We start from the raw sequence: 576,716 nt of genomic DNA, 5'->3' as shown, positions 1-576,716 counted from the left end.
TTTTCTCCTGTTGTCAAAATCCAATCAGAGTTAATTTATGAGTAATTTCCTATCAAAATAATCTCATCACATTGCTACACAGAATTTGAAATTTGTACTGAGTTGCTATTTTCTCTTTAGTATATTTAAAAGTGAGACTGAATTTCTCTGGATTACTATGTGACCCATCATTTTGATACAGGCGGATTTCCAAATTCCGTTAGTCAAATAGTATTTAATAATAATAGCTTCAAACCTTGTATTTTTAAATTAGTTGTCTTTTAATCATCTTCTGATATAGATTTTTCTCCATTACTAAATGTTTTATCTTTCTTCTCATTCAAATTTCTCCAAAGAATTGTCGACCATTAGTACTTACCATTAACTTCTAAGCTACTGTAGTACTTTCTCAACCCGACAATGCAAGAGAAATTGTTCCAAGTAACAATAAAGATTTCCTTATTGCCCAAATCAATGACAATCTGATTACTGACCAGATTTTATTATTCACTCTTTATTGAAATGACATTTCTTGAAATAACTCTTGGACCTTGTTTCTCACTAGTTTTTGGTTATCTGTCTCATTGTGAATGCTGGCTTCCTCCATCAACCCTTATGTTTTGATGTTCCCAGGTTTTTGTTAAGTGTTCACATATTTTCACATTTTCTATCCTCTCTCTGCTCAATAATTTTCATTCTTCTCTCTCTCTCTCTTCCCCTCTTCCTCTTTCTCTCTCTCTCTCTCTCTCTCTCTCTCTCTCTCTCTCTCTCTCTCTCTCACACACACACACACACACACACACACACATATTCTGGAAGGCAGAATTCAGAATTCCCATATTAAGCAACACTCTTTTTATTCAGTTGTATCCTGCATGCATGCATTTGGCTTTCCCATAAATAACTTAAATTGAATGTCTGCAAAGTTGAACATTCCCACTGACTTCCTTCTTCTCAGTGTTCACTAACTATTGGTTATACCATGGTTTTAGAAACCCAAGAATCTCTAGAACTTGTCCATTTCATCTCCCTAATCCTACTTCTAATTATCCCCATACTCTTGACAGTTTAGATCTGAAGTACTTGTTTATTCTGACTTCCACACCTCCATCTCAACCATTGCTTTCCTAAATTTGTATTTCATTATCTTTTTATTGTGTGACTGTAACATCCTCCTAAATGGTTTTCTGCCTTCAATATTGTGTGTGTACATTGTTTAAAAATTCACCTTATATTGTAGTTGACAATATCTTAAACAAAAAGTCTGATCATATTTTATCCTGCCTAATACCCATTAATATCTCCATGAAGCTTATGGTGAAATAAAATACAAACCTCTAAAAACAGAGCATATTTAAATAGACTATGTTGTAGTTAGGAACTTTGGGTTTATTTTGATTTAATAGTAAACCCTAAATGACAATAGAACAACTTATAGAAGAGAAAATTGCATTTCTATTTCTCATAAAAAAACAGTTTAGAGGTAGGCAGACTTAGAATGATAACAGAAGTTTCACAATGTCATTGAGGACTCTATCTCCTTTTTTCTTGCTTGGCCACACTTAGCACACGATTTTCTTAAAGTTACTTTTGGTAGAAGAGGGTTGCAGGATCTCCAGCTATGCTACCTGTGGAACAGGTAGTGGGAAGAGAAAATAAAGAGTGAGAGTTGAGAGAGAAGAGAATCTCAGTTTCTGAGAATTTTTCCTCAGACTGACACATATAATATTTGGGGGAAAATGAAGATTTTAGACAACAGGTTTTAAACAGTGAGTTTTTAAATTTACTATATTATCTTACTTGCATGCTAATACCTTATTATATTTATATTGGAATATAAAATATATTATTTGTATTCTAGTCAGATCTTTCAATGGTAATCTTTCCTTAGTTATTAATTACATTGCTTCCTTCAGAGAATTATTGTGAAGATTAACTTGCATTATGAGAGAACAGTACATGGCAGAGAAAATAGTAAGTCAACCATCTTTCTATCGTTATTAATGACACTAATAGATGAGAAAAGCATCAGAAGATTGTCACTTGGAGTTATGGTAAGCATGGTTTACCATGGGATATTCAGAAGTTCTAATCATTTTGTAGATATCTGACTCTCTGTTTGTGTTTCATCTATGCCAGCCAGATCCTAAGTCCTCCTCAGGTATGATCATGAAAAGAGAACAGAAGAGTGGAATGGAAGTAAATATCCACACATTGGGAAATAAGTGAGTAAGTAGTTAAGTATAAAGTCCAAGAATAAAGAACTACAGGGTCATGCAATGAAAAGGGGGAGAGCAGAGTAAAGGCAAATCAAAGTAAGACCAGTTCAACTCCCTGTGCAAAGTGTACACCTTCAGTCAGAGCTGAGACCTTTTTGATGCAATCCTGTAGAATTTGTGTATGTTCACAATCATCTGCTGACATTTGCATTCGTAGAATATAAAATTTATCCCTTCTGATACAAAGAGGCTTAAATTTCTAATGAATTAAATATTTACTAATGACACTTCCTGAATTTCCTTGTTTAATAAACTACTCAGTGATGATTTTGATCAAATAGGGCTTCTATTGTAAATATATTGTGAAGAATATCATGAGTATAAACAATGGGGAGAGCAATAAATTACATATAAAATGAATCATACAATGCCTGGTATATTTTAAAATCTTAATATGTAGTTTTATATTATGTTGAATTTTGGGGACATTACTCGTTATCAATTCACTTTCTAAGAGAATTGTGCTTTACATAATGTTTTTATAGTAGGATGTTGAAGAAAACTATTTTAGTTGCCCTAGTTTTTTATTATCATTAAAATCAAAACCTGGGGACAAACTTCTGTTGTTATCATATTCTGAAAAGAGTTAAATGTCTTAGAGAATATACAATGTAATATTTAGCAATTAAGATAATTTACTATTTTCAACTTTCAGATGATTGATAGATAATAACATAAATAATTAGTCTAGGTAGAGGTTTTTTCTTTCATATATTTATTTTTTAAATGTGTGACATCACATCTAAATAAATATTACAATAATAAAAATTTTAGGGCAGATCCTTTATAATCTTCTTAAGAAGATACTAAATCACTGCTCCCTCAAATATCCTTTTATTGCTACCTCCCTCTTCAGCCTCTATACACAGAGAGGAAGAGGAATGAATGACTGAAGTCATTTATTGAGTCAGTGGGAAATTTTTCACTATTTCATAGAGTTCGGGAAGTGAATACAATGTTCTCTACCTCTGATCTTGCAAGGTGTTTTGTTAAGAGCAACTTGGAGAGATTGATATCTATCTTCCAGTTAGGTATCTCTTTTTGCAGAGCATTAGCCAAATCTGCCTTTTCACTGGAGGAGGAGGGAACAGGAGAGTGTCAAGTGGGAGGGAAAGCAAGTGAGGCTGCAGGCCTGCATGAATTTTCCAAGTCAAATGGATGCTATGGAAGACAACCAGTCCTGCCTGATCTTGCCAGGACCACCCTTCCTCAGATTCTGATTGCCTCATGGGATTTACAGATAAATTCTTTCCAAACTCTGCTGGAAGTCTTCCTGCACTTTCCCTGACCTGGAACATCCACTTCTAATTTTTGTCTTTCCATGCTTGGCTCAGCTCCTGCTCTGGTAGTGCAGACTGTCACCCAGTAACCAGCCTTCTTGGGTGTGCTTCTTGTGGTGAGAGTCAGGGGCAGCAGCCATTCTTATCTGGAGATGGTGTTCGAAAGCTTTCCTATCTAGACAGGGTGTCTGAACTAAAATTGTTTATATCCTCTTTGTCTCCCAATAGAAGCCATTTCCAGAGTAATCCAAAAAGCTCACTGAACATCACCTAACAGTCTTTTAAACAAAAAATAGCAGACACAATCTGGCTGTGATCTAATGTGACAAATAAACCACTTTACATTACTATTTGGGGAAGGAAGTCCATAATTCATGGAATTAAGATTACAGGTTCTGGGGTTTTTATAGCTATATTCTAATTTTATTGCTGTACCATAAGATAAAAATATTTATTTCACGATTAATATTCCTTTCATGCTGGAAACTCTTTTTGGATCTACTAGTTGTAATATCCAGAGCTCTGAGCTTGCATTAAAGGCACCGTGGAATCTATGGCAGTCCCTCTTGCCTAATATTTCTCTATTCCTCAATGAGTTATGTACCTCAGCCTGTGATTTCCTTCTTCATACTGTCTCTGGTATTTGTCTTCTTCTTTATATTCCCACAGCTCACACTCTAGACTATTCCCTTATAACCTGACATCTGGATTATTACAACTGCCTACTTAGGTAGTCTTGTCAAAGCCGCTTTCAAACTATATTGCAGGCTGCTACCAGATAATTCTTCCTAAAACATGAATTTTACCCTGTCTCCTGTTCAAAACCCATCAACTACTCCTAATTCTTAAGAATAGAATCATTGTTTTAAGATTTTCCATGCCTGACTCCACAGCAACTTGCCAAATTTCTGTACTTTCCAAATAAACTCCCTCTCTAACTGTTTTTATTTTCCCTGTCTCCTACAATGTTCTTTACACATTCCTAACTTCTTTGTACTATCCCCAAGCTTATCCAGCTTTTTGTATTTACCTACAGAAATCCTCCCCAGTCTTTAAGGCCAAAATTTTTTGCCTGTCTCTCTTTATGTAGACTGCCAGAGAATACACCAAATTACTTTCATGTATGAACATTTTCAAATTATTCCATTTGTTTGTTTGTTTGTTTCTGGTGATTTGGAAGTTAGTATTAGGAAAGAACACAGCTTTACAAATAAAAGGTTTCAGCTCTGGGTCCACCATTGCCTACTCATGAAATTGAGCATGCTGCATCTACTTTCTGAGCTTAACTTGATTCATCTACAAGAACAGTCTTACATTTATAGACAGCTTAAGTGTATTTCTAAACCAAGTGTAGTCTAATAGCAAGAGCTCACACCTTGGATTTTATATTGCGTAATGCCTAAAGCTGTTTGTAGAAAGTTCATATATCTGTTGGTGCCAATGTGCAGGCACACACACATGCATGTGTGCACATACTCACACACATATAGACACACACACAGACACAGACACACATAGACACACACACATACACACACACTTCCAGTTCTGTGGTCTTACACCTGTGATCTGTGATTTGAAGGGATACACAAAGATATTCAAATACACAAACATGACAGCTTTAAAAACATGGAAAATTTCTGGGTATTCAACTTCTATCTATGTAATTTCCTGAATCAACTACTTAGGATTAAGTGCCTATAATCAAGGAATTAATTGTCTGTTTCCTGTTAAACAACAAAATGTTTGAATATTATTTTTATTCATAATTCATGGTGTCCAAACCTCAGTGAAGTAAAAACAGAGACAATTCAAAATACTCCAAATATTAGTGTTATTATACTAATAAATGTGTTATTTATAATTAGTGTTGTTATACTAATAAATTATACTAATTACTGATTAACAAACTGTTGTTTTTGCATATCAAATGATTTGAAAAACTCAGCTCTCAACAACATAGAATTCACAAATGTCATCATTCAATTAAAAAAAATAAACATAAAAAGACTCAAGAGCATGTTACCAAAACAAGTAGTAGAAACAAAACCAAACAAAATGACAGAAAAACTGAAATAAGCAGATTCTTTTTAAAAGGTTGTTACAAATATATTCAAGTATTTAAAGGAAAAAAATTAGCATATATGAAAATACATAAGGTCTGAAAAAGAACCAAAGAAAACTTTGAGAAATAAAAATACAAGGTCTGAAAAGGAATTTTACTGTATGAGAGTAACAGCAGCTTAGACACCATTAGAGAAAAAATTAGTAAACTTGAATGCACAGCAATCAAAACTACAAAATGAAATCTGGACATGAAAAAAAAAGAAAGATTGAAAAAGATAATAATAGAGACTACAGTTTTTGTAAGCAATATCAAATAATATTGCACAATCTCAGAACTTAGAATGATTAGATGTGTTAGAAGACATTAATAGCTGAATATTTTCCACATTTAATGAAAATTATGACTTCATTGATCCATGAAGATTGACAACCCACAACAAGATAAACAAAGAAAATTACATTGTGTTCGTTTTCTATTGTTACTTGAACAAATTAAAAAATCTTATTGGCTTAAAGCACAGAAATGAATTATGGTAAAACCATGTATCAAAAGTTGCACATAGTTCTGTTGGGCCAAAATTAAGAAGGCAGCAAGGCTGCTGTATTTCTTTTCGTAAGTTCCAAGGAAAAGTCTGTTTCTTTTACTTTGCCAGGTTTTATTTCCACCCATACTCCTTAACTCATGGCCTACTTTCTCTGTCTTAAGGCCAGCAGCATTGTGTCTCACTGTGCAAGCCTTTCTCAACTATACATCCTTTTAATTTCTGAATCTCTCCTCCACTGTTAAAAGCCCTTGTGAATATGTCCATTATGGAATCAGTGACAGTGATTGAGAGACCAGTGTCTGAGATGGGGTCCCTGATAACTTCTTGGCTATGGCATGCTTGGTGCCTGGGAATGTTTCTGTGCAAAGGTGTAGTATGCCCAGTTGCTATAGTAGTGCCCTTCATGGGGAGGCTCTCTGCTAGAGTCTTATCAGCCTCAACTTTGCTCTCAGAAACACAATTCCTGGGAATAAAGGAATTCTCTTGCTAAGACAACCACAATGTTTCACCAGCTCTGCTGCTCCTGAAACTGCCAAAATAATAGTAACTTCAAACAATGGACTTTCTTGAGAGTTACACAATGCTCCTAACAATGCACATTGCAACTGTAGAATGTTACTGACAAATAAGCTGCACAATGTTGCCAATTCTATAACTTTCATGAATATAAAAAATAATGCTTGCATAGCTTTAATCTGATTAATGAGACATATATAATAAAGATTGCTGGTGTAATTCTTTAGACCTTCTTCTCCATCAGAGAGCAGTGTTCCACTTAGTCTTCAAGATCTGAGTATGTGAGTCTTTATTCTTCCAATCTCCCATTGTCCCTTGCTGGAATTTGCTAGTTTGGCCATGCTGATTGCAGCAATCCATGACACCATTTTAAGGCAACTTTAATTATATATGTAGACTTAATGCCCCTTTGCCAAGTAAGGTAACCTATTCACAGATTCTGGATGCTTTTTCTGCTTTGGGTTGCTATTGTTTTGCTTACCACATATACCTAATGAACTCCTTAATTAAATTACTGAAAACTAATGATACTAGGGAAAATCTTAAAAGCAGAGAGGATTATTACACACATATTACACACAAAGAAAATAAGTGTGACAACAGATTGCTTAAGAAACTTTTCAAAAGAAGAATAATGAACACACAATAAAAACATCTTTCAAAAATGAAGACAAAATAAAAATAGAATAAAAAAAGGTGATAATTTGTTTTAAGATGTTACACAGCAAGAAATGTTAAGGAATGTTTTCTTGGTAGAGGAAAAAGAACAGTTGGAAGCTTGGACATAGTAAACACAAGTGTAGACATAAAATATGAATTTTTCTTATCACTAAATCCAAAATGATGTACTTTTTAAAATAAAATTAGTAACTGCATATTGCACTGGTTACAGTAAATGTTGAAAAGACATGAGGAAATAATTGAATAAAGAATGAAGGAAGAGATCAAACTATCATAGAAAGGTTATGTCTATATTAATTGATTTATGACCTAATTGTATTTTATGATATGCTAAATTTGCATAGTTGAAACTCTAGAACAAGCTAAAACATTAAAAAATCATAGTATATATATAATAAAGTAATAGTGGAAATAAAATAGCATATGGAGTACCCACATGATTCAAAGTAATTCAGGAAATGAGAAAGATGGAATATAAAGTGAATAGGTCATCTGAAAAACTGCTAAAATCATGGCACACTCTAGTCAAATGTATATATAATTGCATGAAATCCAAATGAATTCAATTATCTAGAAAACAGATGTCAGATTGCATACAAAAAGCAAACTCTATGCTTTCTACAGGAAACTGATCTAGAATTTGTACAGGATAATTTAAAAATATAAGGGTAGAATGAGATATACCATTCATACCATTAATGTAAAGTAGAAATGGTTATATTAATATTAGGAAAATTAGAATTTTACCAAGTGTTATTATCATAATAAGGAGGAAATTTATAAATAGGTAAATTCAAGTAAATGTAACATTACAAAAATGCAATTATTAAAAAAATAAATTATAAGTAATATTCTTTTAATATTTCATAATAATATGAATAATATTAGTTATTTTAACATTGACAATTACTTTAATTCAGTATTAAACAAACTAAAAAAGAATAGCACATAATCACCTCAATAGATGATATAACTTGGCATTTGTTGACAAAATTTTATAATGTTACCCTCATTCCTTCCACATTTATTATTTGGAAATATTCTGTAAGGAAGAGCTGTCTTTTCTTGCCCAGATAATTGGCTTTTAAATTATTTACTTATAATAATATGGAGAAATAACATCATTTTATGAGTTAAAATTCAACATTGTAATTATTATTTTCTTAATTTTTTTATTCTTGGACTTGGAGCATTCTTTCAGGATTGTTCCTGTGATCTTCTGATTTGTTTTTTTGTTTTTTTTTCAAATGAGTCCTTACATTTTGGTGACATAGGGGTTCACGCTTATCTTTTTTTTTTTTTTTTTTGCTACCAGAAATTGAACTCAGGATCACTTGGCCCCTGAACCACATCCTCAGGCCTATTTTATATTTTATTTAGAGACAGGGTCTCACTGAGTTCATGCTCATCTTTTAATTTGCCTATTCTAGCTGTGAAATCCATAATTTATTCCAGAAATCTGTTCTATTAATTAAGAAATAAAATATAGCATATACATCTGTATTTATTCTATATTAATAATAGCTATAAATTCATATATATATATATATATATATATGCACATGCATGAACTATACATTTATACTGATACTATTGATTTAAATTCAACACTATGAAATTTACTTTTTCTCCCATTCTTTATTTTTTTTAGTAAACAGGGATCGAATACAGTGAGTTACATCTCCCCACCTTTTTACATCCCCAACCCTTTTTATTTTGAAACAGAGTATTCATAAGTTGCTTAGGGCCTTGCTCAATTACTAAGGCTGGCTTTGAACTTGTGATTCTCCTGCCTCAGGTTCCTGAGCCACTGGAATTACAGGCATGTGCCACTGTGCCTGGCTCCCCTATTCAGATTTGTATGAGAAACATCTCCTTATTGCATTATTTGTTCAATCTTTTTTTTATATTTATTTTTTAGTTGTAGTTGGTCACAATATCTTTAATTTATTTATATATTTTTGTGTGGTGCTGAGGATTGACCAAGGGCCTTGCCCATGCTAGGTGAGCATTCTACCACTGTTCAATCTTAATATATAAAGTAGTGATAGAAAGGCTAACACATAGAAATCAATTAACTTACTTTTGAACATTATTTGTGTATAGATTTGGGGTCTTTCACATACATTTAATGTGGGGTCCTGGAACAGAAAAAGAATTTTGGTAGAAAAACTGTGAAATGTGAATTTGGTCTATAATTTATGTAATATTTTTTACTAATCTTATTTTTCTGATTTTCATATTTTACTATGATCCTTTAAAATGTTAAAATTAGGTGAAGTTGAATTAGAGGCACAAGGAAACTCTAATGTTTTATAAATTTTCTGAAAATCTAATATTTTTAAGTTAAAAAAATTGTATGCTAAAAATTGAAGGGAACTTCCTCAATCTGATAAAGAGCCTACATATAAGAAATTTACACCTAATATCATTCTTAGACTGTATTGTGTACAAGGAATGTATATCTGCTTTTATCACTGCTGCTTAACATTGTCCTGGAGGTCCTTGTAGTTCAATAAAGGAAGAAAAGAAATAAAGCTATGTTAGAAAATGTAGAACTGTATTCATAGGTGACATAATACATAAGTAGAAAATCCTAAGGAATATACAAAAATTAAAACAAGTTTCAAAAGGTCATCAAATAAGATATCAACATAAAAATCAACTGTTCTTCTATATACTAGTAAAAAACTAAATTTGAATCAGGATTAAAGTATAAAATATGTAGGGTTAAATTTAACCAAATTTTTGTAAGACCTGTTAATGAAACCAAAAATTATTTAGAAAAAAACCTAACAAAGCACATTTATACCTCTACATTGAAAAATATAAGTCATTGCTGAGAGAAAATAAAGAGTAAGTAAATAATTGGTGAAACATCCTCATGGGTTGGAAGTCTCTTTAGATGTCAGTTTTCCAAACGTCCATCTAAACATTGAATGCAATGTTACTCAAAATTCTAACTAGTTGGGTTTGTTTTGTTTTGTTTTGCAGAAATTGGCTACTTGGTTTTAAAAGTTATATAGAAATGCAAACAACAAGAATAGTCAAAATACTTTTGAACAAGAATAAAGCTGGAAAACTTTTCATTACTTGACTTCAAGAATTATCTATATGAGTGTAATAATTAAGAAATCATAGCATTAAGGCATTAGTATATACATAAATATGTAATAAATACATATCAAGTAAGAAAAAACAGTACCTCAAAATAAACACACACACACACACACAGAGTTAACACTGTTTAACAAATGTGTTAAGATAATTGAAAGCTTTTATTGTCAAAAAATAATACTTTTATAACTGGATATGTACTTGAAAAATAACATGTGCCTCAATCCTCAACTTACACTATGCATGTAAAATTAATTTCAGATGAATCATAGATACAAACATAAAAATTACAACAATAAAACTTCTAGAAAAATAAAATAGGAGAAAATCTTTCAGAAAATATTGGGTATAGATAAATATTTCTTGGAGCCTCAATAATATGTTTCACAAAAAACTATTAATAATTATACTTTATTAAGTTGAGTAGACATCATTAAAAAGTGAAAAAGACATAGACTGGAAAACAATCTTCATATTCCTTACAAAGGATTGGTTTCTAAATTTTTTAAAAATTCCTATAATTAAATTGAAAACACCATTTTAAAAAGCAAAAGATTTGATAAACCTTTCATAAAAGAAGATGTATGAAGGATCAGTATGCACATTCAAGCTGGATGAGATCATGAATCATTCAGAAAATGCAAATGCAAATCCAAATCACAATCTGATACCACACATATACACTAGCCAAACTAATATTAAAATGCTTGCAAGAATTCTCCCCATGAAGGAAAAACTGCTGTAAGGATTAACTTCTAAATGTGCATAGAAAACTTGACCAAATATGTGAAACAATTGTAATGAGATATAGAACAACAGGCAGAAGACTGGCATCCCTGAGAGAAGGAAAACAACAAGGTGGGCCTATGCAATCTCCAGTGTCCTCCTGGAAGCAATGTCAAGGCTGCAGAGTAAGAAGAATGAGCCTAAGAGGAGGCTGGTGGTCTTGCAGATTCACAAACTAAAAGACAAAATTTGGAAAAACAAGGTGCTGGAATTTGTGAATCAGAAGAAAGTATAGGAAACTACAGAAGAAGAATCTTTAAAAATGTACAAGGTGACTCTAAAATGTAAATGGAAATGCACATGACATAGAATATGCTCATAACTTCGAAATAGAAAAGTCAGTTAACCCAGTATGCAAATTTAAGAATTTACTAAATCTACCATAATCAAGACATTGTGAAAATGGTACTAAAGACATGCAAATAGAAATAATAGGCATCTAAAATAATGCTCATGCCATATGAACAGTTTAATTTTGTCAAAAGTGTGAAGATAAGTATGGATGAAGGAAAGACTTCCAGAACAAATGATGGTACAACTGAATATCTACACAGAAAGAAAGAACCTGAATCCACTTCACATCTTAAGATTAGACACCTAAGTGTTGAAACTGAATCTATACAGTTTCTAGAAGCAGATATAGTAGAAAATCATTATAATCTTGGCATAAGCAAAGACTTCTTAGGATATATAAATCTAAATCATCCAATATCAGAAAATAAACTTTATCAAATTAAGATCTTTTACTTTTATAAAAGAAATTATTAAAAAATGAAAAGCCAAGAATTTCAAGGGTCTGGTGAATGTCTTGTACCTGGAAAATATGTGGTGTGTGTGTGTGTGTGTGTGTGTGTGTATATATATATATATATATATATATATATATATATATATATATATACATATATATATATATATATTACTCAATAAGAAAAAATAATTAAAAGTGAGCTAAAGATTTGAACAGACCTTTCACCAAAGATATAAAAATGGCAAGTTATCACAATAAAAAATACTTACCATCCTAAGTCATTAGGGGGATGCAAACTAAAATCACAATGAAACTCCGTTACACATCTGCAGGAATACTATTGTAAGTAAGGAATCTTTTCCTGATCCAATGTTATAAAGACTTTTCCCCTATGTTTATCCTCTCAAAATTTTATAGTTTTAAGTTTACATTGAGGGCTATGTTCTATATGGAATTAAATTTATGTACATGTTGTGAGGTATGAATTTAATTTTATATTTTACATGATAGAAAATTCCTCCAGTACAATTTATTATTTCTTTTTACCACTGAATTGAATTTGCATCATTGTACAAATCAGTTATACATATATGTCTATTTCTGAACTTTCTTATATTTCTTTGATCTATGTATTTATTTTGATACTAGTCTTTGATGTGGTCTTGCTTACTTTAGCTGTATAAGTTTATAAGTCAACTATTTCATTCTTTTCAAATCTCATTTCAGCTATTGTAGGTCATTTTTATACACATTTTGAAATCAGTTTACTTTCCACAAAAATAGCTTACTGAGATTTTGATTGTAATGGATTTGAAAGTAAAAATTAATTTGGGGAGAACTTATATATTAAAATTTTGAGTTCTCTAGGCCCCATACAAGGGAGGTCCATCATACATTAAGACTTGGTCCTAGAAATGTTTTGTGGTTTCTATATGCAGGTATAGCATGTTTTGCCAGATTAATCCCTTGTACGGTATGTGTGGAACCTCATCAATCCAGACTTATAAACTAACTTTTATTGGAGGTCCACTCTACTGGTGTAGAGTGGACTCCATTGCAAGAAGCATGACTTCCTCCAGGCAAAGTGTTAAGAGTGTCATTCTTCCAGATCAAGCAGAAAAACGTTGATAAAGGGTTCCAATTGGTCTAACTTGTTTTATACACACATTTCTGATAGTCAGGATTGTTTGGGGCAGTAAAACAAAATATTATTTATAATAATAGCTTAAACAATTGAAACTATTTTGAATATAACAAGACTAGAAATCCATGGCCAGAGAAGAGACACAGGAACCATCTTTCTGTATTATCATCCTCAGTGTTAACTTATTTCCTCATGCTTTTTGCTTCATGATTAATGAATGGATGCTGTATCTGCAGATATTACATTTGAATTTTAAGTTATAAAGAGAATGAATGAGCAAAAGGACAAACCAGCTGAGTCTAATTTTTCATACCAAGGGAGTAAAATTTTTCCCAGAAATCCTATTTGGCAAATTTAGGCTTATTTCTCATTAACTAGAAATTGGTCACAATGTCACTCTTCCCAGAGGAGCCTGGGAAATTCATTATTTTCAATCTGATATGGAGTTAGAAAGAAGAAAAATGGATTATGTTTGAATATGAGGTGAGCCTACCTACAGTGTCTGCCATACTCAGCAGTACTATGACTGAAGGAAGGGGAGTGTTATTATTTCAGATTAGGTATTTTAGTCAGCTTTCGCATTGCTATGACCAAAATACCTGACAAGAAAAATATAGAGGAGGGGAAGTTTACTTGGAGCTCAGGACTTCAGAGGTCTCTCTGGGCTCAAGGTGAGGCTGCATACCATAGGGGAAGAGTGTGATGAAGGGAAGCTGCTCAGCTCACGATGTTGTCCAAAAGGGCCGGGGGTGGTGGGGGTGGTGGGGTAGGGGGTGGAGGAGGACCATAAGGGAGATGCAGGCTTTCAAGACATGCCCCACCTGGCTACAGTTACAACACAGTCAGTTCAAACTAGGATGGACCGATTAGGTTATAACTCTCACAATCCAATCATTTCAACTCTGAAAATTCCTGCATTAACAAGACCTATTGGGGGAAACCTCATATCCAAACCATAGCCCTAATTATGGGAATATTTCTGTGGTCAGAGGATAGTACAATCTATTTTCACAAAAGATTAAAAAAAGGTCAAAGTATGACCATGTTGGCAGAAACAGTAGTTTACAATGACAGAGTTATGGCAAGTCTCTGTAATTTCTCTCTTATGACAATAAGACTGGGTTTTCAGGAATATTTCCTTTTATTTAAATTGAATTAGAGATAGAATTTAGAATGACACATCTTATCCATGTCTACAGAAAATATGTATTTCTCCAGAAAAGATGTACTGTGCGTGCAAATATGAGTAGCAAGGATATGGAATCAGGTCCTATGATAAATCCAAGTACATCTATTGGGTGGGTTTTTCAATCAGTAAGTCACCAAACTCTTGGGAACCTCAGTTTCTACATCTATGAAAGGTGGATAATTATACCCAACATTTACAGTTTTAGAGGGGATTAAGTGAGGTAATGTGTATGCAGCACTCAGTTTCTTCTTGCCACTTAAAAATGTTTATTTTCTTGTCTGTTGTGTCTCTCCTCTATTTTTGTGCTCTTCCCCCAAAGGACTCCTTAAATGCCAAGCTAGATCCATATTTTCAGAAGTTTGCATAATATTTATTTTAAAAAATCCATGAAAACACATATGTCTAGTCAAATGAACTTAACTTTCTCTAGCCAACCTATAGCATTGGGAAGCCCTTCTCAGTTTACTGTGTTCAATGCAAAAACTTTCTTGTGATTCAGAGATTTATTTTCTCATAGCATGGGTCAACTCTATTATATATCTTCTCCCTGTCCTTTAGTCCACTCATACATACACCCTAATATTATACAACCTAATATTAACATGCACCTGTCTTTTCTAGCATTCTCAGCAATTCTTTATTTTTAATTGGCACATTATAATTACACATAATAGTGGAATTCATTGTGAAATATTCATCATGCACATAATATGATTTAATCAACCTCAGTCCCTAATACCTTCCCTTTCATTTTTTATTCCCTCATCTCCTTGCTTTACTCTACTGGTCTCTCTTCTATAGTAAAATTTAAATTAGTACATTATAATTATATATAAAAGTAGGTGTTGTATCCTCATACAAATCACTCATTGGAATTCTACTTTTGCAACTGCCTATTTTTAAATTTTGATCTATCTTTCTGAAGGAAAAGTCTTTTCTTCTGCTCAGTATTGTATCCTAAGTGCCTAGGCCAGAAATAATAGATGAAGAATATGCCAGAAGAAATCAAGTAACTTCTCTGAATTTTTCTGGAAACTGCTCTACACTCCTCAACAGCCCTCAGTTTCACTTATCAATACCTACTTTGATATTGAAGAGTTAGGAACAGAATTAGGTCTCTCTATCATTAGCAGCCTAAGGTCTTGCTTCCTTGGTCATTTCTTAATTTTGCATTCATTTTACCAGAGAAAATATCCCAGGTAGTTCCTTTTTTACTTTATTTTATTTTCATAAAAGAGGTCTAATTTGCAAAAAAGTGGGGATTGGGCTAAAAATGTATTTACACATAAGCCGATGGACAGTGTGCAGTTGAATGGACATTTGCTGTCCTACCACCACAGAAGAGTGGGAATGTGAGCTAATGAGTGCCTGTTGGAGCCTTGGACGTGGAGTTCAGCCTTGTAAGAGCTGTGCTTAGAGGGTTTCTTCACTGTCTACCACCTCGTATTTGGAAACCCACTTGACTTTTTCCATTAGTGTTTTTCTTCTTTTTGAAGTGTTATAATTCAACCTCAGTGTGTGGTCTGGCTTCGTTCTCACTGCAGCAGAGCCTGGAAGAATTGAGCCAAACCATGGTGAGCCAATGATAAAAATTGCTCTTATTTTCCATTTAACAACAATTGTTTTTACTTTAACAACTGAGACTGGAAATTTGGGGGAGAACGGGTTGAGGAGGATTTTGAATATCTCAAAGCAAACAGTAAGTAAAAATAAGGGAATAAATCTATGATATATAAGAATATAAAAAGAAAAAAACTATTATCAGTATTCTAATTTTTGATTTAAATTTTTTTTAGAAATGGCTTCTGTGTGATTTGTGAGGAATAATCAAATTGGTATTCACTGCAACGTTGCCATCACAAATTCATTTTCTCTGTTTTATACTTCCTTTAAGATTCATATTTAGACTTGAATTTGTTTCTCCACAATTCAGCTCACTCTTGAACCTGAACCAACTCCCTGACAACACATTTTGAATGAGTTAAGGGGGGAAACGTCCACTCACAGTCAAGACCTCACACTATATTCATTGCCTTTCTGGTTACCCATAATTGAATGATTATGGAAGAGAAACCTATTGTAGATTGTAAAGTGTGATGCTTCCCTTACTATGACAAAATTTATGTTTGTAATATAACTTAGTAATAAATTCAGGAACAAACATGTGGCCACAAACTGAAATTCAACATGACACTCTAAAATGAATGTTTGAAACATTAGACAAATCATTTTCTTTTACTGCCTCAATTTTTAAAGTCTGCTAAATGGGATAATGATTGCTGTCTCCACCTATATTGAAGAATTAAGGGGTTATTGTCTATAATGTGATTCTAAAAGTCATCTGGATCCCAGATGTACTGCTTTTTATAATAAGACTAGACATAGATAAATAATGAATTTTATTCATTGTTTACTATATAGCTCAATATTCAGCTTAGGCTGAATTCAGAAGTTTGAAAGTACTATTACATGTCATACCATTTTGCACAGATAATTTACCCACAACTCAAATTCACCCTATTTTTATTAATTATATCTGCACATGCTGAACTTGTTTCTTTTTCTTCTATAGTTGACTCTGTCCCTCAGAATCTTCAGCATTGATTCTGAACCTATGTTTTGATTAGAAGGTTATTTCAATCATTATAGTATGTGTTTAATCCATTTATTCATTTATTTATCTCTACTTAATTCATTTATTGAGCATATTGTATGTGCAAGATTTAGAGATAGACCAAAAAAAAAAAACACACAATTGAAGAACACAATTGAAGAACACAAATGAAGAACACAATTAGAAGTTTGATGACCAAATTTTTCCAAATATTCAAGTAAATTAATCACACAAATACACGTAAAGAGGTATTTTGCATCAATAGACTATACATGCTAAATTAGTGATATGAATGTAACTCATATTTCTTATCTTTAAACAACTCAAACTTCATAGGATGGATAAAACATCAAAGGTAAAGCGAATGTATGACAGCATGAAATTATACATGCAAAGTATTTAGAAAATGATTACATAAATGAGGGCCTGAACAGTAAGGTAACACTTCTTGGAAAAAGAAGGTTTGGGTCCTCCAACAGCAAGCAGAGATCAAGGAGAGGAATGAAGCAAGGATATAACAGTATTTAGTATGTAGGAATTACAGGATGGAATTTTCTGGACAAACAAAAATGGGGAGAGTCATATTGTTGGGAGTTGTAAGATAAATCTGCAAGATAGGTCAGTAGAAATTCAAAGCTAAACAGAATGTTCTGTATTTAATTTTAAGATACTATCAGAATTTACTCAGGAGAGTAATGGAAGCTCTAGATAAGCAAGAGTGGAATCAAAATAATATGAAGAAAGTTTCAATAAAATGAAAGAAAGGTTGAAGTGAATTAGCTCATCTTTTATATTATAATCTATACAAAAATAGGACCCTAAAAAGTCAACTTTTTCCAGATTTTTATGGCCTATAAGAATCCATGGAAAAAGGAGAAAGAGATATGAGTAGGTGGTCAAAATTGAAGACAGAATGAGCTCATATGGGTAGTTTGGAGTAGTGACAGTACAAAGACCAAAAAGGATGGCTTAAATACATGCATTATAGAATGTATAAAGATTATACATATTATTCATGAATGCATTTTTAGTTTTTAATTGAAATATAACTTGTGTATAGTATTTGAAATACATAGCCTATAAATTTTTGCTAAGAGAACATACTTATGCACCAACCAAATTTAAAAAATAGAATATATAGTAATTCTGGAACAACTAAAAACACTGAGACTAGTTCCTGATACTTGACTAGTAAAAATGCACCTACATGGTATCCAATATGCTCATTCCTATCAACTAGCTTCATTTTTGCCAGTTTTGAACTTAAATGGATTTATAGAAGATAGATATTCTTTTATGCCTGGTTTCCTTGGCCCAACTATCAATTATGTTCATTTTGCTTTTGCATAGAGCAAGAGAGTTTTCCTTTTGTATTCCTGTGCATCCATTTTCCCATCATATTCTCACATTTATATTTTGAGGTACAATGTTATTTTTTGTTGTTTTTAGTATATAACTAGGAGTGGAATTGTGATAGCATGATAAGGCATTGTACACTAAACTTCATAAATATTGCCCAAAATGGCTACATAAATTTATACACCCACCAATTGTGTATTGGCATTCTAGTACCCTACATGCTTACTAACATTTGATAGTCCTTCTAATTTTAAATTGCATTTCCTGATTGCCAGTAAGGTTGAGAACCTTGAGGCAAATTTATTGACATCTGGAAATCCTCTTTTTGAGAGATTCCGTTCAAGTCTTTGAACATTAAATCAAATCAGTTGTCTTTTTTAAAAATTGATTCACAGGAATTATTTTTATATTCTGAGTGCATGTTGTTTTGCCAAATATATTGTTTCCTCCTAAACACTGCATCTTGCTTTTCACTTTCTTAATGGTATGTTCTTGATCAACAGAATTTCTTCAAATTTTGATACAGCCTAATTTATCAATCCTTTTTTCTTATGGATTGTATTTTGTGATTATAATAAATTATTTTTAGAAAGATTTTAAGAAATTTTCTATCAAATAGACATGCTCATATTCTTTCATCTTCTAGGATCTTACAATTTTTTTACATTTAGGTTTATATTCTATCAAGACTGACTGAAATGAGAGGAATAAAAGACCATTTTTTAATGAAAATTTAATTAACTCAACATTCTTTACTGAAAAGACAACCTTTTTATTCTGAACTTTTTATAAAACTTTACTGAAGTATAATTGACAATTTAATGTGTGTGTTATCTGTGTGTGTGTGTGTGTGTGTGTGTGTGTGTGTGTTAGTGGGAGCTGAATCCAGAGCCTTGTACATAATAAGAAAGTGCTCTACTACTGAGCTGTAACCCCAACCCTTTTTAAAGTTTATTTTGAGACAATGTCTTGCTAAGTTGCCCAGGCCACTCTAAAACTTGTGATTCTTTTCCCCCAGCTTTCCATGTACCTAGCATTATAGGCATGCAGAACAATTAAAAACTACTTATATTAAGATGCATAATTTGATTTACATGTATTTGTACATTTTAAACTTTCACTACAATCAAACTGGTTAAAAAATCCTTTACCTCACATGTTATCTTTTTTTAAAAAATGCAATAATTTTTGTTATAAATCATGTGAGTATATATGAATGGGTATGGTTCTGAACTCTATTTTTTATTATAATTATTCATTAAATTTAATTATCCAAATTAATGTTTCACTGTGACTTTTCCTTACATGCATATATAGGCCCTTAGCCAGAGAACTTGATTTTTTTATTATTTTTTTACTATGTACTGGGTGACTTTCAGCCTATTAAAAATTGATTTATCTTTCAACTTTTATTTTCTAAATATTTGTAGTTAGTATATAAATGTAGTTAATCCACATAGAACTTATAATCAGCAACATAGTTTATCTATACATTTTTGCCTTTTCTATTATTTTTTCTTCATTCCAAATTATTTTATATTAATCAATAGTCCAACCACTGATTGTATCTTCCATAGTTTCTAAGAAAACATTAAACCTGTCTTTTATAATTTCAATTTTTAACCTTACAATTTGACTTCTTTTTGATATTTTTCAAACTGTCACTCTATCATACATTTTAAACTCAGTTTATTTAAAATCAATCTATTTATCTATCTATCCCAAATTTGGATCACATAGGCATCTGTGTCTGTTTTCTCTTAGTTTTTGGTTATTTGGTTGTTTATTGACATGCTTTATCAATTTTTAATGAATACTGGGAAGTGTGTAGAAAAAATTAGAGAGGATCTGGATGATATCTTCTTCCAAAGAGGATTTAATATGTTTATTTTTCCAATGCAAAACAAAGTACAGAGAAATCACTTTCATCCAGGCAAAACTGGCCAATTTTTAGTTTGTTTTCACTCCTTGTATGCAATGTTTGCAGGAGTCTCATTTAAAAATGAGTGTAGGTGTTTAAATGGGATCATTCTTATTTGGGGAAGCTAAACACTGCTTTTTGTCTCCTGAGCATAAGATTTTCAAAGTCTCTGTGAAGGTGTTTAATTTCTAAGCATATTTTCAAAATTCCTCAGAATTTCAAAGTCAGTAAATGTTTAGAGTAGAAATTATGTGCTGAATGTCAGAGTTGTTTTAATGAAATCCCCTGATTTTGTCCCTCAGATTTCTAGACTGCTGCTTTGTAATCCATTTCTATGTTCAGAGCTGATTGTTGGATGGTAAAGTGAAAAACTACAGGCAAAGGAAAGTTTCCTTCCAATGTATTTCTATTTTCTTTGGGAACTTGGCTCCTGAATTTGGTGTTGCCTTAGTTAATCTCCAGTAACTTTAAACAGTTGCATTCTGTTCTTTTTTTAAAATCGATATTTCATGCTGGATCTCAGTGGGAGGTTTTGTGCTATTTGAGTTATTGTACCTGTTTAATGTAATTTTACAATCCCAATGAACAGCATATGAGAGACTTTATAATATGACTCTATGCTACTTCTCTAATATCATCTATGATTTCTCCTAAACCATGTTGAACTTCTCAAGGTCCCAAAATATTTCATGCATTTCCTCAAATTTGCACTTTTTGCATTCTATTATACATATAATACATATATTATACATATAATACACATATATGTATTATATTATACATATAATACATATAAGTTTTCCAACTAGCAGTTCCTGAATATTTATTTGTATGCAATCAGTGGGCTAAAGGTGTGATATGAATCCTTTAGCTCATGGAGTACCTGATCAGAGAGCCAGGTGTAGACTGAGAATTCAGGAAAGTTGTCTCCAGCTGAGAATTATTTATCCATTTCCTAATGTGTGCCACAAAAATATTATTATGTATGTCATAATATGAACAAATTTGGAAGCATGGCCAAGAATATTTCCCTCTGCATACTTCCACATCCCCATATACAATCCATTTTTGTTCTGTGACAGATTTTGCTCATTATTTAAGACCTGCTCAAGTGAAATCTCTTTTCAATTCGCTTTATTTATTTCTATAACAACATGATTTTGTAATTTTGTGGCTTTTTATATTGTACCAAATGTATGGGTTTTAACATTAGAAAAACTAAATTTGAATCCTACATGAGGTCCTGCGGTATTTGGTAAGTTTTGTCTGAGTGTCAGTTGTCACATCTATAAAATGAGGGAAATACTACCTACTTCATTACTTTAAAATACTTACCAAATGCATATTTTATGCTGACCACAGAATGGAGCACTGGTCTTAAAAAGAGAACATCTGCGAATGCACAGCAACAGCACAAGAGGAAACGTGGTAGTTGTTCAATTTTAAATTTTATTATTATTATTTTAAAAATCAATGACTTAGATTAATAACAGTTGATAAAGGAATTAGATCAATTCACAGAAATCCAACTTTAGAGCCAGAGTAAATTTACAAATCATACCTTGTAATGTTAGGCCCTCCAAACTCTTACTGCTCTACAGGTGAATGTAGTCTTCTTAGATATCTTCACTCATTAGCTTCATCAATTTAAGTTTAAAAAATCATACAAATTATATGCATATCAAGTTTTCAACTTAACTCATGATTATGTATGTTGTAGTGGCCCATTTATCCAATGCTATATATAGGTAGTCAAGGATCCAGGTCCTAAGGAGGCAGACCTAAGTTTGAATTCATCTTTACTATTTGCTAGCTGTTTATTGCCTATGTATGGCATGTTGGTTGTTTAGTTAACCAACTTAGGTTCAGGCTTCCAAAAATATATATACTGATAAAATAAGGACATATACCTTGTAGGATATTTTTGAGGATAAAAGGGGGTTTTACATGTAAAATTGCAACAGTGTGGCAAATAGGGCTCAATAACTGCTGGCTATTGTTATTGTCTCAACTTTAGGCTGTTTTCCAAGAGTCTTAATATATTAGCCAAGGAATAAGTTAATCTATTTCCTTCTTCCACCCCCATTTTCCACAGTCTTCAATCCCAGGTGAGCATGTTGGAAGAGGTTTTGTTTCTTAAATGCATCTGGGCAGGTCAGTAATTCCACATAAATCAAGCACCCCCTTGAGGTTCCCCTGTCTTTAAAAGCCTGGGAATGTGGGTAGTCTTGGCTTCACTGTCTTTGTCCGGTGTGTAGGATGTCCTGGCAGTCCATCCACTTGAGCCTGAAATTTGGCCTTGGAGCTGGGTTCTGTTCACTTCCTCCTAACTAGGCTTTCAGGCCAGGAAAATGTTGTAATAAAGTTTCTCCTCTCCAGAAAACCCCCAGAGATTCCTCCTCTTGTACTTGAGGGTAGACATTCAAACACTGCCTTCCTTGGATGTTTTTTAGTTTAGTTGAGGATTGATTTTTTTCAAATTGTCTGCCTAACTGCATTTGTCCAGCCCTTCTACTCATCCCTTATTTGAACCCAAGTCAGGGGTCTGTTTATATTCAAGCTTCTTCCAAAATCTCATATTCTTTTCCTTTGCAATCTTTTAACCTGTGTGTGTGTGTGTGTGTGTATGTGTGTGTGTGAGATAGAGAGAGAGAGAGAGAGACAGAGAGAGAGAGAGAGTCTCTATTGCTGACTTTTCTGTTTACAGGTTTAATCTTTTATCTTATATGTTAATATATATATACTAGGGCATAATGAGATTTATTTGAAAATTACATAAGAGGTAGAGAAAAAAAATAATTTGGATCAAGAAAAAAATATCCAGGGAATGATATGAAAAAGACCCTTTTTTTTTTAAGTTTAGCTGGTAAAAGCATAAGTTTTTTTTTATTTTTTTATTTTTTATTTTTTATTTTGAGGGGGGTGGCTGATACCAGGGAATGAACCCAGGAGCACTCAGCCACTGAGCCACATTCCAAGCCCTATTTTGTATTTTTATTTAGAGACATGGTCTCACTGAGTTGCTTAGCATCTCGCTCTTGCTGAAGCTGGCTTTGAACTCAGGATCCTCCTGACTCAGCCTCCCAAGCTGGTGGGATTACAGACATGCACCACCACTCCTGACCCAAGCATAAGCTTTTTAGGGAGGGAGAAAGTGCTTCCAAAGGATAGTCTTAGTAAAAGAAGACACTCACGTGCCCCAGATTCACAGTTTATTTATTTTATGCTTTTATTTCTGAGCACAGTGTGAAAAACAGAAGAAAAACTATATCGGCTCAATTTATTTTTAAGAACTATAGGTCATAGAGTAGAAACTTATATATAAGGGGTTGGTGATATAGATGAGTTAGTAGAGTGCTTGTCTCTCATACACAAGGCCCTGGGTTCAATCCTAATCACCACAAAAAAGAAAGAAAGAAAGAAAGAAAGAAAGAAAGAAAGAAAGAAAGAAAGAAAGAAAGAAAGAAAGAAAGAAAGAAAAAAAGAAACTTATATACATACTGAAGGATAGATATAATGACTCAAATAATTCACTGCCTTTTGAAGGGTAGCGAGCCCATACAAAGCATCATTGCTTATGAGCCCTTTATCCATCTGCTATGCAGAATTTGTTGTTCTTTGATTGAAAACATAAGGAAGGGTGGAGCTATGCAAAGGATTACTCCAGGAACAGGGAGGTAATCCTAGAAAATATGCATATTTGTTGGGAGCGGTGGGATGGCACATGCCTGTATTTGCAGAGACTCAGATGGCTAAAGCAAGAGGATCATAAGCTTGAGGCCACCCTCAACAATTGAATGAGACCCTGTATCAAAAAATAAAATAAAACCCCAAAGATACACATATTATTCCTAAGACCATCCTGAAAAGCATCAAAACTGATGACTGCAGAAAATAACTTTTCTCTTTAGCTAAGAGAGACATACATTTATTTGAAGAAAATTAGTATGTATAATCTAGAAATATTTTCTTTTTCCCTTTTATGAAGAAAATTTTAATATAGTATCTTAATCACTGTCACAGATACTAACTCTAATAAATAATTCAGTGAGACTTTAGTTTCCTAAAGAGTGGTCCGCACTTTCTGGGAGAGTTTTGGAGAGCCCTAAATGAACATCACATCACCTTACATGGTGAAGTTGGCAAGCTTCACTCTCACTTTCTCTTTTGTAATTTGGACAACCTTTCTAATGACTACATCCTATAAGAGATCTACCCATCCTTATAGTACATGTGAAAAGAACTGGTGAGTTGAATGAGACTGACCCAGGTCCCAATCAGTGGAGGAACTAAATACATCTCCAGAAAGATTTAGATATAATTTTTTCCTCCTAACCCTATCTTCCCCCTCCATCCTCACTATCCCTGTAATGCATATAAAGAAAGACTTGATTTGTCAGTTGGGGTGGTTACTGGACCTTTGTAAAATGTTCTTAGATGAGAAATATGTATATTTTTTGTAGCTTGATTTCCTGAATTTTCACTAATTATAATGACTGGAAAACTATCACCTGGTGAAATATGTAGTCATTGGACTTTCTTAATTATCAGCATTAAAATGCTTATGGAGCTTGGCAAGATGATTGGCTATTCTATATATTCTTCTTGCAGAACAGTTGCAACCCAATACTGGGAAGAATTCCAGAAGGATTTCAGCAAATAATAAGCAGATTACTTGGAAATACATAATGAGATCTTCAGACCCAAGTACAGAGACACTTTTTTGGAATGATTGCAATGAAAGGGAAATTCAAAACAGATAATATGTATTTTTGAACTTTTTTATGAAAGTACTTTAATATTTTGTTGTCAGTGAATGTATTATTTATAATATTTTAACTAACAAAATTTATAATGCATTAAAGATATTACCATATTTTTTAAATATTTATTTTTTAGTTACAGGTGGACACAATATCTTTTTTATTTTTCATTTTTATGTGGTGCTGAGGATCGAACCCAGCGCCTCACACATGCTAGGTAAGCATACTACCTCCGAGCCACAACCCCAGCCCTTATTACCATATTTTTATATTAACCATGCCTTTGACAGATAACATTTTTGTTTGCTTTGATGTGGTTAAAGAGAACCAACTATAGATTTTTGTTGTTGTTGTTGCTTAGATTCACATAATTGATATTTGTTCAATACCTGGAGTTAAAAAAAAAAAAAGTTGTTTTCTTTCTGAGCCTCATTTGGTATAAATATTTTGAACATTTGTGTTAGTCAGTTTTTCAACACTGTGACCAATATACCTGACAAGAACGAGTTAGAGGAGGAAACTTTTATTTGGGTTCATGGTTTCAGAAGTTCAGCTCATGGTCTGCCAGCCCCATTGCTCTGGATCTGTGATGAGTCATGGTTGAAAGACGTGGTAGAGGAAAGCTACTCAGCTCATGACAGGAGAAGGAGAGAAAGAGTGCAAGAAGCCAGGGACAAAATATATAATCCCCAAGGCATGGCCCCAGTAACTTACTTCTTCCAGCCATGACCTGCCTGTCTATAGTTTCTACTCAGTAATCCATTCAAATTATTAATCCATCAAATGGATTAATCCACTGATTAGTTTGCAGTTTTTTAAACTTATCATTTTTTCTCATGCATTAATATCTGAGCTTTGTTGAGGTCCTCCTTAGATCCAAACCATAACAAACAAAGGCAAAATTAGCCAAACCCATACACCTCAGCTTATTTACAAACAAAATATCTTCAGTGCTACATCAACAAAAAGACACAATAACTCCATTGTAAATGATCACAGCGGTATTACATTAAAATATGATTCTATCATTTGGATTTCAACTACAAATCTAAAGGAACGGAAATTCTTATATTTGCTGCCAGTTTAATGCCAAAATATAGCAAGCAATGAATAAATGTTCCCTTACATATCATCGACTAATCATAATTGGTATATTTATAGATGTTATTGTTGTCCATTATTTATCAATTTATATTCAGTGTTGAAATCATTGTTTAATAGTTGACTCTGTAGCCTTTTGTGTGGCCTCAGAACAATTATCCTTGTTCAATTATCCTTACAATTTCATTAATAGGAGTTTTATACATATTGGATGTAAGATAAGAATTGGTCCAAAAGCTAAGTATTACACCAAGCATTTGTTCCCAAGTAATGAGTAGAAGGTACTGATGAGATACAACTGCTCCAGACTTTCAGGAGAATGACATATTCCTGGAGGAGTTACCTGATTTACCATGTATAAAATCATGAGAAGGTTTTCAGAAGCAAAGACTTCTGTAAGCCTAATGTATTCACACAATAAACTTGCTTACAAACCATGCCTACAAATCATGCCTACAGACCATGCAAGTGTGAAATAACTAGGATACTAAGAATTGTGCCTGGGAGTTATATCCTATGGCTGCAATGCTGTATTGCACCTTGTCACATGTTATTTCTTTTAACTAAGCCACTTGTTGCTGGACAAAGTCTATTGAGTTTCATGATTTGACTATCACTGTTTAAATCATCATTAACAGCACTGTGTATCTTTTCCATGGAGAGATTTGGATTTACCTTTTTAAACGAAACTTTTGATTTCTTAGGCTATGTTGTGGCCAAGATATCTCTTGGGAGCTGGAGAGAAAGATCTGGTCCAGAAAGTTCTAGCTGCTCATTATACCATATTAGTAAAAGCTTCATTTTGGCGAGTACTGCAAAAACAGAGGGAGCCTAAGTAGAAAATGTGATGTTAAACCCTTTGTGGAAGGAATCTGAAAGTGAGGATGACCTTAATAAAAGTCAAATGTTTTGTAGAAAATGTTAGAAAATGAAAATGTTCCAACATTTATATAATATTATATATAATATATATAATATTATCAGAACTAAGCATAGACAAACTGCTAGATGAAGTCCTGTTGCAGATAGATCTGGTTTAACAAGCCAGGCCTTGTCTGAAGACAGTCTAATTGACCAGGGCAGCCAGAGGGCTTTCTAGGAAGGCTTTTTCCTTTAATGTCTTCCCTGAGTTGTCTTTCTTACCAAAGAGCCTGGGAACTTTAATCATAAAACCAAACTGTAAGATCTATTGTTTTCAAGTAACAAATGATGCTAATGCACGTATTATGGTGCAGTGGGTCTCATTATGTTTAGCAAAAACTAATTCTCCTTATTACAAGCCAAAATTAGTCTTGCCTAATTTATTCATAAATTAATAAATATAAAATTTAGAAGTATTTTTCTATATTTTGAAATATATAAAATAAATGACCTGTTTTAATGGACAATATTTTATAATTTCTTCTGATCCAAAGAAACAGAAATAAAATTTTTCTTGAAAGCACAATTATAAGAATTCCTATATGTCATCTGAATTTTTTAAACTGCAGTGAGAATTTGTTTCCTGTTTCTTTCTTTCAACTCATGCCCAATTAAATCAACAAATAATTATTGAGTGTCAAATATAAACTCAGAATCTGCTCATGGAAATATTAACATCAAAACTCACAGTGATATAAATTTTGATTAGAGATTTTTGATAAAATTTGATTATTTAAATTAAATTTTGATTATTTAAAAACATAAAACATAAAAACATAAAATAGTATTAAATTGTCTGCAACACTGGGTGAAAGGTAGAATAAAAAATATCACTTCATTTCATTTTAAAGAAATTCTGAGAACAGTTGAAGTGACAGAGTAGAGTAAAAAAGCCAGATTCTAAAAGATATATTTAAAAATATAATTTAGTTATTCTGGCAGCAATTATTGAATGCATTCTTATAAAGATTATTATTAAAGATCTTTTTATCATAAGAAAGAGAAAATTTTAACTGCTAAGCATTACAATTAGTTCATTTAAAATATAGAGCAAAGTACTGTCTGCTGAGTAATAAAAGAACACCTTCGAAATAGAAACTGATATTTACATTTGTAGTTTGTACATATTCTTCACAAGTGTGAGTTCTATGCTCAGAATGTTACATACGTTAATCTAGTAGTACCTTCTTGCAACTCTCTAGTGTTAGGACTTTGTTATGTCCATTTCACATATAAGGAAACCGGGGCCTTGAGTGGGTAATTAACTTGCCTATATTCACATATTAGAAAAGTAAAGTTGGCCTTCTAAGCACAATAATCTGACTCATATACCTATAGTCTAACCCTTAAATGATAGCATATGAAAAATATGTGGCAGATTTCTGCTTCTGGCTATAGCTAGTATCTTGAATTCGACAAATGCTATTGCTTAAACTAATGATGAAAACCTGAAGAAGCTAGGCACGGTGACCCACACCTGTAATCCCAGTAGCTCAGGAGGTTAAGGCAGGATGAAAGCAAGTTCAAAGCCAGCCTCAGCAACTTAATGAGGCCCTACGCAACTTAATGAGAACCTGTCTCTAAATAAAATCTAAAAATGGGGCTATGGATGTGGCTTAGTGGTTAAACACCCCTGGGATCAATCTCCAGTATCAAAAAGAAAAAAAAAGAAAAAAGAAAAGAAAAGAAAGAAAGAAAAAGAAAAAAGAAATAGAAAGCTAAAGAAAATGCAAAACACAAAAATCTAAAACAGCCAATTGAATGGATTGGTTGGCAACAAAAGAGACCTAAGAGAGGAGAAAACACATCAAAATAAGTGATGAATTTGCCAGGGCAATTATCCCTTGGGACATTTGGTAATTCAAAGCATTGAGCACAGAGGCTAGTGGAAACCATAAGATTAAAAGCCTTGCCATCAACCTGAGTCTGGAAAACAAAAATTGGAATCAAATAGCCCAGACAACCAAGATTGAAGGGCAGGATGGCAGATAATAAAGAAAATCACACAACATGAATCTAATCTTCTCTGGACAAATTTCTCCTTAAGAGATATCCCAACACTTAACCTACTCTTATGTGAGCTATGCTATGTTTTGCATATAAGGTGTCCTCACAAAGCTCCTGTATTGTTAATGCAGGAATGATACAAGGTGCAGTGTCTGGATTGGGAGAGCTGTAACCTGAGCAGTCCATCGTAATTTTAATGGATTGTGTGGTAACTGTCAGCAGTTGGCACATGGCTAGAGGAGGTGAATCACTGGAGGCATGACTGGAAGGGTTCATCTTCCTTATGGCCCCCTCACACTCTCTCTCATCTTCCTGTCCACCATGAGATGAGTTGCTTTTCTCCTCTTCACCCTTCAGTCATAATGTCCTGCTTCACTTTGGGCCCCAAGCAATGGACTTGGCCATCTATGGACTGAGACCTCTGAAATCATGAGTCCCTGATAAAACTCCTCTAAGTTATTCTTCTCAGGTATTTTGGTCACAGAGATGCAAGGCTAAATAAAAGTGTCCATATTTCTAAAAGAAAGAAAGAAAGAAAGAAAGAAAGAAAGAAAGAAAGAAAGAAAGAAAGAAAGAAAGAAAGAAAGAGAAAAAATAGCTGATAAGGAGCCAAAAATACATCTAGATTTTTATTTATAACATGATATTTAGATGTAGTAATTGAGGCCCTATCTTAAAAAAATCCTTCCTAGGTTTAAGAACATATCAGAAATAAATTAGCCCTCAAAGAAAATGAATTCTATTCAAATTTTTTCAAAATTTAATTGAAACAATTTAACACAAAAATATTCTAATTAATTGCCAGGTAAAAGTTAAATCTCTTTTTACAAGAAAAAGCTTCATAAATTTTCACATACAGCCAGGCACAGTGGTGCATGCGTATAATCCCAGCAGCTCAGGAGGCTGAGGCAGGAAGATCATGAGTTCAAGCCAGTCTCAGCAAGGGCAAGGCACTGAGCAACTCAATGAGATCCTGTCTCTAAATAAAATACAAAATAGGGCTGAAGTGGTTGAGCATACCTGAGTTCAATCCTTGGTACCAAAAAAAAAGTTTTGAGAGAGAGAATCAAATGATGAAAAACCAGGGACAGAAAATAGAAATAGACACATAGGTGATTCAGATATTGGATTTATCAGATGTCACTTTTAATATAATTATGATTAACATGTTCAAGAATAATAGGTATAAAATTTATAACTTTGCTATAAAACACGAATCTATTAAATGCCATCAAATAAAACTAGGTACTAACATTGTGAACTCCAAACAGGATATATGCAGTAAACACATCTAGGTATAGGCTAGAAAGACTGTTGATAACCAAAATCCAAGTGATCATGTTAAAGGTAATCAGAAAAATATGACCATATTACTTTGGTACGTGCAACAGTAAGACTGAGAGTCAACCTCTCAGCATACAAAACACAGTGGAATATCTTTATAGCACTGAAAAAACCCCAGTAACAACCTGGAAGCAAGAACAATTATTGAAGCAAGAACAATTACTTCACAAATCAAGGTGAAATAATATAGTCTCAGACAAAAAAAAAATTCATTGGCAAGAAATTAGCATTAAAATAGAATTTTTCTGTCCCAGGAAAATTTATGGAAGACTAAAACACAGTAATATAAGCAGGAATGAAAAACAACAGAAAAGTTAAATGTAACTCTAAGTAAATATTGGTTGATTTAAATACATTATAGTAATAGGGAAAAGATGAGCATTAAATTAAATTAAAGAAGGTAAGAGCTTAATATTTCTAGGAAGTGGCAAACATATTATTTTGAAAAGTATTTAAAATAAATCAATACTAAATTTTGCAGTTTACAGGGCAACCACAAAATAATTAAGCTAACAAACTAATAGATGGTAAATAAAATAAGAAGATGAATAGATTTAAAAGAAACAGGAAAAGAGCATAACCACTGTTAAATAAGAAGCATAATAAAATATTAAATTAAAATAAATTCATCACCCAAACCTTTAAATTTAAATTAAATTATCTAGCCTGAACTCAAAGTTGTCAATATGGATTAAAAAAAAAGTCTTATATGCTATGTAATGTATAGCCCTTGAATATTTAAAATTACAAATTTTGGCTATCAATCATGCACACTTTAAGTAAAAGAAAACTGATATCGGCTATAATGATATCTGATAAAACTCACTTTAAAGTAGGAAGTACTATTAGATACAGAGAAATATTCTTTCACAATGATGAAGCTAAGGATCCAACAGGAAGACAAGACAAGCAATTGTAAATTTTTATGAACACTCTTTTTGGGAGATTTTTAACACCGTTTTCAGAAACAACAAAATTGAAACGATAAAGATTAATAACACTATTATAATTCACATTAATATGGGTCAAAATTGAATTTTACTTTACACACAAACTTTCATAACATAAACTTTACCAGCATCCAACTCCCCTCTCTGATATAAGGTTTGAATCTCCAAAACTAAGCTAAGCAACACTGTCATTACTTAATAAGTAGCCTGTCAGGTTCTTTGTAGTAACACAAAGCAGAGTAATACAGGTATGTGTGAGGAAGACTTAAGAAACCTACTTCCAAATAATTCAGGATCATGATTGTTTTAGTCAGTTTTTTCATTGTTGTGACCAAAAGACCTGACAAGAACAATTTTAGGGGTGTAAAAGTTTATTTGGCTTATTGCTTCAGAGTTCTCATTCCATAGATGGCTGGCTCCATTGTTTTGGGCCTGAGGTGAGGGAGAACATCATGGCAGAAGTGTGTAACGAAGGAAAATAGCTCAGAATGTGACATCAGGAAGCAGAGAAACAGCCCTGTTCACCAGGGACAAAATATATTACCCCGGTGTCCCATCTCCTCCAGCCACACCCTACCTACCTACAGTTACCACCCAGTTAATCCATTCAAGTGGATTAATGCACTAAATAGGTTAAAGTTGTCATAACCCAATCATTTCACCTCTAAACTTTCTTGCATTGTCTTACACATGAGCTTTTGGAAGATATCACATATCTAAATTATATAATGATGATATGATATTTATTCATAATTTATTACATAGAAAGGGCTTTTTAAGATACCATATAAATATCATGAATGTATGTGTGTGCATGTGTATGTTCACTGAAAAAATTGTAAGAATCAGATAAACTAATTTCTTACATCTGAGTTGACTGATTTGGTAGACTAATGATACATTTAAAAGGGCATATAAGTTTTGTAGTTGAAATAGTCTTTTTGACACTTGACAAGGAGCTATAAAAATTCATTTTTACCCTTGCGAGTGGTTGGTAGGAAAGCGAGGTTGTGGCAGATTATTTTATCTCAGGGGAGTAGGCAGGTTTGACAGCTGGAGGAGGAGGTTAGAACTCTTCACTTGAGTAGAGTGGGAGGAAATTAAGACTCAGAGGTGGGTCAGAATATCTTTTAAAAAAGAGGAGTTGGCAAGTGACTAGATAAAGTTTCAGCTGGACTGACTTGTAGGTGAAGTACTGAGAAGTAATGGGCTGTGTATAGGAGGAAGTTCAGTGATTCATTCTTCAGAGTCAGGTTAGGTAAGATTAAAACATTCTGAAGGTTTTTTTTTTTTTTCCTTTTCCTGTGGTGGGAGATGTAAGGGATAGGAAGGAACACATTTCATTTTCCGAAGTTCTTTTCTAATTAGGTAGAAAGCCACATTCATGTGTCCTAAACCACTGTACTCAGAAACACACTATCTTCACTAGGTAGGCCAGAGAAAAATCTTTAATATCAAATCAATCATTTCAGACTTCAGTTTGATAAGCCAGAGCACTACAGAAAAAGCTGAAATCATATGAATTCTTTTCTTTCCTTTTCCTTCCTCTTGAATCACAATTCTTTCCTAATTCCAAAATTTTAGATAATGTTAAAAGAACACAGTCATTTGAGTGAAACCAATGTGTTCCCAATTCTTTAGGGACAGTGGGCCATCATGATAAGTAAATATATATATTATATAATATATATATATTATATATATATTCATATATATATATATATATATATATATATATATATGAAAACAAAAGCAGTGGAGAAGAGGGGAAAATCTTATTATTTGACTTTGATTTTTTTTTGTACTAACAGTCTCATTTTCATAACAAGGCAAGATCTTTCTGTATCCTTTCAAAAAATAATAAATTTTAGTTTATGGAACACAGATGACAACAGACAATTGATAAGATCAGTAAGGAGATCAGCTATGTCAGACTAATAAAATATTTCTGGCTTTTTTCCTAACTAAATCCCTTAAATCAGAAGAAAAACATTTTAAAATTGATAATTAATCTCAACAGCTTTGGGAAATGAAAACAAGTGCCTTCAATGCCTGTCTGGCTCAACACATACAGAAACAGGGTATTCACGCCTGACTCAAGGGACCACACATAATACAGCATCCCTGCATTGGATGGATTGGATTAAGAGAAATTTTTGTGAGATAAAAACCAGATAGAATAAAATTGGCAAGGAAACCACAGCATAAAGTAGCACAAACACCTGAAAAATAAGTTGTCTATTGTGGAGGATTCACCAAAGTGACTCAATGTGAGGGCCAGAATATAACATAGAAATATGTTGGACTGATTGAATGCAAACTTCACTGAAACTGTTGGTTGGTTCCTTTCATGAGGAACAGTTCTAATAACATTTAAGCAAATGTTCCCAAGCTTAACAATGAGCAAAGGATAGTAAATCAACAAAGATAGAAGAAAAAAAAATTAAATACAACCGTAAGCAAATATAACCAACACGGCTTTGGCACCATTATGAAAACAAAAATAACCAGGACAGAAGCTGACCTCAAATGGATTGGCAAGCTTTCCTTTATTCCTTAGTGAAGTCAATCAATCAGAAGTTGGGGGTGGGGAGTGGGGGGTGGGGGGTGTTATTTTCTGTGTAGGAAAATGGCCACTGGTTATGTGAGTGTGGATTTTATAGTTTTCAATGAGGGTGAATTAATCACTGGAGACAGAATGTTTCAGTTTGGGCCGTCAGGAAAAAAAAAAAGTTGTACAAAGTCTGAAACTCATTGTCACTGGGGAAAGCTCAAAACTCGGTGTTCACTATTTATCTTCTTCCTTTGGGACCTGTTGTTACCCAGAGCCTCACTATTTGCTTTTCTCCTTCCAGGACTCTTTGGCAATGGAAAAGGGTAAAAGTCCAGGGCCCAGCAGTTCAGTATCCACCTCCTCCCTTCGGAGCCCATTGGTTGGGAAGGGATGAATGTTTGCTTTTGGTGGAGATGCTGGGGATGAACCCAGGAAGGGATGAAAGTTTGCTTTCTTTCCCTGGGGGCGGGGGTGGGGGGGGCGGGCGTTGTGACTGGGAAAGGATTTACTGGGAGAGGATTAATGATTGCCATCCTCCTTCATCTTCCTCTAGGTCAGACAGTTTTGGGGGGTTGTCATTGCCCTGTCCTGGTGGTTGTCATTTTCCATATCCTTCAGTAACAGAAAAAAAATCCTCCAGTGAAACTTGGCATCTCATGAACACATATACAACAACATCCTCTGATGAATGAAGAAATAACTTCAGTTGAAATACCATGATATAATGAAGAGCTCCAAAGACAAAGAGGAAAACAAAGCCTTTGGGGGAAACAAAATCAACTTACATATAAAAAGAACAAAAAATTAGAGTAAATCAGGCCTTCATCCATAGCAAATGTTGGAACACCAGAAACAGGATATATAATTGTGAATTTAAACCTTAACCTTATATACTGTCAAATTATTGATCATTAGAAAATTAAATATACAGATGTTATAAAAATACAAATGCTCATACATTTTGCTATAGATGTTCTATAAAAAACAACTACTGGATGAGTCTGGAAACTCTTACTTCATAATCTTTCTGATGTTACTTCTTCCATAGTACGGATTCTGAGAAACACACAATGATAAATAGTATCATGCAGCAGAGGTCCATAGCCCTAAAGATTCTTTGGGTTTCATCTGTTTTGCCATCCCTCTCCCTGATGCCGGGCAACCAGTGATCTTTTAATATCTCCATAATTTTGCCTTTTCTAGAATATCATATAGTTGGAATAATGCAGTATATCTCTTTTTCAGATTGGCCTCTTTAAGTATACTTTTTAGTATTATGAATTTAAAGTCCGTTCATGTCATTTTATGTTTGATAGTTCATTTTGGGGGGTGCTGAATAATAATGTCTCATTTTCTGGTGATACCATGATTTAGTGATTGATTTACTTACTGAAGGAAATCTTGGTTGCTTCCAAGTTTGAGTGATTATGAATAAAGCTGCAAAAACATTTGTGTTCAGGTTTCTTGTGTGTATGTAGCTTTCAATCCACTTGAGTAAATACCAAGAAGCATAATTGCTGGACCATAAAGTAAGAGTAGGTACAGCTTGTAAAACAATTGCCAAAAGAGCTGTCAAAGTGATGGTACCATTTTTTTTTTTAATTCATGCCAGCAATGGGTGAAATTTATGGTCATAATTTTTATAACCTGTTTTCATAGAAATTATTTTATGTATTAATTAGTTTATTATTCTTAGTCTGTGCTGACTTATCATAATCTTTTTATTATTATTTCTCTTATTGCATTCACCATCCTTAATAACTGTACCTTGAACAAATACACTATTTCATTGGAACTACTTCAAGTTAAGACTGTATGAAATATTTTGTAAAACCAAACAAAATTTAAACAATCTAAAAGATACAAATTAAACGTACCATACAGCAATCAAAAGTAACATATAAATTTTAAAAATCCATTGAAAAAAAGCTCGAACACACCAAGACAAACCAAAAAAGCAAGAAAAGACTTTAATCCACAACTTTGAACAACATGAAGAACAACACTGTGTCTTTTTGTAACTATGTGAAAACATAACACTCTGGAATACTCCTGTAAAAATTGTAAATTGGTAATTTGTAGTCTATTGCAAAGTAAACAATTTTAGAAAAAAAATAAGGAAATGCAAAACAGAGATAATTTTTTCAAAAATTCTGTGACTACTAATCTAGTTCACAGAACTAGTTGCTCAATTTTGTTCTGTGTTGTATGAATCTTTCAGGATATATGTCTTCATGAATTACTTCTATAATTTAACTGAAAAAGACATAATGAATAGTTAATTATTCCAATCATATACCCAATTATGGAACTTGACAAATGAGCCCAGAAGGTGCCTTAAATCAAGGAGCTGACTGAAAAAAATCTTTTTTTTTATACATTTTTTTTTGTTGTAGTTGGACACAATACTTTTGTTTTATTTATTTATTTTTATGTGATGCTAAGGATCGAACATAGCATCTCACATGTGCTAGGCGAGCTCTCTACCGCTGAGCCACAACCCCAGCCCCAAGAAATTTTGCTTAAGACACTATTTTGCCATTGGAGATTTTGTGTGTATGTATGTGTGTGTGCATATATCGGCAGGTTTTTTGTTGTTGTTGTTTATTTTGTGTTTGGTATGGGGATATTGAATCCAGGGATGCTCAACCATTGAGCCATAGCCCCAGCTTTATTTTTATTTTTATTTTTTATTTAGATACAGGGTTTCACTAAGTTGCTGAGGCTGGCTTTGAACTGGAAATCTTTCTACATTAGCCTCCCAAACCACTGGGATAACAAGTGAGTGCCACCACACCCACCAGCAGTTTTTTAATATCAAATTTTGGGATGAATTTATGAATTCTATATTAACATATAGTTTTACATTAAATGTAGTTCTGGATGGCAAATAAATTATTTTCTTAGTGAATACATTCCATTGTGAAGATTAATCACAGATTCTAAGAAACATGCATAAAACTTGTTCTTTCTGTAAAACAATGTATCCACTATTTTATCAATAAACATTTAATTAATAATAGCCCCATCTTCTTTTCCTCTCTCTCTCTCTCTCAACACACACACACACACACACACACACACACACACTCTTTCACTCCTATAAGGAAATAGGAAATGATGAAAAGAACACTGAGGATTTCCCTATTATTCTTCCAAACCAATTTTCCTTAACTAACAATGCTAGTGTACATTTTGAAAATTCCTAGAAGGTCCTGTTTGACATATAGCTTTCAGTTTTTGGAAGGGGATGTGCTTAACTTAAATAGTGTGGGAAGATATTCCCTGATGAAGTTGGCAATGTAGCTGTTTCAATGTCTTGTTTACTGTCAAGGATTATACTTGCTACAAGTTGATGTTTTTGTTCTTAAAAATCCACAAGATATGAAAACTGGAGGAAAGTGAAGTCTACCAAACATCAAATATTCAATTGAACAGTTCTATTTCTTTGCAGTTGTTCTAATGAAAGGAAATAATCTAGTGAATTAACATCAGTGCACATATTTAAGTAATGAAATAACATTATTCTGAATATAGGTATTTTTAATAAAATGAAAGACAAGATTAACTCTTTTCAATTAACTAAACAATTCACAACTGCTTGGTCTTGTTATTCTGAGTTAGCTTCCCAGCTACAAGTTCTGAAATCTGCTTTCTGAGATTAGCAATGCCTTCTCCCCTAATTTGAACAAAAATAATTAGAAAGGCACATGTACTAGCTTCCAGTTTATACAAGTTCATTTATTTGAAATCCCTTGAGCTCCTCCAATTAGAAAACAAGTTTTTGAGTTAATATCCTTCAATTGTTAAAAACTTGCGTCACTGCAAGAGCATGGTGAAATGTACAGGTCCCAGCACGCTGGCAGTTGATTGTGAGGGGATGTGATTGTTCCACATTTAGACTGGAAAGGGTTAGGAACTCTGCTTCCCAATGCACTTAATGAATGAAAGGAAAATTGGACCCCTGAGCCAGAGTCAGTGACCTAAGGGAGTGAAAAATGTTCGCAGGTTAACAAGGGCAACTGTTCCTTGCCATAATTCCCAGGGGAGGTGAATGACAAAGGGGCCAATGAACCTCAGTCTCAACATTATCTATTAGTCCATTTTCTTCCTAGGAAAAATAACATAGCATAGGCACTAGTTTGAACGTATTAAGCCTTCTGTTTGTTCCCTTTTGCTGCTGGTTCATTAATCTCTTAATATATTTCATTTTTATATGCTTAACTTAAATGTACTAGGAGACCTAGTTTATCACCCAATAAAATTTTAAGTAATAAGTATATACCCCTTCATGTAATAGGCAACAACAGAGCCACTAATTTTATGGTGACAGAGTATTCTTCATAATCTAATTAGTGCAAGTGGAAATTGAGATTCCTTCTCCCCTTCAAGTGGGAAATATTTCAACCTTTTGTTTAAAAATATTTGTTTCTCCTGAATTAAAGGGAGTTTTCATAGCTATAGCCAAGCCGCCACCCTGTTCATGTTCACAGATATAAAATCCGTGATTGGCTGCTGATGAGTCATTCCTGTTGAGGAATCTTATCTTAACACCTGCCTTATCTTTAACATCCTTTTCAACTTCTTGTAGAAAAACAATAACCAAAAAGGAAAAAAAAAAAATTGGGACCACTCCAGTTTTGAAACACCTGCCTTAGAGATAAAGACTGTAATTTTAGGCATTCATAATGCCTTTACTTTTGGACTGGAATTGATTCTGCATGCTGTGAGCATCCGCTAACTTTCTCAAACACGTGCTTGGCCTGAGTCTTACTTCAGTCTAGTAAATTACAAAGTGACAAGATCATCTCTTTTACCATGGAAAACTCTGTGTGTCAGAAAATCTGTGAGCTCTGGCTTCACAGTAAATGAATTTTATGAGTTGAAGAAACATTACAACACCAGCTCTAATGAATCAGTCAATAATCCTTTATGACTTAATTTCAGCCTGATACTGATAATCTTCAATTTAGAGGATATCCTAGGTTTATGTGACCACTGTGAACCAAAACAAAATCATTTTTGAAAAAAAAATTGCAGACAGGAACTACACAGCTGGAAGCCAGAGGCACCAGTTTTACTTGGGCTATTAAGAAAATTCACAGTTAACTGAATAAAAAATATTTATTCTAACTCATTTATTTTCCCCTTGGTATTTAGAAATATCCCATGTTGGTGGTTGTGAAGAGGTTATTTGAAGGGCATAAATTTGTTTTAAAACCATAAGTTAATTCACTATATAAATTTCAGTAACTACTGAACACTTATGTAGTTTATGCTATTGTGCTAATTAGTTATGTTGATTTTTTTTAAATTTACTTTTCTCTTCATAAATGCTATGACACTACACAGTGGATGCCTTAGGCTCACTCCAGCTGAAGTCCAGGCAACCAGAAATTATCTGGAAGTAAAAAGTTTCAAGGGTTTCTAAGCAGAATTAAATGGCTTCAGAGAACTTACCTGGAAAAATTAAATTAACCTAGTGATAGAAGATGAACTAATACTAAAATCAAAGCATTTTAAAAATAGGCAAATAAAAACTCTATGTGGCCTCACTAGATTCTCCTTATGTTTTATTCTCTGGGACTAAGCTGACACTAGTTTGATGATAGAGAATGGTAGAGGAAGACAATGGAACTAGCAAATGACAGAGGAAAAAAAAATATAAGAGGTTGTTGATGGTGTGCACAAGAGTTTCTTTAGAATGACAAACCTTGGAGTATAAAAAGTACTACTGAAGATGTAGAGAAATTGGAACCTTTATTCATTGTTGGGGATATAAAATAGCACAGTTATTTTAGAAGATAACATGGCAGTTCCTCAAAAGGTTAAATATGGAGGAACCAAATTACCCAGCAATTTCCCTGTTAGGTATGTACCTGTTTTAGAGTGAATAGTAATTAATTCACTGTCACCATAGGCCTAGTGTTTCAGGTTTACCTAACCTGGCACCTCTGGGCAAATCCACAAGCTACAGTTGAGGATGTGAGACCACCACTCAGGGTTGCAGGAGAATCTCAATGGGCCCTGAAGTTGGTGTTGCCACTCCCATAGAACTGGAAGGTGGACTCAGAAGGCAGAGTATCCAGCCAAACAGAATTATTCTCTGACCCTAATGTGTAATAAAATTTGATTAGTTAGGTTTGGAATTTGCATGTGATCTATTGTCCCTCTCATGTTTTAATTTCTACCTCTTATAGTGAGAATGTCTATCCTGTACTTGACTTACCATTGTATTTGGGAAGCTTATTATACTGTGCCTAGTTTCACAGGTTCATAGCTGAAGAGGAATTTTGCTTCAGAGACAATCATACCTGAGTCTCACCCATACTGATCCAAATGATGCTTGGGAAGTGACTTTAGACTTGGAGTTGCTACAGTGAGATGAATGAGTTTTAGATGTAAGAAATACATGGATTTTGGAGAGCCAGAGGGTAGAATATTAGGGACTGAACTGTATCCCCTCCCAAATCCATTCAAATACTCACTCCCTGTCTCCTAGAAAGTACTGACCAAGACTCTTGGGATTTGCCTATTCTGGATATTTCATGTAAAAGGCATCATACAGTATGTATCATTTTATAGTTTTCATAATTTTCAAGACTCTTCCATATTTTAGAATTTATTCATTTTGGTAGAATAATATTTCATTAGATAAATATATCACTTTGGTTTACCCATTTATCAGTTGATGAACATTTGGGTTGTTTATACTTTTGGGCCATTATGAATAATGCTGTTACAAACAGCTGTAAAGGTATTATAAAATATATATATATATATATATATATATATATATATATATATATATATAATATATATATATATATATATATAAAATATATATATATATTAGAGAGAATATAATGAGGAGTGGAATTTCTATGTCATATTGTAGGTCTCTGGTTAGCTTTTTGAGGACCCAACTGTTTTCCAAGGTGTATGTTGAATTCTTTAACTATCTCGTGAGAAATGTGATGTAATGGGGGTATTCTAGACATTAGTAACACCATTTTAATTCTGGGACTCCCTCTTATTCCCAAACTGAAACTTATAGACTGCCAAGAAAAAGAAACTTAAGATCTTTATCCTGTTCCCATATCCCCACCACCCCAAGATCCCTAAACACAAAAACCTGTTGTTACCCAACCACCTGCACCCAAGGTCAATTCTAGCTCACTAAACCCTAGGTCATTTCCAGCTTGCTCTTGTTTCTTATTGAAAAGGGTATATAAACCTCAATACAAGTGACTGGCTGCTATGCCACTGACTGGGCAGCCTGGCAGGCCGAAACTGTCAATAAATTTTGCTTAATTGAACATGAGAGGGTCTCCAGAGATTTCTTTGAGCATTATATCCTCACAGTATGAGCACCAACTCCTTTTATTATCCATCTTTTTCATTTTCTATCATAATGGATGTGAAGTGAGACTTCTGGGGGCTTTGATTTGCATTTCCCTGAGAATGATAACGTTGAGGTCTTCTTATCAGTTTATTTAGGATTTGTAGATCCTCTTTGAAGAAATGTCTATTCAAGCATTTTGCCCAAGTCCTTTACCATTTTTTAGACTTGCAGTGATTTTTTAATTCTTTGGGTTAGGATTTCATTTTCTTGATGGTCTTCCTTGAAAACAAGAGTTTTAATTTGAGTTAAGTCTAATTTGTCTATTTTTCTTTATTGTGCTATTTATATGGATAAAAGAGTAAATTTATTAGGATGAAAAAGCAATAATAAACATGTATCAATTTGAGAACAGAAGCCCCAAATACCAGTGACAAAAACTAACAAAATTGAAAAAAAGAGACCATTCAACAATAGCAGAGACTGCAACACTCCACTTTCAATGATGGATAGAATTAGTAGGAATTACATGACAAAAGAAAGGCAAGACTCAAACAGCACCTTAAACCAGCTAGGCATTAATGGACATCTTTTGAACTTGGTCTAACAGCAGTGAAATGCGCATTGCTCTCTAGTGCTTATGAACCATTCTCCAGTACAAACAGCATTTGAGGTCTTTAAAAGAATCTGCCTCAATTTGAAGAGTTTTAATCATACAAATAAAGACAATTACATGTCAATAAGACGGAGTATAAAAAATTCACAAATTTAGATAAATGCAATGACATACTTCTAAAATGTCCTATAGATCAAGAGAAGACATCACAAGCAAAAATATGTAATGGTTTAGAGATTAATGAAAATGAAGCCATAGCATACTGACACTCTCAGGACATTCTTAAAGCAGTGTTTAGAGGTAAAATGTCAACTATAAAAGTTTACATTAAAAAAAAACAAAAGAGCCTGGAAAGATGGTGTATGCCTGTAATCCCAGAGGCTGTAGAGGCGGAGAGGAAGATCTTCAAAGCCAGCTTCAGCAAAAGCCAGATGCTAAGCAACTCAGTGAGACCTTGTCTCCAAAAAAATACAAAATAGGGGATGTGGCATGGTGGTCCAGTGCCCCTGAGTTCAATCCCCAGGACCGCCCTCCACCCCTGCCAAAAAAAAAGAAACTGAAATCAGTAATCTAAACTACCTGCTAATGAAACTAGAAAAACAATATCAAACTAAACCTAATGCTCAGAGAAGGAAGAAAACAATAATCCCTACACATTATGATTCACCAACATAGCTTAACAATTACTGATTGATGCCTTAACTTTTATATCAAATAAAAGAAGATTTACAAAGAAATGGATATGTACACTGTGACATCTATTTAATCCATGTATACCATTTTTTTCTTTAGATCGAATCACATTATTATGTAATGCTCATTAATTTGAGCCCAAAGTTCTCTCATTAATATTTCTTGTAGGACAACTCTGTTTATAATAAAGTCTATTTATTTTAGTGTCTGAGAAAATTTTAAGTTCTCTTTTGTTTGTGAAGGATGATTTTTTTCAAATATTAGATTTTTGATCAACAGTGTTTTTCTTTCAGTAATTTGAAAATGTCCTTCCATTGTTTTCTAGTCTGGATGGTTTCTGATGAAAGCCAGCTATTATATTGAAGTTTCCTAGTATGTGATTACTCATTTTTCCTAATGCAACTCTTGAACGGATCTCTTTTGATTGATTGTCTGTCATGTGTCTCCATGTGATTAAGTTGAATTACTAGAATTTTGAATTGCAGGCTGTTTTTTTCTTGGTTTTTTTTTTTTTTTTTTCATGTTTGACCACACTGAAGTGTCTGCTTTTACCTTAGTGGTAAGCTCATACGTGGACAGAGATTTTTCTAGATGCAATGAACAAATACAGCACTCAGCCTTTGCCAAGGAGCTCCCTGTATGTGTTGGAGTGTGCCTTGAATGCATTTTATGACTATACCCTTATCTTTACTTATGCAGAGCCTCAAAGTGAGTAATAGGAGAGATATATACAAGTGTCTTTCTCTTTTCTGGCAGGTGCCTAGCACATGACATGGTCTCCTAGAATCCCAGGAATATGTTGGCATTTTTCAAAGACTCTATAGATAGTTCTATCAACATTTGCTTCTTTGAAGATTTTTGGTCAGCCTGTATCACTAGTACCATCATCTCAGACATATCTGTGCTATATAGCTACTTGCTGGTTGATTGTTTCTAACAAACAACTTACAGATGGGACTTTCCCACAGAGTAATCTTAGTCACCAGAAAGAAACACAAGCCCTGAAACTTCCCTAAGTAGCTGCCAGACTGAAAAATAGTGGCAAATTCTAGGAAACAGTCTGAGGTAGGGGGGTGTTGCAAACCAGTTCTGCAATCTACATTGGCAGGTAGGCTGTTGATTGCCACAGCTGCCAAAGATGCAAGTCTATTGGTTTTCAAAGCTACCTTGGAGTTGGGAGAGAGGAATGGGAACAGGATGAAATGCTACAGAGCTCTTTGTTCTTATTGAGATTCAACCACTTTTTAAATTTTGTTTTAAGCCTTAGTAAATTTCCAGAGCTCTATAAAAAATAATTTTACTATTTTCATTTTAATTGTTTCATGGAAGAAAGGATTTTCAAATTTTCTTCTCTTGCTATTTTGGAATTGTTCCTTCCTGCCTCTCTTCTTATTGCAGGCTGTGATTATCCATAATCTAGATTTAATCAAACATTTTGAATTATATCTTTGCAGAAGATAATTTATACCAATAAAATGAATAAACTTTTAGAAATATAAACTTTGCTAAGGGATCCCCTATTATTTAAACCCTCTCAGATCAGATCTTTTATAAGTTCTTTCACAGAACTTAGGCCACTATCCTCTGACTTAGCCTGTTTGTTAAGCAGGCCACACTTGCTCACAACTTCTAGGTTTTGCATAATATTTTCCTTTAATTTGGCCAGCTTGATGTATGAATTTCTTGTCTTTTTCAAGTCACAACTCAAAACTCATTTTCTGATGACTTTCTGTAATCCCAGAGACAGTGTCCTTGGGTATCTCCATCCACTATGTGCTTTTCTCTTAAGTCACTTTTCACACAGTATGCAACTGTTGTTTGCCATTTCCATCACCACCACCTTGATGGGATTAAAGAATTTCAGTTTTGTAAGCCTTGTGTTTAGAAAAATGCATGCCACATCCCATGAACTACTTGTATATTTCCTGAGTAATTGAGTGAGAGTTCAGTCATAGACAAGGAAGTTTGGAGAGAGGGGGATGATAAGAAAGGGAATCATGGTGTTGGCTGGTTTTTAAGCAGAGAAAATGAATACCTTTTTGATAACTTCCCTTTCCTCCTTCCTTAGAAAAGAAAAATAATTGTTCCATTTCCTTTCCCAGTGAGGAAAATCTCTTTTAGCTCACTCAGAAATGCCTCTGTTTGCACTAAGAGTTAATGGTTCAGAGCTCAAAAGAAAAGACTTGGCATGGGCAGGGATGGGAGGAGAATTATTCAGCCAAAATATTTCTGTTCATTTTTTCCTCCAACTCTGGGAAGGGAGAAAATATAAAACTGGATATTATATTAAACATTAAACAAGGAAATCATTCTCTACAATTAAAGGATAATGGTGCTATTGTGGTGATGTCAGATATAATAAACAAAATAAATTATAAGAAGCAATCCTGTTTATAGGAAGTTATACTAGTTGACATGTCATATCTTTTCCATTTGTAGTTTCCCCAACTTTCTGATTTGTTTCCAACAAAAATTGGTATTGGTAAAATGAATAAAAACCTAGGCATGGGAAGAAGTTGATGGATAGCTTTATGTGGTGTGCATGGAAAAATCCTCTTCAGGAAAGAATCCAAATTGCTAACTGGAAAAGGGTGGGAAGAATAACTCATGTCAGTAAAGAAAAATTTATGAAAAATCCAAAGGTCAAAACTTTGGATATTTGTAAGTTAAGGTGTATTTTAACTTGTCCTGGAAAGATTCAACAACTACAATTGAACTGTATCATTTCCAATGAAATTACTTGGCTCAAATAATTTTCTATTTCATTACCTTGCTTGCCATGAGGACAAGTGAAATAGACCAGTGTAGCTAGTAGGCCAAATGACACAATATGTTGGGGAGTACAAACTATATTGCATCCATATTTCTCTTCTCGTGCCACTATTGTAACTAACAGCTACACACACAAAAAAACAAAACTTTTCTCAAATTTTGTCGTGCTATGTTTTCTATCTTTATAAAGTTAGTGTACTTTTTCTTACAAGGAAAAAAAATGAATGTACAGCATACCAAATTATTTGTTAGTTTAAAATCTAGAATTAAAAAGTGCAAGTAGTAAAAACTTACGTTTTGCATTTTATTTAAAATACTACTAATTGGTTAAAATATAGCATTAATACAAATAATTTACTTTGAGTAAGTTTTTATCAAATACCTGGTACTCAGGAAAACAAGTGTGTTAAAGACATTGTTCTGACAAGTCTCAAATTCTCCTCTCCCTTCAACCTATCGATCTATTTATCTCTCTCTCTCTCTCTTCAATTTGTAAGTATAATAGGTATTGATGAACATAAATTTTCCATGAAGAAAATATAATAAACCCACAACATGAGATAACTAATTTAGTTCTTTTGGAAAAATACTTTTATGTTTTTTTTATTTTGTAGATGATCATATAAAATGATCTTGTAAAACTCTATAAACTGTTATTAATTTATTTAATTATTTTTATATTAATGACATTTTTCTAAGTAACTAAATTTTATAACATCATCCTTTTTTCTTTCTAATACTTAAATACTAAGTAACTAAATTTTATAACATCATCCTTTTTTCTTCCTTTACTTAAATATGTACTTTGTTCTCAGAACAAAAATTGTTACTATTTCCTAATGTCTACTAAAAGTCTTAGTCCATCTTTATCCTGAGTAAAATGAGGTAATCTACGCTTAATTTATCTATCCATTTCACACAATCTAGCAACAGCTTAAATTGAGTTGGAACACAAGAGTGTATGACTTCATGTTCTGTCCACCCCACCACATGGAATTTATCAAAGTGTCAGTTTTCAATGTTAGCATTAGTTTCAAAATAAACATTGATTATAGTTAAATGATGGTTAAATCTTGCCATTAACTTGTAAATGACTATTGATCTAAATGTAATCCTAACAGATTAAACTAACTGCTGAAATATAATAATTATTTTATTTTTAAAATGCAGAAACCAAGAAATATCTTAGCCTTTCATCTTTTATTACTAGTTCTTAAATGAGTTCTAAGTTTTCTAAGCATCCAATCTAGAATTTCTTCCTACCTGCCTCACTTCTTTCCTGTCTTATATTTTTCAACACAAGTTTTTAAGTGTTCACTATGCTGCAGTAATATGCTAATATACATACACCAGGGGATATTTTTTTTAAAAAAGAAAGAAAACGAGTACCCTCAGCCAACAGGAGCCTAAATGCCAGACATTCTTTGAATCAGGCATCTAATAATGAGCCATGGTCGACTAGAAACAGAGTTTATAACCTTATTAGCCCTGAAAAGGAATATGAAGAGCATGAGAAAAATAAGTAGGTCCTCTAGGGTAGGCTTTTGGCTTGAGGACATGGCATGATGAAGGGGGAGGTTGAGAAAGTTATGGATCAGAACTCCCATATAGCAAGGTTATGAATTTAAAAAAAAATATGAGAAAGTATAAAAGAAATCATGTAGTCTTTGAACTAGCAGTCAGCACCAAGATATTCTGTCAAGAATTAAAATAGGGATAGTGCTCAAAAGAGAGTTTAGAAAGACAGTTTTCTCTAGGGAGGTCCAGGTAATGCTTGGGATCAGCAGGAAATTTAAATCCTTAAATTTAAGACTTAAATTCAAAAGGTATAGCTGTGATTACTTTTAGTTTGGGAGAGGGAAATGAGTGAAGGAATGATGTATTCATGCCCTAGAAGATGAAAACAGTATTTGCTAAGCTTGTAAAACAAGGGATGTCCATCTGGTATATCATTGTTGGAAACACAACCAGAGAGATGGCCTAGCTTAAAACAGAACTGAGTTCACTTTTCTGACTTACCACTCCTTAGAGTATAGCTAATAAGTTGCAAGTTTGGGTCTACACCTGAAGAAATGTCAGAATAAGCAGGTGTCCCTCAAGTGGTATTAGCTGTATGGAGAGCAGATGATGGTGTTCAAAATTCAGACAGGTCATTGCAACAGACAACAGGAAACAAGAAGAAAAATAAGATTTGGAGAAACATCCCTGGGGCTTTTCTTTCTTTCTTAAATTCTGAATGACTAATATGTCCCTGGATACTACAAACATCAATTACTCATTCTAGAACTGCTTAGAACATTTTTTGTGAGTTTTTCAGAAAACATTTTTCAATCATTATTCCTGGTTTATGTAAGCAGAGTTTAGATATAGCCCCTCTGAGCATTTTTATTTTATGATATACTGGATGCTATATATTTGAATTGGGTAAATTTTCATTGACTTTGCATTCTGGCCTCCAAGGATCTTGTTTTGTAATGTTGAAGAAAAGAAACTTGATTCCACTGAGGCTACCTGTAAATTATGGCATTCTCATAAATGTTAACTTGGATCTCTCTGGAGAAGAGGCAAAAGGAGATACTCCACAGAATAGTCAGCAATAGCCAGTAAGAATCCTCTGGTTAGATCCAGGAGAGAGAATATGCATTCATCATAGCTGAGTGGGTTTAGTATAGCTGTCATAGTTTATGGTCATGTGGTTAAGAGCATATACTTCTACAGCCTCAGCTTTGTTTCTTACTAGTTTTGTGATGTAGTGAAGTCACTTAACCTCTCAGCATCTCTGCTTGCTTATTAATAAAATAGCTATTTAATAATAGGTCTTTGAAAGGCACTATTACAATTATAGAACTTAATATAAGTAAAGTGCTTTAACCAGAAAATTATAATTTTCACTCTCATTATTTGTGGTTGACAATACCCTACACAGGTTTTCACAGTAAGTAGTTTAAGCATGGCCAAACCAGAATTGTGCTCATTTTCTATTTATGTAACTGTAATCTGACAGAAACCAAACTGAATCTCATAAAACTCATTGACCTCTCCTTACTAAAACTTCAAGTTCACAAGACGCTGGCAGAAGTCATGTAATTGACATTTTGATTAACTAACCTAATACATGTTTGATAATCCTGAATTAGAGGGCTCCTACTGTGCCTTCTTTCTATTGTTTTCCATGTATCCTACTTAACATTGTTTTCTAGCAATTTCATTGTGCTTTCACTCATAGCATTTTAATTAAATAAACTCTGAAATTCTCCCCAATATTTTGCAAAAAGTTGGAGGTGATAGGCAAGATAAGCTTCACTTTGATGCTTCTCTTACATTACAAACTACCTACTTTAGTTCTATTGTTTCCAATTAACAAGTGGCCTTATGTGTGCTGACTCACATTCAGTGGTTGAAGAAATGTTGATATTTTATCTTTCGTGCCTTGAGTCAGTCTTCTTTTCTCACTCTCTTGCAGTTCTGCCCTCCAATTTCTTTGAAGCCACTGTCCATTTGACATGAAATATGTACTTATAGTTTCATGGCTAATTATTTCAAAAGGAGGTGAAAAAAATCTTGAACATGGCATGATCAACTCCATCTGCTTTAACTAAAGCAGTGGCACACTTCAGAATATTTTTGGAATGACAGCTTTTCAGCAATTCACTCTTTAAATATTGCATTGCATTTCTCCAATACTGGACTGATTTTTTCCTATATATCTTCAGAGAATTAACTCTTTCCCACAGCACATTTTAAAGATCATAAATTTTTCACTGTGAAATTTTAAGGGACTGACCTGTCTCCGTTAGTTTTTATCAAATTATCATTATTCATTGTGTTGTTGATCAAATCTTTAGCTCGCCGATTCTCTAACTTCCTCTCACAAAAGTGAATGATTTCATTGTGGGGGACTGTCCATTCAAGGTCTGAAATGAGAAGGTGTACTTGGGGCTTCAGGCCGGACTAAGGAGTGCTTTCCGTGTCATTGATATATGACTACAATCTCTGCTACTCAGACTAAGCTTCCTATCAGGAATGTTTCTCCTATTGCTATCAGAGAAGATTTTCTGTGATAAAGCTCTTAAAAGTTTTGCACTTAACTCCAAGATTGGGCTGGATCCTAGATTGCCACTCAGTAGCTGCATGATCTCAGGCCATTTAGACTTTCTAACTCAGATTCCTCCTGTGTTGGTAAGGATAATTAATGAATAATTACCTCTAGTAGAGTTTTTATAAGGATTGGTTGAGATAAATTATTTATTTTGGTTTTGGTTTTGTTTCATTTTTTAGTTTTTTTTTTCTTTCTGTGCTGGGGATTGAACCCAGGGTCTTGTTCATGGTAGGCAATTGCTCTACTGCTGAGATGTATCACTTGCCTTGACATAAAATATTTGAGTGTTCCACATAATGTCCAACATATAGAAATTACTCAACAAAAGGTAAATATTAGCTATTATTTTTCTCTAAAAAAACTCATTAAAAGAGTTTGTGAAATAACTAATAATTTACCTAAATTATCCTGCATTAGGGTGTTTATAAACATTAAAGAACTGGAATCTAATAATGCATTGAAGTAAACAGACCTTTAAAAACATATGTGTGACTGCATTTTTTTGCTTATACTTTAAATTTCTTGAAACTAAAGAGAGGCAACATACCAATAATCTTATTTATTTTCGTGGAAACTAATTAAAGAGATGGCAAATGCCTACATCAGAATCCATCCATGCTTTGATGATTTTCTTCCACTGGTTTATTGCTAAATTTTCTGGATTCTTATGTGGTCTTCTCTCCCTAACAATCTAGCAATAAAATATTACACTCATGTTTTTCTGATAATTATTTCACATGCTACTTTTTCCTAATGTGTCCCTCATGGCTGTTAGCATCCCTTGGAATACATGATTTCAGCCTTAAAACAAAAACATCCTCACTCCCTCAACTGGTTTGGCAATCATAGGGCCTAAACACCCGTATGTGGAGATTAATAAGTAAATCACTAAAGAATAACTCATTCTAGTAGTTCCCTAGGTTGAGAATATTAAGGAGGATGGGTGTTCTAGTCAGCTCTGATCAAAAGACCTGACAAGAACAACTTAAATGAGGAAAATTTTATTTTGGCTCCTGGTGAGTGGAGCTCTTTCTTCTTTGTGGTTTCCATGTCTTGAGTTGCTTTCCTCTGTCACACTCTAACACCATGATGTTCTGCCTCACCTCAGGTCCAGAAATGGCAGACATGAAGAAATTCTTTCCATTTATCATGTGTTAACACTTCTTCATGGTCTTCAAAATGTCCTTCCATTTTTTATCAATCTTATTGGCAAATACTTCTCCACCAACTTGTCTTGCTACATAAATGATTTCCTAACTTCTCTAAAGATCCCTGGGAAGCCTTCAAAATCATTCACAACTTCACTCCGTAAGTTCTTCTATTCGATATTTATAGTTGCTGTTTTTAATTTATCTACTACAACTTTGATGATGTTACTACATCAGCAACAAAGAATTATTTCCAGCACTGTATTATGTACAGATTAGGGTCTGCTTCTATACCTAATTGAATGTAACTTTGACTAAAATTAACTATGTGCTGGTCAAAGGACTAAAGCAATCAGGTTGCACTTGAAGGTGAAAATATAACTTCAACAGTCTTATTTTCATGGCAAATAAATTCTGAGTGACTAGGAACATTATCTCCTATTAATGGGACTTTAAATTTTACCCTTCCCCTTTCAAGCTATTTTTCACATCCGAGTTGAATTACTGAAGGAACCCATTCACTAAAAAGATGACAGTCACCCACACTTCCTTTTTATGTTGCCAGAACACAAAAAGATATTTTTTGCTTTGTTTCTGAGAGTCTGTGGGCTTTTCACCTGTACACCATACCTAGCTTTATTGTATTTCCTGCAGTGTTGCCACATAGTACCACTGATAACCTGTGCTTCCATGTTTTATGCCCTTGTGCTTCCTTTGCTCTTTTATGAATGTGGATTCTGTTGGGCCTCTTCTTCAAGAAAAGTTTGGTTTCATGGCAAAGACATACATTGGAAGATAAAGTTGTTAATCATCATCTTCACCTGTGCTGGATATGTGAATGCAACTTCTACATTGACAAGTGTAGCATCTCCAATAATTTTTATATTTTATCATCCAAATATGTCTAAAAAATCCTGTGCTTGTAGTAATGACTTGATGTTATGTGTTTTAGGGAATTTCTTGCTGAAGTCTTTGTACAGGCTCAATGCTTCCTAAAGCGACATGTTGCCATCATTTGAAACACATTTTCTCTTGAGGTCTTCCAATCAAAATTTTAATGCTATTTGCACCTTAGCTAAGCACTTAGCAGGCATTATTTCCATAACTTTTGCAGGTGGAGATGTGAACAAAACTAGCACATTTTTTTTCCCTTCTTCAGTTTCACAGATACATTCATTCTTACTGTAGATCTGAGCAGCCTTAGTATACAACATTTTGTCTTTCCTTCTGGCCAGAACTTTGACCTTTTCACTTAAAGAATCACTTAATGACTTTTCTTTGGCCAGTTAGAATTGCCAGCATCACTACTCTTGTGTTTCAGGGCCATTATTAAGTAAAATAAGAGTTACTTGAACACTGTGGTACTTTGCCAGTTAAATTGATCAACCAGATGGTTACTAAGTGACTAATGGACAGGTAATACATACAGCATGGAAACACTAGATTATTCATATCCTATTCAGGATGAAGTGGTATAGCATGAAATCGCATTATGCTACCCCAAACAGTGCATAATTTAAAACTTAAGGATCATTTATTTTTGTAATTTTCAACTTACTATTTTTGTATTGCTGCTGACATTAAGTAACTTAAATAGTAGAAAGTGAAATGGCACATACATGGGTGCTATTGTATAGCCATTGTGACTGGGAAGGCAGATACATGGGTGCTATTGTATAGCCATTGTGACTGGAACTGCCTTAGATGCAGAGAATTTCCTCAACTAATGTAGTTCTCTTTCCCAGAGTTGCCCACCATATCTGTGAAAATGTTTTGGACATCTTAAGGGAAACCACAACCCCTTTCCTATATCACTATCCATAACCCTTCCGTGATTATATCTTTCTACATTATCTCTATCTGACTTACTTGATATATTTTTATTTATTTTATATTTTATTTATGTTATAAAATATGTATATTTTTATTCAACAAGAGCAAAATTTACCATCTATTATGATTATTGTAATATCCCAAGAAAAAATACTTAACATACAGTCTTACTTCCTATAGTACATTTATATCTGTCAAAGGCCATTCAGCTATGTCTTTTTCATTTTAAGACACACTCTGCTTCCTAAATTTGCCTTCAAATTTTCTTAAATATATTTGACTCTGTCATATAGTAATTAAGTTTTACATGTAGAAATCTCTTTTTAAAGAAAAGCCTTTTTCTCTTTTCTTTTTTTGGTACCAGGGATCGAACTCAGGGGCACTCCATCACTGAGCCACATCCCTTGCCTTATTCTGTGTTTTATTTAGAGACAGGGTCTCACTGAATTGCTTAGACCTTTGCTTTTGCTGAGGCTATCTTTGAACTCTTGATTCTCCTGACTCAGCCTCCCGAGCCGCTGGGATTATCGGTGTGTACCACCACGTCCAGTGAAGAAAAGTCATTTTTTAAATAAAAATTAACACAATTCCCCCAAACAATTCTTTGTAAATTCTCCTGTCTGTCCACATCAGGCACAATGAATTATTGGCAATTGAAACCCTGGCTCTCTGCCCAACCAGGATTCTAGGCCATCAGTCCAGGAATGTACCAAGCAAAATATTCCCTGATTTCTGGGAAAGGGACTTAGCTTAAAATATTCATTGTTGTTAATTTTGTTCAGGTGTATTTTCATATCTTAAAATTTGCTTATTGCAAATATAAAATTTAGTGGTTACTGGTAACTTTAATAAGTGGTATAAATATCACCACAAATCAGTTTTAGAATCATCTCTCCAACAGAATCATGCTTCTCATGTTCAGTTAATTCCCATTCCTGATTTCTGCAACCATTAATCTAATTTCTCTCTCCAATAACTTGCCTCTTGTAAATATTTTGCATAAATAGAATCATAAAACACCCAGAATGTTTTATCTGGCTTCTTTCACTTAACATAATATTTCAAGTTTATCTCTGATCCAGCATATGTCAGTACTTTTTCTACTGGATAATACTGCACTGTATGGATGGCACATTTTGTTCACCCATCTATGTTGTCTGTCTAGTTGATTTTCAGTGTTTCATTTTGGAGAATGATGTGAGTAGCTGTGAATATGGCTTTGTGTAAAAATATGTTCTCTGTTGTCTTAGGTAGAGATTTTGGAATGAAAGTTCTGAGGCAACCAGTAATTTTATATTTAACTTTTTCAGAAACTGACAAACAGTTGTCTAATGTAGTTGCACTAATTTCTCTTCCTATCTGCTAAGTTCCTTTACATCCTCACCAACATTTGTTAATGTCTGCTAATTTATTACAGTCATTCTAGTAGGTGTGAATGATATCTTATTATTCTTTTAAATTGCATTTCTTCAGACAGTGGGATGGGATCAGGCCAAGTTAAAATATCACAAAACCCACTATTATTTTTAAGTTCAGTAGTTTTTCTAGACTAATAGCTCCTCTGATTATTGTAAACATTTGGTTTATTTACAAAGTTCTGAAAAAGTCTATTTTTCTGATATTATATTGCTTTTGTGGGTGAGAGTATTTACCAAAGTCCCCAGTTCACTGTTCCAGAACTCTTGCCTCAAGTCCAAAATACTGTTGTGATGAGTTTTTCTGTTACCTTATAAAACTTATTTTAAAATTTTTAATTCTCCCTTTCTTTTCTTTTTTTATTATTTGATTTCTCAACACTTGTTTCTTTCATTGGAAATTTATTTTCATAGAAGCAGCCAATTGTCCACCACAAGCTAAATAATTTTTCCATGTGCTTATAATTACTTTGTGATCTATAGGCATTTTTAACTTTATGCTTTTATCTAAAATAACACAGTGCTTTATAATTTTTTAATAATAAACAATTTTTTAAAAAAGTAATGCACTAAAATGGGACTCAAATATTATAGCCTATATATTACATTATTTATCTCTGTACTTACTTATGTTCTCTAAAGTTTCACCTGGGTGTAATTTTTATGTGATTACACTGACCATTGAAGACAGAGACATCCAATAATCACATGAAGAACTCTCCAATTGAATACTAGAAAAAATGTGATGATGATGATGATGATGATGATGGTGGTGATGAAAGGTATGGTATGATAGCAAGCATTTATATTGTATCTAATGTGTTCCAGGTTATCGCGAGTGTTTATATGTACTAATTCATTTGATTTTCACTTCACCTCTACAAGTTAGAAACCATTATTATCTCCATTTTACAAAGAAAAAAATGGAGACACCCAGATTACCTAGAAAATATGCAGCTGAGCTTTTAAAAGTTAGATCCTATTACTGTCCTTCCTTTATATAATTTAAGTAAGGTACATAGAGGTTTAAAAAGTCATCAAACCAGTAACTGATAAAACCATGATTTGAATTCCCTCAGACTCTAGAAGAGGAAGATAGAAACTACTGGGAATAGAACATGCAAAGGTTCCCAAGTTGAAGATGGGAAGAGTTAGGAGATGAAGAAACTCCTAGTGTCCAGTTTGCCTGGAGTATGAGATGTATTCCAGAGATTCATTTTCTATCTACTTGCCCAGAGAGGAAAGCAGAAGTTAGGTCAGGCATACAAAGCAAGAAATGTATTGCTGGATTAACAGGAGTTTGAATTCCAAAATGAACTGTTGTTGGCATAACAGGAGTTTGAATTCCAAAATGAACTGTTAAAACTCAGCAACTCTGCCAACATCCCAGCTGCAAAGTACCACTACACCATCTACATAGAAATGACACAGCCCATACTTTTACCAATCACCTGCCTGAGGATCTGGATAAGCTAGCAGCCCAGAATGACATATCAGAGTCAAGATACATTGTTGGCTCTTACATCCTGATAACTCCAGGCATGCTCACATGATATATGCAGTTACTGGTCAGACATATTGGCCAGTTCAGATTCATAGAACTTCCTAGATTACACTAGGCAGAACCTTTTTCCCTCTTTAGAATCCTGAAAAGCTCCTCCATATCCTGCTCAAGCAGTACATAAAGGAAAGGGACTACTTGAGATCTCTTCAAATTTGGTGGAACATCTCTTTTACCTTTTTTCACCTACATGAAACTTTTATGTTAATTTCCCTTAACTTTATCTAGGCATGGTTTTCATGTGTTCATTCCAGTCAGTGAATGTATACCTGTTAAATTTAAAATGTGGATGTTGACAGGTGACAGTTAGGTAGTGACAGTTTATAAGAATATTATGTGTTTCTAAGCATTTGTTTACTTTAACTATTGAATGTAAACTTGGAATTTCTTCAACATGTAATGTTAAACATATGCTGCTGATTTTAACTCAGTGAAATACATAACATATTTATAAAAATCATATGCACCTCAGAGTTTCATAGGATATACTTTGACAGAATCTGCTTATACCTTCTGTAATATGTGTTTAATCAGACCATTTTATATATTACTTTTTCAAGAGTTTAGTTATTGGGCTTATTTAGTGGTAATCATTAACAAAAGTTTTTATTATATTTACTATAACATACATGGCTAACTAAATTAGACATGGTTAATAACATTGCTAGAATGGTACATACTGCATAAGGTACCTTTTCTACAGTAGGCATTACTGATTTTTAATATAGGTATAGTAATATTTAACTGAACTTCAGCATCTGGTAGCAACCCGTATTTGCAAATAAATTGTAAAATTAACACTATAAAAGAATGAGATCATCCTGAACACTCATATAGGTGCAATGGATATGGCCATTTCTTCCACTATTCTTTACCCAGAGATGGTTCTTGACAGGGTTCTTACCATGAATTGTATTTTGTCCTTACAGAGAACCATAACACAGTTTGAATCTTCAGTTATAATTCATACTTAGTGACATATTCATAACAAGTTTTAAGAAAAGATTCAGAAAACATTTTCTTGTTTTGCAAAAACATTAAGTAACTTTTCTGAAGATTGTTTTGGGTTTTGTATAATAAATCATTTTCATATTTTTTTTCATTCTTCAAAGAAATATTATCTCTCTGGTGTTACAAAATTGTCAAAGACCCTTGCTCTGAAGCTTTGTGTATAAATGGGTTTCCTCGTCCATGAAGAAAGAGATTCTTATCCCAGAGTACATATTTACCAAGTCAAGACTGTTATATCCAGGTGCCCTTAAGGGCATTGGGTCTTCACAGTAAACATCCACCTTGGTCTGAAAGCCCACCTGACAGAACTGCTTCAACTTGGTTGTATGGCTAACAAGTACTCACCCCAAAAGACTAACAATGTGGTGGTAGAACTCCTTCTATGACTAATGGATTCACAGAGGAGGGTAGTCTGCAATTTTCTATTGTAAAAGTATAAGATGCTTAAGAAACAAAAAGATACATTGTTCATAGAGTTCTCCTTTATATAATTTTTAGCAATCCTAGAATGCATTAGAATATATTCTCTCCTCTGTCCTTTTAGTTTTTGTGTCTTACAGTAAAAAATTCTGAATGATTATAAAAAAAAGAAGAGCTGACACTGAGCACACTATATGGTTTTTTTGATGTCCTTAGCCTGTGGTGTACTCATCTCTTGACTGCAATCAAGATTGACTTTGTTCTCAGAAGCTTCATTGCTAGGACATTTATCTTGGCCAAAGTTTTCTCTCATTCTTGCTTTTTTGTCTTCCAATCCTCCTGCTCTTTTTCTTCCTCCTTCTTTTCTCCTCCTTCATTTACTTTTTTCCCTCCTCCGGCTTAATCGATCATGATCTGGGATTCCATTCCTTTTTTAAAAAAATATTTAATGATGCCCCAGGGTTCACAATGTATAGTTATAAATAATCTAAGTTTATTTTCAAATAATATGACATTGCTTCATGTATATTTAGGTATCTTATAATTGAACACTCTCAATTCATCCCTCTTTTACATTGGAACATTGCCATCATTTGTTCCACTTACCCATAAACATAAGCACCCAAAACATTTTTTTTAATAAAGTTTTGTTGTATCTTCATTTAATTCCTTCTCTGACACCATTTCTTTTTTGCATAGAAATTTTCTGACCTAAAAAATTTTCTTTTCTCTGAGCAACATGTTATCTTTCTTACAATGTAGGTCTACTGGCAACAAATTCCCTCAACTTTTGTTTGTTTGAGAAAGTCTTTGTTTTTCCTTCTAATGAGAATTTTAAAGAGAATTTTATTGGATGTAGAATTTTAGATTGGCCTTTTTATTCATAGTTTCTAATGAGAAATCTAATGTCATTATTATTCTTTTTATTCTATAGTTTTTTTTCTATCCTTTTTGTCTTCTTTCAAGATTTTCTTTTCCTTTGATTTTATGCAGTTTGAATATTACATACATAAGTGTGTATATATTTCGTATTCCTCTTACTTGGTGATTTTTGAGATTCCTAGTTCTTTGTTTTAATGTCTGTCATTATTTTAGAAAATTCTAAGCCACTTTTACTTCAAGTGTTCATTCTCTTTCTTACTTCTTATCAAATTCCCATTACATGTATGTTACCCCTTGCAATTCTCCAACAGTCCTTAGATTTTTGTTTGTTTCAGCTTTTTTTACTCCTTATTTTTCAGTTTGGGAAGTTTCTAATGATATTTCTTCAGCCTCTCTGATCAGCCCAGTCTAGTCACTGTTGGTTCATGCCAGCCAAGGAATTCTTCATTTCTGTTACAGCAGTTTTGATTTTTCACATTATTAAAAACTATTTCATAGGGTTTGTTTTCTTGCTTGGATTGTCCTTCTCTTCCTGGATGTTATTTACTCTTTCCATTAGAGCACTTAGCTTGTTAATCATAGCTATTTTATATCTCCAGTATTAAAATCCTCAAATCTCTGCCATCTCTGTCTTGTTTCTATTTACTTTGCGTCTTCAGACTGTAGTACTTTGCCTTAGTGCAAAGTTTGTATTAGTGCAAAACTTTGCATTAGTGCAAAGTTTTCTATGTGTCTGGTTAGGGTTAAGCTGTCTTTATTATTTGTTGTATCTGTAGGTGTCAGAGGCTAAAATTTCCTTTGTTGTCTTTGTGTGTGTGTGTGTGTGTGTGTGTACTCTTTTGTCTTTGGATTTCCTTCTGGACTCCTTGTCAAATAGGGTCTGAGCTCTGTACTTCTTTTAGCTGCAATCCCCATTATACATAGCAGTTGAATTGGAAATGTGTAGGAGGAGAGGAAGTGGCCTATAATTCTATGATGAATATGTTAGTAAGCATGTGCCCCTGGCCTGTGACCTTCCCAAATGCTTTTTAACCTTTCTTTCTTTTTTTTCTTTTCTTTTTGTTTTTTTTTTTCCTTACTGTAGGTGAGGAGACCAGAAGTTTAGAATGGTTGGAACTGGGTATTTGCCTTCCCCTAAGGTCCTTCAGTTTCTAAAAAGAAAAAAAAAAAAAAGAACCAAGTTGGTTTAGCTATGGTAATATAGTATCCCCTGAGGGCAGGTCTTTGTTAGGATGTTAGGAGGAAGAGAACTCTTAAGGCATATTTCAAATAACTGCTTTTCCTCTCCACCTGCCAAAAGCATGACAGGATTTCCTCTGATCTTTGTTCTGAGAACCTGGAGGACTCCTGGAAGCCAAACTCTAGAACCTCCAGAACATGTGGCAGTTTGAAAGTTGTACCCCAGGAGAGTTTATGTCTCAAGCTAGCCCACGGTCAGTCTCCAACAATTAATTACCCTTTAAGTGTCACTATCAGTTTCTGTCTTCTGGGCTGCTTCTGTTGCTAGCAAACTGGGATTCTCTATATTCCAGTTTCTTCAGTTTTCAGTTACCTCTTAGTTAATTATCTCATGACTCTAAGTAGAAGTGTTGATTTTTCCCTCTGTTTATAGTCTTCTTCTATTATAAGGATGAGATTATTACTTTTAAGCTCTTTACATATTGGATTGGAAAAGGAGAATATTTTTATTTGCAAATGACAAAAATTAAAATTATAACAATGTCATCAGTTTAAAAAAATACATAAAGATTTGCTAATTGCGTTCCAGTGGTAGCCCTGAATTAAGCATATGGAAAACAACTCTCAGGGAGAAAAGAGGACAGTGGGTCCCAGGGAGAGAAGACTAGGGGTTCTAAACTTTCACCATTTCCTGTTCTACAACTATTTTCCTGACTGCCCAACAACGTATTCTACTATGATAAAGTCTCTAGTGATTAAGTCACATTAAATATTCTGCTGTGATTAACTCTTACTTAAACCCTGTAATAATTAGACTCCTCTTGTAACCAGTTGTCATTTTCTCCCCTGAAAATGTACCATTCCACTGCTTAACAAAGAAAGCTTGCTGATCCCTTGAGGTTTGTTCCCTGTTTCAGTTATTTTTGCTTTCACTGAAGAAGTCAAAATTTACCTAAGCATTTGCTCCTAGAAACAATGGTGGTTAAGAAACACCAATAACCATTTGCTTTTTAAAATCTTCCAATGTCTTGGCAAGAATCTTACTACAAAGAACTATCCTTTCCTATTTGACTTAGATTAGACCCACCATCTACTGTTTCTTATGACTCTCCTAAAATTCAGGGCCACATCATGAGCCCTATTTTGTACTTTTTTTTTTTTAGAGATGGAGTCTCGCTGAGTTGTTTAGTGCCTCATCCATTGCTGAGGCTGGCTTTGAATTCAAGATCCTCCTGACTCAGACTCCCTAGCCACTTTATCAATAAGGCCCAATAGAATCACTATAAATCCCCATTCTTTAGTTCATAATTGATTATCTGAAATGCTTCTCTCCTGACATTACTGAGACACAGAGGTAAACATTTTTTATTGAGTTGACTAGATGAGACTTCTGCAGTTGTAAAACTTATTCTGACTATGTAATTGCCTGATATATAACTTGTTAATTCCTATATATAAGTGCCAAAGCAAAACTAGCTACCTGAGATTCTATGGCATTCAGACCTGGACTACCTTCCTCATTGCAATAACATGAATTTTAAAAATTCCTTGCTTATTTGGATTTTTGCTTTTGACATATCCTCCTAGTAAATATATACTTATTCTCTGCCAGCTTTGTGAAAAAGTTTTAAAGCCTTTATCATTTTAATGTGTTATGAGTTTTTCAACATTAAACTGTCATTAAAAATTTTAAAACATAATAAAATTATTTGGTGTTTAGACATATTATCCAATTCCCAAAATAATAAATCATACATTGTTAATTGCAAGAAGCAAATCATGATTTTAATATCAATTTAGATAAATATAGAATATTATAATAAGAAACTATTTTCAAGACATGATTTTTATTTTACACAACTTTCATGGAAAGGTCTTATATTAATAAGATTGCCTGCCAATATTTTGACATTTTTAGAGTTAGAGTTTTGTGATCCAGTCCAAATCTTAATACCATGTTAGCTCAGAGTCTGAAAAAAGTGCAAATAAACAAAAAATTAAATATCCTAACCCTACTTGCACATTCTTTTAAGATGCTCATAATTGATGCTTCTTATAGTCCTGTGTTCTGAGAACCACAAATTTTGATAGTCAGATTCAATTACATCCTGTCATTGGCAGTATACATTCTTATAACAGGATGTGAAAATGAAAACTTTTCTTTCCAGTTTTGGCTGAGACCTCAAATTCCAAGGAGAAAACAATAGCAAGCAAGGGCTTCCACATTCCTCACTAGGGTGATCTATTTCTTGTATAAGACCAGCAGAAAAAAACAGTGTGGAGATAAGAATGAAAGCACTCTTTTCAAACCCTACTTAAATAATCTTTACATTATAAGTTTTGAGGTTATAGAAGCTAAGAAATTATTTTTTTTCTTTTTCCTCCCTGCCAGAAAGAAGAAGAATAGCAAGAAAGTGGGAAACGTGCTTTTTATTCTTAACTGAAATTAATTAAGGAAAATTTGATCTAACCATTTGAAGAGCTTAATTTATATCCTGAAGTTGAGGGAAAGATATACAGGTACTTGAGGAATTGAGGGTGGGGAGACAGAAAAAGAAAGAAAGAGATAGATAGATAAATAGATAGATAGATAGATAGATAGATAGATAGATAGATATTAGGGAGCGATTGCAGGATTTCCTGCAATGGGTGCTTTCTGTAATCTACAGTTGTGTCAAATGAGAAAGAGCTGCCTAGTGGTATGCTTAAATTGTGACAAAGAGGATCATCTGCATGTTTGATGTTACTCAAACAAAGGGACAGATATTTAGAATTCTAAGACTGAGGGAGGAATCATGGGTTGTTGACAGGGAGGGAAGAACAAGTAGCTTGTCCTCTGAGCAACAGTAAATGCAGTAGAACACTCCATGAGAGAAAGTCGGATTTACCATTTGACAACACAAGATCACAAATGCTCTGGACACATTACCCTGTCCCTTTCCTCCTGTTCCTTTCTTCCAACTCCTTTCACCCTAGAGAGAATAGAAACCTGGGTTAACAAGTTTGGTGAAGTAGAGATGATGAGGACACATTGTCTTTTTTTTTTTTTTTTTTAGATCAAAGTATATTTATTTATTTATTTTTCCTTTTTATGCATGTACAAGTGCCCTGTTCCATGTCTTCAAAAGATTTTCTTTTTTTTTTTTAATTTTTTTTATTGGTTGTTCAAAACATTATAAAGCTCTTGACATATCATATTTCATACATTAGATTCAAGTTGGTTATGAACTCCCAATTTTACCCCAAATACAGATTGCAGAATCACATCGGTTACACATCCACATTTTTACATAATGCCCTATTAGTAACTGTTGTATTCTGCTACCTTTCCTATCCTCTACCATCCCCCCTCCCTCCCCTCCCATCTTCTCTCTCTACCCCATCCACTGTAATTCATATCTCTCCTTGTTTATTTTCCCATTCCCCTCACAACCTCTTATATGTAATTTTGTATAACAATGAGGGTCTCCCTCCATTACCATGCAATTTCCCTTTTCTCTCCCTTTCAATCCCACCTCATGTATCTGTTTAATGTTAATCTTTTCTTCCTGCTCTTCCTCCCTGCTCTGTTCTTAGTTGCTCTCATTATATCAAAGAAGACATTTGGTATTTGTTTTTTAGGGATTGGCTAGCTTCACTAAGCATAATCTGCTCTAGTGCCATCCATTTCCCTGCAAATTCTATGATTTTGTCATTTTTTAGTGCTGCGTAATACTCCATGGTGTATAAATGCCACATTTTTTTTTATCCATTCATCTATTGAAGGGCATCTGGGTTGGTTCCACAGTCTAGCAATTGTGAATTGTGCTGCTATGAACATTGATGTAGCAGTATCCCTGTAGTACGCTCTTTTAAGGTCTTCAGGGAAAATTTCACTGCAGGCTATGAATTTCCTGAAAAATGGTGTACCTGGAGTCATTCCCTAAGATTTCATTTTTGTCTGGCATCTCACTCTCAGCATATTTTTTATTCATTCATGTTGCAGAACATGATTCAATTACACAGATATTCTACAATTTATTTATTTATTACATTTTGATTGACATTTAGGTTGTTTTCAAACTTCTATTACAAATAAAGCTGTTGTAAATATTTATGTTACAGTACTAGGGATTGGACTCAGGGGCACTTGACTTCTGAGCCACATCCCCAGCCCTATTTTGTATTTTTTTTAGAGATGGGGTCTGGCTGACTTGTTTAGTGCCTCACCATTGCTGAGGCTGGCTTTGAATTCAAGATCCTCCTGCCTCAGCCTCCCTAGCCACTGGGTTTATATGTGTGCATGACCGCACCCAGCTTTATGTTCATTAATCTTGTGGATATATTTATTTCCCTTGCAAAAATGTTTACTTGTTCAATAGCTGAGTCATAAGGTAATTATTTGTTAAACTTTTTAAAACCTTCCAAAATGTTTCCTCAAGTTTGTATATAATTTTTACAGTCTCATCAGTAGTGTATAAGTGTTTCAGTTATTCAATTCTTCCACCAACATTTAGTATCCAAATTTTTTTTTAATATTTATTTTTAGGTGTAGATGGACACAATACCTTTATTTTATTTGTTTTTATGTGATGCTGAGGATTGAACCCAGGACCTTGCACATGCTAAGCAAGTGCTCTACCACTGAGTCACAACTCCAACCTCCCAAAATTTTTAATTTTACTCCTTCTAGTGAGTGTAGAGTGGTTATCTCATTATACTGTTAATTTTAATTTTATCAAATGATTTGTAACAAGGATCATCTTTTTATATACTTAATTTCTATAATTACAGAGTACCAATGAATAAACAAAAAAGATATATCATCATCACAAAAATACTCAACTAACCAAAAAGATAAAAGAGGGAAAATATGAAACAGAAAAAAAACAAATAGGAAGTATTAATATCAATAATCATTAAGTACGAATAATCTAAACACTTCAATTAAAAGGAGAATATTGCTAGACTAGGTAAAATACATTCAATTATCACTGAATGAAACTCCCTTTAAATATTAAGAGAGTAATGGGATAATGGTAATTGAATGGGAAAAGATACCATATTACTATTAATAAAAACTGTGTTAAAAAGGCTACATTAACTTCAGACAGAGTGGATTTAAGAATTAAGAATATTATAGGAAAGGAATAAGAATGTTACATAATGATAAAGGGGTCAATCAATAGAGAAAATAGTCCAAAATGTATGTGTACCAAATAACAGAGCTACAAAACATATGAAGACCAAATTGATGTAACTACAAGAAAAATATTGACAGAGTCACATATATGGAATGAAACTCCATCCCTCCTTAAATACAAAACAAAACTATTTATCAATAAGAACTCATTGATATTTATAGAACACTCCATTCAACAATAAAATATATATTCATCTGAGTACCCAAAGAATTTTTACCAAAAATGGTTATATTCTAAAGTATAAAAGAAGTCTCTGCATATCTAAAGGGCCTCGGGTCACATAGACTATATTTGACTATATTTTCTGACTAAAATGAAATTAAATCAACAACTAATAAGTGCCATAACTGGAAAATCCCCAAATATCTGTACACTTCAAGACAAATTTTTAAACAACACAGGGGTCAAAGAAGAGATCAAAAGAGAAATGAGAAAGTTTTTTTAACTGAATAAAAATGAGAGCACAATATATCAAAAATTTTAAGATATAGCTAAAACTATGCTTAGAGGTAAACTAATGATACTACAGTAAACATGCAAAGAAAGAAGAAAATTATTATCTGTGCTCTCAACTTCTATATTAATAAATTAATAAAATCTGAGCATATTAATTGAAAAGGCAAAGAAATTAAATACTAAATGTAAAAAGCACAAGTAAATGAAAACAGGAAAAAACACAAACTCAAAAATAGTGAAAGCTGCATTATTGAGAAAACCAATAAAACTGCTAAATCTCTAACCAAATTGGTAATGAATATGAAAGAGAAGAAACAAATTACTAAATTCATGATGAGAGAGGTGATATTTACTACAAATTTTATGCATATGAAAAGGTAATAAAAGAATATAAAAATTTCATGATAATAAGTTATTTGCACTAAATGAAAAATTTCTCAAATATACAAGCCAACAAAACTTATTTAAATGAATATATACACATACATATATGTACAACTATACATACATATATACATAGGCACATATACACACACATATTCACATATGTTTGTATATGTACATACATGTATATTTATGTATATGCATATGTATACATATATTCCACCCACATCCCATGTGGGCAGTGGAAATGGGGTTCCCCTGGGTAGAATGGGCTGACTAAGAAATAAAAGGTAGAAAAAATAGGACAAAAAAAAAAAAAAAAACACAGGACACAGAAAGTAGTTTCAACTACAGGGGCAGGAAGGGCAAGCTGATCTGATCAAGCTTCTATACTATGGCAAAATGGAGCCTGCACCTGCTTTATTTATATTGGGAAACATCAAAGACTTTCCACAGAATGTTCTTCTCCAAAAAAGGTTAAAGGTGGGCTGTCCAGTTCTCAATAGGTTGCGCCCATCTCCAGAGCAACTATGAGGTATATATCTTCCTAGCAAAAAAGAGATTAAAGTCACATGCATTGGGCAATGTATTGTCATAGGAGTGCCATGATAGTTCACAATGCCAAACCTAAATCTCCCTGGCTGAGAAAAGACCTTCAAGTAATTCACGGATGGCTTCCTACACATATAAATACCCAATTCTGGATTTTTCATTCTCATTAAGAAACATCCAGGATCAGGGAGCTTTATGTGAAAATTCTACCAGACATTTAAGAAAGAATAATATCAGTTCTACAAAGAATTGAACTCTTCTAGAGAATTGAAGAAGGATGGAATACTTTCAAAATCTGTGAGGTCCTTATGATTCTGATACCAAAATCAGATAAAACTACAGAAAAATGTTCACTATGAACATAGATGCAAAATTATCCTATCTTATTTTTTTTGTAATTTATTTTTTTATTATTTCTTATATACATCACAATAGAGGAGTGCTTAGTTTTATCATGTCAAATTCAAGTACATGTTTATGGACATATGACTAAATTGATTTTCATGCCAGGAAAGCCTGCTTGGTTAAAAATTTGGAAGTCAAACAATGTAATTCTCCTTATTAACAACTGCCAACGATCATCTGAACAGCTCAAGAGAAGGTGTTTAACAAAATACACAATCCCTTTCTGATAAAAGCACTGAGAATACTAAAGTTAGAGGTCAAATTCCCCAAACTATAAGGAGTTCAGTTGGTTTATTACTAGGTTGGAAAAATCCTTTCCTTATCTATGGAGATACTTGTTTTATGACTCTTAAACAAGGCAGTGTAGTGTCTCAGGTGTACTTTAGTGTACAAAACTCCAGTAATGATGCAAAGTCTTTTTTTAAACTGATATTTGCAATTAGTTTAACCACTTTGACAAGTTTGATTGGAGATACAGCAAGGTACATATGTAATATATGAGTGCAAATAGTTGCCCTGCAAAACTCTGTGAAGTATTTCTCAGACACCTGATAATACTTACCATGAAAGACCTAATGCTATTACTCTAAGGTCAGGAACAAAGTAAGACAATTTATCTCATTTTTTTTCTATTCAACATTATACTGAAGATTCCAGCTTGTGGAATCAGGTTGAAAAGAAAACAAAAAGCAATCATCTATGTAGAAAATCCTTCAAACTCTTCAAAGAAAACTATCAGAACTGATGAATGATTTTAATGAGGCTACCAGGCACAAAATCAGTATACAAAATTAATTATACTTTTATTTTACTAGCAGTAAACAATTGAAATTGTAGATATAATACTGTTTATACTATATAAAATTGTTAAACATCTATGGAAAAATCTGATAGATGGGTAAATCCTATACACTGAAAACTACAAAACATACCTAGAACATATTAAATATCTGTATATGTGGAGAAATGTCATGAATTCATTATTTTATGAAAATATTGTTAACATATCAATTTCCTGAAAATTCATTCAATGCAATCCTAACTGAAATTCCAGTAGTTTTTGTTGTGGATATTGACAACTTTTTTTTCCTGAGATTTATACAAAATTATGGAGAATTTAGAAGAATGAAATATCTTTGAAAATGAAGTTTGTAAGACTTCATGCTACCTAGTTCAGGATTGTACAAATTTTATAATCAAGAAAGTGAGGTAATATTATAAACATAGACAAGTCGATCAATGGATTAGTCAATAGGTATTACAGATCAGTTCACACAGTTATGGAAAACTGACTTCTTCCAAATATTCACAGGAATTTCAAAAGAGAAGGATAAGCATTTCAATATATACTACTAGAAAAATTCAACAGCAAGCTATATACAAAATGATAAACTTCAATTCTTGCTTCATGCTATATGCAAAAATAACTCAAATAGATTATAAACAACTAAATATAAGAATTATAAGATCATTGAAGAAGACACAAGAGAAAAATCTTAGTGACCTTGAGGTTGACACAGAACTTTATCATTATCACACACACACACACACACACACACAAAAAAAAAAAAAAAAAAAAAAAAAAAAAAAAACAGAAAAAGCTCAGGAAATTAGCCATCAGAGAAATTTAAAATGTTTACTTTTCTAAAGAGAGTGTTATAAAACAAACAAACAAAATATTTGTAGGACATGCATCTGAGAAATAAGTTGTATCTAGGATACATAAAAGTTTCTAACTCAATAAAGAGATAATTTTAAAATGGGCAAAATATTTTAACAGATTCTTTTGTTCTGATTTTTATATTTTATGTTGGTAAGGCCTGAATAGCCTACATTTCTTGGGCCTCTTAGCACAATTGTAGCTGATAAAGATGTCTTAAATATGTCCAAACTAACACAGAATGATTTAAGTGAAATCAACTACCATAAGGTTTTATGTATTTTTTGCATTCTTTAGGAAAATAACCTATGGATATACTAATATGGCACTGGCTGGCTCCACAATGCTCTGTCACTGTTTCTTTTGATTTGGGTGCCTTTCTCTCTGGTAGTCTAGACATAGCCTGTTTCTTAGACATGTTTATAAATGGATTAGGAAGGTGGTCTAAATACAGGCATCACTGAAACATGAAGCATCTTTTTGTTATAGAGTGTTGTTATTAAGAAAAGATTCCAAAGGAAGGCTTTTGGCAATGAATCATAGATTCTGACAGATGTTTTCTACAGATGAGAGCTCAGCTCCACCTTTCTCAAAAATGCAAGTTTTAGGAGAGGTCTTTCTTTCCAAACCCCTGGGAAATAAGTTGTACTGTGGACTATGTTTCCTAAAACCACTCCTACCATTGTTTGAAATCCAAGCAAAGGTCTTTTCTGGTACATAAATGATTTTCAAACCTTAAAATTTTCAGCATAGTTTGCTCTTAGATTCAAACAGATCTTTTAATATAAAGGACTGGGATGCATAGGTTTGAATTTATGGCAGGCCTTTCCCGTCAGTCTCATAGTGTCCCATGCCAGAGCAAACTGGCCCCGAACCATTGTCTGGCCTCTGAGTCTAAGGCTGCTGGCACTGAAAGGGGTTGCACATTGGAAAATAAATAAGTAGATAAATAAAGGACTATGAAAGGGGAGTACTAAGAAAACTCATTTTCCTTCATGAATATAAAATTCTGGGTGAAGACAAAGCTAATTGTGTCCCAAAATATGGAAGAAGCTTTAGAAATTACCTGATCCAATCTCTCTATTTTATTGAATAAGAAACTGAGACCAGAGCAGGTAGATCCTGGAGCCAGGAGCAGAAACCACAAACCATGATCTGCTCCTAGTCCAGTGTTCTTTCCATTACGCTTTTCAAATGACAGGAGGAAATAATCTCTGACAACATAATGAAGACCACTTAAGTAGGTCAAATAAATTGCCCAATGTCACATAGCTAGGAAGTGGCAAAGCTGGGACAAGACTCTAGATATCCAACACTCCAACACCCATTAATTTATACTATTCTACTGTAATTTTTTATATCCATATAAAACAAAATAAAATTTATTTTTATTAAAATATATTTGAATTTCCTAAGATAAACTTTATGTTTTTGCTCAACAATATATTATTTAACATATCATAAGTACACAATAAGTAGTGGTGACTCATTCATTTATGTACCCATATTGATTGGTTTGAACATATATATTATTTATCCTGAATGTGAACCAATGATGTACTTAAGGGAAAAAGGACCTGTTTCTTGATTATAATTCTCAGGTACCAAGAACTAATCTCTGAAACTCTTAAGTAATATCTTTTTAAAAGATGTCCTGAAGAGAACAAAGAAGTTTCTAGTTGATCTGTTTTACCCACCAAGAAAGAGATAGCAGAAATAAAAATAAGAGAAAGGCATTGCTTTATGCTATCGTAGGTCCATGGCCATAATCAACTCTATATATTGATTTCATTTTCCTGAAGAAATATTTGGCTGATAGTAAAGTAAGAAAATGAATGGGGGAAAAATTCTCTTGTTTAAGTAAATTTATCTTGACTCCCATAATAATTTGGGATTTGTTCCTTGAGCATTTCTCTCCAACTATAAGTCCTCAATTACTATTTTTCTTTTAATTCCTCAGCTTCATTTTTTATGTCATAGTCACTGGGGCTGAAAGTATGGCTCAGTAGTAGAGAACTTGCCAAGCTTATGCAAGGTCCTGGACTCAATCCTTAGCACTAGAAAAAAAAAATTACAACACAGTTACTAAAAATCTGACTATGGACTATAAATCTAGTCCCAAATTCCCATTATAGCCCCTATTATTCTGAAATCAATATGAAGTTCAGACACAATGTTTTGTTGGGAGACAACACAGTATACTTATTCATATATGCTGTTCATAATATGCTAAAAATTGTCTGCCTTAAAATAGACCATATGAAGAAATATACAAAAATACAACTTATGGCAAGCATAATCTCATTTCTCTTATTCTTTTTAAATACTTCAATTTTGTCTTCTAGGTAGTTTGAAATTGTATTTAACATACTGCAATAATTAAAAATAGTACAAGGCTGATGTATTTTTACATGTTTTTTAAGTCTAGAATGCATGCTTTATGAATTTGTTGAATTATATGTGAATTTAGGTAAACTAAGTCTCTTTTTCCATGTAGTCTTTACTTATTGTATAATCTTTAAAAAAAGAAGAAGAAACCAACAAGTTCATGGTTGCTTTAATACATTTTAAACATTCCACATACAATTATTTCAAGTATACAGTTTAAGATTCATTCAAATAGAGGAATAAACTTAACTAATCTTAATAAAATACCCCCAAATAAAGATGCCATAACACATTAATAAACAGTAGATCTTTTTTGTAATACTGAGAAAAATTTGGGAATTTGTATAAAAAAATCAAAAAGAACTACTTTAATAAGTGAATAAAGGAAAAGAAAGCACAAATTAGCATAAGAACTATAAATATCAGGCTGAGGTTGGGGCTTAGTGGTAGAGCGCTCGCCTAGCACGTGCGAGGCCCTGGGTTCGGTCCTCAGGACCACATAAAAATAAATAAAGATATTGAATCCAACTACAACTAAAAAATAAATTTAAAAAAAAATAACTATAAATAACCAGTAAACTCACAGTAAACACCTCACAAAGAGGTATATGTGATTATTAATCTGATAAAAGAATGTTATACTTTTTTACATAACTACTTAATTAAATTAAAAAACTGGTACCATTCAGAGCTTACAAGGACATGGTAAAAAGTGCCTTCATATATATTTGGTGTGCATAGACATAGGTTTGGAAAGTAATCTGTAAATATGTTCATAATGTCTAAATTTGTATACTCTTTGCCAATAATGCAACATCTAATAATCCATTTTCTCTGGTATAGCTGCCTAACCATGAAAGCACATGCATGCACATGCAATTAATCATAGACTCCCATTCAAAAGAATAGTTGCAAAGAATTTAAAGTTACAATGTTAATAAACAATAAAATGAGAGAAGGAATTGCAGAAAAAATACTACAGAACTACTATTTAGGCTATCATTTTTTAAAATATTTATTTCTTAGGTGTAGATGGATACAACACAATGCCTTTATTTTTATGTGGTGCTGAGGACCGAACCCGGGTCCCGCCCGTGCTAAGCAAACGCTCTACCGCTGAGCCATGATCCCAGCCCATCATTTTTCTTTATTAAAATTACAAGTTGAAAAAGCAGGACAAGACTGGAGATATAGCTCAGTGGCAGAATGCTTGCCAGCATGCATAGGGACCTACATTCAATCCCTGGTACCACAAAGGAAGAAAAGAAATAAGGAAAAAGTACATAAAGAAAAAATGGTAGCAAATTGTCTACTAACCAATATATGTATATAAATATATTGGATCTTCTAAATAAAATGAAGGTATTCTGAATATGAAGAACTCAAAGAAAGTAAGTGTTTGGACTGTGGCCAAGGAATAGTTAGCTCCACTAGAAATAGCTGATCTCTTAAAACTAGATAAATATCTGTGATGATGTCCCTTTGGAAATCAAGGTTACCTAGGGATAGTTATCAAGTTGATATATTGTAAACTGAGCCGAATATTGCACTAGGAGGATTGGGTATATCAGTCAGGAAGTCAAAAATCCAAGAGATGAGAAGGCAAAGTCTGAAGAACAAGACAAAGACACAATGAAATAAGCTAAAATACTAATTTGAGGTTAACTTGCTGAACTAAATGCTCAGGAGACTTGACAATAACATGACAGAAAGACAATTCACTTGAATAAGAAAGATTTTTCTCACATCTTTATTCACAATTGCATTATACCACTAGTAAAAAGTAATCATTTTCCTTTCCTTGTCAAAAAATATGGATGCTCTCCAATTTGTCTTTTGCTTCTCAAAAATCACAGATAGTTCATTTTTTTCTCTTTTACCAATTTCTATGAACCTTAACAACCATAACTCAAAACCACATGTTGTTATTTCAATTACTAAAATAATCTTGAGCCTTTTCTTCCTTTTTTTTGATCAACCCTCTACAGAAGTGTCAAGACATCTTTTTCAAATTACGTTTTTCTTATAAAGTCTCACTCTTCCCAAGAATACCAGCTGTGATGAAATATCCTCTCTCAGGCAGCCCCACTCCCAGACTCTCCTTTCTCAGATGGTGTTCTTTGCCACTAGCCTGGATAAATTTCCACTTCTTCATCTCCATAAATTAAGGAAAGTTTTCCTTTAAGTATAATAAAACAGAGTGATTAAGATCATGGGTCTAAAACAAGACTCAATTGATTTTAAAATTTAAATACATTATGTTGCAAATATACAACTTTGGGTTGTAAAGTAACCACTCTAGGCTTAGATTTCTTTCTTTCTTTCTTCTCTCTTTCTTTCTCTCTTTCTTTCTTTTTTATTTTGGTACCAAGAATTGAGCTCAAGTGTGTTTAACCACTGAGCCACATCCCTAATTTGCTAACCCTCTCTCTTCCTCCTCCTCCTCCTCCTCCTCCTTCTTCTTCTTTTTCTTTTTTTAGACAGGGTCTCAATAAGATGTTGAGGCTGGCTTTGAACTCAGGATCCTTCTGTCTCAGTCTCCAGAATCACCCTGCTAAGCCTTGATTGTCTTATCCATAAAGTACCATAATCATATTTCTCATTTCATAATGTTATCATCCCTAGCTTCTTGTTGTTGTTGACTTGGCACAGAGCCTGGCACATAAATGCTCCTAAACATTTTTATCACTTTCATTGTCATTTTTAGGAATTTTAGCATTTTTCTTTAATTTTTTAACTGTTTCTTACCAGTGTATAAATGTAGACTTCTAAAAATATTCAAAATATTTTTGTTCATTTAAAAAATATTACAGTGTAAATTACATAATAAGAAATAACTTACTGGTATGAAGTGATGCAGAATTTGATGTTGACAATGCTCTCCTCATGTTTTGAGCTCTGTTTTTTCCCCATAATGTATACATATATTTCTTTCCATAGTCTGTTCTTCTAAGTGAAAACCCTTCCTCAAAACTTTATTAATCCAAGGCAAAAGAAATTCAGAGCGCAGATTAAGCTAAATATCTGTGCTCTGGAATATTTTATTTTTCTTCCTTAACACTATTCCTGGTTAAGAATGGTATTATTTTATTGAACTAAAATTCACCAAGGAAAAATGAATGTGTCTAATGAATAAAAGGGAATCTCACCTACTGACTCAAAGGAAGTATAGCTGGGATTCCCAGGAACTAGAGTCAGCAGGTGGCTTTTCTCTCCATTTTCTCTCTGACACTCATTCCCATGCATACTTATTATCTGAAAACTCAATACATTTTATTTGAAATCTGATTTATCTGTTTATTTTTATTTTAGGCATAGCTGAAATTGGCCATCAGCCTTTGGAATATATAACCTTAAGATACCTGGGTCCAAAAATCCTCCGAATATCACTGGGACTGTTAAATTTTATAGAATAGGATTAGCCTTAAACAACCAACAAATTGAATAGCTTTAAAGCAAATGTGTGTCATTGTCCAATCAAAAATGAACAGAGGTCTTAGATCAGTTGCTCATTAGCAGAATCCATGGGCCACAGCAAATTCTCTGGGGAAAAAAGAAGAGACTAGTGAATTGACTAGCACATTATCAACATCTGCTTTCCTTAAACACCTACCAACATTCTAATCAATATCTCAAAATAATCCTCATTCTCTCCATCAATGACAATAATTCTTAAAACATTCTTAAGGCACCAGAGTGCAATTTGCTCTTCTATTGTGATGCCAAGTACAGCTCTTTTTTTTTTCATTTTTCATTATCTTCTACCATGTTAAAAATAACAGTTTAAAGTTTTAATTAACAATCGACATTAATCTAGGCTCATATTCAATTAAATAAAATTTTAATTTAACTTAGTTAAAATTTGGGAGAATGGGAATTTATTTTTAAAATATCAAGAATTAGGGGCTGGAGTTGTGGCTCAGAGGTAGAGCGCTCATCTAGCATGGGCAGGGCCCTGCGTTTGATCCTCAGCACCACATAAAAATAGAATAAAGGTATTGTGTCCAACTACAACTAAAAAACAAAATATTTTAAAAAAAGAATTAAAGAGAAATTGGAGAAAGTGCTTATCTTGTTTTTTACTTAACCTCTTTCACCAAATGCCTCAGTTCCCAGAGGCAGCAAGAGGGCTTTCCAAGACTTAGGTACATTCTTTTCAAGACAATGTTAGACATTAATGGTAAGGAATCCCATGATACCTTCTTTTCCTATTGATCCTCATAGACATTTTTGACAGGCTACATCTTTAAACTAAAGTGCAAGTGGAAAACAATCTTTTCAGATATATTGTTCATCACATATTTTATTAATCAGTATCATTGAGGATGCAACATCCTCTGACCTGGAAGTTTTGTAACATCCTCTGACCTGGAAGTTTTGTACAACAATGATGTACAAATCAAATATAAGCCCAGGCCATTTCAGCATTCCATCTGAAAATAAATCAAGAGTAGTGATGATCAACTCTACCCATACATTAAAATCAGATGGACTCAGATGAGAAGTTTATAACCTACTAGTAGCCCAGATCCACCCCCCAGTCAATTTAATCAGAATCTTTGGTTGTGAATCTACTCATTTCTTGTTCAAGTTACCTTAGATATTCTAATACGTAGCCAGGTTTAAGAAAAGCTATAAAGACACATTGGAAGCAGATTCTAGCCAACAGGATCTATTTCTCTAAATGTAAAAGAAAAAAGAAAGAAAGAGGAGAAGAAAAACTGAAAGAAAAAATCCAGAGGAAATGAGGAGGGGAACAACAAAAACAATAAAAAACAAACAAACAAACAAAAACCTATGCTTCCAAGTACCGTGGGAAAGAGGGCTAAGAAGAAAGCAGGCCATTCCTTGGTAGGGAAGGCTGTCCCTCAGTCACAACTTCCAAAGCTGTGTTTTCCATCTCAGGAATGGAGCAGAGGGTATTGAATTCCAATTGCACTGTTCTTTAATCACCTACTCTGTTTAAATACGGAGAGAAATACAATATGTCATTCTTACTGAGACACTCACTATGTAGCTAAGGTAAGGGGTAGAAAGAATACTGAGAAGTAATTGTGATTCCAGGGTCTCAGTGTCTTTCCTCCAGAAAGTAGACTTAAAAAGTGCCTTAATCAAACTGCCTCTCAATATCTTTGCTTCTCAAGTTACTCAACCATCTTATTTATTCTATGAACTGGTATTGCTGAGCAATCTCTTGGCAAACATTGTTTTCAGGGCTAGGCTTTCTATATGGATCACCCAAATTTACTGCTTACAAAATTCTTGTAGTCTGGTGAATAGCCCAGTAAGTGGTTATAGTGCAATGTGAGTTGGAAATATGGGGAGCTGAATAGAAAACCATAAGAGGTCAAGAAAGATTTCTCTTAGGTAAGTGTTCAAAAATGACTGAAGATGTTACAAATTTAAGAAGTTCAAGGGTGGCATGGCAAACAAACAGTGAGAGCAAAACTTTTAAAGTTTTGTGGTTGAATTTCAGTGTGGTTGAATTTCACATTTGAGATAGAGAACTGGGAAGATGAAGTCTCAACAGGAGGGACAATTGTTGAGGGTCAATGTGTGTTTTTATGCACTGATTGTGGTATAATGAGATTAGCCAGATCAGTCCAGTAGCTGCAAAGTTAGTTAGGTGTGCCATTTAAAGAATGGTAAGATTCTTAGGGATACAGTTAGAGACTGAAGCAATAGTCCAGAGGAGAAAGCCATTCAGGAAATAAAGTTCTAATTCTATGATAGAGAATGAGTGAAAATATGAACCCATAACCTACACAAAACAATACCTATCGTGTATTTTTAGTGTGTAGTAATTTCCATTTTCACAAGAATTTTCACAAGAATTCTATTTCCAAATATGTAAATATTTAAAATGCTGAGATCAAGTTTTTGTTATCTTCCATTAACTACCAATAACAATATTATATTATGTAAGAATGACTAAAAATATAGAGCTGACTAATAATATTGTGTTTGGAGATACTCACAGATTTCTACACAGTTCTACACATCTTTACTTATCTCTGTCAAGCCCTGGGGATTTTCAGAGAAAGCACATGCAATGTTAAGTATGTACTTAAACTGTAAGCATCGAACCCTTGGGAACTATCAAGTTATCAGTCTTTACAACTGAAAACATAATGCAATTTAAGTACAGCTACTTTAAATGGTTCAGATTACATTTAGGTAATATTTTGAGTGAGATGAAGACAGATTTCTACCCAAATGACTGGTTTAATCACCTCTATTTGTGTCCCAGGTAGTGTCTTTTTTTGTGAAGTCTACCAAGGATATAGAAAGCATCCTCTCCAAAAAGAATAGGTCCTTATGTTACTGAGGTCATGACAAGTACAATCAAGATATTCTTTCTTCCAAAAACAAAAGCAAAATGTGACATTTGTGATCTTTCGAACTTCTTCATGAAGCTTTTGAAGGAGAAGTCTACCAAATTGAGCTTTATGCCCTGAAAATATTCTTTTCATTCACTTTTTTTAAATTTAAATGATTTTTTAAAATACAATACAGCAGAATGCATTACAATTCTTATTACACATATAGAGCACAATTTTTCATATCTTTGAATATAAAGTATGTTCACACCAATTCTTGTCTTTATACATGTACCTTTTTTGCATTACAATTCTTATTACACATATATACCACAATTTTTCATATCTCTGTTTGTATATAAAGTATGTTGACACCCAATTCATATCTTCATCTTCATACATGTACTTTGGATAATGATGTCCATCACAAAGGACTAAAAACATCATACTACAGGGATGCAGCCACATCAATGTTTATAGCAGCACAATTCACAATAGCTAAACTGTGGAACCTACATAGATGCTCTTCAGTGGATGAATGGATTAAAAAAGTGTGGCATATATACACAATGGAATTTTACTCAGAAATAAAAGAGAATAAAATAATGGCATTTGCAGGTAAATGGATGGCATTGGAGAAGATAATGCTAAGTGAAGTTAGCCAATCCCCCCCCCCCCGCAAAAAAAAAAAAAATGCCTAGCCTAGTGTTTTCTCTGATATAAGGAGGCTGACTCATAGTGGGGTAGGGAGGGGGAGCATGGGAGGAATAAATGAATTCCAGATAGGGAAGAAGAGGGGTGGGAGGGAAAGGAAGGAGGCAGGACATTCACTTCATTTTTTAAAATATATTTTTAATTGTCAATGGACTTTATTATATTTTTTTTATTTGTGGTGCTGAGAATCGAACCCAGTCCCTTACAGATGCTAAGTAATCGCTCTACCACTGAGCCATAACCCCACACCCTCCTCATTCACTTCATTTGTAATCCACAAAGAATGTTATATGTAAAATAAGAAATACCTTGAGGCAAGTAACTAATGTCTACAATGTTTCATTGTTTATGCCCACAAACAATTTTTTAATCCCTAGAGTAGACCAAAAGCCACAGCCAATTCAGTTACCCATGGAAGCATTTGCATTTCATCTTCCAAAAATGCTTATTTTTCAGCCTCATAGATATGTTTGTCCTCCAGTTTACTTTTTCTCCTGATTTTCTAATTGTGTCCAGAAAAGAGAAAAAACTATGGCCTCCACAAGACATATATTTTAAAATACTCAAATTAATTTCTCTGCTTCTGTCACAAGAGGAGGAGGAGGAAGAGGATGAAAAGGAGGGAAGGAAATGAGTGAGTGTGGAGCCACTTGACTATTATTTTTGGACGGAAAAGTTTATACCACATGCTCAGGAGAGATTTTAATGTCTTTTCTTTGAAGCAGCACTCCAAGGGAAACTCTAGAATGGTGCCCCTCCCATTCCACAAGCTCCATATCAAATCATACAAAAGCAGATTGTGATAATGCCTTTATTATTTAATAGTAATTAATTTCAGTTACTTTAAAGTTATATAGGAAATAAAGACTAATTTTCGAGTTCTAAAATCAAGTTAAATCAGTGCTAGGATAAAAGATGGGACTTTTCTGGACTTTAGGATACCATGAGAAAGTTAGTGATGCAGGAAGTCACCAGTGTTCACTGACTGAGAAACCCTCACAGAAGGTCAGGGACAAAGGGCTCATTATTATCCTGAAGAACATGTTGGTAGTGATTAAAATAAACTGGATTGTGGAATAGTAAATAGTTCAGGAGGTGATATTTTGGTTGCCACGTCGATCTACATGAAGTGATTCATAGATTATCTGATACCCTCTTGGTAACTAGAAACCACTTCCATCATTTGTTATGAGGCCACAACAAAAGCTTACAATTATAAATTAAAAATAAAATGCTTTGTGTATTAGACACAACTATATATTGCATGACCTCAGAAATTGCGTAATTTATAGTCAGAAATTGGTTATAGGATGGCTTTTCCACTGCAGTTTACACTGCTGCTGGTAGATGGCACTGTCAGGATGTGATTCAAGGTTACCGAGAAACACATTTCCCATCCTTCTCAGAATTTCAGAAGCCAGTTCCATATTTGCAGTCTGTTTAGGGACTTCTCTTAGGTATTAAACATTCTGAGAATTAATTTTTCAAGTAATTATCAGAAATGTCATTATACTTTGTGAAGTATTTGGGGGTTAATTATTGTTCCAGATATTGTTGTATTCTGGTGTTCCTGACAGAAGCTCACTTCACCAGCACTTAAGCATATTTTCCAATTTTTCTTTTCTTTTCTTTTTCTTTTGTCTTGTGTTTCTCCCCACATTTGGGATATCGTGATGAGTTATGCAGATGTAGACATTTGAAGCTGTTTAAGAAACAAGACCCTTCTTGTCTACATCTGTGACTGTATTATCTTCAGCGAAATTTTCCATTCTAGAATACGTAAACCTTTAAACTCATGCAGCGCTAAAAAAAAAGGAAAAGAAAAAAAATAGTAAATTCCTTTTTCTCATCTTAAGCACTGAAGACTATCTTGTTCATGTAAGAGGTTAGCAAATAATTTGAAAATGTAAGAGAAAGGATTCTGAAGTTTGTAGGAAAAGCAAATAATTCAGAGGGAAAAAACACAGGAACTAAACAAAGAAATATATCTTTCAGGTACAGTTTCCTTAGTGCTAGAGTGGTAAAATCAGCCATTTTTCATGGTTCAGTCAACACAAGTTCAAAACATCTGACCACTGGAAAAATAGGGATTTTCCACATCTACATATTATGGGTCATTTTTTAAATAACAACAATAATAACAATAATATAACACTTTTTTAGAAGTGTGTCCCTAAATCTACTCCAATATTAAAAATTAAAATTTAATTGCCTAGAGGAGTTATCCCCTGTTGTTTTATATTCCTAATTTAAAATGCAAACTTTTAAATAATGCACAAATACAGTATTTAGAAAAAATGTTTTTGTTCAATGGATTACAAAATTAAGAAGTTTCATCTGTTACCCAAAAATGCCTATTTTCTCATAGTTATAGATTAAAAATTCATAAAAAGCACCTTAAATATTTTAAGATTGGCTTTCCGTATTTAAAGCAAGTAAGGAGTATTCTTGAAGGTAATATCTATGTCTCATGTTTTCTCTGTAAAGGTCACACAGCATTTAATGTAGGCCACGTATATATTGGGCACTTAATTAAGAAGCATTCTTTATTTGAGTCATTAATACCTATAACCTATAAAAGTAGATGGTTTAATATTTTGACTTTTATTTTAGAATTCAATTCTGGAATATCTGAAAATATTATATGCTTGCTAAAATTATGAAACTGGAAAAGAAAAAATATAAAAAGATCCTTTCATCTAAATAAAATATATCATTAACATTGTTTATCTGTGTAGATTACTGTTATTTCCAGCTATAACCTGATACTTATTGCATCATTTGGATGTGTGACTTAGTTAAACATGTAATATTTAGTATCTGCTATATTGAAGAAATGTTATGCCGCTTAAAGTGGTGGTTCATATTTACTGATGAGAATTATATAAGTTAAAATTCCCTTAGGGAGACAAGAATTTGGGAACCCACATATATATCCTCCTGACATCAGGACAGAACTGTGGGAAAGAATGAGACAGTAGTCACACAGGATAAGTTTCTTTGTTTACAAAGAACTGTGATCTTTTTGACCTCATTTTAAATCAAGTCAATGACTTTCAGTTACTCATTATAATTTTTTGCTGTTGTTGTTGTTATTTTTCTTGTTTTATTCTAATAGTCTAATAGTGGGTTTATTGCTGTGTGAGTGGGGGATGATCTACACACACACACATACACACACACATATATATATACAAATTTATATTAATTGCATTATAAACTCATGTATTTACATATATATTTAGAATATGTACCTGAACATTTGTCATTAGAGCAATGGTGATTATAAACTATGCACCTTGAGGCTACTATTATTTGCATCAGCCTCTGTACCATAAACCTGCATGAGCATCTCTCCTTTAATAATAAGCATTCCTCAAACTCCCAGATTTGGCCTTGTTAGTGTAATATACCTTTTTAAAGAGACTGGTCTGAAATAATTTTTTTTTTAGTTAAAATAAGTGTCATTTTATGATCTCCTAATTAGTTCAGGAAAAATTGTTTTGTTGTTCAGCATATCAAACAGTGCTCAAATACAAATGTTGCATTTTATAGGTGTTGTAAAAAATGTCACATATCTTTAAATCAAACTCTTTCACAAGAAAATATTTCATATTCAAATATTCTAAATGTAAAATTAAAACAATTGAATAGAATTTGACAAGGCATCAGAAATTTTGCTTAGAGCTTCTGACTGCTGCTAGTATTTCTTTGATTCTATCAATATTATTTTGCCTCAATATCTTCCTTTCTTTTGAAATTAAGCTTAATTTTTTTTAAATTAAAATACAGCTGAAAAATGCATATTATATAATTTATTTTATATTATAATATATAGATGCTTAAATTACATGTGGTAGTAATTGTAAATTGTAAATGTGAAATTTTACTTCATACACATTGATTAATGATAAAATATCTCAGTATTTCTCTGTATCTGGAGTTGGACTCAAATAAATTTTCAGGCATAGAGTTTTTAAATGCAGGCTTGCTTTCTTCCTGTGAAGAAGGTATCTTATGAATTTAAAATAAACATGAAAATTGAATAGGAAGAAAGCATGTTTTCACATAGTGTCATTTTCTTTTTATCATATGTATGGCAAAAATAAACACTGCACTCTTGGTTCCTATTCTACTTTGATGTGGTGTGTGGATATGCATGCTCACAAACACAGAGTGAGAAAGGGAAATTGTCATTTGTGTTAATAATTAGGATGAATTTATCTGTCAAGGAGTCCTCCTTTCACCTTGTTGATGCTCCTCAGAGATCTGAATTGGCTGCATGATTCCCCTCTGCTAGCTCTGCCTGTTCCCACCAAACTCCAATTATTCTCTAGTTCCTTCTTCAAACAGAATATAATTGACATCTTTATTTCTGTTCTCCTTTTCCTGAAGGAAGAACACAGAACCCCACTAGCATTGAAAAGAATCTTCATAGCTATTAACAAACAGAAAGGAAAGCTGTAAAGAGGGGCTCCACTTTTATCTTCCCCTAATTTTCCTCCTCTTCCTCCCTTTGTCTTCCACTTAGAGAAAACAGAGACTTAAAAGCACACAGGAACAATTGCTGTAAGGGGTATGGGAATGTGTGGTGTGGTTCCTGTAGAGTCCTGAGTACTCCGAGGCATTCTCATTGGCAACAAATCTCTGAGCATCTTCTTTTATCTCTTGGAGCATCACCTCTGCAGGAAAAGTGATGGATGAGACTCATATACCCAGGAGAAGTGAGGTGGGCTAGGAGACAAAAGCTTTCTGTCTTCACCTTGATCATTCTCTGTCACTACCAGACCTGATGGCATAAACACTGCCCTTCCTTAACTGCCCTTCCTTACCCAGAGTTAAAGTGAAGTAAGTACATCCCAAAAATTACATGAAGTAAGAAATGTGACTAGAGTCAAAGGGAACAAAATTAATAAAATTGTGTGTGTGTGTGTGTGTGTGTGTTGTAAATGTTTTAGGCAACTTCAGGTTGAAATCAGTGTAATAGGAGAGGAAGGTCAGGAGTGAGGAATTCCCCTGGACTATCATTTAAAAGATTTTTCCGAATCTCTAAACTAGAAAGAAGACTGTTGATTCTCAGTGACATTTGGGCTTAAGGGACATATTTAAGTTGGGTGGATGCATATTGAGAATGCAACTCCATTTTAAATCGTGCATTGATTTCCTTAAAAGGATTGCCTTTCTTTGTTTTCAGCCACATTAGACACTCTCCCAGAATGTTCACAGAAAGTTACAGAAGTGTGTGTGTTTCCAAGAATAACAGAAAAATTGTAACACTTGTCAGCATAAAAAAATGAACCTGCAGACTGAATGAAGCATGTATATATTAAAATAGTCTTGCATTATAAAAATTCTTTTCTATGTGAAAAAAATTGAGTTTATTTCTACAAATTTCATTTCCATCTTCATTTTTCCATATTTTCAGCTCTCACCTTCTCTTCAAATTCCAAAGAGACTTTAGTAAATGAAATTTGCTAAATTAATGCATCTAGTTAATCCCAGAAATACAAAATCCTGTGCATACACTGAGAGTGTGAGGGTTTTTTTTTTATTTTCCCCTCAAATATGTTCTGGAATTCAGTTTAAGGAACACAGTTCCAATAGTATCAACTTTCCAATCTGTGTGGATTTACATATGAGTAACAAGACCATTCTTGGCTTAGAATTATTGCTATCCAGGTTATTTCAGGCTTACAACAATGATAAATACTCTCTTGAATAAAGTGGCATTCTGATATTATGTAAATGAAAGCAATACTAAGCTAACCCTGTAAGATTTTAAGTGGAAAATAGTCACAGATCAATAAGTCTAACATATTAACATAATTTGTACCATATACAATAGAGTGTGTGTGTGTGTGTGTGTGTGTGTGCGTGTGTGTGCGTGTGTATGTGTCTGCTTCACTGCCTCAAGCTTCTCTCATAGTACAATGGCTCCCCTAAGAGAGTTACAATATTCCATTGACTGCTCAGTGGATTCATTTGCTGTGAGTTATTTCTGGCCAGTGGAAAGCACGCAGTTAACTTTTGGGTATTATTCAACTAGGCACTCTATGATTTTACCAGACTGTTTCTGTAGGAATAAATCTGTGTATTATTTGTCTAGTCAAAAACAGAGCATGCTGACATGGAATCAGTGGGGAATTGGAATATGGATCAGAGTTGGAGAGAAGAGTAAGAAGCAATGTGCTTATTTTAATAATACACCCAGGATGAAAAAAAAACAAAATATTCTTTTATTCCTCCCCCCACCAAAATGAATAAGTTATGGAAATAATGTGTATATGGAGTTATATTCAGGAAAACCTAATCTGTTAAACTCCACTGCACAGATATTTAATTCATCTTTATATTATGTCATTCTGCTGTCATTGGGTTCTATTCCCAATATTTCTTATTACATTTCATCATCTTAAATATCATCTTATGGTACTTAACTTAGGGACATAAGTATACAGTACCCAAAGTCCTGGGAATATGTTCCTTACTGACCTCCTCATTGTATACATAAAAAGAGCAGGTACTCACACACACGTACCCTCCCACACACTTTACGCCCCCCCCAACATGACTTTACCATAGTAATGCTCAATGAGAAGTACAAAAGGAACCCTCAAAACTCAAAATAAGAAAATAAATAACATGACTTAAAAATGGACCAAACTCTTGAACAGATTCCTCATAAAAGAAGATATACAGCTGGGGTTGTTGGCTCAGTGGTAGAGTGCTTGCCTGGCATGTTTGAGGCATGGGTTCGATCCTCAGCAGCACATATAAATAAATACACAAACAAACAAATAAATAAATATTCATTGACAACTAAAAAAATAATAAAAATAAGAAGATATACAGATGGTAAATACCATATGAAAAAATGTGCCACATCACATATAACCAGGGAAATGGAGAGTAACTAAGAGATAATACTACATGTGTGTTAGAATGATCAAAATCCAGGTTACTGACAATACCAAGTGCTGGTGGGGATACAAAACAACAGGGTTTCTGATTCATTGCTTGTGGAAATGCAAAATGGCAGAGACATAACGGAATATAGATTTTACATTTCTTATAAAAGTAAACGTGTTTGTTTTATGATCCAGCAATCACACTCTGATATCTACCCAAAAGAGCTGAAAATTTGCATTGTTATGATACCTGCACATGGATATTTATGGGAGCTTTATTCATAATGCCAAAACTTGGAAGTAACAAAAATGCCCTTCAGTAGGTAAATGGAAACAATAAACAGCATTAATTGTTTCTATTTATTATTTAAACAATAAACATCAGGACAATTAAATATTATTCAGGTATCAACTTATGAAAAGATAATGGAGGAAACTCAATTGGATGTTAGTGAAATAAGCCTAGATGAAAAAGCTATACATTGTTGAGATTCCAATTATACAACATTCTGGAAGAGGCAAGACTAGAGATGGTAAGATCAGCAGTTCACTAGGTTTGGGTTGAGGGAGGGATGAATAAGAAGAACACAGATGTATTTTAAGGCAGTGAACAATTCTGTATGATACTATAATGATGGAGATATGTCATTATATGTTTGTCAGAGGTCACTGAATGATGCAAAATACCAAAAGTAAACCCTAATATAAAGAATGAATTTAGGGTGAAAATGATGTATCTGTGTAGGCTTATGGATAGTAACAAATGTACTATTCTGGTGCTGGATGTTTAATACTACCTGAGATTGTTTATGAGTGTGGCAAATGTTATATGAGCAGAAAGTTCTGCTCAACATTACTGTGAATCTGATATTCCTATAAAAAATTAAGTATATCACAAAATTAAAACAAAAACCTTAGGAGAATGCTTTTCTTTAATAAACCAAGTAAATTATATATTTTTAAAAAACATAGGTGTAAAACACTTTTCCATCCAAGATATAAAATACTTTTTTATGCATTGTATTCTAACTATAAGGTGCTTGAACTCTTGTCAGTACTTCACAGGTGTTTTTACTAATCATCACCATCACAAATACTGAAATAGATCCTAATGTTTAAATTCATTTTATAAATGGGAACGTGAATGAATTGGAAAGTTACATGTTAAACTAATACTTGATTTTCTGTAATGCTGAGAGAGTTAAAATAATATATTGTTCCATTTTCATTTTAGCCATGAATTACAACCTCTTTTCAGCTAAATCATTTTGTTAGAGCTAACCAGCAAGATAAGGCAAATTCTGTTTGGTCTGTGTAATGATTTCTCTTCTTTTCTTTCTTTTTTTCCTTTTCCCTGCCCTTTTTGAAACTACTAAATTGACAGTGGAAAAATTATCTGCTAATTAACAATAGAAAATTTTAGAAGAAGATAGGAAAATAGGCATAAAATAAATTCAACAGTTCTGGATTTCTCAAAACTGGGCAATTAAATTTTAGCTGAAATTATAAAAAAAAATGTGGAAGTACTAATTTACATTCTTCTAAACTTGTCTGGTACTGAACTGTATGTGATGAATCTGATTCCTAAAGGTAGGTAAAGTCCATTTCCTTTTGTATAATTTTCCAGAATAGTTTTGAGTTTAAAAAAATTAAACATTTGATTTATTTTGATTACTTAAGTTTGTTTGGTTTTGTTTATGTAATACATAATAAACCCTCGGATATAACAGTTCTGTTTTGTGTACTTTATGCTTCTACAATTGGAACCAATAATATCTGCTCAGAGGTTTCCTAGATACGGCACAAAATCCATGACTAATATAAATGACAGTTGGACAGAAGACTAGGCAAATCCTTTCCACGATGAGAAACAATATAGCAAGTGTTCAACATGTTTCAGTTAAATTAATGAATGAATGACTTAGTGGAATTATGAATGGACATTCCCAAAGGGTTCTCATAAATAAATCTGAAAATCTTCCTCTAACACATGAATTTTTTTAACCCATAAAGGTGAGAAAAATGTTTTTTCTTTTTTCTAATGGTGTATTTTATGATAGTAAAATTTATATTAGCAATACTCAACATGCAATATTTTAGGAACCATTCCATTTGTAAGCCTTTAAAAATCCTTTTGCTGCTGGATGAAATGGGAACTATTATAACCACAGTTTTCCTGCACCACAGCAGTTATGAATGGTCTTTTTCTAAGTGGCATTTCCATCACATGGATTGAATTTTAAACTATTTTTTTCAATGACCAATCAGACATTATAAAATAGTTATGCTACTGACTTGGTATGTGTTCAATGTCAAGCCACGTTTTTCCATTGACAGCTTGAGAAGGTTGTAAAACCATTAAAAGTTTAAACTTGTGGTTCAAAGGGGGTTTTTGCAGTTAGGCTGCTTTTAATTTTCTTATTCTATTTAGTGAACACCTGCCTTTCCTTGGGTGTTAAACTAATGTACAACTGGTTGGATTTTGTTTGTAACCCAGATAAAAATAGAAAAATATTAAATATTTATAAAGAAATAAAAAGGAAGGAACTATTTATAGTTAGACTTTGCACATTCCTAAAAATATACTCGTAAAATTATTTTTAATGAGTAATTAATCACTTAAGATAATGGCATATTACTTAAGGAAAGAATGACTTCTGTGAGACTGACTGTTGGAGGTTCTAGAACAGTAATTTTAGGGGAAACAGCCTTTTGCTAGTCACTGTTAATCTGAGCACCAAAATGAATAGAGATTCTCCTAAAGGACAACATTGTATTATCTACCTTTGTACCAAAGCACCTCATATGTGTGCAACACAGAAGTCATTTGATTAATAACTGTTAGACTGAATCAAAATAAGTATCTTTTCAAACAATCTTTCTTTGTGTCAACTAACTTTTGAACACCAACTTTATATCAGGCATTCTTTTTGGTGCTCAGGCTGCAGAGATGAAAAAATAATTTGTTCTATCTTCAAAAAGTCCCAGTCTAGTAGAGGAGAAAGATAAATGTATAGAAATAGTTAGATGCAGCTAGTGACATAATACAGCAGGCTTTTGACCCTGACTTCACATTAGAATCACCCTAGTAATTAAAAAACAAAAACGACTCACACTATTCTCCCTAGCCTCTGAAAACCATTATTCAACCCTTTACTTCCATGAAATCAATCTTTTTTTTGATTCCACATATGAATAAGATAACACAGTATTTGTTATTCGGTGCCTGGTTTATTTCACTTAACATTCTCCAGGCTCCTCCATGTGTTAAAAAATGACAGCATTTCAGCCTGTTTATGAATGGATAGTATTCCATTCCACAAATCCACCACATATACTGTATTTACTTTATCCATTCTCATCCATTGGAATGAGGAGAGCTTGGTCAATGGGTAAAGTGTTACAGAGACCAGAAACAAATTCTTGTGTTCTTGTATAGTATAGTAATGGAATAATAAGAAATTATATATTTTAAAGTAACTAGATAAAAGATTTTGAATGTTCTCACCACAAAGAAATGATAAATGTTTAAAAGTAATGACTAAGTGTGGTATGGTAGTGCATATTGTAATCCTAGCCCCCCAGGAGGCTGAGGCAGGAGAATACCATGTTCAAAGCCAGTTTGGGCAGCTTAGCAAGACTTATTTACTTATCACAAAATAAAAAATAAAAAGTTCTTGGGGTGAAAGTTTGTGGTAGAGCACCCATGGGTTCAATCCCCAGTACTATACATACATACATACATACATACATAAAGTAATAAAGTAATGGATAAACGAATTATCTTGATTTGATCATTACACAGGTTTATATGTATCAAAATATCACACTGTACCCCATAAATATGTACAATTGTGTATCGACTAAAACAATAAAAAATTCCATGCCTAGGTGCCACTCCAAATCAGTTGTATGTATGCATTAAAATAATCAGAACCAGATTTGGATTTTATTCTTTTGGCAGTATTATTTAGGTTGAATTTGATGAGCTCTAAACTAAAAGCAAAATAACATAGAAGTTACTGTATGAACTCAACTATAGAGATGATCATGAAGACAAAGAAGTAAACGTGTTTAAGAGATAGAATAGTAAGATTTAACAATGAGTAAAGTTTTATGGCTAAGAGAAATAGATGGTTGTATAATGAACTATTTCTTAGACCTAGTCACAGTAAGAAGGGTTGATCAGAATGAAAAACACTGTCTAGTTTCTGTCAGGAATTAATCTTGGACAGAGCATATGTATCAGGAATAAAGGCAATCTGATTTTCATATCCCTCAGTGCATGCAGTGAAGGTTCACAATTATAGATTGTTCAATCACAAGATTTTATGCAACCAAATATACATTTTATACAAATCTCATTGGAATTCCAATGAGTGCTAAAATTTTCCTACTGAGCAGATATGCTGAATAAAATTAAATATTTTGTATCTACTTCACTTACTTTAAAAATGTAAACTATGCTAGAGAATTTCCGTATAGCATGTATTATAGTTTCATTTCAAAGGGTATAAAATATTGTTCAAGTTTTTCAGTGACCTCAGTCCCAAAGCTTTCAATATCTCATGTGATTTTCATTTAAGTAGTAATTCTGCTTCCATAGGAATTTTTATTACCCTCAGTTAATGAGGTATATATAGCATGCTTCATTGATGTAATATTGATTTTCCTTCTTATATATTAGTTTCCATAGCTTTGTATTCCATACCTTTATGGTATATATATCACACACAATTTGTATTCCATACCTTTATGGTATATATATATATATATATATATATATATATATATATATATTAACCACACAGGACATTAATGTTTTCATCAATTTTTTTTAAAATCTGTTGGTATTGTTGAATGATGGTTCTGAAACCAGTTTGAGATCCTGCATCTAACAAATCACCACAATTTGGAAATTAATATAGGTGAGTAGCAAAACTCAAATAGGAGAATCTGAAGAAATGTGCTTAGAAGGCCAATTTTTAAAGCATTTTAAATTATGTGTATTTCCATCTCTTCTATTTATCAGGAATAGTGAATTCTCAAATTCACTAAAATGACATTTTAGAACATATCTTTTTCAACTAGTTTTCAATTTACATTGTAGTATAAGCCAAATTAAAACATTAAATCAGATTTTAAATCAAATGAAATATTTCAATTACCCCTTTTTTTAAGAGAGAGAGAGAGAAAAAATTTTTTAATATTTATTTTTTAGTTTTTGGTGGACACAACATCTTTATTTTATTTTTATGTGGTGCTGAGGATCGAACCCAGCACCAGGCAAGCACGTTACCGCTTGAGCCACATCCCCAGCCCAACCTTTTTTTTTAAAAAGAAAGAAAGAAAGAAAACAAATGAGAAAGTATAGAAATGATACTTAATACATGCTTAAGTTTGAGAGCTACCAACTACCAGCTAATAGCTATTAAGCATTATTTCTGCTAGGCATTGCTCCATTTACCAGACATGTAGCACCTCTGTAAGTCCTCACTCCAATAACAGTTCAGGCATTACATCCTGCTTATAGATGAAGACACTGAGGTGCATTGGGCCCATTGCTTGAGGTCATGAAACTAGCATCTGATAATAAAGCTTTCAAATCTAGGCATTCTGACCTGCTCTTAAACTCTTTGCCTCTCAAATTCATTAAACTGCTGCTTCCTGCAGGGGATCTATGGAGACCAGACAAGCATAACTGAAACAATTAGGGAGACACACTTAGCAGTTTCACATTATCGATTATAAATGCTGTAGGTGCTTAGAGAAAGTAGAAAATCAATAAAGCTCTCATATCATGAGGATATTGGTTGTAATTTTAAAGTATTGAAGCAATGTAATCCTTGCCTCTGAGTGCTCTTCAAATTTAGATAAATTATTTTTTGGTAACTTATTGTCAAATTGAGAAATAACTCTTCTCTAGTTAAGGGTTATTTTTTTAGAAGCAACAAATCCTATATGTAGATGACTAAAAAAATATAGGAAAAGTGAGTCTTGGACTTAATTTTGCAGCTTTTAGAAAGCAAGAAAAATGGAAAGTGTAAAAGCCAAGGAAGGGACACTCTACCTCCAAGCTGCATCCATCTAAACAGGATAGACATTCTCCTGCCTTTAAGGGAGAAGGCTGAGAAATGGTCATGAAATTCTATGGAAATTTAATTCTATGGACTAAATTAGATCTGAATTCAAAATTTATGATGGGAATATTTATTTTGCATTTCTATGGAAAGTTTTCCACATATAACTATCTCTAAAGTTTAAGAAGAACTTTTAAGAACTTAAAAAAAAAAAAGTTCTTCTAGGTCAAAGAAACATTTCTGAGGAGATCAAGTAAAAGGAAGAAAGCATTTTAATCACCTGATTACCCTCTGTGTCGTAATACAAGGGCATTTTCTTTTCAATCAGAAGACTCAAAAGAAAAATTTCTGACCATTTGGGATATATAAGCTTTTGTGGATGTTGATAAATAATCACAACTCTTTATACTATTTAAAGTATCAATTTTCAAAAGCATATTTAGAAATTGCTATGTAAAATGATATATGATTGAGAAATGGTTTTTTTTTGTCTCATTGTGTACCTTTATGAAATACTTTTATGCCTTATCTTGGTTTCAACAGTAACATTCCAAGATTCATGTCCACCTGGAAAACCGGAATGTGACTTATATGAAAATAGAATATTTAGAGACACAAAAGTTAAAGTGAGGTCATTCTAAAGTGGGCTCTAAATTTAATATGGCCAATGTTTTTAAAAGAAGAAAAGAGACACAGTGAACAAGGCCAAGTAAAGATGGAGGCAGGAGGGATGCAGCTGCTGCCAAAAAACACCAGGGACTGCTGGCACCCACCAGAGGAATTCCCCAGAGCCTTGGGGGTAATCTGGCCACCATCTAGATTTCAAACTTCTAGCCTTCAGAACCATGACAGAATAAATTCCTGTTGTTTTAAACTATATAGTTAATGGCGATTTGTTATAGAAGCCCTAGGAACAGGCTTACACTCTTCATATGCACCTTCCACACAGGTGTCCTCACTCATAATCCTAATAAAATTATGGCTTAAGTCTTTCAAAGCACTTTTCAAGAATTCATGACCTTCACATCCCTTTAAACTACTTGAAAGACAGAGCTTTAAACAGTGTTTAATTTTCTCACTCAATGCTCACTTATCTCAATTCTTACTGTATCAGTTTATAAAATACTTTGACACTATTTTAGTTTTTGTGAAGTATGTATGTTTGATCTAACAACTCAATTGTTTTCTGTTTTAAGCAATTTTTGAAGATGTGTTTATAGTACTATAAACAAATTAAAAATGTAACTCTTGCAATTCTGAGGTCATTTCTGGTTGTGGGGGTAAAATCATATTGTTTCTTTTCCTCCTTTTTTTCTCTATTCATAATATAATTTCTCTAAACACTTAAACTCATTGAGTTCTTTCTTTTCACATTAACATGTCTTTATGAATAATGATTTATAGTTCAAAATAAAGTAATTGAGAGTGACCCATATGAAACTTTGCAAGTATTTAAAATATTAAAATGCCATCCATTTCCCTGTAAATTCTATGATTTTGTCATTTTTTAATGCAGAGTAATACTCCATTGTGTATAAATGCCACATTTTTTTTATCCATTCATCTATTGAAGGGCATCTAGGTTGGTTCCACAGTCTTGCTATTGTGAATTGTGCTGCTATGAACATCGATGTAGCAGTGTCCCTGTAGCATGCTCTTTTTAGGTCTTTAGGGAACAGACCAAGAAGGGGAATAGCTGGGTCAAATGGTGGCTCCATTCCCAGCTTTCCAAGAAATCTCCATACTGCTTTCGAGCAGATTATGCTAAGTGAAGCTAGCCAATCCCTAAAAAACAAATGCCAAATGTCTTCTTTGATATAAGGAGAGTAAATAAGAACAGAGTAGGGAAGAAGAGCAGGAGAAGAAGATTAACATTAAACAGGGATGAGAGGTGGGAGGGAAAGGGAGAGAGAAGGGAAATTGCATGGAAATGGAAGGAGACCCTCAGAGTTATACAAAAGTACATACAAGAGGAAGTGAGGGGAAAGGGAAAAATAATACAAGGGGGACAAATGAATGTCAGTAGAGGGGGTAGAGAGAGAAGAGGGGAGGGGAGGGGAGGGGAGGGGGGATAGTAGAGGATAGGAAAGGCAGCAGAACACAACAGACACTAGTATGGCAATATGTAAATCAATGGATGTGTAACTGATGTAATTCTGAAATCTGTATATGGGGTAAAAATGGGAGCTCATAACCCACTTGAATCAAAGTGTGAAATATGATATATCAAGAACTATGTAATGTTTTGAACAGCCAACAATAAAAAATTAAAAAAAAATAAAAAATAAATAAAATAAAATGTTAAAATGCGACATTCCATTTCCTATAAGATATTATTAGGAGAATCCATTTTAAGAAAATTCATTATCTTATGTTTGAGCAAACATGAGAGTTGCTTGATATTCCCTAATTCCAGATCAATGTATTCTTAGATGCTGAATTGTAATTTATGGTTGAAAAAACAAGTTGCAAATTTGTGTAAAAATGTGACTCTTTTGTAAAATTTGTGACTTGCAAAGCACTTTATTTTATTTTTACATGTGCTTAAAAATTTGATTCATAGTTTTTTGAGATCTTAATGAAAAAAAATATTTAGTTGACTTTTTTTTTTTTTTTGTACTAGGGATTGAACCCAGGAGTGCTTAACCTGTGAACCACATTCCAGGCCCTTTTTATTTGTTTGTTTGCTTAGAGCCTTTCTAAATTGCTGAGGCTGGCTTTGAATCTGGAATCTTCCTGCCTCAGTTTCCACAGGTAGCTGGGTTTACAGGCATGTGCCACCATGCCAGGCTATTAAATTGAGTTTTGTTATCTCAAGTTCTTTTTGGTCAGGATCTTCATGCCCTTCTCCCCACTCCCCACGTTCCTCCAGCCTTGGCACCAGGGATTGAACTCAGGGCACTTTGCTCCTGAGCCATGTCTCCAACCCTTAAATTTATTTTATTTTTTTTTACTGTTGTCTAATTTTTTTAATTTTTTTAAGAGAGAGAGAGAATTTTTTAATATTTATTTTTCAGTTTTTCAGTGGACACAACATCTTTATTTTATGTGGTGCTGAGTATAGAACCCAGTGCCCTGTGCATGCCAGGCTAGCGCACTACCGCTTGAGCCACATCCCCAGCCCCTTGTCTATTTATTTTTATGTGGTGCTTAGGACTGAACCCAAGGCCTCGCACATACTAGGAGAGCACTCTACCCCTGAGCCACAACCCTAGTCCCTAAAAAATTTTTATTTAGAGACAGGATTTCACTAAGTTGCTGAAGGCTTCACTAGGTTGTTGAGACTAGCTTTGAACTCACAATCTTCCTGCTTTAGCCTCCCAAATCGTTGGGATTATATGCATGTGCCACTATGCCCAGCTCATGCCCATATTTTTAATGCATTACGACATTATAAAATTTAGTAATTATATTTTTTTACTATTGATTATATTACTTATTGTAGATTTTATTACAGACACACAAAGAAAATATTGCATATAAAGCTCAAACATCTGTAAAATGCTGAGTACAAAAAAAAAAAAACATAAAAAAAGAAACCAAGACCGGCAAGCAATATATTATCTTTAATATCCAAGTGATAATCAAAATTCTACAAATTCACCTTTAATAACAAAGTGATAATCATGCAAAATTCTACAATCTCATCCTAATATATAGAAATGATATGATTTGTACACTTTTTAAAGTTTCCATGAATTACAGAAGAATATCTTCATCATTTATGTCTGAATAATTATCTAGCTGCTTCACTTGTATTCACCCTGTCTTCCCCATATATTCTTGTTTCCATAATTATTGTCTTTCCAGCTGTTTCTCAATTATCCACTCAATAAATATTGAGCCTGGAGACATACTAAGGAAGAGCAACATGATTATTAGTTTCCTCCCTCATGCTTAAATTTCATAATGATTGAATCTTTCTCAGAAAACAAACAACAGCAAAATACTTCTACTCTTTGCCTCTCCTTCAGATACCGCAATAATTTTTTTTCCTAGTCACATCTAAATTTCTGACCATCACTGCACTCCTCTCCACCTTGCCTGCTGCACTCTGGGTCCCCTGCTGCTCTGATGTAACCTTCTCAGTACACCTCATCACGTGCTTTTCTGGGTCTTTTCTCAAATATAATGCTCCAAAATATCTGTACTCTACTTGAAAATGTTCATCACCCACTTCTAAAATTTGTCTTACTCAAAATACTGTTTGCTTGCCTTTTCTTCTCTAATCACTTCTCTGAGGAGACTTCCTCATAGCTTTTTATCCTTCTCTTTCTAACTCAGAAATAAAGCATTGTCTTTGTATTATTTCCCTTCATACCATCTCATAGCTCTGGTTCCAAAAATCGTTTTTGTCCTTGTTTCTTATTCAAGTTCCAATTCATCAAATGTAAGGGTACATTCAATATAGAACCATTAGCTGAAATTTCATGCTTTTTAAATAACACCACCTTCCTAAGATGGATCCTTTTTGATGTTTCAAATTCTGTCAAATAAATAAAATTCTCCTAGCCCACCAGGATGTACTTTGTGGTCATCAATCACTACTCTTTTGATCTCAAGATATAAACAACAATTCTTACTGAATTTGATGCTCTAAGCAAGTCAGAAGCATTTGCCATAAGTAAAATTTCAACCACCCTTCAAATTTATGCTGTTTTATCTTCTGACAGAGCCTCTACATGATATTCTAATATTCTTAATAGAGTCAATTTCTCTTTTCTCTCTCCTTCAATTGTTATCTAGCTGCTTCGTATGTGTAAATCTTGTCTGCCTAAAAATGCAGCAAGTTTCCTCAGGAAAGGCTTTTCTCTGTACTTTGAAAGTGCTCTCTTTATGACTAAGCACTTCCTTGGAGCTGCCATCACATTTCATCAGGTCTTATTGGACTTGAAATCTTAGTTGATTAATTTTTAGCAAATGTGAATTAGTGTTTAGTAACTAAAGTTATCATAAAAATATGAAATGTTTTAGTAATTATTCATATAAAAATTACATTTTTTAAATAAAATGATGAGGTTCAACAGAAAAAAATAAACCAGAGGAAACCATCTGTACTAATATCCATTTGTTACTCATTTCAGAAAAGAAACAGTAAAACCAAATGCTTACAAATATAAGAATCTATAAACTTAAGTCATATTGAAGTAAGCATTTATCCTCCTTTTATAAATGTATACAAATATATTTTATTTTAAGGTAAATTATTTAATACTTTTAACCTGAATTTTTCACTTTAAAAGTCAAGCTATTAAAATTGACTCTATGATTTGTATGATTTGCCTTAAAAAAGTAGTAGGGTACACATGGTTTATATGTATATTATCTCTCAAATAAAGCAGTAATACTTGTGTTCAAAAATAGAAAAAGTGGTTTTAATTTTATGTTACTAAATAAACTGTACTTGGTATTAGTATATTCTGACCAAAAGCATAATTTTCTTTTATGGCACATGGTTAAAGTAATTTGTTCATTATGCAAATGTCAAAAACTCTTATGTTAAAAAAACTGTGGGCATTTGTGATAAACAACATCCTGTAAACTATCATTTCATTATATCTTTATTCAGTCTACTGATTCAAACGCTAATCTCTCCCCAAGCACCCTAACAGACACACTCAGAAACAATTTTTTTTTTTTTTTTTTTTTTTTTTTTACTGGCTATCTGAGCATCTTGGTTGAATTGGATTGACAGGAAATCAACCATCACAAATCCACCCCTTCCCAACTTGACACCCATATGCATTTCTTCAGATCACACTTAGTTTCCAAATGAAGAAAATAATAGGTTCATAATTTGCCTAAACTAATACAACTACCCTGCATGCAATTAAAAGTTAATATCTTCCCAAGAAGAGAAGAACAACCTTGAGAGACGCTTACTCTTCTCTTGATACCCTGAAACCAAGATAGTAGGATATAAAATTTGTAATATTTAAATAATTATATAGAGCCAACCACTTATGTTATATGATAAGGAAATCATAGAGGAATGAGAACAGAGATATTTGCTTAGTAAATGTATAATACTCATCCCAGAATAAGGAGAAAATGCTCATTACAATTATGTTCCTTTATCTGTTACTGGTCAAGAAAGAAGCTCATAGCTGATATTTTTAACAATTCATTTGTATTCCATTTGCCTTCTACAAACACCTCAATTGGTCCTGGTTCTTTAGCTGGTGGGATAACCCAAACTTTTATTCCAGAAGCATATGTCCTTTAATAATCCTGTCTCTATCAGGATATTATAGTTTCAATTGACCTTGATCACAGGGCATGAAAATCATGAGTTGCCTTAAAGGATCTCCTCCATTCTGGGCATACTCTTCTTACCTCCATTGTAGAGTAGGCATCCAATCCCTTCTTGATAGCTCGGATCTATCATCCCAGCCAGCACCATAAATCCTCTTCTTTGCCAGTTGACTCAGAGGCACAAGAAGCCCAAAGTCACTAGGTGGCCATGGAGTCATTCTTATGCCTACTGGCAGAAACATATTTCCTTCTGGAACTAAGGTCTCCAAGCAAGTATAACATAAAGTTATGGGAAAAGGACACAAAACTTGTGTTAATGGGTCACTAGGGATAAAAGTGAATGATGCCATTGCCACTTCTACCCTTGAATTCTTGATCAAATGAACCTTGGCTGTAAGAGAAACATCACATACACTGGATGCTGATTCAGAGCATAACAACCCCCAGAGAATCTTGCACTAGTCCTGCGAGTTTTTGCCACATAGCCAACACTGTAACCAAGTCTTCCAAATGTTATTCCAGCATTTATCAAGCCAGCCACTTCAGGATAATAGGGAATGTAATAAGAACAAATTCCATTGCTGCACTTCTTTTGCTTCAATGATCTATGAATCCTTCTGTGTAAATAAAGAATGTTATATGATAAGGAAATCATAGAGGAATGAGAACAGAAATATTTGCTTAGTAAATGTATAATACTCATCCCAGAATAAGGAGAAAATGCTCATTACATTTGATTAAAATGAGCTCTGAATTCCCTTCCATCTAAGTTGTATCAATTTCATTTTGTTTTAGTCTAACAAAATACCTAAGACACACTAGCTTTATAAAGAAAAGAAGTTTGTCACAGTTTTGGAGATCCAGAGCATGGCACTGGCATCAGCTCAGCTTTGGTGAGGGCCCTCTTGGCTGTATCACATCATGGTGGGAACATGTGTGGAGAAAAGATCAAATCTTGATTGTTTTATTCTGTATTAGGGGATTGAACCCAGGACCTCTTACATATTAAGCAAGCTTGTTCTACCACTCAACTGCATTCCCCAGTTCTGACATTACACCTTGAAACAGGAAGCCAGAGAATCTGGGGTCTGAAAATCACCTCCAAGGGCAGGTCCCCAATCTACCAAAGGACCTCGAACTATTTCTCACCTCTTAAAGATCTCACCATATCCCAATAGCACCACCCTGAGGATCAGGCCTCCAACATATGTAATTTTGGGAGTGTATCCTTAAACCATATCTAAATAATAACACAAATTGTTTTCAATTTTACATTTCAATGAATTTTTACCATAGTTTCAGATCTTATTGTGTGAAGAATATTTTGATATTAATGACATCAATGAAGAGTGTGTGTGGGGGGGGGGGGGGGGGGAGGAAAATGAGCGGAGAAGGGGAAGGAGGAGGTAGAATTGTTTTACTACCACTAAAACTTAAATTGTCATGCAATATATCCTGTATTAGGTAAGAAAAAAACATTTCTTTGCTTATATGTTGGAAATTCAAATGTACTTATTTTTGCCTTGTTAGTTAAATAAAATGTATTTTGCACAATGATACCAACTTGGAAGAAAAGGAAACACCGTCAATCCTTTTTGAGATTTACTGTGAAAAATCTCAAAACTCTGAAACTGTGAACTTTCCCTTTAACCCTGCAGCAGCTCATGCCTCCTACACAATAGAAGGTGTCATGTTGTACTCTGAACTTTTCCTTGTCATTCCTTAATATGAGAACACCTTCTACTGTTCTGACCCTCTAAAGATTAAAGTCTGCTGTTGGGGGGAAAAAATATCTCACCCAATCTCTATTTTCACATGTGGGAGAAGAATCGGTTTCAAATTTACCATAATTCAAACCATTAAGTACTGTATTTGTCTAAGAGAACACCTTAGTTTCTACTTGAAAGGCTACCAAGCAGTGAGTGCAGACTTTGGTCTAGTTGTAATACACTCCACATGCTTTACCTGTCTGCAAAGGAAGACAATTGAATCTTTCACATGGGAACTGGAGATTGCACAACAGTGTAGTTTAGAGTGGTATTATTTAAAAAGAGGAACAACAGTTTCTAAGACAATGATTCAGCAATGATAATGCATTTCACACAGCTGCCAGCCAATCAATAATTTTATATGATTCTGTCTACACATAATGGACCTATTCAATACATGAAAAGTTTCCTCAACTCAGAAAGTTTTTCTACTTCATAGGATAGTTTTTAATTTTTTAGAAATACAGTTTCACTTTCTTGATAACGAAGTGCATATATTCATTACAAAAATTTATAGTAAAATTTGAAATATTTTAGAAAATAATACAAATACCCATTAATCCCTCCAAACAAATAATGACAATAAAAAAAATTCATGTCACTTTGAATAACACTTTCAGTCAATTCATCCTGAATCACTGAATTAAATTTAGAATTTTACTGACTGTAATTTTCTGTTGGAAATCCATTCTAATTAAATTATTCTTGATGGTGAATAAGATTTATTATTTTTCTAAATCCTTATCATCACAATCAATTTTTAAATTTTTATTACATTTATGGGTAGAAAATGCTATCTCCTTGCATGTTTATTGTAATGTTTCAGTAATTTCATAGTTTTTGGTTTTATATATATATATATATATATATATATATATATATATCTTTATTGATAATATTTTTTTTTAATTTTTTATTGTTGGCTGTTCAAAACATTACATAGTTCTTGATATATCATATTTCACAATTTGATTCAAGTGGGTTATGAGCTCCCATTTTTACCCCATATACAGATATTCCCTAAAGACCTAAAAAGAGCATGCTACAGGGACACTGCTACATCGATGTTCACCAGTTACACATCCATTGATTTACATATTGCCATACTAGTGTCTGTTGTATTCTGCTGCCTTTCCTATCCTCTACTATCCCCCCTCCCCTCCCCTCCCCTCCCCTCCCCTCTTCTCTCTCTGCTCCCTCTACTGACATTCGTTTGTCCCCCTTATATTATTTTTCCCCTTCCCCTCACTTCCTCTTGTATGTACTTTTGTATAACTCTGATAATATAATAATTCATGCCCTTTACTTCCCTTTTTAAAAGAAATGTATTTTTCTAGCTGTGAATTCCATGATATTAGATTTTTTTTAAAAAAGATTGTATTAGGTAGTATTTTGCTTTTCAAACATTACAGAGATGTTCTTCACAAAGTTTTTTTTTTAATTTTAGTTTTGACTTTTGATAAGGACAGAGATATGACAATAAATTTCACACTAAAAGTATTTCTACACCCATAATTTTTGTCAATTTAGTTTTATATATGAAAAAAATTCCCAAATACTTAGAGCTGGGCATGATGACCCAGACCTATAATCTCAACTACTTGGGAAGTGGGTAGGAGTTTAGGAAGTTTGAGATCAGCCTGGGCAACCTAGTGAGACCCTGTCTCAAAATAAAAAGTAAAAAAGGGGAGATAACTCAGTGGTACAGCATTAGCCTAATGTGTGAAATCCTTGGTTCCATTTCCAGTATTTAAAAACAAAAACAAACAAACAAAAAAAAAAACACACAGAAAATGTGAAAGAATTGATGACTAGATACTTGCAGACAAAATAAAGGAAAATATGGTTGCTCAAATATTTTCCCCAAGAGTGTGCCCATCAAATGTGAATTAATCGACCAAGAAAACATAGATAGGGCATTTTGCAAGTATCACAGTGATTATGGTTTTCAGGTTGCATCCACGATCTATTTGTTTTTTTGTCCCTGCCACCAGAGTTGGCAGTGGGTAAGAAGAGTACATTGAGCAAGTGATACCTGGTTCCCTTTACCTACATCCATCATGACAGCTCTGCTTCTCACTGTGTACTTTACACAGTTGTGTTCTATAATGAGTGTTCTCAAAGAAAAAGGAATATCAGAGGTGGTTCTGGTGATAATTAATTTTTGAGAGCCACTGATTTAGAATGCCTTTATGTCTTTATTTGACACAATTTTGTTTCATCAAATTTTACTATAAATCCCCACGATACCATTCTGGACCTAGGAAGCAATTCAATTATAAAAATAAAACCCATTTTAATCAGTACCAAGCATATAGTTAGATTATTTTTTAGCATGACACATATTCACTATATAAATCACCCTGATATATAATTAGATATTTAATGTAAAATTTTGTGATATTTGAGGGGTATTTTACTTCATTGTTAGTAAATTTCATTATTTCAATTAAAAGAGTTGCATATAATTCTAGATTGTGGGCAGGGTTAGTCTAGTAGATATTATGCAACTAAACCTCTGTTGTTAAAGGACTGTTTATTTTAAAACTAATGTCTAATAAATCCCCAAATCAAAACATCAAATGCCATTATAAATTCTTTCCAAAATTGCTATAGATAAAGCAATGGCATATAGCTTCTTTTGGTCACATGAAATATTTTTATTATTCATTCCACATTCAAGATTTTACATGCTGACAATTTTTTTGATCTTAATTTGAAACAAGTAGAAAAGTCAACTGAAATATGTGCAATCTAAACATCTGATTTATATTAAAATGTTGAGATACTAAAGTTACATTTGTCATTAGAACATTATTTACTCATTCAATATATATTTATGTTGTATCTATATCTTAGACAGGAATTCTCAAGATATTAGTGTTTATTGGGGAAAATGGGGAATGAATAGATACAAATAAATATTCCAAAATTTTCTTACCAGCTTGTTTTATACAGAAGGTGACTTCATTTTAGACAGAATGTGGGCCAGAGGATGGATAATGATAATGTTCATAAAAATGACCATATTAAGAATACTATAGACACACATATGAAATACATCATTTGAATTATATATAATATAATTAGCAATATGAAGCAATATAAATAGATATCTTTATTTGAAAGATGAGGAAACCTAAACACAAAAATATTAATTAACTTGGTCACAATCAAAGTGATAGTGACGAGACACAATTCAAGGTCTCCTCTTCACAGTTCATGCAAGGAACTCTTACAGAACCTACAGAATTCATCAAAAATAAAATATCACACTTGAAAGTTATAAATATGATTTACACAAATAGACATTGGTGGTATAACTTGATGTCAGACACTTCCTGGCAGATTCCCCAAAGAATTTGAACCATTGTCACTGCATATGTACACAACTGTTGTTCTAATGCCAATGAGGATTGAGAATGAAACCCTTCTCTAGAGAAGAAAACAAAGCCAAAATTTCTACACACACATGCACACCACCACCACCCCCTACCCCCCGCAATCAAAACCAAAACCAAAAAACCCTCATCCAAATAAAACTAAAAATATTGAAGGCAGAATGAGTATCTTATCAGGTAAAATTTCTTTGCAGTTGTATTTGCAGTTACACATTCCTGATGTGGTAACAGTGGATGCATGGTAACAAAAATTTCATGATAAAGTGAAAATTGAAGATCTAAATGGTCTTTTGAGCATATTTATTGAATGCTTACTCTATGTTAGATACTATTCTAGAAAATACCAACATAGGATTCAAAGAAGATTCAAGATATGTAATTTAGTGGTGTGAACTATATCTGTTAGAAGCAAATTCAAAGTTTATCATAGCTTGATATAATAGAGACATTTGCTACTCACCAAGTAGCATATGCTCCAGAGTATTTTCTAGTCCTTTTGAAATTATACATGACTGTTCAGGCCCAGGAGCTGTGAGCAGAAATAACACCTATCACTTCTGCATCAGAATATATAAGATCAAGTATGTGACCCTCCCCTTCTCGATTCCCCTGCTGTGGTCTCTTGGAGAAACATGCTGAGATGACTAATTCACAAGATCAACTGCTGTCTGGAGAGCCAACCATCTTGCACCAGCATTTGCAGGAATAAGAACTAAACATTTGCTAAGGCAATAAGAGGTCTAGCTTAACACATTGTGACAGCATTATCCAGTGCATCCTGAATAATACACCTCACTGTTCTTTCTTCACAAAGGCCATTGCCAAGCAAACTCTTTCAAGCACATGAACAGTTAATTAACAATGATGCTCCTGATACACAGAGGAATAACTCAATGTCTTCAAGTAGGATGTTTTGCTGTTCCCAGGAATTTCCTGTGTTTCCTTGAGATCTTGCTCTGGAGGTTTCCAGGTGTGGTACCACATTGTGAAGCTTCTAATCATGGGGTCAAGAGGATCAACTTACAGAAAGATTTCAGGTCCTACATCATTTTGACAGACCTATATGTAATTTGGTACCTATTTGCAAGGGAGGGAATAAACGAGTAAAAAAAGTTAAATGACATCCTCTAACTTAGCACTGTCCAAGAGAAGTATAATGTCAGCTACACATGTCATCTTAAATGTTCTAGTGGTTATACCAAAAATATAAAAAAGAAAAAAATTAATTTAGATAATACTTTACTTAGCTCTATGTATCCAATGATAATTCTAACATGTAATTGATGTAAAACTTCATTAATTTCACAACACCTTTTTGAAATCTGGTATGCACTTTAATCTTTAGGTGAATCTTAATTTGGAATAGTCAATATTCAAGTACTTAAATACCACATAAGGGCAGCATGGCTTAAAATGTAACCTAATTTATTCAACATTTGAGATTATATTAGATATCATGATAGGCGTGCACATAACACTATCTAATTTTTTCATTATGTTATTAATATATACATTAATAATACTGATATATTCTGTTGGTTAATGTACACATATGTATATTTTTGCAGTACTGATAATTGAATCCCAGGCCTCATGCATTCTACATCCTAGCTGTATTTTAATATCTTTTGAGTTAACAAATGAATACGCTCACAGAATTAGAAAGTGATAGAGCTGAGATTCAAACCAACTCTCCATTCTGCCTCTGGGAGATGGATCAATATTCTAGGCAGGTAGAATACCATGGAATGACTGTGTAATTCAAGGGAGAAAAATGAAGGCTCCAATAAATTACTGCTGTTCGTGATGGAGAGGAGTAAACTAATGAATATTAAAGAGCTATGATTGAGAATACTCTTCTTAATGATGGATGTCATGTAGTGGGAGTGGAGAAGGAAGTAGGGGCTTTATAAAAATGAATTCCTACTTCTGACTTGAGCAATAGAGTTATCAATCATGCTATGTAGAGAGACTGACATGAGTCTTAGTAACCTGGAATTGGAATTTAGTAATAATTTTTTTTTTTATCATTGTAATTGCTAGTCGAGTGTAAGGATCTAATTCACTTTTTGTTTTAGCCATAACTATGTTATATTTGGCATAAGTGGCAGATGATAGTGATTTAACAACTGCTATTGAAGAAAAATGGTGTCTATGTCACAGAACTGTGTGTAGATTGGCAAGTGTTTAATACTGTTACAGAAAGAGGAACACCAGCAACTAACTCAACACCCTTGGATTTTCAGTGTGTGACATTTACAAGCTTCTATGTGCTTCTTCATATCTCTTCTAAGCTTTGTCACTCCATATAAAATAGTGGAGGTTTTTGCAGAGTTTTATAGTTTTGTGTTTGTCTTTGTGTTTGGAAAATGCTAAGCCTGAGCCAGCTGTTGTGGAAGGGTGTATTAGATAATGGCATGCCACACACTGGAAGATCTTACCGTAAAACGTCAATGGGACTCAGTCTCTGACTCTGATCTAATTGCATCATTAACTGTACAGTGTAGAATGTGAAAGTGACTATAAATACAAGATTTGGAGGGGATCAAGCATCTCATAAGCTTTTAAAAAGGTACCACTAGCCCCTAGATGATAAGTAAAATGAAGGAAAAAAAATGAAGCAATTGTCCTAGAAGGTTATAATTGTCCTATTTTTACTTCCCTGTCTTTATCAAATCAGGGAATATTAATAAAGTTATTGGCAATAAATACAGGTGTTATGATATCCAATTATGGACCACCTTTATTTAATTTGACCTTGTGTATGTCTTCATAGAAACATTAACCTCACTGTAACCAGCACAGTAATCATCATTAGTAAGGTATTTAGAGAAATGCTGCCACAGATCACTGCAGATGCTCTAAATCAGAGGAAAGAACTGTCAGGTTTCCCATTACTCACTTGCCATACTCAGGCCTCTTTCAACATCATTATTAAACTTTATTGTATTTTAATCACAAAGTATTCCAGCACGTTTTAACTTATTTTCAGTCACTGTTCTATTTTCCTGTCCTTTGGTTATTTACATTATCAAGAATTTGAAATGTGAAGCTGGATCAAGGCAGAAAATTATAACACAGAGATTACAGGGAAACTCGGATTCTGGGGGAAAGGCCCTGCAAAAGATTCTTCCAGCTGGAGAAGAATCTTTACAAGTCCCTTTAAGTGTTGAAAAAGATTTATTTAATATTTACCCCTCTCAACGTTAGTATAGAGAAAATTTTATTGGGTTTACAGGTCTGTATCCTTTGTGGGTGAAAATAATTGTTTCCTGTTGGTCCAAGAAAGGAGTTCAAGGGCCCAGGTACAACCCAAAATGTCTTATTTGTGCTTTGAAGCACTTAGGGTACAGTTGACCCCATACTTTTTTTTTTCATTCAGCTACTGACAGGTATTTAAAACCAGTTTATTCCCTATTACATACTGTTATCCCAAGTTAGCACAAATAATCCTCTAAAAAATAAATAACATTTAGAAAAAATTTGATGACAATAAGCTTCAGGTTACAAAATTCCAGTTAAATCAAGATATGCACCTGGATTTTTTTGCAGTTATTATAGTTTATGTGGCTTATGATTTACATATTTATATTGACAAATATAAATTATTTCTCACATCATTAAAGTTATCTTACATTCTGTTTTTTCTACCTGCTAAACAGTCTCTTCTGGTTTTCCTTTAGTCTATTCTGATCTCCTATAATCTTTCTTATTACTTAAGTCAACCAAAACATAAGTAAAAAGTCGTCATTTAATCATCTTAATTCTTGTTTTGACTCTTTTTCATATGGCTATTGACCTATATAATATATTCCATATCACTTCTTTTAAAAAATAATCTAACCTATTGGCTGGGGTTGTGGCTCAGAGGTAGTGTGCTCACTTAGTATGCATGAGACACTGGGTTCAATCCTCAGCACCATACCAAATATATATATATATACACACACACACAAAGGGATTGTGTCCACCTATAACTAAAAAAAATAAATATTTAAAAGAAAACAACCTAAGCTAAATTGAGGTACTAATATTAAACTCAGAAAATTTTAAAAAGACATCATATATTTGGCCTTTTTATCTCATTTGTTATATGATATGACAGAAATGTTTTTAAGAATAAAGCAAAAAATGTTGACATTAAAGGCAACTGGGTTTCTTTGCTGAGTTTGAGTCATATAAAAGTAGATTGTCCAATTAAATATTTTAGGGGAACTATACTAACACAGCTACACTAGAGGTTTTAGTAATTCAAATCATAAACCCAGGCTAAAAGGGAAAAAGCCACTTTAAAAATAAAACATTCTAAAAATTGATGAAGTCTGATAAATAAAATTACAAAAGAATAGCATAACATACTACTAAAATGACTTCAATAATGCTAAGCTCTTCAAGTTGAAAACTTAAAACAGAAGAGTAAAATTTTATCTAGAATTCCCATCTTTAGTATCAATTGAATTTTTGTTCTCTGAGATTTATGAACTCATTCTAAATCTAATCCATTTAAAAACACAGCAATACTTTTTATGGCATGCAGAAATGTAATTGTTAAGAGTTTTGGTAGAGAATATATGATGTAATGTATAGTGTTTTTTTATAGAACTATCTGTATTAGAGTCATTGTATACCTCCATTTATATATGGAAAAGAGGCAATTTGCAACTATGAGATTTTGAAAACACCCATGTTTGTCAATATAAACAACTTACAAGGTGAAAATGTAGGAATTTAGCATAGTCCTTTCCCAATTACATCATTATAAATTAACTGTCCAGTAACTGGATTTTGAGCAGGTGGAAAAAAATAGTTAAAATTTTTGAAATCTGAGAAGTAATCAATGTCTTCCTGATTTTAACACTTCACAGGATAAAAGAGAAAGAAAAAGAAAAAATTATTATGACTTTATAAACTTTAAAAATGCATGTGGAAGGCAATTGAATTATGGATGATTGAATATATTTTGAATTTCTAATTAATCTTTTAATTTTATCAGTCATAACATGCTGGTTTTCTGAACATTGTCTTTTAAAATGTTGTAATTTTTATATATCATTGCTTAAGGCAGAGTTATATTTAGGGTTTAGTATAGTTACATTTACTATGAGGTACTTCAATTGAAGAAAACCACCAATTTCTGAAAGAAATCATAAATCTAAATTTAAAAAGAAATGGAAACCAGGAAGCAAATATGTTGTGTACTGCTTCACACTTCAGAGGTAATGTTTAAGCATTCTTTTAACATATGTAGAAATGTAACAAATTTTATCATAAAAGCACCAATTAGTATTATGTAAAAACAGTAACATTTCAATAACCTGTAATAGTATATGGAATCAGTAGATTGCTTGCATTAGTATCCAGCATAATAGTAGATTTGTTCATGAAATTTTATAATGCATAATTTCTTGGAAAACACAGATATAAAATGGAGTACATCATAAATCACATAAATCACCCTTGACTACTTAGCATATATGAATATATCATCAAAATTCTTAATTTCAAAATAACTAAAGGACATATCAGTATTTCTTGTGAAAATATAGTAGAAATAATATTTCTATATACAAAGTTTCAGAGAAAAATTCCAGTTAAAACTTATTCATCCACACTTAAATTCATGTATTATGATTATATTACTAAAGTGTATGTATCAAATAAAATGCAAAATATACTTTTAATGAGTTTAATTTTAAATATTTTGATACTCATATCAAATTACAGGTGTACAGAAGAATGACATCTTTTAAAAGAATCATCATAAAGATTGAAATAAGATTTTATGTTAAACTTTTGGAATGTTTGATATGTTTAATCCCTCTTAAAATAGTTTTGTGTGTGTGTGTGTGAGTTTTATCTCAGTTTTTACTATTGAATCTCATTTCTTTTAAGTGAAGGAAACAATAGGTATACATACTTAAAAAGTTTAAAGAACTTAATGTATTTAAAATAATTTTGGTCAAGTATCCTCCACAAGATAATTAGCTTACATTTTCATATAATCAGTCTCTTTGTAATGGGCTATTTGATATTAAAACTTTGCATAGTATGTTGACATTGATATAATATTTTCCTCAGGACATTTAATATATTGTAGATATAGCATAAATACTATGTCATCAATAGTTTAAAATGACTTATACAGTTTTTTATAATTGTTGTAACTTTTACCATTCATCTTTAATATAATTACTGAAAAGACATCTTTTGCCATTGAATTTTATAGACACAAACACTGAAGTGGCTATTATAGGAACTATGAGGATTTTTTTTTCTCTCTTATTATATTAAAAAAAAACAAACCTCAGTGGCCTACAGAATAAAACACCAGTATTCTACCTTATTACAAATATTCTAATAAATGAGATTTTTTAAAGTATGGAATAATTAACACATATTTAGAAATACAGAGAAAATTTTAAAGTCACATTTAATTCTGAAAGGCAACAAATCCTCCCGTTCACTTCTTTTTTCTGTGTATCACTTTTTCCCCATCCAAATAACATTTTGTTTATTTTATACTTTCTATTAGAAATCTGGACTTCATAATTTTTATTGATATTAAATATCTTGTGTCTTCAATTAAAAAGTCTTTCTTACTAGCTTTATTTTAATTGCATGACTTTGGAAGTGATTTTTTTTTTCTAACTCTTTTCTCTTTCATTTTTTTCCTTCCCATATTGCTGGTCTCACAGAAGTTGATGGACTGAGGTAGGTTGTGGAGAAATTTCTAGACACATTGTTAACATCTGATGCAGTAAATGAAAAAAAAAAAAAAAAAAGCTAGTCCATTCCCTGGGTTGATTCAAGAAGTGACAGCTCCTGGAGATTAAAGCTTTTGTTTGCTTGTTGCTAGTTACCTACAACTCACTGGTTAATTCAAATTCATTAATTTATTAATTAACTTCTTTTAAACACATGTAATGCAAATTTAAAGAACCATTATGAATGTTTTTTTACTGATGTCTGCAGATGAAGTCTATTTTTAGTTAATCTTGTCTAACACTTTCTGCCTTGCCTCTAGCTGACAGCATTGTACTATGTAAATATTTCTGGTTATGTATATTGAGGTGGTTGCCTAAATTTTAGTTTGAATAAAAACTTAAAGTTTTTACCCCGAAGCCATAGAGTAGCTACAGGAGTTAGGGAAGTTTAGTGTTACTCTTTGTACTTCAACTTTTAATATCAGAACACATATTGAAACCATAAACACAATGAAAATCCAAAACCTATTCCTACGATATTGGAGGAATACCCTCCCCCTTTATTTTTAAAGAGCCAAGGGCGTGGGGAGTGGCAGGAATAAATATTTTTAAGATGTAAGTTCTGAACGCCATCCTTCAGTGTTAAACCCCTAAAATTTGCAAAGTAAAGAACAACCCCCACACCCCCTTTCAAAATCTAAAGCAATATTAGATTCCCCAAATATCAGCAAAAAGTCTTACCGTCAAAAAGCTTGCTGCAGGTCCCAGCTCAGACCCAGACTGAGGAGTTGAGCAGCTGGTGAGCAAAAGTTTTAGTTCTTTCTTTTTTTTTTAAACGAAGTCTGCAAAACTAATTTCCCTCAAAATAGGGCTCAATTTCCGTTAAAGAAAGCAGCACTTACAAATCTCAGAATTCCTGATCAACCCCACTCCACCCCACCTCTAAGAAATGGGAAACAATTCTATCTTTTACGTGGATGTGAAGGTTTATTTCGAAGCCACTATTCTGGAGCACTCCTTAAACTTTTGAAAAGGGAGTCAGGCTGAAGCTGGAGGGGCTGGGCAAGGGGAAAGTTTCTGCCTTAGGGACACCCTTCCAAGATTAATCAATACTTTTTTCTAATTCAGACCAGATGTCTAGCCCAGTTTGCTGTGCCCATTAATCCCATTACCAACTTCAAAGACCCGGTCACCATCCTCTGGACACCTGAGACAATGAAAATAACGGGGCAACACTGCTGGTGGCACATTCAGGGTCCAAGCAGGATAGGTGACTGCAGATATTCTCCTGATGTGACACTTCCCAACAGAACCTGGCTGTTCCTGCGTCTCATTAGGTGCTGCTGCTTTTTGTGTGTAAAGGATTCTGCCCCCAGCAGACCGCAAGCAAGTGGCTATAAGAAGCCCCAGTCCCCGCTTTCACAAATTCACTGGTGGCAAATTTTCTAACTCCCTTTTTCAGGGATGCAAATTTTAACCAGGGCGACCTGAAGAGCTAGCAAATTCTGGTGGGTATTGAAGTGTAATCTTTCTCAGTAAATGGAACAGTGGTGGTGGGAAGGAGTGCGATTAGTTATTTTATTTTATTTTATTTTTTTTAAGGAAGAGAAGGTGAACTACTGGAAAGAAATGAGGTGTTACTGAAGAAAGTGAGGTTTGAAATATGCGTGCGATCTACATTTCTCATGTGACAGGGATGAAATTGCTTTGAAATAATTTTGAGCCGGGAAAATTTGGTAGACAAGTGGCTAGGAAACTGAGAGAGATCAGAAAAGTGGAGTAAGGTCTGTAAGGTCCAGGAAAGGGGACACCCCTTAGCATCGCACGTGAGGATGCGGGGCATTGATGTCCACAACTTTCTTTGCCCTTACGCTTTCCCGCCAGTTTCCTCTCCTTTCCGTTTAGAGAACTTCCCTTTGCCATCCGTTCGTACATAACTTTGACTTGGAGTCCCAGCTCTTTAACAACCCATCTATAGACACTAGCGTTGAAAAGATAGGTGCGTCTCTGAGCTCAGAGAAGAGGGAGATACAAAGTTTGAAAAACTTCAGAGCGTGCGCCAAACCAGCTCTGTTCACGTCTTCCGTGCTCCTCAAGAGCTAGGCGCACGCTTAGCTTTCCTGCAGGTGACAGTTCATAAGCAGCACTAACAAATCGCATTTTCTGGGACAAGTGAATGGGTAGCAAACTAGGTGCATGGTTGGAGAGGGGGCCGCCTGAGCCTGAGGCGCGGGGCCGCTGCCAGCTCCGGCGGGATTTAGGCGCCCGCGCGGCGTGTAGTCCTGGACGCTGACTGGGTTGGGCCGGCGTGGACGTGCGGCGTCTGTCCAGCAAGCTATGCGAAGTGGAAGTGAGAGCGCGTGGTGGCGCAGACTGAGCAGGAGTTTTGGAGGGAGTTTGCATGTGGTCAGCGCTGGGCTCCTAAGCCAGCCCCCAGCTCACATTACACTCTATTTATAACCTCTCAGAGTCATTTCCCGCTGAATGCAGTTCTCTGGGACCACCTTCTTTTGGCTTCAACTGCTCCCACTCTTGACATCTGAGCTGCTCAGAGGGAAGCTTCTCCAGGTCCGAGTGTTTATATGTAAAGGAGACTGGCCGCTAGGGCTCAGGACCGGGATTATCCAAGCTCTGCAGAAAAGCGAGAGGCTATTACTTTTGAAGGGGGAAAAAGTCACACGATTTCCAGTGAAAAGTGACAGAGGGTGGTGGTGTTTGGAACCATCCTGAAGTCTTCTGCCTGGATTCCAAAACTTGCATGCTATGGAACACCCGCTCTTTGGCTGCTTGCGCAGCCCGCACGCCACAGCGCAGGGCTTGCACGCATTCTCTCAGTCCTCTCTTGCCCTCCATGGAAGATCTGACCATATGTCCTACCCCGAACTTTCTACTTCTTCCTCGTCTTGCATAATCGCAGGATACCCCAACGAGGAGGGAATGTTTGCTAGCCAGCATCACAGGGGGCACCACCACCACCACCACCATCACCACCACCACCATCAGCAGCAGCAGCATCAGGCTCTGCAAACCAACTGGCACCTCCCGCAGATGTCCTCCCCACCGAGTGCGGCTCGGCACAGCCTCTGCCTCCAGCCTGATTCCGGAGGGCCGCCGGAGCTGGGGAGCAGCCCGCCGGTCTTGTGTTCCAACTCTTCCAGCTTGGGCTCCAGCACTCCTACCGGGGCCGCGTGTGCTCCTGGGGACTACGGCCGCCAAGCATTGTCACCCGCGGAGGCGGAAAAGAGAAGTGGCGGCAAGAGGAAAAGCGACAGTTCAGGTAAGAGCGTGCAGAGCACCCTTCTAGAGAGTGCATGCCATTTGGAAAGGGGGCGGGGAGATGCCAGGAAAGATTCTCGCACTACTGTGAGAGGACTGGGAAGATGAGAAAAGTCTTGCCCTCTGGCTCCCGGTGGCTAAATCCGGCGGTGCAGCTTTGGTTCGGTTATTTGGAGGCACGTGTTTTCCTGAGGGTAACACATACATGGCCAGCAGCACTAAGCTTTCCAAGATCCCAAACTAGTTTACCAGAAGGTTGTGTAAAAAGGGCTAGCGACAGTATGTGAAATCGATTGCGAAGCATGACAGTCCATCAGACACACACGCCTGGAGGGGTGTGTGCCCTGGGATGCGGCGTCTGTTGGGCTGGCGTGCGTGCGGGGTGCTGCTCCTTGACTTTTTGCTTACACATTCCCGACTCCGAGTGGCTTGATTTTTCCCATCGTTAACTGGATTTCCAAATTATTGCACAATGTTTGGAACTTGTAGTGGAACTTGGCAGAGTGCATGAGAAAAAAAAGTTTTAGTATTTTTTTTTTCAATATTCTGATTTTAGAGTTCTTTAAATAGCAACCTCTTCCAAATGGTAAAATATTCCTTTTCGCGGAGGAAAGAAGACATTATCTAGGAATTTAGTGTTCAAGGAATGCTTCAGAGAATTGTTAATAAATAGATGCTTAGGGTGGTCTTGAGGAAAGACCATTCTTAATCACAGTTCATGTTTGTGTGGTGTTAATCTTCTAAAAAAAAAAGAATCCGAGTTTCAAAAGTAGAAAATAAAATCCTCTCTCAATTGGACGATATCTGGACAAGTACCGAGAAGCAAACAGCAACTTGGGTAGTGCTGGTTCACTTCTGGCTTAAAGGTGATATGCTAGCGTGTGCGCCAGAGCACTGATCTATAAGCGAATAAATTGAGCAGACTCCTCAGAACCTCCTTGAACTCTGGTGTCTGAAGGTGCTGTTTTACCGAGTAGATTTTAAGGATCCTGAGGAACTGAAAGTTTTCCAGACAACTCTTCTAAGCCCTTAGCTATCTCTATCATACAACTGTTAAAAGATAGTTTATAAGGGAAGAAGTAGTGAGTTTTCTGCCGTGGCTATAGAGCAACCTGAATTCCATCTTTTTGGAAGGTGTCATTTTACAATGCTTGATTTTTTTTTTTTTTTGAGCAATTGTGTCACTAGTCCTAAAAGATAATCTCAGGTATTAGTTTGAAAAATTGAAAAATGTTTATTCTCTATAAAACTTTAGCTAAGATGCTTTATGAGTAACAATAACTGAGCTATTTCATATTACATTGTAGCGATGGCATCAATTGTTCTTTAGTGTTCGATTGGAATGGATGCTTCTGTCAAGGTCTCAAAATCTAACTTCTATTTTCAAAGGTCAGGGGTGAACTTTTAATGCTCCCTCACAAATTAGTTTATATCTAACAAAGTTACCAGCTTTATCACTCACTTTTATGGATTTTACTAACTATAAATGTAATTCTCTTAAGACAATGAGTTGAAAGGCTAATCATAGGATAAATGTTTCCATTATCATTAGAAAAAAGTAAATTTTAGAATGCAGTGAGCATTTCACAGACTGGGCATTGAAGATGAGTCATTTGGGTACACATATCTCAGTGCAGGTTAGTCAGAGTACTTTTAAAATTACTGGAAAGTCTTACTGTTCATTTTACTTTCTGCAATGAGGAACCTATGTGATGGATTGTTCCTTATGCTTTCTGAACTGAATCAATGCCCTTAAGTTTCTTAGGGCAAAAATAATTTTCATACAAGCGTGTTACTTCTGGTTGGGGGAAACAGAGAAAGTGGGATTCCAGAACTTACGCCCTTAAATTATTTTAATAAAAATTTTCATTTAAAAATAGTTAATTACCATCCCCCTTCATCATTGGAAAATAAAACAATAACAAAATAAACCTTAGTTTTATAATTGAAGTGGATAAGTAGGGTACTGGAAAAACAAACAAAAATAAAAATTTGTATCAGCTGCATAACAAGACAAAATCACTGAGGACTTAGAATGAGTTTTTTCTTTGAAGGATATTTTGAAAGAATGTTTGACTAACAAAAAGCAAGTACCACAAAAGTTTCTGGTTAAATCTATGTACTGTAAACTTGTTGAAAATAAAATTCAACTTGCCAATTTCAATGTCTGAGTTAATATTTATCAGAACACTAGATAAGTTTGAATTTAAAATATTTTTCTCCTGCAATGATATTGCATCTGGTAATTCACAATTTATGTTCAAATTATTTTATTTATAGTACTATAAGGATCTTGATCTAATAGAAACTAAAGCAACATAAAAGATTATTATGATTCTGGTACATTAGCATATATCTCATTACTTATAGCATGGTTTTAATATTTCAGTAGTTCTAAAAATTAAATTAATTTTGAAACTTTGCAATTTAAAATTGTATTAGATGAAAATTAAAACATACATAGTAGAGGTCATTTGATTTTGTCAGGCAATTTATAATTACTGGTACTTGTAGTTGAGAGTTAGTGCTATACGTAAATCTAAGGTAAAGTTGGAACCAGAATTCTGAATACCTGTATCTAATACCCAGACTACATGTGTATTTATTCATTACTTTAAGTTCTAATAGAATTTTTAGTGCCAGAAAATATTGATGAATGACTGAAATATTTATAAACCTACATTTTTATCCTTACTACTAGTGCTAAACTTAAAATTTATAACATTTTTCAGTATGTATTTATACGCATTTTCCTTCCACAAACACACATGAACAAACTCAAACACATATACAAACTTAAAATGCTTAGTGGTTTAGAAGCAAGCATTTATAGACTTTGGTCTTCCATTATAGTTTATTGACAATTGAAAATAACCAAGTTTAATAGGAAAGTACACCATTAGTTTTTATAAGTGTTAAACATTTTTGTAACTTTTAGCCTGCTATGCTTTCCAGTATTATTAGTAAAGCCAACATCTGCGACATCTTCAAAGGGACTCTTAAAAAACAAAACTTTACAACTATACTTAAAACAATCAGTACAAAGCAGGTGATTCTGAAAAATGTCTATAAACAGTGTGAATTACTTGGCTTCAATTACATTAGATTGTTCTCTAAGCAATGCAGTGGTAGGTATAAATTGCCCACTTTCATTTAAAATAACCAAAATTAACTAAAGTAACTTTAGCTTTCAGGTAGGCAATATACAACATAAATATGTAAATATTTTCTATTTGAATTATTTTTTTAAAAAGTAAGCATATATTTTATTTAAAAAAAATCAAACATATCCAAAAAATAGGGGAGGATAGGCAAGCAATTATTTGGAGAGGTGTATTTTACTAGGTTTTGAATCATAATTATATTCTTATAAAATGGCAAATATTTTATTTATAGTCGCTAGATCATGAACCATTTGTTTTCCATGTATGTGTACATGCTTGTATACCAAATGACAAGCAAATATTATATTTAATATTCTGGAAGTTAAACCCAGAGTAATGTCTTACTCAAACTATTTCAGGTATTGTAGTGTAAATTTTCCTAGCTATTTCAGTTATCATGGTTTTTTTGAGGGAAAAAAATGTAACTTTTTTATTCATGTCTGTGTTACTATATTATGGCTTTTCCTTATTTGTATTAAAATAAAAACTAGTTTGCTGGATCTTGAAAACTACAGGAGAATATTGACAATATAAATGACATAAAGGTATGGAATATAGAATAACATTTTATTATTTTTTATGGATGTTAGCTTAATTTTAGGTGTGAACATTCTAAAGTTGTGACCTGATATTAATAGTAATTATACTAATAATAGTAATTGCTATAATTATTGTTGTTGTTATTATTATTATTCTAGGTATCATTGACCTAACATGAGTGTTCATAGATGACTACACTCAAAAGTCAAGAGCAGAAATTCATTTAGAATGAAGTGGTTCAAGGTTGAATGTAAGCAATGAATGGAAGGAAGAAAGCAAATATACACAGGACTAACAGGACTAGCTCCCAGTTCTTCGTAAACCTCTTTATAGTTTATTTGAAAAGGAAAACCATTAAAGTAAGGCAAGGTAATACACAAGCTTTCACTCAGATTAGAAACCCAACAGTAACTATTTAAAATGTTAACTGTTGTTTTATAGTAATTATCAGTTGAAACCATTATGTTGGCCCCTTGTAAGCTGATTCCTACTAAGGAACTGAAAAAAAAAAAAAAAGAAGAAGAAGAACATTTTAATCATTTCTGCATTTTTCCTTCTGTGTTTGAAAACAGATACTTCATCCTAGTGCTGGAATGTAATGTTATAATGTTTATTATAAGACCTGATCACTTGAAGAAATTGATTTTAAATAAAAATGAAACAGCAGAAAGGATCTATTCTCTCTCTAGAATTGGGGAAATTTGGGACACTAATTCCATATCCAATGGAAGATTTAATCTTTTTCATTGAAAAATGTCAACCTATGAATGAATTAACAGTTGATTTATGTAAAGTAAAATTCCTATTTATGATTCTATTACATGTACTTGACATGGTAATTTGCTTTGTGTGGATGATTTTATTCATTTATTATGTTTAAAGGGGCAGCTTGAAACATAAAACAAAGTTAGGTGTACTATTTAGATTTTCATTTCAAGTGAGAAAAACAATATAATACAGTAACAGATTTTAGTTTTAGAATGTATTTGCTTCATTGATTTATATCTAAAATTTTGGAACATACCTTTTTTTCAAGCATTGCTATAAGAATTGTAATTATCTATGATAAATCAATGATAAGGATGGAAAACAATAGAAAATAAATTACATTAGAATTTGTTAATAGTTATAGATGTTTTATCACTCCCAAATTTCTGGGTCTTAAATTTTCAATTTCCTTCAAACTTTTCAATTAGCTTTTTTTATACTAATAACACATCTGTGAGTGAAGTTATCATGTGAAGTAAGACTATCAACAATAGCATTTTTCTCCCTGAATTATAATCATAAAATAAGAAGGACTAACTCTTGACTGGCCAGTTAAATTACATTTCTTGGCTTATGGTATTGGTGAACAACTGCAGTGGTTAAAAGTATAAAGAGAAAAAAGTAAGTATGTAAGGAAGAAATAAACATAAACCAAGATCAAAGTCCACAAATTAGAAATAGGTAGGTAAGATGTATTTCCTATTTAACATACGTGACAACATATTTTATTTCAATTTGTTTCTATATATTATGTTTTAATCATAAATAAAGTTCCCTGATTCATATATAATTTTATATATGAATTATATATATATATATATATATATAATATATATATATATATATATAATATATATATATATATATATATATATATATATATATAAATTTTGTTGTTGTTTTGTAAAGGATGTAAAGGTTGAAATACTGACATTTCCCTATTTTTTGTTATTGTGCCCTTATCACTACTTCTTTGAAAAGTTGTATTGAACAGAAGCCCCCAAGTCAAGAAGGAGTAACAGCATACAGGATAGTTGGATGTAGAGCTTTTCACTAATCCTAAATCAGAGTCACTATGAGGTTCAAAATCCAATTGCAGAAAACCTTATGGAATATTTTAGGTAGTAAAACTCACAATGATAAAAGTTCATTGAGGTTTCAACCTTCAATTTGCCTACATATTTTAAGGCAGAATTAATCTAAAACTGATGCCCTTTTCTTTAATATTCTCCTTTATTTCACTTAAGGTCTAAATATATAGTGAATTTACTTCCCTTTAAGAAAGTTGTGTTACATGGTATTTTATCATACAAGCTAATCAATAACATAGCTACTGATCTATCTGTTCAAGTCTCAGATATTATTTTTATATCTCTGAATAAGCTTTTCTATTTGAAACCTTTTGACATATGTTTTACTAAATTAACAGAAAGTTATGTAGTGAGAGTTTGAATTAATTATAAATTGTCTCTACTTTTGAAAACTTAAATACACAATAAAAAGTATTTCATTGCTAGTGAAATCTTCATTTATAATGTTGTATTTTCCACAGCAATATAGTATTTCTGCAATTATGCATATTGTTCTCTATAAATTTTGTACTTTGTATTGATATTTTGGTTTTTACGGATTCCAAAAGTATTGTGTATGTTCATTGGCCTCTTCTGTTCACATATGAGCAAGAATGATCAGGTAAAATCTATGTTATATCTACACATTCATAAATAGATTTTTGTGAAAGACAGGAAAAAAAGACTTTAAAATGATCACTTTGCTTTCTCTATACTTGATAGATTTTAAAAATTTATATGCTATATTCATTTCACATGATATTTCTGCTATGGCATTTAAAAATTTAGCATTTACTTAAAATAATGATTCTAAGATGCTTGTGTATATAAGTAACTTAATTCTTAAATCTTTGGAATTTTTACTTTCATCGAAAATATAATATGTTTACTACGTAATGACTCATAGTTGTGAAAACTCTAGGTTTTGATTAAAACTTCTAATTCAAAACTTGTTGCTCTTCAAAATTTTATAAAATAAATTTGGTGTGGGTATTGCAACTATATTTCAATACTGTATCATTTGTTTTCATGAACTTTTTAAGAGGCCTTTAATTTGGTAATTGCAGTTTGCCTAGGCTATTGTTTGAAATTATGAAATATGAGGTGATCCCTTTTCATAGTTTTTAGTTTTTGTAAGTTGCAAAGAATAGATAAGAGGGCTGGTGCTTAATTAGCTAGGATGTGGCAGCTATACTTAAAGCATATGTTAAATCAGTGCATTTACATAAAGTCTTAATGTATAGGTATATAGAAAGTGTATGTATATTAATAGACAGAATTTGAAGCAGAATTTCTAATAGTACAAGTGAATCAGAGCATCCACACTAAATGCTGTAATATGATGTTAAATGTTCCACTTACAAATAAAATATTAAGCTTGAAGCATGTAGAGCTGTGTGGAGAGTCTAGAGGCTGAGCTGGTAATCAATGATAGTTGTAAAAGTCCAACCTGCCAAGTCCCCTGCAGTTTTTTTTTTCTTTTGTTTTTCTGTTTTCCTCATTATTCTCTGCACAATTCAAGAGATTCCCATAATGCTAAAAAACAAACAAACAAACAAACAGAAAACAAACAAAAAAAAACCTAGTTTGTCTTGCATGACTGTGGGCAAGAAAATAATTAAGATGAAGTCATCTTGCAGGCTTTGCGGAAATGTACAGGAGAGTCCAACTTAAGTTGGCAGATGCCAGTTGAATTTTAAAGTCCTGGAATTTTACTCTTTGAAAATATAGCCTTAAAGCTTTGCCAGAAATGACACCCAAATAAAAACTAATTTTTGCAAAGTGATAGTTATTTGCAGTGGTGAAACGTATTCAGTGTCTGTGAAGGCGGCTTCTTGCACTGTCTGGACTGCATAGTCAACATTTGGATAATTATTCATAGCTGCCTGAATAACTAGTAAACTAAACTGAGGCATATTCTTAGTAATTGAAAAATTAAAATAAAATGGGCAATGACTCTTATCAAATGAACAGTGGATATAAAATAAATTTTGCAAATTATTGATTTGTTTGGTAGCTAAAACACATGGTTTAGAAAAATAGAATTGTGTCATTCAAAACTTGGAACTAAGGGGTAAAACTTAGCTTTGATTTTGTGGGACATCGGTAATGTAGCAAATGGCTTTCACAGTTGAAGAACCATCAGAATAGTGCTTTCCCACTAACTGGGTAGAATGAAATCAAGTGATGTTTCTCCTTATTTAATATTTTTTCAAAAGTAAAATGAGATCTCAGTATATTTACTGCCTTTAACAATTAAAATCTTCCCAACTATAGCTGTGTTTACACGGGAACTTTTTTTCTCATTTGAAATATAAACGGGTCTGGATGTATTAAACTAGACAGCATGTGGATATAAACTGTTGAGACAGATTGAAATGACAGGAGAGCCAGAGTTCAGGCATCCAAATCTGGGGGCCTGCTGCCGCCCACATTTTCAGGATTAACATTTTGTGAACATTCACGCTCAAATTTCAGGGAATAATAGATGCTTTTCCTTCTAGGACTATTCTTTGTCCTGAGAAATCAAATTTATTCTTGGATACCCAAATGTTTGGGAAAATATGAAAAAGCAGCAACATTGTCTTTTTTCTTTGCAGATTCAGCTCTTAGTTGATAAATTGTAAATGATATGTCATATTTTCTTAACATAAAAGAGAAGGAAATGGGTGGCACACTCAGTGATAATTGAAGAGAATTTGATAATGATGGTTTGATGTTGGGTGCTATTATATGGAGAAAAAGAAACAGGAAATAAGGAATTATCCAGGGTCTATCCCTAATTGGAAAATATTAGCTCCCCAAAACCTGAGAGGGTAAATGGACCAGAGCTCTCATCAGGATCCAATGAGAGCAACAGGACAGAAGTCTTCTGGCAAAGTCCGGGCCTAGCTGGAGGATTGCAGCTCATATCAATTATCATCCCAAAACTTGTCCTTAAGTCCTCCAGTCTCCTTCTGTTGCCTCCCATAAGCCAAATATAACCAGAAGCCCGAGCACAGGAGCCTCATGGATAAAATGCATAAAAGTGAACCTAAGGGAATGTGGGCCACATAGGAGACATTTGGAGAGTAGATCTGGAGAAAACAACAGCCAAGGCTAAACCCTCCCATTTTCTCTGACTAACTGTCAATCCTTGGCCAGCAATATATTTCTCTTTAGCTTAGTTTCCTGAAAATTAAACTGACTGAATATACATAAAACACTTAGGATAATGTCTGACTCAGTAAGTATTTGTTGTTATTTTTGTAATCTATCCATAAAGATGCAGTTTTGTTGTGGGTGTGCATGCTCTGAAAACTATCTCTGTCTTACAGTACCTATTTTTTTCTTTTTTTGGTGGCCCTAGGGATTGAACCTGGGGACTCATACATGCTAGGCAATCACTGAACCATACCTCAACCCCTATGAATTTTATTTTTAAACAAATATTCCCATAAAAAAGTGTTGCTTACCTAAATTATTGATATACATTTAAAATAGCCTACACTATCTCTAGAATTGAAAGAATCATGCTATTTTCCTGAAATGTGGGGTGATTTCCAGCCAGGTTTTATAACAAGCTCAAGTTGCCTTCATGACCCTTAAAATCTTTATTCTGTAGCTTCCTTTGCTTGGGGGATATTCTTATTCCCCATTATTAAGTGTCTCCTGCCACTTGTTCATCAAAGTCTGTTTTCAATAAAAGCATATATTAAACAAATCAAAGAAAAAAAACTCAGTCTCATACAAAAAAAAGTAGTAAATAGTGGAACATTTGGTCAAAAGGAAGTAGAATTTAAATGGATTCAAATATGAGAATTGAATTTCCTCTTTCTGTTATAACTGTTAACTAGGAGAGTGAGTGTGACATTTTCTTACTATGTTATTAAGTTTATTGCAGAAAGAATATATATATACATACATATATACACATACATATATGTATATGTGTATATATATAATATATATATATATTTATATATTATATATATATATTGTAGCTTTTCGTTATTTTTAGTGGTTCTATTTGAAGACCCTCATGAATGGCAAATATGCAAACACTACTAAAATCTAAAAACACATCTCACATAAAACGCACAAGAAAAGTTTCATTTCAGTGGCCACTTCTTTTTACAAAGGAAATACTTTATTTGTTTGTTTATAGTTAATAAATTCTTGAGAAATACTGCTTAGGTTTGAGGCAATACAGGGCAGCAAAGTCCTGAGGAACTGGCCACATTCATTTTATGTAATTTAGTCTCCTCTCCTACACCCTGTGCACTGTGGAGAATTCAGAAATGTACTTGAGACAGATTTAAAATTATTATATGCAATGGTCTTCAGTGGTTGTTTTTGAATAAATAATAGAACCAGATACTGCATTAAAATCCCAAATGTAGAGTTAAATTCTTTTGAAAATTCATAGCAATTTGGTCCCTAAAGTGAGAGAAGTTCAAAGGCATAGTGAGAACTTCTCTGCTTTATAATAGAAGAGCAGGAAGGCAGGAGAGATCAAGATACTGAAAGGACAAAATACTGAATGTTCAATGATACACAGGGGTGACAAGAAAGGCCCAGCTGCCTCAATTCATTCATGAACTCTTTGATTTCAGAGTGGGTTTCATTTGTCCAAGTTTTCTCAATGCTTTTAATATATAATCTTTAAACAGATCATCAATGGCACTAGAAGGGACTCAAGACATTACCCAGTTCAACAAATGTATTTCCTAGATGAAGACATGTGCCCAGAGAAGTTAAGTAACGTCTGCCCATCTGGCCAAGTAGTGGAAACTGAACTTCCATATCCTGACTTCAGCCCAGTGCTCTTAAAAGGAAAATCTCATAAAATATTTTGAAACCTTAAGTTTTCAGTCTTCCCAGTAAAAATAAATTTCAGGATCATTTAAAATGTTGGCTACTGCTTTTGAGAGAACAAAATGTAATTTGACAAAATCATTTACTTGGGTGTAAATTACTACAAATCTGCTTTTATGATTCCCTCAGTCACTTTTCCTTCTTGTTTTATGAATACAGATACTGAGCAACTTAGCTTCTGTTATCACTGACCAAAGTGCCAGAATATTTTTGTTACTTCATATGATATACCATAGCATTTTGAAGTATATGAACTTTGCTCTAAATAATAGACGCTACGTCAATACATATCATTTGCATTTAATTTAGTTCTCTGTCTCCAGGAGTCTTGAGGTAACAGTACCATGAGCGTCTTTATCTGTTTTCATGCTTCCCTAATAGAATTTTATCAATTTTGTTATTTTAGCACATATCAAAACTTAAACATAACATTCCTCTTCTTGCAATTCTATGTCCACTTGAAATTACTGGACACTTAAAACATAAATGCTCAATTACAGCTTTGATGCATATGACACAGGTATTAATGTATTTTAATGAAATATTACCAGATTTGGCTTGTAAACACACACACACACACATACCTAGAGTTATGATTTTCTGGCATAGCAATCTTTTAACTTAGTTTTAGAAAACAATACTAAATGTTAGGAGATTAAGGCAGTGCTCTGGTATTTTCTAGTATGAGTACCTAACTATTTATTGTCCACAAGATTTTCTCCACCCCTCTTTAGTCAAGAACCATCAGTTATGTGATATATCTTAATATCTTATTTCCTCTGATAAGAATTCAGATAATAAATTTTCAATGGATTCATTTATACTTATCCATTCTTAAAAAAGCTATTTTCAGATCATTGTTAATCCACATGCAGTTATAAGCAGTAAATAGACACATATTTTATCTATTTTCCTCACATATGAATTATTTAAGTAATTATAGCACAATAACACAACCAAGAAATTTATATGGATACAGTCCACCAAATGTATATAGATTTCACTAGTTTTATGTGCACTCACACGTATGCACGTACGTGTGCATGGATGTGTATTAGGTTCTATACTGTTGGCCACTTCATTTTTTATACAACAGTATACAACAGTTCATAATATTTTCTGGATCATTTGCATTATTTTTGTTAAGTATGGATGGCAACAGCTTCTCAGAACAACACCAATCCAAACTAATCTTTACATTCCCCTTACCACATTAATATCTATACAATGCAGAATCATGCACTTACATTTTTCCTTGGGGTTCTCTCTGTTGTCCCTCATTAAGTGTCTTCAGTGTCTAATTTGAATTTCATACTCTGTATAAAGAAAAGGCCACATCTCCTTTTCTTTTAGTGTGATATCCATCATAGGGCCAGGTGCAAGGAACTTCTTGGTCAATTCTACTTCTGGCATAGATAATGCTACACTAACAATGAATGAATCATCCATCTCAGGGGTTTTCCAAGGATCTTGCTTCCAGGTTTCCAGTAGTAGAGACAATTTGAAAGGTACGTAGACAGTCTTTGGAAGAGTTGAATATCCAACTTAGCTATATGATTATTATCTATGGATACCTTCTAAAGTAAAATACCTTTGATTTTGTGTTATATACTTACTATTTGTGGATTAGCTGGGACAAAAAAAGTATTTATTTAAGAAGTTTACCATTACTGAGCAAAAATCATCTACATTTTAAAAGATAAGTTATCTATATTTGCAACAATTTGGTTAACTATTAAACTCAAAATGCCTGTTAACTAATATGTAGGAATGTCTTATTCCATTATTTTGAAGTGAAACATGAATAATGTAAATGTTCTAGGCAGAATTATGTTATGCATTGTTCAATTTTTTGTTTTTTGTGTCATACTGGGATTATTAAGTTTTTGAACATTACAGAGTCAGTAACCACAATATTTAAAAAAAAATTAAATGAAACTATGGATGACTGGACAATTGAAAAATGTGATATATTAAGCTATCAACATGTTATCTGATAGTGGCACAAAGAGTTGCTGTTTTGAAAAATTTAAAATGTGTTATTTTCAAAAACTTTAAGTTGGCTGAATTTTAAAAAATTAATTTAAAATCCCTCTCATGAGGTTGATTCCATCCATAATACCTGTGCTGATATCATTCTGCCTTGAGTATGACTTGCTGACCAAAGAAGACTACTGGATTAGAGAACATGTAGTCGAGACACCAACGGTCACCCCGCTGTAGCCTGGCTAGGAAGGAAAGAGCAGTGATGGCAAGGGGTGGGTAAGCTGAAAACACTCATCTCACTGAGTGTTCTAAGCTTAGTTCTATAAACTGAGGGAAGGAAAGGTTGCAATGAGTCTACTTGGGCGGTGAGTCAGCATTTTTTCCTGTAGGGCTGTTCATATCAATCCATACCACAATCTATTTGGACAAGTTTATTTTTTTAATTCTGTTTTCCTTGACTCTGATATTGATTTCTATTTCACCAATTCCTTTAATTCATAAGGAAAAAAAACAACCATTTGATTCTCCACACTTTTTCGTTAATATACTACTTTATTAAGACCAATAATTCTCAAAACTGATTTTACAATGGAATGATATGGACGCTTTTATAAAATGTTTAATTGATTTATTTATTTTTGTCACCAGGGGTTGAACCCAGAGGCACTCAATCGTTAAGCCACATCTCCAGCCCTTTTCATGTTTTATTTTGAGACAGAATCTCACTGAGTTGCTCAGGGCCTCTCTAAGTTACTGAAGCTACCTTTAAACTGCAATCCTTCTGCCTCAGCCTCACTAATCAATGGTTGATGAAATTATAGGTGTGGACCACCATGCCTCATTCACTTTTTATAAAATATTGAGATCCCATAGATTATGATTAAGATAATATTAAATGGAATGTAAATTTCCAATACTGAATTTAACAATCCCAAAATTACAACACAAGTGTAGAAAAAATAGTATAGTGCATTTTCATATTCCCATTATATTCATTATTAATTAACACATGGTATATTTTTTCTACTTTTTATTACTAATGTGTATTAATTGTGCAAATTAATGGGCATCACTGTGACATTTCCAAGTGGGTGTATATGATGCTTTATCTCATGTGTGGCACACCTTATTCTACTTATGCTATCCCAATTTTCCCTTACATTGTTTCAGTTATTTTGAAAAAATGTCACCTTATCTTCCCATCTGAATATTGGTATTTTTAAAAAGTCCCTAAGTGATTCCAGTGTACAGTCAGGAATGAGACCTATCATCAGTTTATAATAGTCTTAATTCTTGATTGATAATTTCTGAGAGGAAGAGACTTTGTATTCTAAATATTATACCTTTCAGCACATGGTCAGCAATGGTGGATATTATGCTCAGTAAAATATTTCAGATTTACTAGAAATAGTTAATTATCTATGCTTATCACCAGTTAGTGTGATACTCTCTTCTGTTGTGTTGTCCACTGGTTACCGTGGCTATTTAAATTTAAGTAAAATTAAAAACTCAATTCCTAGATTCCACTGATCACATTCCAAGTATGCAATATGTGTACAGATTCAACTGGCTGTACATATTGAACAGAGTGAACATAGAACATTTCCATCTATTAGAAAGTTCAACTGGATGGTGCTTAAGACAAAAAGATGAACTTACTATTTAGCCACTAAAAGAGGTATTGAGATTGGGAACCTGCTCAGCAGAGAAATTCAAATACTGAGACTGACAATTCAAATACCATAGGAAGCCAAATATAATTAGAAGTAGAAGTATATCTGAAAGTAAAATACAAAGGGCACTATTTTACTAAAGGCCATTGCTATAAATGCTCATGTTCAATCAACTAAATATTTAGAATAAAATATGTTCATGGTTTCAAATGACCTAAAGTATATCCTAAAACAAGGAGTAATTGAATATAATATATAAGCCTGGGATTTGGGTAGTTATCAAAATAAAGACAAAATTAGAGATATAAAATTATAGATACACAATCAAAATGAAGTGAAACACATCATAACAATGGATATGATTATTAAAAAATAGAATTTTGGAAATGGGAAAGCAAACAATAAAAGCATATTCAAAAATGTAAGGTCAACTAGGGAGATTCTTCCAGGCCTCTTGAGGAATAGGGAGGAGAACATTTTTCTGGGAAAGGATGGGGAACATGCCAGGAACTAGGCTAGATTTTCCAGGGGAAAGTATGAAAACTTAATAGAATCAGACAGTGGCAATTAATGACATAGAATTATTAACTTTTAAAGCCTCTCAAATGATTAGGTCTTTTGTAATCTTTCGTCTGAATTCCAAAATTGCAAGTCAGGTAGCTGACAAACAGAAGTTAGTGACAATTTTTTTATTTTTTAGGAAAAAAATGGGGATAGAATATTCACCTTGGCATGAAAAAAGAGCAAATGCAAAGAAGACTAAAGTATAGGGAGTCTCACATCTATACTATGGAACATCTGGGCCTGTTTGGCTGTGGCCATACATTACGCAATTAAGCTGCCACAACCACAGAGTTTTGAGTCTGTGGGAAGCAGGAGACTATTCACTAGTGAATTCATTTTTTTTCAAAATAGAGATTAATTGGGAATTAAGTGGGGATTGAACTGTTAGTGATTTGTGGTATGAAAGACAATATTAGTATTACACATTAGCAAAGATATCCCTGGGAGTATTCATGTTAGAATTTATGAGTTGAGAGAATGCATTAAAATATGGAAATGTAGAAAAATGTTAATGATTAGATTCATGATATCTTAGGAACACAGAAAACAAATATATACTACATAATAGCACTGGGCCAAATATAAATAAGCATCCCAGGCAACTATTATTGTTTATAAGGGTTTTTGGAATAGAATAAGTCCAGACCAACTATAATTTGTAATAAAGTTTTATTGGCAGTGTAGAAGGGTAGGGAAAATCATTTTATAGTTTTCAGTGAGTGAAATTTATGGGTTTACTTTTATTTTGAAACTCTGCTCATATGTTATTGGCAGCCATCAGTATGTAAATGTGTGGACATGGTAATCTATGTGATTAAAGCTAATTGTTTTTTACTTTTTATTAATAAATGTGATTTTCCCCAATTAAAAAAAACAACAACAAAAAGCATCATTGCTTTTCCCTTGGACATAGTGGAAGCAAGAGGTTATTTTCTTAATAGAAACTCTTTAGAAGAAGTTGTTTATATATGTGAAGCATCTCTGTTAGAGAAACTAATTATAGTATGTTAATTAAATACAGTAATATAGTTAAGTGTATGCTAGTACACAGTAGAAATAGGTAGTTTGCTCATTGAATGGTTTGCCTTGAAAACTCAGGATGTGAGAAAGCCAAACTAAACCAATAGGAAATTCAAATATGTTATTCAAAGAGGTTGGAATAAGTGGATCCATAATTTAACTGTGTCCTAAAGAGGTGCTGAACTAGGGAGGAGTTGCTTAACACAAGTGGCACAAGCAGAATGTTATTAAGGGATTTCCTCATGAAGTAGTTGTGTTATTCTCAGGTCAGACATAAATACTTTCTCACATTTTTCTCTACACTTCTCCAAATATTTTTGGGGGAACTTTCTCATTTTACATTTTCCAATGGGAATACTTCATTTTGAATTACTTATTAAACTCAGGGAGCAGTTAGTATTTTAGATCAATCTTCAGGAAGATTAGTATTTTAGATCAAGCTGACTTATTTTAGAAGGTATCTCAGGAAAGAACTATTTTGATAAGTGGTAATTCATGTCAAATTGTAGCCCATATCACCCCAGCTACCCTATCCTCACACCAAAGCAATAGCTGTTTCAGTAGCACTACAATTCACAAATTTATACATAATTCCCTGAATGCCCACTGTAGTGTGCCTACTATGACTCTGTGATGTGGGCACTTTAAGATGGATGAATACCTCAATGTTCCTGGAAGGGTCCACAATGTAGTAGGAAAGACAAAGTTGTAAAAATCAATCACAACAATGTGATAAAGAATATAATTAATGCTTGCAGGGAATATGTTGAAAATATACAAAGTAATGAAGGAAGTTTTCATAAACATGTGGTGTCTGCTTCAATTTCTCTAGCCTGTTACTTCTAAAATGATCAGTGCATTACAATCCAAAAACTATTGTTCTTGGAAAAAGTGAGGGGTTCTATCCAGTGATGAGTGTATCATATGCAGGTTAGATTTTAGGTTCCTAGAATTGTGCATAAAATCTATTCTGATGATATTTTTACTCATATTCTTAGTTTTTATGATTCCTTTATCTCATGTACCAAGCTTAGTGGGAGAATAATTCATCCAAGATAGCTCAACTTCACAGTTCAAACTTACGGCTTCAGGAATGTTGTTTTAGCTCTTTGTTAGAGCACTTGCCTTGCAGGTGCAAAGCTCTGGGTTAAAACAAAAGAAGAATTTTCCAGTGTATCATTTGATAAAATCACAGCGAAAAAGAAATTTTGCTCATTAATTAAATATGTTTGCTATTTTTGGTATTAAATCAATGTCACTTTAATAAGACAAAGGAAAATTAGGTGCTTGGAAGATACCACAGAATACATTTAGAGGCCTGACACTTCATCTTGAAACCTGTTAGGCTATATTTGAGCACATTCTCATAATCTTAGAATTTTAATGGATTCTAGAATCCATCAAAGCCATCCTTTTGGTCTTAAAAGATGACAGAATTGTGGTACAGAGCATGATATCCTAAATATTGACATTAGAGCTATAATTAATAATTTCCCATTCAGTACTTTTCTCTTATTTTTATAATTCAGTGTCTGAAAATTTCAACTTATATGTTTAATAAGATGTCAAAGAGCTGAGCTTTTACTTTTGTATATTGCTGAGGGTGATTGACAGCATATAACTCTACTTTCCTGGTCCAACATTATTATTATTTAATTATTGCTATCCATTGATTTTACAGCAGGAATTAAATAATAACTAAATATCAGTTTGCTAGTATTTTAAAAAAGTTAATCTAGAAGCTGTAGAATTTTCATTGATGAAAGGATGATGTCTGCCTTGCACAACATTTACTTCCTGGTAAAACTGGTCATTCATTTAGAAGGAATAATTTGCACCATTTTGGAGTTGATGCATGTTATTCAGATTTACTGTGAAAATTTGGAAGAACATTAACAAATATTTCATCAATGACTGAAATAACTATTAAATCTATAGTACTCTTATACTTGAAATACTTCATGATCTGAAATATGAGGGTTTCCTATGTTCTCTTTGTAGATATTACACACCTTCAGTGAATCCTATGATTCATCTTTTTTTTTTTACACAGTATCATTATTTTATTTATTTATTTTTATGTGGTGCAGAGGATCAAACCCAGTACCTCACACGTGCTAGACGAGCGCTCTACAGCTGAGCCACAACCCCAGCCAACTTATCATTTTTTGTTTCTAATATTCTTTCAATTATTTTGAAAAGATATCCAGTGTTACCATCTCATCAGGGTGGTATATTTCTCTTAATTTCGGGTAACCTTGGTTTTCTTTGCTCATTTTCTTTGCCTTAGATTACTCTCTAAGTATATGTGAAGGAAGTAATATAAATTTGCAAATCTGAAGGTACTGAATCTCATGGAATTGATTTGCCCAAAGGTATAACATTGTCTTGAACATTCAGAGTGTGGTTAAAGGGAGCTTGAACTGTAAGAAAAGTACTTTTTTTCTTTTTTTGTGATGTCCACTTTACTAATAAATCTGTCATCACTAACTGGTCTCCATTTCCTCTGAAATAAACAAATCACTATTGAGTTCTTTGAAACAGGAGACTGCCAGGAAAACGAAAGTCACTTTTGCTTCATCTTCCAAGATAAAATATTTAATAAATGGAAATAAGAGGCAACAGAGGAGTGGTGGGGTCTTCACACCTGCTAGAAAGTCCAGGAGATGCCCCAAAAGCTGAAATTCAAACAAACCTCAAACCTTAACAGTCAGCAAAAGTGCAGAGACTAAGCCAAGAAAGAAATTTGTAAGGATCTTGGAAACTTCTTAGGTAGAAAGCTTGACTTGTGGAAGCATAGGGAATATTAAGAGGAAAAGAAAGGAATTTTATCTGGAGATCTGTGGTCCCAGTTGAATTGGCCCTGAACTAGTTATATCTTTAAATTATTCCATATTCTACTTTAAATCTAATGGCCTACAAGTTTGATTTCAGAAAGTTTCAGAGTGATATTTCGTTATTTTTCTATCTAAATAAAAATAAAGCATCTTCTTTAAAGAAACTCACATGAATTTTAACCAGCAGTTCACTAGGGAATACAAGGGTAAGAGGCAAGAGAAAAAGAAGCCAAATTTCATTACACCTAGAAAGATTGAAAAACAAGTGAGAGTCAAAGGAAATAAACAGGCATTAAGAGGAAAAGTAAAAGTATGTCTCCAAATTAATTAAAAAAAAATTGTAGCTGTAGATGGACAGAATCCCTTTATTTTATTTGTTTATTTTTATGTGGTGCTAAGGATTGAATCCAGTGCCTCACATTTGCTAGGGAAGTGCTCTACCACTGAGCTACATTCCTCGCCCCCCAAACTAATTTTAAGACATGATATGTTGCTCTTTCCCCTTTGAGATTAATCTCTTAATTTTTGTTACAAAACTTACTGGTGTCAATGACAGCAGATCTTTCTTAACCTAACCCCATCATGTGTATTTATTATCTCTTTGAGCATAATGAACTGTTATTTATATTTTTTTCCTATGATAACAAAGCAAAAATAGAAACAAACCCCCAAAAACACTTGACGAGAATTTAAATTTTTGTTTGTGTTAAAGATTTTCTTCAAGATCTGATGAACTCCTTAACTCAGGTATATACATTTTTTTTTTTTTTCAAACAGAGGTGTTGAAAGGACCAGGGGGTGTGATTGAGGAGATCAAAACATTGAGTCATTCTGTCTCTGCCAGCAGCTCAGGGATGAAGTGATGCTGGTACTTTAACCCCCTGGTCTCCTCTGCTCCTTAACATCTGCCTGTTCTAGTCTCTCTCAAGGATGCCAGCCACTGTGCCACTATTTTTAATAATTCTAGAATTCAAAAAGCTTTCCATTCATTTTTTTTTTTTCAAAATTAAACTTACTATTGGGAATATAACTCAGTAGTAGACAGCTTGCTTAGCATGCATAAGGCCCTGAATTTGAACCGCAGTGTGACAAAAATAAATTTTAGTGGCATGCCATTCGTATATTTTAAAGGTTATTTCTCTTGCTTGATGTTAACAGGTTTGAACACAAGATGAGTCTGTATTTTTTTAATATTGAATCGTTCTACTCATCAACTTTCATTAATAAATTAATAATTATATTGTTTTTCAGATATAATTTTGAGATGTTCCGGATTTATTTTTTAAACAAAATATTGTTTGTATCTATGAAAGAATGTCATGCCATACACTTTTCTGTGTGGTTTCAGTTACTGGGAACCACTATAGGAAAGTTTGAGATAGGTAGAATCTCAGGGAGAGAGGAAAAGAGACCCTTAGTATTTGAAGACCTGGATCTACGAGCATAATCTTTAGTTAGATGAACAAAACATCCAGCATATGCTTGCAACAGATCAACTACAAAAAAAAACAAAAACAAAAAACAAAACTAATTTAAATGTCACCAGATTTAGAAACTTATACAATGTGCCCACAGTTGATTTATGGCTAGACTACTAAACCAAAAAGAAATATTCCAAACCCCACATATCAAATACTTGTCATAAGACTTAATTTTCAAAGAAGCTTGCATGAAACCTGATGATTTCTTCTCAGGATAATCATATATATAATCAGAGAGCTCAGCTCTGGTGGGTCACTTGTCTTTTCTTTGAGGGGTAAGGGCTGCAGGCTGCCCACTCTCCACCTTTGTGGTGTGCATATAAATTGTTGTTGGTGCCTTGCTTTTGACATGTTGTGGAATTCTTTTCAGCAAGGAAAGTGAAGAACCTGCAAAGGCCCAGTTGAGGTCCCAATTTCCTCTTTGGAGGGACCTCCTCAGATCCCTCCTTGGTGATAAGTTGACTCTGTATTCAGAGGATAAATTCACAGATAGCTATTTGTGGATGTGGGAAAGATGACTATGCTAATATACTCAAGGCTTGAATTGTTCATATTTCTGAATTATTTGATAAAAATTATAGAGGCCTTTTAATTCTGGAACTTACGCTCCTACAGTATTGATCATGCCTTACATTTTGGCCTCCAGAACATGAAATATGCATTATTTGTTAGGTTATTGCTTTCAAATTATGGAAGACATAGCTTGATTTAATGGAACTGTGCTTTAAAATTTTCATATGCACTGCATTCAATCATAAAATTTTTGGAGTGATTTCATTCTTTATAAATCTCAGGATGAAATACAAATAAATTACCAAAAGTACTCTCAGTTACTGCACACTGTGGATATTAAAGAGGATATGGAAAAACTTTGAAGGAATGGGGGCCTGCTCCATTGTTCTAAGCCAAAAATATCAAAATTTGGCTTCTAACACTATGGAAAATAAAAGTCTGCTTATTCCTATAGGGGATTAATGCATTACTCAACCTTGAAAAATTATATTGCCTGGCAACTACAAAGTATGTTCAGTTTTCTCAGTCCTTCTCTTTTTATTCCTTTATTTTGAATCTAGTATCATTCAAAGTTTCTGATCTGCTGATAGTTTCAATCTCATTGGAGTATATAACAATCCTGATATTCATGCTATTGGAGCAGTTTAATCTATACATTATTTACTGATTATAAGGAAAATTGGAAAATTTCTTCCATGTCTATTTAATTACTTTTAGTTTAGAAAAATAGAGAACTCAAAAGTAAAAAAAAAAACACTAAAACTACACACCCATAAGGAGAAAATATTGCATATTGCATTAATATAGTGCACTTATTTTAAGACCTCAGTGCTGCTAAATTTAGGACTTTAAGTTATAGTCTTTGATTGTTTTACTTTTCCTTTTAAATAATTAACCATAAGCTAACCAGCAGTAGTAGTGCTGAACTTCTGTTCAATATTTTATTAGTAAATATCCAAAAAATGAAGAAAATTTAGTATGTAGGGGTGCAGGAGGAGGGCGGGGAGAAAAGGCACTGATAGTTTTCTTTTTAATTACAGAGAATAAGAATTAGGATGGTCTTGCTAAAAATGAAAAGAAAATAGTGAACTTTGCAAAGATCTGTCTAGCTATAAAACTATTTTGTATTTTATTTTTCTCTATTTAACTTGACTTCAGTGTATAATGCCATTGCATATAATATGATTGTACAAATGTGGTGGCAATAACACCTATATATGTTAACCCAGACAGTTGTTATCTATTACTGCAAAATTTGTCAACTAGCTGAAGTGTGGGGAGTGATACTCTAATGCCAAAAACCCAGGTTTAGGTTTTGTGACCTTAGTTTCTCACAGATAATGACTTTCTTTTGTGGATGTAGAGCAAGACTCTAATCATTACCAGTCACATAATAAATACATTCTCTGTTGCACAGAGAACTCTGTGTGTATGTGTGTGTGGGTGTGTGTGTTTGCTAGCCATAAATGGAAAGCCACTCAAGAATGCCACTTTGAATGGTTTATCATAGTTTTAGAGTGATTTATTTATCTTTCACTCCTTCAGGTATTTGGTCATTCATAAAGTACATATGGAGTGCCTCCCGTTGGCAAAGTGATATATTTCTAAAGCAATGAGTACTTGATTTTAAAAAGGGAAGTGGAATACTCAGGCCTCACATTTTATGGAGGTGCCTATTTGATCAAATCAATTTAGTGAATGTGTTAATAATAATCAATTAAGAGAAAAATTAAGAAACTTTGAATATCCCTCTCTCAAATCATAATTAACTTAGCTGCAGATCAGGTTGCACATAGTTATTAGTGTACTATGTGACATTTTTCACCTGTGTCATTACAACAGCTCCTCTTTAATTTATCCCAATGTTTTCTCATTTTTAAAAATACACAATTGTGATCATGAACTTAACCAGCATTCTTTGAACACTGAATATGTGCCCAGCAAGGTGATAGAACTTTAAGGTGGATCACTGATTCCCAAATCAGAGTATGTTTTGTCTCCCAGGAAACATTTGGTAACACTATAGACAAATAACTGTCACAACTTGGATGTGTGGAGGGTTGTATTGTCATTTAGTGGTCACGGATCACAGATGCAGCTAACTATCTTATAATGTACAGGACATTCATCCACCGGGATCCACCTGTTTCATTATAGTGCTCAAGTTGAGAGAAGCTGGAGGGAGGAAGGGACAGAGAGTATCTAAAAGAACAAGATCATGTTCTTTTTCTGCAGAGAGGACCATCTAATTCTGCCCTGATTAAAACCCTTGAGCTAATGTATTTGCATTTCATGTTGTTCATGACTCACACCCTTGCTATTTTTTCCCACTCTTGTTCTGCAACATTTGCCATGGTTTGAGTCTCAACCCCAGGAGAATATGGCTTTTCAAAGGACATTCTGAGATCTTCTGCACTTCTAGATTTTGTTTGTGCTATTTCTTTTGTCTGGAAAGCTCTCTGCATCTACAAAAATTCTACTCATTCTTTAATATGCAACCCAGGAGTCTTTCTCCTTTAAGCCATCCCTAACTCACTGGAGGAAAGATATTCCTTCCTTCATGTCAAGGATCCTGTGACTTATTGTGCATGATTTTATTTTAAAATGTATTCTTTTGCATAAAAATAATTAAACAATATCTCTTAAACTACATCACAGAGATGGAGTCTTTAGCTCCAAGTAATTAGCCCAGTGACCAATACATAGTTTCTACTCAAAACATTTGATGAAAGAATAAAATAAGAACCTGAGTAATTGTAGAAAGAGAACAAAGTGTTTATATTGCATGGGATCTTTGAAACTAAATAAGCTTGATTCTTATTATTATGTGTTTGAAATTCTGGGCTTAGACATTAAGCATCCTTTGTCATAAAACATACATAGATGTAAAATTTGTATTCTATCTACACACACCAGACTGCAAATCAGTTTTATCCTACTACTTATCTCTAATACTTACAAATAAATACATGGAAGTTTCTTGCAGAAAAAAAGGACACAATATTCTAGTTTCCATACCTCACAGTTTAAAATAGCATCAACAAACTTATAAATATAAGTTTATATATTAAAAATAAGCTTTGTATTTCTGTTTCCAGGCAAATGTAATACATGTACTTTTCTCAATTCCTTGCACTGAGAACAGCTAAAAATAGGGGGCATTAAATACAAACAAATATAAGAAGATTCTGAAAGGTACTAAGAGGAAAACAGAGTGACTAAGGTCTTAGTTCAAGCTGCAATATCAAAGTAGTATAGACTGAACAGCTTGAAACACAAATGTTTAATTTTCATCATCCTGGAGGCTGTGAAGCTCAAGGTCAATGTGCTGGCAGGTTTGGTGTCTGGTGAGGACCCTCTTACTAGTTGACAGATGTCTATCTTCTCACTGTGCCTTCAGATGGTTGAGAGAGTTGTCCTTCCTTAGAAGGGTGCCAATCCCAGTTATGAGAGCTCCACTCTCATGATCTAATTACCTCTCAAGAGCCGTATCTCCAAACACCATCACATGTGGATTAAAGCGTCAACATATAAGTTAGAGAGATACAAATTCTTGGTCCATAGAAGTTAGGAACGTTAAGACCTCATAAAAAGGATATAGTAGTGAGTTCCCTGGTTGCTTTTTGCCTCATCTGTTCCAGACTTGGAGTTGAAGAAGTTATCAATACCCAAAAATAAACGATCACATTCACAAAAAATAATTCTTACCAAAGTCTGTGATCTTTAGGTAAAGGTCCATAGTAAAGGGTTGTCTCACAAAGTTTAACACTTTAGTACAACAACCTCTTTACTGCAGCAAAAGACCACCTCACCTCAGCCTTCATACTGGCAAAGGCTGAGTCAATAACCTAGATTTCAACTCTCAGCAGCCTTTAAAAAGGCACTCGAATCTGCCCTCTATCCCCACCAGTCTGATGTCAGAGAAGATTGGAAAAGGACCCATAATTCTTATTTTAACTGGCATTAATGGGTCCCTCGCCACTCCCCGCACAGGGCATCAATGGAGATTGTATGTCAAGACTTGACTTGCACACCAGTTTGGCAGTAATGATTAGTCTCACACTTCTGCCCCTCTGGCATGATGTCTAGTGGAGGGTCAGGACTTTGACCACTACCCAGAGACAATGAGGACAAGTCTCCTCTCCTCTGTTCTGTCAGTAACAAGTTTCTCTTATCTTTTCTGGCCAAGGTAGAGTCATCAGAAGCCTAGTGAGAGCTAGAAATTCTACTCCCATTTTGCTGTAATCAGAATCCCTTCCTCACCTTTGGTATCAACTGAGGCTAAGTAGGGAATGAGCACCTCTACTCTCACCCAACAGGAGAGAAGCTGCACTGCTTCACCTCTGCTAGTTCAGTATCAAAAGAAGCCATTTGAATCAGAGTTTAAAGTAACTTACAGAGTATCATGATAATACCCAATATCTAGGTTTCTATGGAACAATCACTCATCACATTCCTATCAATGAGTTTAGGTAAACCTAAACTTGAATGGGAAATAACAATCGTTGCAAACTAAAACTGAAATAATAGGGAAGCTAGATGTCAGAATTATCTGACAAGACTTTTAAAGTTATCACAAATTTCTTTCTTTTTTTTTTAAATAATAATAGCCATGCTTGAAGCAAAGGAAAAATCTACATTTCAGCGAAGAAGTAAATAATCTCAACAAAGATGTAGAAGATATAAAAATAGAATCAACTGTAAATTTTAGAACTTATTGAAAAAAAAAAAAAAGGAAAACCAACAAAAAATTCCCAGTGGATAGGTTCAAGAGAAGAGTGAAAAGGACAGAGGAAAGAATTAGTGAACGGTGAACAAGAAGAGAGAACCACAGAAATTTATCAATCTGAACAGCCAAAAGAAAATAGAAAAACAAACAAAAGAATGGTGCCTTGGGCTGGGGATGGGGCTTGGAGATAGAGCACTTGCTTAGCACATGTGAAGCACTGGGTTTGATCCTCAGCACCACATGTAAATAAATAAAATAACGATCCATCAACAACTAAAAAAAAAAGAGCAACAACAAAAAAAACCTCAAAAATGATGCTTTGGGGTCTGTAGACCTACAGGGGGAAATAAAACCTAATCTCTGTGTCATTGGGATTATAGAAAGAAAAGAGAGAAAGCGGGTAAGGATGATAGAGTATCTTAAAAAAAATAATGGCTGAATATTTCCTAATTTGGATAAAGACACAAACCTAAAGTTACAAAAGGCTGAGAGAAACCCAAACAATATAAACACGAAGAAATTCATATGAACCACATCACAAGTCCAAACTTTAAAAACAAAAATCAAAGAAAATCAGGTTGTAAAAGCAGTAAAAAACAAATGGCATTTTTCCTCTTTAGCAGAAAGTTTTCAATGATAAAGGATCTCCCACTGAAAACCATGGGGATCAGAAATAAGTGGTCTAACTTTTTTTTTCAGGGGGAGAAATAAAAGAATAATCAACACGGAATTTGGTATCCAGTAAAATAATTTTTATGAACTGAAAGGATAATTAAAACATGCTCAAATGAAGGAAAATTTAGAAGTTTCTAGTAAAACTACTCAGAATGAGTATTTTTTAAATAGAAAAAAATGATAAAAGAAGCAACCTCAGAACATGGAAGGGAAGAACAGTGGCAAGAGTAAATTACATATAGATACATTCTCCTTCTCTTTTGAATTTTCTGAATTATGATTGGTACAGGAAGCAAAACATAACATTTTCTGACATGGTTCCAAAGGTATGCAAAGAAAACACTGAAGTCAATGATATTGTAAACTGGGGTGAATAAAAAGACAAAAATAGAGCACAGGTGATATCTGGAGTCTGTGATGGCTTATAATAATACAGCAACTCCAATAAAGCTATGCAAAGAGAGGATAAAAAAATCCAAGACATAGAAAAATTGAATTCTAGATAAATGTTCAAATAACCAAGAGAATGACAGAAAAAGAAGAGGGATGGGAAAAACAGGAAACAACAACAACAAAAATGTTAAATGGCATGTTCAAACTAGTGTATGTCAACAATCATGTTGTGTTAATGGTCTGAATACAGACTGATTGAAAGTTAGAGACCAGATTAAAAAACATGACCCAATCATTTTGTGCCATAAGAAACTCACTTTAAATATAAAACAACAAATGTAGGTTGACAGTAAAAGGATGGGATAAATACATCAAGAAAACACTAATAAAAAGGGGTGGTAATATTAATTTGAGATAAATTAAACTCAGAGCAAAACAAAACAGAAGAGACATTTTACAATGAAAAGAGATCAATGTACCAAGAAGATATAGCTATCCTAAATTTCCATTCATCAAAAAAATAGAAATTTAAAGTACATAAAACAAAAATCAATAGAACTGAAAGTAGAAACAGACAAACTGCAATTATAGTTGAAAATTTGAATATATTACTCTCAGTAATTGGTAGAACTGAGCAAGAAACAAGCAAGAATATAGAAAAAGTTAATTCCACAAACCATCTGAATCTATTGGATATTTATAGAATATTCTACCCTGAAACAGTAGAACATATATTCTTTTTAAGAGCCCACGGAACATACATCAACACAGATCATCACTTGGGCCATAAAACAAACCTTAACAAACTTAAAAGAACTGAAACCCTATAGAACATTTTCTCTGACCAAATAAGAATAAAATAAAATAAGAGAAAAACATTCACATGCTTAGAAATTAAACAACACATTACTTAATATTATGGTTCCAAGAAGAAGTCATACATGGGTCTGAATTAAAATTTATATAAAAATATAAATGCTTATTTTTATGAGATTTGACTAAAGCAGCACTGAGAAAAAAATTGAGAAAGAAATTATAGTACTAAATGCATATTGGAAGAGGAAAAAGTTTCAAACCTATAATCTAAACTTCCACTTCAACATCTAGAATAATATTAGAAAAATGACTTCAAGGAAAGCTTAAGGAAGAAAATAATGTAAATGGGAGCAGAAACCACTGAAACTGAAAATAGAACACCAACAAGAAAATAAAAGAAATAAAACACTAAGTCTTCAAAATTGCCATGAATCTGACGATCCCTTTGCAAGACAGACAATGAAAAGCAAAGACACTAAAGGCCAACATCAGGTGCCATACGGGAGATACTTCCACAGATCCTGCAGACACCAATGTGGCAAAACAGAGATGCTGTGGACTACTAACATTCATAAATTTGATAATGTAGGGGAAATGAAACAATTTGATGGAAAGCACAAACCACTGTAACTCACCAAAAGTGAAAAAAAGATATATGGAATAATCTATTAAGGAAATGAGATTCCTAATTTTAAAACTTCCAAAAAAGAAATCTCCATGCCCCAGTGATTTTGTTTGGGAATTCTATCATATTTTAATAAGACATAATGCCAGTTCTACACAGTTTCTTCCAGGAAATAGCAGAGGAAAGAATACTTCCAAATTCATTTTAGGAAGTGGTATAATGATATTGAAAGAAGACATCCATTTTAAAGGACAAAACTGCAGAGCAGCATCCCTCACAAATATAGATACAAATGTTTTAAAACAAAATATCAGCAAGGAAAATTCAATAGTACATAAATGTAATCATATACCATGATCAAATTGTATTTATTTTAAGGGTTGTTTAAAAATCAGTGTAATCCACTATATTAAAACAATTCTTATTATCATATAAATTAATGCATAAAATTATTTGACAAACTTCTAGACATATTCATGATAAAATTTCTCAGGAAACTAGAAAGGGAAAAAATTTCCTCAAGAACATTTACAAAGATCCTAGAGCTAACAAAAAAAAAAAAAAAAAAGCAAGAAAGAAAAGAAAAGAAAGAAAAAAGAAACTAAAAAGACTGAATGATTTTTTCCATAAGATTAGAAATAAGGCAACATTGCCTCTCTCACCAAGGTTATTTGACAGAATACTGAAAGTTATAGCCATTACAATGAGAGAGGAAAAAGAAATTACATGCTTACATGTTAGGGTCTGTAAACAAGTCAGGATGCATGCATGACATTTTGCCAGAGGGAGTGGTTTGTGAAGTAACGCCAGCAAGCCATTAAGTGTGGAGATTCCTTATTGGTTTACTGCTGTATCTAGTTTATGTTAATTAAGATAAGCTGTGTGTAATGTATATATACCCCTCCGGTCCTACAATAAATGGCTCCCACTCCTGCTGCATCAATCTACACAAGTTGCTCGTCATCCCCCGGTTATTTTGCTGCAGCCGGACTGCAGCACTTACAAATAAGAAAGGAATTAAAAAAAAAAAAAAAAGCTATCTGCATTTGCAGATGACATGTGTAATTACATAGAAAAATTATAAAATCGGTAAAACTCCTTCTAAACCCTAGAATTAAGTTGCACAATACAGGATAAATATACAGAACCCAGTAAAGACACTATATTACATGAACTAGCTAGAATTGCATATAACTGTCACAAAATATAAAACTTCTAAGTAAATATACTGAATATACTAAGTAATTCACAATATTTAAAAATATATACATACATGTGGACATACAAGCATAACATATATATTACAATATCTTTTGTAAACACCAGTAATTGAAGTAGATTTTCTATTTTCAGACAGAGAATTAGTTCTTATTTTGAAAGCAGCTCTAACACATTGGAAAAGAAATATCTACTAAAAATATAAAATTTATCATAACTCTTATAAATAGCTAAATGTATCTATATTATATTGTATGTAAAGATATTCTAAAGAACTAAAAAGGCATATTTTATTAACCTTGTTATTTTGAGATAATTGTTAACATGAATTGTTAACATTCACCTGAATCCACGTTTCTGCAGATTCTCTATTTCTATAATTTAGTCCTTTCACTTATGTTATTTAAATAGTATAATACAGTACTTAACCTTTTGGCTTTTTCACTTCCTGTGATTTTCTAGAGATTCATCCAAGTTGCTATGTATGAATTAATGGTTCCTTTTATTTAATGGCTGAGAAGTGGTATGAATATACCATAGTTTGTTTAACCAGTCATAGAATTGAAGTGTTACCTACTGTTTCCAGTTTTGAGTTAGCGTGGTTAAAAGAGCTATGGGCATTAAAACACAAATATTTTTACAAATAAAAGTTTGTATCTATCTGAAATAAATGCTCTGAAGAGCAATTGGTAGGTCATATGGTGGTTGCATGTTTAATATTTTGTAAGAAACTGCAACACTATTTTATAGAGTGGATAGGACATTTCAAATTCCAGCCTTCTGTGTGAGTGACCCAATTTCTTCACATACTAGAAATCGTGTGGTATTATCACTATTTCTTAAAATTTCAACCCTTATGATGCCTATGTAGTGATGCCATAGGGTGTTTGTAATTTGTACCTCCCCACTTTGTAATTTGTATTCTCTCCAGAGAATGATGCTGAGTGCTAATAATGTGTAGCACATATTATTACCATCTTCATATCCCATTAGTTAAATGTCTTTTTATATCATTTATACACTTTCAGATTGAAGTTTCTATTGTTGAGATTTGAGAGTTCTTTGTGTATTCTAAATATTGGTCCTTTGTTGGGTATGGAGTTGACTAATAATATTCTCCTATTTTGCAGTTTGTGTTTGCATCCTCTTAATATGGTCCTTCACAAAGTAAAAGTCTATAATTTTGATCAAGTCTGAGTTCTCAATTTTATGGACCATGCTTTTCGTATTATGTCCAAAAATTCTCGAGTTAAAATATTTTCTCAAGAGTTTTAGTCCAAATTTCATAGATTTATTTGTAGTCCACATTTAGGGCCATGATTTGTTTTGAGTTAATTGTTTTTATAAAGTACAAAGTTTAAGGCAAGGTATTTTTTGCTTAGGGTAGTTCCATTACCCTAATACTACTCGTTAAAATACACTGTTTTCCCATTGCTTTCACACCCTTGTCAAAAATCAGTTAGGGGTATTTGTTTTGGTTTTGTCTAGATTTTAACTTTTCTATTCTTTTCCATTGATCTATGTTTCTCTCAAGCAATACCACATAGTCTTGATTAGGGCTTCCTACCAATGTATACTTCTTGTTCAAAAATCCTTTAGCTATTTTAGTCTTTGCCTTTCCATATACATTTTTAAAACTCTTTTCATGTTTCCAGATCTTGTTGAAATTTTGATAGAAATTGCATGAAACTGTCATATCGATTCTGCAAGAATTGACACCTTTACTTCATAAAGTTTTCCACCCCCAAAACACACTACATATTTCCATTTATTTAGATCTTTTTTGATATTCCTCATCAGCATATACATGTTTTGTTAGAATTACATTTAAGAATTTTAAGGTATTAGAAATTGAATTTTGTCTTAATTTTGGAGTCCATATGTTAATTGCTAGCACATAAAAATATAACTGAAGAACAAAAATCTTTTGATTATCAATATTATGCCACAATTAAATGATTTTTTTTTTGCTGTTGTTCATTGCCTATTGTATACCATGAATGGCAAAAATATATAAAGGACCCTGCCTTTAAATAATGTTGACAAGAGGAATTCTCAGAATATCAAAGGAACACAGAAATTTTCATAGCAGTGTAGCAAAGAAAAATAGATTTCATTTATAGATACCTAAAATTGGAAATTCAAACTGTGTTTGTCAGCTTTTCATTGCTGTTCAAAGTACCTCAAATATCCAGCTTATTTAGGCTTATCATTTCAGAGATTTCAATCCATAGTCACTTCACCCTATCACATTTGAGTCTACAGTGAGGCAGAACATCATGGTAGGTGTGTATGGTAGAAGGGTCTTGTTCACCTCATAGCAGACAGGAAGAAAAGAGAAAGGAAGATAAAGGCCTAGAGTCCTAATATTTCTCCCAAAGACACACCCCTGATGATGTAATTTTTCTTCAGTAGGCCACCCCTGCTAAATGTTCTACTGTCTCCCAGTGGTGCCATGAACTGGGAACTAAGCCTTTGGCACATGGGTCTTGGAGGACATTTCATTCTCAAACTATGGGCTGAGGTTGTGGCTCAGTGGTAGAGCACTTGTCTAGTGTGTGTGAGGCACTGGGTTTGATTCTCAGCACCGCATATAAATAAATAAAATAAAAGTCCATTGAGAACTAAAAAAATATTAAAAAAAAAACCTAAACTATGACACAAACCAATTTTCTGCTCTTCCGTTTTAAAGTCAAAATAGCTTCCTGTTACCAAGAGAAAATTCTCAGCATAGAAATCAAAGACTCTCACAGGTTGACTCTGGTCTCGTCTCCTTTCTTCATTCACTCCCCTGCTACCGCATTTGGAGGAAGGAACACATTCTATATGTTCTTTCTCAATCTTCTATTTACTCTGATCTAAATGTATTTTATTCTGTGTTCTGGAAGTCCATCTTAATAAAAGGCAGGACAATAGAATAAGTCACTCCAAGGCAATGCCACCTCTCACTGTATTGACTTATTTTTTAGTTCATTTTTATAAAAGAAAATTGCTAAATATGAAAAAGTGCCAAGAAGAGTGTAATGTTTTCTTTTCTCCCTCTTTCTTTGTGTACAAAGCTGAGACCCTCAAGGGATGAAATCATTTATTTTATTTTATTTTTTTAATTTTAATGTGGTTCTGAGGATTGAACACAGTGCCTCAAACATGCTAGTTAAGTGCTCTACCATTGAGCCACAACCCCAGCCCAGAATGGAATATTTTTTTCTCCTTTTTGTGTTCCCTCATTGCCCTGCACAGTTATTGACACATAGGAAATGCTCAGTTAGTGTTTGATGAATAATGGATTCACAAGAGATGGAATTGATTTGAAATGTTCTTGAGATTCAGTGATGAGATCATCATTTGCACAGATGATACTTAGCAATATAAAATAAAAACATTTTTAGAAGGTAGAGTAAAAGCAAATTGGAAGGACCCAGAAAACAGGTAAAAAAAAAGTCTGAATTGGGCTAAGAGGTTACTGGAATAGGTTTAGCACCAGCTGCCGAATATTTGCCATTTCAAAGGAAAATTACACAGAACATTACAACTAGTAGTTTATCTTGGATTGAGAAAGGTAGAAAGAATTAAAACTGTTCAAGGGTTTTGAGCTTGAAAATGGGAAACTTGTGTCAGTCGTAGAAAGAAGGAAGCTAGCATAACTTTTGTGAAGAAGAACTGAACTCAAAAACTTGCTGATTTTTAGCAGATGGCAAACCATCCACTTGGGAAATCCCTATAGGCATTTCAAAGAGTGGGATAAGTGAGAGCTCTGGTGACTTCCAAACTTAATTGTGGATCCTCAGAAATCTTTGATCTGAAGACTTGGGCCTATCTGGTCACCAACTTTAAGAATTTATAATGAATTGCTTTGTAACAGTTCAAATACATAGATTGAGCTCCCAATTTAATCTCTACAGCGTTGACTTGAAGAGAGCTGCCTTATTTACCCAGGCATATTTAGTCCAGCCTCTGCTGGCCTCAAGCCCTTCACTGAATTCTTGATGGTTTGTTAACAGCATAATGTCCTGTTCTACCACTAATGGCCCCATGACCACACAGGTCAGACACGTGTACATTTGCAATATTCCTTCCTCACTGCTGTAACAGAACACTTTTTGCTCAAAACATCTCACCTCAACTCTTCGTGGAATGACTCCACCATCTCTGTCATCTGTACTCTGTATTCTGGAGGCTCACTTTTTTCTGCACGCACTGGTGACTAGCCTTATGTTTTTGCTCCTATTTTTCAGTTACCTGGAAAACTTCTGCCATCGAGGAAGCTCTGTCCTTTTTTGCCCCCAGTACCGTCGTGAATGCAATCTGTTCATGAAACTTCATGATTCCTTCACTTCATGGGATTTTCCTCATTTAATACATGTATCTGTCTTCTGGCACTAAGTATGTTCTTTGATGCTTTTAGCTATTTCAGAAATTATTTTTATCCCGGTGTCTGCTGCCTTTCCCCATGCATACTTTCATAAGCTCCCTTAAGAAACTACATGGTATTTTACTCACCAGTTCTTATCCTAGTGATTAACATAATATTTTGCATTGTACATTTTCAATAAATATTTGGGGGGAAGATTCATATGGTAACTAATACCTTGAAAATCGTGACCTGTTTAAGATAGGGCAATTACAAAAACATCAGAGTAAAATGTCCCTCATTTTGAAGGGGGAGATTTGGAATCCCAGAGATGGTAACTTGTTTTGACTATTCATAATTGAAGGAGGGCCTCCCAGATCCTAGATCAACTGGGTCTTAACAAGATCATTTCATGTAAATCAGCCAGTATTAATCATATATAGAGTAAAACATTTCTGCTTCTATTTTATGGCTGTGCTGGCAAGTGGGTGCCAAAGGAAGAGGTAATTCCCTGGGTAGCTAGACTACAACCTCAAGCCTCTGTGCTTCCTCTGAGTGATTAATTATGTCACAAGATTCCTAACAAAGGACCCTTGATTCAGATCCTCAAGCGCGAGGGTATTAATGCTGCAGCACTTTCACTGCATCCTAGTTCAGTGAAATTTTTCTCAAAGCTGGTTCCTATTTCTGGCAGTTACTCTTCAGTTCTGGAACTTTAGTTCCAGCCAAAATAAACTATTGTCTCAGGTCTGTATTTTTCCTGAAGCACCATGGCATTTTTATGGAATGTGGAGACAGTTTTATGTAAGACTTTAATGGTAACAATAAAGGACCCAGATCTTTTTCTTTGGCCTGCTATCCTTTCCTCTGTATCCAGCAGTGATTATATAGGTTCCGAAAAAGAGCCATCTGAAACCTTCCAATACAACCTCTCATTTATATGCTGTGTGATATAACGTTGCATTCTTGTTTTCTGCCCTCATCCTCAACAGCATAAAATTATTTTTATGCTATATTTTATTATCTATATTTTTAAAGAAAAAGGTTGCTTATTTTGTGATTATATTTCAAACTTTCTTTTATTCTTTTATGTTATGCTAATAAAGTTTTACTTTTGTGTGTTTTACCTGTAAACTAGTATTGATAAATTCAGAGAGGCAAAATTACATTAAATGTTATGTCTTAAACGCATTAAATACAGAAGAGACAAAGCTTGTTTATGTATTAATTTGGTATGTATTAATTTAGTTTTCAAAAAGTCATTAAGGATGACTTTGAATGCTTTGAAATATCACACACTGATAAGATCATCAAGTGAATATTCAGCATCTTGAAGCCCAAGACTTCCCCACTTCAATGGACAGGCAAAGAAATTTCTTCAGACAGTATTAGGTTACCATTATTTGATTTTGTCTTATGAGCTCTCCAAAACACTGCTTGCAAGTTGAGAAGTTTAAACATTTGAGTTCTGAAGTCATTGCTTTATGAGCTAATGCATGCATGTTAATTCTAGAAAAAATAATTAAATTGTAGAAGAACTATTGTTTTATAAAATGAATAACTTTTAAAATGAGATATTATACATTAGCAAGATTAGGAAAATTGCAGTAAGAAAACTTTTTCCTGATTTTTTACAAATAGTTATGAAGTTCCAGTCATATGCATTGCCATTCGTTAGGTCCTGGGAACAGGGGTTGTGGCTCACAACTTTATAGTCTTTACTTTTCACAACCTAGATCATGAACCCTGAGAACTGTGGTGTTAATGTATAAAATTGTTCAAGAAAGGAAATAGTATAAAGAGGAAAAAATAAATAAATTAAACTATTAAAATAGACTTGAGTAATAAAGCAAAATATGAATGCTTGTTGAGCTTAGTTAGCTATAGAATTGAATAAAATATATTCTTGAGTCAAATGTCTGGAAACATCTTACTATTTAATGCAAAAAGTGTGTTTATCTCCCTGAGGTATGTATGATGTGTTCATTAAACAAATCTAGATTATTGGTAAAAATAAGAATGACAGATTCTTCTGACATCCATTTTACATGTGTTTGCATATCTGGGAATTGCATGATGATTTCTTTTTCTCACCAGAAACTTCAGTATTTTTAAAGCATGTTACTTATCAGAAAAGACCTTAATTCAATTAATAAAAACTTTAGTCCAATTGAACCATTGAAATACCTAAATTAAGGAAATTTTCTGATATTTGGATCTTATCTGAAAATATTAAGCAAAAATTTGATCTTTAGGTAAGGTTTAGCATAATAAATACATTTGTAATATTTGTCTCCCTGTAAGTTTGACTATGTATGTGAACCTGTTAAATGTATAAATAATATTATATGTAAATTACATTTCATATTGCAAACATAATCTGATGTAAGTATTTCAACACAGTCAATATAATACCTAGAGGATAGCAGGATGTTGACAGAGTGAACACTCATGAAAATCAGTTTTTACTATAGAAAGGAAAGGTGAATGATTTGTTAATTCATTCATCATTTTTCATACTCTAGATGTTAGGTCCATGTCAGTGTGATTTTTCTATAGGAGCCCTTCTCAAATTTATGATTAGATGTAATTATGAATTATAGACATTTCTCTTTCCATTTGGAAACTTCACATTCCTGGAAATATTTTTTTTCTTTTTCATTGATGCCTTATAGTTGTATATAATAACGGGATTTGTTGTTGCATTATAGTACATGTGCACAATTTAACAATATAATTTGGCCAAATACCTCCCAGTGCTTCTTGGCTCCCTCCCTTCCTTCCCCGCTAAACCCCTTCCTCTATTCTGCTGATCTCATTTTGCTTTTCATTTGATAACACCCTCGCGTTTCTTTTCCTTTTTGGTATGTATAAACTGTGGATTTCCATTCAGCCATAAAGAAAAATTAAATTATATCATTTGCAGGAAAATGGATGGAACTTTATGATCATTATGTTAAGTGAAATAAGTACAATTCAAGGTCATATATTTTCTTTCATGTGGAAGCTAGAGAGGAAAGTGGAAATATTTTTTAACAAGATGTTGATTTGTAGCTAAGCATGTGACAGAGCCCATATAAAATAAAAGTAAACATTTTAAATATAGTCAATTAAGTAACAATATTCCCAGTAGTCCAGAGTTTTAAGATCACAGATTTTGCAGAATGTTGATATAGTTTATCAAACTCAAGTTCAAAACTTTCTTGTGTTACAAAGAGGATCTCTCCTTTAGTTGAGAGATGTATTCAAGAGTAGAAAGAGCTAGGTGTGTAGATGCATGACAGGGATGATAATAGAAAGCCAAAGTCACTTCATAAGAGGTCTGAAGTGAAAAAAGTATATCATGCAAACTCATCTTCATAGTGTTATGGGAGCTTTTCACAAAGTTATATGTTATTTACGAGGTAGTTTATAAAGTACTTTCATATAAACTATCCCATTCGCCCATTTAAGAAATCTGCAAAGCAGGCAATAAACTAAGAGTAGAGGGGTTACAATATTAGGATAATGAACAGGGAGCAGAAATGAGGTTTTTATGACAAGTTTTTCACCATTTTCATTTCCTTAGGGTTTCAGTGTTGATTATTTAATATTTATTGAAGACCAGGATTTAGTGTATGAAACGGTAAGGTGCTGCAGCCCTGTGTATGCTGAGACCACGGAGCTAGCATGGACTCAGTGGAGCCAGTTGTTGAATTTTCAGGATGTTTGAGAGCCAGTTAGCATCATTTTAGCTTGCTGGCTTGGAATTCCCTAGGGTGAGTGTATTTGCATTATATAAAGCAGCAAATCTTACAGATAGAAGCACATCTTTCTTCCCATCAGCACACAACTATGCATAACTCACCCTGTATTAAAAAGAGATTAAAATATCACTTACATGATTGATACTTAAAAAGGTCTATAAGTGCTTTACATAAATAGATATGAAAATTTTATGTGAATTAGATTCAATGCATATGTGACCAGTAATGACCAAATGAAACATTTTAAATGTTTAAACTACAAATATATGTACATAAACACAAACACGTATTCACAATTTATTTTGAATTTGAAAATAAAAGACAATGCTACTTGTTAAACTCAGAAAAAACAACTTAAGCTTTATTTTTGACTACTTTCAAATAGTGAGGCTATGAAAGAAAATATGGAAAAAATAAAATATACAAACATACAAAGTTCATTTATTTCTTTAGAAGCAAATCTACTTAATTCTTCTTGATAGGCAAAGAAATTATTAGCACCATGGGTCATTTAAAACACATATTGGTAGAAAAAGCCAGAAAATAAACTTTCTTTTCTAAAATAAATTTCACAAAAAAGACAAAAGATATATATTCTCTAAATACTAGGTGTGAAATGATATGTGATTCAAGTAAAATTAAAAGACCAATAAATATGACAGTAAACATTTCAGTTAATTAAATTTTAACAGCACCTTTTAATCTCATTAAAAATAGCGTATATTATTGTATAATAATGTTCTCAAGTATGTATCAGCATATATAATTTAAATTCTCTAATATTCCTCTTTATAACAATCATGTGTGGGTTCTTTTGATGAAAAATCTAAATTGCAAATGACTTAACAGGTTAGAAGATCACACAGTTAGTTACCAAGTAGTACAACAGATTTCTACCTGCAATGACCTGGCTACTAAGCTCTTGCTATTTTTCCCAAGCCTTTCATTCTAAATATGTAAATGTTGCAAACAAATATATACAACTTTATATAGCTTTAATGATATCCACAATTCTGTTTAATAGGAGTAACACTTTAAAACATGCATAGAGCCGTTACTATATTTTTTCTACTAATTAAATTATTGCAAGATAAGCAGGTGATAGACTTCCAGTGTGTGTGTGTGTGTGTGTGTGTGTGAGAGAGAGAGAGAGAGAGAGAGAGAGAGAGAGAGAGAGAGAGAGAGAGAGAGTATGTGTGTGTGTGTATTAGAAAATTATATTCTAGAAGTAAATCACATACTCTTTAGTGGATGCAAGTACAGGTAGGTATTAAGTGCAGCAAAATGTTTATACTTTATTCCCCTTTCCCTCCAATGTGTAATGGAACACTGGCTGTTAACATCTAACCCTACTAAATTTTGAAACATTACAAAAGATATAGGCTGTGATTTATGAAACATGAAAAAATATTCTATTGTGAGTCTTTGTGGAGTGCCTCAATTTGCATCTATCTTGATAGATACTTAGAAATAGATGTAGAAGACCATTCATATTTAGTAAAATATTAAATTTTGGTATGTTTTTATCCTTAGTATTTTGGATGTCAGTGAAAATTATTTTCTCATAAAATTTAATAAGTATACCTAACATTCAAGTTAGTCTCAATTCTTCAGGAGTTTTTAAGGCATTACAAAATCTTTCATACCATATGAGAGATTAAAAGAAAGACTCATGGGTAGATAGGTAGAGTTTATTACATATGCAAATATACATGTTTTTCTCTAACTGCCCAACATGAAATGGAATAATAGTGATTTAGGTACATATTTTCCATAAATTCCCTATCAAAGATTAAATGCAAATATATCAGTTTTCTATAGAATTTTTTTTGTGATAGTACTCTCAAAATTAAAATTTATAATTACTTGTAGATTAATGTTGAGCAGTTTCTATTCTTAAGTTGACTGTAAGCTACTTACAATAGCTGTACTATGCCATAGAAATATATTTTACAAATGTTACACCATCAACTAACATATGAAAATCATATACCACACTTTCACCACAGGGTACTGGCTCTCTGTATATGGTTTAAGATGGATTGCATCGATATTCTTTTATGTAAATGACACTTTATTTTTGAACCTCACAGTTCAGTAATATGGTCAGTTCTCAATACCTCTTTTTCCACAGACAAGAAATAACTAAACTTTATTGTCATCCTTACCCTTTTTTGTCCAAGAAACAGAACAATAGAATCAATTGTGCTAATCTCAACTTTTTTCTTCACCTAACAGCCATACACTAAACTTCACCTTTATCTTTACCTCTCTTATTCATAATCTTTTAAATGCTGCAACCATTCAGTTTCACTGCTCTCTGCATAATCTGTTTGGGATAAGCCAGCACTTTGTAATATTTTACAGTCAAGTATCCTTTCGATTATCATGTCATCTCTCTTTGTGGATCTTACATTTGTGAATTCTTTTCAAGTAAAAGTAATTGAAGTTTTTCCAAGCTCAACATATACATAAATAGTGAGAATTAGCAGTAATAATGGTGATGAGGAGGAGGAGGACGTGATTGTACATTTTGGGAAACATCAGCACTTTTTGTCATTTTCATTTTATTTTGTCCAAATGTATTTACATCAAGCTTATCAGGATAGTATTAAATCATATAACAAGTAGTTTGAAATGTAAGGCACTGAATTTATTATTATTTTATTTTATAAGAAAGCAGTAGTACTTGGTTGAAGTGAACAGAATTCTGTTTGTGGAGGTATTTAAAGAGTGTTTTATAGATTAAGTTCTAAAATTTTAAACTTTTGCCTCAGAAATCTATTGAAAGAATATCATGTCTAAAGGACTACCTCCTGTTATTGGAAAAAATTTTATACAACTGACTATAACACAAATGAGTCACCCCAAGACTGTTTCCTTCTTACCAGTACAACCGTGACAGAGAAACAGATCATAGAACACTGACATTTGCCAGGAGTAGGCAACAGAAAAGACTATTTGCTGTACAGGTCGGAACCTCAGCTTTTTTGGGATTTAAAAATCATTTTTATTTTATTACTCTCATATATTATTTATTATCTTATAATTTGTCTTTGGTACTATGAAATTAAAGTCAAATCAACTTATGAGTTATTGGCCATAAATCTTTCAATGTGCCTATTTTAGTGGTTAAACACTATCTAAGTGATTTTTTCCTAAGTCCTCCTTATGAAGTTATAGATAATATTTCCACATACATGATTGAGAGCACAATATTTACAGATGAGCTTTTTAAGTGTGTGTGTGTGTGGGTGTGTGTGTGTATTACACAAATACCTTCTTATTTTGACTGAAAAAAAATCTATCAATAATATCAGTGCTGGTGATGTGGCTCAGTGGTAGAACACAGATAGGCATCATCTATGAGGAGGTAGGTTCAATACTCAGAGCCACAAAAAAAAAAAAAGTCTTGGTTAAGCATTTTGTATGCTCTAATATCTAGGCAGAAATTGACTTTTATCATCCTAAATACATGGATCTCTTTTCTAGGACTCTTTAAAAAGGAAAAATATTTGATCACATGCACACACACATACAAACACACATGCACGTACACACAGACTTCAATTTACTATGTTTGCTGGGTTTGGATACGTTTCATCAAATTTTCCAATAAAACTTCTGAAGGAAACAAATATTCATGCATTGATCCCACTGGGCCTTGTAAAGTACCACCTCCGGTTTCGGTGGAAAATCATAACTAATCCTTCATCTTCATTCGTACAACAGCCCAAACAGCATATAGATCCTTTTAGGAACTCATCCATCTTCAATGAAAAAATGGAGCATTATTAGTAACTGCATAAATTCCACCCTTTGGAGGCTTTAGATTGAGCTCCACTTTAAGACAGAAATTTTCCTATCTGAAAAAACAAAAAGTATTCTAACTCCTTCCTGATTCTGTCAAAGTCACTTCAGTTACTGAGGCCTGAGACCACAGTCCTCACCTAACAATGGTGAGAACTTGCAACTGATTGCTGAGTATTTACAATGTGCAGCCACTTTTCCACATAATTTTTAGAATTTAATGCTCTTTGCTTTAATTCTGTGTTGAAGATTAAGAAAGTGATGGTAGTAGTAGTTGAGTAAGCAGAGAAGCAGTTGACCATGCTCTTAACATCTGCAAAATTGTCATCTTGGTTAATCAAGATTCTTGAGAATTTCAGAGTTATATTTTCCATCACAATTAAGTGTGGCTATTTCTCTAATCTCTGTTCTTGTGAAAAAGGTCATGAAATAAGTATAGTATATTGAGAGAATTCAGAAAATGTATTTATGTTGTTTCTGTAACTGAATGAAACTCAAGATCTAAAAGTGCTGTGTGACTATAGAACTTTTGGTGATCCTGTAGCCACCCTGAGCCTTATTTTTCTTCTATTTTATTATAAATAGAGTGAGTGGAAATAGGTGATTTGTAAAAATCTCCTCAGTTTCTAAAATCATATAAGTAAATATTATTAATAGGTAAATCATACTAGGTATATATTATTAATTCCATTACTATTTGTTAAATAATATGAATATAATAAAGTAATTGGTTTATTACTCATTATTATATACTGTCATGTATTGTAGAAACATAACACCTCCTCAGAAATCTATTGAAACTATATCACCTCTAAAGAATTACACAGGGAAATGGCAAAAAATTTCTATAGTAATGTCACATGTACTATTTCTGTACATGGCTAATTCTCTGGAGTTATTATAGGCACTCATTCTACAGTTATATGTTTAAATAAATGTGGTCTGACAAAACCCCTTTTTGAGCAATTTTAACTGTATATAATCTTCACTAACTTGCAGGACATTAGATTTGCCTACAAGGGTGGTCACCAAATTATAAAGATGATGTTATTTACAGATAGGTAATTATGAATCAATCTCTAAAACTGACCAACTTTAGAGAACTGTACCACTTGGAATTGTTGATGTCTTTCTCCAAACACTATGCATTGGCCTTCAACTAGAGGAGATTTTCCCCTTTAGAGTACATTGACAATGTCTGAAGACCATTTTTAATGTTACAACTAGGATAGGTAGCCAAATTTAGCCAATTAAATATAGATGCACAGTTAAATTTGAATTTCTAGTCAATTGTCAGTACTGTTTTAGGTAATATTATATATACAATATTTGGAATGGACTAAAATTACTTGTTGTTTATCTGAAATTTATATTGAATTGAAAGTTTTTATTTTTTCTGAAAACACTAAAAATGGTGTTGGGCCTTGTACAGATATCTAGGGAACAGAAGCCAGATATGATGCTAAACATCCTACAGTGCCCAGGACAACCCTGAGCCTGACAGCTTTGTCTTGAATGTTTTTACATACCACTGAATATGAATGTAACAATAATTATCAAGTCCAAAATGTCAGTGGTATGTGTTTAGGAATTCTGATACACTGGAAATCCTTCACTTGAATCTTATGATTGGATCATAAGATTCAATTTCTTGGGTTTTAAACTTAACCATAGTGACACTGATTTGGCACTCTTTTATTTTAACACATTTAAAATATTATTACAGATATAAAAATGGAGGTAATATTACCCATCCCCATCTTTCATAAATTAAATAAGAGGTGTGCAAAAGTACTTTGAAAGTTAAGTATAAAGCAGTATTAAGTGATTTTTTTCCATTTTTAAGCTGGTTTTCAGTTGAATTCTAAGAGAAAAGAAAATTCTTGGGGATATCTCTGAAATCCTAATGCATGAATGGTTTCAGAATTAGTTGTGTAGCACTGATAATACAAAGATAAATAAGGAAAAACTTCATAACCTTCATTTTCCTAGATAGTAGAATCCAGTAGAGCAAAAGAGATATGAAGATAAATGAAAAGCTCAGCAATTCATAAGTAACAACTACAAAAATATATTAATGCCACTACAATGGTTTATTTTAAAAAGTGGGCTAAGAAAAGTGTAAATGCATGCCTTCGTACTCTGAGAAGATGTAGACTCATTTTCTATGATTTTATCCAAAGAAAAACCTATGAAAGTTCTCCTGTTACAGGTCCAAGGGATTTACCAAGCTACTGGCAGAATGGGTACTGAATTTTCTAGCACCTCACTGCAAATGCATATGTTGTTGTCTTATGTCATAAAAGAGCTCAGTCCTTCTTGGCCTGTGGACAGCTATAAATTAAAAGTGTCACAATTCTGGCCATATGCCAAATTACCTATCATCCCTAAATTGTGGAAATAGTTTCTTTCCCTCTCCATCTCCCTAAAGATAACAGTAACACCAAGTAATTCCAAGCCATTTGCTACACAAGAGCTGAATAGGAGATGAATGGGGTACATGTGGAGGGTTTGAATCCTCTTCACAACCTACCTAATTATTCTGCATATACTGCAATGCATGCATGTTATCTTCATTAAACCTCAAAGTCTGAACAAACTAGGACAGAGGTTGGCATTAATAATTTGCATTGCATTAGAGGAGAGAAAGCATTGATATAGTGGCAGAATGTGGCAAGAATTTAAGAAAAAGAAACAAGAAGAATTTGATGTTCCTTGGTTAGATGCACAACCACGATCTTTTGTAGTCTGTGTTTTCTCTCTGGAATAAAACAAGAAGCATAATGTCAATTATGAGTATCTGCATCCAGTTTCTGAGCCTAGAAATGTACAACAAAATCTACAAGTATAGATATGCCCACAAAATATGTACTGGTTTGTTTTTGAATTAAATGCTTTGAAATTTGTAGTGAGAAGAGTTAAATCTATGTCAAATTTGACTCATGTAAATTGTATTAGATTACCATTGTGTGTCTTTGGCTTCTTTTAAGGATTTTTATGAAAAATATTGCCTTATTATATGTATTTGGAATTTTACAACATCAATTATGATTATTAATTTTATCAATTTATTTTGTGGACTTCACTTTGTACTTATGTTACAGAGGAGAAACTAATGAGTTGACTATCTCCTTGCTACCAGTAATAATTACATAGTAAATGAATCACAGAAAGCAGAATAAAGAAATTAAAGTAAAATTAAGAGTTAGAATTACATTATTTAGAAGTAGAGGAACTCCACTCAGAATAAGCTGCAAGGTAAAACGGATGCATACATTGATGGCTACAAACAGTAGGGAATTAAAAGGAGTTATAGACTAAGTATCAGTTTTAAATTGAGTAAACTTTCTATAACTGCCATTATAACAAAATTATGGACAAGAGAGAAGAAAGCAAAAAGAAAGCCTTTGTTATGATACTGGCCAGTCTATTTCAGGAATGCAATGCAAGGCCAAGTCAGGATCACCATGGACTCCAAGAAAGGGAGTAGACTTTAGAGACCTGGCTATTTAATTTTTATGTATATTATGAGGCATCTGTTTTGAAATTTGTCATATTCAATTAATGCTTAGTTTTAAAATTTGTATTAATTGAATAATAATCTTTTGCTATTTATCGCATTCACTCTGTCTACCTTCACATACTTCACACACTCACAGAGAGAGAGACACATGTTTGAACCTGTCTTATTTCTTTTATTTTTTGGTAAATTTTAAATTTTCATATTTTATGATGCATTAATATTAAGGTATTTTTGGAAATCTTAATTCTTTTCCCTTCTAAAATGCAATCTGAAAATATATACATTTTATAAAGCATTTCAAATCTTCATACTTTCCCCCTTTAAATTGTGATTTTGTATTGCATGATTTGTTGTATAAGTTAGAAAATATAGTATTTTTAAGTAATATTGACAGAATACATTATACTAGAAGTTCATTAATCTCATTTTTCAGAATTAATTGCATTTATAATTTTTTAAGGAAGAAGTCAAAATTTTAAAATAAAAATGAAGCCAAACATATAAATGGTTTTAACCTATGTGCAGTTCATCTTTCAATATAGCTCACCAACTAAGAACTTTTTTGGTCTAATTAAAAATAAATAGGATATTTTCTACAAATTCTTTGTTCAAAACGTACAATCTCTACCCAAATGTAATAAAACTGATCAAACTTCAGTTTCACTGAACTGAAATTCATCTGTTTTATTTTGTCCCTGAGAATATGTTACATAGTCCCACAAATAATTAAGACAGTAGAGAGCAGGTAGGCCAGAGGTGGAAAGAGAACATCTACCAATGGACAGTCACTGGACCTATGGGAGAATAGTGAAACCTTAAAGATAACTGTCATTATGATAATTCACTTTAAAATCTGTGGAAGTTCCCTTTTTGTGATATGTAAATTTGGGTTGGCTTTATAAGAGAAACTGTTACCATGGATGTACATTTTAAAAATCAAAGGTACAAAAAGTAATGGGTGTTTTCAATGCTACTGTATTCTAGATCTAGCACAGTGGTTTTCAATTCCATTTTTTTTCCACACTACACACCTCAGTATGTAATAGATGCATTTATTAGTAATAAGTAGTTCACTATGACTGTGATTCTCAAATCTGGAAAGTAGGTGATCAAGAGGATTTTAGCAGTCCTGAAGAAGATTATTTACTTTGAAGAAAAATGGAAAGGCTTAAATGTCTACTCATTAAAAACAAGTTGGATGAATGCCCATAGGAAGGAGGTAACTTCCTGTTCAAATGTGAAAATTGCTAGCATTTATAAGATTATTTTATAAATTTTCCTATGTACAGATGATTATTAGCTTTGTAAATAGCAGAATCTCTCTCATTGTGAATAGTCTACAAAACATTGATATAAGAAGTTGAAAAGATTAAAATATGCTTACTCTTAGTATTCAAACATTCTTCAGGATATGAAACAAGAATTCATTTTAGAACAAGTTATATAGATGTTCCATTACATTTTAATGCTTTACAGACATAGGTAAATTATGTTCTTCATTTAAACAAGTTAATAAAGTTTACCCAGAGTAGCCAAAAATACATTCAACCATACTTTATTCTCTTTTGTTAAAAAACATTCTGTGCCACGAGTGAACACACCAAGCCCTCACATCACTTGTCTTCCATAAAACATTATTGTCTTTTGGCGTCCTCTTGCACTAAGGGAAATAAAAAGTCACATGTGGAGAAGTTCTAAACTCTAGACAGAAATGATCCTTGGAGGGCAATTTTTATCCTCCACGGAAGTGTTGCAGACTTCTTCCATTAGCATAGTCCCAGGGAGCAAAAGGTCAGGGAACTGGGACTCCCAACCATACCTGAACACATAAGTCAACAATGGTGCACTCACAGGTGCATTAAAATACTGAGAGAGAGAAACAACAATTGCACTATTTTACCTTGGAATATACTGTACAGATAGTGACATTTTGTTTGTGGTTGTAGGGAAGAAAGGAAGGCAGTTCCCTAATTTCCCCCTCAACACCTACCATTTGGCATAGGATATGGGAGGCTGGCGAAAACGGAGGGTGCTTTGCCTCAGTTGAAACAGCTGGGAAACAGATGGAGGCTGATGTGAAATTTGCCAAAAGCTTTGTCTAAATTTCGCACCCATTTTCCACCAATGAGTAGCTTGTCGGGTGATAACAGTAGAGGTCTTGGAATCAGCAAATGATAAACTTTGGAAACTTAAAACAAAATAGGTTAAATGGTTTAAGGTCCCAAGATTATGGGATACACAAGTCCAGAAATGCATTTCCAAATGCATGTTTCCAATAAAAGTGGGAGCATTCTGGGTGAAAACTGCAATAGAATCCTATACTAGGATAAAAGTGTCCACTGGATTCATCAACACTGGTGCTACCTCATCAATGTTGACATCCCTCTTAGGTGATACTGTCAGGAAGCACATACCCACTCCTTGTCATATTAATTGCAATTTCATGACTCCTGTGATTATTGTCAACGTAAGTGTGCAAAGCTCACTTCATTTTAGTCATTGGATTTCACTTCATAAGCAATTTTGGTTCGAATTCCAGGCATTCAGTAAATTGTTTTTGGATTTAAGTGTTGAGGTATAGCCAGATTTTTGTTTAAATCCAGTCACTGAATACATAAACCTCCTGTTGTATATTTCTAGCTGTAAGGAATGCATATTTAGATCTTTTACATGGACTGTCCTTCCAAGCACTGGTCCACGTTTGGTGTGTTTGTTTGTGTGTATGTGTGGTATTTATGAAGTACTTTTGAATATTGCAAAAGTTGGAGGAGATCAGTTTCAAAGAAACAAAAATAAATTCAAGTTAATAGGCTTTTCTCAATGTGAATTTGTTCATTCATGCTTACATAAGGGAATGTGCTAACCATGAATCATTCAAATTGAATTGCTCATGAGAAAAAATATGCTGGCTTTGCCTTCAGTTTCCAGAGCTGCTTAACTGAAGGGGAAAAGAGCATTGTCTCCACATAAAGAATAATCAGCCACAGGTTTCAGGCAGAGTGGTTCCAAATTGGCAAAAGTTCTTTTTGCTCACGTGAGAACATAGATTCTTGTGAGAAGGACTTGTTATCAGAATATTCTATGCTGTGACTGACTTTCCAATCTGCCAGAACAGCCCATGGGAAAATAGTCTTTTTTTTTTTCAATCAATCATTTGGAAGACTTACCACACAACCCCAATATAGCTAAATGCTCCAACAGTGTGGATGTTGGCAAATATGTAGCTTAAAACAGGTATGTGGTGGACTGCAGTTCCACTCAGAAGCAGGTAGGTTTGCATTTGTAAGCAGATCTACCTGAGAGCTCACATTTCAGGTATTATGTGACTCACCTGGTCCTAGTGGATTCTTATAAAATGAAATCAACCTCTGTGTGACATATCACAAAATACTTTTTGCAATAGAATAAAGCCCCACCTGCTTGCTAAGGTGGGGAGCCAGTCAACACAGAGGTAAGTGACAAGCCCAGAAATGTAGTCAGTGAATGATGAAGAATTTTAGACAGTGCCAGTGCACCAGTCAGTGAAACACACTGTGATCAGGCAGAGGAAAAGGAGTGCCCAGTGTGCCAAGATGTTGATGCAAATGACTGGGGCTGCTGCAGGGCCTCCACAACTGTACATCTGGTCAGCTCAGACTCTGCTAAGAGTCAAAACAGAAGTGTTTACATTAAAGTGCCTTGTCTAGCACGTTTCCATTATGCAGGGCCCTCTCCAGTTTAGACTTCCTCCAAGCAGACAGAAAGGAAAAGAAGACTGAAAAAAAATTTGTTTTTGTACTTCTTGGCATAATTAAGCATCACTGGATGAAAAAACAAATGTAGTTTAAAAGATAATGTATAAACCATACCACATTATATTTGTCAATTAAAAATAATCAAAATGTCACTCTGTAACCTTTAGTTAAACATTTTTTTCCTGAATCACTTCTCTTGTTTGGGCTCATAGAAGAGCTATTTGTACTCCCACCTGAGAAACGTTTTGCAGCTTGTGTGTACACGCTCAAAAAATTCGAAACCAGAAATAATTTTGATGAAAGCTCTAGCATTTCCTTTATCTTGATTATGTTGATATTTCACTGAAGAAAAAGGGAACTTGATTTACTAGAGCTGAGTATGATTACTTCTTACTTGGTATATGCAGGATTTTTTTTTTTCCATTATAAACACATTCTGTTCTTCAGTGTATTAAGAATGTCTTCTAACTTACATCTCAATAATATTATAAGGATAGATTAAATTAAATGCTATATGTTAATTATGTCTTGATCCCTCAAAAAAAAGTTGGAATCAGATACTTCAAATTATGATTGTTATTTTTACCTGGCCTTATAAGATTTGATGTTGTGGATAGTTGATGCTAGATGTTGTGCAGCTTATGTTTACCATTTATACAACAAAAATGTATTTTAAAACTCTGCTCATCTTTTAAGTTACATGAACCCAATTTTATTTATGAGTTCCACATTGAACTAAATATGCTACCCAATAAAAGAAGAGCATGGCTATTGTCAAGGCCATACTTACATAGCAATAAAAAGGCCAATAAGTACACGTATACTTTTACGTATGCTCAGGCTGAAAACTCAAAGTCCTCAAATGTCAATGTTCTAACATTAAAAAAAAATTCATTATTTACTTATTCTCTCTCTCTCTCTTAAAAAACAAAAAACAACAACCCTACCAGTCTAGAATCCAAATGCTCAAATAGCCCATTTGTTAAACATTTTGTTGCTAAAATATTCACATAATAAGTTGCTACTTTTTTTTTCAGGATTCTGTATTCAATCTTATTTAGCTGTAAATATTATTTGTTAAGGCAAATTAGAGTTGTTTTCTGGCGAGTCTTTGGCTTATTTTGTTATAATAATACCATATTATGAGCAGTCAAAAATTCTTTTCATATTTTGAAAGAAGAAAATAAAATACTCCCCCAAACAGGCTATGAATTACTGGTAGATTGAAAAAAAAAACAAAACAAAACAAGAAATGTTTCTTGCTCTGTTAAGATGAGATCAATCTTACTGTCTTTGCTCTCTGTTTGCCCCTTGTTCAGCTCGATACTTGGAAGTTCCTCAATAACAATAAATGATACGATGACATGTGTTTCAGTGAATGCATTAGCAGTAATCCTCTTTTTCTTTTTTTTTTTTAATTCCAGATTCCCAGGAAGGCAATTACAAGTCAGAAGTCAACAGCAAACCCAGGAAGGAAAGGACGGCTTTTACCAAAGAGCAAATCAGAGAACTTGAAGCAGAATTTGCCCATCATAATTATTTGACCAGACTGAGGCGATATGAGATAGCCGTGAATCTAGATCTTACTGAAAGACAGGTAATGCTGGACATTGTCATCACATGAGCTTTTTAATTGCTTTGGGTCAACAATCTTTTGCCATTTTTGAAATACTTAAATCTTTGATTCTTAAATACCAATTTGGAAGACTAGTGTACTATTCCATGATGAAGGTTTTGTTCAGAAAAATGACAAAATCAAAGAAAATAAAATGTTATTTAAAAAAAAATAATGTAGTTTAGAAAGAATCCTTAATTCTGTTATGATAGCCTTCCTTATTTTTTATTTAAATATATTATTTATTTTACATAATGATGGCATATGGTAAGGGATTTTTGTATGCTTATATTTAAAAATCTTCTTATTTGGAATATAAAAGTTAGTAACCCCACGTTAGTTTCCTGTACTGCATAGGATAGCGCATGCATGTTGCAGTGACTTATTAACCCTCAAATCTCATTGTTTTAACTTTAAAATTTTTTCATTATTTGTTTATTCTTTCTAAAATCTCTACCAGTGCAGTATCCCAAATACTCACTCACAGGCCCAATCTGACTCTCTGGAGTCTCAACATGTGGTGTCCCTGGTCACCACAGGAGGTAAGGAAGAGTGGAAGTTCATGCACTGACCTCTGAATGTTTTCACCTGGAAGTGACCCATGTCACTTCCATTTACACTCTAATGTTCAAGAATAGTTAAATGATGCAGCCTTGGTAGAGAAAGCCTGGGAAATAATGGAAGGCCAGGGCACATAGATCATTGGTAATTATTTCTGTCTCATTATTCAAAATATATTTGTAATTGTACTGGTGTCACTAATTCAAAATTCTGGTACCCACTTGAAGAACACTTTTAAATTATTAATGATCTGTGGACTTCAATTAAAAAGGCATAAATAATATTTTTAATTAAATTACTCTTTGGGTTCTTTTTTGGATTTTTGTGTTTTTCTGTTCTTTTTTTGTGCTTTTTTCCTTATTTTTTTGCATCAACGCTCACAGAGTACTTCTTGTACTGATTCTGATTCGTGCTGAAAGAATCTAGCCTACTGTTGGTGAACAGTTACTCATCTTTACAAAAACATTCTTGAAAGGAAATGCAAACATCTTTAGGGACTGTGTGATTATGATTGGCACTCAGGGTTAGAATTTCATTTCCTCTTTCACTGTACATACCTCCTCCAGGGGTCCCACTGGAACCAAGGAAATAGCAATAGGGTGTGGACAAATGAATACATAGTTTATGAGAGCAAGTTATTTTATCCAATTTCTTAAATCATCTTCTTTCTGTGAATTTTCAAATTTCAGCTTTGGTAGGTTATTTCTGGATCGTGGAAATATACAGAGGGACACTTTTATGTGGTTTTATTTATTGGCAGCTTATATTTTATTAAATATTTTGACTGGTACCTAAGTTATGGAACATATTTCCTTCCGTTGAATTTCACATACAAAGTTCCTTCTATAATTGTAGAGCATTTGGCACACTGGAAAGCAGGATCCAAAATCTACATCATCAGACTCTCTTTTATTTCTACTTATTTATTTTTTAAATGGTAACAGGAAAATAAAGGGGAGGCTGGTTTACACATTAATGCCCTTCTGTAAGACAGTGAACTCCAGGAAATATAACCATGTTTTATAGAATATAAGAAGGAAATAAGAAACTAGAATTTACTTTCAATTTACAGAAACAACAAATGTGGTATGTGCTGTTAGCCAAGAGCAAAGTCAAGATTCTGTGTTTACTATTCCAAGATGTTTTATGGTTATCTTCCATCATTTGGTCACAGAACAGAAGTTTTGCTTTTGTCTAAGAATAATTTCTTTTTTAGAAGCAGTTCTATAAATCTGGCTTGAGGATTTGAAGGTATTTTGGACAGTTCTTCTTCTTAATTGACTTGACATGTTTGGGAAAGTTATAAGCAAAAATGTTATATATATATATATATATATATATATATATATATATATATATATATCCGATTTTAATCAATTTTTTACTTAAAATAATAATTTGTTAGTTAGCCTTAGTTTTATGACCAACCACCCCAAACATTAGTGGCTTCAAACAATAACCAACATTGAGTTTGCTCAGAATTCTGGGGATGAGAGTTTTGGTTGGGTTTGTCAGACTTTCACAGATCTATCATGGAGCTGCATGCAACTGTCAGTTACTAAAAGCTGTTTGGGCCCTCTGTTTGGACTGCTGGCCTCTTTTGCATATGGTTTTGTCTTCAAATAGGCTGGCCTGGTATTCTTCAGTGAGTAGTAGGACTATCCCTAGGACCACTGAGAATGAAAACTCCAACATGAGGGGCTTTTTCAGTTTCTGTTCATATCATATTTACTAAAGTTCCATTGTTTAAAGCAAATCATCTCACATTAAGTGTCCATGTAGGAGTCACTAGAAACCATTCCTGAAATAATCTAACTGGCTACCAAGAAACAAAAAGTTGAGAAAAATTAAGTTCCAAAGGATTGAAAATTTGATATTGTGCAGAAGATAATTTTTAATTTCATAAGTTTACATTTGCAGTTTTACACATTAATGTGAAAAGATGATGTACACATATGGAATCTAAACTCCTAATCAAGATTAAGTCTTTAGAGGATGTGTGGATTGATAAGAAAAAAAACCTAAATTTTAATGAAAAATAATCTGAATGAAAATCCAAGATTTGCCACTTGGAACTGTGCATTCTCAGAGAAGTGAAAATCTCCTTGAGGCACAGAATTAAAACTAAAATTTCCTGTTCTTTTCTCTACTCAGATTTATATATGTCACGATGGATATGAAAAAAAAATGTTTAACATAAACATGAAAACAGAACTATCACCCAGAGGGGAAATAACTTTGCTATGCAAGACATGTTGAATTAATTCACTTGTAATACAAATATTTGTTGAGCTGGTGCTAGAAGTAAAATTTAGTCAAAATAAGCTAGAGAAGAAAACACTAGAATGCACAGAAGAGACAACAAATTGAACAAGCAGTAACAATTAGGATGAGTGCTGAACGTCATCAAAGAGGGCTAAATGGAAAAATATTCCTTATTATGTCAAATATTAGTTTTACTAACATATTATTCCATATTTCTGTATTCATAAAGTAATTTAAATTAGAATCTTAAAGCTTTATTTTTATTTTCTGGGCTACATATTGCTGTGCTGAGCTTATCTAAAAATATATGGCGTGCTTCAACCATTAATATTGCTGTTTTAAGTATTCTATTTTTAGCAGACAAAAAATAAAAGTTGTGCATATTAATGGGGAACCATGTAATATTTGATGCATTTATTTATCATTTATCTATCTATCTATATATTTATTTATTTATCATTTATGGTGAAAACTTACAAATTTTTCTTCTAGCTTTTTGAAATGTACATTACATAACTGTAGTGTACAGTTACCATACTGTGCAACAGTACCTCAAAGTCTCTTGCTTGTATATAATTGTATCTCTAATTTTGCTGTTCTTGAACATTCAAAGGCAAATTCCTCCAAAATGCCAGGTGTTTCACCCAGTGAAATATCTTCTTTTTGTTTTTTGGAGGTTGGGCTTCTAAAGTTATAGTAATTGAATTATAAAATAAATTGTTTTAAATATATCTTCTTTAAATTGGGGTACAGCTTGTCTTACTCCATTGGGGCTACTATAATAAAATGCTATAATATATAATGTATTCCATATAATATTATATTGTATATAATAGTATTATATATTATATCATAATATGATGATTATATCAATAATATTATAAATGTTATAATTGTTATGAATATTCTAATAATTTTATATAATATAATGATATAATTATTAATGTAATATAATATTATAATTATTATAAATATTCCAATTTTAATTATAGAATTATAATAACATATGATTTTATAACAAAATAATTATATAAAGCATAATACTGGCTTACACACATTAGAAATTTTTAAAGGTCTAGAGGGTGGAAAGTCCAAGATTAAGAAAGGCACTTGCAAGTTCAGTGTCTGGTGAGGGACTGCTTCTGCATAGATGGTTCTCTTTTTATTCTAACTTCACATGGTTCATGGGGCTAGATAGCTATCTGAAGTCTCCTTTATAAGGGTGATAATCCAGTAATAAGTGATCTTCTCTGAAGATCTAATCATCCTCCAAAGACCGTGTTCCTAATGCCATCACCTTGAAAGTTAGGATGTAAACATAGGAATTTTTGTGCAACAAACATCCAGACCATAATACAGCTATTCCATTATTTTTATTTTGTTCTCATATCATAAATGCTTATCTGTGTAATCCATATCTTGGCCCCATATATTCCTTAAAGCAAGTTCATATATGATTTTCACATGTAAACTGTTTTGACAATAAATGTATATCCTTTTAGTCATTTTGCAAGATTTATTTTTCCACACCTTAAAACAATATGAAATTTAGTAAAGTAAATTAAATATACGCACCAAAAAATATTAAATCTAATTTACATTGTTCAGTGTCTCTTAGTGTTAGTAGTATTCTTTAAAATATTTTTCTTGACTGATGGAACTTTCATGTTGAAATGAAGTGACAGAAGTCATATATATATATATATATATATATATATATATATATATATATATATATACACATACATACACACACACACACACACACATACCATGTAAAGGGGAAAAAACAACACATATTAAATCATCTAAATCTATAGGAGAATGTTTCAGAGAAATAATTTTCTCCAGTATGAAAACTTACTTTATAACCTGAACTGGTTTTTAACATACTTTCATGTAAAAGTTTTATGTGATTGCCTATAAAACATGTATTCCTACAAGCTATAAATTATTTGTAGCTACCCCTGATTCATTTATATCATGATCAGTACACCTGCCACACATTTTATGATAGACCACATTTATGTCATTATAAAGATATGTAATAATGATCAGGTGTTCTTTTATAAAAGTCATATACGTTAAAACCTTACATATCATTCAAACTTGAATTTTCCAATTCCCATCTGAAGAACAGTAATAAAATCTCATGAAGGAGTCAAACTCAGATTTGTGTCTTCCATAATGCAATGTCAAGAAGTCTATAATTCTTTTTTTATAATCTATAATTCTCTTTGAACATCATTTGGCCCAAAAAGAAGGAAAAGGGAGGGTTTTCCTAATTCCATGCTAGCAAATAGGTATGAAAGAAAATTATTTTATGTTAGATGAAAAGAGAGACCCTAAGAAAACGGTTAAATGTTTAATCATACAAAACTCTTTTGTTGTTTTATGGGTTAGGAATCACTCCAGTAGTCTGTTAGTGTCTACCACGCTGTTTCCACTTGACAACATATTCTCACATAGTCTTTACAATAAATGACAAATAATCTCTAATTGTCAGGGTAATTTAGAACTTTTTGCAGAGCCAGTCAATCTAAAAGGCCTCTTCTCACAAGTATTTTTAAGTTAGACAAAAATTTTATTTTTTCTATTCAGAAAATTTTGGAGAAAGCTCCTGTTGGATTTTTAATATCTCATAGTGGAAGGAAGGAAGACAGCAGCTGCATGAGAGTACACATAGACTGGTAAAATGGACATATTCATAGAGTTAAGGCTGCCAAATATAGAAGCAGTATGAGATTCTTCTACTTTATAAAACATTCTCACAGAGCTAATCAAAGGCTCCATGTTGTAGATTTGTAAACTAGCTTAAATTACTGAAATAAACAGACTGATTCAGGATACCTATTCCAAAATCAATGGAAAAATATCACCTTGTTGGATAAGATTTCACTAGTAGAAATGAGAGACATCATATTTTGTTTGTTACCCATAAATTGTTAAATGGCCTAATGCCAAGGGTTTTCAAAATAGCCATTCATTTTTTGGATGTCTAGAGGAGATTTTTTTTGTGTGTGTGTATGCCAAGTGTCTAGTAGTTTTTCCTTTTGCTCCAACATGTTTTACATAGTCCTTCTTCTTCACAGGTTTATTTCTATACATTTATATGAATACACTGAGTCATTAATTTATTGTCTCCATGACCAGACCTATTGTTGATTCAAGTTAATCCAAGAATATCTGTGTAGTCAATGATTTAGAATATTCTTTCCTTTCTTTACAGCAGTATTTAACAGTTACCTGGAGTATTATTAAGGTGTTTTCCTTGCTTAACTCATGGTGTTCCAGATATTTAGAAAGGTTAAATCTGATTTGACTCCAACTGGAGAAATAAGCTTAGCATAAGCTGGAGGGGATAATAGTGGTGTAAGAGAAAGAGTCTTAGTTTGGGATGAGAGATATTTCTGATAATTCTGTTTTTTTTAATAACTAATATATATCAATGTTATGGATGGACCCTAAGAGCAAAACTCAAAATTACCTTTGATTCAGAAAAAAATAGGATATATGAGAGGTAACTTAAAAAAGATCAGTAATAAAGCAAAATCTACACAGAGTTAATCAATGTTTCAACCCTTTCCTAAATCCGAAATATTATGGGTAAAAGACTAAGAAATAAGCAGTTTATCCCTAGTCATTTACAAATTAAATATGCATATTGGAAATAATATGGAAAAAGAAACCTGAGTAAAATAAGATCCTAAGTTATTGAACTGCACTTGAGAATATATAATCCATTTTCTTTTAAAATGTTATTGTTTTTCTCCTTGGACAGATGATATACATACAGAAAGCCATGCACATATACATACAAATATACATACCTGCGTATACATACGCAAGAATTTATTTATATATAATATATATCTGTACATATGAACCTTTCAAATAAATAAAAAATAATCAACAATACTTTTCAAATAAAAGCTCATTTATTTGAAAAGCTCATATATACCGATATATAGTATATATGTGAATATATTCTCACATACATATACACAGGTATGTATATGTGTGTGTGTGTGTATATATATATGGCTTTCTATATGTCTGTCATTATCCAAGGAGAAAATTTGTAAATGATTAGGGATCAGTGGATTATATATTGAGAAGCTAGTGTGAATTTTATGTTGCCTTTAATTTTAACAAGATTTTTCCTATTATCTTCACAAGTATATAGAGAAGTACATGCAAATGTTCTGTGACATCTATAAAATAATAAATCCAGGTCTAAAAGAACTGGCAATTTCTGGAGACTTGGCAATAAAATACTTTCTATCAATCTTCATTCTCCATATCCCCATGACTTCTCATATAAAAACTCAGAAGTACCTTTAATTTAGAATAGATTTTGAACTTTTAATTCCTTTATCAGTTTTAATTTTTATTTTTGTAGTTGTAATTTTGTATTTTTGTATATATGCAATTATTTATTTGATTTGTGACTTTTTCCTGGCTTTCGAAATTATTGACTATTTTTGAGAATCAGTGTGTATGAATATGATAGTAATAATTGTCTTTATAAATTTGTTTAGTAATTCAAATATAGAAGAAAAGTGTCTAGTTTTGATATTTTCACTCAATTTGCTAGTCATTTACTTATGATATTCTTGGGTAAACAATATTTCACTTATACTAATTGAAATATGTATAAAAAGTAAGGTTAGGAGTAATGAAATTACACTGTTATTTGATATTAATGAAATAGGCCCTGTGAGTTGAATTTCATCAACTGTGACAGAAAGAGGAATAATTACTAGCATTTTCTATCAATCCTCTAACAATTTTTGTTCATCATGTGAATGCTACTTTAGATTCTTTTTTTTTTTTGAAAAAAGAATGAGATCCATAATATTAACATGTAATAATGTCCATATAAGACTAAAATTAATTATAGAGAATTCCATTTGTGGCCTCCCACAAAAGAGTTTCCATTCAGTATATGACTTGCCTATAGCTAATGTGTATTGTTTGCTTAAAAACATGAGAAATAGTTAAGCAAATCAGTGAGATCCTGTCTCTAAAATAAAATACCAAATAGGGTTGGGGATGTAGCTCAGTGGTGGATTGCCCCTGAGTTCAATCCCCGCACCATCCCCACCCCACCCTCCACAAAACACTCAAAATACCAAACTTTTACTATTCACTAAATTAGTGAGCCTATTCATAAGAACTATAAATAGAGAAAAAAGAGGCTTCAGAACTGAAAGTTATAGAGGCAGGAAAATGCTGTCATCGATGTTGTGCTATAATGGAGGACAATGGTGAGACGCATCACCACAATGGAGAATTCACTGGGCAGCATGAAACTTGTCCTAACTCCCCTCTCCACCCCACCGCCATAACATACCAAAAAGCACAATATATTCCAACCAAGTATACTGCTGTAGAAACAGCAGAGTCCACTAGGAGCTACAACATGCTTCTTAGAAGTAGCTGAAGGATTTCTTCTAATCAGATATAAATTTATTCAAATAGACAGGGCAGAGGCTTTCTTTCCTTAATTTCTTGTACGTAACATAAAGCATTCGTAATTCTAATTTCTCAGTTCCACTACTGACTTTGCCACTGAATTATCTGGGAGGGTCTTTCTTGTGCCTATTTAGAGTGGGTTTACTAGATAACTGCCATGAACAAATTTAATCACCGAGGATGTAATCATTAAATCTGAAAATTTTGTTTAATTATTCTTTGCATGTTTTCACATCTTAAAGATGTTAATAAATATTTGTTAGACAGTGTCTACAATATTTCAAGATAAAAATGGAAACAGTTGGAATATTAAATCTATGAATTCCAGATGTTTGGAAATAACTGGATATGTCACTGAAATTTTCAGTTTTCATCCAGATGTTTGGTGTTATGTCTATTTGTTCTTTCAAAAGGCAGACATTTATGGTATTACATAAATATGGGTTAGAGCATTATATAGGTAGAAATTTCTAAAAACCTATTTTCCTCTGGATAACAGTAAATTGTGTGATAGTACAGTTTTATATTTAATTATTGTTTTTGTGATATATTTTGAAACCTAAGAAAACAGGTATAAATTTATAAATAGGATAGTAGAGGATAGGAAAGGCAGCAGAATACAACAGACACTAGTATGGCAACATGTAAATCAGTGGATGTGTAACTGATATGATTCTGCAATCCGTATACGGGGTAAAAATGGGAGTTCATAACCCACTTGAATCAAAGTGTGAAATATGATATGTCAAGAACTATGTAATGTTTTGAACAACCAACAATAAAAAATTTAAAAAAAAGATTAAAAAAATAAAATAGGTAAACAAAAGAAAGCTGTAATATAAATGACTAAATCAGTTAAATAAAGATCTAAATCAATAGTTCACCAATGGCAATAATAATACTCCTTTACAATATTTTTGTGAGAGACAAAAATATTTTTTCTGAATTCTCTCATCATTCAAGCAAATTAACAACAGAAAAAATATTTTGGCTGCCTTTTTCTGTAAAAAAGAGTCAAGATAGGATTAAATATTTTTGTACTTAATTAAAGAGTAGTTTGATCACACAGGCATTGTAAACACTAAATAGTTTGTTGACTACAGGAGAAACGAGACATAATAAAAAAATGTTCTGGAAATTAAAGTCTGGAATTTTACACTTTAAGTATTAGCTATCATGACAATAAGCTATTATACATTTTAGTTATTTTTTGTTATGAAGATTTTGTTGAAAAATTATGTGCCCACAGAGCTATAATAGAATATAAGGTTTGGTTTATACTGCCATGATTTCATGAAAATAAAATAACATTTCTTATTACTCAGATTTGTGGATAGAGGCTTTAATTTAACCATCCTATATGACAAAACACAATTTATATTGGATCTTACATTAGATTTATGCTTGAAAAAAATAAATGTTATTAAAAATACCCTTATGTGTCTTGTAAGTTCTAGAATAGTTGTATAACAGAAGATACAATTGACTTGAAGCACAAACAAAACAATCATAGTTCACAAAATTCATGTATCATGATCAAAGATTTCAATTTTGAGTTTCAATTATATATAAAATACTTAGTTGTATATGAAATATTTGATAATAATTTCCAAGCACCTAGTGTTCTACCCTGGGTACTAGGGTAGAGAAATTCAAGCAAATTAATAACAGATTAATAACATCCTGTGAGCTCAGAAGGCTCACAGGATGCCAAGAACTTCAACAGCATGCGATTCCCAGAGAAAAGGAATCCCTTTCTATAATTATGTGGCAACAGCAGTGTGGGGCACGGAGAGGAGTGGTAGAGCTCTCTGCCATGTCGTGGAGCCCCGAGAGAATCTCCTAGCAAGATGTGCCAGTGACACCAATTACAACAGCAGCAGTTCAAGAATATTCTGTAAAATCTGGAGCTACCAATTATACATCTCAGTATATACCTAATGCCTCCTATACAACCAGCTAAGTACCTGTTATGAAGTTTCCCTTTTCTTAACAGTATGAATTCCTTAAGTGCAGGACTATGTTTTATTGATTTATGCACTCCTTCTCTGACCCCTCTCATCTTTGGTTTAACTTAGTGCCAGTTATTGGCTATTCAGTAATGCTTTTAAATGTATGAATGAATAAATAATGACTAACTCATCCAAAAGATATGAGATTATTTTCACTCTACACAATTTTATAAATTGAGATTGTTGTATGAAATGTAAATTTTAATAGAAAGCATTAGAATACTTAATTTTAAAAAAATGAAATGTAAAGTACCTGGAAATTATGCTTTTGTCCATTTTAAAATCAAGAACAAAAAAAACCTACCCTTTTTAAAAAAATTTCAGCCAATGAAGCAGGATTCATTAAGTGATACTAAATTAAAGTATAACATTTTTATCTATAAATCTAATGTGATATTATTATAAAGTCTATTTATAAATCTACTGTGCTATTATTCTAGAAGCAATATTGATTTATATTTTGGAGTACTTTTATTGCTAATACTACATTGCTAATATGGAAATGTGGGGTTTTTTTTCAAAAAAAGAAAATTTCCTTGCCTATTTTAGTTCATCTCATTATTTTATAATATATTGGATAATAAATCTGGGTGCCATGACTTCTAGAGATCTTCACCATTCCTTCCATTTCTGGAAGATGAATCTATTATGTGATTGCTGCTGTTTTTGTCCCATTACTAACTTCATAGAGTTCCAATATCCAATATATAATCTCACCCCTAAAGAAAATAGTATAAGGAATTAGAATTAAGATGTATCATCAAATGCTTTCACCTGCACATATATATCCATATATATATATATATATATATATTAACATATTTACATGTGCATATCTATGTGTGTATAAATGTATATATAAACATCTCTCTCTCTGTATATGTGTATGTGTATATATATATATATATATATATATATATATATATATATATATAATGGAAAACCATGAAATCTCTCAGTCTATTTTTGTTTTTAAAGGTACAATTCCACATGGTAGACAGAAAACACAAAGTAGACCAAGGTATTTCTAAAATCAATACCACACTCTTTCTCATTTAAACTTGCACATTTTATACTGGTATTACAGAATTACTATACTCTTTATCCTAGAAAAGGAAATAAGTGCAGAATTTAAGAGATCTATTCCTCTTATTCTGCAAAGATTATTTTGACTGACTGTTCAACTTTTGGTGACAGTGATGATGATGGCAATGACTTATGTGTTTCTTCCATCTGGAATTGTTGATGGAGAAAATCTCCCTACTGAGAATCTTGAAGGGCTCATTATTCCAGTATTACAAATATGAAAATTGAGGCAGAGAGAAGTATAATTTTCTCAAATTCACACAAAAACTCAGAAGTGAAGCCAAAAGTAGGACCCAGCTCATGTGGAACAGATCTACGGCAACATGCAATGTCAAGCTTGCAAAGGTAATTAAACTGAGTAGTATAATTACCTAAATTATAGCACAGGAAAATTCAGTGTCATATTTACAAACCTAATTATATCAAGTATGAGAATTACCTGAATGATAGTAATCATATGGATGGAGTTCACATACTTTATATGCTTTATTTAAAAAAAAAAAAAACTAAATATTTTAAAAATAGCAGTTTGAAATATAGCAGGACCCAAAGTGGGGAAAAAGCCCCAGAATCTGCAACAAAACAAGTCCCTAGGTTAGATCTTGCTAAGACATTTTCCATCTGCATAATCTTAGGCAACTCATTTAACCTTTGTCTCAACTTCCTCATCTGTAAAATAAAAATAATGCTATATTATATAGAAAAGTAGTAGAAATAATGCAACTATCAGTACAGGTATGCCACCTATATCCAAGTAGGGATAAATAAAAGGCAACTACTGAGACTTTTGGTTAGGGGTAGTAATCATATGTGAACACTCACCAACCAGTTGTTTTAGTTTTTGCGGTACTAAGGATTGAACTCAGGACCTTGCACATATCAGGCAAGTGAGTTACCACTGAGGTATACCATCAAGTCCTTCCATCAGTTAGCTTTTAATCAATATGTCTTACTGTATTTTCTTATCCATTGTTGTCAAATGGATTCATATATGTATGGGAAATACATAATGCATTCTTTCAATTATGGCCCCAAATGAGACCAACAAAAGTCCAGATTGAGAAATGTCTCAGTTCAATATTTCATCCAAATAGCACCTCTAATGGCATAGAAAGGCCTTTCAGACAGCTTCTTTGTAGTTCCCCAAGCATGTTTTAAACTGACTTAGGAATTGACACATAGATGACAAGGCAAAGAAGTACTTGGGAAGGTGGGTAAACTTTGACTAGACAAATATAGAAATTCTTTAGAGAATCAATCTTGTTGGATGAGCTTTCATGATAGAGTTCTTTCTCATCTGTTTATATCTTTATTACGTATATTGAAAAATATGAAGCACAGTTGTTGGCACATTCTGAGAGCTTGAGAAATATTACTGTGGCCTTGCAACATGATTAAATTCAATGTTGAATCATTTTTATCACTACTGTTTTATGGAGGTCTGGTATAGACCTTTGAAGCACTGTTTTTTCATCAATGCCAAAAAAAGAGATCAACGTGTCATTTTAACTCTCTTTATGTTGTTTCCTTTCCTGCTTCAAGGTGAAAGTGTGGTTCCAGAACAGGAGAATGAAGTGGAAGAGGGTAAAAGGAGGACAACAAGGAGCTGCAGCTCGAGAAAAGGAACTGGTGAACGTGAAAAAAGGAACACTTCTCCCGTCAGAGCTTTCAGGAATTGGTGCGGCAACCCTCCAGCAGACAGGGGACTCGCTAGCAAATGAAGACAGTCATGATAGTGATCACAGCTCAGAGCACGCACACTTATGATCCACATAGAGAGGACCAGCTCCATTCTCAGGAAAGAAATGTTGTGATGGCAAGCCTTACCCAAACATCGTTTACACAGAGAGGACTATGGCAGTGGTGTTTAATATTAAGTTCAGGCATTGCAAGTTTGTTTCATGATTTATAGAGAGTTTACACTAAGGGCCACTTATTGAGGATGCTTCCACAGTGAAGATGAAAAAGGTGGACTTGCTTTGAATATTGCATATATGTTTGGTCGTCATATGTATGACAGTGAGCAGGTGTGGGTTTGCTTTTGCTTGCACTGAAAAGTAAATTGCTATCAAGAACAAACTATGAGACGTTTTTATTCAAGATGCCTTCAGAGTGAAGATCTGAAGATGAACTTGCTTTGAACATTCCAAATGTACAAGGTCATTTTTGTGACAGTGGGCAGGTATTTGCTTTTGCTTGCACTGATAATTAAATTGCTATCAAGAAAAATCATGAAGTATTTTATCCTGAACAGCCACAGTGCCTGAAATCACCAAGTGGATAAAACATGTATTTTAACTCTGTATATATTACCCTTAAGTCATTTTCCTGTCTTCACTAATTTTAGCAATGCATTCATATTAGCTGCTGAAAATAGCCACTCACATTGAAAACCAGAACCAGCTTCTTGTATGTTTTATACATTTCGTCATTCAGAGACTATCAGTATATGCTTACTTGTGTTCAAGTAGAAAAAAATATGGTAGAGTCTGATAGGACATATTCCTGTACCACAGACAAAACAAATCTTATGTTGCATCTACTATCAACTGCTGCTAATACATTATTTTAAAACTTGTCTTGCTCCTCAACTCTTCCTATCTTATAGCTTGAAAAAATTTTAGGATCATAGGCAAATCAGTTACCTTGCAGAGGGAGCTTTGTATGGCAGACATTGTCTGATTTTATTTCTATACCATTTTAGTTGTTATTAATATGATTTAATGAATAAGGAAAAGTTTTCTTCTTGATTGGAAGTGGTGTTAAACATGATGAAAAACAAAATTCTGAATGTCTTCAAATTTAATTCCATAAAATATATTATTTTTTCATATGTGATGTATTCAAGCAGAACAACTTTTGTATTTTGTAAAAAAAAAAAAAGTGTTTAATAAATGATCCTTTGTAAATAATGTTGGCCTCCCTACTGTGATTTCTTAAATATTTAGAAATTTTCATTTCAATGTCTAAGAAAGACTCAAATTCATCTCTTAAGTAAACTCACATGATCAAAATTTATGTCACTTACATTTTTCATTTCTGAATATTTTTATTATGATGGGGAAAATTAATTTTGGATAATCAAAAAACATCTAAGAATAGGCATATTTAATAAGAGATTTCCCTAATTTAAGGAAATAAAATTATTTATGTGATTTTGAATTGAAAAGTAGAAGAAAAAGTGAAAATCAGCACAATGAAATAAATAGTCATATTTTAATAGCTTAATATAATAAATTTGATGTAATCTAATAGTTGTTTTTATTATTTTTTTATATATTTTTCCAGTGTTGGGGGTCAAATGCAAAACCTCATACACGCTAGGGAAGTGATCTATTAGTAAGCTACTGTCCCAGTCTGCCTGTAGTTGTTTTAAAGCCAGAATATTTAGTATTTGATATAAAATATAAACCAAATAATCTAAGGAGAATTCTCTGTCCTAATGGATATTACTGATACAAGTAAAGGATTATTAACACATTTTGTGTCATGCATGATTGCACAAGCATTGGATGCCAAAGTTCTACTTAGAACTTGATTACATTGTTTTTCATTTATTACATGTTTTAGCTAGAAGTACTTGGAAATATTGCCAATGTTACCTCCCTCCTCAATTACTTACAGATAGGAATGGAGGGAAATGATCAGTAAACATTTTAAAAACTTCATTGTTGGGCTGGGATTGTGGCTCAGTGGTAGAGCGCTCGCCTAGTGGGGCGGGACCCGGGTTCGATCCTCAGCACCACATAAAAAAAAAGGCATTGTGTTGTGTCCATCTACACCTAAAAAAAAAAAAAAAGACTTTAAAACAAAACTTCATTGTTTAGTTGATTCTATTTGTTTAGAATGATTAAACAGGTAAAAATAATTTATTTTAACTTAGTTGAAAATGATATAGAGTAATCAAGAAATAAACAATCATATAATTTGTATCACACATTCCCTTTGTGATATAAATTTTATCTCATTAGTTAGGAATATTTCTAAATTAACATTGTGGAGAGACCATTCAAACTGGCAAAAACTGTACTTTTCTATCAATCACTTAAATGAATGCAAAGTATATTTGTACTGATGACATCTATTTGGGTGGACCAACATTCTTATAGTGAAAGAGTATTTAAATTCAAAACATCTTGACAAATTGGAGAAATGGGAAGATATAAATCAAATTGAATTTAATAGGAACAAAGTAGAGGATAATTTATTTGAGCAGGAAAATAATTTCCAGAAATAATAGGAAAGAACTGCTTAATAGTAGCTAAAGAGAGAGTTAATGTTTACAGTGAAATAGAAAGATATTACAAATTATAATTTAGTATGATAAAGTAAGGAAAAGTGATTTTGAATGGATATGACATTTAGGAAATGTGAGGCATATGTAGCATACATCATACCTTCATTAGAAAATTTTAAGCCATTTTAAAATTAAATTTGACTTGGAGAACAGGAAGAGGTTTAAAGGTCACATGCCCCCACCAAAAGGATTAAAATGATCTACCATGTTAGATGCTGGACACATTAACAAGTAAATAAGCAGAGTATTATTAATAAGAACTTACCTTTTTGCAGTATTTTTGTATTCTCCTATCTTTAAATAATACGTAGGTTAGCTAGATATTCCTCATTATCTGTCTAGAATTAAAATTCCATGAAGAAAATTAAGATATTTTCATATACTATCAATCTATTTTTAGTTTTCTCTGGAAGTACCAGTGAACTAAAAAAATAAAAAATAAAATATAGCTGGGTTTGTTTTTTAATCTTCACTAGAATCCTGGCACGTGACTGTGATTGTATCTAATTAGATAAATGCTTCTTTCACATAATTCTTAGTTCTTGTTACTCTGTACGAACTCATAAAAATGTGAGAGGAGCTTTCCCCCAAAATAATATGGAATCATAGGATGATGTTTTTCAGCAGGACTCAGAGGGATGAACCTTAGAGTTTCCTCACAAGCTGATCCACATATTATTTTAAGTCTTTGTTGACATGACCTCAATTATTCTTTACTTCCCACACTTGCCTAGAGCTGTCTGCCTACATTTTCTTTTTCAGAGATCATATATAAGAGTTGAGTATGGAACTCATTTTTTTAAAATGAGTTAAATGAGTTTAAGATAATCCTAATGACAGTTTTAATAACTTGGTGACTTACTTTGCATGGAAAAAAAAAACCTGGGAATTGTTTTCTTTAGTTTAGTAAGGTAAGATTAGAGAGCAGATAGAAAAGTGAAGTAAAGTATAAAAATTAATGCTCTACACTTTCAGTGCCGCTAGTTCACAAAACATTTAAAAATTATTGTCATATGTATGATGGTAAATGTAATTTTATTCTTAGAGATGATTATAGGACCTATAGAACTAAAGCAAAATCTGTTACAAGGCAGTTGAGTGTCATAGGTCAGTAATTTGAAAGTTGTTTTGTTCTTATTTTTTTTTTTTTATTGGCAATTGAACCCAAAGGCACTTAACCACTGAGCCACAACCTCAAACCTTTTATTTATTTTAATTTTGAGACAAGTTTCCCCTAAGTTGCTTACAGTCTTGCTAAGTTGCTGAGGCTGGCCTTGAACTTGTGATTCTCTTGCCTCAGCCTCCTGAGTCACTGAGATTATGGGCATGCACCACCATGACTGGTAGGCTGATGATGTTTAAAAACAAACTAGTTTTAAATATTTTAAAATACAATGCTGTTGAAATAATTCAGGTATTTTTTAAGGTGAGAAGTACTTGGAGTACAGTGTAATGTTTAAAATATCAAATAGTACTTAAATGGCATAATTCTTCTTTGAATCAATTGAGAAATAATTGTGTATTTCTCATCAGTTGTCTTCATTGAATTATTTCAGTAAAAAGAGAGAATCTAAAAAAAAAATTGGAGCTACAGATTGCTTAGTCATTGAATTGCTATTCTAAATACTGAAAATCTTCAGGATTGGCCAGTAAATATCATTATAAAATTTTTAATTTTGCTTTTGTTTTGTCCACTTTTATATTTTTTGGCTAAAGCTGACCATAATAACTAAATAACATTCTCATGTATTTCTCAGCATTTCTGCTTTTAGCTATTAGAGAATGATACCAGGGCCGGTGGACAGAGAAATAAAAATGGCACCAGAAAAAAAATGATTGCTACTCCAAATTTCATAGCCTATAACAGTAGTTTGCTTAAGATTCAGACATCATTTCTTCTTCATCTACTAATTCTGTATTATCATGTATTTTTATGGTTCTCTTATCTTGGCATTTAAATGCATTTATTTAAAATGCATTTGAGAGCAAAATCTCTTTTTCTTTTTTATCTTATTTTCCCCTGAATAAGATTTTATTTAAATCCAGCTTCAAACCACACTCAAGAATTTCAGAAAAAAATTTGATTACTTCATAGTGTACTTATTAAGCTCAGTCACCTTTCATTAAAATATTGTTTACTTTTATTAAAAATACTTTTCCAAAACAATTCCCCAATTAGAATGAATTTATAAAATTATTAAGTTAATTTGTAAATTAATGACTGTCACACTTCTTGTAAGGGGTGATATAGTGATTTTAATGTATAGTAATATCAGGCTTATGCTGAACTTTTCATTTCTGCCCTTTGATATAGTTTACTGAGATGAATATGTATTTTCTTTAAATTAAAGAGTAGTCACAGGATTTTAGAATGCTCAAATTATCTTGAAATTATTTAAGCACACACTCTCCTTTTATACATTAATAGTTGAATATATTAATCTTTGTGTCAATTTTTACATTTGGTGTCTATTGATTTTGAAAATACAGCACTACTTGCACAGTTTGATAAAATGTTAGACCAAAAGTACTATTTAGGTCCAAATTATTAATGCCAGTTAAAATATTTGTTTGGCTTTCATTTTATTTAGGGCAGAGTTCAATTTTCTTTGCATTGACCAACATTAAAATGTGGTAATTTTTTATGTTCACATGATTATATGGTATAACACAGTATACTGGGGTTAATAAAGAAAAAATGGATAGAGAATTTGCTTTCTAAATAATATGGTTTAAAAATCCTTCTTGAATTGTTCAATAGAAAAAGAAAAAATGTTTCATAACACTGCACATTCTATAAGTTTTATCAACTTTTTTGAAACTTAAGAATTTCAAATTTGCCTATGACTGGCAGATTTTTTTTAATCAAATCAACAAATTCTTCAAAGAATGACAATTAGAAATATTTTTTCATTTGCTCCTATATTTAATAAATGTTATGCAATTTATAAGATAAAAAATCAAAAGCTATTAAGACTTGCCTAGTGTTCAATTTAAAAACAGACCACAAGTCAAGCTGGTTAAATGAAAAGGTGCTTAGCTATGACCATACTCTTATCTGATACTCTCATGTATATTTAGGCATGTATATCTAGCAATACGTTAAATCATATTCAGATATTTCCTTTGAAGGCATCCTTATTTATTTTCTAAATTTATATAAAATAAACTTTTTATTCATATAATACAAGGTTTTAAAAAATATATCTCTATATATAATTGCATATTTTGAACAACAGTGCTAATATACCATCCATGCTGCCCTGCTTTTTTTTTATTTAATATACTTGATAGCTAAACAGTATTTATTGTCATATATGAATTTATTTTGTATTACTTAAAAAATCTCCTAGTGTTGGATATTTACTCCTTTTTTTTTCAAGTTTTCCTTATATAGTGTTAGAACATTTCATGTACCTCTTAGCAAAATCTAGTTTTTCCCGTAGTAGTTTTTTTTTTTTTTTTTTTTTTAGAAAAGAAACTATTTGTAATGAGGTGCTATATTTAATGTTAGGACTTTTGATATGCTTTGCCAATTTCCCACTGTAAATTCACACTCTTTTCTTCTTTTCCCATATATAAAATAATTTTAACTATCTGAATTCTAATTTTTTGAATCTAATGAAAATATATTTAAATATTAATGTTTAATTTCTAACAAAGTTGAACATCTTAATACACTTATTAATAATCATATTTTAAAATCATGGATTGATTCAAAATAATTTGGATTAAAATGTTCAAACTCCAAGAAATGCCCTCTGTAATTTAAAAAGTCATTCTACTAATAAAACTCTATGAAAGAGTGATTCTTCTCCACACAGCATTGGAATTTCAAGATAGTTTACCTGGACAGAAGAATACAATGATTTAGTACTAGACTTTGTAAACCATTTAAGTGAAGATAGCACAGGAAAATAGTTATCTTCTATGTTTTCCTTTCTTCTGCTACATTTAATCAATTCTCCATACACATTGCAGGCAGAGTGGTCAACTTAAAATTACAAATAAGATTAATTAATAAGTAGTTCATGGTGATTTTCCTAAATGTAAATTCCAAGAGGTGGCTATAATCCACAACAAAACATTTGTATGTGTGTTCAAAAAAGACAGATGAGATCATATACCTTCTTTGTATGAAATACTTCAATGACAGAATAAATTTCTAAACTACTTCTATCTGGGCCTCAAAACACCCAATACCTAATCACATAGTGGTCACACATTTGGTATGCTAACACTTTTCTTAATATCCTCAGCTCCAAACACTTCCAACTTCCTGCTGACTGTCAGCACGCTGGGTCCACTCCTCGTGCAGGTCTTATATTCCTTAGTCCCATTTCCTGAAATGCTCTTCCATAATGCTGTTGGCTTCTTTCCTTATGTCTTTTAGTTTTTGTCTTCCTTAATCTTGTTAAATAAAATGGCACTATTTCACATTCTACTCTTTTAATAAGTATTGTCCATTAGCCATTAGGTAAGCTATCTACTAATTTCTTCCCCCTTTTGGATATAGACTTCATGGGAACAAAGACTCTGCCTGTTGTGTTCATTTCTATGTCCCTAGAACTTTGAACAGTCTCTAATAGTCCAGGACCAATGCATGTTCTGAATTCATGTAAAATAGAAAAGGTAACTACTGCCTGGAAACACTGGACTTCCATGCCTAGAAACCATACTGATAAATGTAGAATGCTACAGTTTATGTGAAGCAAATTATAACACTTGGAAGTGTGTGATAACATAATTTGAAAAGTATGAGCACTGACTCTGAACTTGACAACTTGCAGTAAGAAACATTTTGAATAATTACATGAATGAGATGGTACAAGATTCATACAAGTAAATACTTGTAAATCTAAATTGGTAAAATTGAAAAAAAGACCCCAGAATATCTTTTTAAATGGGTAGTATATAAAAATCACAAACTAAAACAAAGACTAAAGATTTTGAAAGTACACTAATAATACACCCAATAGAAAAGAAAAGGTAGAAAAAAGTGAAGAACAGATTTTAACAAATGTTCATATATGGTTTGGAGGAAAAAAGAAAAATCTTCCTTCCATTCAAATGCCTGTCTTGAAATTCTCAAAATGTTTTGCAGACGGTTTGGCTAGTTTCCAATATATATTGTTGCTTGACTGCTATGAAGAATGCCATCTGTGCAGTATGGAAGTCCTTTTTTAAAAATGGACTGCTAATTATATTCTGGGCAGGTGCTGTTAAAGTGAAATCAGGTGTCAAGCTTACAATTGCCTAAAATGACTATGTTAATGCTAAGAAAGAATGGTATACCATATTGTAAAAAAGAATTTAAGCATAGCATGTAAGCATTCCATTTTTTGGGTGCTGCAAAGGTCAGATTGCATAGCAAAGCTGTAAAACTTTCAAACTATTTTCACCATCAACAATGAAAGAAGCTTTACTTTGAATCAAGAATATAGGGTAGATCAAAGTTACATATTCCTTGCTGAAATATCTTCCATATTAATTACATATTTTTTCTGAGAAGTTGATGAAGGAACAGTGAGCTGAAAAGTGCAATGACCCATTCCAAAAACATAACTTGCAAAATTAGTTAAAATCAGTCTTCCATAGTTATTAATTGGAACCCATTATATAATGGCAATAAATGGGCCTCAATAGAATTGCTTAGCTCCCTACAGGACAAACATGAACCACTTTATTTTTTAAAAATATACTAATTACTAGAAGTATTACAGGCGTTCTCGGTTTTACTACATACTTGTGGTGACTCAGTTAATACTGCTCTAAATCACAAAGCAAGTAAAAAAAATCCATGAGGCATATTTCAAAGCATAATTATAGATGATATTACAATAAGAAGTTCAATATTGTTATGAGAATCCAACCTTAGTTTTGCCTATTATCTGTGACCTCTCTGTGATTTGCAATGTGGTTAATTCATTATGTCATTCAATCTTTACAGCAGCTCCATGAGTTAGGTTTTAGTGTTGTGAGATCATCATCTTCAAATGAGGTCTTTGGAGCACAGAAAGTTGCAGTATACCTTACACATTCCAGTAACTGGGCAGAGCTTATATCTCTAGATATATACATATATGTGGTAACCCCCAAAGCTTGTATTCTGATTATTCCAAAAATAGTTTCTTTCCAAGGCAAAAAATATAATTTCCTTTATTAGCCTCATTTAATCTCAAAGGAAACTTCACTAACATAGCAAATGATTTTAATTTACTGAACACTTGGTAACAGTCAAAATTTCAGCCACTTTTGGCAAGGCAAACAGTGCCACAAACAGGAAGTTTAAGCCGCTCTCTCATCAGATATAGAGTGGATATGCTAAACAAAGAGAACTAAATCAGAAGTCATTTTTATTCTTAAGTTTTATTTTTAATTGACATGCAGTCATTGTGCATATTAATGGGCACAGTATGATGTTTTCATATATACATGATGTATGAAATGTATAATGATTAAATCATGTTAATCAATATGTCTACCACTTCAAACAGTTATCATTTCTGTGACAAGAACATTAAAAAGCCTGTCTTCAAACTCTTTTGAACTACACAATATCATTATTTGTAGTTATGCATGTGTGTAGAACTCACTCCTCCTACCTATATCTTTGTGCCTGATGACACATCTCTCCTCAAAACAAAACAAAAACTACTATATGATCCAGCAATCACAATAGTGGGTAGATACCTGCTCTAGTTTGGTTGTTGGATATCTCCTAAATACTCACATGTGAAATCATAGTCCCCAGGGTGGTGCCATTGGGAGATAGTGTAACCTTTGAAAGACTGGGCCTAATGGGAGGTACTAACATCATTGGGGGCATGTATTCAAAGGAGATTTTTTGGACTCTCAGCTATTTTTCATTCTTTCTTTTGCTTCTTGTTCACAAGGCAAGCAGTGTCACAGTGTGCTACGTTAGCACAGGCTCAAAGCCTCAGGGCACTTAATCTTGAACGAGATCCTCCAAAACTGTGAGCCAAAATAACCATTTTTCTTACTAGAAGTTGATTATTCCAAGTGTTTATTATAATTATGGAAAAGCTGACTACCACAATATTCAAAGGAAATTATATCAGTATGTCAAAGCAATATCTGTATTTTCATAGTTATTGCAACATTATCCATGAGACTCAAGATACGGAATCAACCTAAGTGCCCATCCGTGAATGTATATGTTTTAGACATTTGGGATGTATACACAATGAACTACAATTCAACAATATAAATGAACAACTTCTGTCATTTGTGATGACATGGATGAAATTGGAAAACATTGTATTAAGTGTCATAAGCCAGGCACAGAAGAGCAAATACCACATGATTTCACTCACATGAGAAGGCTTATTTTCCTATCCAAATTCAGGTGACCAAGTTATCTCATTTCTCAGCCCACAAATATCACAGAGTTTCAAGAAAAAAATCAGAAAGTTTTGCTATTGGACACAGGGCTACCAACAGAAGAACTGGCAGTTTAAATATCAAAGGAGTATACAAAATAATAATAAAAAGTAATTTGGAAATCATTGAATTTATATTTTAAAAAATCTATTTATTACAGAAACATAAGATGAATCAGTTCATTATTATGGATGAATTGAAAATTTATTGAAGTGGAAACTTGCAACTTTCCAGGCTTCACCCAGACCTTCTGAATCTAAAGCTATGAAGATGGGCTCAGCAATGTATCATGCTAGTAAATAATAGTAATTTTCCAACAGAAAGTATCTTTGAATTGTGATGATGCGATAACAATTTTTAAACGTTGTTTGACATTTAAAATAATTTTAAATGTATAATTGATTTTAAATCTCAGAAACCAGATTTATTCTTACATTGGCAAGTGGAAAGCCAAACCCCTAAAATACGAATATATTGAGACTAACTTCATGATGTGTTTTATTATTTCAAGTCACTTATCTGAAATTTGGAAAAATATTGAGCTTCCCATATAATAGTAATTACTTTTAACTGCCACAAGAAAGTGAATTGCATGAAGAAAATCTCCTTTGATTTATATATAAGACATGGGCACCAGTTTGGAGCTTTAAGGCACATGTCACATTGAAATCTCTGGAAGATACATAAAAAAATATATTTATATAACAAAAATTACTTTGGAACAGCAAATATTATTTCTATTAGTAGAAAACATAAGCACACATATGCACATGTACATATGCAAATATAGGCTTTCAGATTCATATCTAATTATTAAAAAAATACTAGTTATGATTAATAAGTTCCAAGTACCAAAACCCTACTACAAGCACAAGCACAAAAAAAAAGAAAAGGGGGTAATATTTGTTGTATCAAATTCATAATGTGGGATGTGCATTTAAGCCCAGGGCCAATGAAAATTAGGTAGCTAAATATAAAACACATCAAATGGAGAAATCCGTTATTTCATCATCATATACAAATACTCAACCAAAGTCAATGAAACAAAAACTATTTGTGTATTTTTTAATACTCAACTAAAGTCAATGCAATAGGTGCTATTTATGTATTTTTAAAGTAGTTAATCCCCCGTTTACAGTAGTATTGCACTTTTGCAGTCTTGAAGTAGACTAAAAAGTAAAAAGACCAAACTTGAGAAGTTCTATTATTTCTTTGGTAGCCATGAGAACATAACAACACCTCAAAAACATAATTCTTAACATAGATTTCATTCTACATTTATCATTTTAGATCTCTCCAAGTCAAGTGAAGCTGATGTTATCTGAATCCACACATTAAGCAGAGAATGACCTGAAATATTTTAAAACGAGTAAGACCAGCTCATCTTGTGTATGATTGTTCAGTAGAGAAGAGAGAACTAGAATTTCGCTTAATGGAAAATGATACAGATTAGAAATATTTCCAAATTGTAAAACAACTGACTCCAAACTTCTTGATGTTTAAATGTGGAGTCCAAACTAACTTTCCATTACTTCTTAAATTATTGCTAATAGTTAAATATCTTCTTCTCCTTTCCTTATATATGCTAGCCAGCATCCTGAAAATTATCCCACTGTTTTCACCCTACAAATAGTATATAAGCTTCAAGGAGAAATCCGGGTATTACTAACCTCATGGAATAAGCAACTACCAAATATGGTATTTTGAGATAATGGCAACATGATGGAACTGTGAATTCTTTCAATTGTGAAATTAACCCATCCTGTATGTTTATGATGAGTGACTCAATAGGAAAACACTATAAAACATTTTTAACTGATATGATAAAAAAATTGCAATTAAACAAGACTACATGACTTAAACAATGTTGGATTGGTGATTGGTTATATCTGTAAGATTATAGGAGCTTTCTCTTCCCTAGACCTTGTCGGATTGTCTGTCTAGGGAATTCAATGTCTTGTTAATGTGAGCAGCTTGGCTTATAACTGAATTTTGCTATTAATTTATATAATATCTGTTTGCTCAATGAAAAGTAAAAGTGGTTTTTAAAAAATTCTGGGTAGAAATCAGATCCAACAGAATCTTCCTTTATAGGTTCAGTCTTTTTCAAATGTCAATGGATTTGCCCAGGTTTTCACCTGAGTGTATGATTTTGGAGCATCCCTGCAAATTGTTGCAAGAACTATTTTCAACAAACAAATCAGGCCTTTTTAATATGCTGGAGTAGCTTTTATAAAATGAAAAAGACTAATGTGATTTGTAATAAAATTTATTATTGTTCTGTACCTAAGGAGGTAATACAATGTCCAAGTACTATCTCAAAGATATAGATTTTAGTTCTTACTTTACTTTTATAGTAATAAGAAACCTCTTTCATGAACACAATATTTATAGTCTTCTCCAATATTTTTCTACTAATAAAACACCACATCTATGCACATCATATGATAGGAGACTGGAAAGAATTTATGAAGAGAGACAGGTTTTCAAGAGAAAAGGATTCAGCCAGGTGTGATGGTGCATACCTGTAATCCCAGTGGCTCAGGAGGCTGAAACAGGAGGATCAGGAGTTCAAAGCCAGCCTCAGCAATGTTGAGGTGCTAAGCAACTCAGTGAGACCCTGTCTCTAAATAAAATACAAAATAGGGCTGAGGATGTGGCTCAATGGTTGAGTGCCCCTGAGTTCAATCCCCAGTACCCGCCCCACCAAAAAATAAAATAAAATAAAACCAAAGAGAGATAGAGAGAGAGGTTTAATTATTTTCCATTGTTATCCTTCCCCTTTGCCAGGAATTATTTCTCCTAATCCCCTTATAAATAGTTGGAAATTTGTGAAAATTCATACATATGAAGAAAATACTTCATATTCAGATAAAAATAAGCACCATGTGAATTCCATATGCCTACTTGCTGAAAAGTAAAAATTTCTAAGCAAAAATCAGAATGCATCCTAAATATAACAATGGAGAGCATGGGTTGCTAAATGCAGAATGACAGGTGCTGCAGTATTAGACTACAGGACAGGGAGCATTTTAGACTCCTTGTGGTAAAGAGGGGACCCCAGGACACCTGAAAAGTAAGTTGAAGGAAACCTTGAATGTGTATGATCTGTGAGAAATATAATCAGGAAATTACCTGCTGTTAGCAATAGAAACATTCTTCCTTTCTTTATGCCTCTTATTAATCTTCTTTTAGACAATTTTACTTTTACTTAGCATTTTTAATTCATTTTAAAGACAATTGATAAATAGGACCTACCTTATTATTTGATGGGGAATTGCAATTATTTTATTTTCTCTTTCATTTCATTTACTTCATTTTGCCAACTCTTTCTTCCTTCCCAAACTTTTAGTTAGAAATCTTTATGCAATAGGCATTATATAAAAAATTTAAGATAAAAATGTCAGTTGGTTAACAATTTCTCATCTTCTGGTTGATAATAAGGTAGGTCCTATTTGATACCAAACCATAACATTGTATATAATCTTAACTTTCCTTTCTGAAACTATTCCCTTAACCTGATATTATGATGACATCTAGACTTCTTTTAATTCCATCTTGTCTGTGGGAAATCTAGCAGGGTAAAATGGTGTGTGTTGGTTGGTTCCCCAGATGTCAATATTGATATATATGCTTTATAACCTCAAGAATCTAATGTAGTTAAAAGAGTAAAATCTGTTGTCAACCACAAGTGAGTTGTTAGTAAATCCTTGATGCTGGAACACAGGCTGAGCATCAGAAGAAAGCAGGAGATTGGCCTTTTAATCTCCTTAAATATTTAATATTTTTCTGTTTAAACTACTTCTTTGGGGCTGGGTGCAGTGGTGCATGCCTGTAATCCCAGAGGCTCAGAAGGCTGAGTCAGGAGGATCAAGACTTCAAAGCCAGCCTTGGCAACTCAGTGAGACCTTGTCTTTAAAAAAAAAAAAAAATACAAAATAGAACTGGAATGTGGCTCAGTGGTTGAGTGCCCTTGAATTCAATCCCTAGTACGCCACCACCCCCTAAAAAAAACCTACTACTTTGGGATCTAACCTTTGGAGAAAATACAATTTTCTAGAAGATTAACATATAAATCCACTGAAAGTGATCATTTTCCTTCTAAAATGGGAAATGAGACACGAGAATACAAATCACTTGTTCTCACAAGTATGGCAAACATGGCAAGGAAAAGAGTGTAACTTGAACAGAGCAAGAAGGTACTAAAGATATAACTCTTGAACTTCAGAATATTGATTTATTGGCCATTCAAGACTGATGAAAGATTGTGTGTATGTTTGATTGTACTGGGGATCAAACCCAGGGGTGCTTAACCACTGAGCCCCATCCCCAGCCCTTTTTTTATATTTTATTTAGAGACAGGATCTTGTTAAGTTGCTGAGGCTGGTTTTGAACTCTGATCCTCCTGCCTCAGCCTCCGGAGCCACAGGGATTACAGGTATGCGCTAACACACCTGGCGAAAGATAGCATTTTATAAAAACACATTTTGACACATTTTTAGTTTATATTTTTATTTCAAACACAATTTCTTTTTTTTCTTTCTTTCTTTTTTTTTAATATCTTACTCCTGTGTTTACATTAGTTTGATGCTAGATTTTCCCTTGTTGGGGAAAGATATTTACTGTTCATTCCTACTATATTTATTTGTTACCTATTTATTTATTATATATATTTTAATTGTCATTACCTACTTAGCCAATGGTTATCTTTTGCTCTTGGTACTAGTTTTTACTTTTTATTTTTTTGGTACCAGGAATTGAACCTAGAGGCATTTAACCACTGAGCCACATCCTCAGCCCACTTCTGTATTTCCTTAGAGACAGGATCTTACTGAGTTGCTTAGGGCCTCACTAAGTTGCTGAAGCTGGCTTTCAACTCGAAACCCCCCTGTCTCAGCCTCATGAGCCATTGGGATTACAGGTGTGTGCCACTGCACCTGACTCTATTAGGTATTTTTCTAAAATGTCTATATATCCAGATTCTGGGAACTAGGTATAATGTATTTTGGTTTTGCATATTAAGTTCTTCTGAAGAAATTTCCAATTAAGACAATTGTTTTTTTTTTTTTTTTTTTCAGCTTTTTGTTGCCATGACCAAAAGACCTGACAAGAACAATAAAAAGAGGAAAAGTTTATTTGACTTGAACATTTAGAGATCTTAGTCCATAAACAGCCAACTCCACTGCTAGGGGCCTGAGGTGAGGCAGACCATCATGGTGGAGGAAAGTAGCTCAGGACATGGCAATCAGGAAGCAGAGAGCTCTGTTCACCTGGGATAAAGCACAAACCCTAAGGCTTCCCACTAGTGACCTGTTTCTCTGAGCCACACCCTGCCTGCCTACAGTCATTACCTAATTATTCTGTATCAGAAGATTAATGCCATACGTTATGGTTTGTATGTGAGTTGTTTGTCAAAAGTTCATGTGTGAGACAAAGTAAGAAGGCTCAGATAAGAAATGATTGGGCTATGAGACCCTTAACCTAATTGTTTAATTAATAGCCTGATAGGATTAATGAGGGGTAACTGAAGGTAGGTGGGGTGTGGCCGGATGAGGTGGGACACTGGGAGTGTATTGTGGCTTTGGGGTATATACTTGTATCTGGTAAGTGGAGTCTCTCTCTGCTTCCTGATCATTGTGTAAGCTGCTTCCCTCTTCCACACTCTTCTGCCACATTGTTCTGCCTCACCTCGAGCGAGCCCAGAGGAATGGTGCCTGCTGTCTATGGATTGAGACCTCTGAAACCATGAGGCCCCAAATAATCTTTTCCTGCTATAAAATAGTTCTAGTCAGGTCTTTTAGTCACAGCAACAAAAAAAAAAGAAAAAAAAAAGCTGACTAAAACACCATTATTAGTTAAGAATCTCATAATCCAATCATTTCACCTCTACACTACCTTGCACGAATTCCGGGGGTGACCTCAGATATAACAACAGCCAAAATAACATTTTACAAAATCTTCATATATAATAAACAAAAATTATGGCCCCATGTTAAGGATTCGGAAAATTTTACATAATTCAATATGCAGTTAATTGTACATTTCTCATTAGTAGGTTTCATGCTAAATGTACAAAGTAATTTTACTAATTTAGGATATACTGGTATGATTAATTATAGCTAAAGTCCAGATATCTCAATTATTTATTTCATCATCTTTCTAATTAACACCACAGAGAAAATATTAAGGTATCATCATAAGTATCATCACAAGCCACTGATAGAATCCCCAATCTTGGAGTTACAGAACGGGTGCTGAATTTCATGGAAGACTTTTATGAATCTATTGAAATACTGTGATTTTTGACTTTGATGCTATTTGTATTATGAGTTATGTTCATTTATTTGTGAATATTCAACCAACCTTGCATCCCTAGAATAAAACCAAATGATCATGGTGTACAGTGTTTGTAATTTGTTGTTGAATCTGGATTGATAATATTTTATTATAAATTCTGTAACTTTGATGAAAGATATTTGTAGTATTCTTACATTTATGTATACTTAATATAGCTTTGGTAACAGGGTGATACTAGTTTTATCAAAAGAATTTGGGTGAGTTCCACCTCTTTTTTTTTTCCTGGAAAATTTTGAGCAGCATTAGTGTTACTTCTTTAAAGCCCTGGTAGAATCCTACTGAGTACTCATCTGGTCCTGGGTTTTTCTTTGGTAGAAGACTTCTTACTACTGTTTCAATCTCATTTCTTATTACTGGTCTATTGAGGTTTGCGTTATCTCCTTGGTTCAATTTTCTTAGGTTGTATGTGACTAGAAATTTGCTGATTCCGTCTATGTTTTTCAATTTATTGGAATATATGTTTTCAGAATAGTAACTCATAATCCTTTGGATTTCAGAATTTTCTGTAATGATACCTCCTTTATCAGATTTTTTTGTTTACCACTAAATGTATTTTTCTCTTGAGATTTTAAAAATTCTATTATTGTTCTGTATGTTAAGTATTTTAATTATAATGTATCATGAATAGGTTCTTTTCTGATTCTGTTTATTTCAGGCTCTACATGTTTCCTGTATTTGTGTATACATTTAATTTCCCAGATTAGGACAATTTTCTGTTTTTGTTTTACTGAAAATATTATGAATGCTTTTAGCCTATATCTCAATTCCCTCTTCATTTCTAATCATTTTAAATGTGGTCTCTTAATGTTGTCCCAGAATTCTTGCATATTTTTTACTTTATTTCTGCCTACTTTATTTTACTTTATTTCATGCTCATATACCTTGTCTTTATGGCCTAACATGCCATTATCTATGTTGTCTAATTTATTGGCAAGGTTTGTCAAATGAAATTTTTAATTTAATTTATTGTGTAATTAAATTTCTGTTTTTGGATTGTTCTCAGAATCTCTCTCTTTAGTGAAATGCTCTTTCACATCCTATATTTTCTCTATTAGTCATTCCTTAGATCTTTTAGTTCATTGATCATTTTAATAGTCAAAATTTTGTATTCTTTCTCTGGGATTTCATCTACATCAATGTAGATGCAGTAATTTTGGAGGTTCTTATTGGCCTGTTTCCTCATGTTTACTGAGGCCTGATATTGCACATCTCTCTAGTTGGATTCCTCTTTCTCTTTCATGTGGAAGTTCTGTGGTGAGTAGTTATATCTTTAAAATATGTCATTGGCTGGACATATATCAGCTTCAACATATTCAATCAGCATAATCAAAGTGTTAATTTCAACCCCCAATACCCCTTTGAAAAGAAAGAATGCCCACATAACAATGATAATTTAAGAACAAACCTCACAGTGTATGCCTGTAATCCTAGCAGCTAAGCTACCCTGAATTCAATACTTGGTACCAAAAAAACAAAACAAAAAAATCACATATCAACATATAAGTGCTATTATTAATGATTTCTATAACTTTATTAATTGGTGAATGTAGACTAGACTAAAATGATTAAGCATTGGCGATACTATTCTAAATTGAGTTAGAAGATGGGATAAAAAAATAGAAAAGCAAAAAAAAAAAGTAAAAGTAAAAGGGTGTGAAGAGACAGAAGACAAAGTTAAAACCGGGAGAGTAAAATGGATGTAGAAGCTGAGATGGGAATAGAGATGAAAAAAAAAAGAAAAGAGGTGTGGAGAGATGACCTAATTAGTTGACAAAACATATAGTATTAGAACACAGAAAAAAATGAAAATTGTCAGGGTGGGGGGATCAGTTAATATTAAACAATTAGTGCAGTAACTAACATGTAGACATTTGATCTTACTGTTGGTGAGGTTATTGAAATAGAGGACTTTCAGTTTTAGAAACGCCTAACAGTGAGGAAGTCTCTATGATGCATGTATCATACTATTTTGTTTTCATCTCTCACCAAACTGGCCAAACATTTAGTATGTATGCTGAGTTCAGCCTTCTTCCTGCCTGGTTATCTCTGCTGGTTGGGGGGTTGATAATAAATCTGGGTTAAGAGGGCATACCTGGCAGTACTGATGACCAGCTCCTTCACTTGCCCTATCTGTAGAGGGATTTGTTTTGCATCATGGTACTTCTTCTGAGAGTCCCCATTTGTATGCTGCGGAGTAGTATATGGGGCATGCAAATCTATCCTTCAGCCCCCTCTGAGCATGGGTGATGTGGCACTGGAGTCTCCACTTTCTTCCTGATATTGATTTGTCCCACTTTCACCTTGTCCACCAAGCTACTTATCCTAAAGATCACTGATAATTTTAAATGAAAGTACTCTTTCTTCTTTTATGCTCTACAGATTGATGGACTAGTCACTCAGAGTTTCTCCCTAGAGGAGTCCCACTCTTAACTTCTGTAAAAACCGGAGGGACTATTTGGTCTTAGGTATTCAAGAATTGTATATACAAAGAACACGGCAATAAATAAAAAACAAAATCTCAAAACAATGGTAAAATGCAAAGTTTTCTGGCGGGCTGGCAAGGGAAATCCAAACAAATTGCTCCTTGTAGCTGCCTGCTAGCCTCTTCTAATCACTTCTCCTCAGAAGTGCTGGATCTCTCTCTAGTCAGAGAACTCCAGGACTTTCGTCCAGATAGACTCAACTTGGCTTCTCAGAGTTCATTTTCTTCTCAAAGTGTGGATATATTGGTGAGCATCTGTTTTTTGTAAACTTGGTTGGAGAATGTCTTTCTACTCCTCAGAGGGGAGTTTCCCCTCCCACGCAGTGCCATAGCACACTTAAATTTGTGGCCATCTGTTACCTTTTAAATGGTTTTTTCCATTCTAGTAATCAATACTTTTTCTTCTGAATTTCAGCTCACCGTGTTGCCAACCAGCTTTTCCCCACCATTTTCCTACCTTGGTTTTCAATGGGGAACTGCTGTTTTAACTCATTCTCAGAGAGCTGCAAAGATAATGTGAGTTCCTCTCATCCACCAAAAATGTATTTTTAGCTATGTCATTTAAAATATTATTAAATTTTTGTATATTACTTGGAATTGAGATAGGAAGGATACCTATAAAATCATAAACAGAATAGGCAAATAGATTTCCACATGTTGATGTTTCAGTAGCATCAAGCTTCCAGTTGAATGGGAAAACTATACTGAGATTTTAAAATGTTAACTCTGAGTTCTATGAGTTCTGCTTCAAGTATGTGAAGTAGTACTTCAATTCAACTTTTGTAAATTTGCCTTCTCTTTATTCACTTAGAATATTCCCACAAGCTTTCAAGGGCACATGCGCATGCACACTGGAGAGAAACCCTATAAATGTGAAGAATGTGGCAAAGCCTTTAGTCTTCGCAGTTCCTTTCAAAGACACGAAAGAACTCACAGTGGAGAGAAACTTTTTGCATGTAAGCAATGTGGAAAAGCTTTTGCTTTGTCCACATCCTTGAACAAACACGTGAGGGTGCACAATAGATTGAAGCCATTCGTGTGTCTTAGTCTTTTCACCACATAGCTCTTTCAGATGAGCTGTAACAGGTGGCAAAACATTCACATCATGTGCATTTAGGCTGCCAGTGATGGTAAATGCAAAGAGTCAGGCCCAGACATATAAAAATATTGTTTTCCTAGACTCTCTTCCTGTAATAGGATGCATCTCTTCCTGGAGTAAATCCACAGATACTTCAAAGTTTAATAAATATCTAACCAAACTTATTTCCTCTTACATATCATAAACCATTCCTTTAGGGTTGTATCTGACTCGATTTATTTAACTACCATCTTTTGAATGCCCAAGTTATAATTCTGAATATGAATTGCCTCTTCTCTCTGTTTCTTTCCCTGCCCTCACACTCACACTAATAATAGACGGTTCATTTTAAGTTCATCCTTTTGATTCCATCTTTGGTTCTACAATATTGAAGACGACTTTCCTTATTATTGGAGATCTGAATGATTTCATTTTCTGTCAGAATGTATTTAAGTTTCCTTCTGACATGTTGTTAGGGAGAGAAGTATGTTGTTTTTGTTATTTTCAGTTGTACATGACAGTAGAGTACATTTTGGCATATTTATACAAATATGGAGTACATCTTATTCTAATTAGAATTTCAGTCTTTTTGTTGTTCATGATATGGAGATTCACTATGGTATATTCATACATGTACATAGGAAAGATATGTCAGAATGATTCCACTGTTATTCTAGTTCCCATCCCCTCCCCTCCCTTTACTCTCTTTTGATTAATCTATGGAACTTTTATCCCCACCCCCATTTGTTGCATGTTAGAATACACATGTCAGAGAAAACATTTGACCTTCACATTTTGGGGTTGGCTTATTTCAGTGAGCATAATAATCAGCAGCTTCATCTATTTATGGGCAAAAGTCATAAAGTCATTCTTTAATATGGCTGAGTATTGTGTATATACACCACATTTCCTTACGCATTCATCTGTTGAAAGGCACCTAGGTTGGTTCCATAGCTTAGCTATTGTAAATTGAGCCACTATGAACATTGATGAGGCTGTGTCACTGTAGTATGCGGATTTTAAGGCCCTTGGGTATATACTGAGAAGTGGGATAGTTGGGTCAAATGGTGGTTTTATTCTAAGTTTTCAGAGGACTCTCCACATTGCTTTCCATGGTGGTGGCACCAATTTTGACTCCAATCAGCAATGTTTGAGTATACCCTTTTCTCCACATTGTTGCCAATATTTATTGTAACTTGTATTCTTGATTGTCGCCATTCTTACTGAAGTGAGATGAAATTTCAGCGTAGTTTTAATTTGCATTTATCTAATTGCTAGAGATTTTGAACATTTTCTCATATATTTGTTGACTATTTGCATTTCTTCTTTGAAGTTTCTGTTTAGTTCCTTTGCTTATTCATTGATTGGGTTATTTTTTTCCCCCTTTGGTGTTAAGTTTTTTGACTTCTTTATGTATCTTGGGGATTAATGCTCTATCTGAGGTGCAGGTGACAGAGATTTTCTCCCATTTTATAGGCTTTCTCTTCACATTCCTGATTATTTCCTTTGCTGTTAAGGAGCTTTTTAGTTGATACCATCTAATTTATTGATTCTTGATTTTACTTCTTGTGCTTTAGGAGTTTTGATGAGGAAGTTAGTTTCTAAGCCAATACAATGGAATGTTAATCCTACATTTTCTTCTATTAGGTGCAGAAGAATTTACTGTAGCTCACCCCCTGGATCAGTTTGACCATGTCCTTGATCATTGATTTTTCCATTTCCAGACATGCCATGGTGCCATCTGAGATGCAGGTTTTCTTAGTCCCCCTCTCTGATTTGTCTGCAGTGGATCCATATTGGTGATTTTGAGTGAATAAAGCATTGAAAAGGGCATTAGGACGTGGACATTCTTTATTTCTGCTCCTGACTGCACAAGTTTCACTTTTTGCCCATGGTGACATCTAGTCACACAATGGGTCTTGTGGTAGGCCTCTGCCAGGTCAGATTTTTGGACCCAGGTAGAATTACACAGGTCTGTGTGCCTGGGTTTGGATCTATACCTGCCGGCCACCATAATGTAGCAGGATATAATGACAGCTGTCTTGGCTCTCAGCAGGCTACCATACAATGGCTTTTACATAAGAATTTACTGTAGCTCACCCGCTGGATCAATTCGACCATGTCCTTGATCATTGATTTCTCCATTTCCAGACATGCCATGGTGCCATCCGAGATGCAGGTTTTCTTAATCCCATTTGTCTGCAGTGGATCCACACTGGCAACTGCCTGTGGTGAGTTTTTCTTTCTATTATTTTTTATTTTATTCTGTCCACACTTCTGAGTCCCTAGGCTGTTCTGAGAGTCCAGTATTAAATCCCAGTGAGTTTTTTTCTTTTCACCCACTTTATGGAGAAGCTGTTTTTGTGTTTTCTTGGTCTCCTGCCATGGAGAAGTTTGAAAAGTAACCACCTCTCCTCCACCATCTGGCCTCAGTCTGCAGTATATAATTGTAATCCATTTAAAATAAGGCAATTCAAAGCTGAGTTTTAGTTTATTCAGTGACTAGTGTACTTCTGATTCTTATTTTTCCTTGTAAATCCTTGGGTCTCTCATTTTTGATCCATTATTCATTTGTGCTAAGTTTCAGATCCTGTCAATTATTTTCATTCAGCTCAGTCCTTCTGTTGCCTAAAGCTTGGTCCTTGTGCCTGATGCCAATCCAATAATGAGGACACAGTTTTGAGAAAAAAGAAAAAGAAGATTTATTGCTTTGCTAGCAAAGTAGAAACATGGGGGAGACTCCTGTCCCAAAGACTGTGATTCTGCCCATCAGGAGGAACAGGGGGCTTTTAAAGAGGTGATTCAAAGGACACATTCCAAGAGGTCTGTGTCTGGAGTTGTAATTCACTTGTTAATTTGGGAGACTGTCATTTCTGAGATCTTCTGGTACCACCCTCAAAGTCTGGATTACCTTGTTCCTATGGTGGGTGTGTACTCAAGGACAGATAACTTGCCTAGTTTGGGGAAAAAAGATAATCTGGTTTCCCCTGAGATTAGGGAGGGGGAGAGACTAGGGAGGAACAGGGAGAAAGGAAAAGAAAGAAACATGTCCATTTTAAAAATAAATTGCAGTGGCAGAGCAGCAAGGATTATATTCAAAGCATAAAGTGGACCACTGTTACACTTCAGCTTTTGAGTTGATGCTTGGAGTCATTTATGGTTTGATAAAGAGAGTTACTACTACATGTCATGATCACTTACATTCATTTTTCTTCAATGCAGAATCGTGGCTTACAAAGATTAACCTACATTTATTGCCTTTTAATATCCACAATTGTAAGTACTTTTAAAATATTTTTGAAATAAAACATATAAAATGAATTCAGTTTAGAGTGAACAATTAAGTGGCATTTTTGACATTCACAATGTTGCGCAATATCTATCCCTATCTAATTCCAAAACATTTTACCATCCTAGAAAAAAACATTAAGTAATTATTCCTCATTCACACTGCCCTTACTCTCTAGTTCATGGAAAACATCATCCTGGTTTATGTGTCTATGAATCTACATGAATTAACATAAAATTCTGAGTATTTCATATGAATGCAATCACACAATATGTGAGTTTTATATCTGTATTCATTTACTTAATAGAATACTTTCAAAATTTATTTATGTTGTATTATGTATCGGAATGTCATTTGTTTTTATAAAAAAAAAGCCATTGTATGCATAGAATGCATTTTGGGTATTTACTTAATCTGTTGATAGGCATTTGGACTGTTTTAAGTTTTTGGTTATTGTGAACATATGCCATTGTAAGTATATGTGTCTGTGATGGTAAATTTGTGTGTTAACTTGACTAGATTGAAAGATGCTGAGAGAATTGGTGTGGAATATTTCTAGGTGTACCTGTGAGAGTCTTTTCAGAAAAGACCAACTGTGGGCCAGAAAATTGAGTGGGGAAGACCCACCCTGAATGTGGATTAGCATCCTCTAGTAGTTTGGGAGACCAGATGAAATAGCATGAAAGGAATGGGATCAGAAAACAGAAGAAGAGGGAAGCTCTTGTTCTCTCCTTTGCTCTTGCACATCAGACCTCAGGAGTTGGTTGGTTGGTTTCTTTTCCATTTTTCTTTTTCTATCTTTCTTGCTTTCTTATCTTTTCTTCTTTTTTTTTTTTCTTTTCTTTTTTATGGCTGTGGCTTTCCAAGGTGAGATACTCTTGGACTTTGGCCTTGGACTCAGAACTACATCACTGGGTCCCTGTTATGAAATGTCCTGCTTCTATAGGCTGCATTGGCTCTCCAACTTGCAGATGGTCATAATGAAACTTTTCAGCCTTTATGATGATGTGAGAAAATCTAATAAATCCCCTCTTCTATTGGTTCTGTTTCTCTGGAGAATCCAAATATTTGTTAAGTAACTTTTTTCAATTCTTTTGGGTATGTACCTACAAGTGAAATTGCCTGGTCGTGTGGTAATCATGCATTTCATTTTTTGTAAAACCACCAAATTATTTTCCACAGTAGCTGAACCAATTTACATCACTATGAGTAATGTCTGAGTTCCAATTTCCCCATGTCCCTAACACTTTTACTGTGTTTTTTTCATTCTTTTCAGATATATGATTGCTAGTATTTTCCACATTCTTTAAGTCCTTTATTTACTTTCTGGAATATATCTTTGATGTATGAAATTACAAGAAGTCCAATTTATTTAGTTATTTTAAATTTTGTTCCTTATGGTTTTATTGTTATATTTATGAATCCATTGTCAAGTATAAGATGATAAAGTCTCACTTCTATGTTTTCTTCTAAGAGTTTTATGGTTTTGGCCCTTGTATTTAGATAATTAATCTGGTTTGAAGTTCAGCTTTCTTCCTTTGTATATGGATATCCAGGTATCTTTATACCAGTTTTGGAGAATACTATTTTTCCCTCTTTAAATGATCTTAGCACCATTAACAAAAATCAGTTGGACATAGATTTATGGGTTTATGTCTAGACTCTCAATTATACTTCACTGTAATAACTTGTAGCCTGTGCATGTACCAGTTTTTCTTTAATTTTTATTGGTACATTATATTTGTACATAATAGTGGAATTTGTTGTGACATATGTATATGTGTGTTTGAAATAACTTGATCAATTTCATTCTCTAGTACCTCCCCTTCCCTTCTCTTCTCCCTCTCCCTTATTCCCTTTCTCTACTCTGAAGTTTTCCCTTATATTTCTGTGAGATACTTTTTATTTTTTATTTTTCTCTCTAGCTTCCATATATGAGAGAAAACATGCAATGCTTTGCATTCTGAGTTTGGCTTATGTCATTGAATGTGAAGGTATCCATGAGTATGACATACTTTTTCTGTTCTATATGCCTGAATAAAATTCCATTGTGTTTATGTACTTTTTCTTTATCCATTCATCTGCTGATGGAGATCTAGTTTGATGCCATAACTTTTCTAGTGTACATTTTACTCCGATACTCATGGCTATGCTGTATCACTATACTATGCAACTAAATACTTTGGGGAAAAAAAAGGAATAATATAGCTGGGTCATAAGGTGATTCCATTCCTAGTGTTTTAAGAGACCTCTACACTGATTTGCATAGTGCTAGTACTAATTTACAATCCCAATAATGGTATAAGTGTTCCCCTTTCCCCACATTCTCACCAGCTTTTGTTGTAATTTATATTCTTGATTGTGACCATTCTAACCAGAGTGAGATACCACCTCATGTTTGCTTTGGTTGCTAAAGACATTGAAGAGTTTTTTCATATGTTTGTTGGCCTTTTACATTTCTTGTTTTGAGAAATTACTGTTTAATTCATTGCTCATTCATTGATTGGATTACAAGGGTGTTTTGTTGTTTGTTTTTGTGTTTTATTTTGATGTTTTTTTTTTTCTTTCTTTGTATGTGCGTGTGTGTGTGTGTGTGTGTGTGTTTTGTTGTTGTTGTTGTTTTTGTATTCTGGATATTATTCCTCTGTGAGAAGAGTAACTGGAAAAGATAGTCTTCATTATGATAGCTCTTTCTACACACTCTTAATTGATTCTTTGCTGTTCAGAGGTTTTTAATTTAACGCTATTGCTTCTTCTTGTTGGACTGTTCCTTTTACCAGTATGAAGTGGTCTTCTTTGTCTCTTCTGATTTATTTTTGCTTGAAAACTGCTTTGTCAAATATGAGAGTAGATAGACCTACTTGCTTTTAGATATTTTCATGGAATATAATTTTCTATCCTTGTACATTCAGCTTGTGAGTTATGTCTCTTGTAAGCATCATATAGTTGGGTCTTGCTTTTTAATTCAATTCAATAGTCTATATCTTAGAGAATTAAGACCATTTACATTCATTATTATTTTTTGTTTATTATTTTTTGCCATTTTGATTTATTTCTAATATTTAATTGTCTTCTAATTCTCAGTTGCTAAACTACTCTTCTATTGAGATTCATCCTTTCCTGACTTCTGTTCTTTGCTATTATTATCTTCCATAAGTGAGGCTCTTTAAGTATTTTCTGCACTGATGGCTTAGTAGTCATAAATTCCTTTAGTTTATAATATGTTGTGTTTAGTTTTAGAACATTCTTTCAGAGCTTGAAACCCATCCACATCATTCCAAGCCCTTTAGGATTTTAGGGTTTATACTTAGATCTGATGTTATCCTGATGACTTAGTTCCAAATGTGACCTTACACTTTTCTCTTTTGAGGCTTTTAGAATTCTGTCCTTGTTCTGTATGTTAGGCATTTTAATTGTACTATATCATGGATCAATTTTTAATCTTTTTTATTTGTGGCTGTAAATGCATCCCATGGCTGAATGTACAAATAAATCCCTAGGTCTGAAAAAAATGTGGTGTCATTTCACTGAATAGGTTGGTTATCAATGACATTATTCCTCCCTTCATGGCCATAATTATTAACTTTGACCTGTTAATATTGTCCCAGAGTTCTTGTTTATTCTAATCACAGTTTCTTGTTTATTTTCTTTATTGCTATCTAAGTGTTTATATTCATAGAGTTTTTATTCAAGGCCTAAAATTCTGTCTTCTGCTTGGTCTATCTATTGGTGATGTTTTCAACTGATTTTTAAATTTGATTCATTGAGGTATTTCATTTTCAAGATTTTTGTTTGATTGTTTTTCAGAATTTTTTAATTGAATTTTTTTTTTATTCTGTACTTTCCCCTTAGTTCATTACTTAGATATTCTTTTAGTTCACTGATCATTTTAACAATCATTTTTTTTTAATCTTTCCTTTCCTCCACTTGGATATCTATAAGGTCAGTTGATGGAGTGTTGAGAACTTTGGGGAGTATCTTATTTCCTTGTTTGTCATTATACCTGTATTTCTTTTGATTTTTCCATGTCTGCTAGGATGATTATTCTCTTGTGTTATACAAGGGACATTTGGTGAGCTGCTTTCTCTTTACGATGTGCCCTGGATTGGGTGTATTTCTAATTGTCAATACTCCCACTCAACATGATAGCACTATGTTTAGTCTCCAGTGCCACTTTGAGAGGAGATACTAATTACCATTTAGACCACATCAAAATAAAACCATATAGTAATAAACCTTTAAAAGTGTTATTTAAATCTTCTTTACAACTCCACAAATTCAAGTGGAAAAAATAGAAGTAAAGTTCTTGAATAGGGTGAGAGAGTAGGTATTAAAGAAAATCAAGTGTCTATTAAGTTATATATGGCATACAATGGTAAAAGGAAAAAAGAATAAAGAAATAATTGAAGGGATAAGAACAAAAAATATAATGCAAGAAGTAAGAGAGACAAAATGGAGAGAATATGAACACAGGCAAGGAAAAGAAGATAGAATGAATAATTCCAATAACTGCTTTAAAACATTAACAAAACACATAAAACTGTATTAAGAAATGCAGTATCAAATAATAAGGGAGAAACTATCAAATTAATATGGAAGTTTATGTCTATGAAATCAAAACCAACATTAGAGAGACTTATTTTATTCCATGTCAAGGTATGGAGAAACTCCTTACTAGGCCTTTCTTATTTGTATTTCATCATGCTGTGAGGCTTAGTAAATGCCCACATATCCTCATTTTAGCTTTAAGTTTCTTTGGGTATAGAGGTAAAAATCTCATTACCCCAACTCTGATACAAACCTTGATGTCTTCCTCTGTTCTTTAGTGTGTTCAGATACCTAATAGCTTTCTGGTTGTTCAGAAGAGATAACCCCTAATTATCTGTAGACGAGCAGCCAGATCTCTCCTTGGTTGGAGATGTAGTCTTGTGTGCCAACTTGTAAAAATACTTTGTACTTCTGGAGTTGTCAAAACAGGTGTGAGATCACCTGTATAGATTTAAGGGTGCACAGGTTGTGGTGACCTAAGGCAGAGATGTGGTGGTTCAGTTGAAGTGGTACTGTATGGCCCATAGGAGATGCAGGGCAGCTGCTTCTGGATGACACACATGTCAGTGGAACTGCATCTGGGCATGTTGGATAGTGACCAACATTTGTTGGGTGCTCATCTAAAGGTAACCTCTGCAGGGCATGCTGGTCTCTTGGGTATGGGGCACTTCTACTGGCTACTAATGGTCATGCAGCTTCTGCCTGTACTAGGGAATTCAGTCAGTGAGCCCACACCTGCACATGATCCATACCTTGAGTCTGTGGCTCCTGTGTCTGTTGGGGCATACAACACTGCTGGAACACGGAGGCCTCTGCCAGTTGCTATGGACCCTGCAGCTTCTGCTGGCCACTAGAGCATGATCAATAGCTCAGGCTCCACAGGTGTCTCTGGGGGTGGGCATGTGCAAGCCACCTCCCTGGGTCATGTGTCCCTGGTGGATTACAAAAGTGACCAGGAATTCTGACAGATGTTGGGGATTACACGACTATGGTCAGATGCTGGGACACTTGCAGCTTCCCAGGTGCTGTACTCCTGGAAAGCAATTTGCTCTCTCTTCTACTACACCCAATTCCCCTTGTCATCCATGGGTGGGGAGGGGTTGGGAACATTCAACTAGCAGCAATCCTTGTATGTCCTCTGGTACAGCCTCTTGAAAGGCCGTCTTCATGATGATATTGCTTCTTTAGGTAGATGAGATGAGGTTGTATAGATTTAGCTCCTTCTAAAGAAAACGGCTTAGATTTCTGCAAGATGAGCCTGGCACTGTTTTCTGCCTGCAGTTTTAGATATGCTGTGCACTTCTCCCTCCTTAAGTGACTTTGCAGCTCCTGTTCTGGTGTAACTCAGTCTTTCTTATGGAAGTTAGTAACTCAGCTTTCTCGCTTCCTCTTAATCACTTTGTTACAGCTACTCCCGACTGTCCAGGTCAGAGTTCAGAATTAAATTATTCTTTTTTTGTTTTCTGTTCCACTAACCAGAATTTCCGAGTCACTCGAAGTCTCTGATTGTCTAGTATTGTGTGTTAGTGCATTCCCTTGGACACACACCTCTCCGATCTGCTGTCTTAATTCTGCTATGATTCTGGAGGACTTCAGAGTCATTCATATTTGCTACCTAGTTCCACTCTGTCATCTTCCTGACTCTGTCTACTCAGTACTATTAAACTGTTTTGATTACTATAGCTTTTTTGTATTTCATTCTTTCTTATTTTCTTTCTAAGTAGACAGAAAATTTCATGTGTTTATCATGTACAATTCAATGTTCAAGGTATATATCCATCACGACATGGATACACCTCGTCAATTTACATGCATCATCTCACATAGTGGGTTTTTTTTTTCTTGTGGTGGTTACTACAGCTAATGATGTATTCTTGAAGAATGTAATTGTTGTTAAAAAATTGAAAGTGTATGGAGAATGAACAATAGGTTACTGAATGATCAATGGGTTATAGAAGACATCAAGGAGGAAATTAAAAAATTCTTAGAGAGATAAATGAAAACACAGACACAACATATCGGAATCTATGGGACACATTGAAAGCAGTTCTAAGAGGAAAATTCATTGCTTGGAGTTCATTCCTTAAAAAAAAGAAAAAACCAACAAATAAATGATCTCACACTTCATCTCAAAATCCTTGAAAAAGAAGAGCAAAACAACAGCAAAAGAAGTAGAAGGCAAGAAATAATGAAAATCAGAGCTGAAATTAATGAAATCGAAACAAAAGAAACAATTGAAAAAATTGACAAAACTAAAAGTTGGTTCTTTGAAAAAATAAACAAAATCGACAGACCCTTAGCCATGCTAGCGAAGAGAAGAAGAGAGAGAACTCAAATTACTAGCATACGGGAAGAAAAAGGCAATATCACAACAGACACTTCAGAAATACAGAAGATAATCAAAAACTATTTTGAATCCTTATACTCCAATAAATTAGAAGATAGTGAAGGCATAGATAAATTTCTTAAGTCATATGATCTGCCCAGATTGAGTCAGGAGAATATAGACAACCTAAACAGACCAATATCAATTGAGGAAATAGAAGAAACCATCAAAAGACTACCAACTAAGAAAAGCCCAGGACCAGATGGGTATACAGCAGAGTTTTACAAAACCTTTAAAGAAGAACTAATACCAATACTTTTCAAGCTACTTCAGGAAATAGAAAAAGAGGGAGAACTTCCAAATTCATTCTACGAGGCCAATATCACCCTGATACCTAAACCAGACAAAGACACTTCAAAGAAAGAAAACTACAGACCAATATCTCTAATGAACCTAGATGCAAAAATCCTCAATAAAATTCTGGCAAATCGGATACAAAAACATATCAAAAAAATTGTGCACCATGATCAAGTAGGATTCATCCCTGGGATGCAAGGCTGGTTCAATATACGGAAATCAATAAATGTTATTCACCACATCAATAGACTTAAAAATAAGAACCATATGATCATCTCGATAGATGCGGAAAAAGCATTCGACAAAGTACAGCATCCCTTTATGTTCAAAACTCTAGAAAAACTAGGGATAACAGGAACATACCTCAATATTGTAAAAGCAATCTATGCTAAGCCTCAGGCTAGCATCATTCTGAATGGAGAAAAACTGAAGGCACTCCCTCTAAAATCTGGAACAAGACAGGGATGCCCTGTTTCTCCACTTCTGTTCAACATAGTTCTCGAAACACTGGCCAGAGCAATTAGACAGACGAAAGAAATTAAAGGCATAAAAATAGGAAAAGAAGAACTTAAATTATCACTATTTGCAGATGATATGATTCTATACCTAGCAGACCCAAAAGGGTCTACAAAGAAACTATTAGAGCTAATAAATGAATTCAGCAAAGTGGCAGGATATAAAATCAACACGCATAAATCAAATGCATTCCTGTATATCAGCGACAAATCCTCTGAAATGGAAATGAGGACAACCACTCCATTCACAATATCTTCAAAAAAAAATAAAATACTTGGGAATCAACCTAACAAAAGAGGTGAAAGACTTATACAATGAAAACTACAGAACCCTAAAGAGAGAAATAGAAGAAGATCTTAGAAGATGGAAAAATATACCCTGTTCATGGATAGGCAGAACCAACATCATCAAAATGGCGATATTACCAAAAGTTCTCTATAGGTTTAATGCAATGCCAATCAAAATCCCAATGGCATTTCTTGTAGAAATAGAGAAAGCAATCATGAAATTCATATGGAAAAATAAAAGACCCAGAATAGCAAAAACAATGCTAAGCAGGAAGTGTGAATCAGGCGGTATAGCGATAACAGACTTCAAACTATACTACAGAGCAATAGTAACAAAAACAGCATGGTACTGGTACCAAAACAGGCGGGTGGACCAATGGTACAGAATAGAGGACACAGAAACCAATCCACAAAACTACAACTATCTTATATTTGATAAAGGGGCTAAAAGCATGCAATGGAGGAAGGATAGCATCTTCAACAAATGGTGCTGGGAAAACTGGAAATCCATATGCAACAAAATGAAACTGAATCCCTTTCTCTCGCCATGCACAAAAGTGAATTCAAAATGGATCAAGGAGCTTGATATCAAATCAGAGACATGCCGTCTGATAGAAGAAAAAGTTGGCTACGATCTACTTCGGTGGGGTCGGGCTCCAAATTCCTCAATAGGACACCCATAGCACAAAAGTTAATAACTAGAATCAACAAATGGGACTTACTCAAACTAAAAAGTTTTTTCTCAGCAAAAGAAACAATAAGAGAGGTAAATAGGGAGCCAACATCCTGGGAACAAATCTTTACTCCTCACACTTCAGATAGAGCCCTAATATCCAGAGTATACAAAGAACTCAAAAAATTAGACAATAAGAGAACAAACAACCCAATCAACAAATGGGCCAAGGACCTGAACAGACACTTCTCAGAGGAGGACATACAGTCAATCAACAAGTACATGAAAAAATGCTCACCATCTCTAGCTGTCAGAGGAATGCAAATCAAAACCACCCTAAGATACCATCTCACTCCAGTAAGATTGGCAGCCATTATGAAGTCAAACAACAACAAGTGCTGGCGAGGATGTGGGGAAAAGGGTACACTTGTACATTGCTGGTGGGACTGCAAATTGGTGCAGCCAATTTGGAAAGCAGTATGGAGATTTCTTGGAAAGCTGGGAATGGAGCCACCATTTGACCCAGCTATTCCCCTTCTCGGTCTATTCCCTAAAGACCTAAAAAGAGCATGCTGCAGGGACACTGCTACATCGATATTCATAGCAGCACAATTCACAATAGCAAGACTGTGGAACCAACCTAGATGCCCTTCAATAGACGAATGGATAAAAAAAATGTGGCATTTATACACAATGGAGTATTACTCTGCATTAAAAAATGACAAAATCATAGAATTTGCAGGGAAATGGATGGCATTAGAGCAGATTATGCTAAGTGAAGCTAGCCAATCCCTAAAAAACAAATGCCAAATGTCTTCTTTGATATAAGGAGAGTAACTAAGAACAGAGTAGGGACGAAGAGCATGAGAAGAAGATTAACATTTAACAGGGATGAGAGGTGGGAGGGAAAGGGAGAGAGAAGGGAAATTGCTTGGAAATGGAAGGAGACCCTCAGGGTTATACAGTGGAGGGGGTAGAGAGGAGGGGATGGGAGGGGAGGGGAGAGGTTGGGAGGGGGGATGGTGGAGGATGGGAAAGGCAGTGGAGCACAACAGACACTAGTATGGCAATATGTAAATCAATGGATGTGTAACTGATGTGATTCTGCAATCTGTGTATGGGGTGAAGGTGGGAGTTCATAACCCACTTGAATCAAAGTGTGGAATATGATATGTCAAGAAATTTGTAATGTTTTGAACAACCAACAATAAAAAATTAAAAAAAAATTGAAAGTGTAAGTACAAATTTTTTCCTCTTTTTTCAATATTGTTTTGACTATTTGGGGGACTCTTGCAATTCCATTTGAGTGTGAAGATTGGATTTTCATTTGTGCAAACAAGGATATTAAAGTTTTGATAGGGATTGTCTTCAATATATGGATCACTTTGAGTAAGTCTACCAGTTCATGAAACTAAGAAAATAATAGAAAATCTTCTTGCTGAGAGCCATGGCCGAGTCTGTATGGCCCCTGGCATTTTGCCAAAAGTATTGATTGACAGGGGAGGCATTACTATCCGCCTCTGCTGCAACTTTTGAGTTCTCCTGGGGATTTCCGGGGATTCCCCAAGAGTTCCCATTGGTTGGGGAAGTGCAGGAGGAGGGATTTCCGGGAGAGATATTTCCGGCTGGGAGTTCCTGGACTAGCCGCGTGGCGTTCGGGAGGATTCCCCAGGAGCTGTGTGAAGTGTTTTCCTGCAGTTCAAAAATAAAGTTTGTTCCTGCTTCAGTGGCTGGTGATTTGTGCCCAGCCAGACTGCGGCACTTCTAACCTATAAACATAGTTACTTTTATCTTCTTTAATATAAGTAATATTTTGTAGTTTTTTCAAATAGTATTATATAAAGTTTCATAAAATAGACATTTTTAGAAGAGATTCTGGGTTAATAGATAAGCAGAGTAAAAAGTACAGAATACTCTCTGCCTTTGACTCCCACACCTCTAGTAGCCTCCTAACCATCTGCATCTGCACCAGGGTGGTACATTTATTTCCAGTGGATTCTAAGTTTTAACTGTAGCTTAAGCTTCTCCTTCTGCAATATGTTTAAATTAATTAGCCCAGAAGAAAGCATGTTCAAATGAAGTAACAGCATACTAGAAAAGTAAATACCCAATTGAACAGATTGACTCAAAGTTATATCATTGGTCTCTTGCAGAAACCAATCTACCTATAAAAGAGCAAACTTAGTTGTGTATAATCATACAAACCAATCCTAAATTTAGTGAACTATTTGTGGACCATTACATAAAATTCTAAATATGAGTATAAATAAAGTCAAATAATAGAGGGTAACTTGCTGAATTTGATAAAGAACATCTACAAAAAAACTATGGCTAATATACTTAGTGTTGAAACACTAGATTCTTTTACCCTAAGGATAGAAACAAGACAATGATACACCCTTTTACCATTCCTATTCAACATCATACTGGAATTCCTAACTAATGCAAAATTGCAAATAATTAGGACAACAAACCATTCAAGAAGTATAGACAAATTGAGAGTATATACTAATTTTCAGAACAGGTTAATATACAAATTCAACTGATTTTCTATATTTCATCAATTAACTATTGAAATTAAAAATTTAAAACATAATACTACTTATGTTAGCTCCAAGACAACAAAATATTTTAAAGTACTGAATTTTGAAATAAAAAACTATGTTCAGGGTTTATTTGAGGAAAATGATAAAATTCAGAAAAAAATAAACAAAATAAAATAAAAATAAATGGAGAATTATTCCATGTTCTTAGGAGGAGTCAATATTGCTAAATTGTCAGATCTTCCCTTCATGATCTATTCAACACAAGCTCAATCAAAATCCAAATAAATTATTTTACACAGAAAAGCAAATTAAAAAGCTTAGCCAATATGATACTACAAAAAAAAAAAAAAAAAAAAAAAAAAAAAAACTCAAGGGCTGGCACTACCTGAATTCATTGCTTCACCATGTTTACATTGTGTTTACATTTACATTGTATCTCTAGCTACAATAATTAATATAGTGTGGTATAGGCAAAATAAAGAAAGCTACATCATTTGAAAAAAATAATCATAGCCCATAAATATATATACCCAGAAGTATGATTTCTGAATCATATGATAATTCTAGTTTTCATTTTTTGAGTAACCTACATACTATTTTCCATGATGTGTCTACTAGTTTACTTTCTAACCAACAGTTTATAGGAATTCCTTTTTCTCTGTATCCTTGTCAACATTTCTTTTTTGCCTTTTTGGTTATTAGCCATTTTATCTGTGGTATATATTTGGATATTAATTCTTTGTTGGATGAAGAGTCTTCTCATAATGCAGGTTGTCTCTTCACTCTGTTGATTATTTCCTTTGCTGAGTAGAATATCAAAGACCTATATCCTCATGTTTACTGCATCATATTCACAGTAGCCAAAATAGGGAATCTACTAAGGAATTCATTGATAGATGAAAAATGTAAAGAAATGTGGTATAAATGAAATATTATTCACCCATAAAAAATGATGAAACCCTGTCATTTCTGGCAATAGATGAAACTCAAGGATGTTATTAAGTGAAATAAGCCAGGCACAGAATAACAAATATCATATGGTCTCATTCATATTTGGAAGCTAAAAATTTTGATTTCACACAAGTAGAAAGTAGAATAGTTGATACTAGAGACTTCACAGGGGAGGGAGGGGTGATATGGAGGGAGGTTGGATAAAAAGTACCAGAATACAATTAAGGCAGGAGGAATAAGTTTTAGTGTTCTAAAGAACAGTAGAGTGAGTATAGTTTACAATTCATTATATATTTTCTAAACAATTTATAAGAGATTATTTGAAGGCTCTCAAAACACACCTAAAAATATTGTTTAAAGAGCTGGAAATGCTACTTATTCTGTATTAATCATTATATATTTTATATGTGTATAAAATTATCACTGTAATCAATAAATATACATTACTATCATGAGTCAATTAAAAGAGAGAGACCAGAAATAAAGCCATGAATGTTCAGTCATCTGATTCTGGACATGGTGTAAAAACAGTTTAAATGAAGGAGAACTAATGGTCTTTTCAACAAACAGTATAAAATGAACTAGAGATTCATATCACACACACACACACACACACACACGCGCACACACACACAATTATACCCTTAACAAAATTAACTTAAAGTTAATCACAAACTAAAGATGAAATATAATACTGTAAAATTTCTAGAAGATTGGTTAGAATGTCTATCAGATGTTGGATTTAGTAGTAATGAATTCTTAGATGAAATACCAAAAATACATTCTCTGAAAGAAAAAATGTTAAGTCGGTCTTTATTAAAATGAAAAAGTTCTCTGTGAAAGACACTTTTAGGAGACCAAGAAATCAAATGCTGAGATAAATTATTTGTGAAGCACATAATTGAAAATGGAATATGCAAAATATATAAATAAATCATGAAGTTTGACAAACAACTGAATTTACAAATGGGCAGAAGATCTCAACAGACATTCAACAAAGGAAATATATAAATGATGCATAAACAAATGAAAATATGTTCAACACCATATGTCATTATGATACGTAAGATACACTATATAACATATAATATACAATCACACAAATATTTAGATAACTAAAACCCGAAGAACAGCCAAAACTGGTAAGAATCTGTAGCAAGAACTGTCTTTGATTGCTGGTGAAATACAAGAAGCCACAGCTACCTTATGAGACAGTTTGTGAGTTTCATATAAACTAAACAGTGTTACCAGGATACAACCATTATGAACCTAGATATGAGTTAAATTAATCTGAAAACATACATACAAAAACTATATAAGCATTTATGACTGCTTTATTCATAGTCATTAAAAACTGAAAGCCACCAAGATGTCCCTTCAAAGATAACTGGGTAGGCAACTGGGGTACAGCAATACAATGGGGTGTTATTCACCACTAAAAAGAAAAATGCTATTAAGCCACCATAAGGCAAGAGGGGGGGATACTGGTAAGTGAAAGAAGTTAGGCTGAATGTCTAGGTGTTGTATAGTTCCAACTACATGACATCCTGGAAAAGGTGAAAAAGAAAGAAAAAAGAAACAATAAAATGATCAGTGACTGCTAGTAGAAGGGAACTGAAGAAAAGAGTAAGTACACAGAGAAAAACAATGGGGCTTTTAAGGCAGTGAAACTATTTTGATGAAATTGTACTCTTGGATATATGACATTATGCATATTTCAAAATTCACAGACTACACAACACAAAGTGACTTTAGATATAAGCTAATAGTTATAACAATAAAAAATAAAGCTAGATGCTATATTTGCATTAAAATAATCTTTTCAATGTACTGTTGTTTTCCATTGTTCTGCATTATTGGTCGCATGTAAGGAAGCCCTGGTCTACAAATTAGTTAGCATCCTTTTCATATTTATTAATCAAATTCCTTCTGATCATCAGTTGCATGGATTTTTAGAGGCTTCATTTTCCTTTGGCATTTCTATAACTAACTACAGTGAAGCAATTTAGGTGTGATTATCTGATTCATATCATACCAAAATGTCCTAATTTCTCAATTCCTCTGACCTCTTCCTATCTTGTCTACTTCAACTCTCCCATTTAAATTTGGTCCGTTACTTATTGCACAGTTTCCTATTTGCACCCTGGCTTGTATCTTTGTCAATTTTATGCAGTTAGACTGTTATCCTTTTCATTCGGTTATATTTAAATTTTGAACGTGGATTTTCCACAACTTGCTATAAAATTCTTCCCACTTTACTTTTTACTTCAAAAACTCAACATTTCTAAAACTGAATTTATTATTGGTTTTCAAAATATATATCTTTCAATTCTGGTGAAATATGACCTTGTTCTTATAGGAAAACATTCTTGAATTCTTGGAATAATTACAGTATTTCAAATTTCCTCTTTGCCCATATCCAATCTTTTATTGTAATAGCTGTATCCGTCCCTTTTATCTTATTCCCACATCACCACTAGGTCCTGAGTATCTCATATCTGAAGCTATTGCTAGAGTCCGCTAATTATCATGCTGCTTCTACTTTTTATTTCTTCCATTCCATCCTATCAAACTTTGCTAGATCAATTTTCACATACCATTTTCAAACATCAACATTCCTCTTAAAAAGAGTTCAGTTATTAAATTGGCATTCTTAATTATTTCCTAATTTTACTCTGAATGACCTCTTCATATTCCTTTCTTTTTTAAATTTTTTTAAAATTTGTTTTAAATCGTTATACATGACAGTAGAATGCACTTTCATACATTATGTATAATGTAGTAAATTTCTTATTCTTCTGGTTGTATATGATGTAGAATAACCCCACTGTTAGTATATATGTACATAGGGTAATAATGTCTGATTCATTCTACTATCCTTCCTATCCACAAACCCCCTCCCTTCCCCATATTTCTTTCTTACTACAGAAAAGTGCCAACATAACTCCAGCAAAACAAACTATTGATTTGTTGATAGAACTTGCCTCCAGGACTCTAAGTCCAGCACTCCTAATTGACATTCACATCCATTCTCTTGTCCACCCAAATGTCAACATCCTGCTCATATTATACTTTCCTCTCTAAATTCTTCCCTAATTACGTCTTAATTTCAGGCTCCTTACTAATTCTACTAATTCATTTTATCATGACTCATCTTTCTTATGTCTTGTTTCCATCAATGCAACTTCTTGTTAGGAATAACAAGGGGAATTCCCTGTCCATAGCCAAGATAATGGTCATGATTTAAATGATGGGGTTCAGTGTTTCCTACAACTGAATAGTGACTTTGCAGTCTGAAAAAGTCTAATAAGAGAAAATGGCATGAAGATATTTTCTCTTCTGTAGAAAAGGTAGCAGGGTTTGACACTTATATTATTAAAAATGATACTAACAGTTTATTCTTTGTAAGAATCTGGGCCAGATACTGGGATACCAGCAATGAAGAAAGCACTTTAGAGCTTTCATTAATTATTGTTCTAGGCATATTGGGTTGTAACTTCTCAACTTTCTAAGGCCTAGCCCTTTAAAAAATCCTCTATCACTCATTGCTGTGTAAATATTTGCAAAGTTGGGGCAGGAGGAATCTTTGTACCTCAAAGCAGCATGAACATTCATTGAGGAAAATAACTATTTAAACTAGAGCCATATGCGTCCTTCCCTATGTGGCCATATTATGCCAAGGAGACAAGTCTTTAACTCTGTTTTATACATCAACACAATGGAGATTTTCCAGGCAGGCTGGAGTCTAAGCCAATTTGCCTTAGTGAAATCTAGAGAACAGGCCTTCCTATTTTAAGAACACATAAGCCATAAGGACAAAGTCATCCAGACATCTCCATTTTCAGAGTTCATAATGTCAAAATTTTCTTTCAGCTTCGTCTAGCTTGCTTTGAAATAGGTTTGCACTTAGTGATGATGCCTATAAATTAATGAGTTCGGTAAAAGTCATACTTCATATACCTCAGTTCATCCAAAGTTTCTTTGGATTTTTATATTTGACTCAATAAGAAACCTCTTATGTAATACCTATTTGTAGCAGGTGTTATAAAAAGCATGCCCTTTAGATTTTGGGTTGTGAGTTAGAAATAAGTTCATTTCAAAATTACTTTTTAATATCAAGACTTGCACCCTGGCAATTTAATAAGGATTGCAAAAGATTAGAATAAATTAATTGGCACCCTTAATAATTACATTGTATGATTAAGTGTCTTTGCAAAGATGTTAATGTCAACCTCTGCTGATAATCATTAGAACTAAAATTATGTCAAAAAATTTTTAATTTTTTTTTTTGATGCTCTGTTTCTGGAATGATTTTTCAGCAGTACAGAGCTAGGAATAAAAAGAAGAAAAGAAAATAACCAAGTACAGAGAGAACAAATGGAAAACAGACATCAAGATGATAAACTTAAATGAAACCATAACAATAATCATGTTAGATATAAATGCTCTATGTACCACATTTAACAAGAAACACCTGTCAGGTTAGATATAAAAACAAGATTGAACTATGAATCCTATATACAAGTAGCACAGTTTATATATAAAGACACAAAGAGATTCAAAATAAAATGATAGAATGACATGCATATACATATAAATAAATAAACTATATATTGTTGTATTAATATTAGAAAAGATAAATTTTATAGAAAAATAAAACCATTGATAAAGGGGACTGCTATAGAGTGATACAGAGCATAAGTACTAAAGTAGCATAGTGATTTTAAATATTTATCACCTAGTAATAGAGCTCTAAAATGCATGAAAGAAAACTTACAGAACTGCAAGAAGAATAAAGAAATCCACAATTATAGTCAGATATTTCAATATAACTCTCCAAAATAAATTACCTCAGTAGAAATTGGTAAGGACTTAGAATCTGGAACACTATCAACCCACTTGGTTTATATGACATTTGTAGAACATTGTAGTCAACACTAGCAGAATACGTTTTGGGTTTTCCTGTGCATAGGAAACATTTAAAGAGGCCATCTGCTGAGTCATAAACCAAATCTCAATAAATGTATGTTATACAAAATATATCCTCTAAACACATTGAATCGGGCTGGGGATGTGGCTCAAGCTGTAGCGTGCTCGCCTGGCATGTGTGCGGCCCAGGTTCGATCCTCAGCACCACATACAAACAAAGATGTTGTGTCTGCCAAATACTAAAAAATAAATATTAAAATTCTCTCTCTCTCTACCTCTCTCTCACTCTCACTCTCTCTTTAAAAAAAATAAATACACACATTGAATCTAATTAAAATCAATAACAGACATCTGGAAAACACTTAATAAGATATAATTAAAAATTGAAGCTAAACAATAAGTACTTTTAGAATAACGTCACAATATTATGGGGGCAATTACAGGTAAATTTGACTAAAGTTTTACCCAGAAAAGCTATATACAGAAAGCTATATGATAGAATAAAAGAAATAAATGATATATCAAGTTCATGGGGTGAGAAGATGCCACTCTGTTACAGTACTAATTCTACACAATTAACTTTTAGATTTAAAGTTAATTCCAGTAAAATCCTATCAGATCTCCTCTGCCCCATTGGCTGGTAGAAATAGGTATGCTATTTCTATTTAGAAAAATTCTAAAACTCATGTTGAAATTCAGATGACCTAGAATAGTCAAAATAACTTTGAATAAAAAAGGCAAAGTCTGAGAACTAATAATACTTGGTTTCAGTACTCCCTATAAATTTCATTAATTAAGAAATATATATGGGTGTCAAGAGGAAAAAAAATCATCAATGAAATGGAAAACAAAGTCCAAAAATAAGTCCACACATAATTGGACAACTGGTTTTCAATAAAGAAGCAAAGCAGAGAGTTATTAGAGTTTTCCATCAATATGGCATTGAAAGCATTGGTTATCTAAATGCAAAGCAGTAACAATAAACTTTGGTGAATACCTTGTATTATACACAAAAAATAAATTAAGCCATTCCATAGGCCTAATGTGAAACAAATTAAGATTTCTGAAATATAGAAGAAAACATTTATTTCAATAATTTTTAGGTGTCATGGAAGGCACAATATAGAATATATAATGTTGTTAAGTCAGATTTTATCAAAATGTAAAACATCAATGCTTTAATATACAATGTTAGGTGAATGTAAAGATAAACTACAGATTGGGAGAAAATAAATTAAAACCATACATATAATAAAGGATTTACATAAAGACATATAAAGTTCTTATGATTAAATTTTAAAAGTAAAAAAATAAAAATAAAAAGATGGTCAAAAGATTTAAATGTTAGTACACCAAAGAGTTATATAGATGGCAAATAATACCATGAAAAGATGAAAAGACACTCAGCATCAGTATTAATATGAAAATGTAAAATAAGAGGACAATTATATTTTTATACCTATTTGAAAGATTAAAATTAAGAAGCATTGTAAAGGTTATAGAAGAACAAGAGCTCTCATGTACTGTTGGTAGGATTGTAAAATGATGATTACTTCAGAAAGCAGTTTGGCAGTTTTCAAAAAGCTAAACACACATTGACCACATGATCTGGCCTTTCTACAACTAGGTATTTTCCCAAGAGAATCAGTCATAAAAGTAGTTTATCCTGAGCCATCCATTGCACATCAGAATCCAACAGCAGCGCTTTATGGACACTCTCCATTTTTGTCACATGGAATATTTAAAAGATGACACTCAGGATTGAAAATTAATAAAATAAGCATTTTTGACTGCTTTAGTCAGAACATTCTTATATATAACCAGAATGTTTTCTTTTTTCTTTTTGACCCCCACCCTTTTTTCCCCCCTGTTGTACTCTGAAGGGTGTGCTGATTCTCAGTATAGATTGTTGCCGGCAGTTTTGTCCATCATTGATCTTAAACAGAGTGAAAAGGGACAATGATGTCTTAGTATTATTATAAGGTAATTGTAACTTTCAGCTCCCTTAAAGTTTCTTAGGGAACCACAGGGTTTTGCAGACAGCACTTTGAGAACCCTTAGAAAAGAGGATATAACAGAAAGATAGAAAATATTGAGGTTATGATAAGGGATATAGTGCAAGAAACAAAAAAGAAAAAGGTAAAATACCTGGGAAAAATCTAAAACCTGTACAAGTAAATTATGCTGCTAATATGAAACACTAAATGTAACATGATTTTAAAGAGTTGAAAGTTCTTAAACAACCATGTCAGTAATATTTTCCTTGCATAATCTGGTTTTTCTCATGATTTAACAGAAAAATTTATAATTCTTTGTATTTTTTGGCCAGCAGTGAAAAATTGTTACATATCCATGTAATTTGGATACAGTTTATTGATTTTCAACTATTAGAGTGAACAAATCATACAGGACTTGGTTGAGATTGTGTAACAGAGTCATGTACTAACACGGACTGTGTGAAGGAACTGCTTCCCCTAGAGAAAGTGCTTATCCCAGGGCACAGCAGTGTAACTAGGCAGGAAAGATAGAGGAATCAATGAGATGCTAAAACCCAGGAGGCAAGGGAGACCTTTAGAAAATGGTTGAAGAACTTCACACTTTAAATAAACTATGCAAAGATACAGTTGTAATAGCAATATAGGCAATAATACAAATGGCAATGTTGAAATAAAATGTGTAGGAGTGTGATGGCATGGGTGAGCTGGACCTTCAGGTTCCAACAAAAGTTGAGAAGTGTTAACTACCCAAACTGACAAGTCAAGAGCAGAGTATAATGGTCATGGAAGACAGTCCCTACCAGAATTAGGGAGAATCCTGTTTGTAGGAAATATGGCTGAAATGAGGAGAAGGGATGAATGCTTTCTTCAAATAGGTACAGTTATTAAATAAACATATAAATAATGTAGAGTATATAATATATAAAAATGAAGAATATAGATTACATGTTAATTAAATTATAAATTGTATTTGGCTTTATGTACCTTATATAAGATTATAAATATAATTAACTGCAGAATTTCATAATAATGATATAAATAAAATGTGTAAGTTATTGTATGAATCATTGTTATTTTTTCTCAAGGATTTAGTCATACCAATGACTCTCATAGTAACAAGTCTTTAATCCCTTCTAATCTATGTAGGCTTTGTTTTTTTATGTTCTAATGCTTACTACAATGTGTAGCATATGAAAACTTCTCAATAAATATTCAGTGAATACAGAACTTACATGTAATGTTATAGCTCCAAGGACTACTATGACATCTTATAAGTAATCTCCTCTGATGAGGCTTTCCTTTCCCCCCCCTGTAATTCCAGAGAATCTGAGCACATACAGGAAATATAATCTGGTAGTGATTTCCCATTTTTAGGAAGATAAAAGAAGGGAAATAACATCTTTGCAGTGACTACTATATGCTCCCTGAGCATTTTATTTAACTTTTATAACCACAGTATGAATTCTGTAGATCATTGCAATAATTTTGTATTCTGTTTTTATGGTGCCACACAAATGATGAAAAGTCATTGAATAAATAAAATATCCTATTTCCATTGAAATGTAGTGGACATAAATCATCAGAAAATGTAGACAACTTTTCAGAGTATCACTAAGTCATTTAAAATGTACTTGTGAAATCTAGAGCCTGGGGATGTCCTCTGTACTCTGGTGTGGCACTTGGAATTTGCCTAGGAGCTCTGTGTGATAGCTCAGTATTGTGGGTGGTATTTTCTAAATTAGCCTTGTCTTATTTGACTTTAAAGAAATGTCATTATGTCTGATCCTTGAACAATCTTACTGAATAACAACAATGTCTGTTCCACATGTGGTTAACAGGTTGAATATTTTCCTAGTCTGTGCTATAGCCCTGAGTATCACAATATTGACTTTGAATGCCCAGTTCTTCCATAAAGAAGCTTGCAGGAAATCGAGGTACAAGCAACAGCAGCTGTTAGGTTTAATATTCTTAAAACCTACATAAATCTGACTACATGTTTTTTTATCATGTGGATTGTTAGGGAATAATGATCAACTCGACCTTAAGTTATGATTGACTTTGAAGCTTACCAAACAACTTGGCTCAGCCATGATGACCTAATCTAAGTACATTCCATTTTCAGTTAGATATGTCAAGTTATTTTTTATATACACATTCAAACATGTACACACACACACCAACAAAACAGAAACCATACCTAACCAACAGTTGCTATCCAAAATGCAACTTTTGGTTTGGCATACTCTGTACCAAGTATCTGTGCTACATTTGGTAACCAGACTAATAATAAATGTCACATGAATCCCTAAAAATAGAGCAGTGCAAGCTTTGATATGGTTTGTTTAGGAAAAACAATATAAAATTCATATTTTCAAGGATGTTCTCTATTTTGCCCACTTGTTTTAATATTCCAGGATAATGCTAAATTATAGAAATAAATAGCAGTGACTGAGTTCTGAATAGTATTTCAAATCCAATGAGAAGCTGCTTATTTCACATTGTTCTGTCTAGCCTCCCTCCAATTGTACTTTAGGAGTTGTGCTTATTTCTCATCCAGTACTCAGAGAATCGAACAGGAAGCATTTGGGGAGTCTGCTTTAAAGTATGGATGTGTCAGGAATAGAACAGAGAAGTGAGAGTTGTCTGCTTTCAGGGAGAAGGAGGATTGGCTAAATTTCTGGTCTCACTGAAATTTGACAGATATCATTAATTACTTTAGATATTTCAATAATTTTCATCAAATACACTATGAAAATGTGTTTAAAGAACTCTGAAGTAAGCAGATGGGAAAATCTTATATTTTTAACATTTTAATTCATATTATATGTTTTAGTATAGGCACTGTTTAAACCAGACTGCGTTATTTCAATTTTTACCTCCCAGACAGGATGCTAGGACTGCGTTCTCTTTTCTTCTTAGTGCCCTTTGTAGTCCTTCCTGCGAAGCCACTGAAGACAGTATGTCCAAAGGATGGGCCCATAGGATTGTGTTAACAGGGCTACAGACTCCTAAAGTATCTTCTGCTCTTATATACTTTTAAAATACAGTGATGATCAATGAATGTTTGCTTTAACTGGAAAATAATCATCTTTGTTTTCTTTTTTTCACTTTTAGGAAATTATAAATATTGAGTTTAAATAATTGAGGCTCTCTTTATAACCTATAGTTCTCTCATTTGTAAGGTGGGATAATATATGACTTAAGATAAGAAAATACATTATTAGTAAAACTTTAGTTTAATCAAAAGCATTGTTTTAAGTAAGATAACATATTAAACTTCAGTCATATGACTATCAATTTTTGAAATTTTGCCAGACCAATGATTTATCATGTTTTCAATTCCATTTAAAAGTAAATACAATATATAAAAAGGAAATTTTTACTTTATACACCAAATAGATGTATCACTTTCTATAAATGGACACTAATTTAAGAATGAACACAACAGAAATAAAATTTTATTAAATACTTTGTAAATTAATAAAAATAAGATCTAAAATATAATTAGTGAAAATCTAATTAATTTATAAAATGCATAACCAAAAAAATTCCTGACAATCAAATGAAACTCTTAAATATGAGTTGGTCATGACCAGCATTGGAGTCAGCATTGCTTTCTTTTAAGATGTAGATGAAGATCTTCATTGTAAGATATTTCAGGGTTTTTCCTTGATATAATTCAGCATAGGCACATCAAATGTTAGGTGTATGCAATAGGAATAAACATTACAGTATACTCAGAATGTCACTTAAAATTTTAATAGAGGTGGGCAGCCTAACTATAAGTGGGGGTGTAGTGCAAACCAACATCAACTTCCTGATACCCATTCAGCCCAGACTTAGCTTCTAAATCTTTAGCTGCTAAATCTTCAGTTCAGGAAACGGATTCTAAGGAATAAGAAATAAAAATAACTCCAAACCTATTTTTTATCCCTTCTTTCTGTGCTGTGTAGTAAGTCAGGTTTGTGACTAGCTTGGTGAAGGGAGAGGGCAGCAGAGACGGAAGGGCCTGGAGTGTTAATCTCCTCCACATTATTACATTTGCCATTTATGGTGGTTAAAGAATGCTGTGATCATCATGGCCTCAGCTCCAGTTACGTGGGACATTTGTATCAGCTCTTACCATCCCTTTTGCACAAATGTAGAGGCCACTAGTATGAGCAGCAAAAACCCAACAGAACCATGAACTCACTCTGTGGCCTCAAAGTGAGGCTTGAAAAGATATTAATTAGTCTTTGTATCTTAAAAATCATCTCCTGTGTCACATGATGGCCCTCCAACAGTGGCAACAGAGAAACATTGAACTAATGAACATATATATTAATATTTACTTATTTTTCCTGACATACTGTGTTAGAAACATCTGAGAAATAAAAACAAAACATCTTTTGTTACTACATTTCCTATAAAATGGTTTTTTAAAATAAAATAGTCAATTGCTACATTTTTACTTTTGAACTGAGAGTACTACATAATCATTATCATAAGTGGCAAAGAGTCAGTGTATGCAAAAAAGGGGTTAGTGAATTAGAGCCTTTAGTCAAACAAGACTGTTGCTTGTTTTGGCAAATAATCTTACTGGAATGCCAAAATAATCTTCAGTCACACCCAATTTATAGCTGTTTTCTTACATCAGTGCAAAAGTTGCATAGTTTTGATAGGACTGAATGGATGGTTTGCAAAGCTTAAATTATTTACTACTTGTTTTTTTTAATAGAAAAATGTTTGTAAGTGTAGTCTAAAGTAATCTGTGGAAATTTCCATCTATCATTATGTATCAGTTTTAATCTAGAAATGTTTAGTGTTAATGGCTTAATATATTGTCTTTTTATTTCACACATAACCTTAAGTGCGTCTTTACCTTACAGTTTAACTTTCATTCACACCATACAACCATGTTTTAAATAAACTAGATAGATTAATTATGCATCTGATTAATGTTTTACTTCAATAATATGTGTGTATTTTAGGAAAATTTTCTATGATAATCAGAAACACAAGCTTCTCTCTCTTTCCTGAATTGCTTTGTGCATATTGAAAATATTACTCATTTAGTAATATAAAAACTGCTCTGCATTGTTATCAAATTTTCCTACATGAGGAGTTTGGAAATGATATCTTCACTCATTGATGAAAGTAAACCCCCTCAGGGGATCAATTTTTTAAAAAATTCCAATATTTTTGACATAATTCAATTGAGACTACAACATTACAGAAATCTTGCTTTTCTTTTGGTAAGAAAAAAAAATCAAGTGTAATATTGAAGAAGATACAAAAAATTTAGAACAGCAGTTGCTTTCCTAAGAAACTAATTCAACTTTTCCAGAAAGTTGAATTAAAATGAAATGAATACCATGTCCAGGACTGACAGTCTCACAGAGGAAGAATGCTGATAGTGCTTGATTTGCTGAACGAAAAAACATAGTTATTAATCTAATAGAAAATAAGGGAGACTTCTCAATTTTTTTCTAAATTCAGAATGTTCTAGATATATACAATTATTAAAAGGATTCCACATATCTAAATTTTTGAACACTCTTTAAGACATATTCAGTGTTCCAGAGATAAAAATATTAACTAAGTACATACATTCGCAAATACTGAGGAAGAGACTATCTAAGAAAAGTTTATAATTTTTTCAATAATTATTAAAAAATGGACAAAATTCTGATTTAAATTTACTGTTAGTTTAAAACCTTCTGCCAAACATTTACTGTGTTTTTCAAAAAACAGAAAATTAAAGGTGAGGACAAGAACAAAAGATGGAACAAATCACAAATTTATTGATGGTTTGAAAAAAGCAAAGTTCAGCATTGTCACGTAGTTGTATAGCTGGGTAATGGTTAGAACTGATATGGAGCTGCACCTTCTAGATGTGTTCCTGTTGCTGTTGGGCTTAGAGGTCTTTGCACTAATGGAGGCATGATCTCAGCTCATGAGCTATCCCCCAAACCATGAATGTACATGCCAACTGGACCTTGTACAGCCCTAGACACAAGCACAGTGTTAAAATTCGTGTTTGATATCATGATCATGTCATAGTTTACTACTAAAATCTATAAAGTCAAGAAACCCTGGGAATTTTTGTTTTTTGAACCTTCTCATTTTTTGCCATGTGTGCAAAGCTGATATACTAAACCCTTAGTCTGAAAAGAGACATCTAACTGGAAGTATCTGAAGCAGAATCTATAAGATATGGAGATAGAATGGTTTTGATAGTGGAGAGAATAGGAGGACTCTAGAAATAGCTATACTCTAAAATGTAGCAACATTCACAGAAGTAGGTATATAGGAAAGGTATAATTTGGTGGTAGTGGTAGTAGGAGAAGGGTATGAGGATAAACATAATGAGCTCAAAATTGACATATTATTTTCTAAATAAGTGTGTAGTATCCATGGAGATATCCAGAAATCAGTTTGTCTTCAAAGAAAGTAACTCAAAGGAATTCATATTTATACTGATTCATGAAGAACCATAAGGATCTGGAGATTCTAAAATACAGGAAATATGTTCCAGACAGAGTAAAAATGACTTAAAGTTGTTGAGGTACATTTGAAATACTGACAGCAAGATCACCAGGAGGAGTTGGGGGTATGTAGGATAAATCGGAGCCATTCTGTAAGTATGGCCTTAATCTAAGAAGGGCCTTAGCCTAAGTAACTCCATTTTAAAATAAAACTGCATTCCCCTCCAGGCACGCCTATGGAACTCTCCAATATTGTCATCAGGCATAGCCTGATAAAATAAGTCACTTCCCACAAACCTGATAAAACTCAGAGTGAATCCACTGGCATTTGCTTTTGCCCTGATAAAGGCAGAGGTGAGAGATTAGGGCGGAAACCACCAGACTAGGTGTCCTGACCCCAGAATAAAAGACGTCGTTGAGAAACCCAGTAACAGCTGATAGGGATTGAAAGGGCCAGTAGAAGCCCCAGAATTTAGCATAAATAATGGAGCAAATGAACTGACATTCAGACAGCCAATACTGATGCACACATGCCCAAAAGCCTGATGAGGACCTGGACTGACATCCCAACTCTTCTCATCATTTGCCTGATCCTCTGCATCATCCTCACGGCTCTCAAACTCTATAGCCACATCCTGACCCAGGTGAGAACAATGACTTCTCCTTAGAACCCTCTCCTCAGTCAACCTTCAGCCTCACCCCAGGAGAAGCCTCTATGCATTCCTGACCTGATCACTGTGGTCTGAGTGAGTATGCATCTGCTGGACTAAACTACTAGGACTTGAGACTTTAGATCTGGCACTTGAGCTTAGCATGTAGAGGGAATGTCTGTAATGAGTCTATCATAAATAAGTGTGTTTGTAGTGCTTAGAATTAACTTAGAATTATTTGCTTTGAATTGATTATGTGCAATAGACATAATCAATTCAAAGCAAATAGTCATCTCTTGATTAAGTACCTATAGATTGGAATTGTATTGAATGATGTGAGTGGATAAAGCACTGAAAAGAGGAGAAGTGTGTGGACTGTCTTTATTTCTCACCCTCGACAGCATAAGTCGCACCCTTGCCCATTGTGACACATCCTTATGTGGTATTCTCAAATTTGAGTAAGGGGCTATGGAGATGTGTACTCACTTTGCTCCAAAATCAAGGGAAAATTATAAGATAGAGAAAATATACTGATATGATGAACATGGTACATGGATTCCAAGTATGTTGGAGATAAAACAGGGAGGTAAAGTTAATTATAGTGATTGAAGAAAAACATGGAGGTAGCATGATAGAGGGTACTGATAGAACTGAAGAGATGGATTCAGATTTGGAGCAGTGGATTTCAATAATTCTTAACTGCAATTCAAAATTTTTTAAAAAATTAAATTTATATGTTTGGGTCTCTGAGTCTGAAACAAAATTTATAAAATGATTCTTAATTTTATGACTGGTAAAGTACATTGGAACTTTGGAATAATTTAATTATTTTTTTCTGTTCCATCTTATTGTTTTCTATTCTATAATGATCTACTAAATTGATTCACAACACACTATTACATTGCAATAGTACACTGGTTTACCAGCAGAACCTACAGAAATTGATTTTAAACAGGATAGAAGTATACAAATGGTATCATCAGGAAGACTCCAGGTTCTAAGCTTTGCAGTAAAATTTAAGAGAATATTGAATAGTCACCAGAAACCAAACATTGAAGTGAGTATGTGTAGCAAGGTTTATAATGAATCCATGAATTAATGTGATTTGTCTGTCAAAAAGTATAAATATACTATGAACATGTGTATGCTAGTATTTGCATGAGTATGGTATTTTCTTCTCTTGTCTAAATACCTAGGAATATGATGGCTTGATCATATAGTAATTGTATGTTCAATTTTTTTAAGAAACTGTCAAAGAGTTGTCCACGGTGATTTGTACCATTCTTCATTCTCACCAGTGAAGTCTGAGGCTCAAGTTCCTTCCCATCCTTACAAACACTTGCTATCAGGTCTTCCTAATTTTATCCATTCTGACAGGTGTGTAGTGTTTGTAATTTGCATTTCTTTAATGCCTCGTAACATTGAGCATTTTTAAGTACTTATTTGCCATTGGAATGATCTTTGGTCAAGAATCTTTTCAAATCTTTACCGATTTAAAAAATTTATAATAGGATATTTTGAGTTTTTGGTTTTCAGGGTTGTTTGTTTATTCTGGATGCAAGTCTTTTATTCAATATAGGATTTGTAAATTTTCTCCAGTCTGTGATTTACTTTTCATTCTCTTAACAGTAACTTTTGAACAGCAGATTTTTAAAAAAAATTATGAACATGTGTGAATTGTACCAAATAATGGGACTCACTGTGGCATTTCCATACACAATTAGCTTGTTCCTTCATCATGTCCTTGCATCATGTCCCTCCACCTTCCACTCCCATTCTCTCCCTTGCAGCATCTTTCCCAGTGCCAGTAATGTTGATGTCATCCTGAGGGAGCAGGGGTGGTGCACAAGCTATGTGCCTTTGGATATGTTTGCATGAGGTACCTCCTCTATTATTTTGAAGAACTCCATGACATAGGAGTTTTATTCACCAGTGAAAATAGCAAGCTTTTAGATCGTGAGGCATGGTTTCTTCCTTTGAAGGGCATGTGACAATGGTGTGCAATCATGTTCTGGTGGTGGCAGTGAAGATGAACAGACTATTCATTTCAGATGTTTCTGGTTTTAGTGGGACACAAGAATTCCTAAGTCATGGTGACAACAGCACAGTCGTTCACTAGAGACAAATGAGTCATACATTTGAAATATATAGCAGCATACATAGTTCCTTATACAGAATATTGAATGAATATTAATCTTTTTCTCAAAGAAAAAGTCTGAAGTAAATGTCAACTATATTGATGTGCATCTATTTTGGAAGATGATGCTTAAAATAAATGTTTAAATAGACAAAAATATCAATTTTCTTGAAGTGATTCTTTAAAAATCTTTAATTCTTTTTCATTGGAATAACTAGCAGAGAGTGACTCTTCTTAATTATGGTTTGTACTCTCATGAGGATAATAAATAAAACTTTCCAGCTGGCTCTCGAGAAAGGCCTATCCAAACCAGGCACTAAATAGATAATTTCTTTTTTTTTTATTCAGAGATTGATCTATTAACTTGTTAAAATACTAATCTCATTTCAAGAAGAAATCAAAACATCTTACACCAGTACACTCAATTAAAAAAAATGAAACAGAGGATAGTTATGCAAGGGAAATATTGGCAGGAATCAACGTGCCCAGTGGTGCACTTGGTGTGTGCTATGGTTTTAATGGTTGTACCCCTGCACCCCAAAGGAAGACTTATATGCTGATAGTTCTCACCTCCAAGGTGATGATAATAGGAGATGGGACTTTTGGGGGATGACTGGGTCATGAGGGTGGTCACAATTCAAATTTGTGACCTTATAAAAAAGAACCTGGAAATTTTCTCTGTACCTTTCACTATGTGACAACAAGGGGAGAAGGGGCCATCTGTAAACAGGAAGCAAGTTCTCTGCTGACATTCAATATGCTGGCACCTTGTTCTTGGATTTCTAGCCTCTGGAACTCTGAGAAATACATCACTGCTGTTTTGAAACCACACAGTGTGGTGCTCTATTACAGTGGCTAGAATGGCTAAGACAGCATGCTACTCCTTGAATCCTATACACTTTGTAGATTTATGCCATACATCTGATACTAAGCTACCTATTAAACCATCTGATGTGGGAAGCATGATTAGGTAGGTGATTCATAGCATCTATAAAATTAAGTAACACAAATGCTGTTCAGGAGAAATACATTATTCCTGGTAGAAACTAGAAAGAAATTCCTAACCATATGCCCTAAAGAATGATAAGAACTGGATTTATGTGTACGATGAATTGCTTCAACTCTGCTTCATAAAAGCAGGTTTATGGGTCCTTTCATCAACAGGTGACAGTTCCTGTGATGAATGGGTAGGTAAGAGACTCTGCCTAACCTGCTGGCATTATTGGAAACACGCCCTGTATGGAACGTAGAACTAACCCATCTTTCCTACTTGCTTTATTTCAAGCACAGACAAGTCATTTTAAGCAACTTTACACCAGAATTATGGACATTAGATACCACTACCAAAGATAGGTGCCCATTTTTTTCCTTCACCAGAAGAAGCAATCCCCACAGAGAACTGAAGATAGAGCAACATCTTCCAAATACATATTTTCAGACATGTTCATAAGTGTTAGATTTACAGTAATTCTGTAGCAAATTGCAATTAAAACTGCTATGTGTAACTTAACAAAGTAAAATAAGTTTATTTTGCTGCTGAACTGTTCAGAATGTTTGAAATATTTACACACAAGATTAATTTGAGAGAGGCATATGTGGAATTTAGAGTTTTCCAAACTTGTGTTACAAAAGAAATCCTCCTCTTTGCAGAGGATCTCATGAGCTATTTCAAGAAATACTCTTGAGATCTCCCACATTCTTTTATTCTGCACTCTGAATTTGGATTTATTCCAACATTGACTCAAAATCAATCCTATAAAGAGAGAGTTACATGCATTCTGACACCGATATGTATGCAACACTTCCAGCCCCTCTTTGGCACTGACTACTGTTAAAATAACAATGAGATGTATTAGCTTGATGGGATTTTAAAGAAATAACTTCTGAAATACTATTTGTTTTTTATGTTCTGACCTCAAGTGTATGCCATAAATTTCTTTAAAGATCATGTTCTACCTGATCTTTTCCTTCTATGTCAGGGAAAGGACTTTGGCCAAAAGTAATAAAATCTGATCAAAGAAAATAGAGAAAGTGATTTAAGTTTCATATGCTGCTATTTTCTAATGAAAAGTATTAATACAAAGAGTTCAGAGACACTTAGAGACATATTGACAACTAGATTCCTAAACAAATGCCCTCAATTGTACAGGAGTACAATGGGAAGAGAAATAATTAACTTTGTACTAGGACAACTATATGTAAGTAATGCAGTTGATTAGATCAGGAAAAAAATGAAGGAAAAGAGAAAACCAAAACCAAAACTGAGACATAACAAGTTCTGGAAAACACACAGAGAAAGTGGAACTGGCATACTGGTGTGAGTGCTAAGTGCATGTATACACTGAAAAGCAGTTTGAATATTTTTCAATAGTTAAACATATGTTTAGGATATACATATAAAATATGAATAGGATATTTCTCTCAATTATTTGTACAGTAAGATTAAAATGTTGTGAAAATTTTATTTTATCATATTTGTATTTGAATTGCAAGAAATTGTCATGAAAATAAATAAATACAATCATCCTGATTTTCATATCAAAAATGAATCTTGTTTATGCATATGAATATACTTAAAGTGACTATAGATGAAAGTCATCCTTATATTTGGTTTGTGACTCATTTTGTTAGTACTTTCTCCTCCTATTTATAGATTTTAATCTTTTGACTCCAGACTTATATTTTTACCTGCTGAAACCATCTCAACTTAGATGTTTATGAGCATCTCATACCATATTTTGAGCCAGAATACCCAGTTGATCCATTACAGTAAGAATTCCATTCTTTCATATGCTTAAACCAAACTCTTGAAACGGTCTGTTTCCCCTCTTTGTTTTATTCCATTCATCTAATCTGGTAGCAAATTTTGTCAGCTTTAGCAATAATATATATCCAGAATCTTTCTACTTTTACACCTTCTACTGCAACCATCCCAGTGAAAGTCATCATGGTTCTCTGCTTGGATTCCATTAATCACCCCTGTCCAACACCCTGCCTTCAGTTTCCCCTTCTGAAGTCTGTTTTTCACACAGATATCTGCTGCAGTCTGGCTGGGCACAAAATCATGAGCCACCACACACCTTGTAGATTCAAACAGCAACTCTTTATTCTCGAACTGTCACCGGCACTTTACACACACGTTCTGGGGAAATTCCACGTCCACTGGGCTCTGTATCCCAAAAAAACTCTCTGAATCCCGCACAAGAACTCAAGGGAACTCAAGGAGCGGGCGCGCCTGAGGCAGCAGGATATGCCCTATTCCCAGCAGGATACACCCTAAACCTGGATCCGCCCTGGTCCTTGAGCAAGGTCACCTTAAATGCAATGTCACAGCAAATAACCTGGGCCATGCCATGCGTCATACCTACTTGGCAATGGCTCTCAGCAGATACCAGACTGACCATTTCAATGCCTAAGTTGACCACAGGGATTCTTCTTCCAAACCCTTCAATGTTTTTTTTTTTCTTTTTAAAAAATTTTTCTTTAAATTAGTTTGATATGACAGTAGAATGCATTTATGCACTTGGATATATCATACATAAAAGGAGTATAATTGCTCATTTTTCTGATTGTACGTGTTATAGAATCACATCAATCATGCAGTCATATATGTATATAAAGTAATAATGTCTGTTTCATTCTATGATCCTTCTTATCTCTACATCCTCTCCCATTCCTTCACTTCCCTCTACCTTATCTAAAGTAATTCTATTCTTCCCCAATTCCTCCAATGCTTTTCAGTCTTAATTAGTTGGTTATTAGTAACTGTTATGTGAACAAAACTCAAATAGTTACATAACATACATTACAGATTTAATATTTTCTCACCTAATGTCTTGACTGATGTTCCCTAGGTGAGGAGAGACCTGGATATTTCAAAGATCCAAAACCTTATAATCTGAGGCTTTGTAACTTCATCATGAGGCTTCCAGATCTAAGATGCTGAAACTCAAATTATTTGTACGATGTAAATTGATCTAGGTAAAATAATGTGCCTGAAATTAAGAACTTAAACATAAGATGCCCATTAAAATATGGATAAAGCAGTAATCTGATTGTTACAGTTATGATGACTTACTTTTTCTTAAATATCTTCATTTTCTATATGTCTCCAGTTAGCATATGTTATTTTCATAACTTAGAAATATAATCAAACTTTTTGTGAAGGTATTGTAAGAAGAGGTGTCTAGTCTAATTCTCAGAGATTCAAAAGACTAAAGAAGAAGACTTGGCAAGAGGGAAAGAATTTTATCAATTTTAGAGTAAAACAAACAATTATTCCCTCATTTGAAGAGGTCAAGTCTAGAGAAACGACAGCAGCATAGGGCAGTGATGGTCTCCTTTCTGAGAACCTCAAGATTCACCCCATACATTTTTTTTTTTCTTAAAGCCTGAGCAGAGAAACACCCACTTTTCTACCCCAGGTTTTCAAGGGCAGTTTTCTTTCTCTGCTGCGGAGGATCAACCCTGCACCCACTTGTGGTCGGGATGACAAATCAGACTCACCCTCTCTAAATTGGGGTCACTTTGGTCTTCAGGGCCAATGAAAGCACAGAAGAGAGTCAGATAGGGTGGAGAAATTCACAGGGAGTTTATAAGAATTAGAAAGAAAGCCCATGGACTTTGCCTTCCTTTGTCTCCATTTCCAAATTGTTCAAAAGCAGAAGTCAAATATTTTTCCTGAATGCCTCCCACCCACACAATATGTTGTGGATATTTGTCAGCCTAATAAATAGAAACTACAAAAAAGGATACTTTAAATGGTTTTTGTTGTTTTATTAATTTTAATGTCTGAAGTAGAGGCCAAGGAGAACAAAAACAAAAACAGGAAAGGTGTCCTCCACCACAACAATCCCAACTCACTGAAAAGGCCTGCAGAGAAAGCTGGGCATGCTTATAGACTAGCTCCCTCTAACACCCTCACAGGCTCACCTGAGAAGATAAACCTAAACTCCAGAGTGTCACATCTACCTTGAAGGGACATAAAGAGCATTCATTGACCTGTATTCGTTCACAGAAAAAAAAAAAGAAAGAAAGAAAGGGGGGGGGGAGTGAGGTAGGGAAAGGGACGTGGCAAAGGTAGCTGAAGGATATTTTTCTGAGTATTAATCCAAAAAAAAAAAAGAATAAGATAAACTATTTTATACAATAGAAGAAGTCAAGCAGGAAACAAATTTAGGGAAAATGAGGATATATGAAAAGAAATAGCCAGAAAACAGGAACTGAGAGAATGTCTTGGAAAAAAAAATTAATAATATAATTTGCAGAATTTAAAGTGAAATCAAAAGGTAGACCTGGAGAAATCAGCGAATAGTAGAATTCAGAAAGAAAATGAAAATGGACAGAGACCATACAACAGGTATGGATGAAAGATGGGATCTGACAAAGATAGCAGGTCCACATTAAATTGTAGGACATTTCTGTAAAGGAAAGGAAGATTTGAATTTGAGCTTTAAGTGAGTTTATCTCCCCAGGATATTCTAGCAAAACCAAAAGCCAAAAGCTAAAAACAAACAAACAACAACAACAACAACAACAAAAAAACAAAACATTGCTGTATGTGTATAAATGTGGCTGTATAATCAATGTGATCCTGCAATCTGTAAAACATGGAAAAATAAGAATTCATACCCCATTTGAATCAAATGTATGATATGTCAAGATCATTGTATTGTCTTGAGCAACTAATAAAAAAAAGAAAAAAAGAGTTACTTAATTTCAAAGGCACAAAAGTATTCTATAAGCACTCAGGATGCATAAATTTGTAACTTGAGAAAAATAAGAAGTCAAATTGAACCCAGAATTAATATTTATATGACATATTAGGCGCCAAAAGAAAATATAGATATCTAACCATGGGGATTATTCCACACCACTTACTTCTCACATAGTGTGATGAAGTCTTTTTATAAATACTAAAGAGTGATGTCTTGTTCTAGTTATTGATTTATTGCCTCTCATCTCCAAATTCACACTTGGTTGCTGGATTCATGAAATGGAAGTGGATCTTTTAAATATTTTTCTTTGCTAGTTGGCATGATGTCAACCTTTGTCAGGAGCAGGATGTGGACAATCATTTTCGAAAGAAGAGCTTTTACTCTCTAGTTGCTCTCTGCCTACTTGTAGGAGTCTTGCGGCATGGATGGGTTCTTCAATGATGTTCTTGCAAAGTAGTGTAGTAAACAACTTGCCTGGCTCCTCAGGAAATGTTGCAGGGAAAAGCCTCAGGTCAGACACCCCTGGCAAATAGCTATTTCTGTTCTTTTTCAGTCCAAAATACTGAAAGTTAAAGCAAGTTCCTCAGTCCAGCCCTGAGGGTTTAGTTGCTTCTTATATTTTCTATTCTCATATAATTTCTCTAAGAAAAAAAAAATCCACAGATTTCTTTGCCCTAATTTTTATTGGCCATTCCTTCATTACCCAATTCTCTGTTACAGTTGATCCTTCTTTATATTAAACTTTCCCTGTTGAAATATGCTTTTGGGGGGTATGGGGGATACCAGAGATTGAACTCAGGAACACTCAACCACTGAGCCATGTTCCCCAGCCTTATTTTGTATTTTATTTAGAGACAGAGTCTCACTGAATTGCTTACTGCCTTGCTGTTGCTGAGGCTGGCTTTGAACTCTTGATCCTTCTGTCTCAGCCTCTTGAGCTGCTGGGATTATAGGCATGTGCCAGGGAGCCGGGTCTCTATGTACTTTTTCTCTCCAAGTTGAGCAGTATTGCCAGAGATTCTTAATCAATTTTTAAATGTAATTTAAATACAAAAATCTTCTCCTATTTTTTTCTTGTGTTTGTGTGTGTGCATATGTGTATGTGTGCATCGATTTGTTTGCAAATGAGAATATTGTAAATAAACAGGTTCTTCATGTCTTGCATTCTCACGGGATGTCTGTCATTTATATCGGTTCTTCCATGGTATTCCACTTCAGTCAGATAAAATAAAGAACATTCAGTAAGTTCCCAGTGATTAGAAACTCTGGGAAGAGGTAACAGAGATATTTGCACAGAAATACATCTGGAAGATACCTTGGAGTTCCTGTTTCTGTCCTAGATATAGGTTCTTTGCTCTCTTGTATCTTTGAGTGCTCATATTTTAAGATAATTAAATTCAAACCAGAGATTTCATATCCAGCCAGGTGTCTTTCACATATCTTGGTATGACAAAGTTATATTAAATATGCAATTATATATGTAACCTTTTGAGAGAAGAAAACAATTTTTGATATGCATTAACATGAATAAAAATATCTTGAGAATGGAGAAGCTAAGGAATAAAAAGATTGGTAGTGAACCTTGACATCATTTACATAGAGAATTAAGTTTAAATGATTGTAGCATGTATTTGTGTCCATTTGTTCAAAGCAAATTTATTGTCTATGATGTCAATTCTTCCCAAATTAGTTCATAAATTTAAGTTATTTACAGTTAAACTGCTGAAGGGATTCTTTGCTAATAGTTTAAATAGATTCCTTCTAGCAAATGTGCCAAGATAGCTTATAATTTTTGAAAAATGAAATTCATGAATAAGAAATTTTCCTGCAAAGTTATAAGATTATGATGATGGGACAGTAATTAAGATACCATGGTACTAGCACAAGTATAGATAAATATGTCAGTGGAACTGAGTGGAGAACCTGGAAATAGCCCAGGTATTTGGAAGTGTAATGTGAAAATATCTACTAACTGGTGGCATGGGGAGAAGGGTGATCCACCAGGACAAGGGAGAAAGGGGAATAACCACTGCACACCAAATACAAAACCAAATTCCAGACAATTGAAGGAACAGCAACCAAATCCTGCAAACATTTTGAAAGAAAACATGAAGCTATATGATAAGAAATAGCCATAAAAGAGGAACTGAGATAGTGTCTTGGAAAGAATTTTTTTTTAAGTAACGTAATTGCAAAATTTGAAGTTCTGGGCCTTCCAGGCAACCCCTGTGGTTTCAATGTTCCCCAATTCTTCCCAAACCCTGTGCTATAATAATATGATCTCTTCCTTTGTATCCCCTGGGCTTAATGATGTTGGTTGCTTTCTATTGATATTAATCCTTAGATTACCTCTTTATTGCTGCTTGGCTTTTTACTTCTTCTGTCATCTCCATAACAAATTCTTCATATTAAATTCTGTAAACATAATACATTTGAATGATTTTTGAGCTAGTTGATATACAAACACATGCACAAACACACACACACACACACCTCTTTCAGCCTTTAGCTTAAAAAAGATTTTAAAAACACGCTACATAACCATATACTGAATGGAAGAATGAATGTTCCTCATAAGTTGTTAACTCAAAGAAGGAGAGTTGATATGCTAATATAGCTCATTACAAAAATCAAACCATATGTGTGTGTCTAAATACATTTATATGATTACCATAACAACTGTCCTCGTAGGGAAAAAATGATATGAAAAAATATCTCCTAGGAAGAAAGGTTATCCCTGTTAAACTGAAGGAAGAGATGTGTGACTTGAGGGAAGGGGTGCTATAAATTTTACTCTATTTACAACTATGTTGTTTGGATTTTTCTTTCTCCTGTCATATCCCACATTTGTAATCTCAAAAAAAATTAAGAACAGATAATAAAATATGTACATTTTTATTTGTAACAGAAAGTGTCTGAAAGCAAAGACAATTCTGCTGTAATGCTTGCTTTGAAATGAAAATCTGTTGCAACATGATTAGAAAATTTGAGCATGCATCTTTGCTGATTTGTAGTTCTGTCAGAGAAAAACAGCAGGTGCTTTTTTAAAACTGCACCCTTTGTGAACTGAAAACCTGAATGGTGTTGTTATGCACAAAGTGTGAGCTCATGCACACACATGTGCACACACTTCTCTTATACTCCTTCCATTGTTCTTAGTTCACATATGTTATCGTGGACTATGACATCCACATATATGTGCATGATATTATAATTTTTCTGTCTGACTGCAGATAATTCTTCTAATACTTCATCATAACTATAATCTGCAATACTTCCACAGTCTATTTCCACAAATTTCAGGCCTATTTCAATGCAAACCCTATATTTAGTTTAGTACTTATGGATGTCTTAATCATGCAATGTGTAAAAATGTGCTTCCATTTTTATTAGGCTCTAAATTTTTTTTTTCTTGTGGGTAATTATGAAGTTTTTGGTTGTTGTGCCCTAATCTTATTTTTCTCAGAAATCCTGTGATTTGTATTGCATACTTTTTTTATAGTATGGTGATTTTTAATTGCCCAAATGTGATATTACAACAGAACTGACTAAAATGTACTAAAATGTTAATAGTGTCTCTGAATGGTAACTTGTTTGTTGCTTATCTATAGTTTCTATTTTTTAAACATGTTTATGTATCAATAACTTCATTAAGTAACAGTTTCAAAGATGAGATAATAATTAAAGATAATCACAGCTCTTTGAGATAAAAGGCTGAGGCTATTCTGTCATGCACCGCATATTCACTGGAGATGCAGAAAATTAATTACCCTCTAGTCTACCTAAAAGGTACAATCACTTAAGCTCTTTCTAGAAGACAGAGGCAAGGTCTCACAGCAACAGCTGGCAGCTTCTTCTGTAAGTGCTTAGGAGAATAGAGAAGACGTAATGCTTATGCAGTAAACATCTGCTCTTGAATTGGATTGCAAACATTTGAAAGTTAACTGGATTGAGATCCAGAAATACATAACAAGCCCAAATTCAGTGCTTACTGACTTTGGAGCTTTCATTAGGTAGAATACCCTGATCCTTCATGAAATAGGGTCTTTGAAGAGGCTACCAACTTAAACACATTGTGAATTTCAAAACTAGGAGAGATAAAATACTCTTTCTGATAAGCTCTGACTTTTGAACTTCCATCCACTTTTCCAGAGTGAACTTTCATCCTTTATCACCTCTCCTTACCTGCTTTTCCTTTCCAAGGCACACTCTTATTTTCGTTTTATTTTAAAATATTTTCTATTTTTTGATGCTCAGTTACTCTGGCTACAGTCAAACTGCACTGTGAGTCTTTGATTTGGGGGACAAGTCCTCCCTTTCCTCCCCCACACGCCCTTTTTGGGATGGTGTCCAGTGAACTCTGAACTTGTTCTTGATTCTTGTTTTTCCTGTCTGTACAGAATCTGCTGCTGGCTGGGCTCTCTCTGGAGCTTTGTCTCTAGCTGTTCCTGACAGAGGCTTGTGCTGTGCAGCACATCTCGTCCTCTTTGTTCAGCCTCTGGCTTCAACCACTGAATCCCAAATACTCTCCAGCTGGGAATCAGAGGAGGGCAGGAATGAAGAACCCAGAAGCCCAACAGGATGTTTCCGTTTCCCAGGGTGTTCGCATGATGTTTTACATGATGAAGCCCAATGAAACTTCATTCCAAACTCCAGAAGAGGTGCCTGATTACGTAAAAAAGGTGAGACTATACTGAAAGAAGCAATCTTGATCTTTTCTTAATAAGAAAGAAGTAAGGTCAACATATCCTGGGGATTTGTTCTCTTTCATTCTTCAAATTATTATATTCCAATAAAAATAATTCAATTTCTTGAAGGCATAAAGCAAAAGAAGAATTTCTACTTGAATTGAATTCTCATACAATATCTATTTTTGTCTATAAATCCCCTCCTTTATATGTTACTCTAGAATATGATAAAAAATTTAAAAGTTTTCTAGACACCATGGCATTGTGCTTTTAGCAGTTAGAAACTCAGTGTCAAACAGTTACACCACGTCAATAAACTTTGTAAAAAAATTTTATTTTAAAATGTTTAACTTGCTCACCACCTCCAATGAAGTATTACCTCTTTAATTAGGTAGAATTGTGCAGAATGAAGAATATGCAGCAGCTTGACTCAGTCCAACTCTGACTTCCTAGATTTGAACTTGAACCAAGTTTTCTTTGAAACTCTCAAGTGTTCAGAGGCACTTTTCACTTTTGGTTCCTGGCTATGATTGGAAGTGGAAATATCCAGAATTAGAACTTGAATACTGAAGTTCCCCACCCTGTCAAGTAGTTCCTACCACACTTGCTAGTTTAAGCCAGGAATAGAAAAAAGATGACATCAGAGAGTATGTTCTCCAAAGTTCAGTTTAGAAAACTTCACAACTCATGATCAGCCTCCAAATGAGTGAAACCCATATTGTTTTCAAAATTCAATATTGCTTTTTCTTTTTTATGTTTAAAGAGAATTGTGTTACTCATCTTCATAAATCATTATTTATATTATAATGTCAAACAAAATCTAATATTTATTCATCAATACTACAGCCTTAATGGTATAAAATAAAACAAAATAGATACTATTATTGCATAAAATAAAATTAAAACTGAAGGTATGAAACTTTGGTGGTGTTTTGAACAAGATGGAAAATTACCTTATTCTCTAAGACTCTCAGAAGAAAATTGTTTTTACTCTTTCAATTTCATCATTAGAAGTAATTTTTATATATATATATATAAAACTAGAAACAGGTTTATTCTTAAGGAAATCCTCTTAGTGAGTCTCACTCAGTCATAGGTATATGATAAACTTCTGGTTACTTAACTTATTTTAAATGTATTTTCTGGAACTTGGTATGTGTCCTTCCTACTTTTATTATTTTCCTGGCACAATTATTATAGTTGTGTCTATAGTTATATTTAATTTTCAAATTTGATGTTAGAATTTGACCACAGATTTAGTGTATGCCATAAATACACTAGATCTCTTTGCCCATCAAATGGGAAAAGATCTTCTAAAATAGGTCTGTGCACATCTCCTGCTGGGTCTCCCAATTATGGAAGGACTAATCAGAAAGTATGGAAGAATTTCATTATCAAACACCATAGCCTTTCTTCTTTGTAATTTCCTTTCCAGGCTACTCCATTTTTCATTTCCTTTATGCTGCTTGAACTGGTCATCAGCTGGGTTTGCAAAGGGAAGCCATTAAGTCGCGTGGATGATGTTTTAACATCCTTATCGGCTGGTATTCTGTCTCGGCTTCCAAGGTAAGTTAGATGGTTTAGCAACAATAATTTTTTAAAAATAAATAAAACATCAATAACAACAAAAAACAAACAAACAAAACCCCTTAGCATCTCCAAGAGTGAAGAGAAAGGTACCTATTATATGGGAACTTGCTTAATTCCATGTATTTCCCCAAAGAATTCAGCTCCTGTCATTATTTACATTTTTGCCATTGTTTTTCTTGGTATTTTTTAAAAAATCTAGAACATAATTTATCTTGATTTCTGAGTTTCTTGGCACACCCTTAAATTTTGCCCTTGCATTACTGTAGTTCAAGCCCTAAGTCATATTCTGATTTTCTATTGAAAATTTTATAATTCACACAGATAGCTCCCTGAGCTGCAGCATTCCCCAGGCAAGTCATATAAGGGTCTGGACTATTACAAAGTCTCAAAGTCCTACCTCTAGTATGACCCCTTTGGCAGCCAAATATGTCTATCATCTGGATCTAATAGAAATGCTTCACTGGTTCTGAATTGCTCTGAGAATAAAGTACAAATCCTAAACAGCAGAGGGCTTTTTCTTTCTGTCCTTGCTTTTGGTCCCTCCATTTTCCTGCCCCTTAGTCATCTTTGTTCTTTCATGCTGTGCTATGTGGCTTGGCCAGCACACCACAGGTGCTTTGTTTTGTCTGCAAAGCCATCCATGTGGCCACCTCCAATTCATTTCTTTTTTCTAAACAAAAGTCACTCTCTTCATTCTCCTCAACAAGCCTCATCCATTTTCCAACCTTCTCTTAGGCAGCACTTCACTATTGTCCCATGAACTCTCATGATCACCCCAGATTGTTCCCATGAACTCCGGGGCAGGTGCAGGATCACCCCAGGTGCAGGATCATGGCCTGTTTTCCTCCAGCCCTCCCTGCTCACTTGCATACAACTTGAGAATGAGAGGTGTACTTATCTCATAGTTTCATTTCATATGCCTGGAATGGTGCCTGGTATGTGATAAAAGTTTAGAAAATAATATTCTTAGTGTGTCATGTTGATGATAAAATTGGACAATGATAAATAGTAAATAATAGTAAATAATAAGTGACCCGATTTATAGAAAGAGTAACTAGTGATGTATTAGGGGAACCCTAATGAATGAAGGGCATTTTCACTGCATAAGGATTAACCAAAGAAGCAGAGGTGAAGCAGTCCTCAGAAGCCTGTACTCTGGGCTGCTGAGGAATGTTCTCATTTCAACCTCCCAGGCCTTGCTGCTTTTACTGTTTTAAGAGCTTTACTTCTGACCAGTGCTCATTGCTTTGGAATGTTTCTATGAACCACACACTGGGAAACTAAGGTGGATTTAAAAAAAAAATGTCAGTACAATTTTAATGTATTTGAGAAAAGGTGAAGTGACTTCATATAATTTCATAATATAGTCTAGATAGAAGTTTGATCTTAAAACATCTCTTAAGTGTTACTCTGAAAAAAGTAGGTTAGGTATATATAGTACTAGTAATAATTTTAGTAATAATGACTCTGAAAAATCATTGTTAAGGTTGAACATTGCAGCTGGAATCAGAGGAAGATAGTCCAGTTATTTGCAGCTAATTCCCAGCTTACCTTAAGGATAGATTTAAAATTATAGACAATTTCCTCCATTACACATCTCCTGGGAACATAAGTGAACATATATGTGTTCAGTATACTCAGGGATATGGAGATTTGAAGGTAGATTTATTTATTTTAAAAATTCAATTTGTGCCAGGTGTGGAGGTGACATGCCTGTGATCCTAGCGGCTTGGGAGCCTGAGGTAGGAGGATCAGAAATTCAAGGTCAGCCTCAGCAATTTAGTGAGGTCCCAAGCAATGTAGCAAGATCCTGTCTCAAAATAAAAAATAAAAAGGGCTTGGTGGTTCAATTCTTAGTAGCCACCCCCCCCCAAAAAAAAAAAAAATCACATTTGTTACTGTAACTTATTCTGAAAACAATTAAGTGTATAGGTTATTGGAAATCGGAAGATTGATCAACTATAAAAATCACTTGATAACTGGAAGGTGCAATTGCAACCCAGCAGGTGCAATTATGGGTCACATATTTTACTGATTTGAAGTAAAAATGTTAAGAGCATAGAGAGGCAGTAAAGTGAATGAATTCAGCATTTCTTTTACTTTTTCAAGTTTGACTTTCACTGCAAATGAAATTAGATTGTTCTCTTTTCATAGCATTGTAACTAGTATAAGCAACATAGTATCCTCAGTACAATATTTCTGCTTAGCAGAAAAGATACAGAACTATAAAAAAGTAAAACAAAAATCAAATACATACTTTTATAAAAACACACACAAAAAGGGAACACACTAATTCCATCCTCTACACCTGACAAAGAAATGGAGGGGTGGGGGGGTGGGGGAGGGGAGGAAGAAGGAAACTATTGAAAGAAACCAAAACAAAAACAAACCCACCTGTCCTTCAGGGACAGAACATGAAGTTCTCTTTCTTTATCCACTACTCCTAACACTCCTTAAGCTAACACAAACTGTTAACTCCAGTACCCTTTAAAGAGAAAGGTAAAAGGTTATGAACTTGAATTTGGCGAATATTTTCAATAGCTGTATCTCAAAAATGAACAGCAAGTGCTCCCCCACCCCCCACCATATAAAGAGCAATGTGTGTAGTTTTCGATTTTGCAAAGAATTTCATCTTCTATAACCTTTTACCTGAAAGATAGAGGAAAGCAAATTATCTGAAAGTGAAATATAAAAACACTTTCTTCTCTTTTTTGTTTTTGTACTATCAGACAAAGACAAGGTATAAGCAGAAATGGAAAGCTGATTCTCAGGGTCCACCCCACTCAATCCTTTTTCGGGGTGTGGGGGGGGGAATATGAAGGGGAAGCTGACATCAACTCTTACAATAGTATTTCAGCTGAAGCCACTGCATCAAGGGGAATCCCTGTGCAAATCATTAACAGCCGAGGGTTAGATTAACACAGCATTGATCACATCCTCTCCAAGGGACTAATTTCATCTTCTACGCTAGCAACAAGAGTTTGCCACATCCTTAAAATATGTAATTGCTAGAAAAAAATGACTATACCATTCACTTGTGAAAAGCTGTGCTTTGGATAATAATTGTAAGTAGATATGTGGCTCCTGAAAAAAAAAAAAAAAAGAAGTGGAAATCAAAGTGAACATGTTTTTCCGCTTCGCCATTCATAGAATGGAAATGTTGTATGCAGACTTTGAGGAAAAGCAATGTTTATTTGAAGATCTCAATTAAATGATTACATAAAATTTGAAGTGTCTTAAAGATTGATAGCGAACTTATCACATTCATAAAAAAAGAAACATGCTGCACTTTTCAAATATTTATATAAGAAAAAATATTAACCATGGACAAGATTATATCTTGTTTACAAGCCTGTCGGACAGACCATGATCTGTAATAAAAGTCCATATGTCCCAAGAACCAGATTCTGGGTATTCCTCCATTTGTTTTGCACTTCTGAAACCTGGTAGGAAGACTTCTTAATCCGAATTTTGTCCTGAATTTATAAATAGATATTTTTATTTATCATATTTAAACACAATTTATCATGGAAATAATCTGCTTTTCTGTCATAATTTACAAGTATAAAAATTAAATTTGATTTAACAAAATAGATACAAAATTTATTTTTAAAAATGCTATCTAAAACTTGTGGCATATTTTGCTACTGACTTAAATGTTAACGAGTGAAAAATAATCACATCTTTTTTTTTTCCTTCTTGTTTAACCAGAACTCAATTTCCAATCCTTCATTAGAGAACCAGGACCTCAATTTGTTACTTCCTTCCAATGTTTCTGCTTCCATAAATTGCATCCTCCCCAGAGAAGCTTTATTCCCGATATAAATATCTACAGTATGTTTGTTTTTAATGGGTTCATTTATTCTGTTGAAACAGCAGATTATAAATCAAATTGCAATAGGTTGGAGGGATAATTTAAGTAGGTAAATTTTCAAATAAGTTGGGGACACTCCACTTTTAATATGTATGGGTCGCTGCCAATTTTTAGTATGGAGCTAGCTCCCGCAATGTTCAATCATACATATGCACAGTTTTACTGACCACGCTTGCTATGGAATTTTCCATTCCTGACAAAAACATTTCAGTTCATTAAAAAAAAAAAAAAAAAAAAAAAAAAAAGGAGGAAATTAAACTACTTTGAAATACTTTTGTCTCCTTAGGGTGGGGCTGGGAAAAAAGAAAAATCGAATATGAGGTTTTTATACATATTAGCCATAAGGGGCATTACTACTTTTGGCAACATTAGACTAACAAATGAGTGTTTATCATTTTGGATGATGAATTTAATAAACAGTATTCACTTTTCCAATCAGAGATAAGTGAATGAAGGTAATGTTTAGAATAGCACCTTATTATTAATATTAAATGATTATTTGCTCAAATAATAATTTTAAATACTTTTAAAACACCATATAAGGAAAATTTCACTTAAAATTTTTTTTTGGTTTGTTGGTTACATTTTCTGGGAAGAATACCTCATTTCCTCTTAATTTTTATATTAGATGACTTATAAATAGACTTTTTTATGAATTATGTAACTTTAAAGATTATTGTGAGACTAACCTCTATGCAGCCTTCTTTGCTTATTCAATAGAGTAATACATTTTCCTGTAAAGAATATAGTAAATTTACTTTTTCCAAAAATTTACCTCATTGTGTTTATAAAAGTTTATAATTTTATGGTTATTAAAAAAAACTATATGTGAATATTTTAGAATTGTAATATAATTTAGCAGTAAGAAATCACTGTACACATTTTATCTGTTTTTGGGAGATCGAAGTTTTATTATCTATCTTACTATTACTGAGCAAAAATCAATATTCCACTAGATGGAGCAAAAGTGGCAGTAGCTTTACAGAAAGGCAGTACAAGTTTTTGGGTCAGTTTTAAGAGATTATGAAATAAATATATAATAAAATTTCTCAGAAAAATATATGTATATAATTATATGGACATATGCATATATTTCAAAATATTTATTCATACTTATTTATCTTTTACTAGTGTTTTTTAAAGAATCTTTTTAATTGGTCCCATTAAATATTCATTTATTTTCTAGCTTACAAGACAAGGCTATTAAAAATAAAAATGTCTAATTTATTTCTATGCTTTTTGCATAATCTGGCTAAATCAGGCAGTAAACACAATTATGATCATAGTTATTAAGTAGTATAAATTGTTGGATGCCTTGAAGTCTGGAAACATAATTCTTACTCTTGAGAGTTGCTTTGAAATGCTAACCATTTGCAATGGGAGCATCACATTAAGTTTCACTTGCTTTTCTTACTGATTAGAGTTTGAGAGTGTCTGAGAGCTAGATAATATTAGGGCTCATTTATCCTAATGTTCTCATATCCTAAATTAAACCCCAAATTACTGAAAATCTGAATGACATGTTCAGTGTCACATTTCTACTGTTGGTAATGATGGATTCAGGCTGAGGTGACTTTCAAAACTAATAGTTTGAAACTCTCAACTCCCAAATAATATTTATTTCAACTTTATTGAATATTTTTAATCTCATCATGATAAATGAACTTTATCTGAAAACCCAGGTCATTACTAAATAGCAACTTTGTACCATACTAATTAGCTTTTTACAGTAACTGAACTTTGACAGGACAAAGTTTTAGTAATGAGAGAAAATATTATGTAAAACACATAAAGAATCATCACACTAGTTAGATAAGTGAGTTACCTTTCATTTGCCAGAAGACATTATCTCTGATCCAAGACTACCTCTATTTGGGGAGTGGGGGGAATCTATGAAGAAATAGGACAATGGGAGAAGAGCCTATTTTGATTTCAAATGTCTCTTTATATTGAGATCATTTTGGGGGCTCACATCCAAACAATGCATAAAGAGTATTTAGTATTTGTAATTCCAAGAGCCTATGCTACCCAATATTCCATCTTTGTGTGATATAGTAAGCTCATTATGTATATACACTTGTGTTTTACATGCCTTTTCTCACAGGAAGGGGTTTAGAGAGTTCAAGTTTGAATTCCAGAGTACAGAGTCATACATAGGGTTTTAGGGTGGATAAAGGAGCAGAGGAATTAGAAAGAGAAAAAAAGGAAGGAGTTTTGGCTTTGATTCAGGGTCTGGTGGGAACATTTTTGAGAATGTAGGTGCTATTTCCTGCAATCAAGGACTTTTCATTTCCAAGCTATATCACTTTGGTGAATTGTCTTTAATTGTGGGCACTGCCTGGTTAGTCTTTCACATGAATAATGGAACAGTATCATATTCATCTTGCTGATAGAAAGGAGGGAATACAACTCCCACAGCTTCTCCCCTCTTTCCCTCACCTTGAAGAAAGTTTGTTTCATGCTAAAGTGTGAAAAAAAAGGCTTGACTATACTATGTCAGACATATTTCAACTAGATTTGTGTCAACCCTAATAAGTCAGTTGACAGAGTAATAAATTGGGTGACTGCTCAAGGTCTGGCACCTGTACAGGAAATAAATAATTTCAGTTGCAAGCAGGTTCTATTTACTTTATGAAAGAAAGTTTTTTCAAGGACCCTCTTTTATTGAGATCTTGGTACCATAATGCATATTTTAGTTGTCATTGGAATTCACAAAGGACATAGAAAAAAATTTTTAAATGATATACATAAGAGAACCCCATGAGGCAGGTGATTATGTTTGCCCCGTTCATCATGCTATGCCTGAAACTTAGTGGACTCGTAATATGGGTTATTTGAATGACTGAATGAATCCATGGATGAGTCTGCTTCAATACCATGTACTGAACTGTACATAACAATCTGTAGATATTTCAACTCTCTGTTGCATTTTCTAGGTTTTAATTTTTCTTTTTTGATTCATTGTTTTATTTAACACTGATTATCAGGTGTGGATAATTTTGCTCTCCAGGAAACATTTGACAATGTCTGGAAATGATTTTGGTTGTCATAAATGATGTGGGAAATGATGCTACTGAAATTAGTGGATAGAAAACAGGGATAAGGCATACATTCTATAATGCACAGGACAGGCCCTCATACCAAGGGATTATCTAGCCTTAAATGGCAACAGTTTCAAGAGTGAGAATCCCTTCTTTAGAGAAATTATTAGGTTGAACTATATAAAGCTGACAATATTTATAATTTTTTGACTAAAACATTAATTTTATATGGGTAATGCTCCAATAATTGCAATTTAGAGCAATTTTAAGATTTCACAGTTGGAGGAAATGTTTGTGCAAGACAGTGTCATACAGCAAGAATTCTCATGACCAAATGTCAATAGCATACAAATGTCAATAGCCTCAGTAATACATGGAGATACCAACTAAGCTAACAGTCTTGAAGATAAAATTTATTCTATTCCTCACCTTGACAGATATCTTTGATAAAAAAAACTTGGAAGGCAGTCATTAAATTTCCAGCTCTTAGATTTCTCAGAGTTCCATACTCAGTGGGAGAACATGACTCAGGGTGTTCCTTGGCCCATGAAGGATCACTCATGCATAGGAACTCCAGACTTCTTGTCCCAATTCTGCTTGTCTACATGTCCCAAAACAACCACTCTTGGCAACATAGTGAGGTCTAGGGATTGACACTTGTGGAGGTCTACCCTCAGCAAGACTTTATGAGAAAGAGTCCCATGGAAGGACTGAAAGCTACTTTATCAGGGGATTGTGGTATATTCAGAGCATTGCTCAGGTTGGGATTGCGTTAAGCAAGATCAATTTTCTTGGGTTACGGACTTCACTCAGGAGCAAAACTTACAGCTATGTAATCTAAAATTTCAAATTGAGTTTTAACATATGATGATGTATAATCCTGCTCAAAATGATAACTACTTGACATTTTATGAGTTATGCATATTAATGTTATTGTGAAGTCACCTAATATTTTGGTTTGCAGATTAAATGATAATAACTTGAAACAAAGTATATGAGGTTATTTTAAATATAGTGAATCATGATTAAATTCCATCATAATTGAACTCAAGAATAAAGTTAAGAATAAAGGCTAAGATCTCCAAATGACTCAGAAACATGCTAATTCATAGAAACTGGACCTATAAAGGAACATACTATTAAAATGAAGAATTTTAATAATATAATCTGAGCTTATGGTTTGATTTTTCTCTGAAATTATAATATTTAAGAAATTTCACAGAAAGTTGAAAACCAAATTTGTTGTTGACTTATAACTAAACTTTATGAGATAGAACGACCACTTTTGCTCAAGTGCTTTTGATTAATAACAATAAAAAGAAAAGGAAAAGGCAATTCACTCAAGTTTATAAAAATGATAATAAAGCAAATGGTTATGTCAAATCTAATATTGAATTTGATTACAGAAATTTTGATCACAGAAAATTTTTTAAAATGCTATATGAAATTAATGTATATTATTTATGTTTTTGAAAGTTATTTAAATAAAACATTTAATAGAATAGATGGCAAGGCATAGTCTGTTATTCAGATTTTTTATTATTCAGTTTTAAAACAATTATTTTAACTATGCTTATACATCTATTTTAACTATATTTGCATACCTCTATATTTGTATTATACCTCTATATTTATATATATCTAACATTCTGAAAGCTCTAATTTTTCTTCCATAAGTGAGATATTAAAATACTGTAAGAATCCAATATGTGATACTAAACATAATCTACAAAACCCTAACTATGTATGAAAGAGAGGAAGGAGGGAGGAGAGGAGAGAGAATAGAATTAGAAATAAGCTATTTTAATCTGAATGTAAATTTTATAAATCAAAATATTTGAAGGCAGCAGGAAATTTGCAGATGTCTTAAAAATATGCCCTATATTTTTCTGCCCTTTATACTTCCTTTATAAGCCATGTTTACTGTGTTCTTCATTAAAATTTAGAAATGAAAATCACAAAAAAATTAATTGTTTTGTATATTTTATAGGGGTTTCATGAAAAAAGTATTTTAAAGGACATGAAAAAGGAATGATCTCCTGAATTCCATGAAATTTTAGAGTACAAACAACTAGCATCCATAGTGGCTATGAAACAGAAGGCAATATCATGAGAATCATTTTGATACTATGTAGTAAGCCTGTAAAAGTGATGAAATAGCAGGAAGAAGCAGCATAATGAAATAGTTTAATTTTTACATATGCTATATAAACTGGAAAACATTTTCTGGAATATTTTAGCAAAATTGAGTATCTAAAGTGAGGTATAATCCTTGCTTGTCACTCTTATTTTCCAGCCTGTTTTTCAGGAGCATTGAAGTGACCAGTTACATTTATATCTGGGAGAACTATAGGTTCTTCAGTTTGCCTTGGGATTCTCCATGGACTTGGTATCTCACCTTTTTAGGAGTAGACTTTGCCTACTACTGGTTTCATCGCATGGCCCATGGTAAGTACAAATAAGAGTTACTGTTAACTTTTGCTCAAGTGCTTTTGATAAATATCAGGCATTCATTAAGTATTTATTGAATGAATAAACAAATAAAACTAATAATAAAAATTTAAAATTTAAGTGGAGACAATCTGAAGCCATTTTTCAAGAAAATATATAAAATTTTTACAAGTACATTTTCCTTATGATTCTAATTTTTAAAAAAGTTTAGAAAATGATGGTTATGCATAATATTTCAATGGGTTGGCTTCCACTGTTTTATTACATTATGCTTTGTAGACTACAGACGATTGCTCAGAATGTCAAACTTCTCAATTATGAGGGGTCACTTAGTAAAGTTGTACTGCAGCAAGAAATTCTAGGTAACATGTGCTGTCAGAGTGAGCTTGATTCAATTTCTTGGCAGTATTTCCACATTACAAATGAAAATGCAATCAGCTAGGCATTGACCATAACGCACTTCAGTGTTACTGTAGTTTAGCAAAAATTCTCATTTAATACAAAGCCCTCTTACTGCACTGGTTCAATGATTTTGCCTTTTGGGATTCTTAGCTGTACCTTCCAAAGAAATATTTTGCTTTGAAAAGGGAAATGGAAAAGCAAGAACCAGGTCTGGGTCTGAATTTCTATAGGGATAAGTGGGAGTTAAGGATGATTGTAGAACTAAGGTGAGCAAGTGGTCTCTGTGGAGAGCTAAGGCATGCCAAAGTAGTTCTGAGGGGAACCACGGGAAAGTACTAATTTTGCAAAACTACTGAAGAACAGAACTCAGGATTCCAGTGGGTGGTTGGGTTGAGTAGGTGGGGAGGAAGGAAGGAAGAGGAAGAAACCTGGAATAATAATAAAAAATAGATGGGAGATGGAATGAAGAGACCCGGATCAGGGTTATGTGTGTAGGAGTACATGCGACCACATATCCTTCCCAAGGAAAGGAGAAGGAAATAGGAGGAGTGCGGCTGAGTGTTATACATAAGGCTGATGAACCTTAAATATAACATTTAAGTACTTTAAACATATGCATTTAATGGAATTACAAGAAGCGCTAATTCGCTGAAACAATTCAAGGTAAATATAAGCTAGAAAAAGAACCTTTGTCTTTGAAAATAAGAGGTCAGCTCCTGACATCATTTCCCTTTGTATAAATGCAAGAAAATACACCCAAGTCCAACAGGATTAACAATAAAAATGGTTTATGTAGTAATCTATTTGGTTTTTATTGCAGAGCTGTAGTTTTCTTCATAAAATGAACTCATTGGCAATCTTCCTCATATTCTATGCAACAGATGGGTACTCCAGAAAGACTTCACATTGTATTATTTAACAGGAACCTTCTAATAGCACACTGTCCTGTACAGATGTGTTTGTTTGGAAAATCTGCAAATTTGCTTAGTCTTTGAAAGCCCATTATAACAGGAAACAAAGACCCAACAAATTATTCCCAAATATAAAACTTTTAAAAAATATGTTGATTGTAAGTGCTCTTACTTAGGAAGAGCAATAAAATAAAATAACATATTAAAAATGTGGAATCAAGGTTATTTAAAGTATGCTTCCCATTAGAATATTTTGAACTGAATCCAGTGAAGGAGGCAGGCATTTAAAAAAAATTTTTTTGAAAACCTTCTGGAAAAACACTCACAACCTTGAGGCTATGGAGCCTAATCATAAGTTCAAAGACTTTTGACTTGTAGTGGAAAGCTGGTAGGAAAAAAATAAATTAGGTAGTTAAATTTTCAGCCTTCAACATGATAGTTGATTTTTAAATTTTACATGCAAATAATAATGAAACATATTAAAGGAGGTTATTAAAATCTATAAATACAAAAAATAAGAAAATCTTACAATATCAGATTTCGTGAGTCTCCAGGATTACTGAGTCCAAACTGAATAACTGGTCAGATTTATTCAACTGAAAAAGTTTCAACAGATCCCAAATCCAAATGTCATCTTAAAATATAGCAAGAAAAAAAAATAAGACATTTTCTGCTTACCATATAACTTTTCTTCTACTACTCTCAATGAAATGATAAAATAAAAACATTCCATATTTGTTAACATGTTAAATGCTATGAGTTCTGAGGAACAAAATATGTTGTATACTTTAAATTCTCTTTTTCACTTGCATTTAGATTATTTAGTAACCCAAATCATTGCTAGGTGTTTTGTTGTTGTTTGTGTTGGTGTCATTTTATGAAATGTATATAGCATTTTCTACCATTAGGCTACAGTTTGATAGCAGTGGGGAAAAAAAACAACTTATTTTCAAAAATTTGAACTCCGTCTCTATATCTGTGGGAAAAAAATCAAAGGGATATTTGGAGATGTGTATTATTTATATTTCATTCCTTTCCCTGTGGAATAAAAAAGACATTGTTGATTATTGCATCCTCATACAAAAGTAAGAGTAGCACAGGGATTTCTAAAGATTGCTTTGATAACTTTAAAAATATAGAATGATAGGATTAGATAGGTCTTAAATTTAAAGTACCTTCTTGCTTGCTTATCCTCCATTATGTAATGATGCATCATTTGTCCTTGTGCTTTCTATTAGTCATACTAAATATGCATGTGAACCAGTAAATAGTTTAGGGGAATATTTAAAAATGAATAAGTACCCCTGGGGAAGAGCAAGAATGAGAATTGGAGGGTGTCAGTAATAGAGTATCTCTTGCATTAGATGGTGGTTACATGCAGGTACCATTTGGGGTAAGTTCATTCAGTTATTCGTGTGTGTCAGGTTTTATGCACTTTATCTACATATACTTCAATACTTAACCTCGGACTGATACATTAGGTAACCAAATTTAGAAATAGGAATAAAGAAGTTATAAATTGTGACTGTAAGCATAAAAAGATGACCTTATACAGTTTATGACTGTATTATTATGCGTAGCCTAACCCAGGGACTGCCAGGATCCTGACTGAGTAGATCTAGCTGTCTGCTCATATAAGAAATATGCAATATGTGGAAAAGAGAAAATTGTGTTTTTTTGCAGCTTGTTCAACCTGGGGAAAAGCAGTTAGATTGCTTATCCTACTGATGCCACAGAAATGGTTACAATTTACAGAATCAAAAGCCAGGAAATATACATATTGTGTTAGCTGTGCTAGACAAGCCTGGACAGGGGGTAGTCTCCATTATTAGCTTCCTTGGCATCTGTCAGGCCAGTGTGGGGGCAACTCTTCAGCCTTCACTCTTGGCATGAGGAAGCTTCTCTCAGTTTTAGAGGGGCTCCTATTTTCATTCAGTCTGTTTCAGTATTGGTTTCCACACTCAATGATGGGGCAGGTACAAGCCAGATATTGGTTCCTCTCCACATCTACCCTTCTGCTTCCTCCCTGTGTTGTCCAAGCTGGACACTGTAGACACTTCTCCTTTGCCATCTGAATGAATTTTAGGCCTTGCCATTTAAGGGATTGGAGAGATACTGTAAGGACAGGATTTTAACTTCCACTTGCTTCCATATTCTTCCTCTGACACTCAGCATACTGTTGTGTAAGGGACCTGGTACTGTTCACTTCATCTATAGGTGACACCCTCTGTGAAGATTCTCTGCTTGCCAGAGGCCACATCTACTTTCTGAGGTCCCCACACTCTAGCAATTTAACCATCATGAGAGTTCTGGTGGTAATCATAACCTCTCCGGAGATGCGCAGGTCTTAAACTCAATGGTGGTATGTTTGTGCATGAGGGGTGAAGGGGTGGGGTAGGAGGAAAGGTTCTTCTAAATCTGCAAACACTTGCCTTGTTCTTTCTCTCTCAGCTTATAGGCAGTAACTCTGTTTTTTATTTGATACCTCTGTAGCACAGAAACATTACTCTATTTCTTTTAATAGTGAACTAACTTTCATTCTAGTTATAATCCTTTATACTTATTAAAATTTTAGTGTGATTGTTGTCTCCTAATTCAACTCTAAATTAGACACAGGCATACTCCAAGTATGTTATATATGATAAAAAATTAGTATCTATTCAAATAAATCTTTGCTTGACAACTCTGAGGTATTGATTATGCATTTCATCTTTAATACAATTTGTTGAATCACCAAATAGGAACCTATATCTATCTATATAATGTTTATAAAATAACCTATAAAATCTTCTCAAACTTCAAATCTTTTATCTGAAAAATAAATTATTTAATTTATTTTCTATTCATTTCTGTATCTAAACAAAGCAAGTGATTACAATTTTTGTATAATTAGTCACAACTTTATTGTGGTTTAAGTAAGTGAGCATCTGTATGGGACTTCTTCAATTTGGCATAACACATTTTTTTCTGACTTGTAAATTGAGTTGAATTTAGATCATCTTTACTTCCATAATTGTTTAAAAGGAGAAAATAAGCATATGTATTGATTAGGAATTATTTTATCTTGTGATGGTGTCAAGATTCTGGGTCACAATGAAGAATAGTTTATTTACGTTCCATTACACTTGTACTTCTTTTTAAAATAGATACCAGAATATACTTAGGAATTTTTATGATTCTTGGCTATATATTATGTCTCCTACTTTATTTTAAAAGTGTATTGTGAGGCTCGGGTTGTGATTCAGTGTTAGATGTGTGAGGCACTGGGTTCGATTCTCAGTACCGCATATAAATAAATAGATAAAATAAAGGTTCATCAACATCTAAAAAAATTTTTAAAAAGTGTATTGTGGAGCTGGGGTTGTGGCTCAAGTGGTAGCCTCACTTAGCACCTGTGAGGCACTGGGTTCGATCCTCAGCACCACATTAAAAAAATAAAATAAAATAAAGATATTGTATCCACCTAAAACTAAAAAATAAATATTAAAAAAAAGTGTATTGTGACTTCATTCTTGTTTCATCACTGAGGGCAAAGGCCACTATGAGTTATTACCATTCTTCTCTTGTCTCCCAGTCTCTCAGCTTCTTAAATACAGCCCTTTGAGGGGAAATGATGGTGATATTTTAGTGTATATATATATATATATATATATATATATATATATATATATATATATATTAAGTGTTTCTACCAACCAATGTTTAACGTTAAATATGGGATGGACCCTGTCATTGAAATGAACTCAGAGGACAATGGTTAACATTGGTGCCATGTTTCTTAGTGGGAAGAATGATGAGAACATGGAAGGCAAGTTAATGGAAATTCTAAGGCTTCCATCAGAGATTCAGAATGATGAGAGCTCCAGTGTCACATATAACCTTAGGATTAAACAACTATAATTGTGATTGAATTTATTGCCATGTTAAAATGACACAATGAAGAAACACTACTATGTGAAATGCTGAAAGAGTACAACAAGTGAAAATTCTAGAGTAATCATCATTCTACTGTCACAAACTTCATTCACACATCTGTTTATTTATGCCTTATTTTTCCCACAAATGTCGGAGACCACTGCTGTTGTATCAACCCTACTCCAGGCACCTGAGATAGATTGTTTAGTGACAGATGATATACTCACTGATTGCTTGTGGATCACAGATGCCAAGATTGATTACAATAATGACAGGAGAAATATGAAGATGACTATGTAATGAAATCCAACACTAATGAAAGAAACTTTGTCCTTCTTAGATTTCCAAATTTCTGAATATGCTTCAGTGATATGCATGATAGCCAATGGAAGTCTATTCGAAGATTATACTCCAGAAATAATGATGCTAGTAATAGTAATAATAATGAAAATGTTATTATTTCTGGAGAAGCAATGTACATGATGGCAAAAAGCATAGATTCTGGAGCCAGATAACCTGAATTCAATTTCTAGTATTGCCATTTATTGACTGATATTTGCAGCAGGTTAATATGTGTCTTAGTTTCCACATCTTTATAATGATAATAATACTATTATTATATACACAATAGAATTTCAAGGAATTTCAAAAGTTTAAAAACATAGAAAATTGACTGATATATGGTAAATACTATATGTGTTACTATTAATATTGAATTAATGTTTATTATAGCATTAGGTACTGGATTATTTGCTTTATATTAATACCATGACCCCTTCTATCACTTAGTTACCTGAACATTCCTATAAAGGAGGTCTCATTCATTGGTAAGAGATCCAGTAACCCCTACTGTACATTAGGGTGCCTTGTAGTTGCTGGGGATACAACAGTGAACAGTGAATGATGCTACTGTTACAGAGATCGCATCCTGACAAGGGAAGGTAGCTTCGAGTGTGGTGTGTATGTTGTAGCAGGATGATAATTGGTGAGGTGTGCTATGGAATAGAGAGTAATGGTCCCTGTAGTCTGCCCAGACCTCCAGTGGGCCTTAGTGAGGAGGTATCATTCTGATGGAATAAGATGAAGAAAATAGCATATGCAAACATAAATGAAGAGCTGTCTAGACAGAAGATCTGCAGGTACAAAGTATTTCAGAAGGGAATATGTTTGTTACTCTTGAGAAATTACATGTGGAGGACACCAGTGCAGAACTGTATAAAAGAAGTTGGGGAAGACTAGATCTTTATAGACCAACTATAATAAAACTGGAAAATCACTACCTACCTTCTGACATACTTATTTTGGGTATAATATGAAATTATGGGGAGGACTTTAAGAAAAGGAATGACATTCATTCATTTAACAAATAATTTACCAAAGACCTACAACATGCTTTAACTTGTAAAGATATGTGGGATCCTCAGATCTGAAAAAGTCTTATGAGGTTTCCTGCCCAATGATCAGATGAATAAGATTAATATTCGCAATGTGCAATAAGATGAATAAAGTAGGTTATTAGAAATAGTGTTAGATTAGTGTGGGTGTTAATTATATGCAGAATGATCCAGAATGCTTATATGATGAAGTGATGTTTAAGCATAGAGCTAAAGCTTTCCAAGAAGGTGATCCCTGTGGTTCTGTGGAAAGGAAGGCCCAGGTAGAAGACCAGAAAGTAAAAATGTTCTGAGGCAGAAGCGAAATTGACTCTTTTGAGCAAATGCAAGAATATCATTGTACCTAGAATCATGTCAGAGAGAGAAATGAGGTTGCATGGAATGTAGAGTGTGTCAGATGAGGTACAATGTGGGCAGATTATGGAACATTGGGTAAAACATTGCAAAAAAAGATTATTCAGAGTGAATGGAGACCTGATAGGATGTATATTTCAAAATCATTTCTTTGGTTCAATGGATTTGAAACTTTTTATATACTTTTTCTATATTAATATACAGAAGTAAAATTTTACAATATACCTGGCAAATACACATAATTTCACAAAACAGTATTATTTATCCTACGTGTATGATACATGTATCTTATTCTATTTTAGTCATTATTTCACTTAAAATATATTTTCAACATAATAAATGCATTTCATGACTCAATTAGTATTAAAAATATGCTTGAAGTGGGGCTTGGTGGCTAACGCCTTTAATCCCATCGACTTGAGGCTGAGGTAGGAGAATTTGAGAGTCCAAAGCCATCCTCAGGATGTGGCTTAGTGGTTAAGTACCCCTGGGTTTAATCGCTGGTACCAAAAAAAAAAAAAAAGCTTGAATGAAGAAACACTGTAAAGTTTAATTTTGAAGTAATTTCATTTACTTTTTTATTGCTGCATACTATTTATATAGAATGGTGGGTTCTATATAAATTTATATAGAAATGTGGGTTCCATGTAAATTGGTATATTTACATGTATACATATACATTTGAATACACACATACATAATTTTATCAATGTCACTCTCCAGTAACTCCCATCCTTTTTTCCTCTCTCCCCTGATGCTCTACCTCTACTTTAGATGTCTACCTTCTACTTTCATTGCATCCTTTCTTAAAAAGTTTTTATTTTCCCACTATAGCTTTCACATATGAGAAAAAAAATGTTTCTTTTCTCTATGATTCTATTTCATTTAAAATTATGCTCTTTGATTCCATCCATCTTCTTGAAAATAACAAAATTTTCTTCTTTATGGCTGAATAAAACTCCATTGTGTATATATACACACTATATTTTCTCTATCCATTTATCAGTTGATGGACACCAAGGAGGAGTCCTAACTTGGGTATTTTGAATTGTGCTGCAATAAACATGGTTTACAGGTATCTATAAAGTATACTGACTTCAATTCTTTTGAATAAATGAATAGGATAGTTGGATTATATGGCTGTTCTATTTTTAGTTCTATGAAGAACTTCCATACTGATTATTTTCTTTCACCACAGGATATTTAAGCTGAGATTGGTTATTTTGTTGAGTGTTTTGGAAATTTTGCTGCTTCCAGGGTAAGAAAAAACAATAGATATTTATTTGCTCATTATCCTGGAGACTGGAAGTTTCAGATCAAGATGGCTGGTTTCTTTAGAGGCATCTCTCCCTGGCTTACAGATTGTCATTGTTCCCCTGTTTCTTCTTGTGAGCTTTCTTAGTATGTCTCTGTCTTGGTACTCTTTCTTTTTATGAGGACACTGATCATATTAGTTTAGGACCTACTGTAATGACCTTATTTTAACTTCATTACCTAAGAGACCCTCTGCCCAAATATAGTCATGTTGTGAGGTAGTGGGGTTTGACTTCAACATATGCATTCTTAGAAGATACCTTTCACCTCATAACAACCACTTATCTGACTGAGGAAACAGTATTGTTCTTTGTCCCTGATCATATAGAGAGCTATTTTATTGACCTCAGGAAAAGAATGTATTTAGTGAAAAAAAAGGACACAGTAAGAGTCAGACTTTTAGTTCCCAATCCATTTAGTCTTTCAGAAGTTCTTCTTCCTCATTTGTGAATCAGAGTAATAATCCTTTTATTTTTAGTGTATTTATTAAAATGCTATATATTTTCTTGGTATTTTTCCTAAAACTTTGTAAATATTGGAAGTTATTCCTCCATGTTTGTCCAAACCATGAATTAAATATAAAAAAAGTCCAGGTTATTCATTAGAAAAGTTTTATTTTTTTTTTAAATTTACTTAATTTCCTAGTCTATTTGTTCAAAACCCAACAAGACTCACATTTACTTCATTTTATAATGTGTTTCTTAGAATTATGATTCTTTTATTATGAATATAGAAATAGGGAGAGGGCCTTGTGAATTTACCTAATGATGTTCATATAAAAAATAGGAATAGCTTCTTTTCTCATTCCATGTCTGTAAAATCTGCAGAATAAAAGCACAAATGGGCAAAATGTAGAAAGTGAAAGATTTATCAAAACGAATACCCTAGAGACCGCCTCTGTACTTGTAGAGTGAGAAAGTAAACTCTGGAGGCAAACTGCCTGTATCTCAATCCTAGCTGTACTAGTTCCTAATGGTGTCATATTGACCAAGATATGTCTTGTCTTTGTGTTTCCTTATTCCTGAGAGGGAAGTAGCAATAGTATAAGCCTCACAGGTTTATTATATGAGTTAAGTGAATTTAAATGGAGAAAATAAGGCACATTCTGACATAAAATGAGTGGAAAATAAGTATTGATTATTGCTTTCTGGCCTCTGTTTAAATAATGTACATAGTAAAATAAAACATAAAAATGTCATGTTTTCTTTAAGTGATAGTTGATATACCCTAGTAGTCAAAAAATCATAATTTTATCATTAGGTATATATACATGTGTCAGTAACATAAAACTAACTAGAGAACTTACATCACATAAAGCAAATCATACATCAAATTTAATGAAATCATCTCTATATTTAATAACATGCATGCAGAAGAAAATGAATATTTCAGGTTAAACCACAGATTTAAGAGACGAGAGATGACTCAGAGTGTGTTTTAGGCTTGCACTTTTATGACATGGTAATAACAGTCTTTTCTTTCTTGGATAAACAATTGTCCACTATGATAAATAAAATTACAATGTACTTTTATTTAAAAATTTTTACTTTTCCTTAAGTGAATAGTATATAATTTGAATTTTTTGGTAGCTCAAATTTGTCCATGTTCCTTTATTTTAAATTCTTCAATGTTTTTATTTGACAATTTAAAAATATTGAAAGATTTTTAGAATAAAGCCCATTAGAAGTTGTACATATATTTGCATTTTAAAGTTTCTTTTGTTGCTTTTTCAGCTTAATTATTAGCCTGACACAAAGCTCCTTTTCCAGCTAGAGATTAAAATCTCTTTTCCAGAAACAAGAGAATGACTTGGAAAAAAATTACTAAAACAGATTTGTTCTTTCTTCTTACACTAATAGATAATTTGATTTCATCATTTTTTTATAAATTAAAGTCTTAATGCTTCTTAAAATGCCTTCCAAAATGTAATTTTGGCATTTATTTATAGAGTGTATACACAGTTTTTTCCTTTCCATACTCCCAAATCAAAATACAAAACTCTCGCAACTGTGTATGATCACATTATGTAGCTTTTTCTACATCATCTTTTTGAACTAATCTTCAATGCCAGCTTTGTACTTTGGGGCTGTTTAAAGCATTGAAGAAGACACATCCTCCATGAGCAGTGCTTATCCTGTGAGTTAAACAAACAGTGCAGAGGAGCCCAGAAAAATACACCAGATGTGCAGGTGGTAGTTAAATCAATAAGAAATCATATTTCATGAGTATTAGGTTTCATTAGTAGTGATCTTTTTTTTTTTTTTTTACTTTAGAAATATACTAATAGAGTGGGAAAATACGTCATTATGCAGGATTTGGTGGGCTCCCTGATGGTGATAACACTGCTTAGGAACTAAGCAAAAGGACAAAGTGAACTGCACATAAAGCACAAAACGAAATATGCAGGAAGCATGAAACAAAGAAGAATGTAAATGAGGTTAGGTGGAGTATATGTGAGTGGAGGCAGTGACATATAAATCATATTTACAGCAATATCTATAAAACAAATATTAAAATTGTCACAAAAAGATTAGTATGTATAATCCTAATTTAAAATAAACCAGATAATAGCATTAGAGACACTTAAATTACCATCACAGCTTAAATTTGACTAAATAAATATCATAAGAAAAAGTGAGAAATGAAAAGAGATAGATACAGTTATTAATGTGAAGAAAAGAGGTTGATGGATATTTAATGAGACTGGAGATAAATGATGATAGGTCAAAGGTCAAAAAACTACATGAGCACAGCAGAACAGGAACTCCTGGGAAGAACCATACACAATACTTAGATCTTAAGTATCCAACATGTTTTAGTGACTCTCAACATATATTTATTTCAGTGTGCACAAATCATTACCCTAAGTACATGTATGAAGACACAAATGGTGGGACTCTACTTTGTGAACAACCAGAGACATGAAAAATTGTGCTCTATGTGTGTACTATGAATTGAAATGCATTCTGCTGTCATGTATAACAAATTAGAGCAAATAAAGAAAATAACTTAAGGATCTCATTCTGATGGGTTTTGCCAAAAGCTGAAGGTTAGAGGGAAATACCAAATTTCACTGAATTTGAAACATGAGGAACTTGTATACAGGTGACAAGACAGCTTGACATTTTCAATTTCTGAGGAACTACAGATTTTTCATTCTTCACTGGAATCAAATATAGTAAAATGAATTATCTGTAACTATATAGAGACCAAATAATTACCAAACCCTCCTGTCCTGTATTGCATTAAAACTTGCTACTCTAGGAAATAATATGAGTAATTAGCTACATTTACTGAATTCTAACTAGGTATTTTAAATGCTCTGTATACATTTTCATCTTAATTTGAAAAACAATGTGATCTTTTTTATCACATAACTTTTAACAAAACAAACTGAAACAAAGGAAGTTAAGTAATACCAAATTCTTAGAGTTGATTTCCCTGATTTGTTGACCTGAGGCCATTGATCTCTAAATCTAAGTGCTTTTCCTTTTCTCTAGACTCTCAGTAGAATTATAATTTTTCACTAAATGCGGCACATACTAATATCATTTAAATCTTTTAGGTAATATATAAATTGACATATAAATTGCCAAATATTTTGGCAGGAAAAAATTTAAATGTAATGATTTGGTTAAGTTGTCCAAAAACTCTTTGAAAATTAAAGATTAAGTACATTAGGATGGATAAATCAGCACTCTCTTCCTGTTCTCCCAAGCAGTACATCATAGTCCTCTCAAGCCCAGAGCACAGATTCTTATTGATTAACCTGTGCAGTGACTGGGCCTTAGAATCATTTTGAAAGCTTTCAAAAACATAGATACTTAAGCTATAAACAGAGCCACTTAAATTAGAATCTCTGATGTGAAATCTAGGCTTAGTTCTTTTTTTTTTTTAAATTGCCATTTATGTATTTTAGGTTCTCCAGTTATTTGAATGTGTAATCCAATTTGAATAATATTAACTACTCATTGAAGATTATTTACAGATGAAACAAACAACATGTTAGCTCTTTGGAAGATGAATCAACAGTAATATTTAAATATGATGTATTGATGGGTGGATAGATACTTTGGTGTTTATGTGTTTATGCATACTTGCATGATTTCTATGCACATGAAAATAAAACTCACCATCAAGTGCTGCATGATATATCCCAACTTTTTTTTCTTAAAAAGCAAAACTTGAATTTAAGAAATTGAACAATAAATTCATTTTATTATTTAGTGTTCCTAATCCATACTTTTAAATTTAGCCAAGGATATATTTTAATTAAATTTTTAGTTAGATCACATCAATGATTACCCCAGGGTTTGCTTACTTATTTCTTCACTCATTTTGTGTCCTTTAAGTTGATGATATCACCCTACTATTTTATGCCATTGATTTCTAAAGAGCCCAGGACTTCTCTATTTCCTCCAGTGTTGTCATCTGTTTCTAAATGCCCAGAAGACTATGTAATCTAGACTAAATTGATTAAATTCAGGTTAAATATTTTTGGAAAGAGGATTCCTAAGTGATATTAAGTGCTTCAAATCAGGATACCCGTAACAGTTTGCCTTATATTTAATTTTATAATATATAATTATATTTTATAATAATATGATTATAACATATATATAATGTATGTCACATAATATAATAATTATATATTATCTCTGTGTGAAATAGAAGACAAATTTTTAGAAAAAAGTTGCATATTCAAAGTGATTCACTAATCTAAGAAAAATATAAATTTCCTACAAATCATTAAAAATTCAATGAGCTGTCAAAACTTAGCAATTTTTGTAAATAATCAATCTATATTTTGGTGTGTGTGTGTGTGTGTGTGTATCTGTCTGTCTGATTTCCATCAAAAGTTTCATATATAGTGATTTTAGTCTCCACTTTTGAAAAATATTGGAGTCAATTATTGAACTGGAGTTGCAAAATGATTTTTTTTAAATATATTATTTCTCTGCAACTATTAGCCAGCATTTTTCTGTCAATTGTAGTGAACAGAGCCAGAATAATTGTACATGTACATGCACATGTATATGTATTTCAAATTCAAGTTAATATTTTAGCCATTTTTCTTTTATTTTTTCTTATTTTTATTTCTATTCTGTAATACTGAAAATACTAATTTTTAATACTATATTCAATTATTGGTGACATTATAGAGTTTACAATTTTTTTCATAATAACAAATGAAGTAGAAAGTTTACTAATAGGAGTTTAGTTTTTTTTTCAGTTTTGTTTTTTTGTTATAGTATAGCTTACTACATATTTTTCAGAACTGTTTAAAAGTCACATGAATTCTTTTGCCTAGTTGAAATAATTTGATAATGTAATTAAATTAATGTTTTTGGTTATATTATTTTTATTTCTCTTTATTTTGAGAAGTATGTACAAAAATAATCAAAAGTATATTAAATAGTTATTCAGACATTGCTGGTCCCTAATAAACCTTATTATGTTTTAATATAGTTGATCATTTTATATGTTGAATGCTTCACTATGCTTTATTTTTCCTGTGTCTTAATAAAATATGAAAAGTGCACACATACAAACACATACACACGAGTAGATTAGTTTCTTAATCATACAATTCTTGTCTCTTTTTGTCCTTTTACAGTTATTGAGAGAGTTGTGCTAAAGTCCTACACTGATTATAACATTTAAAAAAGTTATGATTCGGTCAAGTTTGACTTTATATATTTTTAGGCCATGATATTAGGTGTATACATATTTGAAATTATTATATTTTCTGAATGAGTTGAAAATTTTAACATTATTAAAATTTTAACATTTTTACCTTTTAAGTATAGTTATTCTCCTTTGGGGTTTCAACTATCTGCTTCCTGTATTCAAATTGTATTTACTTTGCAAAAATATTAAAGATGCTTGTTTTAAAACTGTAGACAGTCAGTGTCTGTTCTTTGGTATGCGGATTTTTACTCTTCCTCCTATACAAGCCAATGTTTTTTAAGCACATACTCCTCATCCTACCATCCTGCTTTCTCCAGAGTCAGATGGAATTCAGACTGCTTATTTTTATACTTACTGATATCCTGGGGAAAAGGTAAAAAAGAGTTTATAAAACCTGAACAAAAAAGGATGTAACTCTTTCAGTTCTCCCATGGGCTGAATCTCCTTTGAAATAACTGACAGTCTTTGGATATACAGAAGGAAATGATGAGTGGGGCGACATGTCCAGATGTGTGCTCAGCAGATGTATAAGGTCACATTTCAAAAGACAAGAGTGCAATACCTGCGTCTTCAGAGAGGAAGTTGTAAATAGTAAACACATAACTCAGCTATCAGGTGTAATCTGACTTTATACGATTTTCAAAATGACTGATTCTTTTTCAAAGAAACAGTTTTTCATTTCTTTCAAACATTTAGCAGTGAATTAAAAATCCTTATTTGTGTAAAACCAGTTTTTAAAAGATCATAAACTGAATTAAATTCAAGTGAAGACTTATAAAATGATATATCTTGGAATACTATCTTTAATATATGGATGGATATTTCCAATGAATTTGTTTTTACAATAAAATGGAAATGACTTTATTTATTTATTTATTTTTAAACTTAATGTATACCTGGGATTGCTTGTTCTGTCTCCTCCTTCTCCTTCTCCCCCTCCTCCTCTTTTTTCTCCTCCTTTTTATTTTTCTTTGGTTTTTGGAGTGTGCAATACTTATTGTCATCATTTAAAAAATTTTGTTATTTGGTCTTTGCCAAGTTACTTTAATATTTTTGATCTCATGTTTTACTTGACTTAAAGTTAGATAAATTTATTTTGCAGAATAAGATATTTTAGAATATGTATACCTGTTAGAAGGGCTCAATGGTCTAATCAACATATGTATTACTTCATATACTATTTTTGCATCAAGGACACTTAAAATCTACTCTTTCAGTGATTTTCAAAAAAATACGTTATTATTAATTATAGTCATCATTTTGTGTAACATATAGCATGTATCCTGAAATTCTTCCTCCTATTTATCTGGAATTTTCTTTTCTTTGACCAACCTGTCAACATGCCTTGTGATCTCTTCTCAAGCACCATTGTACTCTTCACTGTGTTTGTGCTTACTCCTCATGTCCTCATATGGTCCTACACATTACAAGCTAAAGCCACTCAGGAAACCACTGAAGAGAAATAACACAATGACTCCATTGCTTATAAGATCCTCAGAACAGTGTCATTCTTTAGCAGTTTATTTCTTAATTCTCTTAGGAACTAATATGAATAATATCTTAAGAAACAAAACAACAATAACAGTCTTTTATATTTGAGAGAGCTACTGGAATACTGCAAAGAATGTTCTACTTTGAGATAGAGACAGTCCTCATTCTAATATTCATTTGTATACAGTGAAATATTATTTTATGCTGTACATGGTTACCGTGCCTTACATGTTTCTGAGAAGCCAAAACATATATCCATGGGAATGACAACAAAGAATATCCTAATTCTGGGGATTTGAAAGGGCTTTGGGATTTGAAGTTGACACTTCTTTGGCTGAGTTCCAACATACAACTGAATTAGGGAGAAGAAAGGAGCCATTTGGTTTTGTATTTTCCTAAAGTTCATGCAGTTCTGGGGATAAAAATTATGTCCAAAATTAAAGTATGATAACTTACTCAGATAATAGGAAGTAAATTCAAAGTGAATTCAATAGGAAGCCTTTAATAAAGAGAAAGTTGTCAGTGGAAATTCACTGGAGAGTTAGGCTAGGGTGAAACATTGTAGTAAGTAGTCTCAGGAGCATAAACAGTCAGAAAATGATTTCTCACATTAAAAGAATGACTTTAAAAGGCACAGCACTTACTTTCTATCCTTTGTAAAGGCACTCAATGGAAGAACTACTTCTCTAGGTTTTAACTTCAATGGTTAATGAACAGGGGAAGAAAAGAATAGAGAACTTCTAGAAAGAGGAAGCTAACACTGCATAAGGCATTTAGTGACTCATTTGTGGCCTCCTAATCCTACCATATATGTTGCTTCTCTCCTTTTAATTGTATATTAGTGCAGAGATAGAGAGGAGAGGGTAGTGAGGAACCTTCCCAAAAGTTGACCTATCTCCAGAAAAGTCTCCATACTTCAACCAGTGATTTGTCTATCCAAAGGAAGAGATGCTGAGTAGAAAGGGTAATTTAGTTATTCATGCAAAATACACCACTAGAGCTATTTCTTTTTTTCCCTCCCTGATATTATGTAGTTATTCATAGAACAATTATTTTAATTATAATATAAATTAATTTTCATTTACTTTTATGCTCTTTCAAGGCATTAGTTTGCTTTCTAGGTTTTTGGATGCCCTTGATTTCAGAGAGGTAGTGTCATGTGGAGGATTACAAGAGAAGTTTAATGTTAGATAGACATGATTTCAAATGCTGAATTATTTATAAACTACTGTGAGCCTGTATAAATTATGTATCCAAGTCTCGATTTTATTTGCAAAATGGACACAAATATACTTCTCCAAAGGTTGTTAGATTAAATAAAATAATTGTATGTTCAGTGACTGTTAGCAGATTCCTATCCATGGTAGTTTTTAAAACTATTTTTATTCATATATGAAACAAATAGGTGGAATCTATTCGAGAATCCATAAAAAGATAGTGCTAATTGATTAAGGTACTTTACCTTGCTGATACCATACTCAACCTCAGAACCTTTCTTGACAGCAAAAAGAAAAGCGAAGTAGAAATAGTGAGCCACACGTTCATGAGGTCATTTTGGATATGTGAATTGGAGAGATCTATTAACCTCCACCTCCAGTGGAAGTGTTGAGGAGGAATTTGGACTTCAGACTGGCATGTGGGGAACAGGCCTCCCTGGAACTCGACATTTGTGCAACTCTCTCATGTTGTTGGCAATAAAAACTGTGGAGAGATTGAGATCCCAAGAAATGACAGAAGACACACTCCTAAGCTTGTCCCAGTGTTGTCCCAATGGCAGGGGTGGGGATTGCTAGGAGAAACAAGAAAATTAGATCAGGAAGCAACATTTTAAAAAATCACAGGAGAGTGGTGGTTCAAGACTCTGAAAGAAGTAAAGTATGTGTGTCAGGAAGAAGGGAATGGTCCACCATGTCAAATACTGCAGACGTTCCTGCTTTAGGAATGGAAGGCCAATTTATAGGGTCAGATTTCCCCTCTGATGGTAATTAAAACTGCTGGGTGAAATATGAAACTGTCTTAGTAGCTTCAGAGAAATGTCAAAATAGTGAGAAATCACCAGGCCAAATCTTGAAGATCCTGAGGACTGAAAATTAAGGTCACACTCCAATACATGTTTATTGTGTGGGCATATGACAATCCTACAGTGACAGGTATGAAAATCAGGGTTATTTTCATTGTCTTGAAGGATAGTGGGTAGTGGAAGTAAAAGCTGAGGGTCAGCCCAGGATGGGGAGTTTATTATTTGAGATCTCAAAAGTTAAGGGTCAAAAATGAGAGCATGTTCTCATACACACTCCTATCAGAGTGTAGGGGAAGTTGTCTTAATTTGGGGGAGATGGATGAAACAAAGAAAACCAGAAACAAATCTAGCCTCTAAGAGTTTGAAAATCAAACACCAGCCTAAACAGATAACCATAGCCAAGATGCACAGAGCCAAGTTTAACTGAAACACTTCAAGCCATGAATGTGGTTTGAAGTGGGGTTCCATGGACCTGACAAAATACCTCTGGAAAAATAGGGATGCTCATCTGTGCTTCAGTAATTTTTCAACTGCAATGATCAACACACATCAAACAAACCCAGGTACACAGTGAATTAAGCAATTATGTTTGACTAGCAGCAAAAACGACAGACAGATGAAACTCATTCCAATATCAAAAGCAACAGATACAGGAGAAGTATTTAATATATTTAAAGAAAGAAAAGAAAATCTTGTATACAAATAGATTAAAAAACAGTTTTAAGTGACATTGTAGATTTGTACAAAAAAGAAATAGAAGTTTTAGAAATGAAAAAGTCAAAATTAAATCTAGAAATGAGTACTTAGATTTGATAAGATTATGTAGAGCAGAAGAGAAAATTTCTCTAGAGTAGATCAAAAGAAATGATTCAGAATGTATTATGGAGGGGCAAAGCAAAGAAAATATGGAATAAAGGATAGGAAGCATTAAGAGAATGAAACATCAAGCATGTTGAATAGTATTAGTTCTCTAAGGCTCCATTGTTCCTGGAGTTAATTCCAATGTTATTCACACACACACACACACACACACACATACACACACACACACACGAAAATATTATTGAAATAGAAAAAGTCTTAGAAAATATTTTCTGAGAACAGCATCCTAAATAGTAAATGTTGCACAATGTTCTAAGTGATATTATTTGAGCTACTTCAAGTGATCAGTTCTATAAAAGGTGTGGGCACATCTCTAGTATATGTATTTCTCAATTGAAAAAGAAATTTGACTTCAACATCAGTGATTAGCAATGAGAAAAGATCAGTGTTTTTTGTTACTTATTTTAAAACAGACAACAGAAAAAAAGATTGGAAAATTTAAATGGCATGAGCTGCTGGATCATTCTGATTCTGCAACATTTGTATAATTGACACATCTGCTACAAAATGAATGGCATTTAAGTTACTAAACTTATTTTTCATGTTCATTTCTTTATTCCTTCCTCTCTCTCTCCTCACCTTTTCTCACCTCCCATCCTCTCCTATTTTTTTTTCTGTCCCTTCCATCCTTTGGCTTAGAAAACAGAAATTTCTTTTCTCATGATTCTGGAAAGTATAAGGTCAAGATCAAGTGCCTGCAGGTTTCACTTATTTTGAGGTCTCTCCTTGGCTTACAGATGGTTATTTTCTCTCTTGCTATTATGTCTTTTGTTCTGTATACACTCATGTGTCTCTGTGCCAAATTTCCTATCATTTTTATTTTTAAATTCATTTTGAAAAATTTCAGCTTTGTTAAAGTGTGATGGCCAAATACAATTCAAGAGATATATTGTATATATGTTTGATGTATATGCTTTGTGAGATGATTAGCACAATCAAGCTAAGTATCCATCTCCACACAGAATTACTTTATAGGGAGTAGGATATTTCAGATATTCTCTCTTAGCAAACTTCAAGTATACAATACTTTATTGTTAGTCGTGATCACCATGCTGTTCATTAGGTCTCCAGGACTTACCTTCAGGTTTATACTCTTTGACCTATCTCTCCACATTTTCCTCATCCTCCTACCTCTGTAAACCACCATTCTACTCTCTCAGTATTTGGCTCTTTTAGTTTCCTTATGTAAGTGAGAGCATGAAGCATTTTTTTTTCCTTATTTGACTTACTTAACCTAATGTTAATTTTTTCCCATGTCATTACAAATAGCAGGATCTCCTTTTTAAAGGTGAAGGATAGAAAATATTAGGAAATATTGTGTCTGTGCTAAACATGCCCAAACTTTTTTGTTATTATTCTATAAACGACATAGTATAACAACTCTTTGTTGAGAATTTACATTGTGTTATATATTTTAAGTAATCCAGAGATGGTTTAAACTGTATGAGCATAGATTATTTATAAATACCAGGGCATTTTAATGTAAGCACTTGAATATCAGAGCATCTTGGTATTCACCGTGGTCCTGGAACCAATCTCCCATTGATGCTGGGGGACAGATGCATATCACAATTTTTTATCCATTCATGTATAAATTCGAACTTAGGTTGTTTCTGTATTTTGGCTATTGTGAATAATATTACAATAAAAAGAAATGAATATCTTTCTTTCAGGTACTAATTTTGGCTCTTTGTGTTATAAACCTAGAAGAGGGATTTCTGGATCTTTTGGTGGATAGCTCTACTTGTACTTGAGAAACCACCATACCATTTTTATAAAGGCATGACAACTTTGTATTTCTATTGAGTGTGTCACAATTTCCTTTTATCCAAGCTCTTGCCAATAATTATCTATTGCCTTTTTCATAACATCCATCCCAATACCATCCCAATTAGTTGTAGGTGATAGCTCATGTGGTTTTGATGTGCATTTCCCTGATGATTAGTGATACTGAGCACTTTGTCATATGCCTTTTAGCCATTTGTATGTCTTTGAAAATATTTCTATTCAGGAGTTTCCCTATTGAGTAGCTTATATACACGAGCTCATTATGTTTGGAATATTACCCTTTTATTAGATAAAATAATCAGTCTGTTGGTTGACTTTTCATTTTGTTAATTGTTTGCTGTGGAGAAACTTTGTAGTTTGATATTGTCCCATTTGCTTCTTTTTGCTGTTGTTGACTTAGTGTTTAGAGTCATTTCCAAAATAAGTATTGCTAAGGTGGAAGTTAGCAAGCTTTTCAGTTTTTTTGTCAGGGGAGGTTTTCAGTTTCTGATCTATGTTTAAGTGTTTAAGCCATTTAAAGTTGATTTTCACATACAGAATAATGGTCCAATTTTATTCTTTTGCATATACATATCTAATCTTCCCTGCACAACTCATTGAAGAAACTAGACTTGCCTCTGTGTGTATCGTTAAACATTCTTCAGCCACATGTTGTTAGGTTTCTTTCTGGGATCTTTACTCTGTTCCACTGATCTACATGTATATTTTCTGATCATACCATCCTGTTTGTATTCGTTCTCTTACTCAATAGTATCTATTTTCTCATAGGTAGATAACTTAATCTTCCAACACTTCACTTTTCTTGCTCTACTTTTCTCATGTAAACATTGGAAACCATAATACTAGTCCTTTTTATCTGATTGGATGTGATTCCCTGTAAATCTCAAGTGAAGCAAATTATGCCAGACTTTTAAGAGCTATAAATTGTAAATGATAATTGCATGCAGAGCTTCTGAACTTCCTCTAGGCAATGTTTTTATGCCATTTTTTTAGCATTTTTTACTATATTTTCTTTTATTATTGAGATTTTTTAAAAAGCTAAATTATCTAGAAAAAAATTATCAGGATTTAATTATGTTTACATGAATGGTATGTATTAAGATATTTTCCCTTTAAAAGAAAAATTAAATGTATTAAAGATATATTAAATTTTCATACTTTATTATATACATGACTTGAGGAAACACAAAGATAACAAAAATATAGTTCACTTTTGTTCTCTAATTTAAAAAAAAGAGAGAGGTTAAATACCATTTCAAACCTAGTAAGGGTGAAGGTTGAGAATTGACAAAAATCTGCTGTTGTGTGGAATGCACATCACTCATGCATCATTGTTAGAGATCTTTCCTTGGCATCTGTATCTCTTCCTTTCCCTGACTGAGTTAAATCTTGTTAACCTTATTCTTATCTGTTTGTTTTTTCTTTTTTTTCCCCTCCCTGCATGTGTTTATCACACACTTCCTCATAGAACATGTTAGGAAGATGAAAGGGAATTTTTATTAGAAGGAGCATTTGCCCCAAACAAGTGCATTTCAATAGTTTCATTGTTTACAAAAATAAATACATAAGCAGCCCACTATTGTTTCTAATTTTCCAAAGAAAAGAGGAAGTTATCCTACCCTTGGCAACTTGGAGTCTTGATTCATTACAGCTGAATATAAATGCTTTTACTACTTCCCAGAAAATGCAAAATTTACAGAATAACTGTATTAATTCATCTAAATTTTGCTCAATTTTTTGCTAAATACTGTAATTCTACATGTATTTCAACCCCCAGGGCAATCATTATTATGTCAAACAATTAATATTCATTTTGATTTTGCCACTTCCATTTTTACAGAGACTTACTTTGTTTTTGCATTATTTTGTGCTCCTCTAGTATAATTTTCCTTCCTGACAATCTCTTGTGGTGTTACTCTTAACATAATCAGTGGGTAATGAATTATCTCTGTTTTTCCTTCAGAATTTCTTTATTCCATCTTATATTATATTACTGTTAACTTTTAATAATGACAAGCACAAGTGTTTAGAAACTATCAGCCACCCAAACAGCCATCCCCTCTCACTGTTCTTCTTTTATACCCACATCCATGCCTGCAAATGTAGTGTGAAGCAAAACTCAGACATTTTATTAGTGAATAGATTTACTATATAGTTTACTATAATATCTATGAATAAGCTTTTTAAAAATTTTCTGTTACATATAAACCCATCCAATCTACAAAATGGCTAAAAATAACTGTTCAATATCATCAACTATTCATTCAATGTTGAAATTTTTCATTGTTTCAACAATGTCATAACATTTTTTATAGCTTAGTGTTTTAATAGGGAGGCAACAGTCAACACCTTCCACTTGTTACTTTATTTATTAAACCTCTTTTCATGGTAAGTTCTGTTTTCTTGCAATTTGTCTGTTGAAGGAAATGTGCTCATTCTCTTCTTCGGTACAACTGTCTAGGTTTTGTCAACTCCACTCCTGTAATACAGCCTACGATTCCTCTCTGTTCCCTATATGGATTCTTGATGTGACCTCTAGGTCAGGTTAGGATTCAAGACACATTTGGGGACTAACCCCCATTGGTGGTGTTATTTCTTCCCTGTGAAGCAGCCACTGTCATGTATTCTTTGTTTTTGTGAGGTTAACAGTGATATTCATGCCACTAGCCTTTATACATTGATGATTCTTAGTTCATTGTGGTTTTGGAAAGCTTGTTCTCTAGTGGAGTCTACTGAGAACAATATTTCTTCTTTTTTGTATGCTGATAACAGTTTGTCCTTGACTTTTATACTTGGAAGTCATTTTGGCTGCATATAAAATCCTTGTTTTCCCTTTTCTTTCCCTGAGTATCTGAAATGTTATCCTTGTTCTTTGTTTCTTTTTGGCACAAAGCATCATTGTTAATACACATGATAGAAATTTTATTTCCTCTCCTGTTTTAAGCAACCCAGTCAATTCTTTGGTGTATGAGACCATGATCCTTTTCTGTTACTCATTTTTATTTCAAATTACTTTCCTTAAGTTTAGTAGAAAGCATAAGCTAGGATGGCTCTCAGCACCCAGCACTAGCTTTCCCTTTTTTGTTGTTCTTATGAAATGTGTGTGTGTGTGAGTGTGTGTAAGTGTGTGTGTGTACATATGTGTGTGCATATAACTCACCTCATACTTTCTGAGATCTCTTGGATTTTTTTCTCCCACTTTTTTTTCCCCCCTCACTCTCCCATTTCCTATCATTTGTAGTAGTTTCTACATCTGTGGCAGTACTGGAATTAATATGCACATAAGGCAGACTATTTCATATGCACTCTAAATGCCAACTATTATATGAAAAATTTACCTTTCCTTTTGTTTGTACACAAGTAAATATTTTTTTTCTTTTTATATTCAAAACAAAAACAGGCAGAAACACACACTTAGTATTATGAATAGTTATCTATCAATGGGTAATTCTTCCCTGAGAGTGATGCATGCAAATGGAACACAAACACTTGGTCATTGGGGACACCTGTGTCATAAGCACTCTATCAAAAAGGGCAGATATATCACTGATGATGGTATATCCAGTGTTTGAATCCCAGCTCTATCACTTAGAATCTGTATGACTCAGGAAAGATTTTTAACCTCCCTATCTCAGTTCCTTCTTTTCCAAATAATAATAATAATAATAATAATAATAATAATAATAATAGTAATTATCTTCTTTTGAAAGAGTAGCTAATTTGTATCATTTATATGCAGGTCCAGGCATAGAGTAAATACTCAATTACTGAATCATGCCTCATAGTATCTTTGAGGGTTTTGAAGAAAATTCAAATTGTTGAGCTCAAAGTACATTTCCAAGTAAATTTAGCAATTTGACTTTACTTTTAAAAATTAATAAATATTAGACAAATCATAATTAAGTTTAAATAAATATTCTTTCTTGGTAGTTTTGATACTTATAATGTAAAAATTGTTTTTTCCTCTTCTTTTCCAAATTTTTCATTGTGGTAGTCCAGACTTTGGCAATTTCCCAAGTATGTAGGAGGACTTTCTTTTTAAAATACTGAATTTGGTATCATGCTAAAACTATTAAACTTTAAAAAGTCATCAAATGGCTCATCTGATAGTAATTTTTGTTTTACTTTTTTTTTGGTAAAAACAGAAGTGCAGAGTTTATTTGGATTTCTTAAATTGTTTCTGTTATTAAGTACTTAAACAAGAAAAATATTTCCAAAACTTATGAAGAAACTGTAATTACCCAAACTATTTTCAAATTGCAATTGTTTGGGGATGTGAAATAAGTTCATTTTTAGAGAAGTAATCACATCTATTATGTTCATATTTATGTTGTCTTTGTCCCCAGGAACAAAACTCAAAACACTTTTCAATTCTGTAGCACAAGTACATGCATAATGCCTATTTTTGTTTATTGGGAAGGAATAGTGACATAGACCTCGTGTTTATTTGAATGGTATAGGAATATCTGCCTGATTGGTTAAGGGGCACAGAATAGTTTTAACATATACCTGAGCAAGCAAGAACTTCTGTACATCCCGCTACATTGTTGATTCATTCAACTAGACAGACACATGTTAGCTTTTTACCATGTCATAAATACAAAGCCTCTGTCTCACTAACTGGATTATATGGCCCATTATCTATATTAGCCAGATATCCCGAGGACCTTGACAAGAACAGGAAAAGAAGAGTAAAATGGGCTCAATTTCTCGTATTATTTTAAATACATACCATCTCTCTTTTTATGAATAAAATAAAGGAATTCCATTCACGAAAATCTTCATTACTACACAAAAAATGTAGCAGTTTAGCACTGGGTGGTTTAATTTGAAATATAGGTAAATCCAGACCTATAGACCATTTTTTAAGAGCTAGTTTAATGACATATATAATAATTGTGAGATTAAAATTGACATTACACAATGGAAGATTCAAAGTATAAACAAAAGTAGAAAAATTCTAGTTGAGGGGATTCGATAACTATGTACAGAAAAATCATAGTTGAGGGGATGCGATAACTATGTACAGAAAAATATTATAATTTTTTAAGGAGGTGAATATTGAACTGATAATTTCATATTTATGGAGGCAATATTGGAAAATGATTACAATGCCAATTTCAAGTTAGGGACATTCTTCTGGGACTTAGAACAGGATGTTTTCCCTTAACTTTTTTTTTTTTAACTAGAAAAGGAAAAACGAAAGCCAGATTTTTTTTAACCCTGTCTAAGTAATAAACTTGTATCCAAGAATGTAGTTGTAAGAAAGTACTGTTATCTATTTAAAACTTACGGAAACACTTAATTTTTAAGGCAACATTAACTGAAGTTGAATTATGGAGCAATTCCTCCGGAAGTTCATGTCACAGGAATGTTATTGCCAAATAAATCCACTATGATCAGTTGAGTGACGGTGAATAGGAAAAGCACTTTAAATAATTGGACACTCAGGGGTACCTTTCCAAAGTCTGTAATGACACATTAGCTTCGTCACTCCCATTAAACCAGTGGGGGTTTTGAAGTTGAAATTCATCTTTACAGATTAAAGTCTTCCTTCTTAACACACTGCACTGTGGAAACCATCAAGAAGGCCAGGGTTAGAACATATCAAATGTTCTTTGGAGAGTAATAGTACTAATTTCCCCAATCAAATTTATCTTTATAAACCTTGTAGTTATAAATTTTGATACATTCAACTGAAGACAGAAGGAGAAGATACAGTGTTTACATTAGAATTTACACATTGAAAGCATGACTTCTGTACTTGGTGTGCTATGTCAGAAAATAAGGATTGCCTTTAAGAATGTTTCCTTATATTCCATCCAAAACCAGATCCTTTTTAGATTTCTACTCCTTCTACTGGTATTAAATCACTCCCTAAATTTCTACTTGAAGGACTGGTAAGGCTTTTACTTATACTAGGTAGAATTGCTTCTATGATCTCTTTGGGGATGATTGAAGAAAGAATATTTTTCCATATTGCACAGAATCAGACTATGTAACTTGAAAAATAGAAATATGCTTATTTTACTTACTATGAGGGAAAATGTAATGTTTCAATGAATATTTTTTTGAATTGATGGCAAGAAATGTGACTTACTTTCTCATAGTGTTTTCAGAAAAAAATGTAGTATTATTACAGGACTACTAATAAAAATTTTACATTCATTGCATGCCATGAGTCAGGTTTTTACAAACAAAAAGTGTTTCCATTATATCTTTAATTACTAAATTAATAAATAGTATAAACAATAAGCAAGAGTTGCCTCAAATCCCTCTTTTACCACTTACCAACTATATGCCCAAATATAATTTGTTTATTTATTTTATTTTGTACCAGGGATTGAACCCAGAGGTGCTTAATCATTGAGCCACATCCACAATACTTTTTATTTTTATATCTTTTTTAGTTTTTAATTTTAATACAGGATCTCACTAAATTGCTGAGGCTGGATCTGAACTTGCCCTCCTCACCAGCCACTGAGATTACAGGCATGAGCCACTGCACCCGTTATCTATCTTCTTTTACTGTCCTCATCTATAAAAGTTTCCTATCAAATAGATAATTGTGAGAATTAAGTGACTAAATGTTTGTTTAGGACCAACTCTTTGTTCTATAGTGACCTCTATTCTAGACTAACATATACACATTTCACTCTGGTTCATCTAGATCAATGACTTGTACTGAGTTGTTTTCAATGGAAAGAAACAAATGAGTAAATGAATTGAGAGAATGAGTGAATGATTATGGAATGGTGGATAAATTGGGCTCCGAATTGCCCTGTATTTCTGAATCAGTGCAACTGCATAAATGGAACCAGTGGTGGTGGATTTACAGCATTGGTGTGGATAGGTTAAGGCAGATGTGTGAGGGAAGTCATAGTTATTCTGTGCCCCTAACATGTAGGCATATTACTAGTGAAGAGTCAGAAACTGAATACAAGATGGAGTTACAATTTGAACACAGGTTCCTGGCATTCAATTTAGTGTTCTTCTTATTATTATTCTTACACAGTCCTTGCATTAGTAACTAAATTTTAAAATAGAACATTTTTCTCTATTCCACTGAATGTATTTGCCTGATCAGCTTTCCACATTTTTGTTTCTATATGCCTAGCATCTACCTACGCCAAACCTTGCTTTTCCTTTGAATTGCCAAACTGACGTCTTCCTTTCTGCAGTTCAACTTTTATTTCTTAAAGTAATTTGCCCTGGCATTTCTTCGGGTGGCCCTTACAGATTCCAGGAGAAGAGATGAGAGTGAGCTTCATGAAAAAGCAACACAGGATGCAAATGTTAGCCAGATCCTCACAACTCAGTGACTCTCTGGGGAGCTGACCCTGCATGTTAAGGAACACTGCTTTGATAATTTTAAGAGGTTCATTGTTTATTATAAATCGTCTCTCTCTCTGAGGTGACAGGGGTGGTATATATGATTATAAATTGCTTCCCAGTCTCCTGCCTCTGGCACTCACCCATGCTGCCAGAATGTGTGTCTGTTGGGGGCCCAGGATCAGGAGGAAGTGAAAGAATGTTTAGAAATGCAGGAGGAGGGGAACAACTGGGGTCAGTCAATCTCCTTCAGTCTGAAATAATGCAAAAGATTGGAGAATTTTGGAAAAGTGTAAAAAACTGAACTTGACTCATCTAACTATTGAGCATTGATCCTTAGAACACTAACAGATTATTTGTTTAAACCCCTGATTTTGCTTAGATAAGCAATGTTCAGAGAGCATAAGTAGATTCATCTGTCATTCAAAATTGAGACTTGGGCTTACATTTTGGGTTACAAGTCTTGAAACACCTCTTTTTTTCTGAATTTTTAATATCTTATCCTCACTAGACAGTTTTAATGAAATTAATTTTTAAACGTTAAATGTCTTTGCAAAGCTAACAAAATATAGAATTCATGTAACTATTGTAAAAGGGAAAACTCCTTGAAACTTGTAAGCTTCTTTAACAGTTGGTTTTCATTTATTCCTCTAGGATTATTCATTCTTAGAATATTTCATTTTGACAGATTCAACTTTTCAGAGAATTTTCTGTCTGTATTTTGTTATGTTGTTTTTTTTTTCCTTTCTTGTTCAATTACATTTATTTTTGAATTAGAATTATGTGTTAAGCTTAGTCTTGATTGTTTTTTAAAAAATCACACACTATTGATATTCTTTCCCCTGTGATCACAAGGCTACCACATATATCCTTCTTATTGTGTGACTTTATTTCATTTCACTCCATTGAGGGTTGTAATAATGGAGTGCACATATGTTAATTTAATCTGACTTAAAACCAGTTATTAAATCAATTGAGTCATTTTGTCATGCACTTTATTATTATTAATTTACCCATCACAAGCATGTACTTTCTACCTCTAAATATTATGAAGCCAATCCCAAACATCATCTTATCTGTGATTATTTCAATTTGTAATCATAACACAATTATTTTAATACAATAGTTTCAACACAATTTACAAAAATCCATTAATAGTATTTAATAAAACACTTTGTTCTTTTTTTAAAAAGAACAAAGAATTAGTATCTAAACAAGGTCAATATAGTGCATTTATCTAATATGGCCTATAAAATATTTTTAAATCAATATAATAACCCCATGATACACACCTTTTTAAAAAATATTTATTTTTTTAGGTGTAGATGGACACAACACAATGCCTTTATTTGTATGTGTTGCTGAGGATCGAACCTGGGTCCTGCCTGTGCTAGGCGAGCGCTCTACCACTGAGCCACAATCCCAGCCCGATTCACACCTTTTTATACCATTTATCTGTTGAAATTATTTTAACTGAAGACCTTTTCTTGTTCCCATTTGGTTGATTTAATTTCCTTAATGTCATTTAACTTATACTTTCTAGTACCCTGATATTTTATGAACACATAATTAGATCCCAAGAATTAAGTTCAATTTGAATTTTGAGGGATAGCAAAGACAAGAACATACTTCCAAGTTGGTTTATCCACTTGTATGTTACCATATCATGACTAGTATTAGGTTGATCCTCATATTATTAAGAGTCACACCAACTGTTAACCCAGTGATTGTAGCACCCAGGGACATTATGTTCCAATTTACAATCTCATTAGATCTTTAAAAATGACACTATTCTAAATATATTATTTCTTCTGCATTTAATGTGCATAAAGGAAAAATTACTTTCACTATATATTTGGTTAGTTAACTAGCTGGTTAGTTCCACAAAGAAAAAAACATGCTTGGTTCATTCCCATTATGTATTAATTTTTCAGAATAAAGAATTGGTGTCTTAATGGATATATATATATATATATATATATATATATATATATATATATATATAATTTTATATATTTTGAATATCATAATAATAGCCATACTTTATGGGCTTCAATAAATGCATTGCTGGGTTGTATGCATTAGATTGATTATTTGCTTTCATATTCAAATACCCCTTCCACTTTTTGATAGGATCTTAGTAGTCTTTTATAAGGTATTTACTTTCAGGCAAGATAAACCACCCCAGGTTCACAGTGTACATCTCCTGATCCAAACCAAGAATCAGCTATTTCTCCAAAGATACTGGCTTCACTTATGGGAAATGGTGCATAGAAGTCACACTCCAGGCTCTAGGGTGCTCAACACTAGTAGATTATCATTGCTTAAGCATCATTGTAGTGGACATATGTACAAAATACTTTTATTCCTTTTAAAAAAATCACAAAAGAGAAATTAGACTTTATCAGACTTCCTTACACAATTATATAAGTTTGGTATTATATAAAAATAGAAAGTATACATATACACATAAACATCTTACATGAATGTATCTGATACTTATAAATAAAAATAAGTTTTGTAATGTTTGATTCCTTGGATTATTTTTCAAAAACATTTTCATTCATAATGAAAATGCTCCTAATGACATGAACACAGTTATTTATCCACTTTATGAAGCTTTCTCTAAAAACAAGAACACTAAATGCAATTTTAGACTATTTTATGGCTCTTTTTTTTTTTCCTTTGGGCATTTCCCACTTGAGATAGACACTCAAAATATTCTGTTTTAAATTACTGGAATTAAAGATTCTCTGGTGTTTTATTAATAAGGTATTCAATTGATCCCACTTTATTTCTAATTTCTAAGGGTTGCTTTAAAATTTCTTAATTAAATATGACATTTGAATCTATAGCAAAAACTTTAAGAAAAGGTACACTCAGAAATAATAAGCTTTCATATTTCCCACATACCCTCATACCTAAGTCTGTTTATTCCCATGTTCTTAAATATTTTTATTAATTCTTATTTCAAATTTCAATGGTTTAATTTAGAAAAAAAATGAAGTCTTTGTGTGTATCTAAATAATTATATTCCCACTCCTTCACAAAATTGCATATAAAGTCTGGGGATATAGCTCAGTTGGTAGAGCACTTGCCTCACATGTATAAGGCCCTGGGTTCAAACCCCAGCACCACAAAAAACGAAAAAAGTGCATATGATAAGTATAATTTGTGCCTTGCTTTTTTAGTGAAGAATATGTCTTGGAGATCATTTTAAGGCAGCTTATAGAAATATACTTTGGTTCTGTTTTATGGTTACTTAGTACATTCTGGATGTTATAGTTTATTCAGGCATTTATTTCTATATTGTTGAATATTTGGATTATCTCAATCTTTGGTAGTAATATTTTTATCACTTGTCCACATATTTCTTATGATTTTTGGCAGTATATATCTAAGATTTTAGAAAGGAGGCTGCAAAGGAAAAATAAATATGCGTTTTTGATAGTTATTATGAAATTCCCTCATATTTGATCAAGTTATTATGTGAATTAGCATTATATGGCAGAATCAGATTTTTCACAGCCTTGATTATATTATATTATTATTTTTTTTTAATATTGGCCAACCTGATAGATGAAAATAGAATCATGAAATACTTTTAGTAGCATGGAAACAATTGGAACTTCTCTAGTTGAGCAGAAGTGTAATCATTTCTCTTACAATTTTTTTTATATACATGTGGAGCTATGATTTGTTCCAAAGCTAGGTTTATTTCCAATTCCTAAGGGTTGCTTTAAAAATTTGTTTCTTAACTAAATATGACATTTGAATCCATAGCAAAAACTATAAGAAAAGGTACATTCAGAAAGAGTAAGCTTTCATATTTCAGCACATTGCAGGGGACACATGAAGTAAGAGCCTAAGTAGACTTTTTTTTTTAATCCATCTCTATTGAGGTATAATAAATTCTTATAGAGAGACTGAAGTGTGATAAGAGCTTTATCTACACTATTTTTTTAACTTATCTCCAGACAGGAAATGAGGGTACAGATATGCTGTATTATGGTCACCTAATAATGCTCTGCTTTGAAAATACCTACAAATCATGATTTACATGTCTTTACTTTTGATTCATTTTCAAGCACAATAATAAGAAAAATTCTGATTCTGTTCATTCTCCTCTTTTCTACTTTTAACTCCTCAGACTTGTACAACTTCACAACTTCTTCAGGGATGAAATGATTTTTTTTTTAACCTAGAGAATTTTTTTCATATTTAGAATAAAAAAAAAAAACTTTCCAACATTTTTGATACTCCTAAAAAAGTTTGAAATTTATAAACACTTCTGGGAATATATACAATAGATGTCTTCAGAAAATACATTTCTCACTGTTTCTCATTTATATTCTGAAAACACAATGAAACAAGAACCAGACACCCTGTACATGTTTGTACCTTTGATTAAATTAGACACTTGTGGTAAATCAAAATGCACTTTCTAAGTGAAGGGATAGGAAGCCAAATTGCTCTTTAGGCTGGAGATTTTCTAGGGAAAAAAATAAAGCACATTGTTTTGATTTGGTCAGTGCATCAGTAAGTTTAATTTTCCAATTGACTGGAGAGATGCAGTAATACCTTATACAAACATGATTTGTAACCTTCTAACCTCTTTTATTCTGTGCATACAAAATGAAACTATTTTTCATCTGTAACAAACTGCAGAAGCATAAGCATGGAAAAGCCATTCTTTGCTTCCTCTATGTATACAAATAACTTAAACAATGCAAATGAGCAAAATAATGTCTCAGAAAAAAGGCATTCATCAGTTTTCTGATGGGAAAATTAGAGTTAGAATTGAAACCATGAAATAGTCCCATTACCTACCCCTTTTTGATGATGTACAAAATAAATTATCATGATTACATTTTTTTACATGAAAAATATTTTCAAAGGATTATAACTATTTATTTTTGAGTGCTAAGAAATTTGAACTATTTCTTTTGAAAACTTGTCTTTGGAACACATTAATATTTTGCATTTTTTCTGTAGCAGTAAATGCAATTGACATTTAAGTGGCTATATGCATAAAAAATAAAAGGTTATGATCCCTTGCAAATGTATCTGTTATGGTTTAGGTATGAGGTGTCATCCAAAAGCTCATATTTGAGACAATGCAAGAAGGCTCAGAGGTGAAATGATTGAGTTATGGGCATAACCCAATCAGTGAATTAATCCCCTGATAGGGATTAACTGAGTGGTAACTGAAGACTGGTAGTGTGTGGCTGGAAGAGGTAGATCATTGTGGGTGTGTCTTTAGGATATATATTTTGTACCTCGTGAGTGGAGTCTCTCTCTGTGCTTCCTGGTAATGTTCTGAGCCACTCTTCTCTGTCACATTCTTCTACCATGGTGTTTTGCCTCTACCTCAAGCCCCAAGAAATGGAGCTGGCCTTCTATGGACTGAGACCACCGATACTGTGAGCCCCCAAATAAACTTTCCCTCTTTTAATTGTTCCTGTCAGGTATTTTAGTCACAGCACTGAAAATGCTGACTAAAATAGTATCTCTAAACTTTTGGCATACTATGTTTAATTGGTGTGAGTTGTTCACCAAGAGGAACTACAAAACTATCCACCTTCATGCAGTACAGAGGAAACCTACTTAGCATAACCAGACAAGCCTTAGCACCCCATATTCCTCTCATCAAGCAAGATATGGTGCTCCACAGATTTTATTTCAAATATGTTCATTTTGTTTAAGGCACCAGTCTCTAAATCTGTTATTTATCAAAATCACAAAGTTTTCTGAAGCTTTAAAACTCAATTTCTTAAGTCCACTCCAATCCTGCTCCATAAGATTTTCCTAGAAATGAGTCCAAGAATCATTTTTTAAATGTTGATTTTTATATCTGTCATGAATTAATAATGAGGTATACCCAAAGCTCATGTGCAAGACAATGCAAGTATTTTCAAAGGTGAAATGATTTGGTTATGAGAGCCTTAACCTAATCAGTGGATTAATCCACTGTCATAGATTAACTGGGTGGTAAACCTAGGCAGGCAGGGTTTGGATGGAGGAGATATGTCCCTTGGGGCATGCTTTTGGGGTGTTTTGTCTTTATTGAGGGGAGCTCTTTACTTTCTGATTGCCATGTTCTGAGTTGCTTTCCTCTTTCATACCCATCCACCATGATGTTCTGACTCACCTTTGGCTCAGAGCAATGGAATTGGTTATATATTGGCCGAAACCTCTGAAAACGTAAGTGCCTAATAAATTTTTTCTCCTCTAGAATTAATTCTTTTTTTTTAGAGAGAGAGAGAGAGAGAGAGAGAGAGAGAGAGAGAGAGAATTTTTTTTAATATTTATTTTTTAGTTTTCGGCAGACACAACATCTTTGTATGTGGTGCTGAGGATCGAACCCGGGCCACACGCATGCCAGGCGAGCGCGCTACCGCTTGAGCCACATCCCCAGCCCTAGAATTAATTTTTATCAGGTATTTTTGGTCACAGTGACAAAAATGCTGACTAAGATAATATTCTTTTAATTTTATCCATTGAGTTAGACACTACTTAAACTAATAATTGTGTTTGTACTTGAGCTTTAGAGCTAATGTGACTGTGTATTTGCTATTCTGTATTATCATTGTAAGAGGAATGAATGTCTAATTGTTAAGTAAAGAGACATTTTTCTGAAGCCTGTCATGAGATGCACATTTCACTTGTTAAACTAGCTCAAAGTTTCTTTACTCCTTGATGATTCTTTTACTCATATTTTAATAATTCTTTCAAATTTAAAATATATTTTATCAACTATATATTAGCTGTTACTAACAATCTCTGAAATAAGATAGTTTTGTTATGGATAGGACCAAGTTATGAGGCTTGGTACATAATGTAAATAACTGGTTACAGTTCAGGCTTTGGAGTTTATTCTGCCTGGATTCAAACCTATACTGTGTCATGAGACTCTTAGCAAGATACTTCACCAACTCACATTTTCTCATCTGTTAAATAGGAGTAATAAGGTTGTCATAAAGATCATGTGTGTAAATATTACTTGAAAATAATTTGCTATTCAATAATGAATATTTTCAGGAATAAATGGAAGAACTTGTGAAAGCAGTCTTCTGAATTCCAGGTCTTCGTTTTTTACTCCAAAGCACATCCTAGAGGCTTCTTATTGGAATCATTTCAAATGTTGCAGCCAGCAGAGAACTGTACAAGAATAGAATACCATGCTGGGAAGTTGGATAATACAAGGTTTAGAACTAGGGGAATTTTGAGGGACAGTCTTTGATGAATATGATGTGGATTTGATGGACTGGGAGCCTGTTTGATAACTGATAAAAGGGAAGGATTGTGAACCAATGAATATTACATGGGGATTGAGACTATGCAATTGGACTTTGATAATTTCATTCAATTTCTTATCTACTACTGATTTTGAAGTAGGGTTTTAAAAATATGCATTTGACCAATGTTTTATTATGTGTATTTTCAATCAACCATAAAAGTTGACAGGATTTCAATGAGTGAATAGCCATATAACCACTGCTACATGCATTCTACAATTGAAGTTTTGCCGTTTTCTTTATCTCATTTCAGTTTGCCCATTTCTGCATGGCAACTGTAATAGGTAGAGTATTTAGCATTTTTTTCTGGTTCCTCAGCACAATCCAGCATGAAAATTGAGGTTACCAGATCACACAGTTGGTTACATGGCTGAGTTTAGGGAATTCACATCTTTTATAATAGACAATAGGCATCCCGCCCTTTGTTCCAAAGAGAATCTTTATCTGAAATGTAGCAATTTGTCATGGTGTTGAAGTATAACACAAATTTTCTTTCAGCATTCCCTCTACGGCTAATGTATGGTAGCTGATCAGGCACACCTCAGTTAGGAGGAATGCTGCTCATGGTGCCTCTCAGGTTGTGCAAAACTATTACTAATTCTATTGTCCATTTAATGTAATTTTAGTGTTGTTTAGATAATATGTACTGAATTTTTGAGTGCCCGTAAAATTCATATGTTGAATAGGTCATGGTGATGGTACTCTTATTATATATACTGCCAATGCTCTTATAATATGAGGAAGGTAGGGGGGACACGCGCTTCCTCCATCCCAACCTGCTTAGGAAAAATCATGTGAGCATATGGAAAGAAGGTAACTGTCTACAAGTTAGGAACCAAAACTCATCAGCAACCAAATCTGCTGGCACCTTGATGTTGGGCTTCTCAATCACCAGAATTATAAGAAACAAATGACTATTGTCAAAGCCACCCAGTGTATGGTATTTTGTTATGGTAACCTAAGCTTAATAAGGAATACAGTAGATAAGCTTAAAAACAGGGGCATGGTAAATTACAAGCTACAGGAATTTAAAATCAAAACCACTTTCCCACCTTAGTTACCTCACAAGGCACAAAGCCTCGATTCCTGTTGAAAGGAAATGGTGTATGAACTAGTTTGGTGAGACTACTTGGGCATCAAGCAATTCTAAGTAAACAATTTTTTTTGATGACATAAGAGTAAATGAATCAGAAACACATGGATTGAATTATCTCCGAAATACACTGGAATATAAACATCAAGGGGTAGGGGTTGTATTTGGAAGTGTGCCAAATTCTAGTTTAAGAAGAGAAAGGGAATTTTATAACTCTAGAGGAGCAACCAAAGTCTTCTATGCCCTGGATTTTAAGGTGATAGAATTTTAAAAATTTGAACCACCAGGCAACATGCTTTAAGGTGAGCATCGACTAGCAGAGACATCAATGATGGAGACTTCCAATTTTGTTTGTGAGAAACACATTAATTTAAGTGTTACTGTCTAAAGCAAATGAACATAAAGTCACACTTCAGGTTCTAATGACAGTAAAATTTATTAGCTCCTAGATTCATCAAATGCAAGGTAATATTAATCAGCATTTGTTTATAATTGTGACAGCTGCCTGTTTGGGCAACTTCTAAAAATTTTCCGGTAATTGCAACATGGAAGGGTCTTTGCATCAGTGTTACCTCTTCTCCAGGAAACTGTATTTAGTGTGGGAGGTTATTTCTCCGGGCTCCTTCTTGTAAATGGAGCTCTCCAGTTAAGACTTTTCTGTAATACTTAAAAGGATTTTCTTGCAGCAGGCATTTTCTATTAACTAGTTATTTATTTGCATAATTATCACATGAATGAGGAAAAAGGCAACTTTCTCCCCTTAAACCTTCTCTCACAGTGAGTGTGCTTCTCCCAGATGGTGCTTGGTCCAAGAGTACCTTTGCAAGGCAGGGAGGGGGCAACTTCATGAATGTCTTATTTAAGTGTTTGGTCCAGTTATGTTAGCTGACACACAATAATTAGTACAAACACTCTACAACTTGAATTCATGTACTTATACCATAATTACACATTTTAATTTTAGTCATTAAACATATTTAGTATGCATTAATTTTAAAGTGAAGTAATTACTTTAATTGTAGCATGAATATAATCAATGTTAATGCACTATATCTGGTACTACATTCTGTTTTAACATATGCCACAGCCTGCGAATAGCTGTACTCAAGTGTCTTGAACCCCTTGTGCTTTGGCTTTCATGAGCCTCCATTTTCAAATCCAAACTTTGTGGAGGAGTGCCTTTTTAAAGCCCTTTTTCTCTATCTTAAGAATGTTGCCAGGAAATATTTATTTAGAGTCTACTAGGTCTGGTATACTGTGCCAGATGCTAAAGGCATATAATATCATGGGACCCACTCATTAATCTTAAAAGCCTTAATTTTGTAGTGAGGAGGAAATAAGAAACACATATTATGAATAAATATCTGTAAAATCATGTCCTAATTTTGAAAATTGTACCAAGATTATGTAACTAAATGTCTTTGTCCTGAGGAAATACACACAAAAGGATTTAGGATAGAGAGACCCAAAAAAGTCTGTGTGTGTGTGTGTGTGTGTGTGTGTGAGAGAGAGAGAGAGAGAGAGAGAGAGAGAGAGAGAGAGAGAGAGAGAGAGAACCAGAACCACATTCGAGCTTGAATGCACGCATAGATGCAAAGGGGGCAAAATGAAAATAAAAAAAGGAAAAAAAAAAAAAACAATGTATTTGGGTAACAATTACATTTGAGTTCCTTTATCTTGTCCACAACTTTGAGTTTGAACTTAAATACAAACAGATAAAGCACTGGTATAAACCTTTAATATCCCATTTTGGGAACTGCTTGATCTATAACTTTAAAATGTTTATACATGAAGTTTGAAGCACTATTTCTACTTTGGGGGATCAGTTCTACAAAAATAATCAGGAAATTGATTTTTGTAGCCTTAGTAGCAAAAATATATAAATTATCTTAAATATCCCATATTAAGAGAAAAAAGTGATGAGATCCAAAATGGAGAACTTCCATAAAGATTTAGAAGGCAAAGTGGCTGGCAAAACAGCACAAGCAGGACCGGAAGGATGGACTGTGGGGGACCAGGATGAAAGCACTATTCTGAGATGAACCAACCTTCCTTCCTTCAATTCAACATGTATATATTGCGTGCCTACTAAATCTCAAGTGTTATGTTGTATTAGTGTTGGTGAAACAATGATAAAACCTGTAAAAAGATATGTGTCTTCATTGAGCTTATGGTCTAGTAAGAATAACAACAAAACAATAACATACAGGAAGTGATAATGAGTGTTTAATAATGCAAAAACTTTGAGTAGGAGAGAACATAGAGAAGATGAGAAATATTTATATTCACATCCATTCAGGGAATATGTGGTATGAAAGGGAAGTGCACACTTCCATGTAGGTACATTTGAATATTTCAATTTTTCCTATGTGAGCATGTTCCACTTTTTGTTAAAAGAAAAAGCATTGGTTTTTAAAAAGTCCAATATCCATTGTTTTTGGAAAAGTAGAAAATAATTTGGTGAAAGTAATGTTTTCAATGTTCTTCTTTTTACAAAGATATTCCCCTTTCTTTAATACAAGAACCTTTAGAAACCACATCCTAGGAACAGTGGATATCTGTTCTAGGAATGAAGTTTCCCAAGTCCTTGGTTTTAATGTAATCACTTTCATGTCACTTATAACTGAAAGAAGTATCCAGCAATTCTTTTTATTAAGCAGTTAGGGTTAAACACCTTAAAAAAACCTTCATGTTCTACCAACTTTAGTAACTGAAACAAATAATAAATACACAGTGAGAATATTTATTTCATTCTTAAACACAAAGAGCTATGCACATCTATTGAGTACCATGGTTCCCTGAACCTGCGAATCAGATGGCATACAAATGCTTGCAAGTCCTTCCCTACATTGCCTTGTGTCTTACCAGAGCAGGCTCTGAATTAAAAAAAAAAAAAAAAAAAAAAAAATCCTGCTATGAAAAGAAATGTAGAGGGCTGGGGTTGTAGATCAGTGGCTGAGCACTTGCCTAGCATGCATGAGGCACTGAGTTCAATCCTCTGCACCACATAAAAATAAACAAATAAAATTAAGGCATTCTGGCCACTCACAATTACAAAAAAAGAAGAAGAAGAAGAAGAAGAAGAAGAAGAAGAAGAAGAAGAAGAAGAAGAAGAAGAAGAAGAAGAAGAAGAAAAGGAGGAGGAGGAGGAGGAGGAGAAGGAGGAGGAGGAGGAGGAAGAAGAAAGAAATGCAGTGTCATATAATATAGAAACTGTAGACACTTTGTATTTGTAATTTCTGTGTTATCAGACAGATATATAACTTTGAGGTCACCTAAGCAGAAAATTCAGAAGCTACAATTCCATAGGATTCTATTTCTTGCCTACATAGGACCTATACAGCCCTGTGAAAAGTCAGGTTTTCTACATTGCTAGTGAATCAATTTATTATTATTACTTTTTTTTTCTGTAAGACCTCAAAAATACTGTGATGGCTTCTAACAAACTGTATACCAATTTGATAGCTTAGCAGAACATCTTGTCTTACCTCCAAGGGTGAGCTATACAATGTGAATATAATGTAGGGTGTAAAAACACTGAACTTCTTTGTTAATCTCATTATAACCATATTATATTTTACATTAATCAAGTCATTTTACTTGATTAATGTAAATTACTCTATTTACATTCCAAGCATGAATGTCAGTAAGTTGCAGTGTTTGCAACCACTTTAGAAAATAGGAAAATCTCTGTGCCTCTGATGTTTTAGTGCTGCCATCATGGTTGACATTGTCATTATGCAAGGCCGAAGTGGAAAGAGAAAAAGAACTTTGCTTCCACTCTCCTTCATTCTGGAACTGTACTGCAAGCATTTCTTGTTTTTTTATCAAACTCATTAACTTGGGCTGGAGATGTAGCTCAGTGATAGAGCACTTGCCTAGCCTGTGAAAGACCCTGGAACTGATCATCAGTACCACCAAAACAAAACAAAACAAAACAAAATAATAAATTAAAATTAATTGAGTAATTGGTTTGAAGACAGGTCAACACCTCACCTTCCTCCATCAAGCTGAAAGGTGGTAGACTTTTTATCCTTCTAATTTTAGGATTAATAAAATGGCTGTTTCCTTCCTCTATGAAGATATACATATTATTTGTTCATGAAGAAAGTTAAAAATACCCTGATAGAAATCCTCCCCCTTCTCTGTATTCCCAATTTCCTTTCATATGTCCTATGGTTCCAAGGATGTAAAAGTGTGAATTTTGTATGAACTGGTAAATACCATGCCATTAAAATGTCCCATATGATAAATTGTATTGCCTCTGGGGTTACATCTGGGGCCATGCCATTAAATTTTAGCCATAGGACATGGTAATTTATTTTCTATCACTAATATGATGAGGTGAACAAAATGAGTTAATATTGCTAAAGTCCTTAGAACTTCACATATAGTACTTACTTTTTGGTATGACACATAATCAGTACTATATTTAAATCTAAGTGTTTAATAAAAGAAACTTGAAGTGAAGTCACTTATTTTCAGTCTGACAACTAATGGAGAGCAAATAGAATAAAAATCAGTGTGAGAGCCGTTCAGCAGGTGACATTATGTTCACTGTAGAGGTGAGACTCTTACTAGCAAGCTTATGTCCGAATTCCCAGTGTAATTTGCCTAGTTTTGCACATATGACACTGAATACTATTACTTATCCCCAGTTTTGTTCCTTTTCTTGTAGGAGTTGCTGGGTGGGGATCTTTTTTCCACATTACTGTATCTTCTGGAGCCTGGATATCCAGTAGCTGTTTAATATGTCTTTTCTGATTCAGAGCCTTAGGAATGAATGAAATAGTATATATGAGTATAATGCCACTTAATTATAAGAATGAGCAGATTAGAGTTCCTAGATTTGTAGACCTTAAATCATCTGGACTCTTGTTTAGGCCTTCACTTGACCTAAAGTCCAGATGGTAGGGAACATTATTACCAAAATGTTGATTCTTGCTAGTATTGATAACTAGTTTCATTAACATAAGTGATTTCTAACTGCCTTTGATCATTATATAACACTTGATTTTTAAATTCTAAGAATTTTTTTTTTAAACATGGATTGCTGAGGAGTTCAAGGCCTGGAGCAGACAATAAGTATTCTATTTGCTCCCCTCCATTTTTTTTTTTAATGAAATAGTGGGATTATTTTTTTATTTTTTATATTGATTTTCCTCTTCACTTGATTTAAATTCCTTATGCTTTCTGCATTTAGAATTGTCTATTACTAAAATGTTCCTTGCAGATTGCTCAGTTTATGGTGTACAATATTACTTTTTCATTGGTAATTGCACTGCAGATCATTATATGAAAAAAAGATCCATTCTTTTCTTGAGGCATAAAACCAAGTTCCTGTCTGTGTTGCGGATGTTAAAAATCCCAAGACATTTAAGGAAGAAGAGTGGGAGTATTAACTCTAGAAAAAACTTTTGGCCAAATACCCATGAAAAATCTCTCTCATCATAGCACAGGGGACTAAGATTGTTAAGAATGATCTTTGTGAAAGAACTACTTTATGCAATTACAATAAAATATGGAGCTTTTCTTTGGATTTTATGCACATTCCTTTCCAAGAGGAAATCCCAAAACAATTTTTAAAATCTTACAAATTTATACTACGAGAAAGTGGAATTAATGATTTAAACAAATTATTGAATGTTGGGAAAATTTTAATTGCTTTAAGAAATATCCTAAATACTAAATTGCTAAAAATGAGTGAGTTTTGCCCATCTTAAAATATGTAATACTTACAGCTTAGGAATCTATTTTTATATACATCTAATACTTAAAAAATTGCTTATGGAAGAATTTTAGAAGAACAGGGATTATGCTGTAATAACTTATTGATAAATCTCCTCAAATTATGTATCTTTCAATTCAGAATCTCATGTGCATCAAAATTATTTTTAAAATAGTGTGTTTAAAAATGTTTTCACTTGTTTTTCATTTAGTTATTTGTCATATTAATTTTTATGCATTATACTTTGGGGTTATATACTCATGATTCTTTTGAAATATTTTGACCTTTTTATTACAAATGCTTATTGAAACTCATTATCTTCATCTCAATATGCAAACCTCATTGACCTTGTGAAGTGTACAAACTCTCTGACCTATCCATTAGCTTAGATGACATTGAGTTGACAGACTACAGGATTCTGGGCTACTGTGCCTTGTAGAATTGATGAACACACTCATTTCAGCTGGGGCTTTGAGTGTGCACTGGTTGTTAAGATAAACACAAGATGTTGACGCCAAGAGACTCAGCCCAACAGAGCCATAGATGGATGTTATTATTTTTACAAAGAAGGCCTCTGGTGATAAAACAGGGTTGACCCTGTTAGTAGGAGCTCCATAAATCTTTCTTGGCTGAAGGTTCCTGGCCGAGCAGGTTGGAGGGCAGACAAAAGAATCAAAAGATCCAGGATGTACTGTACATGTGAAGATTGCCTATGGGACTCTGCAATAATATAACAATAGCCAAGACCGCCCAGCACAGGCTCAGTTCCTGCCTGCTTTCAACTGCTTCTAATAACAGTTTAATTGGAGTCTTCTTTTTCTCCTGCTTTAAAGAAAATTCTTGAAGTTATACCAGTTTTCATTAAGCCACTTAGGGTTTTGTCCCCCCATGATTCTGCACAGTTCTATAATAAACATTAGTTATTTTATCGTTACTTTATGGCAACTATAAAGGTCATGTTTCTTAGTTATTTGGGTTGAACATGTTTAAGAGTCTCTCCTAAATTCAAAAACAATCAGTAAAAACTATAGACTTCATCTTTTTTATAGCAGTGGTCATAATTTGAAGGCATAGGATGTAATTTGCAAGAATCTGTATTTTACCCACCATTGCAAATAAAAGGAAGCAAAAATTGCTGCAGTGTAACTTTTCTAAAAAAGTTACTGACTACTTTAATAGAAATCCTTACCTTTAGTAAACCAATTCAACAGTTTTGAAAATATGGTCACTTTTTCCTGTTCATTTTTAAGATAAAGAAAAAAAATAGTACGACTTAAATTTCTATTATTTTCTACATAAAATATAGGGTACAAATTGAATGTCTTCATTTAACTTTTGTTGGGCAGGAAATGTCCAAGGTATCATCTTTCTTGCTTGTATAGTCAACTACCTTAGGAAAGGTTTGTAAGAGTTCAAAAGAAACAATTGTGAAATATTTATTAATCATTTACTATCTGTTCAGCACTTTAGGTATTTTGTGGCCTAAAAATAAAATACTTGCTATGGCGCTTAATGATTTTCTAAGTTTGGTCAAAGTCCAATAATTCCCCATGCTTAGCCAAACAGATGATGAAATAAGTTTTATGTTATATGCCCCATAATGAACCAGATAATGCCAAAAATTGGCTGTTTAAAATTTATTGAGACTGCTAGCTTAAAGTGATCTTCATGAACTTAAAGAGTATTATAGAAACCAACTTCCCTTTAGTAAAACGAAAGCAAAGCAAACTTTGCTTCTTTTGCATACTAAGATAACTATTGTGAGTAATCACAGGGACAAAACCTTTTTTTTTTTTTTTTAAATAAACCAACTAGAATTCCAAACATCTTTAATATCAAAAGCTAAACAGATTTACTAGGAACATAATATTTTAAAACTACCTTCTACCTTCTGCTCTGCCAAAGCTCAGGTTGAATGGCTTTTGAGAACTTAGGGAAAATGTATTCCACATTTCAATAAACTTGGTTACTTTATGCCTTGCTCTTTGCTTATGGCCCAGCAATAAAATGTGCTGCTTCCTTTGCTTTGTAGTAACAGAGGTTCATTCTTAGCAGATCTTGGGAATATATATATATATATATATATATATATATATATATATATATATATATATTATTGAACTATATATGTATGTATATATTATTGAACAATATATATATTGTTCAAAGACAGAAAACACTGAAGATGTACACATGAATTCTTGGTAATTTTTTTATGAGAAATTTAATTTATTATCCTTAGGAGGTAATATTCTATTCCCCATGTCTCTTCTAATAACACTGTAGGTGAAAATATACTTTGGTTGCCACAGACATTCCAAGAACTTATAAAATGTTTCCAAATATTTTTAAGAACTCTGAATATAGTTTTTATTACTTTGGAAAGCCAATGCCCATTTTTATGTGCTTTTTTTCCCCTCAAAATATCTGATACAGTTTGGCAAGATGGTTTAAATGTAAAACCAAAGATGTGATTAAGAAATGTATTTAAATGAAATAGTAAAGTTTGATATTAGTTTCTATCATATTCAGAAAGAAGATGGGCTTTTCTGTATTTATGCAGTTTTTGATTTTTAAATATACTTTGTACATGTATTTTAAGTATAAAATTGGAAATTTTATCTTCAAACAAATTTATATAAGAATTTACCTCCCCCTTCTGTGGGTTGATTCCTGTTCACCCTGAAATATACTAAAATCTTAATTCTCAGTACTTGTGAGAGTGACTTTTTTGGAAATGCAACCTTTGCAAATAAAATCAGGTTAATCAGGGAAAGTTATAGTCATACTACACTAAGGTAGGCACTAACCTAATGACTTGTGTCCTTTTAAGAAGAGGGACCATTTTTAAAAAATAAAAAGATATAAACAGATTGATACAGATAAATGCAAGTTATTTACCCAGATAGATCATGATATACAAATAAAATCACTGTCCAGTAGATCAGATGACAATCTGATTATGAGAGTGACATGGCAATCTTAATCTTTACCAATATTACATGTGTAATTCAGTTTTATTTAATCTATTTACTTATCCCCCAAATTAAACCTGCCAATACTAAGGAAGCCCTTGATTCTTTACTCACAAAGTTTATGTGACTATGTGTCTTTTGATCTCCTTACCTGTGTTCTATCCTATGGTTAATCTCTAGCTCTTACTATTATAATTTTTATTTTCAATAATTTTATTTTGTTTTACACTGATGTTTTTCTGTTTTAATTAAATTATTCCTTACAATTCATTTTCATTCTTTTTTCCCCACCAAGTTAGAGAATAAAATAAAACTTTTTACTTAAAAATCTTTTTAAGAGAACTATAGCTCCCTCATTACTTAAATGTAATAGAGAAATTTTTAGAATAAGTAATTCAATAATTTTTATTAATTCTTAACTCTCCATCATCTACATAAAGCTGAATGTCATTTAGTAGCTCCCCTGGAGAGGATTAAGAGGTGGAAGGTACAGGAGATAAATGGTGAATGTCCGGAAGCAGGGCAATAAAATGACACTGTTGCCTCCAGGACTCTTCATTTTGTCTCACTTGCTTTTTTTTTTTTTTTTTCCTGTGTGTGTGTGTGTGTGTGTGTGTGTGTGTGAATCAGAATATAGAGAAAAAGTTTACTTAAGCAAAATAATTTTGCCAATTTTTCACAGTAACAAAAGATTTTCCCCCATAATGAATATATTTTAGTCAAAATTATTATGATTTATCTTGAGATAAAATAAATATGAAGGCATTTTAGTTTTATAGAAATCTAAAGTGACCATTATTAATATTGCTTGCCATGGCAATAAGATCACTATTACGATGCAGTTTATTGTAATTGAGATATTATGATCAAGTTTATTGTTCCTTAAATTAATTATATCCCTATTTCTTTTTTAACTACCCTGTTCTGCCAGCCTGTGCATATTTAGATTTTCTGGTTTTATAAGCCTTACATTATGGGTGCTTTTACCTTTTTTCCTTATGTATTTATTAAAAATAGCTTACAAAAATTCAGGATTCATTTGAGTGTTTTATCAAACAAAATTTCCATGTGTTCATGTTTTCTAGGTATTGTCATTTCCACAAATTCATTTGGTTCAATTCCTAAGGGAGTGACTTTTCTAAAGTTCAGATCCACAGGTGTAAACTGCACATAGCCACATCACTCTCTCAGAAAAATATTTTGCCTCCTAAGTCCAAATTACACCCCTGATTTCTGGAGACATTTTGTTGATGGTCTCCTGGAGACCACTGAACTTAGGTAATAAAGGTGAGATACTGAACAGCAATCTTCAGCCCAACTCTGCTAGGAAACAATAGCAACACCTCTGTACTTAGGGAGGGCAGTTCCTGTTGGCTCTGAATTGCTATAGCAAGAATCTATAGCGCATGGCCATGTGGCACAGTGGAAAAACTGTTGCTTTGTTTTGAATGTGGAACTCAGAATTTTTGGTGAGAAGCCTTTCATAACCTCACAAAACACAGACATTGAATAACTGCAATAAAATAAAATCCAACTTTGCTTAATAAGATTGTCAGAACATGACCCTATGATTATACTGAAATCCTTAGAATAGTTCAGACTTTGGAATCCCAAATACTGCTACTTGAAATGAGTGGTCTATATAGGGAAATAAAACAGGCTTCACTGAGAAAGTGGCCTTGCTTGTAAACAAGTCACCCTCCTGAACTATAAAATAGTGAGGAGTAACACGGTCCTGGTAATGATCAAGAGGGGCACCGTGCAGAGTGTGAAGCCAGTCATTTGTCATCTGCGTTTTCTTCTAAGGCCGCCATCAATCTCCATCTGGCCCCAACTTCTCACATACCCCCCACCAAAGTGGGAGAAATATCTTTGCTATGTTTTAAGAAATGAGTTATAATATGCATTTGTTAACACTGAGCAGGGTTTCCTGACCACCAAAGCACTAACCACCCCAGAGACTATATCTTTACAGGAGAAATTTGATGAAATCCATTAAAAGCTCATGACACAGATATAGGTAATTTGGGCTTCTTGGTTTTGTTTTCCATTCTCTGAACTGACTTTGTTGACCATGACTCTTATAACTAAAACTATTTTTGCTCTTCAAATTTTGCCGTATTCAAAGAAAAGACAGATTTTTCTTATCACCATCCTTCTTGTAATCTCTGCACTCATCTTACATTCACATCTCATTTACTTCTTTCTCTTCATTGGTCATTAGAATTTCTTGTCCACTTCTCTACATATTTCAGTGATGTATCAATCAATCTAGCAGACCAGAAATCATAATACCCTTTAAATCAATTGGTTTTGAATTCTATTTTTAAGTATGTGACAGTATACCTTTTTACCTACCCCTGGACATTCTGTGCTTTTTCTTTGCTGTCTTTTAGAGATCCTTTGACCCCCTGCAATTTCTCTCTTCCCCTTTATCAAAATGTGTTCTTAACAACTTGTTTCTATTATTTTCCCAGTCCTATCCAATTTACTTCCCTGCCTTTTCCATATAGGATGAAAGATTTTAGTCCTTTCAAAAATGTTTCAGGAGTAGAATAACTTCTTAGTGCTTTTTAATGTTTTAGTTTCTGATAAACATTTTTTTTTTCAATTATAACATACATTACAAGAAAGAACATAACTCATAAGTAGATTTATGTTGCAAGGATGTGCAGTAGATGAATGTTATAAGAACACATTCACACCATCTAGGTAGACCTATGGAACTTTCCTAGCACTCCAGAAGTCTCCTACATGTCCCCCATCAATTATCCACCCCTCAACATGACCACTTTCTCTATGGATTTCTTAGGTTATATTTGCCCACTTGCAAATTTGATGCAAGTGGACTCGCTAGTACATACTCTTGTGCCAGATCAGAGAAAACAAGATGATATTTTGCGAAAAATATATATGATGATCCATGAGAATTCCTTTATTCTACATCTACTTCAGCATTTCGTATGTATCTTTGTATTTTATATTTATTTCATTTTATTTATTTATTTTTGTAGTACTGGTGATTGAATGTAGGGCCTCACGAATGTTAGGCAAACACTCTATCACTGAACTACATGCCCAGCCCTTTGTTTATTTATTTTACATTGAGAAGGTGTCTCACTAAGTTGCCCAGGCTGGTCTCCAATTTGCAATCCTGCTGCCTCAGCTTTCTGAGCAGCTGGAATTACATGAGTAGTTTGGGCTAATTTAAAGGACTTTGATAGAGTCTTATTTTTTGGTGGACATATCAACTGGTTCAATCATTTTGGAAATTTCTTTGACAATAATTCCTAATATTAGACCTGAATATGTCCTGGGGACCCAGAAATTCTACTATAAAGGACTATCTCCAATGAAAGTAAGTAGATGCATGCACCAAAAGATGTATTAGAATGTTCAATGAAACCTTTTTTTCTTTTATCCTCACACCAGTGGTGAGTGTTATAATAAGTCTTAATATTAGGTAGTATAAGTTCTCCATCATTTTTTCTTCTTCAAATTTATTTTGGCACTCCTACTCCCCATGACTCTTGGTATAAATTTTAATTATCTTTTCAAGTTTATCAGAGTCCTTTACTCTGAAAACTGCAATTTTAGTGAGTTTCAGAATCAACTTGTGGATCTTGATATCTCTCCTGGATTAAGGTTTCTAATCTAGAAAATAGTGTATCTCTCCGTATAATTTATAATTTCTTTTTTCAATCATCTCTTCAAATTTTCTGTATAAAAAGACTTGTCCATATAGACCTAGTTTTATTCCTAGGAGTTTTGTTTTTTGTATATCATTAAAAATTTTACTATTAAAATTATACACCTAATGGACTAATGCAAGACATATAAATATAATAACTGTGTGGTATTAAACATTTATACAGTGACCTTATTAAATTCTCTTTCAGATTTAGTAATTCAATTACACTTTTTCAAGATATTCTAAATACACAATTCTAATGTAAGAGTGTCATGTCTTTCAATGTTTAGTTTTATCTTACCTCATTGCACTCTTGAACAATAATCAGTAAGTGTTTTAAAATATTTATATAATAAAGGAAATAAACTCTACTTTTGTTTATTAATTTATTGACATCATGAATGGATTTGGAATTTCCTCTAATGATTTTTCTGAATCTATTGTCATGCTTACCAGACCAGAGAATATAAGATGTTATTTTGCAAAAAGTATATATGATGATCCCTGAGAATTCCTTTATTCTACCTCTACTTCAACATTTCATATGTATCTTTGTATTTTGTATATATTTTATTTATTTTTGTACTGGTTATTGAATACAGGGCCTTCTTTTTTCTTTCCCAATTAAAAAAAAATTCTTTGATTTTTCAAACATGAACCAAACTTGCCTGGCTAAGTATAGGGTAATTATCCTGTCACACTCTACTTTTTATATAGCACAATTTATATTCATTGATATTTTTAGTGTTGTTCATGTACTTTCATGACAGAAATTGTCTTATCTCTTTCCTTTTTCATGACAGAAATTGTCCTCTTTCCTTTTGTAATCTCTTCTTTAGGACTTGGTACAAAAGAAATGCTAACCTCAAAAATAGAGAAGAAAAGTATCCCTACCTTTTATATTCCATAAAAGTATTTAAATTTGTCATTATTTCTTCATTACATATTTGTGATAATTTATGTGTGAAATAATCTGGGTCTAAATATTTAGTTTGGGTCAGATTTTTGATTACAGATTTTATTTTCTTAGGAAATATGCCACTATACAGAGTTTCTAATAGCTGTTTTCCTTTTGGTAAGTTTTTATTTGAAAATAAATTTATGTGAATTTTCTAATGTATTATCATGAGATTATTTATAATATTACCATATCTGGTTTTTTGTTTGTTTGTTTTATAGATCTGTAAGATTTTTAGGTATATCTTTTTTTTTTTTAAAGGCATAGCCTTTCTTTTTTTTTTTTTCTTTTATTTATTTATTTAGTTAGTTCTCAGCGGACACAACATCTTTGTTGGTATGTGGTGCTGAGGATCGAACCCGGGCCGCACGCATGCCAGGCGAGCGCGCTACCGCTTGAGCCGTATCCCCAGCCCGGTATATCTTATTTTTAAAATTCCAGATTTATTAATGTATACTGGCTTTATATTTTCCAAATTACTCTTATTTAGTGTTGCATCCAATTTTTCAATCCTTTCAATAAACCATCATTTAATTTGGCTGAATTTCTCTATTGTAGTTTTGTTTTCTGTAACTTTTATTTATTTTCTTAGCTTTACTGTTTCCTTCTTTCTTTTTTTTTAACTCTGTAATGTGAATATTTATATCATCAAGTTGTAGCCTACTTTCTCATTGATATGTGTAATAAAACTATAAATTAACTTCAAATTACAGCTTTATCTGCATCCAACAATTTGTGATATGTTTACTGTGATTACTTTATGGACCAATGTGTTAGTCACAAGAATATTGCTTAACTTCTAAACACTTGAGAGTTTTTAAAGTTAGATTTTTCTTATTGATTCCTAGCTCAATCGCACTGTGTTCAGAGAACATGCTGTGCTATTTCAATATTTTAAAATTTATTGAACTTGATTTTTGACCCTGGACTTATCTCCCAAATACAATAGAAGCCCTTAAAAGAACTGAATGATGTATTGATGAATCCTAAACAACTCAATAAACGAATTTGACCCATTTTGATGTCCCTACTAAGCATTTTTGTTTGCTTGTTTTTCCAAGTTAGAGATATGTTTAAGTTTCCTTCATTAAATATGAATTTTTTCCATTTCTTCTTTAATTCCTTTTCTTATATATTTTGCAGTTAGGTTATTATGTTTATAAAATTTGGATTGTTACAGTTTTTTTGAGGGCTGATCTTTTTATTATTATGAATATTCCTTTTTATTGTTGTGAGATGATTTGTGCCTTTTTAAAACAAGGGAACTGTCTAGCTCTTCTCCATGTTAAGCACTAATGTCTTTGGCAGTGTATCACAGAATGGGTGGTAACTCCCAACACTTATGTCACCCTCAAAGTGTTCTCAAAGTCCTTCCCTACTGACAAAGCTTCCACTGTACTCTTCTAGACTGACCCATCATTAGGAATTATGGATGGGATCCTTGAAATATTTGAAACTATCAACTCTTACTTTTATCCTACATTTTCTTGACATTTTTTATGCCAATATTTTCTTTGAAACAGCAAAGTTAAACTCTAGAAGAAATCTTTCTTTAACCCCACAGTTCTGTGCTGGTGTGGTAACTTATAGCTATGCTATGGCTGCTTCTGTTTCTCTCTGGTTCCTGAGAACCCACACTTATGAGGTGTCATGTTCATTGTGAACCATCATGGCCAGCACACACTTGGTTCTCATTTCATAGGGTGTCTGCTTGTGGCTTCATCCAAAAGGGATCAGTTTTCTGTAGCAATGGCAGGTTATTAATTCATTAATTTTATTTTTAAGATAACAAAGAAAAATATGAACTTTAAGATCCAAACTGTTTCTTCTTCAGTTTTTTCCTTCTTCTTATATATTTTTCAGTTAGGTTATTAGGTTATTTCTTGTTAAATGGGAGAATAGATAAAGAAAATACAGTTCACAGGTATTTTATGCTTGAATGCAAAAGAGTTCCACATTTTGGGAAAGTATTTGAATTGATATGTGGACAGAAAGGAAAATCCCAGCCCAAATCAGGAGTCTTGAAAACTAACATTACTCTGAATTTGGCATCTTTGTGTTTAAATGCCAGTTAATTGTAGAAAATCCTAGAACCTTTTACATTTCATTGTCAAATGATCCTAGTTTTATTCTTGCTTCCAGTGTTCTCTTCTACCTTCATGGTATCAACTTCTAGCTGAAGGGTACTCAATTCATGTTTTACTCCTTCATTCCAAACTATGGAAAAGTATTTTCAATTGACTCTAAACATCATTATCAGAATCACAAGAACCACACACTGCAGACATCCTTAACAAAACTTTCGTATGTTCATACATCCAAACTGTATTCCACTCATCTGAAGCTCCTGTACTCCCAATCTGGGTATTCTGAATCATACTTAATTACTCACTATGATAGTTTTCAATCCCCTTTTAATTAACTTTTTGAGACTAATATTTTTTTATCTACTATTCACTCAGACATTTCTGTACCTTTTAATGTGAACCCAACATCTTCTCAGCTATTATAACTACTTCTGACCTGGTCAATTGCTGTCAATCTCATTTTCTCCTATTTGTCCTACCAAACAGGGTAAATTAAAAAAAAAATAGGCATGTTCATGTCAAATTTTTGCTTTAAGTCATTCACAGGCTCTTGGCTGCCAAAACTTAATTTAAATCCCTTATTAATGGGTACATCCTGCATAATCCTGGATCTCCCTTACCATCCCAGCTCTGTTACTAATATCACATCACCACTCACATCTTAACCCTTTTGCAACAACTTGTTATATGCTTGTATCCTTTCCTAGAGAGGGCACACTACAAGAGTAGGAGCTATTCATCTTTGGTTTTGTATCCCTAGCATATAGTATAACACAGGAACAGAGCTAGGCTTCAGTGTTGATGGAATGCATGATGCACAAGAAGGAAGGTATATTTGTATTTAAGTGACTCTTACTAAATTGTCTTTTCAAGTATTAATCTAAAACACAGCTTTGTTTTCATTCCATGCTGGTCCATGAAAAAAGATGATCTCATTTACCTTTGAACGATTTATGTTCTGTGAAAATATTTTGAAAACCTAAAACTGTGACTACGAAATATCCTGGAAAGAACACTGGAGTCCAAAGATTCTACTTCTAGTCCCATGACCTTAGGAAAGTCTCCTCATCTCTCAGAGACTCTTATTCCAACAGGTTTCATTTATCAGGTCTTTGCAATTCCAGAATTCTACCAAAGGACCTTCACATCACCTGTGTTTGTGTCAGGTCTATTCTATTTTCTTGTGCTCTGGTTGCCTTCATTCCTTTCCCAATCTTGCCCTGTTGCACTTGCACTTTCATCTCTTTCAACTCTGTTATCTTAAACATAGCAGCAACAGCAATTATTTTGTGATATCTCTATTTTTCATACTAATTAAATTATTTTAATATCAGTCATTTCTATATAGCAACAATTTTGGAAAAAAAATGCATCCTTGTTCTCTCCATAGATATTTATATTGGTTCAAAGAAAACTATGCATAAGTAATTGTGTGTCTAGCTTGAGCCTCAGAGTAGTATCACCTGCAGGTGCAATGGTTATTAGCTCATTTGTCTTACATTACAGCATATAGGGTTACTATACAAGGTTAAGTTTCCAGTACCTATCCTAGATAATGAACAGCATGACTGATTATATTTCTAGGGCACTAAATTTAGGACAATTCTAGTTATCTGGTGTATGTATTTTAGAAAACTAAATCATTAACCTGAAAATAAAGAAAAGCTCTTGATTAAGTCAAAATAATTGCTTAAGAACTGATCTGATCAGAAGAGCCGTTACTTTAATATAGAAAGCAGACTCTCTGGCTGGCCCTGGAGTGAGAACAGGAACACGATCAGTGATGACAACACTTGACATGGCTGGTGTCTGAGGTTCCCAGCATTATGTGTGGTGTCCTGTTCAGTTCAGCAAATTCCACAGGATTTTGCACCCCATTGAGTGTACTAGTGACAAGATCTGATGTCTGTCAGCATACAGGAGAGTCACAGACACATTGTGTGCATGTGCTGGACTCTCCTTATTTTTGTAAAGTGCATTGGCTGGTTTGCTTCAGTTATCACTTTACAGTGAGATCCACAGTGAGTTTAGAAAGAAAAAAAAAAGTAGTTAAACGTTTCAATGTGTTTTCAATGGTACCTGGGAGATCTGGTCCTTCTTGGAATAGATGGACTCTCTGAAATTTGCCTTCTTATTCTGTAGATAAGAAAATTAAAGAATGGTAAGGTTTAGTGTTTTGTTGTTGTTGTTGTTGTTGTTGTTGTTGTTTTGTTTTTCAATGTCATATGTCAAATCAGAGGAGTTAGGTGCCTGAATTCAATTTCTTCTAATTCCTAGTCCATGCCTTTCTTTACTCTTTATATGCTCATTTTGCAATTAAGGCTACATCTATATGTAATTTGTATGTATGATTAAACTCTCTCCATAATCAGATTTTAGTTTTCTGCACTCATGAAAGACTGATGCCTGGCCAAAAATGAAATTCTCTCAAGAATACATATCTCTTGAATATGGGGTAAAGTGCAAGGGTAGATACTTTGGAATTCCTTACCAATAAGAAAAGTGTTTGGTTGCTGGGTGGATCCAAATTAAAAAAAAAATGCTATATAGAAGGGGTTATCAATCTTGGTTGGGTATCAAAATCACCAAGGATTATGTGATTTTTATATATTCACTTTGAAAATTTACTTAATCATTCTACTACTTTCATATACAAAAACAAATTTTATAGCACTAACTTTGAAACAAAAGAGAAAATTGGAAAAAAGAAAAGAAAAGATAACATCACTTTTAAGTGCCTGGGATACCAAGGCAATACTATTTTCTCAAATCAATTTATGGTAACAATTTTGGAATCTGACCAAAAAAGTTAATTTTTGTTGGCTACCAAGCAGCAGGGATCTATTTACACTTTGTTAGTATCTTAAATACTAGCTACAGATAAATATTATGTAGCTCACAAGAATTTTCTAATTTTTCTTTCAATGTTTTTATTGTTATTCTACTTAAATATGTACAATTTTTTCCACATTTCCTTGATCTAGAGTTTTGTTCATTGACATTGAATATACTCCTCTCTTCTCATCATAGTTATGCTTTGAAACCTGATAGGATCATAGGAGAAGACAGACTGAATGCAAAATTAACACTTATTTGGTGAAACCATCTATGGGGCAAATTTTGTAATCCAATTCAGTAATATGTTTCAGTACCATCTCCTACCAAAAGACATTTAATTATTTCTTACTATATGATTGTGGTTGTTGCTTTTCTGTGGCTTATTTTAATGTTCCATTCATACCTTTAATTTGACATTATCAACTTTGCTTATCACATAAAGCAGTTTGTAAATTTGTTTGTAAAAGAGGCCTTCAAAAACATATAGTCATCTGGGCTGGGTCTGGGGCTCAGCAGTAGTGCACTTGGCATGTGTGAGGCAGTGGGTTTGATTCTCAGTTCCACATATAAATAAATAAAATAAAGGCCTATCAAAAACTGAAAAATATTTTAAAAATATAGTCATCTATATGCTAATAATTTTCTTATATATACTTAGTTTGCTTAGTGCCAACTGATATCACTTCAAATAAAAGTATATCATCATGGGGAAGAGATGGTCTCTAGACTCAGAATGCTAGAGTTCAAATCCTGGCTCAACTAGTCAGCTACTTTATCTCTGTGTATTCTTCACTTGTAAAACTGGGAAATTAATAAAAATAAAATTAACATCAGAGGCCTGAATTAAATTATGTGACATGCAAAATCATTCAAATGGTGCAGTCCTCTAGCTATTCTGTTTTACATATAGTTCACAATATTTGAAATCATGTTTCAATATGCTTTAAAGTCCAGCAGACATAGCCTTATCAACAATTTTCAAAACTTGAAACTTGGCTTATTGTTTCCATGGCACCTCATCCTCCTTCAGAAACTGCAAACCAACTAGACAAAAAGACCACTTCACACACACACACACACATAAAAAAAAAAAAAAAGGATAAACGACCATGACCACAAACCCTGATTTGTGTTTTTTCCACATCTTGGAAAGAATCTAATAGTATATGGAATGTTACAGAGACAATAACTTACTTCATGCTCATAGGAAGATAAAGACAAAATACCTACCACCACCTCCCTTACCCATGGGCTGATGAGCTGCCCTACTTAAGAGTTTCTTATAAAATAAACATTCATTTGTGGCAGGAAGAAGTATTTCATGGAAAAAAGTATCTGTAGAGACTGAAATTTTCATGAAATTTCTAGTTCACTACTTGTAGTAAAATGTCAAGAATGATATAACCCATATGTGGATGACTATGACCTCACAGAAATCTTTGAAACTGTAGAAGCTGTTTTGAAAACTGTTACCTTGGTTTCCACAATCCTTCCTTAATGTCCCCTCCTCACTCAAACAGCAAGGATTCTTGATAAAGAGTTCATCTCCCATTTCTTAGGCAGTTCTGAAGTGAAACCATATTTCTACTTCAAAATGTGTTCCCATTTTGTACATATTTTTTATCAATATGCTTCCACTGAAAATGACACTGTATCACTTAGACAAAAGTTTTGCTTCAGTCGAATTTAAACCAGATCCAGCATCTTACTTACCTTGATGATTAAACTAATAATACTGATGTCTTTTGTGTGATAATTTGCAAGCATTTCTACCTGAGGCCTTGAGGTTAATGCCCACAAATTAACACAGATATTTAGAACGAAGGTAGAGAATATAATCATTTATATTTACAGGTCGTTTCGTTTTGAATCCTGCTTTTCAATTCATTTTTACTTCTATAGTTTTAAGGCTACAGTTGTTCCTAGGTGAGTTATGTTAGAAAAATCCAAATAGAGTAAAAAAAGCATCAATAGATTTATATTTTAAAAATTAAATTCTTTCTTAATAAGTGTTTTGTAATGTTGATTTATAATATTCTTGATTGTTTGCACTGAAGAAAATTAAGTTTGGCCATATCAATGAAACATCTGACAAACCCATAAAGATTTCACTGTACAACTGAAAAGGAAGGTGCCAGATTCCCTATTGCTTGTTTTTCTACTTGCTTTCATTCTAAATAGACAGTCCTAAGTGACTTTCAAGTCTATTCACTCATATTGAACATGCTGAGATAACTTTTATAAAAGAGTAAATTCACATATAGACATGGAATATTTTGGTTTGATGATGTCTATATTATGTTTAAAAATCTTAGTGTTATTGGCAGTATGCAGGTTAATATTGCCGTGACAATGTTTCTTTATATAATGTTAAAAAATAAGATCATGCAATGTTGTTAAAAATCAAACAAGTTCCTTTTCAGGAGAGAAATAATTTTCAAATAGTCTGTGACATGGGGTTCTTTCTGTAATTTAGCAATAGAACTGCATGGCCTGACCTTTCTCAGAGCAGAAATAGACTTTACTTTCTTATATACAAAATTGAGAATTGAGACTGTACAACGTTTGAAATTCCTCTCAGTTCTAAATATGATTCTCAAGTGTTTTAGTGTGCTAGATTGGATCTCCCACATTTAATACTACATTTTTACTTTGATGAAAAAAAACTGGGTTAATGTAATTTGGTAATTACATGCATCTGAGTTTAACTGTAGATCTTTCTTGTTTGGAAATACTTTCCTATTCACTGTTTGAAAATATGGATACGTTGTAAATTATTCTTCCTAAATTAACTAATGAGAATGTTGATCATAGCATGAGACTTTATGATACTGTGATTATGATGATAGAAATTGTGTTGTCTCTAAGCCAGTATTTCAACAAAAATGGTTAACAAGAACCTGCAGCACCGAGTACTAGATACTATGAAGTTTGTAGATTTGATTAGACATAGTCCCTAACCTCAAGGTGTTTGAAGTCTATAGAGAGATGATTGAATTCAATACACCTCTCAAAAATTTTTCTTTAAAACTTGTGTGTTCCAGCATTTAAAATGACCATAGCACTCAGAATTAGGCCCATATTTATTGTTAGGATTCTTCTAAGTACAAAATTCTTTTTTTTTTTATGCTCCAGCCTCCGGGCAGCATAGTCACCCTGCTAATCAGCCTACACTTCTAAGAGTTCCAAGAGTGCAAACTGAACTGCTGCTTTTCCTCCTCAGAGACTTGCAGTCCCATTTGTTTTTAAGCTTTTTGGAAGGAAAGAAAAAAAATCTTGGCATCACATAAGAGCTGTGCTTTGTGGAAGTTTTGGAAATTTTAAATTGCAGTCAAGATCCCCACTTGCAGGTGAAACATTATCTGGTCATCTTGTCATTAGTACTGACAGTTTTGGCTGGGGTTGAAGTTAAGAAAAATGCTGGAATGAACCTGGAAACAGTCATATGTTCCTCATCCATCACCTCATTAATCACAAAGTTAACATTGTCTCTGAAACAATGCTGCTTTATTGTAGCGTAATCCTCATTTATAGTTCAAGCTACTAAACAATGTTCAAGAATCCAGATTCTTCTCCCTGCTTTGCCAAGTATGGCTGAGACATGATGATCGTGACATTATTCATTGATAATTAAAGTAGAAAGAAGGATACTGGGCAATGATATCATTCTTAAAGCTAGAGAAACTGGAATATGCTCATAAGAGATTCCATGTAAGCCCAAAATTGTTATATTGCATTTCCTTTTTTAACTATTTCTATCGTAGCTTATATCTAGATATATAGTGCAGTCAGATAATATTAAATTTAAAGTTCTGTACTTCAGGGTATTACCCCTGTCCACCACTGGCCTGGGTATCTAATATCTCATCACCAGCTTGCAGAGTTGCCAGAGTGTGTGATTTCGGCATGAAGCATTATGGAGGAAATGGGGAAATGATAATGATGACAATTGAGTATGACTCTGATTTATGTGTATGCTGTTCTAGCAGTACAAATAAACCACTTAGGGAAATGTGTTCATTTTAATGTGTTAGAGCTACAATATATCACTAAATCCAGAGAGCAAGTGTATCTCTATGAGTACTAAATTTTTACTCAGAGGCAGTTAGCTGTCCCAGAAAGATGTAGTTATGCGTTTAAAAAACATTCAATTTGGGTCTAAGATGGTGAATATATTTATTATTCAGAAAAATATGTACAATAGGAAAAAATGTGTTAGCTACTCACTACACACACACACACACACACACACACACACACACCATAGGGTACATTGGAAATTAATATTTGTATTTATGGGTATTCTGAGAAAGAATAATAACATTTCTCTGAAAATGTTCTTTTCAAAACTCAGTAAGTATATAGGTATTACTGTTTCTATTCCTATCATTTGCTTTCCTTGAGAATTAAAAATTCAAAAATAGTAACAAAAAATAATATTAAAGTATTTATGATTGCTTAAAGTTTAATGCCAGTATTACATTGATTTGAGAAGTTCCACTTAGGTAACATGAGACTATATTGGACTTTTTTGATCTTTAGTGTGGTTACAAATTGAGATTTAATTTGTCAAAGTTGATCTTTAGAGGTTCTAATTATGAATATTCAATGTTGAAACATTTTAGAAACAGATTGAATCTATTTTTTCATGCTATTAAAAATTTATAGCTGGATGCAGTGGCTCATGACTGTAATCCCAGATGCTTGGGAGGCTGAGATAGGAGTATTGTAAGTTCAAAGCCAGCCTCAGCAACTTAGCCAAGACCCTAAGCATCTTAGTGAGACTATGTCTCAAAATTAAAAATAAAAATGGGCTGGAGATGTGGCTGAAGGTAAAGTTCTTTATCTGATCATACAGCAGATAAAATAAAAATTTTGAAATACAGACTTCATGACAATATGACTGTCTTAACTACTAATATACTAATATAAAACTTCCTTCATTTTCAAACACCTTGCTGTTGATTCCTCAAATCTTTTCTAATTACTGTTTCCAATGTTCTACCAAAAGCTCTTTCTTGCAAGGAATGAATATAATCTCTTAAATTATATAGCATACTTCCAGACTTACTTCATTTTATCTTTTTATTTCAATTCTTTGCATATTACACCATCCTTGAAGGTCTACCTCCTATTTCATTATATTGTTTCCAGTTCTCTTCCATCTTTACCTTTTTCAGTCATTCACTCCTGCTCTTTTTTTAGCCTAAACCTTAAAAAGTTATTTCCATTAGGTTTTAGTTACTTGATCCTTTCCCTCTTTAGACAGTTATTCTCAAATGACACCATCTATTGTTTTGTTTTTCTAATATTTTGTGCCTTTCCAACTATGACAGACATGACAGCCATTCTAATCTTCATTCTCACCTGACCTCTCTCTCCTGTGACCTAGATTTCTATTTCTAGTTATGTCTACTTGACTCAGCTGGCTATTTCCTAGCTCATCAAAATTGACTTGGATTAAGATGAAATTTTCTTCCTTCTCTGTTCTCCTTGGATTCTCTATCTCCATTACTCACATAAGCGTCTCACAGTCATCCAAGACTATTTTCTCTAATAATGTTTCACATCCAGCCAGTCACAAAATCTCCTCAACTTACTGCTGAGACTGTCCTGAATCTCCTGATCCATTTTCATTTTTTTCTATGGTTTCTATTTCAGACTATCTTCCCAGTCTGAGATGAGTTGTTCAACCAAAGTTACAGAACCAGCAAGCGTCTCAATAGGTGGCTGAATCCCAGGGTGTCCCTGACCCTAGTTATTTATTCAGATAAACAGTGATCTAATCAACTTGTGTGTTATAGCTGATTTTGTTGTTGCTATTGTTAACATGTGCTTTAACTGGAGTTAGACACTTTGAATAAAATTTTATCTTTCTTCAACTCTAATAATTTAAAATAATATATCAAATTATTTTATCATGAAAAGAACCATTTCCCTACCTTTTGATAAGAAAAATAAACTATGCATTTGCATATGGGGTTTCTAGATGAATTTTCAAATATACACAGTACAAGTTTTAAATAGCTAATAAAAGAAGACTTTTAAAAGTTCTCATTTCATAAATAAAATTCAAAGCTAAAATAAAATATTATTTGCATATCAACAGTAGTCTTGTTACCTCCAGGAGCTTGGAACACTAAAGCATTAAGCATGAGGCTTCAGTTTTTAGGTCACCAAAATTTTATTTTGTGGTAATTTCTCAATTCAGACCAAGTTGTATACTCTGACTGGATAATGTGAAAGGAAAACAATGCCCACATTCCTAACTGAAAGTTTACTTTTTAAATATGTTTTATGTTTACATGTAAACAAATTCAGGAAAAAAAGCAGAAATCAACTTAAACCACAAATAGAATTTTTAGTTTACTGAGTTATTATGGTATCTTTACTAATATAAAATATATACTATGATATAATAAAAGCAGCATTTTAATGAATTTTATTATTCAGTTCACAGTACTATAAAAAAATTGAAAATCAAGTCATCAATCTCTACATATTTTACCCCAAGTCAATGCAAGCTTTAGAGATTTAACAAGAATTTATCGTATATCAGATATAAATTTCCATAAATAAACAATACACACTCATATACATATATACATTATTTCTATAAAATATGTGTAAATGCTTTGCTTATATATTTAATATGTAACTGTATAGTTCTATATCTTTGAAGTTAATCTCTCTTTGAATTTATATTTCTAAAATACCTTCTTATCAAGTATAGAACAAAATCGTATATACAAATTTTGTGTACATAAACATGTACATACACATGTATACATATAATAAATCCACATTTATAATTATTACATATTTATTACATAAGCCTAGACATATTACACATGTACATATCATTATACAATCCATATGACTGTGTATTTTCCCATGGTGAAATTGTTAGTATGGGAAACTACATGTATGAATGATGTTGCCTTTGAATATTCATAAAATTATTCTTGAGTTATGTAGAAAATATCTTCTTGGTGTAATCAGTCTGATACCAATGTGTGATAGTGTAATCATCCAAGCAAAAACAAAAAAGAAAGCAGTCTTCACATAATGGTGAACCTTGTGTGAATACTATGTTGGGTGTAGTGTAGCACTCTCACAGTATTTTTGCAATCATCATTTAGGCTTAGAAACTGGAGCCCACGCTTAAGTGCGGTGTCTTCTTGAGAGGTTATCCCAGAAGCATGTGAGAATTTAATGAATTGCCCACCTTGCTCAGTCAGGAAGAGGGAGGAGCTGTGGTGAGCAGATTGATTAGAAAATCTTGTTAAGTTAGGTAAAGGAAGAGCTACAAATGAGAAACAGACTATTAGGTCTCCGGAGGTCAAAGGGGAAGTTGAGTTTGTGTGAAAAGGTGGTGGGGGCTTTTGGGAGTCAAGGGTAGAACAAATCTCTCTTCCAGCATTTTAGGAACATACTACTTTGAATGATGGGATATTATCCCAAAGCAGGAATATATAAAATCATTTTTGTAAAAGGATTAAATATTTTCATCTTCAATTATATTTTCTTGAAAGTATATAATTATGAACAAGACTTAGTAATTTCAAATGTAAAATTACTTAACAAATCCCACAACTGTCTCAGAAATAATATTCAAAAAATACTGATACCTGTTATTTAATATGGTGCAAATACCCTGTGTAAAATTCTGGATTTTCTATTTGCCTGGAAGAGCCATTATAGACGCAGTGTCGGGGTGTAAATATTTTCAGGAATCCTACTATTATTAAGTTTCCATACACCATTGTGAAGTCTTAATGCTTTCATATATATTTCAAGTATTTCTGATTCTGTTTTTTGAAAAATGAAGAACACAACAATGTCTTCAGTTAAAACAAGCTTAGGTAAGAAACACTGATATCCAAACAAGAAAAATAATGTAGCTAATGATATTGTCAGGACAAATATTGTAACTGCCATTCTGACCTTCGTTCCTCATGAATTAAGTCTCATGTGTCTGGCAAGTCTTCCTCCACAACAGAAACCCCTTGCTCTTAGGCCTTCTACATTCCCTAAACGTACCTTCGTGCTGCTCAATCTGTTCCACATGTCCACATGAAATTGGGGAAGCCACAGTAAATTCAATATCTATTAGGCATGTAAAAATACAACATTTCATTGTTGTCTGGATTATGCTTTCCATGTAAAAATCCCCCAAGACTGATACATTGAGTAGGATTTATATTCTTCCACTCTTTGATACATATTTTTAAATTTAGCAGTACTGTAAAACCACATAATCCATATTTTAGAATATTATTGCAACAGTACTTAAGAATCATCAGGTTCATGCTACTAAACACTGTTATATATTTCTAATTTACACTTACCTGGCTAAGTTATTACTAGTCATTGTCCTCCTTTTCATTTCCATTTGCTTTTTAATCTTATCTCCTACTATTTACATATTAAAAGACATACAGAAGAGTGAATATGAAGTACAAAGTACGGAATCTGGAATCGTAATTTTGCTTGAACTGACTTTGTCCTCTATTAAAACATGAAACTTAAAACGAACATACTTAAAATTGCTTGGAATGCTTTACAAATATCAACTTATTTAGTATCAATTCTATGTTGTGGATACTATTATCAGTCCATTTAACAAATGAGGAAATTGTATCACAGATAATTCAATGAGATAACTCCTAAGTAGAAGAGCAGATTCAAACCTAGGCAGCTTAGCGTTAAAGTCCGTGTTCTTAAAAATAATTCTATGCTGCCTCTACGTTTTATAAAACCCTGGAAAAGATCCCTTCTCAGCAGTTCTTTATCTATAAAACAGGACTACTTCATGGTGCCTACTTCAGGGAGTATAAAAATCAGATGTGGTAATAAGATAAAATATTTAGAGCGATACTTTTCATATCATGTTAACTTATTGTTATTTTCTACATTGCTTTCCTTTCTGACTTTCTTTTATTTCTTCAGAAGCCCCACACTGCCCCATACAGAGCTTTGCACACACAAGGGGAATTCTCCCCCTCCCTGCCTGCAATCCTCCCCAATTTCAAGTTTAATTGGCCTGTTCATCATGAGATCAATATAAATGTACCTTTCTCAGAGAAGCCTTCCTTGGCTCCCAAACCAGATGAGCATTACCCCCACCTCTTAGTGCTGGCTCCTTAGGAAATAGAGCCTGGAGCAAAAGGATATGTGGTTTGTATGTGGCCAAATATTTTCCCAGAAAGTACAACCCAGAGTGTGAGGAAAATGAAAGGCAGGCATTAAAGGAGAAAGGAACAAACACAAAGGAGTACATTACTAAGCTGTCCCCAGCTTCTTGATAAGCTGATTATAGGGTCCCCTTGTAGGTCTTCCTAGTACTTAGATCTAAGTTGCTTGAGCAGTCCATCAGGGTTAAGAAAATAATTTATTCTACTGATTCTTATTTTCCACTAGTCAAATGTGTTTCATGGGGGCTTTCACTCTCATCCTTCTGTGCATCATACATACCACACAGATCTCCCATGTCTCTTGATTTAAAGGAGACAACAAATCTACAGAGTGAATGGTTGGAGGTGTTTTTCAAAGTCTGAGGTTAAGACCTAGTCTGTGCCTGCCCTTGAGCTGCATGAGGACAGAATTGGAGAGCACTGCAAGACCCTTGATGTGTAATGCGGCTACAGGTGGCTCAGCAGCAATAGCAGCATGTGTGATATGAGGAAGAGCACAGTTAGGAGATATCAGGATATAAAGCTATGCAATCACACAAACTAGTGGGATGGAGGTGCAAGATACAAGTAGTGTGCACATGCATCCTTCCAGGCCTCTTTTGCTTTACAGTGCTTATCTACCACAGTTTAAAATTACATATTTAGATGTGAGATTATTTGCATTAATTCTTATTCCTCTATTAGACCATAAGAATTGATACAGATTAGCTGGATTTGACTCCTGGCCTCACCTATTACCATCATTTTGTCCTTTGGCAAGTGACTTTGTCTCTCTGTGCTGTGTGTCCATACTTGAGCATTGGGATTCAGATGGGACTGTTGTGAATATTAAAGCAGATGCATTCAGTAAATATGAACTACATTACTGTGCAGCATTGTACCTGCAGCAGTTAGCAAGTGCCAGCAGAAAAGACATCACTGGACGTTGAGATGTTGGTCATCTTAATTCGTTGTTGTACTTCCAAATTTTAAAGGAATAGTGTAAATATATTAGGTATTTCAATACAAATCTTCACCATGATCAGACGAATGAAGAAATGTCAACATTTTTTGTTCCATTTGTATTCTCAAAATTGTATCTTATGATGATTAACCCATGAAGTCCCAAGTTTTTAATTCCATAAATATGTCAGTGAAATTGGCACAGGTACATTAATATAGATTGGAAATCATAGTCTACAAAATATTTATATATATATATATATATATATATATATATATATATATTTGTGTGTGTGTGTGTGTGTATATATATATGTATATTTGTGTGTGTGTGTGTATATATATATATATCTTATAAACACTCTAATTATTCACTGATTCACTTAATTTTCTCAAACTAATAGACCTCTAAAACATAATAACTATTTCAAAGTTACCATAAGAGTTATATTTGTTTATCAGTTTAAGTTTTTTATAGATGTTCCATTATGTGGGATGATGGGACAAAATGCATTAACGGGAGGTTTTTCCATAGTTTTTAAAATACTAAACTATGAATTTTAATTATATTTTTCCTAGTTAATTGCTAGAAAAAATAACATCAAGTAAAGAAAGATTAGCAGTTATTGAAAGCACAGATTGACTCTTAAATGTATCTTAAATGTAAGACACTGAGTATTTCCTGTGCTAAAAACATCCTTTGGAACAAATTTAAAAGTTTGATGTTACTGAAATTGTTTCTACTGATTAATGAGGTGAATAATTTGTTTTTCCTTGAATAAAGAATGCTACAAATTAAAGTGTGGTATTTTCCAACATAACTATGTATTTTCATAAAATCAAGTTACTGATCTTTCATCTGATATTATGTAGATAATAAGTTTGTGATGTAGACAATATTGTCCTTTTTTGATTGCTACTTTTCTGCATTTAAATTGTGTTCAGAGATTTAAATTTCACAAAGAGATTACACTTACTATTTTACTGTATAGTAAACTATCATTCAATGATGGGTGCACACAAAGAAGAAATTCTGACAAAATCAAATTGATTATTACAAAGAACCCAATAAGCATTAGGTTGAGATTGATTAACTTTAGTTTGGAAATGGTTTTGGTGGTGCACTTATTATCTGAGCAATCTTAGCAGGTTCTGAAACTCAATTTACTTTTCTGTATAAGGTGGATATAGTCTCCTGATGATATTTTCACTATTAAAAGTAAATACTAGCTGGGACTATCGCTCAGTTGTAGAGCACTTGCCTAGCATGTGTGAGGCACTGGGTTCGATTCTCAGCACTGCATATAAATAAATGAATTAAGTAAAGAGGACCATCAACAACTAATAATAATAATAATAATAAAAGAGTAAAATAAAAAAAGTAAATACTATACATTACCTTTATAATATCAGATTTAACATACCAACCTCTGACCTATAGGAAGACTTCTGTACTTCTTATGACATGAAATTCAAAAATAAGTGTGTTTGTTTTAGGGAAGCAGTAGTGAGAAAGGATGTATTAGCATAATTTGGGGCTACTGATCCCTCACCAGTGGGTTTGTCTTACAGCGACTGATACTCACCAAATCCAGGGACATGAAATTATTTCTCAGAAAGCATGGTAAAGACTTTAAGCTTTTTCTGGGGTCATATTACTACTGCAGTAAATTTCTTCAAAAAAGGAAATGCTTCCTGAGCTACTTTTTATGATTATAGAAAAAAATAAGTCATAAAGCAATGTGAACTTAGTGATGTGTTAAGCTAACATTGACCTCTTTTCTGTGCTTGAAAATTGCAATTAGTATGGAACATGGAATATCACTTCTGTCCAAAATTGCCTCATTCATATTATTAATAAAAATACATTAAATTATTATTTTTTATTCAAGAGTTATTGTCTATGAAGAAGACCTATAATTGCTTTTGGAGTCTTCTTATTAGTGTTATTTTTTTTCTATTATAATAATTTGGCATGTCCATTTTAAGAAAAATTCTATGCTTTGCAAGTATAACACAATGCACAATGTTAATGACCACTGGTTTTGTTGTTGTTTGTTTCTGCTTTTTATTTTCACTGTTAAGAATTGAACCCAGAGCCTTGAATATGCTATGCAAGTGCTCTACTTTTGAACTACACCCATTTCTTAAACTACTGTTTTGTCTACAAACAATACTATGACCTGGAACTCACAAACAACCATTAAGCTCACCTTACATTTTACCAGGCTCATTTCACTGAATCTTTCCATGTTGGAATACATTTCTGTTAGATTAGTCACCTAACTCTTCTTGAAACTAAATTGGCTGGTATCTTTCCTGGGTTATGAAGGAAGTATAAAGCAAACTACCAGAGGAATTAAGTAACTTATGAACAAGTATGACTTATTTGTTTAAAAATGTTTTTATAATTTTTTAAAAAAGTTTTAGTCATACCATATCATATGCAGCACACTAGAGATTAATTTGCCTAAAAGCATTAGCTAAAGACTATATTTTATACTTTAGATAATTTTTAGTATTTTAAAGAGTGTCAGCAGCTAGCTGCATAGATTGTTTATGGCAAATGACCAAGCAGCTCTGGTTAACATTACATATTTTCAAGTAGGGATGAGCAAAAAGGATCTGGTGACCTCGTTCTTTCCAGTTCAGCCAAAGCACTGCATGAATGTGAACCCTAATGGGTGTGTATTTATGTCAGTCTTAGCTGAGGAACTTGGGGGACAAAGCCTTCTTTAAATTGGGCACAGTGGCACACACCTGTAATCCCAGCAGTTTGGGAGGCTGAGGTAGGAGGATCTCAATTTCAAAGCTAGCCTCAGCAATTTAGCGAAGCCCTGAGCAATTTAACTTTGAGTGATCAGGATTATACTTATCTTTTTCAAGGAAGGTTTAAGGAATACCCTTACCTATTTTTGAGAATAGTTTTGGAAGAAGTTGCCAATAGATTTCTCAGGGTTCCATGTTTAAAATTTATACTCAAAATTTCAGTCAGTCCTGCTGAAATATTAAGGGTGATTTTTCTGCCTTGCACAAAAGAGGTTTATCTAAACTTAGGGCTAAAAATAATCAAGTGCAAATTGAAGGCTTTTCTTTTGTTTTTCTAGGCATGATTGTTCAAAATGGTTGAGTAGTCAGTCCTAAAACTGAACATTTGAACAATAATTTCCTTATTACTTTTAATGTTTCTGTTCACTTCACACGAAAATATTCATTCTCATTTTTCCATTCCCTTTGTTTGCATACTAACTGCTCATTCTACCCCTATGGAATATCTTTCTTCTCTCACTACCTGATAAAAAACTCAAGTTTTGCTACTGTTCTACATTTTTCAAAAAGGTTAGTGCATTGTTCATTTTTCACACCGCTATATATATGTCTTGACTCAAGAAGGACATTGAATCAAATACTTACATGAACTTCCTTAGAAAAGATATCTAATTTTGTCTTTATATGTCTAGAGTTTAGTCTATTATGTATTCAAAATTACTTGTTAAGTATTCTCTTAAAATGAAATAGAAATAAAAATTATAGAATAAGGACAGCTAAATACATGATTATTATTTCTGCACATTTGTGTGTATTTATGTTTCCAATTTTGGGTTTAGAGTATAGGGGGGAGAACTCAGGTGTTTCCCTTTATGAATCTATAATGATAACAGTTCATCTTATTAGGCCACATTAGGAAAGGGAGGGAAGCATCAAGTAAGCAAACAAAATTCTCGTATAATCTCAGTGGTTTTTTCACACTTTGTTACTGAGTTTCAGGTCCACTGCTGCTAATTATTACAAAAATGTCTGCTATTTAGTATATTGTGCTTACTCCCTATTTTTTTTTACCTTTATTTTACCTGTTTATTTTTATGTGGTGCTGGGGATAGAACCCAGTGCCTCATGCATGCTAGGCAAGCACTCTACTACTAAGCCACAACCCAGGCCCCTTATCTCTAATTTTGAAGACTATGTACCTGTGAATCAGTGTATCCCTAAAAGGCACACAAATATTTTATTGGGTGATTCAGAAGAGGGAACAGTGCAATGTATTCTATTTGTAACTTATTTCAATTACCTAATTTATATTACCCCATATATTTCCATCCAGTTAACTTCATTCACATTTTTATAGTAAAATTCTGTGAAAAGTATCCTTCCCAGAGAATCTGACAGCCTGACAGCATGTATTCTATTTGTAACTTATTTTAATTACCTAATTTATATTACCCTCTAAGAAAGATGACTTGATGAATTTTAGAACATTCTTTTCAGGGCTATACCATTTTTTCTTTCTCTTCGTATTTTGCATGGTCTCATTTATATATCAATGTTATTCTACTTGGTATATCGGATATGTGATATTTTCATATAAAACCAATCACATGGTAGAGCTTAATTTCTCCTTGCATTTATGAAAGAATTTTATGATGAGAAATTTCAAGCTTTTTATTGTCACCTGACCAGAAATACAGAAATATTTGGAGTTGATGTAGGTCTAGAGCTCCAGCATGTCTTTCAACTCATTATTTAGCCTTGCCTGTTAACTTTTTGAGAGTACAGTAGACAATGCTTATTTTTCAATGGGAAGTATGATTTCTTTTAAGTTATCTCTTTATGCATTTTGTTACTTAATCAGAAATTTTAATTTGGAAATATTCCCCAATGATTATGTTTTATAGAAATGAAAAAAAAAATGTCTATGACATTAGTAGAACTGATTTTCCAGAAAAAATAATAAACTTGATGACTTATACCTAATCAAACAATTTCATAAAAACACATTTCTGGCTTTTTAGAACAGGTAATAAATTAGAAAATAGTAATTTTCACTTTACAAACTTTTACAAAATATCACTGTCAACTGATCTTTCTTGAGCTCAAATGGTATGTAAAACATAATTGAGTGAATTGGAGAGTAAATAAATGAAATTAACTTTCTAATATTCTCTAAAACTTGTATTAGAATTTTGTATAGATGTAGGTGATAAAATTTGCCTACAGCAGCATATATATTCTGTCTTGTTTTCATTTTAGAACATTTTTTGCCTTTTCAAAATAGGATTCTTCTACATCCAATTTAATATCTTTCACCATTACATTTGTGGATCTGTGGAGAGTTATAAAACTATTATGAATTATGTGAAACATTTGTGATACATAAATAAGGAAAAGGTCTTATTTCATTTATTTCAGTGTTTGTATTTGTCCATCATGACATTGAATCTTTAGACCTTTTGCCAAATATGACCACAAAACTCTATTCTTATTTTCCTAGGAGTCCTGGGAATTTGCACTATACTTATTCAAGTAAATACATGTGTAAATATGTGAGCTTCTCAGTTCTCCAAAGACTGGTTTTACTTTCTTGGCAAAGGGAATGAATTCTAAAATCCTGAATCATTTACTGAATATGCTTTCCTTCTGATCTCCCAGAGGTCTGATCAACAAAGTGCCAAAAGACATACTCATTCTAGGGAGACCGGCAGCCTGAGTCTCTCTGCCGGAGGATTTGGTGAATGTTAATTAAAACCTCTACTGCTCAGATATTGTCAAGTTAGAGCTCTAGTAAATAGGTCCTTCGTGACCACAGCAACATTTAAGTAGATCACTATGTACTATAATTTTTTTCTAAAGCCCTTTATGCTGGACTTTACGTATAACACATTATGGTTGTTATTATTATCTAGAGGAGTTGAGATGGAGTGCTAATATTCAGGGGAAATGTTAATGATACTTTGTCTCGGAAGCCTCTTTGAATGTATAATGTTTGAAAATAAAAAGGAGGATCAAATATATTTAGATTTGCAAGGTAAAATATGGAATAATTATTATTATCTTCAAATATAAAATTCTAAATAAATGACAATATCAAAACTATACAGAATTGTAATACTGAGGCAGCTAACTGGATGGCAGAAAGTTCGAAATATTTTGAATCAATGATTCTTTGTTTGATGACTCATGTCTCCACTGGAGATGCCCCTCATCTCTGGGCCTTATATAGCAACCTATTGGAGCAGGTACTATACCAGTTCTCTTTTACACTGACTAGGTCACATAGTAGGTCAACAATAAAGGTATGTTGCTTAAATCATGAGAACATTCTTGACTATAATTCAGGAAGAAATCACAAAACTTTCACAAAATTTATTTATTATTTAAAATATATATTTATTTATTATTTATTAAAGATATAATTTAATTAAGCTTTCTCCAGAATGTATATTAATTTCCAGTTTATAAGTTATCAATTGTTTCTTTTTATCTTATATTTCATCTAAAATATTTCTGAATAGATCTGATCCAACTTTCTCTGATCAATTTGCTATAAAGCTTTCTAATTATACATATACATATATGTACATATATATATGTACATATATATATATATATAGTACATGCATATATATTTGTTACTTTTATACTAATGCTTTACTTTTAAATTCTTTCAATGTGAGTTGAATATCTAATTTCTCAATTAACATAAACCTCTATCAATATTTATTTTTTGGGGGGGTGGTTACCAGGAATTGAACTCAAGGGCATTAAACCACTGAGCCACATTTCCAGCCCTATTTTGTATTTTATTTAGAGACAGGGTCTCACTGAATTGCTTAGTGCCTCGCTCTTGTTGAGTCTGGCTTTGAACTATGATCCTCCTGCCTCAGCCTCCAGAGACACTGGGATTAGAGGTGTGCACCAATGCGCCTGGCTAATTTTTTTAATATTTTATTAAAGTATCTTATTAAAATTATTTTTTTCAGATATTATATAAATCATAATTATTTCTTAAAATACTAAGTATAATTGAACACAGTCTGATTTAGAAAGAAAATATTTTCCATAATCATGATGAATATGACATTCTTGTCTGAGGTTTGTCATAATGGAAACTGTTATGATTTGTGGAATGTCGCCCTGAAAGTTCATGTTTTGAAAGCAAGGTCCCCAATGTGGCAAAGTTCAGAGATGAGAATTTTAGGCAATGATTGGATAATGACAGATGTAGCTTCATTACTGGATCAATTCATTTGATAAATTAATGATATGAATGGACTACTGAGTGGTAATGTAGGCAGATGGGGTGTAGCTAGAGGAAATGGTCACTGGGGTGTAGCTTTAGAGACTATATAGGCCCCTGGCACATTCCTCCCTCTCTCTTTCTCTCTCTCTCTCTCTCTCTCTCTCTCTCTCTCTCTCTCTCTCTCTCTTTCTTTTTCTCCTTTCATGCCCCCTTTCCCTCCCATTTGCCACGAGGTGAGCAGCTTTCCTTTGCTGTATCCTTCCACCTTGATGTTTCTGCAATGAGTTTACCAACCATGCACTGAGACCTCTGAAATCATGAATCGGAATAAATATTTCTTCCTCAAAGTTGTTCTTGTCAGGTAGTTTTATTACAGCAACAAAATGCTTACTAACCTAGAACTATTGCTGGAAAATGGATAGATGTAGATATTGAATCTATGAAAATTGGAGCCTTATATCTAAGATTGGATAAACAAATTTCATTTAAACAATGTATGTGACATTGGGTAAGTAACTGCTTTAAGACTTTTTTGTATCTTTTTTTTTTCCATCACTGTTTAACTTTACCTGGGTAAAGTTACTAATCTTTAGTAAGTATTCAACAAATATTTGTTATTAATGAATTCAAAGCAAGTTAATGAGAATTCTTACATATTAGTCATAATATCGCTTAAAATATAGTGATAATCATATCTTATAAAACATGCAATCCATCTGATGGAATCTACTGTAATGAGGCCACTCATCTCTTAAACAATATTATCACAGTTGGCCCAATCAGTTTGTAATATCTCACTCTATTTACATTTATTTTTCTCTCACAATTTAAAATGAGTCAAGTGTATGCATTGTTGAACCGTAATTTTGTTTAGAGCCATTTTTATGAGCAAAATTACTAAACTCATAGCTTGTGTGGTATGAATTTTAAAAAAAACACTGACAATCTTATTTTTAAAGAAAGATCAAATCTGTTTTACGGATCCCTAAAAAGTTGAAAAAGGATTATTGTGAGATTCACAAGAGTTCATTCCAGGACCTTTTATGATATCTATCCCTCCCTGGGGAGTGGGCAGGAAATGAGAGCATTCGGAACATGACTACTCTTCCTTTCCTCACAGCATCCTGAGGCCTTGCCGAAGGGTCTCTGTCATCTGAGAACCCTCTCCAACCCTACCCAGAAGCACCTTTTCTCCACTGCATCACTTGAATGGTTTTCATTAAAATAAACCTTTTAAAATTAATTTTATTAATTTATTCATTAAAAATTAAAATAGTTTTCATTCAGAACTCATTTAATGACTTTATTTGAATTGGATTACCTAAGCCAATCAAATTGACAAAGCCAGGAGTAAACAGTTCCAAGGCCTAGACCTGAAGATTAAAAAAGAAAGAAAGAAAAGAAATCTGTTGAATTTTATGGTATACTGGTAAAATGGAAGCTTTATGTGTAAGCAGCATTGAAAATGATCAAATTTCTTTCTAAGGTTTCAATATGTAGCAATTAGATGGAATTGTCTAAAACTGGTGATTTTTGTCTCTTTTGAACCTGAAAAAAAATCAATAATTTTGTGTATTTAAATCTAATAGATGATGGAAAATAACTCTCTAATGTAGGCTGAAGTTTTGGAAAGTATGAAATTATGCTCTTAATTGTAAGAAAGAAGAACATGTCACAGGGGTTTTAGAAGGGAGTGTCTTCTTTTCTCTGGATTTGAAAACTGAAATCCAGGGTTCCGGACTTGGCCCTTCTATTTAGTGGTTTTTTAGTTTTAGACAATTCACTAATCTTTTTTGATACTACATTTTTCATAGATAAAGAAGAGATGTTAATAATACCCTCAACAGTTGTTGCAAGGATTAAAGACAGTGATGTATGTGAAAGTACTTTACAAACCATAGAGAGCCATAAAATTCCAAGATAAGATGCAGACTTCTATTTAATACTGTCTAGCAAAAGTGAGATGAATGATGAGAAAAGCAAGAAAATTTTCTCTTGTATAATAACTGATTCCTATCATAAAATAAAAAAATGTAAAATATTATACTTGTTGCTTTATAAGACAGACATCCCATGTGCATTTTTAAGCTATGATATCTGCCAATAAAATTCCCAGGCTAGGCCATTCCTTTCCTATGAAAGCAAGTCACACCACTCCCAAACTTCATGCAAACTGTCAGTGCCATCTAAAAATACTCTTGCATATTATGAATTAATGTTTCCCACTTTAAAATTGCAATATCAATTTTTTCACACTCAGTACTTTCCTCTAAGCATGATTTTATTAATGCAAATTTTTTGCTACAAGACAAAAATATTTGCAAAAAATTTGTTCTTGTTTTTCCTTGGAACTGTGAGAGGAGACTTCTGGCTGTTGAAGGCAGGACAGGATGTCTTTTTTGGGCTGTAGTTGTATTTGGCTTGATCTCCTGAAGGAGAGACAGTGCTCTTCAGTGCCAATATTTGCTTAAGAGCTAACAGCAGAAAAATAGCTACTTTGGTAAATCAAATGATGCTTTCTTTTGGCAAGTGAAAGAATAAATCTTATAATTTAAATACTTCTTTTTTGCTTTATAGCTATGAATAGTTTTTATGCAAATTTACCCACATTTTACATCATTATATAGTTTATATTAGAAGAGCAATTTTTAGCATCAATAGTGTATTATGTATTCAACACTTGTCTGTACTGAAGTGTAAAACATAACAATTGTGGGTGTGATTTGTGTGTGAACTATAGAACTAGGTTATAGTAGATATGATAGCAGGTCCAATTTATTCCCAATGCTTTATTTTTTCAGAATAGGATATAATTGTCATGCTTGGTAATTAAATTCAAATATTAATGACACTTTAACTGAAATGCATATCCTTTCTAATATCCTAGAAAATGTATATGCATTTTAAAGAACTGATTATATAGTCTTATCCTTGTTGAATGTGTCAACCAGTTTGAGATGAGTAATATTATAATGGCAAGCTAATCTACTACAGTTATTTTCTAATACATTTAAAAGAATTGATCATAATTGCAATGAATGATAATTACACATTATGTCTGGGAAAATTCTGCCTGGATAAATATTAAATTCACAGCAGGGTGTCTCAAAACATATTGCAAAGAGTAAATCTTCTACTGGATGTTGATAGGAATTTGCAAAAAATTCGTCAAATTGTTGAATAACTTTAGGAAACTGGAGTTTAAACAAATTTATTAATGTGTCTCTATTGAAGGATATAGCCAAAACTTTGTTATCTTAACAAAAACCATATATTTCTAAAAGGCAGAGATAACTTCATCAAAGTTATATAAACAGTGAGTGACCAGTACAATTCTAAATAAAACTGACTTTGAATCAATAAATCAAGTTCTGTGCTGGAAAATTGATAGACTTAAAATAAAAAATCTCAAACCTTCATTGGAGCATTGAAATTCATTTAAAAATGACTGAATGCTGTATGTTAAGTTGTTAAACGTTATGAAAAGATAACCTCATAGATTATTAACTAATTCAAAGTACAAAGACATGGATACCTGCTTCCACACAAATATGACTGAGTGGCCACTGCTTTCATCTCTCTTCCTTCAAATGGCCTCATGTAAATTAGCAATATGAAAAAAAGAAAGTTTTAGGTCCCAAGAATATTGAGCACTTAGTGGAGAATATTGCAACAAAGCTTTGAAAGCTAAAAGTTGATGGATAAATTAGCTGAACAATAACAACAAAAATCTGAAACACAAATTTACAGGGTATGGAGCCAAGAAGAGGCAAGAAGTACCACAGAACTGCAGAAAAATCTCAAGAATTGCAGACCACAGGTGCATCTAAAAGAGATATGTAGTTGGATTGAAAACCAGAGGATCAGCTGAAATTCTGTATAAGAAGTATTAACACTCAGATCGTCAGCACAGCTGGATAAATTATTTGCTCACTGAGGACAGGACTGAAGGTCCTTGGACTTACAAATAACAGGTAGAGTTGATGTCAAGACAAACAGAAGAAAGAAAAATTGAACAAACAAATGTTTCCTCACTGATTTAAAGAATTCCTGAAAATTTCACATAATCCCTAAGACAATGATAGATTTCTCCCCACCTATAAATATTCAAAGTAACTGAAAAAATAGGGTTAAACAAAAATAACATCAATAAAAACTCAGGGAAACAGAAACAATGCAAAGAGCAGAAATAGCTTTTAAATTCCATTATAATTAATTTTAGGAGAGGGATGAGTAGATATACTATAATTTATGAAAAAGTATGGAGTGTTATATTAGAGAAAAATGCATAGGGCTAAAGTGAGAGTTAGAAATTAAATATAAAACAGAAAACAAATATTCTTCAAACAATGGTTAGAAGAAATGTTGAGAAATCTAAAAATATCCATCATTAAATAAAAAAGAGAATTATAGTATGCTCTTTTTAGAGGGGTATAGTCTGAGAAGGGGAATAGCTGGGTCAAATGGTGATTCCATTCCCAGATTTCCAAGGAATCTCCATAATGGTTTCCACATTGGCTGCACCAATTTGCAGTCCCACCAGCAATGTATGAGTGTTTCTCCCCACCCCCCATCCTCGCCAGCACTTATTGTTGTTTGACTTCATAAAGCCTGCCATTCTTATTGGAGTGAGATGGTATCTTAGAGAAGTTTTAATTTGCATTTCTCTGATTGCTAGAGATGGTGAGCATTTTTTTTCATGTATTTGTTGATTGATTGTATATCCTCTTCTGAGAAGTTTCTGTTCAAGTCCTTGGCCCATTTGTTGATTGGGTTATTTGCTTTTTTGTTGTTTAACTATTTGAGTTCTTTGTATACGCTAGAGATTAGAGCTCTATCTGATGTTTGAGGTGTAAAAATTTGTTCCCAGGATTTAGTCTCCCTATTCACCTCACATATTATTTCTCTTGCTGAGAAAAAAAACTTTTTAGTTTGAATTCGTCCCATTTGTTGATTCTTGGTTTTAACTCTTGTGCAATAGGTGTCTTATTAAGAAATTTGGGGCCTGCCCCCATGTGATGAAGATTAGGGCCAACTTTATCTTCTATTAGATGTAGAGTCTCTGGTCTGATTCCTACCTCCTTGATCCATTTTGAGTTGACTTTTGTGCATGGTGAGAGAAAAAGGATTCGATTTCATTTTGTTGCATATGGATTTCCAGTTCTCCCAGCACCATTTGTTGAAGATGCTATCCTTTCTCCATTGCATGTTTTTTTAGCACCTTTAGGTAGTTGTAATTTTGTGGATTTGTCTCTGTGTCCTCTATTTTGTACCATTGGTCTACCAGCCTGTTTTGTTGCCAGTACCATGCTGTTTTTGTTACTATTGCTCTATAGTATAGTTTAAAATCTGGAATCATGATACCACCAATTTCACTCTTCCTGCTTAGAATTACTTTAGCTATTCTGGGTCTCTTATTTTTCCAGATGAATTTCATGATTGTTTTTTCTATTTCTGCAAGGAATGTCATTGGGATTTTGATGGGAATTGCATTGAATCTGTAAAGTGCTTTTGGTGATATGACCATCTTAACAATATTAATTCTACCAATCCATGAGCAAGGTAAATCCTTCCATCTTCTAAGGTCTTCTTCTATTTCTTTCTTCAGGGTTCTGTAGTTTTCATTGTATAGCTCTTTCACCTCATTGGTTAAGTTGATTCCCAGGTATTTTATTTTTTTTGAGGATATTGTGAATGGAGTTGTCCTCATTTCCATTTCAGAGAATTTTTCACTGATATACAGGATTGCCTTTGATTTATTGGTATTGATTTTATGTCCTGCCATGTTGCTGAATTCACTTACTAGTTCTAGAAGTATCTTGGTTGAATTTTTTGGGTCTGCTAGGTATAGGATCATGTCATCGGCAAATAGTGCTAATTTAAGACCTAAAAAGAGCATACTACAGGGACACAGCCACATTAATGTTTATAGCAGCACAATTCACAATAGCTAGAATGTGGAACCAACCTAGATGCCCTTCAATAGATAAATGGATTAAAAATGTGGCATTTATACACAATGGAATATTACTCAGCACTAAAAAATAACAAGATCATGGCATTTGCAGGCAAATGGATGGCATTAGAGCAGATTATGCTAAGTGAAGTTAGCCAATCCCTAAAAAACAAATGCCGAATGTCTTCTCTGATATAAGGGGGGTGACTCAAAATGGGATAGGGAGGAATAGCATGAGAAGAAGATTACCACTAAATAGGGAAGAGAGGTGGGAGGGAAAAAGAGGGAGAAGGGGAGTTGCACGGAAGATGGAAGGAGAACTTCATTGTTATAGAGAATACATGTATGATGTTGTGATGAGGAAAAGAAAAAAAAGTGTGTCACATTAGATTGGATAGAGAGAAAGGATGGGAGAGGAGGGGAGGAGTAAGGAGGATAGGAAGGGCAGCAGAATAGAATAGACAATATGATTGATGTATGTACATTCCATGTATGTATTATATGGCAAAATACATTCTGCTGTCATGTATGACTAAAAAAATAAAAATAAATCGTATGGTAAAAAAAGAGAATTATAACAGGGAGTTTGAAGTATATCAGCTTTTTTTTTTTCCTCAAAAAAAAATGATCAAGAATGGAGGCAATGGAAAACAAGATTCATAAAAATAAACAAATTTCCAATGCCCAATAGATTATATTTGCCAAATTATGCAAACTCGAACTGAGTTAATGGGTAAAAGAGTTTATATTTGAAGCATCTCAGTGAATTTCCAAACAGCAGAAACAGAAACATAGCACAACCATTTTTAGAGACATGAACAAAGTCAGGATGTTCAAAGTAGATGGAATTAAACTAGCATGATGTTTCTCATAAGAAACTGGATGCTGGAGACCAGTGCTGGAGACCAGTATTCTGAAGGAAAATCATTACCTACCTGACATACCTGGTTAAACTATCAATAATGCATATAACTAGAATGATATGGTCAGAAGTGGCCAGTCTTAAACCTTACCTCCTGTAGAATGGAGGAGGTATTTATCAATATAATTGAGTAAATCACAAAGGAAGAAATGATATCTTGGAGACAGAAAATCCAGTGGGAGAAATAATAAAGGAAACTCTCATTTGATGGTAATAGCTCCAAAACCAACCCGAGACCAACCATTCTAGCTTGGGAAGTTAATTTGAATGATATCAAGTGGAAAAAAAATGTTCATAGACAACTGCTATATCTGCATATATTCCTTGGGAAACATTTCTGCTGCAGAATTTGGGAAGAAACTAATGATAAAGATACTGGGAAAGAAACAAACTTCGTGTAAACAAAATATGGAAGGAGAAAATATACTACATATAGCATGGTTCAGCAGTGCAGGATATATTCATAGTCACAAAAATGCACACATTTATTATTTTTATCAAAAAACAAAAAGAGTAATGTAAGAATGTCACTTAAAAAGTGGAGAAAAATGCCAAGGAAGCAGCTAGAGCAGTTCCATGTTTGTTTCTTGACAGTGTGAACCAGAGTAAGGTAAGAGTGGATCAAGATTTGCTATTTTTTTTTTTAATACCTATGAAAGACTGTTTGGAAGTAGCTCTGAAAAAATAGCACATGTCAATATGATATTTCTAAAATGATAAGCAATAATTCCTGAAAACCAAACAACACATAATAACAGATAAATATTATCAAATTAAAGGCAGTGACTGAGACTCTCAGTAACTCTGGGCTTCTCACTAAACACAGAATCTGCAAACATTGTATAATATTCTTCAAGTATAAAATGATACTGAGGTGATCTGGTATTGTGTGATTTTTGAAAAAGGAGAAGAAGATTTAATTATTTCAGTTTAGTGTAATATAGTCTACTCTATGTTAGACTAATTCTTTTGAAGTTGCTAATTCATATGAATGAGATCTCTCCACTATGGTCTAAATGTTGGTGTTTCCCCCATAGTCATATGTTGAAATCTAATACCCAGTAAAGCAGTACCAGAGGTACAGCCTTAGGGAAATGATAAGATTAGAGAGGATTAGGTCATGAGAGAGATTTACCTTCATGAATGGAATTATTGCCCTTATATAAGACCCAAGGGGATTTGCTCTTTCTGCCATGTGAGGTTACAACAAGAAATCACTATCTTTAGAGCAGAGAGCAAGCACTCATCAAATACTGAATCCCCTTACATCCTCCTTACATCTTATCTGATAGAGAATTATGATCAACAAATTTCTATTGTTTATAAATTGCCTATTATTTATAAATTTCTATTATTTATAAATTGTAAGGTACTTTGTTATAGCATGTCAAATAGGCCAAGACTGTCTCTATTAACTAGAATATCTAATTAGCCAAAATTCTATTGCCTATTTTAGAAATATTTCAATTATTCTCTCATTTTTAAAATATAGACAATGAATTCAAAACTAGTCTTTGAACTTTGTGTTTTACATTATATCAAAAATCTTATCAGATTTATTTTCATTAAATTATATATCCTTATTTAACTTTCCCCTATGAAAAAGCTATAAAATCTCAGCTAAGAATTTGAATAAAAGTGATGAGAAGATTGATTCTGAAACACCCTCTGCTGCAATTTTTAATTTGACATAGCAAAATATGATGATAAACAATTTTCCTAACACATTTAACATCATTCCCACTGATCTAAAACAATGTAATTAAATGATTAATGTAACAGCATAATCTATTGAAATTTTCCTGATTTTATTTTTGTCCCCTCCAAAACTGGGCTAAATTATTTAACTTTGATTTAATTTTGCTGTTATATTGCACATTTTGATTTCTAACTATATTCTTCAAATGATAGTAAAAACTTGTCAAATTGGTTGATTCTATAAAAGGAAATGAATGAGCCAGCAACAGAGCTTTCATTCAAACCAAAAATATTAATGTGCATTTCATCACTAGAAATGCACAAAAGCCAAGTGCTTTATGCATATAGGATTTCAGACATGCTGTATGTGTATGTATATGTGATTTGACTAGAATGAGATTCATCATCTCTTTTATGCAAACATTATTCTTAAATGCAAAGATGGTCTTGTTTTTTACTTTCTTTTTAAAAAAAAGTATATTTGAGTACATATTTTTGGTGAAAAGTTCAGTGTATGAGCATGAATATTTTGAGGGAAAATTAGTATTTTGGATAAGTTTAATTGAAAGAGCAATTAAGATGGTTCAGTTGACACTACAGTTGACCTATATGATATTTTACTCAGATTCCAATAAGTCTTTTAAAGAATTAAGGTCCATAGTTATGTAAATTAAGTTGGAAATTTAACTTGGAAAAGGATTTAAATACTAATTTGTTGGCAGCAGGTCCACCTTGGCCCCTGGAGCCCCTACCTCCACTAGTTTGTTCTGCATGCCAGTGTGGCCAGCTCACAAGGCCATGGCGAACTTGCGGTTTTTCTGTTCCTGCTTATCCGTCTGAGACATATGTATCCCACGGGAATGCCTTGACCTTTTCTGGTCTGATGGACTTATTGTTAAGGGAGGTTTCGGTACCTGACAATAATAGATGTTGAAACTAAATTTCTCCCCCCTCCCTCCTGCTTTTGGGTAGTTTTCCACTTCTGCTGCTTGGGGTATAAAAAAAGGTGTGTTAGCAATAAAGATTATTATTGACTCCTGGATGAAGAACCTTGGTGTCCTGTGTGTCTTTTAACCTCGCCGTCCCTCGCCGGACTCGGCTCCCTTGGCCGGACGCGGCACTAATTCATTTGCAAAAGCAGTTTTTAAAATGTGATTTAAATGGTTCTTCTTAAATGATGTTTGAATCTCATTTTTCCTTTTCTTAAATGGAAGATTACTGAGGGTTTTTTTTTAATATTTTTTTAGTTGTAGATGGACACAATATCTTTTATTTATTTATTTATTTATTTATTTATTTATTTATTTATTTTTTATGTGGTGCTAAGGATGGAACCCAGTGCCTTACACATGCAAGGCAAGTGCTCAACCACTGAGCTACAAACCCAGCCCCATACTGAGATTTTTTTATTTTGTAGACTTCACTTTACTCATAAGTAATAGTTCCTAAAAATGCATATAAAATTAGTTTTTTTAACATCAACTAGTACTTTATTTTTGGAATAGTCAAAAAATACATCAGTTGGGTTAATTTCAATGTCCTTGGTTCAAATTTGTTTTGAAAAAAAGACAAATTGTAACAAATATTTTGCGTTAGGCACACACAGAGTTGTATCCTTAATATGCTAAATTATTTCACCCTTCATCCAGAGCTTCAACACTATTCCTTTCTGAGGATTTACTTGATCAGTCAGGCCTGAGCTTGATTTTCCTTTCACTTGAGCAATGTTTGCATAACTAATCTGGCACTAGTGATTTACTGTTTTGTGTTGTTTACATTTTCATATGAACATTTTCATTTTCTTTTTCCACCTAAAGAACAAATTTTTAAAAGCAGGCCCTCTTCATTTTACTTATGTGTATGAACGAGGGCAGATACTGATATTAAAACTAAGCATAGAGCAGTTCTGAGGCCAACAAAAAGTGAGGCTAGATTTCTTTTCCAGCTTTGCCACTTATTAATTGTGATCTTAAAAAGTTGTTTTTTCAGTTTCCTCTTCTTTAAATAGAGAAAATGAGTGCGGACAATTGTAAAGATTAGCGAGTTGGCAGTTGGCACAAATATTTTTTTTTCCCCCAGTCTTTACTTCTTCCCCCTTATTTTAATGATGGGCTTTTGGTATCCCTAATTCAAAAGCAGAATAAAAAGCAAAAATTTTACTTATGTTGGATAAGGTCTTGTCAGTGGCCAAGGCAAAAACTATGAATAAAATTTGAACTTACTAGAAAAATTACTAATTGCTATTAGAATCAATTTGAGTTTTGTGCTTCAAGTTTTTATTTACAATCTATCTACCATTCATATGTTAGCTCATTTGTGCTGCTAAAACAAAATACCTTAAATTGAGTGGCTTATAAACATGGTTCTGGATGATGTAAAAAATAATTAAAAAAAAAAGTCCAAAATCAAGGTGTCACTAGATTCAGTGTTTAATGAATGGACAAAGGCCCATTCCTTGTCCATACATGACCATCATATAACTGTCACTTTCCCTGGCTGAAAAGGTTAGGGTCTCTCTGGGGCATCTTTCATAAGAGCACTGATTCTCTTCTCTAATTAACCAATCACTTCCCAAGTCACCTTCCAAAGTTTCTACCTCCTAATACCATCACTGTGGAAATTAGGACTTCAACATATGTATGAGACATGCATAAATATATGTACAAGACATTCAAATCATAGAATTCCATGTCACTGGATGGTGTAAAGCATGAGGCTATTTCTTTAAACTGAATTACTAATAATAGCAAGGTAGCAGGTTAAATCCCCATGAAGTTCATTATTTTCCCTGGGTTCAATAGTTTTGAGTACTTTTCTAACCTGAGCCAACCAAGAGAATGATTTATATAATGAATCAAAATCCAAATCATTGATAAGGAAGAAACCCCCACATCCTATTCCTATTCAATAATATGAAATAGGTACATTGTTCTTCATAAAAGGTAATACCTTAAATAACCCATAAAACTGAAAATGCTTCAGACTTTACATGACTTTAACATGATTGCAGTTTCTGAATTTCTTGCTTCAATAGCATTTTTTCCCCACTGTTGGGCTTTGTGGTTCTTAAACACCTGCTGCATGCCATTTTATATAAATTTCTTTCACTTTACTTACATTGCTAAAGCTTCCCTCCTATTGCTATATTCTCCATAGGGGTAGAGGTATAGCTGGAACATGTTATACTGTGGAAATTACTTCTAAAATGCAACTGACAATTGCTATTATTAATGCAATTGATCACTAAGCTCTTATGTCTGGAAGAAGAGGGTCAAAGCATCATTAAACAGATCCAGATTCTCCCCTGTTATCATGGGGATGAAATTTTGGTATAAAGTTTAATAATAGAGGAAATTTTGAATTTAAATCTCTCTTAATATTGGCTAGAAAACGGCAATGGTACCATTTAGCTAACATTCATTTATAACCTTTCGTCTTGCCATTTGGTGCCTCAGAGTTAAACCACTAAGAGTTTTGAGCATTGTGGGAAAGGTTTCACTGGCACCACTTACTACCCTTTAAGAACTTCCCTTCAAAATGTTGGCTGCCAAGTATGTGGTATCCTGTGGAGCAAGAGGATGAGAACATAGATTGCAGTGAGGCTGAACAGTTTGCACTTCCTAGCAGTGACACCAGACATCAATCTTTCCTAAAGACAGCCCAGAACACATGAAAATAACTATTTAGAGAGAACAAATGAGACATTATCCAACCAATAAAAAAAAAAAAAAGCTCCCACCAAAGCATTTTCTTAGCAAGTTTCTCAAAGATGAAGGCACACTGAAATTACTTAGATTGCCATATTAAAGAGACAACTAACATACAAATCTTTTAAAAAAAATAATGTATATATTTGTGAGATTAAAATTATTTATGGCATAGCATTTGAGAATCATCTAATTGCATCTTAGCGTATGTGTGTGTCGTGTTTTACATGTGCATATCAGCTGGCCTTCCAGAAAAATGCTAATTTGGTCACAGTTAATCTGTTTCACATGGTCTTCAGCATCAAAGGTGACATCATTATAGGAAATAGTGTTATGTAACTCTCTGTAACCCCAGGAGAATATTTTATTTTGTTATTTTTTTTCATCAGTTAACAAGGTTTCATACAAGTTGATCATAGGGAAAGAGTTTATTATTAGGAGAAAGTTGTTTTAATCATTTCTTTTGACCTATGCTAATTCATCTTATTTACTAATAGATTTGTGACTGCTCATAGTCAGATGGCACTAAAAAGATCAGAGATCAAGGCGAGGTATTGAATAGTCTCTGGTATTAGACTGTACCACATGGGCCTTAGACTTGGATGATATTTTGCTTCATGTCCTTTTGCATATAACTCACTTAGTGGGTTTTCATCATATCACTTTTTAAATAATAGTTTCTGACACTAATGACCTTACATAAAATTTTTCTAGAGTCTTGTTTTTGAAATTCTGTCTGAATACAAACAGTAATCCTAGGAAAGTGTGTTATTCAATAATTTTTTTTAATGTGGTAAGAGTAAATCAAGTTCACACATGTTTTGTGGCAGAAGCAGGGAGGGTGGGAGGGGATTTTCCAAAACCATGACTGACTTCCTCCAGAGTTTAAAAGCAGGCAGAGATTACAGAACACTTGGACAGGACATCCCTTTGTGTTTTGACCATTTCCTTCTTCTTTCTTTGGGGATTTACAAATGTTTAAGAGATCTTGTGTAGCCATATTTTTTATTTGTTTCATATTAAATGTTTCATGAGAGAAAATATGATTGATAGTGCTATGTATCATCTTCATATTCTTCTAACCTCAAAAGTACATTAGAAACAATATGATGTATATCTTCAGGGAAATATTAAGTTTACTATAGATAACCTTTATTATGAAAAAGTGAGATTGCCTTAATACTGACATCAGCATCAGAAAAGTATTAATAAATCTAAGGGCAGCATCCAGTTGGATTGGATCCAATTTTGAGAGTCTAATCTCTGAGACCAAAGAGACAGCAATATACCATGTGCTAATATTGGATGAACTTTGTTAGAACTAGAGAAAATATCTTTTAGTATGAGAGCTATCTTGTCTCTTTAGAATATTCATATATTAATATAGTTTCTGAGGTTCTTCATAAACTTTTCCTTATAAATTTTCCTCTAAAATATCAAAAATCCTACATCCTGAGGCTGGGGTTTTGGTTAGGGTTTTGGCTCAGTGGCAGAGCACTTGCCTCACACATGTGAGGTACTAGGTTCAATCCTCAGTACCATATAAATATAAATAAACAAAATAAATATATTGTGTTCATGTATAACTAAAAACAAAATATTTTTTAAAAATCTCTCATCCCACATTTTTCTTAATATTTTCCTTAAATATACAATTGTTCCCATTACTTATCAAACCAAACTTTTGGGTAATATTTAGTACAGTATATTAAAGACAAGTGCAAGAGGAGTGTGAATTTATCTTTTAAATTTTATTTATTCAGTAATATTAATTTTTGTCCTGATTATATGTTAAATACATAAATACCCAAAGAACAATAAGAAAGAAAGAAAGAAAGAAAAAGAAAGAAAGAAAGAAAGAAAGAAAGAAAGAAAGAAAGAAAGAAAGAAAGAAAAGATCTAATTCTTCTGTAGAAGCTGTCCTTGGCTCTTAGCTCCCTGGCCTGAGTGACCAAGGTGATGGTGATGCCATCAAGCAAGAAAGAAGAACAGGACAAGTGGGAAGACTATGAGGTCAGTTCAGGGAATCCTAGGTATAGAATCTGCAAAAGGAATTCAGGTCTGGATGTCTAAAGGGGGATTATGCTTGAGAGAGGTCAACATTTGGACTAGTGCTTATTGAAGTCATTGTAGGTGATAGTACAACCATGAAAAACAAGAAGAGTGAGGAGTTAGGAAAAACAAGAGTTGATCCCTTGACAGTGGGTGAAAACAAGGGAAGTATCAGGGGAATGTACATAGTTGGAACATAGAGAGGGGAGAAGCAGGGAGCTGGCAATATTATTGAAGCCAAATTATTTTTTTCCAGTTTTCAAACAGAAATGATGGTCAAACATTTCAGAAAGTTCAAGTAGGATGACATCTCAAAAGAGGCCTTTGATTTTGGAAATATAGAGAACAACAATAACTTTTTGGAGAGATTCAAGTGACATTAACAATGAGTTTAAGAATGAATGGGGGGGTAAAGAAGTAAATAATCCACCCTTTTCAAATGTTTGAGATAAAAACAAATTAGGGAAAGGAAGGGTCAAGGGATTGGACTTCACAAAATGGAATGTTTGGATAGGATTGAAATTAGAGTGAATCATAATAAAGGAAAAGAAAAGTTAGAAAAGGGATTGATTTTGTAATCAAATAAACCATATAACTTCATTATTGATCATTCAAATGAACCAGTTTTATCCAATAAGTGTATGTTTAGTCAAGAAAAAAATTATTAGTATGTATTATCCAAAGACACAATGGTTAGGTACTGTGTTAAATTACAAAGATGGACAAATTAAAAAGATGGATAAACTACAAAGCTGTTTTCCTCTCATTAGAATACACATAAAATACTGTAAGATACAAAATAGTAGAGCATTTGTGTTGTCAGAGGCCTGTCTAAGGAAAATGATTGTGGAATAATTTTGTCTGGGGAAAAAATAATGATAGTTTCCTGAAGAAAATGACAGATGCAGTAGTTCTTAAAAAAATGAAGAATATTTTGTCAGGTGACACAAAGATAGAGGACTATGACAATGTTGAGAGTATTCAAAGAGACCAGAGAATGAGGACAGGTTTGTGAGAAAGAGGAAGAGGAAGATATGCATTTTTTTACATAATATTCATGTGTCCAAAGCTATTGTTTTTATTTTATTTCAACCATTTCAAAAATTAAAAACTATTCTTAGCTTGCTGGCAATTCCAATCGAGTGGTGGGCTAGATTTGGTCATGGGTGTATGTTCATCAAGACCTGCACAGATTTTGAATGCCATGAGGGCAGCACATCTGACTCACAGTTAGCTCCCAGCGCCTGCATAATGATTGTACTGAAGCTAAGAGGCCTCAATCTATGAAAGCAAATATGGAATGGGAAAGAAGTATATCCATGACACAGTGGATGGAGGGAAGCAAATATGGATCTTGAAGGCAGTTAGAAAGACTAGAAAAAGGTTTAATAGTCATATTAAAACACCAAACCCAAACTAATAAATATTAACAGAAGACAATGAATCGGTTAAAAAAAGAAGATTTAGAGTTGAATCTGTGGAAATGGGGTTAGGATTGGGGGGACAAAAGAAGTAGAATATGAGGTTACCCCTGTTATAATTACTGGGGCAATGCTTCTGAATAATCATTTCCATCCCTCAGTGTCCCAAGGTCAAGGACTATCACTCTTTCTTCACCTGCAACAAGAACCAGTAATGGTGCATATCTTGCCTTTTAAATCAGACACACATTCGGATTTGAGGGTTACAATGAAGACAGGCTGACCTGTTTCAATTAGGACATTCAGCCCTGATCTAGTCTGGCACTTTCACTTTATTAAGAAATTAACTTCATGAGATACACAAATTGTCAAATTCATCATTATTTACATTGTTAATACCGATAGATAAATTTGATTTCAAATTTCTCTTATTCGACAATGCCAACTTTTCTGCATACAGAGCTTGTTTTCCCCATGGGTGAGAAGTATGGTAATCCATCTTAACCAGAAATATTTCATTTAGTATGGTTTAGATAATAGATGCCCCAAAAAACTCATACATGAGAAAATGCAAGAACATTCAGAGGTAAAATGATTGTGTTATGAGAGCCTTAACCTAATCAGTGAGTTAATCTCCTGATGGGGACTAACTGAATAATAACTAAAGGGAGGTAGGGTGTGGTTGGAGATGGTGGGCATTGAGGATGTAGCTGTAGGGTAGAGTACAGTTTCTCCCTGTTTCCTGACCATCATGTAAGCTGCTTCCTTCTACAGCACTCTTCTGTTAAAATGTCCTGCCTAAATTCTAGCCCCAAGGAATAGAGCCAACCTTCTATGGAATAAGACCTCTGAAATCCTGAGCCTTAAAATAAACTTTTTTTCTCCCCTAAAATTGTTCTTGTTGGGTCTTTTAGTCATAGCAGCGAAAAAAGCTAAAACATTTGTTACATTTTGTATAATTTCAGTATTCATAACAATTAAGAGTCCTTTAGTTTCAACAACACATATTTCTCCTGAGGACAAAAGAGCTTTTGGTACACATCCTCAGATATACAATGCAGAATTCCCCAGGGGTTTCTGGCCAGGGTCTAGGGACACATACGCTTGAACTGAGAGAAGTTGAGATGATTATTCGATCTTGTTCAGTATTAATATTCAGAATGACTGGCAGTAGAAGGAAATAAATGAAGAATGATGGAACAAAGAAGAGGAAGACTATCTACTAAAATCAGACTCTCTTATTCATAACATGACTTTTAGTCAACCTTGACAATCACCTTTAATAAAATAGATAATATAGTCAAATATTATAAATTTTTCTTAGGGTAGTAGGCAGCCAATTTATCTCATGGTTTGAAAGTGTTAAATAGAATATACAGACTGACAAGCGGCAGTAAACCTCAGTGGCTTCAAACTGTGGGTCAAAGTGGCACTCTCTGCTCTCATGCCTGAATAATACACTGTTACCTTCTGTCCATTGGTAAAACCATTAACATAATACTATGTATCTATAGTACTGAAATATAAATCTTTATATATTTCATTGGCTATCAAAGCATGTATCTTATCAAATATACATAAATACACACAGGGGCACAATATGTAGCATGCATGCCTATATATGAAAATTACATTGTATCTTTTCTCTGTCTTATTATGTTTTTGAAAAAAAATGTACCAAGTCTTCCCTTTTTCATTTTCACTTCATAGATATACCTTTATCCTTCCCTTTTTATAGTTCCAAAAACATATATGCAAGCACTTTCCTGCTATGAATGAGTGGTATTTAAAAATTTTGGTTATAGGTGGAGCTCAGTGGTAGAGTCCTTGCCTACATTGTACAAGCCTTGAGTTAGATCCTCGGCATTAAAAAGAAAAAGTGCCAGAAATCGTGGTTGCAAAATGGCTTTTTAGGAATTTGAAAGATCTTTTCTTAAAGAAAGTATCTTTGTAAGCTTAGGTTCTCAGATCTGCTGGTATACAGATTTATAACTATCATGAAACTGAAATACTGTACTATGTGATGTAAATACCATACTCAATAATACTGTGAGAACTGCTTTTCCATTTGGGAAACCAAGGAACATTTTTCTCTCCCTGCCTTTTTAGGAGATAAACTCCCTCTTAATTTCTTTTCTACCTTCCTGATGCAGGATAAGGGAAATATGGAGTTAATTTCAAGAAATAGTTGGTTTGGGGACATGGTAGGGCAAGCCTGTAATCCCAGTGACTCAGGAGATTGAGACAGGAGGATCACAAGTTCAAGACTAGCCTAAGCAAATTATCAAGGACTTAAGCAACTTAGGGAGGCCTGTATTAAAATAAAATCAGAAAAAGTTGAGGATGTGGCACCCTTGGTTTCAATCCCCAGTAACAGCAACAAGAACAGCAACAAAAATAGAAATAAAAAAACATACAGTTGGTTTGAATTTTTTGTGGCTTTGGACAAGGACTCTAAGTTGGAATTGGTTAAAGATGATAAAGTGTTCAGAGAAATCGGAAGTAAGAGACTATAGAGGTCTGTTTTAGTCAATTTTGTATTGACTAAATTGATATAGCAAAATATCAATGATGGGCTAACTTTACAAAGAAAAGAGACTTAGCTAACAGTTATATGGCAGTTCAAAGGCATGGTGCTAGCCTTGGCTCAGCTCTGGTGAGGACCTTCCTTGGCTGCATTACAACATGGTAGATGTTAATAACAGGACCTTGAGCATGAAGAACAGATCACATCAAGAAACATGAATCTGCAACAAAATGAAACTGAATCCCTTTCTCTCGCCATGCACAAAAGTTAATTCAAAATGGATCAAGGAGCTTGATATCAAATCAGAGACACGCCATCTGATAGAAGAAAAAGTTGGCTACGATCTACATACTGTGGGGTCGGGCTCCAAATTCCTCAATAGGACACCCATAGCACAAAAGTTAATAACTAGAATCAACAAATGGGACTTACTCAAACTAAAAAGTTTTTTCTCAGCAAAAGATACAATAAGAGAGGTAAATAGAGAGCCTACATCCTGGGAACAAATCTTTACTCCTCACACTTCAGATAGAGCCCTAATATCCAGAATATACAAAGAACTCAAAAAATTAGACAATAAGAGAACAAACAACCCAATCAACAAATGGGCCAAGGACCTGAACAGACACTTCTCAGAGGAGGACATACAATCAATCAACAAGTACATGAAAAAATGCTCACCATCTCTAGCAGTCAGAGAAATGCAAATCAAAACCACCCTAAGATACCATCTCACTCCAGTTAGATTGGCAGCCATTATGAAGTCAAACAACAACAAGTGCTGGCGAGGATGTGGGGAAAAGGGTACACTTGTACATTGCTGGTGGGACTGCAAATTGGTGCAGCCAATTTGGAAAGCAGTATGGAGATTTCTTGGAAAGCTGGGAATGGAGCCACCATTTGACCCAGCTATTCCCCTTCTCGGAATATTCCCTAAAGACCTAAAAAGAGCATGCTACAGGGACACTGCTACATCGATGTTCATAGCAGCACAATTCACAATAGCTAGACTGTGGAACCAACCTAGATGCCCTTCAATGGATGAATGGATAAAAAAAATGTGGCATTTATACACAATGGAGTATTACTCTGCATTAAAAAATGACAAAATCATAGAATTTACAGGGAAATTGATGGCATTAGAGCAGATTATGCTAAGTGAAGCTAGCCAATCCCTAAAAAACAAATGCCAAATGTCTTCTTTGATATAAGGAGAGTAACTAAGAACAGAGTAGGGTGGAAGAGCATGAGAAGAAGATTAACATTAAACAGGGATGAGAGGTGGGAGGGAAAGGCAGAGAGAAGGGAAAATGCATGGAAATGGAAGGAGACCCTCAGAGTTATACAAAAGTACATACAAGAGGAAGTGAGGGGAAGGGGAAAAATAATATAAGGGGTTGTACCCCTACGAATGTCAGTAGAGGGGGCAGAGAGAGAAGAGGGGAGGGGAGAGGAGGGGAGGGGAGGGGAGGGGAGTGGGGATAGTAGAGGATAGGAAAGGCAGCAGAATACAACAGACACTAGTATGGCAATATGTAAATCAATGGATGTGTAACTGATGTGATTCTGCAATCTGTATATGGGGTAAAAATTGGAGCTCATAACCCACTTGAATCAAATTGTGAAATATGATATATCAAGAACTATGTAATGTTTTGAACAGCCAACAATAAAAAATTAAAAAAAAAAAAGAAACATGAATCCAGAGAGCTGAGTAGGGCCATGGTCAGATTTTTTAATAACCTTCTCATGAGATATACTAACAATAACATAAGAACTATCTTAATCCCTTCAGCATTTTCTCCAATAATTGACCAAAAGACCTCTCTCTAGGCCCTTCGAATTCAAAGTTCACTTACCTCCCATATCAACATACTGGACACCAAGTTTCACATGGACTTTTAGTGACACACCACATCCAATATGTAGCAGAATCTCAACCTTGTTCTTAACATTCATTCAGGTCTCCACCCTCCCTCCCACCCCCCCCCCATCCCCACCCCACCCCACCCCACCCCAGTTCTATTGCTCCTCAGGACCTATTTCCCTTGCCACCCCTAATAGGTTTGCTTGCCTTGGGACCTTCTGCCCTAGCATTTTACTCTGTCTCCTAGGGAATAGAAGCAGTCATATAGCTTCCCTCCTGCTGCTGTCAAGACAACCCCTCAATCCTGCTGAAGTTCTTTCAGAGTTGTTACCGCTTGACCTGGCAACTTGCCCATTCTGCCACCTTATCCCTTACACACTTAGATAGTAAAAGGAAAAAAAAATGTTACATATGAATGTAATAAAATGGTAGAAACAATAATCCAATTCATCATCTTTTTGAAAAAAAAATTAAAGTCAGACTTGGGTTTTCTAAAGCAGGATAATGATAAAAGGACTAAGGTCTAAGAACAGGAATAATTTTAGAAAAGACAATGGGCATTCTGGGCAGAAAATGGGAATGGGCTGGAGTTGTACATGCTAACAATAAAACACAAGTCTTCTTTTTCTTTCCTTGGTATGTTCAGTCCTGTTATAATCAACTGCTTCAAGGCAAAGCTAATCTCCTCATTAGAATGAAGTGATGGATGATTCAAGGTAACAGAATAAAGGGAGCAAAAAGTCACAGGGTAGTTTTGGATTTCTTAGAGCCATATCTTTGTAGCAGTCATTTTGGGAAGTTGGTGATAAGAAAATTAGCTATGCTAATTGAAAGTGGCTTTAAGACATAAGAGTTTGCCTGGCATCTAATAAAGTGTTTTCCCTATCGAAGTCAGTCTGTAGAAACACTGAGTGGTAGAACACAGATGTAGTGCAATCACTGGTATTTTGTGTGGTTATTACATCACATTCATTTGTATTAAGAAGAAAAATTACCTGTGAGGAGGTATTAAAGTTAGTTCACTAAAAGAGAACAAATCTCAGTGACTTAACACAATAAAGATTTAAATTTCAATCACATCCCAGAACAGGGGTGCTGTTCTCCCTGCTGCTTTTCGAGGACCCAGAATCCCTCCATCTGGTGTCCTTGTATGTCCCAGGGCCTTAGTGTCCTCGACTGACCACTCTGCATCTTGCTTGCAGTTAGAGAAGAGAGAAAGTGTGGAGAGAGCACACCGGATTTGTACCTTGAAACACATGACACACAGCATTTCCACTCACACTACATTAGGAAGTGATCCTATAAATTCACTTAGGTGCAATGGGGCTAGAAAACACTGACTTTACAACTAATAACAAAAATTATTAATATGCAATAGGAATAAAAACAATGAATTACCTTCTGCAAGTTATTAAATCTCCTTGTATCTCCATTTCCTCTTCTATAAAATGACACCTTTAGGGAAATATATAAGTTAATATATGGAAAATGTTTAAAATATTCCCTAGTACATGCTAAGTGCTCTTTGGGTTTATGATCATTGCTGTTATTATAATTATTATTTTTAATTTCATATTTGAATAAGGATACAGAATGACTTTTATGACAATTCTAACTATTGGGACAATTAGGGCAATGACCCAAATTTGAATGCATGAGACATTTTGCAGTTTCATTGCTAGGACATTCTGAGAATGGATAAAATAGAAAGACAGGGAAATGGTCATTTAGCCTTATTAGGCATAGAGTAACTAATGTACTCTTTTCTACTAGGAAGCCCTGGTTATATGTGGCATCCCATAAAGTGACACAAGACAAGCAATTTACAGAGAATTTTTATTTTAATAGGTTGTAATTATTTCTTTCTAGTATCAGACATACATTTGGTTTTTATGTTTTTATCTTATGATAGGCCTTGTGAGGGCTATTAGATTTTGTTTTTGTTCTTTTATTCTGTGCTTTCATCTTTTAGAATATGTAAGCAAAAATTTGTATATGCTAGAATTTCAATAAACTAGTGCTAAAACTATTTTAATTTTTAGAAACCCACACATGAAATATAGTCTTTTAAAATATATTCTTAATTTTTAGACCCTGTAAAATGGTTTTAATATAGAACAAAATGGACAAAAATGAGCATATGTTGAAATTCTGATATTTTTAAATTACTTTTTTATCTGTAATACAAATTAATTCTTTTTTAAAAAATTAATTTTTACACAAATAGAGCACAACTTTTTTATTTCTCTGGTTGTACAAGATGTATACTCACATTGTTTGTGCAATCATACCCATACATGGGGTAATAGCATCCATCTCATTCTACCATCTTCCTTCCTACACATTCCCACTCCTCTCATCTTCCCCTCTGCTCAATTCAAAGTTCTTCATTTTTCCCTTGCTCCACCCCCTGCCCCATTATGGATTAGCATCTACTTATCAGAGAAAACAACAAATGAATTCTTTAGGTTGTAATAACATAATTATCAATGCAATTTGTATTTTTTAGCATTTTGTTCACATAAGTCAATGATGAGCCCTACATTACTTCTTACTTTTACACTGAATAGAAACAAAAGTGTTGATTGGAAAGACAAATTCTTATTTTTTGCTTTATGTTAAAAAGCAATTTCTTATTGTATCTTGTTTAAATTTTGAAAGTGCATAGTCAAACAAATGGAAAAGCCTTTTTTAAAATTCTGCATTTTAGGACTTAAAAGTTTCCACTAAACTTAAATAAAAAGAAAGGAATGACTTAAAGTGTGATTCCCAAAACAATTAGAAGGACAGTTTAGTATTCATGACAATTTTAGTACATTCATTTGTTACTATCTCTAGAGAGATGACTTAATGTCTACATGTGGTCATACGTCTAGATAAAAGATAAAAAGTTTGCTCATTTTTTCCAGATGAGTGGTTTCTATGATGGAATATTTGGAAATATGAAAAATGTATAAAATATGGAGGTACAGCCAACTTACCAGTTTTATTCTAATTGATTATTTTATAAATACTCAGCAGTTTGTGTTTTAATATTAAGTGGGCAGAAGAAAACTTAGAAAAAAATGGAAGTGTCAAGCTTTACTGGTAAAAAATTAACAATATAAACCAGGTACCATCATGCATGCCTATAATCCCAGTGGCTTGTGAGACTGAGTCAGGAGGATTGTGAGCTCAAAGCCACCATAGCAATTTAGTGACAGCCTAAGTAACTCAGCAAGACACTGCCTCTAACTAAAATTTAATAAAAGGAATGGAGATGTGGCTCAATGGTTAAGTGTCCCTGGGTTTAATCCTAGTACTAAAAATAATAATAATAATTAACAATATCATCGATTTTGTCATCATAAATTCATTTGCTACATTGGGAAGTCATTGAAATTGGGATAATGCAATTGATAACATTATTAGTCAAAGAGCAGAAGATATGGAATGTATTGGGAGTATTTTCATTGTTATTCTCAGGATAGATTTAGTTTGATAACTTGCATCAGTTGCTTTATTTTGTTTGCTTAGCTCAATTAATTTTTTGAAATGATATATCAATCCTGCTTAGTTACTGGGAAGAAATGGAATGGACTTCTCAATAATTCACTTGTGCTGATTAGTACCAAATTTACAGTGGCAGTTTTTTTTAATTCAAAAGTCACAGCTGGGGATGTGGCTCAAGCTGTAGCACGCTGGCATGTGTGCAGCCCCGGGGTTCGAACCTCAGCACCACATACAAACAAAGATGTTGTGTCTGCTGAAAACTAAAAAATAAATATTAAAAAAAATCTCTCTCTCTCTCTCTCTCTCTCTCTCTCTCTCTCTCTCTCTTTCTCTCAAAAAAAATTCAAAAGTGAAATGTTTGGTGTATTGTTAGATTTCTTGGTAAAGACAATGCACAGTTGATTCAATTCAAGAGGTTTAGCACTATCATTCAATAGTATATTTTGAGTTTCATATATCTTTCACATATTGGAAATTACCAAAGATGTGCCATCTAACTCTAATAGAACTGTGAATCCAGTCATCTCCATTTCTGAAGGAGAAATAAAATCCTAGGGGAGAGTGAATCAAATAAATCCCTGCTGAGAGAGAGAAAAAAATTTCTACTTCAATGAAACTCTTTTTCCATTTTCCTTTTCAAGCTTATTTTCCTTATATATAAAATTAAAGTTTGGACTATCTGACTCCTAAAGACTCTTGCAGCTCGCAATAGTTTAAATATTTTTATCTCCTCCAAAATGCAGGTATAAAAAATTAATCCCCAATGCAACACTGTTAGGAGGTGGTCTCCATTGAGAAGTGTTTGGGACATGCAGGGCTCCACCTTCTTGAAAGAATTAACACAACTATGAAATGGGTTTTATAGGATTATATTTGCCCTTGCCCTCTTCTTCTATTGGGCCCTATGAGAACACTTGCATCCACTTTTTAGGAGGAAGCATCATTCAGAGGTGCCATCTTGGGAGAAGAGAGAATGGGTTCTAATTTACTAGTATCTCGATCTTGGACTTCTCAGCCTCCAGAATCATGGGAAATAAATTTCTGGTTTTGTAAATAACCCACTGTCAGATATTCTGTTATAGCAGAACAAAACTAAGGTCTAAGACACAGCTTGTATGTTCCATGGTCACTGAAGAGTAGGCCAATGTTTTATAACATATGAGTTACATGTTTTTAGTGGAGCCGAGTATACTAACATTTTGCCCAATTCCTGTAACATCTTTCGTCTTCATAACTGGGTTAAAAAAAACACATTTATTTTTAGGTGTAGTTGGACACAATGCCTTTATTTTATTTATTTATTTTTATGTGGTGCTGAGGATAGAACCCAGGGCCTCACACATGCTAGGCGAGTACTCTACCACTGAGCTACAACCCCAGACCCCATACTGTTTTTTGTTGTTGTTGTTGTTATTGTTGTTTTTGTTGTTTTTTTCCAGTCTATGAGTGAAGGAAACACCATCAATCCAAAGATGCCCTAGGACATTCTGGCCTGCCCAGTATTGGGAATTAAATGGCTGTCTCATATAAGTGTAGAAATTCTATGTAGACCTGTGTTTATATCTTGAATTAACCTAAAGGGTCACTTCTCCCCAATCCATAGGTGACAACATATGAACTGAGAGTGATATATATATATTTAGATGTATAGCCTATATAGACAACTAACTTCTAGACACTAACAGATTTCACATTATCCTAAAACATTTCTCCAAAATAATCTTTGTTTTCTGTTAAACACAGTTATAACTTAATACAACTCTCAAGTATGTATATTAACTTTCATGAAAATTTTTTAAAAAGTTTGTTCTTTATTAGATACTATTACAAAATGAAAAGTCAAACTACAGCCTAGGACAGAATAGATGGAAGTCTCATATCTAATAAAGGGCTTGTATGCAGAATATATCGAATATATTGAGAATATATTGAGATCTCCTGAAGAAAACAATACAACTAAATGTGGGCATACATTTTTAATAGTTACTTCAAAAATAAGATTGCAGATAGCAAATAAACACATGAATCATTATCATTATCCACGACAGCTATGCAAATTAACATTTCAATGGGATACCTATCATAATGACTATCAAATAAATAAATAAATAAAAATTAAATTAATGATTTCAAGTTCTTCCAGAGATGTGCAACAACTTGAACACTACTTGCACACTGCTGGTGCTAATACAAAAATGTACAGCCACTTTGGAAAAGCATCTGATGGTTTCTTAAACTAAATGTAAACATACTGTACAGCTTAGCAATCCTACTCCTCAGTGAAGTAAAGACTTCTGTTCACACAAAATCTCAATGACAATAGTGACAGAAGCTTTATGTGTAATTGTCAGAAAACAGGAAACATCTGAAATGTTCTTCACATGAATAAATAAAAACAACAACAACAACAAATTTGGCACATTTATATAAATGGAATATTGCTCAGCAATAAAAAGGAACAAACTACAATAATCACCACAAAATGGGGGAATTTTTTAACATATTATGATAAACAAAAGCAGTCAGATGCCAAAGAGCTAAATGCTTATGATTCCATTTATATGACATACTCAAGGTAAAACTATAAGAAAACAAATAAGTTAATGCCAGGGGCAGAGAGTAGAGATCGGAGTAGACCTCTGCATTAATTTTTAATTGTTTTATAACAAATTAGTAGCCTAAAGTAAGGTACTTTTATCACCTTATGATTTTTGTGAGTCAGAACATGGGGATGGCTGAGATATTCCTCTATCTCAAGCTTCATAAAGTTGCAGTTCAATGGTGCTGCTGTCAGTAATCTGCAGTGCCATCTGAAGGCTTGACTCGGGGAAGATCTGCTTCCAAACCCCATACCAATTCTTGGCAGGGTTCAGTACCTTGTGGCATTTGGACTCAGAAGATTATTTCCTTCCTGGCTGGGCAGTCAGACACCTCTCCCAATTCCCTGTCACCTGCACTTCTCCAAAATGCAGTTCACATTTGATTCAAGCAGACTATGAACTCCCATTTTTACCCCATACACATATTGCAGATTCACATGGGTTCCATCCACATCCACTTTTTTACATACTGCCATACTAGTGTCTGTTGAATTCTGCTGCCCTTCCTATGATATGTCAAGAGCTTTGTAATGTTTTGAACAACTAATAATAAAATAAAATAAAAAAAGAAACAGATGAAATAAAAAAATAAAAAAATAAAATTAAAAAAAATGCAGTTCACATCATACAACTGGCTTTCCTCAGACAGCATGCAAAAGCAAAAGTGAGCAACTGTGACATAAGCTACTGTCTTTTTTTTTTTTTTTTGCAACTTAATATCAGCAAGGGCACCCTATTACCTTTTCCATTCTATTCTCTGGGAGTTGCTAAATCAGCTCACACCCAAATGGAGAGAATTATAAATCAGCATGACTACCAGTGGGCTAGAGTTACCAGGGAACATCCCCTCAACACTTCCCTGAATCCCACTCATTCATATTTCCTCCGCATTCAAGGGACTCTGGCCTCTCCCAAAGTCACAAAATTCTGCCCTATTGCATTATAAATTCTAAGTTCATGATATCATCATCTGAGTCAGGGACCATCTTAGATTCTGTCTCCCTCCTCCACAAAGTGGGTTGGGGAGACTTTGGGGTTGATGAAACTGATTACATCTTGACTGTGGTAGTGATTACATAGATGTATCTGTTAAAATCTTATAAAACTGAATATTCAAAGGATAGTTTTTATTGTCATTTATATTTTATTAAAAATTTTAAAAGTTAACATCTCAAGAATATAGTACACTTGAATGTTACTTAAATTTTGGCCAAATTAATGGAATTGTTGACTAAGTATTAATAATATATATTTATGCAAATCTACACTTTGACATTCACTGGAAAGCAGTATAATTGTTTCTAATTATGTCATTGAAAAATTATAATAACATTGCATAACTTATACAGTCTATAATTTGCTTATAGGAAAAGAAAAATATTGTTGTTGAAAAGAACATGTAATTATATTAATTAATTCTTTCATAGAAATAAGCTCATTCAGAATAATGTATTTCCCTCTTTTGTTTTCTTTTCTTACAACAGACAATTTGTCAGTGCAAGTGTTAGGGAAGATAAACATGTAAATGCACAATTAACTTTTTCTCATTTAGTTCTCAAAAGAATTATTAGAACAGTTTTTTTATAAAATGATTTTTGTAAACATTTTTTAAAATTAACTTTCTTCCAGGCTGAATATAAATTGCAAAAAAAAAAAAATAATAAAGTCCAGTTTTCCTACTTGTTTTTCCCATTTCTAAAAAGTGACAGAGGTAAGGTGGTAGGATCCTGTTACTGTACCCTGTTTATACAGCTGTACTTCATTGAAGGAAGGCTTGTGTTACACACAGTTTGTGATAGGAAGTAAATGCTTTTAAAACAACTAAAAAGACAGGTCTTTAACCTCCACCTTTGTGGATTCTTTGTTCCACCATTCTTTTCTGTGGAGACTATAAGGAAGTAGCTCCAATATATATTATGAGTCTCTAATGAAACCTTATCTAATTAGGTCATCCCCTTGTTAACTTATTTTATGGATGCATTAGGATGAATTTTTAAAATTAAATTCTGAGAAGTCCAAAAATATACAATGTGTTGACTTATAAGGAAGATTTATAAGTAGTAAGTTCTGAAAAGCATGGTGCTGAGTATGTTCTAAAGGGAAAATAGTGTTTAGATTGCTTCAAGTGTTCAATCTGTAAACAGTCTTAAAACCTTAGTATATTCATCAACTTTATTACCTCTTGAACTCACACCCCACAACACAGGAAGAGAAACAGTGCCACAGAGTTTCTTATATCTCTTACATATAGCTGTGTGTATTAATCAATAAGCCAGAGATTTTGCTTCTAAATTATTTCAAAGATTATGGCAGGGAAGTTTGAGAGGTCATCATGGTGAATTAGTCCTCATTTGTATAGGAACAATTTTCTAAATTTCTTGGGTAGAAATATAGTGTCAATTTTAGAAATGATTAAAACATTAATTATTCAGTATATAAGTTACTTATCAGAAGCTGGGTAATGAAAATACTTTTATAGAAAAAATCTGATAAGCCTACCTATTCAGAATCCTGTTCATAATATTTTCACTCTCACAAAGTTAAGTTCTTCTTATATCTCTGAGCTATCACTTGTTGACTAAGATAATTTTGCTTTCCATGTTTTGTTTGGTAACTCCCTAAACAAAGTGGTCAGAGAGCATACAGCAACTGCCCAGATCAGTAGACTGGTATTTTCACAATTAAGGTCCATAGTTACAATCCCATACATCCAATCCTAAGCTTTTAAATTTATTATCTATACTGATGATACAACGATCATATCATATGGTTAATTCCATCTCCTGGATTTGTAGCAAAAGACCAAACATAAATTAGTTAAGTAAGAACAAATACATGTTTTTAATTGAGTGTTATATATAATGTGACATTTTTAACTGGGATTTTCTTAAGATGAAAAATATCTACACAGAGAAAAATATGGGCAGAATACAAAGTCACCTGGCCTCTTCTGTTCCTTTTTTTTTTTGAAGGGTCATTATGAAGTCATACTTGTAGGCAAAACAAGCCACTCTCCTTTTGAGTGTGTGTGTGATAAAAATAAAAACATTCATTGTCTTCTTTATTATAAGAACAATATCTACTATTTGGAAAAATTTTAGAAATATAATACTATCTTTGTAAGGTATGGGAAGAACCCTATATAACCATTATTTAATGTATTTTTGTAAATAAAAGGAAAACTTTAAATCTTAGGACCGAATATTGCTATTTTTCTTCTTATTTCAACATTTTTTAAGACTTTTCAAAAGCCATCAGGAAATAATATTATGTAATAATTCATTCCAAAATTTATGTACTAATTTCTTCCATCAGCAATCTTCTTTAATTAGAAATGTTATCACATACTGAAAAATCATCACTATCCATTGACTACATTGTTACCACATTTCCAGTTGGCTTTTATGATCTGTCATATTGTAATATGTTAGTAAAGTGTAAATTTCAGAAGTTATTTTAGTTTGCTAGAGGCATTAATTATGTCATATATGCTATACATATTTATTGGCTACGTTTCAAGTTTTTATTTATTTATACTCTGTTGGCTCCTGTTTCCAAAAAATGATTTGAGCAGCCTTATTTCAATTATCATGGTGTTGGCTAGCTTTTCCAGAGATATTCCAGATTTTTCATCCTCACTCAAGAGAGAAACATGCATAAATGGACATGGAAGTTACTTTGTTCTTTTTCTCATGGCTGCTTTCAAATTATGTGTTTTGCAGAGGTTAACATTATTTGGGCTGGACACCAAGTGCACCACAGTTCTGAGGACTATAACTTGTCCACAGCACTGAGGCAATCTGTCCTCCAGATATATACTTCCTGGGTAAGTTATATGAAATTGAATAAATGTGATATAATGATTGGTTTTTTAAGGCTCAACTATTTCTTTTTTTCCACCATTTTTAAAAAAGTTTATTGGTTCTTTTTAGTTATACATGATAGCAGAATACATTTTGATATAATAATTATACAAGCATGGAATAGATTTTATTGTTATAGTCCAATTCTTAAGGATGTACCTGATGTTACATTGCACATATATTTTTAAAATATCTTTATTTTATTTATTTTTTTAATGTGGTGCTGAAGATCGAACCCAGTGCCTCACACATGGGAGGTAAGTTCTCAACCACTGAGCTACAACCCCAGCCCTTGAACATATTTTTAAAAAGAGTATAGAATACTATTTTTAGTTAGCTTCAGGTTGTAAGCATGGTGTAATATGGAGTAAAAGGAAAGTTCTAGGGATTAAAATAAAAGCTCTAAGAAACCCTACATGCAAAGAGAAAACAGATTGTGATTTGGCATTAGGGTTTAGTATTTAATATCTCGTGACTTTGATTAGTGTTTTGTAATGGAATAGGTATAAAACCATCTGCATTATTGACACTGCTCTATTAGTGTCTAGTTGAGAGTACTTGATCCCATCTGATTCAAATGCATAATATGTCAAGATCATTGTACTGTCATGTGTAACTAATTAAAACAAATAAATTTAAAAAAGAAAAAATAATAAATAAAATAAAAGCATTCTGTCCATCTACAACTACAATTTTTTTTTTAAAAAATGAACATTTAAAAAATGAAAACCCAAAAAAGTTATTTAGAAAAACATAAAATGACCAAAAACTTATAGCCAGAGGGATATTGTATTACCTATTCTTATACTATTACAATTAGGAAATTAAACGGTATGTTAGGGACTATGTCAAGTCACCAGAAAAATCATGGAGTATTTTCTTGGAATACCTTCTTTACTTAATGCTAAATAATTTAAAACGTTTGTGTATCAAAGCAAACATTGTGGAGTAAAATGCTTATTAGGAGTATTTTAGTTTGAGAAACATAGGGTTCAAACTTCTCAATCTATAGAAAAATCATCTGGTCACTCAAGCAATTAAGTCACTTGATCAAGTACTCTCAGCTAGGCTCAACTATTTCTATTTCCTCCTATTAAACTAATAGAAGATGTTTACAAAATTTTCCTCTGTGAGGTCAGCCCCTAAAACATTTCTTTCTTCTCTGCAAGACCAGACACACATGAAGCAAATGGCAGTCTTTTGTTTGGCTTAAAAACACACCTTGACATATACAGCAATATGAGAAAGTGACTGGCATTTTAAATTTACTCTCAACTAGTAAGGTAATGTACAAACAATGTATCCCAATCCAAATACATACAAACAGCTTTCATTAGAAACTTTTAAGAGCAATTTAAAAAGTCAGTTCCTATTTCTGCATGCCTAGGTAACATCTACTTCAACCCCTTTCTTTTTTACATTGTTTAGTTGAGAAATAGTAACTGTATATATGTATAGGGTACAATGTGGTGTTTCTTTACATATTTACATTTCAGAATTATCAAATCATGGAAATTAGCATATCCATAGGTGTAAACATTTATCTTTTCTTTAAGGGAAGAACATTTAAACTCTCTCTTGTAGATATTTAAAAATATACAATATATTACTACTAAATATAGTCATCTTGCCAAGGAATGAAACACCAGAAATTGCTTCTTTAACTTTGTACCAGATGACAAATGCCTACATGTTTTTCTCCACCTCTACCCTCACACTGACATGCCCCTCTTCTGTTAACTACTGTTGTACTCTCCATTTTAATTTTTTAACTTCCACATATAAGTGAGATCACACATTATTCATCTCTCTGTGTCTGGCTTATTCCACTTACCATAACAATTGCCTCTAGGTTCATTCATGTTGTCAGAAATAACAAAATTTCTTATGTTAAGGCTGAATCATTTTCCATTGTGTATGTACCACAGTTCTTAAGCCAGTCATCCACTGATAGAAACTTAGATTGTTTCTATATCTTAGTTATTGTGAATAATGCTGCAATAAATATGTGGGGCCAGACATCTCTTTGGCATGTGGATTTCAATTACTTTCGATATAATCCCTGTAGCAGGATTATTGGATCGTAAGGTAATTCTACTTGTAATTTTTTGAGGAAATTTCAATGATGTTTTCCAAAATAGTTCTACTAATATACAATAGTACTGACAGTGTTAAGCATTCCATTCTCTCTGTATCTTTGCCAACACTTCTTATGTTTAATCATTTGATAATTCATTTGATATCCCATTTTGGTCTTAATTTATATTTCTCTCTGAATAGAGATGTTGTACAGTTTTGCATTTATCTGTTGATCATTCCTATTTCTTCTTTTGTGAAATGTCTATTCCAGTTCCTTGCCCATCTTTAATTGGGCTATTTGTTATATTATCTTATATTAACTCAAACTCAATAGTTTGAGTTCCTTATATATAAAATATTGTCCCCTTATGTAATACATATTTTGCAAACATTTTCTTCCAATGTGTGAGTTGTATTTTCACTCTAGTATTTCATTTGCTGTGCAGAAGCTTTTTAGTTTGATAAAATATCATTTGTTTATTTTTACTTTTGTTTCCTGTGCTATTGAAATCTTATTCAAAAATCTCTCCCAGACCAATATCATGCAGGCTTTCTCCTGTATTTTTGTCTATTAGCTTTATAATTTCAGGTCTTATGTTTAAGTTTTTAGCCCATTCCAAGTTTCTTATATAAAGATCCACTTTAATTCTTCTGTGAAAACATTTATTATATATTTAGAAAATACTACGTATACCAAGAATTATTAGAATTGATAAACAAATTCAGTAAAGTTGCAGGATATAAAATCAACTTATGAAACTCAGCAGCATTGCTATAAGCTAACACTAATTTGTCTGAAAAAAATGATTAAGAAAAAATCCCATTTATAATAGCAACAAAAAGAATTAAACATACAACCTACTTTATGAGTAAACTTAACTAAGGAAGTGAAAGCTCTACACTGCAAACTATAAAACATCAATGAAAAAAATAAATGGAAAGATATTGATGCTCATAGATTTTTAGAAGAATCAATATTATAATTTTCTACTCCCCAAATTGATCTAGAGTCAATAAAGTTCCTATCAAAATTCCAGTGTCTTTTGTCATAGGAACAGAAAATAAATTCTAAAATTCACGTAGAAGCATAAAATACACTAAAGAGCCAAAGCAGTCTTTGTCCAAAAGAACAAAGCTGAAAGCATCTCACTAAGAGATTTCAAAATACATTACAGATCTGCAGTAATCAAAACAGCAAGGTATTAGCATAAAACAGACATATTACCAGTAGAATAGGATAGAAATCCCAGAAATAAGTCCACAAATAGATCAACTGACTTTCAATAACAGTACCTAGAGTGCACATCTGGAAAGACAGTCTCCTTTGTTTTTGTTTTTCCTTTTAATCATATTACATCAGTTAGTAAGATGCTTACTATGGTTTGGATATGGTACACCTAAGCTCTTGTGTTGGGAGCTTGATCCCCATGGTGGTGATACTGGGGTTGTATGGAGCATTTAAGAGTTTAAGCTTGGTAGAAAGTATTTAATCCTTTGGAAGTGTGCCCCCAGAAGGAATTGTAGATCCCCATTTGCTCTCCTTGGTTTCCTGTCTGGAATGTGATTACTTACTACCACATCCATTTTTGACATGAGCTTACACAGCCAAGATAGGAGCTTTGCAGAGCCCACATCATATTTTTGGATTTCCAGCAACTAAAATTGTGAGATAAGTAAGCATCTTTTCTTTATAAGTCATCTTTTCTTTTGGGTATTTATTTGTAGTGACAGCAGTGGATTAATACAATGCTCAACAAAGTTCTCTAAAAACTCCTTACACAAGGGGAATAAGAACAACCACGACTAGAAATAGGGTCTGGTTCTAAGGTTTTTCTGTCTCACTGGACAACCCTGAGCTACCTGATAATATCCTTTTCTGTGATTTCCCCTGCTTAGCTCTTTTTGGCTATCAAAACACTGTCCTTAAATGAATGTTGAACCCAGAGTACTTAACCACTGAGCCACATCCCCAGGCCCTTCTTATGTTTTTTATTTTGAGACAGGGTCTCACCAAATTTCTTTGGGCCTCACTAAATTGCTGAGGCTTGCTTATTATCTCTTTTGATCCTCATAAATAAGTTTATGGTTTTCTAGGTCAAATATCATTATCATCAGGGAACTGAAGATCAATGAGTTGAATTATACACCTAGTTAGAAAAAAGTCAAGTACTTGAAACCCAATGCTTCAAAACTGATAAAAGATATAATGGCATGGGTGATAACCCCAAAATTTGCACAGGAGTATAGGCAAAACAAATCTATAAGCCTGTTATAGTAGTAATACATTTGTTGGAATGGATCTTCTAAGAAATCCAGCCCAAACCCATCATAACACAAACCTGTGTTAAAACTTAGATTCATTTCCTAGGACTACTGTAATAAAACACAACAAACTGTCTGGCTTAGAAAAACAAAAATTTATTGCTTTTCAGTTCTAGAAGCCAAAAGTCAAAATCAGGATATTGACAAGACAGTGCATCTTCTCTTCTAAGTTCTAGTAGTTTCTGGGCTTGCAAATGCATAACTCTAGTGGCTATATAGTATGATGCCTATTTTTTTTGTCTAAATTTCCCCTGTTTAAATAAGTACACTAGTCATACTGATTTAACGCTCATCTAACTCCAGTATGACCATATAATAACTAATTATATCTGCAATGACCCTTTTTCCAAACAAGGTAACATTCTGGGGTAGTAGAGGGTGTGATTTCAATGTGTAAATTTGAGGGAGGGGAGTACAGTAGAATACACAACATAACTTTAAGAAGTAAACATGGAAAATAAATAAACATATATTTTCATCACCTGTAGTTTGTCCTGGAACTCTGGATCGTTAAACACAGAAGAAAATACAGTTTATTTTATAGCTGTATTTAATACATATGGCAATGTATTTAATAAATGTCCAGATTATTGAATGGAAGGAAGACAAGGTCTTGGGATGGAGGAGATGTCTGCTCTTTTTTTTTCCTGAATAATTTTTTTTCACATTTTTTTTGATGCAGTGTAGTTATACATATTGATGTGATTTATTGTTACATATTTGTACATAGTATCCTCAAAAAAAAAAAAAAACAGGAATAACTCTAACCAAGGAAGTCAAAGATCTCTTCAATGAAAACTATAGTACTTTGAAGAAAGAAATTGAAGAAGACCTGAGAAGTAGTAGTGTCTCTTTTATGTAATTAGTTGCACACTTGCTTTGGGCTTAAATATTTATTATTATTTTATATTCTTGTTGTATTGTTCTCTTTACAAATATAAAATGACATTTTTGTCACTTATGATTAATTTTGGTATAAAATATGCTTTTCTGAAATGAGACTAGCTACTCCTGCTTCTTTTTTTTGCTTCATTCACATGGTTTGTCAGTATCCATCCTTTCACTTTCAGCTTGTCTATATAAGGTGCATCCCTTGCAAAAAACATATAGTTTGGTTTATCCACCAGCCTATGTCTCTTAATTGGAAAGTGTAGATCATTTAAATTAAATGTTATCATAGAGAGGTTGTTTATTAATTACTGACATTTTGATTTACTTATCATGTTTAATTTAGTCCTGTTTCTTACTTGCTTAACTGTTCTTCAAATGAGATTTGTTCCTTTTTGAGTTCTGAGGTTTACTTTTTATTTCTTCCATGTGCAGTATTTCTTTAATAAGTTCTGAAATGCCTGTTTAGTAGTCATGAATTCTTCTATTTTCTGCTTTTCTTGGAAGGTTTTTATTTCATCTTCAATTATGGATAACAGCTTTGCTCATTGTAGCAGTCTTCATTGACATTATTTTCTTTCAGGGCTTAGAACACATCACTGCTACTCTTCCTGACTTGTAGAAATTGTGCTGAGAAATCAGAAGTGTTTCTGATTGTCTTGCCTCTAAATATGACCTGATATTTTTCTCTTGAGGCTTTTAAAATTCTATCTTTGTTCTCTAGGTTTGGCATTTTTATTACAATGTATTGTGGAAATGTTCTTTTTTGATCTCATCTCTTTGGGCTTCTGAATTCATCTCAGATAGGTCCATCTCATTATGAAGGTTGGGAAATTTTTCTGTTCTTATTTCCCTGACGACTTTATCCATTCCACTAGCCCACATTTTACATCCCTTCTCAATTCCAGTGATGCTTTAAATTGAATCTTTACATGTTGTCCCAAATTTCTTGTACATTCTGATCATGGCTATTTTTTCTTTCTTTCTTTCTTTAATACTGTCTGAATGTTCAAGACTGGCCACTCTAACTTCCACGTTTAAGATTCTGTCTTCAGCATGGTCTACTCTAGAGAGATTTCCAGTTAAATATTTTATTTGATTTTTGTATGTAGTTCATTGCCAAGATTTCTGTTTGGTTCTTTTTTCAGTATTTCTATCTCCTTATTGAATTTCACATTCATATTCAAACTGACTTCCTTAGTTTATCCAGTTAATTTTCTATGTTCTCTTGAAATTTGTTGATCATTTTTATAATAATTCTTTCTAATTTCCTATCTGATATTTCATCTACTTCAATATTTGGAGGGTCATTTGCTGGTGAATCATGAACTTTAAGAGGTGTTGTGTTTGCTTGATTCTTCATATTTCTTGTATCCATTTATAAGGTTTTCTGCATCTCTCGAAAGGGATTTCTCTTCTTATGTGTAGAACTATGTAGGCACAGTCTTCACTTTCCAAAATATCCTATAATCATCTGGATTGAGACCCCTTTATAGGTGTGGTGTCCATAGCCTTTTCATTATTTCTCTGTTTTTGATATAGCAATGGATAACTGTAGGTGGCATCTGGATGCCTACCCCTAGTTGTTTCTACTTGGGGCCTTGTCATTAGAATGTATTTTGGCCTCTTCTCTTCTTTGCATTAGAGTATAGCTGAAGATTGTCAGTAATTTGTGTGTGAAACAAGGTGTGATGTCTTTTGATTGAGTTGCATTCAGCATCAGAGTTTTTATCCTATGAACTTATAGTGTCCCTATAGGTTCCCAGCACCTCACAGAATCCGGGGAAACAAACAATAGTAACAACCAACACAAAGAATATACAGTTTTAAACTAAATACTTGGGACAAATCAGGGGGGGAGGAGGGAAGATGGCGGCGAGGGGAGTGCATTACCCCCGTGTGCTGCTTCACTGTGTGGGAGTATGACAAGTCAGGACGGCTAAAGGATATCTTGTTAGGAATTTCCAGCAATAGTGGGGTGCGCCGGAACCTGGAGGAAGGATTTCCATCGCACGAGGATCGGCTACGGGGACTCAAACGCGAGAGGTTTGTCGCACGGAGGGTAAAACTGCTTATTCAGCAAATCGCCCCGCGGCTAGAGTCTGCAAGGCGCGCTGGGATAGAGACGCAGGGTTACAGCGCTACAGTTTCTGCCAGACGCGCAAGCACCGCACTCAGGGCTGAATTCTGGGTTCGAGACGGGGAAGGAAGCGGTCCATCTCGGTTCTCCACACCGGTCAGACCACAGAGGAGGCCAGCAGCCACCATGTTGGTAAACTGACGTCACCACACCTGTTTTTGACTGACCGCAGCTCATTCAGCCATAGAACAGGTAATTTCAGGCTGCAATTCGCCTGCGGCTTGCAGACAGATTGCTAGGGTTCAGCGCCTGGGGGCTTCTTAAAATCTGATCTTATCGGAGTGAACACGGAGCGCGGGGCGGCCGAGTCCCGGCTCCCGGAACCGTCCCGGAACCGCCCTGGCTCAGGGCTGCGGAGCCCGCGGAGGCTGCTTCTTGGACCCTGCTACTATCAGAGCATACACCAAACACTAAGCGGCCGAATTCCGGCTCCCGGAACTGAGCCCGCGGGGGCTGCTTCTTGGAGCCTACACTTATAGGAGCTTACACCGAGCACGGAGCGGCCGAGTTCCGGCTCCCGGAACTGAGCCCGCGGGGGCTGCTTCTTGGAGCTTACACTTATAGGAGCTTACACCGAGCACGGAGCGGCCGAGTTCCGGCTCCCGGAACTTCCCTGGACCGGGGCTAGGAGCCCGCGGAAACTGTGTCTCGGTCCGGGTCCTGCTGAGGGCAGGTCAGGACTCACCCATTGCTTGGGTTGCCTGGCAAGGGGAACGAAATGCTGCCATTCGCATAGGATACCAACATGGCAGAGATCTGATGTCAGCAGAAAGCGGTGGAGGAGAGATCTTCATCAATACCAGCGGTGACATAAGCAGTTGGTCTCCTGGTAAGGGGGGTGAGGCTCAGTCACCCGAGTCTCCTCAATTTGTCCTCGAGCCAGAGGGAAGGAGCCGGGCCGCCGCCAGCAACCGGAGCAGGCCCAGCGGCTCGCCAGCGTGGTGACCGCGTGACCCCAATTGGAGAGGGGGCGGAGCGGAGCCGCCACCCACACCCGCCAGGTGGGCAGACCCACGACCCAGTAGTACATGGGCGTGGTAGGAGGGGCAGGGCAGAGCCGCCCTTCGCGCTTGCAAGGTAAACAGACCTGTGACAGCCTGGCGGGTCAGGCCCAGTGGCCTGCCAGTGTGGTACACACGTCACCCCAACTCGAGTAGGGGCAGAGCAGATCCTTATCCCACGCCCGGATCAGGCCCTGCCGGTGTGGTGGTCACGTGACCCCAATTGGAGTGGGGGTGGAGCGGAACCGCCACCCGTGCCCGCAGGGTGAGCAGACCAGTGATCAACCTGCAGATCAGGCCCAGGGGTCTGCAGGCGTGGTAGGAGGGGCAGGGCAGATCCGCCGCCCGCGCCTTCAAGGTAGGCAGACCTACAACAGACCGGCGGATCAGGCCCAGGAGCCTGCCGGCGGGGTACAAACACCACCCTAATTGGAGTAGTGACAGAGCAGAGTCGCCTCCCTTGCCAGGAACAGACCCAGCATCCTGCAGGCGGGGTAGTCACGACACCCCAATTGGAGTAGGGGCAAAGCAGAGCCTCCACTCGTGCCCGAAAGGTGGGCAGATCTGCGACCGACCAGCAGGACAGGCCCAGTGGCCTGCTGGTACGACAGACACGTCACCCCAATTGGAGTAGGGGCAGAACAGAGCCGCCACCAGCTCCCAGAACAGGCCCAGTGACCTGCCGGCGTGGTAGCCACGACACCCCAATTGGAATAAGGAGAGAGCAGAGCCGCCGCCCGCACCTGCAGGAAAGATACGCAAGCAGTATGAAAAGACAAGGAAAGAAAGGACCACAAGCAATGCAGGTCAACGCAACTTTAGAAGAGGTAACAGCTGCAGCAGATGGAATGTCAGATAAAGAATTCAGGATATACATGCTTCAGATGATCTGGAGTATCAAGGAAGACATTAAACAGCAAAATCAGACAATGAAAGATCACTTCGACAACGAATTACGCAAACAAATCCAGGAAGCAAAGGATCAACTATACAGGGAGATAGAGGTTATAAAAAACAAGCAATCAGAAATCCTAGAAATGCAGGAAGCAATAAACCAACTTAAAAACTCAATGGAGAATACTACCAACAGAGTAGAACACTTAGAAGATAGAACATCAGACAATGAAGACAAAGTATTTCAACTGGAAAAGAACATAGACAGCTCAGCAAGACTGTTAAGAAACCATGAGCAGAACATCCAAGAAATATGGGATAACATTAAGAGACCAAACTTAAGAGTCATTGGGATACAGGAAGGTACAGAGCTCCAAACCAAAGGAATGAGCAGTCTATTCCATGAAATAATACAAGAAAACTTCCCAGACTTGAAGAATGAGACAGAATCCCAAATCCTAGAAGCCTACAGGACGCCGAATGTGCAAAATCATAAGAGATCCACACCTAGACACATTATAATGAAGATGCCCAACATACAGAATAAGGAGAGAATTTTAAAAGCTACAAGAGAAAGGAAGCAGATTACATTTAGGGGCAAGCCAATCAGGATAACAGCTGATCTTTCAACACAGACTCTGAAAGCTAGAAGATCCTGGAATAACATATTTCAAACACTGAAAGATAATGGGTTCCAACCAAGAATTGTGTATCCAGCGAAATTAAGCTTCAGGATGGAGAATGAAATTAAAACCTTCCACGATAAACAAAAGTTTAAAGAATTCGCAGCTAGAAAACCATCTCTTCAAAACATCCTAGCCAAAGTATTACAGGAAGAGGAAATGGAAAATAACAATGAAAACCAACAGTGGGAGGTAGGACAGTAAAGGGGGGGGGGAACAATCAAAGAGGAAAACAAACAATGTTTAGTAACAGAAATAAACAAATATGGCTGGAAGAACAACCCATATCTCAATAATAACCCTAAATGTTAATGGCTTAAACTCACCAATTAAGAGACACAGGCTAGTAGAATGGATCACAAAACAAGACCCAACAATATGCTGCCTACAGGAGACGCATTTGATAGGAAAAGACATACATAGGCTGAAGGTGAAAGGTTGGGAAAAATCATATCACTCGTATGGACTTCGGAAACAAGCAGGCGTGTCCATACTCATATCAAATAAAATAGATTTCAAGCCAAAGTTAATCAAAAGAGATAAAGAGGGACACTACATACTGCTTAAGGGAACCATACACCAACAAGACATAACAATCATAAATATTTATGCCCCAAACAATGGTGCAGCTATGTTCGTCAAACAAACTCTTCTCAAGTTCAAGAGTCTAATAGACCACCACACCATAATCATGGGAGACTTCAACACACCTCTCTCGCCACTGGACAGATCTTCCAAACAAAAGTTGAATAAGGAAACTATAGAACTCAATAACACTATTAATAACCTAGACCTAATTGACATATATAGAGTATACCACCCAACATCAAGCAGTTACACTTTTTTCTCAGCAGCACATGGATCCTTCTCAAAAATAGATCATATATTATGTCACAGGGCAACTCTTAGACAATATAAAGGAGTAGAGATATTACCATGCATCTTATCTGATCATAATGGAATGAAACTGAAAATCAACGATAAAAGAAGGAAGGAAAAAGCATACATCAATTGGAGAATGAACAATAGGTTACTGAATGATCAATGGGTTATAGAAGACATCAAGGAGGAAATTAAAAAATTCTTAGAGATAAATGAAAACACAGACACAACATATCGGAATCTATGGGACACATTGAAAGCAGTTCTAAGAGGAAAATTCATTGCTTGGAGTTCATTCCTTAAAAAAAGAAAAAACCAACAAATAAATGATCTCATACTTCATCTCAAAATCCTTGAAAAAGAAGAGCAAAACAACAGCAAAAGAAGTAGAAGGCAAGAAATAATGAAAATCAGAGCTGAAATTAATGAAATCGAAACAAAAGAAACAATTGAAAAAATTGACAAAACTAAAAGTTGGTTCTTTGAAAAAATAAACAAAATCGACAGACCCTTAGCGATGCTAGTGAAGAGAAGAAGAGAGAGAACTCAAATTACTAGCATACGGGATGAAAAAGGCAATATCACAACAGACACTTCAGAAATACAGAAGATAATCAAAAACTATTTTGAATCCTTATACTCCAATAAATTAGAAGATAGTGAAGGCATAGATAAATTTCTTAAGTCATATGATCTGCCCAGATTGAGTCAGGAGGATATAGAAAACCTAAACAGACCAATATCAATTGAGGAGATAGAAGAAACCATCAAAAGACTACCAACTAAGAAAAGCCCAGGTCCCGATGGGTATACAGCAGAATTTTACAAAACCTTTAAAGAAGAACTAATACCAATACTTTTCAAGCTACTTCAGGAAATAGAAAAGGAGGGAGAACTTCCAAATTCATTCTATGAGGCCAACATCACCCTGATACCTAAACCAGACAAAGACACTTCAAAGAAAGAAAACTACAGACCAATATCTCTAATGAACCTAGATGCAAAAATCCTCAATAAAATTCTGGCGAATCGGATACAAAAACATATAAAAAAAATTGTACACCATGATCAAGTAGGATTCATCCCTGGGATGCAAGGCTGGTTCAATATACGGAAATCAATAAATGTTATTCACCACATCAATAGACTTAAAAATAAGAACCATATGATCATCTCGATAGATGCGGAAAAAGCATTTGACAAAGTACAGCATCCCTTTATGTTCAAAACTCTAGAAAAACTAGGGATAACAGGAACATACCTCAATATTGTAAAAGCAATCTATGCTAAGCCTCAGGCTAGCATTATTCTGAATGGAGAAAAACTGAAGGCATTCCCTCTAAAATCTGGAACAAGACAGGGATGCCCTCTCTCTCCACTTCTCTTCAACATAGTTCTCGAAACACTGGCCAGAGCAATTAGACAGACGAAAGAAATTAAAGGCATAAAAATAGGAAAAGAAGAAATTAAATTATCACTATTTGCAGATGATATGATTCTATATCTAGCAGACCCAAAAGGCTCTATAAAGAAACTATTAGAGCTAATAAATGAATTCAGCAAAGTGGCAGGATTTAAAATCAACACGCATAAATCAAAGGCATTCCTGTATATCAGCGACAAATCCTCTGAAATGGAAATGAGGACAACCACTCCATTCAAAATATCTTCAAAAAAAATAAAATACTTGGGAATCAACCTAACAAAAGAGGTGAAAGACTTATACAATGAAAACTACAGAACCCTAAAGAGAGAAATAGAAGAAGATCTTAGAAGATGGAAAAATATACCCTGTTCATGGATAGGCAGAACTAACATCATCAAAATGGCGATATTACCAAAAGTTCTCTATAGGTTTAATGCAATGCCAATCAAAATCCCAATGGCATTTCTTGTAGAAATAGATAAAGCAATCATGAAATTCATATGGAAAAATAAAAGACCCAGAATAGCAAAAACAATGCTAAGCAAGAAGTGTGAATCAGGCGGTATAGCGATACCAGACTTCAAACTATACTACAGAGCAATAGTAACAAAAACAGCATGGTACTGGTACCAAAACAGGCGTGTGGACCAATGGTACAGAATAGAGGACACAGAAACCAATCCACAAAACTACAACTATCTTATATTTGATAAAGGGGCTAAAAGCATGCAATGGAGGAAGGATAGCATCTTCAACAAATGGTGCTGGGAAAACTGGAAATCCATATGCAACAAAATGAAACTGAATCCCTTTCTCTCGCCATGCACAAAAGTGAATTCAAAATGGATCAAGGAACTTGATATCAAATCAGAGACGCGCCGTCTGATAGAAGAAAAAGTTGGCTACGATCTACAGTCGGTGGGGTCGGGCTCCAAATTCCTCAATAGGACACCCATAGCACAAAAGTTAATAACTAGAATCAACAAATGGGACTTACTCAAACTAAGAAGTTTTTTCTCAGCAAAAGAAACAATAAGAGAGGTAAATAGGGAGCCTACATCCTGGGAACAAATCTTTACTCCTCACACTTCAGATAGAGCCCTAATATCCAGAGTATACAAAGAACTCAAAAAATTAGACAATAAGAGAACAAACAACCCAATCAACAAATGGGCCAAGGACCTGAACAGACACTTCACAGAGGAGGACATACAGTCAATCAACAAGTACATGAAAAAATGCTCAACATCTCTAGCTGTCAGAGAAATGCAAATCAAAACCACCCTAAGATACCATCTCACTCCAGTAAGATTGGCAGCCATTAGGAAGTCAAACAACAACAAGTGCTGGCGAGGATGTGGGGAAAAGGGTACACTTGTACATTGCTGGTGGGACTGCAGATTGGTGCAGCCAATTTGGAAAGCAGTATGGAGATTTCTTGGAAAGCTGGGAATGGAGCCACCATTTGACCCAGCTATTCCCCTTCTTGGTCTATTCCCTAAAGACCTAAAAAGAGCATGCTACAGGGACACTGCTACATCGATGTTCATAGCAGCACAGTTCACAATAGCAAGACTGTGGAACCAACCTAGATGCCCTTCAATGGATGAATGGATAAAAAAAATGTGGCATTTATACACAATGGAGTATTACTCTGCATTAAAAAATGACAAAATCATAGAATTTACAGGGAAATGGATGGCATTAGAGCAGATTATGCTAAGTGAAGCTAGCCAATCCCTAAAAAACAAATGCCAAATGTCTTCTTTGATATAAGGAAAGTAACTAAGAACAGAGTAGGGACGAAGAACAGGAGAAGAAGATTAACATTTAACAGGGATGAGAGGTGGGAGGGAAAGGGAGAGAGAAGGTAAATTGCACGGTAATGGAAGGAGACCCTCAGGGTTATACAGTGGAGGGGGTAGAGAGAGAGGAGGGGAGGGGAGGGGAGAGGTGGGGAGGGGGGAGGGTGGATGATGGGAAAGGCAGCGGAGCACAACAGACACTAGTATGGCAATTTGTAAATCAATGGATGTGTAACTGATGTGAATCTGCAATCTGTGTATGGGGTGAAGGTGGGAGTTCATAACCCACTAGAATCAAAGTGTGGAATATGATATGTCAAGAAATTTGTAATGTTTTGAACAACCCACAATAAAAAATTAAAAAAAAAAAAAAAAAAAAAAAAACTAAATACTTGGGTTATACTATGATATCTATAATGTCAATTGCCACAAAATCCAGAAATGGTAGGCTCAGCAATTATCAACACCAAAAAACAATAAGTAACCATGAGTTATATCTGGCATTAAAGCAAAGAACAAGTGTCAACTATATCAGCCATAACAGTAATAATTGCAATAACATTAATGGTGGGAGCAGGAGTTATATAAATCAATTAGTATTAAAAGATGATAAGAAAACAGTCAATTAAAAGAAAATGTGACAGGAAGGTAGAAAAGAGTCAATAATTTCAAAAAGTAAACAGGTAATGCAGATGAGATGTAGCTTTTTATGGTCATAAGGAGGATCAGAAATAATAGAAATAACAAAGTAAATGGAGAATGAAGGAGTGAATAATAGAATTTGGCTATTAGCAGAAGACAAGAGAATGAGAAAAAGAGAAACAAAGGAAAAACAATATAAAACACAATCAAAATATATAAACCCCAAATCCTAACCCTCAATAGTCAAGGTAAAAAAATAATAATAATAATAACATTTTAAAAATGCTAAAATGTAAAAAATGAAACAAATATGTATATTATATATGTTCATGAACCAAAAACACAGCTAAAATACACACACACAGAAACAGAAACAAAGAAAAAAATGATTCTTATTGAAAAATTAAGGAATTGTTTCCACTGAAGTGGTCAAAATAGTCAATGAGAATAGAAAGAACTGTCTATACCTGACTGTCTTTCTATTTCTTCATGGGCTATGCACTGTGAGTGAGGGGTGGGTGGTCATTAACCCCTTTCTCTTTTTGTGTTGCTTACCAGACTGCCAGTTGGAGTTGCCTCAGACTGAAGTTAGTTCAAATAATTTTCAGCTTCTCTTCTCCCCAGTATAATGTAGGGTAAAATGAGAAGTACTATTAGTTGTAGATTTTTCTGCACAGACCAGATGGATGCAATCTCAGGCCCACCCTCCCTTTTTAGGCAATACCTGTATTAGTACAGTCTTTTGTAATCTTGTACAAAATAGGCTGAATATATAGTCTACTAAAATATTCCGAAAAACATTTTGTCTCTCTTAGGGGCAAATCAACATGTTCCGTGAATTTAATATCTGAGGAATCATCACAGGAAAAATTTATTAGAGCATCATATATTTCAGAATTTAAAGAAATCATGGATATAATATATTTAGGTCATCTATTTTTAAGGCTAAAAAAATGAATCTCAGAAAACTCCACTATGTCACACCATATTGAACATTGCTGGGTTGGAAATCAAGTCTAGATGCCTGATGCCAGTTTTTTGAATTTTTATCCTGGCTTCGCTTACATTATTCCTGCTATAGAGTCATGGCATCCAAAGTTACAGATAATTAAAAATCTAAGTGAAATGCCGATTCACCCCCTTCTTATTTCTGGGGAAATATTCCCTTTATAATCTCTTTCCCTTTTGTCAGGCACATGGAAAAAAAGTACAGAATAAGGAAATGAGCATTGGGAATTTATCATAAGATGCTAATATTTTGAAGATGGAGATGAGCAAACTTGAGCATAGGGCAATGAATTGTAGGGGTTGTAAGTCAACCTGGATCCTTTTTTAATATTTATTTTTTAGTTGTAGTTGAAAACAATACCTTTATTTTATTTATTTATATGGGTGCTGAGAATCGAACCCAGGGCCTCCCATGTGCTAGGCAAGCACTTTACCGCTGAGCCAGGACCCCAGCCCTGGATTCTTGACCATCACTATTATGTCCCTTAAAAGATAAAAACAAGTTTTAGGCCCTGATAATTAATGGTATGTAATAGATATTTCAAGATATTAAAATCAAAGAGCAGACTTCAGGTCTCTTCATTTTCTTGGATTCATTTGTAAGATTCTCCTCATCAGCACTAGTATAGAAAGCCTACAATTTGGCAGTTACCCAGGTAACAATGCACTTTACAACAAAAAATAAATGAGTCATGTCTTTGAAAAGAAAATTAATGTGTGAAATGAAGAGAAAAATTAAGCTCGGAGTATGTTTCTTCCATATTATCATAAAAATCAGAGTGGCAGATCTATCATGTAAATAAGTTAAAGTTACGAATTCAATTTTCTAGAATTTATAGCCATATTATATGTGTTTTAAATGAAATTTAATCTTAAAAAGAGCTGCAGTGTATAGAGTGCTATTTAAAGTAGATGGTAAGTGCCTCTTTATTTACTATATACTGTAATATCTTGTTTTGTAAAACACTTCAATCTTTGATTATAAATCTTAATATTATGCCTTGATGAAAATAATAAAATAGGTTTAGACCCATGGGTGTTATTAATGTATAATAGTGTCAAGGTTAACATTTCACTGTTTTCTAATTTCATAGATAAAAACATCTGAATACTTCAATTTTATTTTCAAAACAGTGACAGAAGTGTTTGAAAAATAAAAAATGGGATTTTTGCCAAAGGGACATAGGATCCACCTGAAAAGATCATCCAATGGCAGGAATATGAAACAACTAAAAGATAAAATATATAACAGAGTTATAATCCAAAATATTAAATAATTATATTTAATTATTAATTAAAATATTAAAATATTAAATAATTAACAGGACTTGAAATAGCAGAAGAAAAGAAAAGAAAAGAAAAAAAAAACCTCGCACAGCCACTGTATTTCAGCAGGCACCTAGTACCAGACCTAGGCAGTGGCTGACATAATGGGAGAGAAATGAGAGAAAACGGAGTCTTATATCAGAAAGCTTCAATCTTAGGCCACTGCTACTGGTAACTGAGAGCAATAAAATAACCATAAATGGTTGATATCTCCTACCCCTTGATTTCTCTATGAGTATTTAACTTAAGAATAATTGAGAATATTGAAGATAGACATTGACCACCCATTCTGGTCAATTATTTTGACTACTTTGCACCAGGATATTGGATTTCTTTCTTTTTTCATATATTATATTTTCATGTATATATATTATATATAATATATATACACCCTTCATATATATATATATATATATATATATATATATATATATACCCTTAAAAGATAAGTTTTAGGCCCTGATAATTTATACATGCACTTATTTTGCATTTTTTAGTGTAATTATCTTTTTGTTTTAGCATTGTCTTGTGATGGAACATTGGATTGTATATCTTAGTTAGAACTTGTATTAATTCTATGTATTTATTTCTCTTATTTCTCTTTCAACCTTATATTCTGTTTTCAGTCTAATTCTATTGTTCTTTCTCACTCTCTCCCAATACTGTGCTTCTCCTATTTTTCCCCTCCTTCTGTATAAACATAACCTGATACTGCTCTTCAGCATCTCTTTGTTCACTTTCTGAAATTGTGAGTTCTTTCTAATTTTCTAACACATTTCTTTCCCCCCAATTAACCATATTTTTACCATTATTCAGAACTAAATGGTTTATATATCCCCTGCCCGCACTATCAATGCTAATATAGTCATTACTGCTCTGGATTATATAACAGACACATGCTATTTTCTTTAAAGCCAGAACTAGTTCATGGTTATTATTTTGACTGCTGACAATTGTTGAACCCACAATTCCTGTTGGTTGGTGGCAATTAATGTTGAAGTAGTAGATTCTGAGTGCTTACTTTAACACTATTTAATACTCTTTGTTGTTTACAACCATTTTACTATTGTTTATTTTTCCCACATTCTGTGAGTTACTGAGAACCTACAGGGACAGACACTAAAATTTCACAGGTTAGAGATTATGCTACAGAAGTAAACATTCCCTCACAGTATTCTTAATCAAAAAAGGGAGGAGACAAAAGCCCCAAACCATCAATAAGGACCCAAGGAGGAACAAGTAGACAGGAAACTTAGGTCCCACCCATTGACCTCTACTCATACATCAAAAACAGAGAGAACGTCCAGAGCAAATAAAATAAATACACATAAAAGGACTTGCCCCCAAAGAGGACAACTACTTCACTTGATGCATAAGACCAAGACCTCTGAAATATGAGATAACAGGCAAATAAATTCTACTCCCCACTAAGTTCATAAACCCACTGATAGTGAAGTAGATGAAAACCCAGAGAAAGGTTATTAAAAAATTGATTATCAAAATGTTCAATTAAGTAAAAGATGATCTAAGAAAGGAATTAAGAGAGCAAGAACAGGATATGAGAGACCATTTTAATAAAGAAAGAAACATAGTGAAAATAAAACAAGAAGAACTCCTAGAAATAAAAGATAGAATCACTCAAATTACAAACCCAATTGAAGGCATCAATAACAGACTAGATGGTATAGAAAATAGAACCTCAGACCTTTGAGACAGAACTTCAGCCACTGAAGCCAGGTTATATGATTTTGAATACACAGAATCAATAAAGAGGAAAAAAATATAGAACATGACCAGAATATACAAGAACTCTGGAAAAACTTAAAAAGACCAAATGTGGGGATCAATGGGATAGAAGAGAACATGGAGATATAAACTAAAGGTATAAAGCATATTTTCAATGAGATAGTTACAGAAAACTTCTCCCATATCAGAATGAGATAGACATCCACATATTGTAGGCTTACAGGACCCCTAATAGACCCAAACAAATGAGAAAGTGAATGATGCACATTATAATCAAAATGTCTGACATAGAAAAGAAGGAAAGAATATTAAAAGCTACAAGAGAGAAACCTTAGGTCACGTTTAGAGACAAACCAAAGAGACTCACATTTCATTTCTCTTCCCAGACCCTAAAATCAAGGAGGGCCTGGAATAAGATATTCCAAACCTAAAAGAAAACAACTGTCAACTAAAGTTACTATACCCAGCAAAACCCAGCTTCAAATTCAAGGGTGAATAAAAACATGACAAGAATGAATTAAAAGAATTCATGAGCACCAAAGGAGCACTACAAAGAGTACCCAAAGAACAACTTCATACCAAGAAACTAAAATACAGTTCCCAAAGCACACAAACTGAGGCTGTTTAATAGAAGAATAATCCACTAAATGAGAATCATGACAGAATAAAATATAGCAAAAAACCAATAGAACAGGAAAGCATAACCACATATTCACACTAACATTGAATGTTAATGGTCTCAACTCCTTCATTAAAAGACATAGATTAGCAGAATGGATCAAAAAACAAAATCTAGCTCTATGCTTTCTACAAGAGACCCATCATATAGGTAAAAACACCCATAAGCTGAAGGTAAAAGGATGGCAAAAAATATTCTAGGCTTATGGTCCAATAAAATAACAGGAATAGCTATTATCATTAAGTAGGTTCCAAACAAGAATTTGTCAGTAGACACAAAGAAGGCCATTACATCCTAGTAAAGGGAACATTCCAACAATATATATATATATATATATATATATATATATATATATATATATATATATATAACCATAGTAAACATTTATGCCCAAATGTCTATCCACCTAATACATGGAAAAAATATTCCATGACATTAAATACCACATAGACCCTAACACAATAACACTGGGGAATTTCTATACCCCCTTATCACCAATAGACAGACCTTCAAAACAATCAATCAACAAAGTTATCTACCACCTCAACAACATCATAAATAAAATGGCGCTAATTCATATCTATAGAACAGCTAAATTTACCTTCTTCTCATCTATGCATGGAACTTTTTCCAAAATGTATCATATTCTAGGATACAAAGCAAATCTTATCAAATATTAGAAATAATAATAATCCCATGTGTTCTATCAGATTAGAGTAGAATGAAGCTAGAAATCAGCAGCAAGAAAAAGAATAGAAACCACATAAAGACACAGAGATTGAATACTGCTCTCTTAAATGAAGAATGGATCAAAGATCTAATGAGAACCAAAATCAAGAAATTCTTAGAAACAAATGAGAACCAAGATACAACATGTCAAAATTTCTGAGACAGTATAAAAGCAGTTCTAATAGACAATTTTTTATAGCACCGAGTGCCTACAATTAAAACATACAGAGATCTCAAATAAATAAGCTTATGCTCCACCTCAAGGCCTTAGAAAAATAGGAACAAACTAACTCCAAAATCAGTAGAAGTTAGGAAATAGCTAAGATCACAGCTGAAATCAATAAAATTGAAAATAAGAAAATAATACACAGGATCAATGTAACAAAGAGTTGATTCTTTTAAAAGATAAATAAAATGACAAATCCTTAGCCAAACTAACCTAAAGAAAGAGTGAGAAGAAGAAAACCAGCAAGATCAGGGATGATAGAATAGATATCACCACAGACTTCTGAAATTCAGAGGATTATCAGATCCTATTTTGAAAATTTATACTTGAGTAATGTGGAAAATACAAAGACATGGACAAATTTCTAGACATATATGACCTATCAAAAATTGAACCTGGAATAAATAGAAAACCTAAACAGACCCATATTATGTAACAAAATTGAAACAATAAAAGTCTTCTAAAATAGAATAGTCCTAGACCCAATGAATTCTCAGAAGAGTTCTACAAGACCTTTGCAGAAGAACTAATGCCAGTCTTTCTCAAACTATTCCATGAAATTGAAGGAGAGTGAACACTCCTTAATACTTTTTATGAAGCTAGTATAATCTGATAACAAAACCAGACAAAGACACATCAAGGAAAGAAAACTCCAGAGCAATATCCCTGATGAATATAGAAGCCAAAATTCTAGATAACATATCATCAAATCACATTCAAAACACATCAAGAAGATACATATCATGATCAAGCATATTTTATTTCAGAGATGCATGGTTGATTCAACATATGCAAATAAATAAATGCTATTCATCATTTAAACAGAATAAAGAACAAAAATCACATACATGATCATCTCAGTGGATGCAGAAAAAAAAAAAACCTTTAATAAAATCCAATATCCACTTACATTAAAAGTGTTGGAGAAGCTAGGAACTGAAGGAACTTACCTCAACATTGTAAAGGCTATTTATGACAAACATAAGCCAACATCATACTAAAAGGAGAAAAACTATAAGCATTTCCATTAAATTCAAAACAAGGTGATCTACTCTCACCACTCCTATTCAATGTAGTCCTCAAAATATTAGCTAGAGCAGTAAGGCAAGAAAAGGAAATCAAAGGTATACAAATAAGAAAAGAAGAAGTCAAACTATTTTTGTTTGCCAGTGATATCATGTTATATCTAAAAGGTCCAAAAAACTCCATGAGAAGACTTCCATTACTTAGAAATGAAATTAGTGGGATTCAAGATCAACACTCATAAATCAATAGCTTTTCTATACTTCAGTAGTGATTCAGTCAAGGAAGAAATCAGGAATACCATTCCATTCATTCCATTCACAATAACCTAAAAAAAATGTGTATTAATCTAACCAAGGAGGTAAAAGAGCTCTACAATAAAAATCATAGAACACTGATAAAATAAATTGAAAAAGACCTGAAAAAATGTAAAGATGTCCCATGTTCCTGGATAGGCAGAATTAATATTGTCAAAATGGCCATACTGCCAGGCACGGTAGCTCATACCTGTAATACCAGCAGCTTGGGAGGCTGAGGCAGGAGAATGGAGAATTCAAAGTCAGCCACAGCAAAAGTGAGGCGCTAAGCAACTCAGTGAGACCCTGACTCTAAATAATATACAAAATACAAAAATAGGGCTGGGGATATGGGTCAGTAGTCAGGTGCCCCTGAGTTCAATCCTTGCGCTCTCTCTCTCTCTCTCTCTCTCTCTCTCTCTCTCTATATATATATATATATATATATATATATATATATATATATATAAAGAAAAAGAAAAAGAGGTCATAATACCAAAGCAGTATTCAGATTTAATGCAATCCCCATCAAAATACCAATGACATTCTTCACAAAATTAGAAAAAAAAAAAAACAATTCTCAACTTCATTTGGAAAAAATATGAGACCCAGAATAACCAAAGCAATATTAAGCAAGAAAAGTGAAGCTTGAGGCATCATAATACCTAATCTATACTATGGAGCTGTAGTAACAAAAACAGCATGGTATTGACAACAAAATAAACATGAAGACCAATAGAATAGATTAGAAGACACAGAGAAAAACCTACAACCTCTGGCCTTCTGATATTTGACAAGGGTACCAACAATATATCCTGGAGAAAAAATAATGTTTTTACCAAATGGTGCTGGGAAAATGGGATAATTATATGTAGAAAAATGAAATTAGACCCCTACGTTTCACCCTGCATGACCCTCAAATCAAAATGTTTTAAAAATTGGGGAATGAGACGAGAAACCCTCCAACTACTAGAAAAAACATAGTGTCAATTTTCTATCATACAGTTGCTGTCACACCCTTCTTTAACAAGAACCCAAAGCACAGGAAATAAACCAAGAATCAAAGTGGATGCCACTGAATAAAAACTTTTTCACAGATATGGAAATGATTAAGAGTATGAAAAGAGAATCAAAAGAATGGGAGCAAATCTCTGGCCAGCTACTCCTCTAATAGTGGGATTCATATTGAGAATATACAAAGAACACAAAAATTTAACTGAAAACAAACAAAAACCCAAATAACCTGTTCAATAAATGGACAAAAGAAATATAGAAAAAGTTCTCAATAGAAGAAACACAAATGGCCAATAAATACATGAAAAAATGTTCCACATCTCTAGCCATCAGGGAAATGAAATCAAAACTGCAGTAAGATTTCATCTCACTCCAGTCAGAATGACAATGATGGAAAATACAAACAACAATAAATATTGGCAAGGTTGTGGGGAGAAGGGAACACTTGAATATTTTTGGTGGGACTGAAGACTAGGGAAACCACTCTGGAAAAACAGTTTGGAGATTCCTCAAAAAACTAGGGATGGAACCACCATATGATTCAGCTATCATATTCCTGGGTATTTTCCCCAAAGATCTAAAATCATCATACTACAATGATACAGCCACATCAATGTTTATAGCAATACAATTCACAATAGGTAAGTTATGGAAGCAACCCAGATGCCCATCAATAGATGGATGGATTAAGAGAGTGTGATTGATACACACACACACACACACACACACACACACACACATGGTGTTTTACTCAGACATTAAAAAGAATGAAATTATGACATTTTTTCTGGTAAATGGATAGAAATGGAGAATATATGCTAAGTGAAATTAGCCAAACTCAGAAACTCAAAGGTAAAATATTTTCTCTCATGTGCAGAAGCTAGAGTAAAATAAAAGAAAGGGGGAGGGAAGAATAAGATAACATAAGGAACTAATCAAATATAAATGAATAGAAGAGCAAAAAACTAGTCTAGTAGATTGGGAGGGGGTGGAAAGGAAATGGGGAAGGAAAATGGGGATTCATGAGCTAAAATTTATTTCTGTTTGTATGAGTTTGTTGGGATGAACCCAACTACTATGTACATGCATAAAGCTCTAATTTAAAAAAAAAAAAGAATTTCAAATACTATATGCAAATATTGTACCTTACAGGAAGTGAGGCTTAATTAGCTTTCCCTTCTCTGAGTTTGGACTGAGTGTGGAAAAGGAGCAACTTTAGAGTAAGAAACTCGGCAAATATGATCTTAGGTCACAGTTAACATCAGTAGTAATAACATGTCAATAGCATGCGCCCAGGGTAAGGATAAGATGGAATGGCCCTTCAGCCCTATGGTTTTATCTGTTAAAACCCATAATCCCAATCTAACCATGATAGCAGATGTGTTGATTCCATGTTGAGGGACATTCTACAAAGTACTTCTACAGTACTCCTTAAAACTCTAAAGTTCAAGAAACACGAAGAACATCTCAGAAGTTGTCACAGATCAGAGGAAGTAAAAGATACAAAGACTAAATCAGTACTGTGTCCTGGATGGGATCCTCAAACTGAAACAAGACAGTAGGGAGAAGGAAGGAACGAAGGAAGGAACGAAGGAAGGAAGGAAAGAAGGGAGGGAGGGAGGGAGGGAGGGAGGGAGGAAGGAAGGAAACTACACCAAACACTTAGTGAAATGTAAGCATGGTTTGGAGTTTGTTGATACTAATGTACCGATGTTGATTTCTTTGTTGTGGCAAATACTGCAGAGCAGTGTGTAAACAACAGAGCTAGGTGAAGGGCACAGACAATGCCATGTTACCTTTCCAACTCTTTGTTTTAACTATATTAAAAAATAAATAGGTTACTAGAAGCACAACTACATATATACATTTTCTTACTCAGAGTCAATGTAGATTATCTATCTACTCCAGAAAACAAAATTATAGCAAGCCATCAAAACAGACATTGATGCCTGGGAGCCCTAGGCTGTCATAAAGAACTCATCAGCCAGTGCTATTTTCAACTGGCCATTAATCTAAAAAAATCGTCATTTTTTCAATCTTAATCCCACAGTACAACTCCCCATTACCTTTTCAGAACACAATTCTCATCAAACTAAAGCCCTCTATAGTTTTGAGAACAAATATAATATATTCCTTAAGACATGCAGAGATAGTCAAAACCTGGTCATTCCACAAACTTCATTGTCATCCCATCTTGAATTAAAAGTAGATTTTCAATTTTCTGAATGTACCATACCATGATGCCTTGGCAGTTCATTGCACATGAGTTACCACTGGCTGGAAATTTTTCTTTGCTTTACCTCTGATTGGTATATTCTTCATGATTTATTTCACTATTTGCTCTTCAGAGAGATGCCTCCTAGCTTTGAGCAGATCTCTTTCTTATTGTTTTGTCTACAATTGTACTTAATGACTTTCATTATTGTTTTTCATGATAGCCTATAAAGAGACAAGATTCTAAATCTGCTATTTTCACTGAACACTTAGTATGCATAAAGTGTTCACTACACAGTCAGTGCTCAAGAAGTGTATGCTACTTGAATGAATGGAGTAAAAATATTGTAATTGTCAAAATAAATGCAACAACAGAATTACTTTGTTAAATTAACTAAGGTAAGGCCAATGTGAAACTGATAAAAGCACAAGGTATGAAAATATTTGTCAGTCATTTAAAATTCTTTATTTAATATGCTTTCCAAAAATTAGAATTTAAGATATGACTTATTTACCTTTTTTCAATAAAATATATTTTAAAGTATTTCTTTCATATATATAGTATAAGAATTGAGTGGGAAATATTCAACTATGTACCTTCAAAGACCTGAGTATGTTTTTCTTAAAAGTATAGTAAACTAAAGATGAATGCACTTAATTTAAATGACTAGTGTGAATATATTTTAGATTTGTCTTGTCTCTCAATCTGTAAAACTGCTTTGTTCTCTAGGTTAGTATTGAAATTAATTTTATAAGAATGAATACAATGTTAATACCACATATTAGTAATCTTAAGAGAGGTAAATCTTACTCACTTTAAGAGAAAGGAAACATAACACCAAATTAAGAACACTTCTATTAAAAGCTTTATTATTGTAAGTTGGAAAATATGTATATAAATATAAAATGGTCATTTTTAGTATTGGGGATTAAACCCAGGGTCATTCACTGAGCTAAGTTCCAGCCCCTCCTCCTTTTTATTCTTTTGAGATTGCTACAACATCTGGATATACCTTGACTTAATCTTGAAAGCATGGACCCGGACCTGCTCTTCAGTCCCCAGCACTCACCCTGCTGGCCTCCTCCTTCCCCCCTCTATTCCACCAATTCTTCTTCAATCCAATTATAGTTTACTTTTTTTGTTTCTATAATTAGCTGAGATATACCATGCCACATCTGCTCATGCATATATGAAAGCTGGGTCAGATTCATTCCACTATTCTTCCCTTCCCCCACCCATTCCTTCTTCTTCCTCATCAATCCTATTCACCTACTCTAATGATCCTTCCTCTATTTGGATGAAATCCCCACCCCAATTTCTCACCCCTCTCTCTTTAAAATCAGCCCCAAATTATTTTTTTTTTAAATTTTGTAGTTGTAGATGAACAGAGTACCTTTATTTTGTTTAATTTTAAGTGGTGCTGAGGATGGAACTCAGTTCCTCACACATGCTAGGCAAGGGTTATGCCACTGAGCTACAGCCACAGCCCCCCTCCACTATTTTGAATTAGCTTCTACGTATCAGAGAAAATATTACACCTTTGAATTTGGGGTACTGGCTTATTTCACTTAGCATGACAGTCTCCAGTTCTGTCCCTTTGCCAGCAAAAGTCATAGTCATTCTTAATGGCTGAGTAATACTCCATTTTATATATATATCACATTTTCTTAAACATTCATCTGTTCAAGGACACCTGGGTTTGCTCCATGGCTTGGCTATTGTGAATTGTGTTACTATAAACACTGATGTGGCTGTGTCATTATAGTATGCTGACTTTAAATATTTTGGATATCTATTCAAAAGTAGAATAGTTTGATGATATGGTGTTTCCATTCCTACTATTTTGAGCAACCTCCATACAGCTTTCTGAGTGGTTGCACTAATTTGTAGTGCCATCAACAAGGCAGGAGTGTGCCTTTTTCCCCATATCCTCACCAACATTTATCATTACTTGTATTCTTGGTAATTGCCATTCTGACTGGAGTGAGATGAAATCTCAGTGTAGTTTTTATTTGCATTTCTCTAATTGCTAGAGATGTTGAATATTTGTTGATCATTCGCATTTCTTCTTTTGAGAAGTGTCTGTTTAGATTTTTTGCTCATTTATTGATTGGGTTATTTGGGTTTTTTTGGTGTTTTTTAGTTTTTTGTATGTTCTGGATATTAATACTCTAACTGAGGAGCAGGTGGCAAACATTTTCTCCCATTCTCTTTTCATGCTTTTAGTTAACTTTGCTATGCAGAAATTTTTAATTTGATACCATTCCACTTTTTTATTTTATTTTTTTTAATGTTATTTCTCATGCTTTAGAAATCTTGTCAAGGAACTTGGTTTCTGTGCCAGCATGTCCGAGTGTAGGGCCTACATTTTCTTCTAGTAGGTACAGTTTCTGGTCAGATTCCTAGGTCTTCAATCTACTTTGAGTTGAGTTTTATGAAGGGTGAGAGGGGTTAAATTTCATTCTACTACATGTGGGTTTCCAGTTTTCCCAAGACCATTTGTTAAAAAGGCCATCTTTTCTCCAAAATATGTTTTTGGGCCCTCTGTCAGAATCAGATAACTATATTTATGTGGGTTTGTCTCTTTGTCTTCTATTCTATTCAGTGGGTCTCCAGTTTTGGTGCTTTTGAGAAAGGATCTCACTAAGTTGCTGAGATTGGCCTTGAATTAGCAATTATCCTACCTCAGCCTCTTAAGTCTCTGGGAGTACAGATATGTGCCACTGTGCCTGGTTTTGTGGACTTATTTTTGAGGGTGCTATTTTTTTTTTTTTGGTTCCAAGTAATGAAACCCAGGAGTGTTTACCACTGAACTATATCAGTCTGTTCATTATTATTATTATTATTATTATTATTATTATTAATTATTGTTATTAATTTTGAGACAGGGTCTGTCTAAATTGCTTAGGGCATTTCTGGCTTTGAATTTGTGATCCTCCTGCCTCAGGCTCCCAAGCTGCTGAGATTACAGGTTTGCATCACTGCCCATGGCGAGGATACTAATTTTTAAAAAACCTTCATTACTTTTAGGAAATAGTAGAGAGAAATTGACTAGAAATAAAGAAATCTGGATCCCAGCCCTAGTCCTGTTGTTAACTAGCTTTGCCACTCTGAGCCAATCAATCATTTGAGTGTTGATGATTTTATGCATGAAATGGGGCTATTAATATTTGCTCTGACTTCTCATATGGTTATTTTGAATAGCACCTTAAATAATGAGTGTGGAAATTCTGCAAAATATATCAAGTATATTTCTCATGTATGATATTATTTTTATATTACATATAAGAATACAGAGGAACCTCTGTGAAATCTCAGATCTTCTTATTACATTGCACTCTCTGCCAAACTACATAAACAAAGTGTTTTTCAGTTGCTGCAGTTGGAGTTATTTAAAGACAAATGTGATTGATTATATAAATATGCAAAAAACTAACAATTTTGATGTAATGCACTTGAATGTGCTGAGGATAAAATTCTCATAAGTCTTCTTTTTAAAATGAAAGCAGACCTTGAGCCCCCATGAAGTAAAGAATTTCAGAGCCTCAAATCTAGCACACATCAGGAAAATGGAATTATTCTGTAGCTTATCAAGTCATCTAAAGTGTAGGACTAATACTATTCATTCTCTAATTATCAGTGTCTTTCTTTACAGAAATCTGATAGTCATTTGCAATCTTTTCAGTGTAGGGCGAATAAAATGAAACAATAGTTGTACTTGAGGTAGCATTATTTTTTTTGTCACATTTAAACATTTTACAAGTGGCTAAAAATTCTACTTCCTTTACATGTTATTTTTGATTGAAGAAGTTCATCCACTTGAGGATATAAAGTATGAATTCGTATTCTCAAGGTGATTGCTTTCCTCGGAGGGAATCAGGTAAATATATAGCTGTGGTTACAAACTGTTAAGCTACTGAGAAGGCTCTGTGTCCAGTGAAGCTTCACAGAAGAAATAATGGTTAGTCAGATCTGTAAGATTGGTAAAATTTTGCCATAGGTACTGTAAATGAAACATTAAAGGTAGAGGGACAATATCTATAGAAACACAAAACTATGGCTGGACATGGTGGCATACACCTGTAATCCCAGCAGTTCTGGAGACTGAGGCAGGAGGATCGCGAGTTCAAAGCCAGCCTTAGCAACAGTGAGGCATTAAGCAACTCAGTCTCTAAATAAAATACAAAATAGGGCTGGGGATGGGGCTCAGTGGTTGAGTGCCCCTGAGTTCAATCCCTGGTACACAAAGACACACACACACACACACACACACACAACCAAAACCACAAAACTATGGACAAATATGATAAACTTAATGAGGAACAAAGTACATGTGTGGTATGTGTGTTAACTCTCTGAGGGCTTCAGGAACATAGGACCAAAAACTGGTGGCTTAGAGCAGCAATGTATTGTCTTACAGTTTTGGAGGTTGGAAGTCTGAAATCAAGCTGTCAGCAGGGCCAGTTCTCTGCTCAGACTGTGAAGGAGCAGCAGTTCAGTCCTCCCACCTGGATTCTGGTGTTCTGCAGGCAGCATGTGGCATTCCTTGCCTTGTAGATGCATCACTGTGGTTCCCACCTTTATGTTCCCTTGACATTCTCCCTGTATGTCTATCTCCATATTTACATTTCCCCTTTTTGTAAGACAACAGTCATACTGGATTGGGATCCACCAAGTTTCTTCATTTTAACTTGATTACTACTGTAAAGATGCTATTTCCATAAAAGTCCACATTCTGAGCTACTAGATGCTAAGGCCTCACATATCTTTTGGGGAAGACATAATGCCACCCATAGTGGTATGATTATGGCCATAACACATGAGAAGGTGGATTGTGTAAAGGGGAAGTAGGTAAGAGAAGAGGCATGGGTCCAGGAACATAGGCCTAGGTTCCTTTAAGATAATGACTAAGAATTCCAAACACGTAAAATATAAGTAGGTATATTCTAAGGATAGAGATCAGTACTCTCTATAATTCAAGAATCTGGTTCTTTGTCATTAAAAATCATAGATTAAAGAAGGTGGGACTTATCACTTGATTCTTCAATCAGTGTCTCAAGTCTGAAGGAAAATTTAAATTTTTTTTTTTCTGTGAAACAATGTTTTAAAAATAATTGAGAATCCCAGAGGTAGAGACACTACAAAAGTTGATTCAACTACTTAAAGTAGACAAAGAATCCTGGAGCTCAAAAAATTGTTTTTCTTTCAAACTAATTATACCCTTAAACTTCAACCATTTTGCTTTTTGCAGTGTATTTGTGAAAGACTCTCTTCTCTAAAAGTCTGCCTTTTCTCCCAGTTTGTCATCTCCTTCTGGCTCTACTTCCTGCCTCAGACAAATTAATATGCTTAATTCCCATGACCCTGGCAAGCCTGTCCTGCATTCTCTGCTAATCTGCCTTGAAGTCCCCAGTGCATGAAGGACTGTGCCATCCACAATCTTCCCTCCCATCCCCAGACTGCTGAGTGCTGGGGACATCCTCCAGCACTGGCCAGGTTGGTGCCCTTCCACGTATGGCTTCCAGACACAGCAACTCCACACTGCCTTCCAAGCCAGCAACATGAGACTGCTCAACATGAGGCCACTCTATTTTCTTTTCTCTGCCTTGGAAAAGCCTTTCTAGAATTTCACAGCCCCCTCAACATCTCTTCTCCACTGCTGCCTGAGGAACATATTTAAAACTTCACAGAGAAGTGTGAGTTTTTCCAGTGTTCCCTGGCTCTACTTTCTTTTCACCTGTCTTCAATTAAGACTCGCGAATTCACAGGTGAACATGCTTTTCTTACCTCTCATTTTAGAGAAAATGTTCACCTCTCTTCAGCAAGTCTAATTTGTAGGTTGGTGACCTGACTCTGGTTGCCTCTCTTGGATTTTGTCCAATAAGCTATTCTTTTTTTTTTTTTTCCAATTTTACCAATTTATTTATTTATATATGACGGCAGAATGCATTGCAATTCTTATTACACACGTAGAGCACATTTTTTCATATCTCTGGTTGTATACCAAGTATATTCACACCAATTCATGTCTTCATACCTGTACTTTGGATAATAATAATCATCACATTCCACCATTATTAATAACCCCATGTTCCCTCCCTTCCCCTCCAATCCCTCTGCCCTATCTAGAGTTCATCTCCTGCTCCCTATCCCACTATGAATCAGCCTCCTTATATCAAAGAAAACATTCGGCATTTGTTTTTTTTTTGGATTTGCTAACTTCACTTAGCATTATCTTCTCTAACTCTATCCATTTACCTGCAAATACCATGATTTTATTCTCTTTTATTGCTAAGTAATATTCCACTGTGTATATATGCCACATTTTTTTAATCCATTCATCTACTGAAGGACATCTAGGTTGGTTCCACAGTTTAGCTATTGTAAATTGTGCTGCTATTATCATTGATGTGGCTGTGTCCCTGTAGTATGCTGTTTTTAAGTCCTTTGGGTATAGACCGAGGAGAGGGATAGCTGGGTCAAACAATGATTCCATTCCCAATTTTCCAAGACATCTCCATACTGCTTTCCATATTGGCTGCACCAATTTGCAGTCCCACCAGCACATTTGTCTCTTTTCCTCTCAATGGTGTCTTTCATATCAAGCTATAAATATATTCATGTCTCTCATATTTTAGAACATAATATACAAAATGTCCTTCATCATTCATTGTTTTATTCTAGGAATATTTCTAGGTTTCTTCTTTCTTTTTCTCAGGGAAAAGATAAGCAAGTGATGATCTCTCCCTCTGTTGTATTATCTCCCACATCCTCTGGGTTATTCTTATACTTACTGAGGTTTGGATTTCAAGTCTACTGCTGTTCTAATCACACCTGAAAATCCAGTGTAATTTTTAAAAATTCTTTTATTATTTAGACACTTATTGGGAATCTTCTCTCCATTGTAAGAATTTCTCATTTGTGTCTAATGACACCAAGTAATCTTTTCTATCTTCGTAACTGTCCTTTTTTTAGCCTAATTTGCTTCCTCTCTTATTTCTAAGTGCTCATGGAGTTACACATTTGGCTGTTATCTTCTCACTGTGGATACCTTCATTAGTTTGAATACAATTGATATTTACATGGTACCACATCAGCAAGCTTAACCCAGATAATTTCTGATTCCTTGATATTTGATTCCACACTCACAGTTCCAACTGCTCACTCCGTAGCTTCCTGGGGGTATATCTCAACACAACATTCCCCAATCTGACCTTCATTAGCTATTCCTCCTGTTCACTGTGAATACTCTGAGGGAGAATCACTTCTAGACCTCTCACCTAGATTCTGGTGGTTTGCAAGCCAGAAATCTGGATATGGTCTTATACCTCTTTATCACCCTCTACTCCTATGATTAAATAGTTGCTGATGTGATTAAAAACACATCATTTTCTACTGGGCTTTTGAAATAGGCTCCAAACATATTTTTATATTTGTTTTTTTCTTACATGTTTAACAAGATGAATGTTAACTGTTTCCTTATGTCCATTACTTAGAATGGTAATAAAAGCCTTCCCTCTTGATTTAGTCACTTTCTAAATTCTTTTTCTTTTTCTTTCTTTCTTTTTTTTTTCTATAGTGAGTCACGACACATTGGAAACTCCCTAATCAATAAGAGTGATGGATAATTTCTTTAGAACAATGCAAATTATTGTAATGGTTTCAGGGTTTCTGAACTTCCTGGGATCTGCCCCAAAATAGCAGAATCCAATCCAGTCTCTTGCTACCCTATCTCCAACACCTTCAACAAGGCTGAAATACTTATAGTGCCCCCTACAGGCCATGTGATTCCTGGCACCCTGATATTACCTCAGGTGTGCTTGCTTCACTCCTAATGGATAAAATCTGCTTACTTTCTGTTAGACAAGGGACACCTCTAGGCTTACTCACATGTTTTCCTCACACGTACAGATCTGTCTGGGTTATTCCATCTTTATGACCCTATTATATATGTTTTCTGTCTAAGGTAAGAGAATAACTCAGGGCAAACAGTATAATAGGGCTAAAGAGCCTTGGCCTCAGAATGCCATAGGTGTGAATGGTAAGAATGGATATATTTGGTAAACAGTATACTGTCCCTTGGCCCAGTTACTGTTACTAAACTCAGTTTGAGGAAGAAAAATTTTTCTTAAGTCAAGTTAGTACAACCAAGGATTTATGATGGAAATGGAGTTTTCATTGGTTTTAAAGGCTATAGACAATTTGGGAGTGCTAAGATTTGAGGTGGAAAAGAAGATAAGTAGGCTGGGGATATCCCTTGGTGGTAGAGTCCTTGCTTAGCACATGGGAGACCCAGGATTTGATTCCCAGACCTTAAAAGTGAAAGAACAAACAACAATAACAAAAACGATATGTGAGAATTCTCCTAATTGGTCTACGTTTACTAAACTCCTTTGAATCTTAAAAAATTATGATCTTGATTGTATAATTAGGTTTTTTTGTAACATTATATTAATCCCAAAAATTATAACTCAATGAATGTGACTTATTGACAATCTATACTCTTACTTATTAAAAGTGTGATTGTTTTTTAATGCCTGGTGAACTCATTTTTCCAATTCAGTTCATCATTATATTTACTGATTGGTAAGGTTTAGGATATTGTTTCATAAAATGAGTTTTTAGGAAATCTAATCCTTTGGGAAATTCATCAAGAAATTATTCCATGGGCTAACAGGTGTGGTAAAGGCTCTCAAAATTCTTTGTAAAGAAACTTCACCTGTTTAATCCACCATTTTACCTCTTAACTGTAGAACTGCTTTTTCCATAACTGCTGTTAATATTTCATGGGACTATTCCCCAGAATTTGAAAAATTATAATTAACTATAAGTATTAATCTGATTAATCTGCCATTTACTATTTAAAAAAAAAACAGAACTATTCATTAAGCACCCAAATAATTTGTTTTACATTTTTTCTCATATACTAAAGAGTAGTTTCCAGATTATCCCTTTGTCATAGGCCATAAATGTGTTGTAAACAATGGTTATTATTAACCTATTATAATATATTATAAAAGTCATAAAGACATAGATCTTTTGGAACCCCAAGGATAATTAGATTTCAAATGGTGTTCTACTACTCCACTAGTCTGAGAAAATTGAGTCCTGGAGAAGCTTAAGAAAATTTTGAATATAAAAAAGAGAGTCTACAGTGGAACCACAGCTTAAAAGATGATCTCTTGAGTAAGGGTCCTATATTCTTTATTTGCTTACCACTTTATTCTATTTATCAGGAACCCATTTATAAATAATTAAACTGACCTTGCTTGTGATAATAGTTGATTTTTTTTAGTATTGTTTTAGTTAAAGATGAAAACAATGACTTTTATCTTATTTTGTTTTGTTTTTATGTGGTTCTGGGATCCAACCAAGTTCCTCACATGTGCCAGGCAAGTGTTCTACTACTGAATCACAACCCCAGTCCAATAGTTCATATTTTTCATGACTTAAGTTTAGAATCAGAAGCTAGAAGATTTTATGTAAATATCTAATTTCAAGTGCATAATTTAGAAATCAAGTTGTAATGTTTAGAAGAAATGTTTTTAATATATCTGGCCTTTTAGAAATGTGGACTCTCATATCAGAAATATAAAGTGCATGTAAGATTCTTCTTATTCTTCTTTGGTTGTTCATTTTTTTTTCATTTAATAAAATGTTTTCTACCAACATGAAACCATTCTTGGGGATCAAAGTCATTAGGAGAACACAGTAGATCGCGCTTTTTAGTTGATTCTAAACAGTTCTGTGGTTTAAGCAAAAGATTTTGTTTTTCCAAGGCAGAGGCATTCCATCCGTTAGGAAATATGGACTTCAGAATTTGTTTCCACTGTGCCACCACATATTACCTCCTACCTTAATGACTTCCAAGTATTAGAAATTATGATACCTTTAATCAGTTACATAAAAAATATTTAAAATGAAAAATATATTATATCCTTTCTTTATTCAAAGACACTTTTGTTTATTGTATCTCATTTTATTATTAAAAATGCCAGATAACACAGAATTTAGGGGTTGTCAAAGGTACAAAAGCACATGTTTCTACAATTTTTTTACTTACATAAGGTAAGATTTTATGTGTATAAGAAATTTCTTTATGTGCAGGAAACACATCTAGCTTTTCAAGGTTAAGCAAATAATATACACAACATATGGCATTTTTACTAAACAACCTTAAATGCAAAAATAGAAGGTTAGTGGATTTAGCTACTATTTGTCTGCAACTTTATCACAATGTGAAAAATTGATGCCACAATGCAAATATAATAAGAAAATATATAGAAAAAGGTATATTTTCTAAAGAAATGTATATTTAGAATATTGAACCATTGATAAATCCTATGCTGAGAAATACTGTATGTAATTTTTTTTTTATTTTTAATTTTTGTCTTTAAGATTTTCTACTCTCCCATGGCCCTCTTCATACCACCCTCTGTATATGCTGTTCATCTTCAGTTCAATCTACTTTACCAATTTTGGATCCATACTGAGGTAACTTTTTTTACCCCTTAAGTTTTATATCTAAATAGCCTGAAGTAATGTCCTGGAAATCCACTAGAAGCTGATTTATTGTGTAAGAAAAATCTTTGTCTGCCTTCTTTAAGGAGAAACATCTGTTCATTTTTATTCCTTTTTTCTGAATATATATTGCAAAGTTTATAAGAAGCAATGAGGCCAGTTGGTCTTGATTAAATAAAACAATTTTTGAACTATTAAGTACCAAAACATTTTAATACTATATTCAATACAATATCTACCTGTATTGCAGTTTATTAAATATTACTAAGAGATGTTAAAATTTATTTCAGTTTGGAGATATAAATTTTTATACATTTTATATAGATATATATTTATATATATTCATATACTAAAAAATCTAGAGACATCTATATAGATATATCAGTAGAAACTTCTTGAAAACTCCTTGGAAAAAATTAATATTTATGCAAATTAGAAAAATACTTTTTTTTGGAAAATATTATTTTAATTATATAGTTTAGGTTTTATTTAAAGGCATTCAATATATTGTTAAGGCTTTATTTGTCTTCTAAAAAATTAAACAAATAGAATTTTTTGTTTCTTCTGGGGTATTTCAATTTGTCAGACTTGAATGTTTGCAGATAGATCATTAAGCAACTGTTTGGTTTATGAACTATTGTACTGATCTTGTTGTTAAGTATCAAAAATCACAGACCCAGAAAAATTCCTACTTATACACTCGAGAACCCTTTCAAGCATTTGGTATTTATTGGAAGCCTTTTGAAGTTACGATAGGAAGCACATTGACAGGTGTTGCAATTGGTTGAAAAATATCACATATCACAGCTGCATAAGATGTCAAATCTTGATACAACAAAGAGCATTATTTCATTAATCTGCAATATTTCTTGCTACTGATTTGCTTGGAATAAAGAGACTGTTACCCTGACTTCGAACATATGTTGCATTTTTTGAAGATCGCTCATGAAATACTATTGTGTTTTATGATAGTTGACACACATCAAACAGTCAATACTACAACCATCTGAAAGAGTTGTTGAGGCCAATTCTGACTCTAGAGGTCAAGGACCAAATTTGTTTAAATCAGTGGATGGAAACTTTCTGATGATTTACATGGAGGGGTTAAAGGAGAATTACACTTTTATAGCAGTTCTGCCCCAGGTCGTGCCACGTGTTGGTCAGCTTTTTGTCTGGATACAGAACAATGGTGCCTAAGTAACTTCCATTTTTTTTCCTGTCTCTTAGAAATGTCCCTGAATAGGATTTCAGTTCCATTCCCTGAAGTGGGAAACTGAGAGTGAGGAAAAGCCAGTGGTGAAAATTCTTTCTTTTAAGCTCAGAATGAACCTCCAGGTGGCTTCCTTTCCAGTTCAAAAGCAGTGCCTTAGAATCTCTCCCTTGTGCTCTACTTCTTAGTTTTGAAAGTACTTTGCCATGTGTAATTACAACAGCTGGACTGGCCTGAGAGGCATGAAGACACTTTATGGAAGTGATGGTTTGGATCCTCAAAAATCAAGTTATTAGCTGTGGATACATTTCTGAAATTTTTTTTCACAACTGTGTGATGTCACTAGTTTATTGTACATAATATACCACCATTTGTTTACAAATAATAGAATAATTCTCCAGGGGTTAGAATCAAGATATTTTTCATAGTGGCTGCTTTGGGTAAATGGAATACAGAACTGGAAGAACTGGAGTAAGGAGAAGATTAAACTATTTTTTTTTAAAATATTTTTAACATGTGTTTGCTGGACTTTTTCATATAATGCTAATACCCATATTAGGAAATAAAAATGGAGACTGAAAACAATAACCTTCAGTGTAGGAAAATATCCACTTTATGACTGGAAAAAGTATTAACCCCGCTGAGTTACTTGCACACTGTTTAAGATCAGGCATCCTGGATATAGCTGACCAGGCACAGAAATGACATGTGTGAGCTATAGATGAGACAGTGTTGGCCAATGCAATTTGTGCTATCCTAAGTGACTCTCAGTTCTTTCCCTTCATGAAGATCAGTTCTCACTCTCAGGGTAAACTAGTCTTAAGGTGGTATGGATTTTCTAAAAGTGAAGAAGAAAAATGTTTTTCCTTTCAATCAACCCAGTTAAGATGAGAGGAAGGAAAAATAAAAACAATTTTAAATCATGTTTTTAAAAAATTGTTTATAGGAAGAAAAAAAAATGGGTCATTAAACAAATTGAATAGTTCATTGAAATTTTCTGTTTACTCTTAGGGTACTTTAATGAAGACACAACAGATTCTTAGTCACATATTGTTTTTTGAAAGTTACAAAACATTTTGCTTTAAATTATATTCTCTTGCTTAATTTTTGTGAAGACATTTTGTTTGTAGATTGTTCGTTGATCTAAAGTGTGTGTAACTTCTTATGAATTTGCTGAGTTCAATAAAAGAAACTTTTATCTAATATATATTTTTAACTTAGTAACTACAACATTTTTAGAGTTTTAGATATTTTTCATTATTTGGGTGCTAGCTGATTTTACATGGTGCAGTAATATTACTAACATTAACTGCTACCTTTGATCATAAATTTACTATTTTTTTCATGTATATATCACATGATACTTGAGTACAAAAATGTTATAACAAACAAAATTATTTAAAACTTTAGTATTGAAGATTTGAGTCAAATTATTTGATGATTTTTATAATACTAAACTGAAACCCCTAAATGTAACACTATGCAAATATTAGAAATATAATGAATAGGGCTGGGGATGTGGCTCAAGTGGTAGCGCGAATGCCTGGCATGCGTGTGGTCCGGGTTCAATCTTCAGCACACATACAAACAAAGATGTTGTGTCCACCGAAAACTAAAAAATAAATATTAAAAATTCTCTCTCTCTCTCTAAAAAAAAAAAGAAATGTAATGAATAATCTCTGTATATTGATATGAATAGAATACCAAATAAATCAAAGTATATAGTATGTGTTATGTATATTATGTGCTAATATTTATGCTAAAAGACATAAAGTTATATATTTTGCATATTCAGATATACATAAAATGCCTTTAGAAAGACATAGGGTAGCCATTTCTCTTCCTGTAGGAGGGTTTTTTTTGGGGATCGCTAAGAGATAAAAATCAGAGTAAGACATTAATATGAATTTAACCATTATACTTTGGGTAAAATGTGATCTCTGTATGTTGTTATTTCTTTAATAATGATACTGAGCAGCTGTAAATTTGATGAACAGAAATACTGAATTTAGAAAAATTTTAATTTCTTATTTTTTTTCTTTTTTTTAAAAAAAATTTTTCTAAGAAATTTTAACTGTGTCAAACTCTGAAAGATATTCTCCTAGAATATTTTTTGAAACTTTAAAGTTTTGAATTTTACCTTTAGGCCTATGATATACTTGGAATTCACCTATAGGTCTGTGACATACTTGTAATTATCTTTATATAGAGAATATGGTAGGGAACAAGATTAGTTATTTCTATGTGTATATCCACTTGCTCCAGACACATTTATTTGGAGATAGTTTTGTTCATTGGATGGCTTTGGTGTGTTTGTTGAAAAGAAAGTAACCATGTATGGTAGTATCTTTTTTTTTTTTTCATTTTACTCTCTTTCATTGATTTGTTTTCCTTTATATCAATCCCTTATTTTATTTATTACTATAATTTATAGCAGAGTTATCATATTGTTTATAATTGTTATATTATTTATAATATAATATAATTATTATATTATTTATTTAAATAAGTTATACAGTTTATAAAATAATTTGCTTACAATCCAATAGAATTTTCTTCTTGCAACATTTTATACTCTTTCAAACAGAAATAGAAGGACATATACAATTTAAACAGATCAATTTCAAGCAATGAAATAGAAGATGCCATCAAAAGCCTACCAACCAAGAAAAGCCCAGGACCTAATGGATTCTTAGCTGAGTTCCACAAGACCTTCAAGGAATACTTAATACCAGTACTCCTATAACTATTTCACGAAGTAGAAAAGGAGGAAACACTTCCAAACTCATTCTATGAGGCTAGTATTACCCTGATACCTAAGCGAGAAAAAGACACATCAAGGAAACAAAACTTCAAACCAATATCTCTGATGAAGAAAGATGTAAAAATTCTCAATAAAAATCTGGCAAATCACATACAAAAACATCTTAAAAAGATAGTGCACCATGATTAAGTGGTGTTTATCTCAGGGATGCAAGGTTGGTTCAACATACAGAAATCAATACATATAATTCATCACATCAGTAGACAAAAAGATAAAAATCATATGATCATTCAAATAGATGCATAACAAGCATTTGAAAAAAATACAACACCCTTTCATGTTTACAATATTGGAAAAACTAGAGATAGTAGGAACATACATCAACATTGTAAAAGCTATCTATGCTAAGCCCAAGGCCAACATCATTCTAAATGGAGAAAACAATAGAACCATTCCTTCTAAGAACTGGAACAAGACAGGGATGCCTCTTTCACTACTCCTATTCAGTATAGTCCTTGAAATTCTAGCCAGAGCAATTAGACAGGTGAAAGAAATTAAAGGGATGGGAATAGGAAAAGGAGAACTCAAACTATCATATTTGCTGATTACATGATTTTTTACTTAGAGGATCCAGAAAATTCCACCAGAAAACTTCTATAGTTAATAAATGAATTCAGCAAAGTAACATCAATACCCTTAAATAAAATGCATTTCTATACATCAGTGATAAACCCACTGAAAGAGAAATTAAGAAAACTACTCCATTCACAATAGCCTCAATAAAATAAAATACTTGGGGATGAATCTAACAAAAGAGGTGAAAGACCTCTACAATGAAAACTACAGGACAGTAAAGAAAGAAATTGAAGAAGACCTTAGAAGATGAAAAAAAAGTCTGTCATCTTCATGGATAGGCAGAATTAATATTGTCAAATAGCCATACTACCAAAACTGTTATACAATTCAATGCAATTCAATTAAATTCCAACAACATTCCTCATAGAAATAGAAAAAGCGATTATGAAATACATTTGGAAAATATAAGAAACCCAGAATAGCCAAAGCACTCCTTAGCAAGAAGAGTGAAGCAGGAGGCATCATATCAAACCTTAAACTATACTACAGAGCTATAGTAACAAAAACAACATCGTACTGGCACCAAAATACACGTGTAGACCAGTGGTACAGAATAGAAGAAACAGAAAAAAAAACCCCACAAAAAATAGTGTTTTCTTGTACTAGACAAAGGTGCCAAAAACATACACTGGAGAAAAGATAGCCTCTTCAACAAATGGTTCTGGGAAAACTGGAAATCCATATGAGCAAAATGAAATTAAGGCCTTATCTCTCACCATGAACAAAACTCAACTCAAAGTGGATCAAGGATCTATAAGTTAGACCGGAGACCTTGCACCTAATAGAAGAAAAGTAGGCCCAAATCTTCATCAAGTTGGATTAGGTCCTGACTTCCTTACCCGGAATCCTAAAGCACAAGAAATAAAATCAAGAATCAATAAATTGGATGGATTTAAACTAAAAAGCGTTTTCTCAGCAAAGGCAATGATCAATAGTATGAAGAGAGAACCCACAGAGTGGGAGAACATCTTTACTACATGCACATCAGGTAGAGCACTAATTTCCAGGATACATAAAGAACTCAAAAAATTTATCACCAAAAAAACAACCCTATCAAAAAATGGGCTAAGGCACTGAACAGACATCTCTCAGTAGAAGATATACAATCGATTAACAAATATATGAAAAAGATGTTCAACCTGTCTAATAAGTAGAGAAATGCAAATCAAAACTATTCTAAGATTTTATCTCCCTCCAGTCAGAATGGCAATTATCAAGAATACAAGCAACAAAAAGTGTTGGTGGGGATGTAGGGGAAAAGGTACACTCAGACATTGCTGGTGAAACTGCAAATTGGTGCGACAAATCTGGAAAGCAGTATGAAGCTTCCTTAGAAAAACTGGACTGGAACCACCATTTGACCCAACTATCTCTATCCTTGGTCTATACCCAAAGGACTTTAAATCAGCATAATATAGTGACTCAGACACTTCAATGTTTATAGCAGTTCAATTCACAATAGCTAAACTGTGGAACCAACCTAGATGCCCTTCAAACCAATATCTCTGATGAATGGATAAAGAAACTGTAGTGTATATACACAATGGAATATTACTTAGCATTAAAAGAGAATAAAATTATGGCATTTGCACATAAATGGATGGAGTTGGAGAATATCATGCTAAGCGAAGTAAGCCAATTCCAAAAAAAAACAAAGGTTGAATGTTCTCTCTATAAGTGAATGCTGATCCATAATGGGGGGAGAGAGAATGGGAAGAATGGAGGAACTTTGTATTGGAAAAAGGGGAGGGGGTACGAAAGATGGTGGAATGAGAAAGACATCATTACCCTAGGTAAATGTATGATTGCATAAGTGATGCAAAATTGTGTACAACTAGAGAAATGAAAAGTTGTGCTCCATTTGTGTACAATGAAATAAAATGCATTCTGCTGTCATGTATAGCTAATTAGAACAAATAAAAATTATTATACTCTTAACAAAAAATAATTTTATTTTTTTCTTTTCTGTATATATGTCACTAGTTTCTTTTTATTATTGCTCTGTTGAGGAGCTATAGTATAAGGTCAAAGTGATTATAGAAAGATATAGGCATCTTCTACTGATTTGCTTGTGTGTGTGTGTACATGCACATATATGTGTGCATTGAGTAGGTGTTGTATTTCTGGTGATTTAGCAGACATTCTATCTTAAATTGATATAAATACCACTTATCATAAATGTGATGGTCTTAAAGCATAATTCTATTAAAGCCCTCTCAAACTTTTGGCTATTGTTCTTCCATGACAAATTCTCATATGGTATAAATTTCAAAATATTTTTATTATTCTAAATTTAATAAATTGATTATTTTTAAAGAAACAAACAAAAAAAGAATTAGTCTTTGCCATTTTTTTCTAATGGAGGTTTGTACCGACAAATTTATTCAAATTGTATTTTTTTAAAGAGATCTCCATTTTTTTCTTCACTTTTGGATATTTTCTTAGTATCAGATAATTCAATTGATATTCTTCTTATTGTGATTCTATATGTGATATGTCTTTTCCCTCTTAGCTGTTTATGATTTTTCTTTTCACTTTTGACTTTGCTTAGTTTGACTATGATGTTTCATATGTATTTTTTCGTACATCAAATAGATTAGACTGCATAGCTATGTACTTTTTAAGGCAAATTTGGGAACAAAAACCTGGTCATTATTTCCTTAAACATTATTTGTGTACCTTTCTCTTTCTTTGTCTTCAGACATTAATATTTTGAGGCTTCTTTATATTGCCTCAGAGACCAAGAATGCTGTTAATTTTTAAAATTTTATGTTTTCTCATATTCATTTTTGAAAGCATCAACTTACCTTCAAATTTATTTTTCCTTTACCTGCTCTCTCCAATCTGCTACTAGGCATGTTTAGTATAATTTTCACATTAGATACTTTTTTAAATTGTAGAATTTCAGTTTATATATTAATGGTTTTTATTTCTCTGAAATTCTCTGTCACTCGTTACAACTATCTTTTCCTCTAAGTTTTAATTATATAGCTATTTTTACATTCTTGCTGATTCCAATATTTGGGTTATGTTCAGATTTATTTCAATCAACTGTTTTTTTTTTTTTTTACTTTTTTGTTACTTGATATGTATTACATTTACCTTTTTCTTTGTATGTCTAGTAATTTATTTTCATTATATGCTAAATTTATGACACATTTATTATAGAGATTCTAGATTCTCTTATGGTCCTCTGATCACTTCTTTAAATTTTTTATTCTAAGAGGTGTTGAAATAATTGGCTAGCTATTCTGTATTTTGGAAACTTTAATTTAGATTGTGTCTGGAGTTGTGCCTTTTGTCATTGTTTTTAGTCCTAAGATGTCCTTATCCCTGTCTAGAATATTAGGGCAAGACCTGTTTCTTTTTCTTTTCTTTCTTTCTTAATGAAATTCCTGAGTTGTTTACAAAGTCCCTCTCATTTGAATTTAAACTCTAAATTCTCTTTCTTGCTGGCCTGAGGCAGCAGTCAAAATTCCTGCTCAGGGTTTCTTTGGCTTTTCACCTTCCTTGCTTTCCATCAAGTTCCTCAGTGTCAAGTCCTATGCAAGAGCCAGCCAAGGCTGGAAGGAGATTCTTATGCAGTTATTGTGGCTCCCTTTGTGTGTCTATTTCCTTTCTGAGATTTCCTCTTTCAATTTCCAGTCACTTTCATACTCACAAACTTCGAGGTCTGGCTCCTAATCTAGTAAAACTGGCACTCTTTGAGTTTGCCTCCCCTTCTTGCAGTCTGACATGTCTTAAGCATTCTAATAGGATCTTACTGTGAGAACTCTATCTGCAAGGCACACTGCCCATGTAGTGACCTAGTTGCTAAGTTATGAGGAAAACAAATTCTTCAGCACTCCGTAGTCAAGCAATAAGTACAGCCAGATATTTTATCTGGGAATATATTTATGAGAGACTTAAACAGTAAAAACTAAAATATAGAACTACAGGGATGCTATGTGGAATCCCACTTCTTGGTTTATACCCAAAGGATTTAAAATCAGCATACTGCAGTGACACAGCCACATCAATGTTTATAGAACCTCAATTCACAATAGCCAAAGTACTGAACCAACCTAGATGCTCTTCAACAAATTTATGGATAAACAATGGAATACTACTCAGCTTTAAAGAAGAATGAAATTAAGACATTTGCAGGTAAATGGATGGAGCTGGACAATGACATACTAGGAGAAATAAGCCAATCCTAAAAAAAAAAAAAAACAAAGGCTAAATGTTTTCTCTGGTAAGACACTAATTCACAATAAGGGAGGAGACTAGGAAAAAACAAGAGATTCTTTGGATTAGGTAGAGGGGAGTGAAGGGAGGGGAGGGAGTAAAGGGGTAGGAAAGATAGTAGAGTGAATTGGACATTATTACCCTATGTACATATATGATTATACAACCAATGAGATTCTACATCCTGTACAACCAGAATGAGAAGTTATATTCCATTCATATATGATGTGTTAAAATACATTCTACTGTCATGTATAACTAATTTGAACAAATACAAATTTTAAAATATTACTCTATTAGAAGCAGCAAAAATCATAGGGTGGTAGCAGCTTGGGCAGAAATGTAGGAAAAATGAGTCCTAAGGACACAACCAATACAGCATTTTGATTACTGCCCTTTTCCCCAAAATTACAGTTTCCTAATCTTTGGAAGTGTATATCTACTCTCTGAAACCTTATAGTCTACTTAAAACTTTGTCATGTGTAAAGGTTTGTGTTTAAGTAGATGCTTCATTTTATTTTACTATTTTATTACTCTATTGAAAAAAATAAATATTTGTGATATGAATTTTAACTTACAGTGGCAGAGAAAAATAGGTATTTTGTAAGAAACATGGTTATTTTGTCCCTTGTGTAGGTGGGAGATGTATTGAATTTATTACGTCAGCATATATTTTTCATTAACAAATATTTACTTTGTGTAAAGATAGGTGAGACATGGGAATATTTTACATATTATGATTATGAAAACTTAAATTTGAATATTAGAAGCACACAATTAGTTCCCTGAGTGTTTTTTTTAATCAAGATTAACTACAAATAACAATACCATTTTTATAATGTAAACAGTATTCTTTCCTTTGTGGTTTCTGATGTTAATTTTCCTGAGTTGAAATCCTGATTTTATCTGCTATTCTAAATATGCACTTTGAGTTTTACTTTACCTTCCTGTACCTCAGTTTCCTAATATGTAAAATAAAGAATCATAATATATAGCATTGAGGATTAAAGATGATGGTTTATGTTCTAGTCTAACAATTAGAATAGTTCTTAACACATAGAAAGTACAAACAAATGTTTTCAGCATTGTTCTTTTTGAAAACTAGATGTCTATTTTGTTGTATGCAAATTATAAACCATTTCTAGCCACAATCATGATAATTTACACACATTTTGTGATATAATTGGAATATAGCCTATATTTTAATAGGAATTAACCAATATAATAAACAAAGTCTTAAAACTCAAAATAATTAATCAATGTGCAAATTTACTTGAGAAAAATGCATATGTAAATATAAGAGTGTGAGATTATGATAATGAGTGCAATGTTTAGTATTTTTCCTAATTCAGAAATTGATTAATATAGGAACTACGAAATTTGACAAATTAAATACTTCAATTATATCCTTCAGACATTTATTCAGTCTCTGTGGCATTCCTAGTCATGTATATATTATGAACAAAAAGGATAAAATGGTAGAATAATAAGCTATAATATTCTGCATGAAGGAAAAGTTGTGGATATTGAGGAATATACAAAACCAAAAATCTGAAACCAAAACCAGGTCTGAAGTTTAGCAAAAAGTTGCAATCATCTTATGTCAAGAATTCTGTTATATATAGTTGTCATTGTCTGACATGTCTCAAGAAATATTTCATGAGATGCCATTTGTATTTGTCTATTTTATTTTATGCAGCATATACTTGCCTAGCACTCACATTTTTCAGGGAGTACCTTAAGTATTTCAACAAATGTCACCTCCTTACATCTTTATAAAAACTCTTTGGAATGGGTAGTAATATTACCTTAAGTCCATTATACTAAGTAACCTGCCCTGGGATGCACAATTAGTAAGTGTCATAATGGAGTTTTCCTGCAGGAAGAGTATTCAAACTCCAGATGCCTTGTTGTCATTCCTTACACTCTGCAGCTTCCCTTGAGACAGCACACTTAGGTCTTAACATTGTCATAAAATACCCACCATGTTAACCATCCAATATGAGCCAAGTAGAAAAATTTCACTGAATTTCCACAGAATAATTTGAAACACTAAAGGTGAATTAAACCTTAATAGGTTAAAAGAATGAATTTAAGTTCACAGTGTCTTAATAATGGGCCTTTAAATTAATGGTATATATAGTCACTCATACTGCAGATAGTTTTTTTCTGAAATGTAATAGAAAAACTTTCAGAAAATTGAAGTTTTATATTCATCAAAATCTGTAAGCAAACACCATCATTTTAAAGCTAAGAATATTGATATTCTGTGATTTACTTAATATGACAATAGCTGGCTTCAGAGATGACTTTTGAGCTTTACTCCTCTTGCACACTTACTCTCTTAGCAATACATTTATCCTGTTGTGTTCCCAGCAAAATAACTGGGGGGTGACAAACAACTTGTGTACATTGATACAGCAGGAGTGGGAGCCGTTTATTGTAGGACAGGAGAGGTATATATACATTACACATAGCTTATCTTAATTAACATAAACTAGATACAGCAGTCAACCAATAAGGAATCTCCACACTTAATGGCTCGCTGGCATTACTTCACAAACCACTCCCCCTGGCAAAATGCCAGGCGCCATCCTGACTTGTTTACAGACCTTAACAGTGTACCACAATGAATTGCAGCAGAATTTATGAAGAATCAATATGGTACAGTGAAAAAATCAAGGCCATTGATTAAGACAGCTCAGTTTTAGTCCCACCTGTACCAAACAACTACATATCCTTTGTCCACTCCTATTGTTCCCTTTAAAAATCTTACCTATTTTTAGATGCCAGTGCTGACGCAAATCCTTTGATAATGTTCTGCTGCTTATTGAATAAATTAAAAATGTCTTGCATTTTATGTTCTTCATAAACTGTATTCAATGACAGCACACCTATATCTCCTGATCTACATTCCATTAATTTTTATTCTTTGCTGAACTTCACCTTTTTATGTTAATAATTTATATTAAAATATAGATCACATTAAAATTGTGTCACAAAAAAGCACATAAATAGTCATAATGATGTCTAGAGATGCATAGTACACTACATATAATAATCAAGTTATCTATTTAAAAATATAGTTATATCAAATAATACTAACAGCATTTTTTAAAACTTTCTTTGTGTCAAGCACCATTCTGATGGTTAGACTAGAACATAAACTAGATCCATCTCAATTCCTTCACTTCATAAGCTCTTTCCCTTATTAAAAGCAAACACCTACATAGCTCAGTCCATGTATAAGTCCTTGTACTAAGTATTTTACACACACAGTGATCCCTCTGTATTCTTAGGTTCTACATTCATGATTCAAAAGTCCAAGTATCAAAAATATTTTGAAAAATATTATTTTCAAACTGAACATTTACAGACTTACTTTTCTTGTCAGCATGCCCTCTATAATTCAGAATCACAACTGTTTACATAGCACTTACACTACATTAAGTACTATAAGAAATCCCTAGGTGATTTTAGAAATTTAGTATAGAAAGATATGTATAGATTATTTGAAAATAGTATGCCATTTTAAATAAAGTCCTTGAGAATCCACATATTTGAGTATTTGCAAAGGAAAGTACTGAAACCAATTCCCCACAGATACCTAGGGATGACTGTGTTTACATATTGATAACACTTGTCCCCATTTGAAGTGGGGGAAACAAGTATATACAGGTTTTATAAAGTGCCTAATGTTATAGCTAGTTAATAGAAAATCTGTGATTAAAAGCCTGATCAGCAATTTTTCCCCCTCCTCTGAAATCCTGTGTTACTAATTTTATCTTTTAGAGCTAGAGTGTCTATATATCCCATATTGTCTGGATCTGTGCTGCTGAATGCTGTTTTGTTTTTGGCTTGATGGATAATAGGACATTCTTGCACTCTCTTAAAACTTATTTGTACACTTGTACAGTGTACAGGAAAGAATTGCTTATCAGGCTTTAAATCACAGATCTCCTATTAACGAGCTGTAACATTAGGCACTTTCTCTAACCTCTTTTAGAGAGGTTACATAAATACCTTAAAAGTATTTATGTAAAATTTAAAAAATATATATAATATCTGTGAAATCATTTAAATAATACTTATTACTAATACTATTTTTAGTGTCAATTACTAATAACTACATTGTATTATCTATGTGTGTTTAAATGTTTGTACTTACATTTTTGTCATAAATATATTTATTCCATATCTCCCCCTAATAGTGTATGTTTTTCAGGCTTATGATGACATAGTTTGGATTTAAGGGAATTTGGTGGAAAAGTAAATTATATTCCAAAATATATGTTTTGGAAAATGCTTATTCAACAGGAATCACGGATTTATTAGCATGACTTAATGAAAAGAAGATGAAATTGGACTTTGCCCAATTCAACTTTCTCATGTATAAATTTCTAGTGTTTATACAAATGTAATATATATTATCTATCTATCTATCTATCTATCTATCTATATACATATATATATATATGTGTATATATATATATATATATATACATATATATATATATATATATATATATATATATATATATATATATATATATATATATAATGTAATGCCCGGCAAAGAATCTTTGAAACTTCTGACCTGAACTGACAGTTTTTTTCATTACCATTTTGAGGGTCACATCCTGCTTCAAGAATCTGTTCAGTTGTAGTGATTCTTTCCCAATAGTAACAAAAATAACAAAATTTTGAGAATTTTCTTGAGCTTCCAAGCTCATCTGAGGACTGTCTACAAATTTGTGGATTTCCATTTTAAAATGTCTGTTGTGAAAGGATTGGAATTTGAGCTTCAGAACTCGTATGTTGAACAAGCACCTCAAGAGATTAGACTGAACATTGATGTGATAAAGTGTGAATATCAGGCATATGGAGTTGACAGTAAACTTTTTGAGGACAAACACAAAGTCTACATTTTATGTTCCTTCACTTCCCCAATGTCCAGATAACTAAACATAAACATCTTTTGAATGAATGAATGAATTGATTGATTGTGTTAACTATATTCTTTACAATTCATGTATGGGATAGGTGATAGGGCAGAGGGAAAAACAAGAAGAAAGTATTCACAGTAGACTTTAATAGCAGGCCAAAGAGACTAAAGATATACAGGTATTTGTATATTCTATTCTACTGTTTGAAAACATATTTTGTATATTTGCCTTCAAAAGATTAGTATCTGTAAATGTTTTTAACAGACCAAAATTTGTATTGCATGGCAATAAAGAGATTTAATATTTGAAAATGGAAGTTGAGATGGATATTCATATCTGTTTTGTTCACTAAAATATCTAATGCTTAGAGAATGCTTGGCATGTGGTTAATAACTCATTAATATTTGTTGGTTAATAAACATGGAAGTCACATGTTAAATTGGTAATATGATGATTAAGTGATCACAATATAATGAGTTTTAGGATGAGTCAGAAATATGGGCATGTATTATAAGATCACTTGGACTGAATTGTTAAACATGGATTACCTCTCATTTTTCAATTGCTTTTTTTTAACATAGAGTTAATATTATTTAAAATATCATGCATATCTTTCTTATTGGCTGCCCAAATAAAGAAATATAAAATGATGTGACAAAGGGAATGAAATTTTATATGGTTATGATTATGGATGTTTTCAGTTCTCCTTCTGTCAATTAAATTGGTCTTAAAAATAAGTCATTTGGAATCCACCTCCCTTTGAAGGAACATGTTTAGCATTTCCTTGTATTTATTTTTCCAAAAAGAAATCAAAGTGTTATTTAACCTCTTGTTTGAAGAATAATGTAATCACCAGTGACAAGAATTAGCCTTCCAGATAATTTGTTTTAAACTTAGTTCTTTAAAACTGTTGTTTATTATGTAAACATAACCTAGTCCCAGTCTTTGTTAAAACCAAGCCTTTAGCTCCTTAACCCTGTGGTGTGGATTCATCAGAACTTTACTCCCTATGAAGCTCTTTATGATCCCAACAGTCTTGATTCCCCCAGATTGTTTCATTTCCAAACTATAAATATTGTTTTTTCACTCCTTGCTGTGGAAATTCAGCTACCTCCATATTACATGCTTACTGAAGTAGAAAACTGCCTAATCAGGTAGGAAAACATTTGGCTGTGAATAAATCAGCATTTGTTGAGTTTTTCAAAGTGTGAAACTAGGCAGACAAGCACATATCCTAGGAGCTCTGCTTTCTCCTACTTCCCTGTAGAGAAATCAGGGGCCAATATGGCCGCCTCTGCCATCTGTCTAAACACTTGAGTGTGTTGTCTTGAATTAACATAGCAGAACTAGTGGGGGATGTAATTAAGATTTTATTTTTACATTTCATCACCAGATGCTCTACAACATAAAGTCATCCATAAATGTTCAGATTGATTAAGCTTTTAACAAGGAAAACAATGTTAAAGATCAACTCATTTAGCACAAAAAATAAAATGATTTTAATATGTGGACTTTCTAGTGTTCATGGATTTTATACTTTTCTCCCCAAAACTTTAAATGAGAATTTTATATATATATATATATATATATATATATATATATATATACACATACATATATATATTTTGTTTTAAAGAACAAAGTTTATACCATCACTCATTCTACCTCTAAGAAACAGTAAATTATCTGATATTAAACTGTAATTTCCATTGTTGAACTTTGTGACCTTTCAAAGTCTTAGAACAGTATCATGTCTTCAGTAAAATCAAATGAATAAATGAAACCATGCAGATAATTTTGATTTCTATGTAATCCATTGAAGAAGTTTATGAACTTCTGAATTTTCTAAAATATTTTTTGAGAACAGTCCTTTGGGCTACTTGCAAAGTTGTACTACAGGGAGATAAAAAACAAAATAAAAAAACAACGAATAGGAAAAGCATGCATCTTTACTACCAGATAATTTTCAGCTTGGAATTTGGAAAAGGAGTGCAATATGATAATGGATAATTTGTGTATCTCAATTATAAATTCAAATTGAGTATAAATTTAAGTCTTTATTGTGCAATAATAATTGATTTTTTAATTGAATGGTTTTTTCATTGGTCCCAAGAGGAAAAAAAAATTACTTGAAAAAGGTAACATTTTTAGTAATACCTTTATTCTGAAATAGTTATAACTTTCATTTGAAGACTCCACTGGAGTGTAAATAACTTTCATTTGGGCAGTGACTGTGACTTTATTTCATTTTGCTTCTAAAACCTAGGAAGTTCTCTAAATATTCAATAAATGTTTGTAAAATGAATGTGCTGGCTGAGGAGAGACTTCTTGCTCTGTTGATTATGAAAATAGCTTTTAATAAGAGACTCTGATAAGATTTTAAAATACATACTTTAATGCTCTGATTATTTCTAGTGCTCACAGAAAATTCTTATTGTTAGCTTGTTGCTTAAAATAGCTCTTTGGAATTTGAGTATATATTTAATATTTAACATGTATGATAAATATATTTAAGAAGGATAAATATAGGTATTTACATTAATATTTTTGTTATTCAGAGTCTCTATAAATTATGCTAAATATAGGAATATATTATTGAAATGGCATAGAAATATTTACAATGAACCATGTAAATGATTCATGAGAGTAGAATGAATCTGACATAACTTTCCTATGTTCGTATATGAATACACCACCAGGGAAACGCCATATCATGTATAACCATAAGAATGGGATCTTAATTAGTAAAATTTATACTCCACGTATACGTATGTCAAAATATAATCTATTGTCATATATATATATATATATATATATATATATATATATATATATATAACAAATAAATTTCAAAAACAAATATTTACAACCACTCACTTTTCAAAAAGATATATATGAGCTTGTAGTAAAGGATATATTTCCAAAGAAAAGATTCTCTACATTTTTATACATGCACATAAACATGTTTAGGTAGGTAGTTATAAAAATAATTGAGTTAGATGTATAAAGGAATAAAACAGGAGAGAGAGAGAGACAAAGAAGGAAGACAAAGAGAAAGAGAAAGAATAGGAAAGGAAGTGGGAAGATTGGCCAAGAAAAAGTCAGCTAATCATGGTTTAAATATTAGTCCATTTAATCTTAGTTTAGGCTTGCACAGAATCTTGTCACTGTTCTCATCTGACAGTTTTGCCACTTTTGAACTGTTCTCGAGGCATATCTTTCTCAATTAAATCCTGTATGACAATGATTTTTATTTTAGATGATAAATGTATTAGTAACTGGCTTAGTGTTTCTCTTACATACCGACTGCACTGAAACAAGGAGACCCACAGTGGTGTAGTACTTTTTGGAACATCAATCATACACGATGCTGTAAAGAAACTCTTGACTGGTTGTAGTCAATGTCACCAATGTCATCACTCTAACCTGTGCTCATCTGAATGCAGGCATTTTTTCCTGCAATGGAGATTTCATTTCACGTCACCCTCAACCCAGTCACACCTCAGTCATATTGTTTGCACATTCACTGTTATAATAAGAATTCTAGTAAAGCATCTCAGGACATATTGTCCTGATTAGATTTTTCCCTCTCAGAAAGGAAACATGAGTATTTGTAGGAATCTCTTATTTAGAGTTAACTTTACAATTAACTATAAGCTCATAACTTCTTTCTAAAAAGTAAGCACTTTTAAATACTGATATGACTTTTCAACATATTTTAGCTTTTTTCATAATCATTAGCAGATGAAAAAACAAAGGATAGAAATATTGTGTGATATTCCCATTATTCTTCTAAAACTTGTGAACAGAATTCAGCTACACATTTCATTATTAGATTTAGAAAGTCTCTTTTCCAACCTCAGTTGTCAGATTAAAGTGAGACAAGGCAAATTTTTGAGCAAATTTAACAATTGAAATAATTTGCTTTGAATTATCAAAATACTTTTCTTAAAATCATGTTTTGCCCTGTAACTCAATCATTAGATTAGATTATTGCTTTGATACTTTCTGTTGGGCTTCAGAAATCTAGCCCAGTCAATGTCTTCTAATCAAAAGATTCTTTTTACATATTTCAAAATTACACAAAATGAAAGAGGTTAATTTCTTAAGAAATAATTTATAAAAGTAAACTTATTTAGAATAATTAACTTGAGGTTTTATAGAGTTCTAGTCTAATTTTTTTTTCGATTTAAATTAGAAAGATCTACAGAAGCTTGTTTTTTCAGATAGGGCAGAGAGTGAGAAAATACCTGAGAACTATATAATGGTAAAAAAAATTACAACCAAAATTCATAATAGGCATTTAATAATATATTTGCTATTTACTATATACTTGTAGGGTAACCTTTCTGAGTTTCAGTTTTACACTTTTTTTAAAATAGACTCTTGAATAATACTATGTTGAGGATCCCTATATGTTCTAAAAGCCCATAATTTAAATGAACTCCACATCTAAATCTAATAAAGACAAATAAATAACTTTTTTTCTAACAAAGAAGAATAGCTGCAATTATTCCCAGAGTAACATTTTCAGGAAGTGAATTCAAGCTAGATGTGGTTGAATTACTAAATGGCTGAATTTGCAAATGTGGGCGATAATTAAATCGTTACGCTCAACCCTTATTAAATATTAATGAATTCTCCATGACTTTGAATCAGAAGGGTTTTCTACATGAGGGGTTCTGACCCAGCTGTCTGACTGATGAATCATATCCCCCTCTGAGGTGGTCTTCTCAAGCTCCAAGGTACTCATAGGCCCTACCAGGAAATTTAACTGTGGTTAACAGTGTTATACTTGGCTTTTAATAAAAAATGGAGGGGGGGGACTTTTAATATTGATATCACCATGTTTTTGCCTGCAAGAGCAAAAAAATTTCTCCAAGGAAGAGTTCGACATTAAAAAAAATAATAATAATGCCCTCAGCCAAGGCTCCAGTCATCTGAATGCACTCACCCTTTGTGTGGCTTTCAATCTGGCTGCAGACATGCCAGGACCAAGGATCAGAGCTGCATCTGGGTAGCAGGAGCTGGTCAGCGTAGGCCCTCCACCCGCTTTTGTTGTTTGTTTTTGTAACACATGTTAGGCACCAAAGAGACAAACAAGGATAAAATGGCTCTCTCCTTTTACATCTGGTTGTCTGCCAGAGATACACAGTCCAACCAAAACATCAGATTTCAATGTTCCAACTGCTGAGGAACCCCCACCTTCTTGTTCTCTGTCCACTACCATTCTTCTTTACAAATATTTTTCCACCAATGAGCATAATGTAATACAATTTCTATATAACCCTTTCCCAACTCCCAGTCATTAATATAGTATTTGTGAGATACTTTTTGCCTTATTTCATAGGAATATAGTCTGAAATGAGATATATGTTCACAATATTTTGAACTATTGAAAATTTAAAAATACGGATGGTCTTTGGTATACAAAAGAGATCTTATTCTATGAATTATTTAAAAAGTCTGTTGTTTGAGCTCAGAATACATTTCTCATAGAAATAACTTTAAAATGGTGAATGAGACTCCAGGTAAGAAAAAGGGAGCAGTGGGGAGCAAAGAGAGAACTCAACTATCATCTAGTACATAATATTATTATTTTTTAACCCTGCAGGCAGACAGTCTGTCCAGTAAGTAATAGAAACTGAGAAACCCTTAAAAGCTGGGCAGCAGAGCAAAAGGCAAAGACTGTCTCTTTCATATCTGGGAACAGTGGGACAATAGGGACATGTTGGTGGCACCTGTGCATCTGAAGGTTCTGAAGGATGCCTGCTACTCTATGGCAGCATTGTTACGGCTTCCACTTTAAGAGGGTACAGGAGGCCACAAACTAAGGACACTGTGGCCACCCTAGCTGCTGACATTTACAGAGAAAGTGTAAATTTGGTGTTCTAAAGTAAGAGCTTGCCAAAAAATAATTAAACCCAGGTAGATAAAGAGTTTCGATTTGGAGGTATGGTTTGGAACTTGGAGATCTATTGGATACTTTCAATTGGCTTTGTGCATGTTACACTATATTAAAATAGTATAATTTCTTTTATTTAAATTTTTATCTTAAATATTTCCAAACACTCATAAAAATAGAAAAACAGAATGAATTTATGTCTCTTTTGCTCTTGTTCACAAATCAAGATTTTGCTTTATTTGCATAAATTATCCTTTTCTCTTTTACATTTTTATTGTCAAAATATTTTGAAGAAATTTGGATCTTGTGTTATGTATTCCTCAGTTACACAACTCTTAAAACCAATTGCATTTTCATGCATAAAATCCTGTTTTAACTCCCAATAAAAACTTTTTTTCATTTAATATTCTGATAATAATAAAATTTTCCCACTGCTTAAAATATCTTTTATGTATGATTTGTTCAAGTGGGTATTCAAACAGGGTTCATATATTATGTTTGGTTCTCTTAAACATGAGCATCTCCCTATTTTCCCCCTGCTCTCCTGACTTGTGACCAAATTCACAACAGAGTCTTGTTTGTCAGTGGCTATTTCATCCCCTTAAACACCACCTAATTTATTCCTGTTTTCCTCAAAAGTCACTTAAGTGGAAAATAATTCTAAAGGTGTTTTATTTTTTGAAATACCGTAACAAGAAATTGATTTATCATTACTCAATATTTGTATAACACATCAAGTGTCTTACATAAAGCTTACTGTACATTTTTAATGGCACCTATTTGTTTTCTATTGTCCTCAGGATTTTTGGACTGAGGAACAGGGTATTCCTCCTGAGAAATGTTGAGAGACCTTTAAAGAGTTAGGGACCAGATCTTGTTGTAAGTTACTTGACTTTCAACCAAACTTTGAATTACACCTGTAAGATGGAATTGTGGAAGGTTCATCTACAGGTAAAACTCCATTCAGAATTCCAGTTGAATAAGCATGATTACCCTAGTATAATCAGTAATTACCAGAATAGAAAACTGTAGTTAGATGATTCATTGCAGGGTAGAACCAACCCAATGATGTTCTGCTAACATAAATAAAGCCTTAGATGAAAAGTGAAAAACAAAGTAGCATGAAACTTGAAGGAAGTGTTCCTTGCCAATAGTGATGCATAAATATAGTAACCTTTGTAATCCCAGAAACATATCATTATCTACTTACTGTCATTTCCATGGTAAAGGTGAGAAAACTAAGGGATAAAATCTAAGCTATTTCTCCAAGATCACAGAGTTATAAGTGGTGGATTTGGGAACTGAACTGAGGCAGTCTTGCTCTTCACCATGTTACCATACTGCCTCTGGGAATGGAGTTGTGCAAACATTAGTCTCCTTATTGAACTCCAGGTGACAAGGAGACTTCTTCCTATTCTCTAATGTCAACCTCAAAATTTGGTATAATTCATCAACTGTGTGGGTTTTAAATGTATTTGTATATTATAAACTCACTTAATAATAGCTATGTGTGGAAATATTTCTTTTGTTTAAACAGATCATCAATAACCTTGGTCCTTTGGAACTGATTCTTAATACTCCTAGCCATCATAGGGTTCATCATGGTAAGGAAGTTCTATTTCTTCTTTATTTCTTTAAAAATTCTATAATTGTTATTTTGTCTTGCTTCAATTCATGTAAATATCCCATATAGTCAGCACACATTGTCTACATAGCTATATTTCTTCTGTTATACCTAGATCAGTCTCAGGTTTGAATCATGGTCTGTGGTGGGGCAGCACTTTCTCCATCAGGCTCTTGAATTCCTCCCTTTATTATATCTCAGTCTCCTTGTAGAGGGAAAATGTGTTAATCAGCTGAGGAGATAACATTGTATCTATTGAAGCAGTGTCTTGAAGGCTCAGTTCTGAAGGTCTTTTCTGTCTATAACCAGAGAGTACTTAGTCTTGAAAACTGTTGGGAGTTGTACAGAGTCTAATAAGCCACACTCCTCTCTCCTGCTGAACTCCTATAAACAAACTAAATATAAGCTTCATTTACCAGAGGAGCAAATCCCACGTGGCTAGTGCCTAATGTTTAGAAACAACAACTTAAATGATAATAGAAATGTTTACATTTGTGCACCAGGAGAACTATAAAGAATGTGCATATCAACATTATTTGTGATGCAAAAAAAAATAATTCAAATGTTTATCAGCAGTACAAAAGGTAAATAAATTATAGAAAATTCATTTTTATCAATAAAAATGCTCAAATAATTGCTATATTCAATTGTATGATTAAATCTTACAAACATAATGTTGAGAGAAGAAAGCTAATAATAAAGGAATAAATACTAAGCTTTGTTTTTAATATATCCAGGTTTCATATGAGCACTGCAGTCCTGCCTTCTCAAGGGAGGTACATCCTTCCTCTAGAACAGGGGACAGAGCAGCACAAGCTCCCACAGGCAGAGGAGAGAATGGGTCACACTCTTCTAAATCCAACTGTCACTCTCCCATTCCCAAGGAAGAGTTAGAGGGGGAGAGGTCAAGAGCATTATATTCTTGCAGTTTCCTATGTATAGAAGGAAAAATAAGCAATGGAAAAAAAAACAAGTCTAGATTTAAAAACAAATAGCTGCTGGTTCCCTTTGTTTGACTTCACTTTCTTACTTCTACTGCTCTCTATCAGGGTTTCTCAACCTCACCATTGTGGACCAATACTTAGTTGGAGGGCTATTCTGGGCACTGGTTTCTGTGCATTAGGTGTCATTGCTGCTCCTTCTGAGCTGTATCTTTCAAGAATGTGTCCATATATTGTCAAATGTCCTTTGAGGGGCAAAACACTCCCTCATCCAAAAGAGAGCCATTGTTTAGACCATGTGATGGGTTGAGCATCTTTACTGCCAATCTCATTCTATTTTTGCTGTGAGGAAGATTTTTGCTTTATCTATGCTTCAAATGTATATTTTCATGTAAGAAAAGCTTGTCAGGGAATGAGAACACGTGAAGATAGTTAAGTTTATTGGAGTAGTGGCTTGGTGGATTTCTACTCTTTTTTAGATTTGTATTCATAATGATATGATCATGTCAATTAAAAATATATTAAACAAATTGTAATTTGAGTACTTTGGATAAGGAAAAGCATCATATGTTAAATTAAAAAGGCCAAAAGCAATTTAAATTTTACTTTTGTCTTTTATTAATTAAATTATTAAAGTTATTTAAAATTAAACAAGATTTATTCTAATTGTCTTCTTAAACAGATGTAGAGAAAAGGACAAATGATGTGACACATCAAAAATTAAAAATAAAAAACATACATATATTATTTCCTTATTTCCCAGTTTTCTCTGTACCCATTTACTTTTTAAATTATTTATTAGTAGTCTTGAAAAAATAACCATGTAGATTTATCTTACATTTTTTTAAACTGAAATTTGTGGAAAGTGCATATAATTTAAAAAAAAAAAAAACTTGTTCTTTTTAGTAAAATTAACTGAAAATAAATAAAATGAAACTCCATTGCTCGAAAAATCTGTTGTTGTCGTCAAGCCCAAGATACTCTCAGAAACATTATTCTGTTACTTAAATCTTAGTTTAATAGTACAAAATGTCTGCATCACTAAAATCTTGTTCTAAAAACAAGAAAACAATATTTCAAAATGCCAAAGCTCCTTTTTATTGAAAAATTATTGTTTATTATTTTCTTTCATAGGCAAAAATCGTTACTGCATAGACAAAAACTATGGTGGCACTCTTATCATTTGGGATAGAATTTTTGGTAAGTGAAACATACAAAAATCAAACAATTAAATTTACTTCTTTATTCACAGAATGTCAAAGATAATATCCTTGTAATGTTTGTCTTCCAGGGACTTTTGAAGCAGAGAAAGAAAGAGTTATATATGGTCTTACACATCCAATTAATACCTTTGACCCACTCAGGGTGCAGGTAATAAGATTGGTCATACTCATTCTGAATTTGTATTATTTCATAAATATATAGTTAAGAGAAAAATCAGTTATTGAAAGATGGAAGTATATTACACTGCTGCAAAAATGCTTAACTGTAAAAGAATTTGGGAGTGGGACTTTGTTACTCAAGCAAAAAGTTGAATAAAATTGGGCAAATACATTTAAAAACAACTCATTATAAGAATTTTTGAATATGTCTATTTTCTATTATAAAAATTATTTCTCCTTAGGAAACATGCTCTTTCTCAGAATAGACTTGAAATATATTCATGTATTCAGAAGTAGTAGTAACGTGTAGAATTAAAGCTGATCTTGCAGTAAGAACAATTTTTGCTTCCAGGATGCATGTCTCTAGTTAGAAATTCAACATGAGGCCTTTGCCCTGCTCTTCTTAGACCTAAGTGTCAAGAACTATTACAGAATGGTTAGGTCTGACATTACCTCACCTGATAAGACTTGTTGGACTGGTCCAGTTTTCTGTTAGACATATGGTATTGGTTGTTCACCAGCTTCAATGGTTGGCACTAGAGAAATCAAGAATGTCTGTGAGGCTCTGATATGTCAGCATCAGACCATCACAGAGACTCCTGGGGTTAGGGACTCACAAATAAGAAAAAGATAAGAATGCTCAAAGAACTGAATAGGTTAGTTAACAACAGTTCTATACAAGGTACTGGTTACAGCATTCAGTAACTGACAAAACTATAGGTTCATGTTGGGTCTGTTTTTCAAACCTACTTCAAATTTTCACAGAAAGTTGAAATAACAAAAAGTCAACATTGCTGAATTTCTACTATGTGCAGCATGCAGCAAATAGCACGGCACAAATATTTAATGTCAGCATCACTAAAATATTATGAGACAGAAGCTCTTTTTATTCCCATTTTCTGGTGGAAGAAACTGAGTTCTTCAGGATTTAATTAGTTCAACCAAGTTCACACAGCTTGTCAATTGAGAACTTAACCAAGGTGGTTGTAGACCAATGCCAAGACTCGATTTAACATTTACCCTATACTGCCTCTTTACATAAAAGATTGTCTCAAGTTGCCTTCACATTTAAGTGAAAGGCATTTTTATCACACATACACCAAAAAAGAAAAGCTAATTATCTCTTTTCTAAACTACATTGAACTTCTTTCTGTCTCTCTTGGTTAGACTTTACTAAGAACATGATATGACTCTCAGGAGAACAACAAATATTTTAAGAAACTTTTTAATGATAAGATTTATATGATTTAAAGCAAGTTAAAAATAATACATTGAAAGCTACTGTTCCTTCACTTCACAAAGGGTTTGTTTCCTTACTGTGGAGATTAAAAATAAAACAAAAAAAAAGTAGACAATTGATCTCTGTACTCTATGAAAGAGCTATCCAAATCTAGCATGCATGTGAATCACAGCAGAATCTTACTAAAATGTAGACCCCATCCAGCAGGACTAAGTTCTACAATTCTGTTTCTACCAAGTTCCTAGATTGTGCCAATGCTGATGTTTGATAAATGAATCTGTAAGTAGCAAGCCTTGGAAATGTACACTCTTGCTGAGGAAAAGTATTCATATTTGAGACAGAATAAGAGAGTTGCTATTGTATACAGTGAGAGCTACACTAAGAGCTGGATGGTTAGGTCTTGATGAGGCACAATAGTGAGACAGACAATGTTAAGGTCTGTAAACAAGTCTGGATGGCACCTGGCATTTTGCCAGAGGGAGTGGTTAATGTTAAGGTCTGTAAACAAGTTTGGATGGCACCTGGCATTTTGCCAGAGGGAGTGGTTTGTGAAGTAATGCCAGCGAGCCATTAAGTGTGGAGATTTCTTATTGGTTGACTGCTGTATCTAGTTTATGCTAATTAAGATAAGCTGTGTGGAATGTATAAATATCACTCCGGTCCTACAATAAAGGGCTCCCACTCCTGCTTTATCAATCTACACAAGTTGCTAGTCACCCCCCTGGTTATTTTGCCCAGCCAGCCAGGCTGCAGCAAGACACAGGCATCTATAAGCCACTGGTGAATCTGTGAGAGGAACATTTACCAGATCTCTGCCCTTATATAAACCCTTTCTTTAGTTAGAAATCACCAAGGTTTAGTATCCCACATGCTCTCATATATTGTCAGAAAGGTCAAGTCTACAAGTTAGAATAATTAAGAGTTCTTAAATGTATAAAAATGTAGTTAGTTTTAGTTTTATTCAGTTATTCACAGCTAAATTTTTCACTTATCATCAAGGGGCATCAAAAACAACTTGGAATGGACTTGTGTTAGATAGAGGGTGATGATGATGATGATGATGATGATGATGATGATGATGTACAAATCATTTATTTTGGTCTTCTTTGGCATCCAAAAGTTTCAAGGCATTGGGTTGTGCCAAATAAATGAGAAAATACTCTATTTTAAAACATCTCCATGTATTTTTCATGGTTTCCATCCAGAATGATACAACAAAATTGTGTTCAGTTTTCAAAAATCACAAAAAATGTAATTATTTTAATGTATGTTTTAACTCCTAAACACATTACTTTTTCTGTATTATCATGAATACAAAGTCCCAGGTTAAGTTTCCATCTAATGTTTGCTTTGTCCTCAAAATTTAATCTATTAAATCCCATGTAGTTCCTTAATTGCTTCTTATTCCTTATTGTAATATTTCAAGCAATTTTGAAATACAGTTTTATAAACACACACTTTAAATTCTTTCAGAGAAAGTGCAAGTATCAGTAAGACCACAAATTCTGAAAGCCAAAACTTGTTTTTCCATTTGTACATTTCTATAGTTACTGTGGAACTTATCTCTATAGTCTGTAGCTGATGTCCATACTGTAGGACAATTTTTATTCCAATGGCACATTATGAACATTTTATTTCTATGGCAAATATGGGATATATAGCAAAATTCCTAAGAGCTAACACTTATTGAGCACCCTTGTGTAGGCATATATTTAACTTCTATACATGTCAAATGTAAGTTATTTAAAGAATGTGGATTCTTGCTATGAGACTCAAAGAGAACTTTTTTTTTCTTAGTAAAAACTTATTTTCTAGTTACAGAATATGAGCTATTTAATACTCAGAAGTCTATCATCTGAAATGGCTTTGAAATTTCAGAGATTTTATTTTAAATATTTGAACATTTATGCAATCTTTTCATGTTTTCAAGTTTAATCCAAATATCCACTTAGCTAGACTTCACAAAAGGTGTCATTAGACAAAGATGTTGAGTATACAGGCTGCTAGTTAATCCCTCTTGAGGCATAACTTCATAACTTGCCTTTTTTACTTTGCTCATTTTCTAACCATTTGTCCTATTTTTTATTTCAAAATTGAAATTGAGTTAAACTTCAGAAATATTGACAAGAACACAAGTAACACAGAATTCATAGGACAAATTACAATAAGGAATGTAATTGCATATTAAACTGTGTTAATCAAATCACGCATGAAATCTGTACTGAAGAAAAATATATAAATTATATTGAACAATAGCATAGTACATATTCATATTTAATCCTTTTCATTATGTTTTCCTTATTTTAAATAGGTATATTTTATTTTTTTCTAGTTCCACCATTTATTTTACATTTGGACTACATTTTGGGCTACACCTGGATTCTTCCATAAGTTTTCTGTGATATTTAAAGGACCTGGTTGGGGTCCAGGTAAACCAAGACTTGGGCTGAGTGAAGAGATCCCAGAGGTAAATAAAGTTCATAGACTTGGAGATGGTGGAGATTCCTGTCATCTTGTTCAGTTTAGAGCGAGTCTGCATGTATGCTATGGTCATGCAAACTCTTAAAATATGTTCCCTTAGTCAGATGCAGCATGGTGGAGCATAACTTAAAAAGTGGACACCTGCAAAGGGATGATAGAGGGATTTCTTCAACCAGTTGGATATAAGCTCTTTCTGAAGAGTACAGTTTGGTGAGCAGAGCAACAGAAGCTAGTTATCAGATCCAATCAAGCCTGAAGCCAATGACCTATGTGCAGAGCAAAACTTCACAAATTCATGCAGCTCACATGGAGAGTCCTGGATCACTACAGATGGAGGGAGCCTTAGGAATCATTTGGTCTACCCTTGGTTTTGCTCATGAAAATTCAAGGACCCCTAAATAGGTCTAAAGGCACATCAAGACAATGTCATTGTTGGGTTAGACCATGACTATATTCCTTTGATAGTAAAATAGAAGCATTAAATACAGCAATAACATTTAAAACCAAGAATGAAGTTGTAAAGATTTAAACATCCTGAAAACCAAAAGAAAATTTCAATTTTTATCTGAAATCCCCCTTTAGAAAAGAAAAAGAATTTCTTTTCAACCATTTAGGATACATATTATATTTTTTCATTGAATAAATATTATAAATAGAAATACAGGAAAAATAGGGAAAGCAAACTATTGTTGATCTCAGAGATGATACTAAGTATGAAAGTTAACCTATGATATTTCAAGGAAATAAACTCATGTTTCATTTGAAGAGCATTATTTCACAAATATTCCATATAGTTTTGTTTATAGTCACAATTATTTATAAAGCAGGAATCTTGAGATAAGTGAAAAAAATCTAGTAAGGAAAGATCTAAAAACCTAGTAAGAAAAGATCCATTTATAATTTTTCTTTCTAGTATATAATTCAAAGTTAATATTTTAAGGTTATGTAGGTGCTGAAGTCTGCATTATAATAATAGAAGTGTGGCATTTCTGGGAAAATCAGTAGTAGAGAAAGTGTCTTCCAATAAAATTATGTTTCTCTTTGAGGCATGATTCCCTACACTAATGAGAATCAACTTCCTTTTTTTTCCTTTTATGTTTTTCTTTGATTAAATATATTCATGGGCATATATTCCCATTTGCAGAAAATCCGACCTATTCTTTTGTGCAATCTTTGACATTAGTATAGATTGTTGAATCAATTCTTACTTTAATCTTTAAGGCAGACTAAATTTCAAACCATGAGACCTCTTAGTTTAGCAACTTACAGACACTTTGCTATCCAGACAGATGAATATTCGAGTCTTTTTGGAAAAATTTTAAAAGGGGCAAATACTTCCACTTCTTTCTGCATATCTCTTTTTTAAAATATATTGGTTATTTTTACTTATATATGACAGCAGAGTCAATTTTGATATAATTATGTAAGCATGGAATTATATCTTATTTTAGTTAGAACTTTCCACACATCTCTTAAGTTAGTGTGAATTTCAGTAAGAGGAATAAGTCCTGGAACAAAATAAAATATTTTTTCTTTTCTATCTAGGTTACAGGAAAAGAAGTTCTCTTCTCATCATCTGCCTCTCAGTTATTAAAGATATACACAGTTGTACAGTTTGCTGTGATGCTAGCATTTTATGAAGAGACCTTTTCAAATACTGCCGTGAGTAATATCCATTTAAAATTGGGTGTGAATAAGTTTTCTGTCATTCTGTTAGAAAATGAAAATAAGTTATCCATTATGACTTAGCTCTATTCTTTTCTAACTGTCTGCTATAATTTTGGAAACATCTCACATTTAAACAGGTAAATTAATCCTTCTGAATAGTAAATATGAATGACTTAAATGTATCCAAACTATTGCATAACATATTAGTCGAATCTTATACTATCAATCTGATAAATAAGAAAATTTTGCCACATGTAAATTTCACAATTGCATTAAATATACTTTCAAAGTTATACTTCTCAGCCAAATAATACCATAAACGGCTTCTAACCTAAATTCCAATAGAGTTCAATTCTGTGAACCCTTTTGAGCTCCACCTTCACTGTTCACAGTACTATTGGCATTCTAGTCTTCTGAACTCCCACCAGAATTGGCCATTAAGCTCCACTTAAAACAATCTAAAGCATTTCTATTATTCTAAGGCTTCTGAACCACAAGGTCAGTTTGTCATGCAACAACCCCACTTCTCAGTACCAATTTTTATTTTAGTCAGCTGTTTTGCTGCTGTGACTAAAAGATCTGACCAGAACAATTTTAGCGGAGAAAAAGTTTATTTGGGGCTCATGGTTTCAGAGGTCTCAGTTCATAAACATGAATTCATTGTCTGTAAGTTGGATTCATTCTTCGGGGCTTAATGTGAGGCTGACCATCATGGCAGAAGAGTGTAGTGTAAAGAAGCTCACATGATGATCAGAAAGCAGAGAGAGAGAGAGACTCCAGTCATCAGATACAAACTGTATACAACAATTTTTTTTCCTCTGAATCTTCTTGGATTGTTTCAAATGTAAGCTTTGGGGAGACACCCCAAATCCAAGCCATAACAGTTGCTATATAGGTATTTCTGGGTTTTTGTTTGTTTGGGGGCCTGTGTGTCTGTTTATGTGTGTGTGTTTTTAAATTTTTGTTTATATTTTTGCATTCAACTTTAGTAACCAAATATTTCTCCATTTAGTGACCTCAGTTTTGGACAATAGATATTTTTGCATGTATTCTCTTTCTATATGTAATTAAGGAAATATAAAGAAAAAGTTACAGGGAAACATCTAATAGATTTTTCCTGATTGTAGCAGAAAACAATGATTTGGATTCTAATTTCCATTTTCTTAAGTGCCATTACAAACTAGAATGCAATGTGACAAGAAATATCATGAAAATATTATTACTGAATATATACATGCTTGTTATTTCCTCTTATATGTGTTTTAACTAATGATAAAACCAATTACACATTGTGCCTTGCTGGTTTGTCTTTAGCTCCCCAAAAAGACAAAATTTGCATGCAAGAATTCCTTTCAGGGGCAAAGCTGTCATAATGGCAGCATGAACCACCTCATTTTTAGGAGTAACATGCAGATATCAAACTACTAAAATGATTAAAGTTTATATAGCTGTTCCTGGGTATCTACAAAGTAGTGATTCCAGAATCATCCCCTCACTCTGTGGACACCAATATCTGTGGATGCTCAATTCACTTATATAGAATGGCTTGGTACACCCACATGGGAGCTCAGGCCAGGGCCAGGGCCCAGAAGTGCCCCTGCCAACCTGTGTGGGAGTCCAGTCTCAGGGTAGACAAAGGTCCACCGCCCCTCACTCCAGGCCTAACCCACTTCCATCTTGGGACACTGTAGCCATTGCCATGGCATTCTCCACTCAGTAACCTCCACATGGGAGGACAGACAGGGCCTAGAAGCAGCTGCATCTCAGAACAGGCATCCCAAAGCCAGTTTAAGGCTCACCCTTTCATTTCAATCTCTGATAGTGGTTGCATTCATTTTTAGACACTTCCACTGATATCTCCAGTTACTTTTGCTATTGCTGCCACCACCTATACTTGAAGTAGCATCCATCCTGGGACACCAGCAGGGTCTGGAAGCCCAACCCTTAAGGTGAGGTACAGATAATTTTGCATGGATACTAGAATATTATAGGGAAGACAATATAATACCTCAGATCTGCACTGCAAGAAAGAAGGACACATAGACAACATGAAAAAATAAGAGAGGAAAGTGCCCCAAACAAACCAGGATACTACAATAACAGAACCCATTGACAGTACAGTTGATGAAATGTCAGAGAAGGAGTTCAGAATGTACATAATTAAAATGATGTGTGAATTAAAGAATGACGTAAATGAGCAGATACAGGCAAAAATTGATCACTCCAAAAAAGAGACAAGAGAACAAATATAGGCAACAATTGATCACACCAACAAACAGATAAGGGAGCAAATAGGTAGCAAAAGATTACTTCAAGAAAGAAAAATTCTTAAAAAAAATGTCAGAAATCCTTCAAATGAAGAAAACAATAAACCAAATTTAAAAACTCAATAGAAAGCATCACTAGATCACTTTGAAGATAGAATGCCAGATAATGAAGACAGAGTATACAATCTGGAAAATAAAGTTGACCACACAGTGAAGATGATAAGAAACCATGAACAGAACATCCAAGAATTATAGGACAGCATCAAAAGACCAAATATAAGAGTTATTGGGATAGAGGAAGGCACAGAGATTCAAACCAATGGAATGCACAATCTCTTCAATGAGATAATAACATAAAATTTCCCAAACATGAAGAATAAATTGGAAAATCAAATATAAGAGACTTAAAGAACACCAAATGTACAAAATCACAACATATCTACACCAAGGCACATTATAATGAAAATGCCTAGCATATAGAATAAGGATAGAATCTTAAAGGTCACAAGAGAAAGAAATCAGATCACATATAGGGGGAGACCAATTCATATCTCAGGAGATTGTTCAACCCAGACCCTCAAAGCCAGGAGATCCTGGAACAACATATACCAATCTCTGAAAGAAAATAGCTGCCAGCCAAGAATTTTATATCCAGCAAAATTAAGCTTCAGATTTGAGGATGAAATAAAAACCTTCATGATATACAAAAGTTAAAAGACTTTACAGTGAGAAAGCCTGCACTAGAGAGCATTTTCAGGAAAATATTTCAGGAGGAGTAAATGAAAAACAATAATGAAAATCAACAAAGGGAGGAACTGGCTAATCAAAGGAGAAACCAAATTAAGTTAAAAAACCAAAAATAAACCAAAATGTTGAGGAATTCAAATCATATTTCAATAATAACCTTTAATATGAATGGTCTAACCTCATCCAATTAAAAGCCATAGACTGACAGATTGGATTAAGAAAAAAAAGATCCAAGAATATGCTGCTTTCAAGAGACTCATCTCACAGGAAAAGACATCCACAGTCTGAAAGTGAAAGGATGGGAATAAGTGTATCACTCACATGGACCTCATAAACAAGCAGGGGTTTCCATCCTCAGATAAACTTGACTTCAAACCAAAACTAGTGAAAAGGAATAAAGAAGGACATTTCATACTGCTTAAGGGATTCATACATCAACAAGACAGAACAATCATAAATATCTATCCCTGAACAATGGGGCATCTATGTATGTCAAACAAACCCTTCTCAAATACAAGAACCAAATAGGTCACAACACAATAATACTGGGTGACTTTAATACTCCTCTCTCACTACTTTATAGATCTTCCAAAATAAAACTAAACAAAGAAACTATAGAACTCAATAACACAATCAATAATTTGGACTTAACAGACATATATAGAATATCCCATCCATCAACGAGCAAATAGACTTTCTTCTCAGTAGCATATGGATCCTTCTCCAAAATAAACTATGTGATGCCACAAAACAAGTCTTAGCAAACAAACAAACAAACAAACAAAAAAAAACATAGAGATACTACCCTGCATTCTATCTGACCATAATGGAATGAAATTAGAAATCAATGATCAAATTAAAAAGAGAAGCTACTCCAACACCTGGAGACTAAACAATACATTATTGAATGACAAATGGATAACAGAAGATGTCAGGGAGGAGATAAAACATTCTTAGAGGTAAATGAGAATTCTGATACAACTTACCAAAATCTCTGGAAATCTATGAAGGCAGTACTAAGAAGAAAGTTCATTGCATGGAGTTCATTCACTAAAAAAAAAAAGAAAAAGTCAACAAATAAATGACCTGACATTATAGCCCAAAGCCCTAGAAAAAGAAGAATAAACCAACACCAAAAGTAGAAGAGGACAGGAAAGAATTAATATCAGGGCAGAAATCAATGAAATTGAAATTAAAGAAACAATTCAAAAAATTGACAAAACAAAAAGTTGATTCTTTGAAAAAATAAATAAAATTGACAAACTCTTGGCCACTCTAATGAAAAGAAGGAGGGAGAAAACTAAAAAATTACAAAATTTGTGATGAAAAAGGAAATATACTCCAATAATATAGAAATTTATACTCCAATAAAATAGGAAACCTCAAAGACACTGACAAATTTCTAGAGGTATATATGATCAACCCAAACTGAGGCAAGAGAACATACATAATTTAAACAGATCAATTTCAAGCAGGGAAATAGAAGATGCTATCAAAAGCCTACCAACCAAGAAAGCCCAGGACCAGACGATTTCACAGATGAGTTCTACAAGACCTACAAGAAATATCAATACCAATACTCCTCAAATTATTCCATTATATAGAAAAGGAAGGAACCCTTCCAAACTTATTCTATGAAGCTAGTATCATTCTGATACAAAAACCAGACAGAGACACATCAAGGAAAGAAAATTTCAGACCTATATCCCTGATGAAGATTGATGCAAAATTTCTCAATAAAATTCTGACAAATTGCACACAAAAACATATTTAAAAAATAGTGTGCCATGATCAAGTGGGGTTCATTCCAGGGATGCAAGTTTGGTTTAACATATGGAAATAAATAAATGTAACTCATCATGTCAATAGACTTAAAGACACGAATCATATGATTATATCAATTGATGCAGAGAAAGTGTTTGACAAAATATAGCACCCCTTCATGTTCAAAACACTAGAAAAACTAGGGATATTAGAAATATACCTCAACATTGTAAAATCTATCTATGCTAACCCCAAGGCCAACATCATTCTAAATAGTAAAAATTGGAAGCATTTCCTCTAAAAACTGGAACAAGACAGGGATGCCCTCTTTTACCACTTCTATTCAACATAGTCTGTGAAACTCTAGCCAGAGCAATTAGACAGGTGAAAGAAAATAAAGGAATGTGAATAGGAAAAGAAGAACACAAACTATCATTTATTTGCCAATGACATGATTCTATACTTAGAGGATCAAAAAAAATTACACCAGAAACTTTCTGAATTCAGGAATGTAGCAGGATATAAAATCAATACCTATAAACCAAAGGCATTTCTATACATCAGTTGACCATATTTTAAATGTGGAATTCTACCACATTTAAAATAGCCCTGATGCTGGTCATGCTGGCACATGCCTGTAATCCCAGCAGCTTGGGAGGCTGAGGCAGGAGGATCACAAGTTCAAAGCCAGCCTCAGCAATGGCGAGGTGCTAGGCAACTCAGGGAGACTCTGTCTCTAAACAAAATACAAAATAGGGCTAGGGATGTGGCTCAGTGTTTGAGTATCCCTAGTTGAATCCCCAGTACCAAAAAATTAATAAATAAATAAAATAAAATAGCTTCAAAAAAATCAAATACTTGGGAATCAACTTAATAAAAGAGATTAAAGACCTCTATAATGAAAACTACAGAACACTAAAGAAAAAAATTGTAGAAGATCTTAGAAGAGGGGAAAGATCACCCATGTTCTTGGACAGGCAAAACTAATATTGTCAAAATGGTCATCCTCCCCAAAGTACTATACAGATTCAATGCAATTCCAATTAGAATCTCAATGTCATTTCTTATAAAAATAGAAAAAGCAATAATGAAATCCATTTGGAAAAATAAGAGACCCAGACTAGCCAAAGCAAGCCTTAGAGAAGAGCGAAGCAGGAGGCATCACAATACCTGACTTTAAACTATACTACAAAGCTATAGTAACAAAAATGGCATGGTGTTGGCACCAAAATAGACATGTAGACCAATGGTCAAGAATAGAAATCACAGAGACAAACCCACATAAATACAGTTATCTCATACTAGACAAAGGCACCAAAAACATACATTGGAGAAAAGATAGCCCCTTGAACCAATGGTGCTGGGAGAACTAGAAATCCATTTGCAGCAAAATGAAGAAAAACCCCTATCTCTCACCAGGAACAAAACTCAACTTCAAGTAGATCAAGGACCTAGGAATTAGACCAGAGACCCTGAGCCAAACAGAGAAAAAAATAGGCCCAGATATTCATCATGTTGGATTAGGCCCTGATTTCCTTAACAAGACTCCTAAAGTGCAAGAAATAAAATCAGGAATTTATATATGGGATGGTCTCAAACTAAAAAGCTTCTTCTCAGCAAAAGAAACAATCAATAATGTAAAGAGAGAGCCTATATTTTGGGAGCAAATTTTTGCCACATGCATGTCAGATAGAGCACTAATCTCCAGGATATAAAGAACTCAAAAAAAATAACATCAAAAAAACAAACAACCCAGGGCTGGGGTTGTGGCTCAGTGGTAAAGCACTTGCCTCCCACATGTTGGGCACTAGGTTCGATCCTCAGCACCACATAAAAATAAATAAACAAAATAAAGATAGTGTGTCCATGTATAACTGAAAAAAATTAAAAAAAACAATCAATAAATGGACTAAGGAGCTGAACAGACACTACTCAGAATAAGATATACAGTCAATCTACAAATATATAAAAAATGTTTAACATCTCTAGTAATTAGAGAAATGCAAATAAAAACTACTGTAAATTTTTTCTCACCCCAGTCAGAATGACAGTTATCAAGAATACAGACAACAAAAAATGTTGGGAAGGATGTGGGAGAAAAAGCACACTCATGCATTACTGGTAGGACTTCAAATTAGTGAAACCAATCTGGAAAGCAGTATGGAGATGTCTTAGAAAACTTGGAATGGAACCACCATTTGATGAAATGATGGAAGGACTTAAAATCAGCATACTATAGTAATGCAGCCACTTCAATGTTCATAGAGGCTCGATTCACAATAGCCCAGGTAAATGGATGTAGTTGGAAAATATCATTCTAAGTGAAGTAAGACAATGCCAAAAAAAACCAAAGGCCAAATGTTCTCTCTGATAAGTGGATGCTGATCCAAAACAAGGAGACAGGAGGCATGTCTCCATGGATTGGGCAAAGGGGAAGGAGGGTGGGAGCAGCATTGGGGCAGGGAAGATGGTGGAAATGAGATGGACATCATTACCCTAGATTCATGTAAAACTGCACATAGGGCGTGACACTACATCATGTACAGCCAGAGAAATGAAAAGTTGTGCTGGAATTGTGTACAATGAATCAAAAGGCATTTTACTGTCATATAGACCTAATTAAAATAAATAAATAACAAGATAAAATAAAACGGCTTGTTATTTTATATAACATAGGTACCTCTTCCTGTATACTTTGAAAATCTCCAGATTACTTATAACACCTAATGCTTTACTGTCGTGTTTAGAGAATGGCAAGAAAAATGTCTGTACATATTCAATACAAACACAATATTTTTGGAGTATTTTCCCTCTATTTTTGATTGAATTTGTACATGTAGAACCCACAGTTATAAAAGGATCACTGTAGTTGCTTAACCTATGGTCTCATAATCATCTCTTCAAATACTACATAATTTATCTCTCACTACTTATGCTTATACATGATCTAAACATGTTCACCCAAAGCAGCAGTAAGATTTATGTGCATTAATAGAGTACAGATAGTTGCATGAAGCCAAAAGAAAAGCTGGGTCATGTGCATTAAACTATGACATTCTTGATATGTGAACCAATGTTGAGTTTACAGTACTGATTTTTTTATTATACTATATAAAATCTCTGAATAAATTATATTAATTCATAGAATCCAAAATGTAAACTTACTCATTTTAAGCTATTCCAGTCTCCAGCTTGGTTTTGAAATACAGGCCTAATACTGGGTTCACCAAAAGATTTGAATGCTTGAGTATGTGTGAATGCTTCCTGGGTAAAAACATAGGTAGGCACTGTATATATTAAGAGATGTGACTTACACCATAGTGTTCCCAAGAATATTTCTATTGTCATAAAAAAAACTATATGAGAAACTCATGTAGTTATATTGACAAGAGAAATATCAAGTGTTGAAACCCTTTTCAAACTGAAATTAGACTTGGAGACAGCTTTTCTATTGACACAAATTAAATTTGAAAGGTGCATTTGCTTATTTCTCACATGTGTTTTTCTTTGCTTAAAACATGCTGTGTGACTAGGAAAAAAAAAGGTTGCTTATTTGAAAAATTCTATAGTGCCTTTCTAGTCTCAGGGATGTCTAAAAGCATATGAAAACTTTGAAATCCAACAGCAATATTTTTTTTCTAGATTCACTGTGGCCAATAATCACATAGAGAAGTTGTGGCTGACTTGTAATTGAGGATCCTGCTGTGGTCCCACGGCCTTTTCTGTTTATGCATATACTAGAGTAGATAAATACTTACTTGTTTTATGGGTGCAAGTTCTATATAAATAATTTTTGGAGTGAAAAAAAAGCGATTTGATGGCCACCACAAAGGTGTAAGAGGCACATTCCTTTCTTACTATAGCTAGTGCAGCATAGATTTAAATATATAGTGTTTAGTTTAGTGATATGACCCACAGTCTTTTATGTTGATTTTGGTTTAGTAATGCTTGGGAAATCAATTCCTCAGCTGCTAGGTCTACTTCATGGGGTGATATCATGAATGCATGCTTGAAATAAAAATATTGGCTGTGCTAGCATGTTCTACAAATCAAAACAGAAAAGGCAACGCTACCTTTTACTAGACACAAACAGTTTGAATATTTAATAAGGTCTTATAATGGAGTGTGTAATAAAGTTAGTGCAAATATGTTTTAACACAGATTACTTTGATGCTGTTTTTCAAGTTAATAAGTCATCTGAGAGTTTCCAATATAAATTTGGGAGCAGATTTTTATGGTTTTGAGTTGCCCTGGATGTAGAGCTCTGTAAAACATTATGGGCACTTCAATTTTGTAACTGATGTTTTTATATTGACATTTTTTAATAGACCCCCTGAAAAAAATCAATATACTCAGTTCTACTCTCAGAACAGGGAGTGTTCCTTGTGTAAATTAGTTGTAGCTTAGGACTCACATGAAAACTCTCAAGTCAACATCATTGTATACTGTTATTCTCCAGTGCAGGCCTTTGAGATTTCATTTAATTTCCTAAAGTTTTTAGGTAGCCAGTGATGTGAAAAAAGTAAATGTGAGCCAAATGAGCATCAATTATAACTTAAAGCCATGAAATGAACATAATAAATGTGGAATTACAAAAAGGATATTAGCTAGCCAGGTGCAGTGCTGCATGCCTTAATTCCAGCTACTTGGGAAACTGAGGCAAGAGGAATGTAACTACAATGTCAGGCTGGGAAATTAGAAAGCTCCTGTCTCAAAATAACAAATAAAATTATAAAAGCAGTATGGATGTAGCTCCATGATAGAGCACTTGCCTATCATGCATAAGGCCCTGGGTTCAATCTCCATATTGAAAACAACAGCAAATATTTCAGAAATGTAGAGAGGTGATGATTTGTGTATATATATACACACACACACACACACACAGAGGTGGGATTATATATATATGTGGGATTTTATATATATGTGTGTATATATATATATATATATATATATATATATATATATATATATATATATCCACTATATTGAAATAAAACAATGAAGTGAAAAATTGTACATTTTAAAATATATGCATCTAATAATGAAATATTAACTTTTGGAGTATCCATTAGCATTGTCCCCAAAATTGTTCAGTATCAGCTCCTTTTAAAGTTATTATATAATAAACATGATCATCCACACACTGCTTATAACTTGAATTTCAATCTTGTTTTGACTTATTAAATGTATGTAGCAGTTAAGCATTTTAATTCAGTTTGTATTCATGTTCTTAAACCCAACTTTCATTGAGTCATATTTTCTTTCTTTCTTTTTTCTTTTTCTAGTACCCGGATTGAACCCAGGACATTTAACCACTGAGCCACATCCCCAGCCCTTTTTTATACTTCATTTAGACACAGGGTCTCACTAAATTGCTGAGGCTGACTTTGAAGTCACAATCCTCCTGCCTCAGCCTCCCAAGCCACTGGGATTACAGGTGTACATCACAGAACGTGACAGCAATCATATTAACTTATTAAAAGGAATCTATATAAAAAGGAAGTTTATCTCTGTGGATAAAACTGTCTTTTAACTTCTTTTTATTTTTTATTGAAGGTGGGGGGACCTAAGAATTACAAAACATATCTTCACTTGTTTCTCAGTGAAAAAAGCAAGTATCCTATAGGTAGTATAAAGAAAGTTTATGTACTGATTTCAGTGAGATCTTAAGGCAAATATACTCTTCAAGCCTCTGTTTATTTGGAGGATTCACTGACCCCAAAATAGGCTTACTTAGAATTCAGGAAGATGATATGTCAATATGGTAATTTTCCAGCAACAGTTGTAGGATCTTTCATTGCTGATGGTGCTCAATCTTGGACTGATTATTACCCAATACTAAAGAATGACCCTTGCATGGTCTCTAGTCAGTGTCTGTGGATCATGAGGTTTTTCTACTTTGCTGAAGGCAATATGTATAACACAGAGCTGAGCATTGTAAGATATAAAATTTCCTGGGTTTAGATGTTTTATTGACATGCATGAACTGATATACTAAAGACATGGTCAGTATCCTCTGCAGACTTCCAGGGTTCTCTCTGCCACTCTCTCACATATGGTACTCTGTCTTCCAAACAATATTTTCTTGGTTTCTTTCAGTCCCAGCTGCATCTGTTCAATTCAAGGAGTTCATCAGGCTTCTCTGAGTTTCCTCTGGGATATGACCTAAAATGTCTTAAAGTCATAAGCTCAGACAAAAAGGATCATTCTCTGACATCACTGTCTGTTGCTGCCTGGTGTCCAGTGTTTGAAAATAATTGCTTCAGATATTGTAGTATTTTTTAAGAACATAGGGGAAAATCTAACCTCTATTTCTACATATTGTTGGATGTACACCCATATTTTAATGGAGTGGAGTAATACTTTAAAATATAACTGTAATATATCTAATCTTTCTGTATTAAAGTTTTTAAAATGCAATTTTTAGCTTTTATTTCTTACAAATTTTTGTAGACACTATCAATTCAATGTTTGTGAGGTGCATACTAATATCCTGCTTAAACAATATATTTTCAGCCTTAATACATGTATTAATTTTGCTTTTCTGGAAAATTTTTATTTCAGTCATATTCCTTTTAGTATGCCTCAGTAACTAAAGAATTCTGAAAATTTAGTCGAAAATAAAAAAGGAACATGATAGACAATTTCACAAATTCTTTAAAAAAGCAAGATATTATTTTAAGATGGATTCTTAAGACCCACATAGAATTATAAGTTTCATTATATTGTGTTCTGCTGTCGGGGCTTGTGATGTAGTACTGGGAAGCATACATAAACCTAAAGATTCAACATGACAAATTCAGAATCTAAAGGTATCTGGAAGGTGGAGCCCTCAGACAATAGGTATGAGGAGGGCAGTCCTTTGGGTGTGCCAGCAAATCCAGTCAGCTGTCTTCAAGTAAGAGTTTTCAGAGGATTACATGTTCATCAGTATTAATCCCATTTTGCATATGTTTTAGAAGATGGGCTTTTGAATCAAAATAATGACTCCAATAGGTCTTGCTAGACAACCTCTTAGAGAAACTTCTAAAAATGCACCACCTTTTTAAAATAATAACCAAATTCATATGTTTTATTTCTAAATCTTTAGAATTAAATCATGGAAAATATTATCAAATTATCATTGATAATGCATATTTAAAAAAACTTTTTATATAGAAGCATTCTATTATTTTCGGACTTAGTATATGGGGCTGGTAGTTCTCTTTGTATGATATGTTGGATGGAGAAATAAGAAAGGTAATTATGTTAACCACCAGCTCTTTTCCATGGAAAAGTAAGAGGATGATAGCCCTCTTCAAGAACCACTGGGCTTTATTCACTTTGTCTGTGGGTGAAAGAAGGATTCTTATATGTTCATGAATTGTTTAAGCAACATTACATCATCATTCATGTATTTCTGAAGTCCCTGTGTATGTTTTTACATCTATTTGAAGAAAGGGTAGGTAGGTAGTATTTTTTGGCATATTTATGACTACATTCTCTCACTGGAAAAATCATTGAAGAAAGGTTAACTGAAAATGCTTGGTATCTTAAAGGGGAAAACATAATTCCATTCACCATAAAGTTTTAAAAATAATTTTTAAATTTATTATTTAATGAAAGGTAACATGGAAATATTGAACAATAAATTTTTATGGTTATATCATTTATCATGCTCTTTATGATAAGGCCTAATAATATACTGAGTTCAATGTAGAATCATTCCATTTTAGCACTTTAGGACAGACATATTTGATATGAAAAATAAGCAACGGATGATATGAAATCATGGTCAACCCAATAAAAAATAATTTTTTTTCTTTTTATGAAAAACTCATAAGCTATATCTGATTGAACAAACTCTTTGAATGCATAAGAATAAATATTTACAGTGGCCAAGGATAATAAGTTCTATTTTTTCCACTTTTTGCTCTTTTGTAGCTGACCTGTGATTCTATGTAGAGGAATGAGGTGATATTGGTTTCAAGGGCAAGGATTTTGTTCTTCTTGCTCAGTCTCTTAAACTCATATTTACCATAGAACCCAACACATGTTCAATAAATGTTCTTTGAATATATTTTATGCATATATATCACATATACATATAAAATACATAATCAACTAATCCTTATTAATCAGTCAAAGCATGCTGTTTGAACATGCTCTGAGTTTAATATGAAAATGGACTCTCTGAAGGAAGCACATGTGTTCTGTATTGAATTCCCTCTTTCCATTCTTTCAAACACTATTTTTTCAATTTTGTTCTTTGTGGGATTGAATGAATAAAAGTTAAGTTATTTAACATTAAATATTTAACATATAAGATCATTTAATATGTTAATGATAAATTGGTGATTAATTTGTTTTAAAACTTAATGATTCAAAATATTAATTTTATGAGTAAATATAATATAAAATTATTGATGAATTCCACTTTTAATGAAATTATTATTATTAAAATACAAATTATTTACTCAGTCTTTGAACAAACATATATTAGGTACTATGTGTCAGGCAATGTTCCAGGCAGTTGGCATACAACAGCGAATAGAGATCAAACCTGGGCTGGGGGTGTAGCTCAGCAACAGAATGTTTGCCTAGCATGTACAAGGTCCTGGATTAGATCCCCACCACTGTGAAAAGAGAAAGAGAAATAAAGGCTTTCATGGAGTTTTCATCTCTATGGCCAACAAGTAGAGAATGCACGAACAATGTGTGTAGAAGTGATAATTCATATGGAGGACAAAAAAAAAAAAGCATGGTGCTTATAGAAACTATAAAGAAGTACTAGTTTATTTAAGGTGGAAAAGGGCATGCATTTGTATACATACTTGAATGAAATGAACCATAAGGATTCTTTTGTATACATACTTGAATGAAATGAACCATAAGGATTCTTTTGGAAAGTCATTCCCAGCCGAAGGAAGAGTAGGTAAGATAGATTTGAGTGGGGAGGATGCTTATCATGTTTGAGGAGCACCATAATGTCTGATATTGCTTAAGCATAAAAGAGAGTATGTATAGGCCATAATAATGGCTTTGAACTTCATTCTGAGTGATATCTGTAGTCCCTAGAGAAATTAGAACATAAATGATATGATCTGACTTACACTTTGAAAGTATAATTCGGCACCCTGGGGTTGGGAAGGATAGGTGGACAGACAGTTTCACAAGTGGTAAAACCAGTTAGGAGTATATTTCAACAATTGTGGTGGAGATCATACTGGGATAACAGAGGATTAGTTATGCTGTTTATGCCAATTGCCTTTGACTGAGATATACTCAATAACTACCAACATATATCTCTGATATGTTAAAAATAGACAGGGGTAAATAGAAAGAGAGAGAGTGTGTGTCAAGGAGGAGTCACAGATTTTTGTCTTGAGTAGTTGAAAACCTGGTGTTGACATTTCCTAAGAAGAGGGAAATGGGGAACCTGTAGTATAGAGGAGGAAAACAAATGCTGCGTTTTAGACATGCCAAGTTTCAGACGAATATTAGCCAAGCCCAGGATGAGGCAGCTAGCTTCTGCATTAAGTTGGTTTCCTCTCTGATCCCAATAGTCAGGAAGCAATTTAAGAAAGAGAAGTTCATTCTTTTGCCTATGGATCATAAATTTCCTAACCATAACAAAAGATCTATTTTATTCTGCTCTGTGAGTTTCCTTTGATACTTGGAAGAGGTAAAAAACATTTTATTCAAGTATTTCATTTCCATTTTATTGTTATTAATTAAGATTAGCCTAAGCACCTGAACATAGTAACAATGATAGTAATCATGACCATTAATTGACTTTTTTCATTGTACCAAGCACTCTTCTCAATGTTTTATTTCAGTTCTTCCCAAAGTCATATTTTATTTCAAATGTACCTCATGTGTATCCAAGTCCTAGAAATGTCGAATAATTTGCCTGTGGTTACAGGGCCTATAGGTTTGTGCAACCCCTCAAAATTCGTATGTTTTTATAAAGCATTTGCAATCATACCATAGTTTTCTGGCACAAACCATTTTCTTCCATATGGATTTTTCTCTTATAAATAAAAATGAAGCAATATGATGAAAGAAGTGTTTTTCTTTAAAGACAAAATGTTTCCCTTAACTGAACATTAGTGTACTGCAGCACACCTTGGTTACTTCTACCACTGAGAAAATATTTTTCTGCTCATTTGTGCTTTACTGTCCCAAAGCAGCTATTGCTAGCTTTCACATACCTAAAAATATGTCTCTCCTGCCTTCCTCCTAGACATTCTGACTTCCATTGAGCTTCCCACCCTGTATCAGACACCTACTATAACCCATATCCCTCAAAGTTCTGACACTTTTTATTTAGATTTTTGACCACTCAGCAATATTCTTCTACTGAACTATTGCTTTGGAGGATGTAAAATCCCTTTACAATTCTGGCTGTCATCCCAGGAAATTAGCCATGAGAAACAGGGTTGGTTTGTGATAATAAGGAGCCAGATTACTACATGTGACTAGGAATTGCAAGCAGCTTTTGCTTATTGTTTATAATTATTTATAATTATAATTATATTGTTTATGATTCTGGACATTTGTAATTGTAGGTAGGGATACTTGCTATTAATGATTTAAAATTAAAGTTATTTTAGGGGAAAAAAGAGAAAAAGTTTTTGAAAAATATTTAGATATCTATTTTACCAATCTTTTCTATCACATCTCTAATATTATCATAAAGTGAAATTCAAGCACATTTGCTGATTAGGGAAATCTTTCTGGACCTATGAGTTTACTTATTCCCTTTTCACCTGAAGCAGTATTCACCCAGCCCTACAGATTGGCTATGTAACATTAACTTATATCTGTTTTAGTCAGCTTTTCTGCTGCTGTGACTAAAAGAACTGACAAGAACAACATTTGAGGACAAAGTTTATTTGGGGGCTCATGGTTTCAGAGGTCTTGATCCATAGACAGTTGGTTCCATTCTTTAGGGCTCAAGGTGAGACTCAACATCATGGTGGAAGAGTGTGATAGAGGGAAGCAGCTCACATAATGATCAGGAAGCAGAGAGATTCCATTAGACAGATATAAAATATGTACCCCAATGGCATGCCCCCTTGTACCCACCTCTTCCAGCCACATCCTTACAGACCTTCAGTTTTCACTCAATTAATCTCATTATGGGATTTTAATTTACTGGTTGAATTAAATCTCTCCCAACCCAATAATTTATCCTCTGAACTTTCTTGCATTGCCTCACATATGAGCTTTTGTGGGACACCTCACATCTAAACTATAACAATATTTTTGCCACCAACCCCTTTAAGTCTCTTACTCATTTGTATTCTATTGTTGTCATACTTTAGGGTCAAGCAGATCTATTTTGAATTTTAGAAGCACAGCTTATTTTCTGTGTCATAATAGAAAAGTTACATAATCCTTTGATTTCCAAGGTTTTAAAATATATATATAGATATATATGGCAAATATGAAGACACCTACTCTGAATTATTGTTGGGTACATAAAAAGGATTAAAGTATAAGAAACACAGTATAGGAAGCTGCAATACAGCAGATGTCCAATATTCACTATTGTTAGATTTTGACATGTAAACAAAATGCATAATAATTTATAAGTCTGATAGTAAAATATTTTGTGACAATTACTTATAAGGCAACTTTTGATATGCACATATAAATATTTAGATTTAATTAGAGATGAGTGATTGTATGTATATAATCTCTTTCAAATATGTCTTCTCATGCATAAGGGCATTCTCCTTTAAATATTTTCTGAATTAGACAGCTTTGGATGTAAAAAACACAAATAATTTGTGACATTAAAAATAGCTATTGGAGCTTGATACAGTGGAGCATGCCTGCAAACCCAGCAGCTCTGGAGCCTGAAGCAGGAGGATCCCAAGTTCAAAAGCCTCAGAAAATTAGCAAGGCCCTAAGCAACTTAGTAAGACCCTGCTCAAAATAAAAAGGCAGGAGATGTAGCTTAGTGGTTAATACACCTGTGTTCAATCCATGGTACCAGAAAAAAAAATGAGGTGCTATTGGCATGTAGCATTTATTTGTAATAATGTGAATGATAATTCTTGACACATGGGTTTAACACATTTCAAATAATATAAAAATTAAAACTTCAAAGGGGAACTTGTAGAAAGAACACATTAAACAGATATCATTATGAAATTATCTGATTCATTCTCCAAACATTCAACAAGGTAACTAAGTGACATTAGGAAAAGCAAAATATCTTCTATTAGTCAACCTACATGAAGAGAATAAGTGACAAATGACATAACAGAAAATACAGTTGGGGCTTTTTTCTTGTAAGTTTTAACTCCTAGTGTTTCCTCTAATAACTCTTCTGAAGGATCCACTGATGTCTGTGTTTGTTTACAGGCACTATCACAGGTAACTCTCCTTCTGAGGGTTCTCTTCATCATCCTGACCTTGACCTCCATTGGATTTCTTCTGGATCAAAGGTAAGAACTGAAATGTTTTCATTATTTTTCTCTTTTACTAAAATTAAGAATTTTCCATAAAGCCATGAAAATAATAGTATGTTATGTAACTTTTTAATATAGTTTTAAAATAAACATGAAACCTTGATAACTACCCTTCATTATTTTAGAATAGATAGATATGTCAGTTCTCCTAAGAAACCTTTTTTTTTAATGTAAAGTAAAAGACACTGGATCCGTGAGGGGACTCATTTACATTATGCTCTACAATTTAATTGTCTAATATTTTAATTTTAGCTGAAAATAAGCTTCTTCCTAACCCATCAATGCTTTAACTAAGCCAAAATTTGATAAAGAAGAGATTTTTCTTAAAAAAATACATTTTCTTTTTTACTTTAATGCCTATTTTTTAAAAAAAACTTCAGAGGGACATCTCAAATATGTTAAAATACTACATATTTATTGAAAATCATAAGAAAATGCAATCTATATATTAATTATAATATATACATATGAAGAGCTTAGCTAAAGCTAATGAAAGTTATTGACATGTCATTTCAGACCTAAGGCAGCTATTATGGAAACTCTCCGTTGCTTGGTGATCCTGATGCTGTACAGATTCGGTCACATTAAGCCTCTTGTCCCCGCCTTGTCATTTGTTTTTGAGGTAAGCCATTCACCATAGGCAGCTATAGCATGGATTATACATGGATTGCATGTTTAATTCATTCATTATATGATGTCTCCTCTCTACTTAATTTGTGAGAAGTACTTGTGAGAATTTGTGTCTGTTTACTTAAGTAGCAGTACTTGTTAGTTGTGTTACTTTGGGCTAGCTAATATTGCTGAGCCACAGTTTTCTAGTCCCTAAATTTGGATCAATATTGTTAAGCTTATATAGTTTTGGGAAAAATTTTGTTGCATAATTTTTATAAAGAAATGTCAAGACATATGGCATGTTGTAAGGAAGTGGTAAAAGTGATTTTATAAGAAATTTTTGTCAAGGATTCTACTATTTGAGAAATTTTTAAAACTTTAATTTATTAAATTTTTAATTGGTTCATTTTAGTTATACATAAATTAGGAGTCATTTTGACATAACTGTAAAAACATGAAATATAATTTGTTCTATTCAGTCCCCAGTACTTGCTTTTTCCTTTCCTCTTTCTTCCTTCCTATTCACTTGCCTGTACTCTACTGAACTTTCTGCTATTTATTTACAGTTTTTTAAAATTAATGCCTAACATATATTCATAATGGTGAGATTCATTGTAGTATATTCATATATCTGCATAGGAAAGTTGGGTCAGATTCATTCCACATTTTCCCTTTCCCATCCTTCTCCACTCCCCTCAACCCCCTTACTCTGCTCCACTGATCTTCTATTTTGATGAAATCACTCAAAATTTTCTGTTCTTTTCTTCATTGTGGACTTGCTTCTGCATACCAGAAAACAAATTCAACCTTTGACCTTCTGAATCTGACTTATTTCATTTAGCATAATAATTTTTAGTTCCATACATTTTCCAACTAATGCCAATATTTTGTTGTTCTTTATAGCTGAATGATACTCCATTATCTAATTTATTACATTTTCTTTGTCTATTTATCTGTTGAAGGGCATCTAGACTGGTTCTATAGCTTGGTTAATATTAGTTGTGCTGCTATAAATATTAATGTGGCTGCATCCCTATATTATGATGATTTTAAATGAAAAGATATAAATAAATTAATAGAGGTCAAGTGAGATTTTCCTACAACTAAATTTATATAAATATGATATATTATGAATAAAACTTATTTCTCCAAAACTACATTGGAATTTCAGATCTAGGCAACTGTTAAAATTTTTTCTTATCATTTGTATTTTAATAGTGTGTTTTCAAAATCTAGAATTATATTGTTAATTTTGGTGTGGAGCAACCTGCCAGTATCACTAGAATGTGCAACATGAAAGTTTATTTAAGGAAAAAAAAATGTTAACAACATATCACCCTACTTCAAAGTAAAAACTGACATAGAAATAATTATAAATCGGAAAACTCATTTACAAGAAATTTGAAAATATCTATCAAAATTGCAGATACAAATACCCTTGGAAGTGCATTCTACTTCTAGTAATTTATACTCTAGAAATAATACATTCACACATGTACATTGATGCATAGAAAGATTATTCATTGGGACATCATTTGTAGTGGTATTAGACTGGAAAAAATCTAATTATTTAAAAAAAATGTCTAGCAAATAAAGATAAAGAACTCTTTAGTACAAATCAAGAGTAATTGCAATAATATATGATATATTATGTATGAAATAATACATGATACTGAATCACATATGATGTATTCTACCATACAATGTATACAAATATAAAAACAGGTTGAGAAACTTCTGTATATACATATATAAATGTATTTTATTGTAGGTGTATTAATATATCTAGGAAGATAAAAATGTACCTAACGGTTTTCTGTATGAAGGGAATGATAATTATGAGCTATAAGAAAGAAATTGAAGAACAGTTCTTCAAATTAGTATTCTTTGGAAACAAAGTTTATGAAGCATGGGAATATATTTCACTTTTAAAAAAAATGATGTTTAGATAATGAGGCAAATTCTTAGTAACAGGATTTTGGATATAATCTAAGGTAATATAATTTGCATTAAAATAGACATTAAAGTTTACATAATATCATACCTATGTTGTTTCTTGAGATTATAAACTAGAAGAAAAATTCAGAAGCATAAATTATACATGTTTAGGAAAATTCAGAAGTTTACATACCAAAATAAGACTTATAATCAAACAAAATAGATTGTCAAACTTTAAATAAGAGGCATATTCTAATTATGGGCATGAAAGCAATTAATTCCATTTAATGAACCCCACTGTTGGGTATATGGTAATAGTTAATCTTGCATGCTCCAGAAGCAAATAAAGTGTCTGGGTTCTTTAAATTAGCCCTGGTTTTAATCAAATAGGAGTATATATTTACAAAACTTTATTGCATTTGGAATTCTTTAATGATGGAGTGGTAGAGAGCAATATAGTATATGCAGCTTTTGAGTTGATATGCTGTTAATTTCCTAATTTAGTAACAGGTGAAAGTGAATGAGTAAAACATGAGCTTTGAAGCCATGCTGCTTGAATTTGATTCCACTCTGAGAACTTACTTGGTGTGGGTCCTTGGGAAACCACTTGACCACTTAAATAATTGGCTTTAGCTTCCTCATCTGTAAAAGGTGGGAGTAATAACATCTATCTAATAAGGTTTTGAGAAGTAAATGAGATAATATGCGTAAGAAATTTGGCACAGCAATTAACACATAATAAGTGATATTAGGTGCTATTATTATTTTTGATGTTGGTATTATTATTTTATATTAACATGAAGATCCTCAAAATAATTGCTTGGTTTGTCTCAAGAAACACTAATCATATTTAGGGTCAGCTAGTATGAGAAGTGGGAAAAAGTAACAATGTTGAACAAAAAATCTAGTTTTTAGTCTGAAACTCATTCTATGACATTGGACTTTGTGACTAGGTTATTCATCTATAAAACAGGTTTACTAAGAGATAACATCATTTGAATCCTTTGAGCCCTTATTGTGTTCCAAATGTTTTACTTGTAATTTTTCATTTAATCCTCATACACAATCCAAATTTATGTATGTATGTGTATATATATATATATATATATATATATATATATATATATATATACACACACACACACACACACACACACATGCATATAATTTGTTTGTATACACATAGCTAGTAAGGGAACAACCCAGGATACAGACTTAGGAGCCTGACACCGTATTTCTTAATCATCCAGGAACATTTTCTTCTATGTAATGATAGCAGTACTCAACTTCCCTAAAGGTTCCAGATGAGAAAGACAGATGCAATATAGCAGTAAGAGCTTGGAAAATGGAAAAAACTGTAATAAATGGCTTTTAAATTTAATTGCAAAGGTACTTTTGAAAAACAAGTGGTTTGAATAATTTACCTCTGAATTATCTTTGGTTTATTATTCAAAGAAGGGAGGAAACCATGACACATGTTCTCTGGGTGCTTACCTCCTCTTTCCAGAATTTTTCTGTACATCTTGGCATGCACATAACTAGTTCTTCAAAAGTAGACATTGCCTGCAATTTGACATTAAAACTTTTTATTAAATATGCATAATAACATTGACATCACATGGCTCTGTAGTTTGTATGTACTTTTTGCATTTAGTCAGGCATTGGTTCTGAAGCTTGCTTCTCAGTGTGGCAATGTTGGGAGGTGGTGGGCCTTTAATAGATGGAGCCTAATGGGAGGTCAAGTGGGTGTGCCCTTGGAGAGATTAATGTTGTTCTCATGGAACCTCTGAGTCAGTTTTTGTGAGAGGGTCATCATTAAAGAATAAGCCTGACCACTCCCTAGTCTCTTTGGTTGACTGTCTGATGATATCATCTATCCCTCTTGTACATGCTTCTGTCATTTGTGATGTTATTTGCCATGAGGTTCTTGCCAGAGTTGAGCTGACCCATGCTGTACAATCTCCAAAACTGTAGCTAAATAAAGCTCTTTCCTAAGTACCCAGCCTCAGGTATTTCCTTAGAGTAATTGAAAATGGACTAACACATACAGCTGTGTGGAAAATTAAATGCCTCAAAGGACATAGGAAGCATTCAGTAAAATTTGGTTGTTATAATTAAGACAATTATTAAAACTAAGCCATTGAATTCCAAATGGTTAAACCTGAACAAGTCTTCTGTGATCAGAATTCAATACATATGTGCCAGAATAAAAACTGGGCAAGTATGTTCCCATGGGTATTTTTACCTGTGAAGTAGCCTTTTCTTTTTTTGCTTCCTTTTAAAGTTCAATGCATTAAAAATTACTGTCAGTCTCAGTTCTTATATTTTTAATTGTACATTTCAAAATTGCATTTTTTTCACATTTTTATCTATTAGAACTTTATGTAAATCTTTTTCATTCATCATAGTTTTAATAAAACTGTTCTTTACCCCATATAAGGAGTATAGAAACTTAATAAATGGCCTCAGTGACTCCATTCAATATGAATTAGGACTGACTGACTAGAGTCATTAGACTATAAGGACATAATGTTCTCATCATTTTTCTTTGAAGCTATCACATGAATCCGTGTCAGTGAAGCAATTAATCGCCTTTCTCTTATAAATCAGTGTTGTATATATTGGCAACACCAGCTTGCAGCCCTGTGACTCTTCTTTATTTATCTAGAAGGCTGACTGGAAATTTTCTTACAGTGCTTTATTATGTTAGTCAAACTTTATAAGTTTGCTCATAACAGTTCTTCTACACCAAAAGACACTTCTAGTTACATTTTACAACTTGAATATCTGTCTCTCTTTCTCTCTTTCACTCTCTTTCATACACACACACACACACACACACACACACACACTGGAAAACTGGCTTTAAATTATTTTTCACTCAAATTACAAAATTGCGATTGAGTAATGACAATTCTGGTTCAGAAATACAAGGTATTATTTGAATTTGATACTGTGACTTGTATGTTAAAGATTTACTTCTTTTAGCTTATGACCAAAAGAATACTGAATAAGGGCAAAGGGCTCTTGTTATTTATAAAGGTAATACAGAGTGAATACATAACCACCAATCTGTGTATGCAATGATTATCTCAGGCCTTGGACTTTTTGCTTTGATTACTTTAGCAAATACTTTGATCACCACCTTCCATACCTTTCCAAAGCTTGCTTTTTTATAAGAAACTTGACAGAAGAATACTCTGTTCATTCTTTCATTCACTCATTTCTCACTCATATATTTTGTGTTTGTAAGCTCACATGTAATTTGCTGTAAGATACACCTGTGGACTTGTGATTTATTTTGCTTTTCTTATCAGTGGCTTCCTAAATGTTTAACCTGGTGAATTTTAAAATAAAGAAAATGAAATAAGGTCCAAGTTGAGAAGTCATTTTGGATAAATACACAGATGGTCCCAGACCTAACAATGGTTTGATTTATGATTTTTAGACCTTACAGTGGTGTGAAGGTGGTACACATTCAGTAGAAACTGTCCATTAAATTTTGAATTTTGGTCAATAGAGTGTGGCATGATGATCTCTTGGGATGCTGAACACTGGCTACAAGGTGCAACTTCCAATCAGATGCACTATCAGGATTCAGAAAAACCATCATTCCACTGTGCAGGAAAGATGAGTATTTTTTGGGTAATTTAGCAGGCTATTTGGACTTATTATATTTTCAATTTATGATGGGTTTATGAGGATGTACCACTATCAAAAGATAAGAAAATCTATATGCATATATAAAATGAGAAGATACTTTCTTACATTTTGTTATTTATGCACATTTTGTTTCATATAACTTTTAATTCAATTAAACAGAGATTAATAAAGGAGATAATGTATGATTTAATCTGTCATGAAGGCCTCAGTGGTTTTTACTCACATAAATCTGTGGGTCAGGCTCAGTTCTGCAACTTAATTGGTTGTGTAGCCTTAAAAAGTTATCTAAAATAACCATGCTTTAGTTCTCTTAGCTTAATTTCTTCACAAAAAAAGGAAAATATAAGCTCTAAGAGGCTGTCTTGAGATTCAAAAGAATGAAGAAGATATGGCCTATAGAATCTAGCATTGTATCTGACATATAAGTACCAAGCACAATTAGTAATAATTATATCTCCTGATTTATACTGTACGTACACCTGCACACACATTTAAAATAATATTTTGAGAAATAATATTTTGAGCAATAAAAAGATAAACCTGAGAATATCTGCTTATTGGTGTCAAAGTAATTGGATTACAAAATTATATGTGATCATTTTAAATTTAGAACTCTGTTTTTAAAATTTGACTTTCAGTTTTTAGTATAGGTCATGAAAAATGAGAGCATATCACCCTTAAATGACAAATCAACTTGTATCATCTGAAAATGTGCACCAAGAGATGGAGAGAATTTGAACAAGTGGAAGGGAAGGGAAAGAATGCAGAGAAAAGTTGAGAAGCAAAGTTGACCATGGCTGTGCAAGGGGTGAGATGAACCTAGCAACAACAGAGCAAAGCGTGGGTCCCAGGGAAAGACAAATAAAAGCTCATGCAACTTAAATCCAACTTGCTGGTGTTTTCAGTGGCATGCAGAAGAGTCTATCCAATACATATTAAATGCCTGTTTCACCAAAGATACAACAGAAGTACTATCTTTGTGGAGCTTGGATGTTAGTATTAATTTTCAAAATTGCTGAACAGCAAATAAGCACAAATTTAGCGGCTTAAAAATGACAAACATTTTTTTATTTATTTAACAGTTTCTGTGGATCAGAGGTCAGTGTACCTCAATACTCTGTTTATGGTATCTAGAAGCTAGATTTAAGATACTGGGAAGACTGCACACTCATCTGGTGGCTCAGCTAAGGAAAAATCCACTCTCCTACTCGTTCAGGTTGCTGACAGAATTCATTTCCTTTTAGCTGTATGGGTTAGGGCCCAGCTTTCTGCTGGCTTCTGACTGGAGGCGGCCTTCAGGTCCCAAAGCATGCCTGCAGCTCCTCACCCAATGGCCTTCCTAATCATGACTGCTTACTTATCAAGCTGGCAAGAATAACCTCTTGCTACAGAGATCACTCAGTCTCTCTTTTAAAAGTCTCACCTGATTAAGTCAGGCTCATCCAGGATAATCTTGTAATAGACAGATTTAGGGCCTTGGTAACATCTGTAATATCCCTTAATATTTGCCTTATTCTTGTGACTAGAAGCAAGTCATGGGTCTCATCTACATTCAAGAAAAGGGGATTATATAGAGTGACAGGTCATAAATAGCAGAGGTAGGAATCACAGAGCCACCTAGTTTCTATCAGTGGTAATGAGAGAGGGTAGAAAATAACTTAGAAAAATATTTATATACATATTCATGTATATGTGCCTACATAAGTATGGTTTATTAAGTAATGGTAAGTACTATAGAGAAAAATGGATATAAGAGGCAAAATTAGAAAATTAAATAAACAAAACCCCAAACAGTACCCAGGGATGTCTGGTGGCATTTCAGTACAGACTTTATTTCAACCAAAAATCCATGTTAATTCCTGGGAAAGTTCAGGTAAAAGGAGGCTTGAGTGCAAACGTACTGAAGTATTTAGTACCTGGGATCCTTGGTTGAACTAGAGTAAGCAACAGGGCAAGTAAGATCAGGACAGTAACACGTAGGTGTTTTGGGTTAATGTGCTTATCTTGGCTTTTACTCCAAGTGAAATGAGAATACCCTGAAGAATCTGTGCAGAGGAAGTATATGAATTAACATATTTTAAGATCACATTGACTGCTGGGTTGAGGACAAATGAAAGGGGCATAGCAAGAAGCGAAGCAAGAATATAAGGTAGCAGGCAGATGAGCAGAGTTGGTGTCCTAGGATGATACTTTAGAGAACTTGGGAAGTAATCATATTCAGGTGCTGACTTTAAAGTATAGGAGGTAAGTTTTTCTCATGGGTCAAATGAGGAGTGTGAAAAAAAAAAGAGGAGTCAAGAATGAGTGCAAGGGATTTGTTTGGCCAAAGGAAATGAAACAATGGAATCACCATGAACTGGGATGGGAAACTCTTGGAGAAAGAGCTAGGAGTGAAAGGTGGTATGTCTATTTCATTTGGAAGGATTGTGTTTGTTGATTTCGTAGTTATATTCTTCTAGACATAATTTTTAATACATTTGGCATACAGAAATTAATTATTCAATGTAGACAAAATAGATGATAAGAACATAGGCCCACGTTTTGTTAATGGTTCTATTTATGTTTTGTGATTTAAATGTTTTTCCTTTCTCATTTTTTCTTCATGTACTCTTTAATGAATTTATATGACATTTAATTCATTACCTCATAGTTTTTTTTCAGCTAATATTTGATGTTCAGAGTTTTATACTAAGTGCTGAGAAAAAAAAAAAATATATATATATATATATATACGCACACATAAAGAGAGAGAGAGAGAGAGAGAGAGAGAGAGAGAGAGAGAGCGCTGGACATGGTAGTGCATGCCTGGAATCCCAGTGACTCAGGAGGCTAAGGTGGGAGGACTGCAAGTTTGAGACCCACCTCAGTAACTTAGTGAAGCCTTAAGATCTTCTTAAGCCCTGTCTCAAAATAAAACATTAAAAAGGGGTGGGGGGCTGAGGATGTGGCTCAGTGGTTAAGAGACCCTGAGTTCAAATGCAAAAGAATAAATGAAAATATCATTGGAAGACCAGAGTTGTCACAGCGTCAAGACACTACCCTGTTTTTGAAAATGATGGAGAGGGCCACTGTACAGGGAACCTGCTTCTAATATCAATGTTCTTGGGCCTTGTGTTAGTCAGCTTTTTATCACAGTGACAAAAATACCTAACAAGAATTAATTCAGGGAAACAAAACTGTAGTTTGGCTCACAGTTTCAAAGATGGTGAGCCAAATCCACTGTTCTGGGCTTGAGATAAGGCAGCACACCATGGTGGAAAGGCAGAAGGACATGGTGGAGAAGCACTGCCTTGTTCATAGATGTCCAGGAAGGAGAGAGAAAGAGAAGATGTACCACAGGAAAGATAAGCCCTTTCAGGTTATGTCCCCAGTTACCACTTCCTGCAGCCATATTTCACTTACTGATGTTTACCACCCTGTCAGTCCATTAAAACTAGGATGGACATTTTTGGTTACAGCTCTCAAAATCCAATCATTTCACCTCTAAAATTCTCTGCATTAACACAGGAGTTTTTGTGGGACAACTCATATCCAAATCTTAACATTTCATCTCTGGCTCCCAAAATCTCATGTGTGTACAACAATGCGAAATGCATTTAGTTCATTTACAGGAGTCCCATAATCTTAACAGTTTCAGCATTGCCCAAGTCCAAGTCTAAAGTCTCTTCTGAGACTAAAAGGAAACTCTTGACTGTGAACCCCTGTAAAAATTAAAAAAAAACAACTTATATATATCCAATATTCAATGCCATAGATTAAATATTTCCTTTCCAAAAGGCACGAATACAGTCATAGAAAGATTGGATGGAACCAAAGCAAGACTTAAACCCTGGTAGCAAGTTCTTGTCCCCAAAGGGCTTGAATGGCCCCACCCCTTGGCCTTGCCATTTGTAGAGCACATGGTCTCTCTTTTAGCTTGGCTGTCTTTATAGCCAGCGGCATTTCTGGGCAGACAGTCATGTTACTGGAATCTCTTAATTACCGGAATCTCTATTCCAGCTTCAGTTTTTCCTATACAACTTCAAGGATCACCCTCTTAGGGACACACACAAAGACACCAACCCTGTTATAATTTGCCTGGCCTCCCAGGTCTTCTCCTGAAATCTCAGTGAAAGCTTCCATGAACCCTAACTCAAGTATTCTACACTAGTTAGAACCAGCACTACATAGATACTAAGGTCTGCTGCTAGCTCATGCAGAAGTCAAGCTCACTGGAATTAAGTTTGCAGTAGCCTCAGAGTGGCTACACCAAATTTCTGAGATGTCCTCAAGCCACCTTTTCTATTATTTTTCTGCAAAGTACTTAGCATATCCTTAGAAACTATAATCTCTTCAACAAACACACTTTATCAGCCCAAGTTTTGCATGCACTTTTCTGGTCAAAGTGCAAGTTTTAAAAATCTTCCATCCCACTTTCTGTTTCTGATTCTTATAGTACATCTGACTAAAAGCTGAAAACAATATCCATGCCATTCCCAAATGTTGTGCTTCCTTGAAATTTCCTCCACCAGAGTAATTAGTCCATTACCTTTAAATTTAACCTTAATTAGAGTGTTAGATTGTGAACAAAAGTAGTTAAATTCTTTGCCAAAATATAGTGTGAATGAATTCTAGTCCAACTCTCAACGGAATTCTCATTTGTCTCTGAAAACATAAGAACACAGTCCACATTTCTGTAGGCATTCTGGTCCTCTGTGCTCTCACCCTGATCACCAGTAAGCTCTGCTTACAACATTCTAAGACTTCCCTATCCTCAATTTCCAAAATTTATCAAACTCTTCCCATAAATCAACTCCAAAATTTTTTGAACAACATGGCCAGGTTAGTACCAGCAATAACCTCACCTCTCAGTACCAATTTCTGTGTTAGTATGTCTTTGTTGCTGTGACCAAAGTACCTAACAAGGACAACTTAGAAGAGAAAAAGTTTATTTGGGCTCATGGTATCATAATCTATTATGAACTTAATCTATTGTGGGCTGACTCCATTGCTTTGGGCCCAAGGTGAAGCAGCCCATCGTGATGGAAGGGCAAAAGGGTATAGCAGAGAAGGGCTGCCTTGTTCATGGATAGCCACAAAGTAGAAAGGAAACAGAGAAGGGGCCATAGGAAAGGTGACTGCTTCCAGTGTGTGATACCAGTTATCTACATTCTCCAGTGATGACCCACCTGCCTACAGTTACCACCCTGTTAGCCCATTCAAACTCGGATATTCTGATTAGGTTTGAGATCAAATCATTTCACCTCAAGACATTCCTAAATTAATGAAGAAGCTTTGGGGGATGCCTCATATCCAAATTATCATAAGAACTGTCTGGATCTTGATATCTAGAATTATTTTAAGCCACAAATATCAGAATTCCAGCTATAAAACGTCACTAAGATGAAGAAGGCAGAAGGATTACACTTTGATTTCTTATCTATGCTTTGTTTATTTTTATGTTTTTTTAAAAATTTTCATGGGTATTATAAGCCAATTTTATTTGCATGTTGTCTTAGATGTGTACATGAGGATATACAGTCTTTATTGATCTGGGATCTGCTAGATTTTAAAACATCAGTTACTATAGTTTTTGTATATTTATTTCTTTATTGATCTTTATTGATCTGAAAACTGCTAGATTTTAAAACATCAGTTACTATAGTTTTTGTATACTTATTTCTAACTCCTCTGGATTAGGAGTGGTGTTTGAGATAATTCTTCATAAGGGATATAGTGGAATATGAAATTAAAATGATTTTTCCCCCAGTTGCTTTCTCTGAGTATTCAAATTGTCTTTGAAAAAGAGATTTATACTATTTTTTAAAATTTTTAAATCATTCAAATACAGTATATTATGCAAAGTTTGGGTGTGTTTTATATCCATTGTTTTATATAATAAAATTAATCATGATTAGTGATCATAAAAAAGAAATTGAACATTTAACTTTATGATTTTCAATAAATGAGTTGTGTAATGTGGCTCAACAAGACAGGGACAGAACTGAATTTCAGTTGACTTTATGGCTCATGAAAACGATCAGTTCAGTAAGCTTCAATTGAATTTTGTGCATAATGTGGTCGTTTTTGTATGTATTATCATTTATTTAAATATTTCAAATACATGTCATGGGTAATTTTAAGTACTGAAGTTCATGTTCTACATGGTTAGCAAATATCAATTAATTTGTTAATTTATTAATTTAGTTTTTAAGTCATAATAACCTTAGAATGTATTATAAGTTGCTTTTTTTTTTTAATGAGGAAACTGAAGTCATTTGTCCAAGGCCCCAGTACTTTATGTAGGTAAAACAGGATTCAAATCTCCATAGTGTGGCTCTGAAGCCCATACATTTACAAGGCAAGCTCTAGTGTGCATTACAAGTTGAACTGTCTGAATCTTGTGTTCATTGATGTTAAAACTCCATGGGGCCTGAGCCTGAAGCAACCTTTCTCATCTACCCACCTTTGTTTATTTTTATCACTTGTAAAACCATGGATGAACGGTGACTCTCACATGTTTATCTGCATAGGACCTCCTCCACCTTCATGGGTAGAATCACACATTCTCCTACCTGAGTAAGGTCTGCTTTTGAACAGGATAGGCACATTACAGAATAGCATATCTAAAAGTGAGCCTTCTAACCATCCTGTATCTCAAGACTTTATGCCTCAAAAACCATTTATCATCAACAGTTACTCATGCCACAGATCTAAGAATCATCCTGTTTTAACATGTTTCTGTTCCACTCACTTATTCCCCCAAAACTTCTGTTTTTTTCTACTCCAAGACATATCTCCTATTAAATTCACATGTTATGATCCTACTTTAACGTTTTATAACTTGCTCTACTTTAAAGCATTATATCTTGCCAGGACAACAACAGAAGATACTGTAGTATCCACCTTACTTCTATTCTTGACAACTTACTATCATATATATACATATATGATTAAACTTAGTTTAAATTGTTTAATGGATTTAGATTGCACTCAGAATAAAATTCAAACTTTTTACCATAGTCTAAAAGTACCTGAGAAATTTGCCATTTGAAAACATTTGTAGACATCCCTAATCTGGAAATTTAAGTTTATAAAGAAAATAAATAGATAAAAGAAGTCATTGCTTTAATATAGAAAATGTGACTATAATATACAGAATGTGACTCCTAATAGTGTCTTGAGAAATATTAACTTTTTTATTGGCTTTATACGTAGTAAATTCTTAGAAAAACTATACTTCTACAAAAAATAAAATGGCATACCTGTAGCACTGATCCTACTTAATTTTTTAAAATTTCTTATCTTTTAAAATGTAAGCATATCTATTTTACGTGGAAGACCTTTAAATACAATAATTGAAAACAATAAATTTGAATGCTCCCAAATAGAAATACCCCACAAAATTTAAAATGTTTTTATTTTTATGAGTAAAAATAAAAGAAAGACTGGTAAATTTAAAAAAAATATAATTAATTCTCAAATTATCATATCTGAAAATAAAATTCTTGTAAAAGTGGCATTGAATGTGATCTGTATTATATGGATATTTACCTCAGTGACATTTTACAAGCCACTTCTAGTATTCATATATTTTACTCCAAATCCTGTTTTCTTTTAAAAATTTCATGTTTAAGTGATCATCTTCAAAACTTCAATGAATATGGTCAAAACAAACACACAAAGTTAAGGCAAGTATACAGTCTCAAAAGTCATAGAGAATTTCTGTGTCTCACTCTCAGTAATGTTGTGTGTAATAACTCCACTTTGAGGTCATGTTCTGGACATTCCTTTCAATATCAGAGGATATTTGGATTTGAGTCATCTGGGAGTTTGGTATAGGATGCTCTCTCATGGTTGTACAAGTTCCCACTAAGCTAGAGAATAGCACTTCTGGTCTCAAGAACCTTGGGAACTGGTTCAGTTTTGACCACAGAAAGGACATCCCAGGAGGGAATCTTTGGCAGGAATTTTAGCTACATAATTGAGTTCTGTCGAAATCACATCATTAGTATACATTTCATCCTTTAAGAAACATGCCAATTGACCTACAAATCTAGAATCTAATTATCACACCTTCTCATTAATCATTCCACATTATTATCCTGAGTGGACAACTCTTTTGATAAAATATTAATCTAGGTTAGCAATTTACCTGTCAACCATTTTATATATAGAATACAAACCAAAACTCATAGTAGTATCAATAAGACTCTTCAATATTTATTTATTTATTCCATTAATATTAAATTTGAAAAACTGAGGTGAGCACATTTCCAAAACTTTAACCCTAAATAGAAAGCTGGATTAAAATTTACTAACTTTAAATTATAATGAATGCATATTCGGATGTCCATTATTACAATATTCAGTCAAAATATGTGGTGTCAGTAGATTCAATGAGGCATTTCAGAGGAAGGTTGCATTTCTAGTTGCTTCTTAGCTGGTAGTTCAAGCAATGATGGGACTGCTTCTCAGTGAAGTAAGTAAAAGAAAGATTCCACTGAAATCCAATATCAGACTCATTATTCTGGTGCATTGAACAAAAGACTGAAAAAGAGTATACTGAAGCCAAGTCAGTTGCAACAGCTGACGTGGTGCTATTTCACTGGAAAGGGGAGGGATAACTCAAGCAGAAAGAGGAACATAATGAAAAAATTTGATATGAAAAACCTGTAGAATAGAAAAGTAGTGTGAAGTTAGCTGAAGCAGAAGCTACACAGTGAACTGGTATTTGAAAAGTGTTCCATGTTTCTCAACTCACAAATGGAGAGTTGAGACCAGGAACCATTTTGAGGAGGCCATGCTGCAACTTCTGGCTGCAGGAACCCAGGAGACAGTGACAAATATTGATACACTGCCTCAGTAAGCACCTACCATGTGGCATAGGGTGTGTCCAGCAGAACAGACTGAAATAGGCACAGAGAAAATTGTATCCAGGAGGATTCTAGTCAGAGATATGTAGGGGAGTGAACTCACTTTCCCTTTGAGTCTGGCAGCTCAAGCAACTAGCTAAAGAGAGTCAGGAAACTGAGGAGGTGGTGTCATTACCCTTGGGGGTTGAGCCTGGGAAGGCTATGTTCATGGGCAGTGGAATGTAGAGAACCTTGAAGGAATGGCTCCCTCATTCTATAAGGATAATTCTCAAGAGGCTCCTGAGGTTCACGTTTCCAACAGAGATCAGCATCTGACCAGCCCAAGGGATGTGTTGATCTAATAACTCCTGAGCAGAAACAACCTGATAAAACCTCAAAGGCCTCATTAGAGTTAAATTCTGGGACTCCCCACTTATAATTCCATATTAATTTTTTCCTCAGTTTTAGAATTTTTTATTATTGTTATTTTTCTTTGTCTTCCCTTTTGAGGGTTAAGAGTATTTTTTTGTTTGTTTATTTGAGATTTTTTTCCTTTGCTGCTTTTTTTTCTTGTTTTCCTTTCTATCTCTTTAGTTTGTTTCCTTCATCCCCCCCTCCCTTTATAATCTTTACTTTATACATTTCTTCTGCTTTCTCTCTTCACATTTGGAACATTAAAAATTTTCTGTTACCTTCCTATCACATTTATTTTCTCTTAATGAACTTCATTTTACTATATTTTTGAACTATTTGGTTTATGTACTTCCTGCCCTCCAAAATTCATGTTTTTGAAGCTATTAATGCTGTGGATATTATAGTTGACACCTGCTATATACATTAAAACCATATCTAGTTTACAGCTATTAGATGTTTTTGCTATTAGCAATTCCTGACAACATCATTCCTGTTTTTGTGGTAATTCATGTTGTAGATTTCATAGTAGACAACAGGGTATTTGTTTCGATGCTATATTGTTTACTTCTGTTGTTGCTATTATTTCCCACTTTTTTGGTGAGGTGCTCAAACTGTACTAGGACAATAAAAGTTTACAGGATAGAGAACTACTACAATGCAACACCCAGCCAAGAGACAGTGCACCTTTCTGTACACACAAATTAATCATATTCAAATTGTAATACAATGAATAGAAGAGAAAAAAACACCACTAATGACAAGGTTGCAAGTAGGAATGACTGGGGAGGGCTCCCCAGGCCACACATATGGACATCCACTCCTAAAGCAGAAAACAGGGAGAATTAGCACAAAGACTGTGTATACCACATACAAGTGATCTTAATATAGATCATTCCTTTATACTTTTTGAGTACACAGAGTTAGTAAGTGGAGAAAAGCAACCACAGAGGCATGTACCACATATGCCCTGCTCTATATAACACATGATTGCCATATCTACACATCTACTCTTTTCAGAACTACAGGGAAAGTAGAAATTTCAAGCTCTGACACAATATATACTGCATCAAAATACACTAATTATCACCAAAGAACTAGCACGGAAACTATACTATAAAACACTCTTAGAAATACATTAAAAGGTCTACTACAATCTGATATCACAGAACACTTTGGCAAAAGAAGGCTATGCCATGGAAAGGCCCACATATAGGAGTTAAAGAAAAATACATCCAAATAAAGGCATAAAACCAATGCAGAAATGCAAGAAATATCAGAAAACAAGGTAACATAAAGCCTCTTAAAGTTTAATTCACCATCAACTGGCGGCAAATATAATGAAGATACTGAAGTGGATGAAATACCAGATAAACAACTCAAAAATGATTTAAAAATGATCAATGAATTCCAAGGGAGCACTGAAAAATAACTGAATGAATTAAGGTAGTAAATACAGAATATCAAAGGGAAATTCAATAAAGAAGTAGATATGCTGAAAAAGAACCAAAGAGAAATCTTGGAAATAAAATACATATATACAGAAAGAAAGAAAGAAAAAGAAAGAAAGGAAGGAAGGAAGGAAGGAAGGAAGGAAGGAAGGAAGGAAGGAGTCTTTATAATAGAGTAGACTATGATGAAGGCAGAATCTTAAGGCTGCAAGACAAAATTGCCTGTCTGGAACATTCAGACAGTATTAAAGAAACAAAAATAAGTAAGCATAATCAGAATATATAAGAACTCTGGGACAACGTTAAGATACAAAATTTTAGAATTATTGGAATTGAAGAGGGTTGTGAAATGCAGATTAATGGCATGGACAAGCTCTTAAGAGAAACGACAGAAAATTTCCAAACCTTGAGAATGAGATGAACATCTAAATATAGGAAACATTCATAACCCCATATAGACAAGATCAAAAAAGAACCTCTTCATGACACATTATAATTATAATGCCTAATATACAGAGTATGAATAGCATTTTAAAAATCTCAAGAGAAACACATCAGGTCACATTCAGCGGCAAGACAATCAGAATTACTTCTGATTCGCAGCACAAACTTTGAAGTCGAGGAGGGCTTGGGATGATGTGTTCCAACCTCTGAAAGAAAATAACTGTAAACCTATATTGTTATATACTGCAATGCTATCCTTAAGATTCAAAAGACAAATAAACATCTTCCAATATGAAAAGAAACTAGAAAAAAATTCTCATCACTACTAAGCTGAACCTACAGAAAAATACTTAAGAAATACTACACACAAAAGAAAAAATAAACTCTGTAGCATGCAAATGGAAAAATCTTATTTGAAGAGTAGCTAATATTGAATGTAAATCATCTCAACTCTCCAAGTAAAAGACAAACTGACAATTTTGGCAAACACAAGAGCCAATTATATATTGTTTACAAAAGATTCACATTAAAATCAATGACAACCACAGGCAGAAAGTAAAAGAATGGAAATAGATAAACCATGAAAATGGAGGCCAAAATCAAGCAACATTAGCTACTCTCATAGCCAACAAAAAATATTTTAAGCCAAAATTAATCAGAATAGACAAAGGTCATTCCATAGTGGTAAAAGGAAAAATTCTGCAATAAGACATAACAATAGTAAATATCTATGTTCCAAATGTCAGTATATCTAATTGCATAAAACAGACACTACTTGACTTAAAGACTGAGATAGACCCCAATATAACAATAGTGGATAATTTCAACGTATCTCTTTCACCAATAGATTGGGGAGGTGAACCATACATAAGTTCAGTAAGCACTCTTCAGATATGTGTGTGTGTGTGTGTGTGTGTGTGTATTAAGCCAAATAGATTAACAGACATCTATAGAATATTTCATCCAATAACAGCTAAATTCACTTTCATCTCCTCTAATTGAAACTTTTTAAGCAACAAAGCAACTCTTAGCAAATTTTTAAAAAATCAGTATAATTTCTTATATCTTATTCAATCATAAAGAAATAAAATTAGAAATTAACACACAAAAGTACAAAACTAAACACATGAAGATTGAACAAGATATTTTCAAATGCTCATCAGGAGAGAATTAAAAAACTCTTAGACTGAAATGAGAATAGTGACACAACATGTCATAATATATATAGGACATTACCAAGGTGGACCTAAGAGGAAACTTTGTAGCTATAAGGGCCTACTTCAGAAAGTTCGAAAGATCCCAAATAAACAATCAAATGATCCATATAAAGTCCCTTGAAAAACAAGATAACCTCAATTCTGAAACCAGTAGATAAAAAGAAAAAACTAAGAGCAGAGCTGAAATCAATAAAATTGAGATTAAAAAGACAATGCAATGAATCAATGAAATGAAGAATTGATTATTTGAAAAGATAAATAAGATTGATAAACTCTTATCCCAACTAACCAATAAAAAAGAGAGAAGATCAAAATTAATAAAAATACAGATGAAAAAGGAGAAATAACTACAGACATCACAGAAATCCAGAGGTTCATTAGGGACTATTTTGAAAACATATAACCTAACAAACTGGAAAACTTAAAGAAATGGATACATTTCTATATATTAATAACCTGCCAAAATTGAATAAAGACAACACAGAAGACCTGAACAGACCAAAAACTAGCGATGAGTTAGAAACAATATTAAAAAAGCCTTCCAATAAGGAAAACCCCAGGACCAGATGGATTTTCAGCTGAATTCTACCAGACTGTTAAAGTAGAACAGATTCCAATGCTTCTCAAATTATTCCATGAAATAGAAAAGGATGGAACATTTTCAAATTCATTTTAGAAGCCAGTATCACACACATACCAAACCCAGATACAGAAATATCAAGGGGGTTAAAAAATAAAACTATACACCAATATCTATGATGAACTTAAATGTGAAAATTCTTTATAAAATATTTGAAAATTATATTCAACAACATATGAAAAAGATTACACATAATGACCAAGTTGGTTTTTTGGGGGGAGGGTGCAAGGATGTGTTACCATACACAAATAAATAAAAGTAATTCACCAATAAATAGAAATTAGGACAAAAATTACATAACATCTCATAGACACAGAGAAAATCTGATAAAATTCAGCACCCGTTCCTGATAAAAACACTGAACAAACTAAGAATATAAGGATCTATCTTCAACATTATAAAAGCTATATATGACAAATCTAAAGCCTATGTCAAGTAAATTAGAAAAAACTGAAAGCATTTTCTATAAAATCTGGAACAAGACATTTTGTCCACTCTTACCATTTGTACCCAATATAATACTAGAAGTCATAGCCAGAGCAATTAGGAAAGAGAAGAAAATAAAAGGAATAAATATAGGAAAGGAAGAATTTAAATTATCACTGTTTCAGACGATATAATCCTATACTTAGATGATCCAAAATCCTTCACTAGAAGACAACTAGAGCTAATAAAAAATTTCACCAAAGTAACAGGTTACAAAATCAACATACAAAAATCAACAAGTTTCCCATTCCAATTAGTCTGATGAGAAAGAAATCAGGAAAACAGTCCCATTTATGATAACCCTGGAAAAAACCCAAAATGAAACAAACAGAAAACAAGGAATAAATCTAACCAAGTAGGTAAAAGACCTCTACAATGCAAAAGAACACTGAAGAAAGAAGCCAAAGAAGACAAGAAGATGAAAAGTCTACCCATGTTCACAGATAGGCAGAACTAATATTCTTAAAATGGTTATATTACCAAAAGCAATATATATAGTCAATGCAGTACTCATCATAGTACCTATGACTTTTTTTACAGAACTGAAAAAAAAATTCCAAAATTAATTTGGAAGAAAAAAGACCCAGAATACCCAGGGCAATTTTAAGGGGGTGGGGGGGACACAAACAAAACAAAAAAACAAACAAAACTTGCTGAAAGAACACTTGACTTTAAATTATACTACCGAGGTATTGTAACAAAAACTACATGATACTGGTATAAAAACAGACACAAAGACCAAGGGAACAGAATAGAAGACAAAAGACACACTCACACAGATAGTCATATTATCCTTGACAAAAGTGCCAAAAACATACATAAAAGGAAAATTTTTTTCTAACCAATGGTGCTAGGAAAACTGGTTATCCACATGTAGAAGAATGAAACAAGAACCTTATCTTTCACTCTGCACACAAGTCAACTCAAAATGGATCAATGACCTGGGAATTGTATTAGAAACTGCAACTTCTAGAAGAAAACGTAGGGTCAACACTGCAATATATAGGCCTAGGCAACAGCTTGCTCAGTAAGATTCCTTAAGTTTGGGAAATAATACCAAGAATTAATATATGGACTAGTGTCAAATTAAAAAGCTTCTGCACAGCAAAGGAAAACAATAAAAATGTCAAGAGGGAACCTATAGAATGATAAAAAAAAAATTGCTACATGCTCTTCCAGTGGAGGATAAATATCCAGAATATATAAACAATTCTAAAAACTTAATAGCAAAATCACAAATAACTCAATTATTAATTAGGCAAATAAACTAAATAGACAATCCTCAAAAGAAGCAGTGCAAAATACTGAACTGTAGGGTGAGTCAAGTACAAGGTTAATTAATGAAAATAATTGATTTGAGGTGAAAAATATGCAATTTCTCTTTTTAAAAGAATAATGTCCCCTTCCTATGTTTCTTCCAAAATAATCACTTATATCCCCATAAACAAGAAAGTACTACATAAATAAAATAGAATAGTAGAATATATTACTCATGTTCTGGTTTATATGAGGTTAGTTTTGATATAATAAATTATAAATGATCACATAAAATTTCCTAAAATTCAATGGTCTTCCTGGGGGATTTTAAAATATTGAAGCCACATTCATGAACATACTAATGCATGGTAGTTTTCTATGTATCATCTTTTAGATAATATAAAATTAAGAGGGCTGAATATAGGTTATATTCATTTCCACCTGAAAGTTCTCCCTTAGTCCCTTATTTCAATAGTATTAGTGGTGGTATCCATCAAGTGTAGTTATTTTTGCACATACTTTATGTTCAAATAGATGTTCACCATCTAGCATATCTTCTGCATTTTAACATTATATGTAGTTTGGATAACACTAGTTCTGTATTTCTGATGACCATATACTAGATCATCAAAATATAGGTATTTTAAGGAAAAATTTTGCAATGAAAAAAAAAGGGTTTTCAAAAGAAAGCATTCTAAACACATTACTTTCCTCCCTCTTCCCCACTCCACCCCTTTCTCTTTTCCAAGCTTGGTTTTTGGCTCATTTCATTTTGTCTTGCATTTTTTATTGTTTTACTTTTGTTTGAAAATAGGAAGCGATTTCCTGCCAAGGGGTAGATCAACTAAAAGGGCAAACATGTTGAATTTAACATCACTGACTTTAGAATTTTAAGAGTTTTCAAATGGATACAATTCCTCTTAATTGCAATGTTTGGATAGAAGTCTTACTTTGTGCATGGCTCATTCTGCACCAGTGAACCAGTTTCCACCCTGTGGACTCACATCTCTACATTTTTCATGGCTGTCCTATTACCTGACTTATTTGTGGGTGTAATCTAACAGAGTCCGCAGGGTGAATTACGAGCAGCAGCTTAAAATAAACATCATTTACTCCCAAGAAATTATTTCCATATCACTCTTGGTTTTCTGGTTGGCTTTTAAAAGGGAAACCATGCCCCTCTTTTCTCATAATCACCTGTGCTTCATTTGAAATAACAAAGAGCCTCACACTTTAGCCCCTCTCTTGTGAGTGTGCCACGCTCTGTGCTATGATTTATGACCTGAGCATCTGACACTCCATGCACTATCAAGATGGCCCGCTGCGTTTGAAAATATATCCCTCAAATGAAAGCAAACACAGTCTTCTGATAGAAAGCCTTGTCAGCACACAAGGAGTCCAACACATACACGTTCTGAGTTGTGTTCTTTTCTTTTACATTGACTTTAAGAACGATTGAAATAGGTGAAGCTCCACTATGGAGAGGATTTCAGATGCTAGACCAGAGCTCCAGAGGAATCCTGTCACTGAGGAAAAGGCGCAGGGATATTTGGCAGCCGACCAACGTGGTTTCCACTAGTACAGGACAGGGACTCATTACGGCCTTGCTGTTGCCTGTAAGCTGGTTTCACTACCATCAACTATGAGGCCAGAATGCCTGGTTCCAGATGCGCTCACCAATTGACCGTAAAATTGCTGTGCGTTTCTGGCCAAGGCTGAGGTTTTAAAAGCTCCCCTCCCCCACCCCTCAACACCCTAACCCCCAATTCCCTCTGAAAAGCTGCTCATTATTCTTCTTTTGCCCCCTGATCTAAGCAAAAGAAATACTTCTGGAATCAATTAGAAATGTCTGCCCTTGATGAGGTTTGCACGTGAGTTTGGAGTTGTGCAGCTCTGATAGTGGCAGCCAACAGCTGCATTTTCAGGTGGTTAAATCTGAGAAGGAATTTTCCAGGGTTTATTTACCATCATGAAAATTTTTTAAATAGGCAAAACATGTCGGGATACCGTCTCATATGCCTTTGAAAGTGAGGTTAAATTTAGATTGTGTATTTATTTTATTCACAATGAGCAAAGTGAAGCTCTCTTTGATTGGAGGATCTTTCGTTTGCCTTGATAGGTTGTGTCCAATGGTTATAAATACTGGAAAAAGGGTTCCCTTGATGTAGGTTAATGGTTAAGGGGGGTGGGGGGGAAGCATTCTTTAGTCCTGTTAATTGCTTGACAAGGAAAGATAGTCAGTGTTAACAGAAATCAGAACACATTTTCTGAAAATATATGAATTAACAGATGGCTTATTTATTTGCAGATGTTAATGTATATGCTGTTTAGTCTTTAACTTGCCAGTGTTACACAACTCAAATACTGCTATATAGCAATATATACTCCATATAATTCATAGTGTTAGTATTCACATTTGTATCATTACATTTTTCCAATGATTCATGTAAGTTAAGCATCTTTGGAAATTACCCACTGAATGTTTGCCTACTTTCTTTCTCTGTAGCCGTGTGTGTGTGTGTGTGTGTGTGTGTGTGTGTGTGTGTAAGTATGAATGATATTTAATTTAAAGATTACTAGAATTTATTTTTCTTTCCAAGTATGTCTATTTGGCAAGCTTCATGGCCTTTTATTTCTTCTAGTATGTGACATACTTCATGTAGCTCTGTTTTGTTTCTCCTGCTTTCTAAAATATAGGCACAATTTCAAGTGTATATTTTAATCACTAAACTTACATTCATACCTTCAAAAAATACTATTAACTTGCCCCTTGCCACCAAATACTCAATGCAGTTTTAGATCCCACAATTACCTCTTATTTCTATAGTCAAATTGAAATTCTAAGCACCTGCTATTTTCCCTTAAAGTGTTGCAATTTCTGCCCACACATGCCAAGAGTTGAATAAGAAGAATTTTTGTGTATGTTCCTCTAGTATGATCTATGTATTTAGACATCAAAGGCATGTTTGAATTTGTGTTCTTATAAGGATCTTTTTTTTTCTTGTACAGATTTTTGTCTATAGTAAGATAACAAATGGTAACATGGAGTGAATTTAACTGTATTACCGGTTAAGTGTTCCTAAAATTTCATTATTGCCATGAAATAATCTTAAGTAGGTTGAAAAATTCAGTTACTTAGAAGCATGACACAATGAGATAAAGTTGGCTAAAAAGTCATATTTTGCCTAAAAACTCCCTGAGTAAATTAACACATATCAACAGCATCCAGAACAAAAAGAAACAAGGCTGAACAATCTTTAATTACCATCTTTCAAAAATAACGCCTAGTATATTTTTCTTGATGTCCTCCATGTGCTCAGCCTGTCATTGATGAGACAAACTTCCTTCTACTAAGAAAAAAAGAAAAACTGCTATACACAATCTTTATCTGTATTCTAGAGTTTACTTCACTGTGATTGTTAAAGAAAACAAAAGTCAAATAATTTTTTCATTCCTTCTGTCTGAGATGAAGCATCCTGCCTGCCAGCTTTTTCTAAGTGTATTCAGATTTAAGAGTGAAACCTGTTTAGTATTAAATATATTGATAGTTGAAACATTCTGTGCTGGGGGGGAGGCAAAAATCTACTCTTTCTTACTCTCATATATGAGGGCTTGTTCTGCAGGTGAGACTGGAACCTCTCTAATAACTACTTGGATGTACAATATCAGAAAAATAAAAAAAAGCATCTGGCTGGTGCTGAACTACTGCTTGAAACTTTCACTGCCACTCATAAATTTGCTCTTTAAATAGTTTCCTCTCTGTACAAGTTGACATAATCCAAGGGAGTTGGTAGATATAAAAATTAAAAGCTAATATGGATTTTCTCCCCAGTTTGTAATGTCTTTTATATTGACTGCATTTTACATCTTGTTATGGTTTGGATGTGATGTGTCCTGCAAAAGTTCATGTATGAAAAAATGCAAGAAGGTTTGGAGGAGAAATGATTGGGTTATAGCTTTAACCTAATCGGTGAATAAATCCCTGATAGGATTAACTGAGTAGTAACTGAAATTGTGGGGTGTGGCTGAGGGAGGTGGGAATTGGGGCATGGCTTTGGGGTATATATCTGTATCTGGCAAGTAGAGTCAGTCTCTCTCTCTCTCTCTCTCTCTCTCTCTCTCTCTCTCTCTCTCTCTTTCTTGATCACCATGTGAGCTGCTTCCCTCTGCCACATTATTCCTCCAGGATATTTTGACTCACCTAAAACCCTAAGGAGTGGAGATGGCCTTCCATGGACTAAGACCTCTGAAACATGAGCCCCCCAATAAACTTTTCCTACTTTAAAATTGTTCTGTTCAGATATTTTAGTCACAGCAGCAAAAAAACTGACTAAACACATTGTTAACAGAAATCAGAACACATTTTTGCATGTGATTTCCCTTTACTGTTAACCCATCCCTGCCCTCTAACTAAAATGGTGGACTTCGTTGTGTAGTGGTACTTTTATCTTGAGATTTTTCCATCATCCTATGGAAAATTTTCAGGGGTGATTTTTTTTTTTTTTTTACTTATATTGAACTCAAGTAAAAACGGTGAGAAATAATTTTCTGGGACCAAGAACATAGCAAATCAAGGTAGTATTTGTTTTAAGTTGTGTTTGGTCTTTACACTTTCAACAAGCCAGTATCTGGACTGGCTTGGACCAGCCTTGAACATGTATTTTATGAGATAGAGAAAAATCTGGACTCAGATTCCAGGGCCATGGCTGTTGTGAATTACCACTGTGAGGAAAGTCACTCAGTTCTCATTTCATTATCTGTTCAGTCAAAGGGATGAGGTAACTTTCTAATGTTACTCCAGCCTTTAAGATTTCATACTAAATGTGTGATTTTTAAAAAGATTAAATAGCTATTATTGGTTACCATTTATACAATTATCTCACGGAGAATGGGATTCCAAGGAGTTTGTGAGCAATGAGGATAGAAACAGGGTCTATGAAACTTTCTAGTATATGAGCACATAAAAGACAAAGCTGACACAATAGTGATTTTAATTGTGCCTAGTATGAATTTAACTATCCTGACATGTTATCAGCACTGTGACCACTACAAAGTCAGTCAAAATAAATGAATTATCAAAATAGATTTTAAAAGTTTGCTTGCTGTAAATCCATCTTTCAGACAAACCCATTTACTGGCAAGGATGTGACTAACAGGGGCTCCAGTTCTATGGAAATGAATTAAGATTATTAGAGGAGCCAGGAACAAATGTGCAATTGGGAGAACACTGAATATTAAAACACTAAAGCCAATATCTTTGATGTAAATGACAACAAACCTGTAAGAAGGCTCTCTGAGAATCCTTGTGCCAAGAACTGATGATAGCTCTGCATAGAGAACATTCAGTAAGATTAAGTTATTACCCATGTGCCTGAGTAAAGGCAGCACCAGAGGCATATGTTCCTTCTACTTTTTTCCCTATAAAGTGGTACATATAAATCATGGAGATGTCACTCACAGAAAGAAATCTCAACGTGAGACACATTACTGGTTTATAATAAGCATGTGGAAGTGTTTAATCTAAATGCATTAGGCGGATAATTTTAAAGAACTTTGAGATTTGCAATTCCACTTTTTATTAGTGATACTGTGTGGAAATCACTATGCAAAACTTGTTTTGTTGTTGTTATTTACATTGCTAAATGTTCTTCAGATGATTGCTGAAGGCTATAAATATTTTTGCATGTGATTTCCCTTTACTGTTAACCCATCCCTGCCCTCTAACTAAAATGGTGGACTTCATTGTGTAGTGGTACTTTTATCTTGAGATTTTTCCATCATCCTATGGAGAATTTTCAGGGGTGATTTTTTTTTTTTACTTATATTGAACTCAAGTAAAAATGATCCCTAACAAATAAACACTTTATACAAATATTCCTTTGTTTCAAACCAGCAGATACAAAGGAATCAAGTCAGAGTTATAGGAGAATAGTACATATTTGAAAAGTACTGTTCTTCAAAAGCCATAGAGCATATTCTAAGGTACTTCATTTTATCTAAGTTTTCTATTCTTTTTAGCCTTTTTTCATCTGATCCTCAATTAATCTTTTCTAACAGTGACATTTTTCCTACGTTTTCTTTAGCTGTGAATACCAAAACTCTTTCTTTGATTATTTACTTGCTTATCTCTGTACAGGATAATTCTAAGTACCTTTTGTTTAGCTTTTGTACTCTGAAGATGTATGTTGATGGGAGATTCTGCCAACAGACATGATATAGATTAATGAATTCAGGTATCCTTTGGAGCAGGTCATTAGAACCCAAGCTCTTAGAGTACAAGACTGTGAAATGTTAAAGTGTACTCCACTGACTCACAGGTCAAGAGGGCATCTATGTTCTTCCCACTTCTGATGAAACATTGTGTATGTTCAGTGACAACATAAGTAGGAAAGGTATCCTGGAAGAACAAAAGTCAGAAAGAGAAATAGTGAACCTCATGGAAATGTTTCTGGAATAAAAGATACAAGATAACTTTTTTTTTTAAGAGTAAAGGCAAGAAAGTTATAAGTAGCTACATTTAATATAAAGATAGGTTTAATTCCCATTAACATCCTCCATCTTGTGTCTAAGAATTGCAGTAACAGAGTTTAGTTTAGTTGTCTACTTACTAGTCAGCTGATTTTTAATTTGAAATAAACTCAGGAATCACAATTTCAATCCTTGATTTTGTTTGATCTGCATAGAACTAATTGTTTTTCATTTAAAATTTGATTTTGATAAAATATTTAAATCAAAAGACTTTAAGAACCTATGTAAATGGTTTCTCTTGAAAATTTCAAAGGTCAATTGTATCTTATTTGTCAAAGTCAACACTCCTGCTAATCTTTCCCACCAATGTCAACTGCTGAGAGCTGTCACCTGATCATTGTACTGTGAGTGTAGGAAGAAAGATGTACAATTGACAGAAAAAACCCATGGCACACATCAGAATAAAATGTGTTGTTTATTAATGCAGTTGCAAAAGAGATACAAAAAGAACTGCAAAAGTAGGCATGTTTTCTTTCTTTTGCAACTCTCTACCTGTAATTTTTGCCTGAGTGTAAATTATTCCTAACTTTAATACAATGCTTACTGAATGTCTTAAGACTACAAAACATATTTTCTATTCATAACAAAATATCATATTTTCACTGTATTATGTTATCAGTTTATATTAAATAAAATAATATTAGATATTAAGGGCTTTAAAAATATCTGGCCACCCTGAGCCTGCACTTCCCTATGTCATCACTGAGTTGGGGCTGAGGGACTCTTTTGAGTGGAGGAATCATTTTGTAGGCAAGATATTTATCTCTTTCAGGCCATAAAACATCAAGTTGGACAGACAAATAGAGGTGACAGATAAGATAAATCCCTGTGCTTTTAAGACACAGAAGAAAATGACCAGATTTCCTACCATAGTTTAAAGAAGCATGTTTGAAAGAATAAATGGAGAGATAAGCTGCTTCATCATCTTTCATCACTGTGCTATCTTAGATTGAGGAGAAATTTAATCATTTATTTTGGCACTTTCATTTTGCATATGTGGAACTGCATCAAAGAGATTGAGTGACTGGTATAGATACATGGACAGTGAAGACCCGAGATTTAGGGCTTGACCTTGACAGCCTTGGTCTTTGTTGTACGTTAAGAAAATTTGTCAGGAAATACACATATAAAAACTGTTAACAATCTTCTGCAGACAATTGAAAGGGGAAAAAAGAAGAAAGAAAGAAAGAAAGAAAGAAAGAAAGAAAGAAAGAAAGAAAGAAAGAAAGAAAGAAAGAGAACCTATATGGACAGTCAAAAGTAAATTTTCTGTGAGTGCATAAGAAACAAATTAAACATGTGAATTCACATATGTAAAATAGTTATTTGAAAATGTTCTGTTAATTTAAACAAGCAAATCTAATTTTCAATATGATAATTATGAAGTGTGGTTCAATTAAGACAATTTGGTTTTGTACTTATAGTCAGTAGTAAAATTTTTACAGTCATCTGCTGCATATTGTCAAGTCAATTTTTGAACTTTAACCCTGAGTAACTCTTTAAAATTAGCATCTTGACTAAAGTCAAATTGTTGAATTTTTCAGAGTGTAACTTATTTTTGTTACTGTATTATGTTTTACATAATGGCTCAATGAAGGAAGATGAACATGTGTCTGTTTTACAACTGAACCCTAAGCCAAGAATACTTGAAACACTGTTGTTTAAATGTTGGAAATAGGTGTTATGAAGAAATGAGTATACAAAGCCCAAGTTATTTACTAAATAAAGTACTCAGGACCTAGACCAAATAATGCTATTACTTCTTTCCCAGTGGAATTTGAACGACTACATCTGTCTTGGCAAAAGTGGTTTGGTTTATCTTAATGTAGAGTCCATGTAATGCTTATATTACATTGTTTACATTGCTGATTGAAAGCTAATACACAGTATATGCCATTCTGAGATGCTTGTTTCCAAACTGAAAAATATAGTTTTTCTATAGCAAAAATACTGTCATTTGGTTCCAAAATTTACCTGAATTTGAGGCATTTTTGACTGTATCTTCCAAAAAAAAAAAAAATCAATATCTTTCTTCATATTAGCAATGAAGTATACTCTTTTATTTCAAAGGAAAATGTTAAGCTGTATTTAATAATAATTGCATTAACATATTCAATAGAATTAGCATACATTGAATAGAATAGAATTAGCAAACATTGATGTTTCATGAGTACTTCACTTGGATTATGTAGACCCATCACCACACACATACTCAAAATGTATTAAGTGTCAACTTTGATGAAATTATTGGCATAGTGGTTAAGAATAAAAGGTCTGGACTTATATGATTTGGTTTGGATCCTGGTTTTGATATTTACCAGATGTGTAGGTATTGGTAAGTACCATTTTTAATCTTTCTGGAGATAATTGTTAATTTGAAGTTAATGGAATATTTTTTAAAAAAAAATCCTTAGAGTACATGGTAAATATTAACAGTTTCTGCATGCTATATGACAGAAAATATTATATAGTAAAAACTTTGAACAATTTCTGATTGTTGATGATGATAGAAGCAACAATAAGAATATCCTCAGTACCAAGTAGTGAGAGAAATATAGGGGGAAAAGAAAAATTAGACATCATCCCAGTCTTTAAGAAGTTCTTATTGTAGCAGAGTTTAACAAATGCAATGTTAAAGTTATACATAGCATGGTTTGAGATAAAATAGAAAAGTAGCTCATTTTGCAGTGGTATGTGATAAGAGTTCCTGAGGTGGTAGAAGTTCTCCAAGCTTCCTTCACAACTGAAGGGTATGAGAGAAGGCATCCAGACCAAGGAACCTGGGCTAAGGCTAGGAGGTGAGAAATTCTCACTCTGAGGAATTGAGGATCCTTATGGCTACAGTGTTGAGAATGGAAGAATGTCAAGAGATAATACCAGAAAAATGAACAAGAATAACATCAGAAAAAATATATGTATACTTCAGAAATATACAAGAAGAGTGCAGGACTTTTTCTTCAAGGCACTGTAATGTTTTTGAGGTATTGAAACTGAAATTAGGATTAAACCCATGGGACACTCTACCATGAGCTACATCACCAGACATTTTGATTTTTTTTTTTTTTTTTTTTTTGATTTTGAGACAGGGTCTTGCTAAGTAGCCCAAACTGGCCTTGAACTTGAGATTTTCCTGTCTCAGCCTTCCAGCTGAATAGCTGGAATTACAGTTATGCACCACTCCAGCTGTTGTTGATGAATTTTAAGCAGAAGAGACATTTTATTAAACTTGAATTTTAGTATAATCACTGAAATTGTTTCAAAAGGAAGAAATTGGAGTGGAATGGGTAAGAGTCATGGAAACATTAGGCATCTCTTGAAGTATCCTGGTTAAGATGTGACAGTGGCATAAACTAGTATAGTCACTGTGAGTACAGAGACATAGGGTCTGGAAACTGAGAGATATAGGATGATTTAACTCATTCTTTTTAATCTCAAGAAAATGATGATTTACCAAGAATATAAAACTAATAGGAGAAAAATAATAAACCCACTAATTCAGATAGAATGTTAAAAGGTGCTTTGTTTAAATTTAGAGAAATATTCATTCTTTGAAAAAGTATAACATTCAGGTAGCCTTAACTTGTTTCAGAAGAAAATGTCTCCTATAAAAAGCCAAGAAAATCTGCATCCACATTTTTAACTTCAAATTATAAGATATATTTTTTTTTTACTATGAAGATGAAATCTAGATCAGAAACAATTGGTCCTGCTACAAAATCAACTATGCCAGGGTTGTGTTTACTTTATGGAGAAAATCTTAAACTGCATAAGAAACTTAGTACACAAATATACCTATATATGTTTATGAAATTTATGCATCCTGAAAATATTATTGAGTGACTAACAGTAACAAAAACTATAATAACTGCATTGGTATATGTTTTTAAACATATGTATTATATTCTAAGTGAGTAATTAAGAAATGTTTTTATTTACTCTCCACTTTAGGATTGTAATTTTTTAATGTTTTTCATGGGTTATAGTTATACATAATATTGAGGTTCATTTTGACATTAGCATACATGCATGGTATATAATTTGCTCCACTTCAGCCCCACTACTTCCCTTTTCCCTCCCCTGGAATTATATCTTTTAAATTTGTATCAACCCCAGTGACAGGTATGTTTTCTGTTTTTAATTTTCCACATCCACAAAAGAAAATCATAGCCAGTGTCTTCCAGTGAATTCTATGAACTGCTAAAGAAAAAACAGGATATTTTGAAATCTCTTTTTTACTTATGTGTATAAGTGAGTAGACATATCAGATTTTATGTTTGTTTAAGATGTACTACCAAAAGGGCAAGTTTTATCACTTAATTCAATCCACTGTAATAGATGGATGGGTCAGATCTCTTTCACATCCAGAGTCATTGTTGAAGGTAAACACTAGCACCACCATATGAAACTTTGTGGTTAATATCCTAGCAAAATGTAAGCTGAAACCACAAGGATCTTGTCATATTCAACCATATACAGATAAAACGAAAACAGCAGTGAGGTGGAGCAAGCAGGCTGAAGACAGGCTGGGTATGCAATTCAGAATTTTCTGTTGCCATTGAAATTTGAGCTTTTGAATTATATATATATTTTTTATTTCTCCATGTTAAACCCTGAAAGACTAAGATATCATGAATGCCAAAAAGTAAACCTGTATCTACTAAAAATTATTTAAATAATTTCCCTAATCTCTTTCTTTCTAAAATTTTTAATCCCAAGATTTGAGACTATCTGCCTTACATTTCACATTACTTTGAGGTATGCTGGTATTTTAGGATGGGAAATTCATTAATTATCTGACAGAATATTGTCTATAATTATTATAATATGATATCAAAATCTGCTTTTTAAATGAAATAGGGCAAATGATAAAGTAAGACCTGACTGACAGAAAGAAAAAGTATTAAGTGAAAAAGTCACCATTATATTCTACACTTAAAGGCACATAGTTATTAATAAATAGAAATGATGGCTTTACAATGGAGAGTGGTAAGAAATACTATCACCCTAGTATGTGGTGCTCATGGCGTCCTAATTGAATACCTTATACATTTCAGGTTTCAATCTTTACTATAGGAAAATGTGAAATTTCTCAAAGTATTTTATTTGTAAAAGTACAATAATACCTAGCACATGAAATATAAAAACAAAGCCTTCATAAAAAAGGACACTGATATTTATCAAATTTTTATTCCATTCTAAGTATGTTTCTATTTATTCCTTACCTTGCTTTTTAGTAATTGTTATTCACACTCTTCAAATGAGAAAATTGAGTCTCAGAGAGTTAATTATCTCGTCTAAGTTCATACAGTTATAAAGTGTAAGCCAGATCCATTTCAGTCTGTTTTTTTGGCTATATTATACATCCAGATACAAAATAAAAATCACAAGTATGTAAATTGTGTTATTAATACAGATGATTTGTTTTCTAAATATATACATTAAATACAATAAGCTACTTTTCTAAAAATTCAGATCAGGACAATAAGCTCAGATGTCTTGATCATTGAATATTTCCATTACAAGCATTTTTATTGATGAACCTGACTCAAACTTGAGAAAAAAAAATCTGATGAGGCTGAATACAAATCTTTCCATCCACTGTGGCAAACCCAATTCTGACGAATGGCAGACATGTGAGGTGGGTTGGAGGACAGAGGAGGTTACCACTGAAGTCAACAGCACTGGATTTTAAGGATGAGTAAATTCTGGTTAAATCAAGGGCGATTTGGAAGGCATGAAGAGAAACAGCGTAGACTGCTCTCTCCTTCCTCTTTCCCTCAGGTTTCCAAGACAATACCTGCAGATGGTTATTTGTGCCTTCCTGTCCACTCCTTCTCAGCTGCTGGAGGCCTATTTTCTGTCCAACTCCCAACTTACCTAGTGTTTTAGCACATAATCCTCTTGGTTACTAGTCTCAACTCAGTCCATGTGTTCAGATGCTTTCTCAATGTTGCTGACATAAAGTTTTATGTACCCTGCTCTGCTACCTCATTTTGAAACCCATATATATATATATATATATATATATATATATATATATATATATATATATATATACACACATATATACATATATGTATATATGTATATATACACACTAATTCCATATCTATGAGCTCACATATTGTCATGGAAATGATAGTTCTCTAACTGGAGATGCAAAGTCAGGAGAAATCTAATTAAAGATGCATGAGAATTAATAAATAAGGAGAGATAGGGTATACTTCTTTTTTTTTATCCTAAGTACAAAATGCAAACAAAGCCATTTCAGCACCAACTCCTATTACTTTTTTGAATTTATCTATTTGAGCCCAATTAAGCTTTTTTCCCCTTTGCGTTCCTCCCTCCCTTCTTGCCAGATGAGGCTATTTAATGATTAGTTATAATTTAAACAATTTGTTTGAGAACTACCAGTTAGTATTTGCTTTTAAAAAACTACAGCATAACTAATTTACATAGAAGAGAATGATGAGGCAATTTGGTGTCATTTCCTTTTCTTTAATTTCTTATCAAGCATCTGGGATTCTGTTTCCTAAACCAAATTCCAATCAGTATTAGAGATCTAACAGTTATAAACATTTAAAGGGAGTGTGATTAGCTGAAGGTGATTCAACATGTGTTGCACATTCTTAATGAAAAATACAGTTCAGGTGGTAATGAGATTTACTCTATTGTTAAACAAACTTTCATTTATTCATTCCTTCCTTCATTCATTTACAACTCAAGTAGTAACTGGCAAGCCTTCATAGTGTCAGAGAGTTTTCCCTGTGTCCTGAAAATCTCAAATGCTATTTTAAACATTGAAAGCAAAGCAATGACCATGTAGTAGAAGAGATTGTATAACTAACATTGAAAGAAGTTGTTAAATTTAATGAGACAGTCCTTAGTGTGACATGGGTACTGAGCAATAGCAGCAGCAGTGGAAATTCCATGAGAATATTCCTAAGGGGTAACTACCATAGGGTGATACATGAAGGACAGTACCTGTTAAAGATGAATCTTTGAGTAAGAAAATCAAGTTGTTGTTGAAATATAGCTTTGTAAAAGGATTAAGTAGAGGATGACCACTCCTAATTTTATTTTAAAAGGAAAGAAATAAGAGAAACAAGGTTTTTACCTTGAGGTTCAAGTCACAATTATAAAAAAACACATAATAAATAACTAATATATACATACAAGTTTATAAATAATATAAATGATTAAAGTAGAATATAATTAATAATAGGCATTAGTATGATAACACATGATACTCTTCACTAATAATAGTTTTAAATATTTTATACTGTGTGTGTGGTTGCCTTTATCTCTTACTCTTGATCTCTCTTGTATCTTGGTTGATAAATATTTGGGTATGTAGCAGGATGTCCTGGGCACCTCTAAAGAGGTGATATAAAGTCTAAGAGTCATTGTACTTATATCTGGGTTATGATATTCATCCCATCTGTAACTTGGTCACAGTCTCATGCAGATATCCTACAACTTGTAGTCTGAATTACTAATTTAACAGATATTAATATTGCCCAATTCTCAAAAATGAATTCAGCAATTGCTAGTATATAATTGATATACAATCAATAATCGATATCAATTTAGAAAGAAGACTTTAAAAAATTCCACACTCACATTCACTCAACTTGGTTGAATTAAGAGAAACTTTACAGGAGGTTTTGCCTGAGGTATTTTCCTAAAGGACAAAAGGTTACAAAACTTGCTAGTTTTTATACCATTTCTATACAAGTATAGAAACGTAAGGTCTGTTAGCCATTTGCTAGATCTCTAATACCTCTAATTTCTTTGTGGGAAGTCTGCTTCTGATATTCATCATGCCAGTCAGTGTGCTCCATTTTTCAATAATAAAAATTCATCTCTTCCCTACAGTGTTACAAGTTAACAAAACTTGGGGTAGCCTCTTTTTGAAATAAAGCTAGGTGACCTACTTTGGTATTATATTTGGGGTTTGGATAGATAAAAGGATACAAATAATATCACACTGTCTCTGTAGATTATGAATTGACAGATATAACCATTGGCCGTTATCCAAAATGCATGCAGCAATGTCTAGAATATAGAGAAAAAAAATAAAGTGTAGGTATTCTTATATAAATTAAATTGCAGGGATTGTATGCCTGCTAATGGCAGTTATCTTTACATAAGTCATTCATTGCAACCTACTTCAAATTTAAAGAAAAAAAAAGAAAGCATTTCATTCTGATTTTAATTCTGTAAATAGTATTTACTATGATTTTATGCAAACTTTGCCTTCCTTACAACAGTATTTGATCTTTGCCTTCCTTACAAACAGCATTGACCCTGTAAATATTTTTTGCAGGCTTCTCAGCAACAGCTTATCAACTAATAATCTGGACCTATAACACTCCTCCTGTTGCTACCCCTCTCCCTGACTCTCTTGTGGGCTTTATTTATGGCCAGCCTAATGCACTTTTCCACATTTAAAGAGCAGTCGTCAGTACAGTTGCTCTATTTTGGATCTAAAATGTCCCAAAGTTTCATGTGTTAAAACTTCTGGCTCCAGATGGTGGCACTATTGGGAGAGGATGGAACTTGAAGGAACTGGGGCCTCATAGAAGGAAGTGAGGTCATTGGGGGCTTTTCCTAGAGGAAGATATTGAGATCCCTGCCCTTCTCTCTGCTTCCTGGCTGCCACAAGGTGAGCAACATTGCTTCATCACAAGCTCAGACCTAGATATTCTGACTCACCAAAAGCACAGAAGCAATGAGGCAAGCTGATAATGAACTGAAACCTCAGAAACTGCCAATAGAAAAAACAAAAACAAAACAAAACAACAACAACAACAAAAACTTCCTTCTTCTAAACTGATTATCTCAGGTATTTTGTCACAGCAATGGAAAGCTGATTAACAACAGTTACTGAGATAAAGTATAAGATGCTGATTCCAACACTAAAGACCCATAGACACAAACTTTCCTAATGATTCCATTTTTCAGCCAGGTATGAAATGTATCTAGAGGACTGAGATTGCTCCCCACCTGCCAACAAATGTTCTACTCCCTTGTGCTGTTTAAGGTAGAAATGCCTTCTTTTTCAGTTGAAATGATAAGATATTGTGTATCTATTGATGAGTAAGATATGTAAATTGAAGGTAAAGGTGAAATGTTCCAGGATCAGAGCCCCCTTTCCAGAAAAAGTAAAACCAGCTAGAAGAGGTCAAAAGAGCAAGACAAGTACAATGACAATACCGGGAATACATGCAGCTAATTGCACACAACCCTTCATACCTTCCCTTTTTTGCACATAGACAAATCTTTAGGAATATTATCTACATTTCATTAATTTATTGTGAAGTTGGTTTAATTTGTGGAAAGCATAGAAGTGCTAAGTCTCCTGGTTCTTAAGCAGACTGCACTGAGGTAACAGGAGACCTGCAGAGTTTTAGTCACCAGATTTCAGGATGGTAAGCTGAAAAATACTTTACTTGACAATAATCTGAAAGATTAAAATGCAGTTATCCTGTCCTTGTCTACAATTAAAATTAAATTCACTTATGCTTTTACGTTTTGTCTATCATAGGAATGTGTAAAATTCACTTTTTTATTTAGAAGTGATGACAATGTTTTGGAACTTGAGATGTAGTGGTTTCATGGCTTTGTGAAGATACTAAACGCCCTTGAGTTATGTACCTTAAAATGATTAATTTTATGTCATGTGAATTGCACCTCAATAAAAAAGATTAAACATAATATTACACAGAGGAAACATGAAATCTCCATAGTAAAATTTCTCTAGGTAGTAAAAAAATAAAAACCTCTTCATTTATTCTTGTACATCAAGGTATTCATCAAGTGCTTTAGAAAACAGTTTTCTCCACCTGAGATAAAGTTTTGTGACATAGTCTCTTCAGCCATCCTAACTCACTAAATGCTAAATTACAACCCCAGATCTTCTGTTATGTCTGTCTTGGCTCCTTTAATCGCCCTTTTCAGTTAATTGCTGGGGCTAAAATCCACTAGAGAGAAGTTTCCTCTTACAACTCAAGTTGGGAAGGTGGAACCCAGGTGGCTTGATTTATCTGCCCATAGTCAAAAGGGTTAGCAATCTGGTAGATGTTAGAAACAGCTGGCAGGACTCAGCCCCTCCTTGCACTCAAAGACAGGTGGACAAAGACTGCTAAAGAGATTTTGCCCCTTGAAAGCTGCTGCTGCATTTTGTGAAGCTATTACTATCAAGCATTAAGATTATTCAGGGTTAGCAGGTGGGTTAAAATTTGCTCTCCCATTTCCCCTGGCAGAATTATAAAGAGCTCTTCTCTGGGGAAATGCTGCTTATGCATTGCAGGTAGTGGTGAATTTAATCAGCCTTTCCACCTGCCCCCTTTTCCAAAACCATTCCCTCAGCTGGAAGATCTCTGACAAGGAAGAGAGGAGTAGCTGAGTAGCTGGGGTGGATATTATTAAATGTCCCCTTCAGTTGTGCTAAGCTATCAGACATACCCCTGTTTTATGAGTAATCACGCCTTTTATTGTCTTCCTTTTTCCTGATTCACTCCCTTCCTGGTATGATTGGAAATATTAATTACACAATTATGAAATATACTATGTTATTGGAATGTGATTTTTAACATAAGATCTTCTCTTTTGCACCCATACAACATTAATATTTGGAAAATAATGCTGAATTTGGGAAGAGTAGTGATATTTAATGCAAACTATGGTTGCAGTTAAACTTCTTCCTCCTTCAGAGACCCTTTCTCCTTATCTCATAGATTCAGAGCTGTGACATTTTGCTGCCCTCATAAAAGGATACAGTCATTTTTTTTTCAAGAAAACTTGTTGGCATATGACATTGTGATATACACAGTTACATATGTTTGGGTGCCCCCAGGGAGGACACTGGAATGTTTGACAATTCCACACGTGTTTTTAGATGTTGAAGTTCATGAACTTTAAAGGACCAGGTGTCAAAATGATTTTGTTTATGCAGTTTGGAAAAACTACTCTATAGTCTAAATGTAAATACAATCTAGTCCATACTTTTGTTGAAATATATGTAGGATTTGATAAACAATTACTTAATGCTGTTCAAATCATGTAAATATTATAGCCAAAGACTTACTAGCAATTTATAAATTGCAAATGACACACCTAAGTTTCTCTATGACTCTCAATGCATATCAAAGCACACAAAGTAGCAGAATTACAAATACTTGATAAACATAACAGCTCATATCCTAGAATGTAAAGAATTTCATTAATACTGTTGATGACACAATTAAATGAAACTTGAAAATTCCACAAATCATTAACTGTGAATGCATAATTTCATGAAATATTTTTCATTCAACAGTCATCCTTCTACATGAGCCAGTAAGATTAATTTGGGAATTTCAAGTTGAAGAATAGTAAGTGGGTATGCGGAAAGTTAATGGTGTATTTTTTTTCCGTACTGAGTCAACCAATTTAATAGGAAAGAACGATGTCCACCAGATTTAAAGAAAACAAATAAACCTTAAAATAGTATGACTGCCTTAATTCAGTTGGCACTGAGATTTTTCTAAATAAAGAAAAGAACTGGGTGGACCTATATTTGTGGTAAGAGCATACCCCACTGTGGGTCTGATACATTTCTTTTACTGTCATAATTTTTGCCCTGAATTATTGTCTTACAAGAGATGAGCTGCAGAATTTGCATATTTACTTTTTAAATGATTACAATCACATAATAATAGAAAGTATAAGAGCAGAGTAGTTGACTTAAACTCACATAGTAGATAACCACATAGCTTTACATTATTGTATACTTTACAGGGCCCCAGTTCTCCCAGGTATTTTAGAGCAGATCTCTCATTTACTATGTGTTTTTTCATATGGGGACATATTAAAAAACTAAACTAATTTCTCTATGGATTAGTAAAACTATTTGGAAATTTCTACCTTTGAGTGTGATCTATTTAAAATAATATGAAGAACACTATTAAATTTGGGTAAGAAATCTGAATATTATGAATTTCTATTAAAATCACAATTGAAGATGTAATACATAGACCATGGATTGCTACTGTCTTATCCAAGTTATGTATATGAAAGCAAAAATATATTTATCTACACATGGTATAATAAATCTTAACAGTAACTGGTATGCAGAGAACATTTCAAAGGTAGTTCTGGCCAGACACAAGTCATTTGGCAGTGGCCCTGCCTAGTATATATTTTCAGGGCTGTCTGCACAAAGATGCTGGCACGCTTACCATGATTTCTATTCCAGGTGATGGATTTCTATCCAAGTAAGCGAGTGACTAAATATTTTCCGGTGGAATCTAGGCACCATAAAATCACTGAAGCCAAATAAAAAAAAAAAAAAAGTTGTCTACCTTTCTAAAAAAGTAATTGTAATAGCTTCGCATACCACTATGACAGAAGAAATATTTCCACTTAGATCACCAAATAATTAAATGGGTTGAACCTAATTAGGAAACAACAACAACAAAAAAGAGTACTATAAATGTGCTGCCAATACTGTTTTTATCAGCATGAATGACTGTGTTATTGAATTTTCATGCATTTCCAGAAAACTTCCTAATCATTAACAATAGCTGAATGCATAGAGTCCACACCCAACTCTATCAAAAAAATGAAATCCAATGTGGACCTACTGAAAACATATGCCATCATCACTTCAGCTGATTTATTCTGCACAAAACTAGTTAAGAAATGGAACACTTTACATTCGTTTATTTGTGTTACCCTAAGCAATTTAGAGATGAATAGCTCTTCCCAAGCCATACAAATGTGAGTCTCCCTTTGTGGCAGGTTGTTTAAATTTACAACATAAAACTAGCATTTCCACCTCCAATAAAATCCAAACAGACATTTAATTTTGGTGCATGACATTTCTGACTAAAATTGAGCCAGAAAAGTTTCTCGGACAGCTCTTATTGTTCATGAATTTGAACAAATTGGGGAATCTGTGAATTTATAGCTAGGTTTTCTTCTACCATTGTTTAAAATATAGCACACATGGAAAACACGCCATGAGTGTGTTGTAATTCAGCTTTAATGATGTAACACTTGGTTTCAGTCAATTGTTGGAGGGCTGCAAGTGACATTGGTTTTGGGCTTCAGACATTGCATGTAACTTAGCAATTATAGTAAGGCTTTCAATAATGGTTGTTGGCGGGATATCCGCAAGTGAAGTCATAGCAATTTTGAAAGAGAAAGCTAATAAAAATACACCTGCCTTGTAGTGGAAAGTGAGCCTTTAATATCTCTGCTTTGAAGTTGGGCAAAGCCTTTGGTATTAACTAACAGATATTATGATGAAGGAATAATCCACTGCCCCAGGGGAAAGCAAGGCATTGAAGTTCCAACAGATTGTTATTTTCTAATCAACTACATTTCAGTCACTTTGATATCACAAAAGAATAGAATTAAGTGACAATTTTTTAATGTTCCAAAGAGGACTTTTTGAAAACAGGTCATTGTCATTCTAAACCAACAAGATACCATGTGTATAGTCCTTAAAATAAATGAGTAAGAACATGAATAAAACATTTTTGATCACTTTTAATTGCTAATAACTTCAGAATGATATGAATATATTCATTCATTCTATATTCCAATATGTCATTTCACTATGATGTAAAGAGTTTTAAATTTGTTTTATGAATCCTTCTTTTCCCTTTTGCCTCTTTTCCCTTGTGCTTTAGAGTCATTGGTTATTGGTTTTTTGCATATAAATGATGATAAGAAGAAGATATAGGCATTTATGAAACTTCCTTTTTATCTGCTGGAACATTGATGATAATGTTAGGGGAGTTCCTTTCTTTGATAAATTATTTCCTGCACACTTACTTGTGCTTACTTATATCCTATAGTGAATTGTATGCAAAATTTAAAGTATAAAAAGCATTACAAGTAGTGCTATATCAAGATGGGTAGCGGAAGAGATGACTTCTTCAAAGAAAATAACTATTTAGTACCAAACTAATTATTTTATCTGCTTTTCACAGATATTCATTGCAGTCATCTTGGGGACTACTGATTGTGATGTATAGATTACTGGAAAATAATTTGCATAATCAATACTGTTCCAAATACTTTAAATGTTGATAGCTTTTTCTTGACATTTTCCTTACAGGCTAATGTTTGAATTCATGGCAAAAACTTTATTCTTTCTTCTGTTTTGTTTTTTCATTTTAATCCAGTAGTGCATCTCTATAGAGTATCAAGTAATCCAAAGGGTATACATTAGCACTTGACAAGGTTATATTTAACATCAACATCCTAAACACACTGAAACTTTCCACCAAGTTCAAAGGGAATTTAAGGACTCTAAATCCCTGTTGATGTGGAAAAGTATCATCATCAAGTTGTTTGTTTTGTTGAAAGGAAGTCACATTTTATTTTTTATTTGTAAAATGGACTTTAATGTTTCTTATACCAGAAGACAGTTTTCTAATTTACTTAGTCTATCAGTTAAGTGCGCTCTCATTAGTGTATAGCACACAAGAAGGCTTTTTAGGTCTAAGGAGTGGAGTTGTTTTCTCTGTAGAATTCCAGTGTGTAATTTGCATTTAACTTTGAAAGTGGATTGTGGTTGAGTCTTGACACCTGCTGGGATGAGTATCCATTTCAGGCTACAAAGTGGTCCTCTGAAATAAATATCAGCAAGCTTGTTAAATTTTGTCAGCTGTATCATCACATTAGTGCAGGATATTATGGTAAAGTAGAGTTGAGTTCAATTTTCTGCTTATATGTTTGGACTGAAGCTTTTCCTTCTAGTGTTCACGAAAGGTTTTTATTGCCAGAGAGATTTCAAATTAAGAAAAAATGAAAAACTCTACAAAAAAGGAATTAACTCATTTGATATTCATATACCTAGAAATCATGTAATATATACTGTAATGTAAAATATTTGTAGTTGCTGTCTGAGATTTGGAATATTACAAATATTTTACATTATGTATATGATATGAACGTGTAGGGTTTAAAATATTATTATATATCAAAAAAGTAAATATGTTTTCATTTAGATGTTAACATAAGCCATTTTGGTAAGTAATTTCTATTTTGAACAATAATGGATATTATGTATTAAGCATCTGCTAAGTACCAGGCACTCTTATGGATCTCCTGCTTCATTTATGTTATCCCATTTCATGTTAATTACCCATAGAATTATACTGGGATAGTGAATCATGCCAGCATGTGTTCTTCCCAGAAAAGATGTGTGCATCTTATGAGCATAAAAAGATTGGAAGGCTTCTGTAGAAATTCAAATTGTTTGGATGTCATAATGTGAAGTAAAGGGAGTGGTTAACATAAACCACCAGAAGAAAAAAAAAGTCTCAAAACTTTCTAGTAACTCATAACCAGAAATGACAACACACATGATTATTAAAAGTATGTGTTTTTTACATACAGATTATAATACTAAGTAAGTCATCAGTTTTATTTTTGATGTTCAAATTAACAGAGAAGGATCACAGAGTTGGAATTCAAAGTGTATCATGTTCATTTTGAACTTTGTTCCATTTTTTCCTTCTCCTCCTAAGATAAAGTTAATATTTACCAACTGTTTCAAGTGTGGGACTTACAATTAAAGTATAGGTGCAAGAGTCTATATTCTTAGTGCTAATAGTAGTTTGACAGATGCATGTATCAGTTTTAAAACACTGAAACAATTCAGCTTATCATTGGTGGAGCGCTACCAATAATGTGTTGTTAAAAAGCAGCAGATTAAAAAATATTTAAGAAATAATTCCATTACATCTTGTAATGTAAGTTCCAGACTGTAAGTTCCTTGAGCTTGTACAAGATGTGTGTGGTTTTCACTTTTCAGTCCTCATATCTAAAACACAGTGCTGATCTTCATTAACTTTAGAGAGCTAGAGCTCTTCTCTCTAGCAAACAGCAGAGAAGAAATGTTCATGGGATAGGGAACTCCCTTCTCCTCTTAGCAAATACCATCAGAATTCCCAGAGTTGGATTTGAATTCCAGACTATCACTTCCTGACCCATACTTTTGACCAAGTGACTTGATCTCTCTTTTCCTTTCCAGAAAATAGGAAAATGTCATTGCAGGTGATAGTGTTAAATATGATAATGAACAGAATATAGGTAATATAAGTGCTGATAAGTGACACCTATATTGTCAATGAAGTTTATATGTTACCTATATAAAAATGGTATCTTCTAGTTCCTTGGTTATTCCTGTCTGATAATTCAAATACAAATACTTGAATTGTTTTTATCATTTTAATTCTAAAAGCAAATATTTTCCCATCAAGCAAGTGTTTATTATTTACCTGGTCCAGGGTTACATAAGGATAAAACATCTCTTGACATGCCTTTAGGATTTTCCCATTTAATCATGGAAGGTTTTCTCTTTGCATTACTAAATTTGATTTGGATAACATCATTACCTTTTTTTCCTAGATTTTAGAACTTTTTAATCATTTGTTTGCACCAATGGCAGTTTAATTCAATGAAAAAATTCAAAAAGCATCAAGTCGGGGTCAGGAATTATCTTAAAGATATACCAACAATGCAGATAAAAATCAAAGCCCCTGGGAAGTTTATTTTCTAAAAGAGGAAGACTAAAGTGATAAGCTTATAAAATGTAGAGTATCCTACTCGGTAATAAGTCATATGTGAGGGACAACAAAACAAGGACTAAAAGCTGGGACTCAGGAGAGGAAGGTCATTTAGGAAAGTATCACATGTTGATCTCTGTGAACTTGAGCAGATGCCTGAAAGACATAAGAGCCAGCCACACTGCTGTTGGGGGAACAGGAAGGTAGAGAGAAGGATGGTTCCAAGGTAGGGCTGATTAGTGCATGATCAAGAAAGAGCTAGAAGATCGACTTGTCTGCAAATGATGGAAAGAACTAATTCAAGGGCAGTGGAGTAGGAGACAGGTCAAAGATGGAGCACAGGGAAGAGAATCTGTGCAGACTTGTTGACAGTATAAGGAGCATGTCGGAAACTTGGAGATTTATGAGTGGATGAGTAATGTGAATTGATTGACTTTTCAATAGATCAGCCTGCAACTTATCATTTGTTGTTTTTGTTGTTTGTTTTTTGGTTTAAGTGCTGATCTACATCCCTGGCCATTTTCAATTTATTTTCCTTTGAGACAGGGTTTCACTAAATTGCCCAGGCTGGCCTCAAACTTGCTATCCTCTTTGCATCAGCCTCTTGAGCTGCTAGGATTACAGGCATGGGTCACAGAGCACAGCTGCAATTCATTTTTTTTCCAAAGGAATACTGACTATTTTAAAATAAAAATATGAGTTCCTCTCTCTTATCTAAAGCCCTTCATAGCTGCTTCTGGACATTAAGCATGGCATAATAAGACTCTTTTTGTTAGATTATCTATTATTGGATTGCTTTCTCAATTATCCCTGTTCTTCCCCTTTTTAAAGAGATAATATTTAATATTTTCATAGTTAACTCTGATCCTGTAGGAAGACTTTCCTAGGCCTCCAATCACAAGCTTCTTCTTTAATTTACCTAAATTGTTTGTAACTTAAGAAATCTGCTTATCACACTCTCATGGAATCTTCTTTCCCTCTCTCTACCTTTCTTGTCAACAATGCATACCCCAAAGGTAGGTAAACTTTCTACTGTCTTCTGTTGTCATTGACATTTCCTATGTAATCTGCTATAATAGTCTCTTCTCTAATTTTCTTGTCTCATTAAACTCAGTTTCTTAACTGTCTCATATTTATGGATGTCTCATATTTATATATTTCTCTCTCTCTCGCCATTTAAGAGAACAGTCCTAACTCAGTGGCTGATACTGTAGGTGCTGAACAAATCATTTTTGCCCTGTGAGTAAATGAAACTCCAGGAAGATTCCTCAGACTCAGCCTAGTCATTCTCATTCTTGCTCCTTTCTGGCATCCAGGACCTAGCGCTCCTTTGGTTAGCTGATATAGTCTTTCTATTGCAGGGTTCTTGTCAACTCCAACACTGTTGTCTTCTACCCTGAAGACTAAACTCAATCCTTTATAAACTTATGACTCTCCTACTAACTGCAAGTAGGAAAAAGAGATAAAAATCCACAAATATAAAAAGAGATTTAGTAGATGAAGCCAAAACCATTTTGTTCATGAATAGCAAGTTGAGAACAACAGAGAAAAGTTTTGATGCATATCTAAATTAGTTAATTAAACTTATTCTTGAACTTACAGGCTCATTCCTTACACAAAGGCTTTGCAACAGACTGTGGGATTCAGATCTCTGCCTGTATGACATTACAAATACTGTATGTCATGAACTTTCAGCATTGATCAAGAATAATTTAAATAATTTACATTAAAACTACAAATGCCAAAATTCTTTTCGGGAAAGTTGCAAACTTTCCAGCAACCTACAAAATTTTACTATCTCTTGGTCCTGAGTTGTTAGTTTTTGAAACCGTTCCAAGGTATTTTCCAGAAGCGTGATCAGTTTAATGACTAAAGGCAGGGGCACTGCCTGTCTAGTGACTTCTTTCTCACCACACCTTTTGTACATAGGAACCCATCCTTTATGACTTCCTGACTTCTCAGAGGCTAGAGATACAAAAAAATAGATGACATCTGTTTGTCCCAAGTCAATATATATGATCAGAGTTTGGTCATGGGGGAGAAGGTCATTTCTTTAATTGAAATCATTATAACCACATGTAAAAAAATATGTGATAAAAATCAAGAAGGAGTGTTTCAGATGATTAGCGAGTTCATAAAAGAGTAAGAGCTGGAATAAGAGCAATATTGATCATTATAGAGGGGCCTTTACAGAATGTGGAGGGTCAGGCACAAATAGTAGAGAGGTCTGTGTGTTCTGTGTGGAGGAGAATCAGCGTTGGGGGAAGACTACCCTCAAGAAAAGAAGCAATGTCTAATTTTCATTAATTAGCATTTTGCTAAGATACTCTTAAGAACTTTCTGTACAACCAGAAAAATGAAAACTTGTGCTCCATTTGTGTGCTATAAATTGAAATGCATGCTGCTGTCATGTATAACAAATTAGAACAAATAAATTAATTAATTAGTTTTTTTTAAAAAAAGCTACTCTAAGAAATAGCTACTGCCTGCCACCCTTTCAGGTTATCTTGCTCATTTGCCAGTTTCTGTCAGTCATCCAATACAGCTAAATGTATAAATGTAAACTTATCAAGTTTGGCATATAGATGCCTGGGCTCCATCTAGTGGTAATCACTGTAGGTTTCTCCCATTTAAACAAAAAGTCCTTTTATTCAAGAGTCATAAACAGAATTTGTATCTTGAGCTTCATATTCTAAGTTTCACATCCTAAGAATAATTTATAATGTTAAAACTTGTGTTCACCATTTTACTTCTAAAGAGAATATTTATTTTATATATTCTGTTTTATAAAATTTGACTTAGTTGTTATGATGAATATTCATTTATATAGGTTTTTAGTACATTGTTGTTGTTTTTTTCTCTCTCTCTCGCCATTTAAGAGAACAGAAAAGTTGCAGAACCACCAACTTAAAATTTCACAAGCTTAGTTACACCTCAAATGTATAACAAAAATAGCAAAACTTACGAAAACAATAATAAAGCCTGACTCAGTGACGTGTGCCTATAGTCCCAGCTACTTAGGGAACTGAGGTAGGAGGATCATGAATTCAAAGTAAGCCTGGGTAACATAGAAAGACCCTGTCCCAGAAAGAAAAAAAGTAAAGAAAAGAAAAACACAATAACAAATAAAACAAATATGAGGCTAGAAAAAAATTGGATGAAAAATCTTAAATGAGTGGATAAAATTGGGATTTGAAATGTTACAAATACCATGTTTTCAATTTAAACATTTTACTATTTCATAACATTTCTTTAAATGTTGTTTTTTCCCCTGTTTCAAATGATTTCTTTTGTTATTTTTTTTAAAAAATCTGATGTGTTATTAAAGCAGTATTATTTAAAGCAATGAATATGTGTAATGCTTTACACTTTACTGGAGTAGAGCTTGGATCTGAATTTTGTGAGATATTTAGTTTAAAAAATTAACATAAGCTTTTTATTGTAATTTTTAATCTGAGATGTCATTATACTTTCACTGATTAAATTATTACAGATAAAATTATATATTAAATTTTACATATTGAATAACTTCTGATATACGCAATTAAGTGTATATATGTGAAAATATAGTAGATAAAATAATTATAATTACTGACTTCATACCTTCCCAATAAAGATAACATTGTAAATTTAAAATGTGTTTTAATTTGGAAATAAAATTTAAACATCACTGCAAAGGAGCAACTGGGTATATCCAGTATATATTTCTCAAGGAGTAAAATTAAAATTGGATATAATAAAGTTCTCTTCCTTCAAATTTTACTTATCAATAGGAAATAATTAAAGTGTTTCTAGGCGTGATTTTCAAAGTGTGTTAAAATGTTATTTGATTTTTAAAAAATAAAGTAGTTTTTATTTTGATACAAAATTTGGATTTGATTCAAAGTAGCCTATAAAGAAAAACTTCAGGGGTTAAGGGCTTTAAGTGGAAGAATAACAAACAAACCATGGGTTCATTGGACATACTGGGATCAGAAGTCAGGTACCAAAACAGAAATCATGAAAAGACTTCCAAGACATCCTAATTGTACCAAAGAGCCAATGCCTCTACAGAGAATATGCCATGAAAGATCCTGATAGAATTGTGGGAACAACCCAGGATGGGTACTTAAAGAAGTGGAGTATCAGCAACTCAAGAGAAACTTGAGATTTGGAATTTGTAAGACAAGGAGCAAGTAAAACAAAGAACTGCCTGAAAGCAGCATCTAAAATCCCAGAAACTGAGGCAGTTTTCTGCCTCAATGTACTATGTAATTTCTATCATTGTTTGGGAGAATCAATGGGCAAAGCCTCCTCTGAAGGTCACTTGGAGTTGCTCAGTGGTGGCACTGCCCTGGGGTGATGATCACAATAACAGAAGCAGGTGCCTGTGGTAGTCGTACCCTACTACACGTATATTTATAATTCTATATGCAGTAATCATGCGTACACATGATTATGAATATGAAATATGAAATACAATTTTACAGAAAGCCTTGTCCTGGAAAAATAATAGTGTCTGCTGCAGCCTTGAGTTTTAAGGTTGCTTCACTCTAGGGTAGTAACAAGATTATTCATTTTTAATATACTTCTCTACAGTAAAAATGAGCTCAAAGCAAATCTCCTATTTGACAGATTCCTATGTCTATTTTTATCTTGTTTTTTTTACTCATTAAAATGAGTAAAAATAAGTCAATGCTCCTAGTACAACACGATGGATTGTTGCCTTGTTATCAACTGCAAAGCTGCTAGAAGTTTGGAAGAAAGCTTTTCTATCACACAGCTTCTTGCTCTGGAAAAAGTCACGCTGAAGAGAGATCCATGAAAGATCAGTGACTCTCCAGGTTATTCTGTGTATGAACATTACAGGAAATCGGTAGTGTTTCAGTGACCCACCTGAATGTTTCTTTGGTTTTCTGTAGCATGAAGTTGGAGATATATGATTCTTAAAAGAAACAAACCAAAAAGAACAAATAGCATTCCAAAACAAATGAAAGATGAGAGCAATTTTGAGTTCATCCCTTCTATCTAGTTGAGAACTGTTTACATTGTATATGCTATATTTCCCCTCTTATTTTTTTTCTTATTCTGCCTTAAAAGAAAAGTAATGGAATTTCTCTCATTCTGGTTATTTTCACTCTTCATCTGTTTTCCTCCAATTCCTCCATCTTAAACAATTAAAAAGCAAAACAAAGCAGTAAAAATACAATGTAAAAACAAAAGATCAAACAGTCAGAATTAATTTGCCTGTGACCATTGGAACATTTTCTTAGAGTAAATTGTCTATATCTGTTCAAGTTATTCAACAAATAAAATTATCTCATTCTTAATCTAAATTATGGAAAACAAGATCATTCTTTACTTATACACTTGCTTACTGCCTCTTTATATTGAAAATTGAAAAGAATTCTAATAACTGTAAGTATTGAACTATTATTTAAACATGTTTATTTTAATATTAGTTATGCTAATTCTATCCTTCAATTGCACAAGATGACCTTCATGGTAGTGTGTATATTACCTACTCTTTCTTTATACACAATTTTTTAAAATCAATGTATATATTTAAATTAGGGGTCATCAGTCTTGGTAACTTGTGCTTTTATCTTCTTCACCACTTGCTGTCCCACTCCTTCCTAACTGGCATGCAATACATCTGCCTGTTTCCTGCCAAGTTTATATAAAGTGCTTATGAATGGTATCTGATAATGATGTGTGCTTTCACATCTCACTTCTCTTATTATATATCCCTGCTTAACAAAGAAGTAAAATTCCTCTGGAAACTAGAATCTTTTTTTTTTGTCCTAAATTCATTTGGTTATTTTCATTTGCAATTAATTTATATTACAGTAAAAAATATTAAATAGAACCTTGATTTTATACTGCATGTTTTAAGATTTGGGATCTGAGAATTGGCTCTGTTATAAAGGTTAAAGTAGACAAAATAGGCAATTTATTTTTTGATGGAGAACAATAACCTATTTTTGGAATGTTCAGGAGTTCAAGTTATTTTTTAAAAAAAGCCTCAGTCCTCTTATATCTTTCTATTTTCTATTTAAGTTTAAAGATAATTTTTTTGCTTGGCAGTTGTCTTCTAAATGTAGAAGTGATAATCTGTCCCTTAGAAATGTTTAGTGTTATGGTTTGGCTATGAGATGTCCCCCAAAAGCTTACATGTGAGAAGATGCAAGAAGGATTGGAGCAGAAATGATTGGGTTATAGCCTTAACCTGAGGAGTGAATTAAACCCCTGATGGATTAACTGAGTGGTAACAGGTTGAGACAGGTGGGGTGTAGCTCGAGCAAGTGGTTTGTTGGGGGGCGTGACTATGAGTATATATTTTGTGTCTGGAGAGTGGAGTTTCTCTGCTTTCTGATGTCATGTGAACTGCGTGCCTCTGCCACATTCTTCCACCATGATGTTCTGCCTCACTTTGAACCCTGAGGAATGGAGCCAGCCTTCTATGGACTAAGACCTCTAAAACGGTAAGCCCTCAAATAAGTTTTTCTTCCTCTACAGTTCTTCTCCTTTAGTCACAGCAGCGAAATGCTCACTAAAATATTTATATATTGCACTGATAAAAACTGTAAATTGTCTTATCCACAGAGGTTAAGTGTGGAGATGGGAATCTTTCTCTATATCTTGTTTGCATTATGTCCCTTGTCCCCTTAAAAAACATCCTCAACAACTTCTTTCTTGTGGACGTGCCTATTATTGCTTGAAGTGATGTCTTCAGAAACATTTTCACTCATAGATTCTTGATATTGTTAGTATAAAAAAAATCCATCTTGGAAACCTGTGTTGCTAGATGGGTTTTGAATTAGGTATACTTTAGAGTGTTAAAAAAAGTAAATCGTATTGTGATATTGTGAAATATGCTTATGGGGTCTGTGTCAGTCCCTTTTGTCGAGAAATCAACATTTTGTTGTCTAAAATTGTATGAATATTACCCTTGAATTATCTAAATGAGAATATAAGTAGGATTCTGTAAATTCTATTTAGATAATATGGCCAACTCAAATATGGAAACAAAGCAAAAAATAGTTAGAATTCAGAACTTTTGGGTTTCATAATTGTAGAAAAATAGTTATAAATTTGTATCACATACTCAAAAGAGTTTTGCCATCTTTCTCCATCTATTGCTAGGACAGAACAGGTAGGTACATATGATGTGAGAGACTATTTTTAGCTAAAATCTTTATACAAGTTATTTAACAGCTGAAGTTTGCTTATTAAAAGGCCCAGCTACATAACCCATATGTAACATATACTTGACAAGTTAGTTAAATGCAGTTGTTTCCATTTGATGCCCTTGATTAAAAAGGGAAAGACTTTTTTTTCTTTTATAAGTTAGGTTTTATCAAGCTTATTTACATATCCATACACTTAATAGGAATATTTTGTGACATTATCATCTCATTTAATGATTGTTGTTGGTTTGCTTCTCATCACAGACAAAATAAATGAGAATGTTCAGCTACTCTGAAATCTAACAATTCGGAAAACCAACTGTAAATTTGTATTTAATGCTCTTTTTCTTCTTTCCCAACTATGAAGATGGAGTGTGAACCTTTTAATGCATGAATGAAGAATGATTGAGAAATTTATTTTTTCACTTTTTGTAAACTTAGCCATAATCTATTTAGAATATTTAGAAGAAAATATCTAAGCAGTTACCAAATTGACATGAGAATACTTGGGAAAGAATCCAGAATTTTCATGATGTATGGTGACTATGGTAGGGCTTCTCTCTGTCTACTTTAAAGGCTTTGCTTTTAGTTTTCTGTAGTTACTGAAATACATTTAGTTTTAAATTTCTCTTATCTTGTTTGATTTTTTAACTTTTTGAAAAATGTAAATTAATGTTTTTCAGCAATTTGAAAAATATTTGTTTATTCTCTTCAAATATGTCTGCCTCATCCTCTGTTCTCTCCTTCTGAAATTCTAATTAGACATTTTAAACACTTTGTTTATATATCCTTTCACAATCCCTTCTATTCTGTCTTCCTATCTCTGCTCCACCTGCTATAGGTTTCATTCTGGATTATTTATTTATATCTATATTCTGCTTCATTTATTCTTAATTCTATGTCTATTTTTTGCTAAATAACTAAATATTTAATACTAATTATTTTATTTTTCAGTTCTATAATTTCTATATAATCCTTTTCTAAATCTTTTCTGTAACTTTATACCAAGGTTAAAGTTTGGCATCTATCTCATTAATAATATATAAGTAAGTATAACATGTGTGTGTGTGTGTATGTGTGTGTGTGTGTGTGTGTGTCTAGTCTTTGTATATATCTTGTATAATTATATATAAAATACGTGTCATTAGTTCTAATTTTCTTTTATTTTAGTTTTGAGTTAGAAGTACCTATTAGTTTATTTTATTGTCTATCACTGCTCTTGCTGCTTACTCATGGCATTTTTTTCTTTTGGCTACTGAACATCCTTGTGTGATGAACATTATATTTAAAGGTTCATTTAGAAATAAGTTTAGTCCTAAGAAAAAAAAATGTCATTTTTCCACCAAAAATTATTTTAAATTTGCATGACCATCATCTCTGACAAGTCATGTTAGTTCAACCTTATAATATGGGTTTTTATATGTATATAACTAAAGACTAGGGTTTGGAGCACTTCTGGGGTATATCCCTTTGGAGTCCAAGTCTAAGTTCAGTATTGCCCCAACAGGGTCACTGCTTTAGAAGACCCCAGACTGCTTTTGCTCCTCTAGCCTCTTTCAGCTAATAAGTTCCATGAGGGTAAAGTAGTCCTGGATGTTGAACTCATCTCTCTGGATTTCTGTTCTCTTTCATTTCTTGCTCTGGTAATTCCACCTTAGCATTCAGTGATGTCCCATAAACCTAACTTAAAATTATTCTCCCTCCTCTGTAGCTTTGGTGGGGTTTAGGGCATTCCAGGTTTAAGATTATTCCTGCTGGGAATAGGGCGTATCCTGGAATGCCCTAAACCCAATTATCCTAAACCGGGAACACCCTAATCCGCCCTGGTCCTTGAGCAAGGTCACCTACATTCAATGTCACTGCAACATGGGGTACGCTGGCAAGGAAATTGTCATACCTACTTGGCTAATGGCTCCCAGCAGTGGGGCAGTTAGTTACCAAGTTTGCTATTACACAAAAGGCAGTCATATGGTAAGGCAACAACAGTCACCTTTGTGGAGGAGAGAAGTGGATGAGAAGAGTGCAGGTGTAGTAGTGGAAAGAGGGGATGAAGAAAAAGACCCAGTGAAGGACTTTTACAATAATCTGAGAAATAGGAAGGAATCATGGAAGGCAAAAGGAGAGTTTCAGATGTCAATGGTCAATGATTAACACTGTAAGAACAATCAAATAATATAAATCCTCAGAAAAATGTAATCACATTTATATCTAGGAATGCTTTAGGGAGCTCAATGTGAGCAGCTTAATAAACCTGATTTCAGGGTTTTCAAAAGCATTAGTTAGATAAAAACTACATTTGGCAACTTCTTCAAGAAGTTGTATAAGAGCAAGAAAAAGTTCTGGGTCAATGCTGAATGTAATTCTAGCACACACATTTAAATACAGATTAATTAAATAATAGCATGATTAAACTGTAATAAAATTTCTTCATAAATAGACCCCACATATAATGCTTATCAGAACCTTTTGAGAGGGTTAAAGGAATGAGAGTATTAGATATTCTGTATTTTAATATATTTCATAATATGTAATTTCTGTGAACACGTGAAACATCTATAGACACTGGCTTGGGAATTCATCTGAGTCGAGCATATCAGCTTGTTTGAACATGTAGACTCAGATTTAAATCAGTAAAATGTTCTATTTTTAAACTGATCCATTTTAAGTTAATATCATTTTGAGTGACAGCCCTCCATCTAAGATCCTATCCTTTTTGGCAGAAATTTGAAACTGATGAACTTTTAATAGGACAGAATTCATAGAAGTAATAATTGTAAAGTTTCATGACTTTTTTACTGTATACATGAAAAGAATGGAAACATTTCTAAATCCCATCTAGAGAAAATTATTTAATGTTGTTTTCTATTAAATGCTATTGTCTTATTGGATGGCAAATTCTCCTCTATTGTGTGCTATACCAGATACTTGTTTCAAATCACTTTTTTACTATTAGTAGCTATAATAATAATGTGTTCATGTTAACTCCAATCAAGTTCTTAAGGAAATTTAACAGGTGTTTAAAATGATAAGTAATTTTAGACCAACCAGTAGGTTAGGAAACATCTCTAATTTCAAGGTGATATTATATCCAATAACGTGAGTGGAATTTGACCCTCTTTGCCTATCCCCACTCCTGATTTAATAAAGAAAGCTGGATTCCTCTATCATGATTTATTCTAGTCTGTACTTATTTTTATGTCCCAAGACTAAATATAAGCATCTGGTTTCATCTAGACATCTGTCAATGGTCAGGTTACAGTTAAATAAGTGTTTACAGTGTCTTGGGATTATGGAACTGACCTTTTCTGGGCCATAAATTCATACCTTATATAGGTTAGATAGAATAATATTTACAGTTCCCATCAGAAAAAATTTAAAGGATGAAGATTCAAGTTATTATTGATCAAGTTAATATTGAAGATGTTGAAATAGTGCCCTGTTTTGTGTGAAATAACAACAGAATTTAATAAGTTGAAAGTCAAAGTTTCTACTTTTATGGTGGAAGTCCTAAAGATTCACTTGAATGATAAGAGGGGAAAACAGTTGTAAACTTACTCTTTTTAAAAGGTTTCTACTTTAATAACAATGACATGTGTGGATCTGACTGATGCATTTCCATTTGTTTATGTTCATCCTATCATTCATAGAGAGCAAAAACCTGAATATTGTTTAACAAAGACAATTTGAGTTTTTTTTGCTATAAAATTGAACTGCCATTGGCAGACAGTGAATTATACTGTCTTTAAACTACTGAAAATCATTAATTTAAATGTATTTCACTTAATAGTCAATAAATTTACAAATACATTTTTCTTCTATACTAAAACCCATAACTGTTTTATCTTGGATATTTTTGCTTGAAATTACATTGTTTATAGTTAGGCTAATATACATAGTAGCTTTTTAATTCTATTAAAGACTTTTGCATGTCTTAAAGCAAAAAAAAAAAAGCCCACTTTATGGAGATTCTCTTGACTTAATTATCTAATGGACTTTTATTGTTAGCATATTTCTTGGAAAAGGTATCCTCACGAGAACAGTCTTCAGATCTCACTTTAGGTCACATGAGAATGGGTCTTGAGGCTGAAACACTTTGTTACCTATTCTGACCTATTCCAACCTTATCCATAAACCTAAAAGTAGGAATATCCTCCTTTCAGACTCAGTAAGTACTCATTTGTTCCCAGTCAATGGCCATCAGGTGTGCCCCCAGGTTTCAGTTTTCCATACTTCCAAGGCAGAGGATCAATTCCTGTAGTCAGAGGTTCCATGTAAGACAATTCTCCTTCAGTAGCTGAAACATTATGAGGTGAGAGAGTCCGGAGGAGTGGAGGAAGGAGGTCTGATATTAATGAGAGACCCATGTACACCACTGGAGCTGATATTGCTCCTCTTGATCTTGCTTTTCTCTGTAAAAGCATTTTTCCATTCACTGCATACCTATGTTGTGTTTATGTTGGAGACTCTAATACCAAGATGTAATGATCAGAAGTAGTTAGACTTATATTCTTGGTGGCTGCTGTTGTAATGATCTGCATTATCATCCATGAAGTTAAGGTCCTCCTCTGGGACTGGTCACTGCTGCATGGTGTTCTGCCTGGTATAATTGTTCCTCAGGCTACTTCTGAAAAGTAAGCTTCTTGGAACATCATTCAGAAATTATTCTTGTATATACTTGAAATTTCAGATATCAGAGATCTTGTGATCTTGACGTTTTCTGATCTGCTTAAGAATTGTGAAGTTAACCATAGTTAAGAAAATTATGAAGAATTGTGTGATGAACAGTTTTACTCCATGAATGTAGTTGAGGGTTTTGTTGAGTAGTTTTCCTTATGAAGGAGAATTTTCTTCTGATTTCAATAAAGTGAACTATGAAACTGGAGTAAAATATTCATATCATGTATATCTGCATTTGTTAAATTTTAGAGCTAGACATTATTTTTCCTTTTGCAATGGTTGCTAACAATCTGTTAAATATGTGGCATATATTTATCCATGTTTTGCTTTTCTTTTGATTTATATTTAAATTTTACTTAAAAGATTTGCTGTATTTTTTCATTTGCTACCATAACAACTTAGTGACTTACAAGAGTACAAATTTATTATTGTATACCTATGTATGTCAGGTGTTTATTTGTCTCAACTGGTTTCTCTGCTCTAGGTTTCACAAGGGCAAAATCAAAAGTTCACTCCATTCAGACATTCAGGTTGTTGGCAGAACCTTATTCCCATTTCCTTGCTTTCTGTTAACCAGGGGGCTGCAACTATCTCCTTAATGCTCCCTCTAGGCCTTACCCTGTGTCCACTGCATGTTGGAGCCAGCAATGGCATTCAGGTTCTTCTCATTCTGAAAATCTCTGATTTTTTTTTTCCTTCTTCCACATCTTTTTTCTCTTCTGCCTCTAATCATAGAAAGTTCATTGCTTTTAAGGTCTCACTTGATTAGATTGGGTCTACTTGAATAATTCAAGCTGATCTTCTATTTTAAGGTTTATGGCAGTAGTTATATATATCTGCAACATGTCTCCTGCTATGTAAATTAATGTACTTACAGCTTCTGGGGAGCAGAACATGGACATCATTAGGGGGGACATTATCCAAACCATGTCATTATTATGTTGTAAATTTTTGTATTTTGTGTTTTAGCTTGTCATAAATTAAATTTTCGGAATAAGCCAAGAAAACTTTCATCAGTCTATGATCTAATGAACTAAGAACCTCAGGTAATTTTAGATGCAACAGAATCTGGTTAAAAGTCTGAAAGTTAGATCTATAAAATTGACATACTTTAAGCACACACACGCATACCACAATTGAGTGTTATTTTTGCTTTTCCTACGTTACTGAACAGAGAATGTGCATAATTATGAATATTATATTACTATGATGTCATTATCTCCTAGCTCTCTCTTGTTTGAGTTCACAAAACAGTTCCTTTACTAAATCAAATTTAGTGTTTGACAAGAATAAATTCCTTGACTCTCCAAAATACAGACACATCTGCTAATAAAAATTGCCCAGCCCTTTTCAGGAAACCCTGCTGTTAAGACATGGGCTTTCCAAAGCAATGAAAGTAAGATTGAATGTCATCCTGAGTACTTACTAGATTTAGGATCTTCCTCTACTCTGACTTCACTGTCATATTTCCTCATTTGCAAATGACTTTAGTTGTACCTACCTAGTAGGATGGTGGATAGTGATTGTAAAATGTTTACCCCTCTGTTTAGAATATAATTTAACAGAAAGTCAATGAGGGAGGGTATTATTTTTATGAAGAAGACTATTATTACGGGGGTTAGTGAAGAAAGTAAGCTTGTTGCTATGGAAGAAGGCAAATCAAGGAAGAGTTTTCTCTGCATTTAAAACTGGCGTGGGGCTGGGATTGTGGCTCAGCGGTAGAACGCTTGCCTAGCACATGCGAGGCCCTGGGTTCGATCCTCAGCACCACATAAAAATAAATAAACAAAATAAAGGTATTGTGTACAACTAAAAAAAAATAAATATTTTTTTAAAAAAGTGGCTTTTATTTTCAATCCCACAAAGCATTGAGCACAGTTATGTTTACACAGTAATGTTCACATAGATATGTTCGTGTAGTTCAATGCCTTTCTCTGTATTCTCTCTCCATCTCTGACCTGCTATCAGATCTTTTTATTATTATTCTTATGAAGTTCATTCTTCAAAATTTCCTTCAGTAAGAGTCAGCTGGCAGTGAATTTTCAAGTTTTTTATGTCTTAAAATAGGTTTATTTCACAACTTTATTCTTGAAACATCTCCACCACAATCTACCCCTGAACATGCTGGGTATAGAATTCTGCTTTGGCAGCCCTTTTTTCCAGCATACTAAATGTATATTTAATTATCTTACAACTTCCTTTACTGCTGTTGAGAGGTCAGCTTTCATCCCAACTGTCAGTTACTTGAAGAAAGCCTGCCTTTTATCCTCCTTCCAGCTTAGCAATTTGAAGTATTGTCTCTTTGTCTGTTAATATTTTATTTATTATGATTCTCTTTTTATTTAGTATGCTCATGTTTATCTGACTTGAAGACAGAAAATTGTGTTTTAGCCCTTTTTCTATTTAATTATTGCCTCTACCCAATTCTTCCTTTCTTTCCTTTTGAATCTCTGATTAAATATGTTAGACCCTCACACTCTGTTTCATGATTTTCAACTTGGTTTCCTCTCTCCTTCTTTTTTTTTTCCTTCCCATTGCTGCATTTGGATAATTTCTTTTACAGCCACGAATTCTTTTTTCATATGTGCCTAGTCTGATGTTAAAACGATGCAAGTAGTTTACAAATTTTTTTGTTATAAATTTTTTATTCCTAGAAGTTCTCTTTAAAATATATTACTTCCTGGTTTCTTAGTCTCAGAAATACTTATTTTTTTATGAATTAATTAATTTACTTTGGTACCAGGGGTGTTTAACTACTGAGCCACTTTCTGTTTTTTTGTTTTTGTTTTGAGATATGATCTCACTAAATTGCTGAGGCTGGCTTTGAACTTGTGGTCCTCTTACTTCTGCCTCCTGAGTTACTAGGATTCCAGGTGTGTATCCCTGTGCCTGGCTCTCTGAAATACTTTAAATTTATCATTTCTTTGAACATGGTAGAGTTTTATTAGAATGTGTAGTAATTTCAACAAAGAAGTTTCTACTTTCTACTACTTGGGTATGTGCTCAGATGTTTTGTTTTCTTGTAAACTTTTTATTCTGGTTGTCACTAATTTTAAGAGATTATTTATAATGATTCATTAAGGCTTAGGAAAAGGGCATCTTCCTTCAAAGATTATTTGTGTTTTCTGTGGTAAGGTAACTTGGGGTTCTAATGGAACAGATGCTTGATCTACCTAAATGATGTGAACTTAGTGGCTTGTGATTGCTACTATTTTTTGACATTTATTTTCCATCTCTGTTCAAGGTCTAAGGAACTTTCTCTGTAGTAGCCTGGGTTTAAAAATTAAAAAATGGGGTGGGGCATTTGATATTCCAGATTAAAGTGGGGAGGATTTTGTTAAGTTCCCAGCTTTGTGTGTCTCCCGGATTTTCATGTATGTCCTGCTTCACCCAGGTGAGTATGTATATAAACAAGTCCCATTTGGTAGAGCACAGATAGATACCCTTGGTCCCAAAGTAGCTTCTGCACTCTCTGACTTACAATTGCTCTTGAATTTTTGGTTCTGTAATTCAGTTGCTAACTTTTCAAAACTTTCAATAGAAAATTTAAAAATTCTAGCATTTTCGGTTTTGTTTTGATTAGCAGAGTTGTTCTACTCCGTGTGGTAGACAGAATAATAAATGTCTTTCTTGAAATTCTCTGATCCTGTGATTATATGACAAGGAACAGTTAAGGTGGCATATGGAGTTATGGATGGTAATTGGTTGAAACTGAGATCTGTAGAACAGTGGGGATTGTCTGTGTAGGCCCAATGTAATCACGGGTGTTTTTATAAGTTAAAGGTGGCAGTAGAGTCAGTGTGAAGGGATGTGAGAAGGACTCAACTGGCTGTTGCTACTTTGAAGATGGAAGAAGGCCATGAGCCAAAGAATGCAGGCATCCTGGAGAAGCTGGAAAAAGCAGGGAAATAGATTCTCCCTTAGAGACACCAGAAGGGAACACAGCCTTGCCAACATTGTGAATTTGGAAGAGGGACACCCACTTCACACTACTCACCTCCAAAATCAGAAAATAATAATTTGTGCTGTTTTAAGTCATTAAATTTGTGATAACATACAATAGCAGCAATAGGACAACAATATATCCAATTTACTAGAAGCTGATCCTGCATATATTGTAAAGAGTGTAGTTAAATACTAAAATAAGATGATAATAGTAGCACTATTCCATCTTTCTGGTTATTTTAAGTGCATTATTATTTAAAACATTACACTATCACATATTATGGTGTGATAACAAATAGAATAAGGGAATTGCTTGTTTGATCCAATTTTTTAACAAATTGTTTTTTCTTTTCTTTTTTTTTTTTGTAATAGTGATTGATGCACCCTACTTTAAATACTGATTTATTTGAAGCCAAAAGAAGAAAAATTTCCAAATGGTAACCAAATATACTCATCTCTGGCAAAGTGATAGAAATTGAAATTTTTGCTGGGCCCCACACTAAAAAGTTATAGCTAAGAAGGGAATAGAGAATTTTGCTAAAAATATTATCTTGACATTTTTTAACAAATAACAATCTAAATAATCACAGCTTTGATCATTCACTACATGTGAGTTCTTGAGAGAGATTTTACATTTGTTTAAATCACATTACTGAATCAAATTATTCTTTAAATTAAAACCAAACTTGATCTATTTAAAGTGTGCCAAGTTACTAAGCCTGACTGCTATGTGTTTGCTCATAGCAGCTGCTAATCCTAAAAGGACTGGCACAGAGCATGTGAGGAGCCTGGGAATGGGATTCTATGACACATTATGATGAGCAGAAATTTCCTCCAGACAGCATATGATACATTGTTTTCATTGGAAAATTAAATGAAGCTCAAAAAATATAGATGCATATTTTGTTAGGGATGTATATGTGTATAGTGTCAGTAAAGATGGCATTGGGAGAATCAGATTTTAATTCCGCTGATCCTGGAATCGGCAGATGTTCCAATAAGTAATAAGGTTTATTAAATAAACAATGTTAATTAAATAGCATGCTGCTTAGTAATTGAACAACCTTAGACAAGACAGTTAACTCTTCTTGGCTTTACTTGTATTATCTCTAAAATAATCAGGAATAAATGGAATAATAACTAAAGTTCTTCCCTAATATTCTACATTAAATAATGTGTATCCACCCACACATACACACACTTATGAACACATGATATTGTAGGTAATACAGTAATTAGAACCCTTTCCTAACATTCTGAATATTTTTTTAAATAAAAGTTAATGACAATACTATCTTAAGTGCATTGCTACATGAGATCTTTTGTGGAGGGGGAGATGGAGAAAGGTATATTTCCTTGTGTTTAGGGCAATGGACTTCAATGTCGGCTTAGGTTCTTTCCATCCTGAGCGTTTGTTTATGGCTCTTTTGATATAGTTGGAGATCATACTACTGTAGAGAGCTGTTACAAAGTATAAAGTATTTCCCTCTGGTGATATTCTTTTATTGGTACCTATTCAAAAATTTGAAGATGTCCTCCTATGGAAAAAATGTTGGCACTCCTCTTGCCTGTCTGTGAAACTGCTCAGTGAGGATAATGATGGTTCTTCTTAATGTGTGCCTGCAGTTGCAATTAAGAGGTTCCACCAAAGGATTTTTAGTAGGACTTGACTTTATATAATAGGCCATATCCCTTTTATACTGAACTTTTCTGGTTCCAAAAAACTATTGCTTAATGTGGCTTTTCAAAGAGTACTTTTAGCCTAATACCTGAATACCTGGGATAATAGGATAAGTGTAATGCTATGAATATTAATAGTACTATTAATTTTATTCCACTTTTATATTGTAAATGGGAGCCAAATTAATTTCTTGGATCAAGTTAGTGATTTTGAAGTCAAACTTAAATTGCATTGAAGGTCAGATTTACCATATACTGACAGTATGTGTTTGGATAAATTATGTGATCATTATGAAACTTTGTTTCCTTATTCATAAAATATAGAAAATATTTTGTTTCCTAAAGTTATGTGAAGACTGTTGTAGGGTATAAAACATATTATCTTTCTTTTTATATTCTCATTTTACATGTTATAATAATATCAACGGATATAAGAAAATCAAAGCACTTGATGTGAGTATTAATGTGATTTTATTTGTTTTAACATTTTGACCTATTCAGGAAACTTTGAAAAGAAAATTAAAGCTTAAACCTATACTTGAGAAGTATATACGAAATTGAGATAAGCCAATATGTTTTCAGTACTATATATAGTGAAAACCATCATGATGTAGGTAGATATTAAGCAAATGTACTGGATATAGAAGGGAAGTTCAATTTTGGGAATTCAAAAAAGTCTTTTCAAATGAGGTGAACTTGATCTAAAGCTTAACAAAGAAGAATGAGAATAAAATAAGCAGAGGAAGAGGATTTAGACAAGTATTTAAATGGGAAAGATAAGCATGCAAAGTTGTGCTGAGTTCTCTGTATGAAAAAGAACTATCAGTAGTTTGGAATGGTGGAGCTTGCATGAGGAGTGGGAGGAGTCTGATATTTAGGGACTGTACACACAGGATAAGATGAATTTATTCTGAAATTGTGAGGAGAATTGAACTTTTTTTTTAATAGAGAAGGGATATAATAGATTTATTTTCAATCATTTTCCCAGTGGCCTATGGTGATGGATGAAGAGCTGAAAGGGAAAAGTGAGGAAAAGTAGAAGCAAGAATAGAGGTATATATTTTGTGGGGGGAAGTTCTACGTACTTAGAAATCAAGAATAAAATTGAATTATATGAAAGCATTAGAAATAAATAGGATTGACAAGAGAGACACATAAGAGAGAAACTGTATTTGTTTACTCATTGGTCAAAGGTGGGAGTGAAGGATAGAAGAGTCTGTCTTGGTCTCTTATTTAATTTTTGGATTGAACAGCTCATACTCTTACTGAAATAGAGATCTGGGAAAAGCAAAGATTTGAAGGGAGAGAAATTAAATTTATTTATTTGCACATTTATACTGAGGTACTTGTGAAATTGAATCTCAATTGCAGGTTCAAAGCTTAGAAAAATAGATCAGACCTGAAGGTGTAGATTTGAACATGAATCTGAGTATGGTGATTGAAACCACATGCATTAAAGTGATCATCTTGGAAAATTTTAATTGTCCCTCACTTTGGTGTAACTATATTGTTGGTAATTATCAAGTTTTCTCCCTATAACATCATCAGAGAGCAAATCTAGTATACTTCATTGATTTTTTTTTTCAGTGCATCAACACTAGAATAAGTTGATTAAAGAGTCATACTATTTTAGATTTTGGATTGAGTTGTCCTTCTAAATTAAACAGTTCTATATCTACCAATGGCATTGTCGCTTTTATATTATGTTGAGCTATAATTTGAAGTAAAGGTGTATGCCTGTTTTAACATTTTACTATGTGATAAAATTGGTAATTCAAGATTTCTTTCAAATAAATGGGTTTGGCTTGAAGACAAGACTTGTCAAACAAGAATTCCCATATTTTAAAGGCCCAAAGCAGTTTGTTTTAATGGAAATAAATTATATCTTTGTCTCTCACAAGTCTATTAAGAGTTAGGTGACTAGACTAGACAATAAAATAGTATAGTATGTAAGTCTCAACATCATTAGTGTTAGATTTGTCTTACTAATGATAGAATTGTATAATTATAAAATATTGTATCATAACTTTTGGAATCACCTCATCATTTTACATTTGAATAATATTTAATGTAGACAACTTTTTAATATTAAACATCCCCAAATCCAATATGCTTTAATTCTTCTTGATTGTAACTTATAGATTTTTAATGGTATACTACTTTTTACAAAGGAGTTCATTGACTTTGTTTTTATTATAACTTATTTTAATAATTTATGTGCTAGATGTATAAATTCTGTTTCAATAGCCCTTTTCAATGAGGTATACTTGGTATAATGAAGTAGAAATCTTAGTTCAGGGGCATATCATTGAGCTTATAAGAATTAGTACAATCTAAAATAGTAGGTGAAAATTTAAATTGTGCTAATTCTAAACATTAAAATCTAACTGTGTAAAGCATTAACAGCCCTTACTAGTGTCATAAATCATATTAACTTTTTATCAAGGCAACAAAAATTGCTATATTTTGCAGTACTTTTTTCCCCACAGTTTAGTCTGTTAGAAGTTAATTTGGGCTTTAGGCCAAGTTGAACTTTGGAGAATTTTTAAGTTTGAAGGACTGTCTCACAGTTGGAAAGCACCCTAAAGTGGATTGATTGTAGAAGAATATGTTTTCTATTATCTAGCTCTCTCCCAAACTATTTCTTGTAGCTTGAAAATAATAAAGATTTTGTAAGCCCCAAGTGGTCTTTTTTGATCCATGAATGAAGTTACCCTGGATTCATATAACAAAAATCTGACTTCCTTTCAGCCATTGAAATTCAAAACCCTTCTATTTATTAGGATGGAATAAGGAAATTCCTCTAAAAAAATGTCAAAACTTTATATTAAATGAAGTCAATGTGAGTATATGTGGAAAGATTCCATTTTATTTAGGATGAATACAATAAGAAGTGAAAGGAAATATAAGGAGGAAAATGGAAGCTGGCTAATTAAAACAGAATATTAGAGAATGCATTCAGATAGCCTTTAAATTGACCTTTTATTTTCTTTGATGGAATCATACTTTTTTCTTTTACTAATCACAATAGAATAAATATCTTTAAATGCTTAGAACTTACAAAATTCTAGAAAAGATCCTTGATTTTTTTAATTGCTTCAATTTTTTTTTATTTCCCAGAATTCAAAAATGAAAAACTGTGTTTGAAAATACAACTTGTTTCTCTAGCCCAGTGACATATCCGTAATGCTGTTTACCCATGATACACTGAATATAATTAGTACATTTCTATGAAAGAAACCAAGTGTTTCTTTCATAGAATCCTCTCTCTGACTTCTCTAGAACTATACTGCCATCATTTACACTGACACAGAAAAATTGAACTGCTATGGGATGCGAGTAAATTTGCAACATGAGGACAGTAGAGTCTGGATCTTCATTCCAAATTCTAGGCCACATGTACCAACTCATATATAGGAATTGACTTTGGAAGTAAGTTCCCTCATAGTAAAATTGTGAAATATTATGATTTATTTAATATAACCATCTGACACAAAGGAAACAACTACAAAATCACAATGTGTAAGAACTGGCACAGTCACTGGCTTTGCCAGGTGAAAAGGAATTGATGCAGCATGGTGAACTTGGATCATGCATGTGTCACCAGTGAACCCAAACAGAGAACTCTTTATTCCAATAATATGCCTATTTTCATTTTCCTGTGTCAAGAAGAAAAGGGGATATGGAAGAATATAAAAAATCTGCAGATAATCTTTTTTTTATTTTTAGAGAGAGAGAGAGAGAGAGAGAATGAGAGAGAGAGAGAGAGAGAGAGAGAATTTTAATATTTATTTTTCAGTTTTTGGCGGACACAACATCATTGTTTGTATGTGGTGCTGAGGATCGAACCCCGGGCCGCACGCATGCCAAGCGAGCGCGCTACATCCCCAGCCCTGCAGATAATCTTTAAATGATATTTTAGACAATACTTTTTACTTCCTGTCCTATCAGGTTTTTTAAATGAGATTTTCAAAAAAGGGTTGCTTTGTCCTTGTCCCTGCCTGCCCTCTCGTGGAGAACAGCAGGACAATAAAAAGAAAGTAAAGGAGAAAGACACGTGGCAGAAATGTCATGGAGAGATGATGAATAAGTACTGAAGACAGGTATCACCACAAGTAATTGGGTGATTGCTTTTAGTGAGAATTTTATTTGTATTTTTCAAAATAAAGCCCTATTCTTAATATTAAATTAATTTTAGCTACCATATATCAACTGGCTCACTGTGCTTTAATATTGCAAGAGAGAATCCCAGAGGAAAGGGAAAACAAGAAAAAAATTGTTAGGCACTCTACTTTCCAAGCCTTAACTAAATCATTGTCTAGTGCTGACTTCCTTCTTAAAATGATTTTTGTAACTGAAAGAGTAACAGTGCCTCATTTTCATGAGAATATTTGGGCAATTGGGTAAGGGAAGACCTATTACTTCCCAGTCCTGTTTAAATATCTTCATTAATAGTTTTATATTTGCTCATTCAGGCAGTATTCTAAAAAATAAAAATAAAAAATTCTGTTTCTTGATTTCATTGGACTATTAAAAAACCATGACTTCTAAAGGTTCAATCAGGGACATTTGCAGTAAACAAACAACCCTTGACTCATAACCAATAACTGAATAAATAATAATTTTATTATAAAATAACGGGAAAGCTCAAATCCTTCAATTCTAAATCTTCCCCTCTATTTCCATAATAAACCAGAGGCTACAGAGCATTTTACATCACCATCTTTTAACAATAATAACATTTAAATATCAAGCATTTTTAGGTTTTCTTATGCCAATAGATTTTAGAGTATACCCAAATTTCTGACTTTGGCCATGAACTTCAGCCCAACTCTTCCCTTCCACAGCTGTTCACTGGATGCATTCTTACTTAAATAATGGGGCTCTGTGGAGAAGACTCAAGGGACTTGCATGGACAGAGTGAGCTGAAAAAGAGAAAGGGATGAAAGAGACTTTAAAAGATGAAACAAATGTTTAGAGTTTATGTAGGTCAAGACATTTGAAGTTTGCTTTCATTTATATTGTAATGTGGGGATTTTCTGTTCTTTGAGAAGAAAGCCTATTTATTTTATAGAATAAAAAGTTCTAAGGATCCTGTCAAACATTAGATGAGGATATTGACTTTACTATTATTATCTGGGGAGGAAAAAAAAAAACCTGAAAGTAGACCTAACATTGATTTCTACCTTAGACTTGGGACTCTAGGAATTCATAGAACATATTGTTGAGTATTTTGAGTTATTGGAGATATTTCCCCAGACCTATTCTCATGCAGATAAATATCATTATTTTAATGATATATGTAAAAGATTAATTAGAGAATCAATCCTCACAAACAAATAACAACAAAAAAAATCTGGGTGCACGCACATGCACTTAGAAGCCTATGTACACATGCTTCTTATTTTTCTTTTCTACCTAATGTTTGTAGATCAGGGCCAACGTAATATTCCAATTTTTTTTTTCCATAGCTTGCATCCAGTTCCCAATGCTCTGCTCTTTTCTTCTGCTTTTCAGCACCTTCATTTTCCTCACATTCTTTCATGGCAGAGCACAACTCTCTCACTTTTTCTAACAAGAAACACACATTGCAGTTAAACAGCCGAGGTCGTCCCCGTGCTCGCGTCACAGGTCAAGCAAGATCACTTACATTTTTTAGGGGGTCACTTCTTCTCACTGGGTGGGATATAACCTTTTTTCCTTTTCCTAGAAAGGAAACCACCCCAGATGTTCGCCACCCCTTCTCTCTTTCTCTCTTTCATTCTCTTCCTTGTTGGAAGCCAAACACACATACTCAGACATTAATCTTGCTAGTTATCTCCTACTCTGTTGGTAAAGCAGTGATCTTTATTTCTACCTAATGTATTTTAAATACCCAAACCAAACACTGATACCAAAAACAAACATGAAAGCCAGATATTTAGATAAACTTGAGGAAATAGATTATTTTTTTTTCACTTTGTATATATAATCCTAAAGTGCCTGTGATATTTTCAGCATTTTTATAAAGTCATTTGAGTATGTTTCTCTCTGCTTCTGTGTCGCCATCTTAATGTCATCTGTGGGCTGCACTTTTTTTCATCACCATCTGCATTTTGCACTTTTTGAGATGGAGTTCTAAGAATGTGTTTACTTTTGTTCTTCCTGTGTGGATTAGGCCTCTTGCCTCTTGATTGAACGTGCCAAATACCCTGGGTCTTTTGAGATCCTTCAGATTTTCTCATTGAATATATATGGTACAATCAAGTTCACAGGATTTGTGCACTAATTACTCATATACTAATGATTTGCCAGTTTATCTTTGATAAGAGTAGTGAATGGCTGGATGTGGTGTTTTCACACTTGTAATCCCAGCAACTCGGGAGGCTGAGGCAGGAGGAATCACGGGTTCAAAGCCAGCCTCAGGAATTTAGGGAGACCCTGTCTCTAGATAAAATACTAAAAAAGGTCTGGGGATGTGGCTCAGTGGTTAAGTATGCCCCTGGGTTAAATCCCTAGTAAACAAACAAACAAACAAACAAAAAGGGAGTAGTGAAAGAATGATATAATCTACAGAAATTACTAATCTGAACAAAAATGTCATGACTTAAACCTGATCTTTGTGAAGATCAACTGTAGTTAATGGGCTCATGTGGTACATATTAGTTGAAAAATATTACTAAATTTCAGGTACTATTCCAGATGATGGGGATAGATCATGAGCAGAACAAAACAGAAGACTGCTCTTCATGGAGCTTACAGACTAGTGAAAATAGACTTTCTAATTGAAAACATATTAGAAAATAAATATTTGCTTTGTAACAAGCACTGAGCCAAATGTCCTACACAGTACTTTTTTTTTAATGTATTTGTAATGTTAGTTAATAGGAAGATTTTAATTTTGATATATTTTATCCTTCCCATCTATTTTATTTTCCTAAATTAGTTCTTATTACATTCTGAAGTTGAAACAAAATAATGCATTTTGAGATAACAAATCTGTCAGAACGCCCTACATGTGTGTTCACCATGTCTGTTTTATTAGAGAATATTCATAACCTATAAAAATCCATAACCAAAGAGATTTTAAAAAATAACTCCATTGTCTAATTTTTCAATTAGAGGAATAGGTCTGCAAATTAAAGTCACATTTCCCTTGAAATAAACTATATCTTTCCACAGAAATTTTATTTGACAGATGAAAAAAAATTATGAAGACCAAAAAAACGTTTATCTTGAAGAAAATTCTAAAATTTTACCCTGAAAAAGATCTAATGATAAATAAATATTTATTGAACAAAAGATTAACTATAAATATTTTAATTGTGAATTAGTACAAAACAAAATAAAATGACAGGAAAAAAAAACCCAGAAAACTTGAGGTACTAAAATGAGTTTTATCAAATTTCATTATGCTATGTCTGCTCCAGGTATTTTAAAGTAAATAAAATATTATAAACTCAAGTTGAAAAGCTCTGTTTGTATACTATTCTTTAATATAATACCATTTGCCTACTTCAGCAACTTCAGGTAGGATTACATTTTGACTTTCATCTGCGCTGGGCACTTGCTTTCTTGAGCCCATTTCTACATCAGTACGTTAACTGTGTTAAAATTATATTTAATCATGCTGGTATAAAGATGAATTTTTGTGTTTTTTTATTGATTACTAGTATTTTAACTTTTTCCCCTTTGGTTTTAAATTAAAACATTTACATGATCCTCTAAAAGTATCATAGGGTCTCAGCACTGTGACTTTTGTACCTATAGGACAATCAGCCCCAAATTTAGCTCTTAACATTGCTATGTTCTCGCTTTTTTATTTATCTATGATTAGTTCTTGAATTACCAGTTATATCATTGGATTTTGGATATTTTGACAACTGGTCTCATTATTTTGTTCCTCATGTGCAGGCGTTGTTAAAAATCTGTTTGTGTATGTGTGTGGATAAAGTACAACGAAGACACTTTAAATTTCACCCCCACAAATGCTTGCAATCATTGAAACAATGTTAAGTATGAGAAAGACTTCTTAGTAACCTATTGTTTCATAGAACAGAAGAAATCTTTTTCTTATGTTCTCCAGTATAGAAATCATCTCTGTGTGTTTATATGTGTTTGAGAGACAGGTGTTAGTTGAATCTTTTTTTTTCTAAGTGTAACTTATAATATGCAGAAAAAATACACTAAAATGTTGGCATGTTTGGCCATTAATCCCTGGAAAAATGTGCATTTTGCCATGGAGAGAGTATCTGCTGCTGTTTGGCTTTAGAGTTCACTGCCATAATTTCTGTCATTTTTTTTGGACAAGTCATGCTACAGAATGTCATCCACACCTTTAAGATTTACTAATTTCCTCCAGGAGGTTATACTGACTATTTCTCATGCCAGTTACTGGTAGAAAAATAGCTTCTACCATTCATCAGTTGAGGTAATGCTCTAGCACTATTCAAATTTAAATGTAATATGAGCAGTATATATAAATGATATCCACAAAAAAAGGAAAAAAAAGAAAATTTTGATTTTTTTTATTTTGAAGATTATTTCTTATTGTGCTTTGACTCTTTTTAGATTTTTACGATAATTCTAGCAAAATATTTTCTTGAAATTTTTTGAGTGTTTATTTCCCTTATTAATTATCAGTGCTAGTAGTTCAAGACATCAAAGATGGTAACACTAGTAGGATAAATTCATCTTGTCACATAACTGCTCTGCCTGAGATTTGACATAGCCACATCCAGTTAAGGTCCTAGCCGAGCAATCCTGGCCCCATTCTTACTAGTGGAAGACTCTATTCACTTTGGCTATTGTGCACTGTGTATAGGAGTGCTCTTTACTCGTACTTCAGCATGCTCAGTATTTTACTCCTGTGCTTGATATTGCCAAATTTACCTCTAGGGTATCTCTATGTTTAAATCCTAACTTTCCATGTCTTAACTGAAATGCTACAGATTCTTTAAAATCTTCCTCATTTTTTTCTCAGTTAATTCAACCTCTGTCTCCCGACACCCTGTTCTTCCTGACCAAAGTGGAGGCATTTTTTTTTCCTCTTTAAATCCCATGCCTTGGTGGTCAAAATTTAATGGTATTCACAGTTTTAAAACGGTTTGTTCACATCTTCTCTTCTTTACATGTGCTTATCTGCTAAGTAAGTGGAAAGGATAAATTGAATATATATTTCTAACCCACAAAACTCAGCACAGCATCTGTGCTTAATAAATGTTCACATAAGGATTAACTATCAGCTTTTAGCTACACTTAGATTAGGTGCCGAGATACAGAATTGAGGAAAATACTACACAACTTCTCTCAAGTCATTCTGAATCTACTTGGGAACACCAAAGTAAACAAACAAACAAATAAATTTTGGCAAAGCATTCTTATTAGTGTTATCATAGAGATATGAACAGGGAGCATGGAACAGAGAAAAGGAACTAAATACTCTGGATACTGTATTTAACTTTCATTGAAACAGTATTGTTATTAAATTGTACATGATATGAAAACTGAAGCTCAAAGAGTTTTACTTGATCAGGGTAAGTAACCCATAAACAGCAAAGACAAGCTCTGAATTTCAGGTCTAGCTAGAAGATAGAAAGAAGAACCTAACAGATTGGGATAATGATGAAGGTAGCTAGAGAATAATTCCATGAGGAGGTCATGCTTGTGCTGAGTCTTGAAAGATGCTTGGAAATAGCAAAGTAGGAAGGCCTCATGGACAATAACCAGACATCAGGGGAAATTAGGTAAAATGAAAACAGTTCAGTGCAAGTGAGACAAAGAGGGATGAATTAGAGAGATGCACTAGAAAGAAAATCATAGAGGGCGCTTGATGCATGGACATTTATATATTTATCTTATAATGATGAATTTTAAGCAGGATACATTGGTCAAGGCATTTTGCCAAGGAGAGAGAGTCTGCTGCTGTATGGCTTTATAGTGAAGGCAAATGTGAAAATTAAAAGACTTAGTAGCTGAAATGTGTGAGTGACTTTATAACAGAAAAAAAACATGAAAGAGATATGAAATAGAAGAAAAAGTAGATAAGACTTACATGACTGGAGTATTGTGAAGGGAAATAATGAAGGGGAAATAAAGCAAATTCAGTGAACTAGATAAAGTAAAAAGTCTGCAGTGAACTAATAGTGTTAATGCATTTTATATCACATTAATAAAATTTAAAGAAAAGTTGGCTAGCACATTGTCTACCAGTATAATTCCTTAAAAATAGTCCATGCCTAGAGGACATGATATTTTACATCTCAGATATTTTCTTTGACATATTCAAATACTGCATTTTAAATGTACTTGAATATTTTACTGACTTATCTTGAATTAAAGTATTCCCATTAGAAGGGACTCCTCTAACCATTAAGCTAAAGTATTTCCTGTCAACATTGTATTCAGCATCCAACCTAAGAAGAAATATTTAAGCAATTAGAATAGTCTTCTTGGCTATTGGATTTTGTGTTAGTTCAATATTTATTATTTATTCTTAATACTCAGATCATTCACATGTGTTTGCCAAAGTTCCATCAACTTGTTAATGTGCATAATTCTCTTTCCATTACGTGACAATGATTTAAGGGGAATATTCTTAGAGCAAATACTATAATAATCATTTGAAAACCTTTCACATCCTCACACAATAATGATCAGTGTTGCCTGGGGAAGGGAATATGCTAGTTAGATATTTTTCTTTTTGCTGATTTGTATGTTTTATTCTTGACTCCCTGGCCAAATGCAACACCAACTTGCCTGTGATTTACTCTGTAGTAAATTCAGAAAGAGGTGAACCTTTTCTTTTTAAATCTGCAGGTTTTTGGCAAGTATTCATGAGTCATTAGATGCTGAAAACATACCACACTGTACAGTTATATCCCCATTTCTATTAAGATATTTGACTTGAAAAAAGGCCATTGAAAACTGTATTCCATAATGCCAATAGCTACAATAGTAAAATGTAGCACCACCTAGGATTTATATACCCTTGTCCTTTAGAAGTATTAAAAATATTTTCCATTTTCACTGCTCTACATTCTTTATAGTCTCATGTCAATGTGAATAGTCTTCGATGGTATATTCCAGGATTTCTTGCCCATGCTATCTTTAACTGGAAGTAGAAATGTTGGGAAATGCTAATGGTGATAGATTAAATAAATATTCTCTTTATATTAGTTCAGAAGTATTTTGGTGAGCAAGCATTTTTTCTCTATTGATTTTGTGTGTGTGTGTGTGTGTGTGTGTGTGTGTGTGAGAGAGAGAGAGAGAGAGAGAGAGAGAGAGAGAGAGAGAGAGAGAGAGAAAGAGAGAGAGAGATGTAATTGGGCATTAAGAGAAAGTCAGGTATCTGTAATCTCAAGACACATAGATACACACAATATACAACAATCTGTAAATTATGTTAGTCCAAAATATGTTAGAGAAACAGGGAAAGGAGAGATTTCTTCTAGTTTATGGATCTTAAGAGGACTGTGGAGAAGAAGTTACTAACAGAACTTATAGTTGGAAACCTATTTCATTAGACAAATGAGATAAATTACCTTGTTTGATTCCCACCTACATGAATTCAATATGAAAGTTGTTCTTCAGCTAGATTAACTCTGGATTTTGTGGCATATGGAATGTTACGTAAAAGTCTGTTCTTAAAGTGGAGCAAATTTTTGTCACTGATATTATCAAAAAGGTGTTTGAATCATTGTAGAATGGTTTCTCTATGGGTGGGACATTAAAATTGTTGATTATATAATCCCTCTACTATGAAAATTTGGGAATCTGAAAAAGCACTATCATTTTAAGTCAGATTATTTCTGTATATCTTATTTCATGAAATATTTTGTTTATGAATGTTTATGATAGAGATAATTGAAGAAAATTTCATATGTAATAAAATACTCTGATTTTTGTTTATATTTTCCATGTTTATAGGACTTGAAGGCATAATTTTTAATGATCACAAAAATAAGTAATAATGTCATTGAGTTCTTTGTAAGCATCCACTACTTATGGATGTTCAGGTTTCTAATTTTGTTTTTTCAAATTTTGACTGTTATAAATAAAATTGGGTTCAGCATTGTTGTTCCTAAAGGCTATTTCTATATTTTCTTCAAATATGTTTACAAAATTGGGATTCCAAGGAAAATGTTATGTACATTCTGAACAATTCTGAAAAATATGCCACTCTGCTTTCTAAGACCATTAAAATTTCATACATTTACATGAGTGAGAAATGCTCATTTTCTGTATTTTCAAAACATCTATATATTATCTTAATTCAAGATTTTTGTATTAATAGTGAGGATTAACTTTTAGGTAATATTGTTATTCTTAAAGCACTTTTTGACTAATTAGAACTATAAACTCTGGTCTCCTCCTTCCCTCCCACTCCAAATTTCTTATTATTTTCCCCTGATTATTTTTCTTCATGGCAGTTAACACCATCTAACAGTAAAATATATTTACCTCATTTAATGTCTCTAGCCTGCATTAGGCTTTATTATTTATTTTTATTATTATTTAATAATAGTAATACTTTATTATTTATTTGCTTGCAACTTTTCTTTAGACTTGTAACAGTGCTTATCATGTACTATATATTCAGTAAATATTTGGTTAATTACATGTTTCTGATGACATTTTAAGCCCATTTATCTTCAGAAGAATATGTGCATTTTTATGTGAATGAAACCGATATAAAACAAATATATAAATCCTCTATATTTTATGTTCTGAAAATATTTTCCTAGTTTGTCTTTTGGTACTTAATTGTATATTAATTTTTGTCTTTATAAATATTTTAAATTCTCAAATACCTGCTTATCTTTATTTTTGCAATTACAATTATGTCCATATCACAAGATTTAGAAATTTCTCCTTGATTTTTTTTTTTTTTTTTTTTTAAAGAGAGAGGGCAGGGAGGTGGGGGGCGGGGAGAGAGAGAGAGAATTTTTCAATATTTATTTTTTTTAGTTCTCAGCGGACACAACATCTTTATTTTTCATTTTTATGTGGTGCTGAGGATTGAATTCAGCACCCCGTGCATGCCAGGCGAGCGTGCTACGGCTTGAGCCACATCCCCAGCTCTGATTTTCTTTTTTTGAAGTCTTTTTTTGGTAATGATTTCTATTAGATTTTAGTCTCTTCCAATATTTTTAAATTAATTTATTAGGTTTATGGTGTAGAACTTAAAGTTATGTTTTTATAGTTGTTACTGGGCCACTTTGGAGGCACTTCCATGACTTTTATATCTTTTATATTTACTATATGAAGTATTAAATTATCATATTAATTCTATATATTATTTTCCATTTATTGGGTTTTCTTATTGATTAGAACGAAACCTGAGATGTACTTTAAAATATTTTGGTAAGATTCCAATGATTCCCAATACTGTTAATAGGGGAATAGTTTTCAGCTTCTAAATAAATGTGAAAATGAAGGGCATTTTAAAAACATTCAACTTTCCTGTCTTCCCAGATTAATATTTGTCTTACATTACTCATATTCTTAAGAAAATATTTTAGTAGTATCAAAATATTGTCTTATATATTTATATATCACACAATTTTGTTAGTATAATTTCAATGTAGTTCATATTTTTGTTGCTTTTACAATTGAGGTCTATATATTTGATAATCAGATTTTTAAATTTTTTTTTAGTTGTCAAAGGATCATATTTATTTTATTTTTTATATGCGGTGCTGAGGATTGAACCCAGAGTCTCACGCATGCCAGGCAAGCGCTGTACCACTGAGCCACAACTCCAGCCACAGATATTTTTGATATGTTGAAATTTAGTATACATTTATCTGGTAATTTATTGACCATTTTAGTAATTTTAATGGGCTCTGAATTTATGAATTTGGAGTTATGTGAACTAACAATTTACTTTCTTGCATTTGTAATTCCAAGTTTGCAATTAGAATTACATTTCTCATTTCTCTTACATATCTTACTATACTTTTAAGGACATCTAAACGTATTAACAGATATATCTACATGATTCAATTTTAAATAATTTATCTTATTTTGCCTAGACTGTGGTGATTTTGTACTGTATGCTCCAAGATCTTAAGAAAAACTAATTTGTTAAAGGTCACATCTGTCCCACTATGACTAAATACCAACTATGTTATATTATTAATTTAAGTAGCATTTGCTGGCTGCTTGTCACATGGTTTGATAGCTCTACCTAATTTTCTTGAATTCGTTCAGGATTTTTAACTTTAAAATGTTAATTATTCTTTAAACATAAATGCTTTGACCTAAGACATCTCTTCATAAATCATTATAATGTTAGCCAACATTAAGCTCCCAATTCTCTTTTTCTGCAATATCTCTTTACTTAGACTTCCTGCTAAATTTTTATTTGGATAGTACCACAAAACTTGGCTTAGAATGATTATGTGATTATACATTCAAATAAGAGTTAAGGAAAGGAAAACTTAGGTTAAATGCAGAAGTGGAGGCTGAAGAACCAAACACTATACATATGGAAATCTTAATATTTCAATTCTTCCCTGACTTTCTTTATGTTCTTAGGACTTTTCCCATTCTTTGAAACCAACAAAATTTCACAAGCAACTGCAAGAGGAATCTATACAATACTGCATAATGCCTATTTCTAGATGCAAAATATTAAAAATTGAACCCCATAGTCATTTCACTATATCTGCCCTCTAATATTTTTATCAGTATTAAGACTTAACTATTTTCTCAGTTCCTCCAGTAAGAAATCTCAACAGTCAATCTTGATATTTCCTTTCATCTCATGACTTACATTTCAGACCATTATACCCAATAGTTATCAGTTGTGGCTTCATGTTAAAACTTATCTGAAAAGCTTTCAAAATACTGATAAAGGTTCCACCCCTTTTAGATATTCTTATGTATTTGGTCTGGATTATATTCAGGACATTATATTATTCCAGTACCCCCAGTGATTCAGTTGTTCGGCCAAGATGAAGAACAATGGATCTCAGTGCTTTTGGCTAAACCCTCATCTTCTCTTGCCCAGCATATCACAGCCTCTTCTAATTTGTATCCTTATCCCAAACCCCACATCTACCCCTATTCTTTAAAAAGCTTTGACTCTGGCCTCAGAAACTGAGCAAGGCCTAAGCAAGGTGAAGAGACCCTGTCTACAAGTAAAATATAACCAATGTGGCTCATTGGTTAAGTGCCCCTGGGTTCATCCCCCAAAAGCAAAAAAATAAAACAAAACAACAAAATGACTCCAAATTCACCTGAAAGACTTTTAATAAGTTTCATCCCTTACTTTCCTTGAGTCTACCTTTTAATCTTAGTGCCTGATCATATTCATGCTTCATACTCTGTCACCACAGTCTTTGCAGGTCAAATCCTTCAAGCCCATTCACAATTCTCACATTTCCCCCACTTCCCCTTGAATGTTAATCTCTTTCTTCTCCATCTAATGACTTTGACTTTACTCCATCTTTTCAAAGTTATGCTCTTTGTAAGTAAGTTCTTCCTAGGTGCTCACAGGCTTCCGAATTCCTTGGTGTTTGTCACATGATACTTTATTGTATGTCTGCATGTCTTTGGCACTAAGCAGAATTTCTAGGGTAGGGACTCTTTTGTTATACCTCTCCATTGTTGAGCCCTTGCATGGTTCTTGTCATCTAAAGACTGTACAAATGATTTTTTTTTGTCTTGATGAATAATGATTTTTTAAAAAAAGATAATTTTATAGCTTGCAAAAAGTTTCTTTGTCCTTAATATATAGATAAATAATTATAATATTTTCTGTTCTTCTTAAAAAACTTCTGTAGTACAAAGACTGAGTCATATTTTAGGAGGAAGGTTTATTTCATTAAGAACTAGTGTCCCTGGTCTGATTGTACAGTAGGACAGAAAAGAACAATAGAACAGTCTTCTTTTATACAAACAAGCAAATTCCAGAAAACACATATCAGAATAGACATCCTGACCACTGTCTGCCCTCAAGCAAAATGTACATGATAAAGAACACAGACTCTTTTCATGAGATCTGAGGTTGAATTTCATCTATGTTACATGACAGCAACTCATGCTTGGCAAAGGAATTCTGTTCCCTGAGCTCCTTTTCTGTTAAAAAAAAAAAGACATAATAATTATGGTAGGGTTGCTGTGAGTATTAAATTAAATAGTGCTTAAATGGTGCTTGACACATAGAAAACCCTGGGCTAACTGAGTTATCATTACTATTATTAATAACATTATCATCATCTTCAGTATTATTTGTACTTAAAATTGTATCAACTGAATTAATAACTGTTAAAATATGCTGTCTTGTTTCAATTAAACAGAGAATACTTGTATCCCTGTAAAGTTTGAAATGTAACAGACCTAAAGAAATTCTGCATTGCATAAATATTCACATTTTCAGAAATATATACATGTGATGAATGGGATTATAAGGTTTTTCTTCTTCAGGGAATAAAAAGTTGTCAAAGAGGACTGGGGTTGTGGCTCAGTGGTTGAGCACTTACCTAGCATGTGTGAGGCACTGGTTTCGATCCTCAGCACCATTTGAAAAAATATAAAGCTATTGTGTCCATCTGCAACTACAAATATTTTTTTAAAAGTTGACAAAGCATTTGTTTTGTCATATACTTATGTATTTATCTTATTTTTTATGTAAACAAAACCCCCACAAATATTTGAAATAAAATAAAAATTCGCATGTTATAAGAAGTACAATGTGCACCATCTGAAATTGTATATATCATCTGACTTGTACATATTGTGATATTCTAAATACTAGAGGAATGGCTGCACCAGAAATTTTGTAAAGCTTACGATCTGTTATAGGTGAGAATAAATAAAATTTACTGTCAATAATAAAGAGCTAAATTATGTTAAGAACCCTCTGTTATCTTTTCTTACAGATTATATCCTAGCTCTATTTTTCTTAATAATAATCCTGGAAAAGAATAAGTTAAAATTACAAATTCCCAGACTCCTCATCCAGAGATTCTGAATCAGAAAGATCATGAAATCTTTGTTTTTAGTCATAATTCAAACGAATTTTTTTTATCATAGAAGTTTGGGAATTGTTCACAGAAGTAAAATTTAAGTTGTTTTCTTTAAATGGTTTGATAATCGAATGTGTGCGCCTGGGAAGTATCCTATCTAAACCTTTTCTATAGGGAATTCCTCCTATAACATGCAAAATCATGACAACCCAGCTCACCAGTGAGGCCTGAACTCTGCTCCTTATATGCAAGACTGAATCATTTAGAACAATGGAAAGCACACAGAGGCACTAAACAGCATCTCATAAGAGATTAGTCTGCTTTTTTTTGTTTTGTTTGTAATTTCAAGATATTGTTCACTATTTTTTTTGTCTTTTTTTATTGACTTAAAAAACACATAAAAATAAATGACAGAGGAATGGTTTACAATTCTTATTACATGTATACAGCACAATTCTTCATATCTCTGGTTGTATATAAAGTATGTTGACACCAATTCGTGTCTTCATACACGTACTTTGGATAATGATGTCTATCACATTCCACCATCCTTGCTAATCCCCCATCTCCAAAAAACAAAAGCCGAATGTTTCCTCTGATATACGGAGGTTGACTCATAGTAAGGTAGGGAGGGGGAGCATGGGAGGAATTGATTAGTCTGCTTTTGATTATCTTCTAGGCTGTAAGCAGTCCTTCAGAAAGAAAATTCCAAGGATTTTTATTTAGCCCAATGGTTTCTCCACCATCAACATCTGTTAATACCTATGGAAACAATGCTCGAAGAGTCATATTTTGGAAAATTTTACAATAAATAATATTCTTGTATGTGTCAGATAACAAGTAAAAAATTAAGGCAAAATGTTAGTCATATATATCTCAAGGAAAATACCCATTTGTCCACTTTTTATTATAGTGAATTTAGATGTGTTTTAGCATAGTTTATTTTATGTTTCAACAAATCAAGTGAGACACTGGAAAAATTAATTTTAAATGCCAGAATTCAGTTTTTACTTCTTTCTTGAATTTTCCTTTATGTGCATTCCATTTCTTAAGGTGTCAGAATTTACTGATAAATAATTTATGGATTCATGAAATAATATAAATGCTTGAAGACAGATGGACTCAATAGTCTCTATTAAATGGATTTGTAAGTAGATGCTTAAATTTCTTTTTCAGGTTGTATATATTCTTGGGACACTATGAAGCATATATTATCAAAGTAATCACTAAGCCAGAGTTATTGGGGTAAAACTGGGTGCTTATTAGTAATATTTGATTTTTTTTGGTGTAAGTATAGTGTACTAAATATTCATAAAATGTGTCATTTAATAATAAACAGAATATTAATCACAGAGATAAATTTACTTTTTTAATGCTATAAATAATAATTCATGAGTTCTATAAAGGAATACAATAACACTATTTTAGGCAACTAGTTGAAAGGATTTTTGAAACTATAATTCCCCTTGTTTTGGCATAATCAAAAACGGAGCCAGAAATGTATCCATATTATGAATTATGAATCAAGTGAATTGGTTCATGTATGAGGCTACAGTATGAAGATCATTTATATGTGGAGTTACAGTACTAAATATTTTTTTGTGTATGATTATACAGTGCTAATAATCTTTAATAAAGAAGAAAAATGAAGTAGTTCTTCCATTACTCTAAAGATTCAACAACAATAGGAAAAGAATATGAAGAAATAATTTTTAAAAAAGTTTCAAATGGAGCCAAAAATGTCAGGTAATAGAACAACAACACACTTAGCAGATATCTTCCTACCAAAAGTTTTGGATCATCTCCCAGCTTCAGAAGTTGGATGAAACTTGTGTGATGCTTTCCAGAATTGATGGAGCCCCTAAAAATGCTTTTTAAAAAATTCTGTGTTTATAAAGATAGAAATAGTCTTTCTTCTCCATGCATAGTTTTTCTTTTATTTTCCAGGATGATTTAATTCCTAAAATCTATTAGGATAGCACACTAAAAAACTTATTTTGGAGAGAGATAATAGATGATATGATTTAATTAGAAATAAAAGTTATGCATCAGAATCTTTATAAAGGCATAAGAAAATTACCAATATTTAAGGCTCAAGATAGAATTTCTGTTTTCCTTTCATAAATACATTCTTTAGTAATTTGTGTGAAGATCAATGTGAATGCAAAGAATTCTGCATTTACCAGTTCATACAACTGTTAATGTATCCTTTCCTACTTATGGAGCATTATAGTAGATGGGGTAGAGAGAGAATATGGGAGGGGAGGGGGGATAGTAGAGGATAGGAAAGGCAGCAGAATACAACAGACAGTAGTATGGCAGTATGTATAAATGTGGATGTGTAACCGATGTGATTCCGCAATCTGTATACGGGGTAAAAATGGGAGTTCATAACCCACTTGAATCAAATGTATGAAACATGATATGCCAAGAGCCTTGTAATGTTTTGAACAACTAATAATAAAAAATATTAAATTAAAAAAAGAAAATAAGATACAATCCATAATTTTCATGAAGATTATTATATCATAAGTTATTTTTGAAAAGAAGGAATCATGGTAAGAAATTCATCCACATATAATTCCAGCTCACCAGATAAACTTCATAGAGTAGAATTAAATCTTGCATTTGTACATCTTAAGTTTCAAAATTAAGGAACATATAATTTAAAGTTTAGAGTGGGCCATATTTAAAGACGGTATATTTCTATATGTTGAAACAAGCATTAATCAAATTTTTTTCAAAATAATAATCATTTTTAAAGGAGATAATAAACCTAGTTGAATTAATTTGATATCCAAGATTTCTAGAGCATCTAAAAGTGAATATTATAGATAAATAACTGCTGAGTGATTCAAAATGCCAGTAATTTAATTGCCAATAATTATTTAATAACTTACATATTCTGGGAAAGAACTTTTTGCATTGAGAACACAATTGGTAAACCAAGATAGTCTAAAATGCCAGATTTATCATATGAAAAATTATTTTTAACTGTTATAATGCATCTAAAATATTCAGTGTTGACAATAAGAATTCTTGATAAGTCACTGGAATTATTTTTAAAAGTCTGAGACCTTCATATAAGTATTCTTAACTATATACATACTGAAGAAATGTTCTCAGTGTATGTTAGATTAAATTGACACAACTCATTTCTTAAAATTGACTCTATGTATTCTCAACATTTGATCTCTCCCAATTATAAACTGACAAAAATCAGTCATGACACAGAATCTATCTTGTGCCGGATACAGGACCAACAGAATTGTCTTGAGAGTCAAATAGAAAACTTCAGAGCTAATGTTTTATATTCTTAAACACAGTAAATTATTTGACAAAAATATCCCCCTGCCTGGTAAGGAGGAAGACCTACTGTCAAAGAGAAGACAAATATAAATATCAAACATGGAACACTTAATAGAAGTCCGAAAAAATTGAGTTGTCTTTTTCCTGGTGGTTTGATACTTTCTGTTAATTTGGTGGTATGGTTTTATGTTTTGATAGAGCATATTTTACAAGAACACTATTAAGCAGTTTACTATTTTAAAATTATTTTTTAACATTTTTAATTGGTAAGTTATAGGGATTTGTTGTTACATAAAATTCATGCGTGCACACAATATATATTATAATATAATTTGGCCAGTATCACTTCCCAACCTTGCCCCCATCCCTCACTGTCTCCCAGTGTTTGGTTCCTTTCCTCTACTAATCTCCCTTTGATTGCCATAAGATCTGCACCCACCTTTCTTTTCCTATTTCCTCTCTAGGTTCTGTATGAGACAAAACATACAGCCCTTGACCTGAGTTTCATTTACTTTGCTTAACATTATGGTCTCTAGTTCCATAATTTTTCTGAAAATAACATAATTTCATTTTTCTTTATGCCAAAATAAAACTTCATTGTGTGTGTATTATATATAATATATATACATTTTCACATTTTTAAATTATTTTTTTTTCAAGAGGAAAATCTACCACATTTTCTTTATCCATTCATCTGTTTATGGACTCTGTGTGGGTTCCATAGTTCAGCTATCATAAATTGTGCTGCTATAAACATGGGTTATGCATGTATCGCTATAGTATGATGACTTTAATTCATCAGGATAAATACCAAGGAGTGGTATAGCTGGGTCATACGGTGGATGCTTGCCAAGCCTTTTCAGGAACCTCCATACTGGTTCCATAGTGGATGTACTATTTTTTTAAATTATTGTTTGAAAGACACACTGAGTTAATATAATTCCAGACATCTCCAAAATCAACCAACCAAAAACACCTAATAATTAAATGACCATATGGAATGCATGAATACATTTTTCTCTTTGAAATATTGGCAATAGCTAGAAGATACTTATTTAAATCTTCATAGACTTAGGAGGACCATACTAGTAATCACATAAATCATTGGAGGAGCAGAGAGAAGAATTAGAGATGGAAGAAAGTTTGCTTTTAAAAAAAATAATCTTAGAAGAAAGTCTAACTTAGAAAATTAGTTACTCAAAGGATTTTGAAACACAATCCAGATCTATATCCTTATTGTCCACATAAGGCTACTAAAACTTAAGATCAGGGTGAATTTTTTTCTAATTATATTAACAATAATTGGTAACTGAAAAGGGATACTAATATAACATGTTTTATCAATTGCAGATCCAGAATTAAAATACCACAAAGTATGGTTATATCTATGCTTCCATTGAGAACAAATTATTCTTGATGATCATGCAGGTTATGTATCATACCCATATTAGTTGTTCAATAAATATTTGGTTTAGATTTCAGCTGAATAATATATAAACTTAATTTAGAGTAAAATTTATTTGATTGATCATACTTTATTACATATTGCCTCTGGCAGTACTTATAATTTTTACAAATTTGTTATATTCCTAAATTTGGAAATATTTATAATATATTGGGATGTACTGTGTTAGCATTTTAGGGAGAAAATCATGCAATTTCACTTCCCATTCCAATGTAAGTTTTTGCCTTCAATTTGTTTAATGACTACTCTTAAACACTATCAGTTTTTGTTTATGAGCTTGTTCTCATAAATACACTTTTGTTTTCCAAACGTGTTACTGACTTAAGCAGATAGAAGTAGTATTCCACACTCTTTGAGAATATAGAGCCATAATGAATGATAAACGAAAAATGGGCATGGAAAACAGAGATGTGAACAGTTGTATAAAAATGTAAAATCCAGTTTGTCCCTAGACAACAGTCCTAACCATAAGTAAAATACTCAATAGAGATAAATATACATTGGTTTGGATGGAACAGTTGTTGGAGCATATCAATCTAATAATTTTGATGTCTTTTCATCTTTAAGTACTTTTAACACTTTGAGAAGTTCACTTTATTTCATGATATTTGAAAATACTTTGAATTTATTTTGTTTTTCATTTAATTATGATTCCATCTTTATATCAATATATAGAACACATTCCAGTGTAGTCAATGTATCTCAGTGTAATGAGTCATAATATATTTTCCATAAAAAACAAAGGAGAAATAATGAAAGTAATAGTTTTTTTTCTAAGTAAGAAAATAATGAAGATTAGCTCTAACACATAAAACATTTAGGTTTCTTTCTTTCTTTCTTTTTTTTTTTTTTTTTGGCATTTACAATATTTTTGGCGAATGTTTTAAACTAACCCTCAAGGGAGTTTTTTCTTTCTTCTTGATGAGAAGAAACCTCCCACTTACTGCAATTCTTTGAAACAAAGTAAGTACATATAATGGGACAGTTTCATCTGGAAGTGAAAGAAAGTACAGTTTTTTGTGTGTGTATGTGTGTTCTTTCTTCCATTAAGTTACAATGTTAGGAAAAGTAAAGGGGGTTATTATTGTATTATTATCAATGTGTCAGACCCGAAGATTTCTCCTTCTTTGGAGTTTCCAAAATTGCCTGTTTAGATTACTGACTTCATTAGATAAGAGTATTTTGTTGCCCTAGATATTGTGCTCTGCCATCTGTATGTCTTTTGCTGACTAGTAAGATACTTGGAATTTCCTGATTTTTTTGATAGTCGTAGGGAAATAAATACAAAAGAATAAAGGAAGAGTTTTCTTTGTATTATATTAGTGGGATAATTATTTCATACAAACTTATGAAAGAAAGCTACTTACATATTAAAAGTATATATCTGTGTGGTAGACTCTTCAAGAATACTTTTAGAAAACTGAATTCCTGGAAAAGAATTAGAAAATGACAAATACTGAGCAGAGTATGAACTGAACTAGAAGCAGCAATAACCCAGATAGAGAAATAAATCACTGTCCAGAGGAAAAGCTTCCACTTAGTAAAAATTTAATATCAGGAAGTTACCAGAAGAAATATTCCATAATAATTGCCCATTTGAAGTTAATGAAAATTACAATTTAAATGGTGATATAAATAGCAATCAGTATCAAACTATTACATTCAATACTAATTAATACCTCAGAAAAACATGGCTGATCAGGTAGCACAAACTACATTTTCCAAAGTAAACTTGAATTATTTTTTGGCTAACCCACTATTTTGGTTTTACTGCAGAAAAGATAGAATTATGACAATTATTTATTTATGAGGAAATTCTTTTTATGTCAGTTTTTTTGACTGAGTGTGATTGAAGGAATGAAAGAATATCTTTTGAGCTTTCCTATAATTGTTATTTGAAAATGTGTGATTATCAATTTTAACAACTTTTATTTACACATCATTTACATACATACACATAATTAATAAATATACTCTTAAGACAATGTTTGCTTTCTTCTCCCTTTTTTTGATATTTCAAATATCCATTTTATCTTTTTATTATTAAATCTTCTAATTCTTTGTGTCATACCCTCATTTCTTTTTTCAGGGAAATTGCCTGCATGGTAATAAGTCCTTTCATGGCTCTATTTAGAAATAATTTCTGTGTTTTCTTGATGTTATACTCATCAAGGAAATCTGCAGGAATTTCCAAAAAGAATTCACTTAAACCCATGATGATCTCACTTTGGATAAAAAATAAAGGTTACAAAAGATACACTAGATTGACATAGAGATTTTTATAGCATACTAAAAATGTAACTTTAGGGGATCAATATATTTAAATGCACCATAGTGTGTGCCATCTAGTGCCATGTAACTAATTAAAATTAAAAGAGAAAAGAAAAACAAAAACAAACTATTCAAACCTTCTAACTAGAAAACTTATCTTTAGTCCCACATAAACATATACCTATTTTAAACTTTTGATTCATATTGAATGCTTCAAAATTAGAAGCCATAACAAAGTAGAAACGCTGGCTTATAACTAAAGATGACACCTTTAACAAAATCACAACCTAAAATAGCACCTTGAAACTAAAGATTTTATATGAATAGAATAAATCAAACTATGAAGAGATGATCATCTGGTTAGGAATGTTATAAATTTAAAGAAGAATGGAGAACCATGTGTTTTTGATTTATTATTCTGGGTTTTCATATTACGCTAAACAGATTAATTAAATACAATTTTGGTTAACTACAAAGAAAGATTCCATAACATAAAATCTGTTCAGGATATGTGATTGGGTGTGGTACTAGCAGCAGTTTTATGTTCTAGCATAAATTATTACATGCGTGGTAATCTCCACTGCCCACAACAGTTGTACACAGACGTTTTAGAAAGTAGTATGAAAGCATATGATTTGATTTAGACAGAGTAGCCATTGAGGCCTTTCTTCTTTGTCCTTCCTTGTCCTTTCTGTTCAGGCTTTTAATTGCCTTCTATATTACCATAACTTCCTGAACAGAGAGTGTTTCAGGTAAATTATGTTTATCAATAAAATGCAATATTCTTTAGATCTACTATTCTTTTTTTTTTGTCTTTTCTCTCCCACCAGGTTTTATTTTATTTGTTTATTTTTTTGATTTTGAAGTACCAATGAATTTTTTTTTTACTTTCTCTATTATTTACATATAACAGCATTACAATTCTTTTTTATTTTTATTAAATTGTGGTATAAAGGTGTATTCAGAATTGTAATGCAAAAAAAGAGAGCTTATGTATAATGGCATTAATTTGGCATGAACATACTTAATATGCATTACAATTCTTATTACATATATAGAGCTCAATTTTTCATATCTCTGGTTGTATACACAGCATATTCACACCAATTCATGTACTTTGGATAATAATTAATTACCCAATGCCCCCTCCCTTCCCCTCCCAACCCTCTACCCTCTCTAGAGTTCGTCTATTCCTCCCATGCTCCCTCTCCCTATCCCACTATGAATCAGACACCTTATATCAAAGAAAACATTCATCATTTGGTTTTTGTGGTATTGGCTAACTTCACTTAGCATTATCTTCTCTAACTCCATTCATATGCCTGCAAATGCCATGATTTTATTCTTTCTTATTGCTGAGTAACTGTCCATTGTGTATATATGCCACATATTTTTTATCCATTCATCTATGAAGGGCATCTAGGTTGGTTCCACAGTTTAGCTATTGTGAATTGTTCTGTTATAAACATTGATGTGGCTGTGTTCCTGTAGTATGCTGTTTTTAAGTCCTTTGTGTATAGACAAATGAGAGGGATAGCTGGGTCAAATGTTGGTTACATCTATTATTCCTGTTACATTGGATAGTCTTAAAATTTCATGTGCCCTAGAAAAATTATAGTCATTAGAGAGAAAAAATTTAAAAGTATCCTGTGAATTAAATAAGTAGAATTTTTTATGTTTTATAATCATGGAAATTAAGAATCAGCTTAATTCTTTGTTATGAGAAGAGCATAGAGTATTTCAGTGAAATAACCCCCCAATTTTATTTTGCAATAATTGCATTAATCTATTATTATATCTGTAATAGGTATCCTATTCATAGCTTAATATTTAGATTATATAAAGTCTACTCAAGAAAGGATTTCTTGTTAGACATAGAATTCTTTCTTCACCATTCATTTCATATTTGTCCATATTGTTTATGTAAATAACATATTTGAAGCATTTTTAATGTTTTTGAGTTCATGAATTATCATCTGTGTTGTGATTCGTAGGATTCTTTAAAAGTAAAATTTATGCTAAAATTAAACCTCACAAAAAAATCTGTTAAAAGTTAAATGCAAAATCACTTTTAATCATTCTTGCCTTTTAAAAATATAGAATCTTAGAAATGTAAGATTTTTATTAATTTAGAGGATTGTGTGATGAATACTAGAGCACCTGTATTATTTTCTCTAGTGTCTTTGGATATTTCTTGGGCTCAAGTAATTAAATAGCAAAACTGTTTGTACTATGTTTTAGAATTGGATTTCTTTTTTAAAAATTTCTTATTTGTTTTAATTAGATATACGTGATAGTAGAATGCACTTATATACTTTGATATATCATACATAGATGGGATATAATTTCTCATTTTTCTCATTTTTCTGAGTATACATATTGTAGAATCACATTGGTCATACAGTCACATATATACATATATGAAATGTCTGTTTCATTCTACTATCTATCTTATCCCCACATCCCCTGCCTTCCCTTCCTTTGGATTTCTTTGATTCACTGTTTTCTGTGAGTACAGTAATATGTTAGTAACAAATTAAGATTTATAATCTTTTCTATTGTTGCAAAGTATTTATTTGAATACAAATAAAGTGGACATTTGGGGCACTTTTTTCATTTTCTCACTTTTCTCTTTTAAAATCAATGTACCAATGTAGAGTTTATCAGCCATTTGTAATGTAATAACAAGTGCATACTGAGAATCTGTTACTTGGAAAGGTGCTCAGTGTTCAGTTTACAAGAATAAACATGTTGATATGCTACCTGTTCCTGAAATTTAAGGATTGCTATGTGAAATGATGTAAATGGAGATGTGCCTGTTCTTGAAGTACATAGGAGGGTCCTGAACTGGCCAGTTGGTGGGTAAACTTGGAAGAAAGATATTAATGTTTTAGCTATTCAAAATCTAGGAACTCAAGGGATCTTGACAATGAATTAGGTGATAGGTATTTTGGAACAGGGAGATTTAGAAAGGGTTTGTTTATGAAGAGTGAGAGGCAGGGGACACGGGTAGAGTTTTCAAGAAACTTGAAGTACTTTGTTGTATTCAACATGTAGTGTGGAAGAGGCTAGGAGTTGAGGCTGGAAATGTAAGCAAGTGCCAGATGGAACTGGATTGTTTTGGCTGTGGGGGTTCAGAATTTATCCTGGTAGTTATTAAAAGCCAGTAAAATAATTTAAAGAAGTATTCCTACAACTATACTTATTTTATAAAAATATCGTTTTGTCATGCTATGGAGAATGAATTGGAGGTACCAGGGACTTTGTAAAATGGACTATCAAAACAAACCAATATGAAAAATTCATTTCACTTTCTTGGTCTAAACGAAGCCAGTTACTCTGCTTCATCCATAACACTTCCAGGTGGAAGCTCTTATTTCTTTCTTAGCCATGAACCAGTGAGTGTAGGGGTGAGTGAGGTGATTTCCTTGCTCTTTACCAATGACTTGAACCCATTACCTCTCTCCACCATAAAAGCACTCAGCTTTTACTCTCATGTCGTTACACTGCTTCAGACACCACCACCTCACAGTTGCCTTCTGTAGGCTTCGAGGACAGACTCACTCACTTCCTAATGTTTGTTATCACCCAGATATCTTCACCCTATCCGATCCCACCAAATTCTGGACAATTTTAATACACAGGAAGATATTCTTTCCAAAATGGTGGCCTACTCTCCTCCAATGATCTAGTCATATCTCCTGCTTGAAATTTACTCCCTTGGTTAGATCCAATAATCTTGTCATTACCAGTAACTGCTGATACCTCCAAATTCTCAGTGTCACAATCCTACTCTTTGACTACCACCTCCTGTTGTATGAAATTACAACCTCTAGTATCTCAACTGTAGCAGTCTTTCCATTACACTATGGCATTGGCTTGATGGAATACATTGCCTGCTCATTATCTTCATATCCTTGATATCAATATTTCTGCTGTTATTCAGTTTAAATCCTATAGCCAGTCATTGTTTTCCACATTTTGTATATATTCTCTATACTCTTATTACCTTTATTCTTTCATGGTACTTTATAGCACCACAAACCTTGTTAATTCTAAATTCCTACCCATCCTTGTATGTACCTGACCAGCTGGATGGAACAGAAGAAAACCAAAACTACAAAATATCATCCTGAATCATCTAAACTTAAAGATCAGAAAATGAAAATTGATATCATTCTCTCTTTCACATTCATATTCTCTCCCATTCTCCAGGATGTTTTTTTAATTAATAAACTTATTTATTTTAATTGTTATACATGACAGCAGAATGATTATTCAATAACATCTAGTTTCTACTTGAACTGCCAACAGCCTCCCTTCATGCTTATTCTTGGATATTTTTCTTTCTTCCTATTTAATTGAAAATATCTAGTAATTAGGAAAGAACTTTAGTAAGTTCCTGCCCACCAATATGACTATCTCTGTATACTGCCATGTGTCCTGCTCTAAAAAAAAAATCTTACTTCTATTCCTACCCAGGACTTTGCTTTTGAGAATAATCCACCCTCTCCCATCCACACACAAATACAACTCTAGCAATTTTTCTCTCTATTCCATGTTGGAGTTTTAGAATATCCTCATTCCTCTTATCTCAAAATTACAGTAGCAAACTAATATTTGTTCTTTCTCCCATCTACTATGTATTTATCAAATTTAATCTCATCACTCTTCTGAATCTGTTCTTAAGAAATTTATCAATGACTTCAACTGAATGAAGTGATTCTCTATTTACTTATTTATTTTTTATTAGTTGCTCATGACAATACAATGATCTTGACATATTATACACTTGATTCAAATGGGGTATGAATTCTCATTTTTCCACATGTACAGGTTGCAGGATCATATTGGTTATATGGCCACGTACATACATACAACAATACTCAGTTTATTTTTTATCTCTCACCAGCCTTTGCCATGGATCGAATCATTATGCTAGGCATGTTCTGTCCACTTGACTCTGTCTCTCACAATCTCTTGGTTTAATTTTAATTCATTGCTTCACTTTTCTCAGGTTTTGTTACTAATTCTATATTTATTGAAAATTGTTTAAAATTGAAATGCTCCAAGACTTAATCCATTGCCACCTCGTCTTTCCAGTCCCTCCTTTAGAAGGTTATCTAGCCTCATGGCTTCAAATACCTCAACGTATCCATCAGACTGCACCTCCCCTCTGAATGCTACTAATACCATAATACATCCAATATAACACTTTGGCCAGAAGTCTGATAGACAGTTAAAGTTATCTCATTCTTCAGTTGAACTTCCGATCTTTTTTCCTTCTGAATAAAAACTAAAGCAATACAAAAATCCTTTTCACTCACAATATTCTCTATTTTGGTTTTCTGCCCCAAACCTGTATTCATTCTTGAGTCTTTTTTCCCCCTTCCACTATGTATTAAAGTCATCTGGAATTCCAGTTAATGGTATCTTCAGAATATAACCAGAACCAAGCCATTTCTCACCACATATTCTATCACTCACTCTGTTCCAGGTCATCATCATCTTTCACTTAAACTATTGTGATAATCACCTATCAGTTCTCTTTTATTGCTATTTTGACCTATTTTCAATATACGAAGTATGCAGCTATTACAATGTTAAGTCATAGACTGCTAGTTCATTCAAAACATTCGCCATCTCCATTTCACTCCAATTCTTTACTATCACTTATAAATCTTTATATATTCCTCTATTTTTTCTCTTATTACTCTCTTCCTGCTCATTCAATTGCAACTGTCTCTCTCCTTGCTAGAATATTAAACTCTTCTTTAGTGTTTTTTTTTTATTCTGTTTTCCATCTGCCCTAAATGCTCTTCACTCTGAGAATCACATGATATTTAAGCACCTTATCATTGAGAACTGTTTAGATGTATTAGCTGCTGCATGACAATATCATTACAAGTTTAAGACTTTAAAATAACGCATGTTTTTTTTTTTTCCTTCCATAATTATTACAGGCCAGAAATTCAGAAATGGTTTTACCTGGTCCTCTTCAAGGCTGCAATTAAGCAGCCAGGCCTACAATCCTATCCAAGACTTGATTGGGAAAGAATCTATATTCCTTGCTCACATGGCAGTTTGAAGCTTTCGATTTTTCATAAGATATTGGAATGAGGGCCTTGTTTTCTTGGCTCAAATCTTCCTCCAGTTTCTTTCCACATGGGCCTTTCCAAAGTGAAGAATTTCTTCCAAAAAACCAGAAAAGGGAAGGCATTGCGATCACATGTAATATAATCACAGAAGTAACAGCCTGCAGCCTCCACCCTGCTCTTTGTTATAAACAAGTCACAGGTTCCCTCCACCCTTAATGGGGGGGAATATCACAAGGGCACAAGTACCAGAAGGTAGGAATCATGGAGCCCATATTACAGTGTGCCCATCACACTGGACCACCCTACTTATCATTGTACCCACCTTGAACTTCTGTCCTTATCCTTTTCCACTTTTGTACATAATATTTATCAACAAATAATACATTGTATCTTTTTTTTTCATTTTGATTATTGCAGATAATCTAACAAATCCTCTTTCTCCACTGCATTGAAATCAGATCTTCATTTAAACTCCTGGCTCTGTTTCTCTGAAAAGACCTAAAAATGGTGTCAACTTTGTTGTGAAGTGCCATTGCTTATACTAATAATGACCCTTGATTGGTAAATTCCATAAAAATGAGATCATCTATGAATGAACTATAAATACTTGATAAATGTATTATATTTTGAGCTTGTCTGAATCCCAGGAGTCTCAAATAGCATGTCCGTTGCAGGAGAAAGTGAAAATTATATTTATGGACTTGTTAAGGGCAACACTAACTTCTGTGCTGCATAAAATTGTAAGGCAGATATATGCTGGCCACTTTCTGCATCTACCCCTCGTGAACATCATTTCCTGGCACTGACCTTATCTGTTACAGGGATGTTGTGTGAGGATTCCCCTGGGGGAATGTCTGATACTGCCTTTCCAGCAATCTCTGGATACTGTCCTATATCCTTTTGTGTAGACTGGGTAGTCTGTTGAATCTGAATATTTAATAGAGAACAAAAGTCCCCCAATAATATTGTGTAATTATTGTCTCCCTTTTGTAGAGCATTAACTTCACAAGGGTGAGAAGATCTAAATCTTTTGTTCCCAACTGGTGCTAAAAACACCAGCCTCTTTTTCCCTTCAGTCTAGGGATACAGCAACTTCCTTTCTGCATTGACTCACTCCCCCACATTTGGCTTCTTTGCTCTTTCATTACAGATGTAACACATTTCTTGCATTAAATTATCTTTGTTTTAATTACCCAGGATAGTTTTTATTTCCCTGGTAGGAACCTGATTGGTACAAACCTCCCAGTCTCTGCTTAAGTTCTAATTCCAAATCTCTGTGAGAGAGAATTTCAATGGTTCATATTTGGCCATGTATCCATGTCTGATTTTGTTAGGTATGGACAAAGAATACGGAGCCACTCAGGAAGGGTGTGACAGATGGGTTTGGGAAGGGTATCTCAAAGAGAGAGCACTGTGAGCTGGGCTAGGGAACATAATGCTCTAATTGAGCTGTTACATATCCTATTTCTTTATTAAAGGAAAACAGCCCTGAATAAAGAAGCACATACATATGAACAGAGTTTCTTGATTCAGAAACAATTTTTGCTGGCTAAAACATTCAGGTATTCATGTTTCACTTACTCATCTCAGTGAACTTTCTCTGTTTAACCTCACAGTGTAATGCAAGGTGAGTCTTTTCAAATGTTTTTAAGTGGGTCATCTCTGGGGTTTCTTCAGCCTTAGATTTTTATCTGCAAATCAATTCAGTGACATAACCAGTGTGTGTGTGTGCATGTGTGTGTGATTTAATTTCCGTTCAGTCTCATTTCCTTCTGTGCCTTCTACTTACTGGAATATTACCAAAGTATCAGACAGTCTGAATAATGCTTGAATGCTACCAGACTGTGGCTCTACCTAGTATAAAATAAACAGGTCATTAATTTTCATAATTAGCACATACTTTACTATTGTGTGCTTTAGTTTTTCATGTATATAAGTTTGACTTCCTTACCCAGAAAATCTAGCCACTTCTTGAGTATCTTAGGATTGTTCCTGCAATGGTGGGAATATCATTAAACACTTTTTTGTTGACAACTAACTTGATTATTAAGAAAAATTAATAACTTATGATGGTTGAAAACAAGACTTTACAGATGTTGTTCTCCAGGGATCATCTAGGGCAGTTTAGGTCAGCCAACAAATGTGAATATTGGACTTAAGTTAATAATCTTACAAATTGTGGTAACAGCACAATTATTTTAAATTGTTGAAGACTTCAACTACAATTACGAAAAGATTGAGGACATACCCATGAGTGGAATGCAATCACTTGTCTACTAGCCTAGAATAAATCCTGACAGATGCAACCTTGTAAAAGGCTATTTATCAAATGATACTTTCTAAGTCAAGATTTAAAATCTTTCTTTGGACATTTTCCTAAGAGAAAATGTTGCAAGTCTAAAGTTCTCAAGCTAAATTTTAGAAACCATTAAACTTATGATATTAGGTCATAATTCTTTCCTGATTTCACATCTGGGAAAAATGTTTTTGGAGAAGGAAATCTCCTACCCATCTCCAGGACACAAGGATAGCTCTAGGAAATTTGCGGAAACAGAAGTACTTTATCTTTCACATCCTACCATCTTCTTTCTTTTCCTCTTTCCCATTCTGGGAACTCTTCTTACCAATGCCCATTGCCTTCACTCTGTTCTGTCCCTTGATCTGCACATTCTGCTCAGGCCTATCTTCAGCTAAAGGATGGCTTTTCATGGAAGAGTGCCATGCTTCCCAAATTACCTGGCTTTTTGATTTTTTTTTTTTTTAGCACTGCGTATTAAACTTGGTGTGCTTTGACACTGAGCTACATCCTCACTCGTTTTTATTTTATTTTATTTTTTTATTTTGCAACAGGATCTCACTAAGTTGCCCAGGCTGGTCTCAAATCTACCTCAGCCTCCTGAATAACTGAGATTACAGGTGTGCACCACTGTGTCCAGCCCATATTACCTTTTTAATATCTTTTTTAATACTAAAAACCTGTCATTTCTTCAACAAAAATAAATGGACTATCAGGAAAGCAAAGACAAAATACTATATGAAATATTTTTGCATCTTTCTATAGGTGCTCTAATCTTGAAGTCATTATTAATTAAATGAACTTACCCTCATCTTTTTTTTTCTTAGTTACCATTCTTTCTCTTTCCACACCTATACACAGAAATAGGCTACAGGCCTTGTCACCTATGTCTTCACTCTGAACCCACTGCTCTTAGAACATCGACAAAGAAATCATGGGTTCAATTCAGTCATTAAAGTCAGTGTTATCCTTCCAATTCCTAAATTCACTGGCTGATTTAGATATTTGTGTGATTGCTCTGAAGATTTTTACACAGATATTAATTCCTCCTTGAAAAATAATCTCTATGCTCTTTATTTCTGTGGCACCTAATGGTGTCTTATTTCTCTGTCCAGTTCTTCATTCTTAGAGTCACCATGGTCTTGGAGGTTCTTTGTTGTCCTTAAATTTTGTTTTGCTAAATATTGGAAAGGAACCTTGTCAATATCCTTCCAACAAATCGACTATTTCACTGCAGAGTCAGAAATATGCATTTTCTCTTGTTATCAAGGAGTTTTAGGGTATATGAAGGAATAAAGAAGTAAAACAGGGCATTTAATATCATGCTATTCACTTTCATTGTAGAAAGGGAATTATCAAGTTGTCCTTTTAATGAGAGGTTGAACCCATATGCACTCTACTGCTAAGCTACATCCCATACCCTTTTTTATTCTTATTTTGAGATAAGTTCTTTCTAAGTTTCCCAGGCTGGCCTCAAACACTTGTGATTCTCCTGCCACAGCCTCTTTATTTTTTTTCCCCAAAGAGAGTGAATTTTAATATTTATTTTTTAGTTTTCGGTGGACACAACATCTTTGTTTGTATGTGGTGCTGAGGATCGAACCCGGGCCGCACGCATGCCAGGCGAGCACGCTACCGCTTGAGCCACATCCCAGCCCCTGCCACAGCCTCTTGACTAGCTGGGATTACAGGCATGCACCCTCAAAGCTGGTCCCCTGTATGGCTATGTACTTGGCTGACTCAAGACTCCTGAGGACCATAGAGCAAACTTCTTAGGGCTTCTGCCCATTCATTCAGCATTATTTCCTGTCACTCTCCCAGATACATCCTATGTTGTGGTCCAGAAATAGTCACAAGGCAACATAAATTTTATGTACTACCACTCTCAAATTTAGTGTCCATTCATTCTTAGTAGATTTGGTAGCAGCTCTGAAATTTCCATCTTTCAGAGATAGAACAAAGGCTCACAGGGCACTGCATGGCCTTACCAGTGGTCTAGATGGGGATGGGAATTTTTCTTAACACAGTCATATCTGATTACTAGGAATAGGCATTCAAGTTAAAACTCTTTGTCATCCCTGTTCTAGTTAACATATTCTAAAATACTATTTGCTGCACTATGAAAATTTTTAAAAATCACTTATTAACTAGTAAACATATGTCTGAAAAAAAACTATACATTTATTCAAGTTTTAATGTTCAATGTTTCAAATTAAACATTCACTACTATCTTTAGTTTACTCAAATACAAATACTTTTGAAAACATGTTAATTATTTGCTTATTGTAGGATTCTTTTTAATCACAACATTAAAACAATAGTAGTTCCATCAACGAGATGAAATAACAGTGAATGACTGGATCTACACCCTTCCAATATTTTGTTTGTGTACATGCTCTTTTATAAATAGCAAGATTATATTTAACATAGTTTTATTGTCTGTCTTTTCAATTTGAAAATGTGAATATAAGCAAATATAATTGCTGCATTGAAATAGTTTTTAGCACTTATTTGTACTGAAAAACTATAACTCTTTCTCCATCATTAGTTCTTTATTAATTTACACTGCTGTGACATAAATTTTCTGTTAAATAAAGTATTTCAAATGTTCATTATTCTTTATTTAGACCCTAACCCTAACAATAGAATCATATTAACTCAAGGATTATAGGTCTTTTTTAGATTTTTAAAACACTTTGCCAAATTGCCTTTTGAAATGATTATTTCAATTTTTATTCTTACTAGTTATGTATGAATTATTTTTCATATAAGTTTTATTAGAAACATGTCTTAGCCCATTTTTACTTGCTATAATTAAATGTCTGAAGCTGGATAAATATAAAGAAAAGTGGATTATTTAGCTAATGTTCTTGGAGCCTGCATGTCCAAGATTAGGCAGTCCCACTGGTTTCACCTTTGGTGTAAGAGTTTTTTAGCTCCATCACAACATGCCAGATGCCATCATAGTAGGTATACATGCAAGAGGAAGAGCACAGTCACATGGTGAAACAGGAAGCAAGAAGGCCAGGCTTGTTCTTTTTATAACAATTTCTCTCCAGTGACCTAATTTTGTTTCATGAGAACTACATTAACTATTCTTCTGAGAGTAGAGCCACCAGTGACCTAATTATATTCTATTAGGCCCCTATTTTTAAAGGTTTCACCACTTCTAATCATCACATCGGAGACCAAATTTCCAACATGTGAACTTTCAGGAAACAAAACCAAACGATATCCAAGCCATAGCACAAATTATAGGTGATATTCTAATTTTTATTTCTTTAATTACCAGTGAATTTGTCATTACAACATGCATTTGTCCTTGAAGAAAATTGAAATTGAGTTGTTAAAAGGATCAGGAGAAAAACAGGAATCATTTCCAGAAACCAAACAGATGAGTTTCTGTTGCCAATGGCAGATACATCCTAGAGGTCACATATTTTAAAGACAGCAAGATGACCAAGGGGCCACTGGTGAAACATTCTTGAGAAGTTTAGGATGGAGATGGGAAATTGATTTCTATTGGGAGCTGAGGCATAATGGGAAGCAGAAAGTAGGACAGTGACTATGGAATATGCTTTACAGAAGAATAGTTTTCGAGAGGAAAGAGAAAAAAAAGGATGAGTAGAGAGAACCTTAAGCCGGGGTAAGGTGTGATGAGAAATGAGAAGCTCTGCATCAAGAACATAAGATGGCATTTGATATGCAGCCAGGTACATATTAAAGGAGTTGGGTATAGAGCAAAGGGTTTGAACCACAAACTGAAGACCCTCTTACCATGGGAAGGAAAGGAAAGATACTAAAACATAAAGCTTGGGAATATGTATTTGTGGGGTCACAAGGATTTAAGATAGCTTCTATCTTCTGCTGGAAAAGAATGCAACATAATGGGTAGACTATGAATAAACTCCATGTCATTGTCTATTAACACCAATGTCATTTTTTTAAAAATCTGTTTTCTGAAGAAATATAAGATACAAGGTTTAACCAGTAGTGTTGCCTATAAATGTCAATATACAGTACATCATTTAGGGACCTACTTTAATTAACAGCAGGTCACAGAGAAAATTTATTCATTAAACACATTTCTATTGCATACCAAATGTAGCATATTCTGTTTGGAAATGCTTATCTATTTTAACCACTGGAAGCTATTTTGCAAAACCAGCATCCTTGGAGAGCTATTGCAGGAATATGTAATCACTTTGGCATAATACTTAATCCCTAAAAATACAGTTTAAATCACTGCATGATTTCTTTATCTTCAGTAAGTGAAGGTTTGTGATGAAACAGATGAGCCATTTAATCAGCTTTAAAAAATGCCATCAATGATGTATTCTAGGAAAATGTTTTTATTTTCTATGATAAGACATCCCTTAATCATACTGGACAGTTTCATTGTATGTGCAATAAAGGAAATGAACAATGGAAACATTTATGTAGTGTCTGATTGTCTGGGGATGATGATCTATAAGATACAGACCTATTATTCAATGCTTATGGGGATTCCCTTCTCTTCCTCTATCATTCCTTTAAGCTCTGGTTTCTGTTATAATCCTAGGAAGAAAATAACAAGCATTTATAGTATTTTAGGATTGGCAAATTAGACTTAAGAGTTAAATAATATTCTTAATTAACTAAAAATAAAGTGGTTAAATTATGAGTAATCATTGTGACATTTCTGCCTTTTTAATAGAGAAAATGATCCATAATTCGGGACATATATATGAAACCCTTCCAATTTGTAGGTTCACGATTGTAAAGCTTTGAATATTTATGGTGCACAATACCTTTGTGATGGTGATTTATTTTTACTGAGCCTCATGGGTTACAGATTGTCTTGCCAAGTTGGGGGAGGATCAGAAGAAGGAAGGAAGGCTGAATGTTATTTTGTTCCCTGTTGAGCTAATTAGGAATCTAGGGCTAATTTAGAAGGCTGCAAATCTAAGTCTCCCTCTCAGTCAACTAGGCTAGCTCAGGCTCCAATTTAGACTATATTTAGTTATTCCTAGGTCAAAAGGGAAAGAGAAGTATATTCTTAAATCTATTCTTAAGCCCAGAGCTGCTTGTGGATGGGAGTTGGGAGTGATGACATTGGTAATCTGGTAAAACAGGAGATTAATTAGGAAGGAGGGAACCTTTCAGTGGTTAAAAAATAAATAAAAAACAAAAAACAGAAACAGAAACAAAGATTTGTAATAGAATGCATCATATAGAATAACATGATCTACTAGTGGACTAGCACTTCCTAGTGGTCTGGAATACTCAGACTGTTGATATTTTTATCCTTGGAGTCCACACTAACATTTGTTTTTAATTCTTCATACTCTAAAAGGCTTTCTTTAATAGACTAATAATGACATTTAATATTATTTTCAAGATAGTGAATCAATTAAAATTAGTTATGTTTTCATTCTTTTTTGGCATGAATACATTCTCTAATGTGTTTGATTAAGATAGGAATGAATCTCTAACCTCATCACCAATGTATTTATAGTATAAACTATTACTTTAATAGAATGGGAAGATTTTGTTTTTTAATAAATTTGTTATTAGGTTTTGTTCCAGAATATATACTGCATAGGGGTAGTGGGGGTGATGGTGTTTTGCGATGCCCTTAATGATGCATAAACTAAAATAAATAAATAAATATGGGACACAAGGATCAATAATGAATAGTCCCTCTTCTAAGGAAACTTACATAAAAGTGTGGGAGAGGATGTTTAAATATTTGAATACACTTTAAAATCTGTTCTAAAAGTCAAGACTATAGACAAATCTACACATGGAGGACAGTTATTCCCTCTCACATTATGTTTTCTATCCTTCTATTTCTTTGTGAAAATTTAAATAAATATGTATATACGTTTTATTTTCCCTTTTTTTAAACACAGGCTAATTTATTATACATTTGCCATTTTGATCTCATACAAAGTTTGCTGGAACGTCTAAGCAAAATTCTTTAGAAAAGACAAAAGGGGAAAATTACTTCTAGCTCAGTAGACTTGAGGATATTCCAAGGAAGAGTTCTTATTTGATTTATGACCTCAAATATGGAGATGAAGGGGAAAGCAGTCCATATATAAAATATAGCCAAAGCCCATTGGCAGGAAGGTGGAAGTACAAGGAATTGTCAGAAAATTTCAATTAGGTTTCTGCACTGTAAATGGAGAAGGTAGTGAGAGACAAACATGGATCAGAGATTTAGGGGGAATTGTGGGCACTTTTGCTTAAAATTTCATGTGCCTGGAAAAAATAAGTGGATTGTGCATCCTTGGATAGACATTCTGAGTTTTGATAACTGTTAACATCTCATTTGTCTAAACAACTTGATGGTTTTGATGTTACTACTTAGAATATCTAAAATCCAATTTAAAACTTAATTGACATATGTTTTGATCACTGTATAACTTCCCTTTTGAAGCTCTCCAGCCATGTACTCTGTAAACTCATCTCAGCCTAGTGTCAAATGGCATTTACACTATCTATGGTTGTTGGTCATATGCCAACACTAGAGAAAGAGAGATTCTTCCAAGTCCCAAAAAGTAAGTAAACTAGATAAATCTGGGTTGATTTGATATTTTGCTCTATCTTCTGGGGAAAAAAACCTAGCTCATAGAATTTCTATGTAACCAAAAATCTTCTGATAAAAGATTATTTTAATCAGATGCTTTTCTGGGTCTCTAGATGATAAAATAATAGGATAGTCTAGAGAATAACAAGGGTGTGGCTGCTTAGGAAAACAAAGAAACTTTGATAAATGCTTACCACCCAACTTTATAAAGATGCTCTACATGGATTTAATTTGATGATGCTCATTTTTCTAATGTTTTGAATCTAGTGAGTAGAATTACAAAAGTAATCCATAGAGATCTATCCTTCTCTGCACATTAATATAAGACTTATTTCATCTAATTCTCTATTTGTTAAGAGTATATATAATTATAAATATAAAGTAATAGAATAGGCATTTAAAGTACTACAAGAAACTCCTCTCAGCAGCTTCTACCCACACATTCTTCCACAAATCTCTACTGATAATGCTTAATTTTAATTTAAAATGTCTTATATTTTATTTTGAAAATGGCATAATTCATTTATTGACACATGAAAAATGTATCCTAATAGAGTTGCAGAAAGTGCTGTTATATTTAGGTGTAATAAAGCCACACAAAGCATTTAGCCAGTGAGTTTCCCCAGACATTAGATATTAAAAGCCAGTGAGTGAAGGGAATTCTCTCTAGTTTAGCACTGTCATGGCAAGGGGCCAGATCTTCAGAGAAGTCTTTTTTTAAATTTTTTAATTAATTAATTAACTCTAACTGGGTATATATGACAGAATGCATTTTGATTCATTGTACAGAATTGCAGCACAACTTTACATTTCTATGGTTGTACATGATTTAGCATCACACCATATGTGCAGTCATACATGTATGTAGGGTAATGATGTCCATATCATTTCACCATCTTTCCTGCCCCCATGCTCCCCATGCTCCCCTTTGCCCGGAGTTCCTCCATTATGGATCAGTATCCACTTATCAGAGAGAACATTCAGCCTGTGGTTTTTTTGAATTGGCCTACTTCGCTTAGCATGATATTCTCCAGCTCCATCCATTTACCTGCAAATGCTATAATTTTATTCTCTTTTAATGCTGATTAATATTTCATTGTGTATTTATACCATAGTTTCTTTATCCATTCATCTATTGAAGGACATCTAGCTTGGTTCCACAGTTTAGCTATTGTGAATTGAGCTGCTATAAATATTGATGTGCTGTATAACTATGGTATGCTGATTTTTAAGTCCTTTGGGTATAGACCAAGGAGTGGGATACCTGGGTCAAATAGTAGTTCCATTCCAAGTTTTCTAAGGAATCTCCATACTGCTTTCCAGATTGGTTATGCCAATTTTCAGTCCCACCACCAATGTATGAGTGTGCTTTCCCCCCACATCCTCACCAACTCTTATTGTTGTTTGTATTCTTGATAACTGCCATTTGACTGGGGTAAGATGAAATATTAGAGTAGTTCTGATTTGCATTTCTCTAATTACTAGAGATGTTGAAAATTTTTTCATATATTTGTTGATTGACTGTATATCTTCTGAGAAGTGTCTGTTCAGCTCCTTAGCCCATTTATTAATTTTTTTCAGGTGTTTTATGAGTTCTTTATATATCCTGGAGATTAGTGCTCGCTCTGATGTGTGTGTGGCATACATTTGCTCCCAGAATGTAGACTGTCTCTTCACCTCATTGATTGTTTCTTTTGCTGAGAAAAATATTTTTAGTTTGGATCCATCCAATTTGTTAATTCTTTTTTTTTTTTGATTCCAATTTTAATATTTATTCTTGGTCATATAAGGATTCATGTTCTTACTGAAATTAAGGTTTAGTGTTCCTTTAAGTGCTTTATCTTTTCTGACTTTCCAATTTAGTATATCTGAGTTAGTGATGGACACCAAAGTATAAGTCAAACACAGGTTAGTAGGGAAAATGAATAAAGTTAGCTTACTTACATAAAAATAACATCAAAACAAACCTGTGATTCTCTAAGCACTCTTTAACATTGATGAGCTTCTCTGTTTCAACAAATTGGATTCATCCTCTATAGACTACATCATGAAATGAAAGAATCTGAGCAAAGTTTGCACCATTAGCCCATTTAATGATGAACAGCCATTTTACTGTGTTTATGTTTAGCACTAAGGTTGACTTTTTAACAGAAAATTAATTCTTATTTTTGAAGATTTTTTTCTTTTTTTTTTAATTTTTTTATTGTTGGCTGTTCAAAACATTACATAGTTCTTGATATATCATATTTCACAATTTGATTCAAGTGGGTTATGAGCTCCCATTTTTACCCCATATACAGATTGCAGAATCACATCAGTTACACATCCATTGATTTACATATTGCCATACTAGTGTCTGTTGTATTCTGCTGCCTTTCCTATCCTCTACTATCCCCCCTCCCCTCCCTCCCCTCCCCTCCCCTCCCCTCCCCTCCCCTCTTCTCTCTCTGCTCCCTCTACTGACATTCGTTTGTCCCCCTTATATTATTTTTCCCCTTCCCCTCACTTCCTCTTGTATGTACTTTTGTATAACTCTGAGGGTCTCCTTCCATTTCCATGCATTTTCCCTTCTCTCTCCCTTTCCCTCCCACCTCTCATCCCTGTTTAATGTTAATCTTCTTCTCATGCTCTTCGACCCTACTCTGTTCTTAGTTACTCTCCTTATATCAAAGAAGACATTTGGCATTTGTTTTTTAGGGATTGGCTAGCTTCACTTAGCATAATCTGCTCTAATGCCATCCATTTCCCTGTAAATTCTATGATTTTGTCATTTTTTAATGCAGAGTAATACTCCATTGTGTATAAATGCCACATTTTTTTTATCCATTCATCCATTGAAGGGCATCTAGGTTGGTTCCATAGTCTAGCTATTGTGAATTGTGCTGCTATGAACATCGATGTAGCAGTGTCCCTGTAGCATGCTCTTTTTAGGTCTTTAGGGAATAGACCGAGAAGGGGAATAGCTGGGTCAAATGGTGGCTCCATTCCCAGCTTTCCAAGAAATCTCCATACTGCTTTCCAAATTGGCTGCACCAATTTGCAGTCCCACCAGCAATGTACAAGTGTACCCTTTTCCCCGCATCCTCGCCAGCACTTGTTGTTGTTTGACTTCATAATGGCTGCCAATCTAACTGGAGTGAGATGGTATCTTAGGGTGGTTTTGATTTGCATTTCTCTGACTGCTAGAGATGGTGAGCATTTTTTCATGTACTTGTTGATTGATTGTATGTCCTCCTCTGAGAAGTGTCTGTTCAGGTCCTTGGCCCATTTGTTGATTGGGTTGTTTGTTCTCTTATTGTCTAATTTTTTGAGTTCTTTGTATACTCTGGATATTAGGGCTCTATCTGAAGTGTGAGGAGTAAAGATTTGTTCCCAGGATGTAGGCTCTCTATTTACCTCTCTTATTGTATCTTTTGCTGAGAAAAAACTTTTTAGTTTGAGTAAGTCCCATTTGTTGATTCTAGTTATTAACTTTTGTGCTATGGGTGTCCTATTGAGGAATTTGGAGCCCGACCCCACAGTATGTAGATCGTAGCCAACTTTTTCTTCTATCAGACGGTGTGTCTCTGATTTGATATCAAGCTCCTTGATCCATTTTGAATTAACTTTTGTGCATGGCGAGAGAAAGGGATTCAGTTTTATTTTGTTGCATATGGATTTCCAGTTTTCCCAGCACCATTTGTTGAAGATGCTATCCTTCCTCCATTGCATGCTTTTAGCCCCTTTATCAAATATAAGGTAGTTGTAGTTTTGTGGATTGGTTTCTGTGTCCTCTATTCTGTACCATTGGTCCACCCGCCTGTTTTGGTACCAGTACCATGCTGTTTTTGTTACTATTGCTCTGTAGTATAGTTTGAAGTCTGGTATCGCTATACCGCCTGATTCACACTTCCTGCTTAATTCTTGATTTCATTTCTTGCACTTTAGGTGTCTTGTTAAGGAAGTCTGGACCTAGTCCAACGTGATGAAGATTTGGGCCTACTTTTTCCTCTATTAGAGCAGGGTCTCTGGTCTAATTCCTAGGTCCTTTATCCACTTGGAGTTGAGTTTTCTGCTTGGTGAGAGATAGAAGTTTATTTTTATTTTGCTGCATATGGATTTCCAGTTCTCTCGGCACCATTTATTGAAGAAGGTATCTTTTATCCAATGTATGTTTTTGCACCTTTGTCTAATATGAGATAACTGTATTTATGTGGGTTTGCCTCTGTGTCTTCTATTCGGTAACATTGGTCTACATGTCTATTTTGGTGCCAATTTTATGCCATTTTTGTTACTTTAGGTTTGTAGTATAGTTCAAGTTCTGCTATTGTGATGCATCCTGCTTCAGACTTCTTGCTAAGGATTGCTTTGGCTATTCTCAGTCTTATTTTTCCAAATGAATTTCATGAATGCTTTTTCTATGAGGAATGATGTTGGGAATTTAATTGGAATCTCATTGAATCTTTATAGTGCTTTGGGTAGAATGGCCATTTTGACAATATTAATTTTGTCTATCCAAGAGCATGGGAGATCTTTCCATCTTCTAAGGTTTTCTACAATTTCTTTCTTTAGTGTTCTGTAGTTTTCATTGTAGAGGTCTTTCACCTCTCTTGTTAGATTGATTTTATTTAGTTAGTTAATTGTTTTTTGAGGCTTTTGTGAATGGGGTAGTTTTCCTAATATCTCTTTCAGAGGATTCATCATTGATGTATATAAATGCATTTATTTGATTTGGGAGCATTGATTTTATATCCTGCTACTTTGCTGAATTCATTTATTAATTCTAGAAGTTTTCTGGTATTGTCTTATATTTTAAATTACTGAAATGTAAATATTGTAAGACTGTCTATTCTTTTACATATACATATATTTATATAATTTCACTTACCAGACTTCTTTAATTTAATAAATTATTTTATTATTTTAGTATAGCTCAGATAAGTTAATTATTAGCTGACATTATTCCTGATTATTATTCACATGTTTATTTTATATTTTACATATTTTGCTTATCATGTGTTTTTTTATCCTGAAAGTTTTTACTCTATAATGAGGAAGGTGGTAATCACATGAATATGTAGGTCCTTTTCTAATACAATCTCAGTTTTAGTGATACTCCTTTTATATGAACATAATTTGTAATTCAGTTGTTAATTGATCAATTTAACTCTTTATTTTGTTCTGGAACTGATATACACAGCCTCATAAGCCTTTTATATTTTACTGTAGCATTTAGTTAAGACTATTTATTTTCCAATTACCAACACATAATTTGATTCTAAAACTTGTGGTTAAAAAATAAGTTAGATCCAATACCTAATTTCATCCCTAGAACCCTATGGTATAAAGTACTTGTCTATGGATGAATTAGAATTTGAATCCAATTCAATCTATAAGATCTATCCATGAACTAGATCATTTTAAAACTCCTTGAATATTTTTTATGGGGGCGTACTGGAGATTGAACTCAGGAGCACTCAATCACTGAGCCACATCCCCAGCCCTTTTTTGTATTTTATTTAGAAACATTGTCTCACCAAATTGCTTAGCAATTCACTGTTGCTGAGGCTGGCTTTAAACTTGTGACCCGCTTGCCTCAGCCTCCTGAGCCTCTGGGATTGCACCATGCACCACTGCACATATTTTCTGGAGTCCAAGATGTCATAGAGAGTAGGTAGAATCTTAAAATGGTCCTCTAAGATTTTCTGCTCTAATCTCAGAACTGTGAATATGAGATGTCATGACCAATTTATATGTGGCAAAGATATAATTGAGTCTACTTATCATTTTATTTTGTATTTATTGAAAGAAAGACATTTTACTGGTCCTAATCTAATTGTGCCAGCACTTTTAAAACAAGGTTTTAACGGTTCTTTGGCTGGTGAGAGATGAGGACATTTCAGAAATGCTAACCTTCAGAATTTCCCAGGACCTACTTTGGGCTTGAAATAGGAAGGGAAGATGTAACAAGGAATATGAGCACCTCTAGAAGCTCACAGATACAACAAAAAAGAAACCTTTGTCTTAAAATCTCAAGAAACTACATTAAAACAAACTTTACTAGCTTAAAAGTCCATTCTTCCCTTACAGCCTCCATATTGGAGCCCAGCCTGACCTACAACTTCATTTTGACCTTATGAGACCCTAGGCAGAGAAGTCATCTAAGCCTAAAAGGAACTTATGACTTACAAAATTTTGAAACAATAAATGGGTATTGTTTTAAGCCATTAAATATATAATCTTTTCTTATATAGTGATTAAAAAACTCAATATGCCACTTTCAGAACTCCACTAAACTGGGGCAGAAGGGTTTTATATGATGATGTGAATAAACAGATTAGTACTGGAGGCCATTAAAGGGGAGGTTGGTCAATGCAATCAGGCCATCTCTGTTTCTTGTTTGGCTCTTGTCAAAGATAGGCTCCAAAACAGCATAATACAGGGACACAGCCACATCAATGTTTATAGCAGCACAATTCAAAATAGCTAAACTGTGGAGCCAACCTAGGTGCCCTTCAGTGAATGAATGGATTAAAAAAATGTGGCATATATACACAATGGAATTTTACTCGTCAATAAAAGAGAATAAATTATGGCATTTGCAGGTAAATGGATGGCATTGGAGAAGATAACGCTAAGTGAAGTTAGCTAATCCTCCCCAAAAAAATGTTGAATGTTTTCTCTGATATAAGAAGGCTGACTCATAGTGGGGTAGGGAGGGGGAGCATGGGAGGAATAGATGAATTCTAGATAGGGCAGAGGGGTGGGAGGGAAAGGGAGGGGGCAGGGGATTAGCAAGGATAGTGGAATGTGATAGACATCATTATCCAAAGTACATGTATGAAGACATGAATTGGTGTCAACATACTTTATATACAACCAGAGGTATGAAAAATTGTGCTGTATATGTGTAATAAGAATTGTAATGCATTCCACTGTAATTTATTTAAAAAAATAATAAAAAATATAGGCTCCAACCCTCCTACAGAAACTGGGATAGATAAGGACTTGTGTTTAGCAGTAGATAGCTAAAATTAGTTCCCAGGTCTCACAAAGACAATCCTGATTTGTAAAACTGGGTGGGAAAATATTTACATCACAGAGAGGTGGAGAAAAAAAATTATAATGCCAACTTTTCTAAAATAAAATCTGTAAAAAAAAATATATGAGTTAGGAGGGAGGTTGGGCATATGTTCAGGAAGAAACTTGTCTAAAGTTTGGTCAAACTGAGGGGAATATTAAGACTGTCTCTATGTCTATTTATATGAATACATCCATGTATGTATATAACTATTATTTAAAGGTCAACTGCAGATATTTTATACCTGCCACTAATATATCCTAACTTTATCTTGATGTTATTCTTATGAAAGCATATCTTTGGGCTTCCTGCCCTTTAATTTCTAAAATGGACTCTAAATGCTGTGTGGTTTTTGTGGGCATAGTTCAAATTTAAATGATCCTACATGCAAAGAGAACAAAAAAAAAACTTTATCTAGATCTAACCTGTATTATTTTATTTTTCTCATTACCATACAAATGCCTGAAGCTTGTAACTTTATAAAGATAAGAACTTTATTTAGCTCCTATTTCTTGAGGTTCAAGAGCATATCACCACACCAGCATCAGCTCACCTACACTGAAGTCTGCATGACAGGTAACATCACAATGAAGGGACCACATTCATTAGCAAGAGATTACATCACAAAACAGAAGTCAAGCTTTTAAAATTTGCTTTCTCAAGTATAAATGCAGGAGCCCCACAGGAATAACCTTAATCCTTTCCAAGGGAAGTGCCCCCTATGACCTAAGGGACTTCCCACTAGGCACCACCTCTTATGGATTCTACCACCTTTCACATCACCACCCTGAGAACCAAGTTTCCAATACATAGAAACTTTGGGACACAGTCTCATATCCAAATCATAGTGTAATCCAAATATAAGTGTAATCAAATATTACATAGGTGATATCATAGAATTTTAGACAAGTTCTTAAATACCACCTAGAATATTTTTTAAAAAATTTTCACAATGAAAAGAATATAGGAAAAGTATGAAGAAAGAGAGTCTGCCTGAGATTCTTCCCTTCCTTCATATTTCTTACATCTGTTCTGGTAGGAATGTCTTTGAAAACTCTGACACAAGCCTGACCCTCCAAAGAAGAAAGAATACACAACATGGTAGACATAACTTTTCCACCCACAGCTTCTGGATCTCAGCTGCTGCTTCTGGAAGCTACTTCTTGTTCTCTCTCCATTGTCTGCTGTGAATATGATGTGGACACAGAGCAAGTAGTAGAGAAGTTCCAAGAATTACAGGGCAAGTTTGAAGTTGATTTTTCAATGGTTGTAAAAGAAAAGTGTTCAAAGAGTCTTTCTTTGCCTTAGTCCTAAAAATCTCATTACTTTTTTTTTTTTAACTGAGATTTGAACATTTTCTATTTCTTAGATGACCATTGACTAGAATTTAGTTCATGGATATGCTTATAGTACCTTAGTGTTTGGTTTTCATTTATAGTGAAATTGAACATTTTCAATTATGGCATTTGGGAAAGTGTTAAGAGAATTTTGGTAGGATGGAGTGAAAAAAATGGCATGAAAATTTGAGGCATCTAAAAAGTGTCAGGCCAACATTTTACTACTAACTTGTAATGAGATTCCAGTTCTTTGTTTTTAATTAGCACAACTTTCACTGGATACAAGAGAGCTGCAACCACAAATCTCTTCATCTTTAAATTATGTATTCTCAACCACATCTTAGTTGTCTTTATCTTTGTTGAACCTTCCAATTATATCACCTTATTATTGGCTTCTTCAAGCTACTGAGATACAAACTTCACTCCTGGAATCAATTATTCTCTTCTTACATGTTTCTTAAGTCCATTTCAAAGCAGGAATCTTAAAACAGCTTTTTCATTTCTAATATCTAATGTGACAGTTCAAAACAGGGATCTTTGTCTTCCTTTGCTACATGTACTTATCAAAATCCTTTTTCTTTTGTTGTACTGAATAATTTTGTTAGTAAGTACATGATCATTATGTGTCTCCTTTACATTTATAGACATATAATGAAGTCCTATGCACAATCAGCAAATAAATGTAGTTTTTAACAAAGTCTACTGTTATTCTACTATATAAAATCCTGTTAATTAAACCTTATGATCCAACCACCCCACACTCATATAAGTTTTTCTTTAAAACCTTCATAATTATTGCTTTCAGTTTAGGAATTATTCCAATGTCTTTAAATTTTTGTATCCTAGTAATATTTACCAAAGTATAACTTGAATTCCTTATGGTTGTTATGTATTTTGCTCAGTATATAGAGAATAGCATATAATTTTCCTTCACTTACCATTTCTTTGTAGCATTTGTTATGAGGTTGCTCTTGAAGTCTTCATCCAGTAACACAATGTTTCTACGAATCTTTCTTTAAACCACTTTTTGGTGGGGAGAACCTTTATAGTCTCCTAAATTACCCTTTAAAAGAAAATCATACAGATTTTGCATTCTGAAACAATATGGCCTTGTTTACCAGTTTGTTCCATCAAAGTAATGTTTTAAATTACTTTCAAAAGTGAATTATTTCCTTCTCCTATCTAAAGAGTATTGAATTGACAAAAGTCACCGGTGGGGTTTCTGAGCATTGTAACTGCATGGTTCCAAGTGTCCCTGCTATTCATGGTTATTGTGATCCAAATTGCTATTTTTCTTCTTTAGGATCTGTGTTTTAAAGCAATAACTAACTTAATCTTTTGGAAAACAAAACAAAAACACAAGTCATTTTTTTTTTATTATAGCCATACTAGCAGAAGCCACCAAACTCCTGTTATTGTTCTAGTTATTTATGAACAGTGAAATGAATTTTTAATTCTGATTATCTGAACCAAACTTACTAGTGGGTGGATGAGAAAACATCGCTAAATTTAATTTAAAATTCCACTCAATGAACAAGTATTCTTTATGCATTTGTTGCAGCCCAGGAATTCTGCAAAATTCTAGGAATGAAAAATGAATCAAGATTTTTGTCATGATTTTGTGAAGAATCAGTGGTGAAAACAAATATATACCAGTAATATCAATACAGTGAGAATCATGTTTACATAGGTATATAGATTATAGATCCTGAGTGATTATAAGAAAACTACTGGATAAATGAGCTCAAAGGCCTCTGAGGAGGGTCTCTCAATATGGATTTATAAAATACATAGAAAGAAGTGTTACTCAAGCAGAGGAATTATGCAGCATAATGAGCTACAGAGAATTGCAAGTGGTTCAGAGTAACTGAATCATAAGGTAAGAGTGAAGGTGGGAACAGGTACAACTACAAAAGTAAGTAGGGGCTGGACTTTAGAGTTTGTTATAAACCAGGGTATACAGCCTGGTTTTTGTTTTTGCACTGCTTGCAAGCTAAGAATGATTTTTACATGTTTAAATAGAATAAAAGTTAAAAAAAAGAATATTTTGGAACATATGAAATGGTATACAATTCAAATTTCAAAACATCATTTTTGAATAATCTAACATTATAAGAACATAGTCACCTTCATTAATTTCCAGATTGTCTTTGGCTATTTCTGCATTATGATAGAGTCCAGTAGTTGAGACAGAGACAATATGGACTGTACTATCTGGCCTTTTCCAGAATATTCTAGAAATTTTATGCTGACCCCCTGCTATGAACAAGAGTTTGCATTAAGAGTTTGCATTATAAGAAAAAAACTATGGATGAAATTTAAAAGTGAGAATGTCTCTTAGTAAGAGCTGTTTTGTCAACTGTTCTCTTACATGGCATATGTTGAAAATAGTTTATAAACAAGATCAGTGATAAGTAAGTATACAAGTATATATAGTAAAAGTACATCAGTAAATATATTTTGGAACTTTCCTGGGTTTGGAAGGTGTGGAAGATATGAAAAAAAAATAAGTGTGATAACAACCTTGGGAGGGAGAGGCATTCACACAGAATAAAGTCCTTAAAAATGGCATAGAGTTGGGTACAGTGACACATGCCTGTAATCCCAGTGGCTTGGGAGGCTGAGACAGGAGGATCTCAAGTTTGAGGGCAGCCTCAGCAACTTAGTGAGGCCCTAAGCAACATAGCGAGACCATGCCTCACAATAAAACATAAAAAGGGCTAGAGATGTGGCTCAGCAGTTAAGTGCTCCTGGGTTCAATCCCCAGTACCACCCCCACACCTCCGCAAAAAAAAAAAAAAAAATAGCATAGAAACAGACTGGTCTCTCTTAAGAAAGGCAACATTGAAAGAATGTCAAATTAGAAGATTCAATGATTTTTTTAAATAAATAAACATAAATTTGTATGTGGTCAAAAAAGATAAGAGGATGGAAGAATTTTTTTAAAAATTCCATTTCCAAGTTGTAGTTAGTGATCAGATTTCCAGTGAAGATTTATTTTGACCTTTCTTTCTCCAGTATGTTGTATAATTTGGTCAAATACATATAACGTTTTCATCAGAATCCTTTTAAATGTGCTCAACTGCACACTGCAGAGATATATTTTGTATGAGCATTAAGTGCGTTTTTGCTCCAAGATCCATTTCCTCTATCTTCCTTTCTATACTTACACCCTATTGCAAGAACCAAACTCTGCGAGCTGCATTGCCACACCTCTTAACCTCCAGTCTTCTGCCTAGTTTGGGCCACTGTAAGTCACCAGTGGACATTAGTAGTTGGGGGGAAAAGGAGAAGCCAGATTTTTTTACCCTTTTCTCAGCATCTTCATCAGTGATTGTGTCTCCTTCAGGATCCCAGCTCTTGTCAGGAGCCTCTATTGTGGTTCATGCTAGAACTTTGGCTCCCCGAATTTGGTAACCCCATCCTTCCTTCCTCAGGTTTTTCCATCCTAGGTAGCAAAGGCTTATTGCTACAGCTAATCTGCTGTTCTTATTTTCTAAATTTGCCCCATCACCTTCTGTTGTTTTTCATGCTCTGCCATCACATTTTTTTTATATTGGCTGCTCCTTTATTTATTTGATGATGATGATGATGATGTTATTTGTTTCTCTATTTTGTGGCACTAAGCATTTAATGCAGGTCTTGTATGTACTAGACAAGCACTTTTCCACTGAGCTATACTTCCAGCCTTTCTTTTATTTTGAATTGTGGTAAAATATATACCATATGAAGTTTACCAATTTGACCATTTTTAAGTGTATGATCAACATGTTCAAATCCTCCCTTCAATCTCCCCAATGATAGACTGTGTTTTCTTATCTGAACTTCTCTGACACACATTAAGATTCCAGGAAGAGAATGTAGCTTCTTAAACCCATACAGACAAGCATTCTTAATACCAAGCTGTGACTACCACTTTGGGTAGATTTATTTACCCTATACATATTAATAAGCCTTTCTTAATAGTATCCCCAAATAAACAGGTAAAATGCTCATGTAAAAATCTGTAGATTCAAAGAATATTCATTGCTTTTCTCCTTTGCTAATGTCTCCAACTTTTAAAATGATGGCCTTTTTCTTTCTCTTTTGGGACAGTTGATTTAAATCAAATAAATGGCTATTTATTTAGAACAGCAGTCTGATTTGTTTTTGTATACAAATCATTGTACAAAATTCCATCTCTGTCACCACTTGTTATTTTGTAATTTCCATTTATTCTTTAAAGTTATTTGTTTACCTTTCTCTTGGAATTTCTATTCTCTCCCGTCTCCCTTTTCTATTCTGCATTCCTTTCCTTCCACTTGCTATTTTTAGAAAAACCTAATCTCAGAATAGGTTGAAATGGAACTTTTATTTACTTGTATGTGTGTATCTGTGATTTGTGTGTGTAATATTACATACTGGAGTATTTAACTGTGTTTTTATAGAGTACTGAAGTGATGAACTGTAATTAAAATAATTTTGTTAGGTAGAAGTTCCTTTGGCTTAGACTCTATTTGTTGGCAGATGTTTCATTTACTGTTGTTTAGTGTATGATCTTCAAATCTTTGCATAGACATTCCAAGTTAGAAAGGCAAAGCTCTACTCTTCAGAAAAAGAAAACTCCATCAAACTTTTGGCCCTTCAAGTTAGCGGCCGTGCAAGACCCACATTTTTATGCCTCATGTATTCTGATGTGTTCCTATATGATTAGTTGGTTTGGGTTATTAAAACAACACTGCAACAGGAACAGTGGGAGTGGTAGAAAGGGAAGAATATGTGAATGTTAAAGCTGTCTTTTTCTTCTGAAGTATGTTACCTTGTGCAAGTCCCTGAGCCTCACACATCCTAATTTCCAAGTGTTTGTGGATATTCATGAACCTCTACACCCAGGCAATTGCCAGCCAGAGTCTTGGTCCTTTTTTTGTACAGAATGAGCAAATGCATAATTGGGATGGAAGGGAGAAATGCTTCAAAGAGGCCAGTTTGCTAGTTGAAGAGAATAACACTTTCAGCAGGTGGGAGGGGGAAAAATAAAAAGTCACTCTGCAGATTTTTGTGAGAAAGCTTGAGAGCAGATAAAATTATATCACAAATATGACCGGGGTAAGATATAAAAAACAGTATTTTTTAAGAGCATTTTTAAAGCATTTTTGTTTTCTATGTAGGATACCCTTTGGTATTTTGCTGAGTCTGCATTAAATACATAAATTACTGCTCCATTATTTTTCATTGTCAGATTGGTGTTACTTTGGCGATACCCTGTGCTATATCTGAGCCTTAATGTTGCTGTTTTAGTCAGTTTTTTTTTTTTTTTTTTTTTTTTTGTCACTTGACAAGAACAATGTAAAGGAGGACAAGTTTATTTGGGGCTTACAGTTTTAGAGGTATCAGTAAACAGATGGCCAACTTCATTGCTCTGGGCCTGAGATGAAGCAAAAGATCATGCTGTTGTGGAGGAGAGCACAGGACATGGCAATCAGGAAGGAGAGAGCTCCATTCAGGAGGGACAAAATACAACTCCAAAGGCACGTCTCGAGTGACCCATCCTCTAGCCACACACTACATGCCTACAGTTACCACCCTGTTAAATCCTATTAGGGATTAATGCTCTGATTAGGTTTAGGCTCTCCTAACAATCATTTCACCTCTAAACTTTCTTGCATTGTTTCATACATGAGCTTTTGGGGGACACCTCATATCTAAACTGTAATAGTTGCATAGGTTTTTACCACCTACATATGATGAGAGGTGCAGAGGAAAGAAAAGAAATAGGTGTTGAAGATCACCTTTCATTTTATCCTCACAGAATCCTGCAAGGCAGGTAACTTTATCCTCACAGATAAGTTAGGAATGCCTACCTGATCTAAAATCCTAACCCATGTATGATTGGCATGACTAGAGTTTTGGTCCTTTTTTGTACAGAATGAGCAAATGCATAATTGGGATAGGAGGGAGAAATGCTTTGAAACTTGGAATATGCATGTCCATTGTTTGCTATCATTTCTTATATAAAACTGTTGAATAAAGACTGCTTTCATGTCATAATTTTTAACACATTATCTTATCTCCAAAAAAACCTAGCATAAAATATAATAGAAAACTTGAATTATCTTAAACAGAAAGGGGACTCCCAACAAAGTGCATAATATGAAAGATACCAATCTGATCCATGTCTTCCACTACGTGGGGCCTAATTGAGAACTAGGAGAATATACATCCACTTATATCACTGGGGTCAATGAAAGACAACTTTACAATTTATATTAATTTTTTATTCTAAAAAAGTAATGTTTACACATAGGTACACAAAATATTAAACCAAGTTTTCTAAAATCATCATTTTCCCCATTAAAAGATGACAATGACAAAGATAAAAGAAAAGGAAAAGGAAGTAGAAGTAAGAACAGCATAAGCAGTAGAAGTTTGAAGAATTTTGTGCCAAGGGGAAAGCAGAGCCCATAAACTTAATGTATTAATAGGTTTAAATTGTAAAATAAAAGCAACAGGAAGCTATTAGAATCAAGTAAGATTCCCATTTTTGTAGAAAAGTAGAGATCATATTTCTGTTCTCCTGCAATTTCTTTGCTGTAGAATAGCCATCAAACTGATATATTCAAGGATTAGAAAAATATGGAGAGCAGGTATTTTGTGATGCTCTGGGGAAAAAAAAACAAAAAAAAACCCTCTTCCAATGATGCTCTAAATCACAATGTGAGTTGATTGGGCTCCTTTTTACTATGTGGAGCTCAACTCTGCATATACCTGAGCCACCATGCACTGGAAGAGCTGATTGAAGTAACAAGCCAAAAAAGGAAAGAATTAGGTAGGTAGTTAAACTATGATGACATTCAGCATTTGTTTTTGGGGGGGATAAATTGTGGTATAAAGGTGTATTAAGAATTGTAAGGCAAAAATAATAATAATAATAATAACAACAACAACAACAATAAACTATGATGACTTAAGTGGAAGTCTAAAATCATAGAAATTGGGTACTCCCTTTCCCTTCTCCCCGCTGGAACAGTGCTCTGGTCAAGGGCAAGGTGGATCCACAGACATGGGGGTCATGTCAATGTTGAGAGAGTCCCTGAACAAAAAGGCTTCAGCAGTTTTGTCAGTGATGGGTAGGGAGAGAATAAAGCGAGCTGGGAGTGGGAGTGAGAAGTACTGTGCTGAGTCAGAATAGGGTAGTGTCTTCAAGAATTCCTCCTCTTCCCTCCATACAGAGGTTTTAGCAGAAGACCTGTCCAAGTCCTCAGATAAGGAGCTCCTGGAATGAAGAGGCCTAGACTGGGAATGTAAATATGTCAAAGAGCTCACTGGCCACTGGAGCCTTGCATCTTTTTTTCCTGGAAATCCCTTTAGAAGCCGCCATGCACTGGCTATGGACCAAGCCTGGTGCCAGGAGAGCAGTTTTCCGTTGAGGCCCCTTCAGATAAAGCTTCTATGTTCCTGTGTTCAGGCCTGAAAAATTATACAAAGTGTTTTCACCAGGGTCCCAATTGCTCAATTATCTTCATGGGTGAATTTTGAATGTGAATTTTGCATAGTGCCAAATAAGCTTATAAGTTTAATGGGAAAAAATGCAGGAAACTTGTCCTTTTTGTTATGCAAGAAAATGGTCAATTTTTGCCATTTTTTTCCCTTTTCTCGGCACAAAATTCTTCAAAGTTCTGATGCTACTGTTCCCACTTTTCTTCCACTTTTTCTTCCTCTTCCTTTTCCTTTATCTTTGTTATTGTCATCTTTTAATGGGGAAAATGATCATTTTAGAAAACTTGGTTTAAAATTTTATGTGCTTTTATGTAAATATTTAATTTTTTAGAATAAAGAATTAATGTAAATTGTACAAGTTATCATATTAATTTGGGTTTATTGATTAAAAGTTGGAAATGTTTTATATTTAACTATTGTTGGGAGTTGCAAATTGACTAGAAGCACCATCTCAAATTGTCAAGTATCAAGAGGATATTTCTCATTCTCTTTACAGAATATCATTTCGCATATTTTGGATTCTACAGCAGTGCATATCTTATTAGAAAATGTAGCCTCCTATTTGGCTTGCATGATATTTGCAAGTTCAAATGAGTATTTTTATTGTCATTTTTTCCATAAGCATTGGCATTTCTTACATTTTAATTCTTACAAGGGAACCAATTCTTTATTTTTAACTTCAAATGGCTGCAAGTGCTGTGAAGTTGGCAAAGTTATCTTTTTTCCCCTTGCTGAATGTACTTTTCAGAGTACTGTTTGTCATATTTTTGAAAGAATGAGGGTGAATATGTAGAGGAAGGAAAGTTTCAAGGATAAAGTAGTAAAAGCAGCAAAGAAAAAAAAATTGTACCCTTTTGGGGATAGCCTTTAATTTCTTGAAAAATTCCAATGATTAAAATTCACATTTCATTTAGATACATTAGCTATATGAGTATGAACACTATATGAAGGGATTGTGTGGATTGAAAGCATGCCAAGTTTACATATAGTATCTCTGGTTGTAAACATGATAAAATTATCAATGAAACTCTCTAATTTGATCCTGAAGTAAAAGGATGTTGTCCAATGAATCATTTGTGTTTGTAGGAGGCATCCTCGTTGCTAATAGACAGGAATGGGACCCAGATGTTTTCTGGAAAGTTGGTTGCACTGGAGGCAGGGAGCATTACCTAAAGTGTAGGCGGCCATATGGAAGTAAAGGTTGGAAACATCCCATTACAAGTCATATATCACTGAGCTGACAGCAAGGGTTTCAGCTTGTTTTTATTTAAATCATGAAAGCAGCTGCTCAGCTGTCTCGCTGTATTAAATTTAACCCCTTTTCCTGGCAATCGAATGCAGTAATTTATGCAATTTTGATTGGACCACTACGTAAATATCATTTGGAGAGCTTTCACTTATTCTTGTCCCTTAAATTCACATCCAGATCCGTGATTGGCTACTTTTTCTCCTGGATGAGAATGCTTACAGATAATGCACCTGGCTGAGTCTATTATGGCGAATCACAGAGGAATACTGTAATTTCAGCTTTGGCAGATAATTACCATGGCAAAACATGAATAAATGCCAGATAGCTTTTTAAGTGATCATTTATATCTCTTGGTGTCTCTTCTTTATTTTCCTTTAGTGATTTTGTTTCCTTCTGTTTTTCCCTTCCTCCTCTTCTCCTAGTGACTTTCTCTTTCACTTTTCTGCCATGCATGCATTTCCAACATATGACTCTGCCTAGCTCTTATCATTTTATTTTCTACTTGGGCACCCTGGCTATTCTATTTGACCTTTTCACTCATATTCTTTCAGCCCCTTTTCTGCAATCTTTTGTTCCTGTCTCTCCATGTATCTCTCCTTCCTTGTACTCTGTTTATCTCTCCTTCCTTGTACTCTGTTTTTTAAAGACCTTATCCAGCTTGAATTTTTTTTTAGTTGGTGGCCCTTTCCTCTATGAGCTTTAGGATGTTCCAAGCCCTGCATGAAGTCTTCTTTCAACATTTGGAAAGTTCAAATCCAGATTTTGACCCCATGTGCCTCAAGCTACCTATTAAGATACATTTTATCACTTGCCCGCAAAGTAGAGACTTATACTATTGCCTGTTGGAAAAGCATAGACTTTGATTCTCCTTGGAAAGAAACACTATGGAAAGAAACATGAGTTTTATCCCTAACAATAAGGGAAACCTGTAAATAGAGTTAAGCTGGTTCTAGGAAAACAGATGCAATTAAGGCAGACATTTTTCAGTTGTCTAGATTTTTCAGGTAATTAAGTAATAATTCAATGTTCTTCCCTAAGTGTAATTAAATGTCCTCACCTTCCTATAATATATGATGTTTGGTCAGAGATATCCCATGTGAAGGAAGTGTTTTTAATTATTTAATTGATCTGATATGAAGTACTCCATTTAATCATTTTTCATTGATACAGTATTCTTCAGAAAATGTTTTTAATTGTGATTTATCTTCAATGATCAGGATCCAATGTAAAAATAGTTGCAGATTGAGGTTTGAGGCTAATGTAGTGTGCTATTAGGTGCCAGAATGATTTGCTGTGGGTCACTGTGTGATATGACATTTTCCAGGGTTATTTTCTCCAGGGCTATAAATAAATAAAGGTCCTATGTAGAGATATTACTTTTTTTCAAATGCTAGATCTGCCTAAACAGAAATTCTGACCCCATATTTCCACTCTTCAAAAATGTAGCATGGTTCTATAAACTAAGTCACACCATAGGCTAGCAAAGACTATGTTAGTATGCAAACAATAGAAAATTGTATTGTGGTTAATTTTATATTCACTATTTTCTCATTAAAAGTAAATACAGACTGTCCTCAGAATTTGTGTCAGAAAAAAAGTGCCATCTCATAGCTTAAGTAACGTCTAAAGTCATATCTCATATGGTCAAGTCCCTGTAATCAAGATGTAAAACTATTTTTCCTGTGCATTAGTGTGATTCTACATATGGAATCTACTCTAGTAATATTTGAAATAAAGAATGTGTTAGCAGGTATTATGAAGAGGTAATATAGAGTTCAAAGTTCTGCTTTTTTGGACATCCTCCAGACTCAGGTTTGATAAGATTTTAGTCAATAATACCCAATTTCAATAATATCTGATGTGAGAAAGGCTGTTTTTTATTAGGACTTAGGATGAATAGGACTGGGCCAAATAAAGCAAGAACAAATGTTGGCCATATTTATGCATGTAGAATATTCAGTGAGAATCCACACATTGCAATAGAAGCTGACTTGTCTCATTCATTCATTCAAAAATTACTTTGGGGAATATTCTTTGTGTCAGATGGTGGGCTAGGTGCCCTTACTGCTGAGAGAAGGAGAGCTACTTTCTCCTGATACCATCACAATGGGGTTAGTATTTCAGTGACTAATTTGGTGAGGGGTGGGAATTGAGCTCACAAAATTCAGTCCATAACAGAATGCAGAGATTCTCTAAAAATAATCTAGCTGTATGATTAATTTTTCTTTTAACCTATGATCATATGTTAGAACTCTTTGGAAGCCTCAGAATAGGGAGCTGCACCATTCCTCCTCAGAAGGAATGGATGCCTGACTTCTCTGTTTAAGTTAGATCTGTATTTATTCTTATTACCCATATATAATAACCCTGATGCATCAATGTGAATAAAAGATTATATATCAAAGATTTCTGGAATTAATAAATTTTCTATCTGACAGCCCAAAAGAGATTTCTCCAGCTGTGTTTATTTGGAGTACTTATATTTAGTAAGTTTCCCAATGAAGTTGCTGAGGAAAACAGTTTAGGAATATGCATATTCATGATCCCTTATTAAGAGTCCATTAATTGCATGGATTAGAAAAATTCAAATGCAAAGTGATGTTATTCTTCTGATGTTAATGCAGTCATCATTGTAAAAATTATTAAATGGATGGGAGAAAGCATTAATAAATATATGTGTTTCAGTGAAACAAAATTATTCATTGTCTAGACACTAGAGAAGACTGGTTTGGGTAACAGAGTATAATTCTACAGAACGTACTTTACAACTCTATAAATTACTTATAACTGATAGCGATGTAACATAATTCTTAACCATGGACATAAATTCTGTTCTGTCTGGCCTTACCCATGCCCCTGTGGAGGAGGCAATTTGGCCTCCCTTTGAACATTTATTTTCACATTCTATAAATATGTCTGTCCTTCACATTCTTTTGAACAATTTGTAACTTCTGTTTTCCTCACTGGATATTATTTTTAACAAATTATTGTTCTTATATTTATGAGAATCACATTTTTCTGAAAACTATCTTTTTGTAAGGATAAGGTATGTTGGTAAAACATATCACTGAAACTATATTTGGATTAAAATTTGTTGTCTGATCACTGTGTGTTGTATATTAAATAATGGTAGCGTTTCTAGTAACAGTTTCGATACTAAATTGAACATCACTAATGATAAAGTAAGAAGTTCCAATTATTGTGATATTTCATGTTTTCTTCAAATCATGTAAGTTTGGGTGGCAACTAAATTTTAGTATTTTCTTTGAACCACTCATTTTAAATTTTTGAAGTTACTGGATTCTAATTATTATGTTTTTATTTATGTCCATAAAATCTTAAAGGAGTGTTTATATTATATAAAAATTTAACCAAATGCAATGCTTGATTCTTGTGTATGTCCAGGTTGTGCATGCAGACCTGTATGCACACAGGTCTGCATGCACAACCTATGTAGGTCATAATTTGAAGCATGATAGATAAATTTGGCTATGGATGATGTATTACATAATTATTAGTAGTATTAAGTTCTTTGCATGTGATAATATTTTTGTAAACATGTAGGGGAAAGTTATAGTTCTTAGTAGATGCATAGTAAAGTATGTAAGGTAAATTTTTATCTATTAACAACTTCAAATATTTAGAAGTGTTGTGACGGGGGGAGTACATATATATGATAAACTATAAGTCAGTTATCCATATCTGTGAACTCCAAGAATTTTACCGACTTGGGATCAAAAAAATCAGAAAAAATTACATCTTTTCCCTACATGTTCAGACACAGTTTTTGTTGTTATACCCCAAAAATAGTATAGCAACTTTTAAGTAACTCCAAGATGACTTAAGGTATACTGGAGGATTGAGTAGATTAGATGCAAACATTACCCCATTTTGCGTAAGGGAATGAGTATTCATGGATTTTAATACACAGGGGGCATTCTGGAATCAATCCATCACATACACTGAGGGGCAAGTATTTTATGTATGAAAGATGTAAAGGTACATACAGAGATACATGTAATATTATTCTTTCTATTTTCTTTAAATTTGAAAATATTCATTATAAGAGGGAGGGAAAAGTAATTTATCAAATAAAATGAATAGTACCATAGTTGTAATAAATTTCCTCCCTAAAGCAGTATTCAGCTATCATGGCTGGTATCTACTAACTCTTGCTCATAACTAGACATAAAGTAAGTTGAACACAGGACTATTATTGAAAAAAATCTTTTGCTTGAAGAGAATATTTGGTGGACTCTTAGAGACCATTAAACCCCAATTACCTCATACTCTTATTGTCTTTTTCTCCATTTTATTTTCAAAATATATGGAACCTATTATTTAAGTTTTCTGTTAGTCAGGCTGTGTCTGAGTTTATTCTGATTTCTCAAACCCAAAGTTAAGGCTACATTACAGGTATCTGTACACTACTTAATTAAACTAACCACCAAATCTTGAGTAACCTCAGGATTCTATTTATCTAGACTCTAAAATTTTTGTTATCAGATTGTTAATATATGTGGACCTAATATGTTTTGAAAACATTCTTTCCAAAATGCTTTAATAGAGGGATTAATAAATAGTACAATGGAAAAATTGGAAGTTTGCATCTTGTTTTCTCTTTCATCAATAGTATTTTAGATTAAAATATTTTGAAAGGAAATTTCAGGATTAGTTAGAAGTTGTGCTCTCCACCTGACTAACTACATGATAATTATGTAAGCTATGTTTCACTTCATTGTAAAGTCTGATATTGTTTTAAAGTGAAAAAGATAATGCTATATAGTACTAAAAACCTTGACCTTCATATTGACAAATATTTCTATGAAATTGCCACAACTGCATCCATATATCTAGTAATCAACTGCTAGTTCATAGCTAAAACAAAAGAGGCAAAACTTTTTTGTTGAGTTTCTCTCTAGAGGGAGGGCAAGTGGATATTCTTTCAATGAAGCAAATGCTTAAGTTTAATTTCATGGATGGCATGTTTAACATTCGGTTGAACAATAATTTTACCAAAAAAAAGAGCTTCCATATGCTCATTGTCTTTTTATAAATGATTCTACAGCTTACTTCTAGTGTGAATGCAAACAAAGGCAAGGCAACATACCCTGCTCTTCAGCAAGGAAAAAAAAAATACAAGTTGACTGCTATGAAATCAAGACTCTGTACTTGGATTTTTGAGGGGAAGCGGGGATTATGTACAGTTGCCACTATTGCCCTTTGTCTCAGCAAGGGAAATAAAGAATTCAAAGGAAAAACAAGAAGGGATTTTTAAAAATCATCATTTCCCCCTCCCTTTCTGAAATTATGATGTAGGTAGAGTTGCTATTCATGAAAATCACCTCTGCAGCCGTCAGCATTATCATCCAGATTCCAGAGTTTTGATAGATGATGTTCAAGAGCTCAGCTCTGGCTCAAGGAACTGACAGATGGAGTTTTCTTCCAGAGGGGTTGGAATATATTCATGGAAATCACCCTGCAACTCTGATCCAACACACATGTCCTCAATATCCAGAAGCCAAATAGGGGCCAAATGATTCTTCTATGTTTACTATTGGCACAGTACCAAGGAAACATACTGATTCAGGAAAAAAAAAATGTTTATGCTTTTTTCCTCTTTCTCCTGATCTTGGGGGTATAAAACTATACCATCCTATTAAGCATTCCAATGGCTTAATTTTATTTTTCCAACTTTTTTAACAATTTAATATTTTAGTTTTAATACCTTATATGATTTTGAGTATCATCACAGAGAATATCATCATTATCAGCCTATGTGTCTTTGAACTATTTAAAAATTACATGAATTCAGAGGACAGATTAAAATCTATATATGATAACTATAGTAATAATGGCATATAGTGATATCAACCAATTGTTAGCTCTAGACTTAGTTTTACAATCAGTGCTGAATTGCAATAACTTTAAAATAAGGCTAATTTTCTATTGAAATAACTTGTAAATCCAAATTTAACGGAGTATGTCTGAATTAATAACGTACGTTATTAGTGCTAAATTTTTGATAATGCTTAAGACAACATGTCAAACGTGGTAGAGGAAGACAACTTGTGTCTGATGTTTTCCCTTTCCTTAACAGTTGAGCAGGCATATAAGATGCACCATTGCCATGATAGCAGGCAGTTTGTTGTAAATAGTTTAAAATAAAATGAGGTAAAAGAAATTCTGGAGATTTAGAGGAAGAAGAGACTTTGTAGAGATCGTGGAAGATTTCATAAAGAAGGAATCACTGAGGCCCATCAGAAGAAAAGAAATGGAATTGGAGGAAGACGGAATTAAAGGAAGTGAGTGTGAAGGGAGCTATCCAATAAAAATGCTGGTTGTGTTCAGGAAACACGGAACACACTGTCTAGTTTGTCTGTAAAGATGTCAGGGAATTACCAAAGGAAGATAAAAATTGTATGAATACAGTCCTTGCAGAAATCATTCATTCATTCTCATTGTATAATCCCCTAAATGCTTTAAATCCACCTCACTCTCCAACCCCAAGGCCAATACCACTCTAATTCCGGCCACTGTCATCATCATCTTCCTGAGAAGGGTCCTAATGTTCCCCTCCTACAGTTTGCCAGCCTCTTGTTCTCCATACCAGTTAGGTGTTTAAGGACAAATCCAATCACATGACACCATGGTGAGAGCCCCTCAATTCCCTACCCTGTCTTATACATCTCTCCCTTCCCTTTTTGCAACTTACTGGGGTCAGACCTCTCCAAGTATTTCTTCATTCCTCTCCTAAGTTGTCTCTTCTCTTTTCCCCTCTCTGGATTGTTGTCTCTGCCCTGCAATCTTTCCTACTTTTCAACTAGCAAATTCCCCATCACTCCTCCGGTCTAGTTTTAAGTATTAGTTCATGTGATTATGCATTCATTCATCAATAAATTCTTAAATGAGCAACTGTCATGCTCTGTATACTTAATTCTTCCAAGACACTTTAGTCTTCCAGGCGGTCCTATGTGTCCCTGCTATACATGCACATTGTGATTGCACAGCAATCTGTATTTTTAAAAAGTATTTATTTTTTTTAGTTGTAGTTGAACACAATACCTTTATTTTATTCATTTATTTTTATGTGGTGCCAAGGATCGAACCCAGGGTCTTGCACTTACGAGGTGAGCCCTCTACCACTGAGCCAAAACCCCAGCCCAGCAATCTGTATTGTTGCTTCTAATTCAAACCCCTTAATAGTCAAATTGGCCTGATTGGTAAATATTACTTTATAAGTAATTATCTGTTGAATGAATATATTTTTTACCATCTTTATGTTGATGACTACTATTGTGTGGATAATGTGTGTGTAGAAGTACTCAATAAAAATTTGATAAATAAATTAAACAAAGCTACATTGCTTTGGCAATCAATCACCAAACATGATTCTACCAACTTTTCCTAACTTGATCTCAATTCATCACACCTATTTTTAGCTTTTATTAGAATCATTCTACCTAAAATATCAAATGAGATATTTAGTCTGGCATGGAATTGTCCTATGGAATGTCTCCTTTATCTTTTTTCCTTTTACTCCCAAATATGTCCATGGAGAGTCAAGTCAAGCCCTTCCTGACATGGCTGATAGTGCACTCTACGCACTGGGCCTCCCCCCCAGGATAGTCCTCCTTTATCCACCTCAGATCCAATCTCACTCGCAGGCACACCGATGTATTACCTGTCCCTAGAAGATTTCCTGAACTTTTATGAGTCTTGTTGGGCCCCTTTATATTAATTAGAAATTAAAGTCTTTTAAACTATACTTTGCTTAAAAAATAGAAAAATAAAACAAAATATCTATAATTTGACATTAAACAAATTTAAGCAGCTACTTTTTTTGTTCAGATTATTTAAAGAAAATACACATTTTATCTGAACACTTGGAGCTCTCTGCCCTCAATCTCATCTTCTTTTCTTTGTAGTGTAGTCACTCTGCAAACTATTAAGAGTCATAGAAAGACTAACCTTTAGAAGAACTGAAACATATGTCTTCCAAAATAGTATAACAAAAATTTTTATAATGCATATAATAGTCAATGTGATATTAATGTTTCCCATTCATCTGCATGATAATGTGGTTCCATTCATTATATAACCTTAATATATAGCAGTGTATTCTACTTTTAAAAAAATTATACAGGGACTGGGGATGTGACTCAGTGGTAAAGCACTTGCCTAGCCTATGTGGGGCTCTGAATTATTCAGGAAATCTTCTAGACACAGGTAATACTTCTGTGTGCCTGAGAGTGACATTGGATCTGAGGACCCCCACACTGACAGCAAAGAAAACAATTGCACAAATGACACTGTAGTTATATTTTCCATTCAACTTTATTATTAAAATTTATCCACTCTGGAAAAATGAAATTTTAGTTTTTAACCTGCAATATTTAATTGGTTGTGTATATCATACTTTATATATATATTTTATTATTGGTTTAAGTATAATAATTCCTTTATGTATTTCAAATGCATCCTATAAGTTTGATATTTGATATTTAATTTGTCATTTAGTTATTTATAATACCCTCTTGTACATCATACAGAACAATAAAATAACAGTATGTTGATAGTGGTATTTGTTTTTTACTAATTTTGTAATATTTTTATATTAGTATTCATTTTATCAGAAACTGTGATCTGTATATTTCTTTTTAAAAATTTTATGTATACATTGTTTTTTTTTATTAGAGGTTTATAGTTATACATAGTTGTTGGGTTCATCTCAACAACTTCATATGTGCATAAAATTGATTTGTTTGTATATTTCTTTTTGGTTTAAAAGTAACAACTTTTATTTCTTACTACATGGACTTTAAAATATAATTCACATGTGCTTGAAAATAATATTCTCTTATTATTTAGTATGAATTTTAAATATATGTAATAGATGCATACACGAGTATATATGGATGTGTGTTTAATCATGCCTAAATCTATTTTCTTATTAGAATTCTTGCTGCTAAAAATATACATTTCTGAGAAATATATGCTAAAATTTCCAGTTATTTAGGAACTTGATTCATTTTTATAATTCTTTCATTTTTATCTTGTGTGCATTGATTTAATATTGTTTGGCATATTCAGATACAGGATGGAATTATATATAATTGTTCTTTTTCAACATTGTAATATTAAGTGATGATGTTCTATAATTAAAATATTTTGCTTTAAATCTAACTTTTTGAATATTCTATTAATATCCTTTTACTCAATTGTCTTAACATAGTTTGTCATTTTTCTTTAAGCATTTCTACATCATTGTAAGTGTATATACAGGTATCTGTTTTATGAGGTGTATACATATATACATATGTATACACATATGTATATACATATGTATATATGTATATATGTATGCATGTATTTTATATATCTGTGTTTATACATACATATACACATGATAAACATATGATTAGAAAAATTTTATTCAATCTGAGATTCTGAGAATCTCCTTTATTTGGCAAGTAAAATTCATTTGCATATGTTTCAATCCCTAATATATTTGATATCATGTCTATTAATTTGTTTTTCAATTTTAACCTGTGATACATTTTCTGTACTTTTATTTCTCTCCCTCCTTGCATCATACAATATAGTACATTCACTGTGCTTTGTGTGTGTGAGTGTGTGTGTGTGTGTGTGTGTGTGTGTTTATAAACTTGTGTTTTACTAATTTGGAAGTCATAATTTCAATTCTGTTAGTGATTAATCTTACATTTTTAATGTTCAGTGTATTTAGTAATGCTTTAAGTCTAATTCATTTTTCTTCAATATTGTAGTATTTAATTCCACCTAGTGTTAATTCTACTAGTTACTATTGAATTTTATTGCTCAATTTATTATAAATGAGTCAGGATTCACTTGCTTTATCAAAATCTCCCCTCGCCCATTGCATTGTGATTTCCTCTTTTTCTTTTCTATTTTCTATCTCTCATCTTTATTTCCTGTTTAACTTCATTCTTTCTGAAGTATAAATCCTTCTGCAATTAATCAGCAATGGTTTGTGATTAGCGAATTGATTCTGTTCATCTGAAAATGTTCCCTGTATGCCCTTAATCTTTCTCAGGCTGTCTGCTGTGGAGTTTCAGGTTGACACATGAAATTTAAAGAGATGTGTGGAGATTTCAAAGTATTTCCTTCTTACTTAAAGTCCTACATAGCAATATTTATATTTTTCCTGGTAATATAATATGCCTGTCTGGTTTCCATTTAGATTTATCCTCTTTTCCTGCATCTTGTAGTTTCACTAAAATATATCTGAACTTTTTCTTTCTTTTTAAGCTTCTTGGAATTCATTTTAATGCTTAAGGGGATACTTGTCTCCTTTTTTTCTCCAGTTCTGAAATATTACTATCCATTATCACTTCTAATGTTACCTCTTCAACATTCTATTTCCTCTCTTGAGCTTTAACACATCCTAAATTTCTTATTTAAATTCCATATTTCCAACTCATTTTCATATCTTCTTTAACTCTTGGTGATTTTTTTAATCTTCTAAATTAATAACTTTATTTTTTATTGTTTTTTGACTTTCATTTTAACAACTACATTTTGAGGTATTTTGGTTTTTGTTTAAATGTACCTATTACTTTTTATTTCATCACTTTTTTGTTGTTTTTCCCTCTTTCTATTATTTTTGGATCTCTTTAAAACTTTTAAAAATTCTTAATTTCTATTTCCAACTTTCTCATCACTTCTTATATTTGTGGCTTAAATTCTCCATTTTCCCATAGGTTAAATCCTCCCTTATGATGTCTTAGTGCGTGCTCACATGCACTCAGGCATGTTATATTAGCTCATACTCAGCTGGGATTGTTATATCCCTGGGCTTCTTATATGCCTTGGTTTATGAAAGATCTCTCTGTTACTTAACACTTATTTCTTTCTTCTGGTCCTCAGCAATTTCATGTGAGAGACGGAAATTTATGTTAATTTTCACTCCCATTGTAGAAAATTTCAGCTTTTCGGTTTCCACAAAATTCCCCCATCAGCAGCATGGAGTCAACTAAAAACTTCTTCACTACTTCTCTGGGCCAGTGGTTGTTTTTATAGTACCTTTTCATGGACTATTTGTAGGATCATTCTTAGGATTATTTCCAGTTACCACAACTTCTCAATAATCACGGCTACATTTCATGGCCTGAGCAGAGCATCAAAGCTTCAGTTTTCTGTTCCTTTCATCTCTTGTTCTTTCAGCCTAGAATCCAGAATTTATTTTTTTATTTTTTTGAGATAAGGTATACATTAGGTCTTCAAAGGTTGTTTTTATCTAGCATTTCAATGTACTTGTAATAGAAAAAAAATGACTATGTAATATGTCACTTTATAGGAATTCCTAGTCCTTTTCTTAATATGCGATGTATCTATATCTTGCATTTTCTCAACACTGTCAAGAGTATTTTGGAATATGGATATAAAATTTCTCTGTCACTTTCATTCTAGTAGATTCTAAGAATATAGTGCTTACTCAATAGATACTTGTTTATTGATCATAGAGCTTTTAATTCTGCAATGCAATAAGCAACTGTTAATTTGATGCTTTATATTTTTAAATCGAACAATAAAAATGTTTAGTTTATCTGCCTTATAGTTGAATCCAGTATGCAATTTTACCAAGCATAGTTTTTTATTATTACATAGAATTTTTGTAACCCTTAAAAATTTTTGGTCATTGTTTTCAATCTTATTATTACCACTCTTTGTAAGTGATGCACATAGGATTATAACCAAAAGATTTGGCTCGTTTTGTACCACAAAAGTATTAGTTAATTTTCAGTGTGAAAATCAAGGCTCTTGGAATTTAGTATTACCTCCCACTGTGTCCACAGTTGTTATTGGGGTTTGTTTAGTTTAGTTTTTTTTTTTCTTTTTTGAGAGAGATAATTTTTTAATATTTATTTTTTTAGTTTTTGGTGGACACAACATCTTTATTTTATTTTTATGTGGTGCTGAGGATCGAACCCAGCACCTTGCACATGCCAGGCGAGTGCATTACCGCTTGAGCCAAATCACCAGCCCCCCCCCCTTTTTTTTTTAAGTAAGAAAAAGAAAGTGTGTAAAATCTTAGCCATGGAGTAAGTATGGAGTAAGTGTCCCTTTCTAACACCCACTTAAAATTTCCCCAGGAGAGCAGGCAACCCCTTCACAGGCATGGGGTTTGAACACAAATTCCTGAATTCTCTTTCTGATTGCTGTTTGCCCTACGAGTTTTCTGGAAGCATCACAGTCCCAGTTAGACTGCTTTCCAGCTTTTCAATGCACTAGAATATGATTGTATTATGTGTTGACCTTGATTTATGTTGAAAACCCAGAAACGTTTTTTCCAGAAGAAGGACTTTGTGTTTGTGTGAGCCTTTGAGGCCTGGCCTCATCTGAGAATTGACTGGCTCACCTCTGCACACTGTTCATTTATTCAGACGGCTAGACTCTAAAGGAGGAATCTTTGAATATCCAGGGGTATTTCATGAAGTAAATATTATAAAGCAGGTATGGCTTGTTTAAAATGTATCGCCATGATGTAAGATGTCAATGCTCAATTATACATTTGCATGCACCTTAAAAACTTCTGTCTCAAGAGGAAAACTGATTGTCATAATACTGCATTTCAATTAAACCCACATCCTAGGCATTCAGACTTCCAAATTCCAAAAACCCTCAAGTTAATGTGTTCCATGTTGCGGGGTTAATTTACATAAAGTTCTGGAGCTCCTGCTGTAGTGTTTCAAATCTTGGTAGCTTTGATATTCTCAATAGTGCTATACACAAATATTATAAACTAGTTTTCACAGAGGCAAGTTATGATTATCAGCAGGAATTAGTTTCATAGAGTGATCTCTAACCATATTTTACTAAAACATTACCCAGGCCTCCTTATTCATGAACTTCATTTTGCAGTCCTTATAAAACACATCTGTTCCAACTGTATGTGTTTTGAAAATTAAACATACTAATATCATTCTGACTGACCCAGCCACCAAACCCATGTGGGAGAATTCTGGTCTATACCCAAGCAGTGTTGAGTCTTTAGGTCTTATGGGAGCTTGTAACTCACTTCACCACAAAAAAAAAAAAAAAAAAAAAAAAAAAAAAAAAAAAAAAAAAAAAAAACAAATTACAAAGACTATTTCTGAATGTGTTCTTTCTTTTGATTAGAGTATGGAGAAATTTAACCCATTATAATGCAATTTAATCAATATTTATTCTGGTGAAATTGTTAAGGATCACAGCAATTTCTTTGTGCTAGGATTCTGGAAGTTTCTCTCTGACTCTTGCTTTATAAAAAGGGGAATCCCTGAAGTAAATACACTCTGGTAGACTGGATTATTGCAAAGGATCTAAAATTGGCTAACTCTGCTTATAACAAATTCTTGATATGTTACATTTGGTGTGACAGAATTTATATTGAATTTATTCATTTAAATGTTTGAAATTAAACTTCTGCCTGCCTAGGCTCTTATAGGATCATTGCTGTCAAAGATGCAGAAGTAGCAATAGACAAAAATACAGGCAGTTAAAACATCATTTTAAAACAGAATTTTTTACATCAAAGAAGCCAAACTGAATATTCTCCTGGATATGAAGATAAAGTACAGTAACATAATTTGCACAATTAAGCTACTCTCAGAAATTGGAATTTACCACTAACATCAAGATGTATTCCACTATCTTATTTGATCCTCACAAAACAATTACATACATTTAACATGTACTAGAGTAACAGAAACAATTTCAAACATAATTGAGTAAACCCTCCACATAAACAGAAGCTTGCTAGAGTTTATTATCCATTTCTCTGTTCTCTGATGAGAATTTTACAACTTACTTACAGTCAGGATTATGTTCAGCTGACACACATCTATGTATAGATTTTACTTTGCTCAATGTCTTCAGTCTAGCATAGTGGTTCTCAAACTTGAGTATGTAAAAGAATTACCATAAGATTGTGTATCCAAACCATGTTTATTGTGCTATGGGGGATATTTAAGGATTTTCTAGGGTAATTGAAATCTGGGCAATTTTGTTGCACATGCTAACTTCAGAAGCTGACCAAGGAGGTTCCACTTGCTCCCTACTTATTCACCACAATTATTAACACATTTCCCCAGAATCCATAAAAGATAATTTGACAAAATGATAAACAAATCTGAAGCTACAAAGTCACTTTCTGAACACTCATACAGTACTAAAGTATAATTTGTCCTTTATTCAACATTTTATATTAAAACTTTCCTGCTTATTTTTAACATCATTATTTTTAAGAACTCTAGTAATTCATTCCCTCTCTCTCACTCCTTCCCTCCTTTCTTTCATCAATGAAATAAGCATCCACAAATTATGGACTAGATAAAAGGTAAACATTTTGAAGTTTTTATTTTGTAAAGCAACCAAGACAGTATTTTAATGTACAAACTGTGTTTCTTCAACTATAAAGACAAACAAGCAAAATATTTACCTCCAAAATTTCTGTTGTCCCTAAAACTCACCATCATTTACCAATAACCATTACAATTTTCCATGACTTGTTTTTCTTCAGTATGTTCCTCTCTGCAAAGTGTGAGGATTACTGTCCCTGCTGAAATGTTACCTCTCATCTTTCTGGCAATAACCACTAGGTCATTTTTCAAAGATGAGTCTAGTTTGCCCTAACTTTGTAAAATTTCAGGCAGAAGAATGCCAGGAGACCAGCTTGTGTCCATGGAGATTGAAGATCATTTATTTTAAATTATTTTTATTGATTCTTTTAGTTATATATAACAAAAGGATTCATTTTGACATAATTATGAAAGCATGGAATATAATTTGTTAGAATTCAGTCCCCAGCATTTTCCTTTCCCTTCCCCATTCTTCCAGCCTCTGTCCCCTTCCCTCTATTCTATTGATCTTTCTACTATTTATGTATAGTTTTTTTTTTTTTAATTAGAGATGTTGATACCTAGGAATTGATGACTTGGGTATCTATCCCTGTTTTTCCTTTTCAGCCTCTACACATACTTCATATGTGTGCAAATGTTTTATTAAAAGGCTTTTTAAAATATAATATATATATATATATATATATATATATATATATATATATATATATATATATATATATATATTTATTTATTTATTTTTAGTTGTAGTTGGACACAAAACCTTTATTTTACTTATTTATTTTTATGTGGTGCTGAGGATCGAACCCAGGGCTTCGCACACTCTAGGCAAGCTCTGTACCTATAAGCCACAGCCCCCGCCCTTAAAAGGCTTTTTTTTTTTTTTAATGTTCTAATTAGTTACACATGACAGCAGAATGCATTTCAACTCACTGTACACAAATGGAGCACAACTTCTCATTTCTCTGGCTGTACAGGATATAGAGGCACACCATTCATGCAATCATACATGTATATATAGAGTAATGATATCCATTCATTCCACCATTCTTCCTACCCCCATACCCACTCCCCTCCATGCACTCCTTTCTACCCAATCCAAAATTCCTCCATATTTCCCGAGCCCCACCCCTCCCCCATTATAGATTGGTATCCACATATCAGAGAAAACATTGGGCTTTGGTTTGGAGGGACTGGCTTATTTTGCTTAGCATAATATTCTCTACCTGCATCCATTTACCTGCAAATGCCATAATTTCATTCTTCTTTAAGGCTGAGTAATATTTTATTTTCCTTCCTTCATTATGTCCTTCAAATTTCATCTCTTCTTTTGGAGTTTTGCTGTTGATTGCCTACTTTAAAAATTTATCATTCTATTATGTTGGTTGGTATTTCTCAGAATTAATTCAGCATTGCTTAATGTATTTCTTTCTACATATGTCAAAGAATATTTCAAGAGACACTGCCACTAAAGAAATGCCTATATATTGTATTCATTAGGTTGCTCAGGATCCTCCTGGATGAAGATCTGTGTAAATACAACAATTATGTTGAACTGTTTCAGATATAGGGAATTCAATATTAATGTGGAAGATTATTATAATAGGTAGATAATAGAAGAATGGAAGAATATATAATAGTGGTTTTTATGTTTCTCCTTGCCCTTCAAACATGGAGATTTCATATCTTTTCAAAACTTTGTATAATTTGAACTTCTTCCCAACAGTTTGCAATATCATGTTTCCTCTACTAATCTTTGTTTCATAATTAAAGCTCTTATCATCATCATCATCTTCTTCATCATCTTATTTGGAACAGACAAAACGTGGGGTGTTGGTATGGGTTCACACCTTTTTTATAGCTTAAAAGCTAGAAAATATGCTCTCTGAATGTCTGTAGTGTTTATGTAATCAGTACCTAAGTTGCCAAGCCTTATTGAAAACAGCTGGGTGCCTGCTGCCTGCCTCTCCCTTTGTTGGAACTGTTGCCAGAACAGGTAGTCAAAAATGGAAAGTAAGGGAAAATTCAGGCATCTGGGGTGTCTCTCAGAAAAGCAGCTGTGGCTTCCTTAGGAAGCAGTCATTGTTTCCCATCAGCCAAGACTGTGTATACCCTTGGGTCCAGTTCTGGCATGGCTGGCCTAGTAGGATGCAGTTTATGACTTGGGACTTACGCGAGAAACCATTTGGGCAGTCCCATCTCTGGCAGAACACAGAGAATTCCCCCAACCTGCAAGCCATATGTGGGCTGTTGGCTTTCTATTAGCCTACTCTGGGAGGTTCCCATATACTCTAATCATCCCTTTGACACAAGCAAAAACACTAGGAAAGGGCCTTTTCAAAACACATCTTTCCAAGATAGACTATCCTATTTTTAAAACTAGACATCACTATTTTTTTCTATAAACGTGACATTTTTTCTTCTAAAAATGAATTTGTTTTAAGAGATGTTCTTTTTGTTTCCTAGATAGAAGACAAATACAAAAAAAATATTTTTGATGACACAGTAAATATCCTGGATAAGCAGTACTGAATGGTATTGTGCATGTGTAAACACACATTCTTCTACATTCTGTTTTTGCACATCAAGTTTTAAAAATTGTTATCTATGTGAGAAAACTTAGGCTCTTTTTTTTATGTCAGAGATGCTAGAAGCATTTGCTTTGAATACACTGAAAGATCGACGTGCTGTTGTGATAGGATTATTGGGGGAAAGGGCTGGTTGCCACTCATTTAGCACATAAATGGCATTTTGGCAAATTACGACTGAATGATATCATTGATAATTTTTGTCGAAACAGTTCCAATTTTAGAAGATAAATGTTTTAAATTTATGTAGTCAGAAATAAAAGGGTGGAGAAAGGACTATCACTTTGATTTTTAAGCTATGCACTGTATTTCTCACCATTAGAGAAAGTTCTATTAGGACCCTTAAGGATTATGATTAATGTAGCTAATTTTATTCAAATATTTTTATTTTCAAAACATGTGGGACACAAAACAATTTTGTGATGGTAAGCATACTCAAAAAAATTAAATAAAATTTTACTTAAAATTGTAATCATAACATTTTTGCAGGAATATGGAAGTAAAAATAAATTTGAATAATAAATTTTTAAATTCACTAAATTATACTTTAAAAAAAAAGAAAAAGTTCGGGGTTTAGCTTTAGAGCATGGAATTGTTTTATTCTGAATGGTTCACCCATCTCTAATTTTAATAAAGTCTTAGTACAGACTCAAACTAGGTAATAGTAATTAAGTGCCTTGTTATTTATTCTATTATTATTTTGTTCCCAACTTTTAATAAACTAAACAGGCCATCCTTAAAGGTTTTTAATTGCCTTTTGTTTTTCTAAAATTTCATTCTCAAATCTATAAAAAGGGAAAAAATGAGGCTCTATGGTGAGTACAAGTGAAAGATTATTATAGAAAAATGATTGTTTCTGGAAAATATGCTATCTTTCCTGATTTCCCCAGCACAGTTGTCAGCATTCCCCATAACTTCTCTCCTCACAAATGATACGTGATCCTTTATTTATTTGACTTTATTCAAACTCTCTTTATGTATCCTTACTGTTTCTCTCCTGTAGTTAAAGAAAAGGTGCTACAAGGTCTTATTCTTCTAAGGTATTAGAAACTTAGCTAATAAGAAACATAAAATCAAGCATAAGTTTTAACATGGGACATGTTCTGGTCACCCAGTGAACATAAATCCTGTCTCAGTGACTTTGCTTCTCTCTTAATTTTTCTCTATGTGGTAGTTGATATGGGTTCACACCTTTTTTATAGCTTAAAAGCTATAGGCATTTCTTTGTCCTTTTGACAAACTTCAAACTTAAAAACAATGACAACAACAAAACCTAAAATCTAACCTGGAAAAACTGAGGAGGACACCAGGATATGGAGACTATACATATCAAAATGTAAAGAAATTTTCCTGGGGAAAAAATCAAAATTGAAATGTATCATTGTTTGTAAGGAAAAGTAAGAATCCAGTGATTAATCAAAGACAGTGTTAAAATTGAGATTAACACATTGCCATACTCTAAAAGGGTTGGCAATACTGGAAACTTTTGAAGTTGTACATCAGTAAAGATACTTTTATTCAAACTCTGAATTCAAAGATGAAAACTCCACAGATGTTTTTGAGAAAAGTAGCATGTATTTTCACTTTATGCTAATTATGGTTTATACAATTTTAACCAGATGGGTTTGCATGCACGGTAGCTAATTCATGCCAACTGTCTTCAAATATGTTCTCTGGATTGTAGGTGGGCTTTAGAGACCTCAATGTGATCTCTAATCTTCCTAGTAATGTTTATGATTTTCAGGTATTACACTGGTAGCTCAAATGTGTTCTGCACAGACAAGATAGTCTTTAGGAATATTGTTGAAAAGGGTGGACCTTCTTGGGCAGTTTAGACTTTTAGAAGTGAACAAACTATCCTCCAAAAGAGAGACTCAGCTCTGGGGAACTGAAGAAGTGGTTGAAATGAATGATACTGCATTTGTTGTGTAAATAAAGAGGATACTTTTTAACTCTAATGATGTGTCCTTTGTCTCTACTGAGTAGTAAAATAGTTAAATATTGGATTTTTCAGTTTTTAGAAGTCATCTAAAGAATTTTAAAACTCTCTTCTAAAGTTTATTTTGTGTTCTTATAAAGCTTGATGATGGTATATCTAGTATATTCTCTTGTTTAAAAATTAGGATCAGTAGATATTTTATGACTGTTTATATATATATATATATATATATATATATATATATATATATATGTGGAAATTCACATGAACTTTCTTTTTATATTGCTTTTTCTCAACTAAGAACTTTAATATGTATTTAAAATTTAACATTAAAAATGTTTATTTTAAAAATTAAGTAATAAGTTCTCCTACAATTTTACTTTTAAAATAGTTGTGATTGTATTTTTGTTGAATAAGGCATAGAAATACACACACAAAAAAAAAATTGTGTATAGTGTCTGGAAATTATTTCTCTTAGAATTTTGTTTGCCTCTTTCCTCATATGACTTATTTTGGTTTTCTATATACTATACTGAAATTAAGAAAAAAATTCTCAATTTCTTTTTAGTTCACATTTATTGCTAAGTTGTTGCAAAATCCTAGGGGGAAAATGTGTCACTACCTAATATCTTTCTGATGTTTTAATTTCAAAAGGACCTTCAGTACATTTGGCCTCAATTTATGTTCCAGTAATATTTGTGTTTATTTGCTCTTTTGAAATAATAAGAAATAGAGATATTTTGTAGCAATTCAGGATTGATTTCTCTTTGAGTTCTTACTGTACAGCAGATAATGGTCACCTCTACCAAGGCCAAAACATTGTGTTAAAAATTATATTTTGAAAGTAGTGGGTTTTATTTTACTTTGAATAAATTTGATCAAAAATAATGCATGTTTAATATGTTTTCATTAAAACAGATTTTGCTATAGTGATTGTTATAGTCCTATTTAGTAGTAGTCAGTTACCTAGTGTTATGGACCTCATTGTATCAAATAAATAATTTTTAGGTAAAATATATTCTGGTATTTATGGGCAATATATGATTTGTTAGAGATAATATACATTCCAGGGGAATATTAGTAATTCAATATAAAAATTCAAATTTAGCTGTAAATTTATAGTTAATTAAACAATGATTTTTATAAAGTGATTAATCCTGTAATCTTCCCAAGAATGCTATTTGATATTTAAAATGATTTAAGTTCCTTCCTTGACAAGTAGAATAAGCAGCTCTACCTATCAACAAAATGATTTCACTCATTTGACATATTCATTCCTATTATTGCCAATTCAGGATGCATATACAATTTACTGCTGCTGCCAGTAGGCATACATTTAAATGAGACATCTCAGTATTTTCTGTTTAAATATTTATGATAATCAATACATGCTTGAGAATCAAAATAAATTTAACTATTTTCAGATATTTTGTTTCTCTTGTGAATAATTCAAGTACTTTAAAGTTTTCATTAGACTTGTAAGTTTTTGTAAAGATTAAATGACATAAGAAGCCTTTTTTATTTTATCACCTCCATAAAAGCTATGGGATTTTGCTACATAATCGAAACTTCCCACTGCTCAGGGTAACATTTTTTTCTTTTCTTGTTATGTCATTTATTAATAAGTAGAATGTCTACTCAAACCAGCAAACACACGTATGTACATAGACACAACATAAATCCACTAGCTTTATTTGTAATTTGAAGGTTTAAAATTTGAGGGCAGGCCACATGCACACAAATACCTCCTCTGATTCTCTTCTCTCTCCTTCACAATTGGATGCCTGATTTGCTCTCATAAGCACCATATCGAATAAGGCCTCTGAAAGACAGACATACTGGGAGGAGCTACAGAATAACACCAGGTCCCACTGGTTTTAATATGGACTATTGCTCAGATTAGCCACCTGCCAATTGATGAACTTTTTGGAAAGAGGTGGTAGAAACAGAGAGAGCATCTGTGGAGGCCAGAGTTCAAGCATCAGAGTTGAAATCCCTGGGAAGCCAAGGAAATAGCCTGAAGACAAGGGCCACTAATGATGTGTTAGTGCAAGGAGAGTTTGACTCTAACAATGAACTTCCTCTGTTTCATATTTTGCATCCAGCTGCTACAATCATGGGACTTGCCCAGTCCTAGGGGTAAAAAGTGTGCATTGCGTTTGTATGTATCTGGACCACATATCTGTAGATTAGAGAAGAATATTGCAAAAAAACATTTTTTTTAAATGCTAAAATTTCCATTTATTCTTCCACTAACCAAAGTAGAGATTCTGCTGGCTTCATTTTACAAATATTTGATGGAAATATGTGTTAATGAAATATTATCTAATGTGACACATTTAATATAAACATGGAAACCTAAAATGAATAACTTAATGTGAAGGCAAGAGAAAGGTTAGACATGGGACATTTTTAAGTGGAGCGCCTACAATAACCAATGGTTGGGCCCATGTTAAATAATTTTCTAACTCAAAATTACATATGTAACATATTTAAATTTACATATCTATGCATATATAAAAATATAAAAGCAGTAAATATTCCTTGCTTGAATATTTCTAATAGCACAGGGTGAACATTTCAGGGTCATATATATTTTTAGAAGGATATTTTATTTCTATCATTTCATACCAATCTGGGTTTCAATACATAAGAATTCTAATTTGTATCCTCAAGATATTATGAAAAGGTCTCAGAAACCTAGAAGTTACTGATGTAAAAAAAAAAAAAAAAATCTAAGCACCTGGGTGTGGTAGTGCAGGCCTGTAATCCCAGCTACTCAGGAGACTGAAGCAGGAGGCTCACAAGTTCAAGGGTATGTGTGCAATTTATTGAGATCCTGTCTCAAAATTAAAAAAAAAAAATAAGAGCTATGGATGTAGTTCAGCGATAGAACACCCCTAGTTCAATCCCTATTATACTCAAGCAAATACAGGTGACTACTATAAAAAAAAGGAAATAAATTCACTATGAATGTTCATATTTATGGAATGGACTTCATTTATAGTGTCTCACAGTTAAATTTTCTGTGAGACACTATAAATGTAAAGCATGATCCCAGCTCTAATATTTGGTAGTTGTATGATTCCTCAATAAACTACTTAAAAGTTGACTTTCCATTGCCTCATCAACAAACTTGATACCAGTTCACTGAAGTTTGTCATGATAGGTATCATAATCTATTAAAGACGCCCAAGACAGTGACTGGCCTAAGCAAGGGTCACCATTGCACATTACTGTCATCCAATTCTGATACATCAGCTTCAACTGCTTTATGTCTTTAGGGAGGGATAATGCACAGGAGCCTGAAACAGATAAACAAACCAACTGAATAAAACTGCAAATTTAACCCTGAATTTTTGGTAGGAAGATGGAGAAATTGAAAAAAGGGAAGGTCTTTGTGAGTGTATTTGGGATCAGGACTGCAGGAAATAAGGACTGTAATTATAGTTTCAAAGGTGGAAAGACTTGGTGATAAAGTGGAGGACTAATAACAAAGACATAAGCTAAAATTGCTATTTTCATTCTGTATTTAGGTCAGAATTTTAACTATTACTGGGAATCCAAATAATGTTGAATATTAAATCCAGATACAGATAGTCTGAAAGGGACTATCCATTCTTTTGGAAGTGGTGAAAAGGAAAATATGACATACAAACTTTTACAGTTTTTCAGGTTTCACTGAAATAGTTCTCCTGAGCCTCCCCCCATGGAGATAGTCCTGTGACCATAGACACCATATTCAAAATTAATAAAAGCTTTTATTGCCAAATATATTTTTGGTCTCAGTAACTTGTACAATACAAAGTACCTATTAGTTGCTCAAAGAATATTCTGGATCCAAACTGATTATAGATTTGATGTTATAGATTTGTCATCTCTGTCCCCTTTGAAAGGTTGTCTTCTTGGTTATCTTGTCATCAGTAAACCATCTTCAGAGACAAGAGCAACTCACTGCACAGGTCTAAGAGCTTTCACAAATACTACCCTAATCTTGGTATTATTTTACCTGGCACTACCATAAGGAATCCCATGAGGTCATTCCTCTTGAATTACAGTCAAGAGTAACAAAATGAAAACCAGCCTTTAAATATATTGTACTTGACTTCCAAGGCAACTCCATAATGTTAATATTATTCTTGACTTCTGCTTCAATATAACTGCTGGCTTTCTTTTTTAGTATTTTTTTCATATTATGAGTATTTTAATCTGAAAGGAATGCAGGGATTTGAAGAAAATCATCTAATTGTCTGATGTGAAGGATAAGGGTTGCCTTATCCATAAGGTAGAACCATAAGGTTCAGATGAAACCGGGCAGTTCACAAAGCTAAACATTAGTGTTTGGCAGGGTTTTGTTGTTATTAGTTGTGGTGGTGATGTTCTTTCCCCCTATTCAGGCCTTAATAGGAAGCACTGTGCAATTTAAGATATTTTCTGTGAATTAATGGCTTTGGCTTCATCTCAGTCTCTAACCCCAGAACGCTCCATGCCTCCGTCTTATTATTAGTGTTCTTCCTTTGTGCACTCCCATGGATCTTCTAGGCATAATTATCATCTTCCTAGCCAGAGGCAACTGGCCATATTGTAATAGCTAGGAGAAGTATTTTGCACACACACAAAAATTTTACACATGAAGAAACTCTCACACACCTATCCTAACAGCTAGCTGTTTGAGTATTGCTCTCTTTCATCATCTCTCTAATATTCACCCCCATAAAATGGAGATCATGAAGTAATTTTAGCTTACTTATTGGAAAGTAGGGAGAGGCAAGAGGAAAAGTTTGTCTAGTGAAGCCTGATGGTACAAAAACTACCCTCAATGCACAGATATATGCATTATGGGGTCATGGTTTTCAGGTTACATGGAATGAAAAAAATCCTACAACTGTAATTCTTTCTGAGGAGGATTGTGTACTGCTTCTTGCTAAGATAACTAGAAACCAAGAGAATTGCATGGATAATTTTTGGTGATTTATTGTGAGTGTCTGATGTTACTTGAAAGCAAGGCAACAAACTTGATGCAGTCTGAGGTTACCTATTATAATTTAGTTATATCTTCAACTTTAAAAAGAATTTTACAGCTAGATTTATGTTAATAAGATTTTTTTAAAAAAGAAGGTAAATCAGCCATGATACTTGAAACCAAATTCATATTGGATGGAATTCATAATAGGCTAGATTATATTGCCTCCAAGAGGAACAATGTTTTAATTTCTCCTTTTCTAAAGGCTTCTTAACTATTTAATCAATGAGAGCTTTTCATACAACATATACAACATGCAATATCCTCAAATGCCAGAACAAAGTTCCATTTCGTTCAGTATCTTACTCAGATAGGCCCATCCCTTGAAATGGCCCAGATCTCTGAGCATAAGGGAGAAGAAAAACACAAAAACAAAACATTTTACTCCCACTCCTGTCTTCACATAACATGTTTTAAGTTAAATTGGTTAAAAGCTGTGAGTGAACAATTTCTGGATTTAGTTTAACTAATTTAACTGTCTAAAATGTTTATGTTTATTTTCCCCTAGGAAATATTTGCAACTCAGTGGAACAAAAGTATTAATTCAATTTTTTTTCTTTTTATGTTTTATTTCTTTAGATTTTTTATTCCATTTGCATAACATTCTGGGGAGTAAGAAGCATGAAACTTCTTGCCACTGGTCCTGGGAAATAACCTAAGTGTACACAGCACTCTTGTTTTAATCAATTTTCCATAGCCACAACATACTTTCACTGAATATGGAAATGCAATTATCTTATACAATGCTTATAGGGATGATTTCTCTAATGAAAAGTAAATGTACTTACTTATCCTTGCTTTTTACATTTATTATTTTCTATTAAAGTCAATTAACAATTACTTTCCTTTTGCTCTACCATTGAAAAGCAAATGATTTCAAATATACTGATGTTATATTTACTGGTACTATCTATGACAATGCATATAAGAAGAAGGGAGGAAATTTACCAACAGTAAAGAGGAATGGATATTGAATTTGTATTGTTCTATTGTTGGATGCTCTTTTTTTTTTTTGATGTTTGGTAAAATTATACTTAATACAGATTTGTAGTCAAAAAGACATACTACAATAGTTATCTGCCTAGGACTGCATTTGCCTTTGCAAACTATGTAATGCCAAGTGTCATGATGCAGAAAAACATCATTGAAATGGAAATGAATGAATATGACAGAATTGGTTTGTTCAACAGACTAATTTGTGATACATATGTCTAATATGTTTGCTCAATTTTTTTGGAAGATTGAGGAGCATGAAGTAATTCTATGTTATTAAAAATTGTCAAAATATTGTTAATAAAATTCTCTAAGTAAATCTGCACAAGGCATTGTGTGTATGTTGATTATTGGGAATGCAAAAATTGCCAAGCATTTCACTAGGTGGGAACTGACAGACTCATGCAAAATGAGGCTTAGAGAAAAAAGATTGAAAAAATGTTGGGGAAAAAAAGTATTTTCTTTCTCCAATATTTTTTAGATTTCGAGTTACAATTTAATAGTAAAAGGAACCAGTACTAAACTGAAAAAAAAAATGTTGTCATTCATTGAGCTTTGATTTTATTGACTACTGGATTAAGGAGATTGATCAGTTGGTTAGCCTCATTTAATAAATACATTATCAAACAATGAACAGAAAATAAGTATGGAACTATTAAAAGAATCAGACTGCAGGTGTCTATGTAGGCTCATGATGTAGGACTGATGAATATTTAATTTTCAAATTGGAATAGCAATAAAAGATTAAATTTTGCATGATGGAAAAATTACCAAATTATATCTCAAGCGTCAGAAGTAGGGTTTGGCTTTACTTCATTCATCTTTTTTATACTTAATTAAACACAGAGTTACAGCAAATAGTTAAGCCCATAACGAATATTAAATCCTACTTTGGTTCATTACTAACAATTCTTGCTGGACTTTACATTTATAGAATCACATTGCAGCAGGGAGCCCTCTACTGGCTTGAAATTACTGAACATAAAGTATAAAAAATTGTCAAGACCCAGATTCTATATTCTAAAGACATTTCAGCTAATAAGTAGCATAATTCAGTAATGACAAAGAAGAGAGACTTTTTCACAAATCTTCAAATGAAATTTTAGCATGTCAAAAAAGTTTAATGGTTTCCCCAGAAGTGATGCGTAAATATGTATATATGCTTAATATATGGGCTTTATAGGAGTAATCTAAAAATAGGTTTAATGATGGAAATAAATAATTTAAAAGATCCTTTTTTCAGTTTTCTTTGAGTAAGATCAAACTTATCCACATTTTCTTTTTTCTCTCTTGCCTTTATTCACTATGACTGTGAATAGTCTTCTTTTAGAAATGCAGATATTTTCAAGCCACAGATTTTCCAGGCCTGTGAAAGTAGATGTGGTCCCCAGATAAATAGTGTCCCTATGGTCTCTGTGCACTTTATTCTTCACCTTCAGCCCTGCTAATTTTCCAGCCTAGTTTTCTCTTTCAGAGCTCTTAACACATGATGACAGATAATATAACTATTAGTAATGTTGTAAATTGATCTTGAGTGATACCATGTAATTTATGTTTACTGTTGACTGGAAGAATTTTAATTTTTTCTCCTTTTTTCTCTCTCGAGAGAAAAGCATTAAAAATAGGACCCATCACTAACCTGCCACTTCTAATAGAGAGATGCAAATAGCGTTTGCAAATGAGGACAGTTTTGCTAATGTACATAAAAATGGGAAGGAGCATTTACTTATTGAGTAGTAGTATATTAGCAATGTTTATCTAATTTAGCCTCTAAAACCTTGTTAATTAGGAGCTGTTAATACCATTTTGCAGAAGAGAATTCTGAATCTGAAATAGGTTAAATAACTTAAATACAATAAATGGCCATTTTTTTAAAACTCTCTGAATTCTGAATTCAAAGTTCATGGTATATCTATGTTTCATGTTATCAGATAGCCAGAGCAAAAATCTTTATAATTGTGGTTTCAGGGTTTTCTGTTCAGAGTATTTCCCATTTAATTTGATGTTCAAGGTACAAAATAAAGTTTGAAGGATAAATATTTTGGTTCTAGGATTAGTTAATAAAGTAAGTGAGTTCTGCACTTCTAAACTTCCTACTTAAGAATGGTAATGCCCTAGTTTATTAATAGGCTTGCCATATGTATGTGAAAAAGCCATCCCTATACTTGGTTTGTCAATTTTCTCTAGAATTATTCCCATTTATATATCATTGACTTCACCACCATCTCATTTCTTCTAATCATCTTTTCTAAACTTAGTTAAATCATTTCTGGGACATGATATTCAACAATATGTCAATCCATAACTGTGTATCAGATGTTCAATTAATGACCAAAATATATGAATTTCCTCATTATATTTAACATTATCAGTTTGCATTACTGTTTATTAGAGGTTTCCAAATTTCACTCTACTCGTGACATATAATTTAATGCTTAAGAAGGAACTGCAATAGGACCACTGAGTGGCAATCTTTAAGGTATGGTACATACATGTTAGTGTATAGAATATGATTTACTAGAAAGCAGTGGTAGTAATTAAATGAGCCCCCTTTTTTATGTCTCCTTTTATTTTCTCAAGCTCATAGCCTGCACAATCCCTCCCTTTGAGAGACAGTACACAAATGCATTTTAACTCACTGGTAAAGTCATGCTAGATGGGACACTCAGCCCCTAAGGACAGCTAGCTCCTTCAGGAAAGGCAACAGATGTTAAAAAATCATTTAATCATGGCCCCAGCCATCACTCAAAACATTAGAAAGTTTTGCTTAAGGAGCTCCAGTGGCGCAATCGGTTAGCGCGCGGTACTTATAAGAAAGTTTTGCTTAAGCCTGTACAGTAGTCTACAAGATGCAAAAAGTCACCAGACTACAAATTTGCATATATGAGCACCCCCCATTAAAAATGCATATTTAATCAATTAGGTATTGCATTTTTCTCCAAGAAAATTTATGCTATGTTATGAGGATCACAACATTTTTGTTCTGTAATATAAAAACAAAATTTTGGTGTATTACAGTGTGATGACAAGAGTGGTATTCTAAATTAAGAAACCAATGCCAGAGAAATTCTTTCAAATTATTTGTTAGACATATAATTAGTAGTCATGTTCAAAAAGGCATATTCTCAGCATTAAAAATATTTTATGTATGCAGAGTTTTAAACAACCTAGACAATAGTTTGTTGTTAAGATGTTAAACAAAAAAGACTACATCAACACAAGGATACATTTTGCTGCCAGATATCAAACAAAATTTAGAACTGCATGAGCCCCTAAAGAACAATTTTGTAAGTCAAACCCAACTCCTTAAATAATATAAAAATTTGGGGTAGAGTTCACTAAATTTGGTTCCACTTTCTTCAAAGATTAGTTGGAAATCCTTATACAAATATCAATGCATAGCGATAGAGTTTCTCAGGTCTCAGAGCTGTTAGCAATTTTTAATTATTGACAATAAAGCTTGTAAACAAGAGCTAATAAAATTTATCCCTACAAATATAAGAACTCAAGAAATTAATAAGATATCTAGTATCATGAGATTTTATTCTGAAATCATATGATTGATTTGGAGAATATCTCCTTTTTAAGAATTGAAAATGTATATATAGGGATAGATTATATATATATAATATATGAATATGTGAACTTTCTAAGGGGATAAATTTAAATTATATACTGAAAAGGAACAAGATCTAAAGAGGCTACAAATTACCAGCATCTAAATCTACTAAAACATGTAAAAAAGACAAATTACTTGATAAACTTTTGTTTTTAAAATATTTTTGAAGTTAGTTATTCTGAATGGAATCAAAAATGCAACATCTGTGAGTACTGCTTGACTCATTAGTTTAACTCTTTCAATAAGAAAAAAACAGAACAAAATAT

The 576,716-nt window shown here is 33.4% G+C and overlaps 2 protein-coding genes and 1 non-coding gene across 7 annotated transcripts; all 3 read left to right on the top strand.

Moving 5' to 3' along the window:
- The first annotated feature begins 68,278 nt into the window (after nucleotides 1-68,278).
- Nucleotides 68,279-68,408, top strand: LOC124106113 (small nucleolar RNA SNORA42/SNORA80 family). The gene has a single exon (XR_006855999.1). It is a non-coding gene; the product is annotated as a small nucleolar RNA SNORA42/SNORA80 family (small nucleolar RNA).
- A 42,043-nt stretch (nucleotides 68,409-110,451) lies between these two features.
- On the top strand, nucleotides 110,452-175,307 carry Meox2 (mesenchyme homeobox 2). Its single transcript, XM_046463658.2, has 3 exons — nucleotides 110,452-111,295; nucleotides 160,812-160,984; nucleotides 173,947-175,307. Exons 1-3 carry the CDS (start codon nucleotides 110,782-110,784, stop codon nucleotides 174,169-174,171), a joined length of 912 nt encoding a protein of 303 aa, XP_046319614.1. The 5' UTR covers nucleotides 110,452-110,781; the 3' UTR covers nucleotides 174,172-175,307.
- A 60,254-nt stretch (nucleotides 175,308-235,561) lies between these two features.
- Nucleotides 235,562-573,159, top strand: Agmo (alkylglycerol monooxygenase). 5 transcript variants are annotated; one of them, XM_046463530.2, is made up of 17 exons: nucleotides 235,564-235,696; nucleotides 235,813-236,094; nucleotides 237,536-237,666; nucleotides 246,902-247,053; nucleotides 348,340-348,443; nucleotides 348,710-348,737; nucleotides 382,880-382,896; nucleotides 383,903-383,998; nucleotides 405,251-405,317; nucleotides 407,413-407,478; nucleotides 407,570-407,649; nucleotides 411,233-411,367; nucleotides 412,927-413,043; nucleotides 430,188-430,270; nucleotides 430,811-430,916; nucleotides 495,100-495,249; nucleotides 572,418-573,159. In XM_046463530.2, the coding sequence occupies exons 2-16, from the start codon at nucleotides 235,969-235,971 to the stop codon at nucleotides 495,232-495,234; spliced, it is 1,443 nt and encodes a 480-aa protein (XP_046319486.1). In that variant the 5' UTR covers nucleotides 235,564-235,696; nucleotides 235,813-235,968; the 3' UTR covers nucleotides 495,235-495,249; nucleotides 572,418-573,159. The 5 variants fall into 5 exon arrangements, with proteins under 5 accessions (XP_046319491.1, XP_046319486.1, XP_046319489.1 ...); XM_046463535.2 differs by lacking the exon at nucleotides 411,233-411,367 and having other exon boundaries at nucleotides 235,562-235,696; XM_046463533.2 differs by lacking the exons at nucleotides 495,100-495,249; nucleotides 572,418-573,159 and adding an exon at nucleotides 436,365-436,704 and having other exon boundaries at nucleotides 235,565-235,696.
- The last annotated feature ends 3,557 nt before the right edge of the window (nucleotides 573,160-576,716 follow it).

The sequence above is a fragment of the Marmota monax genome, unplaced genomic scaffold (assembly GCF_021218885.2).
Source record: "Marmota monax isolate L192 unplaced genomic scaffold, Marmota_monax_Labrador192_F-V1.1 WCK01_AAM20220418_F8-fsc00057, whole genome shotgun sequence".
NCBI lineage: Eukaryota > Metazoa > Chordata > Mammalia > Rodentia > Sciuridae > Marmota > Marmota monax.
This window is presented reverse-complemented; position numbering and strand designations above follow the sequence as displayed.

Excerpts from the sequence above, each read along its gene's own strand:
- Agmo (XM_046463530.2), top strand. The coding sequence starts at position 235,969 with ATGAAGAACCCAGAAGCCCAACAGGATGTTTCCGTTTCCCAGGGTGTT. Across the intron at positions 348,444-348,709 it reads TCCAGATATATACTTCCTGG|ATCGAACCCAGTGCCTCACA; the intron begins GTAAGTTATATG and ends GTGGTGCTGAAG. Across the intron at positions 407,650-411,232 it reads TTGACCCACTCAGGGTGCAG|TTCCACCATTTATTTTACAT; the intron begins GTAATAAGATTG and ends ATTTTTTTCTAG.
- Meox2 (XM_046463658.2), top strand. The coding sequence starts at position 110,782 with ATGGAACACCCGCTCTTTGGCTGCTTGCGCAGCCCGCACGCCACAGCG. Across the intron at positions 111,296-160,811 it reads GAGGAAAAGCGACAGTTCAG|ATTCCCAGGAAGGCAATTAC; the intron begins GTAAGAGCGTGC and ends TTTTAATTCCAG. Across the intron at positions 160,985-173,946 it reads TAGATCTTACTGAAAGACAG|GTGAAAGTGTGGTTCCAGAA; the intron begins GTAATGCTGGAC and ends TCCTGCTTCAAG.